Genomic DNA, 576,716 nt, shown 5'->3' with positions numbered 1-576,716 from the left:
CGCAAAGCTTAACTAAAGCTTCTAACTAACGATGTACCTAAAAGTAAAAACTTTATGAACTGCATTAGATCCTACAATAGTTCATTTGCTTTTGCATCTACCGGAGTAAATATCAGGCCACCAAAAGGCAATGGCCCATACTGCTTTCGCATATGTGCACAAATACTGCATCGCATTGGAACAGTGCACCCTGAAACAAATCAACAACGCAAATATGCACAAATCTACATCCTAGATCCACATGACGCAATCTATCAATCAAAGTGCTGCATCGCAACAGGCACGGATTCAAAACGAAACACCTCCCGTCTCAGACATACGTTAACGGCAAGGAAGGCTACAACAGGCTTCTCACACAGCACAGGCAAATCGATTACAGCTCCAAAACAACACGTCCCAAATACTACACATGCAACAACGCGCCTCTCAAACGGCACAAGCAAAACATACACCAGGAAAATTCATTCGGATTAATGAATGTCATTTGCAATCACTGTCATTCAGTTCACTTCCCTGAAGAAACAACTGGCAATACAAGTAATACATTTACACGTTGTTGTCAAAAGGGTCAAATTAGACTGCCTTCTTTACATTCATATACTGAATATCTACAGAAGCTTCTAACTAACAATGTACCTGAAAGTGAAATCTTTATCAACTGCATTAGATCCTACAAATCGGTATCCACTATGAACATTAACGGTGGCACTGCACGTGACATCCGTCTTGAAAAAATGTTAATTATTGATGAATGTACAATGGCATCCAGTCACTTACTCAACATCGTTCAGAAACTTCTACAAACGTTTATGAATAATAATATTCGCTTTGGAGGAAAGGTACTTTTATGAGGAGGAGATTTAAGACAGTGATTAGCTATTCTTCCAGATGCCATGCGCTCAGCTATTGTTCAGTGCACCTTAAAATACGCAGACAATTGGCATTGCTTTCAAAAGATACAGTTAGTAAAAAAGATACGATGTCCAGAACCAGATCATAACAATTGCTTATTACAACTGAGAGATGGTACACTCACCAATACAGATGGACTTCAGCCACATATTATTACAATTCCTCAAGCCTTTATCTGCGACGACTTAGTTACAGAGAGATTTGGAACAGCAATCTCATTAGACCAAATGCCCCTTTTAACACAACGCACTATATTATGTCCAAAAAATATTAATGTGGAAAACATAAATACCCAAGTCATTCCATTACTTCCTGGAGAGACACAACTCTTTCTAAGCTCTGACAAACTTGACTCTGATCACAACAATAACCATCTTCATTGACCTTACAAGTTCTGACCTGGAATTACCTTTTACACTTAAACGGCGTGTACAAAGAAATTTTCAAATAAACCTTTACACTGTGCCACACACTTTATTGTTTGCTTTCTATTTGCATCATCTACACCGTCACACTATTCTATATCTCATTCATACATCACGCTCTTTGTCATTCCCAACACCAGGGGTTGGCGAGCGAAGCGAGCAGGGGGCGGAGTCCCCTAGTGCACCAAGAACCTGGAATGCCTTACAGATTGAGATACACCGGGCTAACACCACAGATCATGGATTAAAACCCACTTTTTTAATTTGGCTTTGTCGTAGCTGCATTTTAGTTCTACTCCTAATAGACATATCATATTCTTCATGGATCTGCCATAATTATTAATCTCTACTTTTCTCTGCCTTCTCTTCCAGTTTTTCTGTGGTGGTGTTTTGTTCTTCCATCACCTGATGAAAAGGCCAGATTTTCCTATAGGCTAACTAGGCTTCAGCCTAGGGCCTCAAGATCAAGAGGGGCCTACATTCAAATTGTTAGCAAAATTTTATTATCTCTCATGTAATTTACAAACTTAAAAATGGAAGGTGAAAGGGCCTCATAAGTGGAATAGCCTAGGGCCTCTTTTCATATAAATCCGGCCCTGGTACTACTCCAGATGATTTCATCAGCGCTCACAAAGTTTAAATCAATCAACAAAAGTGGCATATAATCAAAGATAGCAATTTCTAAGTTTTTTTTCTCAACCACTTTGGGATAACAATTTCATTGTATTGCTGGATTACAGTGTTTATTTTAAGGGTTTGTCTTTTTGTCTCATTTGGGATTGTGTTTAGATATACTGTGTTTATTGTGTTTATTGGGATTGTGTTTATATACACTTACAAAAGACACTTTCAATCAGTTAATTTTAATTTAGAGCCCCTTTTCTGAGGAATATGCTGCCAAAACCAGTGTAAGTAGTGTTTCCAAATTTTTAAGGAGCAATTTTCCTTTCTTTCTATACCCCCAATTACAAGAAAAAACTTAAAAAACTCCCTTACCCAAATACTTATTTTTAGTAAGTTTCGTAATTGCAAATGTGGCTGCTGTCCATCTACATATAGTCATTAAGTTCACAACAGCAATCAATGATCAAGTTCAAGTTAAAAAAAAAAAAGAGTAAATTAAAAAAGAAAAAACATTAACTGATAGCCCCAAGCCACAATTGAACAAAATGAAGCACATTTTTTTCTAAAGCTGATGGAGATGATGTTTCTCAGAATGTGATAAAAAGTGAACAATACGGTGCTTTTGAGTAAGCAAAAGAAATTAGTTACTTTTGTTTTTTTATTGGTAGATATTTATTCAAACCAACTGTATAAAGAGGCATTACTAATTTTAGTCTTTGATGCTAATCGAGAGTGGAGGCTTTTAGCATTTTTTAGCTTTGAATGAATTAACTTTAAATCACCTTTATAACATTACCAAAAATAGTTATTGGTGATATTCTTTAATACAGAGTGTCTCGCATGAGCGCCTGAAGATCACTTTCCAGGCTCAGGTATGCAATAACCCACCAGGACAAGTGGGGGCACCAAAGCTAACCGTATTTTCTCTTTTCTCTTCCCAACCTCAGAGAAACCACCCATTGAGAGAGATGATTGTTTAGAAAGTCAATTGTGGCTTAAAGGGCAGACATTATGCCTGTTTTAATTTGAGCCACAGTGTGCTCATTTCTGTTCTAGTTTATGAATGATTGTACTAAATAAGGTGGCCCGGTCTGCACACATTTTCTTTGGCTATCCTGTGGCCTCATGTATAAACAGTGTGTACGCACAAAAATGTTGTGTACGCCCTTTTCCACTCTCACTTCAAGATGTATAAAAATCTAAACTTGGCGTAAACCTACGCACATACTTACACAAGCCTAACACTGTCCACTCAGTTTTGCAATCTGGCAGCACCCAGCGTCAAAGCAGTGCTACTGTTCCTGTGTGGTTTCCCATTATTTTTTAGATTCACATCCCTGACATGGTTTTATTAAATACACTGAAATTAACCACATATCACTTATAAATTTAAGGCATCTGATTGTAATCAATTTGTAACAATATAATGATCCACGGAATGGCCAAACTATTCCAAATATTATAGCTTCTTTAGCTTCATAGCTATAGAGTATTTTAACCCATTGTATCTGTGTGTGGAATCACAGCTGTATAGCAGGTTATCAGAAAGGTCTACAGCAGGCTGTGTCAAGAGCACAGAGGATTATCGGGATACAGCATCTACTCTGGACAACATTTATAGCACACGCTGCACAGTCTATTTGAACTTCTCCCATTTGGCAAACGCTTCAGAGCCTTTCCTGCAGGAACCTCGAGGTTCATAAACAGTTTCACCCCAAATCGCTACAACCGCACTCAATCAGTCCATCAAGTGCTCCTGGTAGAACTGTTTGTATTTATAAGTACAATTACCTCACAGTAAACTTGCACTACAGTTATAATATTGCACAAGTCAAGTCAAGTTGGGGAGCATGCACTGGTACAGTGCGTTGCTGCACCCACCACACGACGAAACAACTCAGGACCCCCCTGACAGACTCACAGTCCAGTCCTACCCTCAGGAAATGACCCTCTTTCTGCCACAGCCAGGTGTTATGTGGGCAACCCCTTGGCCTGGACCAGCCACTCGGGTCCACAACAATGAGGATCTTACGAGCCGGATCACCCTCAGGGAAACGCGACACATGGCCGTTGTGCCGTAAATGACACTCCCTCACAATGCAGGTAATGTGCCTCATTCGGGACTCCATGAGCAACTGCTTATTAGACACAAAGTCAAACCAACGGTACCAAAGGATTTTCGGGAGAGACACAGTACCAAAGGAGTCCAGTCTTCATCTTAGGTCACTGGATAATGTCCTTATCTCGTAGCCATATAGCAAGACAGGAAGCACCAGGACTCTAAAGACTTGGACCTTCGTCCTTTTGCATAGATATCGGGAGCGCCACACACCCCTTTCCAGCGACCTCATGACCTCCCATGCTCTCCCAATCCGTCTAATGACTTCATAGGAAGAGTCACCAGAGACATGAATGTCACTGCCAAGGTAAGTAAACCTCTCAACAAGGTCGAAACTCTATCCGCAGAGAGACACACTGCTGATGACTGTGCCCAAGAGGTCATTAAAGGCCTGGATTTTGTTTTTTATCCATGACACTCACAAGCCCAGACACTCAGACTCCTTGCTCAGTCTCTAGAGCGCCCCTATTGAGCCTCCATTGACTCTACGAAGATTACAGCAAAGTCAAGATCCATGATCCACAACCTGAGCCACTTTATGAACCATTTGCACTATCTGCACTATCTGAACATGTATTTTTTTTGTTTTTTATCGTACTATTATTATTATTATATTATTATTTTATAGGAAAATAAGTTTATGGAGGATTTGCATATTGAATCTCATTGCACCATACAATAACAATAAAGGAATTCAATTCAATTCAATAGAAGAGAGCACGCATTTACAGATGATGACAACTGGCTTCTAAGTCAATTTAGATTTCCAACAGGTACTTTCTTGTAGCTCTTGATATCATTTTTAAGATGAAATGCATTATGTACAGTATATAACATTATACAGATACATTTTAATCAGTCAGTCAGTCAGTCATTGTCAAACCCGCTATATCCTAACACAGGGTCATGGGGGACTGCTGGAGCCAATCCCAGCCAACACAGGGCGCAAGGTAGGAACAAACCCCGGGCAGGGTGCCAGACCACCACAGGGCACAAACACACCCACACACCAAGCACACACTAGGGACAATTTAGGATTGCCAATGCACCTAACCTGCATGTCTTTGGACTATGGGAAGAAACCGGAGCACCCGGAGGAAACCCACACAGACACGGGGAGAACATGCAAACTCCACGCAGGGAGGACCCAGGAAGTGAACCCAGGTCTCCTTACTGCGAGGCAGAAGCACTACCACTGCGCCACTGTGCCGCCCAATATATTTTTAACTTCATTTAAATAATGTATATTATTAATAATTAAATGTGTGGGCATGGTGACACAGAGTTAGTGATGAACTGGTGCCCAGTCCAGGGATTGGTCCTGCCTCATGCTGTATGCTTGCTGGGACAGGCGCGACCCTGGATGGATAGATGGATGGAATAATTAAACATGTACTACGAAGGTATTTTAATGTTCCTTAAAAGTTTTGAAGAATCAGCGTTCTAAGCTTACAGATAGTTTGACATCTATTAAAGAGCTTATTGTATGTTGATTGGTTACATGGAGAAAGAAAAGGAAGAACAGGAATTAGGGGTTGGTACGTTTGAAAGAGACAGTACTGTTGCATTAAATGATTTCAACGAGGGTTATGCACATCCCAGCAGGCATCTTGCGGGAGGCAAGAACAACATCTGAACGGGGCGCCAGCTCATCGCTACCACTGTGCCACCGTGACCCCATGTTTAGTACATGCTTTAATTCATTTCATCATGAAAATGATATCAAGTATACATCTTAGTATTGAACTTTTTCAGAGAGCTGTAATATCATGAATGTAATGTATTCTGTGTTCTGTCAGTGTAAGACAAAAGCCTATTTAAGAAGCATGTTGTGATTCACACAACTAGAGCACATAGAAGAACACATACAATACACATGATTGAATGTGCTACTTTAGTTACGATGGGATCTCAGAAAATCTAATAAATTTAAAATTGATGTTAAGATTAAGTTTACGACATTCTACTATGAGATTAAAGTAGACACTTCAACCTTTTTTTCACTGTGTCCCTATGTTTTTTTTTTCTTTTCTCTGTACCCTAATACGCTTCCGTATGACACTCAGACAGTGGGCTATGACTTCCCTTTTCACATCGACTCTGATATCTGACCATTTCTTTTTCATTTTGGACACTGTGCAACTTTTTTTTGTCACTCTGTATCACTCGATCAACTTCTTTTTTACGCTTTTGTCTGTATTCCATGTTTTAGTGTGAGTTCTATGCATGACACTATGCATGAGGTACCTGGGGCCTCATGTATAAACAGTGCGTACGCACAAAAATGTTGCGTACGCCCATTTCCATGCTCACATCGCGATGTATAAAAACTAAACTTGGCGTAAAGCCACGCACATTTTCACGCCAGCTAAATCTTTGCCGTACGCAAGTTCTCCACTCGGTTTTGCAAACTGGTGTCACCCAGCTTCAAAGCAGTGCTTTTGTTCCAGTGTGGTTTCCAAGGCTCATCACCGCCACGCTGCCTGTAGAGTGTGGCGTTTCTACCTCCATGCTCGTGACCGGTACTGTCTTAGGGTTTTCTTCCCACAAAATTTTTATAACACAGGTCCTCTGCCAAATCAACGGCCAGAGAATCCTGCCGACTACGCCAGTGTAGCAGTAGAGGCCACTATCGACCTCTTGAACCCTCAGGTACCACGCCAAACACCAGGTAAAAGTGCAATACTTATTTATTTTATAATAATAAAGTGCACTAAGCACCCTCCACTCCACACTACTCATACAACTCTCAATACTCCAATGAATCAATAATAATACACAATCCTCCTCTCCCAGACACTTAGCCACCCTTCCTCCCAGCTCAGCTCTAGTTCTGGGCTTTCCCAAAGTCCTTTTATATCCCCTGACCCGGAAGCGGTTCCAACCCTGCAGTCCATGATTCGTTATCCCTTCCGGGTCAGGTTAAAAGTCCTTTTCTTCATCCCGGAAGCACATCGTTCCTTCCGGTCATGTGATCAGGACGCACTTCCGGGTTATAGGGCACGTAGCACTCCGCAAGCCTCCCTACAGCGGCTCCTGGTGGTCCCCATGGTATCCAGCAGGGCTGTTTATAAAAACTACAAGGTCCATAAGGCCCTGCTGGAATTCGGGGAACTTCCATGCTGCTGGGAGGGCTCCATCTGGCAGCCTGGAGGTGTGGGCCGGAATATTTGGCCGGCCATCCCTCACAGAGTGTTTTGCAAGACGTGCTAAAATTTTTAATAAATTTTGACTTGATAAACGAGCGAGGTCTTGCAATACGAGTAGAATGTATACACTTTGTCTGTTGAGCGTCATGTTATCACAACTGAGCTGATGGTTCTTCTCTCTCTCTCTCGCTGCGGGATTGTGGGCAATCGTCTCCTATTCTCCATCTGAGTCGGCGTATAGTCAACATCCATACGAGTGTATACTGTTTACTACAGCATTGTGACTGTGTGTGTGTATGTGTGCGCATGTGTGCTGTGACATGCGAGTCCCCGTCTTGCACCCCAAAACACGAAGCTAAGTCTCAATACTTTAGCAACACCAGCTTTATTCAGTTTGAAACAGCAACAGCGCGGTTATTTATTGTAGCGGGATCTGCCACTCTCCTATACACAGACACAGCAGTCAGGCGGGGTCGTGGCCAAGTAGTACTGTGCCCTGCGCATTTATAATGTTCCTTGTTCCTTGTATCACCCATCGATGGCAGGCGCTTATAGCATGTCCGCGATCTTTTCGGATTCGCTTTTACAGCAAACTGCTATAGTGCTGGGAGACTGCAATTGTTTTGGGATGCTCTTCTGCGTGTCATCCCGTTGGGTGGAATCCCACAAGAGTGTAGAAACTCACTCACACCAGCCATGATTCTTTTCAAAGGTAAAGTGCAGGTTAATTTGTTTTATGTATTTTTACTTTATATTTTGTATTAATTATTTTTATATGAATAGTTTTGGGTTGTGGAACAAATCATCTGAGTTTCTATTATTTCTTATGGGGAAATTCACTTTGATATACGAGTGCTTTGGACTGCAAGCACGTTTCCGGAACGAATTATGCTTGCAAACCGAGGTTCCACTGTACACTGAAATTAACCACTGTCACACACGTGCGCTTAGGAGGCAGTCAACAAGCCCGGAGGTGAGCAATATATTGTCCGACAGGGGGTTGTATTGTGGTACTGATATCTCTCTCTCTACCTTTACAGATCCAAATAGAAGAAACAATAATACACAACCACCATCAACAATAACCTTACTAGAAAATGGCTCCACTAAATCACTTCCGACTCCTACAGATGACGTCACTTCTGGTCTCTCGAAGATGACGCCACTTCCAGCCAGCACGGATGATGTCACTTCCGGTCCCGCCACAACGATGTCACTTCCGGCCAATATCGATGACGTCATTTCCGGTCCACACTAACTTTCTGCCACATCATTTAGTTCAACCATTTTCAGTATAAAAACGATCCTCACACCAATGTTGAGGTCGAATGTTTGTTGTTTATTCAATTTACTTTGACCAGATTTGAGCACAAGATTATACGGGGCAAATCCCCAAAATTTTCCAACGTGTCATTGGACTTAATTTATCACACCACATATTGTTTATATTGTTTATTAGTTTAAGGCATCTGATTGTAATTAACCTGTAACAATATAATGGTCCACGGAATTGCCACACTATTCCAAATACCATAGCTGCTTTAGCGTTGTTCCTCTCAATGCACCACTCAGAGTATTTATCCCACTGTATCTGAGTGTGGAATCACAGCTCTACAGCAGCTGATCAGAAAGAGAATTATCGGTATACAGCATCAAGCACATGCTGCCTCAGCCATGCACACTGTCTGTTGAACTGCTCCCATACGGCAAATGCTTCAGAGCCTTTCCTGTAGGGACGTCGCGGTTCAGAAACAGTTTCATCCCAAGAACTATAAATGTCAAGTGCTCCTTGTAGAACTGTTTTTACTTATAAGTACAATCACCTCACTGTAAACTTGCACTACAGTTATAATATTGCACAACCTGAGCCACTTTATAAAGCACTTATTTACACATGATAATATCATTTTTAAGATGAAATGCAGCAAAATGTTTTTTACATTATACAGATAAAATTTTAATATCATTTAAATAATCTATATTGTTAATAATTTAATATGTGAGGACACGGTGGACAGCGGTAGCAAAGAGCTGGCGTCATGTTCAGGGATTTTTCCTGCCTCGCGCTGTATGCTTGCTGGGACTGGCACGACATTGGATGGATAGATGGATAGAATTATTAAACATGTACTACGAAGATATTTCAATGTTCCTTAAAAGTTTTAAAGAATTGCCGTTCTAAGCTTACTGATGGCTTGGCATCTATTACAGAGCTGATTACGTGGCATTTGGGTACTTGGAGAAAGAAAAGGAAGGACAGGAATTGGGTTAGTACATTTGAAAGTGACAGTACTGCTGCAATAAATTATTTCATTGAAGGTCACGCACAGCACAGCAAGCATCTTGCAGGAGGCAGGAACAATCTCTGGAGAGGGCGCCAATTCGTCACTATCACTGCGCCACCTTGTTCCCATGTTTAATACATGCTTTAATTCATATCATCATGAAAATAATATCAAGTATACATCTCAGTATTTTAATTATTCACAGAGCTGTAATATTACGAATGTAATGGATTCTGTGTCCTGTTGGAGAAAGAGAAAGTCAGTTTAAGAAGCACGTAGTGATTCACACAGAGAGCACATAGAAGAACACATGCAATACAAAGCATTTAACGTGCTAGTTTAGTTACTATGGTATTTGAGAAACTAGTAAATTAAACGATTTTAAGATGAAGTTTATGATGTTCTACTTTAATGACAAAATAAACTACGTGATTAAAGTGGAAATTTCGAGATTAAAATTGACATTTCAAGCTTTTTTTCCCACTGTGTGCCTATTTTTTTTTGTTTTTTCTGTACCCTAACAAGCTTCCATATGACACTCACCTTTTCATGGCAACTCTGATATCTGACAACTTCTTTTTTATTTCGGGCACTGTGCGACTTTGTGAACTTGAGCTTTTGAGTTTCCCCGACATTTTATGTTACTCGATCAACTTCCTTTTGTTGTTTATATCACTGTTTAAACCAACGAATAGTACGTTTTTCCTTGCCTCCGCTTGGTATTCACTGAAATTCTTCTATTTCCCTTGTGCTTTTGTCATTGTCTTTTCACAGAACGCTGACCTTAAGGGCTATTTACTGTATATTGATTTGCATATTCAAAGAGGGGTAATTCTGGGAGGAGACGGAGCGGGACAGCAGGCGTGCGCACATGCGTTACTTTCCATGCTGACCAGGATTTATGTAGCGGAAGAACATGGAAGTCGGCGTACGCACAGATTTATACATCTGCATTTTTTTGTGCGTAGGCACATTTCCACTTTTGTCCAAATGCCATGTTTTAGTCTGAATTCTATGCACGGCATTATGCATGCAACCCCTGGTCCTTATTCACCCTCTCCACCTTCCACGGGACTTTTTGTTGCAATCTCTTTCACACCACACCTCTTCTTCGGCTCCCTCCCATTTGTAGATGCTTTCAATGGTCCATGCTGTTTGTAGTTCACAAAACTATTTCTTTTCATCTGCTCTTTTCTGTACAATGTTTAAAATGTTTAATTCATTACATGGGCCATGTAAATGTGCAGCTTGTAAACCTCATTTTTATTCGTAATAAAATAAAGTAAAACACAATTAATTGTTAGAACTTTATGTCTGGCTACAGTGTTGCAAAAAAAAAAACATATAAATGGTAAAAAATATGTAAAGAAATGCTTAAGTGAACAATGTAAACAAATGAAAATCATACACATCTAATAAATATAAAAATGCATATTTAAAAGTCACATGTTCTTACTGATAATCCATCAGTTCAAAAGAATTCAGTTTCCTGTAAAATTTATGTTTTGTAGTGGCCATCACAAAAGTCAAGTCATTAGGAAAAGCAGGAATCGATCTGCAGCAGAAATGTTTCACTCATGGGCAAGTGAACTAATAATATTAGCCCTTGATACAAAAAATACAAATACTGCATGCAGAAAACTACTTACGGTAGTTATATAATACTTTTAAAACATGTAATTAACCAACATCACTAAAACTGAGGCCTATTGTCTTGGAAAACTTCCCAGGTGAAGTTAACAAATAAATCTGAACCAAAACATTAGCATGTTCACTACACAGGTTTTACAAATATTTGAAGGTAATTGAATTAAAAAAGAAACTGAAGTTAAGTAAAGAATCTCCTGACAAAAAAATATTAAAAGGTAAGGGTTAAACTTAGTGGAGCACCAGAGAAGTCTAAGGGATGGTTTATACTTCTATTGTGGTGGCTCTGGGCATGCTTATACTGCATATCACATATCTGCATTTTACTTGTTGGAGTAGTTTCTGTTGGTTAAAATTTAATTCAATAATGCCCATTAGAAAATAATAATGTAGGTTACTGCCTGCCATTCTTTATGCTAAAAATATAACAACAATAAAACCAAAAGCGACATGTACAAAAACAACAAGATGCATAACGTAACACACTGGAATTCATGACAATTATTAGCTTAGGCTTGATAACTTAATTAAACTTCCCTTAAAAGTGCATACTTTGTTTTTTGGTTAATTTTTGTCATTTTTTGTATGTTTCTAACTCCTAGTTGATTTATTTTTTTAATATTCTCTCAATGCTATTTTGTGTTCTGTTGTAGGGTTCAGACATTTTTTGACTGTTTTTGTATAGTCATGCTATATTATGACAGAGTGTATAATCTTATAAAAAGTATGCCAGGACTCCTGTACTGGTTATTTGAGTGTTGGAACAAATTCTCAAAACAAATATTCACACAATTTTTTAGGTTACTTTAGTGGCAATAATTCCAGGTTAGTGTGGGACTCTGCAATGTGTATTTTGTGTTTTGGCTTTGGTGCAATTAAAATAATATTTTTTGCTGTATTGACTGTGATTTTGTGTCATTCCTTTGGTTTAATTTTCTTATCTTTGCTATTATTTAGCACTTAGTAAAACAGTATGAACACCCCAACTCCCTGGATGCTCAAAACACATTTAAAGTTCTCTTCACTGTATGCGGGAATGGCAATGGTGTATTTGAAATTATCACATCAACAGTTCAGCTTCAGACAGTGTGTCTACATTTTGAGGTGCTGCTGTTTTATATTTTAGGAATTCCAGAGCCTAAAATAATATAAAACACTACTATCCCTTATTCACCCTCATAAATTGTGAATTAGTGACATGGAGAACAGAATCTTTGATGTACAATATATAAAATGCTGTCACACAATAACTGTCACACTCCTGGCCCTTGAAGCTTCATACTCCGGTCCTGGAGGGCCCCAGTAGCTGCAGGTTTTCATTCGAACCCTTTTCTTAATTAGTGACCAGTTTTTGCTCCTAATTAACTTCCTTTGAAGTAATTTTAATTGACTTGCTCTCAAAGACTCAGACTCTTAATTAGCAGTCAAACAATAATGAAATACAAAATGAACCAAAACATGACCAGCATACTGTGACCATCATACAATATCTAAAAATAAAGAAAGGTGAAGGTCTCAGGAATGCTGATCTGCTCAGGTCCCCAAAACATTTTAACAGTGCTCTTAGAAAAGAGAAAATCAGCAATCATGTTGCACAATGAGAGCAGCAACAAGCCATGGAATTAAAGAACGGGTTTAATTAACAACAAGAATCAGAGCCTAATTAAGCAACTGGTAGTAGTGAATTTGGCTGGAGTTTCAGGACCTGACTTAATTGGTCTTCTGTTGGCTCACTCACTTCAAATTTTATTTTTGTTTTGGTGCAATTTAAGGAAAGAAATGAAGCAATTCAGAGGAACGATGAAGAAATTCAGGGAAACAAAAGCTGAGCAATTGTGTCTCATGTCTGGCACAAAAACAGAATAGTGCCTGACAGGTTCAATAACTTACCTTGTACCCACCTGCTTTGATAAAATATTTAAGCAAACACTTTAATGGCCTGAATATAAATCTCACCTCATTTGCATAGAAACGTTCAAGATTTCACTGACACAAACATCACTTAAGCCCAAACCTTTGGAAGCAGAAGTCAAGTTGAAGACGAAAAAAAAACTACAAGCAGGGACAAATGACAGGTTAAAGAACTTGGAAAGTACTTCCTTACTACTTTTACACAAGACTAAAGCTATTATAATGCACTTTGCTTTGTACATTTAAAGTTAACTACTTAACTACTAAAAGACAGTGTAACTTCCACAAGAATTTCGAGACATCACTATTTAGAACACATACACAGTATCAAAAGCTCCTTATCTTTTGCTTCCATGGAAGACACTGTTGATAATCCCCCAGGGCATTGTGCTTATGTGTTCAAAGTTCATAATCAAGTTCATCATTATATTTGTGGACCACTCCCCTACAAAGACCAGCCTCCGGCCTATGCCAATTTTCATATTATAGATCCAAATGAAGTGTTTAAACAAAGACTTTCAAAGCCTGAAAATAAAGACCTCTCTTTTCATTTGGTTTGAAAACTACAAGGATTTCTTTGACACTAACAATCTTTACACCCCAACGATTACAAATATGAGACAAGTTCAAGAAGAAGAAAAACAAAAACCACAGACATAGTGGAAACAGGTTCCAGAAGTAAAAATGCTTTTCCAAACTGATTTTACACAAGACTGACAATGATGTTCCAACATCAAATGCTATTGCTGCCATGTTCTCTACAAACAACGGGCAAACACCAGCACAAGTAGATGTAGTCATTTACTCCAAAGAAGACAAACACTATTGTCTATCCATTTTAAGCCTTCATGTCGATTTAATTGTTTTCCATTCCTTTACTTCTGAGGATGGAGGTCTGTGTGTTCCACTAGTGTTTTAATATTTTGTTAACAAATGGTTATGCCACTGGTTATTTTATGCTGTTCACTTGAAATTCTTACAAAAAATGAGCATACTTTCATAATGTATTTAACAAGCAGATAGATCCTTAAATTACTGCCCCATTGCCCCTTACAATTGTGCATTTGACTTCTTACGGGTGCACATCTAAAAAAGCATAAAATATCTTCATTAACCAGACCAAAGTCTAAAGCAAAGGAAAATTATATCAAAGAAAATTTCTCCAATGGTTTAACTTGACTGTCGATGAGGCCTATTATGGCTAGTTTTTCTTCATTGAAAAGAAAGATGGCTCCTTATTGACATGTATTGACTTGACAAAGCTAAACAAAATTCAGTATAATTCACTATTAAAAACAAATTTCCAATCCCATTGATACCTTCATTGCTCAATTGGATTATAAGGTCTACCATTTTTATCGAGCTAGATTTGTGCAGTGTATAAAACCATATTAGAATCCAGGAAGGGGAAAGTGTAAGACCACTTTTAAAATGTCCACAGGGCACTACAAGTACTTTGTAAAGTTTCTGGATTTTCAAATGGTCCAGTGGTTTTCAATCATTTGTAAATGATATATTTTACTATGAATCAATTATCTTTGTATTAGTCTATATAGATGATAGTCTTATTTTTTTCTGCAGATAAGTTCACCCATATAAATCAATATAAATCATGTCTGTTAGATAAATGACAGTTTAAAAAATAAATGAGTTTTGCAAAATCTCCATTATAATTCTGAACTATACAATATCTTGCTCCAGTTTACAAATGGATCAATCTATGATAAAAGCCAAAAATGAAAACCACCCACATTAATTAGCCAATTCACTCAGAGCAAGTACGACCCCACATCTTCCAATAAATGGCACCGTTGTGCAAAGATTAAATAAGATGTAAACTCACCTCATTGACTGAATGTGTTGTTAAAATCTTTATAGCAAACTCAACTTAATTATCATAATCAAGTATTTCCCATTTTCAATTATATGCTGAATGCAATTTATTATATAGAAAACTATTTCTTTTTGGAATATGTGAAATTTTCTTTGGGCAGGCCTTCGGTCCCAGCAGTATTCTACTCATAGCTTCTGTGCTGACATGTACATGTGTAGCCTAAACTTTTCAGTTCTACCTAAATGCCAGAAATCAAAATAACCAACCCATTGGCTTATTTTTTGTGAAACACTTTTGAAGAGAGCATGGACTCATGCACATTATTATGAATCACATCAGCTACGTACATACAGTGTGACTCAGAATTTTGTCCATTGAACAAAAATTGGAAAGTTATGAATATTCATTAGTATTTCAGGTTTTGTAGTTGAGAATTGATGTTGAGATATCATTTAATAATGTTCTTTCGTTGTTTTACTATTTGAGAGTATATTGCTAAATCTTAATTTGGTGTGATTTTTTAGTCACTTTATTTGAGTGACACTCATTAGTGCTGATTAGTGAGTTCAGCAAAATCATGTAAATGTTTGCAAACTTCACAAAACTACACAAAGAGCATTAAAGTTAATGGGGAAAGAAGAACTGAAATAACTTCTGTCAACTATGCTGAACTGATTATTGTGGCCAAAAAGGTGATCTGAGTGAACTGTGAGACAGCAGTGCTAACCTCTGCACCACTGTGGGGAAATAGGCTTCTTTAAAGAATGATTTGGATTATAGCTCCAGCACATGGATAATTATGCATACACATTAGCCATGTGGTGCTGCACACAGGAATAAGTATTATTTATCCAGTGGAAATACTAATAATATTCTCATTAGAGTCAGCTAATGTACCCCTGAAATAAAAATAGGTTTCTTTTTTTTAATTGCAAGGAAGGCTGGAGTACTAATCATGTCATGCCATCAGGCATGCCTGAAATAGCTAGGCCAGTGCCTTACAGTACGCATGTGTGAAAGTTCTGCACATGGCTGCTACAGTTCGGTGATGTCACGCTCGCCCAGCAAAGCATAATGGGGAGCTGGGAAAAAATAGTCATCTAAGCTGGCCACCAAGATAATTTACAGGAAAATATTCGGCGAAGAAGGTCACTGGAAAATATAGCATATTTGCTGTGAAAAACACTTTTGGCAAATTTTGGAAATCAAAATTAGTGTTGATAGCATAATATACTGTTAAAATGCACTGTCTGTACGTCTACGTGAGGGTTACTGGAAGTCATCTCCTACCTCGGCTGCCCTCCGACACCACTGCTGCTGCTTCACCCTTCCACAGCTTCATTCAGCTCAAATAATCTTTTTTTCTGCCATTCCAGAACCTGCTCTTTCATGCCACTTGCTCCCTTTACTTGGGCTTGGAAGCAACACCATCTGCACTTACTTTGACCAATTCTACAAGTTTATGAAAGCCAGGATCCTTTCCAAAGTTCACCAGCAGTGATGTACACCAGACATTTGGATTAATGCAGAGGTTGCAGTGTTTGATCTTTTCCCTCTCTTTCTCGCCACTAAAATCAAGTACAGCAACCTGTTAGTTTTAAAAATCTCTACAAGTGGTTCATAAAGAATTTTAGTACTATAAGTGCTCCTATTACAGCATTAATCAAGAACTTTTTTTGGCCTCCAGGGGCTCAAGAAGGTTTTTCAGTAGCTAAAGAGTTTATTTACCACAACACCATTTCTAAGACACACTTTCTGCCCCATTCTGTTTGTGCTGAAATAGATGCATCAAGTGTTGGTTTATAGGCAATCCAGTCACAAAGATTTACAGATACAGGAACTCCACCTCTGTGCAAACTTATGATGTGGAAAACAGGAAATTATTAGCAATAAAGTGTTAAGATTTCGTAGAAGTTTTTTTTATGGTATTCTATGATTAGTTTTGCATTTCTCCACATGATTGTTATTTAACTGGGTGTTTCACAATATGTAGATTACAATTCTCTGCATATTTGTCACTTCTAAATTTATTTGTCATAGTTGAAAGATATTCATATTATATATTTAGTTCCCTGTCATTTTAGAAGACTTTGTTTGAGGTTGCATACCTGGTTACTAACATGTGACAGCATCATTGCCACAGTATGAAGGTCAGTGTCATGCACTTCTGGGCTATGCATAAATAAAATGTTTTATTATTATTATTATTATTATTAAGATTGTGGATAACATTTCTGAGTGTGTGTTGTTGTAATAGATTTTATTACTAAATCTACTTGTACTAGAAGATTGAGTTTTGATTGGTATTAAAGGGGCTCTGAGGCTAAGGATCTGCGCTGGCATCCCGAAGGTTGCCAGTTCGAATCCCCGTCACTGCCAAAAGAGATGCTACTCTGCTGGGCCCTTGGGCAAGGCCCTTAACCTTCAATTGCTCCTGAGGCGCTGTACGTTGGCTGACGCTGCACTCTGACCCCAAGGGGTATGAGAAAAAATAAGTAATTTTCTTTGGGATTAATAAAGTATAATAAAAAAAAAAGCTTAAAGGCTTACATACACAACAATTTGACTTCCTGGTTTCAATTTTTTTCATTTATTTAACTACTACAATTTTTGCTTTTCACATTCTTATGGGCCCTTTTCAATTAAAAATAAAAATTTTGCTATGTCAGTTGTGGCAAAGCATAAAATTACCCTTGAAAAAGTGGCATCATTGGATTGATGAAGCAGAACATCTGTTTTTGATATTTACAGATCATTAGAATTTGATATATCTTTCAATGACTTCATGTTTATTGTTTGAAACCTATTTATACTACCCCGTTGTCTGATCCAGACTTGATTACCCTTACCTGTATGTGTAGACAGGGAGCAAGAATATGAAGTGCAGTGTATATTGAACTCTAGGCACCCTCATGCCAGTTTGCATTATTTCCTACACTGGACCTGAATATTCCTCATGGGTTCCTGATGTTGAGTCATACCCTATATCTTTTGGCACTTATTTCATAGAAACCACCAAGAAAAATCTGATGGATGCATGCGCAATACATAAATTACAGGTTTTCTGCAGTAATTGAAGTGAATTAGGCCTTGGATGTTGATGCGCAAAATTCCTAGAGGTGTCCCAACTTTTGTTGATTATACAAAACCTCAGTCTGTATAAAAACAGTGTTAGAAATAACTGTGTTGCTAAATCTTCTGAAGCATTATTTGGACAGTATATGAAACATTATTTGGACAGTATTGTATGGCACATTACGAGAAAAGCGAGAAAAATTATGTTTACTAAGGTCAACAGATAGACCATTAAACCCTTAAAAATGTAGGCCATTCCTTTAAAGAAATTGCAAAAAAGGTTAAATTGTCAGTAATTACAGTTTCCTACATCATCAAAAGGAACTTGGAAACTGGAGGAAAGTCTGAGAGGAACAGGTCAGGCAGAAGCAAAGCCAAAACACAATAAGAAGACAACTTCCTGAGAGTCAACAGCTTGTGTGATATGCATGCCAAAGGACAATAGCTTCCATATCTCCAATTGTTTATTTATTCTATGCTGCTGAGGGTGCACCCCCTCGTAGGCCAATACAGTATGTCTGTGCAATAGAGTTTCTACCTGGTGCACCTCTGTAAGCTTTGTCTCAACCTGAATACAAGGAAATTGATGATTATATCAGTGAAAATCTTGAAAATACAGTATGTCTACCTCTCTCTTAGTAGCTTAGTAGTTTTCTTTTGTGTGGAGAAAAAAGAAACTTCATCGCACTTAGATGGCACTTTGGCTAGGTAGTATTTTTCTGCAACACTATTTTTACAAAATAATAATATAAAATAATGACAGTTAAATATGAAACTTAAGAATTACATACACATCCAGTGCATTATTTATATTCTGGGTTACACACTGTGAGAAGAATATTCATTTTAAAAATTTAAATTTAAAAACAAAATTTTTAGAGTGAGCATCCAATTATTAAAAGCTTTAAATTTTGCATTAGCATTTCAAAGCTACATGTCAGTGCCTATTTTCCCTCTTAGCGGCCCAGCTACTCTTAAAGAGATCCACTGATGTTATCGTGCCACTCACTGTCTCTTCCACGCAACAGTTTTGAAGTGTTATACAGATGTTATCGCACCCTTCACACCCTTGTAAATCATGGCACTATTTATTTGGACACTTGTTTTTATACATTTGTTTATAATGAAATACATTAAAGTATGTACGTATATTACATTATACAGATAAACTGTTAACTTAATTTAAGTAATGTATACTGTTAATAATTAAAACACAGTGAATCCATACTGCAACATGCCAACAGGAGCACGCAGGCAGTGATTGCCACACAGAATACGCTGCATTCATGATATTACAGCTCTAGGAACACTTTATAATACTAAGAATGCATACTTGATATCATTTTCATGATGGAATGCATTAAAGCATGTATTAATCATGTTGGGGGCACAGATGCGCAGTGGTAGTAAAAACGAAGACATTTATTATGTGGCGATTGGTTATATGGAGAAAGAAAACGAAAGGATAGGAATTGGGGGTTAGTACATTTGACAGAGACAGTACTGCTAAAATAAAGAATAAAGAAAGCTCATCCAGAAGAACACCCATTAAATTCCCAGGGCAGCTTGCCGCAAAATCTATAAAAAATTATTGCAAAAGCAGCTGTACATTCAATGCAGAGAACATTTATGGCAGTTGTGAAGAGGCTCCAAGAGGCTAGATGTATGAATAAGTATCCCACTGGTTTAACTGAAATAATATGTAAATGTTGGGTTCATGAGCTGGTGGTCAGGGACACCAACACAGAATTCAATGGACGTTCTTCTGTGTGTATTCTGTGTGGCGATCACTGCCTGCGTGCTCCTGTCGGTGTAAGAGAAAGCCTGCTTAAGAAACACGTACTGATTAATGACTGGGTCGGGGAACACTTAGAATATGAAGCATTTAACATGCTAGTTTAGTTACAACGGGGTTTGAGAAACTCTAGTAAACATCAATTTTAAGATGAAATTTACGATGTTCTACTTTAATGACAAAATAAACTTCAAGACTGAAGAGGAAACTTTGAGATTAATGCCACCAAATAGTATGTTTTTCCTTGCCTATACTTCACTGAGCAGGACCTAAATTTCACATTTTCTTAAATTCTTCTTTTTTCCACATGCTTTTGCCATTGTCTTTTAACAAAATACTGAGCAGATGTGGCTATTTATATTGATTTGCATATTACAATATGTGAAATTCTGGGAGGAGTCGGGGTGGGGCTGTAGGCTCATGCACATACATTAAAATTCACGTTCACTGGGATTTATAAAGGGGAAGTGTGTGGTTATGCACAGTTTTATGCATTTGAATTTTTTTATGTGTATGCACATTTCCAGTTTTGTCCATATGCCATGTTTTAGTGAAAATTCTACACATGGTTTTTATACATGAGGCCCCTTGATTCCCAGATTTTACTTATGTAAGAAGGATCTATTTGTTGAATTAGAAAAAAGTAAACTCCACTGTTAATCTGTTTCATTGATGTAACGTTACCCAACAAGAGTAAGTATGGCTCAATCAAAGGCACATGCAGTGTTGAACTGGCTAACACCTATATCTCTTAAACATGTTCAGAATTTTTGGAGTTTGCAAAATTCCCATAATAGTGCCCTTTACCTTCTAGTAAAACAGACCCTCAAAAAATTCTTTTGAAACTTTGGGACTCAAAAAGCCCTCAATAATTTAAAGAAAATGCCTGTGTCAGAAATAAGATACAACAAAATGGCAACAACCGAAATGATTCAAAATGTTGCCAAGATAATTCAAAACAAATAATAAATATAATATTACAATACACAAATAATCCAAAAATAATCCAAAATAAACTGGAGAATTACAACAGAGCTTCCCTTCTGTTATGGATTAACATGTGTTCATATGTTTTATCGTTATTTTGTAAATATATTGTTTAATATTTTCTTGTATTTGTTGTGTTGTGTATATTTATGTCATGTCCCTTTAGATATGTTTATGTTCCTTGTTCTTTGTGAGTGGAACCCCAGGAGACGGGGCTACACTGACATGATAACTCGTGAACCTTACTTCTGGCTAAATAAGTATACTGAGAAGACTTCAGACCTGGGGATCATTCGTTTTTGGTGGAGGTTTGTAAGTATTACTGATTTTATTGAATTTTATTGAATTTTCTGTTCTTTTTTACCTTCTTGCTCTGTTTGAAGGATTCTGATTTTCTGGACTGTGTCTTGAGTCATGTTTGCTGTGGATTGTGTGATGCCCGGATTGCCCGCAACTGACACACTCCTCCTTCACCAACAGTCATGAACTGAGATGGAATAGTGCAATGAGGACACATAACAACAGAGGAACGTGCTTCAAAATTGCTTTGTGTGTTTTATTTATGAACAAAAGTGTCCAAATCAAAGTGCAGTGCTTTATTATTAAATAATCCAAATAAGTAAGGCCATAAAATCCAGTGCCTTCTGTGGGAGTAAAAATCAATCCATGAATAAATAAATAAATAAATAAATAGCTTCAATGAAGGTAAAATCAAGGTTAAAATACAGTTAAAACTGGGATACTTTTCTTCATTCTCCTGTGAGCCCCAATTGTCCCTCTCTCACTCCCACTTCCCCCGTGCACCCTTCAGGTCTCCATAGTTCAGCCAAAGTGCTGGCAAGCACACTCCCCACTTCAGCTTTTGTCCCAGTCACGTCTGTCAGTGACTGCCAGGAGCCAGACCTCCATCATCCTGCCACCTTAACCTTTTGGTCAAAAAGGACCCCTAGAGCACTCGATCACTCCTGCTCCTACCAATTGCTCAGCAGGAGCAACCTGCGTCAGGAGCACCATTCCCTTCACTCCATCATGGGGCCACCAACTGCCTTACCTCCTATTCACCACATTGGCTCACCCTCCCAATCCTTTCTCTCTTTTCCAAATCGTCTCTCCTGATTTTACTCATTTTCATCCTTCTTTCGTGATTCTCGTTTTTTTAAATTACTCTGTCTCATTTTAGGTGCCTTAAAGGTGCATTAATTATGACCCACAGAATGTCAAAGAGAAAACTGGCTAAACTAATCTTGCCTACACATGAACACAATCTCTCCATTTAACACTTGGGGGACAAAGGCCTTTACAGCAGTGCACACCTGCCCTCACCAAGTCTTAGCACACTATTTAAAAAAAAAACTCCAACACAGCTACAGATTTATCATGTGCTTCACCACAGACTGACTTATAAGGAAAATCCCTTTTTGCTCTGTTTAGCATTTTCATATAATTTGCTGTTTTTATTAATATATTATTTAATTATACAGCTTCTTTCTTACTTTTTATGCAAGCTGAGGATTCACACACATCCTTTCTCTAGTTTTGGGACATTTAAATTTACCTTTGAGGCTTAATCTCCTTTTTAGGCCATTGAAGACTAAAGCAGGCAAATGGAGGTGGGATTAAGTAAACTGGGATTAAGTCAGATGTGGTGAACCCTTTTCCAGGTTGGCAAAGGTGGCCTGGTTCTTTCCAGTAAAACCTTTCAGGAGGCCTCTCATTCCTTTCAACATGTGGACGACTTCACATCATAACACCTTTAAAGGTGAAGGCTGTGAACACAAGCATTCAACTTTTACGGAAAGCACTTATGAAACTCTTGGAGTAAACTTGATACATGAATATCACTGGCAAGAACTAAGGACTGATCCTGTGAACCAAAATCATGGTGAAGTATCAATTAGTGCACTTTTGTATCCCTCCACTGACAGTCTACAATGGACTGGACTTCATATTCCAAGTCTCAATGCAACTGAAGTGTTGGTGCAGGAGATGTTCAAAGGGGTCAGCTCTGACTGCATTTAAATCTGGACATAAAGAAATTTGGGCGAATTGAAAACTGGTATGAAACATAACAATTTTTTCAGTGTGGTATAGGAACCAATAAATTATGAAACCACTTTAGAGGATGGAACCCTTAGAGTTATGTCTTGGGTCTTGATCCACAACTTCTGCTCTTTTTAAAACCAAAAACCAATCTGACTTTCAAGAAAAAATTGGTGCTGTCATAAAAGTCGATTGAAATTGTCAAGCAGTTTTCCACATAAGAGCAGTTATGGGTGTACCATGCAACAATAGAACTAAGTTTTTTTTAAGAATCTGTGGTAATTGGCACATCTGATACAGCATTGGATATTTTTAAGAGAGCTTTGAAGTTTCCAATCTAGAACAGTCTTTATTTTGATTTTATCCATACAAAACCCTTGTTGAGTAATATGATACTCCAGAAGCAAATTTGAAGTCTTAAGGAATTTGCATTTCTCCTACGCTGTGAACAAATGGTTTTAACATGTGCATGATAATGCTGCATTAGTATAAACAACATGGGTAAAATCTGGAGAGTAAATTAAAATGTTATCAACCATAGACCAAAATAAAACTCCTAAGTTATCTCTGAAAATGGCAATTACAAAATATTAAAAAACAGCTAGGGCTTCTTCTAATCCATAAATCATGACAAGATATTAGTAATAGCTTGTGATTGTATTGCAGGATGTTTGCCACTTACCCTCTTCGTGTAAGAGTTTTAATGTACTACATAAATTTAATTTAAATAAAACAGTGCAGTGTCATGGTTTGGATAGGGCTCTGTTCCTAAATTTTATTCCTATTCTGTTTGATTACGTTGCATTTTTATTAATTCTTTTGTGTTCTATAGGTTAGTAAGTTTATATAGAGTCATATGTACATAGTACAGAGAAATTCTTACTATAATTAGTTCCATAATTATTGAGTATAGCTGCAGTAACTTGAACCTTCTGTCTCAGACACAGAACAGATGAACCTTCTGTCTCAGACACAGAACAGAATCTCATAACATGTTTGTCATAGCGAGAAATATATATCTATATACACACATACACACACACACACACATATATATATATATCTATATATATAAAAATGGAATGGGTGGGTCGTCGGGTGGGCCTTTTTTTCATTCCGTTGAAAGACACGCCCTACTCACTGGACAGTTAAAAACACCAATCAAACTAACGATGACATCAAGTATTACCCAATCAAAAGTAGGAAAGGAGGCATCTTCATAAAATGCGTGTGGGATGATTTGCATGAGACGCTGCTTTAAAAAAAAAATGATAAAAAAAATACGGGATAAATCACGTCCAGTATTGATTCAAAACGGGACGCGCAATTTCATTCTCAAACGTGGCACGATTCCGTATTTTAAAGGACGGGTGGCAACCCTACAGTGCCAGGTAACCACCCATACAATCACATTGTGATTCAGACTAGGAATGCAATGAATGTAATTACCCCGATCTACATACAAGGCGAAAGTGTTGCAACATTCAAAGATGATGGTTTGGGATAAGTACACCATACAACATAAAAGAGCTTATGAAGCCTTGAACCGAAAAAAGCAACATCTCAGAGATTGTAAAAAAAAAAATAGGAGCTAATGTCGTTTTACTCGCTGTAGATTTTAGTCAAACATTACCAGTTATTTCACGAGGGAGACCAGCACATCAACTCAACGCGTGTTTAAAATCCATGCTTCTCCCACGCTCGGTTATATGTCGCGTGTTCTCGGGTAGGTGCACCAAAAAATGTATACATTTAAGCATGTAATGGGCAAACAAAAAATGAGGTATACCCGAAGGCACAGCAGTAGTACTTAATGTAACTTTACTTCTTAAATGTTAATGTTTTACTGTTTAATAATTTATACGCTTCTTATATGTTGTTCAAATTCTTTTATCAAAATACCACTGACAGCGCAATGCACGATAACATCGAGTGAATACACCATACGCATCCGCCCACGGCTGCCCTGCTGTGCGCAGATAGGAGTTGATTCTACAATAAAATAAAATAAAGATAAAAAGACTAAAACAATCATCACCCATAAAGCGGATAGTAGACGTGACGCACTATATGTGTACCACATTTCAAGTGTATAGGTGCAACGGTTTGCGAGCTACAGGTCATTTAAAATCCTGGACAGACACACAAATTGCCACGGTAGCAAATTACAGAAGAAGATTTTACTGTTTAATAATTTATATTTATATGAAATGTGCTTCTTATATATTACTTCATATTCTCATATGATAATGATGTTAATGTTTATATTGATTTCTGTGTTATTAAAACTGCATGTATGTGTGTATATGTATATATATATATATATATATATATATACTAGCAAAATACCCGCGCTTCGCAGCGGAGAAGTAGTGTGTTAAAGAGGTTATGAAAAAAAAAGGAAACATTTTAAAAATAACGTAACATGATTGTCAATGAAAGCCCGTTTCACTCAGTAAGTCTTATGTGTGTGTTTATGTATGTGTGTGTATATATATGTACATGTGTATATGTAGATATGTATATATATGTATATGTATATAAATGTTTATGTGTGTGTGTGTATATTATATATATAATATATATATATATATATCTATATATATATATATATATATAAAAGACAGCAACAGTTATAACAATGACAACACAATTACATTGACAATCATGTTACGTTATTTTTAAAATGTTTCCTTTTTTTTTCATAACCTCTTTAACACACTACTTCTCCGCTGCGAAGCGCGGGTATTTTGCTATATATATATATATATACGAGCTGTATATACCCGGCGTTGCCCGGGGCAGAAGTAACCTAATCGGTCAAACACTTACATATATACCAAAGTAAACCTAATCGGTCAAACAGTTACATATATAAAAAAACTGAACCTAATCGGACAAACAGCTTCATATATACAGAAGCGAACCTAATCAGACAAACAGCTAATCTATATACATAAGCAAACCTAATTGGTCAAACAGTTACATAAATACAAAAGCAAACCTAATCGATGAAACAGCTTCATATATACAGAAGCGAACCTAATTGGTCAAACAGTTATGCATGTGCAGAATAATTTTACAAAGATTATGCGTGTTAACAATCATTAAAAAGAAAAGATTGAGGAACTCTTCTTCTATATGTGATGAAGCTGGATGAAGCTGACTTGACGAAGACGTAGGTGGCATAGATTGGTTTTTCTAAAACAGAAGAAAAAAATGAGTATCTATTATTATTTTAAATTAGAATGAAAATGAGAACCTTGATTAGAGATAGATTATCCGTATTAAAATATGTGCATGAATAAACTTTTGCTAACTCTCTAGCAAAAGTTTATTCATACAAATTGGCATGGGATGGCTTTGTGAAAAAGTAAAAATTAGATAAAAATAAATTGAGAATGCGTACTTCCATTTGACTGAGATTATGTGTAATGATGAAAAAAAAGTTTAGTATGTTTTTTTTTCCATACGGGAAGGATGTAAAACCTTACGTAGGCACCCTTCAGCCCGTACTGAAGGGTAGTGTCAGATTCTTACTGACTAAAAAACACCCTTTTTATTCCACAGCTACCCCAAAAACCACTATTAGGCATTACTTTGGGGTGGCAGTAGTTTAGTTATGAAACAGCTGGGTCCTGAAAAAAATCTGTCTGATTAGTGGCTTCATCACATATAGAAGAACAGTTCCTCAATCTTTTCTTTTTAATGATTGTTAACACGCATAATGTTTGTAAAATCATTCTGCACATGCATAACTGTTTGACCAATTAGGTTCGCTTCTGTATATATGAAGCTGTTTGATCGATTAGGTTTGCTTTTGTATTTATGTAACTGTTTGACCAATTAGGTTTGCTTATGTATATAGATTAGCTGTTTGTCCAATTAGGTTCGGTTTTTTTATATATGTAACTGTTTGACCGATTAGGTTTACTTTGGTATATATGTAAGTGTTTGACCGATTAGGTTACTTCTGCCCCGGGCAACGCCGGGTATATACAGCTCGTATATATATATAGTGCATCCGGAAAGTATTCACAGCGCATCACTTTTTCCACATTTTGTTATGTTACAGCCTTATTCCAAAATGGATTAAATTCTTTTTTTTTCGTTAGAATTCTACACACAACACCCCATAATGTCAACGTGAAAAAAGTTTACTTGAGATTTTTGCAAATTTATTAAAAATAAAAAATTGAGAAATCACATGTACATAAGTATTCACAGCCTTTGCCATGAAGCTCAAAATTGAGCTCAGGTGCATCCTGTTTCCCCTGATCATCCTTGAGATGTTTCTGCAGCTTAATTGGAGTCCACCTGTGGTAAATTCAGTTGATTGGACACGATGTGGAAAGGCACACACCTGTCTATACAAGGTCCCACAGTTGACAGTTCATGTCAGAGCACAAACCAATCATGAAGTCAAAGGAATTATCTGTAGACCTCCGAGACAGTATTGTCTCGAGGCACAAATATGGGGAAGGTTACAGAAAAATTTCTGCTGCTTTGAAGGTCCCAATGAGCACAGTGGCCTCCATCATCCGTAAGTGGAAGAAGTTTGAAACCACCAGGACTCTTCCTAAAGCTGGCCGGCCATCTAAACTGAGCGATCTGGGGAGAAGGGCCTTAGTCAGGGAGGTGACCAAAAACCCGATGATCACTCTGTCAGAGCTCCAGAGGTCCTCTGTGGAGAGAGGAGAACCTTCCAGAAGGACAACCATCTCTGCAGCAATCCACCAATCAGGCCTGTATGGTAGAGTGGCCAGATGGAAGTCACTCCTTAGTAAAAGGCACATGGCAGCCCGCCTGGAGTTTGCCAAATGGCACCTGAAGGACTCTCAGACCATGAGAAAGAAAATTCTCTGGTCTGATGAGACAAAGATTGAACTCTTTGGTGTGAATGCCAGGCGTCACGTTTGGAGGAAACCAGGCACTGCTCATCACCAGGCCAATACCATCCCTACAGTGAAGCATGGTGGTGGCAGCATCATGCTGTGGGGCAGGGACTGGGAGACTAGTCAGGATAAAGGGAGAAATGACTGCAGCAATGTACAGAGACATCCTGGATGAAAACCTGCTCCAGAGCGCTCTTGACCTCAGACTGGGGCAACGGTTCATCTGTCAGCAGGGCAACGACCCTAAGCACACAGCCAAGATAGCAAAGGAGTGGCTTCAGGACAACTCAGTGAATGTCCTTGAGTGGCCCAGCCAGAGCCCAGACTTGAATCCGATTGAACATCTCTGGAGAGATCTTAAAATGGCTGTGCACCGACGCTTCCCATCCAACCTGATGGAGCTTGAGAGGTGCTGCAAAGAGGAATGGGCGAAACTGGCCAAGGATAGGTGTGCCAAGCTTGTGGCATCATATTCAAAAAGACTTGAGGCTGTAATTGCTGCCAAAGGTGCATCGACAAAGTATTGAGCAAAGGCTGTGAATACTTATGTACATGTGATTTCTCAGTTTTTTTTATTTTTAATAAATTTGCAAAAACCTCAAGTAAACGTTTTTCACGTTGTCATTATGGGGTGTTGTGTGTAGAATTCTGAGGAAAAAAATTAATTTAATCCATTTTGGAATAAGGCAGTAACATAAAAAAATGTGGAAAAAGTGATGCGCTGTGAATACTTTCCGGATGCACTGTATATATAGTGATAACTATAATGGAAGAGACAAGAGTTTTTTTCTTTTTATTGAGTCTTTTTGTTATCTTTTAAATATTATTTTCTTAATGAATATATTTTTGTCTTTTGTTTTGAGAGTACCATTTTGTTTAGTAATTATTTTATATTATGTATGAAATATTATTATTTTAATTATATATATGTTCTTTGTCCACATTATGATGAACTTAAGGGGCTGGGGCAGCTGCAGGAACACTCACAAGCCTACAAAAACTGATTAAAGCCTCAGTACTTATGTTGTGAAATTAGTTGTTATTACTGTTTTTCATCTCTCATTTTTCTTAAATATTTAGATAACTTAACCTTTCTTCTGCTTTTGTAAGTGGTTTCTGACTATTTTTGATATATTGAAATTTAGCTTGGCCTTTCAATCTGAATTGCTAGACTGCAGATTTCATTTGACTGCTTCTAGGCTTGCCTTTTAGGCATAACTTTCTTGACTTGTCTTGCTCTTTTTTGTTCTTGCTTATTCATTTTTGTTAAATACATTTTTAAATATTAGGGAACTTTGTTTTTACCATTTTAGCCAGGTGTTTTGAATGGCTTCCCCTCTACCCTTTGCGATTTAGAAGGGTTTTACCTAGTGCTGGGCGGTATATCGGTTTATACAAAAAAACGTTTTTTATTTTTGTTATGATATGGATTTTTGTTATGATATGGATTTTTCTTATTCCGCAACACCGGTTTAAATAGACTAAACAACGTTTGGAACGTGGCACAGCGGGAAACTGTTTAAGGGGGTACCTTTTTCACTGCTGCACCACTAAACACACATGCAATGGAGTACATGCATTAGTGGAGGTATTGAACGGTGAAAATGGACAGAGAACATTCTGAAACTGAAGCTGTAGCAGACGATACAGTTGAACATTATGACACTGAAGAACTTTTGCAGAAAAAAGGAGCCGTGTCTGTTGTCTGGAGATACTTTGGTTTTAAAAGGTCAGATGTGGACCATTATGTTCAAATGTGTGAATACTGTTTCTATACTACTGGATAATACTGCAGGCCAAGTTGTACTTGTTTTATTTTTTTTTTTTCAGTACAGTAATCCCTCCTCCATCGCGGGGGTTGCGTTCCAGAGCCACCCGCGAAATAAGAAAATCCGCGAAGTAGAAACCATATGTTTATATGGTTATTTTTATATTGTCATGCTTGGGTCACAGATTTGCGCAGAAACACAGGAGGTTGTAGAGAGACAGGAACGTTATTCAAACACTGCAAACAAACATTTGTCTCTTTTTCAAAAGTTTAAACTGTGCTCCATGACAAGACAGAGATGACAGTTCTGTCTCACAATTAAAAGAATGCAAACATATCTTCCTCTTCAAAGGAAACAGAGAGGAAAGCAAACAAATCAATAGGGCTGTTTTTCTTTTAAGTATTGCAAGCACCTCCGGTACAAAGCTGTTGAAGGCGGCAGCTCACACCCCCTCGTCAGGAGCAGGGAGAGAGAGAGAGAGAGAGAGAGACAGAGAAAAACAAAGTCAAAAATCAATACGTGCCCTTTGAGCTTTTAAGTATGTGAAGCACCTGCAGCATGTCGCTTCAGGAAGCAGCTGCACACAGAAGGTAGCAACGTGAAGATAATCTTTCAGCGTATCGTCTAGGTGTGCGAACAGCCCCTACGTCAGGATCTGAGAAAGTCAGCGCAAGAGAGAGAGAGAGAAAGTAAGTTGGGTAGCTTCTCCGCCATCTGCCAATAGCGTCCCTTGTATGAAATCAACTGGGCAAACCAACTGAGGAAGCATGTACCAGAAATTAAAAGACCCATTGTCCTCAGAAATCCGCGAACCAGCAAAAAATCTGTGATATATATTTAAATATGCTTACATATAAAATCCGCGATAGAGTGAAGCTGCGAAAGGCGAAGCGCGATATAGCGAGGGATCACTGTACTGTGTAATGTACCTGGGTACTGTGTAATAGTGTGATGACATGTTGAATTTATTCTCGACATTTCCACTTTAATCTTGACGCTTATGACGAGAATAAAGTCGACATTATTCTCTACATTTCTACTTTATTCTCGCCGTTTATGTCGAGATTAAAGTCGACATGATGACTTTATTCTCGTAATTTGTCATTAAAGTAGAAATCGTAAACTAAACTTCATCTTGAAATGAATATTTAATTTACTAGATTTTCTCAAACCCCCTCATAAGTTATGTAGCACATTAAATGCTTTGTGTTAAGTGTTCCCCAAGCCATGTTAATCGCTACGTGCTTCTTAAACTGACTTCCTCTTGCACTAAGAGGAGGCGCAGGCAGCAATCACCACACAGAATACATTAATTTCATGATATTCCTGCTCCCTGAACATTTAGAATGCTAAGATAAATACTAGATATCATTTTCATGATGAAATGCAATAAAGGATGTATTAATCATCTGGGGGCACGGTGGTGTGGAGGGTGCACTGCTGCGTCGCAGCAAGGGGGTCCTGGGTGTTCGCTGCCTTGAATTTGCATGTTTTTCTGGTGGGTTTACTCAGTTTTTTTCAAAGTCATGTAGGATGTGGGGTTTTGTTATGCTATATTGACTCAGCTAGTGTATGTATTGCTCATATTCACCCTGCGATGTGCTGGCGCCCTGTTCAGGATTTGCTTCTGCCTCACACACAATGCTTGCTGGGATGGGTGCAACCCTGAATGGATGGCATAATTAAACATGTATAACAAAGATTTTTTTTAAAGTTCTGAACACTCCGTAGTCTACGTTTATAACTAGTTTTAATTTCACAAAGATGTTTATCGTGTGGTGATTGGTTATATGGAGAAACAAAAAGGAAGTATAGGAACTGGGGGTTTGGTACATCAGACAGAGACAGCACGCATGCAATAAAGAAAGCCCGCTCAGAAGAATATCCATTGAATTCTGTGTTCGTGTCTCCGACCACCAGATCACGAACCCAATATTTACACAATATTTAAGTTAAACCTATGCTATATCCATTCATACATCCAGTTTTTTGGAGCCTCGTCACACCTGCCATAAAGTACTCTACACTGAACGTACACCTGGGGACCCCTTACTGCAAGGGAGCAGCACTACTGTGCATGTTTAATACCTGCTTTAATGCATTTCATCATGAAAATTTATTTTAGCATTCTACATTTTCAGAGAGCAGGAATATCATAAAGTGAATGTATTCTGTGTGGGGATCGCTGCTTGCTCCTCCTCTTAGTGCAGGAGGAAGTCAGTTTAAGAAGCGCGTAGCGATTAACAACTGGGTCAAGGAACACTTAACACAAAGCATTTAATGTGCTACATTAACTTATGGCGGGGTTTGAGAAAATCTAGTAAATTAAACATTGATTTTAGGATGAAGTTTAGTTACGACATTCTACTTTAATGACAAAATAAACTATGGGAATAAAAGAAATGTTGACTTTAATCTCGACATAAACGGTGAAAATAAAGTAGAAATGTCGACTTAAATCTCGACATAAACGGCGAAAATAAAGTAGAAATGTCAACTTTAATCTTGACATAAGCATTGAGATTGCAATACAATACAGTTTATTTTTGTATAGCCCAAAATCACACAGGAAGTGCTGCAATGGGCTTTAACAGGCCCTGCCTCTTGACAGCCCCCCAGCCTTGACTCTCTAAGAAAACAAGGAAAAACTCCCCAAAAAAACCTAGTAGGGAAAAAATGGAAGAAACCTTGGGAAAGGTAGTTCAAAGATAGACCCCTTTCCAGGTAGGTTGGGCGTGCAGTGGGCATCAAAAGAAGGGGGTCAATACAATACAATACAATACACAGAACAGAACAAATCCTCAATAAAAAATTAAAAAATTTTTTAGAAGTACGGAGCAGAATTTAACAGTAGATGATATCACATAATAAGATTTAGATAATTTTAGACTCCTGGAGACCTCATCCATCAAGCTGCCTCCCGCATTTGGCCATTCCACGGCTGAAACAGTGTTGGGCCAGCCAATCCGATGAAAGGACCCCTCTTTCTCACGATTCCTGCGATCTTCGATCAGGGATGACTTTACCTTAGGCAGGCAGAACAACTTGGCAGGTGGGCCGTGGCACCAAGTGCCACATTTGAGTACCAAGAAGAGAAACAGAAGAGGTGAGGGTTAGTATCCAATTCTAACTATCATGTTACTTATGTTTTAGTGCTAATGACTAACAAAAGAGATGCAGTATGTACAGTTAATCAGCAGCTCTAGTCAGGATATGCTAAACTGAAGTAGTGAGTCTTCAGCCGGGATTTAAAAGCTGAGACCGAAGGGGCATCTCTTATAGTAGCAGGCAGACCATTCCACAGTTTAGGGGCCCTGTAACTAAAAGCTTGACCTCCCATTGTTATTTTATTAATCCTTGGAACCATAAGCAGAGCAGCATCTTGAGATCTTAATGTGCGCTCTGGTTTGTAAGTCATGATAAGTTCAGATAAGTAAGCTGGACCGCGGCCATTTAATGCTTTATATGTTAAAAGAAGGATTTTGAAATCTGCCCTAAACTTAACCGGGAGCCAGTGTAAGGATTTAAGAACTGGAATTATGTGTTCGTATTTTCTTGTTCTTGTAATAATTCTCGCAGCCACATTTTGGATTAACTGGAGGCTGTATAAAGAACAGTTTGAACATCCAGTGAACACCGCATTGCAGTAGTCAATCCTACTAGAGATAAATGAATTAATTAATTTCTCAGAATCCTGTTTATTTAGAAAGCGCCTTAATTTCCTAACATTTTTAAGATGGAAGAAACATGTTTTGGACAACTTTGTAATATGCGCTTTAAATGACATGCTAGAGTCAAAGATAACTCCTAGATTGCGGGCTGAATCAGTAAAATTAATTGGGATTCCAACTGAGTTAAAAGATGACAAAATATTGTTATGATCAGCGTCATTCCCTCCAACAATTAACATCTCTGTTTTATCTGTATTTAAAGACAAGTAGTTCTCATTCATCCACTCCTTTAATTCGCGAACACAACTAATTAAAGACAACATCGGAGAAACTTCATCTGATTTAAATGAAAGGTATAACTGGGTGTCATCTGCATACGAGTGAAAATTAACATTATGTTTCCTAATGATAGATCCCAGTGGAAGCATGTAAAGTGAAAATAGTAGAGGTCCCAGTACTGAGCCCTGCGGGACACCATATTGAACTTCTGTGTATAATGATGGAGTACTGCCAGCACATTTCTGTGCATATTGCAATCGATTTGATAAATAAGAACTAAACCAAGCGAGCACGGTGCCTTTAAGTCCAACATCATTTTCTAGCCTGTGTAGTAAAATAGAATGGTCGATGGTGTCAAATGCTGCACTTAAGTCCAACAACATAATTACAGTGGAGTTTCCTTCATCGGAGGATATCAGAATGTCGTTTACAACCCGCGTTAGTGCCGTTTCTGTACTATGACCAGTGTGAAAACCAGACTGGAATTTCTCAAATAAATTATAATGCGTAAGGTGTGACTGAAGCTGATTGGCGACTACTTTTTCTAGTATTTTAGAGAGAAAGTTAAGAGATTAAAGTGGAAATGTCTAGAATAAAGTCAACATGTTGACTTTATTCTTGACATAGTTTTTTTTTTCTTCACTGTGTCCTTACTTTTTTTCCTTCACCATGGCCCTAATACGCTTCCATAGGGCTATACCACATATAGCATTATAAATGCAAGTTGCAGTTTTATTATTTATGTATATAGCTTAGCGTGAAGTAAGGTCCATATTAATGCAGTTTTCCTTAATGATGGTTCAGCTGGCAAAGATGTCATCACCAAGTTGCACTTGTTTTATTTTAATTTGGTGAATACTATGTAATGCACCTGGGCTTGAAGTCTTGGAAGTAATTGTATTATTACTGGAAGTTGCACTATTATTTATTTTATTGTTATTATTTATTAGTTTAAATATTATGCAGTTTAATGATGGTAAAGTTGCATCTCTCATGCAATGATAGATAGATAGATAGATAGATAGATAGATAGATAGATAGATAGATAGATAGATAGATAGATAGATAGATAGATAGATAGATAGATAGATAGATAGATAGATAGATAGATACTTTATTAATCCCAAGGGGAAATTCACATACTCCAGCAGCAGCATACTGATAAAGAAAATATTAAATTAAAAGAGTGATAACAATGCAGGTATACAGACAGTCAATAACTTTGAATAATGTTAATGTTTACCCCCCCGGCGTGGAACTGAAGAGTCGCATAGTGTGGGGGAGGAACGATCTCCTCAGTCTGTCACTGAAGCTGCTCCTCTGTCTGGAGATGATACAGTTTAGTGGATGCAGTGGATTCTCCATTATTGACAGGAGCCAGCTCAGTGCCCGTCGCTCTGCCACAGATGTCAAACTGTCCAGCTCCATGCCTACAATAGAGCCTGCCTTCCTCACCAGTTTGTCCAGGCGTGAGGCGTCCCTCTTCTTTATGCTGCTTCCCCAGCACACCACTGCGTAGAAGATTCCTTCTCTTCATTAGTGTCACCCCCTTGAAAACTATCACTTTATGGGGCCATGCAAACCTGTATTAATACTTGTGTGCACATTAAAATATTTTTTTGTACAATGTACAATTCTCATGACAGTAGAATAGGTTATTCTTAGCCAGTAATTGCAGTGGAAAATGTGGTTAACATCCACTCATGCATGGGAAAAAAATACCATCCAATACCGTGAAACTGGCATAATTTTGAAAAATATCGTGTGTCAGAAGAACGACCAAAAGACATCGAGAAGGTTTGGGGCAGCCACCCATTTAATCGATTATGGCTGCAAAAGCTATTCAAGAACAGAGACATGTTCATTCAATCGAGTCCAAAACAGAACTGAACTCCAGGTAGCAAGATGGCAGCTTTAAAGGCCAGTAGCGGAAGTGATGTCATCCCGACCGGAACCAGAAGTGATGTCAGTGGCTGCCCCAAAGCCGAGTGGGATTTCCCTAGAATGGTCTGCAAAAGATCGAGAGGGAAAATTAGTGCACTCCGCCCCCCCCCCCTGGTCTGGCATGGAACTACCTGTATTTAGGCCCTTTAGCTGTCTCCTAAACACACGTGTGTGACACGTGATATAGAATTTTGGTCATACCGCCCAGCACTACCTCCACGTCCTCAGGTAAAACTGAAAAAGCTAGAGGACACTCGAGTCAGACACGTTTGCTAGAGGTACTGCCTATGACAAAAAAAGCAAGCAGTGGATTGAGATAACCAACGCCATTACAATCCATATAGCTAACATGTCAGTGGACAGAGATTGGCAACATTAACAGAAAGTGTAGTTGGTTTACAAAACAAATTTACTATTTATTCCTTTTCTAAGACATGTTTAGTGCAATACAACTTTTAACAAGCACCTCTGGATATTTTACTAAGTTTAAACGCCTTTTTGGATGGTTGAAAATATGTTGTCAACATTATAGTTTAAGTTGTTTATAAAATTTGTTCAATAAAAAGGTTCTATATTTTAACTGTAACTGTCATGCAATGCTATTCCTTCTCTTCGTTAGTGCCACCCCCTTGAAAACTATCACTTTATGGGGCCATGCAAACCTGTATTAATACTTGTGTGCACATTAAAATGTTTTTTTGTACAATGTACAATTCTTATGACAGTGGAATAGGTCATTCTTAGCCAATCTACTGCAGTAATTGCAGTGGAAAATGTGGTTAACATCCACTCATGCATGGGAAAAAAATACCATCCAATACCGTGAAACCGGTATAATTTTGAAAAATACCATGATATAGAATTTTGGTCATACTGCCCAGCACTAATGTCATACTTTCAAAAGGTCAACATTGAAACAATCCTAATGCTAGCTTGTGTTTTTTGTGTCTATTTGCAAAGTCTTTTGTGATTTTTCTATCTATCATGGGATGCTTGCAAAACTGGGCAATGCAATTTTATAGTGAAAGACCAGATGTCATCATGCACTGTGTCAAGTTGGTTGCGTAATAGCAACTGGTCTTAGAATCCCATCCTCAAAATGGTAGCTAAAAAAGACTGTACATATTTTAAATGAACCCCAAATTCAAAATTGATATATACATTTCATAAAAACAAAAATAGAAATATGTAAAAATAGAAGATCATAACGTAAATGTTCCCATAAGTTCCAAAGTCTATTGAAGCCATAATTGGCACTTTCTTATTAACTTTTACTTGCAAAAATAAATTCATATGCTGAGACGGACTACAATTTGTTTCATTCATTTCCATGGGAGTTGGTGGATCTCTGAGCATGGTAGATAAAGTGTTGTAGGATTAAGATTTTCTTTACCTTTCAGCTTAACAGGTGTCTAACTTCAAAACAAGACTTATTGCTTTTTCTAAAGCATAATGACATGCTATTTTGTCTTTACAAGTTTTTCATTAGACTGTTCTACAAAATCTGGCTCATTCCACTCCGAGGCTGTAGCTGAAGTATTAAAAGTAATTTTATATTATTATTATATATGTATTCAAGCTATATTTAAATGTTACTTTAAATTCTTTAATAGGCACACCTAAATTAGAGCAACACAGATGTTGTTATCATAAAGGATAGATGCTTATGTGTACAGGCTTATGTATTGATAATGAGCAACATAGATGTTTTTATCATAAAGGACAGATGCTTATGTACTGATAAAGATATTATAAAAGATTTTTTTTTCAGACAAAAGAAATGTCTGTTGCTAAAAAGGCAGTTTATACTGATTCAAAAGCTCCCTACTTTTAGTAAGACTGTTATTAAAGTGCTTAGGTGGTGAAATCTTTAGTCCTATCTAGTGCTGGTCAGTGAAATTTGCCAAACCATTTTTTGCACTAAATATGAAGTGTTTGCTGGTGTGGCAATTTTAATGAACATTTTTTTCCCAGTGCTCCATTATGCTTTGCAAGGCCAGCATGATATCACAGAGCTGTACTAGCCATGTCCACAACTTTCTCGATGCATGCTGTAAGAGTATTCTGATTTACATTTAGGTTACTCTAGACAGATTAACACCCCACATGCAATTAAAAAAAATTCAAGAGTATTTTCATTTGAGAGATACAATAGAAGACAGAATATTATAAAAATGCTTTGTTGTTCATTGTACATTGTAACTTCATTGGTAGATTAGGCATGTTATGCCCCTTGCTATGTACCACAGATCAAGTGCTGACAGGCACAGCAAACCAATTAAATAATGCTGATCCCTCATATCACATGGTCTCAGGGTGTGTCAGAACACACCGGTACACAAACAATATCTGCCGAAATTCCAAAGCTCAAATAGGGAAGTATCAGTATGAGGTACCGCCAATCAATATTTGAGTCTCAATGGCTGCAGCCACAGGCAACTCATTTTATAAGGAAAGCGGACGTGGGCCAAATGCATGCGGAATTAGCTATGCTGTGCTGCACCTTATCAAAGCAAACCTTAAAGAAGCATGACCTCCAGAGTCAGAAAACACAAGAGACCCTCTGAAATAATAACAACAAAAGATTGACTACTATTTACAAGGCATTTCTATCTTTCTGATGTAAGAAAATGTGCAAATCATCTGCAAAGATAGATGAAAAACAAAAAAAAACCATGCCAACTGTGTCCAATCTATCTGTGCAGATGATCTGCTTTAAATGCCTTGTAAATAGTAATAAATGCTTCATTTGTATTATTATTTCACAGGGTTTAAGGTTTGTTTTGACTCGGCACAATTCCAAAAGCATTCACACCTTCCCTTATATAGACCAGGCCGCTGAGGCTCGAAGATCAGTTTGCGAAACCTGCTACATGATACAGACAGTCACTGTATCTATCTATCTATCTATCTATCTATCTATCTGTCTATGCTTACTGCTAGGTTGTGGACATTTGTTGTGTTTTGTTTGTGGTTATCATTGCATCAGCATTTTTTAATGTTTGAAGCAGGGAGCTGCCTCACAGCTAGGTCACATTTTTGGCAATAGTAACTGGTCCAACACATTTGGAAGATACTTCTCTAGCCCTCAGGGACACTTGAAATACCATTAAACCATTATATTCCACTCAAAACTAGTTCAGTTTCTCCTTCTCCATTAACCTCAAAGCATTTCACTGATTGCAGCAAAGTTCCCAAACATTTCTGTGATTTTACCAAGCTCAACATGAAGCAAACACGGTGGCATTCACTCATCACCATTCCTCACCTAACTGCAGTTGAAGGTAAACCTGGAGTCAGATCTAGAACCTAACCATTGCTCAATGCCTCCTATTTCACAGGATAACTGCTGTACAACCATATATATATGTTTGCAACTAGTGCAGAATGCAGCTGCTAGAATCCTAACCAGGAAAAGAAAATCCAAGCACATTTCTCCAGTTTTGATGTCACTACACTGGTTACATGTGTCATTCAGGATTGACTTTAAAATTCTGCTTATGGTTTATAAAGCCTTAAATAATCTCGCCCCATCTTATATATCGGAATGTCTGACATCTTATATTCCAAATCACAACCTCAGATCCTCAAATGAGTGTCTCCTTAGAATTCCAAGAGCAAAACTTAAAAGAAGTGGTGAGGCGTCCTTCTGCTATTATGCACCTAAAATCTGGAATAGCCTGCCAATAGGAATTCGCCAGGCTAATACAGTGTAGCACTTTAAAAAACTGCTGAAAACCCATTATTTTAACATGGCCTTCTCATAAGTTCACAGTAATTTAATCCTGATACTCTGTATATCCAATTCATTATAATAACTATTCATGGTGGCTCTAAAATCTGTACAAACCCCTACTCTCTATTCTGTTTCCTTTTCCGGTGTCCTTTTGGTGGTGGCACCATCTACTCAAAGCACCGTGATGTTCCAACAGTGATGGATTAAAAGCCAGAAGTCTGCATGACCATCATCATCAAGTCCTTCCGTGAGAACCCTAAATACACAGAGGACTATTTCATTTATGTTAGGTAGAATGCCCACAGGGGACTGGGCGGTCTTGTGGCCTGGAACCCCTACAGATTTTATTTTTTCTCCAGCCGTCTGGAGTTTTAATTTTTGTTTTTTCTGTCCCCCCTGGCCATCGGACCTTACTCTTTTTCTATGTTAACTAATGTTGTCTTATTTTAAATTTCTTATTTTGTTTTTTATTTATTTTTTATTTTTTTCATTATGTAAATCACTTAGAGCTACTTTTTTGTATGAAAATGCGCTATATAAATAAATGTAGTTGTTGTTGTTGTTATACAGTGGCAGTCTAGATACTGTTTTTTTGTCTGTACAATGGGAGTCTGACCCCTGGGCGGGCGCTACGTGATAGCCACTTCACTAATAACAGAACAAGAAGTCTTAAACATTTTCCTAGTCAAAATCAAAGTAAACCCTAAATAATACAACTGCTTTGTTAAGAAATAAAAGTGAGTCTTTGTTTTTAGGTGTTTTGTCAAGTAGTTGTAAAGTGACCAGGAAATAAACGTGTGTCAATAAACTGAGTTTGTAACTGTGCATTCTACCCAATATTAATCCAAATTTAAAAAATAAAACCCTAAATCATAGTCTAAGTTCATACAATATGGTCTTTATACCAGGAAATCAAGAAGAATGAAATGTACACAAAAAGTGTCATGTCTTTATCCAAATCCTGGATGACCCAGAATATCTAAGGTTGACCTTTTATGCCATTACGACAATGCTGTTACGCATTGCATATTAACATATTAATTCCATAGTAATGTGATGGCAACCACACCACAAAATAGCAGCGACAAAAAAAAGAAAGAGAAAAGACATAAATCATTTTAACTCTTTGAGGGCTGAATATTTTTTCCAGAAAACATAGTTTCTGAAAAGCAATGGTTTCACACAGAAATCAACATAAAACGTCTGTTGCTGCATGCTGTGGCTGCCAGTTTGCTAAGAATATGCGGCAGGCTTGCTGCCAGGCTGTCTTTGCGTGGCTGGGACAAAGTCGCAGTGCATTGCAATCTGGTTTCTACCTCTTATCATTGTTAAGTAACAGTCCTCCCTGGCAAACATTGTCAGTACCACGATTAGCTGGGGACCAATCAGCTGAAGCTGGAACCTCACATTCGTTTTCGATCACTTGTATCAAAATCGGAGTCCGACAAGTCATATTCTAGTTCAGAGATAATAGACAAGACGTCATCCACAGAGTCTTTTGCTTTACACATTCGCTTTGATCTCTCGCCAGATGTCAGTGCCATTTTCTGCTGTTGTTTGCGCCTTACTACTCACACGAGAGCAGGAAATCTCGGTCAAACCCATGAATCTAACTTTCCTTCTAGCAACGAGAGTCCAACTAAAATATAACGGGTGGTTTTGTCACAGTTTACAGTTGATTACCATCGTCAACTCCTCCTTTTGACAAAAGTCGACATCAGCCCTGAAAGGGCTAAAGTACTTGAAAACAAACCCAAATCAAAAATGGAATGTTGGGAATTAATTCTGCAACCCCAAAAACCACAATAACTTTGATTTAAAAAGCAGAAATCTGTCTATAAAACAAGACACAAATTAAAAAACAAAATGTAATCATAACATTAAGCAAAATTCAGATATAAGTGAATGTGCACCTTCAGCTTTAATACTGGCAGAGCAATGACACAGTCTGATTTCATAAACAATGTGGAGTCTGAAACCTACTTAATTAGAGTAGTAATAAGGGGAAGCAAGCAGTGATTCTTTACTGTTATTTTATTAAGTTCAGAAGTACTCAAAGCAACTTGGCTGGAAAGCAGCACAAGACACTCAATGCCCGCCTTTTAATTTCAAGCTCCCTTGTTTGAATAGCCTGCTAATGAAATGACAGAGAGCAACTGTTGGATATTATTATCATCAGATCAGAAGACGTACAGTAGATGTCTTTCAAGAAAGAAAACAGAACAAACAGGTTATGTGCAGACTATGGTTGCTATCTGAGAACAGAGGCCTTATCAGTTATTATAGTCAAGTAAGAATTGCCAGGGGTCATTAACAAGAGCACAATAATTCAATCAGAGCCAAAACAATAAGACATGGAAAGCCATGTATTGCTACCAGAAAATCGCCACCTAATACACTACAGCAGTGGATCTCAGCATTCAGTCCTAAGGGTCCCTTGTAGAGTAAGTTATTGGTTCTAACCAGTTTATCAGTCAGTCAATCAGTGTTACCTTTGACTTCATTATTTAAAGAGCTGACCTATTTTTTCCTTTCATTTTGCATTCAGTAAAGTGTACTAGTGTCAAACTTACACTTATAGGAAAATTAAGAAATACTGTATGTATATGGGGGTGGCACGGTGGCACAGTGGGTAGCGCTGCTGCCTCGCAGTTGGGAGACCTGGGGACCTGGGTTCACTTCCCGGGTCCTCCCTGCGTGGAGTTTGCATGTTCTCCCCGTGTCTGCGTGGGTTTCCTCCGAGTGCTCCGATTTCCTCCCACAGTCCAAAGACATGCTGGTTAGGTGGATTGGCGATTCTAAATTGGCCCTAGTGTGTGTTTGGTGTGTGGGTGTGTTTGTGTGTGCCCTGCGGTGGGTTGGCACCCTGCCCGGGATTGGTTCCTGCCTTGTACCCTGTGTTGGCTGGGATTGGCTCCAGCAGACCCCCGTGACCCTGTGTTCGGATTCAGCGGGTTGGAAAATGGATGGATGTATATATATGTTATTTGTATTTCTAAACACTTAATTTGTTTTGGTATTTTAAGTCACTTTTTGTGTTGAGTTTGCTTTCTTAATTTTACCTGAGTACAGACAATTCATGTTGATCAGAGCTGGTACCTGCACAAATCACTCTAAAATGAACTGCTATTTCAGTGTTACCCATTGTTGTGCTTATTAGGTGTTTTAATAAGTGTCTAAATAACTAGAACATTAAAATAAAAAAGAATATTTAAAACAAATGGAATCACTTATGACTTGTCCAACACATATACATTCTTGCTTCATTCAGTAAAAAATGTATGGTAGCATAACCAGTCTGTCATTTCCAGACTGTTGTAAAAAACAATAAAAGTTTATAATTTTTCAAACAAAGTTTGTAATTTCTTTCTCTTTGGTTTATCTGTATTTTTTATACTGTATATACTGTTTTTAACATTGCCATGTATCATATCTTACGCTCAATAAACAACTAATCACAAATAAAGAGCTTGAATTAAGTTAGGAATCTAAGTAAGATAGGTTGAAATAAAAACTTGCAATCACAGGGCCCCGAGTACTGAACATTAAGAACCGCTGCACTATACCAACTCTTGTTCACATTTCAAATCCATAATCTTGGACAAAGAACTAATGTTGATGCACTGGAATTTATAAACAAGTCCACTGTGAATTGTGGTGCCCTCTAAGAGGTGGTTCCTAGCAACCATGCAATGTTTTCTAGCAACCTATTTAATACCTAATCTATCTGAGGCTTTCAAAATATCTGTTCCTTTATGTGACAGTTTTAGTGGGTTGGTAAGTAAGTATATGCTGGATCTTTTTATAAAACTTATACTGCATACCCCCGTTGTGGTCCCCATGTGTGCTATCATGCCAAACTGAAATGTTGCCTATAAGGCAAAAATAAGCAAAAGGAAAACTCTTTTCCATTATTTTACAGTTTTACTAGGTTGGTAAGTTACATACTGTCTGAAGCCTATGAATCTATCACATAATACATACTGTATGTTCAACATGTTAGCTTAGTACTGTTTGGTAGGTATTATTCATGTTACATCTTGTATCATGTTTCAAAGTATGTAGTCATGAACCAGGATATTAAGACGCAGGCAAGTTTGGATTGTAACTAGTTTTGGAGCATAAGAGATACGTATATTTTGTATGCAGATAATGTTATCCTTGTGACCTTATCAGACGTGGTCTCCACAGTACAATGGAAAAGTTCACAGCTAATGTACAGTGGAGACTTTTTGGACACCATCTTTTAATCAAGAAATATGCAGTCCAGAAAGAGCCCACACATGTGGAGACTGGCCAAAGGATTCTGCCTGTTGGTTTTGTGTCTAAATGAGTCAATACATGCGTTGAAACCCCAATGAACAATGAAATTAGAAGACTGTGCAAAATTTTAATTTCTCCTTGGGAAATTAATCATATCTATCTATCTATCTATCTATCTGTCTGTCTGTCTGTCTGTCTGTCTGTCTGTCTGTCTGTCTGTCCGTCCAGAGATCCAAATGTATTTTTTTTTCAAAATTAAATAAAAATTTCATATCGAGAATGTCTATTCAGAAGAAGGGAGGAGCGGAATGATTGGAAATACACACACCTTGCAGAAATCAAGCAAAATGTCTCGCCATTAGGTGGTAGCAAAGGCCTAAAAACACACTAACTTTATTAAGGAAGGAAAAATATATCACCAGAAGTTATGAGTAAATTTAAAAAACAATATCCTGCATCTACTCTTAAACCTTAGAGTGTGACTGACTTCACAATGCGTCCTAAAAGACAATGTAACAAAGACTATCTTCTGGATCTTCAAGCCTAATTTCAACAAGAACAACAACAACAACATTTATTTATATTAGGGATGCACCGATATGGGAATTTTGGGCCGATGCCGATATCCGATAATGTCTATGTACTTATCTGCCGATGCCGATACTGCTGCCGATATACATATTTATAAGATACAGAGAAAAATTAGACTTGATCTGTCTGGACAAGAATTACAGACAAAGTGAACATTTATTTGTATAACAATTTTGCACACCACATTCAATCATTAAAAACAAATGATATCTGCCACATTTAGCTGGCTACCTGTTGGTTATATGGGTAACAGTTCTACAGGTTTTTGCTTTAAATAACTTTTCTCTTTCTTTTTGATGGAACAAATACAACAAATTCAACAATAATCGAAAAAATGAAAACTGAAAAAAAATGGTAAAATGTACAATTACAATGAAATAAGCAATACAACTTAAGAATAACAACTTTTGCAGATTATTTACAATCATTAAAATGGCTTCTGCTCAATCACATTTGACTGGCTATCTGATCCTTTGTTTTACAGTCTGCAGTATTAAATAGTTTACCACGTAACATTTTTTCTTTCTTTTTTGATGGAATAAATCTAACCAATCTATAATTTTAAAAATCAGAAAAGCGTACAACAGTAAAGAAATAAGTAACTTTTTTTTTCTGGAGGCTTATCATTCTTTTCTATTTTTTAAGCATGATGGGGAGGTTTTTCTTAACGAACAAGAGCATCTCTGCCTTGCCACAGGAAATTCTGTTTCTCTTTTCGTTGATCACATTAGAAGCCAAACTGAATAATCTCTCGCTATCCACGCTAGTACATGGGGCTGACAGGAACTTGCGTGCTACTTTGGCAATGGTAGGAAACCGACTCCAGTTGTTGTTCCAATATTTCAGTGGATTTTCATTCCTCGGGATTGGTGCTTCAGAAAGAAATCCCTGCACCTGCCAAGTAGCATGCATACATATACAATATTATATTCTGTGTCATCTTTCATATCTAAAAGATAGATCTGCATTTTGGCTTTTACCAGGGCTGTCAGATTAAGATTAGAATCCTTACAATAAAAAAAAGTATATGGCATTTGAATTGAATGCACGTCTGTATTGTATTTGCTGTTTTTTGAAACATTTTATTATTAATATTTTTGCTTTTCACTGTAGATCAGGGGTGTCCACACTTTTTCGGCTTGCGAGCTACTTTTAAAATGACCAGATCGAAATGATCTACCTACATTAAAAATTATATATATATATATATACTGAGTATACATTATACATAAAATATATGTTGTCATACCTTGCACAACTGAATAACCCTTATGGCACAATAACAATTCAATACATTTATGGTCACTACAGTACTTGGATTTAATAATATTCACATGGGAAAAGGCTGACTCGCATAAATAAGTAGAGCCGAATAATGCAGTCAAGGAGGCAGCACATTTCCTCATTTTTGGGAACTTTTTCTCTGTGAGTAAGTTCCAAAACTGTCCATGAGCCTCAGACTTCAGCTGAATGTGAAAAATGACGGCTGTCCGATTAACGGCGATTTTAGTTCCCTCTCCTTTCTCTTTCTCGGATCGCTTTTCGGAAGGAAGTCAGTTTCGTAGTTTTTATGAACAGTCCGAAAGTGCCTTTCCACATTTTCCTTGTTTGGAATAGCAATGATAGATTGACATATCAGACAAACGCACTTCGATTGTGACATTGTGAGTAAAAAATCCTCTTCCAATTCCACATCCAGCCCATACCCTGCCCAAACAAATTTTTTTTTTAAAAATCCCTTCTTTAGTCGATATAAATTGGAAGGCTAACTAGATCAACAGCCGGAGTTTTGCAGTAGCTCGCGCGTTTGATCGTGAGTGCGGGATGACTAGTGTGTTAGAAGAAAAGAGATCTCAGACTGGCCGCCCTGTATGTCAATCAAGTGGCAGATGCCATAGGGAGGATATATGATAGACTAACGTTTAAAAAAAATTTTTTTTTTAATGCAACACGATCGACGCATTGGGCATGATCATGATCTGCTTACAAGTTGCTCATTATTGCTTAAGAGACTCAGTTGAAAACAGTGTCTTCCATGAATGTGATTGGCTGTCCCACAAAAAGCAACGCAAAGAGAAGTAAGACACAAACCGCACTGGCACTTTCTAAAGACAACGTTCAAAAGAAAAACAAACAAAATTGTCAGTGATTGCTCAAACAAAGTAAATGCAGTCATTTTTTTTCTTTTTTTCCTAGAGGCCAGAGGACCTTATATCCCTTTGTCTATTTTTTATAGTAAATAAACTGAAGCATTGTGACCCTTTAAGTGTTTTACAAATGAAACAAGTGTATTAAATGTTACACAAAATACTTGAAAGACCTCAACAAAGTATTATAATCAATTATTAGCAGACAGCATTTTTCAAAGTAACAAAAAAATGTAAAACGAGTTTGTTTATTTATGAAACTATTTAGTTAACACGCACCGAACAACAATATGAAGCAAAGAAGCATAGGCTATAGTTGGCTCAGTCGCTTGATGAAAACTAGCAATCTTTAAAATGGTTGTGTTTAACACAGAAGATGCCGACCGTTTAACTAATGACTAATAACAATATGGGTTAACAATTTAGAAATACGCATAGACTGATCCTAAAAACTTACGTGCAAAAACAGATCTGTAAATCCCACAAAAGTGTCCAGCACGTCTTAAGTAACATGAAGCCAAAGTTAGTGCGAGGTAAAACCAACAACTGCTCTTTTTACATTCGATTGCCGTTTTTCTTTCTTGCCTTCCAAGATTTTGTATACATTCGAATTATGTTAGAATAGTGATATTATATCCGACAGCCCATGTTATTTACTTAAAACAATGTTGTAAAGATCTCCACAGAGCTTTTTTTTTTTAACTCACCTCTGTTGTCATCTGGCTGTTTTCCCGAGGCATCAATGTGTTCTCTTCAAGAATTTCGTTGTACATTTCGAAGAGCGTGCAAGCCACTTCGTCATTTCTCTTGGCCCTTTTCTTTTGTGGACCATCTATCTGTGATTCAGTCGTCTGCATTTCGTTCGATGCAAGTTCCACCTGAGCTTGCAACATTTTGAATGGCAGTGATTTTACATCTGCATCGAAATAGCGGTCTTTGTATCTCGGGTCTACAATAGTGGCAACACAGTACGTGGATTCTTTGTAAATCTCAATGAAACGATTGTTTACAGCCTCCAAGAGAGCGCTTTTACTGGTTTTGACTCCGAAGTCAGTATGAGCACTTTTAGTCAACAGTCGTTTTAAGGCATTAATTGAGGGAATAATGTTAGAAGCCAAGGCTTCAGACTGGCAAATTTCTTTTGTCAGTTGTTCAAATGGAGCAAGGAGTGTGATTATGTTCTCGATCAAACCCCACTGATTAGGCGTTAGAGTTGCAGGTAACTCAAAATCGGAGGCATAAGCCCCAAGGGCTCTTTTCAGCTCCAGCAAGCTTTGCAGCATATAGAATGTGCTGCTCCATCTAGTCGAAACATCTTGCTGAAGCATTTTCGGCTGCATACCAAGTTCAGTTTGTATAGTTTTGAGACGCGAGTTGGCTAATTGTGAATGCTTAAAGTGACCGACTATTTTTCTGCCGATCGCTATTGTATCAGAGACACTGCGCTGGGATAGTACGCCATCGTTCACGGCAAGCTGTAAAGTATGAGCCATACATGGCAAACTTGGGATCCCGCATTCCTCCATAGCCTTTGCAATGTTGCGTGCATTGTCTCGTAATACTACATGAACATTCTCTTTGGGTATTTTCCATGTTTCAAACATTCTTTTAAAAGCTACAGAGAGTGCAGCACACGTGTGTGATCCGGAGCATTCTTGGGCGTGCAAGATTGCTTTCTGCAATTCAAACTTGCGGTCGATCCACTGAGCTGTTAAACTAAGCATACTAATAGCACTCATATCAGATGTCCATATATCAGTGGTAAAGCTTATGGCTGTGACATCTTCAGCAAGGAGTGTGTGCACATGACTTTCCACAATTTTATGCAACTCTGGAAGCGCTATGTCCGAAAAATAACGGCGACTGGGTATCTGGTAACGGGGCTCGAGATACTCAAGCAGCCTTCGAAATCCTGTATCTTCGACAACAGAAAATGGCTGATCGTCCAGAGCAATAAATTCCATCACCTTTGCAGTAATTGTTTTAGCTTTAGGGTTGTCTTTATCAAATTTCTTTGATTTTTCAAGTAACTGATCAACACGTTGATTAACAGCAGTTTTTGATTTTGTGCGTGGTGGCACAGGATTCTCCTCTTTTGCTCTGAGGAATTCTGTATATTTGTCGGGATGGCGTGTCTTCAAGTGTGTAATTAAGTTGATGGTATTGAAATTTCGCACTTTGGTCCCTCCACGCAAAACATTAGTCAAACAAGTGTTGCAAATGGCATATTTTATGTCACTCTCACTCACTTTGAAAAACTTCCACACCGCAGACATTTTCGCACAGTAGCCCAGCGTCGCCTAAACGTCCGGCACATCCGGAACACAGTGAATGCGTCATCAATATCGGTTCGAATTATCGGTCCAATTTAGTCATCGGTCCGATGCCGATAAAATTATTTTAACCCATTATCTGCCGATACAAATATAAATCCGATATTATCGTGCATCCCTAATTTATATAGCACATTTTCATACAAAAAGTAGCTCAAAGTGCTTTACATAATGAAGAGAAGAAAAATAAAAGACAAAATAAGAAATTAAAATAAGACAACATTAGTTCAAGTTGCATTTACCATTCTCATCACCTTTTGCTTAAAAAAGTGATATAGTAAATCCATTCATCCATTATCCAACCTGCTATATCCTAAGTCCAGGGACACGGGTGTCTGCTGGAGCCAATCCCAGCCAACACAGGGCGCAAGGCAGGAAACAAACCCCGGGCAGGGCACCAACCCACCGCAGGGCACACACACACACAATTTAGAATCGCCAATGCACCTAACCTGCATGTCTTTGGACTGTGGGAGGAAACCCACACAGACACGGGGAGAACATGCAAACTCCATGCAGGGAGGACCTGGGAAGCGAACCCGGGTCTCCTAACTGTGAGGCAGCAGCACTACCACTGAGCCACCGTGCCACCCAATATAGTAAATGTATTTGTAAATAAAATTAATGTGCATTGTACAAATACTGCATTAACTAATGATATGCAGAAAGTCAGTCTTATAGCTTTTCATAGTTTTATAACTCAAACATACAGTTAGGTCCATAAATATTTGGACAGAGACAACTTTTTTCTAATTTTGGTTCTGTACATTACCACAATGAATTTTAAATGAAACAACTCAGATGCAGTTAAAGTGCAGACTTTCTGCTTTAATTCAGTGGAGTGAACAAAAAGATTGCATAAAAATGTGAGGCAACTAAACCGACTAAACTAAACTGACCTAACTGTGTGTATATATATATATATATATATATATATATATATATATATATATATATATATATATATATGTATATATATATATATATATATATATATTATTAAAAGAAATCCTGTCCTGGAAAGCAAAAGCAAGGCTACGATACGTGATCTTCTCGGAAGACATTTAAAAGACCCGCGAGACCAAAGAGACTTTCCATGGTGCGTCTCGCAGGGAACATAAACATGAGACATTGTGCCAAGAGATTGACCCAGGACCATCTCACGATGACGTAGAACATGAGATTCTTGCAAGACACGCCCTACTTACAATCTATCAAATAGGACAACGGGGCAGCAGAACATTCAGTCTTGTGAAGGATTTGAGCACACACAGATGCAGGGTCTCAGCGCATATAAAGCATATAAGGACATACGTTATAAATGAAATGTCGACGAATAAGCGAAGAAGAAATCAGTGTGGAGAAAAGAGACTCAAAAGCTTTGGAAAGGAAAAAGAAAAAATAATCTAGGTCCAAATTCAGAAAATAAGGCAAGTAATTATCAGCCCGTAACAAGTGGGAATGAAACAAAGCACGTCCAATTGGGCTCAGAATTAAAAGACAGAGTAACAGACATAGTAGAACTTCATAAAGACGTTCACAAACGTTGGCGCTATACACATGCAGAGCAGATTATGAAAGCAGAGCATTCAAAGGGCTCAAAAAAAAAAACGTAGGCACGATTCAAATGTGGAGAAAGTTATCTCTAACCTGACAAAGTTATTAAACACATGTCTCATTGACCTCATTTAAAAGATTCAACATATTCGGACTCGAAAGATTCCAAATATTGCTTTTACAGAAGTTCTGAAATAAAAGTGAAACTAATGAAATAGTAACAATTCAAAGAAAAAAAAATCTTAAAAGTGTATCCGGAAAACCAAACATGGGGGTTGTCGAGCGAAGCGAGCAGGGGGCGAAAGTATATATATACAGTACATATATATATATATATATATACATACACACACATATACTGTATATGAAACCTACACCTACTACCACACCTTCTAAACTTTTAATTTTTTTTTTTTTGGTTTATTTTACAAGCAACCCTTCTCAATTCACTTGCTTTTGCTACTATATATATGAAATACTTTTGTTTAAAGCAATTGAAATGTTAATTTCTTGTTATTAAAATTAACTTGCTAAAATATTTGTGATAACAGTTGCTTTGAAAACTACTGCATAAAATAAATATCCAGTTACACAAACTCTTTGAACAAAGGGTTTTTGGTAGCCATAACAGGACACCTCAGACCTGCAACCTGGTGCAATTAAGAATTTCAAATTACTTATAATACATAATCTGATAAATATTTTATATATTCTTTGTATATCTGCTTGAAGAATATTTACCATTCCAGTTGAATCCTGCTTGAACTGCTACATTGTTCTTTATTCAGTGAAGTGATTCATAACATAAAAGATACATACTGTACCTGTCTAGTTGTTTTTGTGACTGTATCATTTAGAGGTTAATTGCTGAGTTAAGAACAATAAGGTTTTAAACATGTCAATATTTTTCATGTTTGATGCATCAAATTAACAATGCATAAAGCAAATGGCCAAGATCCTTCAACATAAAGCTACCCTTTAGATCTTATCACTAATCTGCTAACAATTTTACTGCAAGTTGTCACATATTATCTTATCTGTGAAGCTATTATTCATGCATTCTGTTCAAAATAATTCATATTAATTACATAAATCCATATCTTGAAAACTTTGTAACAGGTGACACAAACTGGACTTGAGCCTGAATAACATTCTTATTGGATGCATTGGATGTATATGAACTCATCATTTGACAAACAATCAGTGTGAAATCCACACTAAAATGTAAATCTTCTCAATAAGACATGTTCATAAATGGTCATGCAGACAGTGCAAAAGGCTAAGTAAAGGTTTTACTTGATGCATATACACTTATTGTTTTATAAGCAAACTGTTTGCAATTGTTTGCATCTTCTACTGCCTAAATTTTACAATCAAATCCTTTGTAATACTTGTTGTTTAAAAGTTTCCAGCTGAATCAACTGAATGAGTAGTTGGAAAATTATGACAGAATTTTTTTTTAAAAATTGGCAAAAAAATCTAGAACCAATACGTATGCCAGTAGTAATCCTCTTTTCCACGTATGACTAGTATGTAAGGTTTCAGCACAGACTTACTTTCACAGTGAAATCAGAAAATGTGTCAAATGTCACACGCAAATGTCAATGAATTTTTTTCATATCAGGTGTTTGTCATAAATACTGCATGATATTTATTATCATATCTAATCCATAAGGTTTATATGGTGACTAATTGCCAAATCATACAGGAGAATCACACAGATACTGTGTCCAAACTTGTCATGTTGAATTTCAGTGCAGCATAAAATATTGTATAGTATTGATTCATTAGCAATAATGTATCTGATCACCATTTCATTCTTTTGTATTAACTCGTCTAAAATGAAGACTTCATGGACAGTGTTTCAAACTAAATTTCCACTTTGAAAGTACTTTCATAGTACAGGGATAAACAAAAGATAGATGATACTGTATGCATTGGTAAGGGGTAGTTCACTTGCTCCATTAGCATCATAAGGGCATAATGCTAAACAGTAAAAAACAAAGTAAAAACAGGCAGGAATTTGATAATGTTATTTTGGATTAATTTGGCATTATTTATTGCATAATAATTCACATTTGATTTATTTTAAAATTGTTATGTTAACATAATCATGACACTCTCTTGTTTGCAATTTTTCAATAAGCACTTACAGATAGTTTGCATGAGTGCCTCTATATTGTTTCTATCAATGACTCCCAAAACAACTCACATGGCTGGTGACCTATGATGTCATTGTACCACCCTTATAAAAGTTGGCAAGGTGCATAACTAGGCACCTGAACTTTATGCATTAAAGGAAACTGAATCAACAAACATAAACAGTATTTGGGGAAGTGATGTTGGCTTCTTTTGGTTTAGGTGTTCCAATCTCTGACTCAGGTTACTGATTTTGGATTGATGACTGTTTTTATACATTATCCTTTTAACTTGTTTGATTCTTTGCCACACCACTTTAAAATCTTAGCAAAAACTAATATAATTGCAAGACCCAGATCTCTACCTATAATTTATAACTGTACATTTTATTTCTACTGTGCCTAAAGAAATACAGTCTGTATTCCAAAGTGTCTGTCAAAGTTGGCAAGTGTGAAGTGTGATATGATAGAGGAGCATGATGGTTGAAGGCAAAAAAGCTCCTATGCAGCCTCTTTGCATAACAGGATGGAAAAAAGTTCATAGATTGAGGTGCTTTAGTATAAGGCGTCATGGAAAGGGATGGACAACATTTTTTCATAATGGCCTATAATTTTCACATAATCTTGAGTCTAGCCAGTCTTGTAATGAAGTTGGTCTTGCTAATTAGTTTATTTAGATACCTGGCAACCCTATTACTTACTACTTGAAAAATGTCAGGAAATATTTTTGTACCTTGCTTGCTAATGAGTTACACTGCAACAACTATCCATCATTATTGATTATTGTAAAATGATACTGCTAAGAAAATGACAGTATTCCTAATTAATCAAGTGTGCACTAAATTTTTTCATTGGTTTCCCTTATCAACCACCCGTTTTCTGCCAAGATATGGTCTGACACGCTTTCAGAATGCGCATCATAGGCACAGAGTCTCTTAATGTTTTTGATTTTGCTCCTTAACAACGATAACATTCAACTTAAACACATGGTACTGTTTTATGGGTTCCTTAAAACAAGCACACCTCACCTTTAACTGTAGCTGTTGCACTAGATTACGTATCTGGAAACAGAGAATAGCCCAAGAAATAAACTCGAGCTTGGGATTAAAGTTTAGAAAGCAACACTGCATTACAGCACTCTGAAGGCAGGATGGAATCCTTCCTGCATTCAATTTCTCACCCCACCTCTATAGAGGGTTCCCCACTCTCACTGTCTCTCACTACATCATCAATTCCCATAACTCTTTCAGCAAGTTGCAACATATAAGTATATGTTTTTTGTTAATATTTGGATATTTGTAATTCCTTTTGTGGCACAGCACGTTAACACATTTTAGATATATTTCCATGTATATCTTGATGAAACTGAGAGAATTTCTTACTTTGTTTTCCATATATATTGCACAGTCTCTGGAAAACAGCTGATTTCTGCATCCTTATACCATTCATTTTACAGATATCTAATTTTCCATTTTGTACTCTGGAAATGATAACACAAGTAGATAATGAATAAAATATTTTGGTTGTAAAATGAACAAAGAAGCTATAATAATCTGGTAGCCATACCAGAGCCTATTCCTACCAAGTGGCCAAGACGGTAAGGCTTCTGCTCCTCGTAGCTGTAATTCCAAAAATAAGTGCAGAAAACTGATTAGTTGAAAGGGGTGGTAAAATATGTGACAGTCTGACACGTGTATGTGGTACATTCTGCACACGTGAAGATGACAGTTTTGCCAAACTGAAAGTCCTCAAAACAAACTTTTTGCTAGCCATTATGTGCATGATATCCATAACGTGCATGACTTTAGAACATTTGAACAACCTAGACGAGAATAGGCAATTCAGCCCAACAAAGCTTACCAGACCTATCCACCTAATTCTTCTAAAACAACATCAAGTCTAATTTTGAAAGTCTTTAAAGTCTTACGGTCTACCATGTTACTTGGTCTATAGTTCTCTGTATGAAGAAAAACTTCCTACTATTTGTGTGAAATTTACCCTTAACAAATTTCCAACTGTGTCCCATTGCTCTTGATTAACTCAATTCAAAGTAACAGTCTTGATCCACTGTACTAATTCCCTTCATAATTTTAAACACTTCAATCACGTCTCCTCTTAATCTTCTTTTGTTTATACTGAAAAAGCTCAGCTCTTTTAACCTTTCATCCCCTGAAGCCCTGGAATGAACCTAGTTGCTCTTCTCTGGACCTTTTCCAGCGCTGCTATGACCTTTTTGCAGCCTGTAGACCAAAACTGAACAACGTACTCCAGATGAGGCCTCACCAGCATGTTATAAATACAGTATATCTGTAGGCTTTGCTAGTAAGTGTATTAAAACAGGGTGGCAGCTGTGGGGCAACATTGTAGCCCCTTTCTGCAGGCTTTAATCCTTCTATCATCTCCCTCCTGTTTAGACTGTATGATTTTTGAAAATTTCTTAAATTTGTCAGTACATGCTTTGCTTTTCATGTTTTCCCCAAGGCCAACTTCAAACAAGGATGTACTGTATCTCTTTCCTTCATTGCACTGTGCCTGGCTCAAACATCCACGTAATGCTGGGCATTAAAAATGTTGCCATAAAACATGTTTTGGGCTGTCACTATCCGATCTACGCTGCCTGTCCGATTTGCTTCGCTAATGTAAAATTCTGGCGATCAGTTTGTAGTACGTAGTGCCAACCAAACTTAACAAAACACTGTGTTAAGTAGGTACCAGCGTTTCAGGGAAATTTCCCTTTTTACACATTCTTTAATCACCCTTCCCGATAATACCGAGATAGTCATGTTAGCTGTAAATTGGGTGAGAATTATGGGGAGATGTGATACCTTTTTTCCTGCCAAACGTCCACTTCGTTGCGAAGCCGGTGGAGCAACTGCGCGAGCCGTCAAGACCAGACAGAGCCCACAGCGTAGTACATTATCTCGTATTTTCCGAGAGACATGCTAAAAATGAATTCACCGAGAGAAACTCGCGATATTACAATGGGCATAGTTCAAAACCCCGCTTTTTCCAAGGTTCTCGTACAAGAACTTTAAGTTGGAGGCTTGCAGTCACTTGCCATCCAGCCATTGACAGGCAGAGGTTGGGCACGGGCTTTGAAACCGGAGGGACGCGGCGATGGAAGCCCGAAACGCAAGGGTCTACAGAGTCGCTGAAATGCTCGGCATTGCGTATTTGTTTAGGTGTTGCTGTCGTCCCTTCAAAAGATGGGTAATTGGACCTTGTTTATAATTAAATATTAAAAGGCATGGTTCATTCTGATTATCTCGAAAAGGGGGTTGTATTGTTTTTAGTTTCGCACTGTAATGTTGTGTGACACTACCATGTTTGACAGAAGCTGCTTAACCTTATTAAATTCGCTTACGACGTTTTATTTTACATCGTGTCAGACTATGATTTAGAATAGTACTCCGTCAGTGCTGTTGTTAAGGGTAACTCAGCCAAAATTTGGTGTCAATATAAGAACGAGTGCTGCCTCTCTTTGTTTTGTAGCCCCTTGCGACAGTCATGTTTGGATCTAAGCAGGGATCTGTGTCGGGTCTGCTATTCGGGTAAATATGGGACTGCGCCAAAGGCAGGTGGCAAGTAATGGTGTATTTTAGACATCCGAGTACTCAATGTATGTTATGCTTTAACCTAGTCTTAAATTGTTCAAAATTATGAAGGAAATGAGTAGACTGTTACTTCAAAATTAGTTCATCAAGAACACATGGAAACAGCTGGAAACTTGTTGAGGGCAAATTTCTCACTAACATTAGGGAGTTTTTCTTTATACGGAGAACCAGAAACACATGGAAAAAGTTACCAAGTAGTGTGGTAGACAGTAGAACTTTAGGGAATTTTTAAAACTAGACTGGATGTTATTTTGGAAGAATTAAGTGGATAGGACTAGTGAGCTTTGCTGGGCTGAATGGCCTGTTCCCATAGGTTGTTCTTAATATGTATTTAGCCATATTAATATCCAGTATTGACACCGGTTAATCAGGGTCACTTAGTAATGACTGCCCAGCCTATATGTCTTCTTTGTTTCCATTTTTGAACTGTAGCACATAGAAGCAAGTAATTTTCTGCATAATAAATGTTACCAGTTGCTTCTCTGTATGAAAGAATATAGGTTGGGTTTATTTTATTTTATCAGATTAATGGCACTGAATTTTTTTTTCTTTCAACATATATAATTACAAAATCGCAGGCAAATAGAGTCAGCCCACTCCCAATCAAAAGGAACTTAACAACATAAAACGAATACATCATTTATAATGAAAATGTCTACAATTAGTTGCACTTTCTTTGCAAGAGTACTTTGAATAGTTAAAAAAACATTTAAATATACTGCTGTATATAAATGAGAATTACAAATGATTTTACCACCCTACAAACTAATATCTTCCATGTTTCTTTAGCTGATGCAATATCCTGCTGGATATTTTTAAGTAATATAGTCTTTACTTGATTAACCATCCAGGTTTTGTCTTTGTCCATTCTGTGCTTTATTAATTTTGTTCTTGAAGACCACAAAATGAACTTTTTATAAGACTTATGAGTTGCTATAGTGCAAGAAAAACATTTGTTTCCAGAGTCTCTTAAGCTTTTAATGCTATTCTTTATGACCAGGAATTACAAACTGCCACTTAGAAAACTTCTAACACCCCATGTAGCGACCCCGGCTGAATGATGGTCAACTCTCAGACTGATGGTTTATGAATGTTTATTTTTGTTTCCGTAACCTTGTTTCATAAACACACCGTAAGAGCTATAAAAGGCAAAGTACAAATAAAAGGCATATAAATAACTTAACATAAACATTCGTAACATTTGTTTTACATATAACAGAGAAATTAATACCTTGTTCACTTTTCAGCGAGGTGCTTGTTTGTTAACTCCATATGCCGCCACTTTCCTTTCCTATTCCCGGCAAACTGCACAATTAATTATGCAAACCAGGAAACTCAATAACTTATCAAAATAAAAGTCACGCAAATGCTGCGATTCAAGCCCTGCTGAAGTATCATGTGTCCTTTACACTCCCACCAAATCATTAAAGATTTAACTATAATGATTTCAACACTGACAGACAATTGATAACAGCATTTTAAACAACAAGCTCAATGAAATAGCAAACTAATTGAGGTAAAGGTCAAGTTGTGGAGAGTGTTGAGGAACAGATCTTAACTAGTCTCCAGCAAAAGGACCAGCTTCTGAATAGGGCGTTCAACTACTGATGGTTTGCTAAGCCTTTCTCCCTTCTTACCTAGCTTCTGGTCTCCGAGGTGGATTTTGACCCTCCTTACAAGTCCATCTTTGTCAGTTTTGGTCTCTACTATTCTACCTAAACGCCATTCAGTTCTAGGTAGATCATCTTCTTTCATTATTACTATGTCACCTATTTGCAAATTTCTTCTTGGTATGTGCCAGCGCTGTCTGAGAGCAATGTTAAAAATATATTCCTTTCGCCATCTGCTCCAAAATTGCCCTGCAAGATATTGAACATGTCACCATCTTTTCCTTGCATACATGTCCTCCTTAACAAACTTTCCTGGAGGAGGCACAGCAGCAGTAGATTTTAGAGTCAAAAGGTGATTAGGGGTAAGTGGTTCAAGACTACTCGGGTCATTAAGGTTGTCAGTGGTAAGGGGACGGCTGTTTACAATTGACATTGCCTCATATAAGAATGTTCGCAGAGAAGAATCATCTAATCTTCCAGAAGAGAGTGATAGAGTGATGTTAACCCCTTAACCGCCCTCTGCCGGATATATCCGGCACCGTTGTTTTATTGCTAACGCCATACTGCCGGAATTATCCGGCACATTTGCCTGTGGTTATATGAATGCCTGGCAAGTAGTATAACTGACGGTTTGGCATGGGTATTATTACTACGTTGTATTTCGACAAGTCTGTGGTTGTTTTGGCCGGTCATGTGACGTGATTCGCATGTAACAGCTGTGAATATGGCGAAACGTAAACTGACTTCAAGTGAGGCTTTGCAGGCGATTTTGGACAGTTCTGATCATGATTGTAGCAGCAACAGTGCGCTGCATGATACTGTGAATGAAGACGCATCGGATGACGGCGCTGAGTGGGTGTATCCCCAGCATCTCAGCTGGGCTGCTGCCCGTGGTGAACTACCTTTTCTGCATTCGTTTGAGGGAACGTGTGGCTTTATTGTTGATGTAAACAATTACAATGCTGAGCAGTTTTATGAGCTGTTTGTGTCACCTGATTTGATCAGACATTTTGTTCATCAGACAAATCTGTATGCAGCACAGTTTATTGAGAAAAATCCCAATTTACCTCCACATTCCCGTGTTCGTGCTTGGTTTGACACTGATGAAAACGAAATGAAAAAATTCATTGGGATTTTGATGTTGATGGGAATAATCAGAAAACCAGATATTGAGATGTACTGGTCTACAGATCCTATGTATGCAACACCTATTTTTGCAGCTGTCATGACACGTAACCGATTCTCTTTGCTGCTGAAATTCTTTCATTTGAATGACAACAGAAACGAGCCAGATAAGAAAGATCCAAACCGCGACCACTTGTTCAAGCTACGTCCTTTGATTGATCATTTATTTGAAGCATTTCAGTTGCCCTACATGCCAGGACCGTCAGTTGCAGTTGATGAAAGTTTATTGTCGTGGAAGGGCCGCTTACAGTTTCGACAGTATCTACCATTGAAAAGGGCACGGTTTGGTATCAAGATGTTTTGCTTAGCTGAGAATTCAGGTTACATTTATAGATTTCGTGTATACACTGGCAACTTGCACAACATTTAGTTGTCAATACTGCTTGAATAAATGTAAAAAAAATGTAAAAAAGTAAAAAAACGAAAATTGTTCAGATTTCGCCTGGCGTGGGGAATATTTAGGGAGTTGGCGGTTAAAGGGTTAAGCACACTTTTTACTGTCTTGATCTGACGTTCCCAAACTCCACCAACATGGCTTGAGTATGGCGCATTCATGTTAAAATCGCACTGTCTCTCAGCAAGAAAGGCCATTATTCGTTCATTATCGACTTCGTTAAGTGCTTCCTTTAGCTCATTTTTTGCTCCGAGAAAGTTGCTTCCTTGATCTGACTTTATTTGGCAAACTGCACCACGTATAGCGATAAAGCAGCGGAGCCCATTGATAAAAGCATCTGTTGACATGTCATCCAGCATTTCTATATGAATGGCCCGAGAACAAAAACATGTAAACAGAAGACCATACCTTTTATTTACTTTTCTACCTTCTTTAGTAAGAAATGGGCCAAAACAATCCATTCCACAATATGTGAATGGAGGTGAAGGATCCACTCGTTCTGGAGGCAAGTCGGCCATTCTTTGTTCTTCTATAGGTCTTCTGTGCTTCCTACAGATGATGCACTGCTGAATATAACGTTTTACTACTCGACTGATGGAAGGAATCCAGAAACCATTTGATCTGATTTCATTAATTGTAAGACCTTTCCCTTGATGCTTGATTCTTTCATGACAATGACCAACTATCAAAGTTGTGATGTGATGATTCTTGGGCAGAATTGTGGGATGTTTCAGCGAATCGGGAAGAGAAGAGCTACTAAGTCTTCCTCCCACCTTGAGCACACCATCTTTATCTATAAAGGCATCAAGAGAAAACAGACTGTTATGTGAAGGCAGTGGAACTCCTGTTTTAAGTATCTTTAGCTCATTTCTGTAAACTTGTTTCTGCAGTGTTTTTATTATAAGACTCTTTGCATTCTGTCTTTCTATTACTGTGGAAATTCCATCCGATTTGTTCTTTTGAATTCTTCTAAGAATGCGTGCAACAGCTTGAACTGCATGTGACCAGGATGAAAAACTGATCAGACGATCTATGAGGCTCTTTTGCTCTGTGACTGTTGTGGTTAGCACTTGCGATACTCTGACCTCAGGATCTCCAATTGAAAGCTCTGGGATCATATCTGAGTGTGAAGGTAATTCTCTTTCCCAAAGAAATTTGGGCCCTGTAAACCAGTTTGACGAAAGCAGTTCACAAACAGTAAGACCTCTAGAAGCATGGTCAGCTGGGTTTTCAGTAGTTGGAACATATCTCCATTGTTGGGTAGTCGTGCTAAGATGAATCCTCTGTACTCTATTTGCCACAAATGTGTGGAATCTGCGTGCCTCATTGTTAATATATCCCAAAACTACCTTAGAGTCCGTCCAGAAGAACTCATCAATATCAGAATACTCAAGTTCATTCTTCAAGAGCCTACTGATCTTAACTGAGATCACTGCAGCCATCAATTCTAACCTGGGAATAGTTGTAACCTTTGTAGGAGAGACACGTGACTTTCCCATAACGAGGGTGCAATGAACCTCTCCAATTTCATTCTTAAGTCTCAAGTATGAGCTCTGTCTGTATCCACAAATGCTAGCATCCGAAAAATGATGAAGCTCGACCTGTACAACTTTTCCAAAGCTGGCAGGTACATAACTACGAGGGATGCTTACATGTTTCAAATTAATTAAATCATTCTTCCAAAGCTCCCACCGTGGCTGAAGCTCATCATGCAGACTGTCATCCCAGCTTATGCCTTTTCTACACATCTCTTGGAGAACTCTTTTACCATTAAAAATGAACGGAGCTACAAATCCTAAAGGATCGTACAAAGAGGCAATAGTGGAAAGAATTCCCCGACGCGTTGCAGGCTGACTCTTGAGACTGAAATTAAATTTAAAACAGTCTGATTCAATATGCCACTGGATTCCTAAAGCTCTTTCTATTGGCAAGTCATCAAATGTAAGACTGAAATTTTTTACATCACTTGCACGCTCAGAGGGTGGTATGCTGTCTAGGACAGTTGTGTTGTTTGAAACAAACTTGTGTAGCCGGAGACCACCTTTGGCACAAAGTTCTTGAGTCTCCCTTGCAAGCTTAATGCCCTGTTCTGTACTGTTAACACTTGTAATTCCATCATCCACATAAAAATTTCTTAGGATGAATTGGGAGCTTAGAGGATATAGAACACTGTTCATTTTTGCTAAATGTTTCAGCCCATAGTTTGCACATCCAGGAGAAGAAGCAGCACCAAACAAATGTACTTTCATTCGAAACCTTTGAGGGTCTGTGTGTAGATTTCCTTTCTTCCACCAAAGGAAGCGCAAATAATTCCTGTCAGGCTCACATACATGAAATTGATGAAACATCTTTTCTACATCACACATAAGAGCAACACTGTGCTGACGAAATCGAATAAGGACTCCAACCAAACTGTTCATTAGATCAGGCCCAGTGAGAAGATGGTCATTGAGACATGTTCCTTTATATTTAGCAGAACAATCAAACACAATACGCAATTTGTTTGGCTTCTTCGGATGATAAATGCCGTGATGAGGAATATACCAAGTCTCACCTTCATTGCCTTCATCTTTAACTTCCTCTGCATCACCCTTTTCTATGATGTCTTCCATGAAACTCACATAGTGTTCTTTGTACTTATCATTTCTTTGCAATTTCCTCTTCAGATGGTCAAGCCGAATAATTGCAAGTGACTCGTTGTTTGGTAGACTGGGTCTCTTCTTGAATGGTAGGGGCATTTCATAGTGGTTAAGGCTGTTTTTCTTAATGCCTTCTTGCAATTTTCTCAGAAAAAGGATGTCATCTTGAGAGACCCTTTTCTCCTCCTCATTAGTGTCTTTGAAATCTGATTCCAAAACATGAATTGCATCTGCAGGTGTCATCAGGGGGAGCTCTTTAACTGTGACTCTATAGCATAGACGTATATTGTTAGATGAATCCATATGTGGTGATGAGGGCCCTACAATACTCCATCCTAAGTCGGTGCACACAGCATAAGGCTCTTCGTTTTCACCCTCAATTACCTGCCTAGGCATTAATGCTCTTGAGCAGTTATAGCCTATAAGAAGTCCAGCTTCACAGTCTAGCAGTGGTGGGATTTCATTTGCAATTTCTGACAAATGCTTCCACTGTTGTGCTGTTTCGCATGTAGGAACATGGGAACGGTTTAATGGTATGCACTTTTTAGTGTATGCAGAAGGAAGCTCAATATAAACCTGGGAGTTGTAACCTCTAACACGAAGTCCAAAGACCCTTTCACTCTTCACAAGTGTGTCTCTTCCAATCATGGTAGACAGTTTTAGTTTCACTGGAAATTTATCTGCTCCTAGTGCATCACTTATGCCTTGGTCTACAAATGTAGTGTCACTCTGAGTATCAAGCAGAGCATAAACAAGTTTTTCAGCATCTGGGCGGCTACATGATGACACCCAGACTGGCACAACCATGGAGGTACTTGCAGAATGTCTTCCTTCTGTCACAGTGAGCGCTACTGCAGTAGTTGTTTCATTGCTATTAACTTCGTTTGAGGTTTCAAAAGTTGATGTTCTTGCCCTTGGCACATAGCTACTGTCATGAAGACACGTGGGATGCCTTTTCTTACAGAGGTCACAGGAGTGACGACGACAGCAGTCTTTTACATTATGTCCAGGCATCAAACACCCGTAACAAAGTTTCCTTTCCTGCACAAATTTCCGTCGCTCGTCCAAAGGCTTGGACATCATCCCTAAACAGCTATGGAGCTGATGACCATCATCACTACAGAACATACACTGAGATCCTATACTGATCTTAGTCAAACTTTGACTATTTTCACGAACACTTTGAGTGTTAAGGACACTGGCCATGTTTCTCTTGGTTTCTCTGAGATTCTGTTTCTCCCCTTCTGCTCTGAAGCATGAAGAGCAGTAAGAGAGGTTATTGGATTACATGCAATCTCTGCTTCTGTTGACAGAAAAGCTGCAAATTCTTTAAAGCCTGGAAACTCTTGAGTCTCTTTTAGGGTTAGTGTAACCTGACGATTCCACTGAGATGCTACCCAATCAGGTAGTTTTTGTACAAGTTTCCGATTTTCTTCACAGTCATTCAATATCTGAAGACCCTTAACATGAGGCATCGCATCCTGACATGCATTTAAAAAGTCTGAATAATCCCTAAGTCCGATAGCATCTTTCGACTGCATCTTTGGCCAGTTTGCCAGTTTTTCTCTAAATGCTCTCTGAATGACAAATGGCTGACCATAACGATGGTTTAGCTTGTTCCAAGCATCCTGATAAGCTTCATCATCACTTCTGTAAAATATTCCATCTAGGATCTTACGAGCTGGACCAGCTATATATTTCTTGAGATAGTAAAGCTTATGAGCTGAAGAAACGTTCTTTCCATCAATAAGCGATACAAAGGAGGCCTTCCACTCAATAAAGTGAAGTGGATCTCCACTGAAAATAGATGGCTCTGGCACTGGAAGCCTATTCAGTGTTATGCTGTTTTGTAACGCCTGCACAAATGAGTTTGTGTTTTCGTGAGGAGATGTTTCTTCTTTGAAGGACTGACAGGTGACTGGTGCAGGAATATGTCTTTGTTCTGTTATGCTGTAGTCAATCAGCAGAATGCTGGCCTCCATTGCAGCCTCATGGTTGTAAACTTCCAGCCTAGCACGTGCTGCTCTCAATCCCTTTTCAGCTTTCAGTCGCTCCAATTCACACTTGTGAGTCTCTAGCTCCCTTCTTTGGTGTTCTTCTATTTGCCGTATTCTTTCCTCCTTTGCTGCTAACTCTGCTGCAGCATCTGCCCGTTTTGCTGCCATGCATGAAGTTGCAGAATCGTTGCTGGATCTTTTGCTTACTCTTGAGACTGTAGAACCATAAATGGATCTAGCATATTCATGATGCAGAAGCTGACGAAGACGACATTTTTCTCTTTCAGCACTAAACTCACCATCTATGCCAGCTAACCTCTCATATGCAATTTTGGTAATGTCAGCCGTCACTGCTTCACATGCATCTACTCTGCGTCTTAAATCTGAAGATGGTGTGATGTTATTTCGAATGGCCACATAAATGGCTATGACATCACCTTTTCTCTTTTCAAGTTCATCAATCAGTACAGATAATTGGCTTTCTGTGATGTCTGTCTTAAGCTGTTCTCTTACTTCCCGAGCTTGAATCTTCCACTGCTCATACAAATAGTTTAGCCTTTTTTCCTTCCTTAGAGCTTCTTCCTTTTGAAATATAACCATTTTTTCTGTGGGCTTTCGCTCACGACCACAGCGACGAGGGTCAGCCCTTTGGAGTTTTTGTTGAATGCTAGTCTGCATTTCTTCACTACTGTAAATCACTTCTTCTAAGCAATCTCTCTGGGCACTCTCTTCTTCATTTTGAAGCAAACTATCTGGCTCTAAACCCTTTAACTGGAGACTATCAACCTGCTCCTGCAATGCTCCCACACCTGAAAGAATTGGACCTGGCTCTGTCATCTTACTCAGTGAAAGAGTAAAAAAGAAAACACTTGTATACACAAATAAACCTAATACAATACAAAGATATCAATATCCCTTAGTAACAATGTTAAAGAATTATATCAATTTTAAAAGCCTTGAATTAACTATGATTCTGTCCAAAAATTACAAATGAACAATCAGTCAGATATTTCACAGTTCCCTTGTAAGAGCAAACGCTAAACCTTTAAACAGTAGTTACAGAATAGTCCAAATAGCCAAATTCTATCAAAGGGTCAGGATTTATCCCTCTTCATACATATACACACATATATAAACCGTTTGTTTTTCTCTTAACTTTACTAATATATACAGCTCCTTTTTTAATGTTAACAGTACTCACGGTGACGTTATAACCGTTTACGCCTGCATTTGACCATCGCACCAAAATCCATTCGTCAGCTGCCGCTAATATTTAAAAATCCCTTGCTGAAGTCCTCGTATTGAAATTCTTAAACTGTACTTTCTTTTCCTTTGTAAAGTGGAAACTGAGCGTCACCACTTCGCCTTTAAACTCCGTTGCAAATCAGACGAATCACCGGCGCTTCACCTTTAACTCCGTTACGATGGGTACGAATCACCAGCGCTTCACCCGCGACTTCAATTCAGCAGGACGACAGGACACGATGAGTGGTCAAGCTCTTACTGTAGCGACCCCGGCTGAATGATGGTCAACTCTCAGACTGATGGTTTATGAATGTTTATTTTCATTTCCGTAACCTTGTTTCATAAACACACCGTAAGAGCTATCAAAGGCAAAGTACAAATAAAAGGCATATAAATAACTTAACATAAACATTCGTAACATTTGTTTTACATATAACAGAGAAATTAATACCTTGTTCACTTTTCAGCGAGGTGCTTGTTTGTTAACTCTATATGTCGCCATTTTCCTTTCCTATTCCCGGCAAACTGCACAATTAATTATGCAAACCAGGAAACTCAATAACTTATCAAAATAAAAGTCACGCAAATGCTGCGATTCAAGCCCTGCTGAAGTATCATGTGTCCTTTACACCCCATTCTACACTCCTTGTGCAAAACCACACAACCACGATCCATGTTCATTCGATTCTGTTTTTATCAATGTTTCTTTAGGGCACACTGCTCTCCTAGGAATGTCATGCCTGTAAATTTGCTGTCTAACAGGCAACCTGACATTGCAGAGAAGTCAAGTGTGGTGCAGCAAAATAAAGTATGAGATTGACCTGACATAGGTTCTTTTCTTGCCTTGCCCTTATGCCAGTCTAGCTGAATCCACATCATATGGTTCTGAATGTGTTGCAGTCCCATTAATGAAGTTTTGGACCATGTCATTTTAATATTTGGGCATTTTCAGCTTCTTTCCATTTGTATATGTTACTTCTCAAATCCAATATAGTAAAACATGGGGCTTGCTGCCTTTCCCAGCAGCAATGGAAACAAGGCAGTAAGCAACCCTGGTCAGGGTGCCAGTCTATAGTAAGGCTGTTATTCACACCCACTCATAACTCAGAATATTTAGCATAAACCAACCTAATTCTGCACCTAAGTTGGGGATATCGAAGGAAAATCCACACAGACAAGGACAGCATGTGTGAACTCCACTCAAATAATGGCTGGGAGCAGGATTTGAAGCCAGGACACTGGACCCTCAGGGACCAGTACCATTCTCTCTGAATGAAACTTGTATTATTCAAACTAGATCATATTTTTATTTTAGAACAGATAATTCTACAGGGGCAGCATGGTGGCGCAGTGGGTAGCGCTGCTGCCTTGCAGTTAGGAGACCCGGATTCGCTTCCCGGGTCCTCCCTGCGTGGAGTTTGCATGTTCTCGCCATGTCTGTGTGGGTTTCCTCCGGGTGCTCCGGTTTCCTCCCATGGTCCAAAGACATGCAGGTTAGGTGGATTGGCGATTCTAAATTGTCCCTAGTGTGTGTGCTTGATGTGTGTGTGTGCCCTGCAGGGTTTGTTTCCTTCCTTGTGTTGGCTGGGATTGGATCCAGCAGACCCCCGTGACCCTGTAGTTAGGATATAGCGGGTTGGATAATGGATAGATGGATAATTCTACAGTGCATACTGTATACATTAAACTGTTTTTGTCTTGGTCAGAATTATTATCCATCATATCCTCAAAAAATGTTTGAATCAAAATATCATAAAATAAATGGAGACAGTTTGAGAAATTACTTGAAATCTACAGGTACTGCTTGCTGTGTGCAGATTGCTCGTGACCACTGTACATTCAGAAACATTAAGTCATATTAATACTTTCTCACATGATTATGATCATTTCTGGTTAGTAAAACATGTTTGAAATCATCTAATTCCATTTAAGATTTGTGAGGGGAATAAAACTGCAGTATCAGGTGGGAAAGGTGGGTAGTTTATTACAAGGTATACTCACATCATTACTCTATTAAACATAGTCCATCCATCCATCCATTTTCCAACCCGCTGAATCCGAACACAGGGTCACGGGGGTCTGCTGGAGCCAATCCCAGCCAACACAGGGCACAAGGCAGGAACCAATCCCGGGCAGGGTGCCAACCCACCGCAGTTAAACATAGTCATGCTGGACCAATTTATAGAAACCTTGACACTCATGTTTGCCATTCAGTTTTTCTGCAAAATCAAGACACAATTATACTAAAGTACAAGCATTTTGATATGATAACAGTATTAAACTTGGCTTAGAAACCTAGATCTTTAATGAAAAATGTACAGACTTAATATAAAAAAAACTGGACAAAGTTAGCAAAGAGTGCATAGGAAAAAAGTAAAGTCTAAAATGATGGTTTAAAAACTCAGTGGAAAGAGCAATTAATATATCATAGTGATTTTTTCCATACATTGTATGTCAATGAGTACTCAAATATCCATTGGTAATATGTGATGTAATCGGTGCACTTATGAAAGTGTTCTTGCATTTAATGAAAAATTACCTGGAACTAGGTCTATTGATGACAGATGAGGTCAGCACTATGAAAGATTAACGTTTGCCAGTCTAAGAACATTTTGAAGATTTATCAATTAAAGTTTGCTTTGATTTTTGTTGCTATTAACTTTCAGTCCTTATAATGCATCACACAGCTCTCCAATCATACATGACAAGATTTTTCTCTTATTTCTCTTTGTTGTTTTTATTTAGTAGTATGTCATATGCCTACTGTATTTGAGTCATTAGAGTACATTGAAATAAAGGAGAATGAATGCCTTTACATTTCAGAAATAGTTTCTCAGGTATTTAGACAGAAAGGATTGTGGCCGTTTCTTCCATCGTCTCCCACTGTGTTTTTTTATTTAAAAAAACATTTTAATAACAGTTTTTATCTGTGTTGTTTAGGTAATACAGTGCGAATTGAATATATATGCACTGTATATTCGACCCAACCAGGGGTGATTAACCTTATGTCTAGTTTGCTTATATGGTCCACAGATCACTCCTTTTGATTCATAGCCATCTTGATGCTTTCTCAGTGGCATCAGTGATGTTCCTTACTTACTGCGTGGTCCTCTGATCCCCAGCTCCCTGAGGACCATGCAAAGCGACTGGCTGGCAAATCCTCAGCAGCCAGCCTGGGGGTAGCAACAGGACTTCCATCCCCTGCTTTGGCATTTGCCTACGATCTCCTCATACTTGGCTCTCTTACTCTTTTTGTTTTATTTTATTGATTTTATTGAAATCACACAACATTCCATACAAATAAATCAATTTTTACAAAAATAAGACCGAAAACAAATCACCCCCACACCCGAGAAAGAGAGCGAGAGCTAAGCCAGCAGAGTAAAACTTAAAGCTAATAAAAATAACTTACTCTTGAACGCGTCTCCCATCCAGTCTTCCCAGGCTGACCTGCCGGCTTCTTTCCTTCCCAAGTCCTATCCTGAAGCAAATTCCCCCACTAGTACACTGTGCCTAGGCATATTTGAGAGTAATACTTTTATGTTGCTGATAGCATTAATATTTCACTAGATATTTTAATTAGACTAAAGTTTTTGAAAGTTGTTACAAACTAGAAAGAGTGCTACTCATCACTGAGTTTAGTGTCACTCTTTTGCAAGTTCATGATCTCATTCTAAGTCATTGAGGCCAGATTAGAAAATATATATGCATATTAAGGAACTTTCTGACCTGAAGTTCTTTCCTCCCAACACCATCTTTAGCAAGACGGGTCTCAGTGGCTGGAAATTGTCCAGCCTGAGGAGGTTTACACTGCCTGCCATGAAATTAGAATATGTACAGAACATCAGATGTAGTCCCTGTCTTATCATCATATTCAAGTGTTGTTTACAAATCTTAGTTCAATAAATAATACAATTCCAAATGCACCTCTTTCTCACTCAGAAATATTCAACCAATTTTTTGGCTACATGAAAGAGTTTGTATCTAGCTTCAGTTCTACTCTAATTGTCTAGTTTCTCTCTTGTTTCTTGTATTTCAAATGCTTTTATGTTTGTATATATTCAAGCTAAGGTTTATGTGCTGTATGTAAATACAGTAACATCACTTATACAGTATATATAATAATCATGAAAAGCATACATTACTGTGAGTTACTAATTATTGATTATATTTGCTGCTCACTACATGGTGTTATGAAACCTCTTGTCAGTTTTTCATTAAATTTACGCAAAGGTATTATAAAAGGGTGTAAACTTTTCCATCCTTTTTCCAACCCAGTTCAATGTCCTATCTAATCTAGTCCTTGTTTTTCCGTTGATCCAACACTAGATTCCTTGATGAGCAAAACAAGTACATTTAAAGATCTCATAGTGTTTCAGACCATGAACATCATAAATCAAGAATTATGGAAGGGGATTTATTGATTTATATTGCAGCAAGTGTCAAGATGAATGAAGAGTTTAATAACCAATTATTGTGAGAACTAAAGTCTGACATTCCCATCTCATCTCATTGGGACTAATAAAGAAGTTCTTTTCTTAGAAGAAGCGAAGAAAAAAGGGAAAGCCCTAACCAAAGACAAATGTTTATACTTAAAGCCATATAGATCAAATTGGTAGGGAACTCTAAGGTGGCCTTGTGCTGGTGTGTGTGACCTTTTTGAAAAAACTGAGTTTGAAAAATGAATAACTGAATGACAGAAATGCAGCAAAACAGACTGTACGAAGCAGTGGGCATATTTTTAAATGAAGGAGTTTGTCTTTCACTGATATGTTAAAATTCCACAAGAAAACAACAAAAGCATTTAATCAAAGTGGCACATTAAATATTATTTAGAAAGTTTTTCTGTGCATGGAACCATAGATACATTGAATAGGTTAGCAAGTACTGTAGTTCAAATAGTATGCTGGGATCCTTCTAATCTCACCTTTACAGTATTTTTGCAAATATTGGAAGAAAAGGGTTTTTCAAGGTATTTTAGGCTTGAATGGCCTTATTATCAAAGCGCCCTTATGTTCAAATATTTAAGAGTCATTTTATTAGAGGTATAGCATCTCCGTAACAGAGCCCTAAGGTGTTGAATTAGTCATTGCATAGTTGAGTACTACTTGTTTCTTTCGAAAAATAGCTAGTGAAACCTTTCCCTGGAAATGAGCATGCCATAGTATTTTGGCATAATGGAGTTTACTGCTGTCACACAATTCACAAATTTATTCTATTGGTTGGGTGGAATCTCAAGTTATTTCCTGTTTTCAAAAGCATTTCCTTTATGAACACGATTTCTTCCCAGCTTCCTACAAAATAAAAAGTGTATGTACTGCCATTTTGTTTTAAGGTGATTTTATCAAGGATTGTGCTTGAAGGGATTGAATATGAAGATGGATGGCAAAATGTTTGAACTAACATTGTCAAATTTTTTATGGTGAAGTAATGATACACACAAATTGACACAAGTTTGGGAAGCTGTTTAAAGTCCAAGATGGTGTTCAGTCATTTGAAACCTTGTATTTGTTATTTATACTTTCATAGTAACTCCAATACAAATCATACAACAACAATATTATTTTTGTGGCACAGTTTTTTTCATACAAAAACTGTAGCTAAAAATGCTTTGATTTTGGAACAATGAAAATATGATCACGCTATTTACAAGGAGTAAAGAGAGAAGTACAATAACAAAAGAAAAATACAAAAATAAAATAAATCAGTACAAACTTACACAATGCAAACAAACTAATAAATAATAAAAATGGATAAGTCACTAATAATGACTTAAATTACTATTAAATAATCCCAGTTTTTAAGTCTCTGGTGGATGTTGTGGTAAATGGCAAAGCTTAATGCTATGGTCAAATGGCCAGGGAGGAGAGGGAAAACAAAATTTCCAGATGGTAAGATGCTGGAGAATAAAAACTTGCATGGGTTCCAAGGACAAAAGACCACCAACACTCAACTGGGCATTCTACAAAACATGTCACAAAGTAATTAATCTGAAGATTAGATGCGGTGGGTCTTGTCAAACGTTGGGAGTGTCCATGTTCCTTCCAACATAAGAGGCAGCTTTGAAGTACTTTGATCGGGGAACAGTTGTGCAAAATGCAATCTCAGAACACCAGAAAAGAAATCAGAATAGTAGAGGTTAGTAAAGAGTATAAATCCTTTATGTTTATTATATTGCAATACTAGGTGGCTCTGCCCCCTGCTTGCTTTGCTCCCCAACCCTACACATTAGTCATTTCCCGGATCTGCTGCTTGCGACAAATCGTCCTCTGCTTTTGGATCAACACGAATATCAACTATGTCTTTGATATCTCCGTCTTTCAAAGCTCTTATCGCTGACAATTCGTCACATGCTGGTTTATTATATATGCAAGAGTGATCTTTCGGATTCATATAGAAATCCAAGAAAACTTCTTTGTCCGTGTTTTTCAAATAAATTTAGTGTAAAGTGCGATACTTTTGGATGTATGGATTTGTATCCATTATTGGCTGTAGAATTTTTTAATATGTCCGAATGTTTAACTCTTTCAATTCTATGTTGCATCGCTTCTCCGTGATCATAAATATAAACCTGGCTGAATTGTGGTTTCTTTGAAATTAAACTTGTAGTAGCTTTAATTTTTGCGGGACCACAGATTTTCATAGCGTATCGTCCTGAATCATGTAAATCTACGTTTTGAGCATTGAACAGATTGTAGATTTGTACATTTTGCCTGTAGTGTTTGTGAATTTCACTTTCACCAAATAACAAATCTTTTATTTCTCGCAGATACGCCTCTTCGTTGGGAAGAAACACTACTTTTCCCTGATGGCAACATGCATTAGATAATCTACAAGTCTCTGACTTAACTTTAAAGCCAAACAATATCTACATACTTCTGTCATATCACCTATGTCTATATATTCGATATCTTTTCACTGTTCCGTTATTTCACAGAGTAATAATTTCCGTTTGTTACTGCTAATGTGATCTTTACTATAATTTTTTTGAGACTTTGGAATTTTAGTACTTTCATAATCTCTAACCTGCTCTGCATGTGTATCGCGCCAATGTTTTTGAACCTCTAATTTGTCTTCTACTCTTTGTCTTTTCTTCTTCTATTGTTTGTCTTTTATTTCCGACCCTGCTTGGACCTGTTAGGTTTTCAATTCATCTCTTGGCACAAAGTCTCGTCTCAGGGGACTTGAAATTATCTCTCTGAAAATGTCTTGTCTTCTCCCAAGATTTTTTTATGTAATAGAGAGACATTTAATAATAAAACCATCCAGAAAAGGATTTGTGAAAAAAACAAGCTAAAATTAAGGGTTTTTAGAAGTTTTTTAAATATTTTCTATGTATATTAAGCTGATGCATCTCTATTGAAAATATTCCAGATTTTTGGTGCATAAGTACAAAAGGACTTGATCCCTACTCTTAACTGTATACGATGACATGAATCTCTAATGAAAGATCACCACAATGTATGAACAACTTATAGTTAACTCTTGTCTGTTTTTATGTTGTTTTTCATGACAGTTAATATTAATCTTACCAATAGATTATATATAAAAAAGTGGCATTTATTTTTGTGGCAAGAATTTTGAAGTTTATGCAAGAAATGTGTGAACAGTTGCCAGAGTGTTCTAGATCGATGGTATTTGGAACAAAGATCTGGCCAAAGTGTAGTGAACCTTTTTGGACATTTTATTTTATAGAGTAGTTTATTTAGTTTAACACTTGAAGAAAAAAATTTAAATTCATGGATCTCTGAATGTGTCATTGTACATTTATAGGACAAAAAAGAGGACTTGGAAGTAGGTGTCCATTTGCCTATTGGACGTAGATACAGAAGAGATCTGCAAAGAAATATTAAGGTAAATGGTATAATTATTTTTACCATGGAAAAAAAGAAAAGAAAAATATAAATGTAACTAATAAATATACAAGATGGTTATTTGGAAATGAATCATTATACTATGGTTTTTGCTATAGACAATACATTTTTATAAACCTTGTTTGATATAATCAGTTTATTTCTTCAGATTTATGGAAGTCCGGGCACATTTTGGGAGAAAGAATTAGAAAGCTTGATCACTATTGCTGAAATCAAGAATAAGGATGTCTGTGAGCTGGGCTATAAACTCAAGGACATGGAAATGATGGTATTGGTGCTGTTTGTCAATCCAAAGACACTTTCAGAATGGATAAAGTCATGTATCTACAGTGGGCGGGCAAAGACAAGGTAATGTCTATTTTTTCTGAATTTATTATCAGGAGGAGAAGAATCAGATCCTTGAAAAGAGATTAAGCACTGTCTTACAGCAGAATGAGGAGCTCACTGCCCGTGTGGAGCAATTGAAGACACTAGTTCAGTAGGTCTCGTATCACCAAGTATGTTTGTTTGTGCATGCATAACTATATCTAACAGGGATGGAAAATGGAGTGATGGACATGGTAGTACAATTATAAGTGTTACCCAAGAAGTAATTTCTCCAACTCTTTTTTATTCTCTGAAATTCTGTCTGATAGATTTTAATACACTGTTTTTTTTTTGTTTTTTATGGGTGAGTTCATAGTGGGGCATTCCTATCAAATTACTCAATCACAGTTATGTCTAAAAATATCAAGCCTAATATTATATTACTTTTGGGGTTTACTTTATATGTATGTGAGTTTGTGTACTGTATACATGCATTCCATCCATCCAATTTCTTTCCCACTTATCCATTTAATAGTTACAGGTATACTGTACATGTATAGTATAAACACATACAAAATAATGGAGAAGTGTTTTTGAGTATTCCAACTCTTTTTTTTTTTCTTGCAAAGGTCTTCATCCTCAGCGGAAATGAAGTCCATTATTACTGGAATGAGCCTCCCAAGTTTAAAAGTCCATTTGCTCTCTGTTCTTGTTTCTCTTTTCTTCTCTCTGTTTCTCTCTTTCTTTCTATTTTTATCTTTCTTTTCCTCCTCTACCATTCTTTAAGATTGAAGAGAGGTCTGTCTCAAATATCCCTAAGTTATCCATTTATTGAAATGTTTTAGTTTGGCAGATTCTTGTTTTCTTATGGAAAGAAGGCAGAACTTTAGTATGTCATAATAGGTGCCCCCTTGGGAACAAGACCAGTCTTCCAGCAGAGGAAGCTGACACTTTCTTGTCTGAGTTTATCAAAAGAAGACTTCTCACCCTTTTTGGTATTGTCTTAAATTCCTTCAATGCTACTACAGAAACTATGTTACATTTCTGGCATGCTAACGTTGACAGTGAAGCGATAATGCTGGGAGGTTTTAGGCTGAAAAAAGTGTACCTGGATTTACGTGGCATAGTTACTGTAAAACCTGGAAATTCAATATTTATAATGCAAAAAAATGAAACTTCACTATATACATCCACTGTAGAACAATATACTTCGAGATAACAGTACATTTCCTGCAAAGTGGATGTTTTAATTGTTCCATGACAAATTTAACTTCTTGAATTAGAATTATATTACATTTTTCCTTAAGTATTAACCTGTGATCATGTCACAGAAACATCTATCTGAAGAACACAATGAAGACAGAGGTTAGATAAAGCCAATAGTGAGGTTCAACATAGGCTAATATTTAGTCACTGAAGACGTTGTTAACATAGGTAACCCCAATCACATTTGGAAAATTATTTTTTTTTGTGACTTTCCTAGAAGATGAAGAGATGACAGTCATAAACATGCATCACACTATAAAAGTTTAATGACATTATCATGTTCTCCGCCACATTGTATAATATCTCTGCATGTATTCATCATGTCAGGTCATTGCACAGCCAGTATTTAATCATGGTGTGAAAAGACATTTGCTATTTTGCTTATATCACTAAATTGATTTAGCAGGTTTATTTTATGTCTGTAGTTGTTAGTAAATAAAAATAGCTAAGTTTATTAATTCCATTAGCTAATAGCATTGGTTAGGCATTATTTATTAGTAGTAATAATAGTAGTAATAATAGTAGTAATTTAAACACTACGTTAAAATATAATATTTTCAGCCTCAGCTTATTTTGCCTCAAGGGAATGATATTCAAAGAGCCAGCTTACAGTTTTGTGTGATAGCGTTAAAGTGCTGAAACATTTAACAGTACATCTGTTGAAATTAAGGGCACATACACAACTAAGCACAATGCTTATAATTTACTCTTGCATTTAATACAGTCACCAGTGCAAGAAAAAAGTGGAAAGGGTATAAAGTCCTTTTGGTGTACTAAGTGTGACAAAAGAGGAATGAGCTTTAGCAACAGTATGAGAGAGTGAGCTTTGACTCATGAGGAGTCAAAGAGCACAGATGACTCCGATACTCCTTGAAGAGAGAGAGAAGGAGATAGGGACATTCCACCAAAGGTTATCATAAAGTGAACACCTCCTGACTGATAGAAAGCAATACATGATTCCAACAAAGAAGTAGGACCATGTTGCCTTTTTAATGGGGAGATCAGAGAAGACTGGCCCGAGGCCACTTTTTAACCCACGAGTCATTAGGTGGCAGCATTTGGACTCTTTGTGAAAAAAGAACAAATGTGTTGCCCTTTTATATGACGCAGGCTGGGTGCTGCCTGAGAAAGTTAGCACTTTAAATGATATAGAAGACTCATGATTAATGTTTTCTCAGACCCTGCCAGTGAGCACTGTGCTTTGTATCCTCAAGGCTTTAAAGACCCATCCCTTTTTTGAAACTAATCCTGGGCTTAGCTGGAAGTGACCCATGTGTGATGTTTTGGCTGGGGCTCTGTCCCTAATCCTACCACTATGCTTCAATGTTTATGACTGGCTAGGCCTATAGAGCAAAAAAACATCCTTTTCTTTCACCTTTTTATTCTTTGGTTTTCTCCTTTTTAAAGTTAACCACTGAACATGCTTGAATATGCTAGCCTTAAGAGTTCCTTTTCAGTATCAGCATGGTAATGCTTATCACCTAGTTATTTTGTCACAAGATGCTGTGTTTTCATATACTGGTATGTAATAACAAATAGACATATTAAAATGCCTCCTGATATTTCAATGGCTAATTTTGCTGGCTTCATCAAATGTGAGGCATGATACCACAGCAGTTGGTGCTGTTTCATCACCACTCCAGACATTTAGCTGTATGTGGTGATTGCATGTTTTTTGTGTGTGTTTGAGTGGGTTTTCTCACATCACAAAGACTACTATGTTAAGTTTATTGGAGACTATAAATAGGCCTTGAATATGGTTCTGTGAATCAGTGTTCTGTATAATGGACTGGCACCCTCACTGTCATTAATTCCTGCCATTCCTCTGTATCCCTGTTGGAAAAAATGTGCTCAGAAAACAGATAAATCAGCGCAGTCTTCCATGTGTGTTTAAGTGTGCTGTCCACATGAGGTTCTGTTTTTGAAGGCATTTAATGCCACTGATATAAACTATCTAAGAACCTGACATGTGAAATATGGGATGGTGACAACAGCAGATGAAATGTGTATATGTCTTGATTATATGTTGCTGTTAATCCACCACATCTTGTTAGCATGTTGATGTTACCTTGACATACTCTTATGTTCATCACATGCAGTATACAAATAATTGCTCAATATGTCAGGTGAGTTTAAGTACAGTTTCAGTTTTCTGATAGGAAACTAAAATCCTATATATTATTGCCATCAGTTTACTCATAATAGAGAGATTGCTGTGAATCCTAAAAAGCTGGGTCTTGAGGATGAAAGAATGTTATTAACTTTGTTATGTTTTCCTTGATTTGGTTTGGTTCACCGCTTTTATCCTCTGGTCTAAGCTTTTCTGGCAATCATGTTTCATAACTCTCTTCCTGATGATTTTATGTTATTAAAGAGTGCTCTGGTGCTGCTTTTATAAGAAATAGGTATGGGCCATCATTCAGATCATCTGAAAGCAATCAGTTTCCCCAGTGGCATTCAATTTTTTGAGGTTGTATGGAGAAATGTATTGAAAGAATTTGTAAATCTTTTCATTATCTCTTCACTTAATATATTTTAGAGGGCATTTTTCACTATTTATCCTGGTAGTATCTTTTTGTTGGTTGTATTGGCAAGTGGGGGATCTTTTGGGTCTGTAGAACAGGTGGTACTTCTAGCCTTACTAGGACATCCTCTTTGAGATGCCTAAAATTACTAGCCATTATAAATGTAACATTTAGAAAAGCATAAATGTTTTAGCTATAACACCTCTAGCTTTTTTCTGCTGCAATGGCCTTTTTGACAAGTTTAGTAGATTGCAAGATTCTTTGTTTGCTCTCTCTTTTTCTACTACTTTCTTCCTCTTCCCCTATCTCCTACTCTGTATCTTTTTCTCTTCTCTATGTGTTCTCCAGGTCTCATAATGAGTCAGTTCCAAGTAATTCCTGGGCCATCAAATTGCCAAACTGTGGTGATGTGCAGGTTTTGGTCCTGTGTGGAATTCTCCTGTAAGACATCCTCCAGGAGAGGTGGCTAGTCTTCGGATGCTGAGGAGTAACAATATTCTAACTATTTAAATAAAGTAATTAAATGATTTTATTAATTTAAACTTTAATATTTTCTAATTATCTTGATTGTGAAAATCGTGAGAGTGATTTTCATAAATTTTGGCAACAGAGGAATAAGTGTAAAGCACTAAGAAAATATAAAAAGGTGTTAAGCAAAAAAATCACATTATCTTGGTTTATGATGGTGTTATTAGAGAGAGGTAAATAGGTGTATCATTTTCATGCTGAGATTTCAGTTGGCGGGACAATATTATATAAATCATTTGCCAACAATTACTAGCCACTACAAGGATCTTTTATGAAATTTTGATGAGTATAACACTGATACCTCTCTCTTGAAAGAGTCTGTTTTTACATGTTAACAATTTATTAGATTATTGTTTAAGTAAGAGCTGTAGTAGTGATTAAATGAGACCTGTAATGCAAATGTACGGCATCCAGAAGTATATCAGTGATGATGTTGTAGGCATTTGTGACAGAAATTTAATTCAGAGCAGTTTTTTAAGCCAATATTTTTCCTCCTACGGCTATAATACTGTCCCTGATTTGAGATGTCTAAGATAAAATTACACACTTTAATTGTTTCCATGTATTATTAGATCACAATCTCTTTTCTTGTCTCCATATTCATAGACCATAGACAATCATAACCATATACAGTACTATAGGTTAAACACTAGCACACGAATAAAGGTGCCTGAATAAAGAATAAAGACTGAGAAGACAAAACATAATTCTGTTTAATGAAATGGAGCTGGATTTTCAAAAATCCTTAAATTACTTTTCCAAGACCGAGGTGTTTCACAGTATCCCTGCAAAATTCTCTCAGTGGCAATATTACTATACAGTTGTCTTGGATAAAGGCTCATAGCAGCAAATGTTATGTTACATATTTACTTTTTGTTTTCCTGTTGGTGCAGGGAAATTTTAACAAGATGTAACACAAGTTGAGGACCACATTCAGAAACAAAATTCTCAAGATGTCTATACTGTATACACATCATATACAAGACATGGTTTAATGAAAGAATTAAGAGCATAAGACAATTGAAATACCAGAAGGGATCATTCAGTGCTTGTTAGTTTATTTAATAACTAATCTGTTAAAATATTTCATCCTGATACCTCTTAAAAGGTTGTCAATATTTCTGCTTCAATTACATGACTAGTAGCTTGTTTCAGATTTACGCATCTCTTCCTAGCTTCAGTCTTGATGTCTTCACATATGTGATTTGCCATTTAGTCAAAAGAATTCAGCTGGATATACTTCATCAGTGTATTTGGGAATTTTGAAGACCTGGATTAGGTTCCACATAACCACTTCTGCTCAAAACTAAACGGGTTAAATCCTATGAGCCTGTCAGTGTAGGACATGACCTTAAATCCCGGAATGCACCTGGTTGCTGTAAATAATAAGAATACATTATACAACCACTGAAATACTACTGTATGTAATACTTTCAAATCTAGGCAGACAACAAAATAACATTGTTATATTTTGAAGAGTATTTTAACCCAGTGTGATGAGTAACCAACGACTGATATACCAAAAGATTACTGAGGCTCTTACAGTGGTTGGCACAAGCAGAACATTAGATTCCTCACATCTAAAACATAAAATACCATCTGACAGTTGCTTATAAATCAACATGAGATACAGTAGATGAGCAGAGTCATACATTTATATTTGTAAAGTATGTTGTTATAAATTCTGATTTAATAAACTGCATTTTAGCCAGAAAACCATGATATTTCTATTTTGTATTTACATTTCACATTTTCTTATGTTTTCTTATTCTTCCAGTCTGTTTGGTTGTAGTAGATTCCTTCTGTCTTTGTCTCCCTGTTTTGAAAATTATACTTTAAATTTTGGGTGAAGTTTCTCATTTCTCCCACCAAATCAATGTGCTGTTGCAAAAAATGTTTTGTAAGTTCCACAGCTGATTGAAGTTCATTTTAGGCAAATGCACTTTTTGGCCATCTTCATAGATATCTTCCTCAAGTCTAAGGGGATGTTTTTTTTAAGATAATAAAAAACAAAATTAGAATCAGGTATAATAGTGTTATAATACACTACTTTTTAATTATATTCAGGGAAATGAGGCAAGGAATTTTTATAGTATATGCCTGCAATATACACCTATCCACTGCAATATTAATAAAAGTGTAAAGAATATTGTATAAGTAATTTAAACTTGTCCTCTTTATTTAAATTTTGTCCTCTTTTTTTACAAAGTTTAAACATATATTCAGAAATATATTAAAAATGATTTACTATTTTTATGTAACTATCATATATACAGTATAATTATTGGATACATATGACAATTTGAAAAATTAGACAATATACAGGTATGGTATTAAAACAGAAACTACAGAATGAGGTGCTTCACTTATACAATAGGCCTTAGTTTTGTATTGTGGCTATGTTTGTGTTGATAACGTGGCAATTCCTACTTTTTCTGGAACTATAATAAATTGCAAGGTCACACCTTTCATAATAAGTTGCAATGACGCACTTGTGTAGATGTTGGCATTTTTTTCAGAGTAATGGTTTTACTTCTGGTTCAACATTCATTTACATTTTGACAGTAAATTTCTATATTTAAGTTCACATTGTTTACCTCTCATCTCATAACATGCTGATACCACTTTAACGTAATTTCTTGTAGATTTTCCCAATATTAACAGTACAATTGATTCTTTCATTCCTTATCTTACCAAGCTTTGTTACTCCACACATCCATCTCAACATCCTTATTTCTGTAGCATCCAGTTTCCTTGCATCTTTTTAACTGCCCGGGTTTCTAATCCCTACAACAATGCTGGTCTGACCATTGTTTTATATAAGGGGGATACACAAAAAATCCTGGAGTTGTTAAAAAATATATGATAAATATTGAAGTAATTTCATTTTAGTCACCTTCAAAACACTCCCCAGAGGAAAACCTATCCACCTTGTTCTTGTACTTTAAATCTTAGATTGTCTGTCTTTTTCCTACTAATCTTAAGACTTCCATCCTCCATAGCTCTTCTCCACTGTCTCCAGTTTCCTTTCCACAATATTTGTAGTGGTGCACTATGAGGCCTGATCTACAGTTCCACCAGCAATAACATCCATATCTAGATCAAAAAGATGTGGGCTTAATGTTGATCCTTGATCTAACCCAAACTTAATTGAAAATCCATCTGTTATTCCTACACTATTTCTCACTTTTGTGTAGGCATACAGTACTCATACATATCCTAAACTGTCTTTACATACTGCTCCAGTACTCCTTTGCTCTCACCATCTCCACATTTCTTCCCAAAGAACTCTTATCATATGCCATTTCTAAATATATAAATACTGCGGTGGGTTGGCATCCTGCCCGGGATTGGTTCCTGCCTTGTGCCTTGTGTTGGCTGGGATTGGCTCCGGCAGACCCCCGTGACCCTGTGTTCGGATTCAGCGGGTTGGAAAATGGATGGATGGAAAATACCCATTTGCTCGCAGATTTGTATCAAGAGTTTTCCTTGTCCTAGATACAGGTGCTTGCCAAGACTAAATAACCTGGTCTACCTGCGATCTATTGCAGTTGGGCCTGGGGCCACAAAAAACCCAGTTTACCATGGTGTGCCATGTGGAGGCAGTACAATATGTTTGATATTATTAAAGGCTATAGTGCAGCAAGAAGGGCTTATGTACTTGGCTTTCTTTTCACTGTATGGAGCTACTCATTTATAAGTAAATAATTATTTTCCCTATTTACCTCAAAAATAAAATGCATTATTACTTTTTCATAGTGCATTGACTGGCAGTAGAAGCAAGAATTATAAGAAAAATTTATTACATGCAGAAACTTGAATGAAAGCAGTTTGCCACATGGTTTCTCTTGGGCCATTGTTACAGCATATTCACATGTTCAGGCATTCTTACTTAGATTTAAAAGGTTAAAACCTTAAGACCAGGTGCTTTAAAAATGACATGAAATAGAAATTGTACATTCTAGGTATGTTTTTATTCATAGTGATGATGAAGTACATGGTTAAAAACATTACAAATATTTTGTCTTCTAATTTTGTATTGTAAAATCTGTCCAGCTATCAAAGTTTATGTGACCTAAACTGATATTATTACATTGTCTCTTGCATGGTTTCAGGCAGATGACAGAAGGGAAATGCATGCAGCAGCAGCTTTCAAAAAGATGTTCCTCTCCATCCAAGAGCTGCATTGAGAAAACATGTGCCTGCTGTACTGTCTGATCAATGGAAACTCCATTTAAGGCTTCCATTTACAGGTAATCCTGTTATTTATACTCTGAATTAGACTAGAGAACCAAATTCACCATTATGAATTTAAGGAATTGGGACAGAACGTTGAGATTATACAACAAGAATTGAATGGGGTGGTTTATCTATATATATAATTCACTAAGCAGCTGACCATGGCATGGAAGACAGAGACCATGGGATACGCACGACAGAGCCACGCCTGCCAACTCACAGAGCCCCGCCCTCCAACAATTCACTAAGCAGCCGACCATGGCACGCAAGACAGAGACCATGGGATACGCACGACAGAGCCACACCCACCAACTCTAAGACCATAGGATACGCACGACAGAGCCCCACCCGCCAACTCTAACCCTCCTCCCGCGTCATGGGATACGCACGACCGCGTCCACCCTCGCAAACTGTATTACATGCTGCATACAGCTATTCCCATCTGCGACAAACATGCTTCTTCGACCGCGTCCACCCTCGCAAACTGTTTTACACGCTGCATACAGCAATTCCCATCCGCGACAAACATGCTTCTTCTTAGATGGTCCTGCAGGAACAGGGAAAACCTTTGTCTACAAAAACCTGATTCATACCATACTAAGAGCATAGTGTTTGTGTTGGCTTGCCCGCCCGCCCGACTGACAGTTACCAGCATTCACCGCAATGTACTGGAGTGTAAAACTATTGCAGCTGCTACCTCACAAACTGTCCTTATTCCCTGGATTTCCCTGACCCCATCAGATTCAAATTTGCCTTTTACTTTTACACGCAGACAATTTCCTGACCCCATTAGATTCAAATTTGCCTTTTACTTTTACATGCAATTTCCTGTTAGATTAGCCTTTGCAATGACAATTAATAAGGCACAGGGCCAAACTTTCAAGAAGACATGCCTCTATCTGCCAACTCTAAGACCATGGGATACGCACGACACAGCCCCGCCTGCCAACTCTAACCCTCCTCCCGCGTCATGGGATATGCATGACAGAGCCTTGCCCACCAACTCTAACCCTCCTCCCGCTTCCACCCTCGCTCTCGAGGCATGCACACTGCCTGCTCATGTGCCCGCACACAACGCCTCACCAAACACCGCCTCAGTCGCTTTTGTCTCTGCTACAGTCCACATGCACCTCTGAGCCACGTTGACTTTTCATTGTTCTTTTCGGTTCCGGCTGCTTTTCTATATATAATCCACCAAGTCGCCCGACCATGGGATACAAACGACAGAGCCCTGCCCACCAACTCTAACCCTCCTCCCGTGTCATGGGGAACGCACGACAGAGCCCCGCCCGCCAACTCTAACTCTCCTCCCACGTCCACCCTCGCTCTCGAGGCACTGCTTGCTCATGTGCCCACCCCCAACACCTCACCAAACACATCCTCACTCGCTTTGGTCTGTGCTACAGTCCACATGCAGCTGTGAGCCTCGTTGACTGTTCATTTGCCTACCATGGCCACCGCTTCAAATGTATTTCATGGAAACAACACTTCTTTCAATGTTATACAAATTCCTGCATCAGGTAACTGTTTGTTTCTATCAGTCGTTTTTTTCTTTAAAAATGTCATCAACGAAACTGTTGCTCTCGAACTTCACAACATGGCTGTAACCTTTGTTTGCCAGCATTGCAATAACTTCGGTGACGTGCTGTCCGTTGTTCTTAGTCACGGAAGCATAGTCATGCAGTCTGCTCAACAATACGCTGACTACATGACACTTCCAGAGTTTATGGTGGCGAGGTAGAAATTGTGGCGATGTCCCAAATACTTCCAGCTACTGTCACCATTCACTTCCGAGAACGTCCTTCATTACTCGAAGAATTTCTTAGCAGTCTTACTCCCACTGGCATGCCTCCGCATGAACTCAAAATTAAAATAGGTTCAGTCGTCATGCTTCTCAGAAACCTCATGCCAGCAAGAAGTCTCTGTAATGGCACTAGACTGACTGTTACCAGCATTCACCGCAATGTACTGGAGTGTAAAACTATCGCAGCTGCTACCTCACAAACTGTCCTTATTCCCCAGATTTCCCTGACCCCATCAGATTCAAATTTGCCTTTTAGTTTTACACGCAGATAATTTCCTGTTAGATTAGCCTTTGCAATGACAATTAATAAGACACAGGGCCAAACTTTCAAAAACATATGCCTGTATCTGCCAAAACCAGTTTTCAGTCACGGACAATTGTATGTTGCTCTCTCCAGAGTTCCATCTTTTCATTCACTCACGGTCGTATCCTCAAGCCCACCCCATTTGGACAACTGTGTCTTTCAGGAAGTGTTCACCCATCAATAAATAATTATGCGGCGTATGCTGTGCTGCGGGTTGGATAGTAATAAATATTTTTCTTCCTACACTGTGGGGATTTTAGAGTTGTTGTCCTGGTAAACTTCGTGCCTTCCTCTTTATGATTTTACTCTACTTCACCAAGGAGCAGTTTTTACATTGACATTTGAAATAATGTGATTCTAACATGTGACTTGTAAAATAACAAGAGCAGTAATTGGAAACATTCAAGAGGAGGCTTGGGATAGAAGGGTGGTTAAGCCTTTTTGAAGTGAGAGCATTGTACTAAATCAGTTATGTCCTTATTAAACAAATCCACTAGCTGCCTTTAACTCAGACAGAGCTCACATGTAACCAGTGTAAATAAATACACTTTGAATTTTTTGAGTAAACTGTTTGCAATTCTTTCCAATAAATGCAATAATTCCATTGAGATTATTTAAAAGTAGGAGGTACAGTGCAATTATCTTTATAACATTATTAACATGAAATTTTATTTCCAGAAAATCATCAGGAACTTCAGGAAACTTTTAGATTTCTTCTGGAATTTCACTTGCACACTGCAATGTTGAGAGCAACAGGATCCACAAACTGAAGAATGAGTGAGGATCCTAACATCCAAGGCAGAAATTGTCAGACAGGAGTCCTCAGAGGCAGTAACAAGGCTCTCTGGCCAGGAGACCTTGGGGACAGAGGAGTTTATATTTCATCCAGAACTTCCTTTAGGGGCAATAATATTCTTGTGAGCTAGTTAAGTGGAACACAAGAAAAACTATACTTTCAAAGTACAAAGATGGTATTGCCTTTCTGCAGTTTTTGATAATGCAGATTAATTTGTTATACTTTATTCCTTGCACATACCAAATGTCAGAGTTCAGGTGTCTTTAATGAACTTGTCCCATACAAAAAGGAATCATTAGAACAGTAATCATTTTTAACAATAAAACTGATGCAAAGAACTTGTACAATTATTTTGTGGTAATAACTTGAAGAGTAAGCACCACCTGTCTTCTTATGTCCTTTCTGTCTAGGGAGATGACAAAAAAGGGAGGAGGAAACCAATGTTCATCAGATTGACATCTTTGGGGAAACAGATCTTAACAGATCACTCCTAACATGCTAACAATTCCAAAATATAGCTAATGAATTCAAGTATCTGGTGTTCTTGAAAACTAAAAACTAAAATAATGAAATATGACAGGAACAGTTGAAATGTATTTCTTGTGTGTAACCCCTCTGGTGCCTTAGATAGTGCCCTAAACCAAAGACAAAGAGAATTGAATATCTCAGTATCATATCTGAAACAACAATTATGTGTCAAACTATGATAATGTTTACAATAGAGAAAAATTGAACAAAATATGAGTTCAATAATATGAGTTTACACAAAGACACATGACATGACAGAAATGTATGCAAAGAACTAGGCAACCAATGTCTGTATATAACTCGATCAGTTATTGTTTAGATCTGTGTATCAAAGAGAGAATTTGTATTCAGCAATTTTTGGCCAATTAGTAGACTTTCTGTTGTATTTGAAGATGGACTGGAAAAAAATGTATATTGCTCTTTGGTGAGTTCATCTTCTGTCACACAGCCAGCTCTAAATGCAGCAGAGATTGTGATTCAGCAACAGTGTGCTGCTTCCCATGGTCCAGAGTCTTGCACATCACACAATGACTATATAAGCTACAAGCTGTATAAACTGTTACCAGTTGTTCTTGCTTGCTCTTCTCTGATATTTCTAGTGAACAACATGTGTGAACTAAAATGCATGCCCTATCATAACAGGACAAGAAAATTAACCCGCTTGGGTCAACTGCAAAAAAAAAAAATTGTGGAGTCTCCAGCTGTGTGCTAAGTTGCAGTAGTAAGTATAGTACTTTCTGGAGCTGGAGGTCAGCTGATGGTGGGCTTAGTCCAGGACCATTGGCTCCTTTATTTTTAACTAGGTACTCCAGGCAATCAAGTGAACATGTAAACATTACAAAAGACATTCACTAATGGCCATTTAATGTATTTCTAACAGAACATTCAAATTTTAAAATAAAATAATGTGTTCCTCTGAACTTCTATTTTATTAAAATAATTCATTTTTTCTTAACATTCTCTACTATTTACTTTTGAGGACTTTTATAAAGCTAATTTCTCTCTCCTTCTACCTGTGCTGGTTGGTGCTTTATATTTAATTGAATCTTATTTTTGACAAGTTCCAGCATCTTTACTTCATACTGGTGGAGAGCCCTCTGTTGTGTTGCTCTGTGAAGTCGTGTTAACTGTGCTTCTACTTCTCACTCTGTATTGTTGTTGAGATCCTCTATACCACTTGCCTCCACCAGTTTAGATGTTTGTACAGGCCAGAGGAGCCTGCACCATCAGAGTCAGTCCATGTTTACTGGGTTGGATGAATGTGTGGTATATTAATAAAAAGTTCTGGAGGCAGAGTCTCCTGCAGAAGCTCAAGATCCTCCAGCACTGGCTTCCCTACTGCAGTGTGTTCCCCAAAACAAATACAAGAACATTTAGATGGTGTAAATGCTGAAATACAAAAACAGTATTGTACTGTATATCATATATTACTGGGATTCTTTGAAACTGGCCCCATTTTTTACTCAGTCTTATATAACACCTGTTTATAATACTAAAAAAGTAATGATTTTAAATTTACATTAGTGCAAACCTACAAAGATGGAAAACTGTGGTTACAAATCTCAAAATTTTTATCCACCATGAACACAGGGTGTTGAAATTTTATTATCTAGAGCATTAACAACAAAACATCTTTCTTCTCCAAAGAAGCCAACTTAATGTTTAAAGGAATGTAATATCTTACCTTGCATTTATATTCTATTGCTGTCACATTCAATAGCACCTTCCACTTCCATGAGAATCCTTGGTATTATTGACTTTTTTGCTATGTACTTCTGGCTAGCTTACCAATTAAAGAGCTCATTGTTGTGTCTCAGTATTGCATGCCTCAATTTCAATTCTCTTCCTGAGGTTTAAATAAGCCACACTGGACGGCTGTCTGAGTGTCTGGCCAGTCAGTTATTATCTGATGACGGCCGTGAGACAGAGAAGGCACAGTGTTTTGCAAAGCATGATCTGATCATAGTTACTTTAATGATACTAAAGTTTTCTTAAAACTTAATTTTACTCCAATTTTCTCTTTACCCAAATAACCAAAAATATGTCGACTCATCACAATATAATACTCAACAAATATATTGAGCTGACACTGAAACAGTGTAGGTTAAAGTCCATATAGATCTCTAGGTGTCCCCCTCGGTGTCAGATGTATGCACTACTTAATTTTCATGAATGGCGCCCTGTTGCTGATGTCGCCTAATGGATTGACCAGCTGCACACACAAATGATATAAAACATACTAGAAAAAATTTCACTCCCTAGGATATGCTGAAATGTAGAGTTAATTACGTTAGACATGTATAGTGTTATTAACCATTATTAGGATAAGTATTTTTCAAATCAAAGTTATTTCTTGAAAATCGTGTGTACGATATAGCTGGTCATTCATCCCGGCCAATACCCCCAGGCCGCCAGATGGAGCCCTCCCTGTAGCGTGGAGGTGCCCCGAATGCCAGCAGGGAATTATGGACATTGGAGTTTTCCTTCACAGCCCTGCTGGATACCATGGGGGCCGCCAGAAGACACTACAGGGAGGCATAAGGACTTGTATGTTCCCTATAACCCGGAAGTACGTCTTAGTCACAGCGACAGAGGGAATGATGTATGTCCGGGATGAAGAAGAGGAGTTTTCACTTGACCCGGAAGTGCTGGGAAATCACATGGACTGAAGGATCAGAAGGACTTCCAGGACAAGGAACATAAAGGACTCTGGGAAATCCCAAACAGACGAGGAGCTGATTTGGGAGGCAGGGTGACTAAGCGTCTGGGAGTGGATGATTGTGTATTGTTTATTGAGTATTGTGGAGTGGAGGGTGCTTAGTGCACATAATTATTATAAAATAAATAATTATTGGACATTTATCTGGTGTCTGATCAGAGGGTTCAAGGGACCGATAGCGCCCCCTATCTGTCACACATGGTATATATTAATTTGCCAAATAAAATTGTGTTCTAAAATGAAGCTTTTATATATATTTTAAAAATACTTTCTTTGTTCTTGTATCTTAAAATGGGGCTCTATGGAACCTCACATCCATTTGTGATAGAAAAAGCCTTAAATCTTGACAAACATAATCCATTTTGAAGTGGCACAGATTTTAATTTAAGAAAACGTGCCTTCTGTGTTTATGAGGCATCATTGTGGTAATAAAAGTAAACTAGAAATATTGTATGACAGATTCTTGGTTCTATTTTCTCAAAGTAAGAAGTTTTCTTGTTCGTTTGCTTGCTGTAGTCACCAAGTTATCACAATGTAAGGCTAAACCCCTATTACAATCTGTATAGTTATATTCCATAGCAGCATAGTGAAAAGAGCACTTACGAGTTTCATTGTACTTTGTACACATAACAGTAAATCTGAACTGATTACACTGCATTGCATTTTTAATAAAAAACCTTTGATTTTTTTAAAGTGCAAACCTTTAAATCATATTAAAATCATTTTTAAAACCTCATGGATAAGTATTTTGAAAAAATTGTGTCAAAATACATTTTTTTAATAATAAACATTTTTTCACATGTTTCACATGTTGTGTCAAAACATTCACAAAATTTAACTTGCTGAGTGTGGGAAAAGTGGTCCATTAACTTAATAAGTTACTTTCTCTTCATGGGAAAGGAGGGGAAAATCTATGTTACATTTTATTTTTTGCAAAATTAATGTTTGTAAATCTAAAACTTGATTTTCTCTACTGACAAGAATAAAAAAATAGGACAAAATTTATATAAAAAAGTAGGGTGCTTTAAGTTTTTGCACGGCATCCAGTGAATGCTTGTTTTTATTTCATACTGCTTTTTGATAAACCATTCTGTAATTATCCTCTTTAATAAAATCCCTGTGTGCGTCCAGGTGTCCGTGTGTGTGTGTCTTCTGGTGAAGTGCACATGCGCGAAGCACGGTGCAATGCGCGATATTACTGTCACAGAAAGTTACAAGTGTTTTACGGAAATACAAACCAGTATTACTGCGAGAGGAAATTAAAGGTACACAATACAGTGACTCATATTACAGCCACATACAAGCCAGTATTACTGTCAGAGGAGATTAAAGGTATATTACCGACGCGCACGTCTGTATTACCGCCAGAGAAAATTAAAGGTATATTACGGACGTACAAGCCAGTGGACGTACAAGACAGTATTACTGTCACAGAAAATTAAAGACACACAATACATGGCGGCAGCCCATGAAGAACGGTCAGCTCAGCAAGTAAACATCAACAAAAGAAAGGCTGAAAGAAAGAAAAATATGACCAACAAAAAGAATGAGGTCAAAGTCCCTTGCCATTTAATATAGACTGTTCCTACTAATGTTTATGCACTACTGTTCTAGCGCCCGTTATTGTAATGGGCTAAATGACTAGTATAAAATAATCTTGCAGTCCACAAACATTACAAGTACAGTTGGAGAGCTAATGCACAATTTTTATTTAAGATAATGTGTCAAAATTTTAGCTTGTTTATCTGGTGGTTCTTTTTTTAAACATAACTGTATAAAGTAAAATCTCAGGTTGTGTCCCTTACTAGTGAGCCACTGGAGTCTCCCCTTAGCACTGAATGACAGAAATGTTCACATGGTGTACAATCACGTCTCATACCAGAACCTGTTTAATATGTAGTGGCAATTTCCCTATGCTTACAAAAGACAAATTGATTATGATTATTAAGTAAAATTATCACTTATGTTTCTGGTAGTTATCTGGAGTTTTGAGCAGCAGCTTTGTAGAGTTAAGTCAGTATACAGATTTGGAGGTGTGACACCAGTCTGATAGTACAAAGTGGCAGTCACACACCTGACATGTGTGTCAAATAAATAAAAATAAAATCCAGTGTTTCAATACTCACTTCAAAGGGAATCTTATACTATTGTTAACTGAATAAAGCACTGTTATTTATATTTAGGAAGAATCTGACAAAATATTAGTAATAATTAAAAAAGTAATAACCTGAGACTTCCATAAGGTAATACAGAATGATGTTCATGTCTTACTTATTAAACAGACACAGTCTTTTCATTAATGACAACTAATCGATAAACCTGAATATTCTTGGAAAGTGCTAACAATGAATGGCACCATATAATCCTTGATTGATACTCTTCATATTTAATTCTGAACCAGTTTATCTTACAATTGGTATGTGCATAGCATGCATATTTCAAATACTTTAAGATGACTGAGAGTTAAATGCATTATAGATGGACAATGATTCTGCACTAAAACAGTGAATATTTGTAAAAATATTGTATATAATATACAAATATCATAATGCCTGTTTTTCTCTAAAAATTCTAATCCACTTCATTTATTTTTTTCTCATAGTATATTAAAAATACCATTAAACACTTTTCTGTATTTTAATGAGTGGGTCACCCACTAAGGCAATATACTGCTCCCTAATTGATATAGTTTTATCTCATGGAAGTGATGATAGAATTTTAATTGTCAGTCATTATCCAACCCGCTATATCCTAACACAGTGTCACGGCGGGCTGCTGGAGCCAATCCCAGCCAACACAGGGCGCAAGGCAGGAACAAATCTCCGGGCAGGGGAGAACATGCAAACTCCACACAGGGAGGACCCGGGAAGCGAACCCAGGTCTCCTTACTGCGAGGCAGCAGTGCTACCACTGTGCCACCCAATTTTAATTGTTTACTGCATTAATTCTACTGGTATAATATGTACTGTATAGGAGTCTGTGATTCTGTCCTTTTTTAAGGTTGAATTTCTATTAAATTATGGTATTTTTTTCTATAGCAATGTGAAATGCACATTTCATTTAAAATATAACATTAACATTGTTACATTATACTGCCCTTAATGTGTCTGTTAAAATCCACTTTAAAATCGTGATTGAAGAATAGGGCTCCAACAAGATTTCCATGTTGGCCCCATGACTTGTAAATCTGCCACTGTAGCCAAGTGTCGTTGCAATTGAATCTGTGCTCAGTTATCATAAAAGATAAGTTATGATAACAGCACGCAGTATTTCTAAAAAGATGTCCCTCTTTGGTGCATAATGCATAAGTGAGGTGCACTTAGCACATGTCACAGCTGACTTCTCTTGCAAATGAATTTATTTTGCTGCCACACATAACCAGTAGCTGACACACAGCCTTGTATTTGTCTAAGCACATATTTCAAGTAACAATTGACAAAATATACAGGATCTGTACACATTTAGTATTCTACTTCAGATCATCCATAATCAATGACCCTTTCTTTTTGAGAAACGTTCTTCACCAAATGGTTACCTCTTTGTTTTTGTTATTCGGTACTTTCGTGTATTTGAGGAAGTGCAGCACAACGACATGAATTTGAGTTTGTAAAATTTGCTTCTAAATGCTGGTGCTGTGCTGATTCTGCTTACCTAATATCAAAAAGATTAAGAAGCCTGTCTCAAATGAGGTGTATAATTGAAAACTACAGACTACTTTGTCAACTTATATTTAAGGATGATTCTGATTACTTGTTTACCACATAAGAGTATACATAATTATAGTTTAAAGTTGAATTGCTGTTTAAATCCTTGTTTCTAGTTGTCTCTGTATGTGTATTTATATTGTTAATGTCTTTTGATAAACAAATCTATTGTATTACTATGTATGTTCAGCTTATGCTATCCAAAGCACAGCATGCATAGAGATATTTATATAGTTAGTTTAATATTTTTCCTAAAGTAATGAAATTGTACTTTTACTTGAGTAATTTTTTTCAGGGCCTCGCTTTTTACTTTTACTTGAATAGTTTTACATGTCACATGCTTTAACTTGTACATTTTTGCCTAGTAATAATACTTCAGCTTGAGTAGAATTTTCAGTACTGTTTCCAGCTCCGCTAATATGCTAGAATACGCTAAAGCATTTGATCTGGGTATTTACTCACCTTATTAAAGTAGAGTCTGTATCCTTTTTTTTTTTTAATGTTTCTGCTGCTGTATCCATCTAACAGATTAATAAAGTTTATCTAATCTAATCTGGTTCCAACAAACACACTACCTTCTTCAAGTCTGGTGCCATCCTCTCCACAAACTGCCCTCTATATGGCCTCTGTAACCATCATTCGTGCCGTTGCCTTTCGCATTAACATGTGTCATAGAGGTGGCTTTAAGCCACCCAAAGAACGTAATAATTGTGCATTTTAGTGTGTCTTTTGGTTTATATTAAAAAAAAATAAACTACTGCTCTCCTTTGTGGTAATATGAACAAGAGGAATAAATAGAATTGATTTTATCAGTGGCTTTGTGGCTGCCTCAAGGTTGTGTGGTTCAGCTTTGTAGCTGCACATGCCTGTTTTAAAAATTAGGTTTTTCAGTCCTTTTTCAGTACCTGTATTCCACATAACCCTATGGCCAACATACCCATTGTGTGTTCAGTCTCTTAAGGTCACATTGCTGGTCTCATGTGTCATGTGTGTTCTTGATGGCTATGCTCTTCCTTCTTCTCCTCCTTCTTGGTGCTTCAGTTTCACTCCTTCTTTGAAGCTGACTTTTAAAAGCTTGTCAGGTCCAAGGTGAGACACTTCCAGCCCGTCTCTGACTAATGTCATTATGACAGGCCATATCAGAACGCAAGATGTTCACACACTAAAATAACGAACAATTTGAGAGCTTTGCTTTTACACACAAAGAAAGTCCAGAAAAATGTCCAGTTCACCATTTAAGGTTCTGACCTTTTTGAATTGCTAGACTTGTCTGTCTTCTGACTGCAGAAAACCTCCTTTTATGTAAAACTGTCTTCTGTCTGTACTAACCCTTCCTCTTTCTTAAACAAGCTGCTTTTGTGTCAAAGAAATATGTACTTACAGTTATAGAATTCAGTTTTAACTTATAAAATTTGGGCTATAATCCTTCTTAACAATTTAAAGAATATGAAATATAATAAACTTACATTCCTTTACAAAGGGACAGAAGTAAAAATGAAACTTAGCATAAACAAGTTTAATGCCACTTTTTTCCTAAATTTCCAATTAACGTTTAATTTTGGTTTCTGAATCCAACATGTACTCAAGATTTACCTGTTGGATAAGAAGTCTAACTAAGAAAACAAGTACTTTCTTGGTATAAAATTCCAATGTTAAAGTGGTTAATTATTCATTATTTTTAAGGTAGTGCCAATCAACTTTTCGTTGATTTCGTTTCTATTTTTTACACCTCTCTAATTTTAAATGCAAATTTCTGGCAGATTAAAGCTCTATTAATTAATTAGATGTAGATTAATAAATGAACCAGTCTTTATCAGATGCCACCTGTAATTGACATAAGTACAAGAAAATGAACTATTATAATAATGCTAACTGTTCTACACGGCTTTACCCAGAAGAGTGATAAATTGTATGTTACATACATAAAATGAATAAAAAGAAGATCTGTCACTTATTACCCTGTAATTGTGGCAGAAAGACATGAATATTTTAGTATTATTTAGCATCTAATGCTTCTGAGCTTATTAAGTCCTTGTGAAATTTTACAGTGATTTTAAGCGCTAAGATTTACAGAAATAGAAGTAATTTTGGAGCAAAGAACAATTCATAGAACAGTAACAGCTATTAGAGTTATCAATCAGCACATTTTTAAAAATCCTTAAATATATAAAATTCACAACTTTTGTGGCCAACACAAACTCCTTAAACTGGTATGTTATGTAATCATTTCTAATTCTTTTGAAGTAAAAATCACATTGATATCATGTTGTGCTCTGGAGATATTGAGGTGCAAAGATCCAGTGAAAATGGCAAATTTTAGTAAGGTTGTCTGTTTTTTTCTAGATATTTAAACGTTGAAAGTCTAAAATTTTCTTAGCTTATATTCAAAGTTAGACTATACTGGAAATAACTGAAAAGTTTTATAGAAATATGTGTATTGGTTTCTGCGTGATGCTCTAACACACAGACACCTGAAGACTGTATATCCTTCTGTATCCGCCATAACATTAAAGCTAAGTGAATGTGTGTCAAACTGGTTGCTGTGTCTCTGTTATTCCAAAAGATGGTGCATCACAAACATTTCTAGTAATAAAATGCATGGCATTTGTCATTCAAATAGATGGTGCATAACATACATTAACGGATCGTAAAGACTGCCCAGCAGATCATCGGCTGTTCTTTATCCTCTCTGGATGAACTGTATAGCTCTTGCTGCCTCAGGAAAGCGGAAAACATCTTAAAAGACTCCTCACACCCCGCTCATGACATGTTCCAACTGTTGCCATCTGGCAAAAGATATAGGAGCATCAAAACAAAGACTAATAGACTGAATAACTTGCTATTAGGGCACTGAATGCCACCTAATCACCTCCAATGCAGCAGTGCAATCGATGACATCTTGTGCAATAGTGTTCATGTGCAATTAAGGTCTTATGTTGAATGTTTGTGTTCTACCTTATTCCTTCTTATCCTTTTTTTAATTATATTGTATTTATATTTTGACACCGCAGGGATTGCACCTAATTTCGTTGTATTTGTTACAATGACAATAAAGATATTCTGATTCTGATTAACACCGCTTTTTCAAATCCCATACCAAATGGCATATAGCAGAGACATATGCAATGCATGGTGCGCTATAGACATTAACACTGAGATCTATGTTGATTATTTAGATTTCAATCCTTCTTAGACGGGTAGCACTGCTAATATGCAGGTAAAGCAATGCAAAAAAATGATACTGCAGCAAAAAGGAGTTTAGCACAACATTAAGGATGTTTATAAAGCACCTTCAACTGTATATTCAGCTGTCTGACCATTTTCTGAATATGCTCATTCTACTTCAGTCGCAGAGGGAGTATTGATTTTAAAAATTACTGTTATTCTGTCATTATGACATTTTGTTTTCTATGGATGTCACAGTTTTGTGGGATTATTATTGAAGGATGCTATGAATTTGCTATATGGGGAAAACCAGCATCATGCACCTCATGGTTGTCCAAGATTGTGGATGAGTCTCTTGAGAAATACAATTTAATACTTCTGTTTTTGACTGTGATGTTCTGATTTAGGTTTAGGATCTGGTGCTTTGATTTATAACTAATTTAACAACTTTAATCCTGCTAGTTTTTGTCAAGTATTTCTTCTCCATGTTCCTTTATTAATCAGCCTGGCGGGCTTTTATCTAAAATCTTTTTTGCTGAACACTTAAGGTGTTAAGCTCTAACAGCAGAAGTGTAAATCCTTTAGATTCTCTTACTTGTTGCTTAAGGGCATGAGAATGAGTTGACATGATCCAACCAAAAGATATTGAAAGCAGAGCAAAAGTATTTTTACCGTAAAAGTACAGAGAATGTCCTGTGGTTATGCAGACATTTCAGCTTGAAATCTTCACTTAATGCAGATGTGCATTACTGCTACAATTATTAGTATTATGTATCAAATAGATCTGGGGGTATTAACTGTATGTCTCTTAAATCATCAACGATCAGAAGCCTTATCTTGGATCAGCTAATGGCAGTTAAACTCATCTGGTTATGTCGGTTCTCCAAAGGCAGTTGAGGATTAGATTAGCGTAGCCGGATTCAATCAACTAAGATGATTGCACACTTCCGTGGTCTTGAAAAGCCCGTATATATCGAGACTAGAAAACATCATCAACAAGTAGCTTATTGGTGGATAGAGATGACAGAAGAAAGAGCACAAGGAGTTTTACTGAGGGGTGTGATGAATTCAAGGAATTAATATGTGCATAAGGAAATACAGAGAAAGAGGCCAAAACTTGAAAAGAGGGCTGGCAAAAACTGGCATACAGATTAAACATGTATTTCTTTTATTATTTGTATTAAACATTACATTTCCACAGTGTTACATCATTAGTTATTATTTATTTTATTTATTATAATGCAGATTAAATATAAGCACAGTCAGGACCTGAGAGCAGATTAAAGCGAAGTACAAAAATATACTTCAAACTGGTAAATCTTACATATTACAGTATAGCGTAAACTGTTTTAAGAACTTTGTTTTACTAATATATTATTATTGTTATTACATTATATTACTCCTTTAAAAGCTAATAAGAAGATGGTGGATCAAAAAAAACTGGTGGAAGTCCACCTGGATCAAGACCTCAGCCCTGCTGAACTGCTGGCTCTCCAGCAAAATCCCCATTCCCCTGTTTCTGAGGGCATCGAAGGGGGAAACTCCTCCTCAGAACCATGGGCAAGATGCAGCAGTGGTGACTTCATTGCAAGTAAATGACCAGCATTGCACATATTTATATTTTATGTGTCCCTTAGGTGGGTGTTTCAGAGGCATTGTGGTTCAATTTCCAAATATTCCTTTTTTTGATAGATCAGTTGCAGGGAATGTCATAACACTCAAGTGTGCATGTAGAAAAGAACTGAAAATCTCATACTGACCTTTAAGTATTTTGACACTCTTGATATCCTTCTGCTGTGAAACATTCTGACCTGTCATTGTTTACACGTCTTAAACAACTATTAGCATACACTGATAATTTCTGTATTATCTATATCTATTATTTATTATATTACATATCTTACACATCAATATTGCTGCTACTTCTTTGTCTTTGTCCTGTCTTTGCGCAATGTCTTGTCTTGTTTATGTTTTAATTTTAATTTAAATTTTAATTCTATTTTTAAATTATTTGCACGTCATGTTGTTACACTGTGGACCCTGAGCTTCGCAATTTCGTCTATCTGTATACTTGTATATGGTTGAGATGACAATAAAGTTCACTTTGACTTTGACTATCATTTTTCTAATAAGGAACAACCTTGAAAACCTACCTCAAGGAGAGAGTCAGTTTCTAAGTTATTTCATGATCCTGTTTACCTCTTTCCAGCTTACTGAAACCACTGTATGTAACACTTTCATGTACTAAGTTTGCTTATACATTTTAGCTGATTCATTGTGTTATCTAAGATTATTTTAAAGTTTACCTACAATATTTTTGACAGTCGTAAGAAGAAACACGTGGAGCAAGAGATAACTTGGGATAGGACTGACATTAATCAACCCATGTGCTGCATACATAACTCCATGCATCTTCCAACACAATTATCCAGTGCAAGGTTCCATGGTGCAAGAAGATCTTTTCCCAACAGCACTAATGCATCTTGAATAGTAGTCTTACTAATGCAGGTGGTAAGCCATTTTTCCAGACGGGTAAAAATGGACACCTTTTCATAGTTCAGTGTACACCTTGGGCCATATTTCAGGCCTAGGTGAATCTGGAAAGGAACTTAAACTATAATACAAGTATGGCACAAGTTAAAAAAAGCCAACATGAGATGCAGAAAAGTTTGAGATCAGTTATGACACCCATTTGTTTAGTTTTAATAGCATATATAATCACAAAGCTATTGTGAACAAGGGCACAATTCAGTTGTAAACTCTTAGCCATCTGTTCTACAGCTTTGTAGTGAGATAAAATGCATCTTTTAACTTCTGCTTCCATGACTAATTGGCAGTGCATGTTAGAAACTACTACATTTATGGAGTCCTTATTACACTTCCAAAGGCTTTACATTTGCCCAGTTTCCCAATGCTCTATTAGTTATATGGTTTTGTTTTCTAATGTTAACCGTTTTCTAAGGTAACTTTTTTGGTCATGGTTAATATTACTAGATATTGCAAAATACAAAAATAGTCTAATATTTTACATGTCATTTTACTTTAGATAATTCTGTGTGTCAATGAAGACAATGAAGATGCTCAAGCTAATCTAAATTAATAATCATATATAGCTGAAAGTATCTATGCTGACACCTATTTCTATTGAATTTAGTGGCTCTTTCGTGTTAGTGTCTCTAATCTGTTTATGCATGCGCACCTTTGTATGCCATATTGTGTCTTGTAGGAAAATAAAGAGATTCAGCTTGGTTAATTAATTACCAGTTTTACCTTCAACAATGCCAGTAATTAAAAAATTTGGTTAGTCTTCTACTTTATTTACCTTAACTTCTTCTTTTGCAGCAGTGGGTCTCTGGCCATTAGGCTTATATGAAGGTCACTGAAGCACAATCGCTTTAAGAAATAGAATAATACTCTTTACTGATAAACAGAAGGAACATAGAAATATGATATACAGTATATACAGTGGTGTGAAAAACTATTTGCCCCCTTCCTGATTTCTTATTCTTTTGCATGTTTGTCACACAAAATGTTTCTGATCATCAAACACATTTAACCATTAGTCAAATATAACACAAGTAAACACAAAATGCAGTTTGTAAATGGTGGTTTTTATTATTTCGGGAGAAAAAAAAATCCAAACCTACATGGCCCTGTGTGAAAAAGTAATTGCCCCCTGAACCTAATAACTGGTTGGGCCACCCTTCGCAGCAATAACTGCAATCAAGCGTTTGCGATAACTTGCAATGAGTCTTTTACAGCGCTCTGGAGGAATTTTGGCCCACTCATCATTGCAAAATTGTTGTAATTCAGCTTTATTTGAGGGTTTTCTAGCATGAACCGCCTTTTTAAGGTCATGCCATAGCATCTCAATTGGATTCAGGTCAGGACTTTGACTAGGCCACTCCAAAGTCTTCATTTTGTTTTTCTTCAGCCATTCAGAGGTGGATTTGCTGGTGTGTTTTGGGTCATTGTCCTGTTGCAGCACCCAAGATCGCTTCAGCTTGAGTTGACGAACAGATGGCCGGACATTCTCCTTCAGGATTTTTTGGTAGACAGTAGAATTCATGGTTCCATCTATCACAGCAAGCCTTCCAGGTCCTGAAGCAGCAAAACAACCCCAGACCATCACACTACCACCACCATATTTTACTGTTGGTATGATGTTCTTTTTCTGAAATGCTGTGTTCCTTTTATGCCAGATGTAACGGGACATTTGCCTTCCAAAAAGTTCAACTTTTGTCTCATCAGTCCACAAGGTATTTTCCCAAAAGTCTTGGCAATCATTGAGATGTTTCTTAGCAAAATTGAGACGAGCCCTAATGTTCTTTTTGCTTAACAGTGGTTTGCGTCTTGGAAATCTGCCATGCAGGCCGTTTTTGCCCAGTCTCTTTCTTATGGTGGAGTCGTGAACGCTGACCTTAATTGAGGCAAGTGAGGCCTGCAGTTCTTTAGACGTTGTCCTGGGGTCTTTTGTGACCTCTCGGATGAGTCGTCTCTGCGCTCTTGGGGTAATTTTGGTTGGCCGGCCACTCCTGGGAAGGTTCACCACTGTTCCATGTTTTTGCCATTTGTGGATAATGGCTCTCACTGTGGTTCGCTGGAGTCCCAAAGCTTTAGAAATGGCTTTATAACCTTTACCAGACTGATAGATCTCAATTACTTCTGTTCTCATTTGTTCCTGAATTTCTTTGGATCTTGGCATGATGTCTAGCTTTTGAGGTGCTTTTGGTCTACTTCTCTGTGTCAGGCAGCTCCTATTTAAGTGATTTCTTGATTGAAACAGGTGTGGCAGTAATCAGGCCTGGGGGTGGCTACGGAAATTGAACTCAGGTGTGATACACCACAGTTAGGTTATTTTTTAACAAGGGGGCAATTACTTTTTCACACAGGGCCATGTAGGTTTGGATTTTTTTTCTCCCTAAATAATAAAAACCATCATTTAAAAACTGCATTTTGTGTTTACTTGTGTTATATTTGACTAATGGTTAAATGTGTTTGATGATCAGAAACATTTTGTGTGACAAACATGCAAAAGAATAAGAAATCAGGAAGGGGGCAAATAGTTTTTCACACCACTGTATATACTGTATATCATATTTCTATGTTCCTTCTGTTTATCAGTAAAGAGTATTATTCTATTTCTTAAAGCGATTGTGCTTCAGTGACCTTCATATAAGCCTAATGGCCAGAGACCCACTGCTGCAAAAGAAGAAGTTAAGGTAAATAAAGTAGAAGACTAACCAAATTTTTTAATTACTGGCATTGTTGAAGGTAAAACTGGTAATTAATTAACCAAGCTGAATCTCTTTATTTTCCTACAAGACACAATATGGCATACAAAGGTGCGCATGCATAAACAGATTAGAGACACTAACACGAAAGAGCCACTAAATTCAATAGAAATAGGTGTCAGCATAGATACTTTCAGCTAGTATATATATGTATATATTGTATATCATATTTCTATATTCTATATATATACGAGGAGCATTCAAAAAGTTTCCGCGCTTTTATATTTTTGTTGGAAACGGTGAAGGTGGGAGGAGTAGTAATTGGGCATTACAAAATTGGTATGATGCTGGAAAATTGCATCGCAAATGAAGGTGACTATGTAGAAACTAATGTATTTTGTTTTTGAAATTCTTAATAAATAGAGTTAAAAAAAGTGCAGAAACTTTTTGAACATCTGCGCATGGTCCTGTTTAATGCTAAAAACAAGAAATCGACAGCCGAAACACGAAACGCAGTTTATAGTATTCCATGCAATTCTTGCTCAGCTGTATACATAGGACAAATGTCAAAAAAAATCTCAACACGTGTACAGGAACATCGCAACGCTGTCAGAAGAAAGGACACACTATCTTTGAAATATGCACATACTAAATCGACAGGACACACATTCAACTGGGACAACGTGAAAGTAAAATTTAAGGCCAGTACAAAAAGCGCCAGAGAGTTGGCCGAGTCTTGGCTATCAGATAAAAATGCCATCAACAGACACTTGGACATAAACCCAGCATATGCCAACTTAAGAAGGACATATGCACTTTAATTTAACGATACACCCCCCCCCCCCCCCTTTTGATCATACGGACTTAGTCACCTCCACCCACCCCCCCCCCATACTGAATGTGTTACTATATATTGCCTTTGATTCTTGTAAGTCTAAGCATTATCCTCTGATGAAGACCCCTGATAGGGGTTGAAAGCTCAGGAATAAAACTATTTTATGATACGTGATTCGTTTTTTTCTCCCTTTGTGGATCTCCAACTGCATATATATATATATATATATATATATATATATATATATATATATATATATATATATATATATATATATATATATATATATGCACTGTATATATACATATAAGACAGGACACAACAAGACAAAGCAGTCAAATGTGTAACACAGAAGAGGCTGGCTGATTACTGTTTATTCAGAGTTCTAATTTATGTTGACACAGAGAAAAGCCAAGCAAAATGACACCTTTTATTGGCTAACTAAAAATATTACAATATGCAAGCTTTCGAGGCAACTCAGGCCCCTTCTTCAGGCAAGATGTAATCATTTTTACAATATCAAGTCTTTAAAGGCTGCTGCCCAATGTTGTGTGGGGTTGTTGCAGTTATTGCTCCAGGTGCAGGTGGAGAATTCTTCTTGCATTGAAGTGTATATAATTTCCTCAGTTAGGGCCCTTCTCTGTGTCATCTGTAGATTCATGGGGGAAAGCATTACTCTTTCTAGCACAAGAGTTTAGATGCTGAAGTTCCCTTCTTGAAGTAATGGCTGCTTCTCTGTCTTCTCAGACTGGGCTTAATGACTGGCATAGAGCTTGGCTTGACATGGTGAATCTCAGCTTTCGTGTCCATAAAGATAAGAGATTTAAATTTTTCAGCTCTCCAAAGAGAGCGGTTTGTCAGCTTTGATGTTTCAGAGAGTGCAAGAGGCCATTTTGAAGAGTGCTTACAGATTTTCCCTCTAGAGAAAGAAGCTAGTTTTATAAGGAAGGTGTAAATTCTTGTGATTAAATTAAAGCCACTTCCAGTTGCAAAATCAGTGCCTGCTCACGAGCACTTATTTTGTCTGTCACCGGAGTCAATCATTGAATTATGGCTCTTTGTTCAGACTTAAGGATCTATTAACCACCTTCTGGTCTAATATGACCTCTTAAAAGATGTCAGTTCAACTCAAATTTACACTTTTGCTATCAGATGAAGAAAATTCAAAGTGCATTTCAGCCACTTAGTTTGGAATTTAAGTGGGAGTTTGGTGAAGCTAAATTTCTGCATCCCTATTAAATCTGCTGTCTTAACAGGCTTAGCAGAATAGGCAATGCTCATTTTGTACTATAGTTTGTAGGTGTATTACGTGTTATTTTTGTATTTATTGTCTTAAAATAGATAGTGATCTTTGTAAAAGGTAGTGGATAAATGCCACATTTAAGTATGGTTTCTGTTCTTCCTCACCTAATTTGGCATGCTTACCTTTTAATATTAGAAATAAACTCTTTAACATGATCAATGTAAATGTACTGAAATGGCAGTAACAACAACAATAATTATTATTTTTGGGACATATCACATATAAAAGGTCAAGCCATTACAATAAAGATATGCATCCACTTTCACATTATACATTGCCTCTTACTTTCAAAAACATTCCTTAACTAGACTGTTACACTGGAAACTAGTATACTGGAGATGGGAACACGCTACAGGATTTTTCGTTAGTATTTAATAATTTATGCTCATCCAGTTTCACTTGTGCATTTAATATACAGGGTGGTCAGATCTAATTATGCAATTTTCATTATGCTATAACTTATTAAGTTTATTACATAGAGAATTCACAAAAAAATCTTTTTGTTGCAAATAGACGGCAGCACCTGCCTTGCATTCGTCTATTACAAGATACCTGTATTTCGAACAATTCTTTTGTCTTGCATCGTTTTCCTGCATTGCATTAAAAGTTGCATAATTAGATCTGGACCACCCTATACATCACAAGAAAAACTGGCAGATAACTCTCCACTATGAAAATGTATTCCCTTCTCTTTTTAAAGTAGTGGAAATGCCTAACCAGAAAAACGCGACATTACACGATCAAGTAAATATATTTTTAAACAGTCTTAAAACTTTTTCATTCATAGTTTTAAATGCTCATTTGGCAAAGTAGTAAATTTGAATTCAACAACATTGCTGCTGTATAGCGTGGAAATGTAATTCTCCCAATAACAAAAGACATTTGTTAATAATAAATAATTTATTTGTTGCAGAACAGAGAAACTAAGCACAGCAAATGGTTTATGACCATATCATCACGTACAGTATTAAGTGAACAAGATCGAGTACCTCGGATTTTATGGTTTGCGTCCCTGAGTGTGAAAAACGTATTGTTACTATTACTGGCATTTTACTTCGCTTACATTGTATTTTACGGTTATCTACTGCACCGCGACCCTCGCCAGGAAATGCGGTTTCAGAAGATGAGATATTCCTATTCGATAAAAAAAGAAATTCTAACAGAAAACAGGATGCTCGCTAAACTGAATGAAAATAAGGTTGAACGTTTTTTAAGTGTGGCATTATCGTCTCTCCTTCACAAAGAGTAGCGTAAGATTTCAAGGAAGGCTGAACAGTAAACGTGTAATATTAAGCACATGTTAACCTTTGAGCGCAGTTTTAAGCCGAGGCGCAGTGTGAAAACAGAAAGCAAGCAGGAGGCTGCGCGTACGCGTTGCCGGCGTACAGGACGACGTTTGGCACGTAACAGCCGTTAAACCAAAAGTGTAAAAGGCGCGCAAAAATGGGCGAGCACGAACAAATCCGAAAACAATCACACCTTTATAGATCTCTACGTGAATCACGCAAATACCCCGGATGTCCGGGGCTTTCCTCCTGTTTCCATACAAGAGCACGCCGTCTCCTAGCAACTAGAAACAGCCATGGCGGAGGAAAGAGAGATTGCGGGTAACGTTTATCGTGTGACAGTTTAAGTTGAATGTTTTTTTTTACAAAGAAATTAACTTGTAACTTTAAGTAAACCCAATGGCAAGTACTGAATTTATTATGTTGTCTCTCGATTGCGTTATAGTGTTTTTCTAGCTGCTAAGCTTCTGCAGCCTCTATCAGTCATCGATGCTTTGCTGTTTAAAAGGCAGTTTTATTTGATTAAATATCTTGTTTTCATTTATTGCGCGTCTAGAAATAGAATCATGCAGTAACAGCTCTCCGTGTTCGGACATGTAAAGTAATGCGAGCTGGCAGTTCATATAGGTTATCCTGATGAGCGTGGGCTGTGAGGCTATCATGGCAGCACCGGTCCCAAGCTGGATACAGTCCAGGACAGGCACACTCTATAACCTAACGCACATCTTTTGGGATATTGGAAATTAGCTGGAGGGCGACCCACACAAACCGTGAGAGTCTGAGCAAACTTACAGGCAACTTCCTTGTGCGGTATGTGGCAGTGCTACCTCCTGCGCCACAGTTCCTTCCCATTTTACAATCTCTAAAAGAAATTAACAATTTTTTATTATGTAGTATGCATTGTGTTAATCGCTGAAGAAAATCATAAATCTCTCTTAAAAGTGAGCAGTTTATAATCTACTGTAAAAGTGTACGTTTGTGTGAAAATCAGACCCTAGTGCTGGCTCGTTATATGCTCATCAGCATGTCACTTTGACTACATATATTCCTTCTCCAGTTATCATACCTGCTTAGTCCAATTCAGGGCTGCGGGGCTGGCTATTCCAAATTAGTATCCTAAATAAAACTGTGCAATAGCAAGTGTGATAATGAACAAAGACTTTTTGTTTAAGGGGAGACATTCAACTTCATTAATTTAGAATTACAGTGTGTATCTTCAAATTTTGATTCCAGATTGAGCTCCCATGCAATTGATTTGCAGAGGTGGAAAGAATACTAAAAATTCTACTCAAGCAGAAGTATTGCTTCATAAAGTATCTGACATGTAAATTACTTGAGTAAAAATAAAAACTACAATCTGAAAAAAATTGCTCACATAAAAGCACAATGTATTTTCATTAGGAAAAACATTGACCAAAATTAGTAAATATCCTGAACTGTACATGCTGTGCTTTGGAAAGCTTAGGCAGAATATACATAGTAATGCAGTAGATTTTATTTATCAAGAGACATATTAATGACATATACAGTGTAATAATAATAATAATTCATTACATTTATATAGCGCTTTTCTCAGTACTCAAAGCGCTATCCACACAGGTACACATACATGCACAACTAGAAGCAGTGTAATGTATATAATAATAATAATTCATTACATTTATATAGCGCTTTTCTCAGTACTATGGCAATTCAGTTTTAAACTGTTATTATTATGTATATTTCTAGCAAATGCATGGTAATCAGAATCATCCTTAAATATCAGCTGACAATGTAGTCAGTAGTTATCAATTATAAACCTCATTTGAGACTTCAAATACTTCACAACGCAATGTGTCTTTATAGAGCGATATACTGAGATCCACCCACTAACACTGCCATAGAGAACAGCATGGCCATTACGTTCAGGGCTACCTCAAGGTTACATGGTGCCCTTTAGCACTTCCCCTTTGAGATTGTAATGCATTTCTATATGTATTTGAAAATGAAGAGTGGTGGTGAGGGGCTCAGGGGTTTGGTTTGTGTCTTTCTCGATGTTCATAGTGTGTTCACATACATACTTTATGTGCAGTGTGCTATAGTGACAGTCGATAAAAGAACAGAGTTGGCCTTAGCCTAGAGTTGCCCTGATTATATCAATTAATAAAACATTTCACGCTCCAATATCATGATAACTTGCAACCCCAAAAATATTTGCTTGCAGTTATATTTTAATTGTTCATTGTAAACTTTGTTTTTAAATATAAGTAATCAGTTATACTTAGTAACGACCCACAGTAAAATGTAATGAAATAGAATCATTACAAAATAAACACATTTTGTATACAGAGTAAAAGTGTTTGCATTTAAAAATACTTTTAAAAATTACAATTCACTACACAATCTACCCATGTATAGTAACCAAAGAAAATGTAATTTGTTACTTTCCACCACTGTTGATTTGAAGTATTTATTTCTTTTCTTTGGTGTTTAAAACAGTGCAGAAACCAAATTTATTTCAAATCCAAATCATTAATGGAAAGCACTTTTAAAAATATAATTTAAATGTGATCGGATAGCTGCTGGAGCAGCTGTAAAATAAACCCAGCACCTGATAAATGCACTCAATCATTACTCTTACTCTTACTCTTATTTTAGAGGCATTCACATGTATTTCGAGAAGCAACTACTTTGATAGCCATGTCTGTCTGTCTCTTGACATAAAACAACTCAGACACCTATTTGTTTTGTTGAAATTTGGCACCTTTATTTTTAAAATGAATTTGTTGAGGGACTTTAATTTTGGTTGAGATATCTGTAATAGATTGTGCTTTATAAAGTTTTGAAATTTCAAAATCCCCCATTGAAAAACATAGGCAAATCTGCAGACTCCTCAATCTTACAACAGAGAAACATTCTCTGCTGCTTCAACTATGAGTTAGTTTACCATTTGACATTTACCTTGAGAGCAGTTAGACAAACTATTTGTATTTTGTATATTTTCTTCTTTTACTTGTCCAACAGCCACTCTGATCCCCAAGAAGAGGTGTGAGCAAGTAGCTCATACTACAGCACCCTCCTCCTGTTGCTTTAGGTAAGTTAACAGTTAAAGTACAAATAATACCCACTTCTCTGGAAATGAATGGAAGAAGAAAACAATCATTTAAGCATATATAAGATTGAATTGTCTGAACTAATATTATCAGCAGATGATTATTTTAAAGAAGTGACGTTATCAATCTGTAGCTAAATGCTGTTTTAACTAACTAATTACCGTACATGGAAAAGATGCAGCTTCGCTAAGTGATATAAACATAGCATGAGTTTAGATAGGGAATTGCAGATGATCTGCAGGCAGAAGATCAAATCCGCTAGGCATGCAACAAGGACCTTACTGTGCTATGCAATTTCAACGGTGCAAGAAGTTGCTGATTGTGCTGCAAATAGCAAGATTATGGTTTATGTCGTCTGATGCTTTTCTGTTTTAATATGGAGGATTTGGCAATGTTTTTCAATAGGAGATTTTGAAATTTCAAAACTTTGTACAGTGCAATATGTTTGAAATATATCAATTGAAATTGAACTGCCTTGAAAAATTTCTCTGGAGAATAAAGGTGCCAGAATGCTTAGTAGTAAACTACAGTGTATATCATACAATAGGCTGAGCATGGGCCACGATTTATCCATACCCGAAGAGCCACTTTCCACTCCAAGTCCTTAGTTATTTCTCTGATTTTAATGAATTACTGGGTTTTAACTAACATTAAAAGGTAGATTGGGAACCTATTTCAGTTGCTTCTCTCCTTTCATAGGGTAATATTGATAGTGATTTTATGCTAGTATTGGTGATTTTGTATTAATGGTTATTTTTCCTTTATCAATTATTACATACTACGTCACTGGGTGTACTTTCAATAATGTTATGTTTAAGAAAATTGAACCAAAGTTAGACACCACTAACACACATCAATCTATGTCATTTTTACATCACTTGAATTAGAATCTGCAGAGTATGAAATCTATTGAACCACCACAAGCCTATTTAGGTTACATTTTTAACTACTTGTACATGACATTATATAGTTCATCCATCCATCCATCCATTTTCCAACCCATTGAATCCGAACACAGGGTCACGGGGGTCTGCTGGAGCCAATCCCAGCCAACACATGGCACAAGGCAGGAACCAATCCTGGGCAGGGTGCTAACCCACCGCAGGACACACACAAACACACCCACACACCAAGCACACACTAGTATCGCCAATCCACCTAACCTGCATGTCTTTGGACTGTGGGAGGAAACCGGAGCGCCCAGAGGAAACCCACGCAGACACGGGGAGAACATGCAAACTCCACGCAGGGAGGACCCGGGAAGTGAACCCAGGTCCCCAGATCTCCCAACTGCGAGGCAGCAGCACTACCCACTGCGCCACCGTGCAGTACTGTTAAAAGCATGTATTTAATGTGATCTACTAAAAATGTAATTGCATTCTATTTTGAGTATGGCTCCTTGTTATAAAAATATTTAATAAACAAAAATGTGATAATGGTCTCTTAAATGAAGTAAGTAAAAAAAAAAGGTGAAATGCTACAGCTTTCATATCACTTAACACACTTGCTGAATGTTATGTCTTGTGCACATTTTTTAACTTGTTTTTTTATTGGCATATCTAATTTTTTTTTTACCATACAAATGTAAGTATTGGTGAGTTCTTGAAAGAGCATTGCACAAGAAGAATGGCACTCTATCCACAGTAACAACTATTTTTTTATTTATGTACTGTTATGAAGCTTAAATCTCTAAACAGACAGATAAACAAAAAATCTTGTTAAAAAATGTTTTTAAAATTACAAAAATACATTTATGGAACATACTAGTATTGCATACATGTAAAAGTTATACAATAATAGCTGGTATGCTATTGTTGTTCAACTAAACTCTTTTCGTCTTTATTTATTTGTAGAGGCTATGATATCTGAAATCCATAAAAAGATTACAGATGCCTTTGATGTTTTTGACCATGAGTACAACAAGACTGTGGATGTTAGGTATGTTTGTAGTTTTATGTGTGCTTATATTGCTTTCATTTTTATGCAGTTTTGGAAAATGTAATAATAGGGAATTAAATTTGTTAATTAAACCCCTTATTTAATATTGCACCTTTTATTTAGCATCCCATCTTAAGTTACTTTACAAACCACTAAAAATTCATTTTCAATGCAAGAAAATGGAAACGTGCAATAGGCAATAATCCCATTCATGGTTTTGGGAAATGATGGTCTCCTGTGACCAAAAATTAGATTAAATGGAGTTGAGAATGTTATAATATTGCTTACGTGTTACTGGTCAGTAGGTACACAATACTTCTTTAACAGTAATAATTTTTTGATATTTGTTATTGCCTTACTATTTGCTTTTAAAATCATCAAAAGATTGATCACAAAAAATAACAAAGACAGATGGATTTAGCTCATCTAATATGTAGGTATTTAAAGGGCAATGGTAGAGTACAATGTAGCTCAAGTTTATGTGTTCACAGTTTAGGAGTCAGTGTATATTCCCATTTTTTTTTTTTTTGTGAAAACACATTTAGGAATATTTGAAAGAGGAACAGATTATCAACATCGACCCCTCCATATCCCCATCCCAGCACGAGAGTGTCCTGTAAAAGGGGTTCTGTATCATGTTAAAAACTACTGATTCCCATGCAAACTGTCGAGCGAGGTCAGACAGACACACTGAGCCCCAGTGGAGAAAAGAAATAAGAAAAGGGGAAAATTAATAATTAAGATTAGCTCTGAACCAAGAGCACAGCAGTTTCACACTTTTCAATATTAGATCCAAATGATCCATTGATCTATGCTGCCGAAAATTCAATCAGAGTTAGATTAAAGAAAGAGAATTTCTAGAATTTTACAGAAGGTGAGTCAGGATATTTCTAGTAAGAGGCTAATATGAGTTTAGCAGAGATGGTACTCAGACTGAATAACCTTCGCTGGATAGAGGTTAAGATAAGAGAAGAGAGATCTAGGAGAAGACGTAAGGGGAATATTAAGAAAAAGGGAATATTAGCTTAAAAAATATTAGATAGATGGTTGGAAACATTCGTCCAAAAAGCATAAACTGGAGTGCAATCCTAGAACATGTGGAGTAAAGTGCCAAAGGAATTTAAAGGACACATGTGGAAGATGGCATGTGCAGCCAAATGCATACCATAAAGTTTCCAAGTGGTGAGGAATAGGCAATGTAAATTTAAATTGTGTATGCTGATAGAAGGGCTGCGGTGGGTTGGCACTCTGCCTGGGATTGTTTCCTGCCTTGTGCCCTGTGTTAGCTGGGATTGGCTCCAGCAGACCCCCGTGACCCTGTGTTCGGATTCAGCGGGTTAGAAAATGGATGGATGGATGGATGATAGAAGGGGTTTTTGAAGAATGTCAGAAAGTTGTTAAAGGTATCTTTCCATGAGATGGGTGCATAAGAAAGAAGGTCACTTTGCCAAACTGTAATAAAGGTGAAGGTCTGGCAGATGCAATATGCAGACTTGCATATAAAGATGGTACTAACTTAAAGTTTGGAGATAGTAAAGCTGTGCAGAGGATATTGGGACCCATTTGTCTTAATGACTGATATGACCTGAAGATAGAAAAAGAAAGTGGAAGGAGGAACAGAAAACCTGGACCTGAGTAATTGGACTGTTCCGAGTCTATATTCATTATAAATGTCACCAAGAGTCTTAATGCCCCAAACAACCTATGGCAGAAAAGAGTTTGCTACCTATACAAACGGCAGGATTCTGGAAGACGTGGGGATATGTCTGTACTAAACTATAGCTGTGCCAAAATGTTTGTCCACTTTCCACCAAAACTGCAGACCCTATAAGATTAAAGGTTTTAAAGTTGGGAGGTACAGCTTTAGATTCAGGGCAGTAAAGGGAAGAGCAGAAAGGCATCTAGGGGACAGTGTCCTGGATTCAACAGAGAACATATTACCATTTGTTACAAATTCTGTAACATTTTCAGTTTTGATATGAGGAGGCATTGCTCAGCTTTAAATGGATTTGCTTTGTTTGATATCTTTAGCTGGATTTTTTCAATGTATAAGACACTTATCTTAATATTGCTTAAGCCACTTTTAATGATGAGAAATTGTTAAATTTTTTCTGTTTTATTATCTTTTAAAAAAGACATTTTATCTCTGTAATGAGAAATACAGAACAATGAAATCTTTTTCTGCTATCATTAAATGTAAAAATATGTAATTGAAATAGGATGTGTCTTCACTACATAGTTAAGAATATTTTTGAAGTTAATTTACTTAAGTAATGTTAATACTGTACTTTAAAAGTATTTTGACAATTTATGGTTTAATAAAACATCCTCTTTTGGATATATTACCCAAGTTTTCATGTTTTACTGATACTTACTTGTATTTGCTATTCTTTTTGTAAAACAGGGAGATTGGCACTATAATTCGCTCCCTCGGCTGCTGTCCAAGTGAAGGAGAACTGCATGATATTTTGGCTGAGGTGACTTTCTTTTTCTATTCTAGAGTCATTAGTTTTCAGAGATGACACTCAGAGAATATTTGCTAGACTGAGGATTTTGTTTTCTCAAAGCTCATTTATGTATATATTTATGGTATGGTTCGCATCAAGTAAGCAGCATAACATTCTGAAATATGCCTAATTCTAATTCAAGGTCACGGCAAGCTGGAGCCTGTCTTATGCAAGGCATAAACTAACCCAGGATGTGGTGCCAGTCCACTGCAGGGTCAATTTTGAATTGACAGTTATCCTAACATGCAGTCCTTTGGTCATATGAGAGTAAACTTAAAAAAAAAAAGCCCACACAAACAAGGGGAGAATGTGCAAACCAAACAAACAACAGCTAGTTACAGAATTTCATCCTAAGACACTGGATCTGTGAGACAGCATTGCTAATCACAGTGCTACCATGTACCACATATACAAAAGTACTATATGTACAAATACCTTAAGACAAAACATGGCAATAGTAATCTAGATTGAAATGTAGAATCTGTTATGTCCTAAAAACTCATTCTTTATAATATACTGTGTTAGAGTATTATTATTAACCCTCTTCATGCCAAAAGTCGCATAAGGTGTTGATGATTTGCCTCCATCTAGTACTTTCTTTCGTCAGCAAAGTCAAGATCCTAAAGCTGGGATAATAGGGTTCCACTGGATGCCTCTAGGTTTGTCAGCTGTAGTCCTCTGCTTGATCCAGTCAATGCCAAGCAGAAAGAGGATGGGAGAGACGACACATCCCTGTCACACACTGGATTCCACCAGAAACCACTCTGACAGTGTTCCATCAACTACGACACTGCACTGAAACTGACGGTAGAACATCCCCATAAGTGTGACCATCTTTAGATGAACTCCATATGACAATAAGATCTTCCATAGGTTATCACAGTGCAGGCTGTCGAAGGCTTTCAAGAACTCGATAAAGTTGATGTATAAGGGGGTGTTCCACTCTATACAGTGCTCAAAGATGTTCCTAATGGCAAAGATCTGAAAGATGCATCCCCTTCCTCTTCTTAACCCTGCATGTTCCTGTCTAAGCTTTTGGCCAACTGCTACATCATTCCGCCAAGAAGAATCATGCAGAAAACTTTGGATGGAATTGAGTACAGTGTGATGCCTCGCCAGTTGTCACAATTCTGAAGGCTGCCTTTCTTGTGCAGTTTGACTATTAAGCTTTTGTTCCAATCCACAGGTATTGTGTTCTTTTCTTGTACCCATCTGGTGGCTTGTTCCTGCTCTGAGAGGCTATTGCCATCCTTGTCTTTGACAGGGGCAGACTGGCTGGTGTTCTTGCCACTGAGTTTCTTAGTGATCTTGTAGACAGCACTCATTTCACCTCTTGCTGCAGCATGTTCGGTTTCATCTACCGACTTCTCAGAAAAGGCTCTCTTGTCTTTCCTGGCGCTCTTCTTAACATCCTTATCTTTGCTCTTGTAGGCTTCTTTGACCTGCTGTGTTCAGCATCTTGACCTTCAGTAGTTTTCTTTCTTAATTTTTCTGCCATGTGCCAGGTGTAATCCAGTCCTTGTCTTTCTTGCTTCTTTAGCCTAAGACTTTGGTACCTGAATCAACATATGTTCTCTTAATAGACTCCCATTCAATGTTTCTATCTGATTCCACTTCGGATTCTTCAGCCAAAACTAGAAAGCAAATTCTCAGCTCCACAGCAAACTCTTTGGTGATGTTGGGGCACCTGAGCTTGACAACATCAAGTTGTTTCCACTGTTCCATCTCTTTGCCCACTTTCCTAAGCTTCAACTTAATGGTTGTGGTGACTAGGTAGTGGTCAGTGTAAACATCAGCCCCTTAACAAACATGAACATCAAGAAGGAACCTACACCACTTTCCATTTATCAAGATATGGTCGATCTGGTTGGTAGTGGAACCATCAGGAGACTTCCACGTGAGCTTCTTAATGTTTTTGTTTGTGAAGGTGGTACCGCCAATTACACAGTTGTTGTCTATACATAAATCAACAAGATGTTCACCTTTGTCATTCTTAACACCACATTCATGCTTTCCCATATCTCTCTCACAGTCAGTATAGTCAGTTCCGACCTTGGCATTTATGTCACCAATGATCAGTAGCATATTGTGTTAAGGGACTTTAGTGACTTCTTGTTGTAGCGCCTCATACTAGTCATCCTTATCCTTCTCATCTGCCTCATGTGTTGGTGCATAACATTGCAGGATGGTAAATTTACAGTGTTTAGAATTGAAGCATGCTCCGATCAGCCTGTCACTCAGTGGTTCTCATTCCAGCAAGCTGTTGACTTTCCCTATTGAAACCATACGGGCCACACTGTGGATGCGCTGGGTTTCATATCCAGAGTGCAGGATTACTAATCCATCACTATTAGTATGATGTCCGGAGCCTATCCATCGACATTCACTAATCCCAAGAATGTCCTACCTATACATCTTTCATCTCACTGATGACCTGCAACCTGTTTTAGATGTTTCAAATATGGTGCAGACATTCCACATTCCTAGGCGGATCTTAATTTTGGGCCTGAGTAGACTATTGTACCTCTGACCTCCTACTGGGGGCATTGATCAGAAGTAGTCATCTGCCAGCTTTTAGGCACAAATCCATTACTGAGTCTGTAATTGTAGCATTTGTCATTGTTTCCGTAACTTGATGGAAGTTTTATGGAGTTGGGTTGCTGGCCATACATCCAATGCCCAACGTGAAAGACCAGGTGCTGAAATTTGTCTGGCCTCTATCCTGAAACCTGTCTGGCTTGGTTAAACCTGCGAGGGGCAAAGCCCCGCTGATGTAGCTCTCAGGGGTGATTGAGACCTACAAGACTCCCCACCACAGCAAGGTACCAGCACATAGAGAGGTACCATGCTGGATAGTATGAGTGTAAATAGACATTAGTGGACATCATGGCAAAGGCTTGACTTAATCTATTTTAAAAGGCAAAGTTAAAATTAAGAGAAGTGAAAATGTATGAATTTACATTCATAAATATTAATTTATTCATGTTAATTATAAACTTTAAACCACCCCTATATTTTCTAAATACACTCTTTTTATTACAGAATTATGAGAATTCACAGCCTTTCTTGATAGCATGGAGTACAATTCAGTCCATTACAAGCACAATTATGCATACATCTATGTGTAGTTCTAGACAAATTTAGTTTCCCCCCATTAATGTTACTTGTCTCTACGATGTGGGAGGAAACCAGAGTATCCAGTGAAAACAATGACCAGTCCTGGAGTTGAACCCATGTAAGCCAGCAGCATCAACCCTTGTACTTTTCTTACATTATACAAATTTATATTAGCAATAATGACCTGAAATTGAAGGACAGATTTATAACCAAAACACAGAAGATACAGCAGTACTGTTGGTCTCTTCCAAAACGTCCAAAATACTATTACTGTCACAAATGATGAAGGGACAGGGTAATACTGAATCCAAGCTCATTTTGTCACACACATGTAGAAAGCAGGTTACAACTGATTCCACACACATAATCAAACAATGTATGATAACTATAAACCCAGTGTTGCTTTGGAACTTTGTGAAACATCATGATTGCTACTTTGATGCAAGTCATTTGACCGAGGAGTGCTTTTATAACACATATAAAGAGAAAGAACAGGCTATAGTAAAAGCTGCCACGTACATCAAGAAATTATTTAAATGAATGAGAAGTCCACTATTGACACTAGAGAAGTGCAACAGGCTTCAAAGACAGCAGTTGTTCACACTTCAAAATAATGACCATTCAAGGCTGCTGAGAGTAGCAAGTGCACACATGGTCTAGTATAAATCCTGACTGGACATTTCAGAGGAAGTTGGTTGACTGTGAAAGAATAGTCAATAATGAGCTTTTCTTGTAAGTACAGTATATGTTACGCCAGATGTATCACCAACCTCTTTATACAGATTTACTTGCCAAGACATTTCTACCTTGGATTAACTGCATTATATCGTGTAAATATAGTGTTGTGTAAATAAAGTTATTGGTTTTCTTTTCACTAACTTGTAACTCCATCTTTCCCCAGTTGCTGTGGCATCTGCTTTTTTCAACAGTAAATTCACCCAAATATAAAATAATGTTTTACCACAATATTGATATGTACTGTGTATGTCTACTGAGTATTGACAGATTATAGTTATTATTTCTGAAATTAGCTTGTTTTGAATGCTCTACATTCAAAATTGTGTTTAAAATTTGTTTTCAACAGATTGAAGATGAGGAACCTACTGGTTATATTAATTTTGATAGATTTCTACCAACCATGACTAAAGTTTTAATGGAGAGGAGGTAAAGTACTTCCTTTTCATTGTAAAATAGTTTCCAGCTAGTTGACTACAATTTTAGGTTTCTTCATTTTTAAAGTGTATAACTATAATGATCCCAATACAGGATTTTTGAAAATTGCATCCCATTGTCAAACTCACTTAATTCATTTCAAGGTCATAAAGGCTAAAGTCAATCCCAGCAACATCAGGGGCAAGGCAAGAACCAACCCTGAACAGGACAAACTTTGAAAATATGTTTTAGAATAACTGATAATTTGCTTCAACTTGATGAAGAAATCACTGATTTTTAGAACATAGTTCATGCTGCACCCTAAATACTAACAGTTTGATATTTAAAGGGAAAACATCTACAGTAGCCTAAAGTTTCTTAGCAAGTTTAAGTTGAGACTGTCTTCTATCCAAACACCACCAAACTTCTACTTAACTTTGAATGTTTATCATTAAAAGGTTTATATTAATTGTAAGGTTTAAGAGAAATAATTACATATTTAAAAATTATAAACTTAGAGAATATACTAAAAGTGATTTATTTGTTTTAATTTGTCTGATACCATAAGCATAATTCTGCATAATTTAATAGTACAAAACAAAAATAAAAAAGTAATTTCCATTTAAAAACTGATGCTGGATGTATTAACATCATTAAACCATAACGACTAGAATTTCTTGTTTTCACCATTTGAATATTCAGTAAGTTTATGCAACAGTACATTTCTTTGCGATGTTTTGACTTTGGCCCTGCACACAGCCTCAACTTTTTTGTCTTTTATAACACCCATTTGTGGGTACATGTTTGCATGGGATCATGTTTTGAAGAAAAGTGATTAAAAAGAAAAATGTTAGGTTATATAGTAAAAACAATTAAATATAAATCAAGATATGTTATACTCAGACTATATAATATACTAATGTGACTACATGTGTAGTACTGTATGCAGTTCTTGTCACCGTAGCTATTAGCTAAGCAAATGAGTATTATGGACTGTATAGTCATCCCTTGTTTGTCAAAAGTCTTATGTTCTTATGTAAATGCTAAATTAGAAACCATTAACTAAATACTGTATAAGTTTTAGCTGAATAATTAAGTCCCAACATATTAATTTGAAAACCTAATATTGTAAAGATTTGTCAAATGCTTTAATATGAGAATCTTCCCAAGTATTCTGTATTAGTTAATATTGTTAATAATAACAATAGCTCTGAGTGATAAACAAATTACCAGAGTGAACCCAAACCAAATCCAGATCAAGGCAACACAATCTTAAATCTCTAAAACAGTCAGGTGTTAAGGTGTAGTTACTAATGTACTGGACTTTGGTATATCCAGTGTGATATTTGCCCAGACACCACCAGTTGGAGACCACATCTTTATAAAAAGCATACGTTTATTTCTCCCAAATAAACACAGGTTTTCAGTCCCAAACACCACACAATGCACTCAGCAAATAAATCCCCACAATTAGACTTCTCTATCACAGTCCTTGGCCGCCTGTCTTCTCCTGGGAGCTTCGTCCTGCTCCCACTCCTGACTCAAGCTCCCCGACTGTAGGAAGGCGGCGCCTTTTATTCCCGCCCGGATGTGCTCCAGGTGGCTGGTGACGACCTTCCGGCAGCACTTCCTGGTGTGGCGGAAGTGCTGCCCTTTGCACCGGAAGCACTCCAGGCGTCCCTGGCAGGTTCACCCGCCATCTTGCGTGTGGCGGAAGTGACAGTTTTCTGGTCCTACAAGGCTTAAGTCGCCCCCTGGTGGTGGCCACGGGTCCCAACGAGTTGGAAAGTCTCTCCTCCTCTCCCGTGTTCCTTTCCTAGTCCAGGGCGGTTGCCCCCTCATGACCCGGAAGACATAAAGGTCACCTTCTGGTCCCTTTAGGCGTCCCAGCCAGGTCAAAACCCCAGCCTTCTGTGACACCAGCAATAATGATTGTTCCGTTCTAACCTCCAACACTAAACCTTCAGTGTAAAAAAATAAAATCTGTAAGCAGTTGTAACATATCATGATCTTAAAAAGCTCCTTGTATGAAACTGTTTCCAAATATAATGATAACAATAAAGCAAGTACTGACATGACGTAATACAAAGGGCAAAACACCCACTTTTTCTATTCATGCTATAAACAAGATAAACTGGATTGGGATAACATTTATATTAAATGGTATACCACAATCTGTGTTATCGCAAAGTTAATATCTGCAAGACAGTAAAAAGCAACAGCTATGCATCTATTTCATCTCTTTTATAGCACAAGCCTAACCCATTATGCGACTGCATCATCATCACTAATTGAGTACACATGAGATTGGTCAAGGCACCTCAACTAAATCTTAGCTATGTTCTTATTTCTGTACTAGCATTATTTGCAAAAAAAAATTTATAACAATCATCAGTTCACATGCAGTGGGTGGGGCAAAGACCAAAACATGGCATTTAAATTTTAATGTTGCTTTAGTTTAAGACTTATGATCTTAATTGCATGTGGCATGTTAATTCATCATTATGTCAGATATCCTAAGAAGGAGAGAAAGGGTTAAATTTTTGAAGAACTTTCTTTTTGAATAATTGCAGGTACAGACCTATTCCAGAAGATGTTCTTTTACAAGCTTTTGAGGTATGTTTTTGTTGTGAATATGTCAGTCTTTCCTTTTAAAAAAGATTAATTAGTGATCACCTGTCAGTCATTTATAGTCAATGCAAAATTCATAATAAAGTGATTTATCATTATTTCTGATTATGTATGTTAAGTTTTATGATGATTTGAAAAAAAGTAACACTAAAGTTCATCAGTTAATGTAAAATAAAAAACTTGTAAATAAAAATGCACATTGTTAAGAAATGGTAACTACCTGCACTTCCAAGCATAAATCTACCATGAATTTTGTTTAAGGTTAAAGTTTAGCAAACTACTCTTTATAAGGTATCATTTTGCTTGGCTTTTCTCTACATGAAATTACCATATATACTACAGGTTTTCATTGTAAGCAGGTCTGAATGTCTTGGTTTATCTTTCCTTCATATTTCTGACAGGCAATAAGAAGGTCATATTTCAATGTAGGGACAGTCTAGGGATCAGATTAAGAATGCACACATATTAGTATCTGTAGGGAAAATTTAAATTTCTAGTTATTCCCAAAGCAGTTAATTAAAACAGCTTTTGACTTTATATTATAAGAGCAAGTAATACTTGGTAATGCACACAACCATGTTTAACTCGTATTGTACATCAAGTATTATGGCAAATATATATTGTTGTTTGCTGTAAGTCAATAGGAACACGATAGTTTTGTTTGGCAGATTGAACATAATATTTTACTGTTGAGAAATAGTAGATCAACTTTTGTTTCTGCAATGTGAAATTGAACAAAGATATGAATCTCTATTAGTCATTTTCCATGGGAGTGCATTTACTTTTTGATATTCCTATAGACAAGTTTCATAAATGACCTAGCTCTGGAATGTTTTATAGTTAATAAGCTGCCACTCCTTTATAAGACACAATCTCATTGTGATTTATACTCATCAAACTGCTACTATTTAGTAAATGTGTAGGCAGGAAGAGATGACTTAATAGAAATGTAAGAAACAGAATAAACCTTTATAAACCAAATTTATTGACTACAGCTATTTTTTAAAATGCACTTTCAAATTCAGTTCACATAGGCAATAGGTTGGCCACCGAGATGTTTACTAAGGCCTGAGAAATTCAGTAATAGTCAACAAATAGCAACTTATTAAAAAAATGGGTTAAAAATCTCCAATGAAAGTGCCACTCATAAAACATCTTGAGCACCGCTCTCTTATAAGATTACTAGTTATCACGGTTACTGGTACAATAATGGAGTCAAGGTCGCAAGTAAATTTAGAAGATCTATAGGGGACATCATAATTAATGACTACAGGTCAGTAAAAGTTAAAATGTTGTTCACTTTCAGACATAATGAAACAGTTGGACAAAAGAGTAAGACTATTGCATTTATTACACTGAGTGGTTCTAGATATAGGGAGAGAAGTATAGTCTGATGGACCTCCCAGGAAATGAAGAGACCCTTCAATATTTTCTTGGTTATCAACAGTCAAACCTTGTGTATTTTGTAAGGCATTACCTTAGGAAAAGAGATCTCAAAATTAGCGGGGCAGCCATTTGGGAAGCTGACTAAAAAGCTGACTTTTACTGGAAGTTAAGCAGAGATCTGAAAGGAGATAAAAAAAGGAAAAACTTGGTGAAATGAAGTTAAAATTGATGTGGCTGGAGTGGCGAGTAATCGCATTGCTATCTTAGGTAATAAGCTATTATTTCATCTTTTTTCTTTGGCATTTAAATTCACTGCTTCTTTCAAACCTGCTTAATATCTTTCTTTTTTTGCCTTCAGTTTTTTATCCTTATTTTCATAAAGGAAAGCATATGGAGTTCAATGCACAACATAGTTTTTTTTTTTACATAGATTTGGGAATAAACAATTGTAATACAGTAGATGTCTCAAAGGGAAAAAATCAAAAATACATATTTGAAAATAATGTGAAAAATAAAAATTCTGCTGTGGTTAAGTTATTTTTATTCTTGTCTACACCTGGCATACAATCCACTTGTTTTCTGTAGTTCTTAACGTATTCCACCCACTTGGAATGTGAGAAAACTCATAAAGAAAACACTACAGTACAGTATGTGTAGGTTGAATAGCGTACAAAGGTTTGCTGTACATATACTTTCATATGTATATAAAACATAGTACAAACAATGGAGAATTAAATATTTATTAGTAAAAATATTTTTAGTAGCTGGAAGTTTAGGTTTGAAGGTGTTGTCTTTTTTGTTTAATGCTTGTTATTTTGAACTTTAAATGCCAAACATTTGAAGTACCAGCCTTGTGTGATCAGAAAGAAGTCTGAACTCACTGCTTTTACTATATATAAAGTACTAGGGGGCTTTGCCCCCTGCTCGCTTCGCTCGCCAACCTCCGTGTTTGGTTTTCCGGATACACAATTTTAAGATTACTTTTTTCTTTGAATTGTTGCTATTTCATTAGTTTCACTTTTATTTCAGAACTTCTGTAAAAACAATATTTGGAATCTTTCGAGTCCCAATATGCTGAATCTTTTAAATGAGGTCAGTGAGACATGTGTTTAATGACTTTATACCATAATTCAGGATAGGTTTCTCTGTTTGGAATTTTAGCACAGACAAAACGATCTACATCATCAGCAGTTAATAATTTTTTTTGCAAAGTAACCAATAAATGCATGTGAGGTAAAACATGTTTTTGAAATTCTCTGACTTAAACTTCAGAGCCTTACAATATTTACATACTTCTGACATATCACCTATGTCCATATATTCAATCTCTATTTGCCTTTTCGTTATTTCTCCAAGTAATAATTTCTCTTTTTTTGCGTTAATGCGATGTTTACTGTCTTTATTTTGACACTGTCATTTTTTTCTGCTTTCATATTCTGTATCTTGCTCAGCATGTGCATTGCACCTACGTTTTTTTTGAGTGTTTTAAATTCCAGTTTTCATTGTCGCTAACCTGCTCTGCATGTGTTTGGCCCCCTTGTTTTTTAACCTCTTTATGACATTTTACTTTGTTTTCTTCTCTGTCTTTTATTTCTGACCTTGCTTTGTCCTGCTTTTTTTTCAATGACACCTGGTCCGTGGTGATTACTTTCCCTTTTTCGAGTAATAATTTCCATTTGTTTGCGCTACTGCGTTTTTTACTCTCTTTTTTTTATATTTTCTAATTTTCCTGCTTTCATATTCTTTAACTTTCTCCTTCATGTGGTTTTTTTTAGACCTGGCCAATGCCTTTGGGTCGGTCACTCATGAGATCTTGTGGATGGCTTTCAACTATTTTAGTGTACCAAACCACATCACAGAGCTGGTCAAGAGCTACTTTCAGGATCTACAGTTTTGTGTAACAGCTGAGAACAACACCACCGCCTGGCAGCACCTGGAAGTTGGAGTTATGGCAGGCTGTACGATTTCCCCTCTGGCATTTATTATGGCAATGGAGATGGTCATGCGGGCATCTTGTTGGGTAGTGGGAGGTGAGAGACTCAAGAGTGGCCTCCGTCTTCCTCCCATCAGAGCCTACATGGACGACATGACCATAATTACAACAACAAAGCCATGTACTAGGCGATTGCTGCAGAAGCTCCAGGAAAACATCCAGTGGGCAAGAATGGAGTTTCAGCCAAGCAAATCTCGCAGCATCTCCATCATAAAAGGAAAACTGACAGCTGAGCGGTTCTGTATTAGTGGAGAACCAATTCCAACAGTCTTAGAGAAGCCCATCAAGAGCCTTGGGCGGTGGTATAATGCAGACCTCAATGACACCTGGCAACGTGAACAACTACGGCATGACATGGCTAATGGCCTCAGGCAGATTAACAACACCGCACTCCCAGGGAAATTGAAGCTCTGGTGCTTTCAGTTTGGGTTATTACCCAGACTATTGTGGCCGTTGACCATGTACGAGGTTTCGCTCAATCATGCCAATCGACTGGAGAGGCTAGTGAGCTGTTATGTGAGGAAGTGGCTTGGACTTCCAAAATGCTTTAGCAGCGTTGGGCTCTACAGCGACGGAATACTGTCACTGCCCATTCCTAGCCTGGTTGAGGAGTTCAAATGCGCAAAGGTGAGGCTGGACATATCACTCACGGACTCCCGGGATCCCAAAGTGAGAGGCGCTGCTCCCATCCTAGCATCAGGGAGGAAGTGGACCCCAGCCACAGCTGTGCTACAGGCCAAATCTGCTGTTCTCCATCGTGACGTGGTGGGTCACATCCAACAGGGCGTTGGAGGCTTTGGTTTTGGAGTGGTAACACCTCTCTGGCAACAGGCATCTGCAACCGAACGTCGAAACATGGTGGTGGAGGAGGTGCGTCAACAGGAGGAAGCAGCCAGGCGTGCCAGAGCTTTAGCGCAGGCCAAACAGGGCTGCTGGATGAAGTGGGAGTGTGTTGAAAAGAGGAAACTCATATGGAGGGAACTCTGGGGAATGGAGTCCAACAGGCTGAGCTTCATCATCCGAGCCACATATGATGTGCTGCCTTCCCCCATAAATCTGCAGCTGTGGTTTGGAAAGGACCCATCTTGCCCCCTGTGTACAATCCCAGCAACACTTAAGCACATTCTGGTTGGTTGTAGGACTAGCCTCACTCAAGGCAGATACACATGGAGACACAACCAGGTCCTCAGGTGTCTAGCTGAGAAAGTTGAGTGCAAGAGGGAATCCATCAACGCCCAACCTTTCACCAACCAGGAGGTGCGCCAGTACCCACCAGCATTTATCCGGGAGGGGGACAAGCAGAGGACTACCCATTCAAGCCCGGATCTGGGACCGCTGAAGGTAGCCAGGGATTGGCAGATGCAAGTTGACTTGGATCAGAGGCTCATCTTCTCCACAGAGATCGTAACAACTACTCTGCGACCAGACCTCGTCCTTTGGTCTAACTTCCGAAAACTTGCTTACGTCATCGAGCTGACGGTACCGTGGGAGGATGCCATTGAGGAAGCCTTTGAACGTAAGAAGCTGCGGTATGCCAACTTAGCAGCTGAGGCGGAAGAGAGAGGCTGGAAGATCAAGGTGCGCCCGGTGGAGGTAGGGTGTAGGGGCTTTGTTGCCAGTACAACAGCGAAGCTACTTAGAGAGGTTGGAGTTAGGGGACAGGCCCATCGACAGGCTATCAGAGATTTGGCTAACACTGCTGAGAGGACCAGTCACTGGCTATGACTGAAGAGGAATGACATCACTTGGGCAGCTAAGGCGATTAGCTAACTGCTAGACACACGCCCAGGCTTGATCAACCTGTGGTGGGCCTGCCTCAACAGAGGGTGTCTTGCGATAAAAGGCTGAAACATCCGGTGAAGTTGAGGCACACAACTGACGATGTGTCCTGCTGGTAAAGCCTCTTGGCTGCCATTCTTCATAGCAACCATCTCTCAAGATTTCCCCCATTAGAAGCGATGCAAATATCAGGGATTGTAACACCTAGTCCTTTCATTGAATCCACATGTGTATTGCACCAACTTTTTTTTTTTTTTTGAGCCTTTCAAATTCCACTGCTTTCATAATCTCTAACCTGCTCTGCATGTGTATAGTGCCAACGTTTGTGAATGTCTTTATGAAGTTCTACTTTGTCTTTTACTCTGTCTTTTAATTCTGAGCCTGATTAGACGTGCTTTTTTTCAGTTCCTCTTGTTTCGGGCTGATAATTACTTTCCTTATTTTCTGAATTTGCACCTAGATTATTCTTTTTCTTTTTGGCTCTTTTTTCTCTTCAACACTTTTGAGTCTCTTTTCTCTGCGCTGCTTTCTTCTTCGTTGAGTCGTCGACATTTCATTTATAACATATTGTCCTTATACGCTTTATATGCGCTGGGACCCTGGATCTGTGTGTGCTCAAATCCTTTAGACGACTGAATGTTTGCTGCCCATTGTCTTATTGGATATTGGTTGTAAGTAGGGCGTGTCTTGCAAGAATCTCATGTTCTACGTCATCACGAGACAGTCCTGGGTCAATCTCTTGGTACAAAGTCTAATATTTAAGGTTCCCGCAAGACGCTCCGTGGCCATTCTCTTTCGTCTCGCGGGTCTTTTAAGTGTCTTCTGTGATCTTAACGTGAAGATCAGGTCTCGTCTCCCATCTTTCTCTCCCAGGATTTTTTTTATAATAGAGAGATAATATTCACTATGTTATTTGTTAGTAAAATACCGGTATTTTTTATTTACTACCTGTAGGCACATGTGTAATATTTTGTTTATTTTGGGAAACAGAATGGCATTTATAGTATGCAATCTAAAATTGTGATATTATAATGAACTTTACTTAGCTTCAGATAATAATATAGTGTATTAAATTTTATTTTTTGAACTTTCAAAGCTAATAAGGTAGGTTAAGAATTTTGGTTTATGTTAAATTGAAAAGTTTACAGAAATGATGCATATAAAGTCTATGGAGCAAGATGTAGTCTATAGCTGGGGTTTACAAGTGTGACCCTGGGGCCACCCTGTGGGTGCAGATTTTCCCCCAAACCAATTTCTTCTTTTAAATTGACATTTCTGTTAATTAAACAAACTGCAGTTTCCCAGTTTCTGTGTTTTATTGTTTTACTCCAAATGTTACACATTGGTTATGCTAAATGATTACTAGTTGAAGCAAGCACATGTATGTGTGTTGAAAAGGGATGCATTTATTTTTATCTTAGTTGTTTAAAATTTTGTTCTTTAGTAACATTCCGGATATATATGTCATTATTTGTTGATACCTACTGTATGCAAGTGGAAAACACCAAAGTAGCTTCTGCCCATTTGCAGTCAGTGTCATTTGCACCCTTTGTCTGCTCTGCTGATCATTAATTGTCAGTATTCTGACACAATTAAGAGAACAACTCCACAGAAAAAGAATGAGCTATCTCCATTTCTTACACCCATTTATTTTATGTTTTTTTGGCTTTGGTTTATTCTTGTTATGTAATGTGTGGGCTAAGGTTCCATTGAGTAAAGAAGTTATGTTTGTTCAGAAAGAAAATTGGTTAATCCAAATTTTTGTTAATGAATAAATGCCATATGAAGAGAGCAGAATTTACATTGCATATCACCTCTAATTATATTTTTAAAAATTAATATATTCCCTTTTTCAGGTCTTGGATCAAGAAAAGAAAGGCTATCTTATGCCAGAACAACTCACTAAATTTATGTCTGAAGAAGGTAATTTTTCCTCTATCCACAAAATCAATTATGAACAGGGTCATGGATGCTGAATTATTTATTTGCTTTGACTAGTGCTAGGCAAGAGCCAAACTTGAATGAAAAACACACACACACACACACACACACACACAGGCCCACAATCACATACTAGGCAAATTAACTCTTTGGAATGAGGAACAAATTCATAATGCCCTGAAAAGTCATATATAAACAATGACAGGGACAGGAATCAAATCCAGTGAAATGGAGTTGTGATTCAGATTTTGTGATTAGTACGAACATGTTGCTTCTGATTTTTTTCATCATATTTATTTATTAATCACCCAAAGCATACAATAGTACATAGGTAAACTGAAAAGTAGATGAGGTTTGCTTTTCTTTTTAAGATTACTTATATAATGTTTATCAACACCATAATCAAAAAATGTGTTTTTACTGTTATTAGAAAGTACAGTATGTTATTAAATAAATGCAACTTTTGTCTATAACAAAATAGTACATTTGTAGTTTTAAAGGTCAAATTTATTGTCATGTGTACATAGTACTATGATATTCTTAACTTGTAAATTTCTTAGGAATAGTTGACCAAACATGAACAAATAAGCAAACAGATAGAAAAATAGATACAATTAAATAAATATATAGCATTCAATATATATAGTGCCTTCAGAAGTATTCAAACCTCTTCACTCTTTACCCATTTTTTTGTGTTGGAGCTTTATGCTAACATCACTTAAATTATTTTTTTCCCCTCATCAAGCAACACTCAATATCCTGGAATGAAAAGTGAAAACAGGATTTTAGAAATTTTTGAAAATATATAAAAATAAAAACAGGAATATTACATTGTCACAAGTATCTAGACTATTTACTCAGTACTTATTGAAGCAATTTTGTCAGTGATTATAGCCTGGCATCTTCTTGGCTATGAGGGGACAAGCTTTGCATTCCTGGATTTGGGGATTTTTTTCCACTCTTCTTTGCAGATCCTTTCAAGCTTATTCAGGTTGCATGGAGACTGTTATTTTCATTTCTCTTCAGAGATGTTGGAGTGGGTTCAAGTTTAGGCTCTGGCTGGGCCAGTCAAGAATATATATAGAGGTAACCCTAAGCTAATCTTGTTTTGTCTTACTTTGCACTTAGGGTGATTGTCTTGTTGGAAGGGTAAGTGTCAGTCCAGTCTGAGGTCCAGTGTGCTCTGGAGCAGGTTTTCATTAAAGATATTCCGTACTTTGCTCCATTCAACCATAATACAATGTTGACTATTCTTCCAGTCTCTGTATGATGCTACCACCACCACGCTTCACTGTTGGAATGGTGTTCTCAGGTGATGAGCAATGCCTAGTTTCTTCCAGACATGATGCTTAGAAGTGAAGCCAAACAATTCAACCTTGGTTTCATCTATTCAGAGAATCTTGTTTCTTATCATCTTAACGTCTTTTTGGTGCCTTCTTGAAAACTTCAAGCAGGCTTTCACATGTTATCTGGCCATTCTGTTATAAACCCAGATAGAGTATTACAGTAATATTTTTGTAACCTTCCCCAGATCTATGCCTCGACACAATTCTGTCTTTAAAATCTGCAGGCAATTTATTCAACCTCATGTGTTGATTTTTGCTCTGATAAACATCAACTTCAGGACCTTATATAGATAGGTTTGTGCCTTTCCTAATTACGATCAATCATTTATAATGACCACAGGTGGACTCCAAACAAGGTTGTAGTAACATTTTAATGATGTTCAATAGAATAAGTTGTACCTGAGCCAAATTCCAAGTGTCAAGGCAAAGGGTGTTAATACTTTAATAATAAAGTAAAAATAATAATTTGCAAAAATTCCTAAAATTCTGTTTTTGCTTTGTCATTCAGGGTTATTGAGTGTTGCTAGATGTGGGGAAAATTAATTTAAGCAATATTAGCATAAGGCTGCAACCTAACAAAATGTTGTACCTTTCTGGAGGTACTGTGTTGCGTATATACAAAACAATACCATATGTATTTGCAAGTATTACATATGCACTGCTATGTTACAATATTTGTTTTTATTATTTTCAGTTCAGCAACATTGTAACTTGTGGGTAGAAACTATCTCTGAATTTAACTGGTGCAAGTGCCAATTGTCCTGTACCATTTGCCAGAAAGCAGGACGGGTAAAAGGACTGTGCAAGATGGCTAGGATCTTTAATTACACTGCACTTCTAAGAAAACAAGTGTAGTATATCCCCTGAACAGAAGGCCATTGGGTGCCTGAATTATTCTGTAACGCCTTCATAACCCTGTGCAGGGTTTTACAATCTTGAGACAATCAGGGTCCTTATCAGGATCTTGTATAGCCAGTGACAGTGGTCTCCACTAGGCACTTGTAGAAGTATGTGAAAACAGATAGAGAAATGTAAGCTTTCCTCAGACATCTAAGGAAGTAGAGGCACTGATGAGCCTTTTTGACAAGATAAAATTGGTTGTGCCCACTTCAGTTTGACAGAAATAGTCATTCTATGAAATTTAAATCTGTTCACTCTTTCAACAGCATCACCTCTGATGTAGATGAAGAGTGTTCTACCTTCTGTTTTCTGAAGCCAATGACCAGCTCATTGTTTTGCTGACCACCATAAGCTCAGTGAACTTGTGGCCGAGAGATGGCTTTGGTCAGGAGTCACCCAGAAAATTCTGTAGCCTAACTGCCAGGGCTCCCTCTAGTGGTCCCATGTGTCATAGTTTCTCTGGGGTATCAATAAATATTTTTGCCTCTTTTGGGGTTTGTTGTGTACATTATTATTATTATTATATCATAGCACCATTTTTGTTTTGCTTGGGCAATGGCATTTTGTATTGTTTTGTCATGTGCAACAGCATATTTTTTTACTGTTGACAGGCATATTTGCCGATAATTGACTTGACTCATTGGATCACTGACATCATGATATCATCACTAAAAAACATGGTGCAGTATGTGAAAAGCCCAGATTTACAGTTAATAAAGATTTAGTTGCAAAACCGCTTATATTCGTGTTTGTCAACAGTGTGCTCTAGATGAGATTTTAAAATGTCACATGGCTCTATGAACTTGAATTCTCATTTAGGAGTTTCTTTTTAAAACATGTTTTTCTTTTTAAAACATTGTAGACAATGCAGACAAAAACTGTTTTGAATATAAAATCCTTTTTTAGATATGTCGCAGATTGCTTTTTCTACATGTAGTTGCATGTTACTGCTTGAATGATTTTTAATCTGTCATTGGCTTATACAAAAGCTGTGGGTATTTATTTTGCTCTTTTTAAAGTTTTGCTTTGGAAATCTTGCTGTATATATCAGAACTGAGATATGAATAAACAATCCCTTCATCTTATACAAGTATTTGCCTGTCATTAACAAGTTCATTTATATTGCAAAATACGTTTGACACAACATTATTCCATGCTGCACTTCTGTATGGAATATCAGATACATTTGATAGCAAAATGCTGGTTTATGAGAAAATGTTCATTACTATTCCTCTGAAATGAGATAAAATATACAGCATATACAATTTAAATATTGGTTAAATTGTACACCAAGTTGTAAATGTCTACTTTACAGTAAATACTTCCGGAGCTTTTTTGCAACAAGCAAACATTAAAGGTATCTAATTTAATGTGTGATAATTTTCATTTTACAAAAAATGCCAAATAGTCCATGTATCCCTGTGACACTGTAGAAAAATGGATATGTTACAGTTTGTATCTTTCATTCTGGAAAGAGGTAGAAGGGCAACTATTGTAACACTAGCCGATGCCCACCGTAGCATACGGCGGTGTAAGAATAGGAACGGAAAACGGTGAGAAAAGAATTCAGAAATCAAGAAGAAATAAATACTTCTTGAAAGACGCAGTGTGTATGTAGAATTTCCGGCCAAGCAGGATTACATGTGAAAGTGATAAATAAATCAGGCTTTCCGAATTTACATACTATGGCCATGGCATCCTGATAGTTCTGTTGCATGTATCTTGAACTTCCTGGAAATGTGGACGGTAATATGATAATTTTGCCTACATGTACATTGTTATTTTCAGCTTTTGCTTGCAGTGTGTCTAATAGTTACACGCACAGATCTTGTTGATGTAATCTGAGATAGTTGAGACACGCACCCTCTGTTTTAACATATGCATCTACGATGTACTGTTGGAATAGTTAGCCGCTAGAGTGCAAAATACTAAATGTATTCCTCATTGCTAATCTGTACTCGTAAAATTGGCATTGAGTAAGCCTTATTCGCTTGGCGGTTCTTTAATTGGGAACATGTTGTAAATCTTTGTGCCAGCCAATGTCTCCGTAAGGGAATAAAAGTGGGTAAACCATAGGATCGCAATTCATATTGAGCGTGGAAATCTGTTTACAGGAGTTGCCAATGGGATAGATGCAAATGTCCTTTTCGGCAGGCGTTTCGCCATCTTCTCTGATGAAAGTCGCTGCAACATCGGTGTGACATGTCGGGGCATTGAATCGTCATAAATCCTGCCTAGGGTTTTCCTTGAAAACCATTCGTACAGATGCTGTTGGATTGGACTGAGCGATTTCATGCATATGTTTGTATGATTTAGCGAAGCGGTTGATGGTTCTGAGCATGGAATCTAGCTGGAGAAGTACATTTTTGCTGCATGCTGAGTTTGCTATATTTTGTAAGCGTACTTCAGTAGCTTGCGCTGTGTCAAAAACATACAACTGTCCATATCCTGGACAGGTAGAAGTGTTAGTGTATAGTGGAGAGATTTGGTGATAAATTTGCCCGTGTATTTTAAAATAGTATGGTCTGTGGCCAGGAGGTTGAGTTATCTGTGCACGCATGGAAGCAAATGCTAGAAAAGAGTTGTATTCTCGAATATGTTCACGATAATTTTTAGCTTCTGATGTTTGCTGTTTAAGAAGCTGTTGTAAAGACACAGGTGGCTCCCGCAAAGGCGGTAAAGCTACTTTACTGTTGTGGCAGCACCTCGAGTACTTGTTGGATGTATTACGTTCAGCAGGCCGGTATAATGCATGACATGGAAGAGGACGAATGGGAATCGAGAAATGCTGTGTCGGCTGCGTGTGGGCGGGACCGGTTTTGAAGTGGAAGCAGGATGAACCAGAAGAGAAATATATATGAGATTTTATTGTTTAAAGAAATCCTCATTTTTTTCACATTTGCTTAACTCACTCTGATCTGCTTTTTAAAATTTTTTGGATAATATTTCACCATCCCCTTCACAGCTCTGTGTACTTGCTTATGCAGCTGGAAAGTGACCTAAAAAAACTGGTAGTATAAAGATTTGATCCTGTATGTTCCTAGAATCAGATGGTAAATGGCATGAGAGAAATTTTAAAGCTGATGTTACTAAATCACATAAATCATAAAACATAAGTATGGTGGAAATCTCATACTATGTAATACTTTTAGCTTTGTATATAATCTGCTAAGTAGGTGCTATTTTTCATTTATGGGGTCAAACTACTGACCACAATATGTTATTATATAGAAGCAAATTCTGTTGCTTAATTATAATTTGCGATCTTGTTTGCAGTGAAACCAAATTCAAAGCTAAGTGCTATATAATGTCAATTCTGAAATATAGTTTTATATTTAGCATTTGTAGCAATATATTATAATTCTGGTCATTTATGTATCAGACAAACTTTGTCATTGCTGTGTTATATATGACCAAATACACACAAAATAATCTAACCAAACCGAGCAAGTTCTAAATGTGAAGTTCTTTGCTTTTCCATTTCAGAAATATAGGACTGTCAAAATAATAAGTGAAATACAGGTAAAGAAATGTACTTTTGAGTGTAATAATAATAATAATAATAAATTTTATTTATATTGCACTTTATATTAGATATACAGAGCACCATCAAGTGAAACATGCTGTTCTGTCTCACTTTTTAATATCAATTTTAAAAGTTAATGCAAGGCTTAGTGAGTTAAATGAAATCTTAGGCATCTTCTGATGCTGAGTAGCATTACAGCAGCTCAATTACAACCAGATAATTTGCACCTAATTCAGCCCTTTTGGGAAGGAATGTAATTTAGCTGGTATGAGAAGGTTAAGGTATGGTAATTAAGGAGGGTAAGTGAAGTTAATCACACACTAATTATGCAGCATTTACCTTTATGATTTGAGTATACATCTGGTGCCCAGGAACCAAAAAAATAAAAAAACAACATTAATTACAGTATTAGACAAATCAATGTATCTCAGCAAAAAGATGGCAATGCATTACTGGAGTAACTTTTATTTCATTTGAGGGTTTACTGGTATTGCTACTGTAAGCAGTCTGCTTAACTACACATGCTCCTTACATTTGTGCAAAGAACTTAGCATGATTTTATGCTCCTTTGAAATAGCTACTTCATGATTAACATTCACTTGATAGAGTAGATTTCAAAGTCAGTTTGTGGCTGTTAAGAGAGTGAGATGTTTCTTTTTACTTTACATTCAGAAGCAGTAAACACTTTTAACAGGCATATTGCTGTGGCACTTCTGCCAGCCATATTACTGTGGTTATGCCAGGCAGATGCTGAGCAAAAATTCCTTTTTTCCTTTTGTGGAAGATTATCAATATTTTCAGTTTTGAAGAGTCACATTTAAACCGATAATTACTATTTCCCCTCTTGTAGTTTTCTCATATCAGGTATAATTTTCTACCAACCCAAGGTTGTGAAGTAATTGAGCAAACCTTTTATGTACTGTACATTATGAGTGTATAGTTTGATTTAGCATTTAGTTCACATACATACAAAAATCTTGTTTATGTTTGTTGTTGTGTGTCCTCATTAGGAAATAAGGTGCAAAACACTGACATCTTTTCATTCAATGTGAAAGGTGAACTTCTCCTGCGCAGAATGGCTCATTGCCCAAAAGGCTTCCTGACTCCCTCTAATTAAATCACCCTGCAATTGATTATGTTTACAGCATAGCATCTTTCTTTACATTTGTTTGTTTGTGGAAAATACTGCCTTAGTTCAGATGACACAACTGCAAATTCTATTACTGAAATTTGATGGGTGATGCTATAGGAATGGGTAAACATTTAGCAACCATTTCTTCAGTCATGTTATCTTTTTATGGACAGAGATTTAGTTAGTTTAGAGTAGTACCTGCAAACTTACTGCAGAATGTAGTTAAGTGAGATGACTGCATTAGTAGAACATAACAGCAGGTGGCAGGGTAGTTCCATTTCGTGTCCTTTGTATTTTTCATCATTTTTGCAACTTGACTTTACCACATAATGACAACAAAACATACTCAGTTTCACACACTCATCCAGGAAACACTAGTTTTACCACATAGTTTACAAATCCTTAATCAGAATTTTAGCAACTAAATTAAATGTTAAGAGGTCAATAATGACTCTATACACCTGTAAAAGATCTTGAAAACTGTGTAAATGTTCTCCATTTTGAGAATGACGCCTTATCACTGAAAAATTCTACAACAGTGTAAAGTATAAATGTTAGGTAGCAGTGTTCCTTATGCAATTCCAAAGGTGACTTTGGATTTTCCAATGTAACAACCAAAACAATGTTTTAGAAAAACATTTTTTACACGATTCTTGATTTAACATTAAAAAGGTATCATTGTTAACATCTTTTCCAAGCACCATTTTTCCCTCCCTAATCAAAATACAAAAGATATACATGTGATTATTGTAAATACAGTGATCAGTGATCATATGAGTGATCAGTAACACACTAAAAATCTTGGAAAAACATGCGATGACAAATGTTCACTTGAAGTTTATTTCCAGTCTTGCATTATGTAACTGTCTTTAATTAATTTAGATAATTTACTATTATTAATTATACTTAATAAGGAGTTACAAATATTAGATGTACTTTGTGTACCTTTGCAAAATTACTTGTTTCAGGGGAAAACCTCATTTATGTGTGCTTTTTAAGTGTTTTTACTTTATTATGTTCTACTATTAAAGTAAATAAACACTTTATTTTGTACATTCGTCATCACAAAACATAATTACACACCTACAATGCGGATAGAAATGTTAATATTAATTTTTATATTATAATAATTTTTTGTTTTTCTAATGTTCATTTTTCTTTAAAATACATGTCATGTTTATGTGCATGAGGAATTTATCAATACATCAGAGATTTGTGTAAGCATACAACATAGAAAATTAGCAAAAAAAAGCAATTTAAATATAATTACAGTGATCCCTCGCTATATCGCGCTTCGCCTTTCGCGGCTTCACTCCATCGCGGATTTTATATGTAAGCATATTTAAATATATATCGCGGATTTTTTGCTGGTTCGTGGATTTCTGCGGACAATGGGTCTTTTAATTTCTGGTACATGCTTCCTCAGTTGGTTTGCCCAGTTGATTTCATACAAGGGACGCTATTGGCAGATGGCTGAGAAGCTAGATTGCTTACTTTTCTCTCTGTCTTGCGCTGACTTTCTCTGATCCTGACGTAGGGGGATTGAGCAGGGGGGCTGTTCGCACACCTAGACGATACGGACGCTCGTCTAAAAATGCTGAAAGATTATCTTCACGTTGCTATCTTTTGTGCAGCTGCTTCCTGAAACGACATGCTGCACGGTGCTTCGCATACTTAAAAGCTCGAAGGGCACGTATTGATTTTTGACTGAAAAACAAACTCTGTCTCTCTCTATCTCTCTCTCTCTCTCTCCCTGCTCCTGACGGAGGGGGTGTGAGCTGCTGCCTTCAACAGCTTTGTGCCACGGTGCTTCGCATACTTAAAAGCCAAACAGCCCTATTGATTTGTTTGCTAGAGATTGTTTTCTCTATCTATGTGACATTCTGTGCTCCTGACATGCACTCCTTTGAAGAGGAAGATATGTTTGCATTCTTTTAATTGTGAGACAGAACTATCATCTCTGTCTTGTCATGGAGCACGGTTTAAACTTTTGAAAAAGAGACAAATGTTTGTCTGCAGTGTTTGAATAACGTTCCTGTCTCTCTACAACCTCCTGTGTTTCTGCACAAATCTGTGACCCAAGCATGACAATATAAAAATAACCATATAAACATATGGTTTCTACTTCGCGGATTTTCCTATTTCGCGGGTGGCTCTGGAACGCAACCCCCGCGATGGAGGAGGGATTACTGTATATAGAAGAAATGACTTGTAAATTTTGACTGCTGAGTTTTCTATGGTAGCATTTGTTTGAATGCCTGCACTCCTTTTTTCATTCTTCCTGAATTTAAAAACATTTCTAGACAATTTTGAGATTGCACTATGGTGCAGTGATTAAGGCTGCACCTTCACAGACGCAACCATCTTGATTAGATAGATAGATAGATAGATAGATAGATAGATAGATAGATAGATAGATAGATAGATAGATAGATAGATAGATAGATAGATAGATAGATAGATAGATAGATAGATAGATAGATAGATAGATAGATACTTTATTAATCCCAAGGGGAAATTCACATACTCCAGCAGCACCTTACTGATACAAAAAACAATATTAAATTAAAGATTGATAATAATGCAGGTAAAAACAGACAAAAACTTTATATAATGTTAACGTTTACCCCCCCGGGTGGAATTGAAGAGTCGCATAGTTTGGGGGAGGAACGATCTTCTCAGTCTGTCAGTGGAGCAGGACAGTGACAGCAGTCTGTCACTGAAGCTGCTCTTCTGTCTGGAGATGACACTGTTTAGTGGATGCAGTGGATTTTCCATAATTGATAGGAGCCTGCTGAGCACCCGTCGCTCTGCCACAGATGTCAAACTGTCCAGCTCCATGCCAACAATAGAGCCTGCCTTCCTCACCAGTTTCTTCTTCATGCTGCCTCCCCAGCACACCACCGCATAGAATAGGGCGCTCGCCACAACCGTCTGATAGAACATCTGCAGCATCTTATTGCAGATGTTGAAGGACGCCAGCCTTCTAAGGAAGTATAACCGGCTCTGTCCTTTCTTACACAGAGCATCAGTATTGGCAGTCCAGTCTAATTTATCATCCAGCTGCACTCCCAGATATTTATAGGTCTGCACCATCTGCACACAGTCACCTCTGATGATCACGGGGTCCATGAGAGGTCTGGGCCTCCTAAAATCCACCACCAGCTCCTTGGTTTTGCTGGTGTTCAGGTGTAGGTGGTTTGAGTCGCACCATTTAACAAAGTCATTGATTAGGTCCCTATACTCCTCCTCCTGCCCACTCCTGATGCAGCCCACGATAGCAGTGTCATCAGCGAACTTTTGCATGTGGCAGGACTCCGAGTTGTATTGGAAGTCCGATGTATATAGGCTGAACAGGACCGGAGAAAGTACAGTCCCTTGTGGCGCTCCTGTGTTGCTGACCACAATGTCAGACATGCAGTTCCCAAGACGCACATACTGAGGTCTGTCTTTAACATAGTCCACGATCCATGCCACCAGGTATGAATCTACTCCCATCTCTGTCAGCTTGTCCCTAAGGAGCAGAGGTTGGATTGTGTTGCAGGCGCTAGAGAAGTCTAGAAACATAATTCTTACAGCACCACTGCCTCTGTCCAAGTGAGAGAGGGATCGATGTAGCATATAGATGATGGCATCCTCCGCTCCCACCTTCTCCTGATATGCAAACTGCAGAGGGTCGAGGGCGTGTTGAACCTGTGGCCTCAGGTGATGAAGCAGCAGCCTCTCCATGGTCTTCATCACATGTGATGTCAGAGCAACAGGCCGGAAGTCATTCAGCTCACTAGGACGTGATACCTTTGGGACAGGGGTGATGCAAGATGTTTTCCAAAGCCTCGGGACTCTCCCCTGTTCCAGGCTCAGGTTGAAGATGCGCTGTAGAGGATCCCCCAGCTCCGATGCACAGACCTTCAGCAGTCGTGGCGATACTCCATCTGGACCCGCTGCTTTGCTGGCACGTCTCCTCAGCTCTCTGCTCACTTGCGCTGTTGTAATTATGGGTGGGTATGTCTCTCCTATGCTGGTATCAGCAGAAGGATGTGTGGAGGGTGCAGTACTCCGAGGTGAGAGTGAGAGTGGGTTAGGGTGGTCAAACCTGTTAAAGAAGTTGTTCATTTGGTTTGCTCTCTTCACGTCTCTCTCGATGGTGGTACCCCGTTTTGAGCTGCAGCCAGTGATGTTCTTCATCCCATCCCACACTTCCTTCATGCTGTTATTCTGCAACTTCTGCTCCAGCTTTCTCCTGTACTGCTCCTTCGCCGCCCTGAGCTGGACTCGGAGTTCCTTCTGCATGCACTTGAGCTCATGCTGATCACCGCCTTTAAAAGCCCTTTTCTTCTGTTTCAAAAGGCCCTTGATGTCACTTGTAATCCATGGCTTGTTGTTAGCATAGCAGTGTACAGTTCTTACTGGAACTACAATGTCCATACAGAAATTGATGTAGTCAGTAGTGCAGTCAACAACTTCCTCAATGTTCTCACTATGTGATCCCTGCAGGATATCCCAGTCTGTAGTTCCAAAACATTCTCTCAGAGCCTACTCTGCCTCCGGGGTCCACTTCCTGAATGATCGTGTGGTTGTAGGTAGGATCCTCACTTTTGGTTTGTACTGATTAATTTCCCAGCTTGCTTAGTGTCTGCATGCAGTTCTGTACATTTGGCACAAGATTTCTAGTTTCCTTCCATATCCAAAACACGTCTTTAAAAGGTTAGGTAGGGTCAATAGGAGTGAAAACTTCAAATTACCTTTTTTTGAGTGTGTTTTTATGTGAGTTTGAGCTGTATTTGACTGTCACCCACCCAAGAATGTTTCTGGCCTTTTGGCAGATGACTACTAAATGAATGGAAGAAGTGATTTTGGTTTTATATCTCCAATTAGACATTTTGTATCAGTTTGAAAATTCTCTTCACTACAGTCTTTGTGCAAAAGGGGTTTTCTTTAGTGCTATAAGTGAGAAATGGGGAGCCTGTCAATAATGACGATTATTAGGGAAATCACTGTATTTTCTTTCAAAATGTAACACAGTTAGTTAGTTGTTTTTCCTAATTACACAGTGTTGACTGTGTACTCTTGGTTCTAAGATATATTCAGATATAGTATTAGACATGCATTTGATTGCATTTTAAATTAAGTAAATATTTTGTAGCATCATGTTATAATTGGGGCGGCACGGTGGCCTCGCAGTTAGGAGACCCGTGTTCGCTTCCCGGGTCCTCCCTGCGTGGAGTTTGCATGTTCTCCCCATGTCTGCATGGGTTTCCTCCGGGTACTCCGGTTTCCTTCCACAGTCCAAAGACATGCAGGTTAGGTGCATTGGTGATCCTAAATTGTCCCTAGTGTGTGCTTGGTGTGTGTGTGCGTGTGCCCTGTGGTGGGCTGCTGCCCTGCCCGGGGTTTGTTTCCTGCTTTGCTCCCTGTGTTGGCTGGGATTGGCTCCATCAGACCCCCGTGACCCTGTAGTTAGGATATAGCGGGTTGGATAATGGATGGATGGATGTTATAATTGTGTACAAGATATGACATTGTTCACTATAATAAGAACTTGATTTGGAATCTGGAAAAAAAGTCATTGTGATCTTTAGGAGACACTCATGTTTAAAATATTAGAAAAAAAAATAGAATTAAGAAACTTTCTGCAGAAGGACAAATATATAGAAAATTCTTTCTGAAGAAGTGAAAATACTACATTTATTATTGAGTTATCCCAGAATACGTCATTGGCTGAATTTGGTATAATTAAGAGTCTGCAGTTTATATTTACCCAGGAGATTGCATCAAAATCCATAGAACATGGAACACAGTAATATTCATAGTGAAGCATCCTTTAGTCTGTGGTCTACGGCTGTGTAAACCATCTTGCTATTATTATTAAGAATATGTCACAGAAGGAATGCATTGTTGTAGTTTTTTAATGCTACTGCTTTAGATTCTGTTAAAATGATATGTAAAACATTTTTACTGCAGTATGTAAGTAAGCAGAAATAACTTAATTCTATCACATTTAATTAATAATAAAGGTTTAAGTTTTATTATAATTATATTGTAAAATTTATTAATTTTTCAAAGGTAATTACACAGTCTAACTGGTCTGCAGTGTCACTGTCACCTTCTCTCCCCTTGTAGGTCAGGAGCTACATAGTTGATATGTTTTTAAAACTTGTCATAATCATCTTGTTGATTTTCATTACTCTTTTCTAAGGGATCTGGATGTTTAAGTCCTTATTTATTAATGAGCTTGCTAGTGAGTATGACATCAAATGATTATAGCCCTTCAGCATTCTTTGTCATTTTCCCTGGTGTCTATTTTGCTCATCGTTAATGATCATTATTAGGATACAATTAGAGGAGCAAACTCCACAGAGAATAAGCTAAATTAAAAGGAAAGTGACAAATGACAGTTAAAAATTTAAAGCTATGAAAAATACAATTTGTACTAAGTTTAGTGTAAATGTAAATCTCACACTAATATCCGTTTCTGATTGTAGAATAAGGAGAAGTGAAAGACCAGATAATGAGATATATTAGAGGTAAAAGGACTCACTGATTGTGAAACTGGTTGGAACAAAAACCTGCAGGCTCAGTGGGTCTTCTGAATGCCCAAGCCAAATTTTTCACAGAATGATAGACAACCTTCAGTTAAAGATCCTAATACCCAAGATACTGTTAGAAATGAGGATTGTCACAATGTGTTGTACATATTTTCTGTTTAGTTCATAAATCTCAAAAGAATTACTTTGATACATTTTACTTGCAAGAATCAATTATTATAGGTGAACCAAAAAGTATTTTTCTAGCTGAACTGGCCTGAAATCCTAATTAACATTACGTTCTCAGTCCTGCTTAATTCAGTCCTGGGTCACAGAGGACTGGAGCAGCATTATACACAAAATAGGAAAACAGTATTGGATAAGGTGCCAGTCCACTGCAGGATCTGTCCTAATATTATGTGTTTTAAATTAAAACAATTAGTTTACCAAAACTATTAAAACTGCATGTACTTGATTTTTTAGACAAATATAACCCTAACATATACCTAAAACTGGCATATTAAACATAAGCACATTTTTTAGAAGTTATTGAAATGCTTATTTAATATATGTTTGTACTAGGTGAATTTCCTTTCAAGATGCATCACTAATCCTGGATTTGCTTTTCCTCTGAAATGGAATATAGTTGGCCTGAGCCTATAAACTTTCAACAGTCAGGACTTATTCAAGTTCAAGTTTATTGTTATGTGTTGCAAATGGCTTCAGGACTTGGTATTGTCATCAAAGGTTACTTGAGCTGAAGTCCAGACTTGCACACATTAGAGAAGCCGATCTGATTTTATCTGATTATGCTTCATTATAACTGAACTGTAGGGTGCCCGCTTTGTAAGCCATTATGTGCTGATTATAAGAAGGCAATTTTTGTTCCTCTGGCATGAAATCAGCCTTGCTGGGATCAATGAAGAAAACATGCATCTTATTGTAAAAAGTGAAATTGATATGTTACACTGATACTTTTTTGTTTTAAAATAATATTTAATTTGAACACTGTTTTCAAGAAACAAGGCTGTTGTTATACAATGTCTTATTAAATAATATAAAAATACTGTAAAATTATAAAATATGTTATATTCATTGCCAGAGTTTTAACTGAGCATTGTAGACAACAATTCAAAAGTACTCCTTGGTTAATACTGTAACAAACTGTTTAAAAAGAGTCAAATGTAATCATTATTTAGTAATTTTGAAATTTTGCAACCTTTGTTCTGTAGGAGAACCATTCACACAAGAGGAAATGGAGGAGATGCTGTCTGCAGCTGTTGATCCAGACAAAAATGTGATTCTATACAAAGACTATGTGACAATGATGGCTGTTGAAGCACCTTGATACAGCTTGCTTTCACTGTTTTGAATATTGTTTTGGTAATATTGTTTAGTATTTGTTTTTTAATAAAAACTACAGGAATAAAAAAAACAGATCAGAAATATATATATAAAAGTAATATATTTTTATACATGTAACATTGTTTCTAAAATATCACCAACTTATGATTTGATAGCAACTTTGAACTTAACTGGTGACTTCTTCCATGTATCCATAGTCGTCTCTGTGATAAAATATTTCCAAACATTTTAGTGAAATTAATCTTTTGGTATTTACTCTGTGTTGGCATGGTTGTGCTGGGGTATCCGGTGTCAGGGGTTCAAGTCCTCTTGACCAGTCATCTATGTAGAGTTTTCATATTTTCATTGCATCTACATGGGTTTTCTTCTAGATTATCTGTTTTTGTCTTAAACTACCAAAGAATTTCAGGTTGATGGATGATTCCCAATTGGATGTGTGTATGAATGGGCTGCAAGATGGGCTTGTGCCCTGTTTAGGGCAGCATCCTGGCTCTTGTCCAGTGCCCCAAGTACAGTAAGTCCTGCCAATGCCATGCAGAATTTTAAACACTTCTGTTATGTTACTTATTAATCTCCACAATTCAGCTCCTCATCACTCATATCCCATTATCCTGGAATAATTCATAGATAATGGTAGTGGGAGAAGAATGCTCACAAGCTTATCAAATTAAATTGAGAACATTAGATAAAATTCTCTAGTGCCCAGCATACAGTAGGTTTACCTAAAAATATGAGTAATAACAGCAGTGACTAAAACTTCTTAAGCTATGGACTAGTTCTGAATTTGTGAAAAACAATCAAATTATCACCTATAATCTTTATATCTAGGTGGTTGAGTGGAGCATAGTTCTGGATTTTCTGAAACCTTCCAAAGTTGACAGCTGTGACTGCTTTGTAACTTTGAAGTTAACCACTAGCACTCAGAATTGTGTATTTTATATTAGATTACTGTAGGACTAAGTAACTGTCCACTCAAATGTTTGCAGTTTCTTTGAAAGCACCATTGTTCTTATGACTTACACTTCTGAATTTAGTAAAGGTAAGAAAGGACAATGATAATAAGCTGCTGTAGACTTTGGTTGCTTCCACCATTTCATGACAACTGGATTTAATAAGTTTCAGAGGTGGTAATGCATTGCTAAGAACAGAAGGGCTATGACCAGTTACAGACCTGTCAAAAAAATTCACTAGTGATTGCAGTGTCCCTCAGAGTGCCATTGTGAGTAAACAGGAGTCACCATTGTATTTTCCGCTTTATTTAATTGAGCAGTAACATGGGACCATGCAGGACAGAACTCCTACAAATCATTAATACAGTATATGTCAGCAAAGGGTTAATACAGTACGTACAACATCTTGGAAGACAGGATACTTGTGTGGGTACTACTAAGGCATCCTGGAAACTGAGCAATCATAACTGAGCACATACCAGAGTTAGCTCATGGTGGAATGCTTACAGGACTTTTGAGGGGCATTTTTGATCTCAGAAGTGTTTCCACAACAAAACAAATACAGGGGTATAAATCAAAGGCCACATAAATTGAGGTTAACGGTAATAGATAAATTGGAGCAACATCTAAAGTTTGGTGAGAGAATGTGGGAGGTGAGTCGGAGGGTATTTTGCAGCTTGAAGCACAAAGATTTTCAGTAATATAAAATGGAATAATTCACCCCATTGACATAGAGAGCAGGACCATGTAGTCATGCCCAATGGACAGCTGGAGGTGTTTTCTGCCTAATTCAATTGATGTTTTTCTTCCCCCTATAATATTCCTTCTTTTCTGCATTTTGTTTAAATAAAACACTGTTTTTATATACAGTGCATCCCTGATACACAACGCAAATACAGACTAAGAAAGTGTAAGGTATAATGGAAGAACATAAAAATAGGTTTGTTTTCCCATAAGAAATAATGGAAAACATTCTAACGGTAGGCCAAGTGTTTCTAATTTTACCTAAATACAAGTTTTTAACCAAAAAATCAAATCTAATACAGTACAGTTCAGAGCTAATCAATGCATTTAAAAAAGAATGAAATAGGAGTTTTCATTATGACAGTTTTTTCATACCTGGAGAAAATGATTTCCTTGATTGTTATGGATTGAGCCTTTGAGGAAGACTACATTCCAATTGGAAGAGGAGGAGGAGTGAAGAGCAGGATTATTAGGTTTTCACTGGAACAATTAAACCCACTAAGAAAGCTATATTTGAAATCTCACAAATATACAGTATTGTTTTTTCTTTATTAACTTTATTTTACTGTTTTGTACTGTACAGTACCATTTCCAGTTTCAGTTTTTTCCTATTTTTATTATTATTATTATTATTTAGTCTTCATTTGGAGATATTGGTATCTATATAAATACTGTATGGCATGGTATGTTCCTTGGTATAAGTTTATTTTGCTTTTCTGCATCTTCTTTTACATTTTACATTTACATTTTTTGGTAATATTTTTCTCTTTATTTATTATCTATGCATGATGTTTTCTCCTAAGTTTCTTGCCTTTTGTGGGTTGAATCGTAAAATGTGTGACCACTGTAACGTCATGACTATAGGACTGCCCTCAGTCTAAATATGTGAGGCCGTGAAGTGCATCATTCAATGGTTTATTGTTGTTAGGAGTGTGCAATCAATTGTGAGTGTTGATTTTTTTGGTTTATGGATTTTTTGCTTCTGTTTTCTGGACTTTGTCTTGGGATTAGGATTTGCTTGCTATTGGTTGCTTTTTATGCAGACTTTGCCTTAGTCTTGCCATTTTTGTTTTTCTTTTATTGTTTCTAATAAATGAAATGTTTATAACCATTCTTTATTGACTTATTTCTCAAGCCATTTTTTAAGGGTTTCCTTTCTCTTAAGAGGCCTTATGATTTATCTTAGGACATTTAAAGCTGTTTGATCTTTAAAATCCTGTGTCCTATTTTTGGGGCCTAGACTGGCTGAAGCCTGCCAACAGAGTTTGGGCTTGGGCTGCCTGGGGTGAGACCAATCTTCAGGATTTTCAGTATTGACTCTAGCCTGGATTTGTGGGTTGTGTAGTGGCCACACACCCTTTTGCTATTTTTGTGAACTCTATCATGACAATACACTACTGCAGTGGTTAAGTACATATTTGTTACTTTGGATGTCACTCTGTGTTTAGTATGCAGAATCGGACAAAGGAAGATGAAACTTTCTCATGGTAGCTAAGCTGTCAAACTACCCCCAGGGGATAAATAAAGTACTATCTATCTATCTATCTATCTATCTATCTATCTATCTATCTATCTATCTATCTATCTATCTATCTATCTATCTATCTATCTATCTATCTATCTATCTATCTAAAAATATAATCTACTTTGAGACATTTACTGTATGTCGCTTTTCAGGGTTAACAACATATATCCAAGGAAAACCACTGCATAATGTGACATTTTTGCAAACAAGAACCATTGCGTATGTGAACAAGAATTCTGTTGAACACTTTTATTGGATCACTTAAGCACTGTATTGTTGGATCAAGGAGATATATGGAGGTGCCTTTATCTCACTAGCCCATAATGTATAATTAATTGGAATAATGATATAATGTACCATTACCTTTGGAAACCTAAATCTGCAACCTGATGGCAATAGCTGGAATTTAAAGCAAAGAGGATGGTTACTGTCTGACAGGATTGAGTTGGCTTTCTGTCTAACCTGTTTGTAACATATTTCAGTGATAGAGGTCTGCTGTGAACCAATAATTTTACTGCAGATTTTTATAATGTTGGTAAGATGGTTTATATTCTTATTGCTGAGGTTGCCAAAGCAACAGATAAAAGCAAATGTAACAATAGATTCAATAAAGGACTCATAAAAAAGTGTCATTATGGTTTTGTCCAAAACAGTTTCCAAAGAAAGAAAAGTTGTGACTGCTCTTTTTTACAAATTTGTGTGGCATTAAGATCAAAGTTTAGTTTGTTATTAATGATTGTTCAGAGATATTTGTATTGCTCTACCATCTCCACTGTTTCCCCGTTAATTAAAGTTGAGACAGTGGATGGTGGAGAGCACCTGAAATCTACAACCATATCTTTTGTCTTAGAAATATTAGGTTGTAAATTAGATCACAGATTGAGGATATGTCTACCCTTGTGTAAGCTCCTGTAGTCATTTGTATACAAGATAAACAAATGAGGAGATAAACAACAAACTTGCGGAGTTCCTATGGATGTACTTAGGTGTTCTCTCTTTATGTTCTGTTTGTTAAAAAGTCCAGAATCCACACCACCAAGTTAGGGTCCAAATAGAATTGATCAATCAATTTCTCAACTAAAATGTGGGGCTGGATCGTGTTAAATGCTGACAAAAAGTCTATAAATGGCAATATTGCATGTTTTTTGATCCTTCCAAGTGCTCTCACACTAAATTCAAAAGTGTTTCTGTGACATCCTCTACACCCCTCTTTGCTCTGTATATACAAATTGGTAAGATTCCAGAAGATCCTCAGTTTTGTTAAGTAGTGGTTTCTTAATTAACTTCTCAAAGGATTTCATGATATGAGAAATTAATACCACTGGTATAAAGTTGCTTAATGCTTTGGAGTGTGCAGTTTTTGCCAATGGAGCCTGTTTCCATAGGCTGGGCACATGTAAATCCAAGAATGTTTCATATATGGAGTGCAATATTGGAGAGAGGTCTTCTGCACAGTAGTGAAGCAAATGGCTACTTATTCTGTTTAGACCCAAGCTTTTTTGATATTTGTTTAAGGACCATTCTGGTCAAAGAAGGGTTGACTCCTGGTTCAGTCTAATCTTTTGCTGACTTACTTCTGAACCGAAATCCTGTGTTTCAAATCTTGAATACTGTAGAATTCATTCAAGTTTTGCACCAACTGATATTCAGTTTTGACCCCTTCCAACTCAATTATTGCTTTCTGTGTAAATGCCAGCCATAATCTTCATGCCATTCCATAATGAGCCCAGGTTATCAGTCCGCAGTTCATTCTCTATCCTGTCCTTATACTTCAGCTTTGCCTGCTTTATTTCACGTTTTCACTTCCTTCAGTAATTCCTTCTGTTCCATTAATGTTCCATGATAAAATGCCTAATTTTTTGGTTTATCAGATGTTTTAGATCTCTGATAATCCACAGCTTGTTGTTGTGTATATTTTGGCTGATTTTATGGGTATTATGGTGTCCTCGCAGAACTGTATTTAACAGCTTACAGTGTCTGTCAGTTGCAGACACTCAACAGAACCCTCCTCCCAGACTTTAATTTGTTTGCTTCCTGGCTTTTCTCTCTTAAAGATGGGTTTATAGATTGGAACAAGTTAGACACAGTAATGATCTGATGAACCCAGAGGTGGTTTTGCTCTCGATTCATACGTGCTTTTGATGTTCCCCTAGCACAGCAGTTCAAACCTCTTTTTTTACTCTGGAGATGATGTTAACAGCCCCACTCGTCACTGCCCTTGGGTGAATATACAGAATTACCATGAAAATCTGTGGAAATTACCTGGACAGTTAAACAGGGTGCAACAAGATCGACAGAAGTTCCACGTCTTTTGTGCACAGTTTTTGTCTAAACACCACCATTTTACACAATTTTTTATTTATCTAAAGGCAGACACTTCTTCCATGTGATTTATTGGTGATGGCTGAGTCTCTGTCCAAATGAATTGGTGCGCCAAATTCATCAATTATCAAGTAGTCATCTGAATTCATCCAGGTCTCTGAATTTGCCAAAACACATGCATCACTGTAATCTGTCTGAAAACATACACACGCTTGAAGTTCATCCACTTTATTGTGGAGCGACTGACCATTTCCCATTATAACAGTTGGTAAGGGGGGGGGGTCTAACTCCACACAGTTTTTTCAGCCTTTCTCGAACACCACCTCACGACTATTATAACAAGTAATGCTGTTAATACCAGTGATGATATTCAAGCATTAAAAAAGAAAAAGGATTAGGTATACATACACTTAAAAAATAGAAAAATGTAACAAAAGATTTAACAAAACAAAACATGGTAACGAGACAATCCTGCTGATGGTTGCTACTGGCACAGCGACTCTTTTTTGATGAGTGAGAAATGCCTTTCAGAATGATACCAAGTGATGTAAGTAAAGTCTATATTTTTCTTGTTAGTTGTATTATATACACTCATCCGACAATTTATTAGACACACCTTTTCAACTGCTTGTTAATGCTAATACCTAAGCAGCCCTTCACATGGCACCAATTCAATGCATTTAGGCCTATACACATTGTCAAGACAACCTGCTGAAGTACAAACCAAGCATCAGAATGGGAAAGAAAGGTGATTTAAGTGACTTTGAATGTGGAATGGTTGTTGGTGCCAGATGGGCAGGTCTGAGTATTTCAGAAACTGCTGATCTACTGGGATTTTCATGTGCAACCATCTCCAAGGTTTACTGAAAATGGTCAGAAAAAGGGAAAATATCCAATGAGCGGCTGTTTTGTGGGCAAAAATGCCTTGTTGATGCCAGAGGTCAGAGGAGAATGTCTAGACTGGTTCGAGCTGATAGAAAGGCAATGGTAATTCAAATAACCACTCGTTACAACTCTGAATGCACAGCACCTTGAACCTTGAAGCAGATGGGTTACAGCAGCAGGAGACCACACATGGTGCCACTCCTGTTAGCTAAAAACAGGCAACGGAGGCCACAATTTACACAGGCTCACCAAAATTGGACAATAGAAGATTGGAAAAACGTTGCCTGGTCTGATGAGTCTTGAGTTCTGATGCTACATTTGGATGGTAGGGTCAGAATTTGGTGTCAACAACATGAAAGCATGGATCCATCCTGCCTTGTATCAAAGGTTAAGGCCTGGTGTGGTGGTGTAATGGTGTGGGTGTGGGTGGTGGGTTCATGTCACACTTTAGGCCCATTAGTACCAATTAAGCATCATTTAAATGCCACAGCATATATGAGCATTGTTGCTGACCATATCCATCTCTTTATGACTACAAGGTACTCTTCTTCTGATGGCACCTTCCAACAGGATAATGTGCCATGTCACAAAGTGCAAATCATCTCAAATTGTTTTCTTGAACATGACAATGAGTTCACTGTACTTAAATGGCATCCACAGTCACCAGATCTCAATCCTATTGAGCACCTTTGGGATGTGGTGGAACGGGAGATTCACATCATGGATGTGCAGCCAACAAATCTGCAGCAACTGCGTGATGCTATCATGTCAAAATTGACCAAAATTCCTGAGGTATGTTTCCAGCACCTTGCTGAATATATGCCACGAAGAATTATGGCAGTTCTGAAGGCAAATGCGGGTCCAACTCAGTACTAGCAAGGTGTACCTAATAAAGTGGCTGGTGAGTGTATACTTATTCTCTTATTAAGAACATCTATTTCAGATCAAGTGTTTTAGCAATAGGTGGCACGGTGGCGCAGTGGGTAGCGCTGCTGCCTCGCTGTTGGGTTCGCTTCCTGGGTCCTCCCTGCATGGAGTTTGCATGTTCTCCCCGTGTCTGCATGGGTTTCCTCCGGGCGCTCCGGTTTCCTCCCACAGTCCAAAGACATGCAGGTTAGGTGGATTGGCGATTCTAAATTGGCCCTAGTGTGTTTGTGTGTGTTCTGCGGTGGGTTGGCACCCTGCCCGGGATTGGTTCCCTGCCTTGTGCCCTGTGTTGGCTGGGATTGGCTCCAGCAGACCCCCGTGACCCTGTGTTCGGATTCAGAGGGTTGGAAAATGGATGGATGGATGTTTTAGCATTAAATTAATTGTGATAGTCATCTCTATTAACTATTTGGACACCCTGCCAATTAGACTTAGTTGATTAATTTTGTAAGTGAAAGATGGCAGGGTCTCCATAAGAGGCATTCTGATTTTTCTTTTCTTTTCATGTTTACTTTTGTTTTCCTGTTGTTATTTATCACTATTTTTCTTGGACACTTTCATTTTATTGACTGCAACAGAACCTGTTGCTATCCTTAAGAACTGGCTGCCACATGAGGCGTAACATCATTTCACTATCGCTGTAAAAGATTGTAGTGCTCCTATACTGGTGTCTGCAATTTCGATCAAAAAGATACAATTTGTGATATGGTCGAGCTAAACAACTCAGATAAAAAAACAAAAAACAAAAAAAACAAAATATAATAATGGGCTTTGTTTGGTAACAGCTTGTTTTGTCTTTTGATAAGGAATTCTGATTAATATTCTGACTGTGGGATTACGAACAAGAAAAAACAATGCATTGCTTGACTTACTGTAGTTATGACTTGGCTCAGATCTTTAGACCAGGCATTTGGAACTATGTTTTGTTTTATGTTTAAGGATTTTGTAACGTATTCATAACAGACTCTGCTATACCTGCTGAACACCTGCTCTTTTGGCTTAGCTTAAGTTACCTATATTTTATCTCTGCTACTTAGACTTCTCAAAGGTTTGCTTGAAAAAAGTATGCAATACATAATACTTCTGACAGTAATATTTGTATCTCTGTTTATGAATTATTTGACTCAAACTCAAATGTTTTAGGCAATATATCAATAAATTAAATGCCTGCATAAACCCATAAAATACTGTAGCATCTTGTCCAGAATGTGGTGTGGCAGCTGAGAGACTTTTGAGTCTGGTGGGTGATAGCTGCCTGTCATGTAAAGGACTGAGCCTGAGAGGAGGAAATGGGGAGGTACCTTAATGTGGGGGAGATAAAGAGAGGTCCAGGGGCTTAAGAAACGATGGCAATGATGATGAAAGGAAGGTGAAGTGAAAGTGCTGCAAATTGTAGGCAAGCATCTGACAGAAAGGTCTGAAGTAAAAAAATGGCGCAGCCAGAACAATAAGCGGTTTTATAGCTAGCTGTTTAATTTTGTTCATAATTGCTTTACACTTCAAAATTTTGAATTCTTAATACTAGTACATTTCTTACAAGCATTTCTTTGTCCTGATGTACCTTCCTTCCAAGCCTAGTACTGGGGGGGGGGGGGGGGGGGGTGTCTTTATAATTCTTTTTCTTTGAGTAATTTGATAAGCATAAGGATGAAATGAAGAGCTGCTTCAAATTGTGCCTTTTTTGTTTTATTTTTACTTAAATAATTCTCTGTGTGATTATCAAATGACCTTATAATGCAACATAAAGAAGATCATTCCCTAAGTACTGTGATCACTATCCTTATGTCTCATCATGGCTCTTAAAGGGAGTTTGGAATAGGTGTCAATTAATTTAGGCAGATCCTTACTAAACTGCATGAGATTCAAACGTTCTTCCAGCATTCTCTGTACTTCTAAACCACAGAAAAAAAATGTGAGCTCAGAAATAAGTTTATAATGCTAAAAAAGCATAAAACCCCAGAATCATAACAATAAGGCAATGCACATAACTAAACCACCACACAAATGAAGCAATGTTAAGGTGATGAGCAAGACTGGAGTTTTAGGATTGTTGTGAATTAAATATTTTTCTGAGAGTTAAGAATTTTTCTGTCAGCTCTTCTAATATTTTGCAATGGTTTTGACCTATGAAGAAGTTAAATATGCTTTCATTTTCTATATATGCATTGTTTGAAGAAAATTTTAACTATTATTTTGTTTAGAAATTTACTGTGGTACCAATTGTTTTTTAACGTGCATCAGCATTTTAGTCAGCCTTTGCTACGATGCAATGTTCATTGTAATCAGGTGCGTTCCAGGAAGTCACACCACATGACGTCATTTATGAATTGATATTTAAGATGGCATTCTGTTTACTTAATTGTCCAAGTTTGTGGATGCTTTGAAAACTTAGCCTTACAGTTTTGACTTTGATTTTTGGTTCATACATAGGTTCTGACAAGTGATCAACTTGGTTTTTGGTGTTGAGCCTTCGCTTTGTTTTTTGGTTTACATTTTACAGTATGTGAATTTCCCCCTGGGATTAATAAAGTATCTATCTATCTATCTATCTATCTATCTATCTATCTATCTATCTATCTATCTATCTATCTATCTATCTATCTATCTATCTATCTATCTATCTATCTATCTATCTATCTATCTATCTATCTATCTATCTATCTATTTCATTTCCTGGCCCTCTCTGCTCATCTGTTTCCTGCCTAATTCACAGTTTATGGCAGAATATGGGGTGCAATTCCATGTATTCATTCTTTCATTCATCCATCCAACCATTAATAACCTTTTACATGTCACAGTATGGCTGAATAAATGAGACAAATACAAAATTAAGAAAAAATGGTCATGCCAAATAACTAAATACTTAAGTGGCATATTCAAAGGGGTGTAATTCTGGGAGGAGTTGGGGTGGGGTGGCAGGCACGTGCGTTACACGTCATGCTGACCCGGATTTATGGAACAGAAGTGCGTAGAAGTTGGCTTACGCACAATTCTGTCATCTGAATTTTTTTCTACATATGCACATTTCCACTTTTTAGTGTGAATTATACATGCAGCCCCATGTCTTTATAGTTTGTATAGTTGCTGCCGAATAATAAAATTGAAAGTTAGGTAGTGCCATGCCCCCTTCTGCTTTAGGTCATTATAGAGTCACAATCTGGATGCATGGATGTTTCGAATTCCAAATAAAGGATGTTATGATTGAATCTAATTTCTTCAAATATGATTTGTAAATGTATATGGGGATTCTTTGAAATAGGAAGAAAAGCTTGGGAAGGATGGTCATCTTAACAATATTGATTCTTCCTGCTAATGTAAGATGGAGAGTAGACCATCCATTCATGTCTTGCTTAATTTTTTCCATGCAGACAGCAACATTTTGTTAAAAAGAACTTTATATTTACTTGTAACATTTACTCCAGATATTTAAACTGATCTGCTAAGATAAATGGGAAGGTGTCCAGTCCGATATTGTGTGCTAGAGAATTCATTGGAAAAAGCAGACTTTTATTTAAATTAATTTTGATTCCAGATATCTTTTGAAAATCTGCTAATGCTTTTAGGACTACTGGCGCAGACTTTTGTGCGTCAGATATATACAGTACCAAACATGAACTTATCCATCCATCGCTTGCCAAACACTCTTAATTCAATCATGTAGATGTGGAGAACTGATGTTTTACCCAGTTGCATGAGGTGTAAGGCAGGAACCAGTTGTAGATGGAACAGCACTCCATTACCAGACTTCTCATGAAAACATCTGCACTCAGGCATACCCGGCAGAGAATTAGTCATTTCAAGGTAACGAACACAGACATCTAAGCCTACTTTGCAAGCAAATAGATTATCAACCCCTAAAAAATAATCAGAATATTATACATGTCATGGGCCGATATAATTTAAAAATAAGGGAAAAAATTACTCTTAAAAAAAAAATGATTGCATTTACAACTCTTTATGAGTCTCCTTGTTTCCTTCCTGACTTAAACGCCCAGTTTTCTTGGTTAGATCAGATCATTTATCCAGTTGGATGTTTTCAGTTGTTTCACTGTTAAATTAAAGTTTCTGCCTAATTTAAGATTGGCTACACAAGTTTGCTTATGACAAATGAAAGCAGGCTGGTCCAATTCTATTTCTGCATGGCCTGCAGTGCCATATGGTTACAATTGTGTTTGACTATTTTATTATTTATTTAATTCATTGAAATATCATTCATACTTAAAGACTTTATTACATTTAAGTAAAGCAGATGTAACAGTAGTATAGAATGTTTTTTTAGCAGGGTTGATAGATTTTTCACCTTTAAAAGTGTTATATTTGATGAAGGAGTCTTATTTTTCTGCTTGTTCTATATTACAGTTACATCATGTATAATTTCTTGGTTGACTGCAGTTCACTTGAAATCCAATTTTGTAGACGATTATAAAAGCTATGAACAGCACAGACCATAAACACACACATTCACATATGAAGTTAGTCTAATCAAATTCCAGCCAGGTTCAATATAACATATCATCGATGGTCCTGGAAATGCCAACTTTACGCTCATTACCCGTTCATAACAGAGGTGCTTTCTTAGACAGCTCATCATTTGCAGACTTTTTTCATAGCTTTAACAACAACAAAATTTCTGTAGCACATTTTTATACACAGGATGTAGCTCAAAGTGCTTTAGAAGATGTAAAAGAAATACGAGAAAAAAAACAAATTAAAATTAGATAAAAATAATAATAAATAAATAACATACAAATAACAGATCAATATCCACTCAAATAAAATAAATGTATAATTAGTAGAAAAGCAGAGTCCATATATATATATATATATATATATATATATATATATATATATATATATATATATATATATATACTGTAGTATCATTTTAGGTCTGTAAAGTTGAGTCTCATAAAGTCACATGGCCCAGAGGACAGAAAAAATTTAAAATCTCCGGTTGAGCTGGAGAAAAAAAAAATCAATTTGCAGAAATTCCGAGATTAAAAGACCGTCTAGTCCCCACTGAGCATTCTACCTAACATAAATCTCCTTACATAGTTCTCTTTTAGGTTTTGTCCTAGAGCAGGGGTGTCGAACTAGGGGCCTGGAGGGCCGTAGTGGCTGCAGGTTTTCATTCTAACCCTTTTCCTAATCAGTGATCAGTTTTCACTGCTAATTAACTCCTTTTCCTTTCATTTTAATAGCCCTGGTTTTAAGGATTCAGTCCTCTGAATGTATTCCTTTCTTCATTAAATGACAGCCAAACAGAAATGAGATGTGAAACGAGCCGACAGATGACCAGCTAAGCTGGGCTTTCAAACTCCAATCACTTTCTTAATGAGAATCCGATTCTTGCTGTCAATTAAACTCATTATTTAATTCCATGGCTTGTTGCTGCTCTCATTCTGCCACAGGAGACATTTCCAAAATTGTTGATTTTTCTGTTTTTTCTAAGAACACCGTCAAGATGGTGACCTGAGAGATCAACCTTACTGAGACCTTCACCTTTCTTTATTTTCAGATACTGTGTGATGGGCACAGGGGAGCTGGTCATGTGGCGCCTCGTTTTGTGTCTCATTATTGTTTGGCTGCTAATTAAGGAAAAACAGACGACTAAGGGGCCTGAGTCACGTCAACTAAAACTAAGGCAAAAGAAGTTAATTAGCAGAAAAAAACAGGTCACTAATGAAGAAAAAAGTTAGAATGAAAACCTGCAGCCACTGTGGCCCTCAAGGACTGGAGTTTGACACCTGCATCCTAGAGCATTTGATTCAGTGGATGTATCTGCTCTCATTCACAGACAGGCCTGGCAGACAGCTGCACAGTACTTTGATCAGTTGGTGGCGGCACAAAACACCACCACAGAAAAAAATGGAAAAGAAAACAGAGAGTCAGCAATGAGTCTTCTAGTATAGTTGAAGCCGTCATGTAGCTGTGATTGATGTCGAAAAGGTAGACTTACTTTGGTGCAATAAGTGAAACTTGAGTGTTATGTATGACACTTCATTTTTAATTATTAGATTTAAAGCAGCATTAGAAAAATAAGCTGTATCACAAAGAATAAATAACATTAACTTATCCATCCACTGCTCTGAAACCCTCCTTATCCAATTCAGAGCCGTGAAAGCCACAGCCTACCCTGGTAGTATTGGTTGCAAGGAAGAAACTGCTTTGATATCCACTACAAAGAAGCACAGAAATGATTGTAGGCATCTAAGGACCCTGAGATGAATTTTTAGCTTGGTTTGATTAATTATCAGTTTTGACTTCCATAGTACCTGCAATTAATTAAATAATTTGGTAAGGCATCTGTTTTTTTACCTTAACTTTCTCTTTTGTAGGAGGTGGTCTCTGGCCATTACACTTACATCAAAGTAACTGAAGGACATTTGTGAAATAGGGTAACTGCATATATATTAACAAATAAGACAGGACGCAAGACAGACGAGGCAAACAAACATGCAACACAGAAGAGCCTGACTATTGGTTTATTTATAGTTGTAATCTATCTTGACACTGCTAAAACAGTTTTATAATACCAAGTCTTTAAAAATGAGGTCTGAAATTGTGTGGAGTTGTTGCTGTTGCTGCTCTGGGCAAAGTGAAGGATTCCTCTTGTGTTGAAGTGCACTCTTTCTCTTTATGACGTGATCCTTTGTTTGCGGTGTTCTGTGTTTTCCTCGGTTAGGCACTTTGCTGTGTTGTCTACAACTTTATAGGGAGTTGAAATTCCCTTTTTAAAGTAATGGCTGCTTCTCGGTCTTCTCAGACTGGGCTCATTTACTGACACAGCTTGGCTTTGCCAAGTTGATCTCAGATTTCAGGTCCAAAAAGGAAGAAATTGTCAGAAGAAGGAGAAAGCAGCTCATCAACTTTTAGGTTTCAGAGAGTTCAAGTGATAATTTTGGAGAGCGTGTCCAGAGTGTTCCTGTGTATGAGGAATGCAGCTAGTTTTTGAAAGAATGTGTTACTTCAATTATTTGGATTAATGTCAATTCCAGTTGCACAATCAGTGCATTCTCATAGACACATTATTGTGTCCATCACAGTTTTCATTAATTGAATTGCATGTTCATCTGGCGACTTCTGACCTAAAAGGGGCCTCTGCAAAGATGTCACTACAACTCTGATTTACACCTTTTGTATCAGATGAAGAACAGGCTGGTCCTAGTACGAAGAGATCAGCCACTTTCTGGAATTTCGGTAGTGGTAAGGTGAAGCTGGATGTCTGCATCCCTGTTAAATCTGCTGTCTTAATAGGCCTGGTGTGCCACTAAAAAGCCTAGCAGAATGTCCAATGCCCAGTTTGTCCTATAGCCTACACAGACGAATCCTGACTAATCCTGGTCTGGGCCCAGGAATGGGCCTCACCCAAGACAGTCTAACCCCATACTCAAGAAGCAGTCTAAACAGGTACAAAATGGGGCCCAGGCTTTTAAAGTTCAAAAATATCACAAAATAATATTAAGAGAAGCAGAAGGAATACTGTCAAACCTCGGATCAACAATAAAAGAAATAAATTAAGGATTTATTTTAAAGGAGGAGTATAGGGACCTAATCAATGACTTTGTTAAATGGTGCAACTCAAACCACCTACACCTGAACACCAGCAAAACCAAGGAGCTGGTGGTGGATTTTAGGAGGCCCAGACCCCTCATGGACCCCATGATCATCAGAGGTGACTGTGTGCAGATGGTGCAGACCTATAAATATCTGGGAGTGCAGCTGGATGATAAATTAGACTGGACTGCCAATACTGATGCTCTGTGTAAGAAAGGACAGAGCCGGTTATACTTCCTTAGAAGGCTGGCGTCCTTCAACATCTGCAATAAGATGCTGCAGATGTTCTATCAGACGGTTGTGGCAAGCGCCCTCTTCTGCGCAGTGGTGTGCTGGAGAGGCAGCATTAAGAAGAAAGACGCCTCACGCCTGGACAAACTGGTGAGGAAGGCAGGCTCTATTGTTGGCATGGAGCTGGACAGTTTGACATCTGTGGCAGAGCGAAGGGCGCTCAGCAGGCTCCTATCAATTATGGAGAATCCACTGCATCCACTAAACAGTGTCATCTCCAGACAGAAGAGCAGCTTCAGCGACAGACTGCTGTCACTGTCCTGCTCCACTGACAGACTGAGAAGATTGTTCCTCCCCCAAACTATGCGATTCTTCAATTCCACCCGGGGCGGCAAACGGTAACATTATACAAAGTTATTGTCTGTTTTTTACCTGCATTATTATCAATCTTTAATTTAATATTGATTTTTGTATCAGTATGCTGCTGTTGAAGTATGTGAATTTCCCCTTGGGATTAATAAAGTATCTATCTATCTATCTATCTATCTATCTATCTATCTATCTATCTATCTATCTATCTATCTATCTATCTATCTATCTATCTATCTATCTATCTATCTATCTATCTATCTATCTATCTATCTATCTATCTATCTATCTATCTATCTATCTATCTATCTATCTATCTAAATACACGGCCAAGCAGGATTAAAGGAGCAAAAGATGAACAAAACCAAGAACACAAATACAATAACAGTAACTTGAGTGATAGCAGGGGCCAAAATACGCAGAAATCAGCAAAAAAATCACAAAAGTAGGAGTTACAATCAAAATTGCAATCCGGAAGCTTTAGTGCAAACTGAAGCTTCTCCGTTTATACAGCTGCTTCTTAAGGTATACCATCCCCTTGGTCTCAACTTTAAGGATGCAGGGCTGATAATTAAAACTAAAATGTCAATTATTAGCATAATACAGAGTGGCAAAATGATAAATAATCACAATATTATTAAAATCATAATTTAACAGAAATACACAGAAAAGACAAGCATAAACAAAATAATATTCAAAAAACAACACATATTAAATTAAAGAAAACTTTACTTAAACCAGGGAAAAAACCCTGGCTAAACCATAACAAGAACTATCTGTGGACAGAGCCCCAGTCCATTGCAGGGCACACTTGCACCCATGCTCTATCACGCTAGGCCAGTGCAGAGGTGTTAATTAAGCTAAAATATTTTTGGAATGTGGGAGGGAAACCAAAGTCCCATATACAATCTCATGTACACATAAAGTGAACATGCAAATGCCCTGTAGATACAGGTCAGGTCAAGATTCAAATTCAGGCTTTGAAAGCTGTGAGGCCACAGTGGCACCCACCATCCTCACTAGTATTACTTTATTTTAATATGACACTCCCATACATGTCATTTATACTGTAGCTAGTAAACAATATTACAAATTGAATAGAATATTTAAATTAAACATAGCTTTACTTTTACTCAAAACATTACATTTCTACAGTCCTATCAGAATTAGATTTCACTTTGTCCTCCACCCCTCGTTCTGCGCATTCACATTTTTTTGCAATTCTCTTCTTTAATACTGATATTGTTCTGTGATTTTTCAGGTAAGAAGGACAGAAGATTTTGAGGTAAGTTAGTTGTACTCACTGATCATAGAGAGTGACAATGTGTTGCATGTTGTTTAGCACGCGCAAATAAGAATTTCACTATACTCTGCACATGTGACAGTAATGACCCTATAAACCAATAAATCTAACGAGCAGGTAATAGACTGCCTATAAAACAAAATGAATGAACAGCATCTGCCTCAGACTTGCATCAGGAATTGAATAGAGATGTAGACCTTTTTTTGCATGTCATTAGTCCCGGGTGTTGCCTATCAGTGTCTGTCACTATTAAATGTATACTAAAATATTATACTTTGTGTGCTTATTATACATCAGAGTCACACGATGGTGGGGCTGGAGAAATAAATGGGGGGCCCCGATAGTGGAATTGCAGACATTACAGACACCACAGCAATTAGGTTAAAAGTAACATACATTCACTGGGCAAATTATTATGGACACTTTGTTAATACTGGGTAGAGCCTCCTTTATCTCTCAAAACAGCCTCAGTTTACATAGCACTTTTCCACAATATGTTGGAAGCATTCCTTTGAGAGTGGTTTATGGGATGAGATCCTGTGACTGTGGAGGCCACTGGAGAACACTGAATTCATTATCATGTTCATGAAATCAGTTTGTGACATGGTGCATTATCATACTGGATGTAGCCATCAGAAGATGGGTAAACTGTGGCTATGAAGGGATGCACATGGTCAGTAACAATTCTGAAATAAACTGTGGCATTCAAATGATGATTGCTTGGTGTAGATTGGCCCAAAGTGTGCCAAAAAATATTCCCTACACCATTACAGCATGCCCACAAGTCTGGACTGTTGACAGAAGGTAGAGGGGGTGCAAAGATTCATGTTGCTGGTTCCGAATTCTGACCCTACCATCTGTGTGCCTCAGCAGAAATTGAGATTTATCAGAATTTATCAGATTTCCTCAGTTATATCACCCGTGTCCCAGTTGCTTCAGCCAGTTGCCTTCTAGCTCTGGTCTTCCACTTACATACTCACAGATACCCAAGGGCCATTGCCCTGCAGTGCTCAACTGCAAACCGAGAATACAGTCCTAATAAAGTCACTGACAGACATCAATCACCTCATTACCCCATCATACATATAAGGTGGTAATATCATTGTGCTTACTAGTTCATGCTTGTCTCTCGTGCTGATAAGATAGACCACATGATCTAAAGGAGGCAACTGCCAAATTACATTGCATCTTTAAATTAAAAGTGCATTAACTTTTTCTTTAGGTATTTTTAATTTTCTTTCAGCACGTGAACATGTCTTTATCAAAGCTCTCCTCAGCTGCTTATACTGCATGTTGCCAGTTTAGGGAACAAGGATCAGAATGTTTTCTCCAAGGTCTCAGTTTTCTTCTGTCATTAATCTTTCAACATTAAGTTTAAAGTTAATGTCCCTTTTGAATAATGCCTGACAGTTTTTCTCGTTTTTGTTGTGCTCTTTGATACATCTTTTCCTAGATATGGCTGGCTAGTCTTGAATTACTCAATGTATTTTATGATAGTGCTTTAAAAACTCACCACATTAAATTTTCATTTTGCTTACTTGAAGGCATCCCTTCTACTGCAGTGCTTATCACTTTAATTGAACGCTCTTCCAAATAACAGATCCATTTGTCTAGCACTTCAAGTAACCATTGATAACTTTCACTTAATGGTCAGAACTTCTCCATCTCTGCTATTGCTTTTCAGAGATGTCTAACCTGCAGTTGACCACCAGGAGTGGGAAGAGACTTCAAATTACCCCCATTAAAGTGTTTAACTGCTAACAGTTATAAACTTATTTCATCAGTGTAATTGTAGTGAGGTACTATGTCCTATTCTGATAATGAAATGTGTGTAATGGGATTCAATAGGATATCAGAAACTAAAAGATGGCCTGTGGGTACACTGTATGTGTCTGTTTATGGTGAAAACTCTTAACAATGGAAACTTTCTTTCAGGTGGCTGTCTTCTTTTCAAATGTCTCTCACCTGGTACAGCTTTAGTGTACTGGAATTTATTCTAGAAATGAGTGTGGCCACTAGATGGCAGAAACGCAACGGTTTCATTTGTGAATATCCAAAAATAGGCATGCATTTCTGGGAGCTGGGACTCTTAGCCACATAAATCCATTAAGCCATCTATTAATTCTTCTATCCATCCATCCATTGTCAGAACCTTTTAATCCATTTAAAGGTCACAAGGGCTGCAAGGTAAGAATCAGCCTGGAATGAAGACCCAGTTCCAGTGGATGATCTGTCCTAAACCACAATGTTAATTAAATGCAGTAGATAATAATAATAATAATAATATAAAATGGTATTCTGAAAATGATATCATTTGACATACTTTGTGAGCCCACGTGGTCCAATTCAGAGCTTCTGGGAAACAACAGCATTATGTATGAGGCAGGCGTCAAGCGGTGATGTGTTACCAGTTCTTTACACAGCATACACTCAATCTGGGAAATTTAGAGTGACCTGATATCCTTTAGGGACCATCAGATCTCAACTTCATGTTATTTTGGCAAACCTAGGTGAACAAAATGGACAAGCTTATGGAACTGAATGTCCTGTTCTAATGTAAAATTTTGTTTTGTGAGTGGAAAACCTGGCATATTACAAGAAAAACTACAAAAGAACGACAAATGAAGAACAAAGAAATGCCATAAATACAGTGACTGCAGAATTCAAACCATGTAGCTGTGAGGCAGGACCACTGTAGCATCATGAGCCCCAGAAATAATGTTGCAATTTCCATTTAGTTTAATTAATTTTATACTTTCAACTGCTTCTTCAAAATAATCTAGTCAAATTGTGTTTCTTCTGGATTGTGTTTTCTTTTGTCACCTTTACTGCAAAACATTTTTAATTATTTGGCTTTCTCATTTTTAATCTTTCTAATTTCTTAAGGAAACAGAGATGCACTTGTTGTTATTTGTTCTAAACTGTAAACTGTCTATCAACAGGGATATGGAAAGAAGCAATGTACACATCATCAAAATCTCCCCAGTATACAGTAAGTGAGAGTTATCCAGGTCACTCAACTGTAATTGTCTTTGATAAATTTGAGGTCATGAAAAGCATCTCTTCCTAACTGTCACTGCATAGTGAAAATCAGTTTAGCCATTTTTGTGTGATTAGCTTATGATTTTATTCATATAGATATGGCCTTTTAGGGAGAGGTGTTGTAATGAAGGAGGAAACCTAAAATACAGCACTGACCTGCAATTCCCATCAGGCGGAAGGAAAGCGCCGGGGCTGATGGATTGACACCATTATCAACAAGCAGTTTTATAGCATTCAATTACAATTAGAACTTATTTTTTGTATAGTGCTGTTTACCAAGTACAGGTTCAAAGCACTGTGAACAATTCTCAGTTAAAATATAAGTATAGATTATACTAATTACTAAATACAGAACTAGTACACATTAAAAAGCAGATTTGTTAAAACCCAGAGAGGACAAGGTAGAAACTGATTAAACATTAACTGTCCATTATAAATTATGAATTGAATTCATAATTGAGGAGATTAAAATTACAAAAGAGAAAGTTAAGTCACAGTCCTGGAAACCTTGGCCAACTAGCTGCCAACCCCTTCCTGAGTTTTCTATAGTGGAGTGCGTGTTTGCCATCCAATCTGATGAGAGAATCTTTTCTTCAGATGATTCCAACACTTTTTTATCCAAGGTGACATTTCCATATGCAGGAGAGCAGTCTGGCAGTAGAGTAATGACACCAATGGCTACATCAAGATACCAAGAAGAGAAACAGAACAAAGGGGGGTTAGTAACAGTTTTTTAAATATCATATTTTAGTACCAGTGACTAACAACAGAGGTGCAGTATGTACAGCTAATCAGCAGCTCTAGTCAGGGTATGCTAAATTGAAGTAGTAAGTCTTTAGCCTGGATTTAAAAGCTGAGACTGATGGGGCACCTCTTATATTAACAGGAAGATAATTCCAGGCCATGTAACTAAAATCTCAACATCTGACTGTTATTTTATTAATTCTTGCAGTCTTAAGTGGGCTGGCATCTTTAGATCTCAATGTACGCACTGGCGTGTAAGCAAAATGAGATTGCATCTAAGATTGCAGTTACAGTGTTTTCTTCTCAGCTGATTTGGGTAGCAATTTTGGTTTCTCGCTAGCTTACAGCTTTTGTCTAATAGTACGTCATTTTGTGTCACTGTGGGTTGGATTAGCTATGTTCAATATCCAAAAGACATTTTTGCCCCGTTTATTTTAATTTAGACCCTTTTCATAGAAATATACATTTCTATCACTAAATGCTCCTCCTGTTACCATGGAGATGTAAACAGTTCTGGCTCTTTCTAGAAGTGCACTCTCCTCTAGGCATATTCACAAGTCCAGTTTCTCTTAAGACAGTGAAGGATCCTAAAGAGAAAGACACACTCTGCCCTGAAACACTGGAGACAAGGATTGAAAATGAAAAAGCAGCAATGAGTAAATGAAGGGACAATTGATTAAAGACACTGCAGTTGTTGACATGCCAAGAGAAACATGTGACACAGATAGATAGATAGATAGATAGATAGATAGATAGATAGATAGATAGATAGATAGATAGATAGATAGATAGATAGATAGATAGATAGATAGTGTCGCAGTAGTGGCATGGAGCCACCTCTTGAACCCTCAGGTACCACTCCAGACACCGGATAAAAGTATAATTATTATTTATTAAATAATGATACTGTGCACAAAGCACCCTCCACTCCACACTCATAAATCACAAATAAACTCTCAATAATACTCTCCTCCTCGCCCAGACACTTCGCCCTCCTACCTCCTAGCTCAGCTCAGTGTCTGGGCTTTCCCACAGTCCTTTTATACACCCTGACCCGGAGGTGTTCCTGCCCAATCAGTCCACAGTTCCTTATCCCTTCCGGGTTAGGGTAAACAGTCCTTTTCTTCAACCCAGGAGCACGTGACCGTGACGTACTCCCGGGTTATAGGGCACATAAGAGTCCACGAGCCCCCCTACAGCGACTCCCGGTGGCCCCCAAGGTATCCAGCAGGGCTGTGTATAAACACTACATAGTCCATGAGGCCCTGCTGGAACTCGGGGCACGATCATGCTGTCGGGAGAGCTCCTCCTGGTGGCCTGGGGGTGAGGGCCGGAATATGTAGTAGGCAATCCTCCACAATTCCCCCCCCCCTTAGCGACGACAACTGGGGCGGAGCGTCCAGCCCAGCGAGGGACGTCCTCCTCCAGGAGGACGCGTCAGCCGGACCTTGGCTGCGTTGTCTAAGCCCCCCAGCGAACCTTGGGGGAACGGTGTATCTTCTGTCCCACCGCTCCCCTGTCCTCCGGGGACAACTTCGCCACACGTGGCCTTGCCGACGGCAGTTATAACACCGATGATGCCCTCCTGGTTGTCTCCCTCTGCGAGACCAGAAACATCTCGGAAATTCCGTCAGCGTCATCTCCGCCCCTTTCTCCGCCAAGGAGGGTTTTATGGCTGCTTTGCTGCTCTCAGTCCTTTTCTCTGTCTTGTCAGGAGACCCGCTTTTCACCTTGTGGATCTCCTGCTTATTCTGGGGCTTGTGCTCAGCTTGAGGCTCTCAATGGAGAAGAGAGAGCCTCTTTGCTGTTTGCACACCCGTTGTCCTATGTTGTTTCGGAGGCGGCGTCATTAGTACCGCATCGCTCCGGGTAACAGCACTGTTTAGCTGTACCGGGGAGATCGGCACTTCCCCCGCCCCTCCGGTAACCAACGACAACTCCCTCATCATGCAGGTCGGGGTTTTGACGTCCGAATCACTTCGGGAGGCCACGTCATACTCATGCCCCGGCTCGTTCTTTCCTCCCACCGACCACTCAGTCATTGTGCCACGCTCAACTGTCGGGTTCACAGCGCTTTGACACCCACTACTTATTAATTGCGGTGCCAGATCGCACTGTCTCCCCTTATTATATTCGGTACGGTTTAGGCTTACCTGTACCGATGCATCACGCAAGAGTGGGGCTTCTATGCCTAATCGCCGCAGGTATTCATACAGTCTCTTCAGCGGCGCTTCGACTGTGGCTCCCAGCTCCTCCAAACGTTTCTTCACCTCTTCCATCCCCTGAAAGAAAGCTATTATGGGCTCGAGCGCCTCCTCGATGTCCCGCACAACCATATAGTTAGTTATTTCGACCGGAGGCAAGGTTACTTCCGTGTTTTCCTTACCCTCCGGCCGGGAGCCAATGAGCATGTCCGCTCCTGGCACATGCTCTGCTGGGCTTCGTGGAGGCTTCTGGGAAATGGAGTCCAAAGAGGAACGGGTAGCCTCCAGCGGCTGACTGCGATCTGCCTCTTTTAATTTGTCGGCAGACCGTTCAGTCACTTCCTGCTCCTTTTTACGTTTCATTAAAGTTGGCGCTGCTCCGCACGCCTCCCCCCTTCCTTTCAAGGGGTTTGGACCTGTCAGGGAACAAATGACCTCACCCAAGGACCCAAAGTGACCTACTCCTTCCCAGCGTCCATTGCGCGAAGTCATGTGCTCGCTCTCGTCAAATGGGCTTTTCCCCTGCAGACACCTAGACTGGTCCAGCTTCTCCGTCTCGCGGCCATCTTGTCTAGGTATGAGGCAGGCGTCTGTTCTTTGTAGAAAAGACTCTGCAAAGCACAAATAAAAAGGCTGTGGCGGTTCGGATGCTTTCTTGGCACCTACCTCGGAACGTCGACGATCCAGTTCCAGCTCCTTATAATAATCTTCTGGAGTGGCGATTCTACAACGTTCCGGGTGCCACCCCGCCCGGGCTTGCTCTGCTTTAATCCGTGCCTGCTCTTCCTCACCGCCTGTCAGGTAAGCCCACGTCGTCGCAGCATCGGGTTGGACGGAAGTCTTCTGGAGAGACCCTGTCTTTTCCCCCGATTTCTTCCCCATCGTGGTCCGAAGTCCAGTAAGGCACCTGGTAGCAACGTTCTTTGTAGTGGACGATGTTTGTACCTCCGTACGTTCGAGAGGGACCTTCTTGGGGTTATCTGCAGACACTATATTTATTTTTAATGCAGATCCTCTGCCAACAGACAGCCAGAGAATCCTGCCGACTACGCCAGTGTCGCCGTAGAGGCGTGGAGCCATCTCTTGAACCCTCAGGTACCACTCCAGACACCGGATAAAAGTATAATTATTATTTATTAAATAATGATACTGTGCACAAAGCACCCTCCACTCCACACTCATAAATCACAAATAAACTCTCAATAATACTCTCCTCCTCGCCCAGACACTTCGCCCTCCCACCTCCCAGCTCAGCTCAGTGTCTGGGCTTTCCCACAGTCCTTTTATACACCCTGACCCGGAGGTGTTCCTGCCCAATCAGTCCACAGTTCCTTATCCCTTCCGGATCAGGGTAAACAGTCCTTTTCTTCAACCCGGGAGCACGTCGTTCCTTCCTGTCACGTGACCGTGACGTACTCCCGGGTTATAGGGCACATAAGAGTCCACGAGCCCCCCTACAGCGACTCCCGGTGGCCCCCAAGGTATCCAGCAGGGCTGTGTATAAACACTACATAGTCCATGAGGCCCTGCTGGAACTCGGGGCACGATCATGCTGTCGGGAGAGCTCCTCCTGGCGGCCTGGGGGTGAGGGCCGGAATATGTAGCCAGCAATCCTCCACGATAGATAGATAGATAGATAGATAGATAGATAGATAGATAGATAGATAGATAGATAGATAGATAGATAGATAGATAGATAGATAGATAGATAGATAGATAGATAGATAGATAGAAATATTAAAGAAGTTGAACCTTTTCAGTTTAAGCAAAACTAGATTAAGAGGTGACATGCTGAAGTGTTCAAAATTATGAGGGGCACTAGTACAACGGATCCATACTTTTACTTTAAAATGGGTTCAACAACAACACAGGGACACAGATGGGAACATGTTACATGTAAATATTACACAATACTGCAACATTTTCCTTCACACAGGGAACCATAGACACATTAGAATAAATTACCAACTGTGATAGGCAGTAGGACTTTAGAGTTCTTCAAAGCACAAATTTAAGTTATTTTGGAGAAATTATGTGAATAGCATGGGCAAACGTTGGTGGACTGAATGTCCTAATGTTCTGGGTAGATACAAAAAATGCACAATGAGATGTATAGATAGTCTTTTATTGATCCCCAAAGCTATATTTGTCATACAAATGTCAGCTAACCCATAATGCATTTCATTGTTTGCTGAGGATTACATGGGAATGGACTTATTGACTGTGCTCACTGACTCCTGCTGAATAAAACAAGTGAATAGATAGATAGATAGATAGATAGATAGATAGATAGATAGATAGATAGATAGATAGATAGATAGATAGATAGATAGATAGATAGATAGATAGATAGATAGATAGATAGATAGATAGATAGATCATTATGTCTTCAGTGAGTCTTTCCATTATAAACATTGTGTTTGAAAAAGCAAGCTGCGTAACCTCAACAGGTGAGCAGTTCTTCTATCTTTTTCTCTGGTACTATACCCCCAAACTAACCAAGAATCTTAATTAAAATAGGGAATTAGATTCTGAAAGAAATATTGATTATAATGAAAACCTAACACTGCTATGGCTTGAAAGCAAACATATTTGAGACATCTTGAAAGTTCTGTATCTTACATAGAAAAAAGCAAAGGAGAAATTTGACCTGACCCAAATGTTTATTGCTTGTAATTCAAAGAAATAAAAAAATTAAATAAAATTAGGAAAAAGAACAACCAAATGTCCTGTATGTTTGTTCATTTGATGATTTATACTCTTCCTTATTTATTCTACAATTGTATGTGCTGGACTCTGTAGAATGTATCCATCTGTGAAACACTGCAAACCCTAGCACCAGCTGTACTTTGTCACACACGAGCTAAGATGAAGCTCGATGGTGCAGGAGTGAGTGAGGTCTCGTCTGTAGTGATTGGCAATACAGTGTTGTTTGTCACCCACCTGACAGCAGCATGGTTATCTTTTGAAAACAGCAAAATGAACAGCCTCCTTGACATTATTTTGAGTATAGGGAGACCCCATTAGAGCACTCCTTTTACTATACTGGCTTTTTAAATTTACCATTACGCTCTCTGCAACTATTAAAGGCCCAGGTCTCTCAGACAGCAATCAAACTGAATACCTTAAATGGGCATCATGGCCTCATTCATCCTAGTCAGGAACTGTCTGAATGGAAAAGTGATGGCCTTCATTTTAAAGGGAAATTTTTCTCCTGCCTAGATGTCATGTGTGTGTTTTTAACAATGCCTTTCTCTATGCCACTCTCCCATTAAGCTGCAAATGGCATAGCACCAGGCAAGCAGTTATTGTATGCCCAGTCTCTTTAATCTCCACTACTGTAACTTGTAACTCCTACTGAGTTATTACAGGTTTTTGGTAGCCCTCCTTACTAATTTTCTTGCATGGTCACTCAGTTTTTGTGGACAACATGCTCTAGGCAGCTGTGCCATACTCTTTCATTTTTTGAACGTTCTCAGAGTTATGTTTACCCCGGAAAAGCCCCAAGAGCTGAAAACAAGGAATGTTTTTTTTCAACAAGAAAAAAGTTAACATAAAAACAATAGGAAAGCTATGTCTAGCGTTCACTGCTGTACTGATACAAATTTGGTACATGTCTATTGACACTATCTGTGTCAACGTCTGATGACCAATTCACATTGTCATCACTATCGCTTGTTTCAGCTAATGGTTCAGTGCCAGTTTTTCTATTGTGTGTTTTAGTTGAAGGCTCCACCCCAATCATGAATATTGATGAGTTACAATAGAGCGGCAAAGCACAGAAATATTCTTGATTTTTTTCTTGATGTTATGATGTCATTTTCTCCAGTAGATGGTAGTAGAATACCATCCTAAGTGTTATACAGGCCTAATGCTGCATGTCAGATCATTGCAGTTTAACCCAAGAGACACTCGGAGTTAACCATTTTTTTAAATAAAATTCAGAGCTCGAGAGATGCTCAGGTTTAATGCCAAGGAGATTGAAGATTGATTTAATTGTATTCCAAGGGATATTCAGTGACTTGGAGATGTTCTTGTATCCATTCCTGAGTTAGTTGTGCTTTGCAATCACATTTTCATGGAGTTGCTTGGAGTGCCTTCATTGTGAAGATTAGCCATGATACTGACTCACCACAAGTTGGACCTTCCAGAATAGGCTCATTTATACTACAGTACATGGAATAAACTATGTGACTTCTAAAACCTGGCTGCACCAGTGATGATTTAAGTGTGTCATATTAAAGGGGTGAATACTTATGTGATTAATTCTTTTGTGTTTTATAGTTGTATTATTTCAGATCACTTTACAGAGATTGGTTTTCACTTTGACATCGAAGAGTCCATTTTCTGTCGATCAATGTCAAGAATGCCAAATTAAACCCACTGTGATTAAATGCTGTATAACTTCTATGAGGTGAATACTTTTTTATAGACACTGCATTGCCTTCCCAAACCAGGTCTTGCTCTGCTTCTGCCAGTCTGGCTGTTTGTATTTTCAGGAGGTCACCCTAATGACAGTTCCCTGTCCGGTGCCACCCTGCTGATGCTATTTCTGTTTGCCACCTCCTACTAGCACAGAACCCCTTCCCAAAAGGTATATTTTGAAAGCCTCTCCATCTTTTGAAAATAACTCAGATCGCTTATTAATGCACCTGGGAGAAAGACAGTCATTTTTTAATATTATTACATTTAGAAAAGGAGAGAAAAAATTAAATTGGCTAGTATTATAGTTTATACAAAACACTCGCTGCAGGCAGGAATAAAGAGGCACTACAGTCTGTGCTTAGGAATAGACTTTCTGATAAAATTAAAGATGCATCTGCATACCAGGATTAAGAATATTATTTGCATGAGGTGATGGAAATGTCTATTCAGTTAGACAGTAGATTAAGAAATATACATTTTCTTTAGAAAAGAAGACCTGTTTTGTTTGAGAGAGGCACGTCTAGCAGGATAAGGAAATGGAAAAGATTTTTAGCTGTGTATTTTAGGGGTTAGGCAAGAGGATCATCAGAGCTGTAGACAGATCATAAACGTGGTATTGTTATATCTTATTACCACACAACCAGAATTGACTTCTAAACAAAAGGAAAGTCAAAACCAGAGCTTTTATCTAAATGATTTTTTTAGATTGCTCAAGGACGTGTCCTTTGTGGGGTCTTTCTTAAAGAGATGTTGATATTCAAGGACATCTTACTGTGTGTGGCCATCTTTCATAATGTGAATGTTATGATGTCATATGTCATGCAATACAGGAAGAAATACAGGAAAAGTGGTTTCACCAACTAGAAAACAAATTCATACAAGAGCAAAGTGTTTAACTCTCCATAATATTTATAAAATGTACAGAACATAAAAGTAAACATTCACAGCTCTCCAAAAACAAAATATTAAAAGACAGAAAAAAAATAGTGTAAATTTTATTGACAGTCCTTCCTGTGTTTCAGGCACACATGTCGCGTCACATCGCGTGAAGTATAAACCTGGCCTTAGGCGCCTTACTTTTCAGCTGACGATCTTGACTAGGGCTTATTTTTGGGGTAGGGCTTATATTACAGAGCAACCTGAAAATCATGCTAGGGCTTATTTTCAGAGTAGGTCTTATTTTCGGGGAAACACGGTAGCTGTTCATTTACAACGGAATAAATTATAACCGAGGTTATAATGAAAATCTCACATGATTGAAATGTTCCAAGATCTTAACGATAAACTATAAATGTTCCCTCCTAGTATGAAAAATTTGTATCCTGTGCTTTATAACTTTATTTCATCATACTAATAATCGCAGCTGAAAACCACTAATTATCGCTCACGCTGATGACCAGAGAACAATAAAATGCATAATACATAATCTAAACTAATTTTTAGTACTGAAGAATTGAAATACTAGATATGAGATAAAATAAATTGCAATAATGTATATGCTAACCGAAATGTAGCGATATTGAAACAGAAATCAGCAAAAGGCAATTCTGACCAAATTTTTCGCTGCAATATTGTGTACTGACAACTAAAACAACTTGATGATGCAATACGGTATATTATATAGGACTATATAAATTGCAGTACCAGACAGATAATGTTTAGTGGTTTAGAAAATTAATTTTAATGTCAAACAGTAATGAGTACATAAAATTTATTTCATGAAACGGCCGGCCCATGACCAGACCAGAGTTCGCGGCCCACCGGGCATTGCCCAGATGCCCTAATGGCCTGTCTGCCCCTGTGTGTCAGTAGAAAAGAACAAATTTCGTTTGACAAAAAAATTAAACTTTACAGAGTAATGTTTATATTTCATCAAAGAAACTGACTCATTAAGTTCAGTTAAAAATCCTCAGTATACAGCCTAATGTGGATAACAAACCTATGCTAATGGTCAATAACATAACAAAATGATGGAACCAAGCTGATTAACAGAAGCAGAAATGGATATAAAAGAAATCAAACCTGGTAAAGGACAACCAAACTAAAAGGCAAGGGTGTGGCAGATGTGACAGATTAATCATCAGTTCTTTCACCATAGCAAAATTGAACATTGTGACAAGACATGAGGAGGCCACTCTGCATCAGCATGGTGGTCAACATTAGAAACAGAGAGTGCAGCAGATGAAAAATACATCAAACTGACATCCCTACAAAACATGAAGACGTCCAGCACTGCTATCAGCTCTGAACTCACAGAAACCACTGCAACCAAAGTACACCTCTGTATAGTTTGGGGATATCTTATCAGAAATGGCCTTCATGGAAGAGTTGCTGCCAAAGAGCCAACCCCTGGAGTAAAAACAAAGCTAAGAGACTCACTACACACAAAAGCACAAGGACTGGGCTGCTAAACAAGAGCTCCGGTCTGCCAAGTCAAAACTGGATTTTTTTTGGCTCAAACAGGAAACAGTTTGTCCACAGGACACCTGAACCTGGTGTGCAGTCAAGCACAATAGAGGTTCCCTACTGGTTTGAGGCTGTATTTCAGCAAATGGAGTTGGTGATCTGGTCAGAAGATATGGAATTTTCAATGCTGAGTAGCACAAGCAGATTCTTATGTGTCACACAACACCAGCAAGATAATGAATTCAAACATACAGTCAAAGTCATAAAGAAGTTTCTTCAGCATAAAGATGAACAAAGAGCGGTGTGGCCTCCACAAAGTCCTGATCTCACCATCTTTGAGGCTCTCTGGGATTACCTGGATAGACAGAAGCAAGAGAGGAAGCCAACCTCTGCAGAAGAACTGGGGCAAGTCCTCCATGAGGCATGGAACAAATTACTTGTTGATATAAAGCTGCACACATGTGTACCAAATTAAAATGGTGTGGCTTTAAAGACAAGGGTGGCTGCACTAAATATCAATTTGATTTGGCTTTTTAATGTTTACTGCTCTTTATAGATTTTTTATATATATTCAGAAACTTTTCATTGTTTTTTTCTGCATCTGCCTACATGCTTGTATACTACTATTTATTTACTGTTTGTTACTATAAGGTATACATCAGGCAAAAGTTCTTCTGGGCAAATGGCACAGCAAACAGCAAAGTGCAGTCCCACATTTAAGACATTAGGACAAGTTTAACGTGAACAGACCATTCAGCCCAACAAGCTCTCCAGTCATATCCACTTAATTCCTCCAAAATAACATCAGGTCGAGCTTTGAAGGTCCCTAAAGTTCTTTGTCTACCACACTACTTGGTAACTTATTCCATATTCTATGGTTCTCTGTGTCACTGTGTTCTTCTTGAATGTGGGACAGTAGATTACAATGCAGGTACCAGTTCTTTAATGGAAATTGGGTAGATAACATTCAAAAAACTACGAGTCCATACATGCTAGAATAAAAATGACTTCCTATGAAATGACTGCTTTTTGTAAATATTACTGTCCATATGGAAAGACGTGCCCAGCAGGATCCATGGCACAGCAGTGTGAACCGAGGTACTACTGGAAAAAAAAGAACATTCTCAGACCAGACAGCTTTACGGGGGTAATGGAGGTAATCCCATTGGCAGTGAATGCAAAGTCAGAACCTAGCTCTGGAAAAGGCACCATGCAACTGTAGGGCACTCACTCACACACACACACACACACACTAACAGATGGCCAGTTTAGAAGGACAAGTTAGTCCAACACATGTATATGGCATGTAGGAGGAAACTCAGTGTTGCTTGGGGAAAACCCACACACATAAGAGTGACATGCAAACTGTACATGGACAGCTACTGGGAAGACCCAGAATGGAGGACTAATCAGTGAGTCACCATGCTGATCCATAAGAAGAAGAAGAAAAAGAAGAAGAAGAAGATGCCTGTGTGATTAGCTAATAGACAACATGTCCAAATACCTCATCCTGATTAAAGGCTATCAAGGTTTCTGCTTCAATTACAATTACGTCTTGGTAGTTTGTTCCAGATTCCCAAAACTCTTTGCATAAAAAGTGCTTCCTGGTTTCAGTCCTAAACGCATTTCCCCTTAATTTCCACGGGTGTACATGAGTACATGATTCACCCTTAACTTGAAAGAATATTGCTGGATTTACATTTATCAAAACCTTTGAGGATTTTAAATACCTGCATTAGGTCCCCACACAGTCTCCTCTGCTTGAGACTAACCAGGTTTAATTCTCAGAGTCTATCACAGTACGACATGTCCTTAAGTCCTGGAATACACCTGGCTGCACTCACTTCTTGTAGTCTGGTGACAAGAACTAGTCACAGCACTCCAGTGAAGGTCTCAATAGTGCTTTATATAGTCCAAACACAACATCCCTTGACTAATATTCAACACAGTTTACAATATAAACTAACATTTAATTTGCTGTTTTTATAATATCTGTGCATTGCATAGGTGATGAAAATATTGTGTCAACATAAACCCCTAAATCCTTTCCAGAGTTTGCTTCCTGTGTCTCCCATCTTGCATTTATAACTGACGTTCCTGTTGCCCACATGTACCACTTTGCACTTCTCTATGTCAAACTACGCTCTCCAAGTGTTCACCCAGTTCTGAAGCTTGTCCATGTCTACTTGAATTGTTTCTGGTGTCTACTCTGTGTCTATTCAGTCGTGGGAAGAAAGCACCTAACACAGCCACACTTGGTACCAGTCCTGGATGGTGCAATGGTCCATTGCATGCCACACACACTGATGTACTCTCGTTGTCTGAAACGCGTCTTTAGGATATTAGAGGAGAAGCCATTCTGACATACGGAGATTTCAGTAAACTTTACAAAGATGGAGCTTGGGATGGGATTAGAAACTGTGAATCCAAAGCCGTGAGGCATTCGAGTTAACTGCTTTGCCACTTGGTGCCCCAATGAATAGATTGGTATTGATTAAAGATATGAGGAAAGATCAATTCCAGTGGTAAAACATCTGGAATGCATACTCTCCAGCATTATATACTGCATGTTTAACTGCTACTGTACATGCCAGAGTCTACATTTCATCATTTGTGCTTTCAGTATAAATCTTTGAATACTCATTTTACATTTAAACAATTTTGTTTTTATTGCTATGCTATACATTAATCCATTGAATTAATTAGTTTCACATAGTAAACTCAAAAAGAAGACAAGTGGATAAAAAGATAAAGATGCTCACCGCCCGGAGCCTGATGCCTTAAGTGAGATAACGCGGACTTAGCAGATGCTCACTATAAAACCTCAGCACATACCTTCACTGCAACAGCACCATCTGCAGGTTCTGATTTTTCCCCCATTTAATTTGATTTTTCGTTGCACCCGTAATCTTGCTGCTTGCTTGTTCTGCATATGGAGGTACGAGCTTCTGAAGCTTGTCCGTCTTTTTTTTTTTTGCTGCCTCCTCAGTGTCTACCATTCCTCTAGCTTTAGAATCATGCTGTAAATTTCACAAGTTTACTAACTATACTGGAAACCAGTATCATCAATATAAATCAGATAAAGTAATGGTCCAAGGACATACCCCTGAGGGACTCCACTCATGACCTCAATACATGTATTTTCCTCTTAAAAGAGCCACGATCCTGGCTTTGTTTGGCTATTAGCCATGTGGAGTTTGCATGTTCTCCCTGTGCAGGTTATGTAAACCAGTAATTCCAAACTGGTCATGTGAGAGTCTGTGAGCTCTATGTGGATTGGCATCTTATTCTGTGTCCCTCCTGCATTGTACCCAATGCTGCTGTGATGCCCCCCCCCCTTGAACCATGACATTCTTTGAGAATGTTATGGTATGTTACTTTATGTTTCCTTTTGTAGATTCTCCCATATGATTTAAAATGCATATATAAACATAATAAAAATAACAAAAACAGCAATAGGTGATCGGTACCAATGCTGACTAGTCATCTGATAAAAGAAAAAAATGGCAAAGCCAGTTTTACAAAATAAGGCAGATCATTGCCCCAGGCTCCACTGTGAAGCTCCAAAATTGCAGTGAAACATAAAATTTTTAATAGAATTTGCATGTTAATAAAGGCTGACTAGTGGATTAATTTCAGTATAATGACTGAAAAATCAGTAATAGTAACAGCCCTAACATAATTTATTTCAAAGTCTGGATACATTCGATTTTTCTGTGCGTCGCTGTGTGATAACATATTGTTATTTGTTTTTGTTTAATTAAACTTAAAGTTATGTAAATACCAGGATAGGTAAATTTAGCTGTTCTGCTCTGTCTTAGGCAATTATTTATCTGCGAACAGCAGAGGGCGCTACGCTATTGCATACGAAATAGAATCGCGAACGCCTGTGCCGGACAAAAAAAGGCGACAAAGCACGGTAATTAGGTGCCTATCGTGTAACCAGTACAGGCGAGCTTACTCGTTGTGTCCCGATTAGTCCACTTTTAAGGGAATAAGTGATCATTCCTGGGTAGACTGCACCCGTACAGTACATAGTAAACACAAATTAATAAATAGGAGGCAGGCATGCTTGTCCACTGGTCACAGCTAGTGAGGTGTTACTTTGACAGGTACCTGCGAACATGACTGATGCGCATCTCATCTTGCGCATACGGACTCTGCGTGCCAAACAGGATTGGCCCAGGTTACAGAAGGACACTTTCGCTGTAATCGGCTGTGACCTCTTTTTTCTGTTTTGCTTTCTGTTGAGTTTTCGTTTCTTATGTTGCGCCAGACAACAGCGCAGATTTCCCAGACAGTAGGGTGCAGGAAGATGAGGGGAGAGGCCAGCGCAGAGAGGGGAGCGCTCCGAGGTATTTGAGTAACTAATATCCTCCTGGACGCTGTCACTCAACTCGCCAGCCAAGCTGCTATTGGCTGGAGCCGGAGCGGGCGGGCTCCGCCCATTATTGGCTGAGCGTGCTCAGGGCTTTTTGCAAGTGACTTGCAAAACCTGCAGAAAGTAACAAGTTGCGGAGAGCGGCAGCCGCTGGCAGCTGGGAGAGTTTGCGCTGCGGAGCGGCTGTGCCTTGGAAGCGCTGTCCCGTGCCTCTGCGTTCTGGGGATTTTGTGGCTGCCTGGAAATTTACCTTTCATTTGATTTTTTATCTTGTGCACGCTACAGAACGACAAAGTCCTGGATGTTTATGCCTAACCAAAGCTCTCAGCAACCGGATTGAAATAAAATAATGATAATAATGCACTGAAGTGTTTCTTTCCTTACCTTGTGGATTTAACTCCAACATTACATTTTCGTGTACCTGGCGTGGTTGGATACAGCTTTTGGCTTGTCATATGCATGCATTCTAAGCTTAGGCTTCCAAGGGTGACTGGAATCTCTAATTGGATGTAAAAATATCGACAGGTATTGCGTTCTGTTTTTCTGTGGGGGGAAACCTTCACTATGACTTCAGTGGCTGGAAATAAGGAGAGGAATGCGGGGACCACAAGAAGCCGCAAGTACGGGGTACGTGTGCTTGTAGTCCATACTGGAAAAAAATAATGATGACAATGTCAAGGGCTCGGTGTGCTGTTTGCATTGTTGCAGCGTTAACAAATTCAAAAGATTTCTAAAGAAGCCGCCAAATATACGAGAAGCGTCCTACTCGCTTCCTGCCATTTAAATGGGCGTACTTGCATGCGTTGCCCATGCTCTTTGTATTTACAATATAAAGTGTGCATAAGCCTGCCTTGGGGTCTTTCCAGATGTATGCATATGTATCATGCATAGATGTGGGCTGTGCATATTTTTCATCAAACGCTATATTTTTTAATAATTTTGTAATAAAGTAATGATGTCATCTTAATCAGCAGTGATGATTTCATACGTTAAAATAATTGTAATAATCGATTATTGTTGCTGTAACTGTATACTGTTCTGTACTCACTATTAACTGGGGGACGTAATGCACCGATTTTTGTACCCCTCATCAAAAACTGCATGTAGTATAATGATCTCTGCGTGGTGTTCACTGAGTCGGCACAGATTTCTAATTGCAAACATTTGTGTTTTCAAACCAGATGACAGAGGCATGCTCTCCTACCAAATCCGCCTCCTCCTTCTCCCCTGAGACCTGGTACAGGAAAGCCTACGAGGAGTCCCGATCCAGCAGCCGTCCTGCCCCAGAAGGAGCTGGATCGGTTCCCGGCTCATCTGGAACTCCGTCCCCGGGTTCCGGCACCTCATCCCCTGGTTCATTTACTGGTTCTCCCGGTCCCACCTCCCCTGGAATCGGCACAGGCTCTCCTGGGTCTCTAGGTGGCTCTCCGGGCTTTGGCACAGGATCACCGGGCTCTGGCAGCGGCAGCTCCCCTGGATCGGACCGTGGGGTCTGGTGCGAGAACTGCAACGCGAGGCTGGTGGAGTTAAAAAGACAGGCACTCAAATTGCTCATCCCCGGGCCCCTTTCTAGCAAGGTAGGATATACCAAAGATTAAAAAAATGAATGCAATAAAATGCAAAGACATAATCATCTGGTAAACCTTTGATACACCGGCCTGTTCACCTCTCCATTCCCTGCGCTTTCAAGAAGCGAATCCAAATAATGGGGTACTCCTCTCTTGTATTATATTATTATTCTGATATGTTATCTTCAAATCATTTTGATATTTTCATAACAAAGTGTTGTCAAGCAGCAGTACAATTTACATCTCCAGCATTCAAGCCCCCCCCCCCCCCCCCCCCCCATTTTGACGCACAGGATGAAAAACCTGCATCCCCGTTATATGCGATTTGCACCGGGCTTCTCCACGGGTGCGTGTGTGTGTTTTAACTTATTACTAGCGGATAGAAAGAGACATGAGACGTGTTTGCGGTGTTCGTGAATATGCGCAGTCGCGAACCTGAATTCGACACTCGACTGTTCTTCACCTTTACTCGAAGAGCCGCTTTGAATAGGTAGCAGACGCATCGGTGGTCCCCAGGGAACAAGGGATAATTCAGTTTCTCTCTACTGTTACAAACTGTTCACTATAGTATATATATATATATATATATATATATATATATATATATATATATATAGTACTGTACTGTGTTTATACGTACATGGAAAGTGAGTATCAGCGTCAGTTTCTCTGTGGTTATCTAGGAACAGGAAAAATGAGCATCTTTTGTTTACCTTGCGTGAACATTGTTCGCACATACACCTGAAGCCTCTTTTCAGTTGAGAAATTCAGTTGCTGTCTTCGATAAGCAGTATGATTGTACCCGTGTCCTTCATGCAGTCGGCTATCCTTGCATTAGACACCAGTGATGTCCTAGCCATGAACCTCAATTTTATTTACAACTGAGTGAAAAACAGACATCGATGTCCTTGATTTGAAATGTTATGACTTGAATAATATTGAGTAAAGTAAAAGGAATTATGCCACTCGATAGCCCGATTGCACTGACTAAGTGTTTCTGTATCATATATGCGGGGAAGCGCCGTGGCGTAACGAGTTGCGATCCAAAATGTCTTTACCGGTTGATCGGAAATTGCATCCCGCCCGGGATTGGTTCAAGTTTTGTCCTCCATCCTCAGTCCTTGTAAAAGGAAATGGACGAATGATTGATAAACACGTACATAATAGTAGTTGTAGGAGCTCTTCACACCGAAATCTACAACTGTGCCCAAATTGCGCCTTCTGTATATTTAAGAGTAAACCCAGGCCGCTTGTCATATTGAACGCGCTCGATTTCTAACCAATGCCTTTGTATTCGGCATACACAAGGCGTTAATCTATTCACATCTCCCTGTGCTCTCTTACGGGTCTCTTTCTGTTGCAGTAGGTGTTCTTTTCGCCTTTGTCTGCCTGCTTGCGCGGTCGTCACGCGCCCCACTTCTTTGCGCTATGGTGCTGGGGTGCGAGTCCACCTTCTGAGCAGGTCTGTCACGCAAACCAACTCGGGACTGTTAGTCTGGCAACCGACGCTATAGGTGCCACGTGCACTGGATCCGGGAAGTGGCTGCAGATTCTGTTACAGGTGCAGGTCCAACCTTGTGCCATTGTGTACCAGGCAAGCAGTTTGACTGTTCATTGTGAGTCTCAATCACAGGACCGTGCCGACGCACGATACCAAAAACAACTGTCATTCTAGGGGCTACGACAAACGTAATGCCCAGATCGCAGAGACAGACAAGTCGGAGTTGAAACTGATAGGGAAAAGCAGTTCAGCTGAAGAAGCACATCCAGTGGTAGCGGCTGAGCGAACGCACTGCTGTATTCGGCTAGCGGGCCAGCTGTTTTATTGGTGGTCGGCATATGCAGCTTGGGGATGGACATGATGGTGTGTGAGGTCGGTCGGGGTGTAGCATGAAGCTCGGGAGCTGCTCTTAATTTGACTCGACCCAGTGAGGCGTCCTCTTGAGGATTTGACCTCTGGCTTAAAGGAAGTAGCATAAACGCCGAGCTCTGCCCAGTGAAACCAGAAAACGATCAGTTATGTACGGTCATGTGCAAGCATTTGTGTAATTACGATTTATTAATGCGGTGTTATGTGAAGATACGGCAAGATCTTTTTTTTGTGTGTGGAAACATTTGAAGCCGCCCATTTCCATCGTTCTTCTTCTATATTTACTATGTGAACAGTTATAATTTTTTTTTACAAATCAAACCGAGCAATTCCTTAATAAATAGCACTTACTCAAGGTTAACGCTCATTTTTTCACTTTACAATTCAGATCACGTCATGAGTGAGCTCTGAAGCTGTGTATTATATGAATATGAACAGGCGTCCAGTCGAGCCTTGTAATATTAGCCGTTTAATATTTTTTCCTGATTATGGAGCCCTTTCTCTCTTCTTAATCATTTTTATTTTTGTGAATGTTATTCTTCCAGTTTTTCAAATTAATGATTTAGTAGCAGCCTGCCAAACGTTCTGGGAAACACATTTGAACATTTCCAAATCCGATTAATCCAACTGTCTCCCAGCGACCGGAGCCCTCTCCAGGCAGCAGGAGCCATTCGTTTCTGATAGCGTGCATATTTCTAACAGGAGTCTTTCGGGTTCAAATACCGGCCCAGTCACTATCTGTGCGGAACTCGCACGTCTTCTCCGTGTCCGCCGTGTTGCAGGTGGTCTCCCTAACTTGCAGTGGCAGCTCGATGCAGCCCTCCGCCCCATCCAGGGTTGGTTCCCTTATCACACCCGATTCTGCCGGGATACGTGATTTATTGGAACATTCATGAACGAGTGGAGGCATTCAAGCCTCTCCGCTGAGTATTTCGTACATTCCACCTGTAAAATTGCCGAAAAAAGATTGGAAATTAAGTGAACGTTCGTCCGCTAGGGGGCGTGCAACATCACGAGAGCCTCTTTGTCATTTTTTTTCAAGTCAACGGGACGGCAGCGGTACCGTTAAGACCCACCTTTAAGTGAAGAAATGCTAAATTAAGTGGATTTCAGTCAGATTAGCTGATGTGTACAGAAAGGATGCACCGTTTCAAATCGTCAGTTCTTTTCTTGTGCATTTTGCTTCTCTTTTTGTGTTTTATCTCGCTGTGTATTCTGCTCCTTTGTCACAGTTCCGGCTTCACACAACAATTTCTTGTTTTCTGGGTTCGTTGTCCAAGTTTACTTTAATGATTGTAGCACAGTGCAGATGTGTTTCCCGATTTGCATCCAACTCTGAGCACAAATAAAGGTGCCAGAGCAGTTCTTCAGATCGGTGCCATTGCCCAAAAGACCCATCCACATGAAGGTACCAGAAAGAACCATTTATTTATTTAAATCCGTAATAGTCTCCATACAGTAAATTCCCAGGCATAGATGGTGAAAGATTTGTGAAACACCAATGGGTCTTGATTTTAAAATGACTCTTGCTGCATACAATAACACACGCTAAGTCCAGGTTTTCTGTTAGCGTCCTGCTAGGTAGCCTACCATACATTAAACATTTCAGTTTTTTACTTCATATTAGAAGTTTTTCAAAGCACAAAGAACCAACTTCATATGCAAAGAACCCATCCCAGAATGTAATGATGCTTGGTCAAGCAATAGTTCTACGAGGAACTATAACCCAGTAAAGAACCGTGAAGTTCCATTCAAGAGCCAGTATTTTGAAGAGTGGGGGTTGGTTTTGGAGTATGGGGTGAGGCTCCAGCTGCTGGTAGCCCCTCATTTGGTTTAATTAGGCTTTAGATGGTTTTGTTACTGCCTTACCATTCCACTGTTCTTGTATAATAAACTTGGTGGCTCAACGTTGAAAGCAGTTTTTCTGTTGCTGCAGGCCCTCCATAGTTTTTATGTGCTGTTTTTAGCACATGGGATGGAATTCCCAGCACTTCAAGTGACCTTTGATTTGTTAAATATGCTTGACTTGTTGATGGAGTCTAGCATGGCTACCTCACAGCTTCAGCTTCCTGGGTTCAAATCCACACGGTGTCAGTATCTATGTGGATGTTGACTATTCCTCCACATGTCTGTGTGGTCTCCCATGCTAGGTTTGCTGGCTTCTTCTACAAGTGTATATGACTGGCCCTCACCCATTGTTGCTTCCTGCTTTGTACCCCAGGCTGCCGGAGAAGGCATCACTCCGTCAATCCTAAACTCGACACGCAGGCTGGAAGGTAGACGGACAGGGTTTCCTTGCACTTTATGTTAAATGAACAAGGACATCTAGTTGCTTACCTGTAAGCCAATGGGCTTAAACTGGTTTTGAAATCACATTTGGGCCACAGCTCATTAATGACAGCAGCTTACTGTCAAATGAATGTTTTGCCGTGGTAGCCATCTTCAGAACATCCCAAAAATTCCTGTGTAGCTGCTGCTACAGGTTAACCGGGCTTTTGGCACTCTGTATCGTCCTGTCCATGTGTAAAACAACTTGATTGCAGGTTTCAGTAGACCATCAGCTAAACTGCATTACCTGACAGAGGTCTGAAGACCCATAGTGCCTACAAAGTTATCTTAAGAGTCATATAAGAAACATGAAGATGAAAAGTCACTTTAGAAGATAATCAAGGTGTACCAGAACACATCAGAATAGGCATGCAGTTCAGTTCATCATACCGAGCTCAATTCAATGTCTCAGGTAGAAGAAGAAAACAAAATGGCTCTGGCAAGTACCCACATGTCTCACGGAGCTGTGGTTGTACCCCAGATGCAGAGCAGTGTAGATGGTGCCCACCCATGTCTTCTAACTCGAGTGATAGGCCTTGTGAAAGGTGAAGAGGTGGGCTGAACTTCACAATGACAGTCCTCCAATGTCTGCTCTTTGCACACGTGGCCATATTTTGTATGCTGTTTGGTAGCTTTGGAGGAGATGACACTTCTCAGAGATCGGATGGCATAGCTTCATAGTTTCTGTGCTGTGTGGTAATGTGAAGTTTGCGTGTTCTCGATGTGTCCTTGTGGGTTTTAATCGACAAAGATATCCTGGTTGGGTTGTCTCGTGATTGCATAAGTGTGTTTAAGTAGGTGCTGTGATGGACCGGCGTCCTGCCCAGGGCTACCCTGTGACTCTGGCTTGGCTTCAGCTCTTTTGCGAAGGTTTTGTTACTTTTAGATCATACATGTCTTATATTTCATGTTGTGTGGAAAACAGGCAAGAATTTGTAAAGTGACTGCTGAGAGCAGCAGCTTCCATTTCTCAATGTGACCCAATTCATTATTAGGCCCTTTCTTGAAACTCCAATCTAACATTATATGAAATCAGTGGTATTTAAAGTTTAGAACATTTTCAGTGATATAGGAGACGAGTTCCATTTATTAGTGTGGTTATTGATAGATGTTTGATTTATTCTGACACTTCTGGCTCCAGCTTAAATTAGACAGTAAAAAGCGGTGCTGATGTTCTTGGAAGTGTCCAGTGTGTCCGAACCTCCTTTAGTGACAGCGTTTAGGATACAGTAGGGCATTCTTGGCGGTCACCACTAAGAGTTCACTGTTTCTAGTGCCCACTCACAGTCTACACTCATCACCTTTGTGGAAAGCTGTTCAGATCTCTGCTGCCCGTGTGCGCTGCCAGTCGTTAGTTAGGTGGTCTTCGTTATGGTTAAATTATGCATTGTGCATAAAGATTTCAGATCCCTTCTCAGCTTTCTTACCTCTTCATATACTGTATTTCTGTTATGAGGGAGTCCTATTTTTGGAGCTGACACTTTTTAAAGCAAATGTGAGCAGAACCAGGCAGCTGGTTGTGGATCTGATGGCTGGTGGTGAAGGAAGTCAGCAGCTTTCTCTTCTGTGGAGCTGGAGTGCCCTAACCATGGGTGGGGTGGGGGGCCGAACTCATTAAAGGAGCCTGAATTCATCCTCAGGGCATGCAATCTGTCGGCAGGATTCGAATGATCTGCCTAGTCGTAGGCATTTTTTTTTTCTTTCTTGCGTCACAAAGCCTACTGTTTGTGTTTGCCTTTAATGGAGAACTCATTTTATGCACTGCACTGTTGTAAAAACAGTTGGAATAAATTCATACTAACTGCATGTTTTACATCACACACATAATAACACAGCCTTACCTGTCTTGGTTTAATGGGCTCTGAGCGTCCACTGCTAGGTGATCAAAGAACTCCGTAACAATAGGGGGCTGTAATGGGGGCTACTTAGCTGCATTCCCCACAACTTCTTGTATTCTAGAAGGGAACACACAGGAGGGAACTGTGAGAGTAGAAGATGACATGTCAGGGGTGTTCGTTGTGAAGACAGGGCAGTTCTCTACTGCTGAGGTGCTTAAAGCAACATGAAAATCCAATGAAGGCTGTGATGGATGGCCGGCTTCCTATTCCGGCCCTCACCCCCAGGCCGACAGGAGTAGCTCACCTGACAGCATGGACGGACCCCGAATTCCAGCAGGGCCTCATGGACTATGTAGTTTTTATACACAGCCCTGCTGGATACCCTGGGGACCACTGGGAGTCACTGTCGGGAGACCCGTGGACTCATATATGCCCTATAAGCCGGAAGTGCATCATAATCCCGGGACAGGAAGAAATGATGTGCTTCCGGGGTGAAGATAAGGACTGTTTACCCTAACCCGGAAGGAATAAGGACTTGTGGACTGTTGGGCAGGAACACCTCCGGGTCAGGGGATATAAAGGACTCTGGGAAAGCCCAGTACACTGAGCTGAGCTGGGAGGTAGGGTGGCGAAGTGTCTGGGAGAGGAGGATTGGTAATTGTATTAGTATCAGCGTGCCCCTGATGCTAGTGGAGGTTCTTCTCCCATTATGTGTAGCCCTACAGTCAGAACTCTTTATAGGCAAATGGAGTAAGCCTAAGTATTTAAAGGATCGTGGGGGGGCATCATCTTTTAACCACCAGGTAGGGAGGTGCCCTAACAAGAAACGTATCTGTGGTTAAAGCTGCCATCCAGGGGGTCATCCTGCTGAATGACTTTTTAAATTGTGATATTGGAGATCAGTGGTTTAGTCCACCCCGGGGCTGTCAGGAAGCAGTTTGACCAGCAGGATGGATTGAAATGGCCATCTGAAGAGAATGCATTTGATGCCATAGGTCCAGACTTACCACAAGATAGGTAATAAATGGCCTCCTACCAGTGTGCATTGAGTATGGAACTGATGACAGAGGATAACAAGATTGTAACTTGCAATTAGAAAGAAAAGCGAAGGAGGAAGCAGAGAGATGAGAAGCAGGAGGAGGAGGAGGACTACAAAGTGAGAAGAATATGAGAATCCAGTTGAAAGGCCGGCCAGTGCCCTTACTGCTAGTTAGTTAGGGTGTCTTATGAGGACAGTTGGTGTTTATGTTTTGTGAAGGGATGTCTGTGTTGCTCCTTTTAGACATCTTTGAACTTTAGTCTCCTTGTGATAGTGTGGGGGTTACTCCTCACTATTTAGGAACATGCATATGTATAATACTGTATATACCAATATATTCTGAGTCTGCTTTTTCCAGTACACAAATATCATGTCAAGCCCTCCCAACCATTCTGTCGAGTATACTATTACTTGTTGGACTTTTGGGACTTTATCATACAGTACCCCAGCAGAGTCTACAAGGCGGGAAGATATCAGGACGCAGAAATGCGTCACTCAAGAGACTGGGCTAGTCTAGTTTTGAAATGAGGTGGCTGTTGTCCATGTGGAAACCTGCAAAGTCCACACATAAAACATTCCAGCTGGGAAATGAATGGGAGTCCAGGCAATGTAAGGCAGTGCAACCAGTTGAGCTACCTAAGTGTGTGTTCATGTAGGTGGATATGCCCTCCAGCCTTCTGCAGCCTTTAATGAACTCTATTGATGGCAATTTGAATGAGTTAATTCACTAATAGTATGAGCTTAGTACTCCTGCTGCCTCGCCACTCTGTGGATCTACATTTGATTATTCACCGCTCGACTGAAGTTTGCACTCTCCTTGATGCCCCCATGGACCTTTTCCATGTACTCCAGTTTCTTCCTGTTCTAATTATGTCCATTTTAGGTTACATGTCAATGCTAAACTGTCCTTGTCTAGGGAATGGGGGGCTGTGTGTGATTACAAATACTTTACAATGGGCTGGCATTCCATCCAATGTTTTTTTTTCCAGCCTTAAACCAAATATACACTCTTAAAAATAAATGTGCCAAAGTGGTTCTTCCATATGGAATCCATTTTTGGTTCCCAAAAGAACCATCTACATGAAGGGTCCAGAAAGAACCTTTATTTGTAAAGTGATTTTATTTATTTAGATCTGCAACAGGCTCCATAAAGAGCTAAGAATAGAAGATAACAAATTTGTGAAATAGCAGTGGGTTCCTGATTTTAAAATGCCCCTTGCTGCATACAATGACACCTTTTGCTTTTCTTGATCTGTTAGTACCCAGCTAGGAAGCATACACTGTATCAAAGATTTCTGTTTTGTCCACATGTTATTAACCTTTTCAAAGCCTAAAGAATCAATTTCATATGCTAGTCCATTGCAGAACACACTCTGGTAACACTTTAGGTACTACAAAAATGCATTGATTACTCTTATGTAATAAGACCTTAACAGAGGTTTCTTTTGGTCTTCATTATGCTTGTAAAACACCAGTAGATAGACTATTCATCTCTGTGCAGTGTGGCATAGCAAAACCTTTTGATATTCTGGTAAAATTACTTGTTAATATGGAGGATTTATAATTAAATATACAAAATCAAGAGAAACAAGTCACCTCTGACCATTCCAAAATGGAGTCATTTTAGTAGATCACGTTGCACTGTGGGGCATCTGTTGGTGAATAAAGATTCACTGATCTTGACTTTTCCGACAATTCAATGGAGGCTCTAATCAGGGCACTCGAGAGACTGAGTGAGGAGTCTGAGTGTCTGGGCTTGCAAGTGTCCTGGATAAAAAACCAACATCCAGGCCTTTAATTACATCTTGGGTGCAGACATCAGCAATGGGTCTGTCTGTGGAGAGAATGTCGACCTCATGGAGAAGTTTACTTACCCTGGCAGTGACATTCATGTCTCAGGTCACTCTTCCTATGAAGTCAGAGAGGATGGGGGGTCATGAAGTTGCTGGAAAGGGGTGTGTGGCGCTCCAGATGTCACTGCAAAAGGATGAAGGTCCAAACCTTTCGAGTTCTGGTGCTTCCACTTTTGCTATATCGTTGAGAGACATGGACGCTATCCTGTTATCTGAGACGAAGGCTGGACTCCTTCTGTACTGTGTTTCTTTAGGGAGAATCCTTGGGTTATGATGGTTTGACTTTATGTTGAATGAACGGTTGGTTGCTCATGGAGTCCCAAATGAGGCACATTACCTGCATTGTGAGGGAGTGTCACAGCACTACGGCCATGTGGTGTGATTCCCTAAGGGTGATCCGACTCTCAGGACCCTCACTGTTGAGGACCCGAGCAGCTGGACAAGGCCAAGGGGACACCCATGTAACACCTGGCTGCAGCAGATAGATGGTCAGGGTAAGACTGGACCTCATGTCTGCTTGGGGGGGTTGTCAACCGGGATCCCAAGTTGTTTTGTTGTGTGGTGGGTGCGGCAACACGTTGTACCAGTCCATGCTCCCCATCCTGACCTGACATTGCATAGCTGAATAATTGCTTTACCTGTGCTTTGGAAGTGTTGTTAACACCAGAAGAAGCCTTTGTTAAGATGTTGTTACTTATAAATGAGTAATTGATGCATCTTTGCAGCACCTAAACTCAAGTGTTACCCCCACTCTCACACACACACACTCTCATTTGAGGTCACCGATTACCTGAAATGCGTCTTTGGGATATGAAATGAAAGACTTTTGTAAACTTAGGTGGGTCTTGGCATGGGATTAAAAATCGGGAGTGCAAAGCTGTGAAGCACTCGAGTTAACTGCTGTGCCATGTGGTATTTTAGTGAACTGACTGATGATACGAGGAGCCATCAATACCAATGCTAAAAGATCTGGAGTGCATTGTACACTGCATGTTTTATTGCTACATGCCAGTGTCTACATTTCCTCATTTGTGCTTTCAGTATAAACCTGTGGATACTCATTTTACATTTAAACTATTTTGTTTTTATTGCTATGCTATACATTAATCCATTTAATTAATTAGCTTCCCATAGTAAATCCAAAAAGAAGACAAGTGGATAAAGAGGGAGAGATGCTCACCGCCTGTAGCCTGCTGCCTTAAGTGAGACAACGTGGGCTGAACAGATGCTCATTAAAAAGCCTCACAGCAACAGCACCCTCTGCAGATTTTAATGTTTTTTTTCCCATTCAATTTCATTTTTCTTTCTACTCGTCACCTTGCTGCATGCTTGTTTTCTGCATGTGCTGTATGCATGTGAGTATGGCGGTCCAAGCTCCATGCAGAGCTTAAGAGTAGAATGAGGCCCAACAGCATGCACCCTGAGTCGGCCACATGCCGATTTGTTAGAGGAAGTCACCGCAATGAAGGATTCATTGCTTGTGAACACTCCTTCCCATTCACCCAGATGGAGTTCAAACAAGCATCATTTTCTGCTGGTGAAATGTCAGCCGCGACTGTAATTGCTGCCTGTGACAAATAGCAATTCATATCAAACAAACGCAGTGGCAGAGTGACATGGAGGATGGGAAAACACTGATTGATATGTGCTGTCATTGTGTTTAAGTGTGTATTATGTTGTATTCACATGGCTTGACAGCTCTGTTTTTCTACTCAGTTTTACATTTTTTTTTTGATTGTGACCAAGAAAGACAACCTTTGATGTACTTGTGACCTTTCTTGTAACACGAGCCTCTGAGAATTTAATGGAGTTTTTTTTTTTTTTTTTTTTTTTGTAACACGATTTTCACCATCTGCGTTTTCAGCCTGAGGAGCACGGCACCATCATTTTAAATCCAAGGAGCTCACAGCGCCAATGTTATCTTTGATTTGCGCCTGACTATGTCATAAGGGACAGCGTAGGGTGCTGGTGGTATTATGTAAAACCCACAGAAATTGGGAGACATATTTTGTTGTATGTTATTTTTAAGAGCTGACATAAACACAAATCTGACTCTGAAACGTGAAAGGCACCCTTATTGTGTACTAATCTGCTTTGTTTTTAACTACGTACATGTGTCTGGGGGTAGGCTGGAAATTTACAACCAATTCATTTTGTTGTTTTTGCTTTTCACATACGTTGTTCTTGTTGTCCATCCATCATTGTTCTAACCAGCTCACTCATTTCATTGTCACATGAGGGGTTGCCAGACCACTGCAGGGCCAACTTAGAGGCACACATTTTTGGGAAGTGGGAAGAAGAGTTGAGTACCCAGGAAGAGAGCTGACACGGACACGAGGAGAATTCACAATCATCTCACAGGCAGTGCTTGAGCCAGGGTCTGTGTATTGGCAAATGAAGCAAGGGTAATAGGAACACAGCCATGAAGGAATGAATGCGGAGAATAAAGGAATAAGTCGTCGCTCCTCCAGGGGAAAATGGCGGACATTACCTTGTGCCTATAAGATTTCAGTAATTCATTCAATAGGAAGGCAGAATTGTCTGTGCATCAACATGACCTCTGTTAACATTACAAGCTTCAGCCTCCTGCTCAACCAGGACACTTTTGTCAGCATACCTCCCAGCTCCAGACACACATAATATTAAAAAAAATTGAATACTGGCCTGCCACTTCTGAAAAAGTGAGTTTTAAGTGTAACACCTGCACGCCTTACACCCCCACAATTTACATTAAGGACATGCTTTGGTGAAAATGATGTAATAATTCTTTGGTTATTTGATATTATTTTACAGCTGTAGCAAGTCCTAGGCATTCTTTAACATGGTCACTGCTAATAATGTTGGAGTAATGTCACCGCATTTCATAAAGAGAGCACATTTTTACTTTATGTTTCTAGTGCCCTACTGAAGATGACACACTTAGAGTTTATGTAATTAGAACTCATGCTGTGGTCCTAGGGTGGAATGGTAGTTATGTGATGTCCTGGTGCCTGCAGGCCTGGCACCACTCTCTTTTGAGGCATCTAGTAGGTCATAACCAAGGGTGGACAAGGGTGAGTGAGGAGTCAAAGATGAAAATGACAAAGGAACCAGCAGTTCTACATCTAGCTTGTGTCCATTTCCACCAGTATGTATTCATCTTTCACCATTTGATTTAATTAATTACTCAGAAGGAAACTGAAGGGAAAGTGAAGAACTGAAAATTACTCATCTGTTTTAGGCTTCAGATCACTTGGATAATACATGTATTACTAGTAAGGAAAAGAAAATCTATGATTTAAGACACGGTAGAGCTAAAACACTAACGAGCCATGAAATTAAATAAGATCCATTATTGGTGAGGATTGGCTTCTAATTAAGTAACTGGGTTGGAACAAAAACCTGCAGCCACCGTGGCCCTCCATGGTAGAGAAGACAGTGAGCGCATTTCAATACCATTTGAGGTTAGATAAGCTCAGTAATAGCGTGTAAGTCTCTTGACTGTTATTTCTGGTTTAAGAATTCTCATTTTGGTCTAAAGAACTACAGTTTTTAATTAGCATTCTAAACCTGGCAATAGATCAGTTTGACTTTTTTATATTGACTTTGGCTTGTATTTGTGACTTTATTTCCAAATCCTTTAATTTAAAAATTCTTACTGTCTCTTTCTGAGTCTGTACAAAATGATGTATTTTGTCATTGCTGTCTTCCTATATAAGATGGTGGCACAGTACCTTCAATGTCCAACTTAATGGATATAATGTTAAACTTTGCATCCATTTAGTGAAATCTTTTCAAAGAGACAGATCTTTTTGAGTTTAATCTGACTACAAATTTGATTAACGTTTTGGGGTTTGGTATTTAGATTAGATTATATAAACTTTAATAAGTACCATGGGGAAATTCAAATGCATACATTAGCAGAAACATAAAAAACAATAATACAGCCTCACAGGGCAGATAATATCAATCAATCAATCAATCAATCCATAAAAATAAACGTAATGAGTACAGTGCGTGGAAACATTAAATGACCTGATAGCAGTGGGCAGAAAAGCCCCCCAGAGGTGCTTCTTAGCACACTGTGAAGGAATGAGCTTGTGGCTAAAAGTGCTCCAAGAGAAAAGCTCCTGGAAGGGAAGGAGGGAATTTTTCATGGTGGATTCCAGTTCCTGTTTTCCACAACAGCTTCCAGTTTGTCCAGAATTCGCCCTGTGATGGAGCAGGCTTTCTTGGTAAGCGTGTTTAGGCATTGTGCTTCTTTTGAGCTCAGGTTGCTACCCCAGGAGACTGCAGAGTAAGACACCACACCGGCTACTATGGACTGGTAGAAAATTTCCAGCAGCTTGTGGCACACATTGAAAGACCTGAGTCTCCTTATCAAGTACAGTCTGTTCTGGACCTTCTTGTACAGTGCCACAGTGTTGTCAGACCAGTCCACTTTGTTGTTTATGTGAATGCCTAGGTACTTGTGGCTCTGTGCCATTTCCCCATCCTCCCCCTGAATAGTGACTGGTTTAAGAGGCTTCTCTCACATCGGCTGTTTTGTCTTGCTGATCTGAGTTGCAGGTTGTTGTCTCTGCACCACAAGACAAAGTTATCCATGACTTCTCTGTACTCTGATTCATTTTCGTTATTAATGCAGCCTATGACGGACGAGTCATCTGAACACTTCTGTGGATGGTAAGTGCTGGTATTGTGCTGGAAGTCTGTTGTGTAGAGGGTAAACAGGACAGAGACAGGATAATTCCCTGAGGTTCTCCAGTGGTATACACCACCATTTCTGACACACTGTCCCTCAGCCTCACAAACTGCAGTCTGTTTTTCAGGTAGTCCATGATCCAAGAGATTTGGTATTTTTGGTGTTTGATACATTGTATTAATCCCTGAAGGGAAATTGTCTTTTCACTTTTTTGCATGACCTTTGGGTGTTCAGAATGCATGGCCAGCCATTGTACAGCACTCCTGGAGAAAATTTTAGGGCCTTGCTCAAGGGCCCAACAGGTTCGGATCCCTTCTGCTAATAACTGGATTTGAACTGGTAACCTTCCGAATATCAGCACAGATCCTGGCCTCAGAGCCACCACTCTGAGACTGTAGGGGCATGAAGGTTCAAAGTTTGAGCTTTTTCCCCAGTCGATGTGGCAGAATAGTGTTAAAAGCACCAGCAAAGTTTGTTATTTGGTTTACAAATAATTTCGTAGCTTCTGATTTTTGATTGTTTGAAGACAATTTTAATTTCTCTTATGTTCAGGTCGTGGTGCTTATTAATCCTGGCTGCCATCTCACTGTGCCAGTACAATTTTGACCACTGGTGTAAGAAGTGGGGTGCTAACCATGTGCTTGTAATTTACTCCCACAATCCTTATTCACAAATGATACAAAGATTCATTGTCAGTTAATGCTCAAACTTTTGAGCAAAAGTTAGCGAGAAGAACCAAAATCTCAACTACCCCACAAATTATGGTCCAAATATCTTTTCACCTCAACTGAAGTCTCCTTCCTGTGAATCTGAAGTTCGGAATCAAAACTACAAAGGAGGCCCTTATGATATCAAATCTGTTTAGTTGACAAAACGTTTTGTTGAATTTATTATTCTTAAGCTTGGTACTTAGAGAAAATGGTTACTTCATGCAACTTAAATCTCTTCATTATTGCCCATCATCTACTCCTTAAAATATATAATAATGATAGCCAGTTAAATTTGTTTAATTACAAGTTTCAGAGTCTGCAGTGTCAGTTGGATCAAACTCCTAAATGGTCTTTAGTGTGGGACATATATTTTAAAGGCTAAAGGGTCATGTTCTTAAATCTAAAACACACCACCTTCAATCTATAGACAATTTTAGGATTATTATCTTCCATGGAAAATCTGTGCTTTTATAGCTTTTCTTTGATGAAGTTATTGTTGTGTCTTATGTTTCAGACCGTATGTTATACTGCCATTTTTACTGCAGTTTACTGCAGCCACTGAAAGGAAACTAAGCAATTAAAGTCATATTTGACTGAAAAGGAGGGGCAAGCTGTCTCAGGAGGGGAGGCCGAGGACAAAGGCACATTAGCCAAAGGGCAGTAAATGAAAGACAAGAAAGGAACACCTTGTAGCGACTGGTTCACACTCTGCTTCTGGCTTCTAAGTGAGTTGTTTTACAACTTGAGTTTGAAGAATCAACATTTTTATAGACCACCTCGAGAGCTGCACATGTGTCACCTAGCAACAGAGCTTCTGACTGGCTAATGATGTGCCTGGAGAGGGAACCAGCAAAAAAGACATTAGATGGAGAGAAGGAGAAAGAGAGAGGAAAGTTTGCCAAGGGCCACACCTCAGAGTTAGAAGTTCTTATGCATGGATGTCTTACAATTTTTGATCCCTGGACAGGACCGCTTTCTGAGTGTGTGTGTGTTTTCCCTTTAGTTGTCTTCCATGCTCCCAAAATGTACTGTTGGTTCTCCTAATTGTTTTCGTGCAAATGTGTGATGGAATGACTCCAGGTTTGGACCCCTCTTTCTGAATCATGCAGGGGCTGAAGGGTGTCCTTTGAGACAACCTGCTATCTGTGGTCTACAGAAATTGTATAGTGGACTATTCGTGGCATACCAACTGAATGGACACAGTGACCCAAGAAAGGATTCTGTGTGTGTGTGTGTGTGCAGGCATTATGTCGTTGAAACAGCATCTCTGAGGTTTACCATGCATCATAGGTAATGCATCTCCTCGAAGAAGCAGTGGTGACTCCCATTATAGACACTGGTACTCCCACACCATGACAACATCTGTTCAGGAAGCATGTTATCCAAGGATGCTGCACCCTTCTACATGTTGTCTCTATGCGCCGTGGGAAAAACAAGCCTTGACACTGTAGATGGCCTTGTACTAATCCATATCTGTTTGAGTCTGTTGCTAGTTCCAAGTCCAGTCAGTAGAAGCAAGTAATTGTTAGCAGATGTTTTCTTGGATGCCATTTCTAATGCCCCACTTTAGTGAATTGACCCACGCTTCGGGGTGCTACCTGGCAAACCGCTGAGGGTGCTGCTTCTCTACAGAAAATGGGAGACGTTAGCATAGGTTCTGCAACAGCCTTTTGTATGATTTATTGGTGCTACTGTAGTTTTATGATTTGGAACTCCCAGATCTCTTCTGTCAGGATTGAAAATATTCCAGCAGTGGTTGTCAAATCTGGACACATAACCAAGATTCTCCTCCTCAAAAATTCACTGGTTTGTTCATATTACTGACAAATGCATCAATGAGGTGTTGTTACTGTGCAGCAGCATGCCCACTATTCTCCCATTTATGACCAGCCCAAAGTGGGACCTACTTGTGTGTGTAGTATAATAGACATGCACACCGATTATGGGCTCATCATGGAAAATGACATTGTGAATGCAGCTGTTTTTTGTCACCGTGTATGCACGAGGCCCACCGTACAGTAAAGATAATGAGTACAGAATAATTAAAGTTATCTGCGATGACTGATTTTTAACATGCTGCTTTCACTTCAAGGTGTTTATATGTAGTAGGCCTTTGTTGCAGTGAAAAAAATGACAGGTTGAAAATAATTACAGTAATGAAAATAATGATCAGTTTTAGAATATGTCCTGTTTTACTTATAAGGCCACCCTGTCCACCATAATTGCACTAATTGATCAATTTTGTATAATTGTCTCAAAATATCCATAGAGAACAAGTTAATTTAAGTTACAATGAACATGTTTGGCTGTTCACAAAAAAAAAAAATGACAGACTGGCAGACAAACCTGTTTATCATCCTACATATATAGTGACTTTCATGCCCCAACAGGTAATAAAAGTAATTACAAAGACAACAGGATTAATGGCACAGCAAATTCATGACCTCACTTTGATCTTTAAATGTGTAACAGGAGACAGTAAAGTGATATTCACAGCGTCTGCTTATTGTCCAATGGCAGTGATGGGATAGCACTTCTTAAACCGTCCAGCCTGAGGTCTTTGATTGATCAGACTCAATTGCTAAATCACTTTTTATGTCATACAGCATTTTCCAAAACATAGATAGACAGTATGAAAATTGATCAGCTTGTATTTTAAATGGCTCCTTAAGTGAACGTCCTCCCAAGTCACACTACAGGTACAGAGAAAACCCACAGTCACATCCTTGTGTTTTGTCCAACTTGAACACAGGCGGCTGTGACCCACTTCGAAATGGGAGATAGAATTGGCATCCTTGTGAGCCATGCCACCTGAAAAAATCAGGCAATGCAGAGTTTAATAGTTTGGACATTAAAGTCAGATTACGCCTAGTCTGCTTACTCAGCTTAAAAAGGCCAATTGTAAAAAGTTGACAGACCCAGAAAACTTAAAAGGTTTTGGAACAAATAAGCACGAAGCAACAAAATCTTCCATTGCTGTTAACAGCTGCGGCTGTGAAAAGGAGAAACAGTCTAAGCTGACTAGTGACAGGCTTGGGCTGATGGAATAAGAATAGACTTGTGAGTCACAGACAGATTTACAGTATTTTAGAAGATTTCTTAAAATTATGAACATCTGGCATTACAGAGATGATATAAATGTATATATGCTGTATATATGGTGACAAAAGCCTGCCAGGAGGACAAGAGGTGCTGAGATGATATCCCACCGTATATTGGCTCTGGCAAGGTTTGGACTTTAAAACGGAAGCTCTCACTGATAATTGGAGAGCAACTTCAAGAGCCAATGTGGCTGAACGGGCACAAGGATGCCCTCAAAGTAATTATTCTGTCATGAAGTTGGAGAGAACCTTAGCGTAAAGTCCTGAAATCAGTAACCACAAGCCCCACAAGAAGAAGGATGTGCCAAACTTCGACTGGTAATAACATAAAATGGCAGACAGAGATTTTTTCTAAAATAAAAATATTTACTTCACAAAAATGTTCTTCTTAACAAAAGCTCCAAGGACTGCAAAAAGCTCAGCAGTTGCTGCCTGAAATAGCCAATTCCAAAGCAAACAGGTCCCAAAAGCACAAATCCAGAAGAGAGTTTGAAAAATAGAACAAGGGTTCAAAATCCAGTTACTCCATAAAAAAGGCACCAAAAGAATAATCATTAGAAATCACCAAAATATTGAAATGAACCGCAAGGGACTGCTTGTTTTCCTAGGACCCCTTGACGGTGTCATGTTTTTAGTCAGGGTTTCTCATCTCGCTGGGGTTCAAAGTCATGTTTCTCGTCTTTTTTGTCCATTTATGTGCCATTTATCTATGCTGATGCTACTTTTGTTTGTTTTCTGCTTTGTTGCTAAGGCTTGTGTTATGTTCTTTGTGTTTTGTGGGATGGGACCACCTAGCAATCACTGTCAGGAACTGCCCTGTGCCCTATAAATATGGAGTGCCTCCCATGGTTCCTGGTGGTTCATTTCGAATGCGCTAGAGAGTGGAATGGTTACTTGTTTCTTTTATGCTTATTGTGATTTCCTGGATTTATGAGCCTGTGCTCTGTTTTTTGACTTTGTTTTGGTTTCTGTATTGGGATTGTGTTTTGCCTTGGATTGCCTTGCCTTCTCAGGCAATTCTTTTGTGCTCTACGGAGCTTCTTGGCCTACAGAGCATTTTTGTTAAATATAAATGTTTTATTTTTTTTTTGATTCCAGTCAGGATTTTAATGGTAGATCCCCCTAGTGTGCATTTTTGGAAGTATTTATGGGATTTATGTGCTTTTGGGACTCCCAGTTCACGACAGACGATGATAGACAGGTGGTCCTGCCTCTTGTGGAGCCATCCATAAGACACACGCAACATAGCAGAAAATACATAGAGAAAAAGAAACTAAATGATGAACAATATTAACATAAGCAGAATCAAAAATGAACAAGAAAGTCTTAAAAAGGAATTTGAACCCTGGCTGAAACATAACAAACTCCACTGGGACAAAACTGAGAGAAATGTTAAGGGTGGGCAAGCAGAAAGGCATGAGAACTCCTCCAAAACATTGGTTCCCATGTGAGATCTTACCAAATATTTTTGTATGGCAGGTAGGCAGGGAGTTATTGAGTGTGCCAGACCCTTTCTTAAGAAACTGGGGTGGGATGCAAGGATACCTGAGGCTGTTACAATAAGCACAGGTGGGACAGAGCACAGATTTTTGCCACTGACTTTGAAAGTGATTTGGGACGTAATAACCCCAGGTGGAGTTTTAAGGTTTCTTTCTAATAACCCCACTTGGAGGTTAAAGGCTGCTTTTTCCCAGAGTCCTATTGGACTTAAAGTCAGGAGGTGAGCTGAGCCAAGGGAAACTAATGTGGCCTAAGAAAAGAGACTTTGAGAGGAGATCAGGAGAGGGTGTTCTGGTGCTTGATGCACTCTACTTATTGAGGCGAGCAAGTGGATAAGGCACCCTACCTAATAGATTGAGACAAAACCCTATTTGGTCAGCCTGGCTTGAGCAGCCACAGTTTTCTCTGTTTTTGATACTTTATGCCTATCCTTTAATCATGATGAAAGAAAATAGTGTCAGGGTTGTGGTGGATCATAGTGGTACCCTTTATAAGATATAAAATATGTGTGCTACATACAGCATATACAGTAGTTTTGCAGTGTTGTCATTTTCCTTGTGCACTGAGTTACGCTGAACAAATGGTTGAATTGATGACTTGTCATTTTCTTTGCTCGTTGCAGCGCAGCTACGCACAATCTGACTGGTCAGCAGTGTCATCAGCAGCTGTTGATTTACAGACTGGTCTTTCCATCAGCGTTTATGGAACTCTCAGTGGGTATTGTGTCAGTTTAAAAGACAAAAGTGAAAAAAAGTGTTGTATCTCTTTCATGGTCTGTATGCTTTACCTTAAGAACACCATAGTTAAAAAGGGCATACATATCTGGTCTATAAGGTTTTATCAACCAAGATGTGATTTGCCCCATTGCTGTATCTAACCTTACAACCTTAAAAGCATACTGACAGGGACCTTGGTGCAAATTTGAGGCCACTTTTTGTGAGAAGTGGGTTATAATTGGACAGACTCTTAAGGGCTGTATTGTTTTTCCTTTGCCATTTTACTATTGATTGTTTTCTTCTCATGAAAATTCAGCTTTGTAGAACCTGGTGACCAGCATATTGATGACGACGTAATGGAGACAGACTAGAATCATGCAAAACGTGCATCATTTTTAAGGGTAAAGTTGTCAGGTTGTGGTGTCTTCCTTGTGCCTACCTGGCTGTGACAATACTGCACTATGAAGTATAAAAGGACCCCTGCTATGGATGAGTTGCTCGATCTTTATCTGCTGCACACTCCATCCGTCACTTCAAAGGCAATCATTTATGGTGGTTCATGGTCCATATATTACGGAAGCATCTTTCTTCAGGCTTGGCGTTATTGGGAGAAAGTAGTTAAATACCTGAATGGTCCACTGCTAGAGGCTGGTCAGCAAGGCCTTTCACTTCTCTGACAAAAGGAAGGAGCTGTCAGGGTTCAGATGACAAAGAGTCTTAATGCAGGGTGTGCCTGTGGTTAGGCAGTCAGAAAAGAGAAGTGAGTGTCCATGAGAAATTAATGGAAAGGAGAAAGACATGTTCAAGGCTCAAAACTGGTCAGTGGCGGTCAGTGCTGGTGTGTCCACTGTGATGGCCCCAGGGCTTGGGCTTTGCCTTGTCCCCAGTGCTGCCCGTATTAACTGTGGTACTTGTGATCTCAAACTGGATTGGCTGATTTTGCTAAAAGGTTGATAGATGGACTCAGTTGCTGGAGGTGTCATGTTACAAAGTTCTAAACCTGCACCTAGTTTTTACAATGTATCGATTAGTACCTCTAATCAGTGAATGTGTTTTAGAATTATTAAAAATGCTTGAGTAATCCCACTCATTGGGCTGTAGAGTCAGGGTCAGAGATGTCTGCTATGCTTTATCTCGGACTTCATTTTAAAGTGCTTTTCTGGCATCTGGAGTTTGTCGTGAGCCATATTTCTTTTCTGCTATGATTTATTCTTAAACAAGTATGTGATGTACTATTATATCTCTGTGTGAAAGACCTGTAATAAATATTCCTTAAGGTATATAAGAATAGGAATATATACTGCACTATATACTGTACATGGAGGAATGTGTTACATCATTTTAAGACATTAGTGGTCATTAATAATGATCTCAGTTTAACCCAATACCAGGGTTCAGATACCAGGAAGTCAAAGATTTATTATAATCTTAAATTTAAATCTGTGCATGTACTGTATGCCCTGCTATATCAAGAACAAGCATGGTGTTAGTCATGTCCTGAGCCTTTGGCTTGTGATTTACACTTGTACAGAGATACCATACATAGTTTATGTAGGATGGAACCTCTCTCAGGCTCCATCAGGCTCATTTGTTTAGCAAATAGCTAAACTGTTCCAAGATCACATCCAGAGACTTCTTAAAAGTTGTCAGGGTTTCTGCTTCAACTACATAACTTGGCTGTTTGTCCCAGATTCCCACAACTCTTTGAGTCAAGATGTGCATCCTAGCTTCAGTCCTAAATGCACCCCCTTTAATTCTGATTAGTGTCCTCAATTGAGTACATGATGGTTCACCATTAAGATGATAGTATCTATATATATAATTCACTAAGTCCATGGCAAGCAAGATGCACGCAAGACAGAGGCACGCCCGCCAACTCACAGAGCCCCGCCCAACAACAAATTACTAAGTAGCCGACCATGGCACGCAAGACAAAGACCATGGGATACGCACGACAGAGCCACGCCTGCCAACTCACAGAGCCCCGCCCACCAACTCTAAGACCATGGGATACGCATGACAGAGCACTGCCCACCAACTCTAACCCTCCTCCCGTGTCATGGGATACGCACGACAGAGCCCCGCCCACCAACTCTAACCCTCCTCCCGAGTCCACCCTCGCTCTCGAGGCATGCACACTGCCTGCTCATGTGCCAGCACGCCATGCACCTGTGAGTCACGTTGACTGTTCATTTTCCAAACACCGCCTCAGTTGCTTTCGTCTCTGCTACAGTCCACATGCACCTCTGAGCCACGTTGACTTTTCACTGTTCTTTTCGGTTCCGGCTGCTTTTCTATATATAATCCACCAAGTCAACCGATCATGGGATACGCACGAACGCAAGACAGAACCCCGCCTGCCAACTCTAACCCTCCTCCAGCGTCATGGGATACGCACGACAGAGCCCCGCCCGCCAACTCTAACCCTCCTCCTGAGTCGATTTCTCCCGCGTCCACCCTCGCTCTCGAGGCATGCGCACTGCCTGCTCATGTGCCTGCCCCCAACTCCTCACCCGAGTCACTTTCGTCTGTGTACACCTGTGACATTGCCTTCACATTGTTTTCGTTTTATTTCTGATCCCGTTCAACAACTATATGGCGACATCGACTTCTCAACTTTGACTCCGGAACAACTCAGTATGCGAGCTATATTAAGCGTCACCAACGAAGACTCGCTACACCTTGATGAACAAGTACTGAAACTTATCCCTACCGACGAAGTAACTTTCACCAGCGTTGACTCCATTGTCACAGACGATCCCGCAGATCAAGTTTCATTCCCTGAAGAATTTCTTAACAGTCTTACTCCCACTGGCATGCCTCCGCATAAACTCAAAATTAAAATAGGTTCAGTTGTCATGCTTCTCAGAAACCTCATGCCAGCAAGAAGTCTCTGTGATGGCACTAGACTGACTGTTACCAGCATTCACCGCAATGTACTGGAGTGTAAAACTATCGCAGCTCCTATCTCACAAACTGTCCTTATTTTCTGGATATCCCTGACCCCATCAGATTCAAATTTGCCTTTTACTTTTACACGCAGACAATTTCCTGTTAGATTAGCCTTTGCAATGACAATTAATAAGGCACAGGGACAAACTTTCAAAACGATATGCCTGTATCTGCCAAAACCAGTTTTCAGTCACGGACAATATGTTGCTCTCTCCAGAGTTCCATCTTTTCCTTCACTCACAGTCGTATCCTCAAACCACCCCATTTGGACAACTGTGTCATTCAAGTGTTCACCCATCAATAAATAATTATCAGGCGTATGCTACGCTGCGGGTTGGCTAGTTTTCTAATAATTTGCTATGAGATAAGTCATCAGCTGTCTCAAAGGAGATTGCATGTTCTTTGTGTCTTTGTGGGTCGTCACACAGTACTCTAGTAACCTATTATAATTAACTTAATTTCTAAATTGGCATGGTATAAGTGAGCATGCTGTTGTCCTACCCTGTTTAGTGGTGGTTCCTGCTTTATGTCAGATAGCTCTCCACTGTTCTATGTGGGCTCAGTAAATGGTTAGGTGGCCAGTAGATTATCCGTACTTGAACCCTGCCATCCAATGTTAGATATCATGTTGGTTCCACACTTGATGATTCAGCTACTGTAGTCCTTCCTTGTATAACGCCCATCTGCCCAGACTCAGTTGCAGATGTGCCACACAATAATATTTTGTTCCCTGTTGTGCTACAGATTCAGAGGCTGGCAGGTCCTTCATTGCTGTTTCCCAATGATTAGCCATGGTTTCTTTCGAAATCATTCCATACCATGGAACTGAACTGCACATCTTTTGTAAAAATCATTTTGCTTGTGCAATTTTACCCAGTCTTAGAGTTATCTTTATGTCTGGAAAGGCATACTGTTATGGCATATCTTGAAGTGGGCTGGTACTCACTATGTAGTACCGGCACCTCTTCCAGTTTTAACACAGAGTACCAGCACCTTTTCACAGCTGTTCATGGGGGACACCCCCCAACTCTTTGATCGATTGTCACTGTACCACCAGATATTTGGTTCCACTTCAAGCACTGTGTAATGGAAAGTATTGTGCCATGCTGCTGTGGTGCTTGCAAGTTCCAAAGGATTCTTGCTTTTGACATTAGTCTTTTAGGTAGCTTGCTATCCATAGAACAGCTCTCTGTTGCTGCACGGGTTGGAATGATTATGCAATTGTAACATTCTTTTTGTTTTTAAAGGCTTCCTTGTCACTAGATCTAAAGCTGTTCATCTCCATTATGGAATGCCAGCTCATTCTGTTTGTGACTCATCCCCAGGTTGATGCAACTTGTCAGCTCTAATACATAGCCCTCCATTTGAAGTTACTTTAACCAGCAACCACTTCCAGCTCCTTGCAAACTCTTTGAAATTGCAGGATTGGCTTCATTTACACTGTGGTTGTGTGGCTAAAGACACATCAGCAGAGGTGTTGAGCGCTTTGTTGTCAGATGGTACAGCAGGGATGTTGAATGTTGCGCTGGCATGCGATGCAGAAGAAGTGCTAGACACTGCACTTCTGTGCTTTGATCTGTCCATTGTGTGTGGATAGGTGAACCTGTCTATGTGGAGCTCAGATTATCTCTCATCACTGCACTGACACTGATCTTGCACTGCTTTTCTAGACTCCCCTGCAGCCGGCACTGAAGCGGCTCAGTTACATGATGGAATACCAGTTCACATTGTTGGTGACTTGCCAGCGTCATTACAACATCATCACTATATGGTCCTAGATCAGGGGTCCCCAACTCTGGTCCTAGAGGACCTCAGTGGCTGCAAGCTTTCATTCTAATCCTTTTCTTAAATAGTGACCTGTTTTTGCTGCTAATTAACTTCTTTTGGATTAATTTTAACTAACTTGTCTTTTAAGATTTGTTCCCCTGAATTACTTCATTGTTCCCTGAATTTCTTCCTTTCTTTCCTTAAATGGCACCCGAAACAGAAATGAAATGTAAAGTGAGTGAGCCAACAGAACACCAACTAAGTCAGGGCCTGAAACTCCAACCAATTTCACCCTAACAAGTTGCTTAATTAGGCTCAGATTCTTGTTGTTATTTAAACCCGTTCTTTAATTCCATGGCTTGTTGATGCTCTCATTGTGCAATAGCAGACATTTCTGAAATACAGTGATCCCTCGCTATATCGCGCTTCGCCTTTCGCAGCTTCACTCTATCGCAGATTTTATATGTAAGCATATTTAAATATATATCGCGGATTTTTTGCTGGTTCGCGGATTTTTGCGGACAATGGGTTTTTTAATTTCTGGTACATGCTTCCACAGTTGGTTTGCCCAGTTGATTTCATACAAGGGACGCTATTGGCAGATGGCTGAGAAGAAACCCAACTTACTTTTCTCTCTCTCTCTCTTGCGCTGACTTTCTCTGATCCTGACGTAGGGGGTGTGAGCAGGGGGGCTGTTTGCACACCTAGACGATAGGGACGCTCGTAAAAATGCTGAAAGATTATCTTCACGTTGCTACCTTCTGTGCAGTGAAGCGACATGCTGCACGGTGCTTCGCATACTTAAAAGCTCGAAGGGCACGTATTGATTTTTGCTTGTTTGTTTTTCTCTGTCTCTCTCTCTCTTTCTCTGCTCCTGACGGAGGGGGTGTGAGCTGCCGCCTTCAACAGCTTTGTGCCACAGTGCTTCGCATACTTAAAAGCCAAACAGCCCTATTGATTTGTTTGCTTTCCTCTGTCTTTCTGACATTCTGTGCTCCTGACGCGCACTCCTTTGAAGAGGAAGATATGTTTGCATTCTTTTAACTGTGATCTCTGTCTTGTCATGGAGCACAGTTTAAACTTTTGAAAGAGACAAATGTTTGTTTGCAGTGTTTGAATAACGTTCCTGTCTCTCTACAACCTCCTGTGTTTCTGCGCAAATCTGTGACCCAAGCATGACAATATAAAAATAACCATATAAACATATGTTTCTACTTCGCGGATTTTCTTATTTCGCGGGTGGCTCTGGAACGCAACCCCCGCGATGGAGGAGGGATTACTGTAGTTGATTTTCTCTTTTCTAAGAGCACTGTTAAAATGTTTCGGGGACCTGAGCAGATCAGCATTCTTGAGACCTTCACCTTTCTTTATTTTCAGATATTGTATGATGGACACAGTTTGCTGGTTGTGTTTTGGCTCATTTTGTATCTCATTATTGTTTGGATGCTAATTAAGTAAAAAGAAACAATTAAGGGGTCTGAGTCTTTAAGAGCAAGTCAATTAAAATTAATTCAAAAAAAGTTAATTAGGAGCAAAAACAGGTCGCTCATTAAGAAAAGTGAATGAAAACCTGCAGCCACTGGGGCCCTCCAGGACCAGAGTTGGAGACCCCTTTCCTAGAGGCTGTATATCAGTCAAAGCATGAGACTGCAGCCTGTGATGGACAGGCCAAGCCAGTCTGGGTCACTGTCTGATGGGATGGCCCTCAGTTGGGAAATTAATGGCAACAAGAAACAAAATGGTCATGGTGCTGATTGTTGCTTCCAGGCTTACTAGTGTCTGAATTTTCTTTCCTCCATGAGCCATTGGCATGTTTAGATAAATTAAGCTTATGTTGGAAAGGCTAAAAATTAATAGAGCTACAGTTTAACTGCAAAATGATCTCTTAATCATCCCTTTCATATTCAATTAATTATTTCGATGTGTTTTCTTTAAGAAAAAAAAAAGAAATGTTTTCATTATTTCATTTAATCCATGCAAGCAAATTGATCTATACTGTAAATATCACATTTCTTTAACTTTATAAAACAGTTTGTAAGTTCAGTACTATAGTACTCATTAAGCCAGGAAAGTGACTGTTTGTCAGACGTGGAGACTGAACTCTAATCCCTATGGCTTGCAGTCCTGAGCCTCAGCGACTAGGCCACACTACACAAGAGAAAAATGTGACCTATCTGAGACGTTAGGAGGCTGCAGTTCATAATTCAGCAAATCAAATGGTCATTAGCTGCAAGCCGTTTTTTTTCTAATCAAACTTGTGAAATTTCTAACGGGCTATTCAGCATTGACCTTTTTCCCTCTTCTCATGTAAGGCCTCATAAATGTCGGAGCTTCTGATGCTCACAGTCTTCCTTCTACCCATTCATCTAGACAGAGTTGTTCTTATCATTTTTTACTTTGCTCTTGGCGCACTGTTTAATGCGTGAGATCACTTGATCTCATTAAACTGGCTGTTTCGGAGCGATTCTTTGAATTGATGTTGCCTGCGGCCCATCTTATCTTCATTTTTAAAGTGCTAATGTTCACAGTTAATTGATATCTGTAGCCAGAGTACAGTATGTCATGAGTATACTACCACACGTTCTGATGAATTTCTTGCTGATGAAATTTATCAATGGAAGTTCTTTGTGTCTAAGGTCAGTGAAAAGAGTACAGTGGCCTTTGATAACCTGGTACTGGATGGTTCTCCTCTTGGGCATCTTGCTCTTCTAGCTTGCCAAGCTAGCCTTGAACTCAACTCATAATGTTCCAGTTTATCTTGCTCTCTTACTTTGTACTATTTTATAGTGTTATGCTGTTACTGCCTGTGCTGTATACGTCCTCACGTTAAATTGTCTATCACTATTGTTATGGGGCCTTTTACTCCATAGTTCTCTTAAATTTGTAGAGCTCCTCTTAACACTTGCTGTGTAAAATATGTCAGGTTTACATCAGAGGTCTACCAGTGGTGCATTTCTTGAATCTGTTATGTGTTTTTTATTTATAATACTGAGCTATTCAATTGATTAAAATTTAATATTGTGTGGCATTCTGGTTAAATCTTTAAGGCAGCTTGTAATGATAAATGGCATTAGTGGATTTTCCTACCTCTCTCAGAAGCACAAAGCTGGTGCTCTTGGACTGTACACCATTTCTAATAACATCAAATGACTTTTAATGACAGTTTTTCCATTTCAGAATAGTTGTTTTTGTGGCTTTAAAACACTACAAATAAAATCTCCAGTTTCTGGAAATACTTCCCATTGTATATTTGTCTATCAAGCTGTTTACTAAGCCCCAGTAAGCAAATTTCACACATCTAGAAATCCTGGGGTGCAAGAGAAGACACAGCACTGGATAGAACACTGATCTCTCATCTCACAGGGTGGCCCACTTAATGGAAAACTGAAGAAACATTGTGGATACATGAAGAACATGTAAACTCCACAGAGTCACCAAAGGGGAAGCAAACCCAAGTCTCTGGAACTGTGAGGTAGCAATTCTAACTAATGTATCTAACTATGGTACCTTCAAACACATATCCTCCATTCATCCATCTGTCTTCTCAGCTTTTTAAATCCAGCTGTCAGGTCGTGGATGACCACCATTTACTTGGCAACATTGGTCCATGGCTGGAACCCAAACAGGATGGGATCTTTCACAGGATGAATGACAATCTTCTCTCAAAGTCATTCATAGAAGTTCCAGGAGACATCTTTTGATTAAATGGCAAATCACGTACTTGAGGACACTTCTTGTTCTTTTGGCTGCTCCAGTTAGGGGTTGCCACAGTGGATCATATTTTTCCATATCTTCCTGTCCTCTACATCTTGCTCTGTTACACCCATCACCTGCATGTCCTCTCTCACACATTCATAAACCTCCTCTTAGGCCTTCCTCTTTTCCTCTTGCCTAGCAGCTCTATCATTAACATCCTTTTCCCAATATAGTAAGCATCTCTCTTCTGCACATGTCCAAACCAACGCAATCTTGCCTCTCTAGCTTTGCCTCCCAGCCATCCAACCTGAGCTGACCCTCTAATGTACTCATTACTGGATGAGATATTGAGACATCTTAGCTATTAACTAACCAAACAAGCTTGATGGATTCAGTGGTCTTCTCTTGTTTGTTAAATGTTCACATGTTGAAATGTCACACCATCATTCTCTATCAAAAAGGCCTATCATTGAGTCGCATATCATAGGTAATTGCACTGCGGTCAAGTCTTGGCATGAGGAGGTACAAGATGTGTTGTCATCTTTATCTTATCTGCTAAGCTAATGCCACCATGTCTGTAGGTACTCAGTTAACGGGAGCTCATGTGAAACGAGTGATATCTTCAGGATGAGTGCTAGTGGCCAAAATAGCGGCATTGCGAAACATACAGGGAGGCAAACAAAAAAATGGCCAGTATTAATATTCTGGTGAATCTGATGCAAATCAGATGCAGAGCTAATAGATTTGTTTCCCATCCAACTAGAACCATTTTCTGGCATAAGCAAATTACAGGACTGGCCCCTAACCAACAAGGAGAAGAGGATGTGAGGAGATGTAGGGGTCCCAAAATAGGGCTAGAAACTGCCCTGTGAAATACTGCCACTCACTCATTCACATTCCACATGTCATTAGAAGTCTACCTGGTAACAGGGAGAACATTCAAGCTCTGCATATTCAATGAGTGGGAAAAGGAAGTGAAGCCAGGCCATTGAAACCCAGAGACAGATGCTTTGTCCCATACTTCATAATGGGTCACCAAACATATGTCATATCATGTAAGCTAAGGGTGTCATTTAGTTGAAAGTTATTAAATGAAGGAATTTTTTGCCAGTGCTGCAGGGCAACTCTGGGCAAGGCATAGCGAGACAAGAGCTCTAGTACAGGTAACCGTGTCTCGTGGTACTGCTTTGTTACCATGACAGTTTACAAAGTCAAAGATTTCTGTTCTGCAGAGTGTTGCCATAGCAACCATGGCTTGATGAGGCTCTAGTGGGACAGCATTCGAGTGAAACTGCGGACCTGAGCATTAATGCCTTTTTTTTTTTTTTTTGAGCATTTTCAGCTGAATTATAGGAGAGCCAAAGAGAAAAAAAATGTGGTCTGCACTTAAACTTGAGAAAGCCGTAGAAGCAATTGGCAGCATTAATAATCCAACAAAAGTTATAAAACGGCTCCTAGAATAGCAGTGTATATCAGCCTTTGTTCATTAAAATGTCAATTTCTATTGTTTTCTGAGTGGCTGCAATGTGTTGTGACAAATGAGCTTCAGTCCAGTTTTTAAACTGGGTGTCCTCCTTAATTTTTTACTGCTAGCTCGTGTGAGAAGGGGCCTTCATTTTATGTTGTGCTTTATCTATTCCCTTGATAGAGACATACCATTATTCCTTACCGAAAAGGCCATCCGTTGAGTGGCACATCGCTGATAATTGCACTACGGTCAAGTCTTGGCATGAGGAAGTACGAGCTTTGTTGTGGTCTTTATCTTATCTGCTAAGCTAATGCCACCATGTCTGTAGGAACTCAGCTAATGGGAGCTCATGTGATCTGAGTGGTGTCTTCAGGATGAGTGCTAGTGGCCAAAATATCGACACAGTGAAACATACAGAAGGCAAAAAAAAAAGACTGGTATAAGAATTCTGGTGAATTTGATAGAAATCAGATGCAGAGTTAATATATTTTTTCTGTCAAGCTACAACGCTTCCATTACCATTTTTAGAAGCTAAGGCTGGACTCATGATATGGGATCAGCAATGCCTAGTGGCATCTTTTCAGTGCCTCCAGACGGGATGATATCAGACTAACAAACAGAAGTGGCAGACCACAAGCTGCCGTGTTGGTCATAGGGGAGCAAGGATCTCAGAACTCTGCAACTTTGTCCCCCCATTTCAGGGATTGTTCAGACGTTGACCTTCAGATCACTGCTTGCCAGAAAAGTCTACAGATGATAGGTGAACTGGGCAAAGGCTTAATGACAGCGAGGATGAGAAACCTGCAATCTGGGAGGTGAGAGGTAAAGAGGCACTCCATGAGTTGGCAGGGGAATCATAAGGGAGCAAGGATCTCATAGTCCTCTCCCCAAATTGGAGGATTGTTCAAAAGTAAACCTTCAGATCACTCCCTGTCAGAAGAGTCTTGCGATGGTAGGTGACTTGGATAAAGGCTTACTGACAGCGAGGAAGAGAAGCCTGAGATCTATGAGGTGAGAGGTAGAGGGCTGATGTGGGAGGTGAGAAAGTGGGAAGCTACCGACCTTGTTGAGGAGATAAAGAGTTCATAGGAGGCATAGCCATTCGGGAGGAAGTGCTAAGTTTGTTCTCTGATATCAAACACCTTGGCTTTTCCCTGTAATCATCCCTCCCTAATCACAGTCTTGTGGTATTTGTTGCTCTCTTTCTGTTGACACTCAGATCATATAGATATTGTTGTTTTTTTTCCAGTGATTCCTTATACCTCATGTGCGCATGTATGCATCAACTAAACAGATTTTGTATGAAAATCCCATTCCCCCCTTCGTCTCATTATGCACTACTCTGCATTTCCCCTCAATTCTTGGTAACTCATTTCAATTACTCGAGTTAAAACTCATCAAGCCATGTCTCCCTGGATTAAGATCTCTGCCTTTTTCTCTTATTTATTTATTTTGACTAAAAATCTTAATGTAGTCTGCTTCATGCGATAAAGCAGTGTAGCTAGTACCTTCAATAATCAGAGCTTTGAATTCATTTTTTTTTTTGTTTTGTAAAAATTATAGCTTTTTGACTTTCCTTTTTTGCCTTTATCTTATGAGGACAAATGCTTACCAAGGGTAATTAAACTAGCAAATGTTGGCTGCACACAGGGAAGAGCCATTTGCGGAGGAGCTCCGCCGGCTGACTAGTGTGCTGAGGCATTACTGATGAGGAGCTGATGCGTTTCGGTGTTCGTGGGCTGACACTGATTAATGGCCCTCTGTGTGCATCAGAGGCTTGTTGACGCACCAGGCTGGTCACTTGCCACTGTTTTCTCTATTTTCCTCCTTCTCCTCTAATTTCTTAAAGGGCTATTAACCATGCTCCTAATTCCTTTAATCTAATAAAGCTTTCACGTGGCACAAAGGGCTTCAGGAAATATGTTATTGTTCCTTGAGCCTCGATGGCTGCATCTTCACCCACATTGCCAGAGTAAGCGACTAATTGCTTTTTGACCAGAGCGCTACAGCAATGTCTGAACAGCTGAAGATCAGCAATTTTTTTTTTCTTGGAGCTCATTATTTTTTCCTTTTTTTGGTGAAGGAAAAAATAGCAAATCGAGCAGAAAAAAATGTAGCCATTGTTTTCATGTGCCCTGTAATCAGAAAGGGATTTGCAGAGGCAGGAGGCCGCATGCGTGAAGCTCCCAATTAGAGGAGACCTTACAAATGAGGGTCTTGTATCGGTGTGATCGACTTGGATAACTGAGCTCCTTTACACTCCACCTGCCTGATCTCTCGGAGGCTTTACCGCCATCCTGCTGCTGTTGCTGAGTGAGCAACATTTACCTTCACCCTGCTGCTCTTCCCAAGCGACCATGGCCTGGTCTCTCAATATTGCACAAAAATGAAAACATTCAAAGTGGAAAGAGCTGATGTTTTATATTTGCTGGTACCTCCACACTTTCTTAGAGTTCAGTAGTCAACTAATTAATGTTTATAGCATATTAATTCATATTCTAATGTATTTATTAAAACAGCTTACTCAATAAAGGGTGCAGAAAGCAACCCTGGAAAGTAACACCTCTCCATTAGAGGGCACACACTTGCACTCCCTCCATTGTCCATTCTCAGACCTGTTTAATCCAGTTCTGGGTTGCAGGGAGCTAAAGCATAGCCTGGCAGGAATGACCACTGGATAAGGAGCCAGTCCATTACAGTGGCCATTCCTGTGCACATAACATATTTAGAGCTACTGATTAACCTAAAATGCCTTCAAGAATGTGGGAGGAAAAGTAGAATATTTGGAGGTACATCCACCGAGAGAACGTACAAACCCTGCAAATATAAGAACCAGATGTCAAGACTGAAACCCAGGATGCTGGATTTATATATCCACTGCACCACCATGTCACCCCAAGGGCAGTTTACTGTCATAGATTAACATAACTTGCTTGTCTTTGGGGTTTGGAAGGAAAGCCTGAGTACCTGGGGAACAACCACACAGAAACAAGATGAACATGGAAAGACCACATGGACAGTAAGTTGGCGGCAGCATCATTTACTTTCTCACTCTTGAAAAGTGTTGTATAGAAAGACATTAAACTGGACTTAGTACCAAAACAAGATCCTGTGTGAACACAGAGAGTCTTGAACATTCTGACCTCAAAGGCTCACACTATATGATGCCTGCCATTTGAGAGAGATGTGAAAGATATGCTAAGGTTAGAATTTGCAGTGACCAGGACATATAGGACCCTAGAACTGACTACTGAACCACAGTCCTCTTTATGAACACAAGCAGATACATCCATCCATTGTCGGGCTGTATTAGTCAGAAAACAATATGTAAGTATTTCTGAAGGTAGTGTATTCAGTCATATCAAGCTCCATTTATAGACAGTTATAGTTATAGTCAATTATTGCATTTACATGAGTTTTAATAGCCCAGTTAAAGAAAAAGAAACCTGGTTTCTAAAATACCAAGTAAACCCTTGTTCTGGTTAGAGAAACCAGGATTTCGGTCTCTTAGAAACCAGGTTAGCACATGTAGATTTCTCACAAGTAATACTGATTTGGCCATGTACACCCTTAACCTGGTAACAGGTAAGGATTTTGTAGTCTGCACTTGTCTGTGGCCGCCAGTCTTTGCTTCACACACAGATCCAGCAAACATGGGTAGAAAGTGGTGGCAGCATCCACAGAGATAAATTTTCTGAGGCAAATGCTTAGGTGATGACATTATTCCTTCTCCTGATTAAAATAATCTCTCTCAATATTTAAGAAATTACTGAATTTTGTTGATGAATTGAATATACAGTGCTGAGCTCAGATGCACAATCTCAGAAACAGTGTTGGAGGTAACGCATTAAGAATAATGGGAGTTATATAGTCTGAATACTTTTTAATGTGACAAGTAAAATAACATAATACTTATTTTAATGAAGTAAAACTACCGTGTTGTTATTATCATTCTGCGTAATGTAAGAAGTACACATACCAGTACAACACTTCTTTGCAGGATTCAATCATAATCGCATAGCATAGCATTGCATAGCCAAGCAAAAAAGAGTGTGCCGTATGCAATCCGGTAACAGAATCCTATAAAGTGTCATTGTAGTTATAAAACAGTTATCTGCTTATAGATATGTTTAATCAAACCTATAAAGTGTCATTGTAGTTATAAAACAGTTATCTGCTTATAGATATGTTGAATCAAACCTATAAAGTGTCATTGTAGTTATAAAACAGTAACTGCTTATAGATATGTTGAATCAGTGTGATTGGGTGACACAGTGGCCAATGTTCATACTGCAAATCATCCAGTACTCAGATCAGGGATGTGAAAAGGAAATGGGTGTTTTTTTATTCTACAGCATATAAAGGACTAAACATATTTATAAACACAAGAAAATGATCACAGACTCCATACTTGTTTTCAGATTCATTGTGGCTAATGATAACGTTTAACTCTTTTTAGTGCAGTTTAACAACATCAGAGCATTTTCCAAAGGAGAATTCAATAAGTGTTTTTTAAGAAGACTGGGTCACTCACCTTATCCTGGTTCTGTGTGTTGATGTAAATGTACTCAGCGAGAATGTGGCTATGCACGATTGGTCCCAATTGGCTATGCATGAATGGAGCTTCATCCAGCATTTGGCCCTGTTGCGCTGATGCTGCTGGACTAGCATCTGGCCTCTGCTGTAAACTGGATTACTTGAGTGTGAGAATGTTATGAATGCTATGTTGAAATGTAAATATTAAAAACTTACTACAAATAAACAGAACCAGAGTGGGTATGAGACAGAATAGTAAATATATTATTTACTTAATAGATAATTTACAGATAGGCCTTCTACCTAACAACAGTGTCCAGGTATCTGGTGAATTCTCAGGCTAACTTAAAGACAGAAACTCTCCAGTTTCTCCTGGGTCTGCCATCAAGTTGACCCTACCCAGTTCCCTCATGGCAGGTGGCCAAGGTGATCCCTTAACAAACACCCATACATTTCCTCTTCTTTTTCTTCAAAGTCCTCCTCTATTTGTTGCTAGTGAATGCGTGCCTTAGATGTCAACCCACCATTGGTCTTAATGTTCAGTATGTTAGTAACAGTTAAAACAACATTAAACATGTATAAGCAAAATTGTTACCCTCACAATATGAATCAAATGGTACGATGATTGGTACAACATAGAATAAATACATCCATTTTCTGTGTCCATATAGGGCAGCAGGGATCAGAACCTATTCCAGCATCACAAGAGTGCCCGGGCAGTGCATCAAATGTTCATAGAACACACCCAGGCTAGCTGAAAGAACTTCTTAGATGTCTTCCGTCTCTGCCACCAAGTGGACCCTACTTAGTTTCCTCCATGTCAGGCACTCAGGGTGATCCCCCATCAAACATCCAGACATCACCTATTCCCTTCCAGCAAGTTCCTCCTGTAGTAGTGAACTACTCCTCCTATCACAGACTGTGAACTCTGTACAGGAACCTCTTCTTTAAAGAATAGCAAAAAAGCAGATTTATCAGTAGAAGCCTCACGGTAAAGGCATCAATGGAGGGGAGTCCCATGAACGATTTAGTCTTTGTCAAAAACTGGTCCATAGTTGGACTATAGGAAGACTATCTCAACCACAAAATCACTTCTTCTTTCAGATAGGAATGGCCAGAGGTGATTTCTGTGTTTGTGACCTAAAGTATTTACGTCAGATCGGATCGCCCTTTAGAACACCCTGCCAGAAATAATAGATAATAAAATGAGGACGATGTGCCGTATGGGTGCTCTGAAGCCCACCGTCACACCTGTAATTCTGCTGGCACTTACTTTGATAGACACAGACAGCAAATTGTACCAAACATAACTGCAGACAGAAGGTTGTGTGCCCCTCAGAGTTTGCTCTCCAGTTGGCTGTTAGCAGTGTTTGGAGTCAAGCCTGTTGTGACATGGGCTCTGTTTTCCAGTTGAGTCTTTAAAGGAAAATCTGAAGTTCAAATCCTTGGCTGATCCCAAGCACTGTGTGAGGATGCACCTATAAAAATGTAAGCAGTGGCTTTATCAGTTTCTATCTAACAAAGCCTGCTGTTGATTGCTATGAGCAAACATTTCTGTAGAGCCAAAAATGGCAGTTGTTATCACTATAGAATGCCTGACTCCTCCACAAATAGGAAATCAGCCTGATGAGGGCCTGCACAGTGCCAAACCTGCACAGAAGGCTACAGCAGATGCTCTGGATTGGCAAGGAGAAGGTCGGCAGAGTGAGGGTACAATGGTATAGGAACAAAGTATTGATGATAACCGTGACGAGATGCTCACTGTGCACTGCATGTGAAAGTGGCACATCATCTCCTTTCCTGTGGTGAGGCGCTGCTCCCCAGGTTTTGGAGCTGTTGGATGGAACGCTTCAATAGCTCTTTACTTCATCACTGGCTCTAGATTCGGTTTCTTTTAACTCTTAACTGGTGTGTTCCCCGTTACCGGGATTTTCTCCTGCCATTGATCCTATCCATTTACTATGTTGATTTTGCCCTGCCAACTTTCTTCTGCTGAAATGAAAACAAAATCCTGTTAAACTGTCTAAGCTCATTAAATTACTTATCAGTCGGCAGTACATCTTTGCGCCACAATTAAAACGACAGATCTATTCCTGAACGCATAATGGATTGCAAACCAAAAGCTTGAGCAGATTGTACAGTAATTTGGTTAAATGCATTTCATTTGCATAAGAAAATAAATGAAATAAAAATAACATCTGGTGAATTAAATTATACTGCATATTCGAAAAATATTGTTGAAAGAATTTTCTAGCCATATTGGGGGACTCCAGCTTTCCAGGCCCTTATATACAAAACCATAGGGTGGCACTTGTTGTCATGGGGCAGTGATCAGTGACCCCATTTTGCCTGTCACTGGCTTGAGGCACAGGGGGCTTCTCTTGTCATGACTGTAAACCCACTGTCAAGGCTTTCTCTCCACCAGGCAAGCTATTTTGGTCAAGTGCAGTCTCCCAACATAGGAAATATAAAATATGAAAAAAAAATGGTGCTCTGGCCAGCTGGGTGAGACCTCTTCATTCGCTTTCTCACTTAGGGTCTCAGTTTTATATCTATTAAGGTATGGTGATTACAGACTGTTTTTAATTTAATTCTGTCTACAAATTGATCCGCATGCTAAATGAGAAATATCTGCTCTGACCTGTGTTTATGTTAGGGCCCATCATTGCTGAAATGCGGTGCTACTCACAAAGCTAAAAACAGAGGATCTATAAGATGTCGATGATGGTTATCCTAGTTACATAAGGCCCAGGTGTGGCCCTGGATCTCAGATTTCACCTCAAATTAATCATCCGATGAACGCTGGCTGAGATGAAAGCTTCCCAACGTATCCCATTCTAAAAAAACGAATGGAGCTGCACAGTAGGTAGCGTTGTTCTGTGGAGTTAAAAGAAAATGTTACTTTATTTTAAATAAGACACACTTCACCCTTAATTACTGCAGGAGCTTTGATCAAACTCACCACAAGCGTCCCTCACTTGCTAGCAAATGTATGGGCAACAATCTCTCTCAATGCGTTTATGAAACTTCTAGTTGGTAGATTGAAGGCAAAATTTAAAAATGAAAAGAACCACAGAAGCATCACAGAGTATGCCATTCATAAAAAGGGCACACTCAGCGGCTGAAACAAATGTTTTATTGTCTGGAAAGAAATCAATGATTAAATACCCAAGAGCAGGTCATGGCGCCATAAATTGGGTTCTTCATTCTGCTGTTCTGTCTGCCAACAGTACAATGGGTATCCTTAGTGTAGCAACAAAGGGTTATGTAAAATAAATCTAAGTAACAGAGCACGCCTCACGCTCATAGAAGCCTGCACTTCACATTCACCTCACGCTTTAGTGCCAGTATGAGCTCTGCGCACTGACTATTAACTTGGGGGTTATCATAAGAAATACAACTGCACTTTCTTCAGTGCATTCATTTTAATTGTTATGGTTGGATTATGGGCAGCAGAGTGCCATTGTGGTTATCATGGTGGCCCCACATTTCTGCGGATCTGGCTTATGTTCCTGGCATGTTTGCCATAAGTGGAGACGTTTCCTCTTCTCCCTATCCCCTTGTGGCTTTGGTTTCTAATCACCTCCCAAATATACTGTGTGCCTAATTTCCTTGACGACTCTTGAGTAAGTTAGTGTGCCTTGCAATAAAGAGTGTTGTTGCCCAGTTTTGACACGACTTGGTTAAGCACTTCATTACTCAGCCATGGAAATGATTTTTTTTCTCAGAAAACAGATGGATGGATCGCATAGTTCTCTATGGCAAACACTTGTCTTATTACTAAACCTTCAGTACCAACAAGAACAGAATAGTGCCATGGTGCAGTTACTTGAATTCTGGGTATTATATCCTAAACTTAAGTGATTTTTCTGCAAATAGATTATGTATGAAAGACACAGTTTGCAAGATGCTACAGAAACCAAATGTTGATTTTTGGGGTTATCTCTAATAAAAGCTCCTTTATAGGTGAACAAAAAGTATACACTGCTAAGTTAACTTTTGGTTAAAAAGGTGTCTTGCAGAAATGCATTCATCCTTCCAGCCACCCATTAATCTGTCCATCCTTTCATTCAGTGACTCCAGTTGTATAGACACCAGGAGGTATAGCCTAATGTATTCAACATCAGATGCAAATCACAAGCCAACAAAGGACAAGGCACCCAGCTAAGAGGGGTTGGAAATGTTTTATGGAAAAGTGGGCTAAATCTACTAGGATGATCCGAGGATGAATCAGTATTTAGATATTTTTTGTACCATCATCATTGGTTCAATAATATGGGCTGTAGGTGAAGGGGCCCTCATCATAATGGAAGCAGTACTGAAGTGGCACACTGTCTGCTGCTTCAGGCGAATAATTAATGTTATTTATTAGGAAGTAATTCGCAAAGAAATTAATATAGGAGTTCAAAATAATTCATATGGGACTTTGAGAATACCTGGAAAGAAGCAAATAAAGACAACGTAGAAAAACCAAACTGACCTACTAAGTGTGATGCCCCTGACCGAGTGCTCTCCATGCTACAGTACTGCCAACTGGCTGAAGTCACTCTAGCACTGCCGCCCTCACAATAGGATATTTCCCTTTTCTCTTTGACCTCCTAGTGTTTCCGTATGCTTGCTGATTTATCATGACCATGTTTAAATATCCTGATGGATATCCAGTAGTTTGCATGTGCCTTCCCTAATGTTATACGTTAGATCTCTAATTCCACCACAAGAATCATCGCTTTTTAGAGGCAATTCTTCCTTTTTTAATCATTATGTTAGCTTTATGATTGCTGTTAAGAATCTGCACTGCAATGCGACATTTCGCAATCGTTTTTCTTTGTTCTTGTTGGCATACAATGATTTTTCTCACTAATTTATTGCGGAATAATGGAACAGTACGTCTTTGAAAATGCTACTCCGTACTGCCTTTGAAAAACCAGAATATTCAATTTGCCATTCCATATATTTATTACTCTTCATTTTTGTTCTCCATAAGTACAATTATTTCTTGTGAAATTTTATTATCTCATGCATTTAGATATTTTTTTGATGTATTGGCTTTTACATTCAAGTCAAGTATACCCATCGTTACTGTCACTGACTAAAGACACCAGGGATTTGAACTTAACAAATCAGGAGGGCAGTTTGAACCTGAGCGCTTTTGGTCTCCAGTCAATTAATGTATTTTTTTTTAAAATAAAACTCCTTTCATAGAAGCACTGTGGTACAGTGATTTACAAAGCAAATATGATTACTATGCAATTAATATAACTTGCAGAATTACAAGTTAGGTGGTAGTTATAATGATGGCAAGAAAGCAACAATAAATACATCAATTCATGTCATACCCCACCACTGCTGTGTTAGATTTGGTGTTGCCAACTTGTTATTTTATTGCTGTCCATAGACATTTTTCTACTGAACTTATTTAGATGTTTTTTTTCACTTGGTTCAAATAGACATCTATCCTTTTCAGAGTGATTGTGGTTAGCTCAGATAGTTAACCTTCCATGGTTTTTTAAGATGACAAGCTGGGATGAAAATTTGAGTGAACGGAGCTTATAGGGGTGGGTAGTCAGCCAAAGGCCTTGGCTTCAGACTGGTCAGGTGTCACGGATGTCCACGGTGGTGGCTACGTGATGATTTATTGATGTATTGTATATAAAGCTTATCAAGTAAACAGAAATCAAAATTTCAATACAGTAAAATTTAAAAAGCTTAAGTTTGATTGTAGTTTAAATAAAAGACATACAAAAATACCGAACCACTATGGGTAGAGCTTGTAAAAGTCTTAACAAGTAATCGGTATAGAAAATCAAATTAGAAAGTTGCAAGCAGTTTGGACAGAGGTGACATCTATAGAGCTTTACTGCAGATGAATAATCAAAATAAATCATCCATCACACCATCATGGAGGAAAAATGATTCAAATGAATACAATATTTTTTCTTTGGATATACAGTATTATTTTAATCCCTGAGGAGAAAGTGTTTTTTCGCATGACCTTTGGGTGTAATTTAGGAGTAACTTTCTTATTAAGGTCACAACAATTACTTTTGGCAACAATACATGAACTGGCAACCTCCCATATACCGGCACAGATCATTAGGCCCAGAGCCACTATGGAAAATACAGGTTAATGTTCTTTTGTCAGCTTTTTACATATTTGAAAAATAACACGACCAAAACTTACATTTGTATTTGTAACTTCAAAAATCTTAAATTATTGTCAGCTTGGCCTTTGCATAGATTTATCTACTTTTTGAAACCAGTTATTAATCCATCCATCCATTTTCCAACCCGCTGAATCCGAACACAGGGTCACGGGGGTCTGCTGGAGCCAATCCCAGCCAACACAGGGCACAAGGCAGGGAACCAATCCTGGGCAGGGTGCCAACCCACCGCAGGACACACACAAACACACCCACACACCAAGCACACACTAGGGCCAATTTAGAATCGCCAATCCACCTAACCTGCATGTCTTTGGACTGTGGGAGGAAACCGGAGCGCCCGGAGGAAACCCACGCAGACACGGGGAGAACATGCAAACTCCACGCAGGGAGGACCCGGGAAGCGAACCCAGGTCCCCAGATCTCCCAACTGCGAGGCAGCAGCGCTACCCACTGCGCCACCGTGCCACCCCCAGTTATTAATGCTTTTAGTAAACTTAAGAGCTTCACGTAATTTTAGAAACATTTAGTGAGTAAAAACATATAGGCTTCATTTGTGAAAACTGAAACTTATTTACAATAAATATTACATTTAAACAAAATAACCCCGTGACCCTGTAGTTAGGATATAGCAGGTTGGATAATGGATGGATGGATAGTCTTGTGTTTTGAGGAAACATACAAATTAAAAATGTCATAAATGTTATATCATGCAAATTAACTTACAAACCATTTCAATAATTAAGCATTATGCTTTCATGAAAATGTAAAGGCTGTGTCACATTAGATGACTTTTCCAGCAATTTTCAGTCATAGCCTTCATTTACATAATCTTACAGATCCAGAGGCAGTCAGTGTCACGGTCACATGAAGTTCAGTTGCTCAATCTGACATGCCCAATGGCTCCAACCGCAACTTGCTCTGACAAAATCTTTGCCTTTAGTTGTAGGGGCGTGCTTATGAGCATTAGAGCTGATAGACAATGAATGCTCATTTGGAAGTACGCATAAGGAACGTGAGTGTATTGGACCTCACAAGCAGAGGAGGTAGGGAGAAGGTATGAAAGTGACTGGTGACCCAGCCATGGATATGTCTTGCCTTGCACTTGATGCAGCTGGCATAGGCTTTAGGACCAAATGCCCTGAACTGTAATAAGTGGGCCTGACATCTCCATTATTTAAATTTGGAACTGTCTAATTTAAAACTAAACTTCAAGCAGACTGAGTCACGCTTAACCTACTTGGAATCAAGGTGAGTTTAATTTTATGGTGACACTTACAAAGAGTGTTAGTTAAAGAGGTACAGCATTTTGTCAAAAATAACATAAGAGCAAAGCTTAGAGCTGAACCATGAACGGGATTAAGGAGGAGAGTGATGACAAACCAGGAGAAACCATCAGCATCCCAGAGGGCAACAGATGAAGTGATGCCATACCTGTCATGGAGACAGTAAGAACAGAGGTTTGTTATGTCCATGTGTCTGGAGATCAGTCATGTCCCAGTGGCAAGAATTGGAACTCTGCATAATTAAAAGAGTCAAGAGGAGAGAGAAAATCCAGTTGACATACACATTGAAATGACCAAGAATAAGGACATTATTGAAATACTGTTGGGCAGGCTGTAATAACAAAGGGGGCATGATTGACACAATAGAGAAAGAGAAGGAGCAATCATCATGAAGGACTTTCTAAAAAGGTTCTGTAACTGATTAACATCTTGTTTTTTTATTATTATTTTCTATCTACTGATCATTTTCATTGTTGTAATGCCATGGACTCTGATGGCTGCCAAGGATGCAATTGGGCATGTGTGAGATTGTGTGGGCTTATGAGGTCAAAATCACTGTTACAGTATAGAAGGATGAGCTCCACAGTGCTGCCTTGTCCAAACTTTGTTAAACGATGATTGCACATTTTTAAACTTGCAATTTGTTTCTATTTTTTAGTTATGAGGATATTAGGAAAGGAACCTAGCAGTATTTAGTAACTTTAGTAAGTTTGTTTTCCCCTTCTGTATGACCACTGCATTTGCTATTCTGTTAACTGATCCTTGTCTAGATTTGACTCTAAGTTTATTTAACTTCCAAAACCACTGACACCTTTGCATTTCCAACTTTGCTAATTTGATTTATGTTGGCAAATTAATACTGTCATAGAAAAAAAGAATGTCAATCTGAGAAGAATTAAGTCAATAAGCAAAATCCCCAATCCAGACGGTCAGTCATCCAGGAATTGGTAGCTATTGGAGTAAAGGATAAAGCATTTTTTGAGAGGTTTCTGCTCAACAGAGCAAATCAAGTTTAGAAATATCAGTACGATCATCCAGAACCAGATGAGCGATAGTTAAAAAATAACAGTTCAAGCAATCCAGTTTAGAGGTAGGATTCAGTAAAAAAAACATTAACAAGATACTTATCCGAGTCTAAACTGGCATTGGCAGGAAAGCAAGCCTATTTAATCCAAGGAATCCAGCAATTTAATGTTTATTGCTCTGTGTGATTGTAAAACAGCACAAACAAATGTACTCTGTGTGAGGAAGAGAAGCAAACATTTAGGAGCACCAAAATATGCAGATAGGCCATATTAAGCCAAAGGTTAGCTAATGTCCTGTCACAGTTTCAGAATCCCTTCTTCTCTGTGGGTGGCAGGTTTTGGTTTACGTATATGCATGCATGTTAACCTCTAGCTCCTGTGGGGTTCCTTCACATAGAATATCTCAAAGACATACAGACAAGACTGAAAGACAGCCTTGAAAATTATTTCTCAGTGAGGTAATCTACACACCAGGGCAAAACCATGAGATGAACAATCGTGCTTAGCTTTAAATCATCATTTACTCTCTTGTTGTGTAGTGCATCAGGCTGGGATAGTCCTCCACTGCTTGAGTGAACTTGGGGCTGCAGGAGTTCATATCATCCCTGGCCATGTTTTGGAGAAATTCTCTTGTTCAGTATGGCACCTACACATATACTGGAACATGGGTATTGCATGGGTATTTCTTAAGGGGTCCTCCCAAATGTAGCATTCTAATAGGTCCACTGGAGGGATGTTATTTGCCCCCTCTAAATATCTTACTCTGAATATGGTTGTTATTTTTAACTTTGTCAGTGCCATTAGCCAGTGCAATGTAGATGAAACTCCATCAAAGACACATACCCTATGAAACTCCCTGAATTTCAGGGTCACAGACTGGTTTCATGTTTGTGCTCACAAGACTCTCCTCTGAATAAATACTTTCATGTGTGTAAAGTGTTGGGCAGTTCTGCAATTTAGTATGCACTTGTGTATGTGTCAGCTTTAAGTGGGACCTGGGATGACCAGAATGGGCCGCTAAGGTCTTGTTAATCAGAGAGGATGGCAAACAGCAGAAGAGGAATTTGGAAGTGCCTGGTCTTTTCTGTGGGGAAGCAAGTGATGAAGGGGCAGTCTTTGGGCATTTTGAGGTTAAGCTTGATTTGATTTTAGAAGTGACTCAAAACCAAGACAACAACATTGTAAATTGGTTTTAAATAACCCTAACCTTAACCCTAACCCTAATTCTGTTATGGTCCTGAGAAAGGTGAAGGTAACAGGTTAAAGTTGTAGATATGGAGCAGCAAATACTTGAGATATATTACTTGGGTGGTGACTGTTTCCACACCAAATGCGTTCATTTCTTTAACATGAAGCTCCCAAATTGGGATCTGTAATTGTCATGCATTTGTAACTGAATTGTGCATATTAGTAATTGTGCCTGAGAATGAGAAAAGCATTCTATTTGTGTCCCGAGGCCTTCTTGGGCAATTTCAGACCTTTCACTGTCTCCATGACCAGGACTGTTCTGGTTAAGGCAAAGAGCAGGGGAGCTAGAGAGAGAAAGAGAAAGAACTGTCATAGTGAGGGCTGGTTTTGAAGATAATTACACATACAGCAGAGGCATTTCCTGTGCTTGTGCTATCACAATGCGCTGACAGATGCTGTCATGCTGTCTCAGGCCTGTCAGATAAAAATCACAGTGGCATTTGTTCTTTCTTGACCACACAGCACCACTTCTTTTGGTAACATTTTTTTTCTGTATGTTTTGTTGTTTTCTGGAATTAGGGACCCCCTGAAAGGCCCTCAGGCCATTTGTGCTGTGAGGCTTTTCAAGGTAATGCTAGTTGCACAGTTTATTTTTTACCTTTGATGCAAGTCAACTCTTGGTATTTACCTGGCAAAGCTTGTTAATAAATAACATAATTCACACCTCGGCTAAATTCCTTTTTCATGTCTTCCTTTAGGAAGGGACAGGGACAGGGAAAATGCTTTGTTTGTAGCCTATGTCGTGTTTTATTTTTTAGTGTTCATTCTTGTTTTAATGCTACTCATGCAATTTTTTCCTTTAAGCCTAATGCCAGTTCAACTTCTGCACACCGCAGCGTTCCTGGAGGCCTGATGAACTATACACAAGACAGCTAATGGCCAGTCACTGGCGGGGGTTATAATTAGTGGGCACTCCGGAAAGCTGGCAACTGCAGTTTGCTTGAATGCTACGCCATTGCTTGTCATAGGTGTTGCACGACTGGCGGAACCTTCCCATAAAGCGCCACTTGTGTGCCTGTCTCAGAGTCAAAAGGCTCTTTAAAGGATAAAAGGCTTAGAGTTGCTGGCTTGTGGGGTGCCTGCCCTTCGTCCTGCCCACGCGAGAGGCTTGTACCCACCTGGCGGCTCATTAGGAAGGCATGCTGGCCAGCATTTTGAAGGTTTAGACAAGTACCTTTTTATTTCCCATTTTTAAAGGGATGTTGATTTATGGTAAAATTGAAAACCCAAAAATGCTTGCCAATGGAATGGTTTACTGCATTCCTGTTTTGGAATTCTCACTTGGCTCACTAGCAGCTAATATTCCAAGCGTGTATATTTACTAGTCTATGTGCGTTTTCAAAATGCCAGCTGTGTTTTTTTTTTTCTCAACACCCTGCTTATTTAAACAGACACCGTTTGTTTCATTCCCGTTTTTGACTATTACTTTTAATTGCTGATAGCATCTCCATTTCTCTGCTGGCAAATTAATGAAATAGATAAATATTTATGCTAATGAATAAATCATTCTACTGAATCAAAATAAGCAGATATGATTTCATCCATGTGATCCAGTGCTTAAGAGCAAGTCATAATGGTTCCGTGATAAAATGGCCGCCTTCTACTACCATTTCATTTAATATTGTATATAAAATAGCAAACGTGCATCAATTACACCATAATGTATGACCCACTAGCCTTGTGTTTGGTTGAAGAAAACATTATGTTGGCATCTGTGGACATGCAGATTGGACATCATTGCTGAGAGTCATGCTAGGATATTAGACCAAGTGTCAGTTCTTTCTGGATCCTGTTTATTTGTTGACTGCACAAACCCAGAGAGGATCTCCTCAAAGGCAAACATCCTTCACCTGAAGTTGAGAAATACTATGCTATAAGTCAAGGTTATGTTTGTCTTTTTAGACTCTTGCAACTGCTTTGTAAGCAGGAGGAGGAACAAACTGCTCTGCTTATTCTGATCATCATGAACTGTCAGCCTAAAGTTGTCAGTTGTCAGTATCTACCAGCATCAAAAGTTAAGAGCTGTGGCATATCTTCATGATCTGCGCTTATAATATTAGGAACACAAGACTAACATTAAATACATATATTGTGACCATTGTTGCGTACTGTGTGTTGTATGTTTTACAGTTCGGTTGTCTAGTTTTCAATACTTCTCATATTTCCTTTATATTTTAAATAAGGAACAGTATGGTGGCCCAGTGGTTTGTGATGCTGCCTCATTGATCCATTCTTGTTTCCAGTCACCAGTGGTCTGGAGCTTTCATGGCTCCTGTTTTCTGCATTGTTATTTCTTCATCGTTAGGTTAACTGGGGACTCTAAAATTTGCCCCATATGTGTGTGCAAGTGGGCACACCTTCTAGAGTTGGCTACTGCCTTGCGAATTATGTCGCCCACAGCCATAATCCAAAATTATTGGAATGTTTTGGGCTTTAGCATAATTAGTTTTGTTATGTTATTTAAATGAGTCAGCGAGTACATATGATGGATGAATTTGTATATCTGTAACATGCAACAAATAAAAATAAAACTGGATCTGTGTCACTGCCTTCAGCACCCAAAACACATCTTCCCACATCACTAACCTGCGCCGATGCACGGACTTGTTTGCCATTTATTATTTGCCAGACTTGTCATTTGCTTTGCTGCTGAGGGTTTTGTAAAGTTTATTCAGAATGAATCTACTAGAGCACACTGGGCTGCAGAGACAAGTCTGCATTTGCGCTTTAATGATTGTCTTCCTGGTAGCTTTTCTCATTTTGATTGTCAAGTCAGGTCAATAGGGTGGGCTTAAGGAGCTTTTTTTGGTGTTTAAAGTTGATATTATCTAACCCTTCTTGCCCTTCTCTCCACCAGGCACATACATTTTCAGGCACCCAAATCTGTGAGCAAATGGTTCACTTGTTCCAACTCTGCCACCCGAGAAGAGATAATCAACAGTGCTTTGGATTTACCTATTGATTGGGATCAAAGGGGGGCTTTGTACACAAATTAGAAGAGAGTACACATTTCCTTGAAAGTCGGCTGTTCACACTATTGCAAAGCCCAGAAAGATGTACAAAAATAGCAATCTATTAGTTTTTGTGTTGGTGTTTAGTTGCCATTAGTCTTGCTCATACAGTACAGAGAGAAAATAAAAAGCTATAATTACTTTTTAATTTAGAAAAGTTTAATCTCTCACATCCAAAGCCTAACTTCAGTCTCACTGAAATCGTAAAGTGGTAAACGAACAGTTGCTTTTCTGTATAATTTATTTCTCCAATTGACTATAATAATAAAAAGAGCAAGATGTAAAAAGCCTGATATGTAGAATTAAACATTCAGGGAGACACACAATTGGCACTGCACGAGACATATTGGCGTCCTCGGCTTGAATGCAGTAGTAATTCAAGCTGTCAATTTTTTTTTTCCTTGATGCTGCACGCATCACATGTTAATTTATGGCAGCAAATTAAGTCATAAATTCATTCTTTGCCTTGGAGCTAGACGTGGAACATTATTTTTTTTTTGTTTTAATGAATGTCTTCTTATAGACAATGATATCATCGTATAATATAAAATTCTATTGTGCTTTTTATATAAAATAGTATTCACCATGAAAGACACTATATAAGTCATTTGAATTATTATTGTAGGACTGCATGGAGGCATGATGGTTAGCATCCTAGGTCTGAACCCTGTTCCAAGTCAGTGTTTGGATGGTGTGAATAAATGGAATGAAAGAAAGGCTAAAGAAAATTTGGGACTCCAGATGATGCTCTAGAAAATAAAAGTTAGCTGACAAAGTATAAACGTCATGTCTGACATGAAATTGGCTTTTCCTGCCTTAGTACAGTGAGACAGAGTTGAGGTCCATTCTCTTCAAAACCTAGGTCTGAAATAAATGGCTATTTCCTGTCAGGAGAACAGTTTTTATAACAGAAGGAGCAGAAGGGGCAGGGCTAATGACGTTTAGACTGGAAATGATGTCAGTGGTCTTCTCAACTCTAAAGGGAGTGGAAACTGAGTTAATTGCAGTGTCACTAACCTTCTCTGTATTCTTATATGAACCAACACTGGCGAGACACTTTTGTGGCTCGTGTCTCATAATGGAGTTTGTACATTATCCTGCTGTGTGCATTGGCTTTCTTTCAGCTACTCACACATCCCTGAAGACATGCAAGATTGTGTTAGGTGTGTGTCTGTCTGTGCCCTGCAGTAGACTGGCATTGTGTCCAGTGTGTTTCTACATTGAACTATCTGCTAACCTTGAAAAGAATTAAATGGATTTCATTACAAATGTGATCATTATTATTAAGGATAGTCAAGAAAATGTGTTGCAAAACAATCGACAGTTCATTCTGTATCAATACATTAGAGAGTTGAACTCATGGACTCGATTGCAAAGAGGCCGGGGTAAGACGAGAGAGAAGGTGATATGAACTGGGCACAGGCATGGCTCAGTAGTAGAAAAAATCCTTTAACTAGGATTCTGAAGGAAGCGGCCATGTTTCGGACATCTTATAGGTTTATATGAGATAAGTGGGGCCGCAGGTATTCAGGGGAGTGATTTTAGGGCTTTGTAAGTGGCGCCCAATTAAGAAGGCCAACATTTTAATGACGGTTTAGTAGGTAGATCCTGTTAGCAGCATTTTGAATCATTTGACAGCTAATATTTTATGCAGTGAGACCACTGAGTTCAGATTTAAGGTAATCCAATCAAGGCATAATAAAAGAGCAACCAAGCAGTGTAGCATCACATCAATCAATTTCCACTGATGTTTCAGGGCCGGCCCTCAAGAGAGTTCTTGAACGTGCAAAAGGAGAGCTTTAATGTTAATCTATCTGCAGAAAAATACACATTCTACAAGACTGAATCAGCAAAAGGTGGGTTGAAATTACCTGGAAAGCCTTGCGGGGATGTGGAGGCCCTCAAAAATACACTTGGTTGTTTCACGGATGAAAAATAACATTTACAGGGCAAGCAATCAGGGGAGTAGGGTGGCACAGTGAATAGTATAATCATGGCAGTGTGTTGCATGTTGATTCACACGTGAAAGTAAGAATTCCATAGTATTTTGCAGACATGACAAGACCCTATAAACCAATAATGACTCCACTGTCTCCCTAAGAACGCTTGCTTCCAAAATGAGATGCACCATGATGCGAGGAATTTGGCCATCCTCGTTGTTTGTGTGGGCATTTTTAAAGGACACTGAATTCATCCTAGAATTCAAAGTCAGCTTACCCAGTGATTCTAAATTGGCATTTATTGGTGTGCTGAGAAATGGACAAGGATTCTTACTCTGATTTGGTTTCTATTCTGCATCCAAGTGCAGCGGGGTAAGCCCCTGCCTCCAGATGATAGTGGGATCTGGCAATACATGGTATTAATAATAATTAAAACAAAAGCTCCCAGTTGTGCATCCCGAAAGATTAATGAGTGGTGATATGCATAGCATCACAGATGTGCAGAAGCAATTGCTGTTGGCACAGTAACAAATGTGTGCCACTTCGAGGCACATAAAGTTTTGCATGGTACCATGAATAGGTTTCCTGCTGCGAATTTTGATTTTGGGAACAGTAAATAAGGAATGAAGAGATTTTTACATTTATTAGCATAACATAACAACATTGTTAAAACCAGCTAATCGAAATCAGGGGTCCCTGGGGTTGCAGCCTATCCGACAGTGTCAGATTTAAGGTGCCACTCAATTGCTATAAATTTAAATAAATGTATCTGTGTATAGAGTATGTTTGTGGGCGGTTTTGTACTTGTAAGTTATTCTGTTTTGAGTGTATTATTTGAAAAGATCCATATGTCCATTATTGAATGTGCTTAACCCAACTTCAGCTGCAAAGTAGGAACCAAACTTGATGGTATGGCTGTCTATCACAGGGTACAGACACTCACACCTCTGCTCAATTTAGGCTCAACCTTAGACTTTTTGGGACGTTGGAGGAATGTGAGAGAACCCAGCACAAAGCCCACATGGGCATGAAGAGTACAAACTGTACATAGACAATAACCAGGCTGGAAATAAAACTGAGGTGCCTGAAGCACCAATGACTGCACCATCTTTGAGGAGTGCTGTATGATGTGGCGGATGGCCGTGGCCACTGCCAGGGGGCACCTGGACATTTGCTAAGCCCTGGACTGCAGCACTTCTGCCACACCAGGAAGTGCTGCAGGAAGGTCATCAGGGAGAGCCTGGAGCACATCCAGGTGAACTATAAAAGGGGCTGCCTCACTCTAATCGAGGAGCCGGAGTCGGGAGGTAGAGGATGGAGCTTGCAAATGGAGGAGTGAGGGCGGCAGAGAAGAAGAAGGAGAAGAAGAAGAAGAAGAAGAAGAAGAAGAAGAAGAAGAAGAAGAAGAAGAAGAAGAAGAAGAAGAAGAAGAAAGAAAGAAAGAAGGTCTGAGTTGTATGGTGGCTGTTGTCAGGTGCTGTAAAGAAGGAGAAAAATAAATGTGTGTGTTTGGACTTCCGTGTGTCCTGGTGTCTGTCTGTAGTTGAGCTGAACGTCCACAATGAGAATAAATTAACCTGAATTGGGTACCCAAACACAGGGCCATTTAGACATGCCGAGCTCCAAGGTTCACACTGCGAAGTGATCTGGATGTGAATAAGACACCAAGTGGCCTGCTGCAGAAGAGGGTAGATAATTAGGGATGAGTTCAGCCTTGGATGGTGGTTACTCAGTCTTTGTGCAATAAATGTGAGTGATTAGCCCTGAATCGTGTTAATCCTCAGTGCTTAATTCACAGGCTAATAGGGATTAGGAAGGCTCCACATCTAGCGATAGGGCGCTGCCTGGGGGGTAAGCCAGTTTTTATTAAATATGCCAATGGGAGGCATGCATCTTATTTTGTTGGTGTCTTATGTGGTCTTAAGAGACATAAGACTACCTGGGAGCTTAATTAAATGTGGTTACTGAAAAAGGTTTTGATTAAGGCTCTTTAACTACAGATTGAAACTGTTATTTTACATCACATATAGGCTGATATTTTATAAATGAAATATCACATTTACATTCCACACTTCACTATTAGGAGACATGAAGGCAAATTTCCATTCAAAGACAAAGAAGCTACATGTTTTGACTTCAGACCAATACAGCATTCACCAAGAAGTAACAGAAGTAATGTAGTGTTAAAGTGACAGCTGGGAGACATGGCAAAGGATTGGAAATATGGCATTTGTTTCTGATGCAACAGCGAAGTAGTTTATTACTTAATAATCTCCATGACAAGTACAAAGCCAGATATCTCTGTATCACCTGCTCCCTGAGACCTAATATGGATCATGCCAGTCGTTGTTTGTTGTCATGATATAAATTTGCATCTTTTTTTGGTTAGGTTTAGTTCAGCTTTGCCTGATGGAGTTCAACTTTGAGACGTCACTGTAATTATTGGAGTAAAGCTTCCATAGCTGGTGGAAATGTACTCACATCACGATAGTTGGTTTGACCTTCATTCAGAGCTTGTGTGAATTTTGTTTTAAGGACTATAAATTTTCTTTTGGCCATTATTACCTTCAAATTTTATCTTGTCTCTCATATCTATCTTTTTTTTTTTTATTTAAGAAATTCTAACCCACATCTGCCTCCTCACTATAAGCTTACATAACATTAACCTGTCACCCAGCCAGTTACCTAAAATATTCTTGCTGTTAGATAATTTTTTCCAAAAAACAGATCTATTTGGATGTGACAGATGATACTGAGTAAGGCACTAAACCCAACATCAGGCAATATGAACGTCACCCCAGCCATGGAAGTTGCTGCTGTCTCTTTATCAGGCACCATGAATCTTGCTCCATAAATTCATAACCTCAGTGTTAAATCCCAGAACCCCAAAGCTTTTGTGTTTATTCCTTGCCTGGCAGAAAATTGTTTGAAACCTGAGGTCTTCAAAAACAAACCTCCTCGTCATTTTTCTGGTGATCATCTTATTCTACTTGAAAAATTACTTGAAAATTCTCAAAATTATGTGCTTTTGAGGCTTCTTTATCTCCAAGTTCAAATCCAAACTGTTCTAATACATTGTGAAAGTCTGACTTTCATCCTCATTTTGTTGGAAGTTATTTATATGACTTTGATCATCTTTCCATACAGGAGTAGCTTTGGCACAGCTATGGTCTTAGATAACACACTCAGTATGTCTGCCCCTCAGGTTAAAGACATCCTGGGGGTTTCCTCACACCATTGTGCTGCCACCATGGCCCTAGTTTTGTATAACAGACTGCATAAGTGGTGGCTTAGGGTGAGGGATATTGTTACGGTTAAGGTATTCTCTTGGAGAAGAGCAGTCCATCCGCCACATGAGAATGGGAAGGGCTTTTACATGTTGCAGGTATGATTAATCACATTCTAGTCAACTTCCCATAAGCCACCACTTTCTGTGTGTCTCCTATGAAAAGGGCCAGCTCATCTCTTACATACACATGCTGACATTTTTCCTCATACTGAACATTTTGGTATTTGGATTTATTCCTGCCTTATGTCCAGTGCTGCCAATGCAGGCTGTGGTTTCCTGGGACACTGAACAGAATTCAGAAAGTTAGGGAACGGAGGATGGATTGATTGATTAAACGTCTGTGTGTTGCCCTTTATAGTGATTTGTTTACTGCTAATTCATTATTCATTTTCTTGGTAACCATTGCCTTGAAAGATGCTCCATAGTCTCAATAACTGGCTGATATTTCATGTTTGTTGTTGTAGCCGCAGGAGTGTAAGGCGAGATCAAACACGGAAAAAACGCGTGCCGAAAGATTTCTCTCAGTCCAAAAGTTTGTTTTAAAATATTTAGTGAAAATTCAAAGTAAGCAATCCACACAAGAATAAAGAAAAAAGTTGTTACACACGTAGAATAAAATGCAAACAAAAAAGAAAAAATGTACCTTCTCTAAACTTAGCTTTTCTTGTAAAACTTTAGTTGTTTCTATACTTAAAGAGTCTTAACTTTCATTTAAGTGCTTTGTCTTACATGTTTCTTAGCACACAAAACACTCACACAAGGTACGCAAGGCACAAAAGGCACAGTTTAAAACCATAGAACCTCCCATAGATTATGCGCTATCATTTAGTAAAACATTTATGATCCTTATGTAACTAGGAAATGGCTCTTACAGTTGTAATTTAAATCCATTTCTCTCTTATTTTATACCTTTGTCTGGTAGGATTTTCCTTGAACATCCCAACAAGACCTACAAGTTCCATTAGCTACAAATTATATATTTAGCTTGCCAGAATATTCTCAGACCCAACGTGAACATAAACCAAATTCATTGATGGTGGTGCAGTGATTAAAAGTCCAGTGTTTTGGGTTTGAAACCTGTATGCAGTCGTAGTTCATCCCAAATTTTCTCCCACATTCTTAAAGATTTACACTTTTCACTGCAATTATCTAGAACTGAATGTGTAAATTAATCTTTCTTTCTTTCTTTCTTTCTTTCTTTCTTTCTTTCTTTCTTTCTTTCTTTCTTTCTTTCTTTCTTTCTTTCTTTCTTTCTTTCTTTCTTTCTTTCTTTACTTTGACACAGGGTGTTTGTGAAAATATGTGCAGTAACACCCACTGTTTACAGGCACATCTTGAAGGTGGGTCTGATGCATGTGGTCTGTAGTTAAATAGGAATTCATGCTAAAATTCTGCTTCACTGCTCAAAGAGACCTCAAGGACTTGTCTTTCGTCTCTGTTTTGTATTTGTGCTTTGGGGTAAACATGCTGTTTGTCATGTCATAGCTGGAAGCCTGGCTGCCTGTGGCTAAGTGCTATTAGAAAGCTATGGAGCTGGTGGAAGTGAATGTAACCCTTCACCTTTTGAGACAAATGTAACAAAAGAAGTGCCCTGCTCCAATGGACTTTATGGGCCTTTTTACATAATTTATAGACCCTCTGTCTGTTTAGAGGTGTGCAATGTGCAAAATTTCAGTTTTGCTGGCACAATGGAAGTAGAGTAGAGGAGGAAGTATCATTTTTTAAGATACTGGCCGTATATTTATGAAAGTGTTTAGCACTGTTGTTTCATGGATCATTTATATGAGGAGTTTTTGTATTTTCTCCTCAAGCTTTTCTTCCAGATACTCTGCTTGATACATTGCGAAGATGTACAGGTGACTCTTAATTGTCCCCTGTATGAATGAGTGTGGGTGTTTAGTAACTGTTGTCTTTGATGGATTGGCACATAGTCCAGGGCGGGTTTCTCCCTTACATCCAATGCTGCTTCATCCTCTTGCACTCTTGATTTGGACTTAAAGGGCTCAATAATAGATGGATGGATATGCTTATTCAATATTATAGGAAATCACAGCAGATGCCTTAGTGAGCTGTGGAGTTCTTTGTTCATCTTGAGACTTGGCTAATGTCTGTGCCATGTTTGCATATTCCCGTCATGTTTATCCGAGTTTTCTTTAAGATCCTTGGCTTAGTTTGAGTGTGTATGCATGTGAATGTGTTCTGGCTTCCTGGGACTAATAATGGCTGGATGGATTGAAAAGTAATAAATCATATTGTAATGCATGTGATCATTTACTGCATTCAAAGTCAGCATTATGCAGGTACATGTTTTGCAGAATACTGGCCTTTGTTATGAATACACAACAAAAGGAACACACTGAGGCATCTTTAATTTTTCCTTTGATCCCATCTAGTGTATTTTCTGTTATCCAGTTAACACAGACAAAATGAAAAAATAAGCACATATGAGTATATTGGGTTAAACGTGCTAAACCTGGAATAACCGTTGGAGATGTGCTGGAAGGCTTTTATTAGAAAACATTCATCCCAGTTAACGCTAAAACTGCCAAGGAATGGAACAGAAAATAATGCACAAAAAGTCCTTTAGGTAAAGTGTAGGGTCACAAGTGGTGCTTAGCAAATAATACTTGCTCTGAGAAGTCACCGTGATTTAAATAAACTGTGCGACGGCCATACCAAACCATTGGCTTTCTGGAAGGGGGAGAAAGTTCAGTGCAAAGGAAATCCAGTAAGTCACTGGCTGAACATGGACCTCCATCACACGTCACTTGCCGAGTCAACTCATAGTCACAGTTTATCAATTGTGAAAGCTCACCAAACAAAGAGGCGTCCCTCACCCAGACCAGGAGACATTTGTTGATGAAGCTGAGAATTACAGTAACTCATGTGAAACAAAATGCTAATGCAAATGTTCATTCACCTGTCCACCCTTTTAACCTGAATAATTCAAATTTAAGGTCTTGACATTCTTACTGTTATTATTATTGCTAGTATTAAAGGATAAGTTCAGTGTTTTTCAAGTCATATTTATTTCTTTACTTCTTCTTCTTCTTTCGGCTGCTACCCGTTAGGGGTTGCCATAGCGAATCATCTTTTTCCATAATATTTATTTCTTTACACACATGCCATATATGCATTGCCATGCATACGTTTGTTCTAAAATTATGTGTTTTCTATAAATTAAAAAAAAATATCTGCCCACGCTGGTGCTTTACAATGAACGCTTTGGGTCACAGTGGAAAAACTTACAGATTTACCAAATACGTTAATTTTTCAAGCCAAGACAATTGTTGAATATTGAACTGAGTCTTGTGATTACACACACTTTGTAAAATAGCTTATACATGTCATTTTTGAACAAAAAAGAAACAATATAATGAGATTCAGCCATTTTAAAAGAAGACCAGGCGCCTCATGTATAAACGGTGCATACGCACAGAAATGTTGCGTAAGAAGGTTTTCACATTCAAATCGCGATGTATAAAACCTAAACCTGGTGTAAAGCCACACACTTTTCCACGGTACCTCATACCCTGTCGTACGCAACCTCTCCGCTCGGTTTTGCAGACTGGCTGCACCCAGCGTCAAAGCAGTGCTACTGTTCCTGTGTGGTTACCCTTTCTTAGATCCACATCCCTGATGCGGCTTTATAAATACACTGAAATTAACCGCATATCGTTCATAAATTTAATGCATCTGATTGTAATTAACCTGTAACAATATAATGGTCCACAGAATGGTCAAACTATTCTAAATACCATCACTGCTTTAGCGTTGTTACTCTCACTGCACCTTCTTCTTCTTCCGTCAGATGCTCCCATTAGGGGTTGCCACAGCGGATCATCTTTTTCCATATTACTCGCACTGCACCACTCTGAGTATTTATATCACTGTATCTGAGTGTGAATCACAGATCTACAGCGATTGGAAAGAGAGAATTATCGGTATACAGCATCAAGCACTCGCTGCCTCAGCCATTCGCTATTTGAACTGCTCTCATCTGACCAACGCTTCACAGCCTTTCCTGTACTGACCTCGTGGTTCACAAACAGTTTCATCCCAAGAGCTCTAAACGCACTCAATCAGTCCATCAAGTGCTCCTTGTAGAACTGTTTGTACTTGCAAGTTACCGTGAGGTAATTGTACTTATGATACAGTTAGAATATTACACAACCTGAGCCACTTTATAAAGCACGTATTTACATATGATGACGATATCATTTTTAAGATGAAATGCAGCAAAATATGTTGATTATATTATACAGATAAAACTTTAACTTTAACTACACGGTGCCGCAGCACTAGCAAGCTTGAGCTTCGTTCACAGTTTGTTCCTGTGGCGCGACACTGGAAGGATAGATGGATAAAATAATTAAACATTACGAAGATATTTCGATGTTCCTTAAAAGTTTTGAAGAATTGGCGTTCTAAGCTTACAGATGAGTATTTGGAGAAAGAAAAGTAAGGACAAGAATTGGAGGTTAGTACGTTTGAAAGAGACAGTACTTCTGTAATAAAGCATTTCATTGAAGGTCGTGCATGGCACAGCAAGCATCTTGCGTAGGACATGAACAATTACTGCGCCACTGTGTTCCCATGTTTAATAACATGCTTTAATTCCTATCATCATGAAAATGATATCACGTATACATCTTAGTATTTTAATTATTCAGAGAGCTGTAATATTATGAACGTAATGGATTCTGTGTCCTGTCGGAGGAAGAGCACGTAGTGATTCACACACATAGAGCACATAGAAGATCAAATCCACAACAAAGCATTTAACGTGCTACTTTAGTTACGATGGGATTTGAGAAACTAGTAAATTAAACGATTTTAAGATAAAGTTTATGATGTTCTACTTTAATGACAAAATAAACTATGTGATTAAAGTGGACATTTCGAGATTAAAGTTGACATTTCATGCTTTTTTCACACTGTGTGCCTTTTTTTTCACTGTACCCTAATAAGCTTTCATATGACACTCAGACGGTGGGCTACAAGTCGTCTTTTCACGCCGACTTTGATATGTGACAACTTTTTTATTTCAGGCACTGTGTGACTTTGTGATCTTGAGCTTTCCAGTTTCTCCGACACGCTATGTCACTCGATCAATCTTCCTTTTGTTGCTTATATAACTGTTTAAACCAACAAATAGTATGTTTTTCTTTGCCTCCATTTGGTATTTGCTGAAATTCTTCTATTTTTCCTCGTACTTTTGCTGTTGCCTTTTCACAGAACGCTGGGCTTAAGGGCTATTTATATTGATTTGGATATTCAAAGAGGCGTAATTCTGGGAGGAGTTGGGGTGGGACAGCAAGCACGTGCACGTGCTTTTATTTCCACGCTGAGCGGGATTTATGTAGCTGAAGAACGTGGAAGTTGGCACTGCACTCCAGACTGTTTCCCAGGATATCTGATTGCCTAAATGCAATTAAAAAGTCAGAATAACTAGGTGTTGAATACAGAATATGTATAGGGGACCCCACTTGTCCACATTTTTGACTGCACCTCCCAGTAAGGCAAGCTAGAACTGGCTCTGGTCCATCCATCTAACTAGTTTGATCCAGTTCAATATCGTGAGACACTGAGCCTATAAGAATCGTGTGAAAGGCAGAAGCAAACCCCAAATAGTGATAGTGCATTCACGCAAATTCACAGCCACACTCTCGGTACCGATTCTGAGTAGCTAATTAACCCATCATGAATATTTTCGGGAAGTGGTAGGGAAACTGGTAAACACAGATTAACTCCATGAAGAGAACGTGCACACTCCACACAGACAGTGCCTAAGTGAGGACTCAAACTCAAACTAATAAAAGTGAATTACACAGCAGGATACGTAAAATACATTTGGGCACTTGACAAAAGTACGGAGTAAGCAGGCAGTAGCAAGCATAGGTGTTGTAGATGGAGTACAAGAAATTTATTTCTGCAGTTCGTGGCAGAACTCGATCTCAAACTGGAAAAATTTGTGGGATAGCACAATAAATAGTGGATCAAAAACAAGCTGAAGACCTCCTAAACAGAGCTGATATTTAGGTTTTTCCAAAAGGCTTGGTAAAGATTTTGAACACTCAGGGAGTAGTTGAGATGGGCTGACAACATTAGAACAAGAATTGGAAGCAGCAAATGATTTCATTTTCCCTAGAAGAAAAAGGCACAGCTAGATGGCAGGCTTTTCTGAGACCCTGTCTGGGTTGGTTCATGGTTCCTTGGGCCAAGAACAGCCAGGGTACATGTTGCTCCTCACTAACCTTGAATTTGACTAAGTGCTTCTGAAGTTGTTATGTTGTGTAGTTTACCTATAGTACGGTGGACAGCTTATTGATTCATAAGGCTCCCTTTCCATTGCAGTTGGTTTAGACACATCTGTACTGATTGACTCACTGTTAATCATGGGGTTGAGCACAGAAGCCAAACCAAATGATCACTGATCTATGATCAGTGGGCAGATTTTGTACCTTGCTAGTGTAATTATACCCAAGCTCTCTCTTTAGTACTTTCCTGTGAGTCACCCTTAACAGATTCAGCAAGGTGCTCTGTTCCAGGTGTCCACAGGCCCTTCTCATTCATGCGCTATCTTTCTTGTTTAAAAGCTGTACTTTTAGCTGCTGCATGTGCTTAGATGTCCAAATTGGAAATTGATAGGTGTAGTTTGCCATGTTTTACTTTTAGCCTCCAGGATCTTCCAGCTGACCTTTAAATGGTCTGTGTGTGTGTCTGCGAGAGTACGAGATATCTAATCACTACAAGAGGTTACCGGTAGTCTTTAAAGTATGCCTTTGAAACATGCAGCTTGGTATCTTTTTAATCTTCCAGAGGTGTGCTGGGAAAATTCTAGAGAAGATCAAACTCTTCCCCAGCATTTAAAATAAGTGCTGATCTGCCTAGTGATGTGGATATCAGATTATGACCAGTTGGCCTTCTTTCTACATTGGTGAGCACCTGGCTGTCTGTGAAATGTGATTGTGTTCGTGACAGTGAAAGGATAAATTGTGTGGTGTCTAACTGAGAGTTAGCTTTTTTGGCACATCTCTCTCCTGCAAAGCACCTGAGCTCTTTTTTCCTTTTGACTGCTAAGAAAGGTTAATGAGATAATCTCTGTGAAGGAAACAAAAAAAAGTAGGCACCTAATCCTTAGCCGAGATAGTCAAAAGGTAAACTTCCAGTGAAAAGCAACACTGAGCCTGCAGAGGGGTTTTGGAATACAGAGACTATGAACAGGGTTCACATGCGGACACCCCCTGCCCATTGATGCGTATTCATATTGTTACAATATGGAAGTGTAATCTCTTGACTGGATTTGTTTTGTCATTGATCGCAATGAAATCTATGAAGTCAAAATTAGGGCAACATTCATCCAACTTAGTTATATATGAAAAAAATATAATGCTTTGGGGATCAATAAAATACTCTCTATCTATAGATCTAATTGTGCATTTTCTATATCTATCCAGAACATTAGGACATTCAGTCCACCAGAGTTTGCCCATGCTATTCACACAATTACCCCAAAATAACTTGAATTTGTGTTTTGAAGAACTCTAAAGTCCTACTGTCTATCACAATTGGTAATTTATTCTAATGTGTCTATGGTTCCCTGTGTGAAGAGAAATGTTGCAATATTGTGTAATATTTACCAGTAACAAGTTCCTGTTCCTGTCCCTGTGTTGTTGTTGAACTCATTTTAAAGTAAAAGTATGGATCCATTGAACTAGTCTTCAAATAAGTAAAAGAAATGGTAAAGTCCATAGGTATGCATTAATTTACTATTAAGTAAAGACAGTTTTAAGTCTGTAATTGTTCTAGTAATAAGTCCAAAAGCATGGTCAGCTGGCTAAGGAGGACAGGAAAAGAAAAACTCTAGCTGGTGAGACACTGGAGAAAAGAAAAGAGAAAAGAAACCTGCAGGGGTTCCAAGGCCAAAAGACCACCCAGCCCTCCACTGGCCATTCTACCAAAAATAAATGTGCTAAAATAGTTCATTATTATTTTGATGCACAGCCCTGAAGATTAAATGCAGTGGTTAATCTCTATCTATCTATCTATCTATCTATCTATCTATCTATCTATCTATCTATCTATCTATCTATCTATCTATCTATCTATCTATCTATCTATCTATCTATCTATCTATCTATCTATCTATCTATCTATCTATCTATCTATCTATCTATCTATCTATCCCCTTTTTCATGCCACACCTAGACAGTGTCTGCCCCAGCTCCTATTAGAAGTCTCATCTTTAGATGAACAGAGTTCATTTTAGGTGGTCCCTTTGAGTTCAGTCCTACTATGGGTTAGCAAAGTAAGACAGGGAATAAAAGCGACATCCAAAGAACAGTCAGGGAAAGGAGATCCACCTAATCGTGCGTCCATCCACTTTCTGATTTCAGCTTTAGACTTGTGCAGAGCAGCGTCTGTCCTGGCCTCACTGGGTCCCAGACCATCACATATCACATTAATGTACCCAGCCATATACTGGCTCAATTTTTATCCAACAATTAACACTCACAAAACTTGAAGGTTCCCCAAAGAAACCTTTAGGCATACATATGGTTGGCATGCTAACTTCAAACACAGGTGCCATGAGGCAACAACACTGACCTCTATAAACATTTACACGAAGCAGATAAGACACATGACTTCATTGTTCCTAATTATAGGGTGATAGTCTCAGGGAAGACAGAAACCAGGAAACATTTCTTTACACAATTGGTTGTGGAAATTTGGAGTAAACTGTCGAGCTTGTAGTTTCCCCCAGATGACATCATGAGACAATTTAGGTGTTAACTAAGCAACCAACCTTCTTCGATTCATATGTCAGATCTGTTTACTTTGTTTGAAAGCCACTGAACTCAAAATCTAATCTAAAGATGGTCCCACATATTAATCTTGTGAGTGTTTCCACAAAACAAAGCAACTGAATTTAAGCAGGCACACAACCGCATTGTTTCTACATCCAACTTTCAAAACTTACTGTTCGTATTGAACGATTGTGGTAGGTGGGCAGTGATAGCATTGGGTTCAAGGCAGAATCTGTCCCTGAAAAGGGTGCCCATCCATCACAGAAAGACAAACTCACCCACACTCAACAAGGCTAATTTTTGGTTGCTAGTCAAACTAACTGTACACCTTTGATATGTTTGAAGGAAACCTGAATACCTGAGAAAACCAAACATTGACACTTGAAAGCTGCACAAAACGCCTAGAGTTGTTGGCTGGATTCAGCAGATACAGATAAGAGATGGATGGATGTAACTGCTGGCCAGATCTTAGAGAATATAAGACATTTGTAGTGCCCTGATCTTGGGTCAGTTTTTGATCAATAACAAAAAGTCCCAATTAAAATTTTTCAAATTTTCAATGTCAAGGGTGGTTGGTAGAGGACTACAAACATTTGTAGGCTTTGACCAGATACGCTCTAAATACTCCACTCCTTCCTGTTCACCTTTTATTTTGATATTGTACATGGAGGAATGAGGAAGAACATGAATATGCATAACATTATAAAAGAATAAAGGAAAGAATATGTTCTCAACAAACACTGCGGAAGAGTTATAGTAGTGTCCTGGCTACAGAAAGGTTCCCACAGTTTAGTGGGCTAAGCCCCAGTGCTACTTATTTTGATGTTTATATTTCTTTTGTTTTATGTCTTCTGCCTTGAGATTCATGCCAAAGTCCTCAGTAGATCCTGCTGTGACCAGTTAGGTTTAGATTTAGTTGTGGTGAAGTTAGATTTGCAAACAGAGCTTTGGCCCATCACCACCTGATACTTCTTCTGGCGATCCTTGTTCTGTGTGGATGAGATTGCAGTCCGGGTCACCACTGCCAATCATTCAGCTGAGTTGTTAGGTGTCTGGCATTGGCACATTGACCAGTATTGACCAACTGAAAGATGCCTATCATGCATTTTATTCATTGGGCTATGAATCTCCAGTTTGCTGTATTCAAAGCATAGAGACTCCATTGGGGGAATTCCAAGAGGGTCTTCGCGTTGAGTGATTTTTTTTTCAAACTCTATTGTGTAGTATCATTCTTTTATATGCTTGATGAAATGCCCCTTTGCATCTCACTTTCTTCAAAACTTCTTCCATTCAATTCATCCATTCATCATTCTAAGTATTTCCTGGCTAATCTACTTAATTCTTGACATGTGTTTTGGGGTCCTTGTTAGGCAAAGCCTATCTGGCCATTAGGCACGTTCAGAAACTTGCATATATTATTATTATTCTTTATTTAGCAGGTGCTTTTGTTTAAGGGCACTTCTGAAAAATCATCAAATGTACCGTGAAATGAAAAAAATGGACTACTTTTTATATCCCCTTTTTCATTTTAATAAATTAAATGACTTGGCAAGTGTGAGTACAAATTCCATTAGTAACTGTGACACAAGGCAAATAAATCTGAAACTAAAGCCGGGGGCCGAGAAGTGCAAGGTCATAGGTTCAAGTCCCAGAAGGGAGCAACCTACGGCTGGTATAATGTAAACATTAATATTATAAAAAACAATTTTATACTTGCAGACTGCTGCTTTGGTTGTCTTTGGTATTTCAAAAAGTGCACCCATGTGTCACCGTTCTGTAGAGCTATTGATTGTATTTCCATAACTTTCACTGATACTAAGAAATATGTGACTAAGATTGCATGGAGAAGAGTGAAATGCATTAAAAGAGAAAGTGACTTTGGCTACAGTTTTCATTAAGAAGCTTTCTAAATCAATTAAATGAATGATTTAATCCCCAAGTTTACATGCAATTAGTTGATCGTTATTATGGTACATTGGCAGAGATCCAGAAAAGCTAGCGTGCTTTTGAAACGCTGGAGGGTAAAGTGGCACACTCACGGAGATGACCTGAATTTATTAAAAGGAGTTGGCCGTATCATCAGTGCATTTCAACCAATGGCAGAACATAAAAATTAAGTCAAAGCCAATGCATTTCAATGTGTCTTCAGTACAATAAAATCCTTCTTGTATTTTGGTGGAATTAATCAGTACTGTCTTCTCAGGTTGTTTAGCCTGATTATGTTGTGGTCCCTTACAGGGAAGAGTTTCCCACACCACATCTTCTCTCTCTCTCTTTCTGCCTCCTCTGCACCTCCAGCAAGCTTCGTCCGCCTCCTCATGACTCTGGCTCCCAGAGCTGACCAGTTCCCTGTATGAAACACCTGGAGGCAGGAGGCACTTCTGGAGTCTGAAAGCTGTGGCTCAGAAGCACTTTTGGGTGAGGTTTGAGCCTGACAAAGTAGGGCTCGACCAACCCTCTCAGCAACCCCTGGCAGCACCCATGGAACCCAACAGGGCTGAGTTGACAAATTCCATTTTGCAAGATGCCCTGTGGAAATATGTGGCAATGCCATAACCCAGGAGGGCTGCCATCTATCGTCCCGGGGTACACAAAGCCTGTCCAAGCTGTCTCCTCCTGTCCTTCCATGCTGTGGGCCTCTCGGTCAGGTAAGGCTCCTGAGTGGTGCCCCTCACCCTGTTCACCTACAATTAGATTATTCACTGGATGCATGTCATTTTGCAATGCCAATCATGTGAACACTGCAAATGAAGGATTTGTCTACTAAATGTAGTGATAAATATTTTGAAATTGACACCATCTTAAATGCATTATTAAGTACACTGTCCATATAAGACTGCTGGGTAGACTTAGCTTTTGATATATAGCACTGAATGTTATAACAATAAGCTAGCACAGTAGGCATTATGATTTATAACTTTATAAAACAATTAATTTATGTTTCAAAAGACATACAGTATATGTAAAAAGTTATTAAAACAGGTCAGTAAACCTACTGCAACAGTTCTTTGAAAAAGCAACCTTTAGGCGTGATTAGCAAAATGGTGAGTGTCAAAGGCTATGGGTGAGAATTTCATTATTTAGATGAAAAAGAGCAGATGTGAATGTTCATTATGGATGTGAAGACAGACGTCCATGAGGTCAAGGTGGCATGGCAGGTAGAATTCCTAGTTCACGGTGATTTGGCATTGGTGCATTTCAGTTCCTGCCTGGCTTGATTTCTGTACTTATTTTGTTTCTTCTCCCCATCTTTGTATCAGTTTTCTCCCACAATCCAAAAAGTATTTAGTCACATTGGTTACCGAGCCTTGCAACACAGCAGCACCCCATCCAAGGTTTAGTTCCATCCTTATGTCTGAGATTTCTGGTTAATTGCAGGGATTCTCTCTCCTTACAGGAACAGTGAGAGTGTGTTTTTAACAAGGAATGCTGAGATTCATCTGGAAAGTTCTAGATAGTCCTAACTGTGTCACAGTTTGAGTGTTTTTGTTGCAGTCTTCAATTTTTGCTGTTTGGAGACTAACAAATGTTGAAGGCGAAAACATAGTGGGGCTCACAATCAGGTAATAAGGTGGTTGAGTGAACGGGTATTGCCAAGTCATTGTATTTATAATATAAAACTCATGTGTTTAGGTTGGTTCAGATTGAGTGCTTCAATTTAACATTGCTTAAAATTATCTATAGTAATTGAAAGAGTAGTTACAGAAAATTGTAAGCATGTACAGTAAGATAAAGTCCAGATGGCAGTGAAGTGGAAGAAAAGAAAGCCTTTACTCAGATGAAAATCTTGATTAAAATAAACCAATGGGGATCCAAATTCTTATGGAAAGCAAATCTCCATGAGGGTTATGCCTTCTGCACTTTGCTGTCTTTAGCAAGATACAGTTCTAAACACATCATTATTCATATCAAGCGTATACATGTCACTCTACATCTCCTATACTACACTGGTGAGCACTGATCAGAACTATCTCCATAATTCTGTCCAAACCCATCTAACAACTTCATTGTCGATATCTTGAATGAGGCCCAACACTAATTTTATTAGAGTTTATTTTGTTGTCACTATCCACTTGCAGTCCAATCATCTGTTTGATCAAAAAGGTAGAGGATGATAGGTTCCATTTCAACATCTTGAGCTAAACGTGTGCAGTGATGGCCTTATATTATATGCTAATTACTTGTCAACAAGCAGAAATACACAGCATTACTGAGGAGACAACGTACAAGCAGTTGTAGGTGAGAGACGAAGCTGCATTTTCCTTCTGCGTTTTAGTGTGAGAAATGGCATGGTGGTGATGAGAGCCTTTCCATACAAACGGACTGCGTGAAATCTGACAGAAAAGCATTGTGGAGACAACAAGCTGGTGATGTTTGAACAGATTAAACTGTTTCGGTAGGTGGGGTTCTTCTGCTACCTGCCTGCAAGAAGGGGACTTTAAAGATGAGAATTTCAAAGTACAGTGGAACCTTGATTTGCGAGTAACTTGGTTTACGAGTGTTTTGCAAGACGAGCTAAAATTTTTAATAAATTTTGACTTCATAAACGAGCGAGGTCTTGCAGTACGAATAGTATGTATACACTTTGTCTGCTGAGCGTCATGTGATCATAACAGAGCTGATGGTTCTTCTCTTTTTCTCTCACTGCGGGATTGTGGGCAATCATCTCCTATTCTCCGTCTGAGTCTGCATGCCTCACTCATATAGTCAACATCCATACGAATGTATACTGTTTACTACAGCATTGTGACTGTGTGTGTGTGTGTGGGTGTGTGTGTGTGCTAGCGCATGTGTGTGCTGTGACATGCGAGTCCCTGTCATGCGCCCCAAAACACGAGGCTGAGTCCCAGTACTTTAGCAACACCAGCTTTATTCAGCTTGAAACAGCAACAGTGCGGTAATTCATTGTAGCGGGATCTGCCACTCACCTATACACAGACACAGCAGTCAGGCAGGGCCGTAATACTGTGCCCTGTGCATTTATAATGTTCCTTGTTCCTTGTATCACTTTTATGGTGAACTGCTACAGCGCTGGGGGATTGTGATTGCTTTGGGATGCTCTTCCACGTGTCATCCCGTTGGGTGGAATCCCACAAGAGTTTAGAAACTCACTCACATCAGCCATGATTCTTTTCAAAGATAAAGTGCAGGTTAATTTGTTTTATGTATTTTTACTTTATATTTTGTATTAATCATTTTTATATGAATATTTTTGGGTTGTGGAATGAATCATCTGAGTTTCCATTATTTCTTATGGGGAAATTTACTTTGATACATGAGTGCTTTGGACTGCAAGCACGTTTCCGGAATGAATTATGCTCGTAAACCGAGGTTCCACTGTACTTCATCTGCAGGTGATTTTTTTTTTGATGTTGTATTTTAAATTTGAAGGTTCTTTATCATTTAATCTCTTGTTAATTTAGCAATAATTTCAACCCAGAAAGTGTAAGCTGCACTAGCTTTCAGAGTCAAATATTGGAGTTCAACATATTGAAGCATCACAGTTGAATCAAAGTAACAAATACAACTAAGCTGAGATGGTGGTGTGCTGAATAGCACCACCTGGTGGATTTGTTTGAATCCTGACTAGTATTGTTAGGATTGGGAGGATTGGGAGGATTGGGGGGGTCTTACCCTGGCAATGCTGAGTGGGCTTGGGGTGGGCCTTTCAGGGATTCTCTCATTTTACAGGATTAAAAAACGTGCCCTTTAGCCAAGAAGAAATTGTGTGTTTATAAACCGAGACACCTTTGTTGACCCCCGTCACCTTCTTGTGGATGAACTTAAGAGCAAGTTAATTTATGAGGCACTAACATACACTCACAAGCACTTTGGATACTAACCTCTAAGCTCAGAGCCTATTGAACACGTCTATTTTCCAGCTGCTGTGAAGCACTTATTCTCTTTCTTAATAGCACGTAGGATTAGGTGGATGGACAAAGAAACCGATTGATTGAGTGGATCAATCAATGACTGAAATAGGATTATTTTCTGGATGAGCCAAAATAGACTGCCATAAATGGAAGCTTAGCGGGAGCTAAGCTTTGATGCAATTTTATAAATTAAACAGTTTCTTACAAAACACGACAGGCATTGTCTGTGAAAAAATTCAAGCACTGTGTTGACCAGCCCCCAGGGACATGTGAGTAAACTCAATGGCAGTTTGTTTCTTTATCATGATTGCCAGAAAATGTGCCCCTGGAGAACAAAGAAGAACTAAAATGAAGAACTACCTGTGCATTTAATGTAATGTTTCATGTAATTTTTTTAACTTAAATTTCTTTTAAAAAATTTCTTTATCAAAGCAAATAAACACATTTGGTTTTACAGTTCCATGACCTGAGTTCAGCTCTTGGTCTGGTCTGCTCAATATCTGTGTGGAGTTTGTTGCCCACATCTGCGGCGGTCTTCTCCCGCAAAGCAAAGGTTGGCAATCTTTAAAAAACTGATGAGTGTAAATTGATCTGGAATATGATCTGGGTGAATACATCGGCACCTGCAATGAAATCTTCCAGGGTGGGATTTGGGTGTTTGTGACTAATGGATAGAACAGACTCAGAAATGGATGAAAAGATCGGTGACTTTGGATACATTGACTTTTTTTAATCAACAGTCAGTTTTGAAGAAAATTTAAATGTTTTATAAGGTTTGTTTTTAAAGAATTACATTTCTTAAAATAAAATTTGATAAGGGATGACACTGCACCAGAATGGTTAGCTCTGTTGCCTCACAGTTTCACACACCTTGAATTAAATGCTTGGTTTCGGTTACTGTCTGTGTGAAGTTTAACCACATTTTCCCTGTGTAGGTTTCCTCCAAGGGTTTCTTTTATGAAACTTTGCATGGATTCAAGCATGAAAGTATGCATACGCCAATGAACAAGAAAATCTGTTCACCAAAAAAACCTGATTTATAAAACCAAGTGTATGCACATCTCTACACAATCTACCCTTTATAAATCACAGTCATCTTGTAAATATGCGTACATGAATGTGCCCTGAACCTTCTGCAGTTGCCACCTTGAAACAACCATTCATGAATCAGACTAATCATCCTTATGCATATGCAATCACAATGCTGTAGTCCTTTATTGGCAGGTATAGCAGCCTCGCTCCTGATGTATCTAGACACCGGCACCTGCATTAGAGGATGCGCTTCACAACTGAGCTTGGCCGGAATTATAGTGCCTCTCCTCTGTGTTCTGGGGGTCAGGGAAAGGTGTTAAGTGGCAGCATCAGAGTGGGTATCATCTATCACCAGGCACATTTAATGACACGATTGCTGTTACAGTAAATAGTATAGACCATATGAAACACTGAGTGTTCAGCCATTTACCTTGCCAAACCAGCCATCATGTTCAGGCAATGCTACTTTGCCACAAAATAAATGAATAGTGGGTTGACCCAGGCCACTGACCCATGACGTTTGCCAGTCTAATCTTGGCATCATAGATTATTTGTGTGTTAATTTACTGTCACTATTTATGGTTAACAAAAGCAGCTTCATTCTCACAAGGTGCCCTGATTGCTGTTTGAGTGCAGCTAAATGTGCCGATTACATTAGGAGAACCAGACACTGCTGCAAATTGCCTTCTTATGTTGCCAATTTTTATTATGGCTAAAGCATGTTATGTTTCATGTATGTACACCCACACCATATGGAAACTGAATGCAGTGCTTTGTCAGTTGGTTAATGTCTTTCAGCACAACAGGCATGAGTTGAAGCTTTCTGAGATATTACTGACCTGTTGGCCAGTTCCATACGAACTGGTAACAGGTAGCCACTATAAAGTGACTAATACACAAAAAAGTTCTTCAGTGCAAATATGCAGCATTGGCCCTCCTAAAAGTGAATTTAAATAAAGTCTATACGTCATATTCATCACTTTTGGTTTTAAATGTTTCTCACGTCAATACACATTCTAATAACAGCTCGGTGATATGACTTATTATGTCTGTGAGTCATCATTTATCTGGTCTGGCTACTTTGTCCTACTTTATTAAGCATGTGTAAGTATTAAGTATTGTCATTTCTCACATTCTCTGAAATGTTATGTACACATAGCTCAGAGCTACCATAAATGTATGCCAATTCTCCTAGCAAGTTTTCTTTTATAAATCTCAACTTTTGCATGGAAAGTTGCATATGTACATTTTGGGCCCCTTTTTGTGTGTATGCAAGTTTTATAAATCTGACCACATGTGCTAAGGGTTTTATTGCCAAATACAGGTCCACTACGTGAATGAGGGTGGGTGTGTGGCTGTAAGTGTACCCTGCGATAGACTGGTGTCCAATTCACCCTTTTTTCCCATTATTATGACCTGAAATGGAAGATGGCCCAGTGTGAAATGGACAAATTGGTAGTAAGGATCAAGAGATGAAAAGACTAAATTAAAGCCACAAGTGTAGTTGTAAAACCCACTTGAAGGTAAGCTTGTTCGAGCCTGGACAGTACTTCAATGGGAGACTGACCAGGAAAAGCTTTGGTTGCTGCTGGAAGAGGTGTTGGCGGGTCCAACTGGTGGCTTATTTTGTGGATCCCAATGCCCCAGTGCACTGACTGGGACACTGTGCTAAAAAATGGCACCATCCTTCAGATGAGACGTAAAACATACACCCTGTCTCTCTGTGGTTATAAAAGATCCCAGGAAATCCTCTGTAAAGAGCTGGTTACATCCTGATGTTCAGGCTAAATTGCCCACCACAGCCTAGTCATTCTGCCTCCCTGATCATCCCCTGTCTCTAATTGGCTTTCTCTTTCTCACCCTTTCACCACCTAACAGCTAATGTATGGTGAAGTGTGGTGGTGGAAAAATGGCTGCCATCGCATCATCCAAGTGGATGCTACACATTGGTGATGGTTGAAGTGGCTCCCGTCTCACCATGTAAAGAGTTTATTGAGTAGTGAGAAAAGCATTATTATATAAATTAAAAGAATTATTATTATTATATTATTATGAATCAAAACCATGAAGGAAATTTAGCCAGCAAATCTTAGACAACAACAACAACATTTATTTATATAGCATATTTTCATACAAATGATGTAGCTTGAAGTGCTTTACAAAATGAAGGAAAAATATAAAAATAAGAATAGGCAATACTAAGTAACAAAGAATAAAGTAAGGTCCGGTGGCCAGGAGGACAGAAAAAACAACAACAAAAAAAAAAACTCCAGAGGCCTGCAGAAAAAAACAAAATCTGCAGGGGTTCCAAGGCCACAAGACCACCCAGCCCCCACTGAGCATTCTACCTAACATCAATGGTTTTCAGGCTTCACGTGGAAGAACTTGATGATGATGGCCATGTGGACATCTGGCCTTCAATTTATTAATAGACAAAAAGTAATTGACCAATTTCATTATATTGCATTCAGCATTCAGACATTGAATTTGCAATTTTAAAACACAGGGTGAAATCTATTAACGACCTCGGATTTCATGAATTTCTGAACATGCTTAGGCCAATTAATATACAGTATGGCTGGAAAGGAGCCAAAACTCAGACATTATGAAGTGGCAGGCAGGACCAATAAACAATTTCAGTGGCCAATTTAGAGTAACCTATCAAATTAATCTGTATGACTTTGGTGTGAGAGAGATGCCATACAGACACCGGGTGACATGCAATCTCCACACAGAGAGGCATGAGGGTTCATGGAGCTAGCATCACTAGCTACTGCACCACTACACTAAACTTGTTTTAGGCAGGCAGGCAGGCAATGTGTTGTAGTGGTTAAGGCTTTGGACTTCACACCCTGAGGTTGTGGGTTCAAGTCACGCTACTGGCAGTGTGTGACCATGAGCAAGTCACTTGACCTGCCTATGCTACAATTGGAAAACCAAAGTAAATGTAACCAAATTGTATCATAAATGTTGTAAGTATCCATCGATAAAGCCATCAGCCACATCAGTAAATGTTTATGCTCCTTTCAAAAAAACATAAAAATGATTAGGAAGATAAAACAGATTTTCTTATATAATATGCTACTGTGACTGTCCATTTGTCTGTCCAGGATTTTAAATCACCTGTAGCTCTCAAACCGTTTGACCTATTGACCTGAAATTTGGTACCCATATACTACGTGACGTGTACTATCTGCTTTCAGGGTGATTATTGACCTCCAGGGTTAGTCCTCTTTTTATTTTTATTTTATTTTATTGTAGAATCAACTCTTGACAGTGGCCTCAGGGTGGCCGTGCGGCACATATGTACGTTCTCATTCCCTACTACCTTTGCCATCACTTCCCCTACCTCTTCATATTTTAAACCATTCTTGAGACAGATTCAAGACTTAAGTGCCAGCTTAAGTGAAAAATTAAAGAAAATGTACTAAGTAATTGCAACACAAATACTGACTTAATCAGTTTTAATGCGAAAAGATGCCCACGAAAGAAGAGAAGAAGTGGGTCGCTAGGGTGGAGAAAAGAAGAGCTGCTCAGGAAGCAGCAAGCGCATCAACTTCTGAGCAAACTAATGCTAAACGTACAGAGAAAGAGTATGAAAACTAGGAATGCTCAAGTCAATTGTATTCACTGCATGTTATCATGCAGTACGCCATTACTGGTATTAGTATATTATGCTAGAGAAAATATATTTTAAAGACAGTAATAATAATTAGAACAATAACCATTTGTAGTAAGCAGGTTGGATTTTTTAGGTTAAGTCCCATGAAGCTGTGAAACAGAAGCGGTAAGCACTCTGCCACTATGCTGCCCTCATTTTAGGATGATGGCTCAAATTAGAGAATCAAATAAAAATCTGCATGTTAGTATTTTGAAACTGGATAAATGGATGGATCCATCACTTTGTCTGAAGAGCCTGAAGTGGTTGTTTAAATATTTAAAAGCACAGATTAAAAATCATCAAAATAACTAACATTTTTGCTGTTAACTCTTCTCTTGATTCTTTTGCGTTTATCTGCCTTTAGCCTGAGAAGCCCTGGGACAGGGCCTGTCGTTCACCTCCGAGTAAATAATCACCTGCATCTCACTAAAAGTCAAGAGAAATAAAGCAGAAGACCTCCTTGAACTGAGACATTTTTATGAGACTTGTAAACAGCATTCTTCTCTTAGGGGCTAAAAAGTCCTGCAAGACCCAACCACTAACTATTAAAGAGACCTGGAATTGCAAGAGCTTAATGGAGAAATTCCGTCACGAGCCTCCTCTTCCTGGTCTTTTTTTTTTCTTTTCTTTTTTTTTATTCGACAATGCCTTGTGATCAAACAGACAGAAAAAAGCAACCTGACAGTTTCATGGTGCAGGAAGGCTGTAAAGACTGAGGTATTACCATTTCCTGTGCTGGCCACGTTCTTTGTCTTGGAGCTATAAATCCCTTTTAGTGGAAGCATTTCACGCGAGCCACTTTAATTGTATTTGTACCGGTGGCCTGAAGTGTTTGCTGTCAGGAGTTTCAGCTTGGGAGTGCTGTGCAAATTAAAGATTTGACTTGAATTTATTTGATTCTATGTGCTGGTGTGTTTCTGCATTTTTAGGTATGTAGAAACAAAAGCGGGCTCATTTCAGTGATTTTTTGCTTCAGAATCAGGTAGTGACAAACCAAATGTGCTGTGACAGCTTGTTATCAGTGCCCTCCCAGCATTTCTCAGCAGTCGGGGTGCGACTCGTTGCCGAAAAGATCTTTCTGCACTGTCTTTGTCTGCGGTAATCTGTGAAGCAGCTCTTCTCGCATGGCTTACACTTGCAGGTTGTGGAAGAAAAGTCGAGCAGAGCAGAGCTGAGGCTTTTGTGAAATCATCTTATGTTTTACAAAAATGATCTTCATTATGTCAGTCGTCAAGGAAATTAGAGCTCGAGTCTGTAGGAGGAAATTAACCGTGCTCACATCCCATTTCTCAGCTCATTTTCCCTTACAGGTTACAAGGAATCCAACCCTGGACAGCAGACAGTAAGGTGCCAAAGGCTTTATGGCTACAGCTCATTAATGAGCTCCGGCTAAAAGTCCATTTTAAGTCAGATTGCACTTTGAATGAACTGCTGGCTGAGCACCAGTGTAATGACACAAATGATTTAAGGTTATTATGTGGGAAACTGTTTTTCAGCTTTAATTTTAGACCAGAGTACAAATCAGAGCAACCGTCAGAGTCTTTTAAATGAAAGTATCCAAACGGAGCATAACCTATGACTCAGTAGGAGAAAATTAAATCTGCCCAGGCACTGAACCCACTTAATCCAGCTGTAGGGTCAAATGGGCCAGCACCTTACCCAGGAGCATCAGGCACAAGGTAGGAACAAACCCAATTCTTCACATGACAGACAGACTCATGCAGGGCTAATTTTCAGTCACCACTTAATCTAACCTGCATGGCTTTGGGATGTAGAAAGTAAGATGACATACTTGGACAACAATCCACATGGTAATACAAACGGTTGTCACAACAATTGGATGAACAATTCAAAAGAGAAGGAAGTCACTGAAGGTCTCTTTAGTACATCTATCCACTGAGGGCTGTGAAAAGTGTGAGCTTTTCTCTGACACTATTAGATGAAAAACAGGAACTAGCACTGAATGGGATGTCAGTCCATTGTAAGAAACAATAGACGTACACTTAACTAATTTAGGCACACTACTACGCTTTTGTTTAAAAATGCAGACATTAGTCTCCATTTTCATCTTTCATCCACACTACCCCAGTACTTTCTGAAAATTGATACTTTTGAAAATGCTCTCCAGTGCCAAACACCTCTAAAAATACAGACTCAGCATGGTGGTTTTGGACAGACTGGCTCTAATTGTGCCTTGATTTGTTTGTGATTATTACGTAGCTCTTCCATCAATGGGTTATTTTCATCTCTCATTCACTGACTGGTCACACATCGTCCAACATAGTGGGCATAGAGGAGGTGCTTTCCATGGTGCTTACCTGTAAGCATTTAAAATTGTGTTTTGTAGAATTTGAAAGCAGCATGCATGCACAGAAAAGCAAATAATTTAGCGATTGCTACAGCTTTGAGAGTAATCCTGTGGCTGGTGGCATTATTGTCCTTTCAAGGAATTTTTTCACTATGTTATATGCGTTTTTAGTCTTTTTAGAGTAAATATAAACGATATGAAAATGGTAGTGTGGACGGAAATGAAAATGTCGTAGTGGGGGCATACCCTTAGACACACTGAGTAATGGTACATATTTGGTATCTGTAAAAAAAGCTGTCAAATAAAGAGCAAAAACAAAAAAAATGTGCAATTGTTAGGAGAACGTGTAACAGGCAGACTGAAACAGTGACGAGGCCTGGAATCAAACCCCAGAGCTCTGAAGCAGCAGCTCTGTCCACTGTGCCACCATGCTAAAAATCTGAATTATTTAATTTAGACCGAATTGTTTCTGCAGTGAAAATAATGACGTACCTCTTTATACATTCCAAAATTTGTACATGAAACTTTTGTGTTTTTGAGCAGTCCTTTATACATGGTGGTCTCAAAATGACTTTGTTATATTTAATTTTTAATTTTTAAAGTTCTACGTTTCATCATGTTCATGCCTTTTGTTATCCCTTGTTAACTTTACATTATGTCTTACATGAACGTTTTATTTAGTAAGGGTACTCTGTTGTGCATCTTGTGTTTTGTAACAGTGCTGCTATAGAGACAATAATAACTAAAAGCTAAATAAGACTATTGGAACTAAAAATGGGAAAGAAAAATAACTAAATTGTGCAATTTTAAGTCTATACTATACATGGTGGACAGCTTCCTGGCAGTTAGGAGATAGTTATCAGTTATCATCTCCCTTTAGCAAAGGAAAATAAAATAGGTTTCACATTTTACAACCTGGATGGCAGGGCCAAGGACAGTTGACGGATGATGCATGGAACTCACAGATCAAGCACTAAGCTGCTGCAAAATACAGGAGTAAAGCATAGAAGTCAAATTTTAATCCTGGCTATCTATCTATCTATCTATCTATCTATCTATCTATCTATCTATCTATCTATCTATCTATCTATCTATCTATCTATCTATCTATCTATCTATCTATCTATCTATCTATCTATCTATCTATCTATCTATCTATCTATCTATCTATCTATCTATCTATCTAACAATGTGGATTGAATTGTGTGTGTTTTGTTACTTCTGAATAGATAATGAAAATTTAGTACTAGTACTGAACCTTTGTAAAATCTATTCAATATAAGAATCATCCATCCTGTTATATCCTACCTACAGGGTCACGGGGGTCTGCTGGAGCCAATCCCAGGAAACAAACCCCAGGTAGGGCGCCAACCCACCATAGGGTGCGCACACACCCACACCAGGGACAATTTAGAATCACCAATGCACCTAACCTGCATGTCTTTGGACTGTGGGAGGAAACCAGAGTACGCAGAGGAAACCCACGCAGACACGGGGAGAACATGCAAACTCCATGCAGGGAGGACCCAGGAAGCAAACCCGGGTCTCCTAACTGCGAGGCAGCAGCACTACCCACTGTGCCACCCTATAAGAATCATATTTCTGTTAAACAAATTTGAAATATCATAGTATTGTAACCCAGTATACTGTCACATTTCCTTAAAGGACATGTCTCTAATGTTTTTTTGAATGATGCTGCCATCATACGCTGACATTAAACAGCCAAATCCACATGAGAAGAATTTGCTTGGCATCTTTTGTTTGTTTTCACACAGGAAAAATCCCAATGGCTCTGCTCTGGCTAATAATAAGGGACAAGAATAAATGTAACATTTTTCATATGGTGCATTAACATAAAATATTCTGAAAGCTAATTTTAAATGTACACTGACTGTTCAGACAGCTGCCACTGTTCCTGTAGAGCTGATTGTTTTTAAAACTCTGTTTTTTTGTTTCCTGGAGACTACTGTGGCCTTGGACAGTGTATTAGGTCATCATGGGGCACACAGTCACTTACCCACAATTCAGAGTTACTAATGACACTCACGTCTGTATGTTAAAGTGTCAAATATTCGCTGCACCAACTAGAGGTGAGAACAGAGGTGTCACTCTGAGCTCCTGGAGAAATTAAATAAAAAAATGCTGAAAAATAAAGTGATTTTCCAGTCGGCCACCAGATTCTAGGATAGAAAGCAGAGCGTGTGAAATTGATCTGTCAGAGGGCTGAAAGAGAGTCAGCCTTGCGGTGAGCACGCTGTGAGCTGTAAGTGAGCAGCAGGAAAAAAAAAGAGATAAACTTCAGGCCCTGCCGAGCACTCCACTACACAGCCTGCGTTTTTAAAGTTTATCACCTTAGAAGTCAGCGAGAAGGCAGCATTCTCATCTTCTTAGGTTTTTTTCATCCCTCCTTTACAGGGCTTTGTGATCTAAAATGCTGCAAATACCATATAATGCTCAATTTTATTGGAATGAACTCCTGGAGCCTCTGGTACCGCTTTTCATTTTTTTAGGCAGGGTCACTAGATTTGTAAGATGGAAAGCTAGAGAGCATTTAAATGCTGAATGTTAGTGGACTGTGTCATGGTCTTTTGGTTTGAAAAATATTTTGGGAGGGCTTCAGAATTGGTTAAAAAGTGGACATTAACAGGTGCTGAGGTGAGACTGCCTCATGGCTTCTGAGTCCTGGCTTTGAATACCAAGCCTATGTGGAGTTTACCTGCTCTCCATATGTCTGCTTGGGATTTTATCTGGTGCTTTGGTTCTTCTTCTACATCTCAAAGACATGAGTGTTAGGTTAACTGGCAACTCTAAACTGGGCCTTTGCGAGTGTGATTGTGTGAAAATGGTCCTTCATCCTGAGAAAAAAAGGGACAGGTAGAGATAAATTTCACTTGAAATATGTCTTTAAAATATTTTCTACCTAATAAGACATTTTGGTTTCCAGTTTGTCAGGACAGAGATCTCAAACCTTGGGTGCTTGTTTATCCTGTGGTCAGGTTAATATATTTAGGTGGCTATTGATTGCTTTTGTATTTATGAATAAAAGTCAAATTTCTATAATCCTCAATCCACTGACTCACTTTAAAAGAAATGCAGCTTCCTGGCAGTTAGGAGATAGTTATCAGTTATCATCTCCCTTTAGCAAAGGAAAATAAAATAGGTTTCACATTTTACAACCTGGATGGCAGGGCCAAGGACAGTTGACGGATGATGCATGGAACTCACAGATCAAGCACTAAGCTGCTGCAAAATACAGGAGTAAAGCATAGAAGTCAAATTTTAATCCTGGCTATCTATCTATCTATCTATCTATCTATCTATCTATCTATCTATCTATCTATCTATCTATCTATCTATCTATCTATCTATCTATCTATCTATCTATCTATCTATCTATCTATCTATCTATCTATCTATCTATCTATCTATCTATTGAGAAATCTTTTCAGACGTGAGTCTATTGCGACACTGGCCACCATCTTGGTGGGAACTCATTTAAGGCTGTTGGCAGGGAGAGGCAGGTTCAAGTTCCTGGAACCAGAAGTGACGTCAATGATCTTCTCATCATCATTTTTTGGGTCTAGAGGCAAAAGGAAAGGAGATGCATTGGGTGACAGTGCCAACCCTTGACTTGGTGTGGAAGTACTGCTAGATGAGCCCAATGATGAGACAATGGATATGGAGATTTTTGGAAGCAGCACAAAGTTTGCTTCCTCACAGATCCAGAATCTTAAGACTATGACACATTAGATGACTTTTCCAGTGATTTTCAGTCGTAAATTTCTTTTACATAATCTTTGGGAATTAGAGGCCATTGACAGTGTGCTCATGGGAAGGCTAGTAGTGTAATGTGCCCAGTGATTCACTCCAACTAACCTTGACTGGTGATGACTTTAATCGTAAGGGTGGGCTCTGAGTTCATGAGAGTTGACAACCAATGAATGCTCATCCAGAAGTATAATGCAGTGATGAGGAATAAGGAACATGCAAGTTTCCTTCAGGTATTCTTGTTTTCCACCATTACCTCCAAAGTTGTGTGTTTCAGGTTTATTGGTGACTTTGAAATGGCCCACTGCGGCTTTATGAATGATTAGGCCTTGTGATGGCCTGGTGCACTGACAAGGACTCCTTTAAGTCTTGTGCCCAGTGCTGGCATTACTGCATGTCAGGATTTTATGCTTTTGTGATGTTTTTGGCAGTGGGTATTACTGTCACCTCACAGGTCCCTTCATCGTAGCCTGAATATTATTCATGTGGAGTTTGCATGTTTTTTTGTATCTATTTGGGTTTTCCATTCATATTACCAAAGATATGCAAGTCTGATTAAATATCGGTTCCGAATTGGTTCGTGTGTGAATGTGTGAAGGCCTTTTGTCCTGTCCAGGGCTTCTTTCTGCTAGATGAGGCTCTGACCTCCTCTGATGTTGACTGAATTAAGCGTGTTTGAGAATGTTATGTTATAGTGACCTTTGGTCACTATAAAATGATCTATAAAATGATTTAAATTTCATTTAAATGCAAAGATCTAACTGGAGTCAACGTGGTGGCAAAATGCTTAGTGCAGCTGCCTACACCCTCAAAGTTCTGAGTTCAAATCGTTGCCTAGATCCCGTCTCTGCACAATCTGGATCTTCTCCCAGTTTTGGATTTCTTCCAAATCCCAAATTCATGCTATTCTAATTAATTGGCAACTCAAACAGTGAATGTGGATGTGTTGTTCCTTTCTTGTGCCTGTGATGCCAGGATAGACTTCTGCACTCCACAGTTCTGTACTGAAATAAGCAGCTTTATAATATGAATGGATAGACTGGCAGTTGTGCTGCTTCAAAGGTGTGCCAGTTTTCTGGGGCCTCCGTTTGTCAAATATATTAAATAGACTTTTGCAGATATTCTGTTTAATTAAATATAAGTAAATTCTGGCCATATTTCTTTGTCTCTAAAGGCAGCTAATTATGTGTAATAGACCATGGAGGACTAACCCCAAGGGCCACCAAAAAGCTATTCATGAATTCGTGGCGGGTGGCAATGACTGCTTAATTATATGCATTTTCCTTTACTGGTTACAACATTCCTTTTATAAAAGAGAAAGGCAGAATTATTTTGACGACTATCCATACAAGTTATGTGCGGGTGATAGCATGGAGAATAGAAAAAGGGTTAAAGTGCTTGGTACCTTTCTTCATGGGCTCTGTCTCTTGACTGTTCATATGGCACTTAACATAGAGGACTCGATGAAAAGCTCCCCCAGCAAAGCCTGAGCACCGGCAGACTTGGTGAGTGAGAAACAGGACAGGAATGTGTGACGCATCAGTGCATGGTAACGAATGAGTTGTCACAATAAAATGCCGTTAGATGCCACAAGATCATACAGAATCTCTTACAATAATCATAGAGCGGTGAAAGAAAAAGCAGTCTGTGACAAGTCATCAATTAACACCCTCCATGACTGTTTGTACATTGTTGGGAGGAGGATCAGTGTGTTTTGAAATGTGTGTGTTAGAAATTTTCACAGAGGACTTGTTGTCTATTAAACATCCTGCACTCTAGAGGTTCTTCGAGAAAAAAAGCTGTAGTAACAGCGTTAGTTTAAAAACTTTAAGTTTATACTGGTATTTGGCTTCTTTGTACACAACATGTTATTAGGATTTTTGTTAAACATCAGTCAAGTCAATAGCACGGGTTTAGCAATGTGGACTCACAGATGCAGGTACATAGGATGGAAAACTGGGATTAGCCACTTTCTGTGTTGAATTTGTATGCTCTCACTATGTCCATTTGAGCTTCATCCTATAAGTATCTTCCCATTTATGCATGGATTTTGCATGAATAAATAATAAATGTGTATCATTGTGCATCCTTTCATTCAAAGGTCTTACAGAATAGTTCACATGGTCTGCACTGAAATAATAGTTCATATGGCCTTTTCTGAAACTCAGTGAATCTCACATGCTCTAGACCAATTTGGAATAACCAGTTAAGGGACCCTCTGGTACTTCTCAGCTCTCAGGTTAGGTTTATTGGGCACTCTAATTTGCCTTGGCATGAGTAAGGGTGGGTGTGCTCTGTCCAGGGTTAGCTCTTACCTTTTGCCCAATGATGTACAGATAGGCACAAGTTTCCCATAAACCTAAATTGGACAAGCATGTTAGAAACTGTTTGGGTAGATCAATGAATGTGAGTATGTCTGAGTAATGATGCTGCACTGTCCAGTGTGGGCTCCTACCTTCAACTGTGTGTTTCTGAGATATGCAGAGCTCCCTAATGTTTTTAAGAGGCAGGCTGTAGCTCTCCCAATCCTGATAAACAGATGGTGGGTTATGAAAAGGAGAGAACTGGACACATTAGCAGGATCGTGACAAACTACCACATTGAAGAACATGTCTGAGAGCTTCACGTAGCAGCAGTATTACTTGCATTGTCACGTGTGCACAGAGTAGACTGAAATTCTTACATGTATGACCTACATGCAACATGTAGACACTCTCTAGCACCATGTTAAAGAAGAATGCATTAAAAGGCAGAGCTGCATTTTAATGAGTAAACTAATAAATAATAAGCACAAATCAGCCTACCTGATTGTACATCGTATTCCTGTATCCATTCTTCCATTACTATTGAACAAGGCAAATCAAAATCAAATCAAATTTTATTTGTCACATACAAATTATAAATACAGTGCAATATGTAGTGAAATGCTTAGTTTCCAACACCAATGACTGTGCCTTTAAGAAGAATATAAAGGAAAATAACAATAATACATGACTTTATTAATATCAATCATCATTAACATAATTCTAAATATATAATACATAATAACTAAAAACTTAAATAACTTAATGTACAGTACAGAGGCCGCTGTTGGGATGGCTGGTATCATGGATAGTTTTGTTTGCCTTGGTCTGACATTACTTGTAGATGTCCCATGTGATGTGTTCAGCTGACCACACCAATCTCTGTAGATCCTTACGGTCCTGCTATGTGCTGTTCCTAAACCAGCCAGTAATACTTTATGTCAGGGTACGTTCAATGATGGATGTTCTTTAGAAGTTCTTTAGTAGTTGGGAAGGCAGCCTGAACTCCCTGAGGTGTTAAAGATGTTACTATGCCTTCTTTACCAAGTTGTTGGTGTGTTTAAACCATGTCAGGTTGCTTGTGATGTGGACACTTGGATATCTGAACCTACCCACCCTCTCCACCTGCTTGCTTTTAAAACTGAGGAGGTGATAGTTCCACTGCCATTTTCTTCTAAAGTACACGATCAACTCCTTTGTCTTGCTGACATTCAGGAGGCAGCTGTTGTCCTGATATTAGTGCGACAGACTCTTCACTTCAGGTAAGCCTGCTCATTTTTGGTATCAGGCCTACCACAGCAGTATCATCAGCAAACTTGACCCTGATGTAAGCATCATGTGCAGCCATGCAGTCATATGTGTTGAGGGAGTACAGCAGAGGACTCAGAACTGCTGGGATTTGACCACATCCCACCTTCAAGTTGCTTTCATTTTGCTAACTAATCCCACTCAAAAACTACACCACAGACAAATATAGTTCCAGAGTTTAGTTTCTTGACACCCAAAAAGTAAAGTCGCACCTTTGGTGAAACAGAGAAAGTTGTAGGTGAAGATTTTTATATCTGGTGTTGGACAATATTAGCTCTCTTATTACAGGTGATGTCACCAGTTTGACTGATACTCAGTTGTTCACTGTCACCAAAAGCTACTTCATTATGTATTTATTGATGGCTTTAATAATATTTCAACAACTCAACCTTTTACTTTATCCACTTAGTCTAGTTTTAGGTGTGGCTATATATAATAATATTTGATATTTTGTGAATTTACAGGCCAATGCAGTGTGTGCCCTGGGATAGACTGGCTTTTCTACTAGAGTTAGCCATTCAGTGTTTACTGCCAGCGCAGACCCCAAACTTGATACTATCCATCCATCCTTCCATTACCCAACCCACTATATCCTAAGTACAGGGTCACGGGGATCTGCTGGAGCCAATTCCAGCCAACACAGGGTGCAAGGCAGGAAATAAACCCCGGGAAGGGTGCCAGCCCACCGCAGAACTTGATACTATACTTCGTACAATAAAATTTAGTCAGCCTTGCCTGAAGATTTTCCTCAAATGAGAGATGCAATGATGAATGACTCCAGGTTTTTATATAGTAAGTGAAGTGTGTCAGTTGGGATGACTTAAACACGGGAGTGGTTTATGATTACTCATGAAAAGCCTATACCAGGTAAGTATAACACACAATGTGTTGTCACTGTACCTTGTCTGTTCTGTAATTAAAGGTAAAGAATAACAGTAACTAAAAAATAATTGCTTTGTCAAGTATTCCAACTTTTATATATAACTTACGAGCTGTTCCCCACAGCTCCACTCACGTAGTAGTGAAACAGGACAAACTTTAAAAATCAATAAACAATAAGGGTATTGCAGCTAAGTGGAGGCAAGTTACGCTCCAAAACACAGGGGTATACCGACTCCCCACTCCTGACATCACGCTTCCCACTCCCCTCGGCCCACAGCCTCTGTCTCGGATTAGTGCGAATATATTACTTACCTACAAGCGAACTTTGATTCTTAGCGCGATGAGAGAAGTTGCAAAATCAATCGGAATGTTCAAGCAAATTCTAAAAAAAAGCCCGATCTAAATCCGTTTAGTAGTTCTCTCGTTCGCTAGCTAAGCAAATGTAAGAGCAGAACCGAGGCTGGCATGTGAGTGAGGAGGGCCCCGCTCCCCTCCCCTCTGCCCGCTGTGTGTCTTTTGGATTCGTGCAAATAAATCGGTACAGCAAGCAAACTATGATACATAGAGCAATGAGAAAGGTTGAAAAATCAACTGGAATGTACAAGCAACAGATTATAGAAAAAACCCAATATAAATCAATGAAATAGTTCTCTCGTGAAAAGCAGACAGTCATACAGACAGACAGATGCTGGATTTTATATACAGTATATATATATATATATATATATATAAACAGACAGCCAAATTATAAAAACAGTAAAACAAAAAATCACCTACTGTATGGATCCACAGACTGGTCACATTACTTCTAGTGTTTATTCTGGGAAAGGGCACAATGTGTATTACCACTTGTGGATGTGAACATCTCATTTAAATCGATTTCAGTCTTTTCCATATTTTTATGTTACCAGCATAAGCAGTCATTCACGTTTCAACTGGTCTATCACAGATGTTGATCTTTTTTCTTTCTGTCTTTCTTCTACTCTTGTCCCATTCTTCCCTTAGCAGCACATTGTACACTTCTATCTATGACCTTATAAAGACTCACCTCTTCTTGCTTCTTCCAGAGTTTCAATGCATCTTTATGTTTTCTTGCTTTATTGCCTGTCCACACTGTCTGCTTGGGAATAAACATTGAGAAAAATACTAAAAGTTTGAATACCACTGCCTGAGTAATGAAACACGATATTCAATATGCTCTTTGAAATTTACATGATGAGTCCAAGATGCTCATTAGGATTACATTTACTCGCATCATCTTGCCAGTATCAAACATGAAGGGTCAGAAGACAGACACAGTGGCTGCACATTTTGCTGTTGATTTAAGGCCATCTGATTCCTGTCATATACTTGAGTGTACGCTCACATATGCATGTACATGTGCGATTTCCATTTCATCAGCCTGCCTGTCTGCTTATTTTAAATATCCTTTACTCCTACTGTATTAGCTTTGACATGACGTCCATATCCAACAAACTCATAAATAATATGTACATTTACTTAAAAATCAGGACACATCAATGGTGGTAACGAGGGATATATGAACAGCAATGGCCATAAACCAAGCAGCATCCTTTGCCTTTACTTCCTAAAAACTGTAGTTAAAAAAGTCTCATTGTTTCTTCTTCACTTACAGAACAAGGTGACATGTAACTTCTACCGTTTTCAGATTTTAAAGATATTCTTAAAGTTAGATAATTATCAATAAAATCTTGAAATCAATAGGAATTACTTGCATACATTACACCACTTCAGGCAAATCATCTTTCTATAAAAGAAGCCCCAGTCCACTTAAAGGAAGGGGCTCATTGTGAAGACCACCTATGGAATTAGTCATCAGTATCTATAAAGAGGAGCGTGTCTCACTCCACAAGGCAGGTGACCACTTTTGTCTTGTCAATAGGAGACTCTTAGTTAAGATGGAGTCAATACAGAGCACAGATTTGATTGTGTAGGTGCTCTAGGAAACATGTTCCCTGAGGCAGTTCAGAATAAAGTATGTATATCTGAACAAACCAATGCCGAGAAGGGCACCTGAGGCCTAAGTGACAGTGAATGACAGTCTGTGATAGGAAACTACTGGTGAGAATGGCCTGGAGTGCTCCACTGGTGATCATTTATAAGACAAAACCTCAAAGGCAACCACAACCAACAGCTGTCCCCTGTCTGGAATGTGAAAGACATATTGGTTGGTCATGGTTGGCATGCTCCCTATAGGAGAGATGACAGGCAGGAGGGCCAAGTCAGTCTGATGCCTGAAATGTGCTTTCTGTCACCATGTGTATAGAGGATGCAACCATGCAGCTTGCCTTCTACCTGAAACTATATTTGAATTTGGTTATAATCCATTATACACAGTCAAGACGGGCTTATGTATAAAGCAGTTAATGTAAGACAGTATTGCTGTTTATATTGCTAAAGTATTTTATTCAAAAGCAATAGCAGTTTTAAAACATTTACAAATACCTATAGGCTATTCTAAAACCATAACATAGAGTTGAACTTAAAAAAAAATTGTAAATTAAATTCTTGTGCCTAATGTTACTTTCCATTTGTATGAATGTTGCATCTATTTTTATACACAGTTCAAGAAGACTTAAAGGCTGCACATGTTTGGGTTCTGAATAGTTCAGAGTTTAAGAACAATGGCAGCCTAGCGAAAAGAAACCAAATCCAGTAGATGCCCTGGGCTCAGTTAAATGATCTAGACTTTGCAGATGATCTAGCCCTTCTCTGTTATACCCAGCTGCACATGCAGCATTAAGACCAGCTTTGCTGCAGCTAACTCAGCCTGCCTGGACCTTAACATACACAGAGGGAAGAGCAAGGTCCTAATCCCCCATTATGCTGGAAGGCAAGTATTGGAATAGATGGAGAGCTTCACCTACCTTGGAAAGAATTGTAGGACAGATGCTGATGTTAGAGCAATAGGCAAGACGAGGGCAGCATCCCAGCAACTAAAGAACATCTAAGGCTGCAAGGAACAGTCTATAGCATCTAAGATCAGGATCATGACTGCTGTCTGAGACAGATCCTACAAATTCAATTGCCTGACACCATTAGTAACCTAGACCATCTGGCAGCAAACCGGACAAGAGCCTCCAGAATTAAAGATCCTCAGATGACACTGGAGATGGATATGCCACATCCTGTGCAACCCAGGCTCTAGTACTATGAGACAAGCCCTTACATGGAATCCCCAGGGTAAGAGGAGCAAGGGTCTACCAAGAAACACCTGGCATTGTGACCTGGAAGCAGACCTCAAGAGGATAGGTCTCACCTGAGGAAAGTTTGAATGAGTAGCCCAAGATCTTGAAGCTTGGAGAGCCTTTGTCTGAAGCTTTTGCCTCACACAGTTAGCAGGCATTCAGCTATATAAGCAAGATCCATGGCCACTGCCACACTTTCTGTTCACCAGTAACTGACAATGACAGTTATGTTCCTCTCAAATGGGACTAATATTATCTAAACTAGCCTTATTATTGTAGCGTGCTCTTGGTACTTTCTCAGTGTTGTATCATACAGTGTGTTTACATGCACACACATAACCACATTTTTCTTCACATTTTCTTCTTTTTTATAAATATGTTTATTCAAACTGACACATTACTATTAGGTTTCTGTGAGCTGCTTGGCTCTGCGATTGAGGAGTGGCACACCAGTAGCTGTGCTTCTTGCCTTTCACCCAATGCTGCCGCAATAGAATAATGCAGGTATTTTTACTTAAGTAAAAGAAGTATTACATGTTACTTTAAAATGCAACAAGACAGCATAAGCACATTACTTTTACACATTACACTACTGCTATCAAGTGCTCATAAGTTTAACAGTTCATCAACATATTCAGACAGATTACTTCAACCACGTCAAGGACCATTCCCCTCAAGAATTTCTTCTTGTGGATTTGTCCATCATCTTCAACCTCATTCTACTGAAAGTGTGGCAGGCAAATAGAATGCAACAGACACAGACAGTCTACAAAATCCTTAACAGTAACCCAGTTATGGGATTTACATGGTCAGATAGTTGAGTTACTCGCAGAGTAATCTACTTTTGTTAACCAGGTTTCTCGGAGACCAATAACTGAAATACGGGTTTACATTTCATTTTAGGAACCAGGTTAGTGTGAATAAACAGGTTATTAAAGTTGCATACAAAGATACTGATTGAGTTACTTTCCATTTTTATTCTCAAGTCTTGTTTAGTCAACTTTTGTGCTTTGACCTCCATTTTGGTCTTTCAGATTTGTTTGGGATTCTTCCCTCTGATTTGTGTTTAGACATTCTGCCTGCCTTTTATGACTGTTGATACTTTTATAGATTTATATGGCTACTTATTTATATATAGGAGTATATTTCTTTGCATTTATTGCATGAAGTTTTCTTTTTATGTTATTGCTTCATGTCTTCTAGGCCAACTATTGTGCATTTGTTATTATAGTATAGCTTGCTGAGTCCAAGCAACACATTTGTTTTCACTCTGTTTGTGATCTCTGATTTAAATTATTTACTCAATCCACCTGTTGTGAAACCCCCTTAGTTCAATTTAAAGCCTATCCCTGCAAGTTGGGAACTTGGCCACCACAAATTTACAATAAAGTTTCAAATCCACATATCGTCCTGGAGTGGAATTCAGCAGCACAGGATTGCAGCTAAAGGAGTGTGAGCAGTGGTTCTCTACCACTGGCTCCTCCACACTCGCACACAGACCCAGTTTACGTTTGGCAGTCAAGATAGCAGCATGTCTTTGGAAATGGCTGGAGTTCTTGGAGGAGACAGGGGAAAAGCATGCAAAGCAGGTACAGAAAATACCCCAATGGGAGACATGAACTGGAATTCAAGCACAGTAAAGCAGTAAAACCTAATATTCAACTTGGTTAATCTTATTTAGAGTCACACAGGAACAGATATTTTCCCACACTGCAAAAAATAAAATCTAATTTAGAAGTTTTTTTTTTTTTTGTCAAGCCGTTAAATCTTGTTTTCCTTGTTGATTCATTGACATATCAAGAATTTGTATATACGATTATTTCACTTATTTTACTAAATTTTATGAAGTAAATGTTGCTTACTCCATCAGTAGATTTTTTGCAAAATAAAAAGCAAAACAACTCCTGTTTCACTTTTTTTTATATAGATTTTGCATATGCATTTTTTCTGTAGTGCAGCAACGTTGACCACAAAGCAGGCAACAACCCCAGACAATGTTGGGCCAATTCATATTTTCAAGTTGCCCTAAAGTACATGGCATTGGGTATATAGGAGGAAAATCCAGAGTACCAGGAAGAATGCCATACAGACATAGGTAGAACCTGCAAACTCCATGCCAGGCTCAAAATTCAGAGCACTGAACCTGTGAAGCAGCAAAGCTAACAACTGTGCTACCGTGATACCCAAAAAACCAAATGAAATAAGATCCAAAAAAATATTTTATTTCTTCATATTCAAGAACTTAAGAAATATTGGTTGGGAAGGCTGTGCTAATACTGCCTTGTCTTTTTAAATAGGATGTGACCCTCACATCTTGGTAGGACATTTTCAGCACAGTTTCTCTCCATTACTTTAGTTTTGCTCATTCTTTTTTAACATACAACCAAGTCAATGTGTGAAATCCCATACTTCTAAGAGAAATTACTCCACGGATTACCCTATTCAGTACTGGTGACAAAAAAGCACAGACGTATTTACCAGCGGCACAATGGGACAACACAGTTTACTTCCCACTTTTGTCCCACATTCCAAAGACATACTGGTAAACAGGAACTGGCCTGAGTAAATTGTATACAGTATGTGGACTGAGATGTGATGAATGGTTAGAGCAGGATGATACTGATAGGATTTTTTCCTAACTAAGCAAAATTATCGACATAAGAAAAAGCAGATTCAAAAAAAGAATGGATTGGCGAATGTCAAACAAGGCCTTTGACAAATTTGTTCTTTCTTATGCAGATGTTAAGATGTGACCTTGTTTGCAGTAAGCTGTTATGAGCTGTGCTGCTCATTTTTTTCTTTTCTGAATCCGTTTCTCTTTTGCAATTCTTTTGACCATGCTAATATAATTTTACTGCCATAACCATGTGTTGCCATGGTCTGCAGATTTATTGACTTCTGATTTTACCCCAGAATTACTCATACAGCCATAAGAGGACTGACAATTATTGCAAGCTGGCCATTATAAAAGGAGAATTCATGCTAAAACAGGGAGTCACTGTCCCTAATGACAAAGTTAATAATTGCCGTCATTTTGTCAGTATCTGGACTCTTGTGTTTTGGATCTAATGTAAACTGGGCAGTTCTTTTCACTCTTTCATAATTTTAATTTAATAAAGCATGCCTCCCACTATTAGCAGGTTTATTTATTTATTTCAAACCATAACTTTCTGTGGTAACAACTTATGATAAATGGTCAGTTAAAAATGAGTCAGGTCTGTTTATTATTAAAGGCAGTTCATGAAAAGTGACATTCTTCCCCATTTGTCAGTATGGAAAATGCCCCTGGGATCACTTACACTAAGCATTACAGATGAAGAGGAATCTGAACCCATGCAGAAGGTCAGTAGCATTTCAAAGTGTCCCATTTTCCTGTGGCCGCTCTTCTCTTTTACTGACACATTTGTCCTGAATATCTTACCAGTGGTCCATATTCCTGCTCTGTAGTTTCTGTAGCTGAGCCCTGACCTTGAAACATTTGCCCACAGAAGCAAGAGGTCTGAGGTCAGTGGGGTTGTCTGTATGCCGAGGGTCACCTTTCTTGCCCTCTGGTTGCCAGAATGACAAATTGCCTCCTATGTGAGAAGCCATTTATCACTGCCAGAGCATTAAAGTAGGAGTTCACACTCCAGCTAGAAGCCTCTGCGTGAGCTCAATTACCTGTAGAAGATTAAAACAGTCATTGCTAGAAATATGAACCCATCTCCTGGGGTGCATTAGAGGGTTTTTATATTGCAAAGGGGATTTCCTCTCAAGTTGAAACAAACAGGACAAGTACAGTCAATCGATCAACAAATGATTGTGAAGAATTGGCTAAGATAAGATGGACTGTTCATGATCCAACGAAGTTCTTGAGTGCAGTGTCAGCAAGGAAAAAAAAATCCATCAAACAATCCATCCAAACATGCATTGGCTGAAACATCATCATTTAATTGTGGGAGTAGTATGTTGATGGAGCCACGCAGACAGTATCAAGTGACAGGTAATAACCCTGGATGAGGCATCCCTTATAGAAAGATCAAGATGTTCATTTTCAAGCCTGCTTGCTTTAGTTCAGTTTCATGGGGCCCAGATCCTGTCCTTGACAGGACTGGGTACAGGGCAGGAACCAAACCTGTATGGAGCACCTTAATTTGAATTATCACAACAGCTCTCATGAAGAGATGTCTTCTCAGATGTGCATCTTTTTACAGACTTCCCACCATATTGGTGGAGGCTTATTTAAGTTTGTTTAACAGGATGAGGTGAGTTCAAGCTGCTGGAACCAGAAGCGATACCATAGATCTTCTCTTTGTTGTTCTTCAGGTCTGGAGGCAAATGGATAGGAGTAACATTAGGTGGCGACCCCAACCTTCAACTCAGAGTAGAATTACCAACAGACAATTCCCAAAGTTGGTCCCCCAAGCATGTGTGTGTCACAAGGTGTGCAGGGTTATAGTGATCATGTATGTAGAAAACAGTGAAATTCTTCCTTGCACATGCTTATCTACTTGGAACGCCTCACCACTTTACCTTGAAACTTCTGTTCTCCTTACCTCCTTCTCTCCTTACCTCAGACAATATAGAACAAACCAAGCGGCATAACAATTTATATGCAGCAAAAACTTAATGTGTGTTATCTCAGTAGGTAAGATGAATCATCTGATGTAAAATAATTGACCCAAACAATAACTCATAGCACATATCTGACTGAAAGATTAAAAGTCAATGTCACTTTCAGAATGGTGGCAGGAAAAAGATAAGAGCTGGCAGTTGGAATGTCCCAATGCTTGTGTCGTTTATGCATTTGCAGTGGGTCACTGTTTGACATTATCTTCCCTCTTGTGTAACTCTGGTCAGCTTTACACACTGTACATGGTGAAATTCCTCCATCTAGCTCTCCATCCTTTCAAGTTCATTATATCATTACTTGTAGGTCCATGTTTTGGTTGGCATGGCACTAGATCATACCCAAGACTAGCAAACATAGCAATTCAAAGAAATTTAAAGATCTGTTGACAAAAGAAGACCTCACAATTTCAATTTTCTTCAGGAGCATTTGCATTGGTCATAAAATTTTTAAGAATGAAATTAAAGTCAAAGCTCCTAGCATCAGTGTTCACTTACCAGTCTGACCTTTACAAACAGAACTAAAAGGTATACAGAACTGCATGCATGACACTTTGGAACTGATGGATATGTTAAATTAGACTGCATGATATGGGAGTTTTGATGTAATGGTCTGCAGCACAGATTCACTAGGTGCTATGGCCATTCATTATCATATATATGACACCCTTGTTATACTCGGTGAATGAAGATTGACCCCGTATTAAGGGTTCATATACCAGAGAATTTGATGAAACGGGTGATGGTGAGTAACATATTACCTTTACACCTGACAGGTTTTACTGGTGCGTGCACTTTGTCAGGTTTCAGAAAATGAACGGATTGTTGTAGATAGAGTGCTGTTCCAGTCTGAATTTCAATTTAAATTCTCGAAGGCCATGATTTACACACAGTAGGCATTTGCATGTTGCAGTCAGCGATGGTGTTTCTTACCTCGGATTTAAAGCGAGATCAGAGCCTGTTGCCTTATAATAAATTTATGTTCCTTTTCCAAAGATTATATGCAGTACAGTGTTTAGCATGTTACCCCCCATGGATTCTGAGTGACACATTAAGGGGTTCTTTGGATTATATGAAAAAAAAGACCCCATTATACAGCATTGTTTAATATTGCACAAGTGACAATGATTAACAGAAGACTTTGGATAAGCAGGAGATGGGTAAACAAACTATCAAGTGACTGATAGGCATTGCAGACAGTGTGGTACCATAGGCTTTATGGTTACAGCTCATTAATGAGCTCTACCTAAAAGTCCATCTTCCTCCCTTCTGTCAGATTGCTTTTTGAATAAATTGCTGGCTTAGCCCCAGAATAATGACAAAAATTATTGAAGATTATTTTGTGGGAAACTGTTTTGCCAATTTAATTTTAGAATGGAGTACAAATCTGATTTTTCAGAGCATTTTTCAAAAATGAAAGTATGCAAAAAAGAGTATAAGCTAAGACATAATAAGTGAGCGTGAATTCTGTCCATCTATTGAACCAACTTAATTCAAATGTCAGGTCACAGGAGCTGCAATCCATCCTGATGACAACAGACATGAGGCAGGAGGGCACAAATCCATTATAGAGCACACTGGCCCACTCACCCACACCCAGTCATGTAGGGCTGATTTAGAGCTGTCAATTAATCTAACAGAGACATCCATCCATCCATCCATCCATTGTCTCCCGCTTATCCGAGGTTGGGTCGCGGGGGCAGCAGCTTGAGCAGAGATGCCCAGACTTCCCTCTCCCCGGCCACTTCTTCTAGCTCTTCCGGGAGAATCCCAAGGCGTTCCCAGGCCAGTCGAGAGACATAGTCCCTCCAACGTGTCCTGGGTCTTCCCCGGGGCCTCCTCCCGGTTAGACGTGCCCTGAACACCTCACCAGGGAGGCGTCCAGGAGGCATCCTGATCAGATGCCCGAGCCACCTCATCTGATTCCTCTCGATGCGGAGGAGCAGCGGCTCTATTCTGAGCCCCTCCCGGATGACTGAGCTTCTCACCCTATCTTTAAGGGAAAGCCCAGACACCCTGCGGAGGAAACTCATTTCAGCCGCTTGTATTCGCAATCTCGTTCTTTCGGTCACTACCCATAGCTCATGACCATAGGTGAGGGTAGGAACATAGATCGACTGGTAAATTGAGAGCTTCGCCTTGCGGAAGACACCTAACACACACCTCTAACAGAGACACCTCTTTGGATGTGGGAGAAAAACCTGGGGAAAAAGCCACAGAGGCTTGCAGAGAATGTTCTAAGTACACTCAGAGAATGAGCAGCCTGGGATATGAAGGCTCAATCAGAGAATCACTAACCAGAGAGCTGATATATGTGTGCTGGATTGAAGCTGGCCTGGTAGAGGTGACATTCTCCACACGTTCATATGGGTATTCTGGGTAATCTGGTAACCTCCATTCATCCATCGGATTTCTAACTTGATCATTCAACTGCCACTTGTGGGATATGCTGTTTAATACATGCAATTTTTAATTATTTGGCCACTCCAGATCACATGGCATTATATAAAACCAATAACAGCGCACTGCACAAATACACTTGACTTGAGCATTCCTAGTTTTCATACTCTTTCTCTGTATGTTTAGCATTCGTTTGCTCAGAGGTTGATGTGCTTGCTGCTTCCTGAGCAACTCTTCTTTTCTCCACCCTAGCGGCTCACTTATCTTCTTTCATCAGCATCTTTTCGCGTTATAACTGATTAAGTCAGTGTTTGTGTTGCAATTACTTAGTACGTTTTCTCTAAGTTTTCACTTAAATTGGCAGTTAAGTCTTCAATGTGCCTCAAGAATGATTTAAGATATGAAGAGGTAGGAGACGTGATGGAGAAGGTGGTAGGAATTAGAACGGCGCCCCTACACATGCGCCATATTGCCGCCCTGCTGGCCGCTGCCGAGAGTTGATTCTACAATAAAATAAAATAAAAATAAAAAGAGGAATAACCTTGGAGGCCAATCATCACCCCGAAAACAGATAGTAGACGTCACGTAGTATATGTGTACCAAATTTCAGGTCAATAGTTTAAACGGTTTGTGAGCTACAGGTGATTTAAAATCCTGGACAGACAAATGAACAGCCACTGTAGCGTATTATACTGTATATAAAGATGGTGTATGTTTAAGTGTGCCCTGCTGAGATTAAGATGTTTCCTGCCTTGATGGGGTCCACCCTGGGATAAAGAGGGTAGAGATATGTGGATGGGTGGATATCAGGGCCAGACTGGGAAGCTTATTCAGGCCGGGAATCCCACAGGCACAGGCACAGACTCAAAAAACCAATTTTATATGAATGAGGAGACAGTAGATTCAGCATTTACACATACATTTCACTCTTAAATACTGGTCTCAAGACAACCTCTGATAATGTGTGGAACAACACTTCATAAATGTAAACACTTCATAAATAAATAAACCATGTAGTTCTATAATATTTATATCAAAACAAATGTGCAAAAAGCACTGAACCAAAAAAAGTAGTTGTCTGTAGAATCCACAGTGCATAGATTATGTTTGCAATTTCAACTGAGAGTCTGGAATCTACACAGCCGAGCCGCTGTCAGTGTCTGGATGGTCATGCTGAATACTTTTCCACAAAGTTTGAAGTGTTGGTCAAAAAAGACCACTTTGAATTTCTTCAATAAACAAAAGACTCAAAAAACATCACAGTGCCACAGAATTCTGTCAAGCATTCTTTAAAGAATGCATTTTGTTAATAGAAAACTATGAAACATTTCGTGTAGCCTATTCAGTCACTCTCTCATAACTATCAGAGTGAGAAAGATGCAATTTAAAAATCTGTATATATAAAATTCTTTTCGCGTTTGAAACGGAAATTGCGTATGACCACGCGATATGGAAATTACGTATAAAACGGAAATTACGTATGACCATGCGATATGGAAATTACGTATGACCACAGAACATATTATAATACAGGAACTAATCACTTCGTTTGTGGACACCATTTTTATATCGTCTTTACGAATTGTTATTATTTGTGTGAGAGTTATTTTTGAGTTACTGATATTAAAAAGAAGTAAACACAAACACGCCGAGAAGTTTTATTTATTCGTCCACGTGACTGTCGTGGAAACTGTCACATTATAACTTTTTTTTAGTTGGCAGTACTTGATAGTAGAAGAGATGAGGAAAACAGCTTTGCGTCTTTCTACTTTTTAACTGTGCCGAGGCTGTAAACAACGGGTCGGGCAGCATCCTCTCTTCTCGCACTGTTTGTGACACTTCGGCTCCTGGGAGAGTGGAAATATTTGCGAATGAGTTTAATCGGCACGATCGAAGCAGGACTCTGTTTGTCCCTTAAGGTGAGTTCGGGTCACTAAAACCCCGCAACATTCAAGGTTGCTGTTGTGATCAATTATTTTAAGAGGATGGAGAGTTTACATCTAATAAGATGTACAGACCTCTTCATGTAAAGTGTTGGACTTGGGAATTGTTTGGATCTTTTGCCTGTTAAGCACGGAAGGGTAGCGTCCACATTTATCAGAATTATTTTTCTCTTAAATCACAGGCACATAGTGCAAGGTTGTCAGACAGAAATTTGGACGATCACATAGAAAATGTAATTTCTATACCACAGCGGTCGTGTAGCGCCTTTCACAAGGGATCTACTACCGAGAGATGATCCAAATACATTTTAGCTGCTGTTAGTAATACTTACCTGTTGTGTTATACCTCCTTTAAAATGTAGTTTAACCCAAACCACTCCAGTAGTACTCAATATATCTTTACTTCTTAAAATGTTAATGTTTTACTTTTTAATAACTTATAGACTACATTTTATTTTTTTCCCTTGCACTCAGTGAGCGAAGCCACTGGGTAATCAACTAGTATTAGAATAAAGTAAAAACAAGACACATTCATTAACAACAGGTACATTCATCCATCCAGTTTCCAACCCGCTGAATCTGAACACAGGGTCACGGGGGTCTGCTGGAGCCAATCCCAGCCAACACAGGACACAAGGCAGGAACCAATCCTGGGCAGGGTGCCAACCCACCGCAGGACACACACAAACACACCCACATTTAAAAACACAAATCATTCCACTCACATATGTGTTTCATTAATAACTAAGTAAAATAAAACCTTTCGTGTAGCCTATTCAGTCACTCTGAGGGAAAAAGGAAAAAAAAAAAAACGTTAAAAATGTGACCGTACGCTACACTTCATTCAAATTTGAAGCAAAAATAAAACAAAATAAATACACAGTAACAAATACCAAAACCCATACAACATCCAAATATAATTAAAAGTATGTAACATTTTATATATAACTTTAATCATGGGCGGCATGGTGGTACAGTGGTAGTGCTGCTGCCTTACAATAAGGAGACCTGGGTTTGCTTCCTGGGTCCTCTGGGTGCTCCGGTTTCCTCCCACAATCCAAAGATATGAAGGTTAGGTGGATTGGCGATTCTAAATTGTCCTTGGTGTGTGCTTGGTGTGTGTGTCCTGTGGTGGGTTGGCGCCCTGCCCAGGGTTTGTTCCCTGCCTTGCGCCCTGTGCTGGCTGTGATTGGCTCCAGCAGACCCCTGTGACCCTGTGTTAGGATATAGCGGGTTGGAAAATGGATGGATGGATGGACTTTAATCCCAAAAGCACCAGATGTACACACCTCTCATCATAGCACTCCTGTTTAACTGTCAGTGTGTGAGAAGTCAAAACTTGACTTGAACAAAAACAAGAAACCATCCAACCAGAAAAGAAACTCTCCAACATTAAACCAAAAGGGTTTGACCCCACTACAGACTGTTTGTTTTCCAGTATAATAACATTATATAATTTCACCAGTAGTTTATTTCACTGGTTGCTCTGAATGCCAGACCACGCCAGGCAGCAGGCCACTGGGAAAGCTCTGGCTGATTGTAAATGTCAGTCCGGCTCTGGTGGATATTATTGATAAGTAATTGTATTCTGTTAAAAGGAAACCTAAATTATCTCCCCACCCTTATTTGTATGCACTAGATCATCACCCACAATGCTGGTTTTATTGACATTCAGTTCAGGTAACAGCTTTCTTCATGAAATGTTCTCATTTCAGTTTTTCTACTCTTTTTTCTGGGAAAGACCGTTCAGAATGATTATTGAGAGAGAGAAAGAGAGAATAAGAAGGAATACAAGTTTGATTCATTTGACATTGTGTCTCGGTACACCTTCTCTTTACTATGTCATGGTCATGCCATTGCAATTGACAACTGATCAAAATTTACTAGAAATTAATTGATCGTTAAATGCTTCATAATAAACTGAATACACTTAGTATTCTTGTCCCAAACATCATTTCTACAGTGTCTTCAAAATGATGACTCAAATGTGGTGTAGGATTTACAACTTAAAGAAGCCAATGTTAAATTATTGTTATGTAGTTTAGAGGACCATTTTCATTAGCAAATAGAAAAACCTGGAAAGTCAAGTGACAGTCACAGCTGCTTAGCTGTGTTTTACATGATGTCACAGCTCTTGTTGAGAAGCAGGAACAAAACTAAAGAGCAACAAAAATGAGGAATTTGATTCTAGTGTGCTTTGCGCCAGAATCCTAATATGTGTGCTCCCAAGGTGGCAGTGCTACTGTGTGGCAGGGGGCTTTCACAACAGACTGCTTTTCACACCCTGCATGAGGCCAGCTATTTGTGAGCAGAAAGAAAGCAAACAAAGAAAGCCTAAAAGAAAATAAACAAATCTGACAACCTTCGCTCTGCATGGTTGCAAGGACCAGAAAGGTCCACTAAATCAAAGACTTCAGAAATGTTTTTAACAAATTTGACTCTTGACAGTGCACTATGGGAGAGCGTCCTGTGAGAGAAGCCGAGGCTCTTAAAGCATCAGAAGTCAACAAATACCTGGGAAAATGCGCATTTGTGTGAGTGATTACTCTCCATGACGTGAGCGGTTAACATGGAGTTTAAGTGAATCTGCACAGCTATTCATGATAATCAAGTGACTTATGTAATAATTTTATATGTTACAGTATATAATAATTTGCCTTTGATTTTTTTCTTTGCTATTTTTGTTATGTTTATTTAATCTAGATGCAGTAGATGCATCATTCTACTATATGTTGCTGTTGAACCTACAAGTTTTGGGGATCAATAACAAAAAAAAATCCACCGTAATGAAAGGATAAGCATCTGTGTGTCTGTCTGTGTGTCCATCCTGTTGCATCCAACAGATGATGCATCACCAACATTAACACTGCTTTTACAAATCCAATACCAAATGCTATATAACAGAGGCATATGCACTGCATTTTTCATTCCAACAGCTGATGCATCACAAACGTTTGTAGTAATGAATTCTATTACTACAATTGTTTGTGATACACCTCCTGTTGGAATGACAAAAGCAAGGCATATTTTTTCTACTTGTATTACAAAATATATGGAAAGTGAAAAGTTATTGCTAATGTCTATGTTGATTATGTAGATTTCAACCCATTTTAGACTGGTAGTACAGTTTGTTTACTTATGTAGTACATTTTCAAAATGTGTAGCTCAAAGTACTTTACAAGAAGTTTTAAAAAATGACAGTTACGAAATAAAATAACAATACAGATACACAAATAAGTAAAAGACATGGTAAAGTCCATAGATATGAATTATTTTACTTTTAAGTAAAGACAGTTTTAAGTTTGTAATTGTTATAGTAATAAGTCCGAGAGCATGGCTAGCTGGCCAAAGAGGACAGGAAAAGAAAAACTCCAGCTGGTGAGACACTAGAGAAAAGAAACCTGCAGGGGTTCCAGGGCCAAAAGACCACCCAGCCCCCCACTGGCCAGTCTACCAAATATAAATGTGCTAAAGTAATTCATTATTATTTCAATGCACAGCCCTGAAGATTAGATGCAGTGGTTAATCTCTATCTATCTATCTATCTATCTATCTATCTATCTATCTATCTATCTATCTATCTATCTATCTATCTATCTATCTATCTATCACAAATTTAGTTTTATGAATGTCTAGTTTCATGTTATATTTGTAACATCATTTCTACACATTGTTTTGTAGCTTATTTTTCTTACAAGCAGCTTCATTTTGTTTCTGTTGTTCATCAGCATGGCCAATGTTGTTAATCGTTGTGATGTCCATTGCTAGTCACATGATCAGGTGTCATCAATTCGTACAACATGATATTAAGTATGCAGCCTTTTGGATTTATGGATAAATCCACTAGAGCAAGATCAAGGTCATTGCTGGCTGTGAAGCAATCTGCCACCTTGCCACAGACCAGTGATCCAGCTCTAGTTAGGAGCACGAAATGAAGAAGCATCACTGTTTCAAGGGGAAAACAGAATAAAACAGAAGGAAACACTATAATAATGAACACCTTCATAATTCTTATCTGAGCAGCTTGTTTCTTACAAATCCAATAATGGGCATTGAAGTAACAACATAATGTGTTCTTAAAATTTCTGCAGGTTCCCCCAGAGTTTTCTTTATGTGGCTTTCAGGGTGTCCAAAGGGTTAATTAGGGGTGCTTTTGGTTTCACCCAAGACATATAGTGTAGCTACCAGCACTCTGCAATGTGCTCAGTGACCATGGTCAGCCATTTCATCTTTATACTGGCTGATCACACATTCTGTAAGGAAAAAAAAAATTAGCTAAATGCTGTCAGTCACATGTTATTAAAATGCTCAGTCAATGACGCCGTATAGAATCCCAGCTCCTTTCATCCTCTCTTATTAGTGACAGTCTGCTGAGCAGGTTACTGCATAATGACACACTTTTCGCTTGTGCATCTTGTTTAGGAGATTAAACAAACATGAACCTGGGAGTATAATGACACAGTGGAGGAGAGTACAGTAGGTGTCACAATGTGTATGGTGGTATTCAGAGGATCTGAAGCATGCACAAAGACATTTTATAGAGAAACATATGCAGGCACCGAGGGCCTCATGACATGTTTTGAATTCCAGATCTTTCTGTACCTTGAAACGTGTCTTGTGCATCTTTAGGTCCTCAGATGGAATAGTGTCAACAAGGGTGGCATTTTAGCTCCTAGACCAATATATACAGTATATAACGTGTAATGAAAATAGTCAGTCTGCTCAATTGGAAAGACAACACCCACAATAAAATGTGTTTACTTATTTGGCCTTAATCCAAGGTGACTTACACCATTGGAGATATAACTGACAATATTCCTTTTTTCTAATCGGAGTACAGGTCGGTGAAGTGATACGCTCACAGTCACACTGTGTGAATAGTAAGTTTAGAACCCCCAACCTCAAGGTTTGAAGACCAGGACATTAATCATTTTACCACTTCTAAATTGGCCGCACATGTGTGTGTGTGTGTGTGTGTGTGTGCATGTGTGTGTGTAGGCCCTGTTAAGGACTGGCACCACATTTAGACTTTGTTTCTGCCCTACACTCAATGGTACTGTGGCAGGGTCTGCCTCCTGTGACCCTGAATTGGATTAAGTGTGTTTGAGACAGTTATGGTATGTTGGCTTACAAAGTAACACAGCAGGGCTTAAAATTTTTACTTTTTTCTTATTTTATGGCAATTTGTCTACCTGGCAAAGGGTTATGTTAAGTGATGGAACAAGGGCATATGCAAACCTGGTGCATTTACAACTGGTGACAAGTCAAAGTGCTGCTGTGTTTTGTATGCCTGGTGCCTGGGGGGGCCCTAAGTTCAGGCAAGTATAACACATAATGCGTGTGGTGCTCTGCTCTTTTCCCTCAAGCCATCTATATGCCACCACAAAAACACAGATAGAGAGCCAATGAGGCTCTGCTCATGTTGGTGGAGAGGATGCAGCTCGAGTATAATTTGTTGTGCTTGGCTTTTTGATTGTCAGACAATACTCATCACTGTAGTGGAACCAAGGATCAGTGAGATGTTGCAGAGCATCCTCTCACCTCACGTAACTCTGAAATGACCTTAAAATTAGGTTAGTGTTTTAATGGCTGCCGTTCTGCTTAAACTCTTTGACTCAAGGTACTTGGGGGAAAGTCAGGTATAGGCTCACTGGTGTGAATGTAAGGTATATGGGATGTTTCCAGTGAGTAGAAAAATAGGTTGGTTTGAACACTTAAAACATCTTAGTCATGAGAAGTGAACCCAACTAGACTAAAAATTAAGAATGTGTAACCACCACAGCGACATTGAGGGGATGTGGAAACAGAGCCGAGGATGCTGGATCTGTGAGGCAGCAGTGCTAACCACCACACTCCCTTGACAGCCATTATCTGAAGGCCTTTCACAATAATAAAAGTAACTGAAAATATGAAAAACCAAGAGAAGAAGATGGAAGTAGGCAAAGTACATACAGTAACTGTATTAGCAGCCCAGGGCTCTGCACTAGGCATGGCTCCATCCCCAGTATGCAATCACTCTTCACACACACACACCAGAATATAAACACATACATGTTTAAATATTTTTTACAAAAATTATACACAAATCTCTTATTTTTACCAACAATCAAAATGTAGTTGGAGAGGAATATTCCAAACTGGAGGCACTTCCATCCTACACTATGTTGCAGATCATCAAGTGTATGCTAAAAGTTAATGTTCAGTGTGACCTAACTAAACTAGTCTGGTGGAGAAATGGAGGGTACCAGCAGAGACAGAAATTACTACAGTGGGTGTGAGAAAAGAAAAACGAAGCAGAAGAGGATGGACGCAAGTATTAAAGCCAGGAGTGAAGAAAAAAAGGACACGGGTGGTGACCTCAGTGACAAGGATGCTAAAAGTGAGACACCTGAATGTACTGATGGCATTAACAACTGTGAAGGCCAGTTAGTTATCTAGTTCATCACCTCAACGCTACACCTTCATTCCACCACCATGTACCACCAACCCCACCGTGGGTTCCACTCACACCTTCAGATGGCCCTATTAACAGTATTTGTCTTATCTTATAAGTATATTTGTATATAACCTGTTTACAAATCAAAAATTTGGATAATTTGTGAATTGCCATCTGTTTGAAAAATGTCAGTAAACGAGAAGATTAACGTGGCAATGTGCAGCATGCATTTGCTCCCAGTTAGCTGGTCACACAATACACATTTTAGCAGTTTCAAAGGTGAAATGTCTGGCATAACAGAAAGACAGACTTCTTACTTTATGAGCTTCACCTGGAGTCAGCAGGCGTCCCAGACATCTCAATGCAGATCATTGTTTATGAGACCTTGGTGAAGGTGGCAGCACATTGCTCCCCAATTACAGGCCATTCTCCAAACAGAGTGAATGGTTGTACAATAAACCCTCAGAACTGCTTGCAGTTCATGCCCTGCTGCAGAAGTCATGGCAAACAGAGCTGGAATTTGTACCCTGTAGGTCACCAAAGGATCATGCTCTACATATTGCTATCAAACACACTCTCTTAAGCAGTAAGTCTAAGTGGATGAATTCAGGTAAGGAAGAAAGCCAATAGAGCGTAGCAAAAAGAATAATTTTTGAGTGCTCTTAGTAACCTACAGAAATCAGTAGAGATTTTATGGTAGGCTCAGTCCAACTCTGTTGAGATTTTCTTATTCTCCATAGATTTCTGCAGATATGCTGACAGATTCTGCTTAGTAATAAGCACACTGTCTTAGCCCCTGTAGGTTTTATTATTCAGTACAGAATTACTTAATAACCATGAAAAAATTTTTACTCTGCTATACATTACACAAATCACTATGGAGTTGCTCATTATAGTAAATAACTGATACAGTGACAGCTTCATATACTGTATGTGATCTAGCTGGAGTCAAATGACATTACGTGTAGGTGACAAGCTTTTTAAATAATTAGGATGAGAAACAATAAATATTCTTGAAATTTAGTCAAGCAAAAAGGGCAGGCATAGAACATTTCACTTTCTGTTGATTTTTAATGGAATGTGTCACACATAGAATAACAGTCTGCGTTGTATAATAATGAAAAAAGCATACACTATGTAATTATATTTTTGCAAAAATGTATCAATACAAACCAATTACTGTATATACTCACGTGAACGTTCTCCCACATATAAGTTGGGGTTTGATTTTACCGTATAATTTCCGGTATTTTATAATGTCGGTCGTATAAGTTAAATGCGGAAAACTCACACTATTGGTCCAAGAGATTATGAAATGCAAACACCCACCTGAAAGAGTAACCATGGAGCACACTGCCTTTTTTTTTATTCTATGTATTGTACCTACATGACCACACGGTAATACCCGAACTATTCAGAAGCGGAGGAGGAAGATTAAATACGATAAAATACTTACCGGTACCGAGGTATTCTATTGCAATTTCATTTGTTTTGTAAAATAAAGTTGTTTATGATAAATATACCCATTTTTTGTAACATAACATTTTGTTTTTACAAATTTATATTACCGTACCTATAATAAGAATCAACAGTTACCTAACCTATATCTACAACCTTCCATCCATCCATCCATTGTCTCCCGCTTATCCGAGGTCGGGTCGCGGGGGCAGCAGCTTGAGCAGAGATGCCCAGACTTCCCTCTCCCCGGCCACTTCTTCTAGCTCTTCCGGGAGAATCCCAAGGCGTTCCCAGGCCAGTCGAGAGACATAGTCCCTCCAGCGTGTCCTGGGTCTTCCCCGGGGCCTCCTCCCGGTTGGACGTGCCCGGAACACCTCACCAGGGAGGCGTCCAGGAGGCATCCTGATCAGATGCCCGAGCCACCTCATCTGACTCCTCTCGATGCGGAGGAGCAGCGGCTCTACTCTGAGCCCCTCCCGGATGACTGAGCTTCTCACCCTATCTTTAAGGGAAAGCCCAGACACCCTGCGGAGGAAACTCATTTCAGCCGCTTGTATTCGCGATCTCGTTCTTTCGGTCACTACCCATAGCTCATGACCATAGGTGAGGGTAGGAACATAGATCGACTGGTAAATTGAGAGCTTCGCCTTGCGGCTCAGCTCCTTTTTCACCACGACAGACCGATGCAATGCCCGCATTACTGCGGATGCCGCACCGATCCGCCTGTCGATCTCACGCTCCATTCTTCCCTCACTCGTGAACAAGACCCCGAGATACTTGAACTCCTCCACTTGGGGCAGGATCTCGCTACCAACCCTGAGAGGGCACTCCACCCTTTTCCGGCTGAGGACCATGGTCTCGGATTTGGAGGTGCTACATCTACAAATTCAAAAAATTTAAGTGTCATATTTTTGAACGGGCTTTTAAGTCAGGGTCCGATTTTATGATCGATTTTTCAGGTTTCAAGACCCGACTTATACACGAGTATATACGGTAATGACTACTAAGTAGAAGCAGATTACATTTAGAGCAACAATTAAATTAAACTAATTATTTCCAGTGTATGGTTAGTACATTGGATGATACTGCTTCCTCACAGCTGCTGGAATTTGGGTTCAATTATTACCCAACCACTGCCATTATTAAAAACACAGAAGAATTTGACAACAAGCCTGCCTCTCAACCAGTGAATCCTGGAAGAATTTTGGACCTTTGTGAACCTGCAATGAAAAATTCTGTTTGAGAAAGTAGATGAATGAGCTGATTTACGATGTGCAATTTATGCTACATGAGCAGGTCTGATGGCTGCCATTAGTGTGGCTTTTAACAAAGTCTTTCTACTTAAAAAGCTTCCTAACTACTAACCTTTAACAGCAGGAACTTCTTCTTCCCAACATTAAAAAAAAAAGCGACAAAACAAAATCAGGATGCAAGTGTTTTATGACATATTATATATTATATTGTCCTCTTGTAGCTTTGCTCTTGACTTGTGCCCAGTGGTTCCAGGATGGGATGGGATTCCCTCTGATCATGTAATGGAAAAGCTAGTTCAATAAAAGGATGAATAAACATTTTGTAAAAAGATAATTTAATTTCACCAATCTTGTGGAACTGTGCCTATGAGGGATACCCACAAAAGGGGCTATGATTGGAGATGACTAGTGATAACAGCAACACTCTACTTATGTTATGCTAAGCCAATAAGTATAATGCTCAGCAGTAGAACCTCCTGTAATATTTTGTAAAGTTGTTTCCTGCATATGTAAAAACAAATCTATCAGTTTTTCATAAAACAATAATAATGTTTAAATTTTATTGAATTCTTTGCAATCTTTCTTAAATTCTGTCTTGGCCTTAACCATTATGATTCCATTTTGAAGGGGACTAATAGTGCTTTTCTCTTAGAAAGCCGAAAGAACCAGACAAATCTTTGTTCATGTTTTATTTCCAGTACATTTTGAAGGTTGCTTGAACCATCCATTAAATTTTGTGACTTGCTTGATTTCTATTTCACATGAGGAACAGCTAAAATCTGGTGGTGTCACGTAGACAACAAGACTGTAGCCAAAGCAACATGCCTCTCTCTGCTCCATTTTTAAATACTCACTTTGGTTATTTAGATGACTAATCTGTGGAATACACACTTTGTGCAAAATGGTGCCACATCTGTACTTGAGTGAGAAGCACAAGTACCTGCTGCGGTATGACCTGAAGAATGTGTTCAATGTAAATAGAGATGAATAACAAAGAAGATGGAAGAAATGGGTGATGTGTGCAGCGTTAAAAGAATAAAGCAAAAAGTCTAAAAACCATCTCTCGAAGCAAAACATGGATAATAGAACAATTATACAATAGCCCCACTGTAAACTCTGTATCTTTAATGTGAACAAGTGCAGAAATAACTGTTACTTAAATTTGATGTCATTACTGGTAATGAGTGAGTAACATTTTCTTTAACATTCTTGTTTGTGATGGAAAAATACCTGGAAGGAGACTGTCACCCTTCTTCTGGCTCCGTGGATCATAGTGATAATCAAAAGGTGGCAATACTGCTTTGATGGCACAGCAGAATGTTGGCAATTTATGTGGCATGTTTTATGTACACTCCTTACAGCCCATTTCTTATTTTATGTAGAGTTGTTACAAACATTTAAAAGATACAGTCTTGAGGTATTGCTCATCTAAAATGACAATGCCTTGAATCTATATCAGTCCATTCAGTGGCTCTTCAGGAGCTACACTGAGTCCACAATGAAGCTGGTGCATTGCTGCTCAGACTCTGACTGTTTGATTCTGGGATTGATGGTTGTGGACAGAGATTTGTTGTTATGTACAATACACAAAGTCTTCAAAAGCTTCTGTGAGATATAATAATGGTGTCAGTATTTAAGAACAGTACACAGTGTCACTGATCATTTACTTAATATTTATTAATTTGTCCATCCTTTCAACTCATCATTTCAGACCTGCTTAATCCTATTACAAGACTATGTAGCTTAATACATTGTACATAATATGTGTGTTGCATGTTGACTAGCACATGGAAGTAAGAATGTACCTGTTTTCTACAAATATGACAATAACGATTATTTTTTTTATCATCAAACCACATTAAAAAACAAAAATGCCTAAAAAAGCAGTAGAAGTTAACGCAGATTTGCACAATCTTATGATACAACTGGGGAAACTGTCATGAAAGGTTTCAGCAGCAATGTAACTGTCAGATTTGCATTAAAAGTCTATTAGGCTTCATTTTATTGGAAGGAAAAGCTTTAATATGTTTCTGGAGTAACAAATGTTACATTTGTCAAGAAGAAGGTCTATAAAATTGGCTTATGAAGATGACACAAATTGAACCAGAAGTCAGGAAATGCCACTAAGCTTAAGTCATAGAAAGCATATAAATCAGCTTCAGTGGCTGCAGCTTTTCTTAAAAAAATCTCTTTTTTTTCTGGCAATGTCTTTTTAAACTCCAAGATCACTTTTAATTGCTGTCTTTTGAGACCTCTTGAGTCCATCTTTAAACTGAGCATATTGGGTTATTTTGCAGTTGAGTTCCCTTGTATGGAACGTACTGAAAACAGCAAAGTCTCTTTATGTTGCTTATCTGTCAATACCATAAAAATTTAATAAATGAATAAAATTCACCAGCAATGCAGTTTCCCTGGTGTATTTTGTGGAACTAATTAATAAAAATATACTTGCCTGGAAAATATTAGCCTTTACAAGTTCTAATTAGCTAGCATTTAAACTAGGAAAGAACTTAAAAAATACCCAGAAGAACTGTCCAAACCCCATAGGCATTAATGGGTGAAAGAAAATTATTAAAAAAAAGGTGCTTCTTAAGAGTACAGAATGTTCAGAGATTCATCAGCCTAGCATCATGTTAGTGCTATAACTATCAGGTATATAAAAATAAAAAGTAACAATGTGTACAAAATGTGTCACTGACTTGAGAAGGATTTCAGCAGTAAGATGAAGACAAGTGAAGAACAGCAGATTGTGCTAAATGCCTTGATGGGCTCTCTATATGCACTGAAACAGAGGGATAATTATAAAGACTTTAGGTTGAGCCTGCAAGGGCTTTCTTCACTCTCCTGCCAAAGTGTCTGATATTAAAGGTTAGACTCCTAAAGACCCCAAATAAAATGACATAGCTGAAAAAGGGTAAGCGTAAAATATTAGTTTAAGAACAAAGCAAATAAGACAAAATAATATATGCCTAAAAATATGTATGCCCAAGAACATCAAAAATTGAGTCAAGTTTTTAAAAAGAATTTAAAAAGTTAATGATTTTACTAATGTGCCGAGCAGCATTTATAGTGGAGTGGTAGAATGGCAGCCATGACATCACATACTGACTTGCAGCACCTATTGTATCCTGTATCCACACTCAGATGACAAAATAGTCATCTTGGACTCCTGGACTATCAGCAAACCAATACTGTAATACCAAACCAGATACTGTAACTTATAGATTTACACCAAGATGGAATGAGAAAGTGCTCGTTAAAGTTATACGTCTGACAGAGCATAACAACATCAGCAGCAGTATATAATTTGTGAAATAAGGAAAAATGCTATAACAATAAAATGGCAAATTTAATGATCACATCACAACAAATCGAGACACCAAGTATGTCGATAATTTCGCATGTACCAATAATTACTAAACAAAGAGAGCTTAGTTTAATGTATTGTAGCCAAATTGAAGGTCATTGGACAGGATTAAAACTCATAAGGTTCCAAGCCACTACCCCTGTGATAGGCCAATTTAAGTAGCTTATGCAACTACATTTTTTGTTTGTGTCATTCTCTTATATGACATTATTTTGGAGGGAGAGAGGGCTTCCTCTCTTTGAAAGTTGATGAGTAGCGTATGAGTCCATGCTGCGAACAGTATGGCCAGCACAAAAGTTGTACTGTAGTAATAATACGGGTGAACGAAAAACAAGAACTATGAAAACATTATTTTTGCCAAAGTGATTGCTAACATTTAAGACTTGGACAGGAGAGAACACTCCCTTTCAGTATTTCACATCATGTTTTGACAATAATTTTACAAATTATGAACATAACAGTTGCCGTTAAATCTCTATACAGTGTGAATTGGATGCTGTATAGCGCCCAACCCGGCACAGACTCAGACAGAGGCATGTGTAAAAACACAGAGACTTTTATTTTTCTTCACCTGTGAGGCACTTCTTCCCCGTGAACCCCACAGGCATAACACAGTCCCAAAAGCACTTAATCCAAACAACACAACACTCCCGTTTGGCACCATCACTCCTCCTTGGCAACCTCGTCCTCTTCCTCCCAATTCTGGCTCCTGAGTGGTGGTTGCTGGCCCTTTTTATAGCCCACCCGGAAGTGTTCCAGGTGCTTGATCACCTGTTTCTGATTGCACTTCCAGGCAGGGCTGTAGAGTTGTCCAGGCCAGCTCAGGGACCCATGCAGCACCCCCTGGCGGCCACCCCAGATCCCAACAGGGCTGTGGATAACTTCGTCTCCCATGGAGCCCTGCGGGAAACTGAGGCACCATCATCAGCCAGGGAAGCTGCCACCAAGTGTCCCAAGGGAGGTACTGAGGAGCCCATGGTTGCTCCCCCGGAACATATAAAGAAGGGGCATGGAACCCGGCCGCCCGCCACAACAGCATGTGAATAATTAAACCCTATACGTGAAGCAACAGAACAAGGTATGTCCATCAATAAATGGTAACTGATCCATAAAATGACTCACAATCTCCTTTCTCACCTTTATTTGGTTTTCATTTAAATTTTGTCCACATGTCTTTTCTTAATTGATCAAAACCACATTCAACTGTTTACTCTTTGGTGAATCTGGCTGTGGATTTTGGTAACGATCATACAGTACAAACTAGCTGGCCCATGGTCCTCTGAAAAGAGAAATGAAAGCCTGCCTGTGAAAATCCTTTTTCTTGCTGGAATCAAATGTTGTAGTTGATAGTCAATATTACTCTTTATTTAGGGTTTGAGCTCCACACAGTTAGAAGTTGCTTTGCTTTGTGCGTAGGTGGTAGTCCTCTGTGATGTTGCCTATCCTACTTGTTGAAACAAACTGTGCCTGAATAATAATAATAATAATAATAATAATAATAATAATAGTAATAATAATAATAATAATAATAATAATTCAATGCATTTATATAACACTTTTCTCAGTATTCAAAGTGCTATCCACGCAGGGAGGAACCAGGAAGCGAATCCACAATGTTTCACAGTCTCCTTACTACAAAGCAGCAGCACTACCACTACCACTAGCACTGGACAGAGTAGCAGGCTGATGACTGAGCCTCCCTGCAGACGGCTGACTGCTCACATATCATCAACACCTAATAAAGAGAGAAAACATTGTCGACAAACCATGATTGTCTACTGATGTATTTTTGTGTTTACAGTTTGTCCTTTTTATTGTTGCATCTGATTGCTTCTAATAATAATTTCCCCACCTTTTTGTTATGTGGGGCTTTCAAGATAATCAAGGACATGATGTGCAACTAAAAACAAAAATACTGCAAAGTAAATATCTTTAGTAAAGCTGACTTTTTAAAGGAAGTTGACAAGAATTCTACTGTATGTGTGATGCCTGCCAAAAATCTGTAAGTGACACTTACAATGCATTTGGATCCAAATATCCAATATCCAATATTTGGATTCCAAATTTCATTTGGAATATAGTTAGACAATAGTCCCCTTTTTTAATAAAAATGTATCCATTTTCAAATGTTATGAATCTGTGACAGCAAAGATAGTTCACAGATAAGCAATGTGTTAATATTTTTTCTGCTTAACAAGCATAACATGCAAGTTAAATTTTTATATCTCAGTAAAACAACCCTAAATTATACCTTTGTACCTTCAGGGTGCTCAGTCTGAAAGCAGAACCTCCCTATAAAGCTCCCTATGACATTCCTGGGGACATTCACCACAGCTTACAGCCATGATCTGCCATTCTTTCATACAGACTGTTTACCATATCTGCTTAAACCGTTCACCTCTCCCCGAATCATCTCATCTACCAAGGCCAATTAATTGTACCCACTCTTTTAGCACACTATGGCTAATGCTAATTATGGGTCTGATTTCAATTATGTGAGTATACTCTTGAGACTCATATGATGATAAACATGTAGGCAATTTGTCTTACTGAGCTAGCGCCCTGTGCTCTGCATGTTCTGAAGGTAGAGAGCCTACACACAATGTCTCAGTGCATCACTGGGTTTGCATCAACATCTCTGATAGATGCAACACAGCCTTTATCCTTCATGTCACACAATAGCACAAACAGTAAATTATTTAATTTTTTACATTGGGTGTTTAACTATGAGCTGAAAATATTTTTTCATTCTGTGTGATTATTCACTAATACTGAAGAGCTTTTCAGTAGATATATTCAGAACACCACATATGAAAAAACGAGTATGAAAAGCAGAATTAAACATTTATGCATTGTAATTTGGTCGTCTTTTTACTTTTGACTTGCATGATACTATACAGAAGTCAAATCTTTTAAGTCTATGGTAATTTTAGTTTTCATTCAGTTATAGGAAATGCCTTTGAAAACTTCAAAACTAAGAAGAGCTTTTTATGAGAACTTACCATTAATACCTTCATAGCTTGTCAGATTCTATAACCTAATGTGTCCAAAATAATGATGAGTAGATACCTGAGATTGATCAAAGTCCTAAAGTGTCTAGATTCTCACTGCAAAATTCACTAATGCCCATCTTCTGTTTGTGCCTCTGTGCCATTAATGGAAGTCCTTATTTCAAATGGGCTGCTGACAGGTCCTTTGCTTAGCAGGAAAATAATCTGCTCCTTCAGTATTTAAAGTTCAGTGGTTGTCCTTCCTTGGACCACTTTGGTAGGTACAAACCACTGCATAACTCAAACACCCCACAAAACCTGCTGTTTTGAAGATGCTAGGATCCAGTTGTCTGGCCATTGTAATTTGGCCCTTGTCAGAGTTGCTCAGATCCTTACTCTTGCCCATTTTTCCTGCTTCCAACACATCGCCTGCAAGACCTGACTGTTCACTTGCTGCCTGAGATATACCACCCCTTGAGAGGTGCCATTGCAATGAGATAATCATGTCATTCACTTCACCTGCCTGAGGTTTAATAGGGTGGCTGATTGGTGTATATAGAATATAGACGTATAGTGTCATTATTAGAAATTGTACAGAGTACAGTGAAAACTTAATTGCATGTGCTAATAAGCATACAGCCATTATAAATACTGTATTATGTATATTCTGACATAAAGAGGACTCCAAGAGTAGAAATCCACCCATGCTGCATGCATTTATTTAACAATTTTAAAAGAAGATGATTGATATTTTATAAGAGGTCAAGCTGGCTTTCCTCTGCATTTGGGTATGTTCCCTGTGTATCTCTGGAGTTTGTATTTTGAAATCACATCCCTAAATAATGTTGATCTGTCTTTATATCTCTATTCAAATTTAGTGTAAACCAGACGATGTGGTCCTCTAACAGCCGTCTTGCCATTCCTTGGTGGGGTTGAACTTGCATACGGCATATCTTAGGCTTTTGGTTTTGTATTTGTTTTAAGTACCAGGGTGTTCTACCGTGTTAACCATTATGGATGTAGTGAGAAGTCAAGCAAAATGACACCTTTTATTGGCTAACTAAAAAGATTACAATATGCAAGCTTTCGAGGCAACTTAGGCCCCTTCTTCAGGCCAGATGTAATGTCTACATTAATGTAATGTTTACGTCTTGCCTGAAGAAGGGGCCTGAGTTACCTCAAAAGCTTGCATATTGCAATCGTTTTAGTTGGCCAATAAAAGGTGTCATTTTGCTTGACTTCTCACTATATTTATTTTTAGGAAAGAGATGAATGGACTCTTGGGCATCTAATGCTCTTGATCCTATCTCCAGGCAGCCTTCGTTGTTCTCCTAGTGGCTCTAGTAGTTTTGGACATGGTGAACTCTCTTGTCTTGTTGGAAGTATACCTCACTTGGTACCCAAAGCATTTGAACTGGCTCTGCAGCAGGGAAGCAGTTGTTCACTTACAAATGTCTGTTGAGATTTGTAAGCTCATCACCCTTGTGATGAAAAGTCAACTAACTTAGCAGTTTTTTGCAGAAACCTAATTTGACCTCTTGTTCTTATGTCCACACTCTTGTTCACTACCCAAGGGTCATTGCTATACATAATGATGGGGATTCAAATTGAACTGTAAATCAAGTGGCTGGCACTTACTCTCACCAGCTTGTATAATGGCCATAAAGCTGATACCATGTTATCACCTCTCATGAAGAAGACAATGGGGCCACTTGGGGCAGCTGCTCCTCCTTAGATGCAATACCAGAGAAATGAAGAAAAACAAAAAAGAACAACTCAGAATGGCAAAAAAGTGTAATTATTTTAAAAAGATTTATTTGATAAGAGAACTATAGTAACTTAATGTGTATCTCTGGAGTTTGTTTTGCCTGAAGTTGTAATATAGTAAATATCTAAATGCAATACTGTATACTGGCTTGTCAAAATGACTTGCTGAGCCTTCTCAGATATGTTTCCCCATTCTGTTGTTCTTATTTGTCATTTACTTTATAATTCTCAATGTTTCTAACTGATACCAAGGTCAGATATCATCTATCAGTCCATTATGTATAACCAGCTAATCCAGTTCAGTATCTTGTGAACAGCAGCCTTATCCAGCCGTATCATGCATGAGGCCACAATCACTGGACACTCTCGTGCACACATTCACACTCACTCCTAGTGGGCCAATTGAAACCTGAACAAAATTTAAATTTCTGTAGCTAACAAAATATAGCTTAATCGATCACATCCTCCAACCCTGCCCATCCTTTATGTATACAAGGCCCAATTGTGTGCAAGCATTCCCTCCATTTATAGCAAGGCTAAAATCTCTAAAGTCAAAAATCTTAGTTTTGAACTGAATATGTGATGGCCAAATAGCAAAAAGGTTTGAAATTTAAACATAAAAAATTAAAACCTGTTGAGGTCATTGATATTGTGAAAGCAAAGATCAGATATGTGTGAATTTGCTTGTTCTTTTCTGGCTTGATTCAAGTAATGTTGGATGAATCATTGCTAAGAATTATGTTATAATCTATCCAAAATATGATTATAATGGAGTTATAAATGTTTTATAAAATACAGCAACCAAGCCCCACTGCTTTAAGAAATGTTATCTCTTAGAAAACTATTTTTATTTTAGATTGTTTAATAATAAATGTAATTCAAAAAATGAAAGTGTTCTTGATTGTTTAACTAAAAATCAAACAATATCCTGTTCACTTCTTATCAGTAATTCCTGTCATTTTAAAGCTGGCAGATAAGATATTATCAAGGCGCAGAAGTCAAAAGTGCCGGTCTTTGAGAACAGAGCTAAGCTGCCTAAAGATATCTTAACTAAAAAATCTTTCATCATCTTACTGTGCAGTCTTGGAAGACTGGTACAGCTTTGGCATAGATATTTATATTTACAACAGTAATGCAAAACTGAGATGCAATGGTTAATGTTTCTGCTAGTGTTCAAATCCTAGCCTGGCCACTACCAATGTGCAGTATGTCCCTGTGCTTGTGTGTGTTTATCTCTGGGTACATTCATGGCATCTCCCTCATCCCAAACATGTGCCTATTAGGTCAGCTGCCCTTTGTGTGAGTGTGCCATGTGTTAGACAAGTGTCATGTCAAAGGTTTGTCTTCATTTTGTACCTAAAAGTCACCGGATAGATGTTAGCTACCCATGGTCCTCGATAGAAGATGGATGGGTGGACAACATGGGAAAAAATATATTCTAAATTTGATTTAGATAGATAGATAGATAGATAGATAGATAGATAGATAGATAGATAGATAGATAGATAGATAGATAGATAGATAGATAGATAGATAGATAGATAGATAGATAGATAGATAGATAGATAGATAGATAGATAGATACTTTATTAATCCCAATGGGAAATTCACAAATTTAATTGATAAGAAGAATGTTTGTAGGAGTAAATAATATGAATATTTATATTAGTATTGTCTATTGCCTTCTTGATTAGAATGCAAACAATATCTTGTTTTTTGTCTCAGAGAACATGTGTCAAATCATCACAGAAGCTACCTTGGTCTGTGTGTGGTGTAGTTCTGCATCTCAAATACATAATAACTCAATAATGACCTGCAATTTTACCAACATGCATTGGCATCATTACCCTGTCCATCCATCCATCCATCCATCCATCCATCCATCCATCCATCCATCCATCCATCCATCCATCCATCCATCCATCCAACAATTTCTTGAACCTGATTTTTTCATTTCTTTTGCACCACAGCCAATTCCAAACACACTGGGCACACAGTAGGAACTGCCACAAGAGGAGAGGCTGCATAATCACATGGCACACCCTTACACACAGGACCGATTTAGAGCAGTGATTAAAAATAAGATGTGTATCTTTGAGATGTGGAAGGAAGCTGGGCTACCTAGAGAAAAGGAAAGCTAACACACACCATGAAAATAGTGGACAGGCTGGGAGCTGAACCAACGTTCATAGAACTGTTGGCTAGCAATACTACCGAGTGTTACCATATCACCAGCTGTCTTTGATTTACATTTGATTAAAGCTGAGTTAGTTATACAGAAGAAACATCATGACAAAGTGGGTCAAACTGTTACCTAACAAGACCTGGCCTTCTGTTTGCAGGTGTGTGTTATGGGCTGCTATAGCAGTGTTTCCTCTTGCAGTGTAAGGACAGACAGTTAGGCTGTCTGACAAGTTTACTGTAGTTAGTAAAGGCCTGTGTGACTGTGTCTTATGAGGGGCTGGTGTTCCATCTACAGCAGGGTCATGCCTTGAACCTGATACTGTTGTATTAGGCTCTAGTTTACTTAACTCCATAATGGATAAAAAGGATCAGAATATGAATGAAGAAAGTAACTGAAGAAATGGAAATGTAAAGTCAAAGTTATTCAAAAGAAGGAGTGAATGATGTTGTAGCTATTAAAAGACGTTACACACAGGCAACCTTAAATTTGATTGTTGTTAGTTTGCTCTTGTAAATGAATGGAGTCCCTTCCTGCTTTTCTTCAATTTGTGCAAACTCTCTATTATATGAACTTAAGGACATGACAAACAAAAGGGAGGCTATTCAGTTCTTCTGGCTGATTTTCTTGCTTCCCTTTGTCCAAGGAATTCATAAAAATAGAAAAGTGAATAGCCTGTTCTCCAAAACAGAGCTTAGCTGTATACCATTAAGAAAGTTTACTTTATGGCACACTTCTGCTAAATTCCTATTTAATGACAGATCATCACAACTGCAAGCCGTGGTTAGTTTTGGATAGCAAGTAGTGAAAATCAGTCTGTTATTGTGGTTGTTTGTGAGTTTGTGACAGTTCTTCTACTTTGCCCATCTGCACACTCATCCAATCTTTTGTTTGGCTTTTTCACTAGAGAAACTCCATGTAAGTTGATTTACCTGTGTAGGGCTTGGAGAACATACAACACATACGTCCAGTAGGGTAGGGGAAGAAGTTATGAATAAACCAACCCTAAAAACACACTTGACAAAAGAAATTATATATGAGGAGAGCAAAAAAACAAACTATAGACAACAGCACTCACCATCAAAAGTCATTTGTGGATGAAATGTGGTTCAGTTTTCAAAATATTTTAATCCATCCATCCATCCATCCATCCATCCATCCATCCATCCATCCATCCATCCATCCATCCATCCATCCATCCAGTGGTGAGTCACTAGGTGAGCCAGATGAGGATCCATTCCACTTTGACCAGCTCTCTGAGATAACTGTCACTTTTTAAATGTGATTGTCCTTATTTTGGGTGCCATCCATAAGACTCCCTGCTTGGCTGCAGATGTTTATCAGCACTGTTTTACAGGTAGGATCTTTTAAGCTCATATCACCTTCAAAGAAGGTGACAGACTGACAGGATTTCGACTTGGTGATTGACAGATTCTGACCGCAGCTTATGTCTCTGAGGTTCCTTGCACAGGATTGTGCGGTTTAGTAATTTGAACTTCTGTCATGTGCAAGCACAAATTGATTTTGACCTTATAATTTCACACCTAAGTTTAATTAATTTAGATTCATTTTATTGGCTTTACACTTATAATTTAAATAAGACTGTAAAATTAATTTTATCTATGTGCACCTGTGTCTTGCTTTAATATGTATTTATGTCAGCAGCTTTAAATATTTATTAATAAAAAGCCACAGATAATAAATCGAAATATGCTTCCAGTAATATTCCAACATATTATATGTAAAGCAAGTTGCAAGGAAATAAGAGGAAATTAAATGGAATAAGCAATTTACAATAGAGTTGTTAGTCAGCCTAACATGTCTTCTGGGATACAAGAGGAAAACAGGAATAACTGGTGGAAAAACACATGGAGACAAGGAGAGAATGAGGCACCCTCACACTGTCAACAGGCAGAAGTGGGGTTTAAACCTAAGATGGTAAATGTGCGGCAGCAGCACTAACCACTGTCCTGCCATGCCATCCAGAAAACCAAATATGAGTTTTATAATTATGACAAGAGTTAAAGTTGTTGGGGGTGTAAACAAAATCTGATTATTGTGCCATCTAAGTTGTTCTAATTTTATAATTTTTACTGTGGTGTTTTTACTGTTTCGGGTGAAAGAAAAGTAGAGACACCTCCTGGAGGATTGGGTGGTCATTTTGTTACGACATAACATAACATAACATAACATAACATAACATAACATAACATAACATAACATAACATAACATAGATTTAAAAAGTACTTCCTTATACTCCCTTAGTGTGGGCTCACTAGTGTTTTTCAGCATTGACTTTAATTCTTTTCTTATGTGAGTTTTACATTACATTTTACATTTACTTGTTTGGCTGATGCCTCTATCCAAGGAGACTTACAACATTTATGATACAACTGCTTAAATTTCTTTTGGTTTTCCAATTGGAGCACAGGCAGGTCAAGTCACTAGCTCAGGGTCACACAGTGTCAGTAGTGGGATTTAAGCCCACAACCTCAGGATTTGAAGTCCAAAGCTTTATTTTACTTTTGAGGAGTAGCAGACATAAAGGTCTAAAGAGGTCACCATGAATTTATCTTCACTTGTTTTTAGCCCTGCTAAATGAGATATGATGAAAGACTTTGCATGCAAATGAAGTTTTAAAAATAAGAAACTACTGATTACTGTATGTTATTTATTTATTTCCAGTTACTGTGGTTTTTAATGAGAGTGTTAGCACAATGGTTAGTGTTACTGCCTCCCTGGTCCTAGAGATTGGGTATGGATTCTGGCATAGGCGCTGTCTGTATGGAGTTTTTTCCTGGGTACAATGACTCCTCTCTTCTGCGCTGGCCTCATAAATGTAAGTGTGAGTGTAGGATTGAGTGTTTTTTGAAGAAGAATCTTATCCCATCCAGGTTTGCTTATTGCCCCAACATCCTCTGATTCTCCACAACATGTAATGTTATCAGATTCATAATTGATGCATATTTTATTATCTGGACTTTTTATTTTTTCCTTTAGTGGTTGGTTTGCAGGCACAATTATTAACACTGCTTCCTGGCGCTCCAGCAGGTATAGTTAATACCCGGGCCCTGTTAAAGTCGGTCACATTTCTGTTAGTGGTACTCCCACACCATTTAACATCCCAAACCGGTGAATGATGAATGACTGTAAACTGGTCCTTCATGTGTGAGGGTGAGCGGGACCCTAAGTGTGACTCATAATGAGCTGCTGGTGTGTCCATATTTGGTCCCTGCCTTATACCTGATAGTGTTAGGTTAGACTTTAACACCTCTTGACACTCACTGAAAAAAGTATAACCTCCATTCAACTTAAAATAATTAAGGTAATGATTCACACTTAATATTTTCAATCTGAACCAATATAATTCTTTTTATTTTCTTGAACCCACACTTTTTAAGTTGAGGCAAATCATTTAGAGTGATTGGGAGCAATTCATTTGTTTTATACTGAAGTAAATCTATTTTTTAAGTTGTTACAATTTAAAATGGTTTATTGGTCGTAACCTGTTTTTATGCTATTAGAAATATTATGAACATAACACATTCTAATACTGTACTTTTAACATTTATTTAAAACTCAGTGCAAATACACAAGCATTTTGCAGTGTAAATCTTAAATATACAACAAAAAATTATTAAATGTTTGTACAGCTTTCTTGAAAGTATGATTTATTACAAGTTCTTATACTTAAAATTAACAGTTGAGAAACAGGGTGACTTACAAGAAATCCTCCGTTATAAAAGTCTGCTGCTGAAAATGACCAGACCTGTATAGCCACATCCACTCCACTTGGGAAAGTGTTCTTCTTTTTTGGCAGTTGGAAAGCCATCACACTGGAATGTTTGACCAGAAGAATATACAAACGGCCCCTCGCACACAGCACACGAACAACCTAAAATATTAGGTTAACTGAAATAGGATTTTTATGTTTATTCCCTCCACCATAATTTACTTTGGGCCAAACATATTTTTTTACTTTGATTGAGATCTGAAACCAAATATTTCAAGCTACAACACTATATGATTAATCTTAAGTTCCTTGAAAGAGAAAATTTACGTTGAATGAACAACATCAATGTTATACTTTTTTCAGTGTATAAATGTAGTACTAGGGTGTTGTACCGTGTTAGCCATTATGAATGTAGAGAAAAGCCAAGCAAAATAACACCTTTTATTGGCTAACTAAAAAGATTACAATATGCAAGCTTTCGAGGCAACTCAGGCCCCTTCTTCACTGCCTGAAGAAGGGGCCTGAGTTGCCTCGAAAGCTTGCATATTGTAATCTTTTTAGTTAGCCAATAAAAGGTGTCATTTTGCTTGGCTTTTCTCAGCGGATAAAGAAATGAATGAGTTCATGAAATTCCGTGAGACAGGGTTGTGACTAATTGTAGTGCTTTAAATAAATGATAACCCTTTAAAACAAAACAAAAGCAACTTTTTCTAAGTTTTTCTCTCATAAATATAATGTGTACAAGAGGCACCCTTTGAGAGGTAACATTTGAAAAAAGAAATCATTATTAAAGCCTGCAGCATGTGAAACACTTGATACCCACCCTGGAATCAATAAATAACTTGTTCTTTCTAAAGAAAGCCTACATGAGAACCATCTCCCTACCACCGTCTGAGTTAAATCTACTTGATAAATTTGTTTAAATTGGTGTGTGTGAAGCTAAGTAATCAAATTAAGAGAAGTGTTTCTTTGACGTAAGTGTATAAAAGATAACGTGTTGTACACTTAGTTTCTTCTTTGGAAAGCTATGTCAACAACGTAAGCAGCTTTATAATGAAGTTAGACTAATGTTATTTGCAGTTGACACCACTGGAACATCAAAGCCTTGCCTATCTTAGGCTGTGGACGCAATAGAGTAAACTCTGCTTCAACCACAAAGATACTTTAAGATACATTTAAAACATTACTGACTTTGAGATCTAACAGCACCATTTACTAAAATAAGCAGAAAAAAAAAATGAGCTAACAGACCCACTTCACATTTGTTTCCTGTTATAGCCATTATTTTTATTTTATAATGCATCTGTCATAGACAGGTAATAGAATAATTTTTATCTCTTGTCCTACATGTACTTTCAGCACCTTTCCTCCATATTCATATGTGTTTGCACCAGTGCTTCCTGTCTCGAATGTGTTCCCGTAAAGCCTGCTTTTGAGACTCTGTCATTATTTTTGAGGAGTCTTTTTCACCTCTGGTCTGGTTTTAAACTTTCTGTTTTCAAGGTGAGTCTCTCATTGTTTGCCTTTACTCCTCCTCTTGTGCCTCACACTTGCACTTCTTCTTTTCTCACGTCAATAAAACCAAACTGACCTATCAAACCAAAGCAAAACTGACCAATCAGAGTGCTCTGAAGGACTGGACACACAGATCTAAGTTTTTTATCATGTAATAGATGTTAACAGAAACCCTTTTATAAACCAATAAAAAAACTGCTCTGCTGTTTAATTGATCACAGCTCCTATCATCCTACCAATCTCAACTGCTGTTTTCAGGCAATCACAATTATTTTTGAATGTTATGCGCTTGTTGATCTTACTCAGTCATATGTAAACATTCTTCCTTCAGAAGCTCACTGTGTGATAACATAACCTAATGTAACATTCACAAACCTGCTTTATTCAATTCAAGGTATTGGGGCACAGGGCCCTAACAACATCAGGTAGAAGGCTGGGAGCAGCCTCGGATGAGATGCCATTACATCACAGGGCTCACTCACTCATATGGTCAAATTTATATGGGGTTAATCTAAAATTACTACTTTACCTGCGTGAGAAAACAACAGTACACAGAGGAGTACCCACACAACGTAGGCAAACTCAGCTCACACAACAACCAACAGTGGAATTTGAACACCACATGTTAGATCCTGGCGGCACGGTGGCGCAGTGGTAGCGCTGCTGCCTCGCAGTTAGGAGACCCGGGTTCGCTTCCCGGGTCCTCCCTGCGTGGAGTTTGCATGTTCTCCCCGTGTCTGCGTGGGTTTCCTCCGGGCGCTCCGGTTTCCTCCCACAGTCCAAAGACATGCAGGTTAGGTGGATTGGTGATTCTAAATTGGCCCTAGTGTGTGCTGGGTGTGTTTGTGTGTGTCCTGCGGTGGGTTGGCACCCTGCCCAGGATTTTTTCCTGCCTTGTGCCCTGTGTTGGCTGGGATTGGCTCCGGCAGACCCCCGTGACCCTGTGTTTGGATTCAGCGGGTTAGAAAAAGGATGGATGGATGGATGTTAGATCCTTGAGGTAACAGCGCTAAATGCTCTTACTCACTCAGTGCTTGATCCCAAGTCACTTTGCTATTTCCTACATCAGTTCCCTCCTTTTTTCTTGCCCATTATTTATTATATTGTTTGAGGTATTTGTGCTCTAACTCTTCTTTTTGTGCTTACTAGGCTATGAACGCCTCCTGTTGCAATTTTTACACTTCATACACATTTTTTTTGGTCATCTACCTCTCTGTCCTGTAATAAGCACTTCATTAGTTTTCAGTAAAGCAGAACATTTTTTCACTAAATGTCTTTCCTTTTGAGCTGATTTTATGGAAGAAGGATGAACTTTTGAAAAAAATCTCATTTCATGACAACTTGGTTAGAAGGCATAAAAGTAGAGCAATTTTCAATAGCTCCTCAAAACCGTCACGTAATGAACCCATTAAGTGTGTCTCATCTGAGCGCAGAGAACATATCTTTAGATATCACTGTCTTGGAAAAGTAACTCATCTTCTGCTGTGATTGCCCTTTGAAGTTCCTTCCCCATTAAGTTATGAAATCTTTTGTTCACTTCAGTATTAACAGCATGGGCTTCAAGCTTGAGAAGAGAGAGCAGTTCTGCAGGAGTCAAAGGCTCGTTGATTTCCTTCTCAGACAGCCTATTTATTCTGTGGTTCTGTCTAGGAGCTATGCTTTACTCAATTGCATTTGTGTCTGCTAGCACAAATCTCGTTGATTGCGCATCACCTATTTTTGCTTTATTCTTTGCTATGGGGTCACTTTATAAGGTACACCTATCTAATAATGACTTGGCCCCCATTTGACCTCAGAAGGGTCTGTATTTCTTGAAGTAAGGTATCATAAAAGTGACAAAGAAATGCTGACAATTTTGACTCCACTACCTTCCTTATCCACAGCTAAATAATTGGCTAACTCTGAATTGCTCACTGCATCTTATCTCACAGACACCTGTATGCAGCGAGGTCTGATTACTAAGGACGCAGCTGCATTATGTTCTTGCAACCATGCCAGTGCTTTCTTAGCTGTGTGGTGAGAAGAAGTTTCTTCTGGAAATGTTATCATGAAGGAATTAATAATGATGTTCAGGAATCTTGTGGCTATAGAGTAACAGGGATTGTGGAAGAGAGATAAAGAAGAGAGTGCAGGCAGGGTGGAATGGGTGGAATGTGAGGAGTAATTTGTGACAGACGGGTATCAGCAAAAGTGAAATGGAAGGTCTACAAGACAGTAGTGAGACCAGCTATGTTATATGAGCCGGATACGGTGGCACTGACCAGAAAGCAGGAGGAAGAGCTGGAGGTAGCAGAGTTAAAGATGCCAAGAAGGATGGATAGGATTAGAAATGAGTACATTAGAGGGTCAGCTCAAGTTGGACAGTTAAGAGACAAAGTCAGAAAGGCGAGATCACGTTGGTCTGGACATGTGCAGAGGAGAAATGCTGAGTATATTGGGAAAAGGATGCTAGGGATGGAGTTACCAGGCAAGAGGAAAAGAAGGTTTATGGATGTGGTGAGAGAAGACATGCAGGTGATGGGTGTAACAGAGCAAGATGCAGAGGACAGGAAGATATGAAAAAAGATGATCCGCTGTGGTGACCCCTAATGGGAGCAGCCGAAAGAAGAAAAAGAAGAAGACGTTCAGGAATCTTGTGGCATTTGTCGCTATTCATGTATCAAAGATTCAGTATGTGCAGTGAAATACAGTATACCCCATCATATTACACTTCCACCATCAGCCTTCTAATTTTGATGAATCCATGGGTTCATGGGGTATTGACAGTATTCAGGTAGAAGCAGGATTCAGCAGACCAGGTGGCATCTTTCCAGTTCTCCAATGTCTAACACTTGCAATGTTCAGCCTACTGCTACGAAACACTTTGTTTTTCACTAACAGGGGTTAACCTTGGTTGGTTTACCACCTACCTTACTCCATCCTTGATAAAGTAAAATGAGTTATGCTTGATTTAACAGAAATGTTGTACACAACTAAAACAGCCTGACTCTTGTCTACTTTTTCCGTAGCATGCATTTTACATGTATTGGCCTTTATCAAGTTCTTCCTCTGCCAAAAGAAAAGGTCATCTAATGGTGGCCTGATCTTGACATACCTTATGTGACAACTAAAGCATGAGGTTACAGTTCCTGACACTCTCATGAAGGCATGTTTAGCACCCACTGCAATGCCTCTTTCAAAGTGGCTTAGATCATTAGTCTTTCCTATTCTCTGAATTGCACACACACATAGTTGGTTAGTAAACGCCATTTGCTTTTAAGAGAATTGTATGTAAATTTGACAATGTCATTGATTAAGAAAATTATTACATCAAGACTGCAAGTGAACCTGATAAAGTTGCCATTCAGATTTTTGAATTTAAGAAACTGAGGAAATTAAGAGAAGAAGTTTACTCAGCACTAGATTGGCACAATTGCATTGGTTAAGTGTTATAAAGACAAGAAGAATCAAAACAAAATGTACATTTCCATTAAAAAGGAATCCATAAATAACAGATCAGCCTTGGTCTTTTTCTAATGTTCAGTATTTTCACTTTTATGACCTTCAAGTTAATTTTCCATCCATTATCAGACATACTTAATTCAGTTCAGAGTTACGATCAGCCAGAGCTTTTTGGGTACAAAGGAGTCATACGCCCATAATGGCCTAATTTACAATCTTTAGGATGTGATGAAAGGAAAAAAAACCCCACAGACAAAGGGGGATGTGCAGACTCCACCCAGACGGTGACCTGGCCAATGCGATGGAGGAGCAAGGCAGTGGTGTTAAACACCACACCACCATTTCACTTACAAATTCATTAAATCTGTTTTGTGTAACAACAGACTTGGTTGACAGAAATGGTGTGTAGAACAGGCAGGGCCAATGTGCAGACAAAATCTCACAAACTCAAGTAAGACATTTTCATCTCTATGTTGTAAGAAAGATCTTGCCTTTTTCAAACCAAGAAAGTTACCCTTTAGACTGAAAGCAGCCATATTTCCAGGCACAAGTTAATCGGACTGAAGTTATACATTTTTGACATCATGTCTTCACAAGGTCATTACAATAGTGGGTACATTTATCATATTATCAAATCCGAATATATCTGTGGAAACTGAAAGGAGGTTTGACCCTGACATCTTTCTGAGGCCGTGGCTTGTCTGGTTAAATCACACAGAGTTCATACGCTCTATTTTTAAAAGAAGAAGGTCACTGTGTATTGTTCAAGCATTGTTCTGCAATATGGTGAATCGACTTATTTGCTGAAGTAGAGGTGTTGCATTAAGCTTTCTGTGCACGTCAGTGTTAGTCAGGAGAACGGGATTGTCATGCTTGCCCTTTAACATTTTGTTCTAGAAAGCTTTACATCTTTTAAGCTGGAATATCATAAAACGTTTTGAAAGAGCTTCCCAGCTTTCTTATTATGTACTGAAACTCGAGCTGGCTTGCAAAATTGGTTAGTGAGGCCATTCAGAGCACACTTATTATTTTGTTCTAGTATAATCTTCGGAAATGTGGAAAACCACATATTAGGAGATTTAAGAGACCCCCATGTGAACATAATTTTTATTTAACACATTTTTGTTACCCACCATCTGTCTGTTCATATCCTTAGCCCACTTTTTGGGTGCAAGGCAGGAAGCAAAGGGATGCCAGGTCATTACTTAAGCCATTCATGCACACATCCCTGCTTTCTAATACTGGGCCAGTTTTTTATTCATATTAGCACAAAATACACATCTTTAAGATGAAGGCCAGATAAATCTGAGTATTTGGCCAATACCAATGCATGTGTGGGCAGGACATGTAACATATCCACATAGACAGTAGCCCGGATTGGAACCCAGGTCCTTACAGCTGTAAAGTAGCAATGGTAGTCACTGTACCACATTGTGGCCTGTGCTACCCTAATGAAATCTGCAATGCATTGCAAATAAAAGCCAAATCATTTAAAACAAGTTATTAGGAGAATCTATGAAGGGGCAATCAATGAAAAGCATAAAAGGTAGTTCAGCAAACAATCAGCAATCAATTCTGATCTGAGCAATTCAACAAATGATGACTGCTTTTACTAATGCAGCTAATGTCTGAAATAGCAGGGCTCCTCTAAATCTAGATGTTTCTCTGTCTGTATTTAAGTGCAATTTTATAACATCAACTGAAGCTAATTACAAATGCACCGGGTCAAGCAGTGTTACACATTAGAAGAGCTTCTGTTTTCTCATGCTTTTATTGTCCATTATGGCTCTCACACATCTTTGTAAGTATAATTTTAGTTTAGTTTGGACATATGCAGTTCTGATAAGTCTATAAACAATTCTCAATCCATTGTCTGCATCTGCTTTCTTCAATACAAGTTAACTGGCAGCTAGAGTTGAGAAAATTGGGTATCAGACAGGAGTCAATCCTGGACAGAATGCCAGTCAATGGCAGAATGTGCTCACAGACACCTCCACTATCACTAATGCTGAACATGAATCATCTACAAAGATGGACTGCAGGTGCATATCTAACCTTTGTCTCTGAAGTTCTAATGCAGCATTGTTAACCAGCAGTGAACCTGTGACTGAGAGTTCAACACTTAGCCAAAAATTGTTGAATGTGGTTAGCTTTAGGGTGGCACGGTGACTCAGTGGGTAGTGCTGCTGCCTTGCAGTTAGGAGACCTGAGTTCGCTTCCCGGGTCCTCCCTGCGTGGAGTCTTCATGTTCTCCCCGTGTCTGTGTGGGTTTCCTCTGGGTACTCTGGTTTCCTCCCACAGTCCAAAGACATGCAGGTTAGGTGCATTGGCGATCCTAAATGTCCCTAGTGTGTGCTTGGTGTGTGGGTGTGTGCCCTGCGGTGGGCTGGCACCCTGCCCAGGGTTTGTTTCCTGCCTTGCGCCCTGTGTTGGCTGGGGTTGGCTCCAGCAGACCCCTGTGACCCTGTAGTTAGGATATAGCGCAGTGTTTCTCAAACTCAGTCCTGGTGAACCCCTGTGGCTGCAGGTTTTTGTTCCAACCAGATTCCTAATCAATGACAACACCTCATAGCACTGAGCTCATTTAATTAGCTGGTATTTTTTTTTCTTTTATTCGACATTAGGAAAAGCATAGCAGCATGATTTTTACATTTATAAGACATTTATAAATATTTCTGTTTTTGCTATAGATTTAAATGCTTAACTTTCTTTTGTTGATTTCATTATACTTTGCCCTTTCTCTGTGCAGTTTTTCCCCCTCCGTTGTATCTTAATAATGACAACTTGAAACGAGCAGATCAGACACGCAGGCAAACAACACACTGAATAATCAAAGGCTGCAACTACTTTAGCGTCAGACCCACTAATTAGTAAATAATGGATTAATCAAACAATTAGAACACCTTGAAAAGTAGAATGAAAATCAAGATGAAAATACTGTTAAAAGGAAAAAAAAATACATTATTCCTATATAACTGCTTGGTACATTTTAATATATATATTTTTTTTAGCAAACTTAGTTTTCCAATTAATATATTGTTCCCTAAACACAGAACTTGGGAAATATCAGTTCACTTAATTAGCCCAGGAGTTCAATTAAAAACAGAAGCTGGTTGGAAATAAAAACCTGCAGCAACAGGGGGTCCCCAGGACCGACGTTGAGAACCCCTGACAGGGGGTTAGCTAATGGATGGATGGATGGATGGATGGATGGATGGATGGATGGATGGATGGATGGCTAGCTAGCTAGCTAGCTAGCTAGCTTTATTCTGTTGGAATGAATGTCACAGATAAACTTTTTGCTGAATGTAGATAAACTATACATTTTTGGACTTTGTTAGTGAGAACAATCAAGTACTCATACCATTGAAAGCACTATTGTTGTTCAAGAAGGCTAGATGGAATCATTCAAAATCATATTTTAAAAAGTCTGGCTTATAAGATAGTAGTATCAGAATTTAGTACTGTTATTATTGTTTTTGGAAAAGATCTTTCCTGGATGTCTTTTCAAATGTCACATTCATTATCTAGCTTTTATAACTGGAACTTGAAAGAAAGAAAGAAAGTTTTGATGAATGAGGGCTGGATGGTTGGCTGTCTGTTGCAGTTCAACTTGCCTGCCTCATGAAGTTCCTTCAGCGCTCCTCGTTGATTATGTTCCCTCTGATGTTCAGAATAACACTTGATTCAGAGGCTTCACTTGATGAATGCATTTAGGCTGTCTGGATTGATTCCCCCACTGCTACTCTTTTGCCTAGTAATGGCCTGATGTTTTCAGCAGATGACTCTCTATGATGTCTGGGAGGATTTTTGTACCGTAAAGCAAATGAAGGCACATAAATATATACCCCATTTGATGAAAGAAACTACAGCTTAGTCCTACAGTCAGAGGGTCTGTTCATCTCAAAGGAAGTTGTGCATTGCCTACAAAACATACATACCTCCACACTTTTAAAGATGTGTTAAGCCAGAGAGTGTCCATGGAATATTTACATTAACGGTGCTAAACACTTTCCAGATTGCATCATTGGGTTTACATTTTTGGTCTGTACATTTGGTGGTGTTATTATGAAACAGCTGGTAACAATCACTTTTGCTTTTCTAACAAATGCAAAATAGCTCACTTATGAAGATTTCAAGTTTAATGGCTTTTTTAATATCAAATCTTTCTGTAAGCGTTGAAAGTGCTGACCAGTACAAGATGACTTAAGTTAATCATTAAAAAGCAATTTTACAATGTGATGCCCAGAAATGATGTTGTGGTTAGTTAGCCACTTCCTGAACAGTCACTTTTTTTGTCTTGCTGATACACAATGCTCGCTTTTTCTGACTTGCCAGTAGGCGGTATTGTCTGAGGGAGTCGTTTAAAGCATAAATGAACAAAGTCCTTTTGGATAATTAAAAACAGATGAATGTGGGAGCCTTTCAAAAGCCTTTGCTCCAGCCTATTGTCTGGCCTGCTGATAATAATGAGATACCATGCAATGTGTGGCCACCAGACCATTTCCTTGATTTTAGTCCAGGTACCTTCAACTTGCCTTATCCTGTACAATAAACACTGATTTGTAGTGCTGGCTGTGAGCCACTCATTGTAGACTGAAATGGCTTTCTTCTGTTAAGTTACCACAGTTGTTTCAAAATCCCAACATAAGTATCTAATGAATGTCAAAATATCCCATCCACCCACAATTATATATGTTGCAAGTGCCATGGCAGATGGACTGGTGTACTGGTTGGGTTGGAGGGTAAGCCTTTGCTCGTAATGGAAGAACAATGTGAGAGGAGGTGTAGGACGGTTATTGATTCCTATCCCAGTTGGGATAAAAGAACAATAAATAGACCTGGGGAGACCGGGGATTCTGAACAGTTCATTCTAGGGCATGATAGGTGGGCAGTGCTCCTCAGGATGGGCCCCAGTCTGGACACCAACACGGTTGCCTGGAACTTGTAGTTTTGATGGGTGACCCTGTCGGGGTCCTTGGGTACTGCCTGGGTGTGCTGTTGGGAATATACAGTACCTCCCTGGACTGTGAGGCTTCTGTATGACCTGGAATTGCTTTCATTATGCGAGGCCATGGCTCCAGATGTACTCCTAGGTCTACTATAAAAGGAAGCCATCTTGCTTCAAGGGGAGTCAGAGATCGAAATTCAATTGGAGGAGCAGAAGGAGAAATCGTGTTCATTGGTGATTGTGGTGTGGACATTAAATACTGGAAAAAAAATGGTATTGTGAACCAAAGCATTTATTTGCACCTGGGAGTTTCTTGGTGTAATTGTGTCTGGAGTTTAAGGGCTTGGTTTATGACCCCTGGAAGCCACAATATATTGTATAGTGACTGGTAGAAGGGAAACACAGTGAAGCAGCAAGAATCAGTGGGGTACCAACCTGGTAGCTCTGTGTAATTATTCAAAATGAAAAGGCAAAAGGTGCACAAAGGCATAACAAAAAAGAACTGGCCAAAAAATCAGAACACACAGAGTTCTGTTGTTGTCTTTAGTGCTTGGATCTTGCAAGGGAGCTTGTTCATTTTTGAGTCCAGGTCATTGCTTTATATAGTGTCCCGATTGGAAGGGTGGGGCCTGCTCTGGATGTCATAGTTGGAGTTGAGGGCCCTCATTGGATGTCTTCTCAGAGGTGTAGGGGAAAGAAATAATACTGCTGGAGTGTGTGTTGGATATTATTTACCTCAGTCGAACCAGGAAGATGTTCTCTAGTTGCACATGCATGACATGATATATTGTAAAATTAATCAAACCACAAAGCATAAGGGGTTGGGGTACCTAGTTGAACCCCATGTAAATGAAAGATTGTTTTTGATGAAAAAATGCATGCAGTAATTGTTAAGATGTCTACTACAGATGAAAGCCTTCTTCAAACTGACTCTAAGATAGATAGATAGAAGATGATGATGGATCTGGTTTTCAGGAGAGTGGCCTGAAAGGGGGGAGTTCAGGAGGGCAGAAGTCAGAAGTGAAGTTAGAAGTGAAATGTCCGTCAGTCATTCGTTCGGGAAAAATAGTAATAGAAAGGCATTAAGCCACAGTGACACAATTTGGTTTGGAGTTCAACTAGCAGTAGACACGCCCTGAAATTAGGTGTATAGCTCAGTGGTAGAGCATTTGATTACAGATCAAGAGGTCCCCAGTTCAAATTTGGGTGCCCCCTTTGTGCTCCCATGTTTGCACAAACTACTGCATTACAATGAAACAATTGATTAACAACTATTTCTTTTGTAAGTCATTTTGGATAAAAGCGCCTGCCAAGAAAATAAATATTAATGTAAATGTTTGTCATAGGCGGCACGGTGGCGCAGTGGGTAGTGCTGCTGCCTCGCAGTTGGGAGATCTGGGGACCCGGGTTCGCTTCCCGGGTCCTCCCTGCGTGGAGTTTGCATGTTCTCCCCGTGTCTGCGTGGGTTTCCTCCGGGCACTCCGGTTTCCTCCCACAGTCCAAAGACATGCAGGTTAGGTGGATTGGCGTTTCTAAATTGGCCCTAGTGTGTGCTTGGTGTGTGGGTGTGTTTGTGTGTGTCCTGCGGTGGGTTGGCACCCTGCCCGGGATTGGTTCCCTGCCTTGTGCCCTGTGTTGGCTGGGATTGGCTCCAGCAGACCCCCGTGACCCTGTGTTCGGATTCAGCGGGTTGGAAAATGGATGGATGGATGGATGTTTGTCATATATATATATATATATATATATATATATATATATATATATATATATATACTGTACAGTATACAGTATATATATATATATATATATATATACTGTATATATATATATATATATATATATATATATATATATAGTGGCAGACGACCGGGGACCTTGCCCCACCAGGATGCCTGGATCAGGGAAGGACTGGGAAAGGGGCAATATCTTCCCTGGGCTCAAAAGGGCACCTCCCCTGATTTCCACCAAGGACCACGGATACCCTGTGGGGGTTCATGGCCAAACCCAGGGGGCACCTTCTTGGTTCCTGAGCCCTGGACGACAGCACTTCCGCCACACCAGGAACACCATTACCGAGCACCTGGAGCACATCTGGGGCGTGATAAAAGGGGCCAACTCACTCCCTTCGAGGAGCCGGAGTCGGGAGGATGAAGACAGAGCTTGCGAGAGAGGAGTGGAGGCAGCAGTAGAGAGACAAAGTACTGAGGAGTCGTGCTTGAGTCGCTGGAATCACTGTTGTAAATAGTGTAAAATAAACCATGTGTTGTGGACATTGGTATCTTGTGTCTGTCTGTGGCTGGGCTATATATATATATATATATTATATGGGCGGCACGGTGGTGCAGTGGGTAGTGCTGCTGCCTTGCAGTTGGGAGACCTGGGGACCTGGGTTCGCCTCCTGGGTCCTCTCTGCGTGGAGTTTGCATGTTCTCCCCGTGTCTGCATGGGTTTCCTCCAGGTACTCCAGTTTCTCCAAACACATGCAGGTTAGGTGCATTGGCGATTCTAAATTGTCCCTAGTGTGTGCTTGGTGTGTGTGTGTGTGTGCCCTGCAGTGGGATGGCGCCCTGCCTGGGGTTTGTTTCCTGCCTTGCGCCCTGTGTTGGCTGGGATTGGCTCCAGCAGACCCCCGTGACCCTGTAGTTAGGATATAGTGGGTTGGATGATGGATGGATGGATATATATTATATAAAAATAAATGAACAAATTATTGTCTCCATTATATATTATTATATAATCTCTCTCTCTCTCTTTCTTCTTTCTCTGACTTTCTCATTTCCTCGAATTTCTCACTTTGAGGGGTGAACTTGTGGTGGCTGGGCATGCTATCACTTGCTAGTTTAGTCTTTTTTTCTTTCTCTCTCAGGGAGGTCCTTGTTTGGGCTGTCTACAGTCATTTGTCATTTATCAGCACCTTTGTCTCTGGCAGTCCTTTGCTACCCAGGCAACCCTATATGTAAGATTTTCCAACTGCTAACAAAGTCAGCAGATGGTTTTACTTCTCATAGTTATGTATAATAGAAATATTCTGCTACTCTGTTCAAAATGAATTTGTAGAGAAGAATCCTTGTAATGGTCACTTCTCAGGTGCTGATTGGGTGATTGTAGATCCCATTAATTGCACCCGGCCAGTAAACTGCTTGGAATCAAAAGACAGGAGGATTCAATTACTGTAATAGCAAATTGCTTCAGAATTGTAAAATTATTACTGACTAAATTTAGGTATGTATTTATTTTCTCACAACTCAAATAAATCATTTACTTCATCCAAAATTAATTTTCATATAACAAGTGTCTTAATTCAAACACAGTTGTATGTAAATATATATACACTCACTCGTGCTCTCTCTCTCTCTCACTTGCTCGCTTGTGCGCTCTCTCTCTCTCTCTCTCTCTCGCGCACTCTCTCTCTCGTTCACTTGCTCTCTCTCTCTCTCGCTCGCTCACTCGCGCTCTCTCTCTCTCTTGCTCATGCTCTTGCTCTCTCTCTCTCTTGTGCTCGCTCGCTGCACAGGGAATGCACAGGGAGAGACTGAACACGTGCGGAAATCATCAGTGCATACAAACCGGAAGGGAAACTGGCTTGTTCGTCACCCGAGTGTGTGGTCGTGAACAAATGCAAAAGTTTGGCGAAGTTTTTGGTCATAACCCGATTTGTACGTGGTTCGAGACGTTCGTGACCCGAGGTTCCACTGTATCTGTGTATCTTGTCCTATGTGCCATGTGTTTTGTGGCGATTCCCCAAGAGGTGTGGACACCTATCAACCACCATCAAGGGACTGCCCTCAGCCCTATAAAATTGGGGGCAACCCACAGTCCCTTGCGATTCATTGAATGCACTTGTGGTTGTGGTGAGTTTCCGTAGTTATTATTGTTATTGTCCTTTTTGGGATTTTCTGGATTGTTTTACTTCTATGTTCTGTGAGGATAGGTGGATGGAACACTGATACCTGCATGAAGTGTTGGGATGTCTTTGGGGTCGGCTCTTTTAATTTCACCGTCAAATAATAAATAAAATACGTAATCGTGAGTGCAGCATAGAACATAAACAGCCTTTCAAGTGTTATCTAAAGTAGCTCTTATGAGCATGTCACAGTGTTGGAGGTCCATCCTCAGTGTTGAAGTCCAGTTGAAATGCTGCCATTCAGGGGCATCAAATTCTTATATCTCTCAGGCTAGAAGGGGTGGGGTTAGTTGTCCTTAAGTGGCATCTTCTCTTTGTTTTGGATGAGAAAAAAGACACTGTTAGTAGCAGCACCCCTCTTGCTCTGGTGGGGTATTGCATACTTTGGATGAGCCCTGAAGGTATCCCTCTGACGCATATGCATGACATCTGTTTTCAACTTCATCTTGGATATCGTTTCCTTTTGGCATTGCCTTTTGTTACCTTGTGCTCCTCAGAGATTATTTTTGTTCAAATGAATCTGTTATTTATAAACATTCTTCATTGCCATTTTTGTGTGACTAGCTGGAGTTTGATGGTAAATCCTCCCCAAACCATGGGCATTTTGAGTCATGGTTTGTGACTTTTGTCCTTGGGAACTCTCAGGTTCACAACAAAGGTTCACAACAATTGTAAATATCCTCACTGAGCAAATTATTATGCACACCTGTTCACCTGCTTATCCATGCAATTAAGCTAATCATTCAACAATGTGGCAACAGTCAAATAAATAAAAGCATACAGATACAGGTCAGGAGCTTCAGTTAATGTTCACAACAAACACTAGAATGGGATAAAAATGTGATCTCAGTGATTTCAACCATGGCATGATTGTTGGTGTCAGATGGACTGGTTTGAGTATTTTTGTAATTGCTGATCTTCTGGCATTTTCAGTCACAATAGTCTCTAGAGTTTACTCAGAATAGCGTGAAAAACAAAAAAATAACCAGTAAGCGGCAGTTCTGCAGACAGAAACAGATGAGAGTGGTCAGAAGAGAATGGCCAGACTGGTTTGAGCAGACAGAAAGAATATGGTAACTCAGACAACTACTCTGTTCAACTGTGGTGATCAGAAAAACATCACAAAATGCACAACACATTGATCCTTTAGGTGGCTGGGCCATAATGACAGACAACCAAGTCTGGTTCCGCTCCTACCAGCCAAGAACAGAAAGCTGAGGCTGCAGTGAGAAAAATCTCCAAACAAATTGGACAGTTAAAGACTAGAAAAATGTAGCCTGGTCTGATGGACATTGATTTCCACTGAGGCACAAAGAAGATAGAGTCAGAAATTTGGCTCAAACAGCATTAATCCATGAACCCCACCTGCCCTATGTCAACAGTCCAGGCTGATGGGGTGTTTTAAATTTAATATACTTAAAAGTTAAAATTATCAGAAAAATGTATTTATCAGAGAGCCACAAATCAATAGTCATCATCATTGTGTAATTGGATTGGACACAGACCTCAGTGAAATTCTTACTTACATGTCAAACTAACATGCAGCACATCATTGTTCTCTGGCACCAGGGTGAAAAAAGAATGAAGTGAGGAATGTGTAATATGCAACCATTACAAATGTGTCATTTATATTCATTAATGCATGATAACCATGGCTTTGAAGTGATGGTACAGTCACATGACGTGGGGCAATAACCAGATGGTGGCCAAGAATGCCCTTCACTTCAACTTTGGTGACAAAAATGCCATGCAGAAGACTGAAGAATTAATGTCTGGATCGGTTGAATGAGGACATGAAACGAGCAGAGAGCGATATGTCAAAAAGCAGGGATAAATGCTAGAAAGAAGAAGAACCATAGCTTTGCATTGTCGAGCAGGAACTAAAGAATTGGCCAACTGCAGTGACTTATTTTACGTCAATAATTAATAAGCAGTTATTAAGAGACTGAAAGATCTATTGATGCACAATATTTTTTTTATGATTTTACCGATTATCGGATGGTTCAAAATACGAACAATGTAAAATTCCTTGATGTCATCTTCTGGCAGTGTGCTATGCCAAAGCATTACCTGAGGATTAAGATCTTGATTCTTGGCATTAAGTAAACCCAGGTGTTTTCATAATATAGTTACTGTCCTGTTAAAGTAAAAATAATATGAAAGAGAAACAGAAGTGTTTGTCCCCATTTTCTTTTTTAATTCACTTGAGTGCCTTTATCTCTTTTATACTAGTTTTACACTCATCTTTGAAAATTCCAAACTCTCCAATTCTTGATTTGAATTAAATTACCTGAATACCTCAACACAGCTGCTAGGTGGCTGATTAGACATCGCTTCCTCCCACAAAGCTTTAAAACATCAGTTCTATTATGAGAAACATGTCACTAGTAGACAGGGAAAATTTTATTTATTTTCTGTTATTCAGTGAGCTGGAATGCTACCAGCAGTTTGCAGTGTTTACCATGATCACTTATGGACTGGAAATATGGAAGCTACCCAGAAACCCAACATATGTTTAAAGAAACATCAGAAAAATGGTATCTAAGAACTATTTTATTTAAAACGAGAAGCACCTCCACAGAACCAGCTCTGTACAACTAGACATTAGGGAGCTGGTGATAGGCATGATGAGGAGCAGTCATATTAGACAATTTCTGCCATACAGTATATAAATGATTTGGATAGGAATAAACTAACAGCCTGGTTAAGTCTGCAAATGACACCAGGCTAGGTGGATTGGCAGATAATGTAGAATACACAGGGAGATGGACAGAATATAGGCTTCGGAAAATTTGTGGAAGATGAAAGTTAATGTTAAGTAATTGTAAAGTATTAAATTAAAAGTGTTAGGTTTGAATAGACACTGGGAGGTCTGAAAACTGAAAGTACAGTATATCTTATGAATTGTAGTGGACTCCACGCTATCATCTTCCAGACAGTGTTCAGAAGCCATTAAGGAGACTAACAGAATGCTAGGTTATATAGTGCCCTGATGTGGAGAGTACAAATCCAAGGAGGTTATACTGAAGCTTTATAACACACTGGTGAGGCCTCATCTTGAGTACTGTGTTCAGTTTTGGTCTCCAGGCTACAAAAAGGGCATAGCAGCGCTAGAAAAGGTCCAGAGAAGAGCGACTAGGCTGATTCCAGGACTACAGGGGATGAATTATGAAGAAAAGGTTAAAAGAGCTGAACCTTTTCAGTTTAAACCAAAGAAAATTAAGAAGAGATATAATTAAAGTGTTTAAAATTATGAAGAGAATTAGTCCAGTCGATCAAGACTGTTATTTTAAAATGAGTCATCAATAACACAGGGACACAGTTGGTGACTTGTTAAGGGTAAATTTTGCACAAACATATGTACGTTTTTCTTTACACAAAGAACGATAGACACTTGGAATAAGTTACCAAGTAGCGTTGTAGACAGTAAGACTTCAGGGACTTTCAAAGCTACACTTGATGTTATTTTAGAAGAATTAAGTGATAGGACTGGTGAGCTTTGTGGGGCTGAATGGACTATTCTCGTCTAGATTGTTCTAATGTTCTAATGGGAGAAAAAAACAGAAGCTCCAGTAAAAAAAAATGTGCAAACACAAGGAGAATGTGCAAACTGCACACTGGTGGAGATTGTGCTGGCATATGAGTGCAGGATTCTGGAGCTGTGTGGAAGAAGCACTACTGGTCACACTGTACTCCAAAGTGGAAAATGCAGTCACTTTTTAAATTCATGTACTTGAAGTTTGTAGCTTCACTAGATGCAATGTCACTACTTAGGACATAGCAAGAGATTTCTGTATCTATAGTAAAAATCTGTTGGTAGGTGAAGTGAAGACTTGAGACTTAACTGAGTCTTGCAGAATGGGGAGTTTTTCCCATGTCTCACTTACATTAAGGTCAGGAAAACTAAGAAAACATGGTTTGCCTGCAAAAGATTTCTTTTTGATTGACATTTACTAATAGTCGATAAGGAATCATTTAAAAAGTTGCAAATATGTTTGCCTCTGGGTATGTTTTTCTCTGGCTGAAGGTCACAAATGTTCATAGACAGAGCTGCTTTTACTCGAGAGAGGAGTGTCTGTATTTTAACTTCTTGCATTATGTTTAGCCTCTGAATTTTTTCAGTTGTCTCTGCATGCACCTTAATTATAGGCCTCAGTGGCATTACCTTAATTATTGGTTAGTGGTGCCCTCCTTACTGGAAACCTTAACAGCTGTGCAGATGTTGACTATTTATTTCACCAGCTGCTGTTGGCCTGTTGCAAGGGTTATAAATAACTCCACCCCTCATCTGTGCTGTACCATAATGCTGACACCAGCTGAGCATCGGGCGCTTCTTTGTAACCTGCGGCAAAGCAGCATAAAAGACCAGGATTGTCTTTTTGAGGTTGTTGATGGATCACTGAATTACATGTAGCAATGGTTCTTTAATGTAGTTTTACCAATAAGGTAATAAACTAAGAAAAAGGGGTGAAACTCTCGGTTTTGGTGGTGTCTTTAGAGAACCTAGAATATTTTTTTTTTTTACAAATGACGTTTATGTAATATGATATTCATTGTCTTAAGAGAATAGAATCAAGATTCCATTTTAAAAAAAATAATGCCTTACTTTAGATTTAGCTCCTCAAAAGTTTACCTTTCATGCTATGTTTCCTAGTAGCACCTTGTTCTTTTCGCATTCAATTCTTGTTTCTGCAGTTTTTGCTTTAAGATCATGTAGCCTGTCCTGGAAAAAATGGTGTACAACTCAGGAGATCATTCTGAGTGTGAAGCCAGATGATCATCTATAGCATAGTTGCACTTGGGTCATTTAGAGTAGCCAGCATATCATTTAAACATGGCTGAGAGTCACCATTTTTAAAATGCAAAATATTTGAAAAACATTCAAACACAAAAAAGAATGCATTCCAGACAGGACTTGAAACAGAAAACAAAGTTTGTTCACAGCACCGTTCCGTCAGTCTGTTATTAGAATATAACACATTTTACTAACAAGGGGAAACTATGAAGACTATTTTTCAAGAAATAATCCAAAACATACTTGCTGTGATAAACAAATAGAACTGTTTACTCATAACATACAAATCACAGAAGATAGATAGACCATTAGAACATCTGAAAAAGTTTGACGAGGACAGGCCATTCAACCCATCAAAACTGAAAAGTCTTATCCACCTAATTCCTCCTGCTGACTACTGAGAGCTCCATTCCTCAGTTCCACAGAGAATCACATCTTTGGTTTGCTAAAGAGAATTTTTTGGTTGCTTTGCATAAATTGTGCTAAGAATTTCAGCTTTGGTTTGGAGCTCAGTGGAAGTCTCATGTGCCATGCCAGAGAAAAACAGGGCAATACAACCTACACTATCAAGCTCATATATTTAGCCGAGAACCACATTGTTCTAATATTTAATGAACATATCTTTATAAATTGTCAGGACCTTTTCTTTAATTGCATGAGATGTTATTTTATTTCCATTTCTCTTAACTTACCAATAACATCCATCCTTGTGTTGCAATGTATGAAAAATGCTGCTTGAGAATTGTGAAGATCTCAGTGTAGCCTTCTCTGCTAAAATCTAAAGAAGTTTAATTTCCTTAGCCTGTCAGAAAGAGAAATTCCCTTTAGTTCAGTAATGCGTTTGGTTATTCTTGTAGGAGTGTAGGAAAAGCAGTGACTCGACACATTAACATAATGCAAAAAAGTTAATATGTTATAAATGGTAACTTGCTGGGTAGCATCTTAATAAGACCATATAATTAGTAATAAAGCATTTGTATTTGTGTGAAGTTACTTACATTAGCTGGGCTCTGATCATAAGGACAATTTTAATGTCACATAGAGTTCAAGTTTAATGCTTTGCTTAACAGGGCCACACAGAAAATGTGAATTTATTATAACATAGTGAGAAAACAAATGAAAAACAATAAATATAGGAATCTCTCTCTCTCTCTCTCTGCCATGTGACTCTAGAACGAGATTAGGCAGGTTACGCACACGCACACCCACACACACACACATATGCTGCATGTATATATATATTTAATTTTATATAACATTTATTTTTCTCCACTCTTTTCATTACAACTAGCAGCCCGGTCTCCAGTCCAGGTGGCATTGTATACCATCTTGTCACATTATAACATCCAGGTCTTCTGATATAAATATGCTGACTGCCGTGGTTTCCCCAGAATGGATGCAATTTTAACAAACCTGGCCTATAGCAGTAAAAACATATTTATAACTTCTTATCTGTCCTTTTGGGATTAGTGTTGGTCAGGATGAATGTGATTCTTGTTCTCTTGTTTACTTGCAGTCAGCTGTGTTTAAATTCTCTTACTATTTGTAACCTTTTGTATGTCTTTCAGGTGAAGTCACATAACAATAAAGTAAAAACTGTCTACTTTTATTAGGGTAAATTATTACAAAATGTACAGGATAGAAAACAATTAAAGTGACCTCAGTATGGGAGTCTCAATCTAACATATAATGTAATAAGCCTTAAAGGGTGGCTAGCATGTACTTTAAAAAGGACCCCTTAAATAATTGTCTACATGGATAAAGTCTGACCATACAGACAATGTGAACAGAATGTGATTGAGGACTATAGTAGAATGTTGTGCATAGATGCAGTTATGTCTTCATGTTGTTAATTTAAGATTTCTAAGTAATTCATTGACAACTTGAAAGCTTAATTCAAGAGAGAAGTCAAGTTTATAATATCTCAGCTACTAAAAATGGCATAGTTTGCAATAAGCATACAATGATTCAACTTACATTGCTACACAAGGAAAAAAATGGTTATGGTTCAACTAACATTTAAGGCATATATTAATGGAGGGACTCTTCAAAATGCGTTACTATATTTATCCTAGTCTTATACAAGGTCAGTAAACAAGAATATAGAAATCATGGTGCCAATGAAAGAAAAACTCTTCCATATTTGTTATGAGGGTGCCTTTTACCCAGCCACTGGCTGATACTTTCTGTTGCTATAATTGAATAGATTTTTCATTTTTCAGTACCAGTGAAGTTTTCTATCAGAAATGTTCACAGGGAATCAGACCATTTTCAAGGCTCACATCCTTTTGTCTCTGTCTCTCCTCTCTAATCACCCGGTTGCAGCTGCCCCTCTGTCCGATTCATTTCATTTCAATGGAGGTCATCTTACACATTCCTAGCCAGTTCTTTCTTATTTCTACTTGTCCCACAGATTTTACTCAAGAAAAAAGTTTCCTGTGACTGCCTAATAATTTAGACTGACGGTGCTGATGAAGTGTAAAAATGAAAGTATTTTCTTGAGAAGAACAAATGAAACCAAAGTACTGTAATAACACTGACGTCAGCAGAATACTTTAATACACCTGAAGATTAGTGAACACAGAACATACAAGATGTCATTTCTCCTTCCTATTTTTTACAATTTTGCAAAGGTTTTGCAAATGGACATTAATGGGAACTCAAGGTTACAAATTACCAGAGGTTACAATTAACAGGATTGACAAAGTCAGCTCTGTCAGTTGGATATCCGAAATGATTTGTACAGTGTAGGTAAAACTAAACATCATTGACTAAAAATGTATGTATTGTTTTGTTTTTATTTGTCATTTTTGACAGGTATTGTCTTTGGCAACTAGCATGTACATGTCTGGCAAATGAATAAAAACTAGCCTGTCCTTTACAAGAACTCTGCATTGGGCCAAAGATGCCATACAATGTGAACACCCACATTTCTTGTTGCATTTTGCTGCCAAATTAACTGTTCGTCACTCTTAATATGTTTTAATTACACATGTGTTAAGAATGAAGAAACACTCTTCATTCTTTAGCAAAATGTGACACTCATTATAGATAAAGCTGTCCTATGGGTTGCTTTCTTCTACAGCATCTCAACAACAACAATCACATGATATTTTCAAATTTTCCACTATTACATTTTAATAGTCTTGTATTTTCTGTGGTGAGCTGGCATACTGCCCGGGGTTTGTTTCCTGCCTTGCGCCCTGTGGTGGCTGGGATTGGCTCCAGCAGACCCCCGTGACCCTGTAGTTAGGATATAGCAGGTTGGATAATGGGTGGATGGATAGTCTTGTATTTTTACATAGTGTATTAAGAATACAGTCATATGAAAAGGTTTTGGGAACCCCTCTTAATTCTTTGAATTTTTGTTTATCATTGGCTGAGCTTTCAAAGTAGCAACTTCCTTTTAATATATGACATGCCTTATGGAAACAGTAGTATTTCAGCAGTGACATTAAGTTTATTTGATTAACAGAAAATATGCAATATGCATCATAACAAAATTAGACAGGTGCATAGATTTGGGCACCCCAACAGAGATATTACATCAATACTTAGTTTAGCCTCCTTTGGCAAATCTAACAGCCTCTAGACGCCTCCTATAGCCTTAGATGAGAGTCTGGATTCTGGATGGAGGTATTCTTGACCATTCTTGTATACAAAATCTCTCCAGTTCAGTTAAATTTGATGGCTGCTGAGCATGGACAGCCTGCTTCAAATCATCCCATAGATTTTCGATGATATTTAAGTCAGGGGACTGTGTAGATTTCGAACTGTGTTTTGGGTCATTGTCTTGTTGGAATATCCAACCCCTGCGTAACTTCAACTTTGTGACTGATGCTTGAACATTATCCTGAAGAATTTGTTGATACTGGGTTGAATTCATCCGACCCTCGACTTTAACAACGGCCTCAGTCCCTGAACTAGCCACACAGCCCCACAGCATGATGGAACCTCCACCAAATTTGACAGTGAGTAGCAGGTGTTTTTCTTGGAATGCGGTGTTCTTCTTCCACCATGCAAAACACTTTGTGTTATGACCAAATAACTCAATTTTTGTCTCATCAGTCCAAAGCACTTTGTTCCAGAATGAATCTGGCTTGTCTAAATGAGCATTTGCATACAACAAGCGACTCTGTTTGTGGCATGAGTGCAGAAAGGGCTTCTTTCTCATCACCCTGCCATACAGATGTTCTTTTTGCAAATTGCGCTGAATTGTAGAACGATGTACAGATAACACCATCTGCAGCAAGATGTTCCTGCAGGTCTTTGGAGGTGATCTGTGGGTTGTCTGTATCACAATCCTGTGCATATGCCGCTCCTGTATTTTTCTTGGCCTGCCAGACCTGCTGGGTTTAACAGCAACTGTGCCTGTGGCCTTCCATTTTCTTGATTAAATTCCTTACAGTTGAAACTGACAGTTTAAACCTCTGAGATCGCTTTTTGTAACCTTCCCCTAAACCATCATACTGAACAATCTTGGTTTTCAGATCTTTTGAGAGTTGCTTTGAGGATCCCATGCTGTCACTCTTCAGAGGAGAGTCAAAGGGAAGGAAGCACAACTTGCAATTGACCACCTTAAATACCTTTATATCTCATGATTGGACACACCTGTCTATGAAGTTCAAGGTTTAACAAGCTAATCTAACCAAGTTGGTGTTGCAAGTAATCAGCATTGAGTAGTTATATACATTCAAATCAGCAAAATTACAAGGGTACCCACATTTTTGCACAGCTAGTTTTTCACATTTGATTTAATTTCATACAACTAAATACTGCTTCACTAAAAATCTTTGTTCGGAAAACACCTCAGTACTCAGATGTTCCTAGGAAATGAAAGACATACCACTGTTATCTTTTTGTTGAAAGTAGAGTAAATTATTATGCAGGCTGAGAGGGGTTCCCAAACTTTTTCATATGACTGTAGGTTCACATATTTTTACCTTAGTATGCATACTTTGCCCATCCCTCTTTCTCACTCTTTATTGATAATACACATAACTTAAAAAGGAATGACCTTGACAATTAACCTACTTTTTGATTAATTAGTACAAATCTACAAGACTCTGCTGCAGTGTAAACCACATACACATCACGTACTCACTGTGCCAGTGTCGTAAAACTTCTCTACTATATATGTAATATTACCACAGACACTTATTACTACCAAGAAAGCACTAGGCATGAAAATAAGGCGTAGCAAATACCAAGTGCAGCATTGCACATTAATTGCATTCATTTTAATGAATGCAGCATGGTGGTGCAATGGTGTGTGGGAGTCCCTCACACCCGAAATTCCATCTTGGTCACTGCCTGTGTGAACTTTGCACATTCATATTCTGAATTCTAGTTGTTCTCCACCCAGATAAGAAAGAAAAAAAATCAAATCTACCAGCTACACTCATTGGTAGCTCTAACAACATCTCAGGAGTGAGTGCGAGTGTGAAGTGAGATGCCAACCTGTCCATTTTTGTATCTTGACTTCGTACTCGATAATGCCAAGACCCTGAATTGCATATGCAAATGCAGAAAAGAGAACTTTTAGACTTAAGGAAAAAAATTAACAAAGAAATTTTTTAAAAATGTAAAAAATATCATAAGCCCAACATATAATTTATCTTTCTGTTCTTTTCATTTTATTTCATATTAACCAATTGTCCCTTACAATGAGTCAGGCAACAAAAGCAAATGGAACAAAAGCATAATTATAATATTGTACTTTGCCATATTCAAATAAGCTTTATGTTTTAGAAATATATTAATTCCTTTGTAAGGCTTTCTTTCAGTCTTTAAGTTAAAAAATATATGTATTTATACGTTTCCTTGAAAATCTCAGTCTTGGCTTGTTTATCATCATTTCATCTCATCAGTGATTCTACTGCATATTGGGGCCTGTCGCGTTCGGCTGTCTGTCTCCTTGTGACCGACTGCAGTGTCTCGGATTTGGCCTCATCTGTATTCTGGTCACAGCAGAGATCAGAATTTGCTCAGCGTTGCCTTTTTTTGCCATGCATCTTCTAACCAAGGGAAGATTTAACACATTTAAAAAGCCTCCTGAGATTTGGATTTCCAGTCAAGGAAGACTTCCTTGAAATATTCATGCAGCATTCTTTGTTGTTGGGCCCAGGTAGAGAGAGGTCAAAGATGAGATGACCTCCAGATTCAGCTGCCATATTTGCACAGTGCTTATAAAAAATATTTAAAAAAATATTTAGAGATAACCCTTTTCTATCATATTCAGTACCCTTTTTACTCTTTTGCCTTTGAATGGTTGATATGCTGCTTTTTTATGACTCCAGGATGTCCACAATCGCTGGATCAGCTTTCAAATGGTAAACGTGTCTTCAAGGGTTTTGGCTGCAATGATGTGGCTTAATAGAAAAACTGGTTCTCTCTCTGCAGTGCAAAGCATGAAACTTCCAAAATGGCTTTTCTGGATGGAAACATACTGTAAGCCTGATGACACAGACTTGTCTTTTCTTCTTGTTGTAGACCTATTATTTCAACCTACAGTAGTTGAAAGTTGGTGTTAATCAGTTTTATCTTTCCATATTTGAAACCTTTTATTATTGAGTCATGGGAGACCAGAACCTGTCCAAGCAATATTAGATGTAAGGCAGAAGTCAACTCTACATACAAAGCCAATCTATCACAGAGCCCACACTCACAATGAGTCACAGTTTACAACAAGTCAGTCTTGAACCCACCAAACATACTGTATATATAAAACAGTTACCATACAAATGCAACAATATAAACAAAATGTTTGATGGTGCTGCTCATTAATATTCTGTATTGTTTGAGCACCAAAATACAGCATTCATTTTTCCATTAAACATCTCTCAGAGATGTAAGAATAAATTACTTTGTATTATATATAATTTCCATTGGAATGTATGAAAAAAACAGAAAAGGAAAAAATGTCCTGGAAGATGGTAGAAAGCCCTAGCAGTATTTCATTCAGCTTTGCCTGCCAGCTCTTATAAACACTCATATACAGAGAATGATAATACATGCTGCTGCTTTCCCTGCCCAGATGTTATACCTCATCTCTAAGACTTTATAATCTTTCATTTCCAGTCTTTCAGACACATTTAGCATGACCAGACAGAGTGGGATTCTCTTCAGGTGACGCTTTCGCCATGCGCAAATCTGCTGACTGTGCAAAGAGACAATAGACCTTATAACTCTTTTTTTTGGCCTGAGAGCTGCAATCTGGGACACTTTTATTTATCTTTTAGTGTTTCGTTCTGCTGATCTGTAGTTCAGACAAATATGAAAATTTATCACTTCCACTCCATTATGTCTTTCAGTGGGCATTTGCTAGTATTTTAAGAAGAGTGCAGGAATGGATGTGGTGCAGACACGGTAATGAGAAAGGTAACGCATGACAGAACTTTAAAGGAAAGGCCCAATGGTAATAAAACCACAAAAAGCTAAGGACTAAAGGTCACAGGTCAGAGTATTTCAGCTTATCTTTATTGCACCAATGGAGATAACAGTGCAGAGTTTGCATACACAAAAATGGCAGATTTAAGTGGCTTTACTACTGCATACCTTCTTGGAACAGTATTTTAAAAGATTCAAATAAAATTAAATCTGTTATTTACATTCTAGTAAACTTTAAACAATCTAATTCTCATTTATAGGATTATAAGAGGACTGACATGTTGTCACAGCTTGCCTGATTCACAGTGCTGAAACTCTGGCTCAGTTCCTGAATGGGGTGCCTTGTGTATGGAGTTTGCATGGACTTTCCCTTTTTACTGTCCTCTCATAGTCAAAAGGCCTGCATTTCGATTAATTGACACATTGAAACCGACCTAATATATGTGGAGATCGTCAGAGCGGTCCACAGTGAACTTCTTGGTAATCCGGAATTACCATTAGCCTTGGGTTCCCTGGGTTCAGAAGGTGGTGGGAAGGTTTCTTTTTAACATCTATCTATCTATCTATCTATCTATCTATCTATCTATCTATCTATCTATCTATCTATCTATCTATCTATCTATCTATCTATCTATCTATCTATCTATCTATCTATCTATCTATCTATCTATCTATCTATCTATCTATCTATCTATCTATCTATCTATCAGTGCTGTTGCCTACTGTGAAAGGAATTCCTTTCCTTTTTAATAGCATGGGACTTTTTTGTTTTGTTTTGGGGTTAATTTTTCCCCCTTAATATTTGCGCATGATCAGTGCTGGTGTCTCACAGCTCCAGAGATAAGAGTTTGATTCCCAGACATTATTGTTGTGGAAATTCTATGTTTTATGGGTGCTTCCTTTGTATCCAACATACATGCACACCAAAGACATGTTCTAAGCTAATTGATGACAGCTAGAAAGTGTGTGTCTATGTACTGTATATTGGTGGGTGGCTGAGTTTTTGGTGGTTGAGAGATAGTATGTCCTCCACATGTTTTGTATTTTTCCTCTTATGGTTTCAACACACATAGTTAGGTTGACTGACAGATGTGTTCTCACGTGGGAGTGTGTCCACGGATGGATTAGCATCTCATCCAGGATTACTTCCTGCCCTACATCTGCTGTTACCTGGATAGGCTTTGACTCCCTGCAACCTTCAAAGAATAAAGCTGATTCCACAAATGGATGGATACTTAATGTTGATAATATGTTAAAGTGATTCCATCTTTTTTGGCTCTATTCTAAAATATAAGGAGGCAATATTTAACAAGTAATAAGTGTGGTGCTAAACTGAGCTATAGAAAATAAACAATTATGATATTTTACCAGAAAGCTTACTGTTCTTTGGTCTGGAGGTCTTCATTTGACGATCTGGCCCTTCTTGAACTCTCAGTAACCCAGATTATCAACTCTTCCAGCTCTACTCTTCAAAACTGGCTTCTGCTGTACAGTTGTGGGTTGGAGAGGAGTTGTTCTTTTTGTTTTTGTTTATTTTTAATTTTTACACCAATTTTTTTTATTATAAAAAATTAACTACAAAAAAATACCGGAAACTACAGTACCTACAAATTGCATATGCGTCCTTTCAGCTACTGTGGATTTTATTGATAATAATGTTAGTGCTCTTTCAAAAGGCACCCCTTAACATCTCCGTACTTTCTTGGGGATGGTTTGCTTTGGACCCAGTGCTGCCACAACCGTGAATAAGATTATGCCACTTTGAGAATGACTGACTAAAACTAACAAGCTAACTCACCTGAAAGCTACTGGTGGTGCAAAAATTAAAGAAAATGTTTAGCAAGTGCTGAGAGTCTTCTAGGTTTGAATAATTAAATACATATCAACCAAAGGGAGCATCAAAGCAGGCAGTGTGGATTAGTGGTTAAGGCTTTGAGCTTCAGACCCTAAGGGTGTGGGTTCAATTCCTACTGCTGGCACTGTGTGACCATGTGCATGTCACTTCACCTATGTCTGCTCAAATTGGAAAAACAAAAGAAATACAACCAGTTACAGTATATCTGAAATGTTGTAAGTTACCTTGGATAAAGGCATCATCCAAGTAATAATATTCTTTGAAAACTGTACCCTCTGAGCTTTACACAATGTAAAAACATTAAATAAAAAAAAAACTTCAAAAAATAAAGAAATGTAAAATTACAGGAGGTTTGCATATATTTTGTACAGTATATAAACTCATCCAGCATGTCTTTCTGTTCTTCTCTTATTTTTCTTGTATATGACAGGGGCTCCGTTTGTTCAATTATGATTCCTGTGAAGAACTTTTTATTTTCTTGATGAACATAATGATTAAAATATCCTTAATTGTGCTTACGTGGGTGGGTGCTCACTGTAATTGACTTCCACACTTGCTGCACTGTGACCCTGAATAGGAAGCCGTTTCATCATACTGGCTGAACGCTATGGTTCACCACTTCCACTTGTCATTTCATGCCAATCTTTTTGCTACATGCTGCATTCAAGACTTTATTTAGCAAATGAAAATATGGAAGGTTCCCCTCAAGATGCTTAAAGCCTTTTAATAACAATTATAAACATTAGATTAATGCTCCTTAATCTTTGTGGGAAAATGTACACAGTGCTTCTCCCCTGTTTCATTTAGCAAATAAGTACAATGACTACATGAATAAATTAGTGTCTTTTTGATTTGTTTTCATTTGTATTACATTTTTTCTAGCTGTACCTTAAAATATTGATATGTCACCATAATATATAATATCTAGTAATATAATGTAAATAATATCTATATATTTCTTTGGTTTGCTCTCTGATGCCTGAGAGTTGCCATGCTATAACTCTTTGAAAAAAAGTGTACTCAAAAATACATAAAATGACAGCTTTTGCAGAATGTTAGTAGGGACAATAACAATTTTAAATTTAAAATGTAGCCACACATACAAAAGAGGTCATGAAATTAACATTTACTAAGGGATTTCATTGCAATGCATTGCATTATATTTAGTGAGCTGTGTGGCTACTCAGCTCAGTTCACAAAGGGCTGCAAAGAAGGCGAGTTTTTATTGTAGCAAGTGTCGTTTTCTGCCAGTAATTTGTAAATATGATTAAAATTGTTAATTAGAGATTTAATACTCAAAGAATTAAAAATTTGGGTTCTGGTGATCTACAGCATTTAGCAAACATAAATTCCATCAAATGATTTCAGTTCAAGGAGCCTCATTTTACTTTAATGTGCCTGTTATGATTATATTTTAAAAATTTAAGACGAGTTATATTGAAATAAACAAATATGCCTACATTTTCTGAGTATAGCAGAGGAGCTTCCATTTATATTCATTGTTCCACACAATTAAACCATTTCAGTGATTATTGCCTGCAGTACAGAAAAAGAAACCATAACAAAATGCTAATGATCCCGGTAAAGAACAACCAATACGGACCAGCTTCTCATAATATAACTGCACTGCCTTACTACATTTCATGTCTCTTGTTAATTTTATATTTGCAGATCAAATGCAGAAATAAGGAAAAAAAGTCAAATAATGTTTATTTATAATGGAATTTTACAAGCAGGCATAATCCCAAGGCGCATTACAGAGCAAACAAAATTATAGTATAGTCTCAGATATAAAAAATGTACCATAAAATCAACATAAAATAAAATACTGACAGATACAAGGAGGGGATGGCGGTGGGGATGGGCAAGAGCTAAAACAGATGAAGCCTCACAAACCGATGTAAGAAGAACGTTCTAGACAAAAGAAAGCTGAATGAGTGAAAATCTTCAGCCCCTGCAGCCCACCAAGGGTGAGAACAGCCCTGCGGTATACAGGACATTAAATTGTATACTTTGAGTGATCTTCAGGTCAGGTTTGTGCCACAGTAAGGCACACTTGCCACACTCACACTGGTGCCATAATGCATTCTACACTCCTCTGCAAAAAAGTCATGTACTGAATGATTTGTGGCAAAAGCATGTTATAAAAACTGAATCCATCTCACAAATGGCCATGATCTCAATAGTGGGGTTAATGGTAAAAGCAACTGAATAAGTGGGCTAAGCGAACATAGAAATGCAGTCCAACTCTTTTTGTACAGTGATTCACTTTAGTTTGCATATTCACAGATAGCATAGGATGCATCGATCATATACTTATGAACTGTTAAGTTGCTTTACTGTTGGCCATTTTGGATTTAGTTATATGAGTAGTAACTTTTAGTAAATATGAAAAAGTAACTCACTAAAAGTTGTTGTTTGGGATTTAAATGTTATTTAAGTTAAATTTTTTTTGAACCCTAGTACAGTGTTGCGATCCGAGTTTTCATAACAGTTTTAATCGCGCCCCCCTAACATTTTTTTGAAACCCTAATAAAATGTATTCCTATATTTTTTGCTGTCGATACACCACTACAAGTTTAAAATTTCCCTACGAATAGCAAAATTACGCCACATATGGCAACATTCGCACCCCCTTTTTTGTTAGGGGGGCGTGCCCCACAGTTTGAGAACCGCTGCCCTAGTACTATGAAATAAATAATTTGCACTTGCACAACACAGCTTGCAGATTAGTATACCACGATGGAATCAGTTTTTATCTATTTCTAACAAGGCATCAACTAGCCATCTATAAAAACTGGCCTGGTCATTTTTAAAAAGGCTTTGAAGAGGTTTAGCTTTGTCCTTGTGGCCTACCTCTGTGAGGAAATTGTAAGGAGATAACAGAAATACAACATACTGTATACTGTATATGAATTAACCACTTTGTAAGAAACAGAAAACAGTGAAAATATAGGTCCTACATTTGGAAAATATATATGAACTAGCTGCATGTGATCTTCGGGACAAAACACAACCCGAAGACTCCCTAGCAATTTTACGACATTGGTGAACTTGCAGAGGCATCAGCTAAGTGGGCCTAAGTGGGTATCTTGTCCAAGATGGACGTGTAGTCGAGTGCAGCTGTGACACAAATTGAGCGGGACTGGCTGGAACCTGTCTCGGGCAAACATATGGCAGCTTGTTGTGTGAACGCACAGCGTGCATGTATCACAAAGCTAAGTCTGTCTGCTTGGGTTGAATGAGAAGTGAGGTGCATGCAAGTGCCATAGAAATTTAAAAGTGCATGCAATGCGTCATTGCACCAAGTGCAAGTCACACTTGTATAAACTTCTACATCTTCCACAGAATGAACACCAACTCCCATTACTGTGGTTGAGTGTGAGCAGAATGGTCTGCTTCACACACACACACACACACACACACACACGCACGCACACGCACACACACACAAACACACACACACACACATGTCTTTCGTATTGAAAGCTGAGGTGCATTTAAGTGCCGAAAAAAATGTAAAGTGCATGCATGGGCCATCTAGTGGCTGAGCGTGAGCAGAGCAGACTGCTTCATACATACACACAGACAGGTTTTCCATTTACTGTATATACTGTATGTCTAATATTAACACTGTTCAAGTTTGTTTACTCCTGAGATTTCATCCTCTGGTTTTTGTTCAGCCATTTACTGTAGAATGTTACAATGTTGTTCTTTATGTATGGCCACGGGAAAACGTCAGATTAACACAAGAACGTGCAAGGACACAAGAGCTAGTAATTTATAAAAGAGCGTCACAGTATGCATGATAAAGTGAGAGGACCAGCTACTTCAACTACTTCATCCTTTATTTACTAAAGAAGCACATGCATTTAACAGTCAATAAGGAAGATTACCACGAGATTGACTACAGTGAGTGTATTGTAGTTTTAGGAAAGGGCTTTGCACAGGTCTTTGAATTTTGCTCTTTATTCAGTCAAAATTAACTTCTTTTTTAACATAATATATGAACAGGTTTTTGTTCAAATCTTTATGTAAAGTGTTTCATCTATCAATTAATTTTCTGTAACTGCAAAGTCCCATTTACACATGTAAGTATGTCTTTTTCAGCATTACACAGCATACTATAATAATACACTCTTTGAGCTGGGAAATATAATATACGCCCTTTAAAACTATGGTAATGTATAGTATTATTGTTCATTTTTAAAAATAGAAGTTGAATTTGATGTAGTGCCTTTTTCTACAATACCCATGACTCTACACCAGGGCTTTATTAACTTTTATTTAAAAATTTTCTATAGCTGGTGACTCCTATTTAAATGGTTTACAGATTGCTTTGACATTTGCACATCAAGCACTTGAAAACTTTTTACATTTAATTACGTTCATGCATATTTCTGATTTTCCTTCTTTTATTTTAATGGTGTTAAAAGAATATTCCACCAAAAAATGTTATTTTTTAGCAAAATTTCTGATATAGTGGGTATTTATGGAAACCTATGCTGGACCACAGCAAACAACTTAAAAACTTCCTTCAGAAAAAAAATCTCACTTTACTCATGTTGCATACTCCATGCATCAAGTCATCCAGTCACAGGCTCACAACATCCAAAACGCATGCATTTTTGCTAAAATATTGTTAAAAATATACTTCTTGAAAACCTGAGCAGTGCCCGCTGAGGAAGTACGCTATTGAATTGAACACCCTCCTTTTCCCCCCTCATTCACTGATAAAGAGTCTTGTCTTCCCGGCACAAACTAGTATCCAGATGTACATATCTGGCTAATCTGACAGCTTTACGTGACATTTGTTTATCCTATATTGATAGTATGAACTGAAGGAAATTTAAAGCTAATTAGAGAGCTCCTTTTGTGACCGACTTCAAGCCATTTTGCGACACAGAGTTTAGAAAACTCTGCTCTACCTTCACAACTGACAGCCTGTAAAAATAAAACAATAGATATCACAAGAAAAATCAAACAATAAAATCATCTGAAAGATTCATATATCAGGTTTCACAATATTATTGAACCCAGCTAACTTAATTACATTTAGTGTGCATTCACTGTCACTGTCAGTTATTCAGAATATTTTAGTGGGTACCGTCTCATTGGAATAGGGCTTTGATTCACTGGCGGAAGGTCTACACATAGAGGAACTGAGTAATGAATTGAGACAAGGCAAATGACACTCCCAGGTTAGTGAAAATATTCTCATTTTTCCTGTTTCTATCCTGCACTCATGTAAAAACCTGCTTTATACTCTAGTTGTACTATAATCTGAAGAGAGAAGAAGAATAAAGGAGATATAACTCAGTCATTTCTGTTTCTGAAGCCAAATTCAGCTGCGTAGATACTTATCAGTAAAGTGAATTCAGTGAAATTACTAGATGAGAGGAAATTGAGATACTTACACAAATTCCCATGCCTATCTTTCAAGAAGCAATTGAATGAGTTATTTAAGCCATTTTATATGCTGGCACCCTGCCTGGGATTTGTTCCTGCCTTGCGCCCTGTGTTGGCTGGGATTGGCTCCAGCAGACCCCCGTGACCTTGTGTTAGGATATAGCGGGTTGGATAATGGATGGATGGATGGATGGATGGAGATCTATTGTTAAGAATAAATACAACCATTTAGGCTGAAGAGATAACATATTCCCAGATGAATACCTGTACCTGTGTCACCAGGAATAGTGGGCCAGAAACTTCAGAATTTCACAGTGCTATTGGTAGTGAAGTGTGGAGTGTTTGAGGAGAGCAGATTGAATGCCAAATTTGAAGGAGCTTTGCAAGCCTTAATTCATTTACACAACAAAATGGCCGAACCAATGAGAATCAGCCTTTTAAAAAATATGTAATACTCCGTTTATTAGAAGCATTTCAGCTTTAACCTGTTGAGTCACAATACTGGAAGGAGTTCAGCGCAGCAGGGTGGTGACTTGAGTAATAAAAGGCAGCCGCCATTTAACAAGCTAATTATTTTTGATACTAGCTCAAGACTTTGAAATGTTTTTGTTTGGATTACTAAAACTGGCAGCCCACTAGCTGTAATACCTACAATTTGGGGCATCACAAACACACACCAGGCACAACTCATCAAATCATGTACTGTGTCACTTTCCTGTTATCAAAAGCCCAGTATGTTATTTGTGTGCATTTAAAATAACTCCTTAACAGAACTCATATAAATTAGTTTTGGCTAAACATCTTTTCTTAGAAATGAACACACTGTCATTTTTTTGTTGTGATGGAAGAACGGGGAGCCTTTTCTAAGTGGGCTTCTTAAGAACTCTGGCTGGCTTCCATATCTCTTGAGCAGCTGCTAGTGTCAGAGGAAAGCTTTCATGCTGGTCTGATTTCTCTGTTCATTTTTGGAGTACTGCCATGGAAAACTTCAAACTTTGGGATGCGGCTTTATGAATCGACTTGATGAATGAGATTCGATATAAAAAAAAAAAATGAAAGGTTGTAGTTTACAGAAATTCTCACTGAAATAAGATCCCATTGGCTAGGAAAATATTTGGCAAAATAAATACTTAAAAATGTGACATACTGTAGTAATTGGTAGTCCCTTATTTGCGTTTGGTATCAAGGTCATAGTCCACTAGGGGAACTCTTTTGAATGGCATTTATGTCTTTGTAAAGAACACTAGCTGCGCTACCCATCTAAGACGGATTAAAAACTAAGTAATGCAATAAGCGTAGACCTCAATAGTGAACCATGCAATGTGCATGTCTCTGTAATATGCCATTTGCTATGGGATTTGTAAAAGCAATGTTAATGTTTGTGATACCCCATCTATTTAAATGACAGTAACATAGAAACCGGATGAACACACAGACAAACTCAGGCACTTCCCATTTTATTAAGATGGATTAGGGCTACTTATAACATATTTCAGGTTACACTTCATCAGGGCACTAACCTGCAGAAACGCTTGATTTTATTCTGGCCTGAAGACAAGAGTTAGAGCTAGTGATGAGCTTGTTTGTTGCTGCCTGCTCTGTTTTTAACAGTTACCCATTTTTGCAACTGCACTGTATAATTTTGGCTTTATGTGGCAAAGTGACATTATTTTTTCATTACTAGTCTTCTTGTCATGCAGCAACATGCTATAGTGCGTACTTCTGTTGCCCCGTAAATTCTGGACCCTGGCTTGATTCTTGAACGAGATGTGCTATTTACATAGTTTTCATGTTCCTCCTATGATTCTGTAAGTTTTCTACTGAGTATTTCCTTCACATTCCAAAAACATGCTGTTCAGCTGACTGGCAACTCTACATGCACCAGGCTTGAAGGAGCCACGTGCTGCAAGAAGATTGATGCAGGCTTGATGTGGCTTGATGTAGGTAACTTTAAATTAAGTTGTCTCAGTTCCAGTTAGTAAATCCCAAATGTAATATATGGCATCAAAACCTGTCATATGTAATAGTTTTCGTGAAGTTTTTGTCTCCAGAACTAATGGTCACCTACTCCTGCCACAATAATTTTGCCATATTGTACAGTATGCTTTCAAATGATGGAAAACATTAATTTTAAAAGAGATTTTTGTGGGAAAACAGAAAATATTTAGTAATGGACTCTCTTATTTTTGCAGTGAGCATTCATGGTCAGATATTTTAGCAACACAATAGTGACTGAAGTTGTATCTAATGCTAATAGAAAAATTCCTGTGAAGAAACTGAGAAATGAGATCTGAAATGTCCATCTATCTGACATTCCATAACATAGATTACTGGTAACTGTTTTTTTACTGAGTTATAACAATTAAACCCTCTATCTCTAACCTGGGTCCAGCTACTGTAGCTTTGTGTTTATTCAGATTCAAGGACTTCAATATTTTATAGCTTTTAACAAGCTATGGGGTCTAGAGATTCCTTTCATACTCTGGGCGCACAGCAAGATGTCTGCTGGCCAGCATTTACTTTCTTATAATCCTACTTAATCCTCATTGCTTTTTATTCACGACTTTCATTCACTGGAAAATGTTAAAGGGATCCATCTTCTCAGTTTGTGGATATGAATAAGGCAGTTTTTGGATTAATTGCAGAAGGATGTCACTGAAGCTGGCACATGAAACGTCATTTACAGGATTGCACTAAAAAATATCTCTACCTGGACACGAAAAAATAACAGGCAGATGGCATATGTAATAAATGCAAGAGGCCACCAGGATATTCTGTAATTCAGAGGAATAAACCTTTCGTTTAGATTAATCTAACTGGACAAGAACATAGTTTTACAAATGGTGAATATTCCTTAAGATTGTCCAAATATGAAGAATTGTTAAATTACATAGCATGATGAAATGAGCTGGTTTAAGTATCACCCCTTAACTACTCTCTTTTGCGTATATATGTTTTAAACTTTTATATGTTCAGCGGTACTTCAGATTTAAAACGTTTTAGATGTCTTTCAAAATGAATTAATTTTATATGTAATGAAAAAGATGAAAGTGTAAAAAATGAACAAGGTTCTGCCAATGTGTGAGACATGTCTTCCACTGACATACTGCATATGAGTCTGACGCACCTAGAAAGTGAGTAGTGTCTTCAGGAATATAACTCTTATTTTAGTCAAACAATGTCAGTATAGCTTTGCTGATCTATTGCTTGTGTTAAATAAAGGTGTTTTCCTTATGTTCTGTCTTTTTTATTTGCCAAATGTGATTATGCACCAAGCCATAACAACATGAAGGTCATGAGGTCCAGGAAGCAATATTGTTCATCAAAGGGCATAGATACACATGCACACACTTAGTCATCCTGTCCAATGTAACTAACACGTGCTAATAAAATTAAAATAAAAATAATAAAACTCAAGAGGAATGTGCAAAAATATACAGCATGAGGGAAGACTCAGAATCAAACACCCGTTTCTAGAACAACTGTGGAGCAGAACTGCTAACAAATGTACCGCGGCATCGCCCCCATATGTAAAGAGAACATTGCAGTTTCTTTCAGCACTTCTTCACTCAGTAAGAAATGGAAAATAAAAATCATGCAATGTACAATAGGCCAATAAACAAAGAAATCAATATGAAACAGTGCAAAACAATTTGCAGAAAGTATTGCAGAGTCAGCAGCCTCTGTGTTAACAGATGTAAATCAGACAGACTTTAGCTGCTCATGATATGTCCTGTTTTGGTTTAAAAATTATAACTTGCTCTAAGGAAGCCATGATTTGTTTGTGGTTAAAATACTTTATTACATTAGAATTTGGTATGGATCTGTTTATGTGTAGCACACAGTTACTTGTTCATTGTTTTGTGTGATATTGTAAATGAATTATGTAAAAATTAACATGACATTTACTTAATAAGAATGGCACTTTAAGATGTGCAGTGCAGCAAAATCACCCCATTATGTAGAAATACACAATCTGCCAAAACTGAACATGAATTAGAACAATACATTCTGTAATTTAGATCAGGCTGTTGTCAACACATCCTTGTATGAAAGAGATGGACTTTTGCCATTCAGTGTTTGTCTAAGTCACTTTTAAAGTTGTTTGTCTTGATCTGTTGATCAAGAAACTCCATAAATAAATGATAGAAATAATCAATTCCTTTACCTCTTTCAGCACCATTAGCCCAATTGTAATATTCCTTTAGATATATTATATTCTGTTTGTGTGAGCCTAAAACTAATAAGCAGCTAATTTTTAGTAAACTTTTTGTGTTATAATGGCAAATTTTTGGGGATTTTTTTTTGTGATTCAGCACCAGCCTAGTGAGAAAAACTAACTAAAAATGGTCCATCATACCCAAGGGTTCCTCAGATTTACTCATTCATCAGAGGTAATATTCCAAACTGCAGTATATCACAATGTAATTATGATCATGTGATTGTAATGAACACTCATTTGTCACACTACATTGATGCATTTGTACTTTTTAGTCATCATGGCGGTCTGATATTTAACACTTCTGCCTCACAGCTCCAAGGACACAGGAAAAGTTCTGAGCTCTCATCACGTACTCTGCGTGTATAATTTGTACATTCTCTACATTTCCATCCCTACATTCTTTACAGAGTGCCATGTTTTTTTTTCGGGTGATTACTTCTACATCTCAACAATTTTATTTTAGGTTATCTGGCGTCTCAGCATTTGTCGGCTCAGTCAGTGTGTGAGTGTGTCCTGCGATGGCCTGTTTCAGTTTTGATCTCAGAAGCGCACACTAGCTAGTTCTATGTGACCCTGTAAAGGGGGGAGAAAAAAGCTGTTCCAAAAATGAATACATGGATATTCTGTCTCATATTCTTTAGTGTTTCTTCCCCTCATTGAAAAGCAATTTTCTGCAAGGCTGACTGTAATGGTTGATATGCAAATATATTTCAGGTCACGACTTTAGTACTATCTGAAACATTTAATATATAAAAGAAGAAAACCTGAAATCAGCAGACATTCCTAGTAAGCAGATTTTCAAATTAATTTCATACTACTGGTGTTTTATATATAATAACATATATTATTACTTTATGCTGTTAAATTAGAACAATGATTCAATGTAATTTCTTATTTTTTTAGATACAGCAGATTTAGTAAAACACATCCACAAGAATGATTATGACCAGAATGTACTGTTTTATTCTAAATGGCATTGGCTCAAAATAATGAGTAACACAGAAAAGCAATTACCAAGTTATTTTAAATACATGACCATGAAAGTTTTACATAGAATATTTATTCTGATAATCAGCTAGGCAATTATTGGAGAGTCATATTTTTCCCTGTCACTATTGGGCAATTATTAAAGATTCACTCATTACGACCTCACTGTAGAGTGGAATTAGGCAGAAATGTGAAACGTATAAGAGATTAAGATATAGTTGCAGTTATTTTGTAGTTTCAGGAAAATGTTAACATTGTTATTTATTATGCAGACCAAAAACTGTATCATTAATCTGTTATTTGTTTTGTATAGCCTTAGGTACCTCATTATGTTGAGCATTCATTTCATTTGCTCTTTTCTTCCACTGTAGTGACATTGCCCTACAGCCACCGTGCAACAAATCTGCAGAGTTTTTCCCTAAATTGATTTTGGTTGTTTTTGGGTTAAGAAAAAATAAATATTACTTACTGCAGCATTTGCAAAAAATATAATAGTAAAAATAATATGTTTAGTGAACTATGGGAATTAAAAAACAGTGGCAGTAGGCACTATAGGTTTTCCTTATCAGCTTTGGGGTAACTGGCATTCACCCAGTATACACTATATGTGGGTGAGTTGAGTACTTTCACCTTACAGGTTGCTGTGGTAAGTGCCTGCTCAGCATGACTCCACATAAGAATTTTGAATGAATAGATCTCTCTAATTATTCATTTGTTAGGTGCAAATCAATGATTCATCACTGAACTGGAGTCTAAAATACACATTAAACATATATGCACCATAAGTGCATTTTTAAGGGAATAATACTACAGAACATAATCAATATTTCAGTGACCTGGCTGCCTTTCAGCTGAACCGCAGTTGTAATATAATCAATATGTTGTGGTCTTACTGTTGTGCAGATCCAGATAACTTTTCATCGCTGATTATACAGTAGGCCACATGTGGGACATGCAGTAACTGAGGGAATGAACCAGGTCATAACTCTAGGCATAATGAAAACAGTCCCACATTTATACTTTCATTGGAACATATTTTCAACTATCTATCTATCTATCTATCTATCTATCTATCTATCTATCTATCTATCTATCTATCTATCTATCTATCTATCTATCTATCTATCTATCTATCTATCTATCTATCTATCTATCTATCTATCTATCTATCTATCTATCTAATATGAAAGTTTAAAAAAGAGTAGACTTATTAACATTGATATTTGTGTAAGCTTGCCCATTACCAAAAAGCAATACTTTGTTTTCCGATCACATTCAACAGGAATCTAAATTGTTTGAATACTGCAGTGTGAGCCAGTGAGGAAATGAGAGCATAACTCAATACCCATGGAAAAAACATCTAATTATAAAGAACTTCTGACTTTTTTCTGACACTTTTTTATTAAGATTTTATAAAAACGAATTAGAAAGACAACAAATAAAAGCAAAAGTCCCCAAAATTAATTTATATATTCTGCTTTTTGTGGAACTTGGGTTGAATTACTAACATTAACATCACTAATTATATGAAGAATGCATGATTCTTTATTTTCTCAATCCTAATATTTTGAAGTAGTTGAACAGTCAAACACTTTCATTGTTATTTCTTGAATATGAAATTTGATGGAGGTTTGATTCTCATAAACTGAAGGAAGTTTAGGCTTTACAAGAATAATAAGCAGTAATTGCAGCAAGCGAATGAAATTTGCTATAAATAATCAGTCATGGTTCAGCATTGAATATTAAGAAAGGTCCAATTACAAAGACTGAATACATTTTTTAATATAATACCTTATGTGAAGTTATTCTTTATGAAGTGTCCCTCCATCCTGCCATTTTCTGAGCCTGCTTTTCTAATACAAGGTGGAGAGAATGTGAGCTTATCCCAGTAGTATCAGTAGTAAGGTTTAATTCATTATATATATATATATATATATATATATATATATATATATATATATATATATACTGTATATGCTTATCTCATGCATAGCTCACTCAAACACTTTTCAGATTCACTCATACTCTTCTAAATTATGACTATTCAATAGCTTAATGTAGACATTCTTGGGATGAGAGAGGAAAACAGAGTATCTTGAGAATTCCCACATGAGGCAGTGTTTTCTACAAAAGCTGATATGTATTTCAGTTGCGACTCTTTGCAATTTCTGTTTTGCTCCCTTAATCACACTAGCCATCCCTGAGCAGCTGATATTCTTGCCTTCATTATCCAGTTTACCAATTGAGGTGGTGATATAAGCATCCCTAAACTACATGGCCAAGCCTTCACAAAATCAATCCAGCTGAGATGAAGGTAAATGCAAATAAATACAAAAGCCATTCTGATGGGTCACATTCATCCTGTTGTTAAGCATTTGTCTATGAATGGTAATGGAATCTTACAGAATGTCAGTGCATCCACCATTTGAAGAACTTAACAATGTAAACTATATATCAGTCACCAAATCCTAGCATAGTCTTTGTTTCCATGTTCTGTTTGGTTTACAAAGACTTCTTCTGATTACTCTGGTTTCAAAGGAGTGTGTATTTGGTTATTTGGTGGCAGTCATTTGGCTCTGTATCTGTGTATGTAATGTACAGTATGTATGTCTTATGATGGGCTGCCATTCTTTTCAACGCGGGTTACTACATTGCTGATGCTGCTGGGATATAATATTGAATATTCTGTCCATGAAATATAAAAGTTGGTTTTAGAAAAATAGATTGGGGAATTTATAACATTAAACAAAATTAGAAGCATTACTTTTGGGAAGTACTCTACTTTCAAAAATGCATTTTTATTACCACCTTTGTGGGGTTATTCAACTTCATTATAATTTTTGATTCAACACATGAATATATTTACTAAAATACAGCATGAAAATTTCTTTATAGGTGCATCTGTATCAATATTTGGCTCTGTATATATTGGGTGTGTTTTTTGGGGTACATATACTGTGGTTAAAATTAAATAACAAAGAAATATAATTGAAAACAAAATTCTCATTTCATTTCTTGTATAATGACCTCATAATCCTTGTAGGGCAAGAAGTGAAAGCTAGATCATACTAGAAGAGAAAAAAGTTGGTTTATATGGGGCATATTTCTGCCAGGCAGGACATTGTGAATTTAGATGTTTTAAGGCTCTTAAAATGTTTATTTTAAACAAGTTGATTTTGGCAAGTCTGAGTCTCCAAATTCAAACTTTGTAAACACAGGAGATCCAAAAATTGGTTGAAGCTAGAAGTACTATGAACTAACAGTTTTCTTAATTTGCGTATATTCTGTTATCTGTTCATTATGCTCATTAAAAAACAGCAGATTACGAAGTATGCAGCTAAAGTTATTGGGGCTGATGTAGATGATTTGACTAGTGTGTGTCAGAGGGCAATGTTAAAGAAACTGGAAATCATCTCAACTGATGACAGACATCCATTACATGTAGAACTAAACTTCAGTAAATCAGGAAGGATAGTTGCTTTGAAAACCCACACAAATCGCTCCAGAAACTCCTTTCTTCCTAGTGCCATACGACTTTTCAATAAGAAATATCGGAGATAATGTTTAAGGTTTTGATATATATCCTGTTACTTTTTTTTTTTTTTGGTATAAATATGTTTTATCTAACTGCCTTACCTTAACCTTTCTTATTTGTATTTGTCTGTTTTATTTCATTCTGTCTGTTACCTGTTATTAGATGCAACTGAGAAGGCAAATTTCATGTTTTCCTGTGTAAACATGACTAAATAAAGAAACCTAACCTAACCTAACCTATGTAAAATACCTTGTGTGTTTCATTCAGTGAATGGGAAAACAGATGAATCAAACATTTTGAATCAGTAAACAAGTTGCCTGTTTATTAAGCCTTGTAAAAGAGCCAAAAAGCAAGATTCAAAGGTGAGGCTTTATGACATGGGCAGGAGTAACCATAGTAGTGAATAAAGTTTTAATGCAAGTAAACTGTGGGTGTAAATGATAGAAACCAGCTGCTAGAAACATTTAAATAACAAGTAAAAATACATTTAAGAAAAAAGTATACTTAGCATGCAACATATATACAGTTATGTACAATATATTGTGGTGGATGGCCAGAATCCTTACCCAGCCAGGACACCCAAAGTGTGGAAGGATCAGTGGAAAGAGGATTATAGGGACAGTTTCTACCCCAGACCGATAGAGGGCAGCCCCCTTGGTTTCCTGGCACATGGACCTTTCCAGGGCCTTATTTGGCCACACTTTTGCCACACCTGGAGGTGTGGTTGGAAGAGGCTCGTTAGGCACCTGGAGTCCTTCCAGGAGCCCTATAAATAGAATCCAGTCCCACCATTTGGCAGCCAGATTTGGGAGGAAGGTGATAGAAAGCCTGAGGAAGAGTGGAGGCGGATGGACTGGTGGCAAGGAAGGGAATGGACTGTGTATTGTGGTATTGGTAATTGGTGCACTTATTTGCACTTAGACTGTAAATAAATACGGGTGTTGAATTGAACCTGTGTCCTGCCTGTCTGTGTCGGGGGTTAGGGTGGTGGTACACCCCCTAGTGACTCACAATATATACAGTATGTATTTTTATACTCACTGTTAGTATTATGTTATAATACTTGAATTCTTATGATTGACTGCTCATTGACCATATGACTTGTCTATAACAAAATATTTCTCCACTGATAGAGATAAATGGACTATGCAAGTGTTTTAAAGTACAAGTCCATTTAAAAATATGTTCTGTTCATTTTAGGAAAGAAACATGAGAAGCAGCATTTTTAAGAAGGCATTTCCTAAAATTGCAGCTATGCTTTATTTTAAAATAATAGCAATTGAAGTAAAGGCAAGAATGGAATTTTTTGGAAATATTTCAACAATGTTTTATAACACATTAGGTTAAAATAATAAGGTAATAAAAAAAGGAATATTTCAATTATCTCATCAAACTATAAGATCATACACATCCATTTTCCTATCTGTACCTTTTCCTCCTCATATCAGTCACAATACGTTACCTAATCTTGTAATGTACAGTGTAGTCCATCATAAAGGCATGCATAAACACCAACATAAAGGACCAATTTAGAGCTGACTGTCCATCTAACATACAAATATTTTTCATGCAGTCATGTACCTATAGAAAACACCCAAGGACATGCTGAAAATGTGAGTATCCCATGGACAGTGAGCAGGATGGATTTTGAATATGGGTGCATAAAGTTGTGAGGCAGCAGTGCTAATCAGTGATCCACAGTGATGCTTAGGAAAAATATTAACAGTTCTCTTTTTTTTTATAAATTACTATCTCAAAGCCAAAAATGTGGACAATAAAATATTTATACATTAATTCTATGAACCCAGTTTGTCAAAAACAGTGGGGAGAAAGACATGAATGATGCCTTGATGGGATTCTAGTCCAGCATAGGGCAGACTTATGCACACTTTCCAACTTGCACAAAGTTGGACAGTTTGAATTCTGCATTCAGCTTCAGAGTTTGGGCATTGGAATTAAACTGCATTCCCAGGGTAAGTTTACGTTCATGTACCAAGAAGGGATAGTAATAATTGCTATGCCACTATGCTGCTTAAAATGAATATTATTTTAAAATATCAACTAAGGAGCCACAGCTTTTGATGTTGATGGAGGCAATAGTATAGGAATGTCTTTTAAAATAAACTTTGAGATAAGATTATTTTGATTTTAGTTATTTAATTGATTAATAATTGTTACTATACTAAACTGTAAAAAGCTATGATAAATCATTCACATTTCTAAATATTTTAAATCTTTGATTTTTAGTCATTGTAGTCAGGGTTTTAGAGCAGTTGAAGAATTTTAATTGGAACAGGGCATTTGGCCTAAAAAAGCACATCAATCTTATTGACTTAATTAATTTCTACAAAATAACATTGATTCAAGTTTTGAAGAACACCCAAGTCCTGCTGTCTACCATACTGCTTTGTTTCTTATTCCATTTAATGTTTAAGCAGAATGTACCTTTCACAAGTTTGTGTCTGTGCGGCCATGTTCTTGTTGAAGAGCTCATTTTTAAGTAACATCTTGGATATAATGTACTAATTTCCTTCATAATTTTGAACACTTCAGTCACGTCACCTCTTAATCTCTGTTTTCGTAAACTGCAAAGATTCCATTCCTTCTGCGATTCTTCAATCTAATTATAAATCAGGCCTTGAATCAGCCTAGTTGTTTTTTTTGGAGTTTCTCAAACACTTGTATGTCTTATTTGTACAATATATGGACACTAAAGCCACACACAGTACTCCAGATAAAGCTTTGCTTTTGTGTTATAGAGTATGCAGCAGCATAAGTATAACCTCCTTTAACTTGTACTCTGCAAATCAGAGTATATAGCATAACATCTTATTAACAATATAATTTAACACAATTTCGTAGTACTTATACTATTAATAGGGGAAATTTAAAATCTATTAGGAGAATTAACCATGAAAGTGTACAACACATAATTACGGGTTCGAACTGCAGATCTTTTAAAACAAATCCCCAATTAGACTTTCTTGTCTGTCTTTTCTGCCTGTACTTTTAGTAATCATTTTTAAATCAAACTTAAAGGGGGATATTTAAGCAGAGATCTCCTAAAAGAATGGATTACTTGTTCTTGTAAATCTGCGCCATACTTATGCAGCCTTGGGGAAGGGTGTTGAAAACTATAGGTTTGGAAAAAATCCTAATTTGGACAACATTTTTCTTGGCTCTGCCACCCCTTATTTGTATGAACCATAAAGTCACAGTTCTTTTTGTGCCAAAACTCGAAGAAAAAATCCTGAGCTTCCCCATTTCTTTTCAGAAAAGTACCTACAAAATAGCACACAGAATGGAAAATGACAAAAGGCAGACCTCACTGTCATTCAGCTTATATGAAATTAAATTAAGTAATAAAATGAAGTCACCTGTGCTTTCCCTCTAAATGGCAATACACCTTTATAGTGCCTCACTGTTACTGGGATTTTACTTTGTATCTTTATATTTAGTAATTTGTGGTATGTATTTGAGTGGGCTGGTGTTGTTTGCTATAATATTTATTTATTTATTTATTGACCTTCCTTAAAATGTTATCTTGCCTGAAGAAGGGGCCTGAGTTGCCTTGAAAGCTTGCATATTGTAATCTTTTTAGTTAGTCAATAAAAGTGTCATTTTGCTTGACTTTCCACTACATTCATAATGGCTAACACGGTACAACACCCTAGTACCCCTTGGGACAAACAAAGTGCTGTCGATCTATCTATCTATCTATCTATCTATCTATCTATCTATCTATCTATCTATCTATCTATCTATCTATCTATCTATCTATCTATCTATCTATCTATCTATCTATCTATCTATCTATCTATCTATCTATCTATCTATCTATCTATCTATCTATCTATCTATCTATCTATCTATCTATCTATCTAAAGGGAAATTAACATGAGTAATAAATGGTGCATCTTCAGTACAATGACAATAAACAAAGAACATTCATATTTAAAAATGACTATATAAAATAAACATTTCATTCTCCACTCATATAGTGACTGGACTACGGTAATTGAAATTCCTGGATCTATGAGGCACCAGCACTATTATAGCAGCAGTCAATGAATAAAGATGCCTCTTTTTCACAGTAGACGTTCTCTTGCAGAGATTGTTTTATAGTATGTCCGACAGAACTAGGACCCTCGTTAATTTGAGGTGAGGATGCCTTGTGGGTGTAGTTTCATTGTTTACTTCTTGAGTTTCAGTTTGTATTCCACTGTGGTTTGTACCCAGCCCAGAGTCACTTCCCATTTATCATTTGTTGATGTTGCAATAGCCTGTAAACAAGTCGATCATGATACAGAAAGACAGAAGGATGAATGCTGTACAGTATGAAAATTAAGTGGCACGATGTAAGAACAAAAATATAGGAGTTAGAACGTGGATGTGTAGTCTGAATTTCTCATACAAGGATAAGCTGAGAGTCCCAGAGACTAGGTGACATTAGGTTGTGTGACTAGGACTAGGTTGACTAGGTTGTGTGAAAATATAAAAGAAAGGTAATAAAGCCTTGCAATAGCAAGAAGTCCAATTTTTTCAGGTGTTCAGTGGATGTATCAGCTTTTATGATCTAGCAACAGGTCCAATGTGCCCTGAAAAGCTGTGGTCTTTACAATACTCAAAGAGGAATTTTCCTGTCTTCAAGATCAACACAAGTCACTTAACAGGATCTTACTTATCTGAATTTCAGTGTGCCTTCTTTAGATTTACTTCTATTTTTGGAATATTGTTAGGCTTTAATATTTTAATGTTCAATAATATCACTTAAAAAGAAATTATTCTGAAAACATTTTGTAAGGCTGACAATTGACAAGCACAAGCAACAGTATTATTGAAAGGTAACATAGAATATTACTTTATTACTTCATTACTTTACTAAACCTGCTTATTGAACTGTTGGATTGTCTACCAATTCGAGCAGCAAATAATAATTAATAATAATAATTCTTTAAATTTATATAGCACTTTTCTCACTACTCAAATAGCTCTCCACACAGGGAGGACCCGGGAAGCAACCCCACAATCTCCTTACTACAAAACAGCAGCATTACCACTGCGCCACCTGTGAAGACAAATATGCATCTCATCTATGACTTTTGCTCAGAGTTTTGTTTTTGCTGAAAGCCTGTTACTTCCTTCTAGCCTTTAAATCTGTTCACAGTTAGACACAGATTGACAAATTAGCAGTGCAGTATTCTGTTTATTGGGAAAAGAGCCACAATCTCATTATGTGCTTCAGAAAAAAATATATCTGGAAATTCCAAAATGTCAGGGGCTTGTGTTTTTAGTTATTGATTGGTGATGTTTAGTCCCCAGGCTGGTAATGCCTTGGTGGCAGAGTGATTTGTGTAACAATGGAGCATAACAGTGGAAGGTCGCTGCAGACAGTCAACGTGTAGTCATTCTTTCTATTAGTGATAAACAGAAGGGATACCACATTAATCCTGTTAATGAACATCCAGCCTGTTAACGCTTACGAGCATAAAAAAAGCCAAATGGGAATTCCATCACTCTCCATAGACCATTGGCTTCATAGTCCAGCCTGTGGTCTTAGAAGAATTACCTTTTAAATAGTCCTGTCTAAACTGGAATGCAGTGAGTAACAGAATGATTCTGTCTTTCAAAAATATAATCAGATTAATTTAAAAAAAGCACAATGTCTTTTTTGTACAACAGCAATAATTTATTTCTTATATAGCCCATAATCACAAAGGGAATGCCTCAATGGGCTTTAACAGGTCCTGATTTTTGACAGCTCCCCAGCCTTGGCTCCTTAAGAAAACAAGAATAAAATTTTAAAAAATAAGAAATTATGTAGGGAAAAAAATGGAAGAAATCCTGGGAAAGGCAATTCAGAGAGAGAGGGAGAGCTACCCCTTTCAGTTAGGTTGGGTGTGCAATGGGTGTCCAAAAAATTTGTTTAATCCATTAAACAAAATGGAACACAAGTACTCTTCTTCACAGAGCTAGATGGCCATCTCTGGAATACAATACACGAGTACAAACTACAACGCAAAGAACAGATTATACCACTTGCTAATACAGAACTATCACATATACAGATAAAGATTTGGTCAAATACATCAGAAATAAATTAGAGACTAATTTATATAGATGGAAAACAACAATATCTGTCCATCCATCCATTATCCAACCCGCTATATCCTAACTACAGGGTCATGGGGGTCTGCTGGAGCCAATCCCAGCCAACACAGGGCGCAAGGCAGGAAACAAACCCTGGGCAGGGCGCCAGTCCACCACAGTGCACGCACACACACACTAGGGACAATATAGAATCGCCAATGCACCTAACCTGCATGTCTTTGGACTGTGGGAGGAAACCAGAGCACCCGGAGGAAACCCACGTAGACACAGGGAGAACATGCAAACTCCACACAGGGAGGACCCGGGAAGCGAACCCTGGTCTCCTAACTGCGAGACAGCAGCACTACCCACTGCGCCACTGTGCCACCCACAATATCTGTCCATCAGGTAATTGTAGAACCAGAACCAGATTGTAAAAAAGGATTCAGACAAGCCAGGCATAGTCAGTGTTCTGGAGACCGCAGCCAACTAGCTGCCTCCCCTTACTGGCCATTCTACTGCTAAGTCAGTGCTGGGCCAGCCAATCTGATGAAAGGACCTTTCTACCCATTGATTCCAGTGCTCCTTTAGCTGAGATGATTTTTTCATGGCCGGCAAACAACTTGGCAGTAGAGCACTGGCACCAAGTGCCACATGATGATACCAAGAATAAGAAGTCGCTCAAGTCTATCAAGCTAAGTCTTTCTGAGAATAATGAGTGACCTGTCCTAACTAAAACTGGAAAGGGGCAAAAGGGGACTGTCTCACTAAAGGCAACCTCCATTGTTCTATTAGCATTAAAACAAGTTAGAAAAAGGCTCAACACTAAGACATTTAGAGAGAGACATTATAAAACGTATAAAGAATAAGTGATTTAAAATACTTCACAAACAAGAAAAACAAAACTGAACAGATGACATCTTTTGAATTATGTGATTAATATTATAGAATTTACAGATCCTATCCCAAGGGTTGGGATTGCACATTCTCCTTGTCTCTGTGTGGATTTTTTGGGGTGGTCCCACATTTCAAAGGCATACATCTGAGCACATTTGGTGATAATTAATTGACAGTCTGCCAGTGAGTGTGGATGTGAACATAAACATGTCCTGTGATGGACTGTAACTCCCTCCAGGTTGGGTTCTCACCCACACTCAGAGAGCCGCCAGTTAATATAACACACACGTCTTTGGCATGCCATAGTAGAAGTGAGAGCTCAGAAAAGGAATATAAACAGTGACCGCCTTGGGAACCGAACCTTTGTCCCTGGAGCTGTATGACTGCAGTACTGACCACTGCCTCGTTGCATCAGTGGATATTCTTTTTTAAAGTATTATCTTTTTTAAGGAATTTTTATGCTTCAGTGCTATGGTTGGATACAAAGAGGTGTGTGCTATAAATTTCCCCATTACAATTCCTTAAGAAGTAAAAATTGAGATAAATAGAAACTATAAAATGCCTTCTCTAATTAAAACAGCAAATTGTGTTTTAGTTTTTCATTTAGCAAGATGGCAGGTTTTATAGCATGGCACTGCATGCATGCTAAACTGATTTACAGCTGAAAATAGAAAAAGGGCAGACAAAGGCAGGCAAATGCCTTCAAAATGTAGTCTGTTTTTGAGATTTTTTTGGAAAACATTTATTTTTCATTATTTCATCAAATGACTTCTAAAATGTCTCACATTTCACATTCTGGAATGGTCATTTTTCATTGAAAGTAGAAAAAAGGAAAAACTTTAGATTTTGTGCTCCTAATATACTGTAAATCTGCTGACTTTTAGCACTGCTGCATTGCAAAGTACTGTGATTTATAATTCAATTTGTGTTTGCATAATGTAGTGCTGCTCGGTGTTTTTCTTTCTTTCTTTCTTTTTAGCCATAGAGGCAAAATGCCTGAATGCCTAATAAAGATGGATTATAACTAACAACAGTAGTTATGTTGTTATGAAATTTTACAGGGTTCTTAGCCTTTCTGGTGGTTTTTAACTATTTTACATGTTTGGTGTGCTCTACATTTGGCTCTTGGGAAATGTACAAAAAAGGCCTCTAGTCTTAAAATAAAGAAAACAGCAAGACCCAGTGAAAATTGGTTATAAGCTAAACTCACAATGGTGTGCCTTAGTTCATGACTGTTATTTACTTAATAACCACTTTTGAGAAATCAAAATATATTAACAAGGCATTTTGAAATAGTTCCCTTTGCTCAAAAATATTGAGGAAATGTGTTAGAAATATTGACAGCTTAGCAACGTCTTTTTAAGGCTGTCACCCCATTCAGGGTAGATTTTGGCCTTTGGCTTTACCCTTATTTAATTTAAATGGGTCTAAAAATGGATTCCTTGATGGTTGCTTTTAAAGGGATATTATTTTATAGTACTTGCTCAGCCCACATAGTTGTGAAACAGGAGAAACTTTAAGAATCAATAAACCAACAGGTATCGCTAGCTAAACGGAGGCAAGGTACGCTTCAAAACGTGGTGATGGGTAGACCGACTCGAACGGAGGCTGGCGCATGAAGGAGGAGGGCCCTGCCCAGCACCCCACTCCTGACGTCACGCTTTCCCCTCCCCTCGGCCTGCAATTATTTTATTGCCTTCTAATGCTGACATTCTTATGTTACCCATGTAATATATGCAATAATGTTGTAATTGCCTGCTTTACCAATGATCTTCCAATACTTTCCAAAATTTAGCCAATAGGAGTGATAATGCTTTGCAGATAACTGTGCACAGTAACACTACCAGGCAATGCACAAGAGCTCATGGACAGATGATATCACAGCTGTTCAAAATTTATTTCATGGATGAGGTCAATTTTCCTTTATTGAATATTTTCCGTATTTAATTTTATTACACTGGTGTTTAGATAGATAGATAGATCGATAGCTAGATAGATAAAAAGATAGAAAGATAGATAGATAGAAAGATAGATAGATAGATAGATAGATAGATAGATAGATAGATAGATAGATAGAAAGATAGATAGATACTTTTTTTATAAATAGATAGACACTTGATTATGACCCTGTGTTAGGATATAGTGGGTTGGAAATGACTGACTGACTAATTGTGAATAAGAATGCTGTGCAACACTATAAATTGATATGAACTGCACTTATATTTTACAGGCATCAGATAAGTAATCTCAACTGTGCACATTAATTAATACATAATTTATTTTTGTGTCTTCTATCTAGGATCCTTTATTCCCATCCCTGATTCATGACAAGCTTCAAGTGCCAAACACAACCCGCAAAGCCTGGAATGACAAAGACAACCGATGTGACATCTGTGCCACACACTTGAACCAGCTTAAGCAGGAGGCTATCCAGATGGTTCTGACACTTGATCAGACGACATCCCTTGAGCAGTATGACATGTCTCCAGGATCACCTCCTCCTTCTAACATTCCATCATTGGGTGGGTCTCGTCATGTGGGTGCCCTTCAGGCTCCTCGGGACTGGCCCTTTGTTCCTGCTGCTTATACCCAAAATCCAGGCTACACAGGTTTGCTGCCTGGCAAGCATTCCAGCAAGCCCAACAGTCTTGGTATTACTAATGGATTGGAGAAGAAGACTGGCTCTCCTGGACATTCTGGAAAATCAGTCAGTCAGATGCCAACCAGCCCCAACAACGGCAACAACATCATGAGCTCTGTTGCAATACAGGCCCACCAGTACCTAGATGGGACTTGGTCCATTTCAAGAGGCAATGGAGTGACTCTCTACCCATATCAAGTAAGTGTACAGAAAAAATATAATGTCTTTTTGGCTTAATTTGTCATTGAGCATATCGACTAAATATTATAAGTATCTCTGCTATTGGATTTGTCCACTTCCTGTAGGTCCATCTCTTTATTAAACTGAGGTAATCACCTTCTCCATTCTAGTCATTTTCCTTCCATTGTGGTTTCCAAATATCACTGGCTCATCAAGCTATTCTATTGATCAAGGTTTTACCTTGGTGGCATATTTTTACGAAACAAGCAAATAAATATTACTTTAGTAATAAGCTTTTTTAGCAAGTGCATCCTCTTTAATAAAACCCCTGTGTGCGTCCAGTGTCCATGTGTGTGTGTCTTCTGGTGAAGTGCACATACGCGGGGCATGGTGCGATGCTTCAAAGCAGATGCTTCAAAGGCCACCTGACGTGTCACACAAGACAGAGAGGGCGGGACCTATAAAATATCGCGCGGTAAATCCAATTGAATTTCGGTAAATGAGGTAAGACCTAAAACATAAGGCACAAAAAATCCAATCGGGTACTGAGACGCGGAGACTAGCTTCCCCATTGTTGTGCAAATGTTCACTCTGAGGATGTCAGATTTGCGATAAAGAAAGCTTGGCCCGGTAAAGTGTAAAGTAAAAGTAGATTTACCTGTATTTTCATGCACATTACATCAGTTGCTGGAGAGAATCTGCTGATTGCCCACTGTTGTGACAGAAAATTAAACGCATACAGTACTGTGGACAGCAAAGCCAGTATTACTGTCAGAGAAAATTACAGGCATTTTATGGTAAAAATTTAATGAGGTAAAAGGTCCCTTGCCATTTAATATAGACTGTTACTACTAATGTTTATGGACTACTGTTCTAGCGCCCGTTATTGTAACGGGCTTAATGTCTAGTGATTAAATAAATCGGTTATTAATATTGTGCAAAAAATAAATTTTGTAGATCATTTATTAAATAAGCAAGCAATATTTATTATTTAAAAACTAAGCAAATTATTTACTTTTATCATGTAAATATCTTTATAAATGATGATTATAGAAATGAAAACCCATCACATTTGAATCAGTTAATCAATTAATTCATTTTAAATCATATTTTAGAAAATGGAATGTTTTCAAAATAAGTAGTACACTTAACCAAACAAAACAAAATGTAATTTATGCTTTTGCTGTTCTTGTTTTGCATGATATGCCTGAAGCATATTTTAATTCATTTGTTGCATAAAGTATCAGACTACCTGCTAAAGCTTCTAAAATGCAATGTTTAAAGCAGAATATATATTAGTAATAATGCATTCTGTTTACGGTGCTTATTATGAAATATAATTGAAATTGTTCACTTTGAAATTATAATAAAAATCATAATGATATACTTTGATGAATCTGTAATCATACATGAAATTGTCACTGAATGTTGAGAATGCATGAGATAGGAACAGGGGAGTGTTTGAATACAAGAGCACATCTTTAACGCCTGACAGTATTACATCATATTTTAGATTTTCATGGTTTGGCCGCACCACACATTGTGCATTTAATGCTAGTTTAATGATTGTGTTTATCAAAATAAAGAACCAGGGTGGTTAATGTTATGACCAGCAGTCACTTAAAAGGTCAATTTTCTGCTAATACTCAAATGCTTTAACCAACAAAAGAGAGACCAAAACAAAAGAAACATCACATTTCGATAGAAGACCTAACATTCTAGCAGTAGCCAAAAAAACGATCTGAAAACTGAAGTTTATTTCTCTCACCTGTCCCACTTACGTGGATCAACATGAGTACCGTTGTAATATAAACTAACTCTTAAAGACAAAACCAAAAAACACAGACTTGTAACTAGTATAAGGCAAAAGAGACTTGCACAAAAATTAACATAAAAACAACTGCTATCAAAATAGTAAATGTGAAAGTAACACAGTGACAAGACGTGAACAGATGTAAATAAAAATGGAAAAGCTGATGTTTCATGATGCTTCCTGTTAGGGGTGACATTGCTGCCAAGTCAGCACATGCCAGCTTATGTGTCCATGCTCAAAATGTTCCATCTTGCCCCTCCTAAAGTATGAAACGTTTTTGAAAGGCAAAGACAGCAACAATTTCCTGATAGTTACATGTAGCGGTAGGGTGTTTTACTGTGTTAGCCATTATGGATGCAATGAAAAGTGAAGCAAAACGACACCTTTTATTGGCTAACTGAACTGATTACAGTATGCAAGCTTTCGAGGCAGTATTTCAAGGCCCCTTCTTCAGACAAATTGCAGTCCTTCAGCTGCAACATTAGGGGACACCACCCCCTAGGGTTCAAGATGCTGACAACAAGAAACATAAGAGAAAGAACTATGAAATACACAATTAACGTTTAGTGAAAAATATAAAATGAGTAATAAACAAAGTAATAGTCACTAAGTAATAATATACAAAAAAGAAAGCAAAAATATTCAATAGCATAAATTACAAACACACATATAAATGACAATGAAAGAAATAAAAAGAGAGAAGATACTAGAGCCATTGATAACCATTGCTGAATACAAGATTTAAAGTGTGTGTTTCCATATCTTTGCTCAGTCATGATTTCACCAATTTCAAAAGATTTGTATTTTTACAGTGCTGCCAGATTAGTAAAAAGGTATTGCATGACCGCCAAGAGGCAAGCTTAAACATTACAACCTCTACAAATAAGCTGCAAAAGCACATTTTGTAAGTATCAAATCTTTAATGAGAGTATTACATCCAACTTCCAGTAAAAATGCACCTAATTAGTTATTTACTGCTGGTAGGTGGTAAGAATTTACCTGATTCCTGTCATAATATCAACATTCAAATTCATGATTACAGATTATCTAATGACCTGTCCATACTCAGGTAAATTTAAATATTTCTCAAAAAGGTTAATTTTCAGATGTATGTGGGGTAATTATATTACTAAAGTAGAATGTTGCAATTTAAGCACAAATAATGATTCCAGCCCTCTTCTTCAGCATTACTCATCCACTTAATATGGGATCATTGTTCGCTGTTTGCTAAAATAGATGAAATTAACAAGTTTCAGCAAAGGTGAGAGAGTCAAGAGATGTAGGTTGCATCTCTACATTGCAGCAGTTAGACCCATGTTTCAAAAGTAGAGGAGGGGATTATTTTCATGGCTTAACTGTATTTATTCCTGACTCTGTCAATCCATAGATATAACTGAGTTAGGTTTGTGTTTGCCTTATTGCATAAAGCGAAAGGAGAGGTTGGGAGAATGCAAGCAGGTCCTCCAACTTATCTCATAAGAAAGACTATTAATCTGCAGTTTCAACAGCTAATGCCCTGCAGCAGCTTCACATGAATAGTAGCACTAGTAAGTTGATGTTGTGCAGCCCAGGTTTTCAAGTGTGTGCTACTGGCATCCAAAAACACCTTTCCTTTATGTTCATGACATTCTGTGTCTATTGTTATGGCTCATTCTGTGATACAAGTGTTAAAATTAAATAATTGAATACTCCAATGCAAATGAAAATTAATTTTTTTTGATATGTTACTTAACCTATATAGTTTAGTGCGTTAGTTAATGTTTTCATGAAGAATGGAGATAACAAAGTTTCTGATGGAACAGACGTCTATAGTGACTAAGGCTGGACGGCAACAAATCAGAAATATCACATTATTCATTTTGCATAATCCACACGTTAAGTCATCAAGCCATATGCTCGCAATGTCCCAAACACATGTATAAATGTGTAGAAAATAAACCACTTCCAGTTTGTTTAACAATATGTTAGTAAAAATTGATGTGGTTGCAATGGTTTGGCAGCCATTTGCAGAGCACACTCACATACATGCATATATTCACTTAAAATGGCCAGTTTATAGTTGACAGTTAACATACACATCTGTGATATGTTGGAGAGAAAAGTAAAAACCCAAGTGGCAAGAATGTGCAAACTCTATAAAAAATAAAAGGACTAGGAACAAATCCAAGTCTCTGTAGTGAAAAACCATCAGCACATATTATTGTGCCTATATTAATGTATATACTGTGGTGATATTGCCTAAGAGAGGTGGGCTTCTGGCTCAGAACAGGAAAATGCTCTGTCACAGAATGATGACTGACCTGGGAAAGGATATCTCTGCTGAGGGATCTGCTTGCTCTCAGGACATGGCAGTGTTTAACACTGTGAAGTATGATTTTTTTTAAAATTATTTTTCTATTTACTTTTTACTGATTTGCCTTTTGGGTGTTACTCACTGATAACATAATCAAAGAGATGAGATATGCTGCTTAAGGTAATATTGTTGGTCTACTTGTGCATGTGTAGACATGTGTCAATTTGTGTACAAATGGATTGGCTTCAAAAGCTCCTTTTCTGAACCTTGCTTAGGCTATTGAAAGGTGAATTTCTGATCAAAAGTCAATATCTTTTTATGAGCTGTCAGGATTGGGACTATTATGTCTTTGAGTTTGTTTACATCTTTAATTTGATACATTTTTATCAATCTGACTTCTGTTTGAATTTGGAAAAAAGTTCCACTAAGAAATAAAATAAAAAGATCTGTTTTATGGATTTATCTGTTAAGGTGACAAGAGTACTTTGAGCCCAAGAGTTTTGGATTTAAGCAGTTAAATGTAAAGCCACCAGCAAGGCCAAGCTCTATCCTCTAGACTTGTAGGAGGCATCAAGAATTACCTGTGGAAATCTTTTGGGGTTCTACTCTGTGCTGGAGAAGGAAGACAGAGCAGTCTTGGGTGACTGGTCTTTTAACACTAGAATTACCAAACTCTACGAAAAAACTAGTAAATCCGGCCCACCTTAAATCCCTTTGCACCTCTCAGTCAGCGTCTTTTGCCTTGTAAATGTGCCGATCAAGACAAGCAGCAAGCAGCCTACTATTCCATCCCCCTACCGGCTTTACACATTATATAGTTTATGTCTACATTTTGTCATTTCTCTCTATTATAAAAAGAAATCCTGTCCTGGAAAGCAAAAGCAAGGCTACGATACGTGATCTTCTTGGAAGACATTTAAAAGACCCGCGAGACCAAAGAGACTTGCCAGGGTACTTCTCCCGGGGACCGTAAACATGAGACATTGTGCCAAGAGATAGACGCAGGACCGTCTCGTGATGACGTAGAACATGAGATTCTTGTAAGATATGCCCTACTTACAATCTATCAAAAAGGACAACGGGGCAGCAGAACATTCAGTCTTGTGAAGGATTTAAGCACATACAGATCCAGGGTCTCAGCGCATATAAAGCGTATAAGGACATATGTTATAAATGAAATGTCGACGAATAAGCGAAGAAGAAATCAGCACGGAGAAAAGAGACTCAAAAGCGTTGGAAAGGAAAAAGAAAAAATAATCTAGGTGCAAATTCAGAAAATAAGGCAAGTAATTATCAGCCCGTAACAAGTGGAAATGAAACAAAGCACGTCCAATCGGGCTCAGAATTAAAAGACAGAGTAAAAGACAAACGTTGGCGCTATACACATGCAAAGCAGATTATGAAAGCAGAGCATTTGAAAGGCTCAAAAAAAAACCAAAAACGTATGCGCGATTCAAATGTGGAGAAAGTTAAAGAAATGAAAGTAGGAAAATTAGAAAGTATAAAAAAAGAAAGTAAAGATCGTAGTAGCGCAAACAAACGGAAATTAATACTCGAAAAAGGGAAAATAATCAAACACGGACCAGGTGTCCGTGTCATTGAAAGAAAAGCAGGACAAAGTGAGGTCAGAGATAAAAGACAGAGTAGAAAACAAAGTGAAAAGTCATAAAGAGGTTACAAAACAAAAGGGCGAAACACCAGCAGAGCAGGTTAGAGATAACTCAGGATAGGTTTCTCTGTTTGGAATTTCAGCACAGATAAAGCGATCTACATCATCATCAGTTAATAATTGTTTTTGCAAAGTAACCAATAAATGCATGTGAGGTAAAACATGTTTTTGAAATTCTCTGACTAAAACTTCTATGCCTTACAATATTTACATACTTCTGACATATCACCTATGTCCATATATTCAATCTCTATTCGCCTTTTAGTTATTTCTCCAAGTAATAATTTCTCTTTTTTTGCGCTAATGCGAAGTTTAGTTTTTTTTTTGACACTTTCGTTTTTTTGCTGCTTTCATATTCTGTATCTTGCTCTGCATGTGTTTCGCGCCTACGTTTTTTTGGGGTCTTTTGAATTCCAGTTTTCATTATCTCTAACCTGACAAAGTCATTAAACACATGTCTCACTGACTTCATTTAAAAGATTCAGCATATTTGGACTCGAAAGATTCCAAATATTGTTTTTACAGAAGTTCTGAAATAAAAGTGAAACTAATGAAATAGCAACAATTCAAAGAAAAAAAAATCTTAAAAGTGTGTCCAGAAAACCAAACATGGGGGTTGGCAAGCGAAGTGAGCAGGGGGCGAAGCCCCTTATTATTACTAAATTATGAAAAATGTTTCTGCTTTAACGATGTGTTTACACAGATTATTGTAGAAACGGAACACACATGAAATGCATATGTTCCAAATAACGATATATTATTTCCAATCTAAAACTCCTGCACTTCACTCCCAGATAATGAAGGCTGGAACTGGGATTACTTTGTGGCCGTTCTGCGGCGGTGGGGGGATGGAATAGTAGACTGCTTGCTGCTTGTCTTTATAGGCACATTTACAAGACAAAAGACGCTGACTGAGAGGTGCAAAGGGATTTAAGGTGAGCCGGATTTATGGGTTTTTTCGTAGGCTTTGGTAATTCTAGTGTTAACAGCATTTGTGGACTGCAGGGGCACCTCCAAACATCAGAGCGAGTGGTCCATTACTTTGAGTCAGGGAAAAACAGAGAAAATCATCTTTGGGTTGAAGTAGCCCTACTTTTGTGTGTGTCATTTACACTTCCTTTTTATATGATATTTGTTTGTTTTACATCCTAGGAGACACTGATGCATTAAAGCATTGTGGCACACTATTATATGTATAACTACAGAAATCACCATGATTGCTATTTTAAATGTCAGCACATGTTTTCTGTCTGAACTTTGTTTATTCAGAACGAAAGAGAAAGTTCTTGTGATTTGAAACATAATTAACCAGACCAGAAATATGAAATTAAAGTATTATTATGGGGAGAATTTTTAGGTTACTGGCCATAATACCTGTCAAAGACAGGTAATAGAATAATCAAAAAAATATTTGCTATCTTTTGCCCTGAGTGTACCTTCAGTGCCTTGGCTCTGCATCCTCATGTGTGTGAACCTCTCTTGACTGGCATTCCCTCTTTCGAGCGCATTCCCATAAAGCCTGCTTCTTAGACGCTGCCATTTTGGGACACCTTGTTTGCCTCCTGTCAGCTTTTATACTTTCTATCTTTGAAGGGGACTCTCAGCATGCCTCCTATGCCTTTATTCCTCCTCGCGTGTCTCATACTCGCACTTCCTTTTTCATTGTGTCACCAAAGCCAAACTGACCAATCAAAAAAAAAAAAACAACAACTGACCAATCAGATTGCTCAGTGGGACTAGAAACACAGACCTTATTTTTTGTTATATTATATGGTATATTAGTGGATTTTATCATCTTGATCTTGTTATAATGATTTTCTTGAATAGGAACAAAAAAAAATCTATCTATCTATCTATCTATCTATCTATCTATCTATCTATCTATCTATCTATCTATCTATCTATCTATCTATCTATCTATCTATCTATCTATCTGTCTGTCTGTCTGTCTGTCTGTCTGTCTGTCTGTCTGTCTGTCTATCTATCTATCTATCTATCTATCTACATTTTCTTTTTAAAGAACCCTATGTAGCATAAGAGCAATGTTTTATTGTTTTTGTTTTATGTGTCTCTGCTAAAATATAAAGCTTCAAACGTCTAAGGATTACATTAATATGTGAACGCATCAGACTGTGGAAAGGGCTAATTGAGCTCATAACTTTGATCAAGGAATGTGTGGTTTTGAAGATGAACCCGAAAAAGAAAATTCAATAGGAAGTGAGAGGAACGTATTAGCGAGATGAAAAGAAGGTGACTAACTTCTTCCCACAGAGGGACTGAGTGCTTCGCACCTACTTAGTTATGCCCAGAATTATAGATGCCTTTTTTGTTTTGTTCTTGTGCTTTGTAAATATTGTTGATTTCCTTTTTTATTGTTAGACTTCAGTAAAATATGGCATTTTCAAACAAGTAAAGTACCTGTCTCTAAGCCTGACTTAGGTAAAGATATTCTGTGTGGCAGCATATGCACTATACAATGCAGCTGAAATAAGATTCACCTTTAATGGCCACTGCAGCTTGTCCTGGACCTCGGTTTATGTGCTGTTAAATGTGTCATGAAGCAGATTCACAGATATAACTGTTAGTGGTAAAGAAGAGCGTCTGCAGCTTGTATTTCATTTTCTTACTGTTTACGGAGTTGGTGTGTTTGCTGCAAGATTAAGTGTCTTGCACACTCTAAAATGTTACAATACAGCACACAGTTTGTGCATATACAGCATACACGCTAAACTGGGAATGATATTAGTAAAACGAGACATGCTGGTACCTTTATTTTCCCCCTTTTTAGGTAAAAAAAAACAAAAATAAAAATAAACAATGATTTATTCAAATGCAGACTGGTATTTTATTATTATTACCATGCTTATTTATTTATTTTTTTTAACTTCACCTGTTTGTTGTCTGGTATAAATCTTGTAATCGATATTTAACCCACTTCCTATTGTCCAAATGACTTGAAATTTTGTATACTTAGTCACTTCTGATGACAATACATGAATCAATAATCAGTTTCACTAATTGATCAATTAACCCATTTTAATTAAGAAATGAATTTTTCATATGACGAATAGTTCAAGATTTCACCAATAGATGGTGGTAGTAACGGACAGAAATATTAAAGGAAGTGTTAAAATATCCATCCATCCATCCATGCATCCATTTTCCAACCCGCTGAATCCGAACACAGGGTCATATATACAGTATATATACAGTATATATATATATATATATATATATATATATATATATATATATATATATATATAGTTTTTTAAAACCACACTTATATTAAGGTAAAAAGTGTACTAAAAAGTAAAAAATAAGTCTCTCATACATCACTCATAAAATAAAAGCGTGGGCGCTTTTCATCAATCAAGATTCAAAAAACACTTCTTAAAATCTTAGCAAAAGTGCCCACCTTTTATTTTACGAGTGATGTATGAGAGATTTATTTTTTACTTTTTAGTACACTTTTAAACTTAATATAAGCGTGGTTTTTAAAAAGTATTTTTTATATATATATATTACCCAACTGGGATTAATGTAGGTTTTAATAGAATGTCCCAATGGGTTAATGAGACTCATATAGGCAAAGTCAAAATAAAAAGGCTGAATCCATTCCTAACTCTAGGAAAAGGAATCTTATTGAAAGGAAAAAAAAGAATAAAAAAGTCCCAGAATTTTTTTTCATGGAGATGTCTGCCTGATGCAGTGTTTGCTGGCCAACTGCCTGCCCTGTTCCTCTGTCTTTCTTTTATACCTAATCTGGGGGTCATGTGTCTAAAAGGAGTATGTCTTCTAATTTGTCCTTGGACCTTTATGGATGTTTCTGGCTTTCTTGTTGTTCTACTTCTTTCTGTTGTCCTTCAAGGGCTTGTCCATTGTGACTCAAATTTGTATCTCTCTTTCAAAAGAAGTTGAACAAGTTCTGTGACATCCAGAGTTCTCAGATGCCTTAAAAGTGCTGAATCGATAGTATCACACAGTTCTCCACACCATTGTATTAGCAACACCATCATGGATCAATGCATTCATGCTGCTTATGCCAAATTAGGATCCTAACATTTGTATGCCAAAGTGGAATTCACCACTGTTGGTCTTCTTTCTTTAGTTAAAAAAATCTCTTTCCTGTTTTTACTTTTGTATCCCTTGTTGTCATTTGGAATCAGGTCAAGCTCTTGGGCACACCCAGAGTGCTTTGAGAAAAGTGGCATATAAATAAAATATATTGCTATTATTATATGTACTGCACAAATATAGTTACCTTACTCTTTTTCTCTTCTTCCTTTCTTATGTCCTTTTATTCTGTGGCAACTTCATATGTACTGTAAATATATATATATATATATATATATATATATATATATATATATATGGTTGAAATAGTTTTACTGTCAAATAATGCAAAGAGTACGCAACACGTGTTTCGTCCTAATTCTGGGCTCATCAGGCGTACACACTCACTGCACCCCCTTTCGTGAATCGAAACTCAGACTTCAGCTGTGAAGCCTCTTACGTTGCGCCATGGCATGTTGTTTATTTCACAGTATGATCGGGGTAATTACATTCATGGCATTCGTAGTCTGAATCACAATCTGATTGTATGGGTGGTGGATGTTAGCCAACTTGCTGACCAACCACAAACGTTACCTGGTAGGTAACCACCCATATAAAAAAACAAATGGTGGACAGTATAGTTAATAGCATTCTTTCAGTCTAAACCTGTTTTAGGTGCCTTACTGTGAATAAATAAAGCAGCTCATTTTAATTATCATACAAAAACTGGAAAAAGGTTCTTTATTAAGAGAGGGAGGTTTTGATGAATTAGCCAAAAAAATCTTTTGTAATGTTCTTTCAAAATGTTAACAGCTATCAGACCATCTTAGAAACTTTATTTTGTAGTATTGTGAGAAATTGGCAGGCTTGTTGATGCAAATATATATTCTTGGGGTCTGAAAATATTTACTGCCAAACAATTAACTTGTCGCTGAGCCTGTGGCGGAGTTAAATGAAAGAAAACACCATCTGTGAATCTGCAGCCCAACAGAGGCCCCTAATGATTTCTGTTTCACTCCTACACAGTTGGACTAGGCGGCTCTGGTTCAAGTGTATTGAAGAAACATGGCTCTGCATTTTCATAACCTTAAGTGGAGTGAGTGTCATCAGATGCAGTTACATGTTTAAAAACACATGTTTATGCCTCCTGGCTTGGTGCTGTGGTTTACGTTTATAATCTGTTACTTCTTTGTATAGTTATTGCTTTAGCTTAAAGAAACTTTTTCCATTTGGTTGGCCTTTGCCTTGCATCAGTTACTGAAAGCAATTCACAAGCACAAAATCTGAAATAGGTTATTATAAAGCAGTTTTCCACCCACTTTTCTTATGTTTGGGCAAGTGGTATTCAAACCTGTTAGGCTTGGCTATTATCACTGAAGTTTAATAAAGCGAGGGATTTCCTTGGGGTACTAATTAACTCACTAGGCACAGGTCCAGGTAAATTCTTTTCTTTCTTTCTTTCTTTCTTTCTTTCTTTCTTTCTTTCTTTCTTTCTTTCTTTCTTTCTTTCTTTCTTTCTTTCTTACTGGTGTGTAGTGAAAAATCAGAAAATATTCATTTAAGAAAAAGCTGTACACACATTCCAAAGCTTATTTTCTCCAAGATTGATTAAGTTTTTGTTTTCCTCAACTCCATTGTCAACTTATATCTTTTACACTAATGAGCACCTACATTATCAAGGATGTCTTTAATTTCACTAATGAGACTGAGTTTTGTTTTATTTTATATTTAGCATGCATCCATATTCAGGGAAGAGCATATGCAATAAACTCGTAATAGTCAGCATCTAGTAGTACAGAATGTTTGATTACTGTAGACTTGCAATCTATTGTTTTTCTACTACTGAAATGATCATCATTTATGGACTTGCAGTTATTATGCAAAGAATACTGTTGAACATGAAAGACACACCATTTACAGCACAAACTAGTCAATTATATTTTGTTTATCATTCCACAACAATTAATTTTATAGACAAATTTAAGCAATAGCAATATACTTTTTCCATGATATATTAAACCTTTATAATGCACTGGTGTGGCCTCATCTAGTGTACTGTGTGCAGTTTTGATCTCCAGGCTACAAAAAGGTCATAGCAATGCTAGAAAAGGTCCAGAGAAGAGCGACTAGGCTGATTCCAGGGCTACAGGGGATGAATTATGAAAAAAGATTAAAAGAGCTGTTCAAGCAAAAGAAGATAAAGAGGAGATATGACTGAAGTGGATATAGTGGACTCTAAGCTATCGACTTCCCGACAGTGTTCAGAAGCCATTAAGAAGGCTAACAGAATGTTAGGTTATATAGCACGATGTGTGGACTACAAGTCCAAGGAGGTTATGCTCAACCTTTATAACGCACTGGTGAGGGCTCATCTTGAGTACTGTGTGCAGTTTTGGTCTCCAGGCTACAAAAAGGACACAGCAGCACTAGAAAAGGTCCAGAGAAGAGCGACTAGGCTGATTCCAGTGCTACAGGGGTTGAATTATGACGAAAGATTAAAAGAGCTGAGCCTATATAGTTTAAGCAAAAGAAGATTAAGAGGTGACATGACTGAAGTATTTAAAATTATGAAGGGAATTAGTACAGTAGATCGAGACTGCTATTTTAAAATTAGTTCATCAAGAACACGGGGACACAGTTGGAAACTTGTTAAGGGTAAATTTCACACAAACATTAGGAAGTTTTTCTTTACACAGAGAACGATAGACACTTGGAATAAGCTACCAAGTAGTATGGTAGACAGTAAGACTTTAGGGACTTTCAAAACTAGACTTGATGATTTTTTAAAAGAATTAAGTGAATGGGACTGGCGAGCTTTGTTGGGCTGAATGGCCTGTTCTTGGCTAGGTTGTTCTAATGTTCAAATGTTCTTAATCTAATTAGGAAAGAACCCAGGCCACTTTGATTATGGTTAACTGGAATCCTTTTAAAATTTTGTATTGCAAATAAGTATATTTACAAAATGCTTGACTGAATGAATGAGTAATCTGAACTTTAAAGGCAAACATAGAAAAGAAGATTAATACATAATTACAAACCTCGGAAGACATAATTGTGTGTAGCTGTTTTTACAATTAATGTGTTAAAAATCAAAAAAGAACAGAATATAATGTATAATCCCAACCTACTGGCTACTACAGGATCAATGTTTGCATATTGTAATAGCATCGCAGTCAATCAGACATGAAACATGCACACATTTCCTTTGATACTGGAAATCATCATCACAAAAATTATTTAATAATAGGTATTCACGTGAAAATTAATTCTTTTTATTTCTTAACATGAGCCTATTTACCCTCAAGTCCCAGCGTAGGGTTTCTCCAGCTGTCTAAGTTTCCTTCCCATCCAGATGAGGTGTGTATTAGTTTAACTGGCGAGTCTAAATAGGCCAACCACAAGTGCGTGTGGAGGTGTGCATAATTGTGCTCTTTGATTAAATGGGTTCAGTTTTTTATGGCAACTTTATGCCATCTGAGCTAATTGAAAATAGATCCCTTGTCCTTTAATGTTGTCTTGTAAAGTGATTACTTATTTTAAGTAGAGAGGAATGATGGTTTAACGTTTCGTTATTATGGTGTGATGAACACCATGCGTCAGCAAGCCCCAAACCCCGACATGAACAAACACTTGCAGTCCTGGGTTCAAATAAAGGTTGTTTTTCTTTCTCCACAATTCAATTCACTACTACAATTTCTCTCTCCACTGCACTGCCTTGTTGCGTCTCTCCCTCCCAGCTCCGGCTCACCTGGCCAAGGGAGTGTGTTCCCTTTTACTAAGGATCCGAGAGCACTTCCAGTGCCAGGGCCATTGCCTGATGGAAGTACTTCCGGGTCATACAGAAGTCCATCACAGCAGGCAGTGTGTCTCCCTGTAACACCCTCTTGCAGCACCCAGTGACCCCAGCAGGGCTGCTCTGCTGGACTACATTTCCCTGCATGCCCTACTGGCTTTCCACTGGGTACCGATATCCGGTGTTGCCACCATCTAGCACGCTGGGGCAATAACAAACCCCCAGCAATATCTTTTCTTTTCAATGGGCTGTCCATCCATCCTTTCCGATCCTTCCTTCCTGCCCAGCAGGGATGCCTATCTGCCTATTAGGAGTCTCCCGTCTGGGTAAATAATCATCCCCTCTCCTCGGGGCCTGTCCAGCCCATGTGGCATCCACAATGGACAGCTAAAACCTGTACAAGTGCTCTGACACTGCATTCAATGAAGAGAATTATATAAAAATAAATTGAAATGTTTCTTTTCAATTTTACAAAAGATTTAAGTTTTTTCAGAACGTGAACAATCTGCAAATGTATGTTTCATTCATAACATAACATAACATAACATAACATAACATAACATAACATAACATAACATTGTGAAACCCACTTAATTGTTTCAGTCTCATGACAGGCTGGAGCATCAGGCACAAAATAAAAATCAACTCATGAAATACACTCTCATGCATACTCCCAACACACTCACACATTTTTGTTAATGTGGGAAGAAAAATGGAGTATCAAGAAAAATAATAATATGCAAACACAGGGAGAACATGAGAACTCCACATGTATAAGCACATGTTAGCATTGTTCAGTAAATTATAAATACAAGTTGTATTTGTTACTTTTTTCACATTGTGTATATTTGCTTTTATATTTAATAGAAAAGAAAGCACAGTATTTGTGAAGCATGAGACCAAAACAGAGGTTCTTCTCAATTATCATGTATTATTAGTTATGTGCATGTTTTCTGACTTTACATCTGGTTGTATTTATAGGTTGCCCTCTTATCATTTCAATTCAGATATTTCCTGAGATTCCCACTTTACTTTTTTTTTTTCATTTTGATTACTGTTTACATTGTACTTGCATCATTTCAGCCATAGCGGATGCTGTTTGTTTTAGGAAGTAGTAAATTGCTGGGCGGGAAAACCTTTTTGCAATGTAGCAATTATTTCTAGTAAGTACTTTACTATGGAAATGAAGCCACACATGCTGCATATCAACTTATTTACAGACCCCTGGTGCCCATTAAAGCCAAGAATTAGCTGTTGTCCATAAAAATTTGTTACAATTCACAGTATTTACTATAGTCTCCTAAACATTTAGGAAAATATTACATTAGTATCTTATTTACGAATATAGTGTTTGAACAAAGAAACAAGAACTTTTTCATTTAGTCTTTATTTTACTAAGGTAAGAAGATTCATGTAGAAGTATTTGCTCCAGAAATGTTGAGGTAAATCAATAATATTTAAAAATTTGGACTTTTCATAAGAAATGTAATGATTTACATTACTTCATAAGGTAGAAATACATAACAAACAACAATAGTTTTGTCAGATATTTGAAATAAAAGTACATTAAAGTACTAGGGGACTTTGGCGCCAACTCGCTTTGCTCACCAAACCCCTGACCTACGCTACATGCCAGCCACTTCACATTTCTGCTTCTCGTGTATGTGGATTTCACTTTCACCAAAAAACAAATCTTTTAATTCTCGTGAATTGGCCTCTTCATAGGGAAGAAACATTACTTTTCCCTGATGGCAACATGAATTAGATAATCTACAAGTCTCCGATTTAAAGTTTAAATCTGAACAATATCTACATATTTCTGTCATATCACCTATGTCCATATGTTCGATCTCTTTTCGCTGTTCCGTTATTTCACCGAGTAATAATTTCCATTTTCCAGTTTTTTAAGACTTTCTAATTTTAGTACTTTCATAATCTCTAACCTGCTCTGCATGTGAATCACGCCAATGTTTTTGAACTTCTTTATGACAATCTACTTTGTCTTCTACTCTTTGTCTTTTATTTACGACCCCCCTTGGATGTGAGAGCGCAGGAACTGTGTCTGACAATAGCATTCACACGAATGAGAAGTGAGTGGACTGTGGGCATGGTTGTAAATGTTTGAGAGGAGGGCGGGACTTGTCAAAATCTCTTGGCAAAAAGTCTCGTCTTGCAGGACCTGAAATTAGCGCCCAGACTCTGGAATGACCTACCAAAATTAATCAGGTCAGCTGACTCCATGAATTCTTTTAAAAAACAACTCAAAACTCATCTGTTCAGGAAGGCTTTTAGCTCTACTTGACTTTATTACCTTTCACTCAGTTTGCTTCTCTGTCAAGATGCCAATGTAACCTGTATGTGTGTGCTAGACCATCAATTATGTTGTCTGTTTTTTTCAGAATTTACTGTCTTAATCTTCTTTATTTATTTATCTGGTTTGTACAATGCTATATACTGTATATTCTGCCGTTCTTTATTATATTCTGTAAGTGCCTTGAGCATGGGAAAGGCGCTATATAAATAAAATGTATTATTATGAAATTATCTCAGAGAAAGTCTCGTCCTAGGATTTCCTTTTATAATAGAGAGATATGCTTCAATTTAAATGTTTAAAGTCAAAAGATTCTAGATTGTAATAGAAGTTTGTCCTTTTCACCCTCTGATAGAGGTCCATGGAGAGCTAGATTCCCAAGAAAGGATCAAAAATGAAAAATAACATTATATTCTTAATACGTAACCTTGAACAGATCGCCAGTTTTTTCAAAGCTTTGTGAAAAAGAGTAACGACCCCGCATAGCCCATTGGGGGTGAACCCCTAGAGATGGTGACATGCACAGCTTCAAGTCCTTCTGATCTTTTTGCTGAAGACATCTAAAGGTTTACTCTTTATTGTAAATGTAGAATTTCTTGCCCAAAATATTGTCCAAAAACTGAGGACTTTTAGGGTCTAGAGAGCCAAAAAGCTCATTGTCTTGCATAGCTAGACATCAAGATGAGTCAAACAGAATATCATATGTAGGGATTTTCTTGTACTGGTGTCTCAGGATGCACCAGGCAAAAACAACTAAAGTGATTTCAAAAGTAATTGTAATAAGCAATTCTTATGTTTACAATATCAAGATGGCAGCATTGTTTGCAAAGGTGTAATAATGAAAGCCTATGCTGAGGCAGAGACTTCTGAATTGTATGCTATCCTGTTTTAATGCTGGGTTATTCTTAATGAAAAAGTATTAAAGGAGACTTGGACGGAATACTCCACTCAAAGATGATTCTTTTACATGATACTTACCTCATGTAATTTGTAGTGATGGCTGACAAAAAACAATAATGTCATGTTTTCATGCAGAATGGAGAGAAAACAGTTTATGATATAATACAAGCCAACGTTGATTGATGCTGTACAATGGAAAACAGTGTGAAAAATGGGCATGGAGAAAAAAAAGTCTCATGTTACAATGTGTTGCATAATCCACATGTCTTTTATCCAGCTGTATGAGCAAAATGTGCAAAACACATGCTTTTTGCTTAACTATTGTTAAATACATATTTCAGGAAAAAATCAGTGCACATCATAAACAGGAAACTAAGGCCTCACGGCATTACCTTTTTGAACAACTGAGGGATAACTGAAATGTGGATCATGCAACACAAGTAACATGAGATTTTTGTTTTCCTTTTTCCAATTGTTTGCTATTTCACAGTGCTGGGGCCTCATGTATAACGCAGTGAATAAAATTCACACTAAAACATGGTGTTCAGACAAAAGTGGAAATGTGCATATGCACAAAAAAAAATCCAGATGCATAAATCTATGTATACGGCAAGTTCCATGCACTCCCACTTTATAAATCCCAACGAATGTGAAATTTAACGCACGTGCATGCACCTATAGCCTCACCCCTACTCCTCCCAGAATTTTACATATTTTAATATGCAAATCAATATAGATACCCCCTTTTCTTCAGTGCTTAAAAGACAATGGCAGAAGCACATGGAAAAAAAATTTCAGTGAATACAAAGTGGAGGCAAGCAAAAACTTACTATTTGTTGGCTTAAGCAGTGGTATAAACAACAGAAGAAAATTTATGGAGTGATACAGAGTGGCGAAGACACTCCAAGGTGCCCAAAATAAAAAGAAGTGGTCACATATCAAAGTCAACGTGAAAAGCGAGTCGCAGCCCAACGTCTGTTTATTCTGTTTCAAACAATAGCTGACCCCCATTGTGAGGATGTGTGTGCTACTGCACACACACCTCTGCCTCAGAAACCACCAGGAGACCTTTTGGCTGTGTGCTGACAGACATTGTTCTGGAGTCATAAAATGCAATAGTAGATGCTATAAGAGATGTGGACAATTAACTTAGGTTTATAAGGGCTTTACTGTGTGATATTGACTACAAATTAAATGAATTGGTTACAAATTAAGTGCTGCACCTGATTATCTGTTTTTACATTCTGCTAATTACATTCAAATGAAGTTGTAATGCTATCTGATGCACAATGTAACACGGTTTCTGTGCTCTATAGAACAGCACATTAACAGAGTGGAAATGCTTTCTATTTACATAAACAAATTCATTCTCTGAAGGCACCTTTATAGTGTAGCATTGACAGCGAGCGCCACAATAGATCGATTCTCTACTATTTAAATGGCTCTTCTTTTGGTCACTCAGAATCCTTAAAAGGACTGTTTGCCTTTTGCCACACTAGTTGTAAAAAGCGCCTGTGACTGTGTGGAGATACTGTTTTTATAGGCTCTCCAGCTTTATGTGATGTAATGCCAGCTCATTCTTTTGGTGATTCATTCCTAGTTGATGTAACTTGTCCAGCACCATTGCACTAGCAATGTGCGTGCAGTTGACAGCTCTGATTACATTTGTAAAACCGGACATTGCTGTGAATTGCAATTTTATGTTTTCCAGTTCAACCGCAATGTAAGGAAATCTTATCTATCTGGATGACAAGCAGATAATACCATCCTATACAGCTGGCACGTCGCAATTCAGTGATGACTGAGAAATAACCGATTAGTCAACAAGTTTATGTTGAAAAGCTCCTGTGTCTAAAAACCCAAGAGTAGACAGAACTTGCAAAGGAGCAGGTAGAACACAATTCCTCAAAGCCTGCCTTTGTAAAGTAGGCGCCAGTTCAGCACACAGCTCCAAGAGGATAGCTCTTGGAAATCTAAAACAACTAAGAAGCCAGTCATCATCATGTGCCAAGAAATCAGTATGATCTCTGAATTTACGTTCTCTTCTGATCCTTCCATTTGCGATGTCTTCAATAAATGCTAAAGCAGCCATGGCAGTAAAATAGTGTGTTCATTCTGTGCACCATTATATTGTTACAGATTGATTACAATCAGGTGCCTTAAATTTATAAACGATATGCAGTTAATTTCAGTGTATTTGATAAAGCCGTGTCAGGAATTTGAATCTAAAAAATAAACGGAAACCACACAGGGACAAAATCACTGCTTTGACACTGGGAGCATGCATTTTGCAAAATCAAGCCGAAAACTTTTGAACGCAATGGATTGAGCTTTAGTTTTCATACATCGCAATGTGAGCGTGGAAACGGGAGTACGCAACATTTTTGTGCATATGCACTGTTTTTTACATGAGGCCCCTGGTCACCATTGCCTTGTATTGTATCATAAACATTTTTTTCTCCATTTTGCATGAAAATTAGTTTAAAAATCTTTCTCAGCTGTCACTGCAAACTTTATGGGGTAAGTAAAATATAAAATAAATATATCTTTTTTGGGTGGTGTATCCCTTTAAGGGGCAGAGCTAGGTCTGCCAGATGTATAGTATGTGCAAAGGCTGTCTACTGGTTTTTTTTTTTTTTCTTTTTTAACTAATCTCAGCCAAAATGCAAACTCTGACACACTCCGGCCCCTAATGTTTAGAGTAATTAAATGTCAAATCTTTTAAAATAATTGGCTGGTGTTCCAGCTCTTGAGATTTAATAAATTCCTTGTGTAGGTTTCATGGCAAAGCTTTCTCTAATTCAATTTTATTTTACATAGTACCATCAGAAAATTTCAGCCTAGTAAGGGTTATACTTCATAAAACAGTAATCCTTAAATATGAAGTTGCAAAATGTTTTTTGACTTTATTTCGTAAAAGTATTATTTTACTCTGATGACTAAGCAGTTCTGCACACTAGTTGCTATTAAAGTAGGTCCTTATTAGTTGAAACTGTGCATTTATATTATTTTGTTGTTTCTGACACGAGTTTTGTGATCTATTTCGAGAATGAGTTTGAAAAAGAAAAAAAAAATCATTGGCAGTGCAGCTGTCTCACAAGCCTAATTGATCCATTAGAATCAGAATTATTCAGCCTCTGTCCTTCCTTTTTTGACCCATCTTTATTCAGTACAAAGCCACTGAGCTGTTCTGGTCCATACTGGTGGCTTTGCAGAAGGATGTCAGTCCACTGTATTACATAATCGTCCAAGTACTAAACCACACTTACTTGTACAAATCATCCTGACAGTATTTCTATATGATAAAACTTGTAAATGAGAGATGCACTGAGCCAGTGTGATAGGCACATATTGTATTTGCAGGTACCTCTTATTACATTTAGACCATAACTACTAAAGGCATCAGAGGATGACAGCAACAAATATGACGTGTGATCACATTATACAGCTTTAGTTGCATTTTTGGCACACAATTGTGATGATCAGTTGTCTTGAATCTTCTTACTGTTTATAATACCTGCATCTGGTGCTTTTTATTTTCTGCGTGTTTAGGAATTTAATGCATGCATGCTCTGTACCCTCTAAATGCACGGTCATAGGTAGTGATGCCAGTTCGCTGCAGAGCACAACTCATATTTTGTCACAACAGTCCAATTCACATCCCCTGGTTAACTGAGTGAGCACGCTTCTGAGATGGGATTAGAAAAAGAACATATTAGAAATAAACCTTTTCAGGCTCAGGGAAGAATGTGCAATGTTGACACAGACGGTATGCAGGCCAGGATTCATAGCAAGTCCTGGAGTCTTAAGGCAATATCCCCATGTGCCATCTATTTGTTCCATCCATGTACACAGAAATGTACAAATGCTTAAATAGACACAGCAGGTGTTTCAGTTTGGCTTAGCTGACGCTAATGCATCCCCTTTTTTCTTATGTGAATGACCTTTTTAATACCTAAGTTAAATGCTTAAGTACTATCATCTCTGTATGTTCTTTTATAAAAGCATGCCAACTACTCTGCAATCAATGCTTGTCTAGGGAAAAATGGATACAAAGCTGTTTGAATACATGTGTTTTGTGACAGCATCACACCTTTAATTTAGGCGAGTGACAGCCCTAGCAAATCAAAAATAAAGAAGATGCATTAACCTATTAGAAGGTCATGACCAGTTGAGCTTTTTTAATGTAGTTCAGTTCTCCTCAATAATTTACTAGTGTTGCCGCCTAGATTTCGCCACTAAACCTGGCTAATCAATTTAGTCCAGTTATTAGTCATTTATCACTCTTTGACCTGTTGGACGCCTCTCGAGAGACTTGTATATTGCTCTGCAGTCCTGGTACCATACCAGTTCCTGGTAAATCACGCTAATTTCCAGGTCATCAGACACCATGTATGGAGAGGTGAACTCTGGAAGCTGCCAGTACACGTACTCAGTGCTGACTATAATGTCAAAAGATGGTCCTAGAAGTCTGCTGATTCAAAGTTCTTTTCAAAAGTATGACAGCAGAGCTACAAGAATGAAATAAAAGGAGTGTTTCTCAAGAGAAGAAGCTATAAATCTTAAAAAAAAATGGAATTATAGCTGTTCCTTGCCAAAGACAGATTATAGAGTACAGTACAGATTTACAGATGGACCACTGTCATATTGATTCAATGCAATTTTCCTGGCAGAATTCTAACCTACATACTTCTGGAAGCAAAGTCTAAATTCTCCATTTTTTTATTTCTAGGGCATTTCACAATTTTTACTTTAGGTAGTATTTTTATTGTAATGGTATCTTGTAATGTCATACGTACATGATTTGTATATTATAATTTATTTAAGCAAAAGAGAAAATGTATTTACTGAATCATATCAGATTAATAAGACTAAGAAGGGGGGAGTTCAAAATATTTCAAAAATATGCTTCAATTAATTCTACATTCAACATGTCATTCTAGTACACAAGGATTTGTATACATGTATATTTATAATATTTTAACATTTGAAGGGGGCATGGCTTTATCTAAATTAAGAAATATCTGCAAAATAATTATAATGTTATCCATTTGCTTCATTCAATAACCATTTACAGTGTGCTTAAGAGTGAGTTTACATTAAAAAAAATTAATCTGGCTTCTGTTTTTAGCTTGAGATGTGCACTCATGAGATTTTCAGCAGACCCAGGTTTCTTCACAAGTTTGGATCAGTGATCAAAGAAAGCTATCCACCTTGACAAGCAGGGAGAAGCACAACATTTTATTAATGCGACTACATAAAAAGAAACCATTATTGATTTTTTACCTAAAATGCACATTCACCGCCACACGGGAGTCATTTTCCTTGGTTTCTTTTCTGTGGTTCAGTGGTTGAATGCTTTTGATTTCTAAGTCTGAAATTCTATAAAGAAGGGTATAAGTGTGGAGTAGCCTTCCAGAGAGAAAGTGTAGCCTTGGCACTTCAATGAAAGAAAAGATCTTTGATCAGGTTATCACCATGCCTTTTAATTACCTGGATGTTACCAAAAGAAAATACATATTAACAAGTGCTACACCTGCAAATTTGTTTTTTTTTATATCTTTTTTATAGTTTATATGATGATTTTCTTCTTATGTGAAACGTTAAAATATTGCAAATTAGTTATATCTATATATTTATTATATCTATATTTTTGCTAATCATGAAGTAGTATGGCATCTTGAAAGGATTTTATTTCAATACCAAATCATAGTTCAATGTGTTAGAGAAGTGTTTGAAGACTACCTTGTTTAGTGAAGTTCTGTCTAACTAGTTTTTTGTAATCTACACATCATTAATAGCTTGTATTTTGTTCTGAGCTGTTCACTTGAGATGATTAATTTTGCAACATTTTCCTGTAACACTTATTCCAAACTGTCCCCCCTGTTCATTCGAATATGTTGACTTCTTTTGTAAGTTGCTCTGGAAAAAAGAATCTGCTAAGCCCATAAATGGAAATGGAAAGAACAAAGTTCTTCTGGTCTAAGGTTTGATGCAGGTAATTCCAACCATATTTTCCCAAACCCATTCAATCCAAATATATCCCATGGAGAGGAGACTATTTATATCGGGTATTTGGGTGGCAGAGTTGTTGGCAGTGTTGCTTCACCTGGCTTGGATGTGCAACATGGTTATTTTCTATATGAAGCTCATACCGTCTCCATGTATCTGTTTGATTTTTTTCTAGAGCTGCATTTTCTTCCAAATCCCAAAGAAGTATGAATATGTTTGGCACGTATAAATTGTGTATGTGTGCGCATCAGAATTAACTGGCAACACATCTTTTTGTTTGGCTGCTCACATCATCATCATCAACAACTCTTTAGTATTTGGTATGGGATTGGTAAAAGCAGTGTTAATGTTTGTGATATACCATCTTTTGGAATGACAACTGCAATGCATTTTATTACTAAAAATGTTTGTGACAGATGCATGGCAACTGGACAAACACACAGGCACATATCCTTTTATTAAGGTAGATGCTATGATAGCACCGTAATTGGTGTTGCCATCTCAAGGTACTTAAACTCATGAATATCCTTTATTTGTGAATTTCCCCTTGGGATTAATAAAGTATCTATCTATCTATCTATCTATCTATCTATCTATCTATCTATCTATCTATCTATCTATCTATCTATCTATCTATCTACATGTTTACCTGTGTTCATGAAGGTTCCTTCCACAATCAGTTCCAGTTAACCGGCAACACATTTTTTGGTTGGCTGCTGATGTCTATTAAATGCTGCCAGGATAAATGGCTCAAAAAATTCATAAATGAGTGTATGTTGTTAATGTCATTCTTCTGTGATGTAAAATATAACCATGTGCTAATGATTTGTGAAAGTCAGTCATTTATTCAGTAACAGTCTTAAGGGGCTTGCCCAAACTACAAAGCTTTACAGTGTAAAGACCAGAGGTATGACCTGAGCTTTAACAAACAAAATGATTCATTAGCTAGAAAAGGTGACTATAAAAATGAATATCACATAATTGAAGCTAAGTTTGTTAATTATAAGGTAGTGCATTTTTAAATCTGTGGGTAATTATTTTTTTAAACAGCAAGTTCAAAAAGTGAGAAAGAGATGAAAAATTTGCCTGATAAGCTATTGTCAATTAGCAGATCATTTAAGGTAATTGGTTGTGTACCTGCAAATACCACAGCGCTGCCTAATTTACATGACCAGAGGTGACTGAAGAGACAGAAGGTCCTGGCAGTTGAACCCCTCATTATAAGGCTGTGCTAATGTCAAAGTAGCAAACGAATGTCTTCTTTTATTTGTGTCCAACAGATGGCAAATGCTTTTCAGGTTTCCACCATTTTAATTGGCAACATGGCAGAGGTGGGTGTCTCCTCTCAGATGATCTCATTAGAAAGAGCCCAAATGGCTGTTTTCCCTGGCTTTTATTGATAATGAGCTGTGTTTTCATTTTTTGTTTAGCTTTTCAACCTGATCTGTTTCTTAACTGCTTCAAGCTTTTGATTTTATTTCAGTTGGTTGCTATAAACTGATTTCAAATATGAGTGGCACTAATTAGAATTGATTTTTTAAAGAGAATAATTGTTCAGGCAGGCTGTGGGGAAATTAACATTTTGGTGTGTTTATTGGTAGAATATTTGTCTGTGGATCTAAAAGGAATTTGTATAAACTCTCTTGAAGCCTTTGGAAGTAGGAATAGCTTTTCCAAAAAATGTTTTTTTTTTCTATTTTTTATAAACTTTCATTATCTCTTTAGTATTAACACCGCTGCGTGATTCCTGTCAATGGCAAAGTTACATAAGCATATTTCACCCTAGAACAAATGTTGGTTCTGCTTTGCATTACACATTTTATCAAGACAACTAGCTGTGCTATCTGTCTAAGAAATCAACGTATACCTCAGTGTTAATGTTGGCAGTGCGCCATGCAATGCTTATGTCTCTGTTTTATGCCATTTGGTTTGGGATTGGTAAAAGCAGTGTTAATGTTTGTGATGCACCATCTGTTGGAATGGCAACTGCAATGCATTTTATTACTGAAAATGTTTGTGATGTGCCCTGTTTTGGAATGACAGATGCATAGCAACTGGACAAACACACAGACAGGCCCACAGACACTTATCCTTTTGTTAAGGTAGATGATGTGATGGCACCGTAATTGGTGTTGCCATCTCAAGGTACTTAAACTCATAAATATCCTTTGTTTGCTGTTTACTTGAGTACCTGTGTTCATGAAGGTTCCTTCCAGAATCGGTTCCATTTGCCCCTTTTTGACCGATTCTGGGTGACTTTGGATTTGTGAGTAATTGCACTATGGAGTTAATTGAATTTACTTCCTTCTTGCATTGTGGACATTGCTGTTGGGATAGGTTCTGGTTCTCTGTGACCCTGACCATAAATGCCAGGATTGAGAAAGTTAATTATCCAAAATGTGATTCCCTATCACTGTCTAATTTCCTGTACCTAAAACCAATACTTTTAAATTGTTTCTCTTTCAATTGTATTTAATTTCCCTCTTAGAATTCTGACTGGACTTGTCAAAGCCTCCATGCTATAGTTAGACCTACTGTTTTATTTCAACAACATCACCACACCATACTTCACCTTTCTCAGTCAGTTATCTTGAATTCTTAGTTACACTTGGGCTTTTGTCTGAATCAATTTTAATATTCATAGTTGTTCTTTCAATGTTGTCCACTGCTGACATTCTTCCTCTGTAATTCTCCAATATTCTTTTGCCTTCATCCAATAAACATTTCTGTAATGTTTCACTGCATAACCTCTAATTTTATTATTGCTTTTACATAATTACATCAGCTCTCATTTTACTCATGTAATATACCATTTTCAACCTTCCGAGATTTATGTTTTCTGCTGAGATTGACTAAGGTTTCCTGATTTTCGACTAAGTGGGTTTGAGAATGTCATGACATGTCATTTTCTTTCTTTCCCACAATAGAAATTCCTTCTCAGCATTTACTGTATTACCATCCATTATTTCTTTTCTGTCTTTGTTGTTGTTTTTGTTCTTTTTTTTTCAAATTCCATACATCACTACCATCTTTTTTAATCAGTTGAGTGCTCATAATCCATTCCATTCTTTTGCCACTTTTCTTTAGACTCCTTGAGCTATTCTACACCATCTAAAAATGTGCCACAAATTTTTTTCTCATTACATTCTGTCCTCTGAAATGGTGCGCTTTTTTGCTAGTCTCCACTCTTACATTGTTAAATGTGTAGGTAACATGGTTCCCACATTAAGTCAGTTTCTTAATTTTTTATGGTTTTGTCAGCTTTTGTTGTCAAACTACATATAATATTTCATGTAAATAATATTTTACTTGCATGCTGCTATCTTCAATATTCTTTTATTAAATTTCTCTCAAATTCTCCCACACTTTTTTTATTGTATTTGCCCTCTTCAGACATTCTCAGGCTTGCACTTTGTTTTGATCCATTCACTTAAAGGCTACTGTCTCTTGATAAACTGTATAACCTTGCCTTTTTAACGCTGTTTTTATAAAAGTATCTTAACATACATGTAGCCTTCCTTCCTTTCCTTATTTATTGCCAAGTCTATCGCTATTGCAGAAATCTTCAAGGAATTTATTTATTTAGTTTATTCTGATAAAGGGTGATTTTTCCTCTTTTATATATTCCACTCATCATTACATTTTTGCTGTTCTTTATCATGTTGATCCCCACATACAATATATCCTAGTTCTGCATATCTTATTTATGATTATTTTCATGGCAGTGCTACAATGTACATCATCACTTGAACCAATATCATCTCTGCCAACATTTTCATCACTTTCCTTCATTTGTAAAATGCTATTTTTCACTATACAGTGGAATCTCAGTCACAAACGTCTCGGACCACGTACAAATCGGGTTACGACCAAAAAGTTCGGCAAACTTTTGCATCTGTTCACGACCACACACTCGGGTGACGAACAAGCCAGTTTCCCTTCCGGTGCGTACGCGCCAATGATTACTGCACGTGTTCAGTCTCTCCCTGTGCATTCCCTGTGCAGCGAGTGAGCGAAAGAGAGAGAGAGAGAGAGAGAGTGAGAGCACGAGCGAGAGAGAGAGAGAGAGAGAGAGAGAGAGTGACAGCGCGAGCGAGCGAGCGAGCGAGAGAGAGAGAGAGAGAGCGAGAGAGAGAGCGAGAGAGAGAGAGGGCGAGTGAGAGAGCCCAAGCAGAAGAAGTAAGTAAACATTTAGTTTACTATTACACTGTGCATTCTATGGTATAATTAACTATTTTTGTGCTTAAAAATCTTTAAAGAAAATATATTTACATACAACTTGTACGGTCCAGAACGGATTAATTGTATTTACATACAATCCTACGGGAGAAATTACTTCGGGTCCACTGTATATTCTTTTCCATTGTCTGTCAATTTTTCTTATCTGTGTACTGTTTCTGTACAGAATCCTTAAAATTTTTGCAGCTTGTTTCCCCTACTGTACATTCCATTTTTTGGTTATTACTTCGAATTGCCCAACAGTATGCACTCACACTTACACAAATTCAGATTTGATTCTTATGTTTCAAAAAGGTTAATATCTGTGTCATTATTCTCTAAGTTCTTGTGATTATTGTACTAACAGTTTTACCATATGATTATTGCTACCTGGTGTTGCTATTCTTTTAATATTATGCCATTTCTTTATTCGCCAAAACATAAAATATCGGATGAGAGGTTGATTACTTGTCTTACCTACCTCTAAACTGAGATAAGTTTAATCTTTACATTAAATTTTATCATAATCTTTATGTCTTTATATCCATTTATTTTCTACCTAGGAGTAATAAATTGTGGTACATACATCTTCTATTTTGCTAGGAGGTTATTGTGTCTCCTAAAAGATATGTTTTATATGCCTTTTCATTTGTAATCCTGATGTATTACACTTGTACCTGGTAAAGTAAGGTTATCTCGTCATTCGCATGCGTCTTTGGAGTTAATGCTATTATTTCTGTTCTCATTGGTATTTCAGTTTCCCTTTACTCAGTAGTGACTCTTGAAATCCCTCCAGTTCATCTGTCTTCATTATCCCCCAATTTTTTAAAAAAGCATTAAAGGTAAAATCTTCACATCCTGGTGCTTTTCCTTTTCCACATGTTTCACTGCCATGTCCTTGTTTCACACATTTTTTTTTTATTGTTTTCAATTTCATTTAGCTTTTATAACATCTACTAAACTTTTCAACTTGTCTTTGCTATTTCTCTTAACTTTATATACAGTAATGCTCTATGCTATTACTCCTCAGTATAAAATTTGGTTCATAACTTTCTCAGACTTTACACCCCCCAACCCCCCCAACCACACAGCATAAGTAAATTGGCTTAGGTGGGTTTGTAAATTTGATGAGATGAGATTTTTCCTTTGATATTGCTGAGTCTTTCTACATTTTTTTCCTGTTTTTTTCTTTTGCTTCCAGAAATATCTTGAGCAATTCTCCCTTTCTTTCAGTTCTCATACTCTATTCTTGAATTTCAGCTTTATTCCCCCTATTTCTTCATCAACACAGCAACTTCTTTTTTGTATTATTCATTTCTTCATCTTCTTTAAACCCACATTTTTTTAACATGGGTCAGTCAGACACATGAAGAACTTGCTGCAGGAAGCGTTTAAGAGCACCCTTCCTGTAAGCAGCTTTATCAGTTAAAAATCAAGACGTTTATTTTTATGTTGTTTTGTTTTTGGATGTCATTTTTAGTAAGAATAAAAGTCTTAGCCAAGTGGAAATGATAACATGATAGCCTCTGTGCCTCTACATCTCAAAGGTTTGGTAACAAGAAGTAACAGATATTTATTAGATAGAGGTGATTGTTTCAACTCCTCCCTTAAAACAATATTTATTAGCATGCTCACATTACTATCTTTTTTATTGATAACATAAAATATGCATAGCGACAGAAGTCGTGCGAGTACTCTGAGGCTAGAACATGAAATACATGTTTATTGTCAGTCTCAATTAGTTTTTATTTTATATAGCTTCAGTAACACTGTACAGTACATCTTCAAAGGGCATTTACAAAACTGGCAAGATTACCAGATAGTAAAACTCTTAAAAGCAAATGAGCACAATAAAAATCACAGGAGCCATGGCACATTGAAAAATTGGAATGCAGGAAGAACAATTCCAAAATGCAAGATGGAAGAGGTCGGCTTCAGTCTTGGTTTAATGTTACAACTGACGGAGCTTTATGAACAAGCTTAGTTTGGGTGTAGAGGATGAAGCAAACAACTCAGTAGACTGGAGAACTGAATAACTTTTAAAATGTTTCTCGTGGGTATGAAAATTTAATAACATGTTGAGAAAACTGAATACTTAGTCATTTATGTTATGGCAATGTAGATATACAGTATGTATCCCCATTAATTTATATGCAGATAATTTGTATACATTCAAATAATATTTAAATTATAAAAGATTCTATGCTCAATTATTAGTTGACAAACTTGTTACAAACATAAGAGATTATATCACAAAGGCTCACCCAGAGCTAAAGTTATACAATATCCTGCTGTGTTTATAGTTCAGTAAATATCATAAATGAGTATTTCTAATTTTATTTTACAGATTGCTGAGATACTTGAAATGCATTTTCTCAATTAAAAAAAATAAGTGAGATGAAATGAGTCTAAGGGTGGCACTGTGACGCAGTGGGTAGCGCTGCTGCCTCGCAGTTGGGAGACCTGGGGACCTGGGTTCGCTTCCCGGGTCCTCCCTGCGTGGAGTTTGCATGTTCTCCCCGTGTCTGTGTGGGTTTCCTCCGGGCGCTCCAGTTTCCTCCCACAGTCCAAAGACATACAGGTTAGGTGGATTGGCGATTCTAAATTGGCCCTAGTGTGTGCTTGGTATGTGTCCTGCGGTGGGTTGGCACCCTGCCCGGGATTGTCTCCAGCAGACCCCCGTGACCCTGTGTTCGGATTCAGCGGGTTGGATACTGGATGGATGGATGGAAATGAGTCTATGGTTATTTTTAGTAGATGTAATAGATTTGTACATCTTACCAATAGAAAAATAGATTAAATTGAACCTAGATTAAAAGAGAAGAAAAGTTTAATGAGAAGGATGATAAGGCTACACAGAGGTCAATGCTGCTGCCTAATTCATATGTATAATGTATGTAATGTATGCACATCTGTATCACAGTAGTTAATACCTTAAAACATGAAAAACTAAAATAATATTGTATCAAGACAATATTATATTGTGACATCCATGGTAAATCCCACAAATTGTAATAGTACATATATATATATATATATATATATATATATATATATATATATATATATATATATATATATATATATACATATATCTGTATTACTAAATGACAGTTTAATTTATGGATGGATGGCGGACGCACCGAAGCGCATGCGCACAGCGCCTCGGCACCCCAGAGTCAAACCCAGCGGCTTCCCAGAGTCAGTAGGTGGCGCCCAAACGACACAACCTGTAAACTAAACTTGCTCTAATCCACTGTGCCAGCAGTCAGTGTGGCATATTTGGATCAGATGACGGTAATTCAGTATTAAAAGTAAGTTGCACAGAACAACAAAGACGAGATTGCACAGATAAAAACAATAAACGGAGGCTTCTACAACACGCTTCAAAAACACCAGACACAAAGAAGTCACGGCTCCACAATGAAAGAGCTCAACTAACAGAAATACAAAAACTAGCCTGTATGGATAGACACAATGAACAATGGCGCCCACAACACGCTTCTGCAACAGCAGAGGCAAAGGAGTCACGGCACCGAAAAGAAAGAGCTCAACGATTAGTAAGACAAAAATGAGCCCGTATGGCTACGACCTGTAAACTAAGCCTGAGGTACAGCGTGCACGCCAGGTTGTACAGTATATATGCACAGATGCCAGAGGCAACAGGCAAGTCGTTCACACTACCACTGCTGCCAAAAGCGAGACTGCATGGATAAAAACAATACACGAAGGCGCCTACAACGCGTTTCTGAAACACGCCTCATGACTAGCAGAATCGTATGTCAACGTCGCCGCCATACTGTGAGTGGCACAGCTGTGGAATGAAGTGGATGCACCCACCCCCCATGATTTTTCATCCCTCCAAATAACGGAGGGAACAGAAAGTGATTGCCATTCTTGGATTTACGATTCTTTCGAGAATCGCGGGATTACTGGTATTGTAAAAAGAAACACCTTAAGACATTGCAAAGGGTTGGGGCAGCCACCCGTATAATTTTTCCTGGCTGCAAAACTGTTGCAAAATCATAGACATGTTGTCACAATCGAGTCCAAAACAGAACTGATTCATTATACACAAGATGGCAGCTTTAAAGGCCAGTAGAGGAAGTGATGTCATCAGGACCAGAACCGAAAGTGACGTCGTTGGCTACCCCAGAGCCAGGCGGGGTTTCCCTAGAATGGTCTGCAAAAGATCGAGAAGGAGAATTAGTGCACTTCGCCTCCCCCATGTACTCAAGCCCTTTAGTTGTCTCCTAAACACACGTGTGTGACAATATATATATATATATATATATATATATATATATATATATCGAAAGAGAACAGGCGGACCACAATAAAAAGTTGGGACACCACCCTGGGGACCCTGAATAATTGAAATTAAATAATTAGATTAGATTTATTTATTTATTAAACCACATTTAATACAACAGCTGTTGCACCAGAGTACTGTATAAAGAATCATTAAAGTAAACACAATACAAACAATCATATCGAAGCAAATTAATAAAACAACCAATTAAAACCATGCGCCACAAACCCATTATACACAGTGAAAGGTGGAAGAAAGCAACTCTTAAGCAGAGATTTAAAAACCTTGATAGAGGATGAAAACCTCATGTGGAAATTACAAAAATAAATAATAATTAAAAAACAAATAAGTACAAAAAAAAAACAAAACACAGTAACTGTGGAAACATCTTTTCAGATGTGAGTTCCCAACTGAACTGCCTCAAGATGGCAGATGTTCCGGTATAAATTCTTTCTGACAGGAAAAGGCAAGGCCAGGTGGACGGACACTGAAAATGACATTATAGTTATAGCCATCAATCTTCTGGTCTTCAGAGGACGGAAGAGAAATGCCATTACGGTACAGTACCAACCCTTAGAGCAGAGTAGAATTACAATCATCAGAGCCCTTAAGCTACCCACTGTGTGCACGCACATGACATATATACTGTATACGTAGTATATATATATATATATATATATATATATATATATATATATATATATATATATATATATATATATATATAGTAACAGACAATGCAAAAGGCATATACAATGCATTAAATACGGCAAGTGAAGCTGACATAGCAGATCATCAAAAAGGCAAGGAGGAGGAGAAATTGAAAATATTGTCTGGAATTAGGAAATATTCAATACTACATTAACTTTTCTTACAGTTTCTCGATTATAAGATAATGTGCTGTTTACCCTGGCTTAAATATTTAAATTGCCGGATAATCTTGAACCTTGACTACTTTATCTTTATAAAGCTCCAATGCACTGGAAAAACTAGGGTTTAAATATGATGTCCATTCTTAATTGCATAATATATTAGGGTTTTTCTTATCCATTTTTTATTTTGAAAAGGTACACCGTGACATTTCACTTTTATTATTACTTATTGCAAAATGTGTGTTGCATTTACAAGAGACAGGAGCACCCTACTTTGCCATGATTGGCTGCTTTAGTTTTTCCCAAGCTCATTATTTCGATTTCTATGACAGGCTTGGTCTGAGAGGTAATGTAATTATCTGGTAATGCAGGTTTGCACAGAATTCATTTAATGGGTTTTACTCACTCTGCTGCTGCTGTATATGGCAGGTACAGCTGGCATGTAATAACAGAACTCCATGTACCTGAAGATCCCATGTTACAAGGAGCTGTGCAATGTGTTTTCCTATCAGTCAGGTACAGTAATGTTAGCAGGACAACAAAAGGTACATATGCAGAGTTAATAGAGCATCGAGCAGTTCTTACAGGGCACTACCACCATACAGCAAACAGTCAAGTATCTGATTCAACTTATAATTCAATAATTTGCTGGAAATATTTTCCATTTCACTTTAAAGTTTGGCAGGCATGCACCATTAAAGAATGATATTTTTCTGGAGAAAATTTATGCCATCATCATCAAGCATTTTTCAGCCTGTACCTTGGTTATAATTTAAAAAGTAACATTAGATCCAGTCATGCAAAACAATAAAATCAATCAGCTTATTTTCTTCCAGTTTGCAAAGTAAAGCAAACTAAAACATGACTGTAGCAAGTGGCTCGCCATCCTCATCTCCTTCAAGTGCCATAGGAAGAATGATAGTTCACTTATTTGCCCATTTCCACAACTATATACAATTATTTACATTCTTTATTGCAACCTTACACTTTGGCTCTTGACTACCTTATCTTTATTCCTCTTGTTGCACTGAGCATGTAAATGACAAAAGAATTTCTCTCGGGGATAAATAAAGTTCTTATCTTATCTTATCTTATCTTATCTGGCTAAATGTAAAATATTGTCCCTGTTCAAACACAAGTGTATAGCATAAAGTCAAGTGTGTTATATGTCTTTAAAACAGTGTTCAGTTACAAGACTTGTGTAATTGGATGGTCTGTTGAATTTCACTGTATTTTCCCTTGTGTCCTATGAATTTATTGTTTCTTACCTTAGTAGTTTTAAATAATGCATTTGGTAATATTGAATTACGTCAAAGGTGTACTCTCTTTTTTGCCTCTGCCTAAGGCAAAAAGGAATTAATTTAAAACTTTTTTAACTCTTGCAAGCTTACCCTGGTTATTTAAATTCACACATGTGCAACAGAGAACCATTTATCATTGTCCTGCATTTTGTTCATTTCTTTCAACTGAAGTAGTCCTAAACATGGGTGTATGACAGTGAGGCACACTTCATATTTAGTAAGGACATAAAATAGATTCCAGAATGGGTACTCCCATCGTAATTTTAATTACTTTTCCAGAACTTAAAACATACTATTTGGTTACTAATAACTATGCAAACTGACATCTAACAGGGCAGTGTGCTGAGCCCCCATCTGTACTATTTAATCACCTATGACTATGTGACCAGACACTGCTCCATTATTAAATTCGCTGATGACACAACCATCACAGGCCTGATCACAAACAACGATGAGACAGCTTGCAGAGAAGAGGTTTACCTGCTCACTCAATGGAGCCAGGATAGCAATCTGATTCTCAATGGCAGCGAAACCAGGCAGGCCACACTTTCATCTACATTGGGAGGGATGTTGTTGAAATAGTGAGCAGCTTTAAATGACTGAAGTGACTATCATCCCTTAACTGAAGGCGCACAACACATTTCAACTTTTGAAAAAGGCTCATCAGCGTCTCTACTTCCTCAAATGTCTGAGGACAGCTTGGAACTTCTACAGGTGCAGAGTAGAGTCCATCTTCACTAGCCGCATTACATCCTGGTAGGCCTTCCTGGCCCAAGATCATGTAGTACTGTGGCACACAGCTGCCTTCTATTCCTGACATATTCAACATGCTCTGCTTTAGAAAGGAAAACAAGATAGACATTAGATTTAGGGACAGTCTGTACTTACAGATCATAAGGTTGCTGAACAGTCAGCCATAAGAACAAATATTGTAAGATATTTTGTGACTTTCTTTTCTTTTCTCTGAACATTCAGGCTATGTTTGTACACATTTTAAGACATTAAGTAATTTTACAAAAAGGAGAAAATAATTGCCATTTTGTGCAAATATCTCACTTAGACAGTGGTCAGTACGGACCGTGCTTCAACTTCATGACAGCGTAGTTTGTCCAAAATTCCTATCATTTATTATGTGAAGAGGATTTTCCTGTTGTCTGTCCTGGATGCACATCCTTTACATTTCCATTATAGCTCTAGAGTACCTTTGCTGAGTAGGAGGTTTGCAGGTTGCTGAGCCTGAGTCTCAATACAACTTCAAGTCTTGCACCCCTCATTGTGCTACCTGCTGTCCATTGTAATTTGTTGGGATTCTTGAACAGGAGTCTGTAGGCATCATACAGTTTGAAATTAAGCTTTGTAGTAAGAATGTAAGGTAAGTTTATAATAGTTGGAAGCATTTTATTCTGTCATCCAAGATTACTGACATATTAAGTTATTTATTACTTCTTTTTGTAAAGAAGTGCATTCTTTCTTTCAATATTTATTGCATCAGTCTTCACAATGTGTCCTTGAGTTTACAGTTCAGTTTCTTTCTTTCTTTCTTTCTTTCTTTCTTTCTTTCTTTCTTTCTTTCTTTCTTTCTTTCTTTCTTTCTTTCTTTCTTTCTTTCTTTCTTGTTTTGATGAGGCTGAGATTCAAACAATTGAAATTGTTAAGTTGCTGCAATATCCACTGTCCCACTACACCGCCCTGATACATATTTCAGTATATATAAAAAAAAAAAGACTGGTAATGTGAATGTGGTCGCTTGTTTAAGGTTTAATCATTTAAAAATGAAAGCTGATATAGAGTACATAATACAGGCACACAGTTTACTTGGAGGGGTTCCAAACAGTGAAATGTCAGTTGCTGCGCCTGTGTCAAGAAGATTTAAGTAGCTATGATTTATTGATGTAGTTGTAATACTTAATTACTCAGTGCAACGTTACACCAAAACAAAGCACTCTTCTACATTTTCTTTGATTTGTTCTTTTTTTTGAGAGAGTTTGTTTTAGTGAGGTTAAGTGATCATTAAAAAAGAAGAGTTTAATTTTTTTTTACCCACGAGCCTGTTTCATTATACATGAGTTTCTAGACTGAACATAAACATTATTATGTTAATATTAACATTATTAAGTGTGGAAAATGTAAGAAGTGTGTGGATTATCCATTCCACTTCCAGCTGGAACACCTGTTTTTTAGTCAGGAATACAGTATGTATTGGTATCAAAAATGCAAAACACCGTGGGAGTATCATTCTGTGGCTGGAATTTACATGCACATATAAAAACAACATATGTACAGATCACAAGGGCATTTCATGAATACTAATAGACCTAACAGCATCTTTATACTATATGCAGAAACCTGACAGACATTATGAATATGTGAAACAGATTTGTACTTCAAACAGCACAATTCAATTTTCAAGTTGTGATGTGGAAATGATAACACTTTCCACATTATGATTATTGAAAGACTCGCAAAAATGTATCTGTTTTAGTTACTTATAGAGCTGTTTTTAAAAAGAATTATTAAGAAAAATCACTATTAATACATCAATAAATCTATTTTAGATACACGTTGTCTCTGTCTTTCTCTTTGACTTTATTACAATTGTCCCTCCAACTCCATGTATGTCTTTATAGTGGCTGCCAGTTGGACATACAAAAGTTTGGTAACCTCTGCCTTTAACCACAATGCTCTGCTTATTTAAATTTAAACGTTTATGTTCTGTTTCTATATTTAATCTCCTTCCAACAGTTGTTATTCAGTCTATTGAATACATATTAAAAATAACATTTACAAATTAAATTTGGAGACACTTCAGAAAAAACTAGAAAAAAATAGCATTGCGATAATAGTCATTAATCTTTATGATATAAGAAATGCAAATTACAAAGATGGGAGAGTTGGCCTGGATTATCAGAATTGTAACTTTGCCTTTTGACAAGGACTGTTAATTGGGAGGACTTTTCTTGTCCTCCATTATTGACTGGCCATATTTTTTTATCAGCTGAAAGTTATGTTTGTGTATCTTCAAATACATAATACCAAAAATATTGCCTTAATCTTCATTAATCAGTTGCCTAGATATATGTGTTTATGTAATAAATGTTAAATGGTTATGTACTTATCTGTGCCTTTAATATATTTAAAAATCTGAGTTACCAGTGTGAACTTGATTTCAGTGAACAATACCCTACAGGGATAAAGTGAGGTAAAGTAATTGAATTAATCAGAGGAAGAACAAAAAACAGTTCAATAATAACAAATATAATAAAATACATTAGTCGTCCTCTTATGAACTTCACTTAATAATCTGCATTATCCTTTCAAAACTATTTCTCATTTGTTTGTCGTGTTTTCTTTCAGATTTCTCAGCTTATGACCGAGAGTTGCAGAGAGGGTTTGACTGAAGCTGTTCTGAATCGCTACAATGCAGACAGGCCATCCTTATACAGCTTTGCAGGATCCCAGAATACCTATGTGTCCAGTGTTCCATCTAGCGGGACCTCAGCTGCAGCCTCTTTCTTTGCCAGGTATAGAAGAGTTTCTTCTTCTTATTCCATCATGCATGTATGAAGCATCTTCTCTAAGATTCTGTAGATTGTCAGGCATTGGGAGATATAAGTGGCCAAATGAAGCAGAATGGGGTAGAGCATTTTTAAGTGAACATCTCAAGATGGGTTAGTATTTTATCTGAATGTTGAGTTTCCAACCCAGCGATTCCCTCAACAAATAAATTACACAGTGAAATGTAGGTCATGGTAGAAAAGACTTGGATGGAAGAAAGCTACTGGATCTGCAATAAAGTGTTTTCTTTAATATTATACTGTAATGAAAATTCTGTCAGAATGGAATTCCCTTAGGTTTGTACTCTGTGTGACAGTGCTGCTGTAATTTACTGTACAGCTTTAAGGAGCCCTTCTGACCTACTTAAAGAAAGAAAAAGATGTCAAAGTGCTGTACCTGCAACTTGTCTATACTGCTTTGACAAAAAATAAAATCAACACATATAAATATTCCCTCCTTAACAGTGGCATAAATTACTCATCATTCAACATCCAATAAAACACATATTTTGTTCACTGATTATGGGCTTTGTGCTCCAAATTTCACATCATTCCAGACATTTGCGAGTTCCAGATTAGGTGTGAAATTCAACAAAATCTTGCCAGGACTTTTACTTGTTTACTACAGGCAATTAATTTATTTTGCCTCTTTTACTTGTGTATTGTTGCTGCGACAGTGTGAGTTTTCTCCACTTGTTAAACTAACAGGCTTAGTTGGTATTTTACGTGTTTCTGTTGTAATTTGTCTGGAACATACAGGTGATTATTTGGGTGTCTTCTGCAAAAGGTAGATCCTTCTTAGAATTGGGAAGAAACACGGTGTGCTTGCTTTTGATGCTGAAATCAGCTATCCCCAGATGTTTTACTAGTTTTCTGAAGTAAAGGGATGCTTCCCCATTGAACGTTATTCTAATGTAGAAATGAACTGTGGCTAGAATGAATGGTTTAAAACATCACTTTTCTAATATATTTTTACTTCAATGAACCAGATATTTTCTTCAAGAATGTAAGTCTGTGTATAATGACTAAGGTTAGATGTTTCTATATTTACTTGTGTGAAATGTATATCTTAAATTGTTTGTTGGCTCATGTTAGGACCATGTCTTTGACACCAAAATGTAAGCCCTCAAAGAACTGTCTTCCTATGTTCATTGTAGACAATGTAATTAGATAGAAAGATAGATAGACAGACAGACAGATACTTTATTAATCCCAAGGGGAAATTCACATACTCCAGCAACAGCATACTGATACAAAAAAACAATATTAAATTAAAGAGTAATAAAAATGTAGGTAAAAACAGACAATAACTTTGAATAATTCATAGTGGTCTCCTTTTTGTTATTTCCTAATGAAGAGAATGCACCCTGGAATTGGTTATACATGGATGTTTCCACCTGATGAATCTTCTAAATTATCTTCTAAATCCTCTCAAATAGTTATAATATTATATTATGCATAATTTGAGAATTGTTTGTATTAGTCTTTCCCAAATCAATCAGGATATGAAAGACTATACGAGAAGTAAATAAGGCTTCCATTGTGAAAGTCATTTGGTTTTTCTTGTGGAATGGATAACACAGTTGTCAAGATAGACAAACTTATAGAATTCTAATGATCAGAGGTGGGAAGAGTAGCCAAAAATTGTACTCAAGTAAGAGTAGCGTTACTTCAAAATAATATTACTCAAGTAGAAGTAAAAAGTAGTTTGCCAAAAACTTACTCAAGTAAGAGTAAAAAAGTACTTGGTGAAAAGACTACTCAAATACTGAGTAACTGTTTGAACATAATAAATTATTTATTATTTAGAAATATTGCAATAAGACAGACAAAAATATAAAATAATGTGCAAATTCTGCTATTTCCAAACAATAAAATAAAAAAAATGAGTAAAAATAAATCACATCTTTACAAAATAAAGATGCACAAATAACACAAAGTTCCAAATTTCAGTTTTTCACAACAAAGCTTTTGAAGCCGATACCTACAGTAGGTCACATGTATGTTTGAACAGTGCAAACTACTTACAGTGACGAAATATCCTGTACACTGACAGTATAATACTGCATATGCACTTTGTGGTGTAGCGGGTCCGCGGCTTCAAAAAAAAAAAAAAAATCCATAAAGCCGAGTCACTCTCCGTGGGTACAATTGCACGACCGCGGGGAGTTAATGAGGTAGTTGGAACGTAGCACCTGCTCGTGCAGGTCCGATCATTCTCAATTGATTTATTGGCTTCCTGTAGCGTGTGATTAAGGCCCACGGAGACGGGAGTGTATATATACGGGTCAGCACAAAAAAGAAGGGGGAATCAAAGAAAAGGAGAAAAGACATGAGGTTAAAAGACATGAAAGGCAGGCTTGGGAACGACGATCTGGTTCTTGCAGTGAAGCTGTGACCGTTTAGCAGTGAACAGGAGCCCCGCATGACTAAAAAGTCTCTCACAGGCTGCAAGACACAGGATGTTTGTGTGTGGTCATGTGACTGCATGGCTACGTCTGATTGGTGCAACAGTTATGCAGTAGATCCACTGGTAACTTCTCTCTTGCAAAAATATTGTTTAATGTATAAATGGAAAAAAGTAACGAGTCGAGTGTTGCCCAATGTAGCGGAGTAAGAGTAGTGTTTCTTCTTCACAAATGTACCCAAGTAAAAAGTATGGTGCAGTAAAACTACTCTTAGAAGTACAATTTTTTTTTAAAGTTACTCAAGTAAATGTAACGGAGTAAATGTAACTCGTTACTACCCACCTCTGCTAATGATGTACTATTAACCTAAAGTTATAATTACAAACTTTCAGCAAAATCATTGTGCAGAAGCAAGTCACACATGTGAGCTACTAGAGACCAATACAGGATGTAAAGAAATGGCGATGATTCTTATTTCTTCGGGAATATTGGAAATGTAATTAGTTTAAATAACAGAATACAGAAGACAGAAATGGAAAATTTAAAGAAATGTAAAGATTTTATTATGCTACCAGATGATAAAACAAAATAAAATAAATGCACATCTTGGTTTGTCATGTGGTGGGTTCGGCAATGCACTGTATCAGCGTGTGCTCCTAACCTCTCCTCTCTCCTCTTAGTCTATAAGAACCAAAAAGAAGTTAAGAGTGAATGGCATTCATATCTTTTCTTATTTTTACAACAGTTTGGAACAATGTGATAAGAGACAATTTTATACTAATAATTCATTTTTGATTTTTTATATTACTTATGCATGGAGGAATATTTCAGACAAAATAAAATACATATATATAAATAAATATGTAATATGACAATACGTAAAGAAAAAGAGCATGAAACATGTGTAAATAAGTTTTTTTTTTGCTTATTTATTTCTTTAATTTTGTCCACAATATTCCTCCAAATGCAACATGAAATACGGTTTAATATAAAATTGTCACTTTCACTTCTCAAAACTGATAAAGGCAGGCTCTAGCAAGTGCAATGTTTTAATTTGTGAATTCACAAATTATGTGTAATATAATATCACAAATGCATCACTTATAACTAATTGAGAACGGATTTAGAAGATATGTCAGAAGAGGTTGAAAAAGTCTATGTACTGTATAACTAACCCCAGGGTGCATCCTTTTCATATGCAAAGTAACAAAAAAGAGACCACTATGAATTAAATTTTATACAGTAAATGTAGGAAGGCAGTTCTTTGAGGGTTGACATTTTGGTGTCAAAGAAATGGTCCTTGCATGAGTTAACAAACAATTTAAGATGTGCATTTCACACAAAAGTAAATATAGAAACTATGAAACTTAGTTATGCACAGGCTTATTTTCTTAAAAAATCTCTGGCTCTTTGCAAAAAAAGATTTTGGTAAATTAAATCGTACACTGGATTTAACTCTTCAGACAACAAATGGCACATTTACAGCAGACACTTCAGATGCATGCTCCTGCTGATGAATTTGGAGTATACAGAATTAAAGTAGCTGCTTCACACAGTAATTCTGGGCAGCATTCAATTTTTTATTGCACTGTGCACAGTCACAGCTTTTTGCCTGCATATGAGCCTTGGGATTTCCAAGTCAAGCAAAGCACATAAATTCACTCTCCCAACAATTTATCAAAATATTCCTGCTTACATATGGAGTGTAAGGAATTATCCTCCTGCATATGTTTTTATATATGAAACAGAAATAATATGGAAAAAAGGATACATGGAGGACATGAAGTATAAGGTTGGACATGCAATCATTTGTGCTGTTCTGCAACTACTGTCGACTGACTCCCAAGATCTCCCTTTCCAATTATCAAATGCAAAACATCATTGCGATTTTCTTGGATAAATCACCATTAAATTAACTTTTGATGAGGTTGGATTTTCCTGAGCTTCAGGGCCATGATGAGATTGATCCATTAGTGAAAATCTGTTTTTCATCAAGTTGTCTGCAGATATCCACAAAGGTTCTTGTCAGCCAGTCAGTGAGTCAATCAGGGACACGTATTTTTATAATATAGATTAGGAGAAATATAAACAGTTGCATAATAAGTTTTACGTTTGGATGTGAGGTGGAACTGAACTGAGGAGAGAAATTGTATAGTAGGTAAAATCCCTAGGCTATGTTTTACATTCCAAATACTAAACATTTATACAATATGTTTCCATGTCTAAAACTGAAAGCTCTAAACATTTCTTCATTTATGAAGGAACAAACTAGTCACTACAATCAACAAGACACTCTTTTTTGTTGCTAGTTGTAAAGACTGAGTGACAGTCTGAAACAGTAGTTATCTCTTCAGTGGCATGTTTATCTTGCAGATTATGGCATTAGTATTTAAAACAAGCAGCAGTGATGCTCAGGAAGGCATTCCCTTTCAGAAGGAGGAAATGCACTCAAGAGGGAAACAAGCAAACGCTTACTTACCAAAACATACTTAAGAATCAGGAACAAACTGCCAGGTCATTTACTTAAAGAGTATATTGTGACTGCTTTCAAAAAATGCCATTAGACAATGAAAGTAGCTGGGTGGACTAAAATGTTCTCCTGTCATTTGAAATAGTTCTTTGTTTTGATTTTCCTGTGAATGTAAAAACATAATGTTGACAAATATTACTTCCTGACAGTTTAAATGATTTGCAATGCACTGGGTTGAACATTGTGTGGAGTTTGCATATCCTTCCCATGTTCCCTTGGTTTTTTTTCCTTCAGTCCAAAGACTTGCATTCTAGTCAATTGGCATCTGTTAACTGCTCTGGTGTGGCCAGGTATTTGTGTGTGCCACTTGAAATAGTAGGGCATTCTGCCCAGATGAGGTGCCCTTTAGTGCCAAGATATGTTACATTCCACCCTAAATGGAAACAGCAGAAGATGAACAGAAGGATGCACATTTATCTCTGTTATAATATTAAATTGTTATTTTGGTGGAAAATATTTGAGTAACGTACAGTGCACAATGTAAGAAACCTTTCATACAGCGCCTCACCCATTCATATTTAGCTAGAGCTAGTGAAAAAGCCCATTAGTTAAAAAGAGTAATGGCTTGCTTTCTTCTAGCAAAGCTGATGTCGTTGCACATTCCATCGTTGCAAAAAATTGCCTACAAAATAAAAAAAAAACAAAGGCAGTCATCGGTTCTGATAGCGGCAGGGCCTCTAGAGGGATTAAAGCAGCGCATAACTTTTGTGGCTGTCAGCTGTATCAGTTCCCTTGCTGTTTCTCTTTCTTAGGCAGTAACAAAAGGATGCATTTGCAGGATTATTAGTATTTTTTTTTTGTTTGTTATATCACACTTGGTTATTTATAAGAGAAGCTTTACATCTCTGCCAGGTTTATGCAATATTTTCGGTTTATTTTCTGCATGGAAATACTTTGTTCATTTTTCCCTCTCCAATCAAGTCTTTTGCTTTCTCTTTTATTTTTAGATTTGAAATGTGAAATTCAAGTTAATGAATTTTGAAAGGGGGCGGCACGGTGGCGCAGTAGTAGCGCTGCTGCCTCGCAGTAAGGAAACCTGGGTTTGCTTCCCGGATCCTCCCTGCGTGGAGTTTGCATGTTCTCCCCATGTCTGCGTGGGTTTCCTCCCACAGTGCAAAGACATGCAGGTTAGGTGCATTGGCGATTCTAAATTGTCCTTAGTGTGTGTGTGTGTACCCTGCGGTGGGCTGGCGCCCTGCCCGGGATTTGTTCCTGCCTTGCAACCTGTGTTGGAAAGAATAACATCAGATTGAATCTTTCATTTGTTTCTTCATCCATGTTTACACAGTGATTTGTAAGGCTTTTTATATATTTCATTAATTGCTAATATATATGCATTTTTATATGTTGTAAAGGTATCATTGTGATACAGAGAATGGTGTTGTTGCTTCAAACCTGCAGAGTCCTGGGTTTGTTTAGGTGGAATTTACATATTCTCCCAATTTCTGCATAAATTGTTGTCAGTGATCCTCATGCATCCTGCCACGTAGGTTGATTGTTCTCTCTGAACTAACCTTCTAAACTGAGCAAGTTTTGGGTTCCTGTCTTATATGTGATATTTCTGGGATTCTTGCTGGCTGCCCTTGAATTTGGGATTAAGTAAAAGGCTTAGTTTCTTGTCCCTTTTTAACAAGGTGTGTTGTAGTCTTGCATTCTCTAAAATATACCTCAGACAATGTTTTCAGGCTAGGAATGCCTAAATGTGTAGGAATATGTCTTGTTTCTAACTGAAAATATGTGTTTTTTTGTCAATACTTGACACCTGAATTCTGCAAAAGCAATGCTTTCCACAGATATACAGCACTTAACCAGGCATAATAGCACCCTCTTTACATAAGTTCTCCCATGAGAAAGGTTTCTTGAGGCAAGGGTGCAGCTTGTTTTTGGTTGAAATGCAAGTTTATGACTGCACTGATTCAAAAATCCTATTGATTTCATGCATATTTCATTTAACTGCACACTGTATGATAAAGTCTACTTAGTTTTATGGTATCACCTGCTATTCCAGCCCCAGAAACTGCCATCATATCTAATGTTCAAAACAAGACATGAAGATCCACCTTTTCCCTCCTGTGTTTTGATGATGTTTGTTATCTGTGAGGGTTCAATCTTAACACTGACCTTTGATCCTTGTCCTGTTTATGGATTTTTGCTGTTCTATCTGAATCAGCTGTTATGTATAAGTCTTGCATTGTTTTGTAGTTACATTCATTGTCTTTTGATGTTTGCCGTACAAGGCACTGCATCTTTTATAAAGACTGAGTGCCTGATCAATGCACAGTTCAATATTTTTATGAAGGAGAAAATGGAGAAACCTCTGCTTCAGATGACAGAACAAGAAGCAGGTGTTCGTGAGCAACAATGACAAAGAGTTTCCAGCCGTAAGTCTGGCATTCACATGACACAATGATTTATATATTTGTTTTCTGTATAAAAAATGTCTAAACCAGTCTTACAGCTTTACTTTCTTTTAGTGTGTAAACATTACATTACTTTCATACAGTTTTTAAGAGTGCCTAATAAATACTTCAGCAGCCTCTTAAAATCTAACAGAAAAGCATAGCAACAATATTTTTGTAACACAGCTCCAAAGTTTTGCTTAGGCAAATTTTCATTATCAAGCCAGCAGATTACTGGGAAATAGCCCCTGGGACCCTAAAAAGATCGTTAATCATTTTGAGAACAATTTGTTTATATATCATTTGCTTTTTTTGCATTGTTTTTTTCCCCTTTTGAAATAAGATCACTTCCATTGCTAGGTGTTCTGTGTCTGCAAACTATAAAGCAATTTTCAGAAAATACTACACCAAATTAATGACACTCCTTTACCACAGGAGTCATTTGAACTCTTTGGTTGAGGTTAGGTTTAACTTCCGATAGTGCAGGTGAGTAGGATTCAGCCAGGAGCATAAAAGGATTGCTTTTTAGATAATCTGAAAATCAGTAACAGTCACAGAAGACCACATGCAATTAATGGGGCAATGAAAAAGATCCGTTCTACAAGCTATCGGATATTGTTCTGCTGATGGCTGTTCTACCCTGGCTGCTACATAAGGCTCAAAGAAACACCCATTTTGTTAATAGTGTGTAGCCTGCTGTAAATATTAAGACTACAGGTTATAAAATATATACTCTATATATCTAAGCCCTGTGAAACACAGCATGGTCTGCATAAAAAATGTGCTGGTCCCATATTTTCCTCTGAATTGCCTGAATTCATTGAGGTACAGACTCAGCAAAGATCTGAATAAAGGAGCAGGGAAGTTATCATCCTGCTGAAACAGCCCATTCATGGAAGGATACACTGCACCACAGAAAGGCTGCCTCTGATAGCAAAGAGTTTCAGAAATCCTGTGGCATTCAGACATTATTCTATCAAGGGATCTCAGGTTTACCAGGAAAAAATACTCCATACTGTTACACTTCCACCACCTGGCATATTACTGACAGCCAAGAGGATGTCGTTTTTTTAAACACCTGATTCTTGCATTGGGGTGAACTGAAGAGCCAGCGTTCATCAGACCAGACGGTGCTTTGTTTAATCCTGCAGAGTCCGGACTGCAACCATATTGTATAGTTTATTTCTCACAGGTTAACTTCTATAGACTGCTATGTACTATGGCATGCCAAATTTACATTTAGAAATATTTAAAAATTTATTTAAAATGCAGTTCACTTTAACAGATAACTGACAAAATTAAAAAAATAAAACAAAATGAAATTTTTGTTTTAACATATCTGGAATATGTTGTGAAATATCTCAAATGTGTTTCAAGACTATCTCAAATACATATTAAGAAAGCTCAAGGTAATCTTTCAGATTGATCTCCTGTTTGTTTAAGTATATCTGAAACTGATTTAAAACCACCTCCTATAAATTTTCAGATTTTCTCAATAGCATTCCTGTCTTTTTGAAGATTTCTCAGAATATATTTTGGATATATTAAATTAACCAGAATGTTATTATGAGATACCTCTGAAGCATTTCTAGATGCCATATTTTAAATTGGACAGAATGCTACTTTCAGATATCTGGAGTTTCTTTGAACTGTGTTTTAGATCTCTTAAAATGTTATTCCGATATCTTGAAACCAGTAACGGCGCACTGCACGATACCGTGCAGTGAATACACTTGACTTGAGCACTCCTAGTTTTCATACTCTTTCTCTGTACATTTAGCATTCATTTGTTCAGAGGTTGATGTGCTTGCTGCTTCCTGAGCAGCTCTTCTTTTCTCCACCCTAGTGGCCCGCTTCTTCTCTTCTTTCATCGGCATCTTTTTGCGTTAAAACTGATTAAGACAGTGGTTTGTGTTGCAATTACTTAGTAAGTCTTCAACCTGCCTCAAGAATGATTTAAGATATGAAGAGGCAGGGGGTGGTAGGGATGAGAATGGCACCCGTATGCATGTGCCATACAGCTGCTCTGCTGGTCGCTGTCGAGAGTTGATTCTACAATAAAATAAAAAGAGCAATAACCTTGGAGGTCAATCAAGTGGATAGTAGATGTCACGTAGTATATGTTTACCAAATTTCACGTCATTAGGTCAAACGTTTTACAAGCTACAGGTGATTTTAAATCCCAGACAGACAAACGAACAGCCATGGTAGCATATTATATATAAAGATAAATACAGTATATCTGATTTTAAAGATATCCTCAAGTGTATTTCGTACATCTTGAAATTAAATTTGAGATACTGTATGTTCAATTTAAAATATTAAGAAATGAATATAAGCTATGTAAAATCTTTCCACCTTAATAAAAGGATAAGTGTCTATGTGTCTATGTATCTGTGAATTGCTCTGGTTGCCAATAGATGTCACATCACTCACATTTGCAGTAATAAAATGAACTGCATTTGTCATTATAACAGATGCCATATCTTAAACATTAATACAGCTTTTACAAATCTCATACCAAATGGCATATAAAAGAGACATATGCATTGTATTTGACATTCCAACAGATGACGCATCATAAATATTTGTAGTAATGCATTTAATTACTAAAAATGTTTGCAATGCGGCATCTGTGGAATGACAAATGTAATACATTTTATTACTACATACGTTACAAAATAGATTCCAATAGATGGTGCACTGCAAATGTTTACGATGAGGTCTGAGTTGATTATTTACATTTCAGCCCATTTTAGATGGTTAAGACAACTGGTCAAGTATCTTAAAAAAAATTTTTCTCTAAAATTTCTTGAAATGCATTAGAGATATCTCAAAATGTGAGGATGGTGATTTTAACATCTAGTCTCAAACAGTGTCAGTTTCTCCGCATTATCTCATATATGTGTGAGCGTCCCATTAACTTTCTTTCTCTGTGTTTGAAAGTTGTTCCAAAACCATTCTGAGAACACAGCTGGGAACTGAACATAAGATTGGTAGGGCTCAAAAGTGCAGAAAGATAGCCTGAAGCCAAGCATTAACTTGATATTTTCACGATGGAGAAGTAGTAACAATAAAGAGGTGCCTGTCAATCATTTTATTTTTCTGTAGATAAATGCTTGGTGTTAGCATCCAAACAATTTTTTGCAGGTGTTGCAAGTCAAATAATTATTGAATCTTATGAATTGAATTTTATAAATGCAGTGTTTCCATTTTTTGGTTTGGAGAGCTAGAGATGTCTGAAGTGCATGGAGGGCAGCAAAATGGGGCAGAGCAGCAGTCAACTGCAGGACACATATGAACTCCTTCATAGCAAGGTGATTCAGTGCCACTTAACAATCTAAATGCACATCTTGGTGTTTTTGGAGATTTTATTCACAGACATTGACCAAGAAATAATGTATCAAATCTATTTCCCTGGATCGGTGAGGCAGCTAAGCCTTTGACTAGTTATGTTTTATGAAAATAAGCTACCTAAGTAAGACATGTGTGGGACGTGGGAGTAAATTAGAGAACAGCCACAGACATGAAGAATATACCAAGCATATGGACAGTAACTGGGTCAAGAATTGAATTCAGTCTCCTGGAGTTGTGTAGAAGATCTCTCCATTATAAAAAAAATCTTGGGAGGGAGACTAGGGAGATGAGACGTGACTTTTAAATGACCGACGTGCAGTGCGACAAACAGAACACGCAGCTCGCCAGCAGCAGCAGCAACAAGCCAGCAGATGATCCGACCGCTTCTCCTTAGCATGCATTCAGCCGCCCCCCCTTCACAACGCAAGCAGCATTATATGTCCTGAGAGAAAGAGATTTATTGCGCCAAGATAAAGGACAAGTATTGTTTTTACAAAAGTTATAAAGTAAAAGTGAAAATAATGAATATTATTTTATGCATATGCAACAATTCCCATGAAAATAACAATCTCTGTAAATTGTATATCCGGTAAACCAAACCTGGGGGTGGGTGAGCGAGGCGAGCAGGGGGCAGAGAAAAATGTGCTGAAGAAATTGAAAAATGAGTGCAGTTTATGGGACACTTAAACCTTTAGGAACTGTTGTTTTGTATACATTTGATAAGGGCACTGTGTTTTTTTATTTATTTATTTTTGTTTCTTTAGTCTGTACCAACCTTTTGGCAGTAAAAGAAGACACCACATATCTGCTATCAGCCCAAGGAATGAACAGCTAGTTGTAAATATGGTGATAAAGACATTTGTAATTTTATGGATCCGTCTTCTTCCTCTTCTTCTTTTGGGGTTGATGTGCTTTCCTTCTCCATATAACTCAGTCCTGCACCTCCTCCCCAGTCAGACCCTTTGACTTCAGACCTTCTTTTACTTTATCCATCCTACTCCTTACTTTCTCTTCCCCTGTACTTCCCATCATTCTTATGCCCGCATACTCACTGTTTCTCCTCATCACATGTCCATACGACTTCAATCTTCTTTCCTGTGCTTTCTTAGATATCTCTCCCACTTTTGGTGTGCCTCTGCTTGTCTTGTTTCGTGTTTTGTCCTTTTGTAACTCCACACATCCATCTCAACATTCTGATTTCTACCACCTCTAACTTCTCCTGCACTTCCTTTACTGCCCATGTTCTCAGCTCGATACATCATTGCTGGTCTTACCACTTTCTTAAAACCTCACCTTTAAATTTTAAATATTCAATGATCACTAGTTGGTAATCTCAGAATTCTGGTATTTGAATTTTATATCTTATTCTGAACTAAATGATTACAATGGAAATAAATTTAGCCTTAGATTAGTTGTGTAGTGCTGTGCTAGAAATGATGCTCCTTGGTTCATTTGATCCCTCTTGGCTTGTCAAAAACAGCAAACAAGTCCATACATGTAAAGAATATAGCCCCTTTGAATATTGGTCATTTAACTGATAAGAGCTTATCTTTTTCAGGAAACTGTAAATTCTGCCATTTGCAACACATAAAAACTACACATCAAAGAGAAGTGAAAAATTAAGGTTGTATTGGACAACTTGTAGCTATCCCCCAAAGGCAAACCCTTCTGTGACCTGTGATTTATTGAAAGATATTCCATCAGGGGAGCCAAGAATTTGGAAATTGCTGCCAGTGTAGTCATATAAGCAACAGGTGGGTTTTATCTGCTAGTGTTCAGGATTTATATTTCCTTACTAATTACATCTGAGAGAATCTTTTTAACTGTTTCTTTAAGTAGTTGGTACTGCTAATCCCGTGTGCAGTGTCAGTGTTGCCTTTAAGGATGTCACCTGTGTAGCAGTTAAAGTAACTCATTACAGAAAAAGGTCACACTCAGTTGTGGTGGGAGCTTTAGGTTATGTAATTTATGTGTTTGTGCTTACAGGCATTTGCCTCTAAGGTTACAGGTACCTATGAATTTAGAAAAAAAAAAAAAAACCCGTGACCTTTTTTGGTTCTCTTGTTTTTTTAATTTTGATGACTGAATTGGCTCATAAATTAGGCGCTCCACATTAGTTTTCAAATCTTGGCAGTGCAGTGTGTAAAGGGAGATGTGAATACTTTCATCACAGTGCTATTCTGTAAGTGCAAGTTGGGGAGAGTTCTTGAAAAGCAGAAAGAACTGAGTTGATGGTAAATAAAAGGCTTCTTTAAGTGGAACCTAACAATTCACAAATTTTCTCCATGCTTAGTTTATAAAACATTCATTATCTTACATCAGGGTGTCAAACTCGGGCGTAGCAGCAGGTTTTTTTGTTCCATCCATTTTGTTAATTAATATTCAATTAATGCTGCTAAAGAACAGACTTCTTTTGCCTTAATTTTAATTGACTTCCTTTTCAAGATTCAGAGCTCTTAATTGATTCTTTTTCCCTTAACCAGCAGCCAAACATTAATAAGATGCAAAGAAAGCCAAGTGCTGGGAATAGAAACCTGCATCCACTGCAGCCACCCGGGATCTTAGTTTGACACCCCTGTCATACGTGAAACGTACATAAAATCAATGATGTGGCGGGAGCGATGGAATTATTTGTAAAATTACCAAGCAACCATTGTGGATTCTAGATATACACAAATACGTGAAAAATGTTTTTTTTGTTTTGTACATGTAAAGTCTTTTCCAAATCTTTTAATTTGTGTAATCAGCTTGGAACAATACAATAATATTTTTGCAGTTTTAATCACAGGGCTGGACAAGCGATTTTAAATGGAAGCCCAAGGTCAATGGGTGCCTGGCTAAGTGACAATCATGTCCTAATAATATTTTTCTGGTTCCTAAGAATGCCACGGTATACCAGTCTTTGTGTCACAATTTGCTGCTCTGTTTGTGCTGAATTTTTGTGTTGCACCATAACTTATATCAGCCATCTTACGGGAGGACAACTATGTCTGAATGCCTATATAAGTTAACTACTCCTTGTTGGTAGTTTTGGACAGTTTGCATTTTGTCATAATACCTGGCAATCATATGAAATCAAGGTTAAAGCTAATTTATGAAACAACACACTACTTTTACTTAAGATTACAAAATGTCCTCAAAATGCTTTTCGTTCTTGCATTTATTAGTTAACTTGTTCTCCACTTATTCCTTGACCTTTGATTTTGAGGCATGCTGTAGACCCGCAAGCATTTTCTGTTTCACAATTTAAAAACTCCAGTCAAAATGCAGTGCATTTAAATTTTTGCTAATTAATATTTTGAACAAATCTCAGATGTGTCTTATTGATAGTGAAGAGCACATTAGCATAAATATTTTGACAAAAAGTCACAGACTACCAGTTCTTATTCACCTAATATTTCCAAAATGTAGTTTGGTGTTGAATATCTCAAGTTACTATTTTCAACTATAGTGCCTGGTGACTTCTTTGCATTTATAGTTCCCTATAAAGAAATACTTCCTAACATTTGTATGAAATATAAATAGTTTCTCCATGTCATTGTCTGTGGTGGGCTGGCACCCTGCCCGCGGTTTGTTTCCTGCCTTGCGCCCTGTGTTGGCTGGGATTGGCTCCAGCAGACCCCTGTGACCCTGTAGTTAGGATATAGAGGGTTGGATGATGGATGGATGGATGGATGTCATTGTTATAAAACTTAGTTTAACGTAAACGTTTGCAGTTAATTCCTTGTTTCGTTCATAATTTTCATTACCTTTATCATATCTTGTTTTTACATCAGTTTACTTACCAAGAGTAGATTTAACTCCCTCGGTCCTTTTCAGATCTCGTTCCCTACACTCCTGAAAAAAGACAAGCAACTCTTCTCTTGGAATGTCATAGCTTTGATGAGACTTTCTTGGAAAAAGGAGATTTAAACTGCATACAGTATTCCAGATATGACCTTAAAAGTTCATTATATTACCAAAAATAATTTGTGCAAAATGGATGCAGTGGATATACAGTATATAATGAAGGTATCCTGCCTTGTGAGATCAGAAGGCAGTCTTGATTTGATTTGAAACCAGAAGATGGCATAAAAAAAAAAAAAAAAAGAAGCAAATAGAAGAAATGAAGTCAGTGACTCAGTTTGGTATCAGGGGAAACCCTAAAATGTTGAGATCTGTTGAAAACCAGGGATTGAAATTTTTGACGAATCTAAAGCTATCACCCCTTCCCCATAGACAATAGGTTATGGTGGGGGAAGGTGCAAAGCAAAAAATCATCGATATAATGTAAAAACGTTTAACATTCAGTAGTTTTGTGCCTTGTTATGTTGTAATTAAGTTGTAATAGCCATTTGTGCCTGTTGATGTAGATTAGGATGGCACTCTGTTTAGAGGTTAACAACAAGTTCCTGTATTTTATTGATATTTACGTACAGTTTATTGTCCTAAGTGAGCAGAATGTGGACAGGACTTCCACATGAGAGGACTTGAGATGTAGGCACTTTCCTTTTCACCTTAGTCAATTTTACAATCACCAGTGGTAGCTGGTAACCACAATGGGTGATTCCTTACAATACCACTTTCTCCCATCAAGACCTCTTTTTCTACAGCTGAATTCAAAGCTTTGGGTCTGAGGTCCAACAATTTTTGGGCATTATAGTTTATCAAGGTTGAGTAGGTGTAACATTTGCTAACTGAGCTGAACATAAAGTACCTTTTAGTCACAAGACACATCACAAAATGAGGGAGTAGCACGCAAGACATTACCTTGGATTGGTGCCATCTTGATGCTTATCTTTTGGATCCAGCACAACCTGTACTCCGCCTCTTAGGTCCAATTTATATTTGTTTACAGTGCTTTTGGGCTGATTTAGTATTACTCTTTCCTCTTGTGTCCTGATTTTTCCTGGGTTTTTTGTTAATGCCGACTTTGCTCCAGGCTCTGGCACTAGGTGTGGCAGCAAAACTTAATTTTTAAACCAGGTTTCACTATTTTTAAAGAACAATAACACTTTTTGAGCTCATAGTACCTTTATGCAAACTGCTGTCCTAAATACACAGTGCACAAGTGGCAAGGGCTGTTCATAGCATCTGATTATCAAAAACATCCAGTAAGCCAGGTAATGTCAAGATTTATGGTGGTATAAAAGAGAAGGAGAAAGGCAAAAGAAAACAGAGCGACTAAACAATATATGAACAATCTGGCATTCTTTCTTGAATTTGAATTTCTAATTAGAGACGATACAGATTATTATGGAAAATCAACAACTAAAAGCAGTATTTGGTTGTTGTCTGAATGGTGTTTGCACATTTTCCTTGTGTCCTTCTGGGTTTCCCCCCCACATTTTTTGAGACATCCTGATTGGATTAATAGGTAATTCCAAATTATTCCCATGTGGGTATTTATGAGTGAGGGCCTCACAATAGACTGGTACAAAGTCCAGGGCTGTTTCATGCTTTGCACCCAGTGCTACATGATATGGAGTAATTCTAACATTTGATGACTGGAGAAGTGAACAATGGTGATGTCCTAAATGGACACTGTACAGTCCTGCAGAGATGGGTTCTCAACCCCTTTGTCTCCAAATTTTAAAAATGTTATGTTGTTTGTTTCCATTTGGAGGCATTATATAGCTACTAAGTTAAAGTATTGACTTGTATACTTTAATGATTATGAGACTGAAAGAAATTAGTTTTGTTTTGTCATTAAGAACTTGCTCTGTACTTTTGTTATTCCTGATGGCTTTTATTATCACAAGTTATCATTATTCTTTGTGAAATCACTATTATGGAAATATCAGTCATAAAAAATATGTTACTCTGCAAGGAATGCAAGTCATAAGACACATACAAATATATCATCACTTACACTGAAATAACTTGCCATCTCTTCTCAAACCTGGAAACCTGGAACAGCCAGAAGGAAACCAAAAACTTGTGAAGTGTCTTCAAACTCTAAATCAAAGGCATCCAAAACTTTTTAAAGTAGATATCTATATCAGTGGTCAAAGTTACATTAAAAGTCTAAATCTATTTACTTTGCATCCTGTTACTATTGATCCATTCATCCACTTCATGACACTCTTTTTCTTATTCAAAATATGCAGAGAATCAGAGCCTACCCAGCAGCAGCAGGTGATAAGATAATCTTGGTGTGACACTAGGGTCATTCATATCACAATTCATATATTTTACTGTCACAGGTCAGCATAACAGCTGAACTGTGGGAAGAGAGCACAGTCTCTTGAGGAAGCCTATGTGAACATGAATAGAACATGCAAGCTGAACACAGAAGAAATCCAAATCCAGGAATCAAACTGGGTCTCAAGAGCCGTGAGAACGTATTGATACCTACAGCACTACAGTGCCACTGGTATCTTATTATAACAAAGTTCATTTATAGATTAAATATTTTACTAAATCTAACCATAATATGGTCCAGGCCTCTGTAAAGCTACAGGTTCCGCTAACAACTTCTTTCCATGACCCTTAACAGATAAAGTAAAAAAAAATCAAATTTATCAGTTTTTCCCCATTCAGGATTGGCTTCAGTTTTGTTCCATTGCTGTCAGGATCGGCCCCAACCCACAAAGTCTCAGAACTAGAGTATGCAACTTTGGTATTAGATTAGTGATTAGTAGTAATCTTTCAGCTATGTTCTTTATTCCTCATATGTAGATAATGTGTTATGAAAAATACTAAATAAAATATAAATGAAGTGCTTGATGCCACCAATTCTGTTAATTTATTGCAATTTTTAACTTCCCTCTGGGCACTTTTGGATGAGTACAATTTGTGTTCTATTAAGAGACTATGCAATGTTAAGATAATTCAGCTAAGCTGTAACTTTAAAATGTGTCACATTTGCCCCATGTTCTCATTTGGTCAATTCTTAAATGAAGATAGCACATCCACTGTCTAAAAAAAACGACATGTTCATTTTTAATGCTCTTATCACTGCTAGCTCCTGGAGCCTGCTGAAACAAAGCTTATTGCACTGGGCATATGGACTGAAAAACATTCAACGAGTCTAAAGTTGTAAGGGAGTGTGCAGTTGAACTAAAAGATCCGGTTTCCTCCCATATTCCAAAGACATGCAGGTTAGGTAGACTGGCAATGCTAAATTGGCCTCTGTGTGTGTGGTATGTGACTGGCGCCCTGTCCAGGGATTGTTAGTGCCTTGTGCCATATGCTTGCTGGGGTAGGATCCATCCCCCCACAACCCTACTCAGGATTAAGTGGGTTTAGACAATGGTATGGTATGGTATAAATAGTGTTCCTATAAGACAAAAGCACTGTTTAAATTTAGAAATAAAAAGTTAAAAGAAAAATTTAAAACAACATCCTGGAATTCACAAATACAGCTTCCGGCTTATACACAGTGATATACGCAAATATACAAAACATATTGGACTATAAAGCATGTAAGGACAGATTAGGACCACCACAGGTCCCTGGATGACGTAGCTCCTTAACAGAGTGTTAATCTTATTTTTAACAATGCAGCATGCTGACACCAGGTCATTAAAAGCAGCACAGCATTTCTCACTCTAGATTTCTGCACTTGTCCCCTTGGTCATTTCACCTCGTTAATACTTGACGGTTTCAATGAGCCTGTGGGGGTATGTTTGATGAAAGGGCGTGCACCCAGGATGCCCTGATGGTAGATTAACTCCAGAGGGCATACATTCGCAAGTTTAATGTGTGACCATGAACATGACAATTAGCTGGATGTGCTCCACTCAATGAATCCGTAAAACCTCATAATACTACTTATACTGTAATTAATACTTTTTGTAACCAAATTTTAAAAATGCAGAATTTGCCGAAATGAATATGCAGTAATAAAGATCAAATGGTTAACAAGTGAAAGGTAAAAATAACATTGAAAATAAGAACAGATATTGGTGCCCACCCAAACCACCCCTTCACCCACCCTTATGACAGCCCAGAACAGGTAGAATGGAAAATATAGGCCGATGATGCCTAGAAACATAGAGGAGGGGATGTGACCTAAACTGTGAGCCTTGGAGATGAAAAGATTAAGAAAAAGAGTGAGAACAAGGACACCCACCGTGGATTAGCTGCACCATACACTGCCATTTAGCAAGCTTAGGTCTGGAAGATCCATTAATCCAAACCACTAACAGTCTGAGAAGAGTAAGACTGACTAGTTATGCGTTCTAGAGGGGATAAAAAGATCAGCTGATTTCTAGCTGTAATTAATAGTTACATGTTTATTGTCAGTGTAGAATGTGGTCTTTTTAATTTGCATAACATTACAAATGAAATGAAAAAGTATTGCAATAAAAACCTATATTGTTTTAAGAGCCAATGTTACTATTTGCCATCTATTGAATGTTTTGTTTATTTTTATCTCATTTAGATGAATTGCCACCTAAGCTCTATGAAGTAGTAAAAGCAGGTGTAACAGTTTTCTGTGAAGATTTATAGTGCTTGTGTAGTACTCTATGTGGTGACCTGAGATGAAGACTGGACTCCTTCAGTACTGTGTCTCTTCAGAGAATCCTTGGGTATACTGGTTTGACTTTGTGTCAAATGAGCAGTTGCTCATGGAGTCCTGAATGAGGCACATTACCTGCATTGTGAGGATGCATCAATTACAGCACTACAGCCATGTGGCGCGATTCCCTGAGGGTGATCCGGCTCGCAGAATCCTCATTGTTGAGGACCCAAGTGGCTGGATCAGGCCAAGGAGATGTCCATGTAACACATGGGTTGTGGCAAATAGAGGGTCATTTCCGGAGGGTGGGAGTGAACCACGTGTCTGCCTGGGGGTTTCCAAACAGGATCCCAAGCTGTTTTGTCATGTGGTGGTTGTGGCAATGTGCTGTACCAGTACATACTCCCCAACCTGACCTGACCTGACCTGCATGATGAGAAGGGTTGTAACTGATTTAAAACTTGTTCATGTTTTTCAGATCCGAAGGCTCTACTTACTGGAATTTTTTATCAAACTTTACAATGTCCTAAATAGTTCAACCATTATATTTTTGAAATACTCCATTGCAAGTGGACTGTTATTTTGAGTATACCATTTTACTATCTGAACAGTCAAATCCAGAAAACTAGATATCTTCTTGTGACGGTGTGTGTTGGCTCCATGTTCCCACTTTTGTTTGGGAGCCTCTTGAACTCACCACCAATGATAGTTATAATTGAGATGAGCCAGACAGATGAGGACACACACATGCAGCAAGGGGTAGGTGCAAAATTGAACAGTGCTTTTATTAAAATCCATCCATAAACAACAGTGTCCAAAGTGCACTGCAAATGTTTTTCAATAAACAATCCACTAAAAACTGTGACAATCATGGAGGTTAAAAACAATCCATCAAATAATCCAATAAAACAAAGTAAAATTCTGTAGCAGAAATCTTCTATTAAAAATTCAGTCTTCGGTGCATCTCTTCAAAACCTACACCTATGCCTCTTCTTCTGTTTCTGTTCTGTTCATATCTTTTTGTCTCATTTCTGCCCCTTTCTCTGCTGTGCAGACTCCATTTAAATCTCATGTTTAATTGGGTACAGGTGCAACACGTTGCTCCCTTCAAGGCACAACTGAGGCGCCAGACCAATCCACTTGTCTCTGCATGTGTATGCAGTGCAATCAGCTAGGTACTCCAATTAACCATGGAGCGAAGCGTAACTGCACATACCCGCACCCAAATTAAGCCCTGCACACTATTATTTATGTAAAATCCGCCTAACGCTACGGACTACTTATCACATTTCTGTACCTCATTTTAATGAGCGATGTACTTGGTGTAATCATTTTATTTCAGTCAGACTTTATTCCTTTAAGGTCCCACACTTGCTGAGTTGGACAACTTAGAACCCAGCCAGACATACCGTGCATCCGGAAAGTATTCACAGCGCATCACTTTTTCCACATTTTGTTATGTTGCAGCCTTATTCCAAAATAGATTAAATTCATTTTTTTTCCTCAGAATTCTACACACAACACCCCATAATGACAACATGAAAAAAGTTTACTTGAGGTTTTAGCACCCTGTAGTTAGGATACAGCGGGTTGGATAATGGATGGATGGATATATTGCTACTTTTTTACATCTTTACAATGCATGTTTTCATTAATATATCTTTTTGTAGCCTCTAATCTAAAGTTAAAGCTATTCATATATTTCAAAGTTTTTTAAAAGTTTATTAGTGAAAAAAAATAATTGAAGTTATAAATTGTTACGGGCGGCACGGTGGCGCAGTGGGTAGCACTGCTGCCTCGCAGTTGGGAGACCTGGGGGCCTGGGTTCGCTTCCCGGGCCCTCCCTGCGTGGAGTTTGCATGTTCTCCCCGTGTCTGCGTGGGTTTCCTCCGGGCGCTCCGGTTTCCTCCCACAGTCCAAAGACATGCTGGTTAGGTGGATTGGCGATTCCAAATTGGCCCTAGTGTGTGCTTGGTGTGTGGGTGTGTTTGTGTGTGTCCTGCGGTGGGTTGGCACCCTGCCCGGGATTGGTTCCTGCCTTGTGCCCTGTGTTGGCTGGGATTGGCTCCAGCAGACCCCCGTGACCCTGTGTTCGGATTCAGCGGGTTGGAAAATGGATGGATGGATGGATAAATTGTTACTTCTGTAGAATATTGTTTGAAGAAGTATAAAGTAAAATAAGCCCTTCACTTCCCCCAAAGCACTTAAACAATTTGACAATGGGGAAAAATGCTTGTTTTCCTCCTTGGCTATAATACTTAAAGTGCTGCTGGTTGGACATCTTTTCAGATGTTCCTTATGGACTGAAAAAGACTGCATTATGTTTGGAATAGCATGGTCAGGTTCCAAAATGTGTCTTTTAACACAAAAAAACTGTAGTGATGGATGTCTACTAAATAATAGCCCACAGCTGTTTTCCTCACTTAAATCTGTTTGCAAATAATGAGTTATTTGCTCATTGGTTGACTAGTTAAACACAATCAGGAGTAGGTCATTTGTGGCAGGATTATAAAGCAGAAACCTTATCCCGTTTATTACAGCATCATAGTGCTCATTAGGGCATTTACAAAAGAAAACAAAAATGAGGAATGTTTTTTGTCTTATGCAGATATATTACACACAAAATTAGCTATGTAAAAGGATTACAAATGAGGTCATCCATTCAATGGACATGTGCAAAAGGGACAAATCATGAAGTATACTAGCGTGCTTGGAAAGTAGCCACAATGGCACGAAAGGACCCTCTTGAATGTTGTTAAAATGTTTTAATGCATAATGCGCTTGCCTGCACCGTGCAGAAGTCTTTACCCTTTTTCTCTGAACAATATGAGATCCCCATTTTATTGCTGAACCTGGTGAGCTTCCTGCAGGTGGATTTGCCAACAATACCTGTTTGCTTTATATCTCACAGAACGGTTTTGAGGCAATGAATCTTCCTGTTTGTTGAAGACTGTGAAGCAATGATGCCTAGAGAAAAATTACACTTTTCTTCTGATTTAACCAGTCTTTCATTATATTTCTATTGTTGTCATCAATCTTCTGGATGGGCTTAAGCCAGTTTTATGGTCAGAGGGTGCAAAAGCCTGACCCAGCAGCATCAGGCTCATGGACAGAACCAGCCTTCGACAGCATGGCCTCCATTACAATGGACTCTTAATCACAATGAATATTTACATGCATACGCATATTCAGGTGAAGGAGAATAATCTGGCTATGGAATAAACCTTGTTTCTTAAAAATATGCATTGGCCTGGGCAGGTAATCTTCTGGCGTTCTGCTTTGTTAAAACGTCATTAAGCTGTGAAAAGACGAGTTAAATGCCATCTGTGAATACGAAAATAAGCATGATGTATGACATAATTTTCTTGTGTTTTAGAAATAAGTTTAGTGACACTGATGCTTTATTTATAGGTTTGTGTTATCGAATTGCTTACCACACGCTGTCTCTGCTTGGCTTTTGTAATTGAGCCCTGCACAGGACCTGGTGTGTGTGCTTCTTGCATTACACCCAGTGCTGCTGGAATGATAATAACACAGGCATGTTTACTTGAATAAGATATCTATTGCGTTAGGTTATTCGTCACTTTAAAAACTAATCGGACTACGTAACACATGTTACTTTTAACGTGTTACTCTACTATTCTCAAGATTGTGTTACTGAGTTTAGCACTGTATGTTGAGGTCATCAAAATAAATTTAGCAACTTCTGAAATGTTACAAACAGATTATTTTAACCAGGAGAAGTAATAAGGTGATCGCTCAAAAATTTGCTCTCTGGAAATTTATTTTGTAGAAGCTTCTACCAGTGGCAGATGAAAGCATGTGTGAAGTAACACATGCACAGGATGACGGAGTGTCATAGACATGTGCAGACTACAAAATCCTTACCAGTAACCTGGTGAAGGGTTTACATGGCCACATAATTGTGTTAACCAGGTTTCTTAGAGTCCAAAGATGTGATTTTCCCTATCCGGAGTAAGGATGTACATGACATTTTAGATATCAGGTTTCCTGGGGCGCATATACACACACCTAATGTAGCAGCAGCTGTTGCCATGATTCCCATTGATTTCTCTGTACATCTCAACTTGCAAAAAAAAAAGCTGTCTGCCCTGTTCCCATACACCAAGATATTTCAGATAAATCAGTCATGTGAGTAAAGTGACGGAGGCCTTTCTTGTGTGTGTTATGTTTCTTTCAAACTCCGCACAGATATCTATAGTTTGTCATTTAGCAGTCTTCTGCAGATGATAATTTTGGCATCCTCTTCTTTATATTTAGGTGATCTCGATAAAGTTAGTAGTTCTCTAAGTGTGCAGTCTTTTACTCTAATAGAGTGCAGGGCTAGCTTATCACACTTAAAATCTATGTCCTGTAGGTGATCTACCTTTTTACATTCAGTTTCACCCATTTGCCACCTTTAATTTTGCTCCCAATGCATTCTAGATAGATAGATTCTAAGCTCTGTGCATGGCTCCACCTTTGCTCAATAATTGAAAAAAGCCATCGCTTCATTTAGAGCAGTGCTCCACAATTTTTAGTAGGTGGTTTTCATTTTCTTGTATTGCTATTGTACTGTATATCAACCACACATTGAACAAACCGTGAAACCAACAGGTGGCCAGTCCTTCTGCTAGGTTTATGCACTATTATACTTACATTTCAGAGACTGAAACTGGTGTCATGGGACATGGATGAGCTCTTTTTTAGAGTGACGGACATTGCAGTCTGGATATTAAGGTAAAGGTGTGTTACTGTGAACATTTCAGACTTTTGAAATAATGTAATATATTTAGTGCAGTGTTTCCAAAATGTTTTAATTTCCTATTGAGATTATTTTGAACTGCACTTTCGCACTGCAATGGTTTTGGCATGGCGGCACGGTGGCGCAGTAGTAACGCTGCTGCCTCGCAGTAAGGAGACCCAGGTTCGCTTCCCAGGTCCTCCCTGCATGGAGTTTGCATGTTCTCCCCGTGTCTGCGTGGGTTTCCTCCCACAGTCCAAAGACATGCAGGTTAGGTCAATTGGCGATTCTAAATTGGCCCTAGTGTGTGCTTGGTGTGTGGGTGTTTGTGTTGGTGCCCTGTCCGGGATTGATTCCCTGCCTTGCGCCCTGTGTTGGCTGGGATTGGCTCCAGCAGACCCCCGTGACCCTGTGTTTGGATTCAGCGGGTTGGAAAATGGATGGATGGTTTTGGCATAAAATTTATGCAGTCCTGGCTTAAAGAACTGTAAATGTTTATAGCTCATAATAGCTCAAGACTTATTATATAGCACCAGATTTTGCACAATTTCACACAAAGTTAAAGTTACATCTTTTATCAGCTTAACATGTTAACAAGAGAACGCTGGTTGAAGATGACAGTGTCGGGAGGGTTTTTTGGCTTCGGCTCAGTGGGCATGGTCTTTTGTGTCTCAAACAACACTTTGACACATCCGTTGTAAAGTAGGCAGCAGCTTCCATCTGTGTGCTTACTGTAGAATTCATGGCCACCAGCTGTTGAAGCTCACCAATGACTTATAACAAATGATAAAAAAGCCAAAGGAACAAATAGTGTATTATTAAATGAAGAAAAAAATGAATGTAATGTAGTCTGTTGTTCTTCTGTATGAGTTGATACTGCATTCTATTTGTTAAGTTTTTCAATCCAAATCATTTCAATGAATTTTACTAGAATACCCTGGCCTGTTAATACCAGTGACGCAGTAATGAGTTAAGTTGGTGAACTGGTCAATCCAGACAGCACTCTGTATCATTTTCTGTTTGTGGATCATACTTAAGTAATAGAGAACACAATCCAAGGCCTAATGGTATGGAGACTTCACACTCTTCATGCATTTGCAGGCCTTATCTCTACATACTCTATATTATTATACCCTATAGTATTATTTCACACAGGTGGCACAGTGGTAGCGCTGCTGCCTCACAGTAAGGAGATCTTGGGTTTGTGTTCTGGGAGAGTGCTGTGAGTAGTGAGTGCTCTATAAATGTAAAGAATTATTATTATTATTATCCTAAAGATTTTCAAAATAAATTTAATTTAGGTGTCTGAATTGCATAGTATGTGTGAGTGTTAGTGATGGTGTGTGTCTGAGTGTGCCCTGGAGTAGACTGTTGTTGCGTCCTGTGGCGGTGTCTGCACTGTGACCCCGAATAGGTAAACACAGGTTGAGAAATGGATGGAAATTTGATTATTAACATTTTTTTATTTGCTGAAACTCTAACAAATGCACACAGATAATATAAGTAAATGTAAATAGAACAAGAGATGTTAGCATCCAACATACATATTATCCTGCCTCCATAAAACAGATTAGATAAACTAGTTTCACCATTTTTTAGCTGTAATCCTATTAACTATAATCTCATTTACTTATGAAGAACAAATGAGTTAGCAAGCAGTACAGTTTCTGTATTTCAACCTCCATGCGCCCATTTATTTATTTATTTATTTATCTAAAACCATTGATTCCAGTATAGGGTTTATCCCAATAGCATCAGTCAATAGCCAACACTGGACTGAACACTTAAACTGGACCAGTGCAGAGTCATCACACCAGCATATTTTTGTATGGTGGGGAAAAATAAATCTTTGTAGAATACCTAAATAAATGTGGGGAGAACATGACAACTTCACTTCAAATGCATCCATTGAAAAATCAAACTAGAATCCTAGACCCGGATGTGGCTTATGACTTACTCCCCTGTTGTTGTTTTATCATTTCTGACCAACTACAAGATGAAATATTCTGACCAACTACAAGATGAAATATGTAACTGCAAATATACCCTTCTCTGAGCCTGACCTTATATATTAGCAGTGGTAAAATAAACCGAGGAACCCTTCTAAGTTATTTAACTAAAGCCTCCATTGTCATTTGACTAAATGACTAAAGGTTGAGGTTTGCTTTGTGAATGTGTGTTACATTGTGCAAGACTGGTTCCTACCCTTTGTAGAGTGCTGTCTGGAAAGACAGCAGCTACCCATGACTATGATGTAGATAGGCAGGTGAGACAATGGAGGGATGAATGTTTCAACAGTTGACCTTAATAAGCCTTCATTATGTCCTCAATGAGGACTTATCCTACAAATGTTACTCTTCCTATTTTTAATTGTAACTGTGGAAATAAAGGTAAGCTCCTTTTTCCTTTTGCAGATGCCCCCTTACATTGCCTCTTTACTGTAAGATGCTTTTTTTCTTTTTTTCTTTATTTCTCATCACACACTTTTTCAATCCTCAACAACAGAAAAGATGCCATGTGCCAGGAAGAATATTCTACCTGATGGATGGTCCATTCCTGTTTAGTATTTAGTGGGTTAGAACAGAGGAAGGTGCCCACAGAAAAACAACCAAATGGAGTTGTCCCTAGGCAATACTACACACTAAATACTAATACACAATGAACTTTTTTCTCAGTAGACTATAGTTGTCTAGAAGACCATTTCATGACTTTCAGAAGTGTTGTATACCAAATAAATTCACATTGTGTCCCATGGGTCTTTGTTGAATACATGCATACTGTATAGTCAATGGCCACATACTTTAGTATGGTAATTGCCCTCATGCAAATAGCATGAAAGACTTTGTAGAAAGATGTAAGCAATGTTATAGCTGTTCAATGTAGAAAGCAGTGGACTCTCATTTATGTCACCTACTGTATATTGTGGCTGTTTTGCAAGTGCATAGAGTGTAGGCAATACTGTTTGGAAGGTTTCTCCCCAGTATAGATGCCAGTTTTATGTTTCATCCATTTACACTGAAAACATTAATTGTTCTATTCTTTCTCAGTTTGGCCACAAAATCTTTTTCATGAATGGACATATAGTACAGCATTTAATTTCAGCACTTCACCCCATTATCCAATTTAGCACAAATTATTTTTACGCTCCCCTTATATTTTCCTCAACATGCTAGCATCCTATAAAAACCTACAGTGTATGGCACACATTATTCAAAAAGTATTTTATAAGTCATCCTGAAAAGATAATATATCTCATTTTTATTCTCTGTATAGATGGGTCTACTGTATCTAGAAAAAGCAGATTTAATAATTGAATGAAAAACTAACAAACTATCACAGTAACAGTAAAAACTGTTTGATAAGCACAGCCAGAGTAAAAGGCTGGCTCATTGCTATCTTATTTTTTCAGTTACTGCAGACAGGTAATGATGAATTGCTTTGCTGCATTACTGCATTTATTTAATAAGAAGCTGCTCTATTAAATTTTTCATCATTTATATTTAACTAGCTTTAAGTACCTGGTATTGCTTAAGCTTATAATAAAAGTTTATTGAAGTTACATTAATTTAGTAATGTTTATTCTTTTCTTCACATTACTTAAAGTTCATATAATTTATCACATTAGTTTTTATTTACTTATTATCTCTACATCTAATATTGCAACATGGTTATTATTCTAATGTAGAGTAATAAACAATGTTTTTAATTTTGTGTGAAGAAATGCTACTGGGGCTCCTTTATACCAACAGCAATACAAATGTCCGCAATGCTTCCATCTTTCAACACAGAGTAATGAAACTCCAGATATTCCTCTGATATATTTGTGTAAATTATTTTCTTTCTATGTCAGCAGAAATAGCATGGTGGGAGCTACTTGGTTTGCATTGTTTATTTTCATCTACTTGTCAGTCTTAAAAACATTTAGAACCTCACCTATGGTACATAGTTTCTATCAGGTATGCTTACAATGATTCAGTTGGGAATAATGAGAGTCAAACCTGTATTGATTGAATTAGCTTCAGGGAAAAAAAATAGATTTTTCTTTTTATGGTTATGACACTTAGTAATATAAGTAGCCCATGGTCTGGACAACTTGTCTCCACAGCCTCATACATATGGAAAAGTGTGAAATCTACAAGACTGGAAGACACCATGCTGGACACAACAGGCACTTTACTTTAGCAGTAATGTGCAGCTGACATGATAGCTTTTAGCTTTGTGGTTTTTACCTGTAATTTTAATTTCTCACCATTTAAGGAGGACAAGGATTGATGCATAAGGCACCTTACATATGAAAACACTATTCTGTTATCCTGGATTTCAGCACAAACAGAAGGTCTCCATTGTTAAGACAAGCAACCACTGCAAAAGTGGTTTAATTATCTGCTGTTGAACTTACATAACTGGAGGCTTGCTTTTCTGTATGTGTTGACACTAAGTAACTTTGTTTGTTGTTTGTTTTTAAATTTAATAATAATTAATGATTTATTATCTCCAATGTGAGTATGCATATGTGTGTGTGTGTGTGTCCTGTTACCACCTCCTCCAGAGTGATTGCTGCACCAACTTTCCCCTCCTTACCTCTTCATTGAATTAAACAGCTTTGAGAATATCTATCTATCTATCTATCTATCTATCTATCTATCTATCTATCTATCTATCTATCTATCTATCTATCTATCTATCTATCTATCTATCTATCTATCTATCTATCTATCTATCTATCTATCTATCTATCTATCTATCTATCTATCTATCTATCTAAACACATAGTTGTCTATGTAAAAAAGCATGAATTTTATTGCGTTATTACCTGTTTCTTCAAGTGGCTGCCTTTGAGCCTTATGTACAGTCATAGCAAATGCCCAAAAGATGTTGGTGGATCTCAGAAGAAGTCATTTGAAACAGCCTTTTAATATTGTCACCTCTATAATGTTTGACCTAAGGTTCATCACACTTAATTTGTTTTTTTTTTCACTCATTTTAGGTGAGCCAGAATTATACAATAACAATTTTTGGGCACTGATTTTTAAAATTAAATTTTGTGGAAGCATACAGGGTGCTACCAAATAGTTGAGGGATATATTTTTTTTTTTAATGAAATACATCCAGCCAGCCAGCAATGAATACAAATCAAAGAGGAATCTGTTACATCTCATGTAATGCTGGACCCCACTGTATATCCGTTAGTCTGTCTGTGATAGTAATAGTTGAGGTTCCCAGAAACCCAATGTTACTCAAATGGTCATAGGAATTCAGTTTGCAAATGGCGTGGTAATGTATAGAGAATAGACAGATAGCAACCATTTAATTTAATACATGTAGATATTTAAAAGCATTTTCTTATACCACAACTAGTAATAACTTTCTTAGGTTATTTTCGATCAATGAAATTTCATATACAGTATGAATAAATTAGTGTAAATCATACTACTTGTGACTTAGAGACCATCATGCTGAAAAGTTAGTTATTGGTACTTAAAAATAACAATTTAACCTCTTCTCTGATTTGGCTGACACATTGGACCAAGGCGACATACAATTGATTAGATTTCTGTTGTTATTTCCAGTTGGAGCACAGACGGACAAAATAACTTGCTCATGACCACCCACTGTCAGTAGTAGCATTTTAACTCACATTCTTAAGGTTTAAAGTCCAAAGTTTCAATCACAACATCACTCTGTCTTCTCCTTTTTTGAGGACAAACCCATTTAGGTTTAGTTTTACCTTCTTAGGGGTTCTTTGACTTTGGTGTCTCATATTCCATTCCTCTATTCTTTCCTAATTTGTCTCAATCAAGCTGACAGAAAACATCATGGTCTCTCTCAACAGAGGCACTGTAAGCACTCTAGATAAAGTAAGATAAAGTAAGTCCATCACGGGGCTCACAAGGACAGTTTACCACTACCAAATACTCCTCAATCATTTGCTTGTATTTATTAAACACATTCCAGCACAGATTTGCACAGGACATACTGCCATCTTCTCAAACCTGTTATTCTGAAATGTAAGCTCTTTTGCTGGAGACTGGCCAGTGACTTTATATAAAGAGTAGTGTATATGCTGTGAAATACAGCGTATGCAGTGCTCCTATGAAACAGACATAATGTCTTTAATATAAACACATGAGACAAAGACAAAGGATAGTTTCTGTTGCAGAATTTATTTGTTTGATCTGCAACATGAAGCATGACATATGCTTAAATTAAGTAAGTTAGTGAAAGTCATAAAAATACGCAGAGACAGCATTTGTACCGGCACCAATCTCAGTTCGACTGTTTTTCTTAAGCTAGTGAAGCATTTGTTCTTCTACTTGAAAATTTCAAGGTGCTGGGATACAGCAAACTTCCTTGACTTGGCAGTATTTTTTTCTTGATAAATTCAAAGCAGATCATTTTCTGCAATATTGCACCAGAGAGCCTAGGGGATTTTGCTCCTTCATGTGTGGTTTGTATAGTTTTATTCGGTGGGAATTGGAATTGCATATAGTGGGAATTCTTACAAAAAAGAAACATCTTAGAACACTCTGCAAATTCTTACTTTCTTGATTTTTGATTTTTTTTTTCTCAGCAGCCCACAAATTGAACCTTTGAAACACTTTCCTGTTGGAGGTTTGAAATGTAATCATTTATAAAAGATTGAAGCTGCACTTGCCTATTTCCAACTGTTGTGAGGCTTCTGCAGACTATATGGTTACACAGATGGTCTGCTGCTGTGTTGGATTATTTTCTTCTGTCCGGTTACTTTTTTCGTCAGAATGTGGCAGGTCTGTCAGCCTTACGGTTTTCTTTGCCGTGGGTTGTCACCACTGAACTAAAGGACTGATGCAGTTAAGGATGTTGCAGAAATGCAGTTTTTCAAGGATGTTGCTTTTCCTTTAAACTGCATTATGTCATAAATTAGTGATGTTAATGCTTTCAATAATCTTGGAAGCTTTAGAGCTAAACTTTGATATGATAACAGCATCATCTGAAAAAACAGAACTGACCTTTTCCCTGTGTCTCCTACAAATGATCGATGGTTTGCAGAAACAGCTGGGACTATTTTTGTCAAGAGCGAGAGCTTTCATTAGTTGCAGTCTCGCTTGGAATATGTCACTGCCAAAGTGCACACATGATTTATTTCAGAAGTATTTTCCTTGGGGGTGTCACATCGCTCTTTGACTGCAGGAATTTCAAAGGTGTTTGTATGTGTATGGGATGGTGGGAGGAGCAGAAGAGACAAAGAGGAATTTATTTCACCCTAATTACCATGCCTTTAATTTTTGGTAGGTCTAATGATGAAATTTAGCTCTGTAGATGCGGAAATTTGGTATGCGTAGTCTGAAAATATAAAGTTGCTTGTCATATAATAGATCTAAATGATTATTTAAAAAAATGCCACTGTTATTGAAATATTATTACTTCTTTATTAACCAAAAGCACTCACACAGATTAAAATAAAAGACTAGGAAAAGCATTTTGCTTGCGGTTCATCATATAGAGCAAATCATGATCTTTTTTTATTTAAAAATAAAAACACTAATATAAATACATTAACAGTCTGGTTAGTCTATCAGCTGAAGAAGGAAGGCCACATAACACAATTTAAGTACACTTACAGACTGGAATCTTGAGGTGATCGGAGGATGAAGACACAAGGTGTCAGAACGAAGGAAAGAATTTTGAGAGTTAAGCCAGAAAAATGGACAGGCCTTATCACTACTCAGAGTGTCATCCAGCTGAGCGCTGCATGAAACAGAGGGGGCTTGTGTTGTGTATTTGTGATTATAATTTGTGTTTTGTTCATTCCCAAGAATCTGCTTACTGTATGTGTGCAATTAAAACTAGGCCTTTACCTGTTTTCTGTTAGACATCTCGTATACATTTTGAATGCCATGTCAATTCTGTTCTATGGGATGTGGGGCTTTGTAAAGCTTGGAGCTAATTTACTCTTTAAAAATCAACATTTTAAGGTTTGTCAGCCAAGATCTGTAATCCCTAAGCAAAATACCAAGTTTCAGATATAAGTTTCCAATAAACAGAAGGGCAGACCAAAGCACTGCGACATGACAGAGAAAGATTATGTACATGGCTTTTAATGGAGGCATTTAATGAGGAAAAGGCAGGAAATCATTCTTCATTACCATATTTGCATTGTCTGTTTCTTTGCAACAGCCATGCCAGACACTTTTTGTGAGTGAAGCATGGAGTATAAGCCAAGGCTCTGGCAAAATCCTAATGACCTTAAGTTAAAGATGTTACATAGGTTAAGGGAGATGAATGAAGAAAACAAGACAATGAGACAATTGTGAGAGTTCTCTTGTCCTTAAGACATAAGCAGGCTTTGCATTAGTGCCTTCAGAAATAATTTTTTGACAATTCTATGTAGATCTCATGGTCTACATGGTACTGTAATTGGCTTTGTAAAATTATTTCTAAATCTTCTATAACAACTACAGGCATTAATGTTAAATACTAGTAAAAAAATCTAGGCTGAAAATAAAAGAAATGACCACTCAGAAGGCACAAAAAAAAACAATGGCAGAGCTGAGTATAGCTGTCAGTAACATTGTTTTAAGAAAATATGACTTGTGGCTTCTAAAAAATGTGTGAGAATTTCTCAAACTAATGATGGCATCAAAATAAACTAGGTAGTCTCTGCATATTATAAATATAATAAATAAATAAAATGTTAACAGATTATTCCTGGAGAAACTTCTGTTTATTACATAATATCTTCATTTTGTCAAGAAGAATGGTAACTGGTTCTTCTAGTAGCAAATATAATGTAAAATATTTTTGAGAAGCAGTGTACATTTAAATATATCAATGGTTTGATCAGATTAAGCGTTGCTAGAGTAAGTCAATTTTTATGTCTTTGAAAGTACAAAACCTGAGAATCTGAAATTCAAGATACATGGAAAAGACACTCAAGTGAAAAGTCACATCTTTCATATGCTGGATGTAGCCTAGTAGTTAAGAAGCTGAACGTGGAACTTCAAATTGTTCATTCAAATGATGTTCATTGAGCCAGTTCTGCAATTTAAAGAGCATTTGCTCTCCTCTGTGCTGTTGAATTAGTTGTATAAAGTGCCATGGGGTTATCTTTCAGAATGGAAGGTGCTCGAGCAGCTAGTATAATCTATTTTTCTGAAGATTATACCTTCAGAATACAAATAAATACTAGCAAATCATGGTTGTGAAAATTTTACAAGAATAAAAGCGTTAATGAAATGATGATGAGGGAGAGAAGAACATCACACGTTACAGTAAGAAAAGAGATTATGTTAAGAAGCAGTGACTTGTGAAAGGACTCAATATTAGAATAGTCACATGATTAGTATGGAATGTTATTATAGTCACTTACAATAGCATGAATATTTACAATACAAAGTGTAACATGAACAGGTTAACAGAACATACTGGATAAGAAGGGAAATGCAGGGCACATGTAAGTCAGTATGTGTGAAGTATGGCTGTCAGATAATGTAGTATACCAACGTCTAATAATTGTTGGAAAACGCAATTTGTTGCATAAACGTTATATTCAGCGAAATATTCCTCTGTGTGTAACCCGCAAGTACCTGTACCCGGGTTTCGATGAAACTCTGGAAAATGTAGTGTACAACTGGCCATGGATAAAAACAGGGCCTGGCAAATAAACTCCAATGTTATTAAATGTTTGTCATTGTGACTTGGTGATAGTCATACAATATGCTAAACAAACAGGGAATTGCCTATGCCGTGATATAAAGGTAATATCTTGTTTTGAGTTGTCTGTGTTATGGAATCCGTATAGTTTTCCCGTCGTAGTGTTTCTTGTTGTCTGGCAGTTTGCAGCTGCTCTTCAGAAAGGTTGTGTGTGTATTTCGTTTTTTGTTCAATGTCTTTGGATAATGTCACACTGTGGTTTTGTAATATGTTGTCTTTGTTGTTATAAGGCATCTTGCCTGAGCTGGTTGATCTGGCATGATGAAGATGTTTCTGCTTCTGTGCGTTAGTGTGAGTATATAGGCCAGGGAGACCATTCCTGTTGGTTGCAGCTAGGCAGTATGTGCCTCTTTTTTTTATTGGGAGGCTTACATTGAAATGAAGGAAAAAGGAGGTGTAAGATGGTAGTATCATAATGCAGTTTCGGTGAGTATCAAAGTATGCACCGAATAAACAGTCAGATACCACAGTTGATAATTGGTCACACTGAAGAACTGAAGACTTGAAGATAAACCTAAGACCAAAACTCTGCCAGGAACACGGATTCCTCGCTGTTGTTGTGGAGGGATATAATAGTTGTGGCAACCATTGTTTATATCGAGCAAGGACAGGCACAAGCGAAATAATATAAGGATTTCAGGACCCATGTCATACTATAATAAAAACATATTTTTAGTTAGGGGAAGCAATTGCTTACCCAGAATGGCATAGATATTCCATCACAGCAAAACAGTAATTTGGGGTAAAAAGTTTGGTTAAACCTTTCTCATAATGATGTCAAAATATTTCAGGATACATTTCTGAGATTTCTGCTAATAATAGTTGGAAGATGTGCAAATTAGATTTGTTGCTTAGGCATTGGAAGTTCTGTACTAGTTTTGGTGGATGATGTTTAATTCAGTATAAAAAAAAAAGACAGATGGCACTTTTTTGTAGTTCTAAAAATGAAAGCTTTTGCTTAAAGAACTAGTTTTATATTACGGGTTGATTTTGTGGTGTTGTGTTTGTACAACAACATGATACTTTTTTACTTGGTTTTTCCATTCAGAAAAATTAGATATCAAACATTGTTCATTATTTTTAACAGTTTAAAATAGGCAAGTTAATAATTAGTTATACAGTACATTGATTAGATAAATTTTAAATAGAAAAGATTAGAATAAATTAGATTAATTTATACAGTACACATCCTATTAACAAACAGTGAGTATTTTACACATTTATAAGTACAGGTAGATAGATAGATAGATAGATAGATAGATAGATAGATAGATAGATAGATAGATAGATAGATAGATATGCCTTGCTTTATAATTTGGGTGATTAAGTATCCTAATAGTAATAAACATATATAATAATGCTAAGTACAATAAGGGCTAAAAGTAGGTCAGATGGCAGAAAAGTTAAAGACTAATATCCAGTCTTTATACTTCCTGCACAAAATAAAATGTATTTTTTGCATAATAAGAGATCAGTAAATGTTGCCCCCTGTAAATGCATTAAATAAAGTAATAAATAGGAAGTAATACTGGTATCTTGTCTGTACAGACAGAATGGATTTTGTTATTGACTACACAATTCTTCATATTAAATTAATGCTCTATTAGTTACAGTATATATGTAAAATATATTATTAAACAGTTTTACTTTCATATTAAGTATCTCAAGAACAATTCACAGTCCATATATTCATCCATAACCTTAACCTGCCTACTTCTATACAGGGAAGCTATGATGTGGTACTTATCTGTAGATTCATGAGCACAAAGCAGGCCTCATGTGCCAGCCCTAGGCACATTAATGTACATGCCCACAATAAATTACAATAAATCAGATCAGAGATGCCAAGCAACCTAACACGGAGAATGATTATACAAACATACAGAAATATAAATGCACAAAATATAACTTACCTTACCTATAACAAAATAGAAAAGTCTTAAAAGTAAACACAGGTGATAGGCAATCAGGAGTGTCAGAACATTTTAAAAATGTAAAAACATTACAGAATATACTTTAATCATAGGTAATTAAATATTCAGAATGTACTGCTAAAGTCATATAAGTCAATTATACTCGCAAATGAAAAATATAAAATGCCTTTAAATACAAGTCAGAGGTTTAGGATCTCACTCTCCTTTTAAATAGCAATGTACTTGGAATTATGTGCTAAAAATTACCATAAAATGCTCATGTGCCTTGGCTTAATTACTGATCAACAAAAGCAATTACATTCAGTTAACAGGAATGTCCTTGAAATTGAAATCAAATGAGAATATAAGGTGAAGCTCACCCTTGATTGCGGGGAGGGGGGAGTTGAGGTGTCTGCCTCTTATTAGAAAAGCTTTAGGAAATATTTTTTCTAGCTGCCATTTAGACACAAATTGTCATTCGGATGTAGTCGTGGATGACAAGCGCCAGGTCAAAAAGTTTTTGGTTCATCCAGCCGTTCAGAGTTGTTTGATGGATGACCTTTGAAGTAGAAGGACTTCTTTAGAGCTGTATTTAAAAGCAGGAGGTAAGCAATGGAAACTGGAGGACAGCAAGATCTCTTATTTGGGAATATTAAACCTTATTGACTGCATTAGGTCTTCTAGATTGAGGGATTTGTATTATTAATTTTAAAGCTGCAAGACACAAGGGCCTGGTATAGCAAATGACAAGGCTACTTAAGAGACCAGGATAGATTGCAACTGCCCATAATTTTTACAGGTGAGCACAGGTAGATTGAGTGACTTGCGTAGGGTCATAATGGGTATTTCTTTTCTTATATACAGTATTTAAAACATAACATAGTGTGAATGCTGTTAGAATCATTACATTGATGAGGGATATTGGAAAAAAAGCCAGTGAGGGCTGATTAATATACAGTATAGCAGTGGTTCTCAACCTTCACTCCTTTAAAGTCCCCTAGTGTACCATGAGAATAGGTGAGTGCCCCCTTACCTTGCCAATGATAGTTACCCTCTTCTTCTTCTTCTGCTGCAGTCTTGTGTGCTTGCGTTTGAACCTAAATTTATTAACAAAAGGATATCTGCTGGTAGTGCCATCATGCTGTTTTTTAAAGTATAATACATAATTAATGGACCATTACAAAAACTGTACATATGTGTTTTAGTAAAGCATATTTTTACTGATGTCACAATTTTATGAGTCTTGACATATGGTGGTTAAGCATTTTTTGGACTAAATAATAACCTGCAATTACCACAATAAAAAAAATTGTCACTGCAGAATTTTTGATAACAACATAAACCTGTTTACTACTCACTATGATTTAGTATTACTTTTTAAATTAAGCAAAAATAAGAAAATATTTCTAAAAATAAAAAAAGCAGAAGTAATTTTTAATATGCAGGATTAGAAGCTGCAAACATTTTATCATAACTTAATAGAAGCTACTTTGTTATCCTCTAAATTCAGCTATGGAGAGTTTCCATCCGTGATAGCCACATTTAAATTTAATACATGTGTAAATGCAAAAGCATTTTCTCTCAACATTCAACAATCATGCCAGCAGAAAAGACAAAAGCATCATGTAGGAGGTGGCAGCAGTCAGGAAAAGCCCATGTCACCTTACACATCTTTTAATCGAAGGATATGTCAGACTTGACAACAACATTTGCTGATCTTGTTGTCAGACCATGTCAAATTACATAAGCAGATATTGGTGGGGATGTCAAATTAGATGACATTGTAACTGTTGTAAAATGGAGTCAGGACCATAACAAGAAAGGGGTGTGAGGCATCCAAATGACCTAACTGTCCAGGCCAGACCCTTTTTGCCTGTCTGGAAAAAACCTCACTCCAACAGCCTTAATCCCAGGGTTTTTATACCTCAAAAATAAATGTAAATGTCTCAAAATATCAAAGTCTCTCTAAGGAAAGAAAACTGTAATAAACAAAGCGTAATCCACTACAATAATCCAGTAATACATCAAAGCCAGAAAATCAGTAAGAAAAAACACAGTTCTCACAATGACTCTCACGAACTTCAATTACCAGTAAACTGAGCTTCCTCCATTCTGACTTAAATAGCCAGTCACTTATGGTGATGTCATAGTGGCTCCACCTATTGCGGCATCGCCTACAGAACACAAGTAAAATAGGACTTCCTAATGTTGATCACAGAACCATAATATAGAACACTAGTAACATAAAATAAATATTTACAGTAAATATTGCTAAAAAATAATGGTTTAAAGTGTTAAAAAACATTTAAACCAAACCAAAAAGACATTAAAAGGAAACATAAACAGAGGTCAGGGAACAGAATTTGACAGACACAAAACAGTGATGACTTTCCAGCACAGTATCACAGTTCCAAAGTATCTTGAGCTCTCCTAAAAAATCTGTAATAAGATTTTAGCTTAACAAATACATAAAAAGGAAGCTTGAAATGCAATTTCAGAGAACATGAAGTTGGCAAACACAAAGAAATAACTGGCATATCTAAAAAATACTTAAGTCTTTATACACCTCAGAGTGTAATGAAGGTGAGGCTCATATCAATGATTTGTCAGATAAAATATTAATGCTGCAGCTTGATACACTGTGTTGTACAGAAGCAAGGTCGAGCCATTGAGTCTTGCTGAAATCCAAGGTGCTCTAAATTCTCTACAAAGTTTAAAAAAGGGGGAATCCAGTCAGCTTTTTTGTGTCTACTAACGGTAACTGTTTTATAGAATCTAGAGATAATAACATTTTACCAAAACCACTACTCCACAAATTAATTACTGTCCTTCCAAAGATGGATGAAGACCTTTAGAAGTGTACATCCTACAGATCAGTTACAGCACTAAGCAACAATGTTAAGATCCTGGTATAGATTTTGTCTACAAGAACAGAGAAAATGCTACCCTTTATAATATCACAAGATCAAGCTGGGCTTATTAAAGACAAACATGAATCTGATTGTTTAGTAATACTGGATATTCCCTTATAGCATTTGAGCTATGAGTGCTGCTTTTATGTTTTTGGAATTGGGATATCTCTTTACTATACTGGGTTTAGACCCAATATACTGTATGTGCTTACTATATCCCAGCCCAGAAGCCTATGTTCATATAATCAATATTCTGTAAATAACAGATAAGGCTGTCCGTTATCAATGTTTTTTGTAGTTGCTATTAAACCCCTGGTTATGTATGTGTGGAAGCAATCAGGGTTAAAGGTGATCATAAATTAAAACATTGATGTCTTTGTGCTCTGCAGTACATCACAGATATATTCTTGTCTTTGCCACTTCTATCAAATATATTGGACATCTGACACAATATCTGTGAATTCAAAATTAACAAGAGGAAAAAATTAGTTGTCCCAGTGAATAGTTGGCATGTTTTTGTTGATTTTCTCAAAAATGTTCAGATATTTAGGATTTATAGGAAAACTTAAAGATCTAGTTTAATTTTTGCAATATGATGGAAAGTTGTTCATAGATGGTCATCTATTCGTTTCACTTTAGCTGGGATAATTAATATTGCTAAAATGAGTATTTTCCAGACCTGTTATAAATTCTTCAGAGTATTTCTGTATGTGATAGCAAATCATTTTTTAAGAACTTAAATGAAAGTGTTCATTTGAAGTGAATAAAGACTATACATTTAATAAATATTTACAGATAATAGATCTATCCAGATTTAAACTGGAAAGCTTTTAGTTTCCTACTGAATATATTGTTTATATGCTGACTCTTTGGAAGGAGGCAGAAGATAAGGAAACCGCACCTGCTTGATTAGAGATGGAAAAGAAATCTTGCTTTCTGTGTGCTTTTCTCTGTCCTCCAGGTAACATTAACTAATGGCAGTTTACTAGAAACTGAATGGTGCATTGTTCACTGAAACACTATTATGTTTTCATTTAAAAATGGCATTTTTAAACAAAAATAATCTCAGTCCATACTAACATTTTCACATTTTTTATAAAAGTATCTCTGTCCACACTAAAATGATTTAAAATGTATATGATGCAGACATTACACTACACTGGAAAAAATCCTTGAAGAGATGCTAATGCTTCCGGACATGGGATTTATCACAAAACTGCAGTGGCCTATAAATTAGAGTAATTGCCTTTTGCACATGTATTCAGCATTCAAACTGTACAAAACACAATTTAAATGCATACAGGTAAGAAGTGGCAACTTATCTAACGGAAACCAACTTGTCTGTGCCGACTGTGTTTTAATATGGTTTTCTTTCATGAAGAAGGGAATGAGATGTTGTAATGAGCAGGATTGTGATGGATGTCTTGTAGTTCATAACCAAGCATTGACTAAGGTGAGAATACAACAGCAAGTTCTTCGTGCAAAAAGTGTAAAGAATGCAAGTTAATTATTGTGTAAATGGAAGTGCAGTTTAAAAATAGATCGTAAATATATAAATGGGGTGACACAAGGATTTAATCAAGGAGGGGCTGTGTAATAAACTTAAACAAATCAGAGCGCCATTAGAGTCTGCGTTTTTAAAAGTTTATGTCAATTAAAGTGCGGATATTAAATTGCTTTTCATGTCCTTCTCTTATTTTTAATCATTTTGTGTATGGACTCTTTCTATTTAAAAAAAAACCTCACAAAGTACGAGGTATGGAAGTGTCTTAATAAATGTGTGAGTGCGTAATATCTTGCACAGAAAACACAAATACTGAGATTCTGCAGTCAACAAGTTGGCTAGACTTATTGTGGACAAAATATGTTGCAGAGCATGCAGGTTTCACATGAAAGAGTGTCTCTAATCTTAAATCAAATCAGCAAGCATCCAAATAAGGAAATTATTAAATATTTGATTTTCTTCAACCAATAGGAGGCATTTAGAGATACCCCCATGATCACTCACTCAAACTAACAATAACCCTGTAAACTGTTAAAAAGAAATGGGTGTCTGTTTCAGTGATTGTAAATTTCTTTGAAGACTTTCATCTTGTTCGATACCTATACGTAGAAATACTTCTGTTTTTTAAATGGAAGTGTTAACTAATTGAAATGCAGTGGTCAGCCATTTGTAGAAATGCTGATGAAAGAATATTCACTCTCAGAAGTAAGTTCTTACAGTTATAATGAGACATGGCTCCTTATGATGGCTAGTCACCTGTAGATGCTCATTTTATTTGAAATGGATATTTGCCATAATGTGTGTTCAAAAACAGATCAAGCTAAAGAATGAAAAAACTGACTAATTAAATTAACATTAATGACTAAGAAATTGAAGTACTTGAATAAAACCAGTGCAGACATCAGTCAATGACTTGGCTGGAAATCAATCTCTAGCCTCTGGAGTTCTGCGGCAGTAGCACCGGCTATTTCATCACAGTGCAACTCTGCAACTGTCCCCATATTGTACATTCAAAGTCTTTCATTTTTTATAAAAGAAAAACTTTGCTGTTGGCTTTGCCTTTTTTGTACCTCAGTCACAGCATTTGACAGACATAGTCTTGTAACATGTTATGACTTAAACTGTGGTCTAAAATTCAGCTACACTAAGCTTGGGGAAAGCTGACCAGACAATTCGGCATTAATTAAAATTCAAAAAAATATTTAATGAAACCATTAACATTAAATGGATTATACACATCATATGGGAAATCTTATTCTTTAGAAATTTCTTTGGACTTTACACACATTAAATATACAGTGGCAATGATATTGTTATATTTGTGTTTCTGCCCAGTTTTTTTCATAACAAGAAAGAGATCATTTTTTGTTGCATAGATTGTTTTTCAAATAGTGTATATGTCACCAAAACAGCCTGAGGTCCAAACAGCAGAGGATACAATTACTGCCATCATAAAAGATCACAAACATTTGTCCATTTTTGTTAAAAGGTTAACAAAATCAATCATCTAAATATATGGGTGAGTTAACTTCAACTATGTAAAGCTGAAGGAAGGGTTTTCTTCTGCAAATATTTCAGCAGTAAAGAAAATGTGGCAGAATGTTAAAACTAATATCAAAGAATCTTATTCTGCTTTTAAATTACATAAGTGTCATTGGAGTGATTAAAATATTCTTTTCATTAATGCTTTATTGTAAAGATAATCAATTAGTTTTTTTGTTCATGATTACCTTATGGATGTCATATGCTGCATGTTATTGAAAATAAATTTTCTAAATGTGTGGGAGAACATAATAACATGGTGACATGTTGATGTAGCAAGTAGCATTACTGCTTCCCAGTGCGTGGACACCGATTCTTTTTATAAATTGGTAGACATCCTTGCTAAGTTTACATGTTCTTTTAGTATTCATATATAGTAGGTTTCCTCCACAGTCTAAAGACAAACAGGATGGTTGGTTGGCTACTCTAAACTGCTCCATTGTGGGTAATTTTTATTAGATTTCCTTGTGTATATCACTTCAGGGATAAGTTAATATCATATCATATTATAAGTTAATATAAGTTATGTTATATATTAGTTATAAGTTAACTTACAAAATAAAAGAAGCATTTAAATAAGGGCAGCTTAATGGCATAGTGCTTAGTGCTGCTGTCTCAGGCATCCCACATCCAGTGTCTGAGTCCCACACCTGGTCATTGTTCCCATGGAGTTTACACACTTTCCCTGTGTTTGTGTGAATGTGAGTGTGTTAAATGATTGAGCTCTGTGATGGACATGAATCCTGTCCAGGGATATGTCCTTCCTTGAGCCCAGTGCTACTAGGTTATACTCCAGGTTCCCATCACCCTGAACTGGATTAAGTGAGTATGACAACATTAAATTTACTTAAGTAAATAAAGCATACAAATTTTATTAAAAAGATGTTTCTTCAAAAATATGCTTTTAAGATAGTTAAGGAGTTACTATTTGATGTGCTTAAATTAATTTATAAAAATGGTGGGCAGATCCACTTTTCCATTATGCTGGTCAACATGGCTCAACAAAGACATCTCATTAAACTTAAAAGAGTTAGCTGATTGCTAGGGTACATCCGTCATGAGCTTTGGTGACAAAGGCTGCTTAAGTCCTGAAGTTTTTTCATGATTAACAGTGGCTGAGGTGATGTTGGCATGGAAAAGTGAAGGAAAGACATCATAAGGGAGGGACAACTGTGTACCAAAATGGACACTCCTGGACCCTGATGTCTCTGCATTGATATGAATTGCAAGAATAAATAGACAAGCAAGTTTAAAAGGACCCTAAATTTCTACTCTGTACAATACTACTTAGTAATTTATTATATGTGTCTGTAATTCTTTGTGTGAGGAAAAACTTTCCAATGCTTTGGGAAATTTCACCTTAAAAAACAGGTGGTTCCTTTTATTAATACAGTGAAAAATCTTATTGTGTGACTGCTGTTAGTAGTAACCAAGATCCAAAATTATGCGCCACATCAGATCACCAGCTTTACAGTAGTGGGAGTCCCTGATGTACAACATTTGGGGGGCCTTTACTTAGGAAAGGATGGGAAGCCTGTGATTGGATGTCATTTGCTAGCTTCGAGCAGCCATAGACTGTGGTTGCTGTTTATACTATGTGTCAGTGCAGTTTAAACAGTTGTAGAGATTTTGAAGTGTTTCCTGAGACAGTATGTTCAACCACCATTATCAAAACACTAAAATGATAGACTTTCTTGAGAAAGTACACTTGTACAATGTGAGCTACGGTTGTGTTGCACTACTGCTATGTTACAGCAATTTATCTAGATAAATACTGTAGAAAGAAAGAGATAAGCATCTATCTATCTATCTATCTATCTATCTATCTATCTATCTATCTATCTATCTATCTATCTATCTATCTATCTATCTATCTATCTATCTATCTATCTATCTATCTATCTATCTAAAGTACTTAACAAAAACACATTTTCAAATTAATAGAAATAAAAAATTTATGATGGAAGTAGACAAAATGCAGATCAGCTAAACAAATGACAAACAAGAAGACATTTGACTTTTAAGTTCTTAGCGCTCTTCTTTATTGTTGAATTGTCTCCTCCTCCTCTGCCAATCGAAAAAGGACAGGCTTAGCTATACCAGGAGGAAGCAGTTTTAACCGCTTCAGTTTTCTCTTGAGGACTTGAGAATGATCTGTTAATGCTTGGATTTATTGCACCAATAATATTTATTTGTTTAGGGTGCCACACTTGAAAGTATCCTCTTCCACTTTAGTCAAATAGTAAGTCTTGCTGTAAGTACTGTATGTATAATTACCAAGAAAAGGACAGTTTTTAATAAAATAACAAAATTTTGTTTTAAATTTGAAATTACCAGCCTACTATATGTTTTCCTCCTTTCAGATCCGCAAATTGCCAAGTAACCATAAATCATGCAGTCTTCACTGAGAAGATCTTTTCACTGCACACTCATTCTGTGACAGATACCTTGTAGATATTTTATAACTATTTGTTTGTTTCTTGATTTGTTTACAATTGATCTAGAGTCTGATTGGGATGTTTGTTTGTCTTCAACTGAACCCTTCTGTCTCCATTTCTTTATTATGGGATGGAGAGTGTAGTTTCATAACACAGGTGAGCTCATACACAAAAAAAAGAAAAGAAAAGAAAAAAAGAGAAAAAATCACAAATTCTCAGAGTGTTTCTGTAAAATAAAACACACAGTATCCTCAAACAGCATTCTAACTCTTGACTTACTGTACATTTAAATCTATTAGAGAAAGTTGGATTTAAAAGAAAGGTGAAATTACCTGTTGTTTACAGGAAAACAGTATCTTGTTTAAATTATTGTTATGTTTTACCTCATTGCTGTTTCTTTTTCTCCTTCCTGCTTAGGTGTTCACATTATAAATAACAATTTACCAGCCTGTGAAGAAACAAGCAACTTTTAGTATTCCACCCATTACTTTGGATTATTCACACATGAGACACATTGCTCTCTCTTCACAGGGCACTGCAGCTTCTTATCTGGAACTAAGATGGTAAAGATGTGCTCACTGAGCATGTGGTTGGTGAGAATCTGATTCTCTCTCTGTCTCTCATATGTTCCACAATGAACTTGTACTCTGATCCTGTGATTTTTTTTTTAATAATCTAATACCAATCATTTTTATTTTGGGAATTGATTTCATGCTCCAACTGTCATGCTAGTATTTTTTTTACATTATTAATAATTCCTGGTGCCCTGTCCAGGGTTTGTTCTCGCCGTGTGCCCTATGCTAGCTGGGATAGACTCCAACAGACCCCCAAGACCCTGTTCTGGACTAAGCAGGTTAGAAACTGACTGACTGACTGATAATTCCTGTGGCAGAAATGGACAGAAGTTATACAATAAAAGTAAAGCTATCAGAGATGTCAAAGCATTTTATTAATTTTGTTTTAATTATTTAAAAGTATATGGCTTCTTTTTTATACGGTGTCACTATTAGCCTGGTGGTGTAATGATTAGGGCTGCCACCTGTCAGCTCCAGTTTAATGGAGTATTGTCCTGGCCTCTGCACATTTATTGTGGATTATTTATTGTAAATTGTCCCACATGAAAGAGTATAGGCGTGTGTCATTATATCCTGCAATAAGCTGGTGTCATTTGAAACAGCATCTCCCACTACTGTGCCGATGATTTAATAACTAATTTTTAAGAATTTACGTTGGTTCCACTCTACATATACTTTCCTGTGTCCCTGCATTTAGTAATGTGATCACTAGCCTCTTATAAGTTACCCAATTAAAAGCAAGGTTAATTATAACATCACCTCCATCAACTCTACTTCTGATTCCTTTTTAAATTTTTTCCTCAATAAACTTCAACATAACTCAGGATCTCCTCTGTCTACAAAATACCATTCATTGCCCACTCACACACTCATGCCCATAGCTTTTGCTATCCTGTCTTATACATTGACATCCAGTCTTTAAAAGTTTAGCTCACTTTAATGTTGTTACAGCCAAACAAGTTGTCAGAGGAGACTGGGTCGGAGAAAACAGAAGGGCAAAATGGGATGGCAAAACAGAACCAGGCAAACAGGAAACAAGCCAAAACTGTAAATTAAAGTCAAAAAGAGATTGGAAGTAAAATTTAATGAGCCATACTGCTAGGGCATACTTGAAAGCAAAACTAACTATCAAGACAAAGTTCAAGAATTGGAGAATCGGCTAAAGGGATACTGACAAGTTTTTAAGTCACCCTATTTATTCCATAATGTCATCACGGCTCGCTGTACTATATTTTATATATTAAACGTGTAAAGAGCAACCATTTATTTTGAAAAAGGCACAGAAGAGGAGCAATGACTGAAATTGATATACAGTAAGCAGCAGTTCTGCTTGCCACCTGGAAGCTGATTATAGACCACATTTAATGGAGTCAACAACAATAAAGAGGTAAAAGAACCGCTGCCTCACCTGCCTTTTTAACACAGACGAGCTCACACACAATCTACTTTTACTGAATCTGAAACCTGAACACTTATCTGCAAGACTGATGGTTATGAAGAGAGACAGCAAAATTAATATCTTTGGTCTCTGGGGCTTTGCAGTGAGGGATACTGAAGACCTTGCCAGTTTTGTGTCCTAGATGACATCTGTAGGACACCAATCAAGAAAAAAAACTCTTAATTCCAAAGAAAAAGTGACATTTTGATGGCACTTTGTACTTTGAATTTTTTTTTTACTGAAATTAACAATATAAAAGAGCACTCAAAATCAAAATCAATGTTAACATTTTTCAGGAGCAGATTTACAATAAACCGGTGCCCTTTACCCTCTGTTTTTTAATTTTAATGTCTAATATAAACCTAAACCTAGTGACTTCCTCTAACATTTTTTTAATATAATCTTAAAAGTCAAAACGCAAAGTACCAATAATTTTCTTACTAGTAGTTGGAAATAAGGTGACTTTCATTCGTATCTACTTTAGAACATTCTGTTTTGTTCACTTTCTTTCAACGTTTTAATTTCCTATTCTGTTTGCTGTAAATGGCGATTCACTCGTTGCTTTCACTAGGCGACTTTTATAAGTAAAGTGTCCATATAAAACCACAGTGTTGCTTTCTGCTAGGATCTGGTAGCATTAACACCTCTTCCAAAGTTTACCCACCTAAGTAGACAGTTGAGTTCCATAAGTCAATCTGAGCATTCTACAAAGTCAGGGGAGGTTCAACATAGGCCTTGTCATGTTAAGTTCTACAGAAAATTCAATAAACTACCATAAACTATCATTTTGAAGATCTACTTTTAATTAGATTGTCTGTAATACAGCATTAATAAGTATTAAGATATAAATGGCCAAAGAATATCCACTTCTGTGAAGCAGGAGTCTCTTCATTCAAATATGAACATCTACAATGGAAATGTATAACAACAGAGATAATGAAAATGACTTATCAAATTAATTTAAAATTGAAAAATTAGCGAATAATGGCATTTTCAAGCATGATTCAGGTTTCAAGTCATCTTTCAAACAAAATGCACTCTTAACTGAGCTTGCATGAGTTCTATGGGAGCAAAGTAAGTTAAAACCTAGAATTCAGTAGTGATAGCCGATAAGAATACTGCTGAAAGGGATATGAAGTGCATGCAGGTCACACACAGCAATTAAACATGGGTCCTCAGGGAACAGATCTCCTATGAGTGAAATAAAGGGTTTCTGTTGGCCCCGAAAGGAAAAATAAATTCAAGTTAGCAAAAAGCCAAGAACAGAAAATGAACAGAAAACCTCACAGGGCCTTCTGAGTGGGTAGAGTGAAAGAGATGACGGTAAAGCTGGCATATTGAGTACCATAGCTACACATCAGCCTGTGTACAGGGTGTCAGATGTCCACTGTTTGGAATGATAAGCCTTCCTACATTAAGTCAAATTAGTATTTGGTTTCACCTGTCTTCTGAAATGGGTGCCTGTGCTTAGTTAGATCTATTTATTAAAAGAAAAGGAGCTATATACAGTACTTACATACTTGTATACGTACTGTGACCACATAATGTAAAATGAAACAAAGTCACATTAGAAAAACTCATTTTAAGTAAATTACTTTGAAAAAGAAATTTAAAATTCAGTAAAATCAGGAAATTGGTCAAGGATCGGAATACCTTTTGCAAAGCATTATATATTTATACATTATATATGTGTGTGTTTGAGCCATCTAACATTTATTAATAACACATCACATGTGTTTTAAGACATCTTTAACTGCAGATGAGGCCTAAAAAATTAAATTATAACAGAATATACTGTAGTTCACTTGTGTTGCTTCAATAGTAAGACTGTGTCTGGGCATAAGTATACTGACCAGACTTATATGAGTTTACTGTTTTCTTCCATAAAAAAGTGACTTTTTTAGACTGCAAAGTCGAAGTATTGTGCTGCTTGAGACTTACAGAGGAAAACATGGTTTTGGCTACAAGAGCACAAGACAGTAACTTCCTTGTGTGGCTGAGGGACCGTTTCAGTCTTTATTAAAGCCTGGGTGTCTCAGGCATACTCCGTCTTACAGGGAAAACAGTCAGGTACATCAAGTATAACATTTATTCATGTCAATTTTTAATGTTTGCTTTTTCAAATAATACTTGATTAATCATCTAAACCATCTGTGCATTATTTGATTACCAATACAGTCGAGAGTGATGGCACTAATTTTTTTCTGGACTGCAGACTGTGATGATTTGGTTAACTGCTTTATAACTAATAAAATGACTTCACTTTTGATTTTATTGTTTAACTAGCTGTCCCCTGTGGCTCTGCCCACGTAGTAGTGAAACAGGACAGTGAGGAGGGACCCGCACGGCTCCCTACTCCTGAGGTCACACTTCCTCCTACCCTCGGCCCACAGCCTCTGTCTTGGATTAGCGTGAATATATCACTCCTGCAAGCGAACTAGAATTCTTAGTGCAATGAGAGTAGTCGCAAAATCAACCGGAATGTTCAAGCAAATTATAGAAAAAAACCTGATCTAAATGTGTTAAGTAGTTCTCTCGTTCGCTAGCTAAACAGAGTTAAGGTACACGCCCCGAGGCAGACACATGATTGAGGATGGCCCCAACTCCCCCCCTCAGCCCGCTGCATGTCTCTTGGATTTGTGCAAATGAATAAATAACGCAAGTGAACTATGATACATAGCATAGTGACAGAAGTCGCAAAATCAACCAGAATGCTCAAGCAAATTATAGAAAAAACCCAATCTAAATCCGTTCAGTATTTCTTTTGTGAAAAGACAGACGGACGTACAGACATACAGACGTTGGATTTTATATACTGTATATAGGGATTGATCTGTTGTCTTTCCAAGTGAATTTTTATACCCTCAATAATAGCAACAGCTCTCATTTCTCTTCAAAGATCTTGCTCCCTATTTACCTCCAGAGGAACAGAATGGGAACATCAAATTCCAAAACTCACTAATCCAAAGGAAATTAGTATACCAGTAACATAATATGAACATTTTTGGAATGAGGGTTAAACCTTCAATATTTTGAGAAATCCCAAGGAAAATTTGCATGAGTCTGTGAGGCTTAAAAATTAATTCAGATTTGCAAGTGCGTATGGTTGAGTATCTGTTATTTTAATTTTAACTCTAATTAGCATCTTGAGGTAGACAGTCTGTATGTGGCTTGGCCAGAAACAAAAACAAAACAAGGTGATAACTTTTATTAGATTAGATTAGTTTAGATTAGATAAACTTTATTAATTCGAAGGGGAAACAATCACATACAGTATATACCGCATCAGAAACATAGAAAACATGGATACAGACTTACAGGATAGATAATGCAGACAACCAATCAACTGATAAGTAAATAAATAAATAAATAATTATTGTGTAGAAATCAGTTAATCATTTATTAGTTAATGTTTATGGGTTGCCAGGTCCAATGCACACATTTTTTAAAGATCATTGAGAGACAGTGATGAGTGGTGAGGTTATTATACAGAAACTGTGACAAAATCTATCAGCTTTTCAAAATTAGTTTTGTTAACATCAGATTAACTTTCATCTATTTTATTTAATTAGATGATTTCTTATACATCCTTAGGGTGTGGGTTCCAATATCGTCTTCCAGATTGCTGTGTCTCTAGCAAAGTTTTCCAGCATTGATGGTGTAATGTGTTGCAATACTGGTGTTACACACTGGACAGAGGAATTTTGAGCTCCTCACAGAAATGGTATGAGATCTCTTTGAGAGTGTTGGACTATGTTGTTGTGGGTCACCTGCATGGTCTCTTGATATCACAGGATAGCCCTTCCACAACTGCCGTGGTCCACCCATTTCAGTGTGGTACATAATGTTGCTTGCCCATTACTTCCTGGAATTCTTTGCAAGTAGAAACCTCTTTTTGAGGTTACTGCCACTAATGCCTTCTGCATGCTGTCTTCTAATGGTATAACCCATCAGATGGCATTCCAGCGCACAGTGGATGGTGTTGAGTCTTTTATATTGCATATTGGTTAATGTCCTACTCTGTAATGTGGGGCTGTTCATCTTCTTCCAGACATCCCTGATGGTGGAGAAAATGGCCAAGCTGTCCATGCCCATCTTCTGATCTCTCCATTAAGATCACTGGGCATTGTGAATCACCATCTGAGGTTGACATAGTCTTTGCAATGCTGTCATTGTGTCACAGTAACATGGTTCTTCATTGTTTTGATCTTGGAGCAGTTGACTTACAGTGCTTGAATGGAGCTTGCCTGTTTGACGTGGGAGAATGTAGTTGAGGCCTTTTTACATGTCCTACTGATAATGAAAATGTCACTGGTAAAGCATAGATGGTTCAGCTTCTACCTGTTGATTTGACTTGGATGACATGTTCCGGGAATGCTGAGAAGAGTTGTGGGATGATGATATTCCCCTGAAATTCACTCTTCTTCATGGGTACTATTACAGGTTGGCCAAACAGCTGGATGGTGGTGCTCATGTCAGAATAGCATTCTGTCTACTGTCTAAGAACTGTTTTAAATATGCCTATTGGTGAGTTATAATTCAGTTTGTAGCTTCCAGGGGACTCCTGTGAAAAAGTGTCTGTCACCTCCTTGAGATAGCAGAAGTGAGATGTAAACTTAGGGCCCCCATATCAGAAGTGTGAGTTTTTCCAGCTGATCTGTAAAACGTTTCATCCCCTTAGTGAAGCATGCTAGACTTATCATTTGTATTGCAGTTTGTAGGGTATTTTATTACACATTGGTGGGCTCTTTTAGTGTCATTACCTGGCAAGTGCCAGATCACTATAGAAGGTCTTCACAGTGAATGCTTCCAGTACTTTTAGCCAGTATACAATATCAGCAAAATAGTGTCTGTCATTCATGGCAGTGATAATGGTGTGATTATGCATTCTTTTGTGCCTTTATAGTGAATTAACAAATCTGTAATATGTATGTCTATTAAGTGACATTGCATGCTGTATGTGAAGTCTGGATGGGCAAAAGAAGGGATACACTCAAACTCCCTGTGCACTGCAGGAAAAGGAAAAAAAAGAACAAACAGTTCTCAGTGTAGCCAAGCTTGCAGTTGAGCTCAATAGTAGCAGATTCTTTGTAGGGCTTATTATGCATTGAATGAGAAGAACTAGAACTGTCATTATCATCATTTCATATCTCAGTCAAGGACTGCCCATAAAAGGCGCTGACTAAAAGCCATTCTATCAAAATGTATCAAAATATGAATGATCCAAACACAGCTCCTGCATCCTCTATCCACATATCTGCATTAGTGTATATCTGATATAGATCAGTGGCATTAATCTGACATGAAAGCTATGAGTCTGAAGCACTTAATGCAAGAAGTCAAATCTAATCCCTTGATTTATAACAATCTACTAACAGGCTTTGTATCTTACAGGGTCATTCTATGTATATATCTTGATATGCAATGAAAGTAGAGTTTAATGTAAACAAACTTGATCATTTTGTTGTTAGCAAGTATTTAAATTAGCCTCTTATAAATCTTAGCTTTAGAGGAAAATATATGTATATATTTATCATGTGCATTTGCATGTACAGATGTCTTTTAGTAAACGTTTTAACAAACCCTGTCAAATGAAAAGCAAGCAATTAAAATGAAACTAAACATCTGGAGAAATCTTGCCCTTGCTGGGGGTTTCAACAATTCAGACCTGAGAATCCTGACAAACATCACTGTGGATCAGAAGAGAATAACGTTTAAATGTGCTACTATGTGATAGTGGTGATATCTGAATTACTACCTTTCAATGGACTGATTTCACTGCAGTCTTTAAAAAATGTGTCTAAAAGTTGTAGATTGGTATGAAATTAGCCTGCCAGACTCTCAAAAATTACATTACTACAAGAGCTGAACTAATTAATCATTATGTCTTTGTTGTCAGTAATAAATTTAATAAGGTAACAATCTTGACATAATGTAAATGGTGAGTGAAATAAATATAAATAATCACATGATTATTTATATATTTATGTGGATTTTTAAAATGTACCCATTAGTTTTCTCTTGAAAATGGTGCTGCATATGATGGTAAACATTTTTAGAGTGCACAGATAATAAAATTAGCAGCTTTAATTTTTATAGTACCTTATTATAGTAACCCCCATCCTTAGGTGGTTTGCAGATACGGAGGCATAGTGCGTTTTTTACATATGCCTTAAGGGATTCACTCGGAGTCACTCAGTGACACAGAGGCGAGAAGGAACAACTAATTTTGTGATATGTAGTGGAAAGCTTTAGTTACTATGCCATATTGCTTGCTTTGAGCTGAAGAAGAAAGTGTTCTTGTTATTGGCGTTGATACACAAGTTGTTTGTTTTTGTTTTTCCTTTTCTTTTCTGGAACATACATTTCCCCTTGGGATTAATAAAATATCTATCTATCTATCTATCTATCTATCTATCTATCTATCTATCTATCTATCTATCTATCTATCTAAACTGAGATAGACTCACTGCCACTTTATTGGGTACACCTTACTAATACTGGGTTGGACCTTTTTTACCTTCAGAACTGCCCTAATTCTTCATGGCATGGACTCAACAAGGTGCTGGAAACATTCCTTGGGGATTCTGGTCCATATTGAGGTATGCATACCTCATTTGTAACGAGTGGTTATTTGTGTTACTGTTGCCTTTCTATCAGCTTGAACCAGTCTGGCCATTCTCTTCTGACCTCTGGCATCAGCAAGGCATTTTCACCCAGAGAACTGCCACTCACTGGATGTTTTCCATTTTTTGTATCATTCTCTATAAACCCTAGAGATGGTTGTGTGTGAAAATCCCAGTAGGTCAGCAGTTTGTGACACTCTCAGACCAGCTGTCTGGCACCAACAACCATGCCACATTCAAAGTCACTTAAGTCACCTTTCTTCCCCATTCTGATGCTCGATTTGAACTTCAGCAGGTCATCTTGACAATGTCTACATACCAAAATACATTAAGCTGCTGCCATGTGATTGGCAGATTACATATTTGCATTATCAAGCAGTTGAACAGGTGTACTTAATAAAGTGGCTGGTGAGTGTATATCTATTTGTACATTATTTTTACTTTTCCACACTGTTCTAATTTACAATAAAGAATTTTCTGATTAAACTCTAATCAAAAAGTTAAAACCAGCCAGTCAGTCAGTCATTGTCCAACCCGCTATATCCTAACACAAGGTCACAGGGGTCCGCTGGAGCCAATCCCAGCCAGCACAGGGCGCAAGGCAGGAACGAATCCCCAGGCAGGGCACCAGCCCACCGCAGGGCACACACACACACCAAGCACACACTAGGACAATTTAGGATTGCCAATGTACCTAACCTGCAAGTCTTTGGACTGTGGGAGGAAACCAGAGCCAATATAAATTATTTATTGTATATGCCAAGTTCATATTGGGTCGTGTTTTTAAAAAGTGCTTGATTTTTGGTTGCTGTTTCATAATGACTTATTTACCATACACACTACATTAGTGTATGTAAAATAATTCATGTCACTTTAATTCTAATAATTGGTGATGAAACTTTTTATTTTATTTTATTCATAGGTTGATTCTAAAAATACAGTAAATACCCATCACCAAATACTTTGCCAGAATCCCATGTAAGAATTTCCAGTTCGTCAAGGGAGTCAATTTATGAATTATTAATAAAACGTTTTATTTTGTTAAACAAAGTAAAAACAGATGTTTAGAGACTGATACATTTCAAAGCTGCTAAGGCATACATTATATATTCATTTTGAGACTAAGGTGAAAACTGGATTTTAGAATTTTTTTTGTTGTTGTTTTCAAAGAGTCCCAAAACTCTTTATGTCAAACACAGCAAAGTTTGCATGGAAGGGAAATCCAGTAAGCCCATCAATGATTTTGTGTTACTCTGTTCCTAACAGGTTGAACAAGTAGTCACCTCAACTAGGGGACTGATCATTTTCTGATAGACTCCTATTATATTGTGTACGAGTACAATGCTGTGTAAGTGATTCAGATTTGTTGAAGGTTTGATACATTTTTTCAGGGAGGAGGATGAACTTGCAATGCTGAGGTTTTTAATTCAACTGTTTAATCATTAGGTTACCTACTGCAAGACTGCCAGTTTTATTTCACCTATTTCTGTACGTTTTAAGAACAATGTTTATAAAAGAACTGAGAGTATTAAGTATTGTGTTGCTAATGAAATAATATAAAGGTTCCACTTCCCCCATCTATAGAACAGTAGTATGTAGCAACTTCCATGACTGTCTATCCACTAGCATCTATTCTGTTACAGAATGATCTTCAAATGCTTGCAACTCATTTACTGAGGACTGCAGTCATTTACCCAGAATACCTTTGCACCTCTGCTTAATATGAACAATTATATTGACATATAGCAGTGTTCTTCTGAATCATGTCTTTTACCTGATCCTTGGATTCATACTGTTCATTTCAACAAATTTTAGTATATCATATGGTACCTATACAATCACAGTGGCTCTGTGGCTAAGAATCTGTGCTTATATCTGGAAGGTTACTTGTTCAAATGATGTCACTGCCAGAAGGGATCCTACTCCGTTAGGCCCTTGTGCAAGGCCCTTAACCTGAAGATTGCTCCTGGGGTGTTGTACAATGGCTGACCCTATTCTCTGACCCCCAAAGGTTATGCAAAAAGACAGTTTCCTCTTGGGCTTTAATAATGTATATCAAAATCAAGTCTCTCTGTGTTTCGAGCTTCTCCAGTTTGAATATTTACATCATTTTTAAAGACACAACTATTTATTTCATTGTTCTAGTGTATACTTTGAAACTGTTAATTTTCTCTGTACATCTTATCCTTATTTCTTTGAGGTGCTTGCCTTGTTGCTAACATTACTGTGTTTACTGATCATTAAATTCATTGAGTGCGCCGTGCTTTTTAAGGGAGTAGGATTAAATAATATGTTTATTTCTGGTAGCAATTTGGTCTCAGGCAGAGTGTATAAATAATTATATACTCTGGAAGAGAATTGTCTTGTGAAAATGCATTTACTAGTTTACAAAATTTTATTTTGCATGTAATTCTTGATCATCTTCATGTAGTCCAATTTATATTTATAGGAGTAGTGATGTTCTGGCGCTACATGAAACTACGGTACTTTCAGTCCACAATTGCTAATGCCTGTAGGAAGGGCCTTACCTACAATAGTTTGTGCTGCGGGGTTCAAATTTATGATCATGGACCAAATGTTGTTTGTGTCTATTAAGTGAGATGTAGTGTTTTACACATGCTGTTAAAGATATAAATCTGACACACAATGAATGGCAAACCTTCATTGATTGAGTCAGTTGTTACTTTTTCTAGGGTCATGGAAGGTGCTGGAGCTTATCCTTGCTAGCATAGGGTGCAAGACAAGAACAAACTCAGGACAGAGTGAACACACACACACACACAAACACGCACACACACACATACACATCTCATACACACACATACACATCTCAACCACACACATGGGCCAATTTAGTAATTTAGTATTGCAGATCCAGTCAGTCATTATTTTTATGCACTTTGTCCAATTTAAGGTTGAAAGGATCGGAACCTCATGGAGGCAAGGACCAGCTCTGGACAAGGTAACCAATCCATTTGGGTACACACACACACAAATGATCACACACACCAGATCTTTGCAGAATCAACTTTTAGTCTAACCAGCACATGTTTGGGATGCCAAAGGAACATCAAAGTACCTGGAGAGCATACTATTCAGTGATTGTGCAATTCCTACTACATATGGCAAAAAAAACTGTAAGTTTAGAAATTATAAGTTTAGAATACTAGGGGGCTCTGCCCCCGCTCACTTCGCTCACCCACCCCCAGGTTTGGTTTCCTGGATATACAGTACAATTTAAAAAGATTGTTATTTTCATGGGAATTGTTACATATGCATTATTTTCTCTTTTACTTTAAAACTTTTGTAAAAACAATATTTGGAATTAACTTTTCTTCAAGATCACATTGAATTTTGATTCCACGTTTGGACTTACATCGTGACAACACAACGTATAACTGCCTGTGAGTAAATATCGTTTGTTTCTCTCTAATAAATAAAATGACTTTCTCGAATGTTTGTCCATGCTCTTTCTTCTTCGCTTTTTCGCTGTTGTGTCTTCTTGAACGTATAAAATTAATGTCCTGTTAAAATATATATTGTAAGAGCTGAGAACACAGGAAGCGTGTCTGACAAAAGCATTCAAACGACTGAGGTTAGATGACCGTGGTCTTGTTTGGAAATAATTGTAAGTAGGGCATGACTTGAAAGAATCTCATGTTAAAAGTTTCTGTCTCACGGGACTTCATACCGCAACCACATTTTTGGAATCTTTTAATTTTCCCTGGCAACACGAATTAGATGATCTACAAGTCTCTGACTTAAAGTTTAAATCTGAACAATGTATTCAATCTCTTTTCGCTGTTCCGTTATTTCACCAAGTAATAATTTCCGTTTGTTTGCGCTAATGTGATCTTTCCTATCCTTTTTCTGAGACTTTGGAATTTTTGTGTTTCCTGCTGTGCATGTGTATCGCGCCAACATTTTTGAATTCTTTACAACATTCTACTTTGTCATCTACTCTTTGTCCTTTATTTTCGGGCCCAAGTGTGGTTAAATCTCTTTCTCGTGGGACATATAACGCTACTCACGTTGTCAAGGAAGGGGAGGGACTGAACGCAAGCTAAGGAGATGTAGTCGGAACAGCTGCTGTCTTTCTGCTGCTGCTTATGAGCTGCGTTTTCTTTTTATCGTGCTGCGCATCAATCATTTAAAAGCCTGTACAGCATTTGTCCTTTTGCCATTTCGCGTCTCTGCCGTTCGTGTTGTGAAGGGCTGATCGCACACTAAGGAGATGTGCTTGGATCATCTGCTGGCTTGCTGCTGCTGCTGGCTTGCTGCTGCTGGCAAGCTACATGTTCTGCTTGTCGCGATGTGCGTCGATCATTTAAAAGCCTGTACAACAGCTGTCCTTTTGTCTCATGGGACATCAAAGTGTCTTCTGAGATGGTCACGTCTTGTCTCCCTCCCAAGATCCCAAGATTTTTTTTTTAATAGAGAGATGGATTGGCGTCTTCTCCAAGGTTGATTTCTCCAGACTCCAAAATTGGATTGAATGGATTCATAAAAGGGATGGATGGTGGATAAATAATATGCTCAATTACTGATGCTGCCCATTGCTTTTTACTTGGCCCAGTTTTGTTATCAGTTTCCTTTTTGATTTTATTATAAGTCATTCATTGATATAGTGCAAACCTGATATTACTGGCAATTCCTTCTTATAACAGATTACTTGACCTCTCTGTTGTATGTTATTGTTTGCAAACCTTAGACATCAATAAATATGTGCTTACATTTAGTCTTTCAGAAAATGCCATTAGTCATAAGGGAGGTTTGTGAATGTTCATGGCATCATGGATGAACGTTTTTATTATAACGGGAAAGGCAAAAGAAACAGAATACATTCCAACTTTGCCCTCCATTACCACTGGCCATATTTTTCTTTTTAAAAAAATCTCAATGAAGTTAGTTTCATGCTGATAGATCAAGTTGCAATGAGATGGACAGAGTATCTGAGGTAGCAAGCTACTAATGGCATAGACAGCTGACAGCCTTCAGCAAGTGGCATTTGTACCTTAATGGCTGCAAATCAGACAGTACATGTTGTACTGCAGCTTTCTATCTTTTTAGAGTAGCAATGGGTTAATGAAGATCCTGCAAGCAGTGTGAAGTGTGTGTGTGTGTGTGAGAGAGAGAGAGAGAGAGAGAGAGAGAGAGAGAGAGAGAGAGAGAGAGAGAGAGAGAGAGAGTGAGGGAGAGAGAGAGAGAGAGAGAGAGAAAGAGATTGGTGCAGTCCCCTTGGTAGAGCAGTCGCTGATATCTGCTGAGTTTACAAGGTTGAAGCACACCAGCTTGGCTGCTTCAGGTGGGAAACACTCATGTAAAAGCCCTAGTTCTGTGCCAGGTGAAGTAATGCCCTCTCCAGTTATTCTGTGTTGGATTCCTGGAGCACCTGTAGCTTTCTGAGACATTATTTTTTGGAGCTGAAGAGCTCAGAAAAGAATGTGCCTTCCTCTTATGGATGTTAATGATTTGAGCTCATCAGGGTACCTGTGGAAATGGGTACAAACACTGGGAGGAGGACTAAGTGCTGGCAAACCTCTGTGAGGGTCATTGCCAGTCATACAGGCTCACTTGTGAGCATTTCATAAGGGAATGGACTGGAGAATAATGTAAGTAGATAAGAAAATTCCATCTTTACATATTATACATATTGTATATTAAAAATAATACATGTGTAATGTGTGCATGCATATACTCTGAGTTTCTCTATGTTTTATATAGTTATACATGTGTGTTTGTTTGAGTCAGTAAATATGTACAGTAAGTACATATGCATTCTTACTGTATTTGTAATTATAAATAAACACACTTGTGGAGGCTCAGTTGCGAAAACATTACATTTCAGCGCATAATTATATTCCCTTATTTTTCATTCTTCATTAAAATAATATGCATGTAAGCAATGCTGTTTTAATAACAGCCAGTATATAGAATATGTTTGCAAGCAATCATAAAATTCTACCAAATATAATTATTAATAAAAGACCAGTAAGTCAATGACTGGAATGCTTTTGATTGTGTAATACAGTATGTGTATGCAAAAATGCTGCTCACAGTTAAAAAGCTACTTTTCACAGAAAAAATGTAGTATTAAATCTATTGTTCATAAATGTTATTTCGAACAGACTATCTGGCGTTAGAGAAGTTTTGTGGTTTTCCCATCAGATGATTGAAGTTAGCCTTTGTTACAGTTAAATAGGACAACGAAGCCTAAAATAGCAACTTAAGTATTCCTGCAGTCACAATAAAAGTCTGAAATATATACAGTACATATATTTTAAATTAGCCATCAGTAAAACATGGCCAGCATTAAACTCTGTGGGATATGGCACAAAGAAAGTGGAGGAGGAAGACTCAGCAAAGAATTGGCCTTGTTTTCTGCAACAGTAATGACTCTTCTAATTATCTTTATATACAGCTTTGTACCACAAGCAGGGAATAAATGTTGAAAGTGATCAGAGGAGACGCTCAAGTTTTTATCTTGTTAGAGCATTAGTTGATATACAGTAAGTGTATGACACAAAAGCAGAACATCTGAGCCTAATCAGTTTTTAGTTCTTGGGTTGTATTTGAAAAAATTAGATGCCTTTGGTGAGTCTGAAGTGGTGATTTTGTTTATTATGGTGTCTGTCATGTTTTATAGTATGTTCATACCACTTAAGAATATTGTTTCTCATTACAGGTGTAAATGTCTTCATAAAGAGTTTACAACTGCTACAGCTGAATGCTTTATGTACAATAACCAATAGCACCTAAGCTTTCAGTGGTATTCCTAAATTCATGTTTAGTGTAAAAGTGTCCTTAGCTTTAATGTTGATTAACCTGGTGGTTAGTTATGTATCTGGGAGTTCTGCCTATGCCAAGCATCCATCTGGACTATGTCATGTATATTCTTTGGCGGCAAACAATTTGTAAACCTCTATTACTCAGCCTGTTAGAAATACGAATAGACATTTAATTCATTCAGTGAATCCTTCTGCTGTTTTATCAGTATTTTTTCAGTTTGCATAGATATCTAATAGGTCAGACATTCATAAATCATATTCTCAAGGTTTCAGAAAAAATAACTATAGTTGTGGTCAGTGTGCACTGTCTGAACTGTTTTTCATACACCTGCTTCTAGCATTATGCAATAACACAGTGATACACATTAATCCATCTATTTGTCAGTCCATTTTTAAAAAACACTTAAACTAGGTCAGGTTCACAGGTGTCCCAATACCTACTGTACCTCATCAGCATCAGGCACAATACAAGAACCAGGCCTAGACACAGTGCCAGGCAATTTCAGGGCACACACAAACACTTTGCCAAATTAGAGTTAGAATTTGAAAATAGTTTGTACCATGACCCCATCTACCTTTAGACTTTTTTAATATGTCCTCTTTGCATTCAAAATAAACCAGGTTACAATACTGTCAAGTGTTTTAAAAGAATGCTATATAGGAATACTCTGAAAATCATGCAGAAACTTTGCATGCTCATTTTAACAGTAGGGTTGCTAATGTGCTAACTTAATGTCATCTACCTATGTCTAGGTTAACACTGTTTAGTAGAATACTAAAAAAATTATATAAATAGATCTTTTTCGTGCAATTGTGATTCCAAGATGTTTGAACTGTTGTGAGATAGTAAGAGAAAACTAGTTGAAAACAAGCTGAAATACAAAAGTATTGACTGAGAAAAATATGCTTTTCAAGCTTAAAGAAATTCCTCCTTTAAATCAAATACATTTTGTAAAGATAGATATTGATTAATAATATAAAGTACCATGTCATTTGCATAAAGAAATACTTCATGTTCAACTGTCTCTCTTAAAATCTTCTGAATATCTGCTTGCTTCTGAGTGCGGATAGCAAGAGGTTCAACAGTAATGGAAAAGATCCTTTGGCAACAGAGGGCAACTTTGCCAAAATCTGTGCTGTAAAGCAAAATATTAGCAATAGTCACACAAACAGATGCATGTATGTAGTAAAGTAAACAGGTACTCCCATTTAGCTCTGTCAAAAGTTTTTTTCTGCATGAAAAAATAGCATAACCTCAGGAGGTTCAGTGGCTTCTGAAGAATATTTTGCATTGACCATTCTTTGCCTGACTTTAAGAAATTCCATTTTACTTTCTGAAATTATCTATGGAAGCAATTTTTCCATTTTTTTTTCTGGCAGCCTTCTGTAAAATCTTAACATCTGTGACCAGGCGCTGTATAGGCACCCGACCCGACACAGATGGACATGGAGGGACATGTAAAAATAAAGCACAAATTTAATTTTCTTCTGCTGGGGGCACGTCTTCCCCATGTTCCCCAGCCACAGCACAGTCCCAAAAACAACAACACAAAAACCGCACTAATTCTTTTCTTCTTCCTCCACCACTCCTCCCAGGCAACTTCGTCCTCCTCCTCCTGATTCTGGCTCCTCGAGTGGTGGCTGCTGGCCCCTTTTATAGTTCACCCGGAAGTGTTCCAGATGCTTGATTGCTGAGTTCCGGCTGCACTTCTGGGTGTGATGGATAGGCTGCCCATACGTGCTCAGGAGTCCCAGCTGCAGCACCCCCTGGCAGTGCCTGTGGGACCCAACAGGGCTGCACCCAACTCCAATTCCCATGGAGCCCTGCGGGAAACCGAGGCACCAAGGGGGGTGGCCATCTAGCGTCCAGGGGGAGGTATTTCATCACCCCAGGGCTGCTCCCCCTGAATATAAAGTGCAGGGGCATCCCAACCGGGGTTCATGCCTACCACACATCATTGTTAATTAACGAAATTGGTCTGTGAGTTTTTCATTCTAATATTTTTTATTCATTTTTTTATTTGCTTATTTATTTTTAAAGGCAATGACTGACAGCTATCTTAATGTTTCTGTTGAATCTTAGATTCAGAAAATTATCCAGCAGTGGCTACCTCTGTGCAGGGTGTTTGAAGCTGTTGGATTTTTAAGCTAATCAGAAAACACTTTGATAAGAGCTTCACTTTCATTATACTCATATTTGTCTTATAGTATTCTTTAAATATATATTTTACTTTTTATGTATTGATCAGCTTTAATTCTAGCTGCTTCATTGGTTTCTAGGACTTCCTTTTGAATTCTTACTGTATAATAGTGGGAGGTCTGGAAATTGAAAGTACACTTTATGAGAAGGATTTAGGAGTCATAGTGGACTCTACGCTATCGACATCCAGACAATGTTCAGAAGCCATTAAGTACAGTGTCCATTTTAGGACATCCTCCTCCCTCCGAAAAAACTCCATCCTTCCTACTACCTTCGATAAAATATTCCTCCTCCCTGCGAGGAATCCCCAGTCACCCCTCCTCCCTCCTCCCTCCTCCCTCCTCTCTCCTCCCTCCTCCCTCCTCCCTCCTCCCTCCTCTCTCCTCCCTCCTCCCTCCTCCATCCGCTCTCAGTTCTCCGATGTCCGTTTTCCGCCATCCACCCTCCTATATCCGTCATCCGCCTTCAGCTCTCCATCAAACCCCACACTCCCCCCGCCCCCTCATCGACATTTTCGTTAATGAAGTGACGTAATACTTCAGCTCCACCTTCTTCACAAGTTCATTAACCAAATTATTTGTCAATTATATTTCGCAGTAAGAATTTACAGCACGACTCAAACGTGGGAACGAAAGTAAATGACGTTAATTGTTGAGTGTCTTTTAATATTGTTTAAGCATACATATTAACACATGTGCAATTAAACGTGTGCATTTACGGTGTGATTTTTCAGGCTTAAAAGCTCGCCTTTTATTAAAAAGGTAAATGCAAACTTTTTTCATTCTGAAGGGCACAAACCACGCAAAAATGTCGGTACACCAGATAAATAAGCGCAACATATTATCAGTTGTATTGTATGCTTACAATACATATAGAAATGTGTTAATTGTTAACTAATAGTATGGGATGGTGTTTTTCAACTCAGCTACAGATGCAGATGGAAACCAGAACTGCTTTGAAAAATACGAACGCCTTAGGACCGATCTGGAATAAGGTAGCACAGCGCCTTGATTTAAACGATTCCATGTCTTGGTGGGTTTGCGTTGCTTGTTGTCAATATCTTTACACCTGTTTTTAAGGCTTATTGACTGAAAGGGGCTTTCGTGAAAAAAGTTAGGGCTTTGCTACAGGATACACCCTCCACAAGTTAAGGAAGTTAAAAATAAAGGTATATATTTCTGTTTTATTTAAACCTTTTAAGTTTGTATGCGGGCGGCATGGTTAATGAACTTGTGAAGAAGGTGGAGCTGAAGTATTATGTCACTTCATTAACGAAAATGTCGATGAGGGGGCGGGGGGAGTGTGGGGTTTGATGGAAAGCTGAAGGCGGATGACGGAGATAGGAGGGTGGATGGCGGAAAACGGACAGCGGAGAACTGAGAGCGGATGGAGGAGGGAGGAGGGAGGAGAGAGGAGGGAGGAGGGGTGACTGGGGATTCCTCGCAGGGAGGAGGAATATTTTGTCGAAGGTAGTAGGAAGGATGGAGTTTTTTCGGAGGGAGGAGGATGTCCTAAAATGGACACTGTAATGGTGAGACTTCATCTGGAGTACTGTGTACATTTGTAGTCTCCTGGCTACAAAAAGGACATAGCAGCACTAGAAAACGTCCAGAGAAGAGCGACTACGTTGATTCCAGAGCTACAGGGGATGAATTATGAGGAAAGATTCAAAACACAGAGCCTTTTCAGTTTAAGCAAAAGAGGATTAAGAGGAGACATGATTGAAGCTTTTAAAGTTATGAATGGAATTAGTAGACTGTTATTTTATAACTAGGGGGCTCCGCCCCCTGCTCGCTTCGCTCGCCAACCCCTGGTTTTGGGAAATTACAAAGAGCGTGATGTATGAATGAGATATAGCATAGTGTGAAGGTGTAGATGACGCATATAGGAAGCAAATAAAGTTGTCCATGTCCAAAAACGGGCTCAGAGAGGTAGATGCCAACCTTGTCCATGGTTTGTCCTTGTGATTTGTTGATGGTCATGGCAAAGGCAGGTTTAATGGGGAACTGTCGCCGTTTAAGTGTAAAAGGTAATTCCAGGTCAGAACTTGTAAGGTCAATTGTAGGAATTAGAACAGTATTGTTAGCATGTGATCCTGTAAGAAGTTTTGCTTCAATAACATTGTGTGTCATGGTGTTGACGACTAAACGTGTACCATTGCATAAACCCTGTGTAGTGTTAAGGTTTCTTAATAGCATGATTATTGTTCCGTTTTTAAGGCTAAGATTGTGTTGTGGTAATCCAGCTGGGTTAATAGTGTTCAAATATTCTAAGGGGAAATTAAGATGGTCATTGTCGTCATCAGAGTCAACTTTGTCAGAGCTTAGAAAGAGCTGTGCCTCTCCAGGAAGTAATGAAATGACCTGGTTATCAATGTGATCAACATTAATATTTTTTGGACATAATATAGTTGGTTGTGTTAAAAGGGGTATTTGGTGTAATGAGATTGCTGTTCCAAATATCTCCGTAACTAAGTCGTCGTAGATAAAGGGTTGAGGAATTGTAATAATATCTGGGTGAAGTCCATCTGTATTGGTGAGTGTACCATCTGCCAGTTGTAATAACCAATTGTTATATTCGGGATCTGGACATCGCATGTTTTGTACGAAGTGTATCTTTTGAAAGCAATGCCAATTGTCTGCGTATTTTAAGGTGGACTGAACAATAGCTGAGCGCATGGCATGTGGAACAATAGCTAAGTACTGTCTAAAATCTCCTCCTAATAAAAGTACCTTTCCTCCAAAGGGAATATTATTATTCATCAACGTTTGTAGAAGTTTATCAATGGTGTTGAGTAAGTGACTGGATGCCATTAGATGCAAAAGCAAATGAACTATTGAAGGATCTAATGCAATTCATAAAGTTTTTACTTTCAGGTACTTCGTTAGAAGCTTCTGTAGATATGCAGGATATGAATGTAAAGGAGGCAGTCTAATTTGACCCTTTTGACAACAACGTGTAAATTCATTACTTGTATTGCCAGTCGTTTCTTCAGGGAAGTTAAGTGAATGACAATGATTGCAAATGACATTCATTAATCCCAATGAATTTTCATTGAACGCGTTGTCAGCTAACTGGCGCAATCGTTTAGCAGGTGTCTGTCGTTGATGTCCTTGACGTGTATCTTTTGTCTGTGCCACTTGAGAGGCGCGTTGTTGTATGTGCAGGATTTGGGACGTGCTATTCTGGAGCTGTAATCGATTTGCCTGTGCTGTGTCAGAAGCCCGTTGTAGTTTACGGCGTTCATTATTTGTATTGAGCATTGCCCGTTTTTGTATGTCGGTTAGTCGAGCTTTCTCTTTTTGGAGCCTTGCCTGCTTGTTTTCCGGCATTTCAGATGCGCGTTGTAGACGTCTGCGTTTATTTATTTTGTCCCTTCGCTGCCGTTTTTGTATCTCTGAGACTGGAGGTGTTTCGTTTTGAACCCTTGCCTGTTTCGATGCAGCACTTTGAGACGCGCGCTGCATGCGTCTACGTTCATTGTGTCTGTCTATGTGCGCTCATTTCTGTAACTGTGTTAGTTGAGCGACGTGTATTGTTTTTTTTCATGCGGGTTCATGTGTTTGGTCACGTCACTCGAGTCGTATCGTTTTGTACCCGTGATCGTGAATTCATGACTTGTTTGTTCTTCAGCGTTAGAAATATGGGTAAGTAATAAGGAGGATCGCACTTACTGTTAATATGGAGCCTTTTCTGTGGTTGAATGGTTAATAGTGCATCAGTGTAATGAGATCGACCTATGCTGCATAATTTGAATGTGTTCAGATGACGTATGTTTAATACGGACGGTTCGTTCAGTAATGGGGCTTTGTGTCTCATTTCTTATTTATGTTAGTGTGGTCGTGGGTCTGAATCCTCCTTTTTGTGTATGTTTCGTATGCTATGTCCGTAGTCTGTCCCGTTTCGTGTCCAATGGGTTTGTGTGGCGCTTGCGTCTGACTTCTTTTTTTTTGTGTGCTAGGGGCGCGTTGCCTCACTTTTTTTATCTCTGTTAGTGGAGGGGGTGTTTGTGTGTCGTGGGTCTGAATCCTCTTTTTTGTGTGCATACCGTTTCGTGTGCTATGTGGCGCTTGCGTCTGACTCCTTTCTTTTTGGTGTTCTAGGGGCGCGTCGCCTCATTTCTTATTTCAGTTACTGGAGGGGGGCTTTGTGTGTCGTGGGTCTCAATCCTCTTCTTTGTGTGTGTTCTGTTTCGTGTGCCATGGGCTTCGTGCGGCGCTGTGTGCGGCACCGGCGTCTGACTCCTTTTTTCTGTGTGCTATGGGCGCGGCGCCTCATTTCTTATTTTACGTTGCTTTCCATCCGGTTTCCGTTGCTTGGAAGGGGGGTTTTGTGGGGGCGCCTGCGCAGTACGTCTTTTGCGTCCACGGCCCATGTCCGGATGTCCCTGCGTCCATCCAGTTTACCATTCTCGTTTAGTAATATGGATGAGTTCTTTTTACGCAGAGAACCAGAGACACATGGAATAAGCTCCCAAGTAGCGTGGTAGACAATAAGACTATAGGGACTTTCAAAACTTGACTTCATGTTATTTTGGAAGAATTAAGTGGATAGGACTGGCAAGCTTTGTTGGGTTGAATGGCCTGTTGTTGTCTAGATTGTTCTAATGTTCTGTTATAATTACTTGCTCTTGTCCAAGATGTTCATAATAAGAGTGTCATGACTCAAGTATTAGTTACTCTGTTTCTGTATATAATGCTATTTTTTTGTATAAAACTCAGTGGTGGAGGATTTTGTATAATTATAATCAAGTTAATAGTTCACAGTAATGCTATCACTGTATTTTTGTGTGAAGAAATAATTTGTCCTTCTGAGTATGCTTTAGGCATTTTCCACACTGTTCCATCTGATACCTCTGTTGAAGCTTTTACATCAGCAAAAAAAATCACATTTGTTTGGAAATAAGTTTAATAAATTCTTCATGCTATTTTAATTAAAAGACTGAATCACCAGTTGAAAGTTGAAATAGTACTTCTTGGACTTTTAACCTCCAGGACAAGAAGGGCATATTTAGAAATAACAATGGGCATCATAATGGTGAGACTTGACAGATAGAAGTAGTTTGTTAACAGTAATAAAGTAGTCGATTCATTAAAAAGTGTGATGCACTACAGAAGAGAAGTAATATTTTCTGCAATGCAGGTTAAGAAACCTCTGTGGGTCATAAAGGTTACGGGCTTTGATGAAATGTGAGATTATCAAGGCATCTTAGACATTGAAGTTACAGGTAGACATGGTCTATCTGAGGCAGAATTTAGTTCAAAATTAAAATCTCATTGTGAGTTTATATAGTACGGTGGACCATTTACTATGAGTTATTTTTCATCCTAGTTTGGTGCATATAAGATTGATTTAATTTCATTAATTCTCACAACCACTATCATGTAGCACCCATCCATATTAGAGGTTACCTCATTGCCAACAGACTAAGTTGTGTTATAAATCCACATCCTTACTCTTTAAATATATATATCATTGTAGGAATAAAATACCTGGGAAACTTATGTCTGCATTTGTGGCCGTGTGTTTTCACAAGATCAGCTCTGTTTATGATTATAACATTAATTTAATTGATTTTGTTATGTGAGGTAAATCCAGTAGAAATTGTCATGTTCATTAAATTTAGATGAGCTTTAATTAAAAATACGTAATCTGTTATGAAATAGTAGAGCAATTGGAAAATCATGGGATACTCCAAAGTAGGGTGTTGTAGGTGCAGTATCTTTATTAATTTTTTGTAAGCTCTTTGTTACTTTTACAAATGTTTCTATTTTATTTTATTTTTGGAGTATTTTAACATAGAGAATTTATTTTCATTATCAGCTTTGATTTGGCTTTACAGAAAGTAAATTTTTTATTGTTTTGCTGAGCCTATTGTGGGACGACATTTTGTTTTCACATTTTGTAAAATTTTGTTTATATTTGCTACCTTCTTTGCTGCCATGTCACAACAGGAAGTGTGCGACATGTGATGTCATCATTGCCCAAAATAAAGGTCAGCGTTGTGCACTTCCTAGTAGTCCAAGTTTGAGTATATTGTGTTGTGATGAGTGTTAATTATGTTGAGTTTAATTAAGGCTAAGATTTGCTTTGTTAATATTTGACTTTATAATTGACAGTAGATTAGTGTTTAGGATTAGGTGCTAGTTTATTTAAGCAGTGCTTTGATTTTTGACTTGAACTTTTTTTTGTCTCTTTTATCTAATAGTTCTTTGTCATTTAAAAAATCTTTTCTGCCTCCACCATCTTGGCAGAACACAGGGAGAAATGCTTATTATACAGAAGAAGATTCTGTGATACTCTAACTTCAGACTGCCTGTGGTTTTCAAGAGAATGCACATACCAAGTTATTCTCCTATGTGAAAGAAGAAATGATTGTTGAGGGAGAAGGTTAATTGATTCTGGATTCAGGGGGTTGAATTTTAAATTACATAATCATTCATGAGCTGCAAAAAAGTCTGATCTTTATAAAGTGTATTGCTATAAAAATTTTCAGTAAAATGCAGAAGTGTTTTAGCAAAAGAGTACACCACATATCAATTAATTCGGTCTCCAGCTTTCTATTGAAAGAGCTGAATCAATATTCTCATCCACTAGCCACCCCCCACAGTTGACAATAGTCTTGTTCCTGGTGTTGAACTAGTTTCGTTAGCTGTCTCGGAGGGATTTGGCGGGTCTTTTAGTGACCACAAAAGGCTGCCGTGATAAGGTCACTCTTTAAGAATAAGCTTGCGGCCAATCAATGAATTTTGGAAAGTAATTGTACTGTACCTGATAGCAGGCTTCACAGCGCACCACGTCATTTAAGACTCACTCATGTAATTTTCATTTAAATGTGTCTGTTTAACAGGACATGTCTTTAATAAGAGCATAATGATTTACCAAGAATCATAATTATTGGGATCAAATTAGGCCTGTCACTGTCTATTAAAATAAACATAATTAAAAATGGCCTCTTCTGATAAATTAATGTTGAAACCAGTTGCTTTTTATACTCGACATCTTGAACTTGATGACAACAGTTGGAATTCTAATTTTAGTGAGCTCTCTTTTAGAGGATATACTCTGTTTGTGTATGAAATAGTCCTGTTTAAATTTGGCTGCTGGGACCTTATTACATGGTTGCTGCATTTCACAAACTTATTAAATATTTTTAATATTGAATTTGTTATCTTTGTAACTTTAGTTTCTTTTTCCATGTTTCTTTGCCATGCTGATAGGTCAGTAGATAAAATATATCAGATTTTCAAGCATCTATCAGGTGCAAATATGTCCCTCTGAAAAAGTAATGTTCTGCATACAAAGTAAGGTGTCCTGGCTTGTGTACAGTGTTAGTGGGATACGCAACAGGCCCCTGCCATTCTAAACTGAGCAAGACTTGATAATGGATTGGTGGACAGATGGATAATACAGTAGAATTTGGTGTGTTTCAGTACAATTCTATGTTTTCTTTAATTACGCTTCAGTATGTTGTGAAGAAAATAAAATTCAAAGCAGTTAATGTAGCTTATTAAATTTTGATAAATATTAAAGGACTATTCCACCCAATTTTTTTTAACATATTACTTACTCCATATGATTTATAGTTGTGGCTGAGAAAAATTTTCAATCTCATGTTTTCATGGAGAAAGTACATACATTTTCTGATAGAATTGGACCCAAGAATGACCAATGTTGGATAATGGCAAAGGATGTGATAAATGTAAGTTATCCAGTTGTATGATCAACATTTGTGAAAATGCATGCTTTTTGCTAAAATACTATAAAATAGATACTTCCAGGATAAACAGGAAAATCTTGAACAGAAACTAAAGTATCATGTAAATAACTTTTTGAATTGAAGACAGGACTCTTGACCAACAAATGAAGAGGAGAAGTGAGTCTTTAATTCAAAAAATCTTTCCTATGATGCATTAGTTTCCTGTTTATGATTTGTGCTGTTTCTTTCAGAAGTAACTATTTAACAATATTTTAGCAAAATAGCATGCATTTTGCTCGTTTTGAGCATATGACTGGATAACCAGTTTGTTGATTATGTGACTTGAGTATTGTGCAATACAGTAATCCCTCCTCCATCGCGGGGGTTGCATTCCAGAGCCACCCACGAAATAAGAAAATCCGCGAAGTAGAAACCATATGTTTATATGGTTATTTTTATATTGTCATGCTTGGGTCACAGATTTGCGCAGAAACACAGGAGGTTGTAGAGAGACGTTATTCAAACACTGCAAACAAACATTTGTCTCTTTTTCAAAAGTTTAAACTGTGCTCCATGACAAGACAGAGATGACAGTTCTGTCTCACAATTAAAAGAATGCAAACTTATCTTCCTCTTCAAAGGAGTGCGTGTCAGGAGCACAGAATGTCACATAGATAGAGAAAACAATCTCTAGCAAACAAATCAATAGGGCTGTTTGGCTTTTAAGTATGCGAAGCACCGCGGCACAAAGCTGTTGAAGGCGGCAGCTCACACCCCCTCCGTCAGGAGCAGAGAGAGAGAGAGAGAGAGAGAGAGAGAGAGAGAGAGAGACAGAGTTTGTTTTTCAGTCAAAAATCAATACGTGCCCTTCGAGCTTTTAAGTATGTGAAGCACCGTGCAGTATGTCGTTTCAGGAAGCAGCTGCACAAAAGATAGCAACGTGAAGATAATCTTTCAGCATTTTTAGACGAGCGTCCGTATCGTCTAGGTGTGCGAACAGCCCCCCTGCTCAATCCCCATACGTCAGGATCACAGATAGTCAGCGCAAGAGAGAGAGAAAAGTAAGCAATCTAGCTTCTCAGCCATCTGCCAATAGCGTCCCTTGTATGAAATCAACTGGGCAAACCAACTGAGGAAGCATGTACCAGAAATTAAAAGACCCATTGTCCGCAGAAATCTGCGAACCAGCAAAAAATCCGCGATATATATTTAAATATGCTTACATATAAAATCCGCGATGGAGTGAAGCCGCAAAAGGCGAAGCGCGATATAGCGAGGGATCACTGTATATATTTTTTTTCTATTGACGTTTTTTTAAAATTGTTGTTGTCCAGCATTGGTCACTATTGGGTCCTGTTCTGTCAAAAGCTTTAGTATATCAGTTCTCCACAATAACATGACATTTAAATTTTTTGTCTGCCGCCATTACAAACTACATGGGGTAAGTAAAATATAAAACAACCAGTAACGGCGCTTAACTTGAGCATTCATAGTTTTCATACTCTTCCTCTGTATGTTTAGCATTCGTTTGCTCAGAGGTTGATGCACTTGCTGCTTCCTGAGCAGCTCTTCTTTTGTTTACCCTAGCGGCCCGCTGCTTCTCTTCTTTCATCGGTAACCTTTCGCGTTAAAACTGATTAAGTCAGTGTTTGTGTTGCAATTACTTCGTACGTTTTCTTTCATTTTTCACTTAAGCTGCTGCTTTCAATCTGCCTCAAGAATGATTTAAGATATGAAGAGGTAGGGGCAGTGACGGCAAAGGTGGTAGGGATGAGAATGGCACCTGTACGCATGTGCCGCACGGCCGCCCTGCTGCCACTGCCAAGAGTTGATTCTACAATAAAATAACATAAAACTAAAAAGAGGAATAACCTTGGAGGTCAATCATCACCCAGCAGATAGTAGATGTCACATAGTATATGTGGACCAAATTTCAGGTCAATAGGTCAAATGGTTTGCGAGCTACAGGTAATTTAAAATCCTGGACAGACAAATGAACAGCCACGGTAGTGTATTATATATAAAGATTATCATATTTTGGGTGGAGTATTCCTTTACAACAGTTTTAAATATCTATCTTCTACCTTAAAAACCTTAAAATAATTAATGTTTTATGACAAGCTGAAGAAATGTATTTGTAATTATGTTCCATCGTTCACACACTACTTTCTGTTGAGTTTTAAAATGTATTCACTGTACATTTACTGCATATGTAGTGTTGTCTTATTATTATGACAGATAATGCTGCCAAATTGATTTTCTATGTCTGACATGGCACATCATGTAAGTAATCTTTGCTCTGTTTTCTTTGACCTTTAGCACCATAAAAAATGAAAGTAGAATCATGATATTTCAATATATGAAATGGCATTTTCCTGTTGATACAGTGTTTTTCTTTCATATTTACTTGGGTCACATTTTCACTTATGCTCCTTTAAAGGGATGCTCTTTTTAATATTATTTGCACATTGTTTTCAAAATCTCACTAAGAATAGGTATTTAATTATACAGTATAGCCCTTTATGGGTTAACAGAGAGATACTTTATTCTTTGAATAACTCATGAGAAAACCTTGTGTGGTTTATGATGTTTATTGTAAATTCTAATTAGCTTTCTAAAAATGTTGTTTTCTCAGATACAACGTAGCAACCCAAGATGGCAGTTGCAGTTAATGCTCTCTCTTACAATTTCACAACCAATATCCATAGCAGTAGAGTGTTGTACCGTGTTAGCCATATATTGATACAGGAGAATTTAGTAGCAACCAATATCATAAGAATGTCTGAGGTGTTCACCTCCTATTCTTGATTGGCATGTTTTACATCATAAATTGTGTGGTGTAGCAGGTTGATCACTAATCCTGATGCATATATTATTTAAATATAGCAAGACACATGCTCAAACTGACACAAGAATTTCTGCAGGGGCTGACACAGGAAGCAGACAATTAAGCCTTTAGCCAGGCTGGGATTTAAAAATCCACTTACCTTCATTCAGTTTAAGCTAAGACTTGCCCTGGCACTTGAAAAGAGTAACTGAAGTGTATCTCAAGTGCCATCTACACCTATGCAATCTTGTTGTCTGTTCTGAACAATGCTGAACTGATTTTATTTGACATCATTTTTATTTAACATCAAGTGGAGTGATATAAGATCATTTATTCAATTGGTACTTCAATATCAAGTCCATTAGATTTCAAGACTCATTTAACCCAGTTATATGAATCCTGATGAGCATGAAAGTTAACATGCTATGATTGTTCTCTACACATGCTGGGGTTTATATAAAATTATAACCTTTTCTTTTGCTACACAGTGCTATTTTATACTTACATACAAACACTGAACATTTTGTTAATATGATAGCTGTGTACAGTCCGTTGTTAACAGACATTGACCATAGCCTGTGTTATAGTTTGAAAGATATGGTAAAGGTGACTTTCAGATGTGTAGGGTGGGACCAGAAAATATAATCTCATTATGACATTTTTAAAGTTTGTTTGCATAAGTTACAGGATTAATTTAAGGCCTTGTCTAGTTTTTGATTTGTCTAAAAGATGATACTGGTGCATTAATGATAACCGGAGAATTGCATTGGCTATCTGGATATGCCACTTTATAGGAAGCAATATTACGCTATTTGATTTCACTGATCCCTGATGGTCTTGGTAACATTATGTTCGTGTGTGTGTGACTTGTACATTGTGACATTATGTATTTACCGCTGTACATTGTGATATTATGTATTCATTGGAATCCAGGCTGGTCACTGTATATGAGCCGTTTACTGATTCTTCCCTTGTGATTTTCTCCAGATGCATTGGATTTCTTATCACATTTGAAATAGTGTGGGTGTGCATGTATATGACTGTTGCCTGTTATGGATTTACATCTTATTCAGGGCTGGTTTCTACATTGTGCGTAGTGCCTCTTACAGGATATGAAATATACTAATGAGGAAAAAAAGAAATACAGCATTTACTATAGTTGTAGCTTGGGCACTTTATAAGAAACTTGCCAATTAAATATATTTTAGACCTCAAACAAGCAATATTATGCAGTGAGACATTACTACTTGCCAAACACCCATAATCTCTTTGAGTACACTGTTACCCCATGATGTCGAGATGGAACAATTCTTATTCAGGTCACCTTTAAAAAGGCTTCATTTAGAGCTTAGTTCACAACAAAACAAAAGCCACAGTTACTCCGTTTTCTGAGCATGTAGCAATGCTTTGAATGTCATCAGAAGAAAGGAGGAAGGCCACTGGCCTTCTGTAGGCAGGTATGTCATGCGCCAGCTTTAGAAAGATAGGCCCCCAGTTTCTCTAATGTACTACTTTTATTTTTTACTGACCCAAGAAAAAGAAATTACTGCATCTGAAGTATGGAGGTAGGGAATGATTCTTGTATTGTGTGAGCAGAAAATCTCCCATCTTTCATTTTCTCCAAGGGGACAAGATATTCATGAGCACAAGATTAATTTACTGTATGTTTCAGGTGAAGTATAAGACTTTATAAATTGTGCTAGAAAATCCTATTGATTAATGATCAAGTTTTTACCTACATTCTGAAAACTTTGACAGTGTTCTCTCTTCTTAATTGTCACTGAAATAATTCAGAAGTAGTTTCAGGCAGAGTTGCTAGCATATGATTTTTGTAAACCAACTAGGTTGTATAAATTGGCAATTAAAGTCAGGCAAGAAGCTCTGAAACCAAAAGGTGGAAGTGATCCACAGAAGACCAAGTGGTCTGTCACTTTTAAATAAACAAAATGTAAATGTATGTCCACGTTTATAGGGTTATATATTGATATTTATTGTCATACTGGTTATGATAACTACAGAAGTGTGAAATGGGTGGATGTTGGCAGTTGCTTTAATCAAGAAAAGACATGTTAAAATCTGGGAATGTAACGCTTTTTTAATGATTTATTTTGTAGAGCTGCTCAAAAATTGAACCTTTCCTCCAAAAAGAAGAAACAACGTCCCACTCCATCCTATGTGTGTGACCCACCTCTGTTTCCCACCAATTTCAGTGGTATTCTGCAGACGTCTCCACCACCTGCTCCACCATGCTTGCTCCGAGCTGTCAACAAAGTCAAGGACAATCCAGGCCTGGGAAAAGTAAGACATAATAGACATTTCAGATTTCATAGATCATCTCTGAGTGTCAGAGGTGAATGAGTCTTGCTAAGAAAAGCAACAACTAACCCTTAATTTCATTCTCTTTGAATGCAAAAAAGTGCTTTAAAAGTTTAAGTTGCTTATTGAAACGGATTGACAGAATGCAATGATATTTATCAAGTTATGTTTATTGTAAGATGAGCATTGTACATAGTGTATATTATACAGTGAAATATTTACTGTCTACTCAGGACAGTTAACAATGATATAGAAACAAAATAGCATTTAACATACAGTGTGTATATATATATATATATATATATATATATATATATATATATATATATATATATATATATATATATATATATATATAATATACAGGTATTTGCTAGTATTTGTTTATGTATTATATATGTATACTGTATGTCCTGTTTGCCTTTATAAGGTGGCGAGTGTTGTATATTTTCTGAATATCACAAGACCTAACTGGATTTATTAAAGGCAGACACTTAGCTTGTAATCTTCAACACTTGTTTAATGTAATATATTCACCCATTTAATCTAACACCCCAGAGATCTTATTATCTTTGGATGCAGAAAAAGCATTTCAAATGGTTGAAAGGTACTACCTACTCACTACATTGCACAAATTCGGGTTCGGCCCAAATATATGAGCCTGGATCAAACTACTCTATACAAGTCCATAAGCTTCAGTTTGTATTAACAATATTATTTCAGATTACTTCAAACTAGAATGTGGTACTCTATAAGAATGCCCGCTATCACCATGGCTCTTTGCAATCACCATTGAGCCATTGGCTGCTTACTTTCAAAATGCATCTGAGATAAATTGGATTATCAGAGAAGGACTTGAACAGAAAATATTACTATATGCTGATGATATGGTACTTTACTTTATATATCTGACCCACAAAATTCCCTGCCAGTAGTCCTAAAACCACTAGCAGATTTTCAAAAGATACCTGGGCTCAAAATTAATTTGAATGAAAGTGTGCTTTTTTTAGTGAGCTCTCTTGTGCACAATATTAGACTGGACATTTATCTTAACAGATCAGTTTAAATACCTAAGGGTAAATATCACAAGTAAATATAAAGCTCTTTTTCAACAAAATTTTGCTGTCTACATGGGAAAAATTAAACAAGACATGAATAGATGGTGTGGACGCTAGGGGTCACTGTTGCCCCGTTGAACCCGTTAGACAGACGTCCCAGACACACGTGTAAAAGCACAGAAGAATAATCTTTAATACTTCTTCAATAAAGTGCCCAAAGCACCGCACCTTCCACAATTCTTCAGTAAACAATAATCAATAATAACAACAATCCTCCAACTCCCAGCAGCTCCGTTACACTCCCACCCAACTCCGGCTCGATCTGCTGGGGTTTCCCAGAATCCTTTTAAAGTCTCTGACCCGGAAGTATTTCATCTCTGGGTCAACACCACATCTTCTTTCATCAAGCGTCCGGAAGTACTGCGGGCTTCCATCCTCATGACCCCAAAGCACTTCTGGGTTGACGTCCTCGTAATATCCCCCTGATTCTTGGTGAGCTCCCCCTGGCAGCACCCACGGCACCCAACAGGGCTGGGGATACGGACTCAATGTCCCATGCTGCCCTGTGGGAATCCAAGGAGCCATTTCTATCCAGGGGAGCTGCCATCTAGCGTTCTGGGGGATGTAGTGTCCTAAAAAGGCTGTTTCATTCAGTTGAGGGACGTCCTGGCCGGACTGAAATGCCGGCTGCCCCTCACAATGGTCTATCCTCCATCTTACATTAGCAGGGAGAATCAGCACTGTCAAGATGAACATCCTTCCCAAGCTTCTTTTTCTATTTTAAAGCATCCCCATATACATTAACAAATCATTTTTCTAAGAAATTATAGTTAATCATAACTTCATTTTTTTGGAATTTGAAACATACACGCATCCAAAGAGCGACTCTACAATGACCTAAAGCAGAAGGAGGCATAGCACTACCTAACTTTCAGTTTTATTATTGGGTGGCAAATATACCAGCCACAAAGACCTGAACATCAACACAAAATGATGACTATACACAAGCCTGGTCTGCAATAGAATTAAAATCTTGCAATACATCCTTATATTCCACATACTATTATTAATACACTAATATTCCAATTGTCCTTCATTCACTCAGAGTGCATTTATCTCATTTAAAATTGTCCAAAATGTATCCAGAGCAAGATTCAACCTGTGAACATTGCAATCTAACTCCAGATTCACTGAGCCACATTTTTTTGGATGTGCACCAAATTAACATAATTTTGGACATCTTTGAATGACTACCAGACAGCATTGGTGTCACAATCACTCCTAAACCACTAACAGCTGTGTTTGGTGTACTCCCAGATGGGTTTAAAGTGGAGACGGACAAACAAACTGTAATTGCCTTTACCTCACGACGAGTATGTAGACTTATCTTACACAAATGGAAGAATTCCACCCTAGCTCTTTTAAGTCAATGGGTAACTGATGTTCTATCTTCTTCTTCTTCTTCTTCTTCTTCTTTCGGGTGCTCCCGTCATCTTTACTACTTGAAATTAGAAAAAATCAAATTCTCACTTAGAGGATCTGTTCAAAACTTTTTAAATATATGGCAGGATGTAATTAATAACATTTTAGAATAAGCTTCTATATCAGGGTAAAAGCTACTCTTCCTTTCTTATTGCTTTGAAAGATTTGCTGTGGTTGTTGGCTGTCCTCTTTTTCTCTTGGGTGGGGGTTAACTTTAGCTTTTTAAGCTAGACTTGATTGTATGGAATGTTATTTACTTTAAATTAAAATCAATAAAAATATATACAAATAATGGAAATGTGGGCGGCACGGTGGCGCAGTGAGTAGCGCTGCTGCCTCGCAGTTGGGAGACCTGGCGACCTGGGTTCGCTTCCCAGGTCCTCCCTGCGTGGAGTTTGCATGTTCTCCCCGTGTCTGCGTGGGTTTCCTCCGGGCACTCCGGTTTTCTCTCACAGTCCAAAGACATGCTGGTTAGGTGGATTGGTGATTCTAAATTGGCCGTGGGTGTGTTTGTGTGTGGCCTGCGGTGGGTTGGCACCCTGCCCTGGATTGTTTCCTGCCTTGTGCCCTGTGTTGGCTGGGATTGGCTCCAGCAGACCCCCGTGACCCTGTGTTCGGATTCAGCGGGTTGGAAAATGGATGGATGGATATATATTTACAGTGTACATATACAGTATATGCACACAACACATATTTTAATCTGGATATGTAAGTGGCCTGCTTATTTATGTGCAATGGCCTGGAGGTCAAAGCTGGACTGGAGAGGCTGCAGTCAGTGATTTGTCTTTTTTTCATTAACCTGCTGTACAAGACGTAATGAATCTGGCACAGCTGGGGGAGTGAATTATTATCGATTGGTTTTGGAACATCACTTCATTGTTAACGTTGTGTATGAAAAGTGTGAGGTAAACTAGAAGTGGCTAAATAGGCACTGATAAAAGAAATGTAAAATAAGAATATGAAGAGGTTAAACAGGTAACTTTTTCACTGCCAGAGCAAACACATTCACGAGTCAGTAGTTGCATGAAGATTTCCCAAATAAATTGATTCTTTTTTGTGATCTTTATATTACACTATGTTTTATCATATTAATCAGATCATTAAAAAAGGGTTAAATATCTGTGATCAACAAAAATAAACATCTGTCTTGTGAAATGGTAGCAGATCTCAGAAGTTTCTACTCATGCTGTATACAAAGAAAACATTTCAGGTAGCCTAGCAAGCTAATGAAATTATGCTTGTTGACTCTCACTGTTATAAATATGTGATCCATTTTAACTCTTTGAGGGCTGAATAATTTTTCCAAAAAACAATTTTCTGAAAAGTAATGGCTTCACACAGAAATTAAAATAAAACATCTGTTGCTGCATGCTGTGGATGACAGTTTGCCAAGAATGTGCAACAGGCATGCTGCCAGGCTGTCTTCGTGTGGCTGGGGCAGCAGCTGCAGTCACAGTCACAATGCATTGCAATCTGGTTTCTACCTCTTATCATTGTAAGTGTCAGTCCTCCCAGCTGAACATTGCTCTAGGTGTGTCAGCTACATGAACCTGTTCAGCACCACGATTAGCGACCAATCAGCTGAAGCTGGAACCTCCCATTCGTTTTCTATCAATTGTATCAAAATTGGAGTCCGACGAGTCATAATCCAATTCAGAGATAATAGGCAAAGTGCCGTCCACAGAGTATTTTGCTTTACACATTTGCTTAGATCTCTCACTAGATGTCAGTGCCATTTTTGCCATTGTTTGCGCCTTGCTACTCACGCGAGCACAGGAAATCTTGGTCAAAAACCAATTAAGCTAACTTTCCTTCTAGCAATGAGAGTCCAAGTAAAACATAACGGTTGGTTTTGTCACAGTTTACAGATAATTACAGTACCATTGTCAACTCCTCCTTTAGACAAGAGTTGACATCAGCCCTGAAAGAGTTAAGTAGATACTGCTTTTTATGCAAGAATGCAATGAAAGATTGTTGCATGCAGAACGTCAGTCTCCAATTCCTCTAAAGCCAGTGATAATAATAAACAAATGGGCAAAGATGTTATGGTGCATTGATGACTCTGTATCTCAGATCACAATGGCCATCCTTTCTGTTTTTCCTCATTTGATTAGGCTTCTTGTACTGTACAACATGTCCAATCAAAACAGCAACTGTGAGTGTAAGAATTTACAGTAGATGTAATCCTAAGTAAGTCTTGCGGGATGCTAACAGCAAATCTAGTCTCTGTTTAAGAAAGTGATGCATAAAACACTGTAGATATAGGTAGCATTAGCCAAATATTTTTATTGCAATTTTTAAGGCAACATACAAATATGGATAGCATATATGAGGGATGATCAAAATGTTATGAGCAAAGATGTAACTCAAAAGTAGTAGGCACAATGAAGGTGTTACAAGTCACATAGTGTGTGTCTTAGTGATTATTGTGAGTAATCTAAAAAAACCAAGAGATGATTTATTAGCTAGGGACAATCAGGAAAAGCAAAGGGTCAACACTGGCAGATCAGACTTTCAAAAAGCAAGAAAAATCAAAGGGCAAGACATTACTCTAGTGTCGAAGGCAAAGCAAAATTTGACAACCAAAACACAAACCTAGTGCTAAGACCTATTTGAAAATTAAATGAACTACAATAGAGAAACAAGACATTGTGTATACAGTACATCAAGGTATAACATATAGTAAAGGCATTGCATTTTTATAATGTCATCTCCATGATGTCATCATCACCATGATTAATGCTGTGTGATACATTCTAGAAGGTAAATAAAATAAACATTTCCAAGTAAGGTTAATATGAAAAACAAATCACAAAAACAGAATTCTTGAGTGTGAAGTATAACAAATACTTAATTCTACAACAGGTACTTTCATTGAATGGGATACAAATTTAATGCCTTGCCATACTGAAACATAGCCATATTCACAATTACAATAAGATGATTTACAGTTGCCTTTTAACCTCAACATGTATTTGTCACTGCTTGGAAAAGACCAAGAACATAGTTTACTTATCAAAGGCAACATGCAACATTTCAGATACAATTGGTTAAATTGATTTTGTTTTCTAATTGGAGCACAGGCAAGTCAAGTGACTTGGTCAGGGTCATATAGTATCAGTAATGGGGTTTGAACCCACAACCTCAGGGTCTGAAGTCCAAAACCTTAACTACTACACCACACTCCATGCAGAACGGTGCCGTGATCCAGTACTGTGAGACATTATCACGATGAGTTGTTAAAGAATACTACACCTGACTAAAATCATGTTTCCAAATTATTAAAGTACACTTTTACCTAACATCAGGGCAGAAAACTTTATGGAGCGTGTTATCTTTATAAGCAAACGGACAGTTTAGTTTCACAGCATTGGAGCTGGACATCAAACCACAAATCCTAGCAGAGAATATGGGGAGTAACGTTAACATTAGTAAATTGCAAGTTCACCTTTGTGCTCATTGACTAAATGATGGTGTTATTGTTGGTCAAGCTGCTGCCGTATTCTACAGTTTACACTCTAACTCAGAGACTATTTTTATGAGGTTTGCACATTTTCTCCTTGAATATTTTTTTCTGGGTCATGAGTTTCTACAATTTATGTGCACAAAACCCATTAATCATCTTTTTTTTAAATGAAACCTCGATAAAAAAGTGAACTAGTCATGTACAGTAGGTTATGTCAAAAATTTATAAAGGCATATATAATGTAATCAAATTCATATAAAATGCATTTTTTCATGTTTTCTTTAGTAGAGAATTGTTAAGTCTGTTTTGTGCATTGCTGCTTCTCAGTGAATACTTAGAGAAGAACCTGAGAAGCTGTGGAAGAAGAACTGACACCAGTATTAGTTAATGGTCCATGGAAGGACTGTTTATTTAGCTTCTTGTGACATACCCTGACTAACTGCCACTATAGGCCTCAAGAGACACCATTTTCTTCCTAAGGTTACTCCAATGTTGGCCTTGGGAGATGTTAGTAAGTACAAGAACGCTTCACCTCATGTCATTCCCTCCCTTCCAGCCCAACCTGGCAAGCTATTCAGCACAGCTTCTTTTATGCTTTCCTAACAGGTTCCTTTTTTCTGGGATTTGCTAACTAGGTCTGCCTGTGCTTTGTTCATTTGACAGCTTGAGTCCTTGGCTTTTAACGGGAGAAGCAAATTCGGTGACTTTTGTATACTGCATCTTTTCTTTTAATTAACAAATTGTTGCTTTGTCCAGCATTCCAGAAGATTACCTTGCTCAAACAGTGTTGTCTTTTTTATAGCTTTTAGAATTTTCTGTGTCCATATTGTGATGAACTGAAAGAGAGGTGTGTTAAGAGTTATCATTGGTTTGTGGTAATACTGTATATTGCTTGGCTCTGCTTCTTCTTCCCTTTTTAGTTTGTCAACCAGGAAAACCTTTTTCCATATGTCGAAATTTACAGTTCATTACTACAAACATACTGAACAGTTGTACACAGCAAACAATTAACTTCCCCACCCAATTTGAAGGTTCCATATTATCAAAATCCACCAATCTGTGAATGTATGTGGTACTTAAAGGCTGATTTTTTTTATCTTATTCATCCTCTGTGATTTAACACACAATAAAAAAGAAGCTGCTAATATTAAAATTGCAAGAACTCACTGAAATATGGGGGGGTTAAAAAATAAGGAACAGTAATAGAAGTGGGGGAATGATTTAAATGTGGGATGGCACTCCCTGATGTTCCCACTTACTTCAAACACTGCTTTCTAGGTAAGTCTAGGCCTCTAAATCAGCACATCATTAATAATTTTAGTAATGTATATCTATGTCTTTGAGTAGACAAATGGACTGGACACTTGTCCCTACAACTGACAAAGTGTGCAACAGCTCTGCAAAAAGCAAAAGTTCTATAACATTTTATTATAACGTGTTAGGAAACAATATACTGTATGCATTCAGCTTGCTAGATTGATAGTGCAGTTCAAGGTCATAGAATGTTAGTAGTCATACAGTATGCTGAACTACAACCTAAACAGGAGATTATGCTGTCACAGGGTGTACTTCCTCTAACTCAAGCATGGACCTTCGGCCAGGGTTTGGGAAGAAGTCCATGAGAATTTACTGTAGGCATGATATCTTCTTCTTCTTCTTTTGGCTGCTTCCATTAGGGGTTGCCACAGTGGATCATCTTCTCCCATACCTTTCTGTCCTCTGCATCTTGCTCTGTCACACCCTTCACCTGCATGTCCCGTCTCGCCACATCCATAAATCTTTTCTTAGGCCTTTCTCTTTTCCTCTTGCCTGGCAACTCTATCTTTAACATCCTTTTCCCAATATACCCAGCATCTCTCCTCTGCACATGTCCAAACCAACGCAATCTTGCCTTTCTGACTTTGTCTCCCAATCATCCAACTTGAGCTGACCCTCTAATGTCCTCATTTCTAATCCTATCCATCCTCGTCACACCCAATGCAAATCTTAGCATCTTTAACTCTGATACCTCCAGCTCTGTCTCCTGCTTTCTGGTCAGTGCCACTGTCTCCAACCCATATCACATAGCTGGCCTCACTACTGTCCTGTAGACCTTCCCTTTCACTCTTGCTGATACCCGTCTGTCACAAATTACTCCTGACACTCTTCTCCAACCATTCCACCCTGCCTGGACTCTCTTTTTCACCTCTCTTCCACAATCCCCAAGGCATAATATACAGAGCGCTAATTCCTAAATTTTGGATCTACTGTAAGTGCTCTCTGGCTGCAACATTCCCCATTAAACTCTCACAATGCAGTGTGATGCTATATGTAACTCTCATTTGTAACTGTTTTTGACATTAAATTTATAGTGCTGGATTCTATGTTAAATTATATATATTTTTCATTTACAGGGTGTTTTACACTATATAAACAACTAAACAAAGCTCCATCCTTTCTAAACATCTATAGCTTTTTCCTATTGTTGATGTGACCTTTTTAAAATATGTTGAGAAAAGACGTTCCTTTGATAATCCACCAGACTAAATGTAGAACAAGAGCCCACATTTTCCCAGTGTACAAATTGCTTAGCTATGGCTTTGAAGAAAGTGGTGAAAAGCCTTATAAAATATTACCCAATAGCTACAGCGCAAATAGTTACTGCAATGTACTTAAAAGACATAGTAATTCTTAGCCCTGACAGGAAAGTGGATGTCAGAGCCCAGAAAGGAGAATAGAAGCATGGCCTCTCCATTCCCTTCTTGTCAAAGGCTGGCCTCATAGTTATTAATGACAACCTTCAATACAATTTCACCAACCCTCCTTTTAGGGGCATTAAGATGTGCCTGATTTGTTGTGGGATTGACAACACTAGACCCTTTATTTGTTTATTTTTGATTCCACTGCATATTTTAATTAATATGTTTACCCTTGTGTAGATATCTCAATCAAAGTTGCCAGTTATGGCACATAAAAGTTTATGTAAGATCCGAGAGATTTGCCTGTTGGTCCCATGGTACACCTGGCATCTATGTGTTCTTATACTTGTGCCTAAGATTATTCAATTAAATGCCTTTTTTAAATTGTGTTTTCCAGGAAAAACTCAATTATGTGGTATTATAGCACTAATCATATGATTCCCAAGCCAATGTATGTAAAGTATTTAGCAATGTTTTTAAATCATGAACGACTTAAATACTGCATGTTGTATCTGGAGGTGTTCCTTTAATAATCCATACTCAACCAAAAATGAAGATCAGTTATAACCTGCATCTCTTTTCAAAACTGCTATGAGCTTGGGCTGTACCTTATAATCCATATTAACGTGAAAGAAATAAGTCTATTGAATTTCATATTTAGCAAATAATTTATTGCCATGTTTTATGTACTAAGCAACTAATGGGAATCACGTTTTTATAAGATTTCACATGGCATGACACTAATGTACTTATGATATATTTTTTGCCATTTTGTAAACTTTGCCTTGATTCAAAGCTGCCTATAAGTTTCTAGTATTTACAATGTGTGTTTTTCCTTGAAAGTTTATTTTTGTCACCTCAGATGCCTGTGCATTGATGTCACAAGTTGAAGGATACATTTGCATGAAGCTTTAAGTGCCTAGCATTTTGTCAAATGTCAGTCTGTGGAGCCAAGAGCTGTCTGTTTGGCATGCCATGCATTCATAGTTTACTTTGGTACCCTGTTAAGCATATTGGGATTGCCACACACAACTTGCTGTACATATGAGCTATTCCACATTACAAGTTAAGAATTCCAGGGCTTAGCATATGTCCATAGACTAGGTTTTAGAACATGATATTGTAAATAATACTAAATCCATACTGTACATTTCTAAACTCTAATTTTGGGTGTGACATGTCTCTGTCTCTCTGTAAAACATTTGCTGCTTTTTTTTGTAATTGGGAATGGGTCAACTGTAAAAGTAGCTGCATAGTCACAAGATTAATAGCCAGCTATATTTTTTGGTGCAGTTTAGCAAGCATCCATTCAAATTCATAACAGTGGTAGTTTCAGTATATCTTTGCATTCTTGTCCATGACAATGGTTTTTTGTCAAATTTTGCAAACCCTTTTTTGTCAGGAAAGATTTTTGAATATATGATTCCAGTTGCCGGGCTCATTGGTAACCCCGCTGGATTCTTTAAGTGTCAGGAAGTGACTGGCATCGCTAGACTGAATGATATATTCTTTTTAACAAGTCTACGCAAGTACGTAACAAACTTGGAAATATTTATTCTTTCAAAGATGAATATAGTTGGATTCATAACTTTATTTTATTTTTATTTTGGGTGGAAGGCAGACAGTTATTAAAAATGCCAGTAAATTCAAGAAAATATTTCTGTAAACATTCAGGGTATCCACATGCTTGCTAATTACTATTTCAGAAGATTTATTTATAACTAGCAATGCTACCTGTCAAAGACAAGTAATAGAATAATTAAAAATTTGCTATCTCTTGTCCTATGTGCACTTTCTGCTGCTTTTCTCTATATTTGCATGTGTGAATATTTCCTCACTGGTGCTCCCTCTCTCACGTGCGTTTCCATAAAGCCTAGCTTCTCAGACTCTGTCATTATTTTCGAGATGACTTTCTCACATCCTGTCTGCTTTTATACCTGCCGTCTTTGAAGGTGACTCTCTGCATGCCTACTATGCTCCTCCCACGTTTCTCCTCCTTGTGTGTCTCACACTCGTACTTCCTATTTTGTTTCGACACCACAGCCAATCTGACCAATCACACCAAAGCCAAACTGACAAGTCAGATTATTCAGATGGACTGGACACACAGACTTTAGTGTTTTATTATACAGAAGATAGCTATTCACTTTAGAATATTCAACTGAAAAGCAGTACCTGGTACTGTAAGTGGGAATTAAACTGCCTTATGCGTTTTTAACATTTTATGAAGGGCATTATAAATGAGCTTGCATAGTAAACACAAAATGCATACCTTATTGATAATATAAAAAGCAGTCAGTCAATCACATTGTAGCCCTCTTTTCATACAAGTGATTATTTTCTTTCAGAATTTTGCAAAATGTCTTAATTCACCTGTAAGGTTAACCATTTAACTTTTGAAAATATGTATTTTTTACAATTCTTTCTTCTTCCCTGCATTAACATAAAATCTGTTGTTATTGAACAATGAATAACTATTGAACTATGAATGTTTATACTATAATCGTTTTGTTTTAGATAGATAGATAGATAGATAGATAGATAGATAGATAGATAGATAGATAGATAGATAGATAGATAGATAGATAGATAGATAGATAGATAGATAGATAGATAGATAGATACTTTATTAATCCCAAGGGGAAATTCCCATACTCCAGCTGCAGCATACTGATAAAGAACAATATTAAATTAAAGAGTGATAACAATGCCGATAACAATGCACATATACAGACAGACAATAACTTTGTATAATTTTAACATTCCCCCCCCCCCGGGTGGAATGAAGAGTTTTATGAGGTATGTACCCATCCATCCATCCTTCCATCCATTATCCAACCTGCTATATCCTAACACAGGGTCACGGGGGTCTGCTGGAGCCAATTCCAGCCAACACAGGGCGCAAGGCAGGAAACAAACCCCGGGCAGGGCGCCAGCCCACCGCAGGGCACACACACCCCCACACATCAAGCGCACACTAGGGACGATTTAGGATCGCCAATGCACCTAACCTTCATGTCTTTGGACTGTGGGAGGAAACTCACTCAGACACAGGGAGAACATGCAAACTCCACGCAGGGAGGACCCGGGAAGCGAACCCAGGTCACCTTACTGTGAGGCAGCAGTGCTACCACTGCACCACCATGCCGCCCATGAGGTATTTACCAATATAATTTTTTGCATTTTTGCCCACCTGTGCCTTTTGTTCATCTGCCAAGTAGAAGTTCAGACTTTTCTTGATATTCTAGAACAATTCAAGGCATTCTGCTAAAGTGATTCTATCCACACATTTGCGTTTCACTGTCATGATCAATTACTGTAAACTAAGTGAAGAGCTGAAGAGTGGCCTTTCAGTGGTTTTAAAAATAAATGGTGGAATAAATTAAGATAAGGAAATATCAGATAAGAACATCTGAGTAGAGGAACACAAAACATTCAACCATTATATACAGACTTAGAAGAAAATAAACCTCCATGAGCCTGTGGTCATTGGGAAAGGCAAAGTAATTGTTTAGCTGAGAGAGGCTGGCTAGCTAACTACACAGCTCCTCCCTTGGGAATTCAATAGCATACAACAGTGCAGGTTATTATTTATCATCTTGGACAAATGTTGCAGTGGTCTGACCCTTGGTCTTTCACTGGTGATGCCATTATCTCTCTTCTACTCTCGGAGACCATTGTTAGACTAAGAAGAGTAAATTAGTCAAATTAACTGTGACACCAAGCACCGCAAGAGCATGAGGATGACAGAAAGACAATGGAGTGAGCTTTGCAACAGCCTTTCACATTATTCTCCACAACTATATGCAAAAAACAGTCAATAGTGCAATTTGAGCAGTTCTAACAAGAAGATCCTTCACTAAACTAATGGATCTTTTGCCTTGATTTAAACGCTGAGGGTGATAGAGCACTGCTTATACTTTCTTGTCTATATACAGTACACTTAAGAGAATACTGTTTTCTTTGCTGTTTCAGGAAAAGTAATGGCAGTGAATAAGTAACCTCTCTGTACAGAGAACCACCACTTGTCTCCATTAATACAGGTGAGAAGATGATAGCAAGACAGAAAACCCCTTACATACAAACGTTGTGAAGAACTATCAGATATAATGTTTGCTTTCAAAAGGTCACATTTATTATTTTACAACACATAAAGTCCCCCTCAGCTATTGCTCCATTAATTATTTTTTACTAACATCTTAAAAATTCAGCTAACACTGTTTTCTCTCAGTTTTTAATCTTATGTATATCTAGTACCTGCATACACACTATTCCAGTGGTGTTTCAGACTTTTCCAAGAAATGAAGTATTCCTTTACCAGCCATACTATTACTTTACATTTATAATTGCTTTCAGCCAGCCAACAGACAATTTGCCACAACAGTGTTCAAAGCCTGTGTTGTTTTGGTCTACTTTTAATCAAGACGATGTGGTGCAAGTTTAGTTGAAAAGAAGCTGAATTTCAAACTGCATGCCCCTGTGACACTAACAGTGGCCTGCTGACATAACAGCAGAAAGAATGTGCCTTGTTTATTTAAAGCTAGAAGCACTCTTTGATGCGCCATTTGTAACTGTCACTTTGCATTTCCTTCACTAGCCCTCAGCTCTTCCGATAGTGCCTTTCATACCGCCAAATAGGCACCTTGTGTCCACCTCCTCTCTTGCCACAGTGATAGTGTGTTGCCACTTTCATTATCTCAGATGCTTTCCTTCACCTGACAGTTCCACAGCCTGACATGCTTACCTTGAAAAACTGATGATGATCTGGAGCAAAAATGATAACATAATTGGACTGCACTTCATACACTGCAAGTTGGAATTAGCCTGGACTCGAATGGACAGCCATGCAATGATTAGCTCACATGTGAAATAGAAAAATGAGCAGTGTAGCCTGCTGAGCTAAAACAAAGTCCCTAATGCCCTGTAGTGACACTACATGAAAATTTCAAGGGCTTTGCTCCAAGGATAAATTTCATGATAGGGGAGGGCTGCACAAGTATGATTTTTGGAACATGTTAAAGTTCAAACTCAAGTACAATAACTAAGAATAGAACTGTTAGTATCATGTATCTTACAAAAATATATAGTGAACCATAAAAGAAAGTGTTGTCCATAAAAAGTATGAATCCGTGGAAAGTTCATAGTGTAACTAATGTACACACTGTGACTAAGTCACACTATTATTATGTATGAATAATAACTTACTGTTCTCCTAATGTAAGGGCAAACAGGAAATGTTTTGCTACACAGTATGAACTTTCCACAGCATATTACTTTACTATCCAAACATCAACAGGGATGGATGATTAGTTAAACACATATCTGGTAATATTGTTAAATGGATGAATGATTTCTCAAAAACAGAAAATGGTTTGATGGATTGACATTAGTCACTGTAGCCACTGGCCTAAAGATATTTATTTGACTGAAATGGCCGAACACTCTGTAGAGTCAAAAATCAATTCTTGGCCCAATGTATTTCAGTGGGTACTATTGCTTTAGACAAAGAGCAAAATTCAATTTGCAGATTAAATTGATCTTTAGCATTGTGCGGCCACAGCTCTGCAGGATCGCTCACAGGCAGAGATGAGATTCATCTGTAACACAGCAGGGTGTCCACTTTCCATAGCAACATTTACAACTGGGGCTGTCTGGCTTTGCCATGTAAAGAATCCGGGTATGAGTTCTGTCCTCCAGCAAAGAATGTCAAATGTTTCTTTCTTTTTATTGCACAGATTACTTACAGAATACATTAGTAAAATATGAACAGAGCATGCATAAACATTAGGCCATGTAACACAATAATTGCACAAAAACTACAATTTCCTCCATCCAGGTGTGTTTTTCCAGCATACACAGTTTTTATAATTCTGATTCTTGTACTTGTTATTTGCATTATACTCTTAATGTGAAAGCTCATGATTGGTATTTCTCTACAGTATCGACATTGGGAAATTCTTAAAACACACAATGTGCGTTTTTGTTTTCTTTTTGTAAACATTGTGTAACATTGCTGCTTACATATTATGTATTTGCCTAATTTACTTAGGGAAGAATTGCCCTTTATAACCAATCATATCCCTTTCACTCACTGTAGTTTATACTGTAATATGGTTAGCAATGACATGATATTATTTATCACATGTGTGATTCACCATCACACTAAAAAAAGTTGAAGTTCAGAGTGATGTTTGTAGATGGATGCAGACTTGGCATAGGAAGCAGAGGGTTATGGTGCAAGGAACCTTATCAGAATTGGCTGATGTTAAGAGTTATGTTACATTGGGGTCAGTGCTAGGGCCGCTGCTGTTTTTTAATATATATAAATGATTTGTATAGGAATATAAGTAACAAGCTGGTTAAGTTTGTAGTTGATACCAAGGATTGGTAGATAATCTGGAGTTCATTGGAATCATTACAGAGGAACTTGGATAGCATGCATGTAGGAAGAAAAAATGTAAGGTTTAAATATACAATGGGAGGTCTGAAAATCGAGAGTACACCTTATGTGAAGGATTTAGGAGTCGTAGTGGACTCTACACTATCAACTTCTCGACAGTGTTCAGAAGCCATTAAGAAGGCTAATAGAATGTTAGGTTATATGTATGTATGTCTGGAGTACAAGTCCAAGGAGGTTATGCTCAAGTTTTATAATTCACTGGTGAGGCCTCATCTGGAGTACTGTGTGCAGTTTTGGTCTCCAGGCTACAAAAAGGACATAGCAGCGCTAGAAATGGTCCAGAGAGGAGCAGCTGCACTGCTTCAAGAGCTACAGGGGATGAATTAAGAAGAAAGATTAAAAGAGTTGAGCCTTTTCAGTGTAAGTTAAAGAAGATTAAGAGAAAACATGACTGAAGTGTTTAAAATTGTAAAGGGAATTAGTACAGTGGATCGAGACTGTTATTTTAAAACGAGAGCAACAAGAACAAAGGGGCACAGTTAGAAACTTGTTAAGGGTAAATTTTGCACAAACATTACAAAGTTTTTCTTTACACAGAGAACCATAGACTCTTGGAATAAGCTATCAAGGAGCATGGTAGACAGTAAGACTTTATGGACTTTCAAAATTAGACTTGATGTTTTTTGAGAAGAACTAAGTGGATAGGACCAGAGAGCTTTGTTGGGCTGTATAGCCTGTTTTCGTCTAGATTGTTCTAATATTCAATATTTCTTGTTTTCCTTTTGTTTGATGTGAAGGTTGTCTGCATACAAAAGGTAGGATAGCAAATTAAAGAGAGTCTTTTTGTGCTTTTTCCTGTCTACTTTCTCCATGTAAAATAGAAAGAGCTTTGATTTTTAGGGTGGATACATTCGTGAGAGGAATCCATTTTTTTCCTATGACCGTGGTGATCTGTTATGCATTCTTTAGGTACAGAATTAGCTTTAAACACTGTGACAACTTCATGCGAAAAGACAATTTCCCCTCAAGGATTAACAATGTATACGAAATCAAAAAATCAAATAACATTATTTCACTACTGCAGAGGGCTGGCGCCCTGCCCGGGGTTTGTTTCCTGCCTTGCGCCCTGTGTTGGCTGGGATTGACTCCAGCAGACCCCCGTGACCCTGTAGCTAGGATATAGTGGGTTGGATAATGGATGGATGGATTATTTCACTAAGTCTGAGTGTCAAACATCAACCCCCAAAGTTAAGCTTCTGCAACCAAATTCAAAGGCAGAGAACACTGGGAGAAACAGAAGGCACCCAAATATATAACAAGAAGGGCAGATACACAAGGTTCATGAACCAAACAGCACCCTGTTTGTTGAGATTGTTGAGTCATCTGTTTGTAGAAAGATCCCTTAAGCACCCATTTCCAGGTAAGCTCAAAAGCTGAATTAAGTGATACATGGTTCTGTTCCAGTAATGTCCATGTCTGGTTGCTCACATCTTCTGTTTCTCCTTATATGGCTAACTCATACACAGTGAAAGAGTTATGCACATCTTCCGATAGCTCATTGTACTGTATCTTAGTTCTGTTTACATACTAGTCACTCCTAGTTGTATCTTTTAGTCACAAATAAGCTGAAGTTATACTTCTCAGTTGTCAATGTAATGTATTTACCAAAAGACAACTAAAACAGTTGCTTGTTTTGAGAACTCCAGCACTTTTCATAAAGCTCCATTTTTGGTGGATTTTGGCAAACATCATACACCTTCTTGGTCATTAGGGTTAGAATGATTGTGGACAGTGGTCTGAGTCCACTGACAAGGCATTTTCATAATGCGTATGTTGCATGTTAAGTGCAAAGCCCCTGACAACTGATGTTAAACTACTGGTTTGTCAGTTCAGTTCCTGCTTACATCTCACTATGAGATGATCCTGAGTAACTTACATTATCTGAAATTCTGAAAAATATTTGCATAAACATTTGTAATATGTCCATGTTTAGTAATCTGGAACACTACATTTTCAGTGTAGAAGTGCTCCCTGTGATGAACTGGTGCCTTGTTTACAGTTTGTTCCTTCCTTTTGCTTTGCATAATCACAACATGATAGAAAAACTTTCCCAGAATTTGAATGGTATGTTTTAGGTGACGTGTCATATGTTTTAGATTGCGTATATTTTTCTGCTTAGAATACAGTGGATTTCTGCTTGTCCCTACATCTCGGTGATGACCTAGGTAATATTAATGTGGGAGTACATTTTGAAAAGCATTCATGTGAAGTAGATACGGATGTGGATAGCCTATCTTCAATAACATTTGCTATTTATTTTGTTAGTATTGGATGTGATATCTAATGAGACAAGCAAACATTTCTGTGATGAAGGCGCTCAAGCAAAACAAAAATCACCTATATCAGTCCAGATTCCCAGACATAACTTGTTGAAACTGTTTCAGCTAAACTGTCCTTTATTTTAGTTTTCAATGCTAACCTTTTTAAAGGGCAGAATCAATAGACTGGGTATTAAACATTGAATGAAATATCTGATTTGATATATTGCTTGGAGCCAGGTCAATGTAATTATTGCTTACCATTTAGAAAATTATATTAATTGTGAATTCTGGCTTGTTTATTTTTTCATTTTATTTACGATGTACAAATTTGAATTTAGTCTGCTAGCCGTAAGCCTTTTTCTAGCTACTTTTGGGAGAAAGGGGTTCTATTCCATGTTAAAATATGGTTAGCTTTATAAAATGAATATGTATTATGCTATGGATCTCAAGAGATTATGGAAAATAAATTAACTATTACTTTGCTGAAAATGGCTCATGTAAGATACAAAGATGACTATTGCACAAACACATTAAATATATTTATTTATTTCACAACAAAACAAATGTATGAATTGTAATTTAAAATATTTTAAAATGCAAATATCCACATTTTGATTTTGATATTTTCAACATTTCATAATACCAAATAAAAACCATTTTATTTATTCCAGTCATTCTGAAAATAGTCACAGCAGAACAAAGAATATACAGTTGTTGAATTAACAAGATTGAACACTGACTCGAGCAACTACCGTCATAAAATCAAACAACTACGGAATATATATAATTGCACAATTGCTGATCTCAGCCTTGCATAGAGTGCAGAGCACAAAGGCAAAATCTCCTTCAGCCTTTATTCATTTTAAATATTCTTTACTGCTATGGTCATATGCTTGCAGCACTGGGGACAAGCAGATTACCTCTGGATGTGTCACCAGCCCATTGCAGGGCATATGCAGACTTAAGTGTATTGTAATGTGTGTACATATGGCAGTGCAGAGTGTACACAGTTAAATGAAATTCTTACTTCCGTGTCTCTTCGTAACAGTTGACAATAATATCAACAATAGACACATACTCAAAAAGTTTAAATATCATGCAACATACAGTATATGTATATATATAACCAAATATTTGCAAGCAGTCATATCTGATTATTTTCACAGTATTAGACAAAAGAATGTAGTTTTGACAAACTCTAGAAGGAGCCTGGAAAGACCCAGTAAGGGTTTAATTTCTGTACTGATTTGCCAGTTGCCTGACCTTACATACAACTGTCTGCTGGTAGAGCAATAAAAGATCTATTACTGTCTAGTCATCATCTGACTATGTGTGCTCCTTAAGTCTAGAAAGGTTTCCTCCGAGGTGTATTCTTTCATCTAGATTCTGAACAGGCATGTTTTGAGTTAATGGGTGGTCTTTAATTGGCCCAGCATAAGAGTGTGATTGAGCATTTGGGTGTGTAGTTGGGTATGACCTGCATTGAACTGGTCCCATCCAAGACCATCTCCTGCATTGTTCTGATGATGCCAGGATATATGCTATAATAGAAAAAGTGTGTTTGAAAAGATCTTTAACTGTTTTGTCAAGATAGCAATGAATTGCCATGGAAGAAGTTAACACTAGAATGGCTCATAGCACAAGAGGGGCTTGGCACAAGCCACAGTAAGATAGAAACACTCAAAAATAGCAGGACTGGAAAAACATCTGTATATGCCAGCTTGGGAAAGGAGTTCCCACCAGGCAGTGGTCGGTCTGCAGGTGTAATTTGTCTATGATTATTTTTATTCCTGTCTTTAATATCCAAGAAAGAAAGCTCAAAGTGTTAATGGTTGCTTTAGTATGGGAAGTTAAATGATAAGGTTACTAAAGATTCAAACCTTTATTTTAAATTATGAAGAAATCATTTTACTAATTATTGTTGAAAGCTCTGTGATGAATGTAGGTTATTTGATGTGAGGCACTTGTGTAACATTGACAAAGATTCAGAAACACTGAGAACAGATGGAGAAATGCAAGCTTGTAATGCTACATTTCCCTAATAATGATAGTGGGTTTTGATAGCTAAACACAAATGGTGGGCGCTCTTATTAGACTTACACTGAACTGGACATTGCACCTAATCAGAGTTCATTATTGAAGCATCAGATGGTTTCCTAGCAGAGGTTATCCTCCACCAAATTGAAGTCTCCAGATCCTTCTTAATTTATTATCAGTATGTCAAAGCATAAATGTGTTTCTTTCATTTCCTTGAATAGGGAATATGCAGGAAGACAAGTCGATTACAGTGAAAATGCCCTACACAGAGCAATAATGAGGAAAAGAAACAAAAGAGAGTAGCCTTCATTATAATGTGTTAAATGCATATTAATAAGACTAAAGACATGCTTCATTTGAATTATAGGCTTCTCTGCAGAATTATATTAGCAAAATTTGCTAATACATTATGTCTTGTTAATGCTAAAGTGTCTGAATATTTTGCTGTGATGTGCAGAATGGTAAAGAAATGGCAAAGAAGATTTTTTTCTCCTGTTATTACTTAATGTTTTATTTTTTATCATTTAATGTTTTATTTTATAAAATTTATTTATTAATTTCATTTAAAACCTTAGAGAAATTTGTAAGTTTGGATAGCCCAACTCTCTATATACATTTGACACACCCAACTTAATTTCTTAAAAAACTTATTTTTATATATGTGTGCATTGCACAGATTGTAAAAGGTTGGTGTCCATGCAGGAATCTCATTTATTGAAGGTGAAAATAATAAGAAAAAGGAAAATCGACATTTAACAAAAATTACTGGACATCTATTGGCAATTTTTAGGCTTTCTAGCTGACTCTTTTTAGGTTCAAGGTCCTCAATTTCTCCCATCGGAGATGCATCCTTCTCAGAGGTGGATTTGTTGGTGAATGCCGACTTCTGTAGTTGTCATTCTTTAAATAGGTCCAGTGGCAGAAAATGCGGGACCCAGAAATGATATCAGAGGTCATCTCTGGACTCATCATTCATCCTGCAGGTAAAAAAAAGGAGATGTTAGTGGCTGCAAAGTCTCAAGTGCTTGAGGCAGACATGTTACATTTCCAGAACCTTGCAGATGCTCACCGTGTGTATGTGTGCAGCAGTATCTATGTCTTTAATGCATGTGTTTTAATAAAATTGCTACAGAGATTTAGTTCACATGTCACAAATCAGCCTGGTAAAGTTTAACTCTTCTCTATAATGAAGTGTTTTACTAGCTAAATACTAAACTCACAGTCTATCAGCAGCATTATTCTAATAGTTATATTACAGTAGCTGCATGCTGTGGTAAGCTAAGTTATTGAAGAGTAATTTTTGTATTTCTAGGTTTATTTTTCATTTACTTTTTATTGTATGATCTTCCATTTCACAAAAATGCTGTGTGTCAGGTTTTTTGTACGTGTGAGTCCATGCACCACAGGTACTACCTTACGCATGTTTGATGGATAACAACTGTGCTTTGTTTTGGGCTTCTTGAGTCCTAGCTTAGACTAAGCTTAGCGTAAGCTGACATTTTACATCTGCTTACACACACTCCCATTCCACACACCTACTCATACTAATTTGGAATTGCTAAATCACCTAAACTGCATGTGTTTGGGGATGTGGGATGAAACTCTGTGTTTGCTTGGGAAGACTATGCAAATACTACACAGGCAACAAACAGGCATGAGATTCAACCCAGGAATACTCCATCCGTAAAGTGTCAGTGCTTTGTACTTGTCTGCATAAGAGCTACTCATCTACACAGCATTTAGTTTTCCTGTAAACCACATTTTCATTACTAATACAACTCCTCTCTCTTTATGTCCACGCCATACAGCTTTAGACGTACATATGGTTTTTGTGTTATTTTACTGCCTTATTTACATGAAAACTCAACCCTTGACATTGATTGTGAGCAGATGAGAGAATAGAAATGTGCCTTCACCCAGGAAAGATAGTTCCACGGAACTGTGCTAAAATTTATTACTACCTTTTGTTGTCATAAACATACCTCAGAAATGTAGAAAGCATGTATTCTGAAACAAAAACATTTGTGTCTTTAAAATATTTGGTAAGTTTGAGGGCTTTTTTTCACACTAGCACCACTGCCCCATAGACCCCATTTTAAAATGCAAAAACAGGTATAGTATTTTTTAAAATTTATAAGAATTCTTCAAGTATTCAGACCAATATTGACTTGAAAGATACTGAACTGATGCTTTAAACATACACTCATACTTTGAGTGTTTAGAGATGTAAATCAATATATTGTACCTGCATGTCTTTGAATAGTGGGAGGAAAGGCATTGAATAAGAGCAAGCAAAGTGCACATAGAAAGCACCCAAAGCTTGTATCAAACAGGAGGCCTCACATTGCCGTTGTCTCACCACCAAGCTTACTGTGGAGGGTATCTAATTCTAGTTTTTGTATCACATTTTCTGGACATCTGAATTAATTTGGTTGTCTTTGACATGATGGCTTATAACACACATTGTTCTCAGCAAACAGAAATAGATGTGCTCACCTGGGCCACAGCTCCATTTTGCTTATTCTGATTTAATAAAACTATACTGAACATTAATATCATCCTTATTTCACTTCTCTGTTTCTGTAGAAGGAGTCTAAATATGGCAGATGTTTAATATTTCACTAAAAAAGTCTTCAGTGAAATGAAGGAAGTACTCAAACATGCATGCTGCCCAAAGCAGAAGAGACCCTTGCCTGGAAAGAGCAAATATCTTCTGGTTGTGTGTGGAAAGTAAAATTTAAAAAGGACGCCTTGACGGAAATGGATAAATACCTGCCCAAGCAGACTCCATTTTAGTGGTGAAAACAGTCAACTAATAAAAGTGACTCTTGGGTGACATTAGAAACAAGCCCTTTCCCTTTGGTAATTCTATTGAAGTAATGCCAATAAAGTAATAAAGGTGTCGAAATGTATTGCACTTTCACAGAACAAACTTTGCTTCTGTAGTTTAGTGATTTTGGTTATGTTTCTGTAAAGCAGAAACACTGACCTTTTTCAAAGTAATTGTTAATTTAGAAACAAAATAACAACAGCATTCATAATATGCTTAAAAGATAGTTAAATGGCCAAACAAGAACTCTGTTGTTTTGGTAGACTACTATGTAATTTTTACAGGGCCAAAATGTGTAGCTCATTTGGCTTTTCACCTGCTGTTTCAACATAAAGTTGCAGTCATTCAGCACGTAAAAAGCAATCTGAAAATATATAAGCTAATTATTAGAATTATCTACTTCTGCATAATGCTAGTATAGAAAACTGGATGTTCACTCCGAACAGTGTAGTTTGAAGTAAAATTAAAGTCCATCATTAATCTTCCCTTCATTAATTAGCTAAATACATACAATGATTTTGCAAAGGGCTTTACTTTGTGTTTAGAAGATTCCATTGGATTTTTCTTTTGATCATCTTCTTCCAAACCAAAAATAGAAGTCATCTCATTATACATTTATTGCCTGCCTAATACATGGACAGATGTGACAGTTCCCAAAACAACAGTTCCCTGCATTCTTCTTTATCCATTTCTCGATCCATCTTTATGCAGACAGGTTTTAAAATTCCTGTGATTGAGAAATGGAATGAGAAGAATGCAGAGAATTGTCACAACTGTCTGTGTTCACATGTTAGGCAGACACTCTTTCCTGGCAAAGGAGAAATCCCAATCATTTTCTGGTCCGCCAATGCAGATCACATAGTCCATAGACATTTTATTTTACTAATGTATTTTGATCTTTTAATATTTGATGATGAGAAAGAACTTTAGGATTCAGTAAATGTAGGAATGTTTTCTTTCTTTTCTATGCATATTTCATAGCACATTTGAGCTAATGAAATATTTAAAATTTCATACCAGACTCTAATTCAGTCCTAATAACGTATAATTTATATGTTATGAATCAATACATTATGAAGAAAAGAATTTTGAATTTCTTTATGATATGAGTGTTTCAGTCTAGCTCAGCATTTCTAAATTTAGGTTACATAACTGTAAGAAGTATGCTATGATTTATGGGGAGAATGTAATTTGAATAGTATAACAATGTGTGGGGGGCCTAAATTATCATCCTCTATTAAAGTGAATACACAGAGCAGCCATTTATCCCTGTCTGAATCCACTAAACAGAGAAAGTACCCCTGAATTTGATGTTATCTTTTTGCTATAATTTTGCTGTCTTTTTGCATTAATATTGCAGTACTGGCACTCTTATCCATTCCTCTATTGTTCCTAACTCACTTAATGCACATTGATGTTTATTATGAGTCAAAGCCTAGAATGGCATTAATGAACACAACTCTATGCAGGGTGTAAATCTATTGCGGACTACCTGTACACTTCAATAGTCTTTTATAGCACAGCAACTTAAAGTCCGCCTTGTCTGCATGTTTTTAGACATTTCATTACAAGCTAAAATCAAAGTCGCAAATACTTGATGGATATTTTTTCTTTCTGATCTTCAAATAATTTCCTGTACAAAGGTTATAGACAATGTTTTGCTCGGTGAATTATATGTGAACAGCATGTGTTGTCATAAAAGGCGAACAGTGCATACCTCAGTTAGAATGTGCAGCAGTCAGCACTTCTTTCCCACTCTTGCTTATATTTCCATTGGGATCACACAGTTCATTGAAAATGGATTCTAAGGAGTATCAGATATAATGCTATCTTGTCAGAAAAAGTATTGTATTGCAATCCGATGCAGAAACACAGTGGATGGTGCCAGAGAGTGTGATCAGAAATGAACCTATTTTGATATTTGGAGCGGAATGTTTTATTAGTCTGATTTTTAAGTTCTTTTTTTCTCCAATTTCAGTCTGGTTTTACAAATGTCAAGATTGTGTTCATATGTCTGGTAGCCTCACTCCCAGTTATCTGAACTCATTCTCACTGCTTGGCCAATGAAGCAGGGAGGGCAAGGTTAATCATAGCCACCCTCAAGTCACTCATGCACGGAAAGTGAATCAGTTGAACAAGTGTCATCTGACCTCTGGAATGTACTTGATGGAAAATATGAGTGAGGCAAGTGCCTGCTATACATTTTTTTTTATCCTGAGATGGGAATCTTTGCTTTACTATTCACAAAAAAATGTAATTTGACAGCCATCCACCCATCCATTTTCTGAATGTATGTTTTCCAATGAAATTAAGCTTATTCCAAAAGCATCAGGAGCAAGGCAGGACTCTAACCTGCATAGGATGCTGGGTCATTGCATAGCACGTTCATGATCTGATCAGTCTATGGTGGTCCTGCCTCAGCAGAAGGTATATTGTGATTAAATGGCCGAAACACCTGGGGCCTCATGTATAACGCCGTGCGTAGAACTCACACTATAACATGGCGTAAGCACAAAAGCGGGATTGTGTGTACGCACAGAAAAATCCAGATGCAGGAATCTGTGCGCACGCAAAATTTCACGTTCTTCCACTACATAAATCCCGATCAGCGTGAAAAGTAACGCACGTGCACGCGCCTTCTGCCCCGCCCCAACTCCTCCCAGAATTACGCCTCTTTGAATATGCAAATCAATATAAATAGCCTTCTGTGAAAAGACAATGGGAAAAGCACAGGGGAAAATATAAGAATTTCAGCGAATACCAAGTGGAGGCAAAGGAAAAACCTACTATTTGTTGGTTTAAACAGTGGTATAATCAACAAAAGAAAGTTGATCGAGTGACAGAGTGTAGGAGAAACTTGAAAGGTCAAGTTCACAAAGTCGCACAGTACCCGAAATAAAAAAGACATCACATATCAAAGTCGCCGTGAAAAGGTGAGTCGTAGCCCACCGTCTGAGTGTCATATGAAAGCTTATTAGGGTACAGACAAAAAAAAAATTGGCACACAGTGGGAAAAAAGCAAGAAATGTCAACTTTAATCTCGAAATTTCCACTTTAATCTCGTAGTTTATTTTGCCATTAAAGTAGAACATCATAAACTTCATCTTAAAATTGTTTATTTTACAAGTTTCTCAAGTAGCACATTAAATGCTTTGTTCTGTATTTGATCTTCTATGTGCTCTATGTGTGTGAATCACTACGTGCTTCCGTTCTTTCTCTTTCTCCGACAGGACACAGAATCCATTACATTCGAGATATTACAGCTCTCTGAATAATTAAAATACTGAGATGTATACGTGATATCATTTTCATGATGATAGCAATGAAAGCTTGTTATTAAACATGGGAACACGGTGGCGCAGTGATTGTTCATATCTCACGCAAGAGGCTTGCTGCGCCATGCGCGACCTTCAATGAAATAATTTATTACAGAAGTACTGTCTCTTTCAAATGTACTTTTCTTTCTCCAAATACCCAATCGCCACACAATCAGCTCTGTAATAGACGTTAAGCCATCTGTAAGCTTAGAACGCCGATTCTTCAAAACTTTTAAGGAACATTGAAATATCTTCATAGTACATGTTTAATTATTCTATCCGTCTATCCTTCCAGTGTTGCGTCAGCACCAGCAATAATACAGCGCAAGGCAGGAGCTATCCGTGAACTAGCTATACGCTGCGGCACCGTGTCCTCACTTGTTTAATTATTAACAATGCAGATTATTTAAATGAAGTTAAAGTTTTATCTGTATACTATAAGCAACATATTTTGCTGCATTTCATCTTAAAAATGATATTGTCATCATAAGCGCTTTATAAAGTAGCGCAGGTTGTGCAATATTATAACTGTAGTGTAAGTTTACAGTGAGGTAATTGTACTTATAAGTACAAACAGTTCTACAAGGAGCACTTGATGGACTGATTGAGTGCGTTTATAGTTATTGGGATGAAACTGTTTCTGAAACGCGAGGTACGTACAGGAAAGGCTTTGACGCTTTTTGCCGTGGTTGAGGTAGTGTGTACTTGAAACTGTATACCGATAATTCTCTTTCCGATCAGCTGCTGCTGTGATTCACACTCAGATACAGTGATATAAATACTCCGAGTGGTGCAGTGAGAGTAATATGGAAAAAGATGATCCACAGTGGCAACCCTTAACGGGAGCAGCAAAAAGAAGAACAAGATGCAGTGAGCGTAACAACGCTAAAGCAGTTATGCTATTTGGAATACTAAGGCTATTCCCTGGACCATTATATTGCTACAGGTTAATTACAATCAGATGCATTACACTAATAAACAATATGCAGTTAGTTTCAGTGTATTTATAAAGCCGCGTCAGGAATGTGGAGCTAAGAAAGAAAGGGTGACCACACAGGAACAGTAGCACTGCTTTGACGCTGGGTGCCGTCAGTCTGCAAAACCGAGCCGAGAAATTGCGTACGCCAAGGTATGAGTTACCGTGGAAATGTGCGTGGCTTTACGCCAAGTTTAGGTTTTATACATCGCGATTTGAGCGTGGAAACATTCGTACGCAACATTTCTGTGCGTACACACCGTTTATACATGAAGCCCCTGGTGATACTGAGATACACAATTGAAAATGTGTCCCAAGTAACATCTACTAATCAGTGAGAAGTTAGTGATGAGTGTTGTCTCTCACAGGCTGGTTCAGTCTTTATCATGGTGGTGGTAAAAAACAGCAAGTTTAACCCCTTGTTGCCTTAATTTATTTACAATTATATAAGAAAAGAAATTATCTGTGTTTTTGCTGTCAAGCAGATGCTAAATTAAGGAGAAGGGTCTAGCTGCAGCCTGCAATACCTGTGACATAGGTCAGGTAATGCCCACAACATCAGTCACAAAATGCCCTTTGAGTCAGATAACCCTCCTACAACCCTAATCTTAACCATAGTGTAACAGGGCCCTAATACTAATCATAGTCTAATGTGATGGGTGTAACGTGACAGACATTGAGGGCGTTTCTTGATGTTGGGGTATTACATGACTGACCTCATAGGTACTGCAGTCTGCGATTATACTTTGTTGAAATTAAGTGGAGATTGTTAATTTGAATATAGCACACAAGCAAACACTAAGCTGGTACTTATTTTTATCTTACCACAACTTACCTCAAATCTGGACAATTTCTTAAAATTAGTAGCCAAAATCCATGTGCATAGCCACACCAATACTTTTCTTCCATCAGGCGGATGTAGTTTCCACTACGACTGCTAGATGGCGTGACCAGTGCTTCCAATATGATCCTTGGTACGTATTGAATACGCATCAACTGGCATTGGAGGGATATATACACCACCTCGGCAGTTTGTAGTGATTTCGTGGCAATTGTCTACAAAGGGTTAAGTAGTGCAGAGGACCTTTTACTTTTGTTTTAGGCACAAGAGATTATAACATCACATGCTGTATATTCAAATGACATCTTAAGGATGATGTGGGTAGAAACTAGAGTTCCTGCAGGAAACTCACATGCACATTGAGAGAACATGCATTTTTCACACAGGCCATTGATAGTAATTGAATGTAAGACCCTGGGGCTAAAGCTGGAAGAAAACAACATTAAGCACTAGCATTGGGTTACACTGACAACTAAATAATGAAAGCTTATTCATTTTTAACACACTTCTGCTGTAACAGTGATTTTACACGTCCTTTTTAAACTAATGAATTTCTGCTAGCGATAACAAGGAAAGAAGATATGGTTAGAAACTGACGTAATGTTTAATTTGGATGAAAATGATAATAAAAATGATGAAGAGGTGTTAATATCACAAAGTGCTTTGCAAAGCAATCAACAGCACTGCAACATTTGGGCAAGCACTTATTTCACTATCAGAGACATAAGTGGAGTAATCATACAATCAATGTTAATTTTATATTTTGCTTTTCATAGTGAGGCGTATCATAAATCATTTTAGAAAGCCTGCTATATATCTAGACAGAATGAAAACAGCTGTTGACCACTGCTGGAAAAGAAAACAAACTAACACAGTTACATGTTCATCAGTCATTGTTTATCTGATGTGGTGCCTTACATGGAAAAGACCACTCCCAGCAACCCCGAAAAAAAAAGTGATAATTCAGCTTATTAAGATTTTTTACAATAGTTTAAGAGAAGGCAACAGCACTCCACAAGGTATTTCAGTTTTTTTCTGTCTTATTTCCAGTCCATTCTTATTAGGTACATAGGCAACCATAAACTGGCCTTGATGTCTGTCCATCCATTATCAATGCAGACAAATCCAGTTCAGGGTCACTGAAGGCCACAGACTATCCCAGCAGCATCTGGTATAAGCAGTAACCAACCCCGGATGGAGTGGCGGTCCATTTCAGAGCACACTCACACACACAACTACAGTCACATAATTTAGAGTTGCCAACCAACTTTACACGCACATTTTTGAGAATTCTAGTTTGCTTATAGCAAGCCTTATACAACATCTCTATTTACATGTGATATTCACCAGCAAAATGAATGGTGTGTTCCTCATCAGCTTGTGTAGGTTAGACCGTGGTGGGAGGTGTCAGCTCTTCATTTATCATGTGTCCTCTATATGTCTTGATTCCACTAATAAAAGAAAAAGTAATGGCAATCAGATGGTTTTCTTGGATTCATGACTCCGTTTTTCAAAATATTGTAACAGTGGACAAACCTGATTCAATGACCAGTGTACAAATTAAACACACACAAATAGTATGCCAATAAAGTTGAAAAACATGGTCTTAGGTGTGAAAAGGTTAGTAACTTGAAAAAAGCACTTTTTAAATATTATTTGCAAGTGCTTTGAAGAAGAAATTTGTTAGCCACACATACTGTGACACAAACGAAAACTCTTGGTGCTCTGTTTATTTATTTGTACTTTGGCAAATTTAGTATGGAAACCTTAATAATAAACACAGATACAGAAGTGGTGCGCAGTGAGTATTTTTCATTTACTTTTATGGGCGCATTGAAGCCTTAACTGTTCTGCTTTCATGGGGTGCCTGACATTTACATTGTCTGTTTGTAAAGGGGCACTTGGAGACTAAACACGCTGACTTCACAAACAGATAAGTAAGCTTGTGCTTTGCTATGCGCTTCAAAGCTGGGCCATCTCCATATATACTTCTTCTGTGCAGGTGACTGACCCTTTATCTACTGTATAATACTTAATAATAATTAATGTAAATTAATAATTAAAGTAAAGATAATTACTTCCTTAGAAGGCTGGCGTCCTTCAACATCTGCAATAAGATGCTGCAGATGTTCTATCAGACAGTTGTGGCGAGCGCCCTCTTCTACATGGTGGTGTGCTGGGGAGGCAGCATTAAGAGGAAAGACGCCTCATGCCTGGACAAACTGGTGAGGAAGGCAGGCTCTATTGTTGGCATGGAGCTGGGCAGTTTAACATCTGTGGCAGAGCGAAGGGCGCTCAGCAGGCTCCTATCAATTATGGAGAATCCACTGCATCCACTTAATAGTATCATCTCCAGACAGAAGAGCAGCTTCAGCGACAGACTGCTGTCACTGTCCTGCTCCACTGACAGATTGAAGAGATCGTTTCTCCCCCAAACTATGCGACTCTTCAATTCCACCCGGGGGGGTAAACGTTAACATTTAACATTATACAAAGTTATTGTCTTTTTTTCACCTGCATTATTATCATTCTTTAATTTAATATTATTTATTGTATCAGTATGCTGCTGCTGGAAAATGTGAATTTCCCATTGGGATTAATAAAGTATCTATCTATCTATCTATCTATCTATCTATCTATCTATCTATCTATCTATCTATCTATCTATCTATCTATCTATCTATCTATCTATCTATCTATCTATCTATCTATCTATCTATCAAATAAAATGTTAAGGTCTGTGTGTGTGTGTGCCCAGCCTCTATGAGCAATCTGATTGGTCAGTTTGGCTTTGATTACACAATCAAAAGAAGAAGTGCAAGTGTGAGACACATGTGAAGCAGAAATGGAGTAGGAGGCATACTGAGAGTCGCCATCAAAGGAAAGAGGTATAAACGCGGACTGGAGGCAAGCAAGACGCCTTGAAATGACAGAGTCTGAGAAGCAGGCTTTATGGGAATACACTTGACAGCGGGAGTGCAGGTCAAGAGAGGGTCAGACACACAAGGATGCAGAGGAAATGTGCAGAAGGTGCACACAGGGCAAAACATTTTTACATTTATTCTGTTACCTGTCGTGGCTAGTACATAATAAAGCCTGTTGACATAGATTCTCTGTGGAATAAATGGTGCAGAGCAGGCTCACCTCCTAAATGTTTTGCAAATGTACTTTGGAGAAAAGTTAAGTAAAGATCATTACTTTCGTAAAATTATCATGCTTACAACCATGCTTACTAAATAGCAATTTTTGTGTTGTCTGAGCCAGTGAATAAGATGTAATTTCTTTATATTCAATGAATAAATTATACATTTCCATGTAAATCTATTTCCCCAGTAGACTATGTATAGTAAAGGCATAGCCTCACATTATGGTAATGGAATGTTGCAATGTGGATGGAATGATATTGTAATAATTTGTGCTGTTCTTTTAGTAGGTATTCATTGCAGTAAAGCAGTGAGTGCTTAGGCAGTATTCAACAGCCGCCTTGGGGGAGCTGCTCTTGGGTACGTGTCACTACATCATCAGCTACTGTTTGGAGGCCTTCTCTTTCCTCACTACCATGCAGTGCATTACAACACGCTGTCATTATTGTTTGTTATTTTTATGCAAAGCAGTAATTCTTCTACCATCTATAAATAGCATACCTTCTTTTCATATGGTTTGTTCTTTATTCATTACAAGAGAATGAAAAAACAAGTGCGTGTAGCAAAAGTAAAATAATCAAAGCACAATGTTACTCTCCTTCGCACTTCTATTTTCTGTAAGTTGAATCGGCAGGTACGTGGGGTGACAATAGGTTGAAAATTAAGCACCTTGGTTTTGTGGATTGCCAGATTTAGAAAACAATTTGTTTGGAGCCGCCTGACTTCTATGTAACATAAGAAATGATTTAGTATGATGGAGCAACAAAATCAAAATGAGTTATGTCCCCATTACAGAGAAAATTAGCTTTTTCAAAGGAATAGAATGGCAAGCAATCAAAGTCTAAGGGGCATCTATTACTTCATATAGAGATTTAAACAAAAAAAGTGAAGACTTGGGATTTTTTATTTAATTTTACTCAAAGAGAGAGGGGCAACTATTGCATGCCCACAACTAGGCTTTCCTTGACAATTTTATTAATTTAAGTTTTGAAAGCATAGAAAAACCTCAGCTGTAAACAGAAAGCTCAGTGGTTATTAATGCTACAGATGCAAGTTTTTAATTTTGATCCTCAGTGAAACGTCTGGTGTAGTACTTTAAAATGCATTTATAATTAACAAAGGAATTCTCCTAGTATCTGAAGAAACCCTTGAAGACATGGAGATAACATGAATCATAGGACCTGTGGGCCAGTAAAATTAGCCATAATACTACTGAGATCGCCTTGCATTGCCTTATTTAGTTATGGTTTTGGGTTTTTCTTGTGTTAAATTGACATTTTTTCTGGTCATCTGTAATAGCATATATTATGTATTATCTTTTGTTTCAGACTACACAAATATACAATATATCTATGCTAATGTTTCATTTGTTTACTTTAGGGACTTTCATAACAAAAACTGGATGTTATTTTGGAAGGATTAAATGAATAGGACTGGCAAGCTTTATTGGACTGAATGGCCATTTCTTGTCTAGATTGTTCTAATTTTCTACTGTCTACCAGAACAATTCTTAGAAAATTTTTTTTTCAGTATACCACAACAATACATATTCTTGCAGCTTACCTAATAACAGTTAGATCACAAGAATTCATTTTAAAATTCTGTATTACAAAACACTGAAATATGCTATTGTTTCAGTATGCTGATACTGCCATTTAATAGCTGGTGTGTGACATCTTGTAATGTGCATCATGGGCATATAAAATAAATATACATTATGTAATAAACTTACACACATTTCAGTGAGCTCATTACTAATGTTTAGCAGATAGTATTTAAAAATGGTAAAAATACATACTAATTTATTATTTTAGTATGATAGACAAATTAGAGAGCAGCAGAGGTAGTAAAATAAGAAGTTATGGCGTTTTTGTCAAAGCTGGCTTCATCCTATTAAACAGTTTATGCATTACATTTGATGAATTTTGTCATTAAAACTCTGATTTTATTCTTTCCCTCTTTTCATTCTGAGAGAGCAATGAATAATTGCCAAGTGTACTTTACATTAACCTTCAATAAGTTTGTTCCCAACACCCAATAATTACTATTACACACACCGAGTGGTAATACAACTCAATAACCAGCACGGCTTTTACCTCAGCCATGTATCATGTCCCCAGTGGAAAGACAATTGCCTTGATTGATGAGTCATTGTTATCCTGCAAAAAGAATAAATACATTCTGGACATGATGCACACATGACAGAAAAGGCAAACTAAGCGGGAAGGAAGTGATTACCAAGATGGAAAGTCTGACATGACCTCATCTTGAATATACAAGTCAATGCAGCGGGCCTCTTAAGAGGTCAGTTATGTGTGTCTCAACTTCATTTTTCATATAACAGCCTCATTTTACTAGGACACTAATGTGCCAAAAAAGAATGGATGTCACAAAACAAGTTCATTTCTGATGATTGAGAATTCTGTGCAATTCTTTAAAAGCTGGAGCTTCAGTAACTTTGTATATATTAATTTAAATGCATATTTTATTTGCCATAAGTAACGATATGATACTTGCTTTATTTTCTCTTTTTAACAATAAAAATATCAGACGATGTCACAGTGTAAGCTGGTGCAGTGGTTAGCCCAGTTACCTCACAGTTTCTGAGCTCTGGCTTCAAATCTTAGGTCTGGATATTACAGTCTGTGTGTGATGGTTGGTTAAGCAGATAAACCAAAGGGATGGTTGGTTAATCAAAACAAAATGAATTTAATAGTAATAAATAATAATAATACATTTATTTGTATAGCACCCATCCCATGCTCAGGGCACTTAAAACAAAATGATACAAATAGTTTAAAGGGAAATAGCAGTTTTATAGTGTACTGGCAACACAGAGTATAGGAGAGGAATATGGTATATAAACAGTGTATAGAATTGCAAAATTGCTGAGCAGCAAGTTTAATATTTAACAGATGTTGTGCTATATTATAAGTGAACTAGCATAGAGAAATGTCTGTTTATTAAAACAGGCTTAATGGTACAATGGTAAGACCATCTGTTTCGACCGCATTTTGCACTTATCTTTGTTCACTGGATATGCCTTACCTCCCTCTGTCTTTGTATGCCTTTTCTTATTGGACATTCCTCTCCTGTTTGGACACTGGATGATGTGACACACAGACATACTCCGCCTGGTTTACTGTCTCATACCAGCTACTTGCCTTTGTTCATCAAACATTCCTGCCATCTTGTGGACATTACACCTAGACAATGGTACAGGTGCTGGGTAGATGGATGTCTTATCACTTTATACAGAGATGTGTAGCATTTAGATGAATCTTAAAGGAATACTCCACCCAAACATCATATTTTTTATATATGTTACTTGCCTCATGTATTTTGTACTGGTGGCTGAGAAAAAAAATTAATTACATGTTTTCATGCAGAATGGAGAGAAAAAATTGTATGATGGACACCGATAATGACCAATGCTGTACAGTGACAAATAAGACTCAGCCAAGGAATGAGGGGATGAGACGAATCTTTGAATCATAAAATTATTCCCATGAGGCTTTAATTTCCTGTTTATGATTTATGCTGATTATTCCGGAAGTATATATTTAACACTATTTTACTAAAAAATCAAGTGTTTTTCACATTTTGACCATTCAACTGGATTACTAATATGTAGATGATGTGACATAAGTAACATGACTTTTTTTTTCTATTTTTCTTGGACATTTTTCACATTGTGTGTCATTGTACAACATTGGTCACTATTGGTTTCTTTTATATCATAAACTTTTTACTCTCCTTTCTGAATGAAAACATGAGATTACATTTTTTTTCTCAGCCACCACTACATTACCACCATACACCACCATTACAATGGAGAAGTATTATACAAAAATTATACATTTTGGGTGCACCTTTCCTTTAAGTAGGTGGTAAACCTTCAGGTGCAGGAATTGGGACTTAGAGTTTCAATACAAATTTCATAAGGTAAAATTATCGATAGATAATATATTTCAGTAACAATGCAACAAAGTCACACCAAATGCTATTTATTCTGTCACCTGCCTTTATTCATTCTTGTCTAGTTTACAAACCATTTTTAAATATTCATTTATTCAGTGCGAATTAAAGGCCTACACCTAGACATCCAAACTGACTATAACTGCCTTTTGCATATTAAGAGAAAATGAAAATCCTTTCTCTGCTTTCTTGAGGTCATGAAAGTGTGCACTGAGGCGAGAAGAGGCTGCATTTCCACTACCAGAAGCACACATCCCAGCTATTTGGCAGGCGCACAGCTTATAATCAGAACTTTAATTTTCCTGCCCAGTCCTGAGCCCTGCTCATGTTGTGTGGGTTAGTGGCATTGTGGTATCATATCTGACAACTTTTAGGTCCTGTAGTGCTGGCATAGAGTAATTATTAATTTAGGTATTGCATTACTGATTTTTATTGTGTATGGTCATATTTTGTTAAATAATTATGTTTTCATTAGACCTGTTCCACAGTTACATTTTAACTTGATTAATTAGTAAGTGATTTCGCTGTAGTTATGTAATTACAGTTTGATTATCAATTAATTATAAGGTAGTTTCTTTCTGTGCTTTAATTAATTTGCATGTTTTGCAGCTATGCGAAAGGGGGAAACTGCCTTAAGACATGTCTTTGTTTTTTACACTATACTTCACACTATACTTATTAACTTATTTATCTGATTTATCTTAATTTTGAAAAATTGAAAGACACATCAAGTCAAACGTGTCAAGCAATGGAGACTTTCAGTGCCATCTTGTTCCACTATGGATTATGACTGTCATATCTGAGCTCATGGTTTGCTTTACTGGAAGTTTCAGGCAAGTGTGAGGAGAGTAAAGTGGCTGGCGGCATTGTCTACATTGTTGATGTGCATGTCGTTATAATTTTCTAGTTTCAGTGATATGTTTTTTTAATAAGATGGGCTTTTTCCATTACAGTGTCGAGGTGAGAAGCCACTTTGAATGGCCCAGGAATCCATCACGGGTTCACATTCACTCTCATATTTATTATGCTCACTTATACTGTCTACGTTTACAGACATAAAACCTTACCTTCATATTGATAGGTCACAGGGAGAATGTATTAGCTTTATGTCTACTGTGGGCAGGACAGGAATTTAAACCAGCTTTCATAGTACTCTACTTAACATATATATCTTTTAATTAAGACTTGTCATAGTACATGCACTGTTCTGTTATTACTGAAACATTTGAAACATCATAAAATGAATGTATAAGGAAACAGACCACTTATACATACCTTGTAAATCTTTGTAATAGAGCAGATTAGACTGTAAATTGAGATGTTTTACCGGTAAAAAGAACTTGTTGTAAATCTCTGGGATAGAGCAGATTAAATTATAAGTTGAAATGTTTCACTAGTTAGTACATTATGATGTCATGACTTATGAAATGAAGGCTTGTAAAAGTCCTGCTTCTTCAGCTGTATGCCTTTAATGGGTTTACGTCTAGATATATGGCAGTACTTAATAGTTTTGAAACATATAATAGAAGGTAGCTCATTTGAAAAGGTTAGTAGAGCATATATAATGCAGTAGGCTGTTTATTAGAGGTAGGCTCCAGAGTGATTAAAGTAATGAGATGCTTCTAGTAAAGAGTTCTTATTTTTCCTTTTGACATTAAAAAGCAATGCTATAGTTTATTGTTAAATTAATGTAAACTACAAATTTAACAGTCCCTAAATTTATTCAGCTGCTAAATGACCCCAAAAAATGGAATCACTAAATAAGCATACAACAAGATAGGATTTCGCAGTAAGGTTGTTCTACTCACTAATTATTATGCCAGAGTGGCAATGTGTTGAATTAAGAATACAATTAAGAATTCTACTGTACTCTACACATATGACAATAATAAGCCTATTAAACATGAACCTTTTTAATGTGACAATAGTTTTTGTTAAGACTGTACATGAAATGCAATAAATACATGTTATTGTGAAAGAACAGAATAAAGATTATTAGGCCTGTCACTTCTTCTAACAGAATAGTTTTGCATGAAATTTGAAAAATTCACTTGCATTAATTATTTGTTGCTTTATGTGCTGTTTCTATTGCTTGAAATCATAAATATTATTATGGACTATTTCACATTCAAATAAATATTTAGATACTATGTACTGTCCTATTGCACAGCCCTATGCCTTATTTCATATGAAATCTGAGAAATTTGTTTTTGACAATAATAACATCTAAAAATGGATTAACAGATCTTTATCTTTGTATTTTGTGTATTGTTTGTTTCACACTTTGCCTAATACTTTACCCTCACCTACTCTCTTATTCAGTATCTTGTATGATACAAAAATGTGTGACATAGAACTTTTCATGAGGTGACAACATTTCACAGATGCAGTAGATCACTGAGATACAGCACATGTTTGTACAGTCTGAGCACTGATGGAACAGGACACAAAAAGAAATTACCTTCTTATTCTGATTTCACAGGTCCATGGGTTCAGCATTGTCACTTGTCCAGAGTACGGTGACATTCACACTTGCAAGTGCTAATCAACATGCAGCATGGCATCACTTTCTGTTGCCATTATTAGTGAACATCACTACCTTAACCTGGAAACTCCTGTACACCCCTCAGTTTCAATACTGCCACATTCTGGCCAGGCTTGATTTATTTCAATGTATTGTTGGTTTACCTCTATGTTCTTTTTGAGGAGAACAAGATGAGTCCACACTCGTCTAAAGCCTGTTGTCAAGTGAAGTTGGTTATCCTCAATAATTTGTCATCATTTCTTCCCATTCATGGTTAGATTATCATCATCATAGTGTACAATATCTTCAAGCCCCTACTTATAATGCATCACTTTGTCTCATTGTCTTAACCGTAGCTGTGCTTGATCTGCATTTCTCCTTTTGGTCCATATTACTGTTGAGTCTATCAACATTTCTGTGCACTGCTTTTATAGCTTTATCTTCCAGCTGTCTTTTAATCATTTTATACTTGCCTATTAAAATATCTTTGGCATACTATTCTTCTAGAAGTTATATGGCATGTTATATCAAGTGAAGAAATAACTCTAAATTTGACTTTTATCCTATGCTCACATTAGCAGCTCAGCATGTTCTTTTAGGTCTTACATCAAATTACATTATTTTTTATATTATACTGTATATAGTTAATGTTCATATGAGCCCAGCATGGCAGAGGAAGTAGAATGTTAAACATAAGGCACTCCAGGTTGGCATGACAAATGAATTTAGTATCGTACCATGTTAGAGGTCCAAAGAAACGAACTAATAATGTTTATTAGGCAACTGTACAAGGGCTGACACTGCTGTAAGTCTGTGACTAATTATTCTGACTGAAATGAAGGCTTCTGGCAGTAAGTCTGAGTGGCCTTGTTAATCTTGAATTGGTATCTTTTAAGCAGTTTAATTACAAGGGATTAGTCTGCATAGAGCTTTCAATAAAAGAATAATGGCACACAGGAAGTGAAGCATGAAAAGCCAATTTCCTTCCATAAAATTTGGTGTCTGATTTATCTCATTTAATTAGGCGAATTCTATTTAATGCCATGTAGTGCCAAATTTTCAAGAAAACCCCTTGTAATTAATTGCTCATAAAACCTTTGTGCTCTCCCAAAAGCCAATTTTTTGCATGGATGTGAATCCCAGTACATCCTAAAAGAAAGTATGGCATGATCATTGCTTATCACCAAAACTGCAGTACTTCAAAATCAAAAATACTCCATATAGGTTTTGTGATATTTAATTAAACATATGGTTATTAAATCTATATGAGCAATACTTTAGCAGCCTGCTTTATTCAAGACAATTAGTTGTCGCCCCATCATCAGAATCAGATTAATAGCTGAAACATACACATTTGTTAATGAGTTCTCTCATTTTACTTTCTTGTGTTGAGAGCTGTCATTATAACAGGTTGAACTTGAAAGTGTCGGCTTCCTTCTCCATCAGGTATGCATTCGATCCATGTTCATTATTTTCTTTGAGAGGATATCAAGACCTAGCCTCAATTGGATTCTTTTGACAGGAGCACACTGGAGTATTTCTTAGCCAGGGTCCTCTCAAAATTTAAGAATGAAAGGACAGTCAGCAGCACCCCTTGTAAAAAACTTTAAGCACCTATAGATCGTGTTCTTGAGTGACAGTAGAAGTTATCAAGAAAGCAAGAGAACGCTGCAATGGTTGCAGTAGTGTAAGCATTAGTCCCAAAAGTGCTACTGAAGTGAGAGCTGCTGTCAAATGAAGCCCTGTTTACCAGTGAATTCACAGTATAGCCCCTTTCTTTCTTTTGAGTAGTAACAAAAAGAATGAAGTACAAGCCTCTCAAGGGGGTCCTCCACATTGTTCAGTCTGTGAATGTATGATTAGCAGGACAATGAAAGTGGACTTTGGAGTGAAGTACTTGCTGATCTGGATTTAGAAGAAGTAGGTAGCAGAGAATATCATGTCCAAAGGGGCTAAGATCTAAAATCTTTAGTCTCAATTATAAATACTAAGAAAACTTTTTTTGTTATTAGCTTGTTTTTTTTCACTGATTGGGAATATCAGGTAAAAGGTAAATTTACTCTCTCACTTAAACATCCATTTGTCAGTACAATTTGTAGAGCTGCATTACACAAATAGCTCATGGACACCTCCATCTTCATACACATTCTGTAATTAATGCATTAAGTATCGTTTTTGTTTCATTTGAAAAAAGTTTCTTAAGAGATTAGTTAAGAACAATATTAAATAAAGAAACATAAAAGAAATTGCAGAGTTTCAGCTGAAGGCCATAAAAGACATGAAGATGTGTTTAAAGCTTGTGAGCTATGTAGTAGTAGTGTTACCAAACGTGATTAAATGAATTTACTAGATTATCCATCCATTATCCAACCCGCTGAATCCGAACACAGGGTCACGGGGGTCTGCTGGAGCCAATCCCAGCCAACACAGGGCACAAGGCAGGGAACCAATCCTGGGCAGGGTGCCAACCTACTGCAGATTTACTAGATTATTTAAAAAGTTATGTTAAAAAGGTCCGAAAAATAAGAAAGCTGCAGAAACAATTTATGTTTTATGACTACATAATACTTTATAAGGAGACTGCTCTGGTATCACATGTGTTGTAGACCAAGGAAACACACTGGTCCCAGAGGAAATGTTGGTGCACCAATTGGGTAGCCCCTTTTAATATTAACAACATCCAAAATAAACAGACACTGAATGACATGTGAAATATTAGCAAATGAAAAGAAATGCAAAAACAAAGAGTAAACAAGAAGATTAAGGGCTCTCTAAAAGTGGTCAGTAGTCAGGTAAAAGCGCCATTCTTTGTTCTGCTCTCCCTGAAGTGAGACTACCTCTCAGCTTTATAATGGAAAGACCAGAAGGGGCAGAGTAAATTACCATCAGTGGGCGGTTTTCTTAGGACTGTGGGCAGAAAAAGAGATGATACCGTCAGAAACAGTGCCCCCTAGTATCCCGGAGTGGTAGTACTTACCTCCAATGAATCTGGAAAGCGAACCTCAAATGCACATATGTGACACCTGCAATGTAATATATTATATAAAGCTTACACATAATATTAGCAACAGTGATGCTGTCATAAAATTATATCTAGCTGTTGCCACACCTGTTTACTCACAAATCAATGACTAGAAGACAGCAATGAGGAAAAACTTTCCTTTACACAAAAGACAGGTGCCAAAATAAAGCAAACACATTCTGTATCAGGCTTAAAGCAATCAGAATCCATGTCTGTCTATGAGACAGACTGTCGTCAGTACTGAGAAACCAGAACAGTTGTAAGGGATGATCGTGTTCACCCATATGGGTTCATAGTTCTATATATCCCATAGCAGCTGAAGGGACAGGCAACAGGTCTGGGTAAGCGGGTTTGGAAGGTAGATGGATGGATGGATGGAGATGTGCACTCTTGCAGAAGAGCTCAAAAGTACCCTTTAAACTGCACTACAGCTGCTGTAGCAGGGGATCACTGGCACATATTACATGAACAGGCTGACAAGATTACTTACTGTAAGTTTTTTTCCCTTTTTTTAAATATGTTTCCAGCCAGAAGAATAATTTTAATAAACAAAGGGATTACGGAAATGAGGCAGGGATCTACCAAAGTGCTGAGAAACTGTTCTGCTTTACCTCAACTGGCAGACAATTTCAGACAGGACAAGGTCGTGCTTTATAGCTAAGCAAGTCTGAGTGGAAACAGATCATATCTGTTATTTTAAACTATGAGACACCCTGAAAGGAGAAGAAAAACAAATATATCGCCACTGGGTTCACATTGTGAAGTAAAGCATTTGAAAACTGAAATTTGACTCAGGACTGTATTAGTCCCACACGCAGTTTAGCAACAAGAAAGTATATTTTTTAAAGGTGGGTAAAACTATATTATATTTTCAAAGAGCCTGAAAGGAGATTGGGGACATGTGAATTCTCAGGCTTTTTTATTAAATCAGGTTTCACACCGAGCGAATCATAAGCTGTAATTACAAGGTAATGGGCCCTTTGGCTGATCACAAAATTCAACATAAACCCGTCAGTTAAAAATGTGCACATTATGTGAACTCCAAGAAGTCCAAGCAAATGTTTATGCCCTAATAGCAGTGTTGTCATGTCGTATAAAGGCAGATTCCATTTACATTGAGCTTAGGGAGCTTATGGTTGATGGAATTATTGAAGAAGGAATTTGAAAAGAGTAACCCATCTTTTAAACAGCATGCCAGCTTCTTTGTGACTCATTAAGAAGGTCTGTTGACAAGCAAAAAAAAAATCCCTTGTGCGCACAGTATAATTGTGTTCTGCTGCATTGTTCTTGGCAATTCTTGCTGTATGATTACAGTAGCTCACATTACTTTTTCCAACAATATTATTGTGCTGTGTGTTGCAAAAGGCACATTTGTTCAGCTTCCATTTCATTGGTATAGCAGTTCCATCTATTTATTTAATCTATTTTCTAGAGCAGCTTTTTATAGTGCTGTGTATTAGGGATTGGGATGCTATGACTGTAGCTGTGAGTTTAAGATAGAAACCAGCAAAACACAGAAAGCCTTTCTTCCAAATGGCATATTTCTGATATAAGAATTCAGAAGCCTATACTCTGGTAATAATAATAATGATTCTTTACATTTATATAGTGCTTTTCTCACTACTCAAAGTGTAGCTTCTACTCTTCACCTTTAAAAATGTGTGCAAACAGTATACAGTGTATGCTAATAATTTTCTAATTCTGTATTTAAAATTTTATTTATTCAACCTGTAAGTTTTTATAAAAATGCACACCGAAGCAAGACAGGTAAGTTTAAATTGGAATACACCAACATGTGAATAATTTTGCATGTTCTTTTTTTTCTAGGGTATTTTCATCTGGCATATGTAGTAATATAGTTAATGTATAGAAATACAATTGAATGAAAAATCTAATTGCCATGTAATAAAACAAAAAGAAGCAATATACTTATGGAAGTTTCCAGTGAACTTTCATTCAGCCACTGCTAAAACAGTTAATTAACATGACACTAGAAGGTGTATGATTGAGTTTTATTAATAAGTACATCTGAATATCACAAGTATACAAATTAAAATAGTTTTTGCATTTCTGAATGACATCTGGTGCGGCGCTGTGGTTAGCCTCCTTACAAATCTCCAAAAACAAGCATGTTTGGCCCCCACTGGGCATGGGTATGAGTGGTCCATGAAGCGGATTAAGAGTTAGTTTCTACATTACACCTACTCATGTGAGGATAGGCTCTGGGCCATGTGTGACCCTGATTTGGAATTTAAAGGGTCTGAACATGTTATGTAAATGACATCATCTAGTGGAAACCCCAAACCCTGAGGACCATAATATCAAAATGCAGAAAGAAGTGTGTGAGATCAGAAGTCAAACATCTGCAGATATTGAAAAAAATTCCCCGTAAATACAAAGTAAGTCACCAAACAACAATGGGTGATAGTGCAACTGAATTACCTGAGCCATTTAATCGAGTACTGTGATCTGTTATATCAAAAGCTAAACTAAAGTCCAAAATCATAATTATTACACCATTTCCTGATTTGGAGAACATCAAACTAACGTTTACAGCATGAAGCTGCAGTGGTTGGCATTGGTGTTCTACAGCTCCAGGTGGTTGGATTTAAATCCTGGGCCAGTCACTGTTTGTGTTGGCGTTAGCACATTCTCCTTGTGTCCATCTGAGGCTTTCTTTAGGTACTCCAGGTTTCTCTGATATCTTATAGATATGTGGATGAGGTGGATTAATGATTGAATTTGTTCTGTATGAGTCGGGGTGGGAATGTCAGCGTCCGTCCTGTCTTGGCTGGGGCTGCTTCCTACTTTTTACCCGGTACTGTCAGCATAGGCTGCAACTGCCTGTGACCCTAAATCAGCTGAGTGGGTAAAAAAAGTGGATGGGAAGATAGAATTTTCTGCACATTTTCTGTTTCTCTGTGCTTGAACAGAATTGAAAGTCAAATTGAAAAAATTCTCATAAAGGTTGTGAATTTTAGGATAAGAATGTAGCTCTGAGAATAAAACATTTTTTCTTCAAGATTGGAGAGAGTTATTCAGATTCGGTATTGGGTCAGAATCTAATTTCTTTATTAACATTCCACTGGCTACTTAGTAATCATTTTGAGCAGTGCTCATGAAATATAAGTATACAGTATATTAATAATTATATTCAATTTGATTTGCAAATCAGATTTTTAATATTATATTTAAAACTGGTTTAACATGGGTATCCAGAAAAAGTACACAAAAATATAGGAAGTGAATATAATATCCAAAGAAACTTTGAACAGGTTCAAGGTGTCAAAATTGAACATAGAGTACAACAACAACAACAACAACATTTATTTATATAGCACATTTTCATACAAAAAGTAGCTCAAAGTGCTTTACATAAAAGTAGCTCAAAGTGCTTTACATAATGGAGAGAAGAAAAATAAAAGACAAAATAAGAAATTAAAATAAGACAACATTAATTAACATAGAAAGGAGTAAGGTCCGATGGCCAGGGTGGACAGAAAAAACAAAAAAAAACTCCAGAAGGCTGGAGAAAAAAATAAAATCTGTAGGGGTTCCAGGCCACGAGACCGCCCAGTCCCCTCTGGGCATTCTACCTAACAAAAATGAAATAGTCCTCTTTGTAGTTTGGGTTTTTCACGGAGTAGGTCACTAAAGTCACCAGGCATCAATGGCAGCCAATATAGCTTTTTGTTTTTTCCAGAGAAATGTAGTGGTAGGTTTAACTTTTTTAATACCAATAATAAACTTTTGAAAAGTTTAATGTTCTAACTTTCTAAAGTGTAATTGACAAATAAAATATTTTCAATAGGTATTAGAGTCAAATGACTCAGGCAGAGCATTTTTCTACTTTGGCTTCCACTGACTCCAAGAGTACTTTTGAGTGGGTGAATCTGCACTAGCAAATTGTTACTTAAGGTGCAGTGATGAGAAATGTTTGACAACCACTGCTTTAAAAGAAGTAAGTTAACTCTATGCTGTGTTATTTCATCAGAGTGAGTAGGGAATGAACAGAAGGTGAGCTGCCTTTACTATTAGTGAGTCAGCACTAGGAAAATCACTTCAGAGTCTCTGCAGGGAGCACACAGCTTTCACATGAAGGAACAGCAGCATTGTCGATATTGGCTGTCAGCATGTATACTGCATTGTGGTTAAAGCAATAGAATGGATGTTTTTGAGCTTCTAGCAGTCCTATCTTTAACTCCTCAGTGTAAAAAAAAAATTTGTTAATCTTCTATGTCCTTGAAAGTGGTGACAAATCAACACATGAGTTAGCTGAGGTGAATTTACCACACAAGTTAATTCTTTCAAAAGATCATTGTTACCCACACCCTTCAACATATAATATTGGCAATACTGGTGTGTAGACATTCCAAATTTGTTAAGAAAAAACTAGCAACTAGTCATTCCAAAGCAAACTGTAAGTTACTATTATTCTGTTTTTGTATTTATAGCGTGAAATCATAGGTAATCTTCAAATCTGTGTTGTTTTCTTTTTAGGTGAAAGTGATGCTCCGAATATACCCAGTCTCAGCCGGAGATACCTCAGAATCCAGCTCATTCTTGAAAGTGGATCCTCGTAAGAAGCAGATCACCCTTTTTGATCCAGTGAGCAACTGTCCTCCAAACTCTACACAGAAGCGAGGAAGCCAAGTTCCACCAAAAATGTTTGCTTTTGATGCTGTCTTCCCTCATGATGCCTCACAGGTTTGTTAACTACTTAAGTAAGGATTGAATTGAGTTTTTATTTCTAGAGTATTGAATACAATACAGCAGTCAAATGAAAGATATGGGGTCCACTCTCAATCACATCAGTCATTCATTCTCATTAGTAGTTAATCTCATGCAGGGTCTCAAGTCATATTAAACCTATCCCAGATAAAGCATGATAGGACTTCCTCCTGGACCAATCAACTGACTATTACAATAAATGTTTTCAACTGCAAGAATATGTTCTTTTATGTAATGATTCCTTTTATTACCAAATTATTTCACTTTAGAGACTGTAACTCACCCAAAAGACTCAGTTAATGAAGAGCAAAGTGTTTGTGGAATCTGTTTTTTAGTTTGCTATGCAATGGTAAATAGAACTTTCTTTAGATAGATAGATAGATAGATAGATAGATAGATAGATAGATAGATAGATAGATAGATAGATAGATAGATAGATAGATAGATAGATAGATAGATAGATAGATAGATAGAAAATTAAAAAGAAAAAAAACTTCTGACTTGTCTGTCACAGTCCCAGTGAGTCATTATGCCAGTGTATTGTTGTTGGCATAAAGGAGCCCCAGTGGTATTTCTTAACACACTTCTGCGGACTGATTCATTGGCTGAAAGCACTCAGTGTTAGTGTGTCAGAGAGAGGATGTGCAATGTTGTTCATAATGGCCCTCAATTTTGTTTTAATTATCTCCTAAGCGATGACCTCGAGGGGGTCCAGAGTGTGTTCCATAACTGCCTTTTTAATTAGCTTGTTGGTTCAGTGGGCCTCTCTTGAAGTGATGTTACCCCAGTATTGGTTCTTTGTTATACCCACTGTTTGTTACTGGAAAGACTAGTATCAGAATCTGTGTGGATGATTTTAATGTAAAGAAGTTATCTCTGCACAACTAAAAGCTATGAAGAAAAAGTGCCAGGTCATAATTTTGAAAAGTATTTCTCTTTAACTTATCTATATTCAGATTTGATGTCCCCTCTACCCAAAGTTTCTGGTATCTCTTGTGTGGCCATTTGCTTAATATATTCAGATAATTACCTGAGCCTCATTTAAGGACTCCAAAAGTCTTTTTTCTGATGCCTTACTCAGTTTGTCACCGACCACATTTTGAATTTCCAGGTGCAGCGACTTACTAAATAACTTTTGTGTACATTATGCAGAAAAACAAAGAGCTAGAGCTGATCAGTGATTCAACTCACTGCCATCAACACAACTGGCTTCTGAAAACTGAAATTTCTAATTTGAAGACAGTCTCAAAAGTTATTGTAATATAATAAATGATGATAAGACTGGATGCTACCAATGAAGAAAAATGGCAGTTGTGTTTCTAAGACCACATTATTCTTCTTCTTCAAGTAACACCCTTCCAGAGACTCTCTGACAAAGTAATACACAGATCTCAATGCTGCTGTGGTAGTACTTCTACATGTTTCAGTTCATAACTGTCTGTATTTGGTTTTGCCGAATATAAAACCATGGCATAAGTGTACATTTTGACATTGCGTGAAAAACAGCTTTAAAATTGATTTCTAATGGGTCTCTTTGTGAAATAAAGACAAAAATAAAAGTCTTCTGTGTCTCAATCATGAAAGACAAGACCTTCTGAATAGGGGTGGAGGGACCTCCTTTTTTGGCTTTCCAGTTATATTACACTGTACTTACTGTATTTCTCTCTCACCTTCACACACATCCTTAGGTGAAATGTCATCATACATTTTAGTGCACATTATTTTGTCTTATGTTAAATAAATAGGTATTTTTGAGTTCTTTTATTTTTCTTTTTTATGTTCATAACCCATTTTACTTAGTAAGCTGGGGACCACTAACAAAATTAAAATATCTAGTAAGGTGGTTGGCTGTTTTCTAAATAACATGACTTGCAGATCAATGTCATATTACTGCTATGTGTTGTTTATATATCATGAATGTATGTTTGTATCTGACTATAATTTGTTTAAAATATGACAATAATCAATGTAATCATGCCTAATTATTTAATTGATCACTGACTGCTAAAGTGTATTTGCTGATATCACAGTATTGACTAAATTTATTCAATATTTGTACACTTTCGTTATTTATAAACTTTGTCCAGAAGACACCAAAAGAAATCCTCACAATTATTTTGTCTTTTCAATAATTTATCAAATTGATGAATACTTCTTCTTTGATGAAGCATACAAAGAACAGAAAATACTGTCTATAAGGAAACTGATTTTTTTCAGTATGCCTGAAATATGTTTGACTGTTGTGCAACCTTCTGGTTCTTCTTCCAGAACTCTACCTCCTACTGTCTGTGCTGTTCACGCTCATATTGTGTGCTGGCATGTTTGAAGTTTGCCTTTTCAGATCCTGAGTGAGCCATTCAATTGTGTTTGCCTATTCATGAGAAAAACCCCTACTTTGTTTTCTTAACAGGCTGAAGTGTGTGCTGGCACCGTGGCGGAAGTCATCCAGTCAGTTGTGAACGGAGCGGATGGCTGTGTGTTCTGCTTTGGTCACTCTAAGCTGGGTGAGGCAAACGTTTTGTTTTACTGACTACCTCCTGACTGATTGCATTAGACAGCAAATGCATGCTTTCATCTTTCAACACAGAATAATGAAATTCCAGATATTTCTCTGATATGTTCCTATAAATTATTTTCTGCCTATATCAGCAGAAATAGCATGGTGGGAGCTACTTGGTTTGCAGCATTTATTTTCATCTACTCGTTGTCAGTCTTAAAAACATTTAGAACATCACCTGTGGTACATAGTTTGTGGTACTCAGGTATGCTTGCAATGATTCAGTGAGGAATAATGAGAGTCAAACCTGTATTGATTGAATTAGCTTCAGGGAAAAAAAATAGATTTTTCTTTTTATGGTTATGACACTTAGTAATATAAGTAGCCCATGGTCTGGACAACTTGTCTCCCCAGCCTCATAGATATGGAAAAGTGTGAAATCTACAAGGCTGGAAGACACCATGCTGGACACAACAGGCACTTTACTTTAGCGGTAATGTGCTGCTGACATGATAGCTTTTAGCTTTGTGGTTTTTACCTGTAATTTTAATTTCTCACCATTTAAGGAGGACAAGGATTGATGCATAAGGCACCTTACATATGAAAACACTATTCTGTTATCCTGGATTTTAGCACAAACAGAAGGTCTCCATTGTTAAGACAAGCAACCACTGCAAAAGTGGTTTAATTATCGGCTGCTGAACTCACATACAGTTAGGTCCATAAATATTTGGACAGAGACAACTTTTTTGTAATTTTGGTTCTGTACATTACCACAATGAATTTTAAATGAAACAACTCTGATGCAGTTGAAGTGCAGACTTTCAGCTTTAATTCAGTGGGGTGAACAAAACGATTGCACAAAAATGTAAGGCAACTAAAGCGTTTTTTGAACACAATCCCTTCATTTCAGGGGCTCCAAAGTACAGTAATTGGACAAATTAAATAACTGGAAATAAAATGTTCATTTCTAATACTTGGTTGAAACCCTTTGCTGGCAATGACAGCCTGAAGTCTTGAACTCCTGGACATCACCAGATGCTGGGTTTCCTCCTTTTTAATGCTCTGCCAGGCCTTTACTGCAGCGGCTTTCAGTTGCTGTTTGTTTGTGGGCCTTTCTGTCTGAAGTTTAGTCTTCAACAAGTGAAATGCATGCTCAATTGGGTTAAGATCAGGTGACTGACTTGGCCATTCAAGAATTTTCCACTTCTTTGCTTTAATAAACTCCTGGGTTGCTTTGGCTGTATGTTTTGGGTCATTGTCCATCTGTATCATGAAACGCCGCCCAATCAATTTGACTGCATTTAGCTGGATTTGAGCAGACAGCATGTCTCTGAACACCTCAGAATTCATTCGGTTGCTTCTGTCCTGTGTCACATCATCAATAAACACTATCTATCTATCTAGTGTCCCAGTGCCACTGGCAGCCATGCATGCCTAAGCCATCACACTGCCTCCACCGTGTTTTACAGATGATGTGGTATGCTTTGGATAATGAGCTGTTCCATGCCTTCTCCATACTTTTTTCTTGCCATCATTCTGGTAGAGGTTGATCTTGGTTTCATCTGTCCAAAGAATGTTTTTCCAGAACTGTGCTGGCTTTTTTAGATGTTCTTTAGCAAAGTCCAATCTAGCCTTTCTATTCTTGAGGCTTATGAGTGGCTTGCACTCTGTATTTACTTCAATGCAGTCTCCTCTTTATGGTAGACTTGGATATCGATACGCCTACCCCCTGGAGAGTGTTGTTCACTTGGTTGGCTGTTGTGAATGGGTTTCTCTTCACCATGGAAATGATTCTGCGATCATCCACCACTGTTGTCTTCTGTGGACGTCCAGGTCTTTTTGCATTGCTGAGTTCACTGGTGCTTGCTTTCTTTCTCAGGATGTACCAAACTGTAGATTTTGCCACTCATAATATTGTAGCAATTTCTCGGATGGGTTTTTTTTCTGTTTTCGCAGCTTAAGGATGGCTTCTTTCACCTGCATGGAGAGCTCCTTTGATCACATGTTGTCTGTTCACAGCAAAATCTTCCACATGCAAGCACCACACCTCAAATCAACTCCAGGCCTTTTATCTGCTTAATTGATAATGACCTAATAACGGACTTGCCCACACCTGCCCATGAAATAGCCTTTGAGTCAATTGTCCAATTACTTTTGAGCCCCTGAAATGAAGGGATTGTGTTAAAAAATGCTTTAGTTGCCTCACATTTTTATGCAATCGTTTTGTTCACCCCACTGAATTAAATTCTGAAAGTCTGCACTTCAACTGCATCTGAGTTGTTTCATTTAAAATTCATTGTGGTAATGTACAGAACCAAAATTAGAAAAAAGTTGTCTCTGTCCAAATATTTCTGGACCTAACTGTAGCTGGAGGCTTGCTTTTCTGTATGTGTTGCAACTAAGTAAATTTGTTGTTTGTTTTTAAATTTAATAATAATTAATAATTTATTATCTCCAATGTGAATCTGTGTGTGTGTATCCTGCTACCACCTTCTCCAGAGTGATTGCTGCACCAACTTTCCTGCTACTACCTCTTCATTGAAGTAAACAGCTTTGAGAATATCTATCTATCTATCTATCTATCTATCTATCTATCTATCTATCTATCTATCTATCTATCTATCTATCTATCTATCTATCTATCTATCTATCTATCTATCTATCTATCTATCTATCTTAAAAGAAAGATGTTTTATCCTTTCCCAACAAATGCATATAAGCATAAGTATTGATTGCCATGGATTGAGTGTTATTACTTACATACATTACAATACTTCTGCTATGTCGGTTAGTTTCACTGACATCTCTCCTTTGCCCTGGGATCAGGATTGATGGACATGGCTGTGCACTATTTCTTCCTTGTGGCAGATGTTGACTGTGGAGGTTTATTGTTCATGCAACCCTGTAATTGTCTGAATGGACTAGGAAAATTCATGGATGAATTCAGAAAGCTCTTATAATGTATGAAGAGTATCTCTAGAAAATATATAAAGCAACGACATGGTTTCTTATAATTAAAATATTTTGCTAAACACCTGCAATTTACCATTGTGTTTGCATACAATCATCTGATGCGTGTTCACACAATGGTTTAATAGCTGTCTATAGTGCCATATGCTTGGTCGCTCTAGCACAAGCCAAAATTCTATTTTTTTAGCCTTTCTGCATTTTTTGTAGACTATAAAACCTCCTGGCTCTTTCATCCTGTTTTGTCATATGCCATCGGTGCATGGCATCACATGGAAAGCTTCCTACACTTGTTGAAGATGGTGTACACACACACACACACACACACACACACACACACACACACACACACACACACACACACAAACCTCAATCTTAAACAACCTCACTCTTTCTGTAGGTGACTGGCTTTGCACATTTCAGTCTTGGAAGTACACAGGGATTACTGTGCTGGGTGATCTGTATGATAGCTTTTTGAGGCTCATGATGTTTCACTTTCTACAGGTTTGGTTTGATTTTTGTAGCACTTTCTTATTCTACCTTCAACTCTTATCAGTGCTCAGGATATGTGGAATTCTTCATACTACTCTGATACCTACTCATCTGTCACATTCTCTTTCTTATTCTTTTTCTCCCAGCAAAACCCCTATCTCCATTCCATTCATTGCTTTGTAAACTGTCATATAAACCTCTCCCCCAAATTACATTATTGTAAAGTGACCTTTCCCCTTGCCTTTTCCTTCTCTATTAAGATACTACTGTATATTCTGTATGGTGTTAGATAATGGTTTAGGTTTAGGTTTAGGTTTAGGTTTAGGTTTATTTGTCATATATAGGTTAACACAGGGTCAACATACAATGAAATGTGTATGACGACAAAAACAAGTCACTCAGCCTAGATCCAATAAAGCTTAAAAAAAGATTACAAGTTAAAAAAAAGACAAGCCATATAAAATAAAATGTGTATGTGTTAAAAGAAGTTATAGAGCAATATGAGTTGAATGAGCAGCAAGTACAAATGACAGTTATTGCACAGATAATGTTTTATAAGTACAAATGCATATTCCATAAAGTGCAGATGCATGTTCCAGTCAGTATTCTGAGTGTGTGCAGGTACAGTGTGTGTGTGAATAGTGCAATGTAGATGTAGTGCAAAGTAGATGTAATGTAAGTGTATGCAAGTGTTCAGGTGTTGCTGTTGAGGAGTCGAATGGCCTGGTGGTAAAAGCTGTTCTTAGTCTTGTAGTCCGAGCAGCCAGACTCCTGTATCGTCTGCCAGACGGTAACAAGGAGAACAGCTGGCGTGCTGGATGGCTGTGGTCCTTTATGATGCTGCTTGTCTTACGCAAGCACCGATGGAGGTAAATGTCTTCAATGGCAGGAAGACTCTTGCCCGTGATGTGCTCTGCTGCCTTCACCACTCTCTGTAGTGATTTCCGGCTGCTGGCAGAGCAGCTCCCATACCAGACGGTAATGCAGCCCGTCAGCAGACTCTCAACCACACTCCTGTAAAAGTTTGAGGTGATGTTGGCATTCATGCCAAACTTCCTCAGCCTCCTCAGGGAGTAGAGCCGCTGGCGAGCTTTCTTGACCACAGTGTCTATGTGAAGGGTCCACGAGAGATCCTCGGTGATGTTTACTCCGAGGAACTTGAAGCTGTTAACCCTTTCAACTTCTATGCCGCTGATGTAGATGGCCTGGTGTTCTCTGCCTTGTTGTTTTCGATAGTCCACAATCATCTCCTTGGTTTTGCTGACGTTAAGAGACAAGTTGTTATCTAGGCACCAATTACTCAATGCCAGCACCTCCTCTCTGTAGGCCGTCTCATCGTTGTCAGTGATAAGGCCTATGATGGTTGTGTCGTCTGCAAACTTGATGATGGTGTTTGTGCCGTGTTTTGCAACACAGTCGTGGGTGAACAAGGAATACAAGAGGGGGCTAAGCACACAACCCTGCTGCGCTCCTGTGTTTAAAATGAGTGATGAGGACGTGTGTTTGCCTACTCTCACCACCTGGGGCCTGTTTGTGAGGAAAGAGAAAATCCATCTGCAGATGGTCGTCCCCAACCCAAGGTCATCAAGCTTCAAGACGAGTTTTGAGGGGATGATGGTGTTGAATGCCGAGCTGTAATCTATGAACAGCATTCTTACATATGTATTTCCTCTTTCCAGGTGGGTGAGGGCAGTGTTTATTGTTAGCGCAACGGCATCCTCTGTCGATCTGTTTGCTCTGTAAGCAAATTGGAGAGGATCCAGCGTGTCAGGGAGGGAGGAGCAGATGTAACCTTTGACTAGTTGCTCGAAACAGTTCATAATGACCGATGTCAGTGCAACCGGGCGATAGTCATTCAGACAGGAGACCACCGGTTTCTTTGGGACAGGAATGATGGTGGATACCTTGAAGGAAGTGGGGACCACTGACTGCCTCAGGGAGAGATTGAAAATGTTGGTGAACACACCTGCTAGCTGGTCAGCACACGCCAAGCATAGACCTCAAGTAAAAGTACACCCAACTCAAAATTCTTCATGGACTTTACCCTGCTTCTTCTTAACACCACATGACGGGCCTCACCACAGACACCATTTCTGTCTCTTTGGTATACCTTAACGCTTAATCAGCTCTGTATATGTGGACACACTTGTGTGGTCCTATGACCCTTCTTGACCTCTCAGGTCTGCTAATGAAAGAAGTCTGGAGATGGGATTTCTGGATGTGTAGTCTGTAGCTGCTGGAATGAGCTGCCTACCTCCATTTGGAAAACTGACTTCCTCAATTTTAAAAAGACATTCTTGATTGGTGAATTTCTGTCTGTCTAATATTAGACATTAGATTTTGTAACCTGAAATAGTAACTAGCTTGTATTTTGTACTAAGCTCTTCACTTGTGATGATTAATTTGTACCCTTGAACTGTGACATTAACAGTCACCCAGAAGACTCATGTGCTCAATTATGTTGAGCTTTTTTGTAAGTCACTTTGGATAAAAGTGTCTGCTAAGCAAAAATATGAAAGTGTATACAGTAATCCCTCGCTACTTCACGGTTCACTTTTCGCGGATTCACGACTTCGCGGGTTTTTAAATACAAGTGATTGCCCGCCTATCGCGGAAGTTATGTTCCAGACCCATCAGCAACAGGAGAAAATCCGCGATATAGAAAGACCATATAAATAAACATTTTTATAGCTTAAGCCTTAAAATACCCATCCCACATGCTTTAAACACATGTAAACTTATAAAACACACTTTGTTAACACATATGATATGTGGATGTCGGGCTAAGGATATGAGTAACATCTCACTATTATAAAACATTTTAACTTCACGCAAGACAAGACAGTGAGACAGGAAAATTGGTGATGTACAGGCTTTTAAATTATTGACAGGCAGAGCGACAAGCAGCACAAAGCCAGCACAAAGTCCACTTCTCCTTAGCGTTCATTCAGCTCCCCACCCCCTTGACAATGCGAAATGCGCCTCCGGGGAGGGGGGTTTGAGCGAACGTGCGTTCAGCCCTCACAAAACCACACACACACTCCTCCTCCTTCCGAACGCGCAGAGCGACAAGCAGGCATTTTGGCAGAAGCAGCACAAAGTCCATTTCTGCTCAGCGTGAGTTCAGTTGCCCCCCTTCACAAAGCGAGTGCAGACACATCGACGTCTGATCGCTGCGTGCAGTGTGCAGTGTTGGTCTGCGGTGTTTAAGAATGTAGAAAGTGTTTAAGAGCATAGGAAGTGTTTATAAGAGTGTGGGAAAGGTTAACAAGAGAGTGAGAAAGGTTTATAAGAGTGTGGGAAGGGTTTATAAAGCCTTAAAATATGTATAAATAATAAAATAAATATAGGTCGCTACTTCGTGGATTTTCACCTATCGCGGGGGGCTCTGGAACGTAACCCCCGCGATAGGTGAGGGATTACTGTACAGTATCTCCTGTTTTTTCTTTTCTTCTTATGCTTTGCTCACTCTCTATATTCTTTTCTTTCTTTAAATATTATGCTTTTATCTCAAGTCTTCCTTTTGTTTGACCTGTCTATACTGCCTCTTAACTTTCTCAAACATAAATTATCATGGTTTTCATGCAGCCAGACAACGTCTTGCTTCTCACTGGGAGGCCATAAAGCCCTTTAGGGTAGACAATTTCAGATCTTCCTTCAACAAGTTAATTCATGTCAAATAGTCTACATCATTTATTAATAGATCATCCAGCAAATCAACTGAAAACTGCACATTTCTTGGGTCAGGTGTTCAAATCCTGGTTTGCTGTTGCCTCACAACTCAGCATTCCTTCAGTGCTGCTCTCTTTTATTGTAGTGAAAGGTTAAAGGGGCAGAGGCTTTTCATTTGAAATACATGGATATTAAGAGGTGACATGACTGAAGTGTTTAAAATAATGAAGGTTATTTGTACAGTGAAGTTCACCAAGAACACGGAGGCACAGTTGAAAATTTGTTAAGGGTAAATTTTGCACAAATCTTGCAATGTTTTTCTTCACATAGAGAAACACAGACACATGGACTAAGTTACCAAGTAGTGTAGTAGACAGTAGGACTTTAGGGAACTTCAAAACTAGACTTGATGTTGTTTTGTTGGAATTAGGTGGATGGGATTGGCAAGCTTTGTAGGGATAATGTCCTGTTCTCGTCACCATTTTTCTGCTGTTCTGATGTTCTTGTGATTGATTTCATTTGCTTCTTTTTCTTCAGAGATGGTTATCCTACAGTATCTGCTCCTTGGCTCATGCTAGGTGGTGTGGGATGGATTGGCTTACTTTTATGATTGTGTTTTTTCCTATATTTCCTTTTGTCACTCCGTGTTTGGTTAAATAACAATTAAACATAAAATAGAAATTAAGAAGTGTAATGCTAAACTAAATAAATGTCTATGGAAAGATTTCAAGTAACAGGCACTGCTGTCTGTGCATTAATTGCTAATCTACAGTACTAACATTTGAGGCTATGTGTTTCTTTATATAAGACGCCTGCATGTGAATCAGACATATCATCATTTGTATTATGACATTATTATGGGCAATGATATAAACAGATTTGGCAGTTGCTTTGACGCTGATTTCCAACCCCCTTATTCATTTAAAGCGTTTGTTGACCATTTTTGCAAAACCTGGTCATTTACCTATTTGTAAATCTTCTTTCTTCTTGTCTGCATTGTTCCATTGTTTTCTGAAAAGTGAATGAATAAAACATGTTTCCTTATAGTGTGCCACTCAATTAAATGTTTAAGACAAGAATAAATTTGTCTCTGTTTTTTCTGCATTATTTCCACATCAGGAATGTAATTTCTTTGGTCTTATATCCAATAAGCAGTATTATTACATTTTTGGCTAGAAATGGCTATTCAGACCAATAAAATGTTCAAGGCACATTGCATCAATTAATTGGGACATGGCTGAAATGGCAAAGAACTATACAGCAATCAGTTATAAAAATGACTAGTTACAGAGAGGAAATGAGCAATAGATCAATACCTTGTTATTTGTGCTGTGCCACATTGATAGGACTGCTAATTCATTTTCTTTTTCTTTGCTATGACAGCACAACAGATACAGACATAAGGTTTCTAAAATGCTATAGGCGTTTTCAAATATTTATTTATATAGCTTAAATAAACAGATACTTGTGTAAGTCCAGAGCTGGAGATTAAATACTGCACCATTATGGAGGGATGGCTTTAAGAATCAATGACAGATTTTAACAGAATGCAGTGGGATAAGCTGCAGTTTTACTTTTATACGTTAGCTTGGCAGGGAGTTGACTGGCTGTTACTGCAAATTACTACAGAATCAAAAGACTTTGTTATCATCTTAATGTTCATTGAGACTGCGATTCGTTTAGATATCTGTTTTCTGTAGCAGCCCATGAGACTGTTGGGACTTCATTTATGAATCAATCAATATTATGACTATAAACCTGAAAGTAAGACAACAGCTTAGAAACAAGCAAACACCATCAAGTTTGAACAGAGAATATCTGTAGTCAAGAAATACTTTATTTCACGTCCCATAGTCAACACACTAAAGATGCCATAGAAGGGCGCTTGATTCTTCTTCAGGCTTCCCCTCTTAATACAAAAGGTCACTACAAAAAGTAATGAAGGGAAATGAATGGAAAGGGAAAAAAGAAAATGTCAACAACATCGACACTTAATATGTAGCATATCATAAAGCACATTTTGTTTTGTGGTGTTAGCAGAGCAGCCCAAGTTTGAAGTTAAACATTAGCTACAGTATTACCACCAAATACACGGTCTGTCCATTATCTGGCTTGATAATCCTTTTTACAATCCTGAGAAGCTTGAGCCTGTCCTAGAAACACCAGAGACTAAATAATAAATTTAGAAAAGTCCTTCACTTTGAATACTGAGAAAAGCGCTATATAAATGTAATGAATTATTATTATTATTATTATTCACTTAGAAGTTAAGCAGGGATTAGGAACTGTTCCACTGAACGGCAAAAATAAAATCTTTTATTTCCCACATGAATCATAAGAAATCCTGAATTTAAATTAAAATAAATACATGTTGGTAATCAGAACTTAAAAATCGTGATTGACTTTTTTCAACAAAATAGAGCCCACTGACACAGACACCCACATTTTCTGTCACCCGATCAGTTTTGAATTACGAATCAACGTAATGGAATACATTTGGACTTAGAGAAATCCAGTATTAATACAGGGACAGCATAAATATAAGATATCTTGGCTTTGAATCAGTGTTCTGAGGTGGCAATGTTCTGCCATGTACCTATTTACACAAAAAAATAAATGCAGAACAAACACACAAAGGTTAAAGTACAACCACCCACACTGTCTATTTTTTATATCAGCTTTCCCAGCAGGTACTCTCAAAGAAAGGCCTTTGTATACAGTCAACATTGCACTTTCCTAGCCATTGCAGTACATTCAGCAGAACTGGTTATTACATCCATGAACAAAAAATGCGTAATGCCTTCTTATATTAATTCTTATATATTTGTAGGTATTTTCTGTGCTGATTCATGCTGAAGAATGTATTTTTATGCTAACACCACTCTATAGCATGTCATTAAAAACCTACATAAACTGAACACATACAATGAGACCTTTTTAGTTAGCCTTCTTTATTAGAAATTTATAAAAGCAATGGCACTCTTCTGCAGCAGAATATTTAAAAAAATTCACGAATCTATCTAAATGTTTTATTATTGCTAAATGAATTGAAGATTAAAGTACAAAAATCAATTGTTCCATGTACTGAATCCAGTTATTCCAATATGAGGGTCTCACGGAGCCATGACCTTTTCATTTGAGCATCAGGTATTTTCCATGTTCCACAACAATGCTGGTTGGGTTGACTGTTTTCTATGAACTAGCCTTGATATCCATCTGTCCAATACCCAATTTAGTTTATTCAGGCCATGGTCATTGTTCAGAGAGTCGTTATAGTAAAAGAAACAAACCCAGGATGATGTTCTAGTCCATCACAGCGCACATCAATCACATACCTGGGGTGCAGACAGCTTTAAGATTTTCAAATATTATAAACAAATCAATCAAAAAACAAAGTAACTTGCATGCTAGCCAACCTTTTCAAAATGTTTTCTTCAGTGATGCTTGGATTTAGCCTATTTTAACTGTACTATCCATAACAAAGAAAGTTCTCTGTGCTGCCGTCAATTTCCTCAAATGGAAAATTTTGACATCGTATTATAGCTTTAGAGCTTTCAGCGAATGAGACATTTGAATTTTAGACACAACACAACTATCCATCCATTATCCAACCTGCTATATCTTAACACAGAGTCACGGGGGTCTTCTAGAGCCAATCCCAGCCAACACAGGGCGCAAGGCAGGAACAAATCCCGGGCAGAGCGCCAGCCCACCGCAGGGCACACACACACACACTCACACACCAAGCACACACTAGGGACAATTTAGAATCACCAATCCACCTAACCTGCATGTCTTTGGACTGTGGGAGGAAACCAGAGCGCCCGGAGGAAACCCACGCAGACACGGGGAGAACATGCAAACTCCACACAGGGAGGACCCGGGAAAGAAGCCCAGGTCTCCTAACTGCAAGGCAGCAGCACTACCACTGCAAAAACCGTGCAGCTCCAAAACACAACTAAGTATATGAAATTAAAAGTGGTGAGTTTCAGTTCATAACTGCATAGAAATGTAGTTTTGGTGTGTAAATTATTTTCCTAACTAAAAACATTTTTTTTCTTTTAGAGTTTATTTTACATATTTTTGTTTTGTTTTTTTGGTAACACTTTAGTTTATTTACTGCAAAAACAAATTCCTTGCTCATTTAGTCTTACAGGCATGTAAGAAGACCTTAACAAATGCTTCTTTTGGTCTTCATAACATGTATATAACATCAGCAAATAAGTTCTTTGCAATGTGGCATATTGACATGATGGCAAAGTTACTTGTTAATATGAACGATTCACAGGTCTTATATTAAATATGTAATATCAAGAGAAATGTGTCAGAGTTAAGCTACCTCAGACCACTTGAAAGTGAAGTTTTGTTAGTCGGACGCATTGCAGAGATGAATAACCTATCCACTGATGCTTTATAAGTGTTATGAAGACTAAAAGTAGCCTTTGTTTAGGTCTTGTTACATAATTGTAAATGAGTAATAGGTGCATTTTTGCTGTACCTAATCTAAAGTGTCACAGTTTTCTTTTTTTTTTATGTCTGTTCATGGCAAACATATTTCCGAGATAAACTGAAGGAGACTGGACCAGTTGTGGACAGATTCTTTTTATGTACTGATACTTTTTCCTCCCATATTACAAAAGGACATAAAATAAAAAGCACCCCATCAATAAAAGCTGATGTTCTTCAGATTGAGAGCTAAAGTGAGATTATGTCTGTCTGTACATTCCTATTGATATATGCATTTTCATATTCCGCATCCATCTTGGAAACTCATAAACAAGTCCCTTCGACTTGAATTTTACTAAGAAAGAGTCACAGATAGCATTTTCTAGCTATACTTCCCTTATGATTGAAACATGACATAGTATTTTTATTGTTCTTTGAATTCCTAGATAACATAAATAAAATCAGAAGTCTTTTCAGAACATTATGGACAGAATACAAAGCAAAACTTAATGCAATAGTAAATACAGATGTAGTCAAGATAAAGGTGTAAATCATCAAAGTCACGTAAATAAAAAAGACTAAATGTAAATATTTCAGTTGGCTAATGGTCTGAAGATGCTTAGTAGCTAAGTGTCTCAATCAAAGAGCCAAGACATTGTGAACCTCATTCTACACCATTTAACAATGTGGTGGTTTACATATTGCAAACTGCTCTCAAATAGTATCAGGCAGCATGTTTATGAGTTGGTTTGTGTCATTCTTCAGAATCAGAATCAGAAAACTTTATTAATCCCAAAGGAAATTACTTATGTTACAACTTAACAACAGACAAGGGACATGTTACAGTAAGAGTAATCATACATATATAAAGTAATCATGTAAATATAATATAATAAATGTAAGTATCAAACTAGAGTGCAGAGTGTTGCACTTTAAGTTAATATTGCACATTCTGAGAACAAATAAGGTTATTTTCATGTGAAGAGAAGACAATTTATTGCACAAGAACAGATAGTATGTTGCATATTTCAAGTACTTGAAAAATGTACCTGGATATCCAATAAAGAAAAAGGATAATAGCTTAAAGTATGGGCGAGTGACCGGAAAAGGAGTTATACAGTCTGATGGCTGTGGGGAGGAAGGATTTTCTGTGACGTTCAGTGGAGCACTTGATGCTAGTCAGTCTACTGCTGAAAACGCACCTCTGTCCAACCACAACACTGTGAAGTGGGTGCTTAGAATTTTCAATAATAGACCAAAGCCTAGACAACATTCTCTGATCTGCCAGTTTCCAAGCTGTCCACTTTCTCTCCTACCACAGAGGAAGCCTTCTGAATTAGTTTATTTAGTCTCCTGATGTCTGCCACTCATGCTGCTCCCCCTGCATGCCACACTGTCATAGAACATCCGCAACATAGTGCTGCTGACACTAAAAGATCTGAGCTTGCGTAGGAAATACAGCCTACTTTGACCCTTCTTGTATATGGCCAGTGAGTTCCTGGACCAGTCTAGCTTATTGCTCATATGCACCCCTAGATACTTGTACTTGTACAACTATCTCCACCTCCATACCCCTAATAGACAGGGGAGTGGTTGGAGATTGTGATCTTCTTAAATCAACCACCAGTTCTTTAGTTTTACTGGTGTTGATCTGCAGTTGATTCAGCTCACACCAGTCAACAAAATTGTCCATTTCCTTCCTGTATTCCGTCTCTTCTCTATGTCTGATACTACCAACTATTGCAGAGTCATCAGAGAATTTCTGCAGATGGCAGCCCTCTGTGTTGTAACTAAAATCTGTAGTGTACAGGGTGAAGAGGAATGGTGACAGAACTGTCCCTTGTGGAGCACCAGTGCCACACAGCACGGTATCAAACACAGAGCCCTGTAGCCGCACAAACTGTGGCCTTCCTGTCAGATAGTCCATGATCCACGAAACTAAGGGAGCATCCACCTGCATCTCCGATAGCTTAATCCCTAGTCTGGCTGGCTGGACAGTGTTAAAGGCACATGAGAAATCGAAGAACATAATCCTGAGAGTTCCTCCTGGCTTGTCTAGGTGACTGTAGGCACAGTGCAGCAGGTAGGTGATTGCATCTTCGACTCCAATCCTCGCCTGGTAGGCAAACTGGAGAGGGTCCAGTGCTGACCTAACCTGGGGGCGAAGTATTTCCAGGACTAGTCTCTCAAAGACTTTCATGATGTGTGCGGTGAGTGCCACTGGCCTGTAGTCAGAAGGGGCACTAGGATGTGCCTTCTTTGGAACAGGAACCAGATAAGATGTTTTCCATAGCACTTGCACTTTTTTTAACACTCAGGCTTAAGTTGAAAATCCTAAGTAGTACACCACAGAGTTGTGAGGCGCAGACTTTAAGCACCCTTGGGCTGATGCCATCAGGGCCTGCCGCCTTGTCAGAACGAAATCTGTGTAATTCTCTCACGACTTGGTCTTCTGTAAAGGTGATGGATGGTCTGGTTGTGTCAGTTTTGTGGATAGTACAAGGAGGGGGTAGGAGGTAATGATTCACTGTACTCTTTCCCCTGTAATGAGTGGTGGGAGAGGGAAAAGTTAGCAGGTGAGGTATTGATGGTGGTGTCCAGGGATACATTATCAGCCACAGAGTTGGAGCTGCAGGGCAGATTGGACTGAGGTATGCTGTCAAGCCTACTAAAAAACTGGTTAAATTAATTTGCTTTTCTCTGTCACCCTCAGTCCTCTATACCCTATAAAGACTTGCATGTCTTCTGAATAGACATTTACTATTGAAAATTATGACAATAAGCCAAAGGAATTCTGCTGCAGATACTTAGAATGAGATGTTTCAATAAAGCTAAAATATCATCTGGCCTACTGGACATATTCAGCATTGGTAATACACCCCATCTGTACACAACCTACAAAAAACACAACAAAACGAAAGAATTTTTTTCAGCATAGCCATGATTTCCACCTACTGATGTAAGTGTGCTGAAATGGAGAGGGATTACATATATTGAAAAGTAATTAATACAATTATTTTTTTTTAATGAAGTGCAGAAATATTTGGAAGGACCCTCCTAGATAGCTTTTAATATCTGGTGTTCTTCTCCCATTTTACCTCATCTTGTCCTAATCCCAATTAAGCTCTTAACTTCATTTCACTGCTCTCATGTCCTTAGGTGCCCTGGGGAAAATTTAGCTAAATAGAAAATCGTGCACTGAGAAATGTGGGAAGAAAAGTACAAATTAGATTGTCTAAATGCATGTGCATATTTTATGGTGTTAAGGCACCAAGCCAGGAAGTAGAGACACCATTTAACTGCAGTCACAAAGGTGCTTTGACCATATCATTAAATAGAAGATGAACTAAAATACACAGGCAGAGGCCCTGATTTCTGTGATTTTTACCATTCAATATTTACATCAGTGTATTTGTTTAATGAGCTTTGAACGAATGTATTAATTGTCCCCCAACTGCATGTTGTATCTTACAATTTCAATGAATATTTAAAGTGTTTGCTTTTGTTTTATATAATTTCCGATGAATAGGCCCCATGATTAATCTGATTTCAGAAGTGACACTCAATGTCACTGGACATACTTATGTATGAAGTGTATCTATTTTTGTACTTGACAGGAAAATCATACACCATGATTGGAAAAGATGACTCCATGCAAAACCTTGGAATAATTCCTTGTGCAATATCTTGGCTCTTCAAGCTGATTAATGAAAGGAAAGAGAAGACAGGGGCTCGCTTTTCAGTCCGCGTATCTGCTGTGGAGGTTTGGGGCAAAGATGAAAACCTTAAAGACCTCTTATCAGAGGTGGCCACAGGCAGTCTTCAGGATGGACAGTCTCCAGGAGTCTACCTTTGTGAGGACCCCATATGTGGCATGCAGGTAAGATGCAACTAATACCAAGGAGTAACCACTTTGTGAAACAATATATATCCATTTGCCCATTTTAGTTATATTGATTGTCTTAGAATGTTGGGAAGGAATGGAATTCCTTCAGTTATCTCATGAATACTTAACAAGACATCTGTGGTCTTCCTATTTTGCCTTTCTTTAAGACAATGGTGGCCAGAGAAGCTCCTAAGTCATGCATTTTAAGAGTCAGCATGCCATGACTACCTTTTAACCTATGTAATATAAGGACTGAACCCAGTGACTTGTAGGATGTGAAGTTTGTGTAGTGCTAACAGCTACAGTACTATGTTTTTTAAAATAGACATTTATACTTTTGTTTTATTCAAAGTGCAGTTTTACTAACTGTAAGCATATTTCTTCATTTCAGTGTATACTTTGAATTAGGATAGGTGGATTGTTGGTTATTACTTTCATTCAATGTTCACCAGTAGAAATTAATAATGGATTACACTGTTAATTTCATGTTACTAGATTCAATTTGGGAAGAAATCAGTCATTTTTCAGTAAGGAGCACAAAATATGTCTGACTTTATACAGCTTATAGAAGTTGTTTTACTGGAAATGCACGCCAAAAATAATTACAGTTAAATGTGCATAACAATAAAAGCAATACATTAATCAGTTCTGTTAACAAAATGAACCATAACAGCAAAAAAGTGCAATATCAATTACACATACTGAGCAGTACAAAAATTTAAAAACAAAAAAGTAAGAAATGCGGCCATGTCAAGATACCAGGAGGAGCATGGAAGCATACCTGACAATGTTTAATGACAAGTATCTAAAGGTTTTAAACAAATTAGACATGGTATAAGACAACAGAGTAGAGTAAATAACTCCAGTGAAAGGTGAAGTAAGAGGATGAAGTGTAATTCAAAACCCAGGGAAAAAATATTGAATTTGAATATCACAAAGAGCAGAGCCTCCTTAATACACTTAGGAAGAGAGTCCTGGAGAATAGGGTCAGAAAGCAGAATGAGTGCTTGCCAAGAGGAGTTATAACTGCAATGGCTTCTATGTTTGTTTTTATACGTAGGGCACGGGTAAATTGCAGGGTTTGAAACAGAAACCCTTGTAACTCGTAGGTCATTGCTTCAGGTTTTAGGCTAGACTGCGTTCTAAGTACAAATAGAAGAAAGAAAAGCATAAACCCTGCTGCCCTACCAGGCCTCATTAATCAGAGGGGAGCTCTGGGCACTGACTGTCCTGTGGGAAGGCTTCCCAACAATACTCCCATCTTCCCTCTGTTTCTTCCGTTAGTTTTTAAAGACATACTCCCCCTCTGCCAATGACCGTTTGGCAAACTCACATCTTAAATTTTGACTGAGTAGCGGGGTGCAGCCTTTTAAAGCCCACAGGGGTTCATTTTCAAATGTCCTAGACTTATAACAACCGTGACTGCATAAGTATACAATAAAAGGGGTACCTTGCTATATACTGCTAGACCCCCCACATTGCTGTTCTCTTTTCTTTACCATTAAACCAACAAAGCCCTGAGACTACAGATTCTTCTGATCAGTCCCTTCACACCTGTTTGTGAACATCTGACATCCAGTCTCATCTCGGTGTTGTGGGAAGTACCTTGTATCTTCTCACAGGCAGCCTATTAACTATTCCTTTATAGTTTGTAATTCTGTAGCTGACCCTGGAGACTCATCACTTCACATTCAGACTTAAAACTTTCTGTTGCTACGCTGCTATGGGTTACTCTAGTCCATACTAGCATCTGCCTGCTATATCACAGCTCTTCAGTCCACCAGACAAGGGGCTTCCCCAAGGTTCACCTCGACTTGTCACTTTCATTATACCCTCAAGGCTTTAAGGCTATGCACTTGTCATCAGATGGTCTGGTTGTCCAAATTCATCATGCAGCCAACCAAGTTTAATATTTTTGCTATGCTGAGTTTTTGCCAGACTTCTTTGCAAGTAATGATCATTATAAGTATTTAAAGCCTCTTAATTAAAATATTTAAAATTTATGTAAATTAAATAATCAAATGTTAGTGGGAATGCATTCTCCTCTAGAATTTGTGGACTTGTGCAAAAAAATGCCTTTGATATAATGTGCAATAAAATATATTATAATTGAGAAAAGCCATTGCCTGTAGCCGTCATTAACTTAAAACATTAAAAGAAGGATATTTATCTCAAATATTACTTCTTTTTTAGGAAATGAAATTTAAAGTGCTCTCTGGCTACATTAAAATTTTCAGTACAGATATTATATAAAGTCTTTATTCATTTATTTCATATCACATTTAGTAATGTAGAGAGCATTGTAAAATGAAAATTAAAATGAGCTATTCTGCCTTTCAGAGCAAAGAACCAGCCTATTAAAAAAACAAAAAAAAAAATTACAAAAGTATAAAATAACTGTATGCTTGCTGCCTTTCCCTAATCTCATGCTTCTTTTAAGTCCTCCTGTTGCTCTAAAACCATCATCCAGTTTTTGTAATTTTGCTTTCTTTTTTCACTTCTAAAGTCACTAATATCCAAAAACTGTTCAAGACTTCTATAACATCCTCTGACCCTCCTCTGTGTCATTCTTCTCTTTCCTTCTTCTCTCCTGTAAATAACGCTGACATTTCTGACCCGCCCTGTAACCACAGACCCACCACCTGTGCGCTGGATGCTATTCCTTCACATCTTCTTCTGTCCATTTCTCCTTCCTTGATCCCCTACATCTCTTCTCTTTTTATTCCCTCACATTGACCTCTGGTATCTTTCCTACTGATTTCAAGAAGTTCTCATGTGATTCCTATTCTCAAGAAACCCTCTCTTAACATATCTGCCATTGAGAACTACCAGCCTGTCTCTCTTCTGCCATTTCTGTCCAAGACTCCAGAATGTATAGTCCACAAATAACTCTCCACTTGTAGTATCTCTCTGACAACAATCTACTAGATCATCTTCAATGTGAATTCTGCAAAAGTCAGTCTACAGAGACTCCAGTACTTTCAGTCACAGAACGTCTTAGATTTGCTTGAGGTGCTTCTCTCTCCTCTGTCCTTATTCTTCTTGACCTTTCACCTGTTTTTGATACTGCTAACCACTTCTTGCTTATCTCTTCCCTGAATAAACTCAAAATCCATGGTTCTGCTCTGGACTACTTTTCTGACCGACCAATCCTTTGTATCTCTTGGTTTAACTCTTCTTCACAGAAAGTCTCCACAGATGTGCTTCAAGTATCAGTGTTGGATCCACTTCCCTTGTCTCTCTGCATATTGTTTTTTAGGCAATATTGTTTTGTTTCTTGGCTTTGCCTTGCACCTTTATGTTGATGATGCACAGATTTCCTACTAATTCCCACTTACCACCCACAGATTTCAGCCCAGATCTCCAGCTGTCTCATTGCTATGTCATCATTGATGAATGCTCACCACCTTAAACATAACCTTTCAAAGTCAAATATCCTGTACTTGCTTTCTGATTTTAATTATCAAGATTTGTCTCTAAGCGTTTTTCATGAAGGTGCCACCCTTTCACTATTAGCCATGGCCAGGAGTCTCAGGCATGACTCTGGACTCTTCACTTTTGATTATTCAAATATATTTCTTCAATGACCCAATCATGTGTTTTTTCATAATATTCAGAGGATTTGATGCTTTCTCACTAATTATGCTATGCAACTCCTTATTCAGGCACTGGTTCTGTCTTGGCTAGACTATTGCAACTCTCTCCTGGCAGGACTTCCATCAATTGCTATCTGACTTCTAGCTTTCATTCAGAATGCCGCAACTCGACTGGTGTTCTCTGTTTCTTGCTTCACTCCTACTAATCCTCTGCTTTGATCTCTTCACTGGCATCCTGTTGCTGCAAGGATCCAGTTCAAAACCCTTGTCTTGACCTACAGGTCTTTGAATGGTTCTGCTTGTCAGTATCTCCACGTCTTTTGTCTCTCCATATATCCTTTCAAGAACTCTCCATTCTGCCTCTCCCTGTCTTCTGACCAGCCCTCCTTTTGCCAGACATGCCAAGACTGACAAAGACTGCTTCAAAGCTGTGGAATGATCTCCCTTTGACCATTTGTACTGCCCACAATGTACTGATGTTTAGGCATCTTTTGAAAGTGCACTGTTTCATGGAATATTTTGGAACTGACAAAGATTTTAGAATACCGATTTTTGCCTTAGTCTAGTTTCAGGTAATAGTACTAGTAGTAGTATGTCCTGTTGCTCAGTTCTTATGTTCTCTGTTGCTTTTTGTTGCTGTTGCACCTTCTTATTTTTCTTGTATCTATTATAGGTTGCCTTGAATAAATTGTCTGATAAATAAATAATAATAATAATAATAATGGGTTGCAACATAAACAACAATCGATTTTCTGGTTAGCCTGATCCCAAACATCTAAAAACAGAACTTTATTCCCTTTCTCAGTCAACTCATTTACTTGTCAAAGAACACTTCCCAACTCTTTAGCATTACTTTCTGTTCATCCTTGGCTTAGCAATGCCACCAGTTCTTCATTCTTTTTTGGAGATGCCTTATTTGCTTATCCAACTTTGTGTTCAATGTCTTGCACATGTGCAGTATGAAAGCAAAAATCACTTTTTTTGTCAGACAATACATCTGTATAATAGACAGTGACATGCTCCCATTGTAAGCAAATAGACCTCCCTCCAGAATATAAAGACTGATCTCCAGGAACACTGCTTGAGATTCAGAACTTAAAACAGATCAAAAATTGATAAAGAGTATAATAAATTGGTGGCAGGTTTATTTAAATTAAAAGTAGCAGTAAGACTCTAAATCTTAACAGCATATGCAACATAAAACAGACTTATATGATGTTTACTATATTTTTTTTAGTTGAATATACTGTAAAGTACTCTTCCCTGTCTAATTTTGACTTTTGCACTAGTTATTTTTTAATTAATAAACAGTGTTCATCATCTTGAACAGAGTTCAATTTTGGCATGGGGTTATTTTACACACAGAAAAGTAATCCTGAAATATGAGAATATCCATTTTATTGAAATCATTACCCAGTTAGCAAATTTCAAACTAAGAAATTGTAATGTTATATTATATTATATTATATTATATTATATTATATTATATTATATTATATTATATTATATTATATTATATTATATTATATTATAATGATATATAGTCATCAAAAGCATATGGTGCTATTGCTGAGTTGGATCTGAGAGATTTACAATAGTAGCCATGACACTAATACACTGTTCTTTTTTCAGCTGCAGAATCAAAGTGAGCTCAGAGCTCCAACAGCAGAGAAGGCCGCCTTCTTTTTAGATGCTGCTATCGCTTCCCGCCACAGCAGCAAGCCTGAATGTGATGAAGAAGACCACCGTAACTCACACATGCTTTTCACCTTGCACATTTACCAGTATCGCATGGAAAAGAGTGGAAAAGGAGGCAGTAAGTTATTCTGAGTCAAATGTTCCTTCTGTTTTTATTTTCTAAGGGTAGGTCTAGATGTGTTCTTAGCCGTTAGATATAAAATGATATCAATGGTGTCTTGCAAATGAAGGGACTGGAATTTGCTGTTAAATTTTTCATTTCATTAAAACAAAAATATCAAATATTATTGCTGTCAAAATTGAATGTGTTTGGCCAGCTTACTGGAAGCACATGGCAATAAAGTCTTCTAGGAGCAAGTTCAATTTAATTGAGTTTAGGTACTCTTCATTTACATTACATTTGCATATACTGTATTTCTTAGCCGACGCTATTATACCAATCAACTTATAAAAAAAGGAAACATCAGTCAGCTGGAATGTTTGGGAACAAGTATTACAGGAGAATAGTACAAAACTGATCAGCACAAGTGAAGGTCTCTGAAAACATAGAAGCAAATAATAACTTCTAGGTTCCAAAAACTTAACAACTAAGACAGAAACTAACAAAAGAAGAGAGTCTTCACACACATCTTCTACACATTGAGGGAGTCAGCAAGTGGGCAGCTCATTCCACCAGACAGGAGCTACCTATGAAAAGTAAGTTTTTCATCATGTAATTTTTACCTCACCAAGCACTTGCACAATTTTCCACCTATAATACAGGCATAGAAATAATTAAATATTGAGTCATTTAGACACACAAACTAAAACGAATGCACAGTAATCTGCTTACTTAAAAAACAAGATATGGCCACAGAAGAGAAACTCCAGTCTATCACTTATTTTTTAATTTTTCTGACACATAAGTTGAATTTACAGGATCTAACATTACAGATATTGATAAACTAGCATATTTGAATGCAGGTAAGAAAAGACATTGGAATCTTGCTAATACATGCACAGTAAAATAAACCAACTCATTTTCAATTTGCTGTGGCCAAGATGAGGTCAGTGATGTTGAAAATCACCTTTGTTCATATATGAACTCAAGTGTAATTACTAAATACGTTACTTTAAAGTATATACGTAGCACAATACATTTTTGACAAAAAGGTCTGAAACAATTTCTTCTTGTAACTGAACTGTGACTCATTGTGAGGTAACATAAACCATGAATCAACCCTGCTTCTCTCTCTGCAGTGTCCGGAGGCCGAAGCCGTTTGCACCTTATTGATCTCGGCAGCTGCGTGAAAGTGCCTGGTAAAACCCGGGATGTGAGCACCGGACTCTGCCTCTCACTCTCGGCCCTGGGGAATGTCATTCTCGCTCTCGTCAATGGCAGCAAACACATACCATATAAGTAAGTTTGTGCATTTCCACGATAAAAGTCTGCTGAATAACCACCAAGATAATTATAGATAGATAGATAGATAGATAGATAGATAGATAGATAGATAGATAGATAGATAGATAGATAGATAGATAGATAGATAGATAGATAGATAGATAGATAGATAGATAGATAGATAGATAGATAGATAGATAGATAGATAGATAGATAGATAGATAGATACTTTATTAATCCCAAGGGGAAATTCACATACTCCAGCAGCACCTTACTGATACAAAAAACAATATTAAATTAGAGATTGATAATAATGCAGGTAAAAACAGACAATAACTTTATATAATGTTAACGTTTACCCCCCCGGGTGGAATTGTAGAGTCGCATAGTTTGGGGGAGGAACGATCTCCAATTATTATGTGTAATTATGTGCCATTGTCTTTCTGGACAAAAGTAACAGAGAATAATATCTTTTTTTTTCCCTTATTTTTCTTCACTGTATTTTGTAAGGTATGGCAATCTATAGACAGGCCAGTACTGAATATGAAATAAACCACAAATAACCAAAAGGTATTTTTGTCAGCTCTTAATGGAACATTTTACTCATGATGTGCAATTCAGATGTTACAATGTTGTTGATGTGTAAGACCCAGTTATATACTTGAAATGGATGAGTGCCAAGGTCTTAAAGAAACAATTTAATGTGAAACAACTAACCTTGCTCAAAGACTGGTAAAAGATTGAACGAATTACAAATTTTAATATAGCTTAAGCTTTTTAAACTGATTTAGATTTCTTTGTACATTGGGTGTTTTAGCTTAACAGTGGCTCTGCTAGAGTTGCATTCAGGGAAATTGGAATTATTCCCTTTATCAGGAGAAACTGTTGAGGTGATGGTGTTAGCAGGGAAAATGTGCATTATATTGTCATCTTTTATAGCACACAACTAAATGAGTGGAACTGTTATTTGTGGAAACATCATCAGGTTTGCTGTCACTAATGCATTCAACATCAGGGCATCTGCAGTTCACTATCACGTCATGTTCAAAGATACCTACATCATGAGTCTTTTCCCTCTTAATTGCACATAAGTAATTTCACTCATATGGCTTGCTTTATTTCAATATTGTTGCCTGTAGACAAGATAGTACCAACTGAGCAGTCAATGTCTCAGGAACTGAAGATGTACGGAACATAATAAAATATCCTTCACAAACATACAGCAATCCTAGTAAAAGCATGAATTAATATCAACTGGCTAAGCCCAGTGGGTTGGGGGACATTCTAGATGTTGCTACATCCAATCTTAAAGCAAATTCATTCATTTATTAAACTGTTATGAATTTTTGAAAGGTGCACACTGCTGCTGAGTTGTCTATGGTGTATGTATATTTACTTCTCTGTGGTGTTCACGTTGCTCCTTTTCTTCTTCTGCCATTCATCACACTGATTTGATGACAAAATACTGCTTGCAATATATGACCTGAAATCTCGTGAAAACTCTGAAACAGACTTGTACTGTATTTAGTCATGAGCTGCGATTCATTTCAGGCGACTGTGGTGTGGTGAGAGTTTAGCAGCTGCTGTTGGTAAATATAACATGCCTTCCATCTAAAATTTCTTGTGAGCTGTTTCAAGACATAAAAGTGACACTGCCCTTAGGCAATAGCATCCTATGCCAAACACCCCTTTCAAATGGTTTCCCACAACTCTCACTCCTTTTCAGTACATTCACAAGGCTAGAATTTTGATACAGGATTGTGGGAGTTATACCAATTATTTCATACTAGTAACGGCACACTGCATGATAACATGCCATGAATACAATTGACTTGAGTATTCCTAGTTTTCATACTCTTTCGCTGTATGTTTAGCATTCGTTTGCTCAGAGGTTGATGTGCTTGCTGCTTCCTGAGCAGCTCTTCTTTTCTCCCCCCTAACGGCCCGCTTCTTCTCTTTCTTTCATCGCCATCTTTTTGCATTAAAACTGATTAAGTCAAAGTTTGTGTTGCAATTACAGTGGAACCTTGGGTCACAAACGTCTTGGATCACATACAAATCGGGTTACGACCAAAAAGTTTGCCAAACTTTTGCATCTGTTCATGACCACACACTCGGGTGACGAACAAGCCAGTTTCCCTTCCAGTTCATACGCGCAGATGATTTCTGCACGTGTTCAGTCTCTCCCTGTGCATTCCTTGTGCAGTGAGCGAGAGAGCATGAGAACGCAAGCGAGCGAGAGAAAGAGAGAGCGCGAGCAAGCGAGCATGCAAGAGAGAGAGTGCAAGTGAACGAGAAAGAGCGTGAGCAAGCGAGCGAGAGAGAGAGAGAGCGCGAGCGAGATAGAGCGAGCGAGAGAGCCCAAGCAGAAGAAGTAAACATTTAGTTTACTATTACACTGTGCATTCTATGGTATAATTAACTATTTTTGTTCTTAAAAATGTTTAAAAAATATATATTTACATACAGCTCGTATGGTCCGGAACGGATTAATTGTATTTACATACAATCCTATAGGGGAAATTACTTCGCGTCACAACCAAATTGGGTTGTGACCAGAGTTTTGGAATGAATTACGGTCGTGACCCGAGGTTCCACTGTACTTTGTACGTTTTCTTTAATTTTTCACTTAAGCTGGCACTTAAGTCTTCAATCTGCCTCAAGAATGATTTAAAATATGAAGAGGTAGAGAAAGTAACAGCGAAGGTGGTAGGGATGAGAACGGGGCCCGTACGCATATGCCACACAGCCGCCCTGCTGGCTGCTGCTGAGAGTTGATTCTACAATAAAATAAAATAAAAATAAAAAGATGAATAACCTTGGAGGTCAATCATCACCCCATAAAGTGGATAGTAGACGTAACGTAGTATATATGTACCAAATTTCAGGTCAATAGGTCAAACGGTTTGTGAGCTACAGGTGATTTAAAATCTTGGACAGACAAACGAACAGCCACGGTAGTGTATTATATAAGAAGATTCCTATGTGGTTTAACTTAATAAAGAGGGAAAATCCTTCTCTGATTTCATTAATGTCACTTTTATGGAATTAGCTGAGAAATAAAACTACATGATTTGTTTTAAGAGCATGACTATATGACCAATCAGCTGTCATTTGTAATAGTTTTATCTTGTAGTGCTGTGAATTAGAATCAGCGAGTTGAAATGATAGTAAGACGAACCACTTTTTAATGCAGCACCATACATAGCACTGATGAAGGAGCACAGGCTTCACATTCATCCATGGATTGTTATAAACATTGTTATGTTGTCCATCCAACCGAACATGTATTTTCTAATTGGCTTATCCAGTTCAGCGTGCCCATCCTGGCTTCACTGAGCGCAAGGTAGGAACCATCCTTCCAGACCTCTGTTGACAATGGTGTCAAAATGAAGTACTGATTTAGGTAATGGATTAACATTCCTGTGGCTCAGCTCATAATGCTTTGAAGCATAAGGCCTACATCTCTAATGATACGAAAAGTAAAGTGTTGACAGAAACAATAGGTTGAAAAGACACATGCTTAGTAGGGCTGCAGAAATAGCATACTGTATTGTTAAAATGAATCTGCAAGCATTATATTTGTGTCATGTATTGATTTTTGAAACTAAAGTAATATTCAGTAGTGTAACAACTAAAATAAGTCAAACTGAAAGCACACATTTAAATGGTACAGGAATGAGTGGGATGAAGTCTCCAGTTATGAGTTGTGGTTACAGTCAGTCCAATTCAGTGGCTAATTCTGGCTTAATATGCAGGCAAACATAACAGAAAAATCGGATCACAGATTTGAGGAAGCTGAAATGCAGGCTGTTTTACAGGAATTCTGACATATATATCTTAATTTGATTACATTTGATTTCACAAAGGTAGCCTTAAATTTGTCACAGATCTAGAAAGAAAAGGAGATATTTGGAAAATCAAAACATCAGATCTCTTTGTGTGACAAACTGCCCAAATATACCCCATTTGTTCTTATGTTGAGGGGGATGCCTGCTTTCTGTCACATATGAAATTCAAGACCTGTTTAATTTGTAAGGCAAAGTAAACAACCTCCTACTTATTATAACACGTTAGAAAATGTGATGTAAGTTAAAGCCGTCAGCCTTTGTGTGGGAATAACTTGCGAATTAAACATTTGTACGCCTTTTTTTGTGGGTATGCTTTTAGTCTAATTCAGTTAATGTTTTTTATGTATTCCTTTTTTGTTGTAAAAATATTAAATGAAATCATGATACAATTGAATTATTTATTGCCCCTTTTATTTAAATATTCCTAGGTATTGTTGCAGCCCCGCTATAATTGTCAAAGTGATCTCACTTACAGCAGACTTAAACGTGTAAACACTCAGGGCTAGAAAACGTCAACCCTGCCTGAAAGGTGGCATGACTATTCTTGAATGCTCAGGAAGAGCTTCTGTGTATTTTGGAACAGAAGGAAACATGCAGTAAACTTTGCCAGCTTTATTTTATACACCTTTTTGGCTGTATGAAGATTTTTTCAAATAAGAATACAAACTTTTTAATGCATAGAAAGAACATAAAATATTATTTGGACCGTATAATAAATTCTGCATTAGCAGTATGACAAGGCACTTTCTGCAGGTGCAGAATGAATATAATAGTATACAAGACATCTGTTTTACCTTCATCCAGATTAACTTTTGTAGATCAAATGACTGGATTACGTTTTTTGCCTGTTTTACATGCAGTAACTCACTTCCAGTATGTGTTTCCCTCTCCTTTACCTTCTGACTTGTTTGCCATTTACTTACAATGCACAAGGCAGAATGGGTAATGTTTACCTTGGACTGTCTTGATTGTATAATATTTCAACCTATTGTTACATTTCTGCTTTTTATTGCTTGTAAAATTGGGTTCAACCTACTGTTGTGGTCAAGCATTTTTCCATCTTTTTGGTTTTTATCACCTAATTACAGCATTGACTTTGCCCGTGGCCACAATTAGTTGATATGATGTTTTGTCATTAAAGAAATGAATACATCTCTACATTAGATTGTTAATCAATACTGCTGTTTTTAAGTGTGTTATTGAAAAACATGATAGCTGTGGAAAAGTTCATGAATGCTGCATGTTTAACACACCTGGCCACATGTATTAAAAATAGCAGATTTTATATGTGTGCTTTTTGATTTACTATGTATACATCTATAACTCACCTCTGGGTGCAAAATACATTTGAAATTAAAATGACATATGACAACAAAATAAAGTGTATTAATTTCTTCCTTAAAATGACTGTTTTCTTTAAAATTTGTGCTTGTATAGCATCTTTAGAAAAGAAACATATCAGCAATGAATTTTTTGAATTCTGTTAAATCTTATACTGTGTGACGGGCAGCCATAGCCATTACCTGGCTGGGACGCCAACTGCATGAAAGGACAGGGGGAAAGAGCAGCGGCAGGGCAATACCTTCCCAGGGACGCTAGAGGTCAGCTCTCCTGGGTGGCTGTGGCACCATGGATTCCCAAAGGGTATGCTGGGAGTTGGAGTTTGACACAGCACTGTTGGGTTCCATGGGGGTCACCAGGGGGATCTGCAGAGCCCTACATTGGGCTCTCGCCACACCTAGGAGTGATTCCAGGTCTGATTAATGAGCCCCTGGAACACTCTCAGGGCCATCATTAAAGGAGCCACCTCACTCCATTCAGGGAGCCAGAGTCTGGAGGAGGTGGACGAAACTTCCCTAGTGGAGTGTAGTGGAAGGACAAAGAGAGGAAGAGAAAGAAGAGAGAAGAGTGTGCTGTGCTTTGTGTACTGTGCTGTGGGGAGCAGACAAAGGCACTTCCCAGCTGTAAATAAAACATGTGTGCTGGACTGGAACTTGTGTCTGCCTTTCTGTGTCAGGTTAGGGCGGCTGTACACGCCCTGGTGGTGCACAACTGGTAATGAAGAAATTGTTATGTTTATTATCTTAAGATTTACATTACTTTTGTAAAGGTGAGGGAGATTTAACCCAGACAGGGAGAAAGATTTCATTTTTCACTGAAATGGTCTCTGGTCAGAGCAGGCTCGGTAACTTTAATTCATCCTCCATTGGCCTTCAGTAACTCAGTCGTGGGCTTCTCATGTTCAAAATCACAAAGTATTTGAATTACCTAATCATAGTTTGAGGTGTTGGGAGTTGGGAGTGTATTTTTTTCCATTATATCTTAAATTTTTGGGCTTGTAGCAAAGTTTTTGTTGTTATTATACTGTTCTGCTATAAGCAAGCAGCAAAATCTATCTATCTATCTATCTATCTATCTATCTATCTATCTATCTATCTATCTATCTATCTATCTATCTATCTATCTATCTATCTATCTATCTATCTATCTATCTATCTATCTAAATAAATAAATTTATTTTTAAGGCTTCAGGCTTTGCAGCATTTCTGTGTACATGGTAGATTGCATGATGCATGTTAGCCATTTCTTATTTTATAAAGGATTAGAAAATGAGCCATGTTTTTGTAAAGTTTTCATTTGGTGGGTTACATTTTCTCGACTGTGTTTTCAAGAAGATTACTTCCTAGTGTCATAACTGCTGTCTGCTGCTTGCGTGTTCCACAAAATAAATTAGATTTGTGTCATAGGGCATGAGAAATCAAAGTTCTTTTCATTTTCATATTCCGCCTTTGGAGACAAATCTGCACGACCATAGGAAAAAAATTTAAATGTTATTTATTTACTAACTTTGTAGTCTGAAACAAGCAGAAGGTGGGTGGTGATTGCCATGCTTTATTTCAATTTGCCTGACACACTCTACAATTTCCCACGTTAAAAAACACTCCTCTGTGGCTTGCGGTAACCACAGTATGACACTAAGGTGAAGGTTTCTGTTATGTTGTAATAACTAATTATAGATAGAGAAACACAGCACATCCGATATGCACTCAGCGGCCACTTTATTAGGTTTATACACTGTATCTAGCATGCTGGCGCAGTGGTAGCGTTGTTGCCTCACAGTAAGGAGAGCTGTGTTTGTGTCCCAGGTCCTCCCTGTGTGGAGTCATGTCATGCCTTTGGGATTCCTCCAGGTGCCCCAGTGTTCTCCTACAGTCCAAAGACATGCAGATTAGATGGATTGGCATTTCCTAAATTGGTGTGTGTGTGTGTGTGTGTGTGTGTGTGTGTGTGTGTGTGTGTGTGTGCGTGTGTGTGCGTGTGTGTGTGCATGTGTCCATACCCAATAGTGTACTGAGATCTGTGCAGACCATTGGAGTAAACTACGGAAACCACATAAGATGATGCTTGCTTTGTAAGACGGTTCCTTATCCTACTGTAACTATCCACTCTGAGTACACAAAGCTAGCAAAAATGCTTAGGTAAGCCGTGGCATTTGCATGACTCTGAGTTAGTATTAAGAGGCTTACTGTGGACCAAGAAAATCTTCCCGACCAGCAGCTTGTACCATTGACACAGTGCAGAATGGATACCTGCCGCTAAGTAAAAGGCAATAAACACATCTGCTTTGCTTTTAGGTATGACTTGCGATCTATTAACACGAATTAAAATGCAGTATGCTTTTGTATCGCATTTTAAACTGACAGTAAAATTTTGTGCTATAGCGAATAGCAATCGATCGTTTGGTTGATATGTTTTTAATTATGATACGAAATCTAATGTCCCACTTGCATATGTATTGTATTTTAACAGAGCTAACATGCTGAATTGCATTTAGGTTTGGCACAAATAATTTTCCATAGTTAAGAAGCAGCAACCCACGCCAGATTATCAACAAATGGAATTCAGGATTAGGCTAGCAACATGCAAAGTTCTGTTACTTTTAGGCTCAGGAGATTAAAAATGGTTTAATTGGTCTGGAATGAGTTTTACGGTGTACTGTGCGAGTATGTCATTCATGAATTATGATAATACGCAGAGACATTTCCTTTTGAATTCAGTTATCTTTTATTTTTGCCATTTCTGAGAAAACTATATCTCACAATGTCAGTGTCTAACAGTATGGAAAATGTCAAACTGATATGATTGAATATTAGGTTAAACTAAATTCTGTGTTGCCAAGCAACAGTGTCAAAGACAGAAAAAGTAAAAGCTTGCCATGCTTTATATGTTCATGTGAATGTATCATAATGTGAATATTTCTGCTCATAATTTCACAAAGATATAAATAACGTGCACTGTTTTCTTTTCGCCTTTATGATAATATGACAGGAGTGGGAGAGCCTGCACGGAGAGTTGTTACATGTGCTCCAACCAGTCACTTTATTAGACTATACAAGCATATAGAGTTTGCTCTTAAGACAGAAAATGTGATTTGTTTAAGTTTGAAAGAGAAAAAAAAATGCAACACTTTAGATTTTCATCCTTCCAATTCCTGAACCCACCTTTTACAATTCACACTTACGAGAAGCCAGAGCCTGACCCAGTGCCATCTGAAGCAAAGCAGCAATGACCCCTGGGCCGAGACTAAATTAAAAATAATTCAGGGAAAGCTCCTAGGAAGATACATGCTGTCAGAAAAAAAGGGCCTGTTAAAGCCCATTGAGGCATTCCTTGTGTGATTTTGGGCTGTACAAAAAGTAAATTGTTGTTGTTGTGGTAAGGGTTGGTGATTTAGATGAATGTATGCTTTGGTTACCCAGAAAACATAATAATTAGCAAGGAAATGCAAATATTATAATATAATAAACTGAAGTAATGTATTGCAGCTAATTCAAATAAGAAATCAGTGGGGTATTGCTAATGCAGTAACGTGATAATGAAATAATAACTATAAACTACAACCTACAGGTGTGCTATTGGGAGTCATTTAAATCAATTCAATTGGTTAATAGTTTAGCACATGTGATCTACAGTGTTTGCATGTTTGTTTCTAAGAAAAGTATTCACATTATTTGAGGGTAATACTGTATATAGGTGCATGTGGACTATGCAGGGCCTGTCAGCATTTCTCTCCTCATAGTCAAGCCCTACGTCTCCAGTCCACACACTCAGGTTTTTTCTTTCAGTATACAAGCGAAGAAAGTGACAATAAATGTGCGGATTGAACAGTGCAATTTGAATCAAGTGAATCTCTACTGAGGGCCTCTTGCACTACAGCCTTACAGTAAATATTTTGCTTGTCCCATAAGCATGTTTTCATAGAATATATTTGAGTCCCTGCTAATCTATGTTTTAATAAATATTGCTACTGTTGTAGTCTCTGTGTTATAGTCGTCAGAATCAGAACAGACACTGTCAGTTGTGATCTTCCATGATTTAGTAACGGTGAACCTCCTGCCATTTCTGAAAAGTGTTCTGATAAGAGATAGCAGTGACACAGAAAATGAAGGTGGGTAAAGACGGGAGCTTGTTATATCCAAGGGTATATTAAAAAAAGAATAGAGCTCATTATATTTGGTAAAACACTTAAGATTAAGAATTTTAGTAAATTATTCGTATTTGTATTACAGGGTTAGCACTCTGGAAGTGTCTTCCTAATATATTGTACTGCAGATTGTGCCATTTTGTAAAGTGCTTTGTGATAGTGCTGAAGGGAGGTATAAAGTAAAGATTTACTGTCTCATTAAATGGAAAGTAACCATCAAGAAAGACAGAAGTCGTTTCTCATGTCTGGTTATAATTTTGGAAGTGCTGAGAGCCTGTCGCCGCTAACAAATTCATTTTTCATGCATGAACAAAATATATACATGCATTCTTGCTACTTGCATCCTGAACTTGGACTGAGTTTAGTGAATAGATTTATGAAATAGTCAAACCCAGCTTTTAGCAGTTCTTACTATTGTCATGCGTCTCATAGAAATATATCACCAAATCACTGCCTTCTCTGCCAACAGTGCCCTTCCATTAAATAGCTGATTGCTTTAAATCTGAATGTTTCAGCATGAGATGAGTGCATTAACCATATAAGCTGCAATATGATGAACTCCTTAAAAACAGCTTTACCTTTTCATCAGTTGATCCTGTGACAGAACCTCTTTGGGGTGTGGAGGTACCTGGAGAACATTTAGACTGACTTATGCAAACCTTTTCACTTCTTTTTGTGTTTTTTTCTGTTTGTTTTAATATATATCTTTATATGTAATACCGTGGCTGTTCGTTTGTCTGTTCAGGATTTTACAGTATATCACCTGTAGCTCACAAACCGTTTGAACTTTTGACCTGAAATTTGGTACACATATACTACGTGACGTCTACTATCTGCTTTCGGGGTGATGATTGACCTCCAAGGTTATTCCTCTTTTTATTTTTATTTTATTTTATTGTAGAATCAACTCTCGGCAGAGGCCAGCAGGCCGGCCGTGCGGCTCATGTGTACGGGCGCCGTTCTCATCCCTACCACCTTCGCTGTCACTTCCCCTACCTCAAATCTTAAATCATTCTTGAGGCATATTGAAGGCTTAAGTGAAAAATTAAAGAAAATGAACTAAGCAATTGCAACACAAACACTGAGTTAATCGGTTTTATCGTGAAAAGCTGCCGACGAAAGATGAAAAGAAGTGGGCCGCTAGGGTGGAGAAAAGAAGAGCTGTTCAGGAAGCAGCAAACGCATCAACCTCTGAGCAAACGAATGCTAAACGTACAGAGAAAGAGTCTGAAAACAAGTCAAGTGTATAACGTGCAGTGTGCCGTTACTGGTATACTGTATATATATATATATATATATATATATATATATATTTTTTTTTTTTTTTTGCTGATGTTTTGGGGTTGTGGTGTCACACTATGGATTAGCTATTGCCATGTTACTTGTATTCCCCATGTTAAGTAAACTGGCAACTCTATCATTGTTACTGTATAAATGAATGAGTGAGAGTGTCCATGGGTATGGACAAAGAGGTTTAAAAATGGATGGGTAGGTGGATGAAGGTATATGATCTTGCAACATTTGCTTTTGCAGCATTATTAATAGTTTGTTTCTAGTACACTTGTGGGGCACCTCCATTTCAGCATGTCATGTCAAAATGTGACCCCATCAGAATATCATCAAAAACAAATGTCATTTTGTTAGTATTGCAGGAGGACCTTTCCAAGGGAATGAATGACTACAAAATTTCACCAACAACACATTTTCATTGGATTTTTTCTTGACATATATGTTTTTTCTTTTCATTTTGTTTTCATAGAGACAGTAAGCTGACTATGTTACTGCGGGAATCCCTTGGTAATATGAACTGCCGTACCACCATGATAGCTCATATCTCTGCCACTGCCAGTACTTTTACTGAAACACTTTCTACAATCCAGATAGCCTCCCGTGTGCTGCGGATGAAAAAGAAGAAAACAAAGGTACTGTGCGTGTTGTGTGCTCTTGTTGGAGCCATTTGTATAAGTACAGTAGGGCAGTTGATGAGACTTGATGGAAGTTTAATTCAGCAAAATATGTTTCACATCTGGTTTTCAGTTCTGTTAAAGTTGTGTAATTCTGTATAACTGGATAAAATCTGATCAATTAGCAAAAAGCTTTTTTGAATTATGTAAGTGTATATGTGCTTTAATATATTGTCTGATTTCTGTTTAAAAATTAAATGAAAGCCTTTCCCCTTTCTACGTGGCATGTATATGGAAGTTTAGCTCAGCTAAGCATCTAGTCACCCCAATCTTGTAGCCATTAAATGGAACAGAAATGTGGTAAAATATGGCAGGAAATGCCTGTAATATGAGAAAAATCCATGAGAGTAAGATAATCTGCAGTCGCTCTCCTTGTAGCCACACAGTGCTCTGATGTTTAAAATAAATGTGTACGAGGTGAGACACAGAAATAACTGAATTGGTAAAAAAAAGTATATTTATTTATTGATGAATTACAGCATTCGAAACATTGTCACCTTCTATATACACCCCCTCCCGATCTCTACACTGCTACATACGTATCTTTCATTGATTGTAACAATGCTGGAAGTCTTCTTGCTTGAAGCTCTTCAACAGGTTTGCCATTTCTTGTCTTCACTTCATCCATTGAAGAAAAATGTGTTCCCTTCAGGTCACTTTAGATTTTCAGGAACAAATAAAAATCACAGGGAGCTAAATCAGGCGAATAGGGAGGATTATCGAGGACAGGAATGTTTTTGTCAGTCAAAAACTGCTTTACGGAAAAGAGAAAATTGATATTGATTCGCTGTTCAATTTTTTCACCCGACAATATCGCGGCAACACGTGTAGCGATTGTTGTGCAAATACTGATGGGCTATTCACAGGATATACCTAGTCAGTTGGCGGTTTGAGAGGGCACGTTGAAGGAGATATAGTTCTATGATTCACATCTGGCCAACCTCCAGATGGTTTTCCAGGAAAGCCCCAAGCCTAGTCCAGTTATTTTTGTGTCTCACCTCGTATTCTCCCATCATTCCAAATGATACTGCGTTGTATACTGTAAGTTATTAGTATTTTTAATAAAATTGATTACCTACACTCTTTTCAGAATGTAGAAAATCCATTTGAAGTTAAAGTTCACGCTCATTTAACACAGACAAAAGTGAATTGTTAAGTGAAGCTGGATTTATGAAATGGGTTTATATCAAATTTAATTGTGTCAATGGTAGTCTAATAATACTAGTGGCTTAACTCTGACACAGCACCTGGGAATGGTAAATGGTAGAGCTAGCTTAGTCCATGGTAAAGTTGTAAATGAAATTTGATACTGATTTGAAACTTCAATTTCTACTCTTTTAAGGGTGAGACTTTTAATCTTTGTAAGACAAGTAAGATCTCTTGTTGCATCATCAATATGTACAACTAGGAAAGTAATTAAGTGTTGAGCCTTAGCCGTAAAAGCTGAAACACATCAATATATAACCCAAAAGAGAGACAGAGAGAAAATGTACAGCATGTAGCTATGGCAGGACCCTAGATAACTGTGGAAAAGTGAGAGAATGTCTACCAAGGATTAATGCTTTTGCTGCTGAGATTCAGATTCACTGTTCCATTCTCTGGAAAATAAAAATATGCCCAATAACCAGCCAGCCCGTTTGTATTGTGAAAAGGCATTATTGAGAGATGCATGTTGATTAAAACTTTGGGTTTGTTTTTATCTCAGTGTGGAATAATTTTTAGTCATTCATTTTCTAACCTGCTTAGTTCTGAACACAGTCCCAGGGATTTCGGGTGCTGGAGCCTATCCCAGCTAGCACAGGACACAAGGCAGGACAAAACCTGGACAGAGTGTCAGTACATCACAGGGCAAACACACACACTCCCCAACAACACACGAGGGCAAATTCAGTATCACCTATCTACTTGACCTGCATGTCTTTGGACTGTGGGAGGAAACCGGAGCCCCCTGAGGTAACCCATGTGGACACAGGGAGAACGTGCAAACTCCACACAGGGAGGACACAGGGCACAAACCCTGGTCTCCTTACTGTGAAGGCAGCAATGCTATCGCTGTGCCACCCAATCATTTTTAATCAGATTTATTATTGCCTTTCATCATTATTTCAGCAACATCATGGTCCAGTTTTTCATTCTTGACATTTTGCTCTTGTTCTGATGTATCATTAATTTGTATGTTATTTTTGTTGTATGATATTTTGTTTAATTTCGCTATGATATTTTGGCATTCTCCCTCTTTGTTGCTGGCCGCTGCCATTGTTTTGTAGGCAATGTGATGTACACCTCTGGCAGTACAATTGCACTGTGAACTCACATTTCATTTTGTAACTTCAATTCTATATCAGAACCTTCATATTATAAAGAACATATATGACAAATTAATGTTATTGACTCTGTGGCTGTTCTCCTGCCAAATCCTAAACTAAACACCTTTCCAATCTTTTTTGCTCTAAAGACATATTTTTTTTCTCTAGAAATCTATCATGTTCCAACGAACACATTAATAATCAGTCCAGGACTTCTGGAGACATTTATGCATATTCCAAAATTAAACTTTTAAGAGGCAATCAAAGCCAGAATGACCAAACGGAGAGCTTACATTAGAATGTTTGTTTATTGATCTTCTTGGCTGCAGCCCCACATCGCTTATGCCTCACAGATCCCTTCAAAGCACTAAAAGCCATAGCTTCAAAGTATCGGGATTACTGAAAGGATGTCAATGAAAACTACAGACATGATATTCCATCCATCTATTTTCCAACCCGCTGAATCCGAACACAGGGTCACGGGGGTCTGCTGAAGCCAATCCCAGCCAACACAGGGCACAAGGCAGGGAACCAATCCTGGGCAGGGTGCCAACCCACCGCAAGACATGATATTTCTTCATTTTATTTTCACATTCTGGATGTGCACATTTCCAGACTGTTTTTGCCCAAAAGGCAGTGTCACACTAAATGGCTTCAGATAGAATAGCTTTGAAGCTACTCGTGACATTCTTCCTCACAGCATCCTTTATGCTGGATGTTTTTACGTGAAATAAACACTCATTCCAGTTATTTAAAACAGAGAACAATGTGTGATGAAATTATTCCCAAGTTGGTTTTGCAGTCCTATACATATCTCCACAATCTGGAAGACATATTTGCTGAAACCTTTGTCCCTTTGACTGTAACCAGCTGGACCAGATGTGTTTACTTTCTTTTTTTTTAATAAGAACAGATTCACGTATCCCTTCAAGTTCCTAGACAAATAAATATATTCTATGATTGTGCAAAAATAACCTTTATTCAAAAGTTCTGAATGTATCCTTTGTTAAGTGTTAAGCTCACCTGAAGGGAGTCGGGTTTTCAGCTCCAGTAGTGCAGATATGAAGATTAATCACTTTTGCCTTTTAATCATTTAAACAACAATAGCCTAATTCCCTTAAATAACTGTATTATTTTAACAACTGTATGGGAACATTTTGAACATGCTGTTGAAATATTTGTTGCATCAGCAATCGTCAAATCAATTGGTCATCTCAGGATTATATCTAGCCTTGAGCGAGACATAGAAATTCAATTTTTAGCAGAAAACGTATAATTAGACTTCGACATGTATGAGAGTGCAGTGGTCAGCAGTGCCATCTCATTATGTGTGGACGTTTTCCATTTTAATGCTATATCTACAGTATGTGACAGTTTATTTCTTGTTTTCATTTTTGTTTCTTTTACATTTCAAATATTTGTTTTAATTGGAAACTCTGAATTGGGCGAGTACAAGAATAGTGTGTATACTGTACGTGCATGAGTGTGCCCTGCAATGGACGATCACTTCATGCAGGGCTGGCCGTTGCTTCTGACAGCTAAGATGGGCCTGTCATTGTCACAAGTCTAAACTAGACTGAGCGTACTCTGCAAGGATGAAAAGAAATTTAAAAATGGATTCTTCTGATTAATTTTTGTTATGCAATGGCTCTGCAATGCATTGTGATTACAGGTTTGGTCAGAGTGCATGTTCTTTTAATATTAATATTTAAAATCCTTGACAAAACGCTTTCCTTAATCAGTAAAATTTTAATTCCACTTGAATTTCTACAGCTTAAATGCCAAGTGTGATGATCATCTATTACTCATAATGATGAGTGACCAAAAAAGGTTTTAATGATATTCTGGGTCTGCATAGAAATTGTATAGCAGATCATGTAATGACAAGGGATTTTTTTTATAATATTAGCAAGTAACAAAATTAACAAATAAATTTGAACTTTAAAATTTCAAACTTCATTTTTTTTTTACAGTATACTTCCAGTTCTTCTGGAGGCGAGAGTTCCTGTGAAGAGGGGAGGATGCGTCGGCCTACCCAACTGAGGCCATTTCACTCTAAAAATGTGGTTGACCCAGATCTGCCTTTGCTACACTTATCCAGTGATCCTGACTACTCATCAAGTAGTGAGCAGTCTTGTGACACTGTCATCTATGTTGGACCTAATGGTTCTGCCCTGTCTGACAAAGAGTTGACTGATAATGAAGGACCTCCAGATTTTGTACCAATAATTCCCTCCCTGCAGAAAAACAAGGTGGACCCGGTAAAGCAACAAGATCTTCAAGAAGACATTGGTGAAATGTTGACAGGCAAGCATGAAAAAGACTGCTTAAAGTGCAACACTTTTGCTGAACTGCAAGAGAGGTTAGAGTGCATTGATGGCAGTGAGGAGGTCATTAAGTTTCCCTTTGAAGAGGTTCCTGCCCAAAATGCATCAAGCCAGTTGATCAAATATGATACAGTGCCAGCTCTGTTAGCAGATAACAAAATGGCTTCTGAGTCACACACAAACGAAAAGGTTGCCAAGAGTCACCAACCACAACATGATTTCGATGCTGTAGAAAATATGGGTGTGACTTCTTGTAATTCTACTTTTTCTTTAAACAGTGTGACAGCAAGCTGTAGTATGCATTCTACGTCTTTGCAGAGGATTCAAGGTTCATCCCTGCACTGCAGTAAGGAATCAGTGACCACCACTAACTCCACTGACAATAAACCTAGACCAATGGGATCTCCCAGACTGGGCATTGCCAGCCTAACCAAGACCTCTGAATATAAGCCTCCCTCCTCTCCCTCCCAGAGATGTAAAGTATACACTCAGAAGGGAGTTTTGCCATCCCAAGCTCCACCATCACCACAGAATTTGAGCAAAGAAAATGAGAGGTCTTCCACTGAATCTCTCCTGCAACCTGAAGTTAGAACCTCTCCAGTTGGAATGAGCCCACAAGTCATGAAGAAGTCAGCTTCAGTATCCTGTGAAAGCTGTTCTGAATTTACATTTAATGAAGAGCAGTACCTGGAGCTAGACTCAAAGAAAGAAGTCCAAAGCACTACAACAGTAACAGTGCAGCAGCCATTAGAGTTGAACGGGGAGGATGAGCTTGTCTTCACACTGGTAGAGGAACTCACAATCAGTGGTGTCATGGAAAATGGCCGCCCTACTAGTATCATAAGCTTCAACAGTGACTGCTCAGTCCAGGCCTTGGCATCCGGGTCACGTCCAGTCAGTATTATTAGCAGTATCAGTGAAGACTTGGAATGCTTCACTAGCGATTGCATTGGTACGGCTACTGCAACTTCCGAAGTCAGCATCACAAAATTCTTGCCAGTGCCCAAAGGGGAAGTGGAGGCAGTTGTATCAACCAGCCGGCGTTCTTCCATTAGTTCTTGGCTCAGTGAGATGAGCACCGGCAGTGATGGAGAGCAATCCTGCCATAGCTTTGTGGCACAGCCATGCTATGCCCAGGGTGAAGCATTAGCAGAACCTCATCAGCATGATGAATGTCATTATCTAAATGGTGGAGACATCTCAGTGGAAGAAAACATATTTGCTGATACAGAAATTTCAACAGAAAAGCACAATTTAAAGAGAGCCAGCCCACACAGAAATTATAAAACATCTGCACAGGGCAAATCAACTACTGCAGCTACAGTGCCTAGCTTGTCAAGCCTGGATGGTTCAGAGAGCTTTGCTGCTTTAAAGGCCAGTGTTGGTGTTCTTCCTTGCAGTATAAATGCTGGACATTTACAAGTGGCAGCTGAAGAGAGCACAGCTCTTAATGCTTCTCAGAGTCAAGATCCCAAAACATTTGCTTCAGTTGCCTCCAGTGAGATTAAGTTTCATGATCCTTGGCTGAAACGAGAAGAAAGCAAGGACACCAATGGCAAAGAAGTTACTATACCAGATAAAAGAGCCTCTGACCCTTTGAGAAACTGGAATTTGACTGAAAGATTCCATTCAAACAGTGAAGCATCGGGTTCTCCAGTATTTTCAGATAACACGAAGAGAGTAGTTGATGGCTGTGAAATGTTTTTGTCAAAGTCTGGAAGTCAGAGCCCTGTGTATTCCTCTGATATTCTAAGAACTGGAAGTCTTCCTAGAGGTTGGCATCGTATGAACAAACAAGAAGATTCTGAGGAGAATTTATTGAGGTTTTTGGGCATGGAAAGCAATGGTATAGTGGCTGCCACATCAACACCCTGCAGTCCAAGAGCGACTCTAGAAAGAAGATCAGCTTTAGCCAAGCAATGCATTCTCAGGCCTAAAGGAACACCACCTCTTCCACCTGTAAGGAAATCAAGCTTGGATCAGCGAAACAGAGCAAGCCCACAACATAACACAGGTAGTAGCAGCAGCAGTCAAACCGAGGAAATGGGCAGCAATGGAAAACTTAAGGGTCCAAATGTGGAAAGTAGTAGCAAACTTTTCAGTGCTAAACTCGAACAGTTAGCTAACCGTACCAACTCCCTAGGAAGGTCACATACTGGTCACTATGACTGCCTGTCACTCGAAAGAGCTGAGAGTCTCAATTCAGTAGGTTCAAAAACTAGTCTTGGAAGAGACAGTACCATGCCCAGAACTGGTCGCAGTGTGAATCGATCTTCTATCTCTTCGCCCACTGGTGCTAATGGCACCAGTGCTGCTCCTCAGTTTCCAAAGGTTAGTCAATCTAAGATTTCTGCGGTCAGCAAGCTTCTCCTTGCCAGCCCTAAAGCTCGAAGCCTTTCAGCTTCTAGTACTAAAACGCTTAGCTTCTCGACAAAGTCCCTCCCACAGTCTGTAAACAGGAGTTCCAGCTTGCCACCAAATGGAAAAAACCAAATGTCTTGGTCCACACAGTCTCTGAGTAGAAACCGTGCCTCGGGACTGGCTTCTAAGTTACCTTTGAGAGCTGTCAATGGTCGTATCTCAGAACTGCTTCAAGGAAGCATAGGCATTCGTAACAACCACCTTAGAGGAGCTTCAGATTCAGAGGAGAAAGGAGGCCCTCCAGGAGATGAAAAGCCAGTAGTTCATACACTTCCGTCTCCCTACAGCAAGATTACAGCACCACGGAAGCCTCACCGTTGTAGCAGTGGACATGGCAGTGATAACAGCAGTGTTTTGAGTGGAGAACTCCCACCTGCAATGGGGAAGACGGCGTTATTTTACCACAGTGGAGGAAGCAGTGGCTATGAGAGCATGATAAGAGACAGCGAAGCAACAGGAAGTGCCTCATCTGCCCAAGATTCAATGAGTGAGAACAGCAGTTCTGTTAGTGGACGAAGAAGCCTCAAGAATGCTAAGAAAAGAAACAACACTGGTAAGACGTGTCTGCATGTCATGTGTCTTCAAAAGGGACAGCACAACTGCAACTGATGCAGAGTATTTGTGCCTCTGATAAAGCTCTTGTAATATAAGCTTTAAACCTTTTGTTTTTCTTTTTTGAAAGAAAGAGACAACCATACAAATAATTTACCTAATATTCCTAAAGTTAACAATATTGCACTGGAAATATAAATGTACTGTACTTCCGTTCTCTAGTTTTTGTCTTACATGGTAAATCTGGAAGCCAAAACAGGTAATGTGCTGATCAGGTCATCATTATAATAAAGAAGAGGTTGACAAACTAAGCTGAAGCATTTAAAATTTTAAATCAAAAGGCTCATTTTCAACCTGTACTGAAGAGGTAAAGTACCAAATGTGCACTTTAGAGGATATCTCAGCTCCCCAAACCCAGATTTGGGCATTTTATCCAAAGTAAATATCTTTAAAGAAATTAATCCCCATCACAATTCTTCCTCTACCCTTCACACCTACCAGGTGAACTTCATCCTCTTTCTCTCCCGACTCTGGCTCACCTTGGGGAGGTGGACCAGTTCCTTTTCATTGCCACCTGGAAGCATTTCTAGGTTGGTAGACCTTTCCTAGGACAGGGAAGCCTCCTCCCAGCAACTTACTCTTGGTGGCAACCGAGCACCCCAACGGGACTCCAGCTCCCATGCTGCCCTGCAGGAGTACAAATAGGACTCCCAACAGAGGGATGCTGCCCCACAAGGGTACCAGGGGAACACATGGACCCAGGAGGCTACCTCCCTCTGTTCTTTCATTATGGCAGACTTCTGACCAGGAAAGAAGCACCACCTGCCTACCCATCCCCTTAAACTGTCCACTATTAAGGCCTCCCCACTGAGTACGAGACCGTAATAAGCCCTGACCATGATGCCAGTTCATCTGTGTCCTTTACACAGGTAAGACAAAGTGTATCTAGGGTTTAAAATTAAAAATATTTCATATCTCTTGCCTGACATGCACCCTTGGTGTACCCCCTACACCTTTTTTCAGTATTCTTGTGTGCCTCCCTCTCTCACATTCCCATAAATTCTGCGTCTCAGATTCTATCACTTTAAGGTGCCTTGCTTTGTTTTTTTTTCTTTTGACTACCACCAGTGGTAGATGGATGCCCATTACATTAGTGAATGCATCATTCATCTTTTTGAAAATACATAACCATATCTGAAGTCAACTCGGGTTATGTCTCATTAGTATTTAATGAGCCAATATTTTACAATAAGTTATTCACTTTGTTTTCATTGAAATGCTCCATTTCAACTCCCTTTTTGTAAAAATAAGAAAAAGCCAACAAGAAACTGAAGTTCACTCCCCTCAGTGTTTGTGTTTCAATTACTTAGTGCATTTTCCTTAATTTTTCACTTAAGCTGGCACTTAAGTCTTTAATCTGCCTCAAGAATGATTTAAGATATGAAGAAGTAGGGGTGATAGGGATGAGAACGGCGCTCGTACGCATGTGCCACATGTCCGCCCTGCCGGCCACTGCTGAGAGTTGATTCTACAATAAAATAAAAAGAGGAATAACCTTGGAGGTCAATCATCACCCCGAAAGTGGATAGTAGATGTCACGTATGTATACCAAATTTCAGGTAAATAGTTCAAATGGTTTGCGAGCTACAGGTGATTTAAAATCCTGGACAGACAAACGGACAGCCATGGTAGCGTATTATACAAGAAGATTATTATCCTTACTACTGAGCCACCACAGCCAAACTGACCAATCAGACCAAAGCCAAACTGACCAATCAGATTGCTCGGAGGAGACCAGATGCACACACACACACACAGACACACACACACACGCACACACAGACAGTAACGTGTTATTATATATTTGATCATTTGGTTTAAAACCTTTCCAGTGTAATAGAACTTGACTTTTTCCAGTGGTTAATTTGCTCTTTAGACTCAGACTTAGTTCCTCCCACGCCAGGTGGCGCATTGGGCGCCAGCCGTTTCAGTAGCAGGTTTTGTTTTTATGGGGTCGGGGTGTTGGCCCGACGCCCAACCCTCTTCCTTTTCCATCCTGGCTTGGGACTGGCAGCGGCGGAGTTAATTTGCTCTATTTGTTTACAATTAAATTTACTGCCTTACAAAGTTATGCTGCAGTAAAATGGTTCCTTCCCTCTTAGTACCTGAAAATATCATTTTAATCATATTGAAATCATTTTTGGAGGTACTAGTTGGGTAGCAGTATAGTGTACTTAGTGTAACCGTGACCACGTGCCAACAAGCATGGTGTAGATACAGATCTGTCCCCCTTAAAATCTTTATTTTCTTCCACCGAATATTATAAATTATTTAATTGAAATTCAGCCATCTATACATCCATTTTAAGAACCTGCTTGATCCAATTGAGAGTCATTGACAGCCAAAGCCCATTCTGGCAGGATTAGGACTAATGAAGGATACACCCTGGACAAAATGGCATCCTGTCACAGGGTATATTCATGCAGCCAGCCACAGCGGAACAGTTTAGTGTTGTTAACCAGGCACATGTGCACATCTTTGGGATTTGGAATAAGAACTGGAATCACTGAAGACAGCTGAGAAAAAAAAATGCAAATTCTACTTACGTAGAAATGTGAGCGAGGCAGGCTCTAAAGTGATCCTGTGGAGCTATAAATATTGTTTTTTCAAGCTCTAATTAGATGAGGGCAGTTTAAAATGTTCACACCTTCTACCGCATATCTACACATCTACAGTATCTATCCATTCATTTTTTTTAACCCACTTCTTCCAGGAATATGATATAAAATATTTAGTATGAGACATGAAGCTGTGATTTGTGTACATATTGTTTACCAATCAGGTAACACTTCTATGGTGGATGCTGTCTGAAGTCACTTTTTAGGTACAGGACTGTTGTAACAACTACTCAACAGTGAGATTATGTGACTTATACAAGGCCTGATGTTTAATTAAAGGTTGAGACCCACTATAAAAAAGCACAAACACAACATTCATTGAGTCCTGTAGTTCCTCTGGCACCATTTTTATGCTGTATCTGCATAATCAGATCAATCAGCAGTTGGTTTAAAAAAAGAAAATAAATGAAAAAGTCTTGCTGCAGAGGAAAAACCTGCATTGGCTGTCAGAAATCTGCGAGACCCCCTGTTTCTATGTTGAAAACACACCTCTATCTACAGGGGGCACACTAGGCCTTGTCTGTTACATTTTAGGTCTCCAAGAGCCCATGTGCAGCCAGCATACCTAATGCACATTAATTGCAATGCACAAATAAAAAAGGAAGCATTTACCAACTGTTATGTTGGCTTAAAAACAGAAATTACAAGCGTTTCATTAGCCATTTACTCCTGTGTATGAGCGCTGTGATACGAGACAAATAGTGTGTGCTTCTGGGGAGCCTGTCTGACCTCGATTCAGCAGTTACTCATTACAAACCATCAAAATACGCAGACACCGTGATATTCAGCAGTTTAACTCTAGAGATATTAATGAATGATGTTTCATGTTCATTATTGGTTATCCACAAAGCCATTGTGAATTTGGAAATTAAAAACCTCCGCATGGCCACAAGAGACTTGGTATGTACTGTATGAAGAGACTGAATTAAGAGGTAAAGAGCAGGTTAAAAATGATAGAAACATCATTAGCAAAGTATTCTTACACACACACACACACACACACACACACAAACACACACACCCCACCTCTCTCTCTCTCTCTCTCTCTCTCTCTCTCTATATATATATATATATATATATATATATAAATATATATATATATATGTAGAACAAATTTGTCAAAACTGAAGATGCTGTATGGCATGTTAAGTGCAGGTTGTTGGAGTCCCACCATCAACTAAATATTTTAGATTGCCTTGAAACAGATAGATAGATAGATAGATAGATAGATAGATAGATAGATAGATAGATAGATAGATAGATAGATAGATAGATAGATAGATAGATAGATAGATAGATAGATAGATAGATAGATAGATTTTCAGCTGTATTATGTTATTATCAGCAGCTTGTTTACAGTTTGTTTACCAACTCAAAGGATTTACAAAGCTAACATTTTAATACAAATTCCAAACAATTCAATATTGACACACTTTAGCACAGCGGTTTAGTTGAATAAAGACAAAATTAAAAAATCCTTTGATTGTAATTAAAATGTAAGCTAATTCACAGGAACCAAATGTCCAACAAACAAAAAGACATATCAGTTTTAATAACAGTTTAAATATTTCATTTGTACCAAGTTCTTGTTAAATCAATCTAGTGTTTTAAAAGGCTTAGTCTACAAACTGCTTAAGGGAAATAGAAATTAAAAGAAATAAACAAATGAGAAATGTGAAAAGTAAATCAGTGTTTTGAATTAGAAAGCATTTGTGCATTCTTTAGATGCTGTTTTATTAACAAAACTTTCTCCATTGGTACTAATCCAAATATTGCATTTATTTATTAATGCATTCATTTAATATTAATTTTTAATCATTTTCCCTTCCAAAGCTGTCACACATTTCTGGCTGTCTTAGGTGGACAGGTTTGGACAGAATATTTGTACTCGGTGGCAATCCAGACTTTGTCATTGCCTTTCCAAAGCCCACAATTTATTTCTCTTAATCCATATTTTGATCGCTTTGTTGATATTGAAAAGTGAAATTGCTTAACTAACTCGTCATCTTCTATAACAAGCTGGATGAATATGGAGTTTTACACAAAGTTACACAAAGAGAAAATAAAAATTCTCATTACTGGTAGTGATCAAAATAGAAGAAAGGTAGTAAGCAGAGTAGGAAATGTGACAAAACACTCTAAAGGTAAAGTTTGCAATGCTGTTTAACCCCACATTGACCATATAACAGAAATGGCCTTTTTCATCTAAGGATCATTGCATAACTTAGACCCTACCCGGCACTCAAGATGATAAGAATCTTACTAGTGTATTTGTTGTTAGACTACGGTTCGGCTACTGTAATGCCATGTTTACAGGAGTACCTAACTATGTTAACAGAAAGACCAGAGCTGGTCCTGAATGCTGCAGTAAGAGTATTGACACACACCAGAAAGAAGGAATGTATCACACCTGTTTTAGCATCTGGTTGCCTGTTTCATTCAGCATTGATTTTAAAATTGTATTACAGTTTAGTTTTATGGCACTTAATGGCACCAGCATACATCTCAGGATCCTTAAACAAAGATAGATAGATAGATAGATAGATAGATAGATAGATAGATAGATAGATAGATAGATAGATAGATAGATAGATAGATAGATAGATAGATAGATAGATAGATAGATAGATAGATAGATAGATAGATACTTTATTAATCCCAAGGGGAAATTCACATACTCCAGCAGCACCTTACTGATTACAAAAAACAATATTAAATAAAAGATTGATAATAATGCAGGTAAAAACAGACAATAACTTTATATAATGTTAATGTTTACACCCCCGGGTGGAATTGAAGAGTCACATAGTGTGGGGGAGGAACGATCTCCTCAGTCTGTCAGTGGAGCAGGACAGTGACAGCAGTCTGTCGCTGAAGCTGCTCCTCTGTCTGGAGATGACACTGTTTAGTGGATGCAGTGGATTCTCCATGATTGACAGGAGCCTGCTCAGCGCCCGTCGCTCTGCCACGGATGTCAAACTGTCCAGCTTCATGCCAACAATAGAGCCTGCCTTCCTCACCAGTTTGTCCAGGCATGAGGCGTCCCTTTTCTTTATGCTGCCTCCCCAGCACACCACCGCGTAGAAGAGGGCGCTCGCCATAACCATCTGATAGAACATCTGCAGCATCTTATTGCAGATGTTGAAGGACGCCAGCCTTCTAAGGAAGTATAACTGGCTCTGTCCTTTCTTACACAGAGCATCAGTATTGGCAGTCCAGTCTAATTTATCATCCAGCTGCACTCCCAGGTATTTATAGGTCTGCACCATCTGCACACAGTCACTTCTAATGATCACGGGGTCTATGAGGGGTCTGGGCCTCCTAAAATCCACCACCAGCTCCTTGGTTTTGCTGGTGTTCAGGTGTAGGTGGTTTGAGTCGCACCATTTAACAAAGTCATTGATTAGGTCCCTATACTCCCAGATGTCCCATACAGAGATTTGTGGCAGTGCTGGTCAACTGATTGTTCTGACTGAGTTAAACACAAGCAAAGTGAAGCTTTAAAGTTTTATGCTCCAAACTGAACACATTATTGCTGGACATATAGCAGGCACCTACTGTTAAAACATTGTGACATAAACAATTATTGTGTTTATTCTTTTTTTTATTGGCTTTTACTATTTGTGTCTTTTTATTATCATTTTATCAGTTATATATTTTTGAAATACTTTGTGATGCATTTTAAATGTAGCAAAGGTGCTCTATAAATTCATTTTATGTCATTATTATTTTTATATTATTACTGTGTAGCTACACAGGAAGTACTAGATATGCTGTGGTCTACAAGAAAGATTTGACAGAGACCTGAAGAAAAGTTAGGGCAGCAACCGAGGCGACCCGTTTAATGCACAAAACAAACATAATTACAAAGACAAAAGGAAAAGGCGCTCGAGTGTGCAGCAGCTGAAATGAAGGCAATTGCCTTGAAAACCGGCCTTGAAATGGCCGTCTGAAAGTTGGGTCAGGTTTTGGGCAGCTCCCCAGTGGTCGATGCTATGCTCTAAAAAGCGATGTTATCTTTTGGGTCTGTCTGGACTGGAAGGGATGGGGCTTCTCCATCTCAATTGCCCTTATTGGTCATCTTCTCGGCACTGCAAGGGAAATAACAGGAGACAAGACCGTTAGTGACAGCGCCCCCTCTCATCCTGGCGGGGTATCACATACCACCGATGAGTCCAGAAGGTGGTCCTCAGCATGACAATGTATATACTTACTGTTTCACACCTACTTAAGTCCAATTCATGGTCATGGGAGGCTTTAGCTAACTCCAACAGCACACAATGCAAGGCAGGAATCAAGCCTGACAGAGGTGAAAGTTCATCACAAGATTTATTAACATGACAATTAAGAAATGGCAGTTAACTTAACATGCACATCTTTGGATATGTGGGAGGGAAGTCCATGCAGAGGTGAGGAGAACATGCCAGCTCCACACAGACTGGCCAAGGGATGCAAATCTGAAAGACTAAATCTTAAATCTGTGAAGCAGAAGTGCTGACCACTGTGCCACTACAGGAATACAGGAATGTCATTCTTATTAATATCAAGACTAGACAGCTAAACAGCAGGTTGTGATTACAAATGATTCAGAACTGGTATTTCCAAATCCAGCTTCACACCAGTGCAAGTGATGGGGCTGCCAGTTTGCCGCAGTGCCTCCTAAAGGATGTACAATGAGAGCGAATCAGTGCTTTTATAAGGTCTTGGTGCCTGGCCATTAGTAGATGCATTATGGGTGGCGCAGTCTAACGTGTTGTTGTTGGTGCTTTGTGAGTGTATTAACAGCAAGCAAAGTGTTTCAAGATCTTGTTCATTAGCAGTTATGTGATTGGTGAACACACCTCCAGTTCTAAAGCGTCACACGCCATTCAGCGTATACACACGGGCATATTTAACAATTAACATTTCCACACATAAACCTCTTCACATGACAACTACAACAAAAGCATAAAACACACATTTGAAGCAGTACACTCTTTCATTGCATTTTACAATTAACTGCAGAAAATGTTAGGGTTAGTTTAAAAGTAAGAATTCCAGCTCTGTAATTTCCAGTCAATTGCAGTTATGATCATCTACATGAATCAAGCAGACTGCCTTCGTGTAAAATCTGTACGTTTAGTTCATAGTGAGATGATGAGGTGAAGGTTAGGGTGAATATATAGCAGAAAGGCAAAATGTTGGATACTCTGAGACCACCCTTAGAAGAACCTCAAGAACTGACAAGCACTCTGCTGATGACTCAGACTTCTCGGTTGCAGATTTTCACCTTTCCCATGCTGTCACATGCACTTGGAGGACAGCAAGTCACACATTTTTGTGTTTCCAATATTCACCATGTCTAGTGCAGGACTGCTTTGAAGGTTTCTTTGCACATTTGCAACTTTTTCTTTCCGTGGCACTAACTTTCCCACTAACCAAGTGCCTTAGAAGGCCCAGCTAAAGTGTAGAATTTCACCAAGTCAGTCGTTGAATTTGGAAAAATACATCAGCATATTATTAACATACTGCAGATATTTGTACTGAAAGAGGGTCTCTAAGCTATTTTTACATTTACATGTTGGGTTTAGCATATTCAGCGTGTGGCGTTTTTATATTACCATCTGCTTGTCATTGATTTTGCTTTAATTTACTCAACTTTTCCATGTTTTCTAGGGTCTCAGCGGCGTCGCTTGATTCCAGCCCTTTCTCTGGATGCAACTTCGCCAGTCCGGAAACCAGCTAATAGTCCGAGTGTGCGCTGGGTGGATGGACCTCTGCGACCAGCACAAAGAGGACTGACAGAACCCTTTGAAATCAAAGTGTATGAGATTGATGATGTGGAGCGTCTTCAGAGGAGGAGAAGGGGCGTAGGAAATCGGGTAAGGCTGGCTGCCTCCAACGGCGCAACAAGCCATACTAAATTCCCTTGCATATTGTTGCGAATGGAGATGGTGTTAATGTATGCACTACAGCACTTTTTGTTAGGTAGCACTGACTGATGCCAAACTCACAGGCACTTCTTGTCCCAAATACACATGCTGTTCAGCTCCATGTAGTCTTTTCTCATATACTGTACATGCCTGTCAAAATAACCTGATTATTCACAGACACCTGGTTTCTCAAATGCCATGTAAACTCTTCTTTCAATTAGAGAAATCGGCTTATTGGTATCTGAGAAGCCTGATTAATTTGATTACATCCAGTTTTGGGAACAACAGTTTCTTTTACGGTATTGAAGAGATGAGGTGGAATGGCTGTCTGCATGGTGTGAAGACAACAATCTATCTCTCAATGTCGACGAGACAAAAGAGATAATCGTGGACTTTAGAAAATCACATCCTGCCCACATCCCACTCAGCATCAACGGTTTAGATGTGGAGACTGTTAGGAGTACCAAGTTCCTCTGTGTGCACATAACTGAGGAACTTACGTGGACACATAACACCTCATCACTAATCAAGAAAGCCCTGCAGAGACTACACTTCCTGAGGTGGCTGAAGCGAGCAAATCTTCCCCCTTCCATCCTCACCATGTTCTACAGAGGCACCATTGAGAGTGTTCTGACCTGCTGCATCACTGTCTGGTATGGCAACTGCAACATATCTGACCGCAAGCACCTGCAAAGGATAGTGAAGACAGTAGAGGACATTATTGGGGTGCCTCTCCCTTCACTCCAGGACATATTTTACAAACGCAGTGTCCACAAGGCCTACAGCATTGTGCAGGAGGACCCCTTACACCCCTCACATGAACTTTTCACACTTCTGCCATCCAAGAGAAGATACTGCAGCATCAAGGCCAGATCTGCCAGGCTGCAGGAGAGTTTTTACCCCCAAGATGTTAGACTCCTTAACACCAGGCTGCCCCCTGGGATCTGCCACACGGCCTCAACCACCAAAACAGAAACTTTAATACATGCGAGCCACTTGCTTGCAAAGACGAGTGTGCAGGTAGAGAAGAACTGAAAATCTCCTACTGACCTTTAAGTATTTTGACACTCTTGATATCCTTCTGCTGTGAAACATTCTGACCTGTCATTGTTTACACATGTCTTAAACAACTATTATCATACACTGATAATTTCTGTATTATCTATATCTATTATTTATTATTTATGTATTATATTACATATCTATTGACTATATTTATGTATCTAGATTGCACATACCATACATTGCATCAATGTTCATATTGCTAACTACACGTCAATATTGCTGCTACTTCTTTGTCTTATCTTTGCACAATGTCTTGTCTTGTTTGTGTTTTAATTTTAAATTTAAATCTTGATTTTAATTCTATATTTAATTTATTATTTGCACTTCATGTTGTTATACTGTGGACCCTGAGCTTCACAATTTCGTCTATCTGTATACTTGTATATAGTTGAGATGACAATAAAGTTCACTTTGACTTTGACATATCAGGCCAGAAACTGCAAAGGGGGCAGCAAACACTCAGTTTAGGGTTACTAGTTATCCCTGGTGATGTGTGTGTTTTTGAAATTTCCTGGGAGCTCTGAGGTAGTAGCACCACTATACAACTAACCTCTATGCCACCATTCTGTTCTTACATCAATGTTAAATTTCAAAACTACCATTTAAGGTATGGACATCTAAATATGAAATGTTTACTGATAAAAAACAAGTTCAATAACAAAGGTCACACTATGCCCAGCACTTTCTCACAATTGTTTTTCCCTCTCATGCATCACTTATCAACTTTGTACCAACCGCTTGTGATTGTGAAGTCAGATGAGTGCACCTTGCGTAAAGTAGAGTAATGGATGTTGGTTTTAATATGGCTTTCTTCTCATTGCAGGAATTGATATATTTTAATGCCAAGCTAAAAATCTTAGAGCACCGGCAGCAGCGTATCTCAGAGGTCCGAGCCAAATATGAATGGCTGATGAAAGAGCTGGAGGTGACAAAGCAACATCTGATGCTGGAACCGAACAAGTGGATAAGTGAATGTGAGTTGGCCGACTATCTTATTTCATATGTCAGTGTAGGCTCATCTCAAATGTGTCCAGGGAGTTCTGTGTGCAGGCGTGCTTTTTAGGTTTTCTGACAGTCAGTCTTTATTCAGCCAAAACTTTATAACACAAACTAGGCAACAAGCAACTTTGGAAAATGGGCCATCAATACTGAGAGTCTGTGAAAAAGCACTGAATATCCTGGCATCAAATCAGAATAACAACAAGCAGTTGATTGCACACCGGAATCAAATGATGAGCAATGCTGATGCAGAGCAAAATAACTAAATGAATTATTGGGAAGTGCAGCCTTCATATATGGAGAACAGGAATTTGTAGTTTGTGTCTTTGCTCATTTTTTTTGATGGTCTTCTCACCTACAGACTCCTGCTTGCAGTTTTCTGTATTTGTCCTCAGTGAACAGTATTCTGTGTCTGCATCAGATTATTCTGGGTAGGCAGGGTCATCTTAACAGTATCCTAGCCCCCCGGGCAAAGTAGAGCACTGGAGCCCCTGTTTGGATAGCAAAACAGAAACATACATAGGCATCAGAAACATCGTGGGCTCCTATGGCCAGTGGCCATTGTGCCCATAAATGTGGGTAGGCTTTGACTCCCAGTAATCCTAAGCATGGCTTGTGCTGCGTCTTCATTGAATCCTCACAAATGTTTAACTATGTAGAGGAATATTTGGGTGAAGTCAAAAGCGATGGTCATGCCGATGAAAACCATGTAGAGATTCTCAGATTAGGGTCAGGGTTGCAGATCTAAAGACAATGCAGTGTCATCACTTCTCTTTGGTTTATGTGCACATTTCTCTGGCATTAGATAACAGTTTTCATTTTTTTTTTCTGTTTTGACAGTCGATTTGCAACAAACCTTTGAGGTCGACTCTCTCGAATATCTGGAGGCCCTGGAGTGTGTGACTGACAGGCTGGAGAACCGTGTCAACTTTTGCAAGGCTCACCTTATGATGATCACATGCTTTGACATCACTTCTCGGCGGCGATAAGAACTCAAACGTGGATTCCCCTCTGAGACACGCGAGATGGAGACGGTCCTTTGTAATGTCTATAAATAGGTCAGCGAAGCGGAGTTACTGGATGACAGAATGGACAGGTTGAATGCTAAAGAAGCACGATCCAGAAGGGCACTGTTGTTGTTAAGTCTGTTAAAGGAAGGGATTTCTCTTTGTGCGTGTACAGGATTTCACAATTTGTAATCTCCTGCAAGATGGAAAGAGCACTTTTGAGTCTAGGATTGTAAATATGGATGGATGACAGACTGCCAGCAAAGAGCCGCCAAATCAAGAATAAAGGACTACAAGTGCCTTGCTAAGATTTCAATATCCAAACATTTCCGTATTTGTGTACAGATGGTGCTAGCTTAAAAGAGGAAAATAAAAATGCAGCTTATTTAAATTGATGTTTTCCAACTTGCTGTTTAACAGTAGTTTGTATTTGTATTGTTATAAACTAGTCAGGAAGCAGCATATTATTGACTGTTTCGTTTTGGTTTGTTGTTTTTTTTTTTTTTATTTTTTTTTTTTACCTGTTTTAAAACTGTAAGGCCACAGAACTGATGCCTAGGGTCTCTTTGGCCAGCACGCTCATCTACTGTCCAAGCAACCACCACCTTGACGTTTATGCAGGTACACAAATCCATCGTGTGGTCGCCGGCAAAGCAGACATCGTGTGGACGACCCAACAGCAGAATCCAATGGCGTCAGCCCGCCTTCATATCAGTCAGGAGCAGTTTACAAAAAAAAAACACTTGCATAAAATTTATCAAAGAATGTATGGCAAGCGTAAGATTGTAAGATGGGAAGTAGTGCACGTCTGCCTTAAAGACACTGAAGGCTTTATTCATTGACTTCTTCTGCTAAATTAAACATTCCTCATAAAAGGGGGTAAGAGAAACATAGAGTGCCCGTTAGATCTATTCTAAAGTAACACAATTATTCTAATTATTCTTAGAGTGGATCATTAGAAGTGCACTGGTCTTTTGCACCGGAGTGGAATGTGAAGGTGTTTTTAGTCGAATCGTTCATGTCTCACGGGCCGGTGGGCCGGTGCTGCCTTCAAACACTTAGCTGTTATTTCAGAAGTTACTTCCACTCACAGTGTGCCATCGAGACATCATAGCTTGACAGTATTTAGTAACGATGGCTGCGTCGAGAGAGAGAGAGAGACAGAGAGATCTGGTTTGCTGTTTTCCTGATGAAGTCCTCGCCTGCTAGACGGTGTCCGCCACATAATGCCTGTGTAAGATGATTCAGTTATTCTTTACTATTTTGTTTTTTTATAATGTTTTTTCCTCAGAGAAATCCCCTAACCAAATTTTTTTTTCCAGATCTAGTTAATAGAAAAATGTAATTTTTCTGTACCTATCAGCACAGTTCTAAGACAATGCATCGATTTTTTCTGTGGTCATATTTCAGTGGTGCACAATTTTATTAATATTTGTTACTATCTATGGTGCTTGAGGCATTTTTGGCTCTAAATGTTTATATTCTAGCTTGTTTTCTATGCGAAATTTTCCCCTTTTCCCCTTTCACCCCCTTCACCCTTTACTCATTTATCTGGTGCGCCCAGACAGCCGACGCTGTTTTTGCTAACATACCCTTCCTCTTCCTCCTCCTCCTCCTCTTATCGTATGAAGGATATAATTTATTTGTAAACTCAGGATGCTTATGTTTGACCAAGTTGCTTGTATTTTTTAATTTATTTACACTTCATGGTTTGCTAAGTGCTATGCATTAAAATCTGTACAGTTGCCGATTCCATTTCATAAATATATAAATATATATAAATAAATATATTTTCTTTTCTTTAAATGCACCTGCCACTGAATTATATTGGAAAGTTGGATGCATCAAGACTGACAGGGACAATCCCGAGCTGAAAGGGTCTTTTAATCCTGCTTGATGGGATATGACAGACCACACTAAAGGAATCTTAATGTAGCAGCACGGGTGTCAATCAGCTGGGCGCACTGACGGCAAATTTCCAGTTTGGTCAAGTTAGTGGCACGTTAATGGTGCTTGATGCTGGTTCAAAAGTTCATATATTAAGTTTCTGTCAAGACAAAAGTTGAATGTAGGCTTTCTGCCAAATTCTCGGCACTTCTGCTCCAAGCTGATAGGTCGAACCCGGGAGACGACGTAGTAACATTGATTCCAGCCTGTGTGCCAGACAGCTGCCATTGCCATCTCTACAGCTGCACATGCTACATATCAGCCACTTCTGTCCTAAAAATCAGAGCTCAAAATAAAATCGTTATGAGGAGTTAGGATCCATCACCTTACAGATAAAAATGAAATTGAACTCCCTGACTTGGCTGCCATTTCCACTCCACATGTTTAAGCAGAAATGTTTCTGTGAGTGACTGCTAACTGCTCTCAACCATTTTGCTCATCTTTAATTTCAGATAAATAAATACTCTTAGTCGGCAGAAATATGGAAATAACGATTGTACCTAAAGCCTGCTTGTCCAGATAGGATGCCTTTCATCAATTCAGGCTCCTTGTCAGCTCCTAATGAGTAATGGCTTACCAATATGATTCACTGATGTTTGCCAGACACCTGATATTTGTACAGAAATGTGTATGATAGTCAATTTATGTAGCCTGTTCTTGTGAATAAACATTATATTTTACATCCATCTTCTCTGTGTCCCGTGCTTCATTAAGTGCCACGTATGAGGAATGAAACAAATTTCCAGTATGAATAATCAACACTTCAAATTCCGCTTCCTAGAATAATCCCAGGCTGCATTTTCATATACTGACTGTAGCCGTTGTGCTATCAAAGCTTTCAAGGTAAGTGTAATCATCCAACGGGGGTCTTTAGCTACAAATCATATAAGATCTCTTTTGCAACCGAAAATGACCAGCTTACTGTATCTGTGCATTTAATGTGATGAGAAAGGTAATATTTGATTACATAACTTGAACAAAAGGAGTAATACATACTGTATATCATCGAGTGGAAACTCGGCTTGTTCTGCCTCGAGTACAGAATCCAACGATAATTCATTTAGGTGGAGTAACAGGATAGGGAAGCTGCTCTGAGGATTTCATTAAATTTCTCTAAAGAAAACATCAACTTTCATATTCTTTGGGTATCGTTTGGAAGAGATTAAACATTAATATAAAAGAAAAGCCTTCTACCTGGTTATTATTGACCCTGAGAGGAAGGAAAGCGTCCAAGCCAAGAAGGACCAGAGATGAATGGTACAAAAGGAACAGGCAAAAAACGGGGGCCTGGGAACTGGCAAGGGTCACTGTTACCAGAAAGAACAAAAGATCTGAACAAAAGATCGTCAAACTAATATCAAAGAAAGAAAAAGGTTGTAAAAAATTCCTAACCATAACTGAAAATCTTTAGCCCTAACTACAATAAATTCCAAGAGAAGTTGTGTGATTTGTGCTATTAATCAAATCTTGACTGTCAGAAAGTTAAACTGCAGTGATGGCAAGACATCTTCATGAGCAGAAATACCATGGCCATGAGAAATGAGAAGAAAATAGAGGCACCCATAAGAAGCAACAGATACAATATGGTGCCGAATTGGCATTATCTTCATAATGAATGAAATATTTTAGCCACTGGAAAGACAAATTGCACAGAACTAGAAGTGATAATGAGTTATGGAAGGTCCAAAAACCCCTGCTTCAGGACAGGTTCAGATTTCAGATTTTTGACATTTACGAACAAAATTAAAATTATAGGTACATGAATTATGCCATTTAGTGTAGATGTTCTTAAACTCTGTCCTGTGTGAAATGTCCATGGTCGCAGATTTTTGATTTAACCAATTTAAGCTTTTGATTTTACACCAGTCAGGCTATTATCTCCAGTTTATGCCTTCATAGCATCAAGCCAGACGTGTTGTGCAGAGTTTGCTCTCTTTTAAATAAATTTATTGACACCAGAATAGCTGGTCCTTTTGTGTGTGGAGCAATGGCACCCCGGAGTTTGGGTTACTAGGGTTGCTAGTGCTGAACATTGCATTGGAACAGAGAAGGTCTACTGGACGCCTAGGGATGGAAGTGAGTAGGGCTTGTGAGGTCCCCACAGACACCGAGTTATGGTGGTGGGCATACGAGCCAGTGAGGGCTGGCCATGCTTGCTGGTTGGCAAAGGTTGAGCAGAGGAGACGTGGTTTTGGAAGCATGCACTGGGGCTCAAGTTTTGACTGTGTTTTAAACATTGATTTTATCCCACTATTGGATTTATTTATTTATTTGGATTTTAACCTCCACAAAGATGCTGTTTTATCTTGGATTTTAATTTGTTTTTATTGGGAAGAGCACTGCACTTCATTGCTAGACACTATTTTGTATAAATGCACTGGCATTTGTGGCACCACTCTTGTTAATTGTGTGTCCACATTGCAATAGTCCACTCTCAGATCATGACTATTGATGACCCGGTCCTGCTGCATGCTTTTTCTAAACCAGGAGGTGAGACTTCATGTCAGGATACTTTCAATGGTGACTACACATAAGTTCTGTAGGATCTGGGAGGGCAGCCTGAAATTACTGAGGCATTTGAGGTCGTATAGACTTGCTGTGCCTTCCTCACCAAGGTGATGATGTGCCTGGAATAGGTCAGGTCCTTATGATGTGGCTAGCATCGACATAAAGTCCCTTCATTCTTATGCTAGGATGCCACAGTTAATTTCATGCTCACTTAAATCCTGCACTTTACACATTCAAAAAGATATAGTACTAATAAAATTGGTATCTTTAGGGTTGAATTCATTCTTTTTTTTATTTTATTGTTATTCTGCAACAAAGTGAACAACATAAGCAGTTCTTTCTGAAGACAAAGTCACTCTACTTATCAAGGCAGTTTCATTTTTTCCCTTGTCTACAAGTCAAGTCAAGTTGGGTTGCCGCACCCACTGCACGATGAATCAACTCGGGATCCCGGTTGGCAGCCCCCCAGGCAGACATGCGGTCCAGTCACACCCTCCGGAAATGACCCTCTATCTGCCGCAGCCAGGTATTACGTGGGCGACCCCTTGGCCTAGTCCAGCCACTCGGGTCCCCAACAATGAGGATCTTACAAGCTGGATCACCCTCGGGGAAATGCACCACATGGCCGTAGTGCCATAACTGACGCTCCCTCGCAATGCAGGTAATGTGCCTCATTCAGGACTCTATGAGGAACTGCACATTCGACACAAAGTCAAACCAATGGTACCCAAGGATTTTCCGGAGAGACACAGTACCAAAGGAGTCCAGTCTTAGTCTTAGGTCACTGCATAGCGTCCATGTCTCGCAACCATATAGCAAGACAGGAAGCACCAGGATTCTAAAGACTTGGACCTTCGTCCTTTTGCATAGATATCAGGAGCGCCACACACCCCTTTCCAGCGACCTCATGACCCGCCATGCCCTTCCAATCCATCTACTGACTTCATAGGAAGAGTCACCAGAGACATGAATGTCACTGTCAAGGTAAGTAGACCTCTTGACAAGGTCGACACTGTTTCCGCAAACAGACAGACTGCTGATGGCTGTGCACAAGACATCATTAAAGGCCTGGATCTTGGTTTTTATCCAGGACACTCACAAGCCCAGACACTCAGACTCCTCACTCAGTCTGTCAAGCACCAAGATCAGAGCCTCCATTGACTCTGGGAAGATCATAGCATTGTCAACAAAGTCAAGATCTGTGAATCTTTCAACAATAACATTTATTTATATAGCACATTTTCATACAAATGACGTAGCTCAAAGTGTATATACATGATGAAGAAAGAGAAAAAATACACAATAAATAAGAATTAAAATAAGGGAATACTAATTATCCATCCATTTTCCAACCCGCTGAATCCGAACACAGGGTCACGGGGGTCTGCTGGAGCCAATCCCAGCCAACACAGGGCACAAGGCAGGAACCAATCCCGGGCAGAGTGCCAGCCCACCGCAGGAATACTAATTAACATAGAATAAAAGTAAGGTCCAATGGCCAGGGAGGACAGAAAAAACAAAAAAACTCCAGACGACTGGAGAAAAAAAAAAATCTGCAGGGATTCCGAGGCCACAAGACCACCCAGCCCCCTCTAGGCATTCTACCTAACATCAATGACCTCAATCAGTTCTCATGGTATTCAGGGTTCTCATGGAAGGACTTGATGATGATGGTCATGTGGACTTCGGTACATAAGGAAACAGCCATTCTGAAATGTAGGCAGGGGCAACATTGTTAAGAGCCTTATATACAAGTAGAAGTTTTCTAAAATCAATTCTAAAGAACACTAACAGCCAAAATAAAGATATTAATATTGCAGATACATGTTCATATTTTTCTTTTTGGGGAAAATTTTTGTTGCTGCATTCTGGACAAGTAGCTAATTTACATCCTTCTTGGACAGTCCTGATAGGAGAGCATTGCAGTAATCTAGTTGGGTAAATACAAACTCATGTATTAATTTTTCAGTATATTTAAATGTCATAAGTGATCACTCCCTTGCAATGTTCCTTAGATGGAAGAAAACAGTCTTAATGATATTATTAATATGCAATCCGAGATTATGGTCAGAGTCAATAATAACACCTCAGTTCTTCAACTCTGGTTTGATTTGTAAGGCCAGATGATTCATTATGTTTCTAAGTATTTCACATTGTTTATTTGTTTCCTTCTTTAGTTTAAGGAAATTCATATTCATCCATTCTGTTATACTAGTAAAGCACTGGATTAAAGGGTTTAGAGCCTCTGGATCTTCAGATGCAATGGATAAATAGAGTTGTGTGTCATCAGCATAGCTATGGTAATTTACATTGTATTGCGAAATACTCTGGCCTAATGGAAGCATGTACAGTGAAGATAATAATGGTCCTTAAACTGATCTCTGTGGTACACCATATAGAATATCATGTATTTTTGATGCAGAATCACCATTACTGACAAAAAATTTCTTTCCGGTTATATAAGATTTCAACCAGCCTAAGGTAGTACCCGAAAGCCCTATCCACTGGCTAAGCCAGTTTATAAGAATATCATGATCTACAGGGTCAAATGCTGCACTCAAGTTTAGCAGAAGAAGTGCAGATATTTTATTTGCATCTGCACTAATTCGCAAATCATTTACTCATTTAACTAGAACCCTTTCAGTACTATGATTTGATCTTAAACCTGACTGATACTTATCAAGAATAAAATTTTTATTCAAACAATCTCTTAACTGCCAAAAAACTACTTTTTATAGAATTTTACCGAGAAAAGGCAAATTGGAGATTGGCCTATGATTGTCTAAGATAGAACAATCATGGTTATTTTTTTATGGAGAGGCTTAATTACAGCGGTTTTGAAAGAATCTGGGAAAATACCAGAATCTAATGAACAATTTACTATGTCAAGAACGTTGTTGATAAGTAGATGAGAAACATCTTTAAAGAAACTTGTAGGAATTGGGTCTAATACACAAGTGGACTGTTTTAACTGAGTCTAAATATGAAAAACATTTCAAAAAAATTCTAAAAACCCATTTTTTAAATCTGGCTTTCCAGTAATTAAAACATTTCATAGTGATCTGATGATAAGTTTAGCTCTTTGATGTATAAATAAGCAGGCAGCATTAATCCACTGCTTTCTGGCTGCTCAAAGCACTCTATTCTGCAGTCACCTGGAGTACTGGAGGAAATGAGGAGGCCTTGGAAACCTTTATTATCGACTGTGCTAACTGTATCAACTGTGCCCAGTGGAGGGTGGGCGACCAGCTGGCTTAGGTCATCCTGACGTTTATGAGGCAGAAAGTGATTACCATCAGACTTCACTATTTGATTAGCTCCCTCCTGTCTTCCAACCATGGCCCTCCAGAGGTTTATTTTTCTTCTACTGCACCAATCTTAGGGGTTATTGGTTTTCCTGTCCCCCGTGTCAGCTGGTCAACTAATCACATTCAGGAATCAAGAACTCCATCTATAGGGTGGTCCAGATCTAATTATGCAACTTTTAATGCAATGCAGGAAAACAATGCAAGGCAAAAGAATTGTTCGAAATATCTTGTAATAAACGAATGCAACAAAAAGATTTTTTTGTGAATTCTCTATGTAATAAACTTAATAAGTTATAGCGTAATGAAAATTGCATAATTACATAATTAGATCTGGACCACCCTGTACATCCTTAATTAACTGAAACTGCTATGGACTGTTTGATTTGCTTTTGGATCTTTTTGCTGAACTTAATAACATCAAACTGCTTCTACTTAATGTTTTGCCATGTACACATGCCCAAGTCTAATGTAGATATTGTGAAAGAATGAGTCTCAACACATTGGAAAGGTTTGAGGCAGCCACCCATATATTGTCCCTTGCTGCAAAAAGGGTTGTAAGAAAGGCACTCATGTGCTTGGGTTGAGTTCCAGATTGAACTGCTGTGTAATGGAAAAAGATGGCGGCTTTACAAGCTGAAACCGGAAGTGATGTCATCTAGGCCCGGAACCAGAAGTGACATCTTTCTGGGCACCGGAAGTGGCGTTGGTCTGGACACCGGAACCAGAAGTGACATATTTGTCCTGCAGCGATAACAGAGGTAAGTTTAGTGCACCCTGCCATGCACTGGCCTGCTGGGTAATTACCTTTACTTGGTCCATTCAGCTCCCTCCTAATTGCATGTGTGTGACAGTATATACTGTAAATATATTTATATATATATATACTAGGGGGGCAAGCCCCCGGCGCCTTTGGCGCCCAACTCCTAGTTGCGGCCAGAATATTAGTAAAATCTGTAAATGTACAAAAGAAAAATTATTATTTATTGGAGTCAAAATCACGAAATTCTATAAATACAGTGATCCCTCGCTATATTGCGCTTCGCCTTTCGCCGGCTTCACTCTATCACAGATTTTATATGTAAGCATATTTAAATATATATCACGGATTTTTTGCTGGTTCGCGGATTTCTGTGGACAATGGGTCTTTTCATTTCTGGTACATGCTTCCTCAGTTGGTTTGCCCAGTTGATTTCATACAAGGGACGCTATTGGCAGATGGCTGAGAAGCTACCCAACGTACTTTTCTCTCTCTCTCTCTTGCGCTGACTTTCTCTGATCCTGACGTAGGGGGTGTGAGCAGGGGGGCTGTTTGCACACCTAGACGATACGGACGCTAGTCTAAAAATGCTGAAAGATTATCTTCACATTGTTACCTTCTGTGCAGCTGCTTCGTGAAGCGACATGCTGCACGGTGCGTCACATACTTAAAAGCTCGAAGGGCACGTATTGATTTTTGACTGTTTGTTTTTCTCTCTCTCTGTCTCTGTCTCTCTCTCTCCCTGCTCCTGACGGAGGGGGTGTGAGCTGCCGCCTTCAACAGCTTTGTGCCATGGTGCTTCGCATACTTAAAAACCAAACAGCCCTATCGATTTGTTTGCTTTCCTCTCTCTTTCTGACAGTCTCTGCTCCTGATGCGCACTCCTTTGAAGAGGAAGATATGTTTGCATTCTTTTAATTGTGAGACAGAACTGTCATCTCTGTCTTGTCATGGAGCACAGTTTAAACTTTTGAAAAAGAGACAAATGTTTGTTTGCAGTGTTTGAATAACGTTCCTGTCTCTCTACAACCTCCTGTGTTTCTGCGCAAATCTGTGACCCAAGCATGACAATATAAAAATAACCATATAAACATATGGTTTCTACTTCGTGGATTTTCTTATTTCGCTTATGTCTTATGTCGCTCTGGAACGCAACCCCCACGATGTATGTAAAAGAAAAATTAATTATTATTTAACGGAGTAAAAATCATGAAATGAAAATAAAATACTTAACTTTCTTACCGATTGGAGTATTTCCGTTAAACTGAGGTCCGCTATGCTGGATGCACGACTTTCTTGATATTTTAGTTTATAATTTAAAAACGAAATAACAATCTAAAAATCTAACAACATCCCATTAGAGTTTGATAAATTCTGAAAAGCATGATACCAAACATATATATGTAGGTTTTAAAATAAGCCTGATTTAAAGCGTGACAAAAAAGTGACATAAAAACGTCACATAAAATCGTTGCACGAAATCGTTACACTTTTAGGCTTAGGATTTTATATATAGAGAGTCGATATCTATATACAGTGCATCCGGAAAGTATTCACAGCGCATCACTTTTTCCACCTTTTGTTATGTTACAGCCTTATTCCAAAATGAATTAAATTCATTTTTTTCCTCAGAATTCTACACACAACACCCCATAATGACAACGTTGAAAAAGTTTACTTGAGGTTTTTGCAAATTTATTAAAAATCAAAAAACTGAGAAATCACATGAACATAAGTATTCACAGCCTTTGCTCAATACTTTGTCGATGCACCTTTGGCAGCAAGTCTTTTTGAATATGATGCCACAAGCTTGGCACACCTATCCTTGGCCAGTTTCACCCATTCCTCTTTGCAGCACCTCTCAAACTCCATCAGGTTGGATGGGAAGCGTCGGTGCACAGCCATTTTAAGATCTCTCCAGAGATGTTCAATCGGATTCAAGTCTGGGCTCTGGCTGGGCCACTCAAGGACATTCACAGTGTTGTCCTGAAGCCACTCCTTTGATATCTTGGCTGTGTGCTTAGGGTCATTGTCCTGCTGAGAGGTGAACCGTCGCCCCAGTCTGAGGTCAAGAGCGCTCTGGAGCAGGTTTTCATCCAGGATGTCTCTGTACATTGCTGAGGTTATCTTTCCCTTTATCCTGACTAGCCTCCCAGTCCCTGCCGCTGAAAAACATCCCCACCGCATGATGCTGCCACCACCATGCTTCACTTGAGGGATGGTATTCGCCTGCTGATGAGCGGTGCCTGGTTTCCTCCAAACGTGACGCCTGGCATTCACACCAAAGAGTTCAATCTTTGTCTCATCAGACCAGAGAATTTTCTTTCTCATGGTCTAAGAGTCCTTTAGGTGCCTTTTGGCAAACTCCAGGTGGGCTGCCATGTGCCTTTTACTAAGGAGTGGCTTCCGTCTGGCCACTCTACCATACAGGCCTGATTGGTGGATTGCTGCAGAGATGGTTGTCCTTCTGGAAGGTTCTCCTCTCTCCACAGAGGACCTCTGGAGCTCTGACAGAGTGGCCATTGGGTTCTTGGTCAACTCCCTGACTAAGGCCCTTTGACTTCATGCTTGGTTTGTGCTCTGACATGAACTGTCAACTGTGGGACCTTATACAGACAGGCGTGTGCCTTTCCAAATCATGTCCAATCAACTGAATTTACCACAGGTGGACTCCAATTAAGCTGCAGAAACATCTCAAGGATGATCAGGGGAAACAGGATGCACCTGAGCTCAATTTTGAGCTTCATGGCAAAGGCTGTGAATACTTATGTACATGTGCTTTCTCAATTTTTTTATTTTTAATAAATTTGCAAAAATCTCAAGTAAACGTTTTTCACGTTGTCATTATGGGGTGTTGTGTATAGAATTCTGAGGAAAAAAATGAATTTAATCCATTTTGGAATAAGGCTGTAACATAACAAAATGTGGAAAAAGTGATGTGCTGTGAATACTTTCCGGATGCACTGTATATTAAAGCCAAATGCCACTGATTCACTCATCACGAAATCTCCCGAACCATGAGGACTTGGGACTTGAAATTTGGAATGTAGGTTACCCTTGGCCAAAAGGTGCTCGCTAAGAAACAGTTTTAAAAATTTTGTGGTCCAAGCACGTTCTGTCTGTATGTCTGTCCGCTTTTCACGAGAGAATTACATAATGGATTTAGATCTGGTTGTTTTCTATAATTTGTTTGAACTTTCCGGTTGATTTTGCGACTTCTCTCCTCGTGCTAAGTACCATAGTTCGCTTGCGTTACTGATGTATTTATTTAAATCCAACAGAGTGGCTGTGGGCTGAGAGCTGGGGAGTGTGGCCTTCCTCCTTCACTTGCCAGCCTCTCTTCGAGTTAGTCTACGTCTCACCACGTGTTGGAGTGCACCTTGCCTCCACTAGCAAGTGAAAACTGTTTGTTCAATAGGCATTATCATCTACAGATTGTTAAGGAGTAATGTTGGACGTTTTTGAGAGAGAGATCAGAGCTCCATGTGTTTTAGAGGGTAGCTGTTGATTGCCAGACATATCACGGCCATGTGTTTTTGTCCCCATGTGGGGGACGCTGTCCCGTCAGAGGTGAACACGATCAGATATAGTGCCAATGTCTATTGATTTTTAAAGTTTGTCCTGTTTCATTACTATGTAAATTAGATCTTGGTTGTTCTCTTGCCATCTTTATGTATAAGGCAATCAGAAAACAATATGAACCTGTGATAAGAGAAGGTTTTTTTTGCACATTAGAGCTTAAATTTTGTTTAACAAGGCCCAGGTTGATTTTCTACTTAGTATGCTTACATTTATTAGAAATTATCATAATATTAATTAACGATAATATCCAAGTAACTAATGCAAATCTTGATTGTTTTTGTTGATTAATCTGTGGAAAGTACCTTGAGTTGCATCATTTTTGTCTGGACGCCATTACGCTGAACCTTAAGGTCAATAAAGCACTAGTACAAATCACAGAAACCCGCTAAGCAAAGAGGGAGCTGGGACTTGTACAAGTGGTGTATTATTACTTTTAAACGAAACACATCAAACACTGGGGTATCACTTGGCATTTATTTGTAAAAGGTCAAATTCCATTATGAGAAAAGCAAGAATTTCTTTTTTTTAACACTGCAAACTGATGGTTATTGCTGGCTCTTACAGACAAAGCAATTTCACTCAGTTGTCCGAGATAATGAAGAGCTTGGGTGCCATTTAATCAAAGGGGAGGAGAAGTGAGAGGCACACACAATATGTCAGTCGTGTTTATGCAAAACCCCAAAAAGGGGAGAAAGCTCAATATGGACATTTGAAGGACCCTTAACCAAGCTGTTTCAACGTAGATGTGTGGCAAGTGGAAAAAAGCAAGTAAAGTCAAATAAGTGGCGACAGAAAAACATAGGAATCCATCCAGCCATTCTGACGTTAAAGCTCAAGTGCGGGATATGATCTGTGGTGAATCAAAAGACAAAATGGCCAATAAGCAATCACATGCTACCTTGCTTACCCTGTAAGAATTCCATAAAATAGCTTCTGCTAATGGCCATGGGAACTAACCTGACAGCCCAAACGTCTCTTATTCCAAATTAGTGATTGTTGATAGTTTAGTTTCTGTTTTCATGTATTCATTTGTAATAATATTCTTTGCAGACCTTGCAGGCTTTGTATACAATTCCATTAACTTAGAATACTGTTAGTAAATATATAATGTTGACATTTTGGACTGCTGGACTGTACTTTTAATGTAACAAATTCTGGACAAACATGTATAGCGCTGTGAAAAAAAGGGCACCTCATGAAAAGGAGTGCTTTTCAGGACACCTTCAACATGCTGGTATGGACTGATAGATAAAGAAAATCAAATGAAACAAACGACATGTTTCTTTGCAATCATGTATTCAAAAAAAAGTCAAAAATGGAATTTCCTGCTGTGGATAAAATAAGTGGCTTCTTGAAGTTGTCAGTCCGTCTCTAATGTCGTCAACACACATTTTTCCTCACGGTTTCCTTCATGTGTTCACACATGGTCATACCATTACATATCTCTCTACTCACCTCACTCCATCTTGTTTTGGAGTCATTCCTTTGTGAATTTGCTTGACTGTTTTGTGCCATTGTCGTGTTGTCACATCCTGTTATATCTGGGCTCTATAATGGCAGGTAGGCCAGGCCCTAAGGCATAAACTTATCCCCAGAGCACGATGTGTCCACCTTGATTTACAGCTGGTATGACGTTCTTTTGGTCATTGTTCCAGTTATCCTGCTCTTCACCTAGGCCTGCCTGGTGGACTTTATTGGTACACCTGTCTTCTTTTTAAGGAGTATTTCTGGCCTCATGTGTTTGACACAGTTGTCTAATCTCTTTTTGCAAAATTCGTTCACACTCTACCATTGACTTGCCTGTAAATACCTTCATGCTGTCCTTGGGTTCTTTTGAGACTTTCTGCAGCATCTTCCGGTCACCCCTTAGGGCGAACTTGGCCTGGATAGACTACCAGTTTCTCGAAATTTTATTTATTTGTACAAGATCTTTGAGACAGTGTAATGATCCCCAAAACTGTTTGGACATGGCTTTAAATCTCTTCCAAGAGTCAAAGGCATACTCCTGCTGAGGGACTTGAAGAGCTCTTCTGACCTTGGCACAGCTTCAGATTGTTGTAAGGCAGAGTCCCTGAAGTTACTCTATTACGATGTCCTAATTATCTCTAAGTGTTTCATTGTGATCTTACTCTTTTGATGTGAAGACAAGGGTTGGTTTGCACTGACGTTTTTATCCTTTTTTAAAAAAACCATTTTATTAATTTCATTAAAATCAAATAACATTCCATACAAGCAAGTCAAGTTTAACAATACTAGGTTCGAAACAAATCGATCCCCACCCATGAAAAAGAGAGTTAGGACAGCAGAGTAAAACTTTAATAATAGTAAAAATATGTGAATAAATAAATGAATCAAAATAAGTAGAATAAAAAAGAGGGGAGAGAATCCGCTTCCTCAATTTAAATGCTTATTCTAAAAGGTTATTGATTAGAGCCTGCCAGGTTTTGAAAAAGTTGTGTACAGATCCTCTAAGTAAGAATTTGATTTTTTCCAATTTCAAGTAATATGTAACATCAGTTATCCACTGCATTAAAAGAGGTGGGTTAGAATTCTTCAGGTTGAGCAAGATAAGTCTCCATGCCAGTAGTGAAGTAAAGGCAATTACAGTTAGTTTGTCCACTTTAAGTCCATCTGGGAAAACACCTAACACAGCTGTTAATGGATTAGGAGAGATTGTGACCCCCACTATTATGAAAACTTCCAGGAAGAAAAAAACTAAAGTGATGGCATAAAAATAAATTAAAAGCTTGAAAAATTGATCAAAAACTAAAAACAAAATGAAAATGCAAAACACAAACCTTTCAGTTTGTGATGCTCCAAAACCTCAAAATCGTAACACTAACCTCAAAGCTGCCACACAACACTAAACACATCCTTGTGTATGTTTTGCCACTTACCACTTTTAATAAAGTTTCTTCCATGCATCCAAATGTGTTCAACCAATCTGTATTCCTCCAGTGTGACAGCTGAGAAAGGCAGACGACTGGACTTTAAATGTTAATGAATTGATCTTCACTAACCTTCAGCAAACCCTTAGCAATATTTGTGTTGCTGTAAGTTACTTTATTGCTGGATGAACTTTCTAATTCAAGTTCTCAACACTCTCTCAAATTCCCAACACTGTATACACACTCCAGTTCTTGACATTCTATTTGACTCCATGGCACTTGTATCATGACATGTGAAGGATGTTTTATTGGTTTACACAGCCCAAATGAGCCAAGGTCGAGAACACAAAGAGCCCATAGACTAGCATGTGGGTTGGATTGGGCGTTGAAGATTTCAAAGCTGTAAGGAGTGAACAGGAGGACATTTTGTTTTAACCTTTTTAGATATTTTTAAACCCTTATTCTGCAAAGCAACCTAAAAATAAGAAACATAGTTGAGAGAATTCTAGTTGGGCTACAAGACAGCCAAATGGAGCACAAAAACAGAATTTTTCTTTTGTTTATTTAATTTACTACTTCCTGACTGCAGATCAAAGGGCTGAAAGATGGCTGACACCAGCATCAGACCCCTTGCAAGTTTCAGGCTGACATTTTAATGAATGATTCGTCATTCACTGCTGTTTTCTTTTGGTTTTTTTTTCAGCTAAATCACACAATAATCTGCTTGATAACCTGCTTGATCCATTTTATTTTGCTCTGTCTCAGTCAGGTTGGTGGTGATGTACTCTTTGCAAGGACAAGTCCAGAGTAGATGTCCCTTCTGAAAATGAAAGATAGAGGAGAGTTATTTGAAGCACCTCCTGATGAACGATGACAAGAGCTTGAATGTTACCAAACGGACAACTTGTGAATGTTGGGTTCATTTTTTGAAACTTCCTGTCTGACTTAAAAGCACAAAGTACTTCCATCGATTAGCACGTTACTGTGATGATCTACTTTTCATCCTACCAGTTACTTTTCTTACTGTACCACTGAGCACCACAACCTCTTCAGAAATCTTGACAGGGACCGCCACAACCCACTCTTCAATTAATTGTCATTGTCATAATGATGCAAAGTTTGACCATACTGGGACACTTTCTTATAGTTCCAGTGAGTACTGTCACCTCTTCGTGAATTGAAGTCCCACAGCGGCTCCACATCCCACTGATCTGGGGTGAAAACTTTATGTAGACTAAGAATGCTTAACCTAAAAAAAAAAGACTGCAAAGCAGTCTGCTCTTTACTGAAATGAAACCTTAATTGAGTTATATGCTATTATAATTTACAGTCTAATAATTAAAGCACTATTAATATCATTTCATTTTCACTTCTCAAGTATTGATAAAGTGTTAACCACTGAATCAACTATTCAAAGCATTTTCAAAAAAATTGAATAGTTCCAAACACCCAATTTTGTGGAATCTCATCTCTTTTAAAGAAAATTTGTGTCGCCTGATGCTTAACCGAGAAGGCAAGGAGCCGCCTACATCATAATTACCCCTCCCTCGCTTCATTTGTGGTAATAACTGGGTACGTCTTAGCCTGGCATCACTTTACACATTAAACACTGTGTGGAGGAAGTCACTCTCTATCAGTCAGTAATAAGATAATTAAAGAGCGACACACTGAAATGTAGTAAATGAGGCAAAAAGACGATGTCTTCCTTTTTGATGTCGGTATGCTGGTGGAACAGATTTGTCATGAAATAATTCATTAATGCAAGAAGGAGTGCTTACAGAGCAAAAAGGTGCAAATAGATGAAATTAAATAAAAGGAAAAGGAAAACAAATGTTTTGCTCAGAGAATGACAAAATAACTACTAAAGCTAGGATCAAGGATGCTTTTAGAGAGGGAAAGGTGGAATAAAGCGGCTGTGTGAGAAATACTGAGACAAGAGAAGGTATATTCTTGCTTTTCTGTTATCTATACTGCAATACAGAGTTTTGCTTTAATTTTTTGTTTTTACCCCAATTACAATTTGATTAATAATTTTATTATCTATTACTATGGTAAAACTAGCAGCTATGATCGTTATTTACTTATGTTTTGATCACATGGCATGGCTGATATTTACAGTATGTTTTTATATGTTTGTGCCAAAATCTCTCGCATCATGCAGCCTTCAGGCTGTCACATGCTGCATGAACAAAGCCTGGTCGAGATCTCTAGAAACTTCCAGCTTGGTGTGTCTGGGAACAATCAGACAGTGGCCTGGTAAATTACTCAAAGTGTCACAGCATCCTCATTTGTGGTGGCATCCTAATGTTCATACAAGGTAACCAATTGAAGAAGACACAGATTTACAATCATGTGCGTTTACATATCTAAATGCTATACAGTTTGCAATTTATTATTAGTGCATTATATAACTTCTTAATCACCCCTTAGAATTTGGTCGACTGTAGAGCATACACCCAAACATTTCTTTCTTGGTTTCCCTGTCGCCATCTTGGCTGTCATGGTCAAGCCTCCAGTGAAGCACCCAGGCCACACCCAAGCGTTCTGGGATACTGAGTGCAATGGGGTTACTGCCCCCTAGAGCCACTTTGTGATGATGCGGGTCCTGCTCCATGTTCCCACTTTCCTTTTGGAAGCCTCACAAACCCGACACCATCGATAATGTAAACGGATGAACTGGCAGATGGGGACAAATCAAACTGAGCAAGGAGATGGTGCAAAAGGTGCAAGTGCTTATATTAAAAAACCCAAACCAATCAAAACAGTGTTCAAAGTGCACTGCTTCCAAAAGTAATAAATAAATAATCCATAAAAACAGGGTGATAAAAGTGGAGGTTAAAAAATCCGAAATAAATATATCCCTTAAAACGAGATTAAAAACAACAGGCTGTAAGCAGTTCCTTTTTAAATACCCGGTGCCTTCTTCGTTTAACTGGCAGCTCCCCTGCTTCTCCCATATAGGCCTCTGCAACAGGGGAGTCACCCTACCTGTAGGTGCAGCTGACCTTCTCCTGCTGGTTCGGTAGCCTTCTGTCCCCTGGCTTCCTACAGCACCCGCCGGACTGAGACTCAGGTTCCCCCAACGGCCAGGGCCTCCCTGACTCCTGTTTCCATTTCTGGCCTGACATGGCGGGGCGACCACCTTCTTGGTTACTCCAGCTCTTTGAGATTGCTCAGCTGGAGCAACCGCTTCCTTCAGCATGCCACCCCCCCCGCCCGAGTCTCGGCCAAACACTAATTCCAGGCCTCTCCTTCCAGCTGCCTGCCTCTGCATTTCTCCAGCCTTCTCCCTTAACCTCCGTCCTTCTCTCTTTTCTTTTTTCTTCCCCCTTACGCACTCGCGCTCCTCCTACTTAAAATGGGGACGTGGCACAGGTGTGGCGATTAGCAGCTCCTGGCATCAATTACAGACACCGGAAATCCTGCACCTGTGCACTTCAGTGCGAAAACCCCCAAACCCGTATCGCGCCCTGGAATCGCTTCGGCCACACTACCACGCCCCGTATTTAAGCCCTGAGTGCGGCGATTATTTATTTAAAAAACTGGCCATTCGTTTAGAGTCGATATCACACACTCCAGTCAGGCCTCCTCTCATTCCTGCCTTGACATCACCCTGTTAATTGGAACTTCCTTCTCCATCCAACAGGAAGAGTGCAGTCAGGGTTCAAGCCAAGGCAAGGCATCCTGGGTCAAGCCATGCCAATAACAAAAAAGGAAAATAAACTCAGCTGTGGTGTGCACAGCAAAGAAACTGAAGAAGGATAAAAGTAGTTTAGATAAAAGGATGAGAAGCAGTAATATGAAATAAGGTCAAAGTTACTTTGTTTCTTTTAATGTAACAGTACAGTTATTTCAACAAACTTGAACTTTTTTTACCACCACATTTATAATCATGAAACAAAATAATTGTACAGTACAATTATTGTATAGTTAGAAAGGAGTTTGAGGCCAGTAATATTAGTAGAATCTGTCTTTCTTCTGTGGCATTTCCTTCAAATTTCACTAACAAATAAAACACCTGAAAAAGTTTGTTACAAAAGAATCAATGAAAACCCTTCAAGAGATGTGATGGCAACATTATGATTTTTTTAATAATAACACAGATCACTTTGAAAATTCCCTTTGTTTCTTTGAATGTTTGGTAGATTGTGATGAAGCCACCCCTTAAAAGATGATACTTTTTGCAAGAGTAATTGTGAAATTAACAAATGAATAATTATAAACAAGGCTGAAAATGACTTTGCATCATCAACTGAGGGGGGTACATATGCACAAGAGTGAAGAGAAAACTGGTGGATATGCAACTGGTGCTAATACACTTGAGATGTGGGTGTGTTTAAGCAGGAATTAATGGTGAATAATATTAGACTTGCTGTAAAGTGACTGAAACATCTGTGAGAGGGAAGAATACAAAACCTTTACAGCCAGGTAATCAGAACTGCTGCCCGTTGTGTCTGCTCTTATTTGTGGTGTCAGACTCACCTTGGTTGACTGTACACAAAGTGAAAACTGGCGGACAAATTACAAGAGAACCTAAATATCGAAGAATAACCTCTGTGTTAATTCATGAAGTACATGTACACAGTAGGTGATATATGAGCTGTATATTAATACATCTTACACAGATATATTTAACTAAATTACCAGACCTTATTTAATTCAAAGGGATTTAATATGCCATATTGCTTATACTTTCTGTGAAATCTCTTTGGGACACCAGTGTTCAGTAAAGTGTTCTGCCGAAAGTTTACTTTCAGAAGGAGCACTAAAAGGAACTCTTCACGATCTGTTGACTTCAATTTGACATTCTTCTATTAGCTGCTGAAGGTCACGTGTTAGGTGGTGCTCTTGTCCATGGCTCACCTTCATGATCTGAAAAGCCTGTAACAGTAACAGAAAGATCATCTCACCAGATGTGGGGCTGCTTGGTAAACACTCTTATGGTAAACTAATCACAGCTAGTTGATCTGAAAATCACTTTAAATATTATTAAATATGCAGTGTCATAACAAGGATGATTGAAGATTAGGAGGAGTACAGCCATTCATACTTCACTTTCCATACAGAAGCCTGACAACATTTTGTGTGGTGTAGATACTCATCACTCTTGATCTCACCTGGCCTTCTGGAATAGTTTCCCTCCCTTCCCAGGCTACCTACAGCAATTTGATGTTCCATGCACTACTCATCCTGATCATATCTTCAGCTGTAACTTTAAGGTTAACTTTAAGTGATGATGTTTTTAGTATGTACACGTCAAGCTACAACATGGACTCCACTATGATCACGCTGAAGGCCACATACACACACACACACACAATGCAGTTACTACAAAGAATGTAATATGACTATATACAAAGATGTTTGCTATATTAATGTGAGGAGTAATTACTTCAACATTTCTCCTCCTTAAAAAGAGTGTCAGAACCGTCATTACTACAAAACCACAAAGTCCCGTTTCAGTCAAGCAGCTGGGTGATAATTGGCCGTAAATTGTCACGGCTTCTTTCAGTCTGTCGAAGCTCTTTAAACTACCATTTTCAATGATAAGCTTTTTCTTCAAAATATGATGGACCAAACAGCATCAACAGGCAACAAATGGTCAGGTTGATTCATCCATCTGCATTACCTTATGGAGTTTGAAAAACAACATCATGTCATTGTCAGCTTCACCTACCACCAAACGACACTCATGCTGCGATAAACTCTGAAGTGTTTTAGATGGTCAGGGAGTTGGAATACATTTCCCCAGTTCAATTTTAACAGCATGAAACATCTACCTTGACTACTTTCAATAGACATTTCAACTTTCAACGTTTCAAATAGTCTTCCTCTTCTAAGCATGGATATTTCACTGTCACTTACTACTTACCAGATAAACTGATGTGTGTCTTCTATTAATTAAAATGAAGTTCTGTATATTTTAACACATTCTTGTTTTTCATGACACTGGGGGGTGGTGACATATTGCATGTTGGTTAGACATACAAGTAAGAATT

General features: G+C 38.0%; 3 protein-coding genes across 3 annotated transcripts in view; 2 read left to right on the top strand and 1 right to left on the bottom strand.

Moving 5' to 3' along the window:
• The first annotated feature begins 103,388 nt into the window (after nt 1–103,388).
• efcab2 (EF-hand calcium binding domain 2) lies at nt 103,389–139,595 on the top strand. Its single transcript, XM_028799120.2, has 7 exons — nt 103,389–103,547; nt 108,172–108,256; nt 110,661–110,733; nt 114,965–115,044; nt 117,606–117,648; nt 124,678–124,744; nt 139,423–139,595. Exons 1-7 carry the CDS (start codon nt 103,523–103,525, stop codon nt 139,536–139,538), a joined length of 489 nt encoding a protein of 162 aa, XP_028654953.1. The 5' UTR covers nt 103,389–103,522; the 3' UTR covers nt 139,539–139,595.
• Nucleotides 139,596–173,691: 34,096 nt separating this feature from the next.
• On the top strand, nt 173,692–557,513 carry kif26ba (kinesin family member 26Ba). Its single transcript, XM_028796933.2, has 15 exons — nt 173,692–174,197; nt 174,752–175,147; nt 343,735–344,274; nt 381,161–381,327; nt 455,514–455,697; nt 500,289–500,495; nt 502,930–503,023; nt 518,214–518,476; nt 523,711–523,894; nt 525,016–525,175; nt 536,256–536,418; nt 540,740–544,067; nt 552,400–552,605; nt 554,545–554,695; nt 555,561–557,513. Exons 1-15 carry the CDS (start codon nt 174,135–174,137, stop codon nt 555,707–555,709), a joined length of 6,255 nt encoding a protein of 2,084 aa, XP_028652766.2. The 5' UTR covers nt 173,692–174,134; the 3' UTR covers nt 555,710–557,513.
• A 16,996-nt stretch (nt 557,514–574,509) lies between these two features.
• smyd3 (SET and MYND domain containing 3) overlaps nt 574,510–576,716 on the bottom strand; it is a 1,300,831-nt gene continuing 1,298,624 nt past the window's right edge. The window contains exon 12 of the mRNA XM_028796932.2: nt 574,510–575,598. Coding sequence (XP_028652765.1) covers nt 575,497–575,598 — 102 coding nt within the window. The 3' untranslated portion in view covers nt 574,510–575,496. The remainder of the gene's footprint in view (nt 575,599–576,716) is intronic.

This window comes from Erpetoichthys calabaricus, chromosome 3, assembly GCF_900747795.2.
Source record: "Erpetoichthys calabaricus chromosome 3, fErpCal1.3, whole genome shotgun sequence".
Classification (NCBI taxonomy): Eukaryota; Metazoa; Chordata; class Cladistia; order Polypteriformes; family Polypteridae; genus Erpetoichthys; species Erpetoichthys calabaricus.
The sequence above is the reverse complement of the archived record's forward strand: the minus strand, read 5'-3'. Positions and strand labels throughout refer to the sequence as shown.

Excerpts from the sequence above, each read along its gene's own strand:
- efcab2 (XM_028799120.2), top strand. The coding sequence starts at position 103,523 with ATGGCGGAGGAAAGAGAGATTGCGG. Across the intron at positions 103,548-108,171 it reads GGAGGAAAGAGAGATTGCGG|AGGCTATGATATCTGAAATC; the intron begins GTAACGTTTATC and ends ATTTATTTGTAG. Across the intron at positions 115,045-117,605 it reads AAAGTTTTAATGGAGAGGAG|GTACAGACCTATTCCAGAAG; the intron begins GTAAAGTACTTC and ends GAATAATTGCAG.
- kif26ba (XM_028796933.2), top strand. The coding sequence starts at position 174,135 with ATGACTTCAGTGGCTGGAAATAAGGAGAGGAATGCGGGGACCACAAGA. Across the intron at positions 503,024-518,213 it reads CTTTGGTCACTCTAAGCTGG|GAAAATCATACACCATGATT; the intron begins GTGAGGCAAACG and ends TGTACTTGACAG. Across the intron at positions 536,419-540,739 it reads TGAAAAAGAAGAAAACAAAG|TATACTTCCAGTTCTTCTGG; the intron begins GTACTGTGCGTG and ends TTTTTTTTACAG.